This window comes from Monodelphis domestica, chromosome 1, assembly GCF_027887165.1.
Source record: "Monodelphis domestica isolate mMonDom1 chromosome 1, mMonDom1.pri, whole genome shotgun sequence".
Lineage (NCBI taxonomy): Eukaryota > Metazoa > Chordata > Mammalia > Didelphimorphia > Didelphidae > Monodelphis > Monodelphis domestica.
In genome coordinates, this window is record NC_077227.1 from 714,763,896 (window position 1) to 715,182,283 (window position 418,388).

Consider the following 418,388-nt stretch of genomic DNA (forward strand, 5'->3'; position numbering starts at 1 on the left):
ACTCAACTGCCTCTAAAGAAAGAGCCCAAGTTAAAAACAAAAAAATCAAAGAGAAGTGGGAAAATGTTAGGTGATAAACAAAGGAAAAAGTTTCTACTTTGTGGGATGTAACAAGGAACCCATTGAGTAAGAATCCACCCAGGAACTAGTTCCAGGTTGCCCAGACAGGGCTGAGGTTTGGTCAGTACTTCCAAGGGTGTATCTGACTAAGACAGAGGAGTAATTCAGAAGAACTTTGGGAAAATAATTAGATCGGGATTCTAGTGTTAGAACTGAAATGGACAACACGGAGCTGGGCAGGAACAAATTCTAGAACTTTTTGCCAAGACAGAAAAGCAAGGTGGGAAATGTAAGAGACAGAAATCAAGATGGGGGATTGGATATGATGGGACTGGCACATCTGTGATGAGGGCAATAGCTGGGATAAAGAAGTGTCCTTTTAATGCTAGAGTTCTTCAGGTGGTCTGTCCAAATCTACTGAGGGAGGAGGCTTATAGGATTTAGAACTAGAAAGAATGATTGAGACAATCCAGACCAATCCCTTCATTTTACAGGTAATGAGTTACAAAGCTAGTATTTTAACCCAGGTCTCCACTTTCCATTAGAACAATGACTAGCATTTATATAACGTTTTAAGGTTTTCAGAACACTTTATAACTATTTTATCCTCAAAAAAAAAAAAGCCTCTAGGTGATGAATGCTATTATTACCCTCATTTTACAGATGAGGAAAATGAGGCAGACAGAGGTTAAATGAGTTGTCTTGGGGTTTTCACAGCTATTAAGTGTTTAAGGCCAGATTGGAACTCATGATTTTTAAATTTTATTCAAAGATATTTTATTTCCCCAATTACGTGTAGTAACGATTTTCAACATATGTTTTCCAAAATCATAAGATCCACATTGTCCCCTTCTCTCCCACCTCTTCAACATGGTAAGCAATTTGATCTGGGTTACACATGTGTTATCATGCAAAACATATTTCCATATTAGTCACTGTTATAAGAGAATGCTCATAAAAACCAAAACCCCAAAATAAAACCATAAATCAACTAAAGTAAAAGATAATATGCTTTGACCTGCATCTGACTCCCAACAGTTCTTTCTCTGGAAGTGGAGAACATTCTTTGTCTTAAGTCCTTCAAAATTGTCCCAGATCATTGTATTGCTGAGAATAACTAAGTCTTTCAGAGTTGGTCATTCCATAGTATTGTTGTTACTGTGTACAATGTTCTCCCAGGTCAGCTTGTTTCTGCATCCGTTTACATGGATCTCTCCAGCTTTTTTCTAAAATCATCCTGCTTAAAATTTCTTATAATACAATAATATTCCATCACCAACATAATTTGTTAGCCATTCCCCAACTAGTGTACATTTCCTCAATTTCCAATTCTTTGCCACTACCAAAAGAGCTGCTATAAATATTTTTGTACAAGTGGGTCCTTTCCCCTTTTTTATGATCTTTTTAGTATACCAACCCAGTAGTGGTATTACAGAATCAAAGGGTATGCACAGTTTTATAGCCTTTTGGGCATAGTTCTAAATTGTCCTCTAGAATGGTTGGATCAATTCACAACTCCACCAACAATGCATTAATGTCCCAATTTTGTCACATTCCCTTCAACATTTATCACTTTCCTTTATTGTCATATTGGTTAATCTGCTAGGTGTGAGATTGTACCTCAAAGTAGTTTTCATTTGTATCTTTCTAATCAAGAATGATTTAGAAAATTTTTCATGTGTTTATGGATAGCTTTGATTTCTTCATCTGAAAATTGCTTGTTCATACCCTTTGACCACTTGTCAATTAGGGAATGACTTGTATTCTTATAAATTTGACTTTGTTCTCTATAGATTTGAGAAATTAGACCTTTATCAGAGAAATTTGTTATTAAAAAATTTCCCCAGTTTTTTCCTTTCTAATCTTGGATACATTAGTTTTATTTGTACAAAACCTTTTTAATTTAATATCATCAAACATTCAATTTACATCTTATAATGCTTTCTATCTCTTGTTTGGTCATAAATTCTTCCATTTTCCATAGATCTAATTTGCTTATGGTATCACTCTTTATGTCTAAATTATATACCCATTTTGACCTTATCTTGGTATAGGGTGTAAGATACTGGTCTATATCTAGTATCTGCCATGCTGTTTTCCAGTTTTCTTAGCAGTTTTTGTTAAATACTGGAAATGATAATTTCTTGACTTCAAATCCAGAGTTCTCTCTACTGTACTACCTAGCAGTCATTAAATTCTAAAACTAGGATTTTTCACTGTGGTCAGAGCAATAAAAGGTAGAATTTTAGTGATCATAATATTATTTTTTTGTTTGTTTTTTAATAACTCTTACCTTCCATCTTAGAATCAATACTGTGTATTGGTTTCAAGGCAGAAGAGCTGGCAGGGTTAGGCAGTGGGGTGAAATGACTTGCCCAGAATCACACAGCTAAGAAGTGTCTTGAGGCCAGATTTTAACCTAGGACCTCCCATCTCTAGGCTTGGCTCTCAATCCACAGAGCTGCCTAGTTGCCTCCTGATCATGATATTATGAGACAAATTCAAATTCAAATTGGGCAGCATTATGCCTGAAGGTATAATTGATAATGGGAACATATTGAATATTTGTATATCAGACAATCAATAAACAATTCACTTAGCAAGCAGGAAAGAGAAACAGTGGCCATCATAACAGGGTAGCCAGGTGGTACAGTGGATAGAGAGTGCTGGGCCTAAAGTCAGGAAGACTTTTATCTCCCTAGTTCTTAGAGAAGGAAGCAAAAAACCCTTTCAATATCTCTGCCAAGACATTGGAGTCATAAAAAGTCAGGCATAATTGAAAAATGACTGAACAATAAATCTGCTCAATGGAGACTAAGCTAGGCTCGTGCTAGGTGCTAGGGTGACAAAGGAAAAAAATTAAACCATCCTGTAACTTAAGTTTACATTTATAGAGGAAATGTATAAATATTTATACACATATAAGTATACATAGGAGATACATGAATAATAATGCTAATAGCTAGCACTTATATGGTGCTTTAGGGTTTACAAAACTCCATAAATTATCTCATTCTATCCATACATCAACTCTATGAGGTAGGTGCCATCATCCCTACTTTAAATATGAAGAAACTGAGACACAGAGAATAAAGAACTTGCCCATACCTCAAACTCAGGTCTTCCTAACTCCATGTTCTTCACACTACCCACTGTTCCACCTAGCTACCACATCAATATAAAGAAATTGGGGGTTGAAGGAGGGCCCTAACAGCCTGAGAGATGGATGTAGAAAAGGCATCAAGAAGGAAGTGACCCTTGGGCTGACCTGGGGAAGAAGTTAGGGATTTTAAAAGATGAAAGTAAGGAGAACATTTACTACAGGCACACACGGGGGATGATTGTGCAAAGAGAAGGTGATTGAAGACAGAGTTATCATCTATCAGAAAGAGCAAGTATATTAAGTTAGCAAGAACTTAGCTTGTGGGAAGGGAAGTAATAGGTACATAAGTACCAAAAGTGGATGGGAGCCAGACTGCAGAGAGCTTTGAATACCAAATTGAAGTTTGTGTTTGATCCTAGAAATGTCTTGGAATAATCCCCTGAATATTCTAGGGGAGAAGAATAACATGGTATGACCAATATTTTAAGAATATCCATTTGGGAGATGTTCTGGGTTGAACCTGGCTTGGGCCCAGTATAGGTTCAATTTTGGAACAAAATTAGACACTTATAAGAGCAGGTTCTATGAAGATAAAGAACAAAGAACAGAACCAACAGAAGAGGTCCAAGGAACATCAAACAAAATCTCAAAAAATCCAGAATTGGACAATTAGAAGCTAATGACTTCACACAACATCAAGAAACTATAAAACAAAATCAAAAGAATGAAAAAAAAGATGAAAATGTGAAATACCTCATCAAAAAAAAACCCCAACTAACCTGGAAAATAAATCCAGTAGAGATAATTTAAGAATTATTGGACTACCTGAAAGCCATGACAAAAAAGAAAGAAAACAGTCTAAACACCATACTACAGGATATTATCCAAGAAAACTGTCCTGATATCCTTGAACAAGAGGGTAAAATAGAAATTGAAACAATCCACAGATCACCTCTGGCATTGAATCCCCAAATGACAAACTCCAGAAACATTATAGCCAAGTTCAAGAGCTCCCAGAAAAAGGAGAAAATACTACAAACAGCTAGAAATAAACAATTCAGATATTTATGGAGCCCCAGCCAGAATCGCACAGGACCTGGCAGCCTTCACATTGAAGGACTGAAAGGCTTGTAATGTGATATTCCAGAAAGCAAGGGAACTGAGTCTACAACCAAGAATCAACTACCCAGCAAAATTAACTATATTCTTTCAGGGTAAAGTATGGTTATTTAATAAAATAGAAGATTTCCAAACATCCCTAAATAAAAGACCAGACTTAAACAGAAAAATTTGAGGTCCAAATACAAAATCCAAGAGAAGCATATAAAGGTAAAAAAGATAGAGAAAAAAATTTAAGGGCTTCAATAAAGTCAAACCGCTTATTTTCCTATGTGAAAAGATGATATCTGTAACTTCTAAAGGTTGTTATCATTGTCATAGTAGTCAGAAGTATACATAGAGGGAGTGGTAGTAAGCTGAGTAGGATAATATGTTTAAAAAAAATAAAAATAAAACTAGGGGGAAAAGAGAACAGTTCTAAGAAATGGGAAAAGAGAAGTAAAATGGCTCAAAACATCACATAAAAAAACATGGGGAGGTTGGTGGGAGGGGAGAAGACCAATATAGTGGAAGGGAGAAAGAGATTGGCAACAGGTAATACTTAAATTATACTCTCAATGGAATTGGCTCAGAGAGAGAACAACAGCCAGACTTACTGGGGGAAAGAACTTTATCTTACCCTACAGAGAAGTAGGAAGGGAGTAATACAAGGGAGGGAAAGGCTGTAGGGGAGAGGGGGTGACCAAAAGGTCCCATATTAAGAGGGGAATAAAAAGTGAGGGAAAAGGGAGAGATTTACTAAAAGCAAAACATTGGAAGGAAGGGAAAGAATAAAAGGAAAAAAGCCAGGATTAAAGACAGAAGTCAAAATGGAGAGGAATACACAGATGGTAATCATAACTGAATGTGAATGAGATGAACTCACCCATAAAATAGAAGCAGCAGAATGGATTAAAAATCAGAATCCTACCATATGTTGCCTACAAGAAACACATGAGTCAGATAGGCACACATAAGGTAAAGGTAAGAAGCTAGAGCAGAATTTATTGGACTGCAACTGAGACAAAGAAGGCAGAAGTAGCAATTGTGATCTCAGACAAAGCTAAAGTAAAACTAGATGTGATTAAAAGAGACAAACTTCTCCTATCAGAACTCATCAAAACAAAAAATAAACAAGAAAGAAGTAAGGGGAGTGAATGAAATTTTAGAAAAATTATAGCTAATAGATATCTGAAGAAAACTGAATAGGGATAAAAAGGAATATGCCTTTTATGCAACATATGGTACATATACAAAGGTTGATCATGTATTAGGTCATAAAAACATCACAAACAAATGCAGAAAAGCAGAAATAATAAATGCAACTTTTTTAGATCATAACGTGACAAAAATAATAAAGGTTCATGTACAGGCAAATTTAAAGTCAGTTCAAAACTAATTCTTCAAAGCAGGTGGATCAAAGAACAAATCAAAGAAACAATTACAGATTTAATTGAAGAGAATGACAATGAAGAGTCAACATATCAAAATCTATAGGATACAGCCAAAGCAGTACTCGGAAAAATCCACATCCTTGAGTGCCCATATCATCAAAATAGAGAAGGAGAAGATTAATGAATTGGGCATGCAACTTAAAAAAAAATTAATCCCAGACAAAAATTTAATTGGAACTCTCAAAGGAGAAATTAATAAAATTGAAAGTAAGAGAACTATTGAAGTAATAAATAAGACTAGGAACTGGTTCTTTGAAAAAACAAATAAAATAAAGTTGGTTAATCTAATTAAACAGAAGAAAGAAGAGAATCAAATTAATATCGTCAAAAATGAAAAGGATGATCTCAACTCCAATGAAGAGGAAATTAAGGCAATTATTAAGAGCTATTTTACTCAACTATATGACAATACAGATGATAATCTAGATGAAATGGACAAATACTTACAAAATATAAATTGCCCAGATTAACAAAAAAGGAAATAGAATACTTAAATAATTCCATCTCAGAAAAAGAAATTGAACAAGCCATTAAGGAACTCCCTAAGAAAAAATTCCCAGGGCCAGATGTATTCAAAACTGAATTCTATCAAACATTTAAACAACTAATCCCAATATTATACAAACTATTTGACAAAATAAGCAAACAAGGACCAATTTCTTTTTATGACACAAATATGGTACTGATTCCCAAGCCAGGAAGACCAAAAACAGAGAAAGAAAACTATAGACCAATCTCCCTAATGAACATATTTCGAAAACCCGACCAGCAGTCTCTCAAAACTAACGGTCCCTTCTGGCTAGGTGTGAAGATTTAGATGAAGGATGAAATGGGAGAAGACTTAGTGCTCAGTCCTTTGTACTCAGGCATCACCAAGCTGTTCTGCCAGGCACAGAGCTCGTGTTTATTATATAGCTTCAGTGAGTACATGCTTTTCTGGCACACACAATCATTTTTCAATATACTTGATTTCTAGCAGATAATTGAATGTCATATGAACAAATTGCTTAATCAACATTCTGTGATTATTTACCATGTTGCTACAACAGAGAAATTTGTGATAGAGATAAATGACATAGGATGATCCAGAGGTTAGTCCCCCCTGACCTGTGGGATGACCAGCTAAGAGAATCATTTTTACTTTTGATCAGCTTTCATAATCAATTACAATTACTTAGGAGATGGATAAGAAAACATTTTGCAGCTATGTACGGGATTAAAGGGTAATTTAATACAGACAAGAATCAGGAATCTTTCTAATTTCTAAGTAGCATTTTTCTTTATGTTTCACTCAGGCACTTAGTGGTGTTGCCTGGTTATCATACACAAATAGATCCAGAGAAGTCTATTGTAGCAGAGGAGTGATTGATGTACCTGTCATTCTTGACCTGCAATGGATGTGGGGAATCCAAATGTAGCTCTATTAAGAGGGAAAAGGGAGGGGTAGTGGGTAATGATCTTTGTGAATGTAATATTTTGGGGGTAATAATCTGGGGGAGGGATTAAAGTGGGACATATGTGGGTTAACCCTATGAGTATTTGCTCTCATATTATTTCTCCTGTATTGTGGAGAGAACAATAGTCATAACAATTTCATTAGTAAGGGAATTTTGTAGGAGAAGTCACACAGAGAGGGACTGAGTGGGTGCCTCATTTTCTGAAGGCTGCCCTGCAGCCTTCATTTCCCAAACTGCAGCTCTGTCAATCAGTGAGGGTATGATGGCTCTCCATATAGATGTAAAAATCTTTTTTTTAATTTTATAGTATTTTATTTGATCATTTCCATGCATTATTCATTAAAGACAAAGATCATTTTCTTTTCCTCCCCCCAACCCCCCATAGCTGATGCGTGATTCCACTGGGTATCACATGTGTTCTTGATTCGAACCCATTGACATGTTGTTAATATTTGCATTAGAGTGTTCGTTTAGAGTCTCTCCTCTGCTCTGTCATGTCCCCTCAACCGCTGTAGTCAGGCAGTTGCTTTTCCTCCGTGTTTCTACTCCCACAGTTTGTCCGTTGCTTATGGATAGTGTTTTTTCTCCTAGATCCCTGCAGATTGTTCAGGGACATTACACCGCCACTAATGGAGAAGTCCATTACATTCGATTATACCACAATGTGTTTGTCTCTGTGTACAATGTTCTCCTGGTTCTCCTCCTCTCACTCTGCATCACTTCCTGGAGGTCGTTCCAGTCTCCATGGAATTCCTCCACTTTATTATTCCTTTTTGCACAATAATATTCCATCACCAACATATACCACAATTTGTTCAGCCATTCCCCAATTGATGGGCATCCCCTCGTTTTCCAATTTTTGGCCACCACAAAGAGCACAGCTATGAATATTCTTGTACATGTCTTTTTGTCCATTTAGATGTAAAAAATCTTAAATAAAATACTAGCAATGACACTACAGCAAGTTATCACAGAGATTATTCACTATGACCAGGTGGGATTTATACCAGGATTGCAAGACTGGTTTAATATTAAGAAAACCATCTGCATAATTGACCATGTCAATAACCAAACTAAAAAAAAATCATGATTATCTAAATAGATGCAGAAAAAGGCTTTTACAAAATACAATACTCATTCCTATACAATACTCATTCCTATTGAAAACACTAGAAAGTATAGGGGTAGAAGGTCCTTTCCTCAAAATAATAAGCAGTATTTATTTAAAGCCATCAACAAGCATCATCTGCAATGAACAAGTTAGAAGCCTTCCTAATGAGATCAGGAGTGAAGCAAGGATGTCTATTATCACCCCTACTGTTTAATACTGTATTAGAAATGCTAGCAGTAGCAATTAGAGAAGAAAAAGAAATTGAAGGGATTAAAGTAGGCAATGAGGAAACTAGATTATCACTCTTTACAGATGATAGGATGGTAAATGTAGAGAATCCTAGAAAATCAACTAAAAAGCTAGTGGAAATAAGTTTACCAAAGTTACAGGATACAAAAATAAATCCAGATAAATGATCAGCATTTCTATATATTTCCGATGAAACTCAGCAGAAAGAGATAGAGAAACTCCATTTAAACTCACTCCAGACAATATAAATTATTTGGGAATTTATTTGCCAAGACAAACTCGGGAATTATATGAACACAACTACAAAACACTTTTCACACAAATAAAATTAGATCTGCCATTCTCTAATTGATAAATGGGCAAGGGGCATGAATAGGCACTTTTCAGATAAATCAAAATTATTAATAAGCACATAAAAAGTGTTCTACATCTCTTATAATTAGAGAAATGCAGATCAAAACTACTCTGAGGTACCATCTCACACCTAGCAGATTGGCTAATATGACAGTAAAAGAAAGTAATAAATGTTGGAGAGGATGTAGCAAAATTGGGACACTAATGCATTGCTGGTAGACTTGTGAATTGATCCAACAATTCTGGAAGGCAATTTGGAATTATACCCAAAGGGCTTTAAATTATTGTCTTCCCTTTGATCCAGCCACACCACTGCTGGGTTTGTAGCTCAAAGAAATAATAAGGAAAAATACGTATACAAAAATATTTATAGCCACGCTCTTTGTGGTGGCAAAAAATTGGAAAATGGGGGGGGGGGGGGAATCAATTGGGGAATGGCTGAATAAATTGTGGTATCTGTTGGTGATGGAATACTATTGTGCTGAAAGGAATAATAAACTGGAGCAATTCCATGTGAACTGGAACAACCTCCAGGAACTGATGTAGAACCAAAGGAGCTCCAGGAGAACATTGTACACAGAAACTGATACACTGTGATACAGTCGAATGCAATGGACTTCTCTTCTAGCAACAATGCAATGATCCAGGCCAATTCTGAGGGACTTAGGAGAAAGAACACTATCCATATCCAGAGAAAGAACTGTGGGAGTAGAAATACAGAAGAAAAACATTTCCTTGATCACATAGTTTGACGGGGATGTAAAACTCTAAATGAGCACTCTATTGCAAATGTTAATAATATGGAAATAGGTCTTGATCAATGATACATGTAAAACCCAGTGGAATTGCTTGTTTGCTATGGGAGGGGGTAGAGAGAAGGGGAGGGAAAGAACATGAATTATGTAACCATGGGAAAATACTCTAAATTAAATGAATAAATTTTTTTAAAGAATTAGAAAAAATATAACAAAGTTCATCTGGAAAAACAAAAGATCAAGAATATCTAGGGAACTAATGAAAAAAAATGTGAAGAATGGTGGCCTAGCAGTACCAGATCTTAAACTGTAATACAAAGCAATGAATATCAAAACAATATGGTACTGGCTGTGGAAAGGAAACTAGAAATAAGTTCTGAACTTTTGGCCACTGTGTTGGAGTAAGCAACAGTGTGAATATCAAGAGAGAAGAAATTGTCAAGACGGACAGTTGGTGGGGGAAGAGCAACTGGGAGTGGCAGTTGGGTCTTGTGACTAGCACTTCCTTCCTGCCACGCTTCACTTCCTTCCTGGTGTTGGCAGTGGGAGGAGGGAGGAGCTCATTCAGCCCACTCTCAAGTGGAGTGCCCTCTACTTGGTTCAGTCCAAAGATTCAGGCCCAATCAGCTCTGAAAGTTAGAACTGTTCTCGTTGCTTTCTGTCTACTGCTAAGATTCTGAAACTGACAAAACTAGCACAGAGGATGGGAGTGGGAGAAACCCTCCACCAGCCTGTGAGGCCTGGCCTCAGCTCTGAAGCTGAACAAAAACTCCAACCTTATTTAGGGACATCCCTCACCCCTCTTTCCTGATACCACTCCAATCCAAACTGGTTATTAAACATTATCTTATTTGAATTTGCAGTCAGATAAGTGGACTATTTTTCTGGGGCATAGAAGGAGCTGAACATCAGTTCAGTCATTCAAGAACAAACAGTCCTTATCGGACACCTGCTGCTTCCTCTTGGCAGGGAGCATCTCTCTCCTTTGCCTCACCAACAGCAATATTCCCTCTCTCCCCTCAACTCCTCCATACCCTGCTACAAACCTTCTATATCCCCTGTTTTTTCTCTCCCCTCAATCTTTCCCAATATATATTACATGGCTAAGAGATAGAAGGGTGAATCAATGGAATAGACTTGGGGCAAATTACCTCAGTAAGCTAATGTTCAATATACCCAAAGATCCCAGCTTTGGGGATTAAAAACCCACTATTTGACAAAAACTGCAGGGAAAATTAGAAAACGTTTTGGGAAAAATTAGTTTAGATCAACATCTCACACCCTATATAACCAGGGAAGAGGGACAGGAAAGAACATGAATCATGTAGCCATGGAAAAATGCTCATGAATAAATATTTTTAAATGAAAGTGATACAAAAACAAAAGATAGAAATTTTTTTAAACTTAATCTACATGAAAATAGGGAATATCACCTTGTTGCCTGGGTGAAAGATGAAAGAAAGGAGAGAAATTTGATGCAGGTCTCCATTGAGAAGACTATTGCAATCATCCTGGAAAGAAAGTTGTACCTTACCCATCTTCTCTTATTTTATGTCCTTGCAATCTGGCTTCCATGACTAACCTGAACTGCACTCACTAAACTTATCAATGACTTTATGCTCAGTTGACTTCAGTTTTTGATGGAGTGCTAAACAACCCTTACTCCTGGATTTTCTTATCTCTCCTGCCTGAGTTTTCATAACAATATTCTCTCCCAATACTTTTACTTGTCTGACCATTTGTTCTCAGTCTATGCCACTTCCTAATGTAAGGTTTATTCTTTTAAGATTCTGCCCAGGGTCCTCTTTTCTCTCTACAACAATGGTTCATAACTTTGAGTTCATGGAAATATTTCAGGAAGTCCATGAACTTGGATGGGGAGGGGGGGGGAAATGACATCTTTATTTTTTCTAACTTGTCAATGATACTATTCCAGGGCCTAGAGGAGGCTTTTACTGACTTCTTCCTCAAACTTCCTTTTCTTCCTTGGAATGGCAAGGATTCTTGAGTCCCAACCATATCAGTAAATGTTGAAGGAGCTGAAGAAGAGAAGACTCAGGGAGGCCACAAGGGTTGACTTCAAGTTTTTAAGGGGTCTGTGAATCTTAAAACTACTCAGACTCTACTTTAGAAGATTTGATTAAGCAATTCCTCATTTTTAACAAATGAAGATACTTAGTCAGAAATGTATTGAGAACTTTTAAAATTACTCCACCCTACTCAGATAGTGCCTATGAGGAAGATAAAGTTGAAAACCCCTGATTAAACAATGAAAAGTCCCCAACTCATAACTTATAGTAAAGCTAGAACCTAAAGCTAGGTCTGTTTTTAGATTTAATACAAAAGGGTGCTAAGTACCTATAAAGGTTAAAGTAGTACCTAAAAGGTCAAGCAACTTACAAAAGGTGAGCTTAACAAAGAGGTGTGAAGTACTCAGAGGATTTAATCTAACCAGAGAAGGTGAGAACCAAAGAAGATGAGAACTAAGAGTGGGCAGTCCTGGAAAAAAAGCATCTACTGTGATTGGTAGACATGAAATTTTAGGGGAGGTGACATAAGAGAAAATTTCTTTAAAAAGAAGGGGTAAAAGGTAATTTAGTAAGTTGGAGTTCAGAGTTGAAGTGAGGACATTTTGAATGGAGTTCACAATTGAATTCAGTGTGGAGTTAGACTCTGAACTCAGTTCAGGAGATTCAGTGGAGGACTTGAGCTTGCTTGGAGATGATCTTGTGGTGAGTGATAAAGACTGACTCTCTCTCCCATAGGCTCAGGCTTAGGCCATTTTGGCCTAGGCCCTTTTCTACTGGTTGGCTATTCTCTCTCTCTCTCTCTCTCTCTCTCTCTCTCTCTCTCTCTCTCTCTCTCTCTCTCTCTCTCTCTCTCTCTCTCTCTCTCTCTCACTCTCTTTCTCTCTCCTTCCCTTAATTCCTTCATTTATATTAATTAAAATCTCCATAAATCCCAGCTGACTTGGGGATTTATTAAGTCAAGACAGTAAAAACTATCCTTTACAGTTTAGCCAAAACCTTTACAGGAGTTTGCCATTTTACAGTTTTTAACATTCATGGGCCAGACTATCACATATCAGAGGGCTCAGACTTCTATTCAGCCTCAAGGCAACTAGGTGGGTTAATAGATAGAGAACTGGACTTAGAATTAGGAAAACTCATCTTCATGAGTTCAAATCTGGTCTCATCTTACCTCCCTCAGACCCTGGGCAAGTTACTCAACCTTGTTGGCCTCAGTTTCCTTATCTGTAAAGTGATTTAGAGAAGGAAATGGCAAACCACTACAGAATTTCTGTCGAGAAAACCCCAAATGGGGTCTCAAAGAGTCAAGCACAACTGAAACAACCCAACAATGACATTTTTTTTAAACCCTTAACTTCCATCTTAGAATCAATATTGTGTTCCAAGGTGGAAGAATGTAAGGGCTAGGCAATGTGGCTTAAGTGACTTCTCCAGAGTCACACAGCTAAGAAATGTCTGAGACCAGATTTAAACCCAAGACCTCCTGTCCCTAGGCCAGGCTATCAATCCATTCAGCCACCTAGCTGTCCTCACTGACAATGACATTTAGTCTCATGTGGTTAAAGCCAGTCATTAGGTCGATGGGTTTTGTTCACCTGTGCCTCTGTTACAAGGGAGAGTTGTCAGTCAGAGAGGGAAGGAGATAGTACATATATGACTATATGAAAAATTGAAAGGAGAACATTTTTGCCTGGAAGACACATTATAGGTCATCAAATTTACAATTTAAAAACAGCAACTTAATAAACACCATTTAAATACTAGTAAGGTATAACCTGGGCCTGGGCCATGCCTACTCGTCTATCTAGATTTGCTATTATTTTTCCTCCTTGGCCCAAAGAGATGGTTATAATGATTCAGAGATCAAGTAGTAATTTGGTTTCTGAGGATCACTATTCTCTCACTCAATGGAATTCCAGTTTCTTCTGTCTGCCATTTTCCATTCTCCAGGAGCAACAGAAATCTGGGTAATAAGAAAAGCAAAGTCCTGAGTGCTCTATAGTATTGTACATGCCTTGAGGGCATTTTTCTAGAGGTTTTGTCCTTGAGAGAGGTTTTCTTCCAGAAATGGATTGCCTTAGAGCTGATGGTACAAGTTTCCATGATTGCTGGGGTGACTGAGGCCACACAGTAAAAAATCCTGTCTGATAGTGGTCAAGATCATTGGAGGAATTGAACGCACAGAAAAGTACTTCTTGAATCCACAGGGCCAAGAAACGGAGACAGCAGTGGTCAACACAGCTGAAGCAGAGCCAGAGTACCCATAAGCTCATTAAACAGACAGAAAATATGGTTCACTTCCCGTCTGTGCTTCCCTCCTTTCTCTTGCTATAGTTCTGAGATGGAGAAATGATGCCAAGATATAACATTCCTCTCCTATTATACTTTCCATGAGCTATAAATGAGGGAAGAGGTTTGGGAATATAATCAGATAGAAGGCTCCACGTAGAAGCCATCACCTTTCTTTTCTTTTTATTTTACTATGTTTAATAAGCAGTATGCCTACAATATGCCAAATACCTATATATGTGAACCTGGGGGCTGTTTTGCACATTTGGGATATAGATAGAGCCATAGATCTTCTATTTCTAATATTCATGAGCCATATTTCATATCATCCCACAGATTAATTTGGAACCCACATAACATGGATTTTAAACTGCTCAGTTCTAGTTTGAGAATCATGTGGTGGGGTCTGATGCTCCTTTACACCAAAGAAATTGAATGAATACTATTTGTCTGAAGGTGTGAATAGATCCCGCTTGGGGATCTTTCTAGCTGGATAACTAATATAGAAACACGTTGCCTTTCAATAGAGTTAACATCAACTGATCTGGCCTAATACCACACCTGCAGCACTCCTTATCACAAATGCATGCCCAGAGATGTCAGTAAAGCTTTCTTGTGCTTCCAAGAAAATTGAAATTTTTTGAAAAGGATCATAATGAGAGATGTAAAATTTGCTCCTCCCCTAAAAGAAGCACCCCCAAACTATTTATGACCAAAGGGGGAAAAATGGATGAAAGAGAGGAAAGGAAAAAGAAAAAAAGCTAAAGACAACAAAACTAATAGTGAGAGATTTGCACCCCCACAATTAATCCTCTACTTTCTGAGCCATGAACATTATGAAGGCACTTTTGAAAGTAAAGAACTCAATTCAGTTACTTCCCAGGTTGTTCATGGTTGAGAGTTTTTATCCATATTTCTTCTAAGTTTTACTGCCACAATTTAACTAACAGAAATAGGGTTTAGAGAGATTTGATGATGAGAAGGTAGATTTTTTTAAAGGTAAGGGACAGAATTCACTTTTTATTCACATAGGTTGAATAAGCCAGTTTAGAAGAAGCAGAAGGGCTTCCTGAGGGATAGACAGGAAGTAACATGGGTGAGGTAAGGCAAATCACTAGCATCTACCTTGAAGCCATCTTCCCCCATTGGGAATCCAGTTTCTTATTTTGCCATTTTCCATTCCCCATGAGCAACATAAGCCTTGGGAATAGCATTGCTGCTAGCCCAGCGCTCTCAGATATCATCCTGAAAAGCCTCTGGAGAGAGAGCACAACAACAGGACCATAAAGTTGTCTGAGGCCAGATTTGAACCTAGGACATCCCAGTTCAAGGCCTGGCTCTCTATCCACTGAGCCTGTTCCATTTGTAACCACAGTGCTTAAGATATTTCTTTACATAGTGAATGCTTTATTTCTTCATTCCTTTAGATGCCTCAGGCTTAGAGGTCTCCAGATTCTCACATTTTGATTTCAAAAGCAGGAATGGTTTTATTATGCATTCTAAGCAATTTTAAAGGTTCATTTGTATTTGCAATAGCCTTGAATAGTCCAAGTACAAAAATGCCAAAATAGCTGCCTAAAAAAAAAAAAGATATCACCTATATTAGAACAACCATAAAAACAAAAAATGTGGAATTATGGCAGCACTATTAGTTGGGAGATGCCAGGCCTGATCTCCATGAAGGGCTACAAGAGTTCAACTTAGGAAGACATGACCTCAAATCCCCACTTTCATACATACTACGTGACCAAGAGCAAGACACTGCCAGTTCCTCAATTACTCATTTCCCATGACTTAGTCATCTACTCCACCTTAGCTACTTGTCACATAAATGAGCTACCTGCTTAATAAATGTTTGTTGACTGACTGACTCCTCAAAATGATAGCCATGCCCTTATCTTGCCATCGCCCACAAATGTACCTCTTCCATGTTCACGAACTCGGAAATTCCTTTATCTGATTATATTTTACCATTCTATATTTCCTTTTCTCTCCCTCTGGCACAATATTTTTAGAGTTTTATTAATGCGTTTTGTTTTTACATTGCAAACATTTACAGATTACTCCCATAATGTGAGAGCTCTCTTGTGACAAAATAAAACATTTAAGTAAAACCAAAGGAGCAGCTAGGTAGCACAGTAGATAGAGTGCCAGGTCTGGAATCAAGAGGACCTAGATTTAAATCTGACCTCAGACACTTTCCAGCTATGTATCCCTGGCTGAGTCACTTGCCTAGATCTTACTGCTCTTCTGCCTTGAAATTGATACTTAGCATCCATTCTAAGAAAGAAAGTAAAGGTTAAAAAAAAAAAAGGAAAACCAATAATAGTGACTTCATCTTCTCAGGTGTTCATGCAATGTTTCACATGTGAAATATTTCCCCAACACCTCTCTTTTTATTTTTTTTTTATTAATAGAATTTATTTCCAGGAAACTCTGCCTATCTCTCCTCTCCACACCACAGAAGACATCATCTGGCAAGCAGATATGTAAACACAGATTATTTCTTTCATGTTCCAGCTTCTCAGTTCATTCCCTGAAGGTGAACATTCACAAATTGTTCTTTAAATGTTAAATCTGTAACTGTATGAAATGTTCCCTGGGTTCTATTTCATTATCTCATACAGATCTTTCCAAATTAAAAAAAAATTTAACTGCAATGTTCTTGCTGGATCTAAGGGTATACATACTTTAATAGCTCTCTGGGCATAATTCCAAATTGCTCTCCAAAATGATTCAATCAGTTCACAGTTCCACCAACAGTGTAGTAGTATTCCCACTTTTCCACATCTCCTCCAATGGTTGCCATTTTGCCCTTTTGTCATTTTAGTCAATCTGATGGCTAACTTCAGAATTGTTTTGGTTTGCATTTCTCTAATCAGTAATGATTTAGAGCATTTTTTTCACATTCCTATATATGGCTTTGTTTTCTTCATCTGACAATTAACTGTCCAAATCTTTTGCCCCTTTATCAATTGAAGATGGCTCTTATTCTTATAAATGTCTCTGCACACATACACACATACACGTTTTCTAAATATTTTTGATATGAGACCTCTATCATATGAAAAATTTCTCCTATTTTCTGTTTTCCTTCTAGTCTTGACAATACTTGTTATCTATACAAAAAATTTCAATTTAATGTACTCTAAATTATCCATATTACATCTCATGATGCTCTCCATCTCTTATTTATTCATAAATTCCTCTCTTATCCACAAATCTGATAGGTAATATATTCCCTGGTTCTTCTAATTTGCTTGTATTTCCTTCTCTGTCTAGATCATGTATCCATTTTGCTCTTAGTTTAGTGAATGGTATAAGATATTGGGCTATACCTAGTTTCTGCCAAACTATTTTTCTGTTATCCCAGCAATTTTTACAAATAGTGATTTTTTTATCCCAATAACCGGGATCTATACTTTTGTCAAATACAAAGTTACTAAAATCTTTTATTGTTGTTTATTGATGCCTGTTCTGTTCCACTGATCTAACTTTTTATTTTTTAGCCAGAACCAGGTAGTTTAGATAATTGCAGCTTTACTTGTTTAAGATCCAGTATTATTAGACTTCCTTCCTTTATATTTTCTCATAAATTCTTTTGATATTCTTGATCTTTTGCTCTCCCAAATATATGTTATTATTTTTTCTAGCTCAATAAGATAATTTTTTGGTAATTTAATTGGGATGGCATTGAATAAGTAGATTAGTTTACTACATAGAATTATCATTTTAATTGTATTGGCTCTGCCTATACATGAACAGTGAATATTTCTCCAATTACTTAAATATGACTTTATTTATGTAAAAATGTGTTATAATTATAATCCTACTATACTTGATATCTATTATTCCACGCTTCTCCTGTCCTTCTCTGCTAACCATCTTGAGAAATCATTCAACATTAGGTGCCTCTATTTGCTTTCCTCTCACTTTCTTCTAAACCCTCAACAATGTGGCTTCTAATCTAATCATTCAACTAAAAGTGCCCTCTCCTAAAAATACCATTGGACTCAATTTCCAAGTTCAATGGCTTTTTCTCACTTCTCATCCATCTTAATCTATCAACAGCTTTGGACACTGTCCATCAACCTCTTCTACTATATTCTCTCTTCTCTCTAGATGTTCTTGACCCTGCTCTCCCCCAGTTCTTCTCCTATCTATCTGATCACTCTTTCTCAGTATCCTTTTCTGGTTCTTCATCCAGGTTACATGACTAAATGTGACTGACCCTGAGCCTGTCCTAGATCCTCCTCTCTTTTTCTTCTTATTCATTCACTTATGGATCTCATCAGCTCCTATGGCTTCAGTTATCATCTATATGCAGATAATACCTGGATCTTTATATTAAGTCCAAATCTTTCCCCTCAACTTCAGCCCCAAATCACTATCTTTAGGACATCTTGAACTGGATGTGGTTTAGTTATCTCAAACTCAACATGTCCAAAACAGAACTCATTGTCTTTTCCCCTAAACACTCTCTCTTTCAAATTTCCATATTACTCTCAAGGATAAACCCAAGCTCATAACTTCAGTATTATTCTCAATTCCTTACTCCCACTCACCCCAAATATTCAATCCATTGCCAACTTGTCATTTCTACCTTTAAAATAACTCTTCTATTCATCCCTTTCTCTTCTCTCACAAAGTCACCACCTTTCTTCAGGCCCTTATTATCTCTCACCAGGACTTTGCTATAGACTTTTTTTTTTAAGATACTAGAGTGGTTTGCTATCTCCTTTTCCAGATCATTCTACAGATGAGGAAACTGAGGCAAAAAGGTTAAGTGACTTGCCCAGTCACACAGTTAGTGACTGAGATCCAGTTGGAACTCAGGAAGATGAGTCTTCCTGACTCCAAACCCAATGCTACCATTCTATCCACTGTGCCACAAAGCTGCCCTGCAACAGATTTCTAATTAGTCTTTCTGTTTCATGGTTCTCTGAACTCCAATTCATCTTCTACTCATCTGCCAAGTTGATTTTTTCTCTCTGAAACAAATATTTTTAACATTCTTTTTTTTAATATAAATTATTTCTTTCCTACCTGTCTTTCCCTTCTCTAAAAATTAAATTAGTTTCTCTACTGAAAGTATTATATTTTTAGAGGTTTATTAAAGATTATTAGAAATCAAGGATAAAGAAAATACAAAATAAGAAAGCACGTACTTAGGGAACAGAGCCCATTCACAGCCACTCACATCTTCCCTGCGTGTTTTTAGAAGCGGAAGCAGAGAAACCAAGTAGGTGGTACAGTCAGTTTAAATGCCCATTTTGTTCTTTGCCCAGGTGAGGACTCTTGTGATATTATAGGGAATTCTGGGAAGTGCCAAGGACTCCTGGGGATTGAAGTCCAGGGTTCAAATCTCCATTTTTACATTCCCCTGTTGATTCTTATTGGGAAAGGTTTCCCCAAAAAGGATCATGAAAACATAATCAACTTAAAGATTACAATAATTTGAGGATAAGAGGAAAAGAACAAAACCAATAATTGCTAGATGCATTGACAAAAAACCAGTTAGGAGGAAGTCCCCTTTGGCATGAAAGTATACATACAAATAAATGTTCAATCAACCACACCCAAAGTTCATTCTTGATCTTCTCGTGCAGCTTGTGGTCCGGAGGCATCTTCATGGTGTCTTCTCCAAATAGTTCAGTCTCTGGATTGGAAAGGTAGCATGTTTCTTAACCTAAAATTCTTCTCAAAAGGAATTTAAGCTTTGCAATTTAAAATATTATTACATTCCCCCCATGAAGAGGGTGACTGAAAAAAACAAAAAAAGGGATCATTTAGGGATGCATGGCTGAGTTATGAGGTATAGGTATATAAATCAATTGGCAAGAGAAATTAAAAAGACATCAGAAAAATCCAAATAAAAAAGATAATTTATGGATGAAAATATAGACTATCAAAGTCTTTTGTGTAAAAATTCTAAGTAAAGGAAAAATAAATCTATAACAGGTCCTTGAATCAGGGCCCAATTAAAATGATATAAGCAACTAAGCATTTACCCAATCAGTAGCCAGGACTACAGAAAGTTTGCCACACTATGAAAGACAGAATAGGGACTAGATTATAGGAGCCAAGTAGGAGCCAAGTTTGGGATACTTGTCTGTAAGTAGTTTCAGAGTGAGTGTGGATACAAGGAAGGCCTACATCTTAATGTATGTTAAGCATCGCAACCTTGAGTCTTCACACTAGGTTCAAGTCCTTTGTATTAGCTTAGAAGTGTATCAATCCTTCCTGGATTGGTTTCTCTTTGGCCCTGTTCAATGGCTCTTTTGTATATCTTGTCCTGGAATCAGACAGACTCATTAAGCAAAGTCCCAGAATTTTTTTAAACAATTAGTGGCATCATTTTTACAGTCTTTAAGCTTTGGGGCCATGCATTGACATTATAGCAAATGTATTTTAAAATTATATTACTGCAAAATCAAAAAAGTTAAAGAAAATCTTAATACTGGTGACATGTGCTTCAAATACAAAAAGGAGAGAAAAAATTGAAATAGTATATTGCACATGCAAGAAAAATATAATAATAAAAGAGTTTTAAAAAATTCAAAAATATAGCTTGTAATCTTGACACACTGTGTCAACTAAGAAAATATAGAATACATGGCTTTCTCACCAAAATTGAGATCCATTTCCTCTTCATATCTGGCCATGATCTACTGTGAGTACAAGCAAATGAATTTTACAAGGCAACAGTTTGTTTTTTAATAAATAACAGTAGTACAAATATGTAGGTATCAATATCCCCAAAGTTCTCAATAGCTCGATTAATTACAATAACAAACAAACCCACTATCATATTTCACATAAGTTGTTGTATAGCATTTTTAAAGGCCTATGAACTAATGGATATTTGTCACAATTTTTACAAATGTGGCAAATCTTTCAACCTTGGTAAACATATTTTTAAACAAAGTGAAACTTATCATCATCAAGAAATCTAGATATCATTACAAAAATGTGGTAGAGGAGTCTAGGAAAAAACTCAAACCTCTGTAAAGTGAGCTGAAGAGTTATAAATGAGAGATGCTCCACTTTGGGGAGTCTTCTAGGGGTACAATGCCCTGGGATTAACTTCCCAGCTTCCATTCACATTTTTATAAATGTGGGAGTTGGGGATTATAATTATATTTCACTTCAGCTACTAAAATGGGCCTTACCTCCTGTTAGGGACAGGCAAAATGATCAGAGTTGTTGAAAAAAATTCTAAAAATCATGTCTAAAGAACCCTTAAGGTCAATTTGAGATATTTAGCTCATTAAATTTTCCAAAGGTTGTTATACAATCGTAGCAATTTTCTGATGGAGACCATCTTTCCTCTATGTGACAATTTACGAAGTCAAAAATAGAAAAGCTGTTTTTTATATGGGCCTACTCAATAATGTTTGTTCAGTATAGTTATGGGGGAAAGCAACAGAATTTAACAGTAGTTAAAACCCAGTACATTAAAATGATTCAGTGTAACAGAATAGTATGAATATATTAACATATGAACTTAAAATCACAAAGTTAAATCTTAAACAAAACAATCAGTAAAAAGCAATAGAATACAGAGATTTTTATAAAACATTGGCGTCTGAAAAGCCTTAAAAATATAACCTTCAGCCTCTTTAAAGTTCCTTGGGTTTTTGTTTTTTTTTTTAATTATCCATTTAGATGCCTATTGTCAGAAGGCAGAAGATTGGTAAGGGGTAGGCAATGAGAGTTAAATGACCTGCCCAGTGCCACACTGCCAGGAAGTGTCTGAGGCCAGATTTCAACCAAGGACTTCCCATCTCTAGGCCTGGCTCTCAATTCACTGAGCCACTGAGTTCCCCCCTCCCCCCATAGTAAGGGTGGAGTTTAGGAATCTCAAATTTGGCTAAAGAGTTGCAGGGAGCTAAAATTCTCTCCAGACTCCCAGATGAACTAAGAGAAAGAATCAATACAGTCAAAAGATATCCTTTTAAAGTTAGCCATGCTTGTAAGTTCCTGTTTGGAAAAGTCTTTTCCTTCTTTTCTTTCTCCCCCTATGCTATCTCCTGTCCCTTGCCACCGTGGAGGCTAATCGTAGCCTAAGGAAAAATCACCCCCATTTCTTACCAGCTGGTGTTTGATTCCAGCATCGTGGGTCCTGGGGCTGGGCCTGGGGCGATAAGCCATCTGGGTCGGAGGCCAGAGTTGCTGGGGTCAGGATCAGCTGGTCCAGGTGAGCGAGAGAGAGGCCAAGAGCAAGAGCCGGCCTGGAACTGAGGTGGGCAGCCGGAACAGGAGCGATCTGAATCAAACAGGTCCAGATTGCAGGCAGGAGCGAGATGAGTCAAGAAACTTGCTAAAAAGCCTTGGAAAAAATCTAGGCAGTAACTATTAAAAGCTGAACTTCATCACAGTAGAGAAAAGATTTAGGAAAGGTAAAAAGATTGAGGGTATTTTGTCACAACCAGCATGATTAGCCAAACTGTAAAAATTAAATTAGTTTCTCTAATGAAAGTATTCTATTTTTAGAGGTTTATTAAAGATTATTAGAAATCAAGGATAAAGAAAATACAAAATAAGAAAGCATGTGCTTAGGGCACAGAGCCCATTCACAGCCACTCACATCTTGTCTGTGTGTGCTTAGAAGCAGAAGCAGAGAGACCAAGTAGGTGGTACAGTCAGTTTAAATGCCCATTTTGTTCTCTGCCCAGGTGAAGACTCTTGTGATATTATAGGGCATTCTGGGAAGTGCAAAGGACTTCTGGGGATTGAAGTCTAGGGCTCAAATCTCCATTTTTACACTTCCCATTGAGAAGGCAAAAATGTGATATCAATTATATCTGCGAAATCATGCAAAAGCATTTCTATATTGGCCATTTTGCCAAAAAGGCAAGAAAAATAAAGTAAAAAAATTATGCCTCAAACTGCATCCAGACTCCATCAGTTCTTTCTCTGGAAGTAGATAGTATTTTTCATTGTAAGTACTTTAGAATTGCCTTGAACCATCTTATTGATCAGAATAGCTATCGATCATAGTTGATCATCATCAATATTTTCCTGGTCCTGCTCACTTCACTTTGAATCAGTTCATATAAGTCTTCTCTGGTGTTTCTGAAACCATTCATCTCATCATTTCATATACCATAATAGTATTCTATTACAATTGTAAACCCTGACATGTTCAGCCATTCTCTTCAATTTCTAATCCTTTGCCACCACAAAAAGAACTGTTATAAATATTTTTGTACATATACATATAGGTCCTTTTTTTTCCATCTATTTGGGATACAAACCTAGTAGTGGTATTGTTGGGTCAAAGAGTATGCAGTTTTAGAGCCCTCTAGGCATAGTTCCAGATTGTTCTCTAGAGAGATAGAATCAGTTCACAATTCCCCCAATAGTACATTAGGTTCCCAGTTTTTCTACATCCCCTCCAGCATGTCATTTTCCCTTTCTGTCATGTTAGCCAATCTGATACATATAAGATAACATCTCAGAGTTGTTTTAATTTGAATTTGTCTAATCAAGCATGATTGAGAACATTTTTTCCATGACTAAAATTCCTCTTTTGGGCATTTAAAGCAATTCATAACTTGGCCCCTTACATTTTTCTTACACTTTGCTCCCCTCTATGCAAGATTGTACTGGAGTCAGCTTATTTGGGCTTGACAGAGTCAACTATTAAAGTGTCAATATAAATCAGGATTTGGTTTATTGTTTTGTTTTATTGATTTATGAACTTAAGAAGGTAATTGGGAAAATGCTGATTAATGCAGACTAATTTAAATGCAGATTAAACTTAAAAGTGTACCCTACCTATGTTTTTCTCTATAGAGCTAGTTCTTAAACATTTACCAAAATACCCCCTACCTCCATACCTTCTTTTATTGTTTCCCACATTTCTGCCTCTGTGCTAGATGTCTCCCATGCCTAAAATTCAATCCCCACCTCCTCCTACTGGCTTCCCTAGTTTTCTTTAAGACTCAGCTCAAATCCCACTTTTTTCAGATTTTTTTTTCATTTTGAGGAAAACAGGGTTAAATGACTTGCCCAAAGTCTGTGTGCTAGTAAGTGTCTGAGTTCATACTTGAATTCAGGAAGATTAATCTTTCTGACTTCAGACCCAGAGCTCAATCCACCATATCAACAGCTGCCCACATCCTACCTTCTATAGGCAGTTTTTCCTGGTCCCCCTAACTACTTCTCTTTCCTCTTCTCTTTCCCCTCTGAGATTACCTTCCTTCTGTTTTGAATCCAATTTGTATGTCCCTAGTTATTTACACGCCACCTCTCTCATTAAAATATGGGCTCTTGGCTTTTCTCTGTATTCTCAGCCCTTCGCATAATGCCTAACATAACGGAACATGCTTAATGAACACTTCTTGACTGATTGACCAGTGTTTTCGAGAGAGTGAGTGCAAGGACTGAAATTTGAATCCAGGTCCTTTGATTCTAAATTCAACACTCTTTCTCCATTGTACTCGTTGCGTTCATAAAGTTATTTGCCCAAAATTGCACAGGGAGTAAAGAACAGGATTTAAACCTAAGTCTATAAATTTGAAGTCCAAAGTTCTTTGTACAACACTATATATTTTTGTTTTGTTTTGGCTTTTTGTTTTTCATTTTTTTTAAGTCTTTATCTTTTGTTTTAGAATTAATACTAAGTATTGCTTCCAAGGCAAAAGAGTGCAACTAGGGTTAAGTGACTTGCCCAGGGTCACACAGCCAGAAAGTGTCTGTGGCTAGATTTGAACCCAGGATCTCCCATCTCCAGGCATGGCTCTCTATCCAATGAGCCACTTAGTTGCCCCAACACATCTTTGTTAAAGGCAATTGAATGAAGAAATAATTTACATTAGATCTAACAAAGAACATTTATATGACAAGCTTTTGAAAAATGACAAAAATGCAGGGACAGACAATGGCTAATTGTTGGAGACCATCTGTCTGGACAAGCATAGGGCAGAAGAATGCAATGCAGTTTAGAGATATCTTGCAGGCACTCTGTTAGTCAGACGTCCTTGTCCACTTTCTAGGGATTGTGCTTTTTATTCTTCAAGACAAGCAATTAACCTCAAGCCTGGATTAGATTTTCATTTCCTCAGTTTGGGCAAACTTGCTTATTTCCATCTGATCAAGCCCTGGGATTTCCAAAAAACCAGCTTGAAAATACAAAGGATGATTAAGGGTCATAGCAGATGCTTGGCAATTCTATTGTATGTGACTGGGTAGGAGTAGAACATTCAGCAGCATACTGACTGCTTTCACCAAAGCTTCCCACAGAGAGCTGCTGATGAACTCAGCAACTCCCCATTACCTCCAGAATCAAATATGATCTCCCCTGTTTCACTTTGAAGGCTCTTCACAACCTGACGCCCAGCCAATTTTCCAAGCCTCACTATGGATTACTTACCCTCTGTGAGGTTGTCAAACTGGCCACCTCCATGTTTCTCATCCTTGGCATCTCCTAGCTCACTGCCTTTGCCCTCGATGTCCCCAATATCTGGGAATGCACCCCCTCCTCATCTCTGCCTCATTTAATCCCCAACTTTTTTAAAGGTCAGCTAGGAGATACTTTATTCATCAAGCCTTTTCTGACCCCCTCAGTTGCTAGTGTCTTCACTCACAAACTACCTTGCGTGTTTTTGTGTTTATTTTCCTTGATATAGATATATGCATATATTAAAAATGTATAAATATATCTACATATGTACAGAGAGTATGTTTATCTCCTTAATATGTATTCTGTATATACTTATGGACAGACAACTAAGTGACTCATTGGACAGAGCACTAGCCTTACCATCAAGAAGACTCATCTTCATGAGTTAAAATCCAGTCTCAGATGCTTATTAGCTCCTAAACCCTGGGCTAGTCACTTAACCTTGTTGGCCTCAGTTTCTTCATCTGTCAAATGAGCTGGAGAAGGAAATTACAAACTACTCCTGTGTCTTTGCCAAGAAAATCCCAAATGGGGTCATAAAGAGTGTCAACATGGAATCTAGAAACCCCAACTTGTAGCCTAGTAAGATCTGATGAACCCCAAGTTTTAGGACTAGCTTTTAAGTGGGAGACCCCAAAGCTTGTACTTATTCCTTGTTCCTGTGAGAATCCACCCTGAAGGGAATCTCAGGTTAGCAGCTTCAGACTGAATAATGGACCCTATTGTATTAGAAACCCTTTCCCAAGAAGGCCCCCACTTGGGCAGGGACCATCCTTTTAGTATTCATTGTAAGCAACCCCTTTCCTTACACCCTATCCTCTAGCTATGATTCTTTCCCCAAGCTTGATTCTGTTCTATCAGTATAGTTTTGAACTATTTTTTTAACCATTCTCTTTGTAGCTATAGTGATGTCACTCATCTTTCCCTGCCCCTGGATTTCCACCAAATGGTATATAGGTTCGCCAGATTCTTTTGTTCCTTTGTAAAGAATAATTTTAACATTGTGACTTAAAATCTAAAATTTAATTGGTCACCAGGGAAAATTCCAAATAATAAAATACCCAATTCAGCTGTAAATTTATGGTGATTTAATTGATATAGTGGAGGAGATTAAGAAGAAGGAAGAAGGAAAAGAGTAGGATTTCTCCCGCCTGGCTAGTATGGGGAGGGAAAATTAGGAGATGTAGAAAGTAAGGTTTTGGAGTGTGAAGGAAGAAGGAATCAACCTGAACTCCAAAAGGGCTCAGCCAAGATGCCTGAACCTGAATCAGCTCAAAGGCAAACTCACCGCCAAGCCCAGACAAATAACTGCCACCACTCCAAGATGTTAGACCACCTAGCACGCTGCCAGCCAGAGTTGCCTCTCCAGGGAAAGTGGGAGAGAGAGCAAGTGGTGTGCCTTATATAGACGGTTTTACATCACTTTCCTGTGTCTCATCTGTACCAATGATAGCTTAACTTGACTTAGGACAGCCCAGGGGTTAGGTCTGTCTGCTGTTTCTGCACATGTCTGTTGAAGGCCATTTCCTCAGATAATTAAATCTTTGAGTATGGTTCAGGCATCCTGACCTTGTTAAACTGAGTAGGGTGGAGAATGTATAGTTCCCAAGACTTGATTCTGTTAAACCAAGTATCTCCATTGTTACTAATCAGGAAATAGCTAAATCAGATCTTCTAAAGTAGGCCTGAGTAGGGTGGAGTAGTTTTAAAATTTACACCTTGGAGTTGTCAATCTAGCCTGGTTGGCTCTCCCAGGGGTCAATATCCAGAGCATCCAGAGTTCAATCCTCAGACTCTTTGTGGTTGTTAGCATGCAGCTCTGTGTGGAGGCCTACTATAACACTGAACCCCTTTTCCTTGATTAAAGAGTGATTTTCTGACTATTTAATAGTTCTGTGTTTTTTCCAAGTCAACAACAGTCAGACACAACTGGACAACAACAAATATATTTATGTTATGTGCTTTTTGCCTCTACCTTGAGAATGGAAGCTCCTTGTAACTTGAAATTGTTTTATTTATTATATTTGCATCCCAAGGACCTAATATAGTACCTGGCTCTTAATCAATGCCTAGAGGCAGCTAGATGGCTCCGTGAATAGAGCACTAGCTCTGGAATCAGAAAGACTTGAGACTGAATCTGGGCCTCGTCCATTTACTAGCTGTGGGAATTTGGGCAAGTCAGTTGACCTCTGACTGCCTCAGTTTCCTCAACTGTAAAATGGGGATAATAATAGTAGCACCTACCTCCCACCATTGTTATAAGAATTAAATATTTATTATTTGTAATTTTTGTGGAGGACATCCTGTTGTGGGGTGCAGATGTGTACCCCTGGGGTTCAGGAAGGATACCTTTTGCAAGAATGCAAGACTCCAAACTTAACTTAAAAGTAAAGAGAGATTTATTAGTAATGTTGCATTTTTGGCAAGCAAGATAGCATGAGTGGAGCAACCTGGAAGGTTACTCCCCAATGCCTCAGTTCTGAGGTTTTTATATTTAATGAAGACTTGACTCTGGGGCAAGGGGTTGGGGAGGAGTTTTCCCTGAAGGCATGGGGATGGTTCTCATGATTTGGATCAATGGAGCAAATCAAAGGAGGATAATCCTCTCAGGGTCAGATGTTTTGGGTTGGGAGTCAGAGGGTGTAAGGGAGCAAAGGAATTTCCCTGATAATAGTTTGCCTGAGTTTCTTGGGGTACAATGCCCATGACAATACCACAATGCCTTGTACATTGTTGTTCAGTCATTTCAGTTCTGTCTGACTCTTCATGACCCCATAGAAGGTTATCTTGGCAGAGTTACCAGAGTGCTTTGCCACATCCTTCTCCAGTTCATTTTAGAGATGAAGAAATGAAGACCAATAGTTAAGGCCAAGTTCACAAAGCTAGTAAGTGTCTGAGATCAGATTTGAACTTATGAAGATGTATCTTTCTCATTCCAAGCCCAGTGCTCTATCCATTGCATTACCTACCTGCCCTTGCCTGGTATATAGTAGGTGGCTAAACATATGCTCATATCTTTCCTTATTTCTCTTTTTCATCTTCCTTTTTTTTTTAACCCTTACCTTCCATCTCAGAGTCAATACTAAGTATTCATTCCAAGTCAAAGAGCTCAGTCACACAGCTAGAAAGTATTGTCGACTGGGAAAAAACACAGAACTATTAAATAGTCAAAATCACTCTTTAATTGAGGGCAAAAGGGGTTCAGCGCTAGTAGGCCTCAACACAGAGCTGCATGCCACACACAACTGCACAGAGTATGAGGATGGAACTCTGACCACTCTGGTCACTGACCCCTGGGAGTGCCACCACGCTAGATGACAACTCCAAGGAACAAAAGAATTTGGGGAACCTCTATACCATTTTGGGAATCCAGGGGCAGGGAAAGATAATTGACATCACTATAGCTACAAAGGAAATGGGAGTATTCAAACTACATTGACAGGATACAATCAAGCTTGGGAAAGGAATCATAGCTAGAGGCTAGGGTATAAGAGAAGGGACTGCTTACAATGAATACTAAAGGATGGTTCCTGCTGTGACAAGGAAATCACTTTAAAAGACTGATATATATTAATTTAAAGTCGCCAAGGAATTCAGCTATGTAATTCCTTAATGAAAACTCAAGTCAGCAGTCAACCTTTTATGGAGTTTAATTACAAACAGGAGGAAGAAAGGTATTAGAGAGAGAGAGAGAAAGGGAGAGAGAAAGGGGAGAGAAGGGAATAGGGCTTAAATACCCCTTCTGTTTAGGCTGGGCCAAAAGGCCCAAGCCCTTAGATAGCTGAGGCAAAGAAAAGAGATCAGTCCCTATCACTCACGTGACCAAAATGGAGAAACAGTCTCAGGGGCCTCCACCTCCAGCTTCCTTCAGAGCCAGCTTCTCAGAGCACAACCTCTCCAACCAACCCCCTAGTCCTCAGACCCAGCTATCTTTAAGGAAACCATCCAAGTTCCCTCCCCTCAGTTCTCACATCTACCAATCACTGTCCATGTCTTCCCTGTGCCAATGGTGGCTCTACCTTAGCCCAGGACCACCCAGAGGTCTGTGGCTTTGCACATGTCTGTTGAAGGTTATATTCTCAAATAATTAAATCTTGATCCTTTGTTGCAGCCCTTTCTAAATCCTGTTACCCTGAGTAGGGTGGAGATTGGAATAATTAAATTTTGATCTATGCTGCAGCCCTTCCTAAATCCTGTTAGGACTGAGCAGGGTGGAGATTGTAATTTCCAAGACCTGGTTCTGTCATTCCAAGTATCTCTATTGTATCAAGTCTAAAATCAATCATGACTCAAAGAACTTCCTGTTCTATGCTTAAGCATAGGTCAAAGCCCTTTCCATTGTTTAGCAAAAGGTTTCTGTCCTAAAGTAATCTTAAGAAGGGAGGAGGAGGAACCTCCCATGCCAATGGGGTTCACATTCCAATAGAGTTCCCACTATCAATAGGAAATTTTTCAAGTATGAAATTTCCCAATGGTGAAATTTCCAACATTTATAAGTCTAAGGAATTTTAAGGTTTACACTGCCCAGGTGTGGATCTTCTTGGGAAAGGGTCTCTGATACAATAGGGGAGACTACCTAAGACAAAGAGGGTCCTTAGCATATGCTTAGTCCCACCCAACTAGGATTGTCATTCACCTGAGGGTCCCCCACTCAGTCTGAAACTGCTAGCCTGGGATTCCCTTCAGGGTGGATTCCCTTGGAACAGGGAACAAGTACAAACTTTGGGGTCTCCAACCTACAAGCTAGTCCTGAAACTTGGGGTTCATCAGATCCCACTAGGCCACAAATTTGGGATTCCTAGATTCAATGTTGACAGTATCTAAGATCACATTTGAATTCAGATCTTTGAGTTTCCAGGCCTGCCTCTCTATCCATGGAGACACCTAGTTTCCCCCTTTCTTCTTAAAAAAAAAAAAACAAAAAAAAATTCATTAATATGTTGAAGCCAACAACCAAGAGGCAATGCAATCCTGACTCAAAAAATAATATTCATGTATTTAATTCTGGTAATGACACAGGAACGTGCACTCTAAAGAAGACATGTGTTATGTGTAGTAGTCTCTCGGTAACCGAAGATGACAATTGACTTTGTGTGTTTTTGTGCACAAAGACACTTGTGCGTGAAGATTTAAGGGGAAAAGTCGATGCACAGAGACAATCCCACTCTCTCGGCGTTGGAAGCCTGGGCCCATTGGCACAAGAAGTCATTATGTTATGGGCTGGAAGGATACCCTTGGGGTTCGGGAAGGATACCTTTTGCAAGCATGCACGACTCCAAAACTTAGCTTAAAAACAAAAAGAGATTTATTAATTTAGAAAGTAATGTTGAGAGTGGCCAAGAGGATAGCAAGGTAGAACAGCAAGGTGGGGAGCAGTTCCCTGGGAGGACAGCATGAAAGGAAAGGCTGTTCCCCCATGGGGACAGCATGGATGGAGAGGCTGTCCCCCAGAAGACATCAGTTCTGGGGATTATATACTCTTTAGATACTATGTCCTGGTGTGGGAGTGACCAGAATGTTAGTCCCTCAGGCATTTGGTGGGGTGAGGTGGTCATCTGACTGGGCTCTGCCTGGAGGCATAAAGATTCATTTCTTTGTTCACCTTAAATCTAGAGGACAAAAGAGGGTAAATATCTCAAGACCCTGGGTGGGATCATTGGGTGTTTCTAGGTTAAGAGTCACAAGGATGCAAGGGCAAGGGAGTTTCCCTGATAATAGTTGGCCTGGGTTTCTGGGGTACAGTGCCCATGTCAATTGCATCTGGAGACTTCCTCAGCTGCATTGGATGGCCGTGTTGTCTTTTGTGCTCCAACACGCCCTAACCACTCCACAGTGCTTTGCTGTGTCGCCATCTCAGCCGTTGAAACTTCTTGTTGGTTTCTTCCACCTGTTCTGCCGAAACAGTCTTCACATGCTGGGTGAGCAAAGCCCTAGTTCACCAGGGGTCGATGACGACCCAATGGCTACCCTCACAAGGTTTAGCTGGCCTGTCAAAGCCGTTGCCTGGTGTGTGGCTGCTGCCACATGCTAGCAGCTACTAGGAGCCACAAATAAGAGCTGGGTGTCAGGTGAGGGTCAGAGGCTGGAGAGCTGCCCTAGGAGGGCACGACAAGCCCTCCATACCAAAGATATTACTCCTCCCTGAGCATCCCATACAACCCAAAGACAAAGAGAAGTCATAAGGACTATATAAATTGAGAAAGTAAAAAAACAAAAATGGACTTATTTAGAGCAAACACTATAAGTAAAGCTGGAGTTTTCATGACCACAGGACCATAGATTTAGAAGTGGAAGGGCCCCTAAAGGTCATCTGCTCAAGCCCCATTGTTTTACAAGTGTGATAATTGAGGCCTAGAGAAATTTGTCTAAGGTTTGCTATACAAATCAATGTATATGTCCCTGGAGGTTGAAACAGGAGCCCAGTCTAGCATCTCCTTCCCATCTCTGTTAGTAAGAAAAGAGTCAGATTTAAATTGATATTGCTGAATAGAATGTGAAAGAGGAGCAAGAGATAACAACCACTAATCAAATACTCCCAGGCTGATAAAAGTAAACTGGAAATTCTACCATTGGGCATATTTCTCCAGAAAGAAGAATCCCATCTGTGTTCTTGAAAATGTGCCTACCAGCACTGAAAACACATAGGGTACTCATTGATTAGGGCAAAGCTAAATAAATTATGACATGTAAATGGAATGAGTTTCCACTTGCCTTATTAAGATTTTCTAACATCTTTTCAAAACCACTGATTATCCTTTAGAGTTTTTCAATGAGAGCTCTAATTATGCCCTTTGTCTCTTCCTTCAATTTTTTAAATTGGCTTTTCAGTCACTTTGGACATTTTTTTTTGCCTTTTGTAAACTTTTACTTTCTATCTTAGAATTAATACTGCATATTGTTCCAAGGCAGAAGAGTGGTTAGGGCTAGGCAGTGTGGATTAAGTGACTTCCATGGGTCACACAGCTATGAAAAGTCTGAGGTCAGATTTGAACTCAGGTCCTCCTATCTCTAGGCCAGGCTCTCAATCTACTGAACCACTTTGATGCCCCCTATTCTGGTTGTGTGGCCATTCTGTTTTCTTTTCTGGTAATCTAGTATTTGTTGCAGAATTATTTAATTTGGAGATTTCCCCCCATATTCTTTTACTCCATAGTGTGAATCTTAAAACTCTCAGACTCTACTTCAGAAGATTTGGTTAAGTTTTTTCCCTATTGTAACAATGGAGGTACTTGGTCAGGAATGTATTGAGAACTTTTAAAATTACTCCACCCTACTTAGTGCCTTAGGAGAAGATAAAGTTGAAAACTCCCGTTTGAACAATGAAAAGTCCCCAACTCATACTTATAGTGAAGCCAAAACCTTAAGCTAGGTGGTCTATTTTTAGATCTAATGCAAAAGGGTACTAAGTACCTATAAAGGTTAAATTAGTCACTAAAAAGTCAAGCAACTTACAAAAGGCAAGCTTAAGAGGTGTGAAGTTTTATCTAACCAGAGAAGGTGAGAACAAAAGAAGATGAGAACTAAGAATGGGCAGGCCTGGGAAAAAGCATCTACTGTGATTGGTAGATGTGAAAATTTAGGGGAGGTGATATAAGAGAAAATTTCTTTAAAAGGAAAATTCAGTTCAGTTTGGAGTTAGTTCAGTTTGGAAGTTGAATTGGAGAGGAGTTTAGGAGATCAGTAGAGGACTGGAGCTTGCTTGAGACAATCTTGTGGTGAGTGATAAAGACTGACTCACTCTCCCTTAGTACTATTTTCTCTTTCTCTCCTTCCCTTAATTCCTTTATTTGTATTAAATAAATCTCCATAAAACCCAGCTGACTTGGGTATTTTCATATTTGGGAATTTTCCCATGGCGACCACTTAATTTTAGATTTTAAATCAAGACACTAAAAATTATCTTTACACTTTGGCCAAAACCTTTACAGTTTTGGCAATTCACAGTCTTGGCAAAACCACATTTTCACAGTTACAATAGACATTTTTCTTTGCATTTATCATTCATTCAGTAAATATTTACTTAGCACCTACTGTAAAAAGAACTGGAGAAGGAAATGGCAAATCACTCCAGTATTTTTGTCAAGAAAATCCCAAATGGGTCATGAAGAGTCAGATACTACTGAAATAACTGAATCAAAAAAAAATGTGCCAAGCACTATGTTAAGCATTTGGAGTTACAAAAGGAAATAGAAAAGGGCCCTGATCTCAAGGAGTTTACATCCTAATGGGGAAGAGAAAGCACAAAAGGAAGCTGAGAAGACTAGGGAGAAGGAAAGGTAGTATCATTGGGAGTGGAGAGAATCCATGATAGAAAAGTTCAGAGAAGTAGATCAGAGTAGAAAATGAAGAGATAGCTGGTTTGAGGACCCTCCTTAAATGGAGGTCTTTTATAGGAATCTCAGTGTTGTGACAAGGGAATCACTTTAAAAGACTGATATATATTAATTTAAGGTCGCCAAGGAATTCAGCTATGTAATTCCTAAATGAAAACTCAAGTCAGCAGTAAATCTTTTATGGAGTTTAATTACAATAGGAGTAAGAAAGGAATTAGAGAGAGAGAGAGAGAGAGAGAAAAAGGGAGAGAAGGAAATAGGGCTTAAATACCCCTTCTGTTTAGGCTGGGCCAAAAGGCCCAAGCCCTTAGATAGCTGGGGCAAAGAAAAGAGATCAGTCCCTATTACTCACGTGACCAAAATGGAGAAACAGTCTCAGAGGCCCCCACCTTCAGCTTCCTTCAGAGCCAGCTTCTCAGAGCACACCGCAACCACTCCGGCCAACTCCTCAACCCCCTCGAGTCTTCAGACCCCCCTGATCTTTAAGGAAACCATCCAAGTTCCCTCCCCTCAGTTCTCACATCTACCAATCACTGTCCATCAATTTCCCTGTGCCAATGGAGGCTCTAACTTAACCCAGGACCGCCCAGAGGCTTTGCACATGTCTGTTGAAGGTCATATTTTCAAATAATTAAATCTTTGCTCCTTTGCTACAGCCCTTTCTAAATCCTGTTAACCTGAGTAGGGTAGAGATTGGAATAATTAAATTTTGATCTAGGCTGCAGCCCTTACTCAATCCTGTTAGGACTGAATAGGGTGGAGATTGATTCCAAGTATCTCCATTGTATCAATTCTAAAATCAATCATGACTCAAAGAAATTCCTGTTCTATGCGTAAGCATAGGTCAAAGTCCTTTCCATTGTTCAGCAAAGGGTTTCTGTCCTAAAGTAATCTTAAGAAGGTAGGAGAAGGAACCTCCCATGCCAATGGGGTTCACATTCCAATAGTCAAGACCCACTATCAATAGGAAATTTTTTAAGTATGAAATTTCCCAATGGTGAAATTTCCAACATTTATAAGTCTAAGAAATTTTGAGGTTTACAGTGTCCAATGGGAAGAATCTCCAGTTGTAGTCCATTGTATCCTTGAATTAGTGCGTTGTCTTTTGAAACAGTATCCATAGCAATTCCATTGTACAATTCTGTTGTCATTGAGTAGTAGTCCTTATCCCATTGTTATTGTGTAGTTGTCCTCATGGCAGGCCTGCTGTTGTGTTGATCTTTGTCTTCTTATTCTTGATTTTCATCTTCAACTGGTGGCATTTTCTTCACATGGGAGCAATGAATCCAGGCTGACTTCTCTACTATCTTCACTGATATTAGTGTTGTTAGCAGCATTTGATATGGACCTTCCAAGGCAGGTTGTGTTCCTCTTGTTCTTTTAAAATTTTTAACATAAATTGTATCACCAGGATTTATGTTATGTAATGAGAAGTCTATAGGTTCAGCCTGTACATTTCTCCTAATTGTTGAAGTCCTTTGATTCTAGTTTATAAGTCTCTAATATATTCAACAGTTGTGTTATAACCAACTAACATTGAACTATACACAGGGCTAAATGACTTTGATTGTAAAGGTGGTCCAAATAACATTTCCTATGGAGATTATGTAAGTCTCCTCTTGGTCTGATTCTTGGGTAAAAGAAGGCTAAAGGCAAAATATCTGGCCATTTTAAATGTGTTTCTGTGCATAGTTTCTCAATCATGGTCTTAATTTCTCTATTTAACCTTTCCACTTACCCAGAATTTTGTGGATGGTGTGAATTTTAAAACTATTCCACCCTAATCGGACCATTCTTTAGAAGATCTTATTTAGCTACTTCCTGATCAATAACAATGGAGATGCTTGGAATAACAGAATCAGGTCTTGGAAAACCCACATTCTCCACCCTACTCAGTTTAACAAGATTTTGGAAGGTCTGCATCAAACTCAAGATTTAATTATCTGAGGAGATGGCCTTCAACAGACATGTGCAAAAAAAAAGGACAGACCTCTGAGCTGTCCTAAGTCAAGCTAAGTCCTCATTGGTACAGATGAGACACAGAAAAGTGATGTAAAAACATCCATATAAGGCACGTCAGTTTCTTCCTCTTTCTCTTTCCCTGGAGAGACGACTCTGGCTGGCAGCATGCTAAGCGTTCCAACATCTTGGAGTGTTGGATGGTGAGTTTGCCCTGGAGCTGATTTCAGGTTCAGGCATCTTAGCTAAGCCTCTTTGGAGGTCAAGCTGATTCTTTCCTCCTTCACACTCAAACCCTTACTTTCTAGATCTCCTATCTTCCTGCTCGGTATTAGCCCCTTCTTTCCTCCTTCTTCTTAAAATCGTCTCTACTATATCAATTAAATCACCACAAAATTTGGAAGCTGAATTGGGTATTTTATTATTTGGGATTTACCCTTTACAATGGTAAGGCACATGAAACTTTGGTGTTATCCCCAAGCATTCATATATTTGTTGCAACACTATCTCTGAAATGTGAGCCTCTAGCCAAATCTATTTGTGATGGTAAGCCAAATCTGGGTATGATTTCTCTTAACAATACTTTTGCCACAAAATTTACTGTATTCTTGTTTGAAGGAAATACTTCTGGCCATCTTTTCAATTGATCTACAATAACTGAACAAAATTCATAGTTCCCAGCTTTTGCCACTGAAATAAAATCTATTTGTAAGTTCTCAAATGGTGTAAACGCCAGCAGTCTCCCTCTGAATGCCTTTTGTTTGAACACATTTTGGTTGTATGATTGACATATTTCACAAGCTGCACAAACTGTAGATGATTTGTTTGTAATCCCAGGGGATATCCGTGTTTTCTTTACTGAATCAACTGTGCTTTATGTGCCAAAATGACCATTCCTGTTTTTAGTTTGACAAATTTAGTTGTAAAATGTCTTTGGTAATATCAGTTTACCATGAGATGCAACCCAAACACTATTCATCAGTTGTGCTTTAAAATTCTGTATCTATTTCTTTACTTCTTTTTCATTATATGATTTTGACAAATAAGTTTCATCTATGATTGACAGATTTAAAATTAACTCAGGACCTACCATAGCTGCTATTTTTTGCTATTATTCTGGACTGTGATTCCCTCTTGATACAAAATCATTGCCTCCTGTGTGTGCTGAACCATAGCTAACATTTTTGACAACTGTAGAGCAACTAAGAATTCGTTTATTACCTTTGCATTGGCTATTGTTTTCCCAGATGATGTTAAAAATCCATGCGGTAACCACAGAGATCCTACTGCATGGCAAATGCCAAAAGCATATTTTGAGACTGTTTAGATGGTAGCTTTTCTATTCCTTGCTATTAGGCATGCTTACTTCAATGCTATTAATTCAGCAACTTGAGCACTCACATTTGATTGAAGTGAGACTGACCATATTGTTTCATATTCTATCACTTCAGCAGCACCTGTGTATCTAATTCCAACACTCATAAAAGATGACCCATCAGTAAATAGTACCATATCAATATTCTCCAATAGAGTGTCAAGTAAATTTACATAGGGCTTTTCTACAATCTACAAATATTCACTACTTTTTACAATCATGTAGAGGTTGGTAATTTAGAGGTTCTCCCCTGGTTGGTAAATCAGATAACAGGTAGCTGGATTCAGCATATTGCATATTTTTAATGTGATATTCTCATTGCCTAGCAAAGTGATTTCATATCTAGTAAGCCTCTGATCTGAGAATGCCTGTGTCCTGTGTCTTAAAAGCAAAGCCTCTACTTCATGTGAACACATTATAGTTAGTGGACATCCCAACACCAGGTCTGCAGCTTTTGTAACTAGCAGTGCTAAGGCAACTACTCCCTGGAAGCATAGAGGAGCACTTGCAGCAATCGGATCTAGCTGTGCTGAGTAATATGCAATTGGTCTTTGCAGTGGACCTATAGATTATGTAAGAACTCTAGAACTCCTTTCCTCTCATGGCTATGTAAGGTGAAAAGCTTGTCATAATCAGGTATTCCTAATGCAGGGGCTGACAAGATTGCTTGCTTTAACTTTGCAATGGCTGCTATATGTTCTGCACTTAACTTCAATGGCTCTGATACTATGTCTCTTGCTCAGTCTGTTAGGGGGTTGGTGATTTCCCCATAACATGGAATCCACTGTCTGCAGAACCCAGTTGTTCCCAAAATTGTCCTTAGTTGCTTCTTTGTTTTTAGTGCAGTTAGTTTTTGGATATCTGCACTTCTTTTCTGGGAGATGTAACATGACCCTTCTGCTAGTACAAATCCCAAATATTCCACTTTAGGAAGACACCATTGTAATTTTGATTTGGAGATTTTGTGTCCTCTCTTCAATAACTCTATCAGAAGGTGTTTACTATCTCTTTGACATGCTTCAGCAGTGGGTGATGCTAACAGCAAGTCATTCACAAAATGGATCAGTCTACTCTTCCTGAATTCAACATTTGCTAGGTCTTCTGTCAAAATTTGGGAGAACAAGGTCAGGCTTTCCACAAATATGTAAACTGGCTTTCCATTTTCATCTAGTTTTGGCTTCTTGATTGGCAATATTGGTGTATTATATTCTGACTTGCAAGAGATAATAATCTTTTGTTTTAGCAAGGACTCTATCACTGGGGTGATAGGAATTCCTTCTACAGCCTCTTTTGAGAGTGGATATTGTTGTATTGATGGAGCTGGACCACCTCTAGTTGTAATCTTGACAGGGACTGCTGATTTTAGTAAACCCACATCACTGGAAGATGTTGCCCAAAAAGCTTTTGGGATGTCTATAGGAATTGTGTAGATTTTAGTCTTTTCTATATCTTGACTTTACAAAAATAGCACTGGGAACAAATTTCAGGATTCTTCTAGCAATTCAAGAGAAATATCACCATCAGGCATACACACTATAGTTGCCCTTAACTAGTATAACAAATCTCTCCCTAGAAGATTCATAGGGGAGTTTGGCATTAATAAAAATGAGTGCTGTACAGATAATGGTCTCAGTGACACCATTCTAGGTGGCAGCTTTTTAACCTCAAAAGGAGTCCGCAAAATTCCTACTACTTTTATCTATCCTAAAAAATTGCATTGTGCATCAGGTGAATTGATTAAAACTGATCTAGATGCCCCAGTGTCCAACAAATAGTCATATATAGCATTGCCAATTTTCAGTGTAACATGAGGTTCCATACTGTTTTGGGGAGAGTGACCCAGAATAATTGGTGTTAATATTTCTGGTTCTGGAAATTGAAATTCTTCAACTTGTACTTCACTCTTTAAAGTCTGTACTTCAAATTTTTCAGTCTCTGTTTCTACAGTTCCTTCTCCCCTAGTAAACCTTCATAATGTAGCTTGTGCTCCTTTTGGGAATTCCTGTCTTTCAGTATTCACATTTTGGCTTTGGGTATATTTAGGACATGCACATACAATGCACATCCTCATACAATTTACTAATTGAGTTGTTTCAGCTTGGTTATTCCCCTGGTTACTATATCCATCACCATACCCATTTCTTGGATTGCCTCAGTTTTGGTAATGGTTACCCCTAAAATTATTGGAATTGTTGCCATTATATCTGGAATTATTTGTGAAATAGCCCCCATTGCTTCTAAAAACTTGATTCCATCTTCTGCAGTCCTGCATCAAATGACCTTTCTTGCCACACATATTACAGATTGGTCCCTGAGTATTAAATTGCCTTTGTTTCCCATAGTCCCTGATAGCAGCCAACACAACTGTTGTTTCTCCTTTTTCCACTTAATTTAATTTACTCTTTATTTCTTTTACTCTTTTATTTCCCTTTTCAAATTCTCTACTACTTTGGTGTTTCCTTCATCTCTTTTATCTCTAACTGCATTAAAAACATACATTGCTATATGACGCAGCCCATCAATTTCCATATTGTGTAAGTCTGGACAATTTTGCTTAAAGTAGTTCTTAACTGCTGTGCAGCAATTTTTTTAAAGTTGACTATTGAGGTGAGGCACATCCCTTTCCTTCACAATTTCCATGTCAATGTACCATTCTCCTAGTTCTATTAGCTTGTCCATATATGCAGATGGAATTTCCCCAATCTCTTGCCTTAACCTCTCAAATTTTGTCCAGGTCCCTGGCCTGCCCAAGCACTCCCTCATTGTCTTTATTATTGCCTGCCTTGCTTTGACTAGCTTCTGGTAATCAGCTTCAGAATTCATCTGCTATTTTGGGTCCTAAGCTGTCCAATTAGCTGTCTCCCAATCCTGGTTTGTCTTCCTAATTATTTTTTCCTTCTCCCTTTTGGTCAACAATTCATCCATCAAAAAATCAAAGTCAAGATATATGGTATCAAACTGCTTAACGATGCTTTTCAAATTTTTTTTTATAACAATAGGTTCCTCCTCAGAAAAGGAGTACCTTTTTGGAAACTGTCCATATCTGTGTATGTAAACGCCTTGTAGTGTCTGATATTGATTAGCTCATGCTCTAGGATAAGTGTTGGTACCTCTCAGAGTGGAAAGAAAGTATTAATATTAGTGTTTGATTCATTGGTTTCCTTTTCCTTATCATTGGTAGGATCACCCATTTCCTTGCCATTAAACACATAATCTATTATTTTCCCTTCTTTCATTATAATACTCTAAATATTTCACCCTGATTTCCATTTTATCATCCTTCTCTTGTTGTCTCTTTTGTGAATGTTAAAAACTATTCATACTATACTTTAGAAGATTTGGTTTAGCTATTCCCTTATTGTAACAACGGAGATTCTTGGTCTAACAAAAATCAGGAATATATTGGGAACTTTTAAAATTATTCCACCCTAATTAGACATACTTTAGGGGAAGATAAAAGTTGTAAACTCCTGATTGAACAATTAAAGTCCCTAACTCTTACCTTATAGTAAAGCTAGAACCTTAAGATAGGTCTATTTTTAGATCTAATACAAAAAGGTGTTAAATACCTATAAGAGTTAAATTAGTACTTAAAAAGGTCAAGTAACTTACAAAAGGCAAGCTTAACAAAGAGGTGTGAAGTACTCAGAAGATATAATCTAACCAGAGAAGATAAGAACTAAGAATGGGCAGTCCTGGAAAAAAGTGTCTACTGTGATTGGTAGATGTGAAAATTTAGGGGAGGTGACATAAGAGAAATTGTCTTTAAAAGAAAGGGGTAAAAAATCAGTTGAGCAAATGAAGTTCAGATTTGAGTTAGATTCTGAACTCAGTTAGAAAATAGCTTTCAGTGGAGGACTGGAACCCAGCTTGGAGATGGTCTCATGGTGAGTGATAAGACTGGCTCCCTCTCCCTTAGGCTCAAGGAGGCCACTTTGGCCTAGGCCTTTAACTACTTCTTGGCTCAGCCTGAGCTAGAGCAGTTTAATTAATTTTCTCTCTCTATCTCTCCTTCCCTTAATTCCTTCTTTCTTTATTAATTAAAATCTCATAAATCCCCAGCTGACTTGGGTAGTTTTCATATTTGGGAATTTCCCATGGCAACCACTTATTTAGATTTTAACTCAAAACACTAAAACTATCCTTACAGTTTTGGTGTTTACGCTTTCTGATCATTGTTTGAGTTAAGAGATTGCACAGCTGGTATTTCAGTAGTTCCAACAGTATTGTAAAACCAAGTATTAGAACTGGTTTTAGTATATCCAACACCATGAGATAAAGGATATCTGTAAAGGTTTTTGGAAAGGGAGGCTCTTGTAAGTATCCTAGAATCCCTTCCTTAATCATTTGAATCATGATCTTTTCACCCATGATTCTTGTAGTTTACTTTACTGCCTATAAGCTTTTAGGTTCTGATCCTTTTGGTCATGCCAATTGTTATTAATGATATTGATCTTGTTGTTTGTTATTGATATATATGGAGCTGCTAGACAAAGTTTAATCCAACACCTATGTATTATTCACTATCAGGAAAAGCAGGGACAGGAAAAGAAGGTAAAGATAAAATAGGAAAACTCTTAATCTAAATCTAATATTTCTAAATATATCCCACCAAACTAATCCTGTTTCCTTCTTGTAGGATGATGAGCTTCCTGAAGATGAGGTTTTGAGGAGGCATGATGGTAAAGTCCAAAGGAACCTCAACAGGTGGGAAATGGAAAAGAGTATCAAGAGCTTCCCTCACCCTTTTCCATTTCTTCAGTCTCTGTTGATTTTTCTGTGAGGATTAATTTATGAGAGTATCTTTCATTTCTCTTCTTTTTGTTATAAGATATTAATTTTATTTGGCATATTTCTTAAATATTTAGATGATAAACTGCATACTCAAATGCCTTAGCATGTTCTATCATACTATAAAGATTTTGAGTATGGTTCTAACCAACATATCATATCTGGTTTCTGAGAACTAGTTTAGCTAAGTGTAGACAAGCTCACCAGTAGACTGGTCACTTGGTAAAGAATTTTGGGGTCATGTCAATCCATGAAATGAAGAAACATACAAAATAGTCTTCAGTGTTTAGTAGCCCTCTTCAGTCTCTTCAGTGATGATAGCAGAGTGATGGAAAAGGAAGCAGAGAAGTGCTGGAGGGGCTGTGGAAGGAAAGGAACACTAATACAGTGTTGGGAGATCAATGAATGTCTCTGGAAAGCAAACTGGATCTATACTCCCCAAATCACTAAACTGAGGATGCCTTTTGACTAGAAATACTATTATTCTGACCTCCCAAAGAGGTCAAAGTACTCATATAAACAAAAGCATCAATAACATCACTTTTTGAAATAGCAAAGGACTGGAAACAGTCAATATCCTTCAATTGTGGAATGGTTCCACCAATTGTAGTATATGGATATAATGGAACATTATAAAATCATATATGAGAAATGATAAATAAGGATAGATTCAGAAAAATCTAGAAATATTTGTGTGAACTGATACAGAATTAAGTGAGCAAAACCAAGTGAATAATTTAGAGAATGACTATAATAAGTAACACCAGGTTCACTGTCTAACTGACCTCTGGCTCCTAACAATGGGACACAGTTCATGGGAGATGAAGTGGTGGAAGGGGAGAAAAAGGCAGGCCTACAATCCTTTCAGTACCTTGGAAGAGCAAAGGTAGTATCCTGTCTCTGAAGTAGAGAACCAAATTATACTATCTGTGAGGGCTTATACAAGATAAAATTGGGCCCTTCTCCCTCACAAGTCAGTTCCACTGAGGTGATTTTTCAAACTTGCAAATCTGTTGCTAGGCTACTACTGTAGCACCATCTGTGTCCCTCCCCTACCCCTTGGTCATTAGGGGCCAGAGGTCAGTCAGTCAATAAACATTTGTTGTTGTTTGGTCAAGTCCAATTCTTTGTGAGTCCATTTGGGGTTTTCTTGGCAAAGACACTAGAGTGGTTTGCCATTTCCTTCTCTAGCTCATTTAATAGAAATTTGATAGAGAAGGAAATTGAGACAAACACGATTAAGTAACTTGCCTAGCAAGTAAATGTGTGAGGCCAGATTTGAACTCATGAAGATGAGTTTTCCAGGCTCACTGCTCTATCTACTTTGCCACCTGGCTGGAAATACAAAGAAAGGCAAAAGACAGTTCCTATTCTTAAGGAGCTCAACAGTCTAAGGTAGGAACAAACATGCAGACATCTATGTACAAAATAAGATAGCGACAGGATGTATCAGAGATAATCCACAAAATGAAGGTACTAGAATTTAGAGGGATAGGGATAGACTTCTTATAAAAGGTGGGATTTTAGCTGGGACTTAGAGAAAGCCAGGAGAACCAGGAGATAGTGATCACAGTATTTTATGGGAAAGGAGTTTGGTCTGGGAAGTCACTAAGAAACAGAGAACTCTCCATCCTTGGAAGTCTCCAAGTGGATGACTGAAAGACCATCTATCCAAGATAAACGGAAAAGTCCCTTATTTTAGCTCCAGGTAGAATTAGAGGATCTCTGAGATGCCTTCCAGCTCTGAGATTACTGCTCAGATCCTAAGGGCCATCCCAAGAAATTTCTGCTCCTGCTAACTACTATTTTTATTTTACTATCAACTCCAAATAAATACCAAGAGCTTCAAGAGCCACCATGACTGGAAGAGCTATCCAGTGTCACAAGAGCTAGAGGTCTGTGCTGAGAGGCAGAGACAAAAAATGAATGAAAAAACATTTATTAAGTTCTTGCTATTTGCCAGGTCCTATGCTAAGTAATAATTATACAAATATGTAGCATACTCCCAAGTTGCATTTATACTTACATAATGGGGTCCCTAGAGAGGTGATTGCTACTTTGGGTTCTATGGGTAATCCTATAAATGGCTTATTCCTGCTATTATAGTTCACCAGTTCATTAACAACCAACCAATCAACTTAATGAAATCTTAGCAATGAAAGTAATTATAAAACATCTCCCTATAGACTCAGGCCTATTTTCTAATGCATAAGTACGTACGTTCTTCTAGTCCTAAAATGCCAAAGATAATGAAGTCCATTTGGAAGGGACTTGGATAGAATACAAGTCTAGAAGGACTCCATATCCTATTTATCTCTAGAACCGTCAAAATGTAAATAAACTCAATGGCAATAAATTCTCCTGGCAGAACTTAAGTTCCCAGAGAACAGAAACTAGTTCACTTTTGTACCTAGTAGATGCTTAATTAGTATTGAATGTTTTGACTGATTATGACATAATTGAAGGGCAGCCAGATGACTCAATGGATAGATCCCATGAAAAATCAAACAAATTGTAATTTGATAAATTTATAAGAAGAGCATAAAGTTCTATGAAATCAGGTGAGATAACTAGATGGTCTCAGCCTACAGAGAACTGAATTTAATGTCAAGAAGCTCTAAGTTCAGTCCTGGGCAAGTCAATAACTTCTGTTTGCCTCAGTTTCCTCATCTATAAATCAAGAATAATCAAGGTTGATGTGAGGCTCAAATGAGATAATACATGTGAAATGCTTTGCAATCCTTAAAATACTAGCTGTTTTCCGTGTGAAAGAGAAATCACTTATAAGTGGGGGGAATCAGGAAAGTTTTGGAGGAGAAAGTAGATTTGGAGGTGTCCTTTGAAGATCCTTTTAGGGAGACTTTTAAGGTAATTAATGCATTCATTTATTAATTAAGTAATTAATGTAATTCCAGAATTAAGGTATGATGGAAACATAGCCACTGAGATGGGAAAGTGGGGATGGGGGAGGGGGATACAAAGTCACCCTCTTTAGCCTCTAGCCTTTGTAAAAAAGCCCACTGGATCTTGAGAAGGTGACACCTGAGGGATCCTTCTTAATAGGTCACTGGCTCCCCCTTGTGGCCCCTTTGCACTTAGTGCCTCCTCTCTGGGGCTCTCCAGTATTTTACAATCAGTCTTTGAACCATATACGATAAGGTGTTTCTTTACTGAAATTCTCCTAGGAACTAACTTTTGGGAATATCCCAAGGCAAAACTGTGCAGTAAGAAACTTTAGTTTGGTCCTTTTTTGTGTGGTGGCTCCCAGGAGCCTGGGAAGCCTAGTGCTCTCAAATTGCTTGTCCTTTACTCATCATTAGCAACATCCCATGTTCTGTAGCATTAGGTCCCACATCTCACCCTGTTCTTTGCACAAGGCACTCCAAGTCCTGACTCCCAGTGCTTTTATGGACTATCCTATACCTGGACCATTTTCCCTCCTCATCTTCCCCTCCAGCCTTACCAGGCTTCCTTAAAATCTCAAAGTCCCGTCTTCTTCAAGCCTTTTACCAGTCTTCCTTAATCTCAGTGGCTTTCCTCTGAGACCAGTATATTCTGTACCTGTCTTCTTTGTACACAACTGTTTGCATGTTGCCTCTTCTACTCCACTTGATTGGGAGCTCCTTGAGGACAAGGATTCTCTTTTGCCTCTCTTTGTATCTCCAGAGCTTAACTCAGTGCCTGGCACATAGTAGGAGTTTTAAAAATGCTAGTTCACTGACTATCCCTTTTAGGACCTGGCTCTCTCTTCAGGGCCATGCTTAAGAAGCATATTTGAGCTAAGAATGCACATTTCTGAGGGCGGACACTATTATTCATTTGCATCTTTATATCCCCAGAGCCCATCACAGTGCGCAGCACCTACCTGATACTTGATAAATGTTAATTGATTGAATAAATGGAAAAAGCATTTCTTAAGTCCTTACAATGTGCAAAATTAACCAACCTCTGGAGATACACAAGGAATAACCATACACTCCTTACGAGTCTCTAGCAGCTCAGATTCTAATGGGGAGACAATCCATGTGGAAGATGTTAGAATAAAAATCTTATCAATTTCTGATGTTGAACCATTTGGCAGCATCAAGGACTGTTGGTGACAAGAATTTTCTTTCTATCTATCTTCAATAGCTATGACTGTAGCCCCTGTAGGAACAGCCACCAGGCTGCCTCTCCCCAGATATTTCCCAGGATGATGGCTAAGGGTTCTAGGCTGGAAGCTCAACTATTCCCGAGGCTATTAGGCTCAGGATCCTGGACTGTCTACATCAGGTTCTAAGGAAATGGTGGTCAAGATCATGAGAGTGGTTTGACTTGCTTGGCTTCCCATCTCTCCTTGAGAGTGCTAGCTGCTTTAGCTAAGCTGGTTTGTCCACCTTGTGCGTGGCAATTGGTTGACAGGTAGTGGGAATAGTGGGGAGGGCTGAAAGCAGTGTTCCCACTCCCAGGGCTCCTGTGCCTATCTGCCTGTCAGCAGGCATTGCTTGTGTTGAGGACAAAGGTGGACCCCTTCTCCACAATGATTCTTTCCCTCCATGATAGCTTCCAGACTGGACTAGAAGCCAGGCTGGTGATCTAGGCACATTTTTATTCCCAGGGCTCTTGAGTTCAGAGTTCTCAGCTGTTGCTATCAGGGTCTGAGGTTTGGTTGACAAGATGTAGGTGGCTGGTAATAGTCTTAAGAATGTTTCCTCTATGTAGCATTGTATATATAGCCTTTGAGACAAGTTAAATGAAAAGGTTCACTTGGGTCTTCTTTCAAATTGTTACCTTCTCTCTCCCTTCCCACTGTCATTTTGTTATTATTTATTTAATCAGACAGAGTCGGCTTTCTGTGGAGTTACAGTTCCACAGCTGCTGCCAAAATAATTTTTCTTAAGAACAGATCTGATCACAAGACACTCCTACTCCAGAAACTCCAGCGTCCCCCTCTTGCCTCTAGGATAAAATATAACTTTTGTTTTGTTTTTTAGACCTTTTCCACCTGGACCTAATCTAGTTTTCCAGATCCATTATATATTACTCATTATTCTGCTATCCCACCCTTTACAGCCCTGCCAAACTCTCCTATCTATTACCCACATATCCCTCCATTTCCCAACTCCATATACCATTCTGTTGGCCATCTCCTATGCCAGGTATATAGCCCCCTTTGGCTTCTGCCTTCCTACAATACACAGTTTAAATACCACTTTCTAAATGAAATCTTTTCTGATTACCCCCCATTTGTTAGTGCCCTCCATCTCTAACTACCTTGCATTTATTTTATATTTTACATATAGCATCCCTTCAAGCCTATTTCCTTAACTTCCACTCTCATTGGTGGGCCACATTCCTTGAGCGCACCTACTTCTTTTCTTAGGGTTCTAGAAGAAACCATAGAGAGGCTGAGGCTTCTCACACTTCTTTATGAGCCTCCATCAGTGTGTATGCCATTGATTATCAGGGGGCAACATCAATGAGCTTTTATCAATGATATTTACTAGGCAATATAAAATAATTGGTATAAAACATTTCCCCTTAAAAGCCAAGAAGCAGAGGTGAAGAGGGAGTACATTCAAGATGTAGGAGACAGCCTGGGCAAAGGTATAGAGAAGGAAGACGGATTTTCATATATGGAGAACAGCACAGATTAGAATAGCGACGAGGGCACAGCAGATAGAGCATTGAACTTGAAGTATGGAAGACCTGAGTCTTTAGACTCAGAGACTTATTAGCTGGGCAAGTCACTTGAAGCCTCTTGTAGCCTCAATTTCCTCATCTGTACCATGGAGATGATAATAGTATCTACCTCCAAGGGTTGTTGTAAGAGTAAAATCATATTTTTAAAGAAATTTACAAGTCATTATTAGGATATAGAGAACATGGAGAGTAATATGTTAACACATATAAAGAGCTTTGCATACATTAAAGTACCATACAAATGGTGCTTTAAGGTATTATTATTAGCCTGAAAAGCAGGCTGAAATTGGATTGTAAAAGGTTTAAATGTCAAACAGAGGACACTGTATGTTATTCTGGATCAAAAAGGTATCATTGGAGCTTCTTGAGAAGGATGTGGTTTGATCTGTGTACTCTAAGAATATCACTTTGACTGCTATGTGAAAGGCAGCCTTGAGAGAGGTAAACTTAAGGCAGGAAGACACGTTAGGAGGCTACTAAAATAGTCTGAACAAAAAGTAAAGAAAGCCTAAACTAGGCTAGAGGACACATAAATAGAAAAAAGGGGAGAAACATCAGAGATCTTGTTGAGGCCAAAAATAATAAGAATTAGCAACTGGTTGTATATGGGAATAAGACAAAACAAAACTGATCTTTCATTAGATCAGTTGGGTGTTGATTCTGACTAGAGTCAAGAAATCCTGGTTTTAAATCTTTGTGTGACTCTGGGCAAGTCATTTAATCTTTGACTCAGTTTTCTTAACTTGAAACTGGATATAACAGTAGCCCCTACCTCATAGGATTATTGTAAGGATTAAATTAGATGATATTTGTAAAGCACTTGGTACTGTATGTTGTTATATTGCCATTGTTATTATTAGGGGGTCAAGAATGACCTTCTCTCTGATGAAGTTCTCATTTTGCAAATATATAGAAAACTAAGCTGAATCCATAAAAATAGGAACCATTCCCCAATTGATGAGTGGTCAAACGTATATGAACAGATAGTTTTCCAAAGAAGAAATCAAAGCTATCAACAGTCCCATGAAAAATGCTCTAAATAAATAATAATTGGAGAAAAGCAAATTAAAATAACTGAAATACCACTTCATATAATATAACTGTTATGTGAACTAACACACGAATACATATAGAACACCAACACATGAACATAACATGACTAACATATATATATATATATATATGTATATATATATATATATACATATATATATATATACATATATATATATATATATATATATATAGTAGTCTCTCGGTGATCGAGAATGACTATTGTCTTTGTGCAGTTTCATCTACGGTGTACCCTCATGTGGCTTTGGAGTCCAAAGGCTGAGGTGCAAATTTTGTGGCACATGGGGCATGTGACTCCAGTTGTTACGGGAGGTGCGGTTGTGGCCTGGTGTCGGCGTTCACACGCAGCAGCAAGACGTCAACGTCGTTCATCTTCAAAGGTGGTGGCAGCATGGTTAATGTGGGTTCACCAGCTGCTTCTGTCGGAGGCAGCAAGTTCTAGTTGCTTTGGTGTAATGCCAGCCCACTTCAAGTTGGACTTTAGCTGATCCTTGAATCTTTTCTTTGGTTGGCCTTGTTTCCTGAGTCCAGCTGACAGTTCACCATAGAATACCTGTCTTGGTATTCGCTGTGGGTCCATGCGGATGACGTGTCCAGACCATCGTAGCTGGATTTTGAGGACCATGACTTCGATGCTGGTGGAGTTGGCTCTGTCGAGGACTTCCTGGTTGTGATTCTTTCCTGCCATCGGATCCTCATGATTGACCGGAGGGAGCATTGGTGGAATTGCTCCAGCTGCTTCATGTGCTTCCGGAACAGTGTCCATGTCTTGCAACCGTACAGGAGCGAGCTGAGGACCAAGTGCCTAGTTGGCCTTTTGGATCCTGGCATTAGTCTCGTTGTCTAGGGACCCGTTGTTGGCGATGGTGCTGCCCAGGTACTTGAAAGTGTTGACGTTAGAAAGCTGCGTGCCATCAATTGTAATGCACGGCTGGTTAGTTGGCCTCCCTGGTGCAGGTTGGAACAGCACCTCTGTTTTGCTGAGGCTGATAGTCAGGCCAAACAGTTTTGTTGCGGTGGAGAACCTGGCCACAATGGTTTGGAGATGATTTTCTTGGTGGGCCATGAGAGCACAGTCATCTGCGAAGAGAGCTTCCAGGATGAGTCTCTCTGTTGTCTTTGTTTTTGCAGTCAGGCGACGAAGGTTGAATAGTGAGCCATCCAGTCAGTATTTGATGTAGATGCCCAGGTCTACATCCATCACAGCATGTCGTAATACTTGGGTGAAAAATAGGTTGAATAGTACCGGAGCAAGGACACAGCCTTGTTTCACGCCATTGGAGATGTTGAAGCGATCAGAAGTCTCTCCACCAGATAGGACTTCCCCTGTCATGTCGACATGAAGGAGCTGGATCAGTTTGACAAATTTTGCTGGGCAACCGAGCTTGCTGAGGATCACCCACAATGAGTCCCTGTTCACTGTGTCGAACACCTTTGTCAGGTCTATGAAGACAATGTAGAGACTCAGGTTCTGCTCAAGGCATTTTTCCTGCATTTGCCTCACCGTGAAGACCATGTCGATGGTCCTAAATCTGGTCAGAAGCCACATTGTGATTCAGGCAGGTTCTGCTCTGAAACAGATGACAGGAGTCTGTTGAGTATAACACGGGCGAGGATCTTTCCGGCAGTGGAGAGTAGTGAGATGCCTCTGTAGTTGTCACAGGCTGCTCGTGAGCCTTTGTTCTTGTATAAGGCTACGATGGAGGCATCTCTGAGTTCTGGGGGCATGTCTTCCTCTTCCCATATGCTGGTCAGTACTATGTGGAATGCCTGGAGCGCCTTTCCATTTAAGGCCTTGTACACCTCAGTTGGGATCCCGTCTTTACCAGGTACCTTGCCTGCACTCATTTGTTTGATGGCTTTTTGGACTTCCTCTATTGAAGGAGGGACGTCAAGTTGTTCAATGGAGCGGTTTTGGGGCATCTGGTCAAGGGCGCTTTGGTTGACTGAAGAGGATCAGTTGAGAAGCTGACTGAAGTGTTCTTTCCACCTGTTGCTGATGCCTTTTTTATCTTTTATGAGAGTGTCACAGTCAGAGGATAGCAAGGGAGTAGTGGTGGGTTTTGATGGCCTGTAGACAGTCTTGAGGGCACTGAAAAATTGTTTGTAGTTTTTCATATCAGCAAACCGCTGGATTTCTTCTGCCTTTTTTTGACTAACATAACAGAAAAGGAAAATGAAAAATGCTGGAGAGGATCTATAGTGGTAATTACACTAATGAATTACTGGTGGATCTATAAACTGATCCAACCATTCTGGAGAACTATGCCCAAAGGGCTCTAAAACTTCATACTCTTTAATTCAGCAATACTACTAACTCATAGCCCAAGAAGACCAAAGGAAAAGGAAAAGAATTCATAAGTACAAAAACATGTATAGCAGTTCTTTTGTGGTAGCAAAGAAGTAGAAAATAAGGGAATGCCCATCAGTTGGGGAATGGCTGAACAAAGTTGTGGAATTGTGCTATAAGAAAAGACAGGCAGGATGGTTTCAGAAAAACCTGAGACATATAAACTGATGAAAAGTGAAGTGAGCTAAACCAGGAGATCATTGTACACAGTAACTGCAATACTATAACATTGGTCAGATGTAAAAGACTTAGCTATTCTGATCAATACAATGATCCACAACAATTCTGAAAGACTTATAATGAAAAATGTTATCCACCTCCAGAGAGAGAACTCATGGAGTCTGAATGCATATCAAGGTATATTATTTCTCACTTTATTTTGGGGTGGTTTTTTTTTTTGCAACATCACTAATGTGGAAATATGTTTTGTCTGTATTCATATGTATAATTGGTGTCGTATTGCTTGCCTTCTTAATGGATAGAAGAGGGGCTAGAGAAAGAGAATCTGGAACTTGAATTTTTAAAAATGAATTTAAAAAAGGTTAATGGCTCTAAGGTTGCAATCCTAGTGATTGGAAGGATGGCAGTTTGTGCCCATGATAAATGGAGAAGTTGAGAAGAAGAATGGATTTGGGTGGGAAGAAAGAGGAAATAATAATTTCTGTTTTGGACATATTTGCTTTTCAGTGTCTTCAGGACATTCAATTAGAAAAGTTCAAAAGATTGTCGTTTGTCCTTCATATTCAAGGAGGACCAATAACATCATGGGTGAGATCTTGACTTGCTTGTGACACTGAATGTAAGTAAGGCAGAGAGGCACAATGCTGTCAGCCTCATTATCTCTTACAGAGTCATGAAAAACTTGTGCCCCTGAGAATCCATCCTGAAGGGAATTTCAGGCTAGCAGTTTCAGACTGAATAATGGACCCCAAGGTAAAAGACAATCACCATCAGGTGGGGACAAGCCAAGGCAAATGATCTTGTTTCCAGAACCCTCTCCCACTGTATCAGACCCTCCTTTCAGGAATCGAACTCAGGACCTTCAGCTTATGAGACCTACTGCACTAAAGAGTCAAAATCCAATTAATTCATCCTAGACACTCCAAAACACATACTAAAAATACATTCTATAGAGAATATAGTGTTTAATACTAAAAACAATAAGGAATGAATATAAAATGAATATAAAAGACTAATATAAAGAATAAATGAACATTTAACATGGCTTTTACTTTTCTGAAGACTCTTCTTGGTGTATGGAAGACAGTGAGGAGGGAAGAGAGAGGATATTGTTTGGAAAGGGAATCCCCCTTGGGTATCAAGGCATTATCTGGAAGGATTTTGGAAAGAAGCTGACATGTAGAGGAGTTGTTATTTTGATTATGTCCCTCCTCTCAACTGAGATACTATGGGAGAATTTCTACTTGACTGAGATGAGATATCTCCCTCTCAATGACAGAGCTCATTCATTTTGTATATTTTCAGGTATATATTCTCCTTTGTGTAAAAAATAGACTCGAATACAGGACTACAATCCCCATGAGCCTTTGCTCCACTTCCCCAGAATGCCTTGTAATCTCACCTGGGCCGAGATCGAGAAGGTATTTAAGCTGATTCAAAGGCTTTTGAGGCTCTCTCTTGGCTCTTGGACTTCCATTTTGGGGCAGGCATAGTTTTTTTTATAATGTAGGTGAGGTTGTGTCTAGGCTGCTCTATGGCCTGGACATGTGTCTCTTATCCTGTATTTTCTTTAATCCTTAATCTTCAATAAACCTCTAAAAAATATAATGCTCCTTGCAGAGAGAAACTAATTTCTACCTGCTTCAGATGCCTCAGTCTCCCCGTCTCCCCTAAATTTTAACTGTTACATCTGTATGCTTTATCTGATTTTTGTTTGCTATCTGTATGGATAAATGGATTTTTTTTTTTTGCTTTTCAATACATGTATTGCTCACATTGAGGCGAACACATGGGTCACCCTTTGTTTTTGCAAAATTAGCATCAAGGTCAAGTGGACACTCCAACGAAATCCAAGACAACCTACAAAAACCAAGACAAATTTTTAGCAGAAAAAAAGAGATGAAAACCAAAACTGACGATAACCAATGTCAACGAAAACTGAGATATTAACTGCATTGTCTTGTTTAATCATCACAATAATCCTGAAAGCTAGGTGACACTATTATCTCCATTTTATGAGGAAAGAAAAAAATCAGAGGTTAAGTAACTTGCTTTGGGTCACACAAGTAGTTAAGTGCCTGGGATCATGTTTGAACTCAGGTCTTTCATATTCTGACTCCAGATTTCTATTCATCACCTAATTGCCCCAATTATATATAGTTTGGGAAGTCACCTGCATAGATTAAAACTGAACCTATAGGAACTGATAAAATCATTGCAAGATGGAGCAGAGAGCCTTAACTTTTTTTGTCAGGACCTTTGACAATTTGCTGATGACAAGTCCATAAGGACTCTCTAAGCCCACTGAGGCAAAAGCAATGAAAAAAAGACATTTGCAGATCTGCCTCACACCCTGACAAGGTCTTGATCTTATAGGTCTATAAATCGTTGTCTAAGAACACCTAGAACACCTGACTTTCTAAATTGGCTCAGAACATCCTGACTAGCTAATCACAGAGCTTGAGCTCTATCTGAGGGACAAAATGACCTTCTACATATCAGCTATATCCTGGCACCTTTGCACTTCTAAAGAAATCCTTATGTCAGCAATTACAGAACAAATGAGACTTTGAAGATTACTATTGATGAACCGTATGCAGCTGACTCCTGACTCTACTTGGCACTGAAGAATGTATGTTTCTGACATGTTACCTTCTTCTTGATATATCATTTTCCTTTGATCTTAGAGTATAAAACTATATAAATATTGGACCTATAAGCTCAAAATGGAATCTGTGATTCACTCACAATGTCCTAGGTTCTGATAATCTTTGACCCAATTATGCCTGATAGACTATGCATCCCTCAGTCTCTCTCTCTGCTCTCACTCTATTTTGTATCTCTCTGCTCTCTAAATTCCCAGCCTACCACACACTCCACTGCAGATGTTAGGTTCAGCCATTTCTGCTGGCCAGGATGTGCTGTAACCTGACTTCCAGCTGATCATATTGTGATGATCACCTGGGACTGGGGCTCTCCCTGAACACTCACCACAGCTTCCCATGAACCCACCAACGGGTCTTTTCTGGGCCCATTACAGGTGAAATCTAGGGATTCTCTTTTCAGGATAATTTTTTTTAATTTAACTCCTACCTTCTGTCTTATCAATTCTAAGACAGAAAAACACTAAGAGCTGGGTAATTGCGGTTAAGTGACTTGCCCAAGGTCACACAGCTAGGAAGTGTCTAGACCATATTTGATCCCAGGTCCTCCTGACTCCAGACCTGGCTCTCTATCCAATGTGATACCTAGCTGCCTCCAGAATAATGTTTTCAAATGCACAAAATAAAATACATAGGATTACAATGGAAATCAATTATCTTGAAATACTTTTCACATTTTTTTAGAGCACAGACCCAAGATTAAGAGCTTCTGATATTTAAAGAGAAAAGAACCCAAGACAGAGCTTGGAGCATTCCACAGTTAGAGCACATAATATATGTTTAATAGATTTGACTGGTGATTAGTTAATATTCAGAAATCAGGCATTTTCAGATCAATGACTCACTAAGTATGAGATAACTTTGTTGAGGAATGAAAATATTACCCTGAAACACTGTATATTCCTTAATCCTGCAACATTGCTTATAGATTTGCAAGTTTCAGGAGAACCATTACACAATTGTGAATCTTTGATGTCCATGGCTAAAAAGCCTCATGATAATCTTTCAGACACACCTCTAAAAAACCCAGATTTAGTTTTATTCACTGATGGTTCTTCTTTTATGAGGGATGGCATATGCTACAGTGGAACTGCTGTGGTCACAGAATTAGTCACTGTTTGGTCAGCTTTGCTGCCCTCAAATATTAGTGTTCAAAGTGCAGAATTCCTAGCTCTAAAACATGCCTGTATACTTGCCAAGGGAAAGAAAGCAACAATTTACACAGGTTCCAGGTACACCTTTGGTATATTCCATGTAGTGGGCATGCTATGGCTCCAAAGAGTGTTTCTAACCTCTGATGGAAAGTGTATTCCCAATGCAGAAATTATTAAAAAGGTGCTCTCTGTAATAAGAAAAAATACATGTACAAGAATATTCATAGCTGTGCTCTTTGTGGTGGCAAAAAAAAATGGAAAATGAGAGCATGCCCTTCAATTTGGGAATGACTGAACAAATTGTGGTATATGTTGGTGATGGAATACTATTGTGCTCAAAGGAATAATAAAGTGGAGGAATTCCATGGCAACTGGAACAAACCTCCAGGAAGTGATACAGAGCGAAAGGAGTAGAACCAGAAGAACATTGTACACAGAGACAGATACACTATGGTACAATCAAATGTAATGGACTTCTCCATTAATGGCAATGCAGTGATCATGAACAACCCAAAGGGATCTATGAGAAAGAACACTATCCACATTCAGAGGAAAAACTGTGGGAGTAAAAACACCAAAGAAAAACAACTGCTTGATTACATGGGTCAAGGGGGATATGATTGGGGATATAGACCCTAAATGAACATCCTAGTGCAAACATCAATAGAATGGAAATAGGTTCTGATCAAGGATACATGTGGATCTAATCAAGGACCCAGTGGAATTGCGCATCAGCTATGGGAAGGGTGGGGAGAGGGGAGGGAGGAATAGAATATGATTTTTATAACCAAGGAATAATGTTTGAAATTGACCAAATAAAATTTAAAAAAAAAATAATGGAGCCATTAAAAAAAAGGTGCTCTCTGCTCTCCTCTGGCAGTGCTGGCTATAGTCGATTGCCCTGCCCAAACCTGGGTGACTGACCCTGTCTTTAGAGGAAATCATTTGGCAGATACCACAGTTAAGCTTGCTAACTTAGGTCCTTACCTGAGTTGATTTTAGCTCTGATACCTAGTAATGCACCAAAATTTTCTCTCTTATAATGAACAAGTGGAAAAATGGAAACAAAAGTTTAAGGCAAAACAGATTGATGGGGTGTGGGTGTCATCTAAAGGAAATCCTCTACTTCCTCAAAACTTATATCATCAAAAATGCTTATCTGTTCACAAGAGTGGCCATTTTGGCACTTAGGTATCATAAACTGTGTAAAGAAAGTCTGGCTAGGGTAAACCTTAAAATTTCCCAGACCCTACTTTATAAGATTGGATTAAGACCATTCCCCATTTGGGCAGTGAACTCTACTTAAAGCAGGAATGTGAGAATTCTACTTTACCTACTTGGGTCTGCCCTAGGGGAAGATAAAGTTGTAAACTCTTTTCTGAACAAAGAAAAGTACTTAAACCCATACTTTTCTTAAGATAAGTACCTATAAAGGTCAAGCAACTTGTGAATTTACAAGGAACAAAGAACTGGAAAATTTACCCAGAGCTTTCCTGGTGTGAATTACTCAAAAATCCACACCTTCTTAGGTGTGGACTAAGAATGGGTGGTCCTTTAGAAACATCTACAGTGATTGGTAGATGTAAGGACTTAGGGGAGGTGACAGAGAAGATTTTGCCCTTAAAAATAAGAGCTCAGGGAAGAGCTGGGAAGTCATTCTGAAACATTCAGATTGGAGAGACTCATTCTGAGGAGACTGATTCTGAAACATTCAGATGGAGGAGGAAGCTGGTGAAAGCAGCTGAGATACTGCTGGCCTGGTGTCATTAGAAATCCTTACTTAGACAGATCTTATGGTGAGTTATAAAAAACTGACTGATCTCTCTTTTAAGACTCAGGTCTAGGCCATATTGGCTTGAGGCCCTTCATACTTATTCCTTTCTTACTCTACCTCTCTTTCTTTGATTACTCATTGTATTGTTAATTAAAATCTCTATAAAACCCAATTGGCTTGGGTATTTGAATAATTGGGAATATTTCCGTGGCGACCACCTTATATTTGATTTTAAAACCCAAGACACTGTAGTGAAACATATTTCTGCAGTCAAATTTACTCACCCTCTCTTATATCTATCACAATTTATATCTTCCACTATTTTAATCACTACAGTTTAAGACCTCAACCATTTTAAATCTCACAATAGCCCTTGGTATAATCAACATAGCCTCCAGGGTGTGTGCGACCTGCCCCACTTGCCAGGTATACAATCGGTATGCTTTTTGAATCAAGGCTTTTGGAGGGTGTCCTCTGGCTTACACATCTTTAAGCATTTGCAAATTGATTTTATTACTATGCCCAAGGATGGGCATTATAAAGTTTGTCTTGTCATCATGGACCAACTCATAGGATGGATAAAAGTCCTTCCCCAGTGCTTGGGCTATAGCAACTTTGTTGCTAAGGTGCTCTTGTGGGAGATTGTCCCTTGCTCTGGCCCACCTGCATGCATTGATTTACACAGGGGAACCCATTTTATTGATTCTATATTATCCCAGGTTTATTCTTGTTTGGGGATTACTTCCCAATTCTACACTCCATATCATCCCTAAAGCTCAGGCCAAGTTGAGTGCATGAATAGAGAACTTAAAAACATGACTGGTAAGTTGTGCACTGAGACTCACCTGAAATAACCCAAGGTTCTCCCCTTAGCCCTGTATTACCTTCACAGTAGGCCCAGGGGAGATCTACATGTCTTACCATATGAGATGCTTTTTGGACACACCTCCATACAGGCCACACTTTTCCCCCCTACATACATAGCATTACTAGTGGGGGAACAGTTCTGTTGCTTCTTATATATAGGAGTTGCTGGTCAAATTATGTGAACTCCATGAATCTTGAGCTGTGGTACAGGCTGGACCTCTAGACTTCTCACTCCATGATCTACACCCAAGAGACAAAATGTACATAAAGAACTTCCAGTGCACTGGAGTCAGCCTGCCTAGGAAGGCCCACTTCAAGTACTGTTAACTACTCCAACAGCAATTAAAATTGGAGAAAAGGACTCTTGGATTCATTTCTCACATGCAAAATGGGTGCCTTCTACTGACATTGAGTGACTATATCCTATCACATATATTGTATCTGCTGCTTGTTTGTTTCTCTATCTTTCTAATTGGAATTTGATTTTTTCTTTTACTTCTCTTTTTTTTAATTTGAGTATATGGAATCAGTATTAATGCTTTTTATTTTGAAGGATAAGTTTATAATACCTTTTAGCCCTAATAATATTGCATATCCAAAAGCTTTAGACTGTGGAAACCTGCCATTGATTGTTAAGTATTATGGAACTAATACTTGTGTCTGATTTCAGAAGGGATTACTAAGGAGACACTGAACAGTGCAAAGAAGCACAAGGTCAAGGAAACCAATAATCCCTGTGGGGTTGATAAGGATCTCTGCCAAGTCAGAAGACTTGTCTTGGGGGGAAGAGGAAATGGCTATTTGGTGATTCCAGATGTTGGACTTCCCTGTGTCTGGTTTCTACAAGTTTGTTTGGTTTTCATTTTGGCTCCCCTCTCCCTGTGATTGAAGGAAAAAATCAGATCAAGGAAACGTGTCTCACTTTTACTTCAGACTTTTGTCCCCTTTTCTCTTTTACAGTATGGCAATTTTCTGTAGTCCTGGCTGCAAATGGGTAAGTGAAGTATTGCTACAATTGTCCTGTATGCTTGTAGGATATAAACTACCTCAATTGGGCCTTACTGGTGATTCAAGGACCCATTATGATTTTATTTTTACTTGTAATTTTATATACATAGGATATCTATATGTATATATGTATATAGACATATATATATATATACTTTTTTAATCTAAAATTTTCTCTCTTCTGTTTGGTTTTTGGCTTGGGGGGGGCATTGAAAATTGATTCATATCCCTCATAGCTCAGCCATGCATCCCAAGGTGATTCTAGTGTTGATCAATTCCCTCCTGGGGGGGGGGGGTGATTATATAATTATCCTAAAATCAAAAGTTTAAGATCTTTAATTTTTTTTAAACCCTTACCTTCCCTCTTGGAGTCAATACTGTGTATTGGCTCCAAGGCAGAAAAGTGGTAAGGGCTAGGCAATGGGGATCAAGTGACTTGCCCAGGGTCACACAGCCGGGAAGTGTCTGAGGCCAGATTTGAACTTAGGACCTCCCATCTCTAGGCCTGGCTCTCAATCCACTGAGCCACCCAGCTGCCCCCTAAGATCTTTTAAAGTAATTTTAGGAAAATGAAAATTGCCAACACCCCAAACCAAAAAAGTGTATCTTTTGGAGAAAATGCCGTTAAGAATGCCTACAAAAATCACACACTACATCAAGAGATCCAGAGTGAACTTTTGGATATAATGAACTGAACTGAAGAGGCCTGAACCTACCACTTATTCTGATTGTAAACTTTTATGCCAAAGGGGAATGCCCCCTAATTGTTTTTTTGTCAATGTGTCTATGAATCATTTTTTCTTTTCTTTCTTTCTTTCTTTCCCTCTTATCCCCCAAATTATTGTAATTGCCTCTATGTAAGGTATAATATTTTATGCCCCTCTAGTGAGAGAATCTTTAAATGTATAGGCTCCATATGTAGAATGATTCATTGGGGAGACCTGACATGTTAATCTCCTAGGGAACCCAAGTGAGGAGATTTAACATGCTGGCACCCTAAAGAATCATAGATGGGGATTGTGTAAAGGAAATTTACCTTCCCCTCTTCTGGAGTTGCACAGGTGACATCATCTCCTGTCAACTACCTGCATACCTGGTTTTAGCCTGAATGTGACCCTGAAGACTAGAACAGATGCATGGGAGCCAGGAGGTTATAAAAAGGGTTAAGCAAGAAGTTCTCACTCTGTCTGGCATTCTGGCTACAAACTTCTGTGCTGGGGTCTGACAGAGGATCCACATTAAAAAGTTAGATTAGGGCCCCTTTTCTATCTCTCTCATTTTCTACCTGTCCAAATAATCTTAATAAATTTTATTAGACTCTAAGAACCAATTCCCATTTTAATCAAAACAGTTCTATTATATATGTAATTATATATTACAGTTATTAGTTTTCCAAAGTCCCACTGTGATAAGGAGGGGACACTGGGTTTTTAAAGCAATGCAACACAATAATAACACTAAACACTTGAAAAAGTTTCAAGTCTTGGCTGTCAAAGGACAGACATGTTTGTCATCAGAGGACCAACTTGGATAGGTGTATTCTATAATACTTAAGTCCTTAAAATTCTTTTTTTTTTCTTAAACCCTCACCTTCCATCTTGGAGTCAATACTGGGTATTGGCTCCAAGGCAGAAGAGTAGTAAGGGCTAGGCAATGGGGTCAAGTGACTTGCCCAGAGTCACACAGCTGGTCCTTAAAATTCTTAAGTGTAGAGAGACTAATCCTCAGAAGGTCCCCCAGAGCTGTGACTAGGAATGTTTGTACCTGATTTAAGTACTATGAGTGCCCTGGGGCAAATAGGCACAGAGAAACTCTCAGATTTGAGAAGAGGTCTGAGATAGGGCTCCTAGAACCCTGGCATGAGGGTAGAAGAGCAGAGGTAATTTGAAAGGGAGCTCACTTCAGTCCACCATCTGGTAGTTTCTCATTTTAACAAATTACTCTTCCTAACTAGATGCTAGGCTTTGTTTTTTCTAGGCCTCTAAATTCAATGCTCTGAGGCAAAGTCCCAATTATTTTGCCCTCATTTCAAGACTGAGGTTGGCTGGCAGATGAATAATTTTAGAAGGTGGTGTGAGGATATCCTGCTACTGAAAGGAATAGAGAGGCTATGAGCTGCCATTTGCCTTTGTGGGAAAGGTTTTGGCCCTAAGAAATCATAGAACTTTCAAAATATTGAAGAGGAAGAGTTAATCCTATATTCATTTTAACTAGTATTGCTCGTACTGCTAAGTGCACTTTTTAATGATTTAATAATGATGATGATAATTGTCTTAAATGATGCCTTCAGGTCCTCCCCTTCCAAATCAGGCTCAAGAAGTTGCCAAAAAAAAACTTTCTAAAACATGGATTTAACCAGATCATTCTCCTATTCAAAAGCCAAAGATAAAATGTAAACATAGTATTTGAGGTCCTCCATAGCCTCACTCCAATTTTCCTAATTCTACGAACTTTCCTTCATAAATTTTGTGTTCTGCTATGCCCAAAGGGCTATAAAACTGTGCATACCTTTTGGTCCTGTAATACCACTACTAGGTCTGTATCCCAAAGAGATAACAAAAAAGGAGAAAAGCCCTACTTGTACAAAAATATTTCTACCGGCTCTTTTGGTGGTGGCAAAGAACTGGAAGTTGAAGGGATGTCCATCAGTTGGGGAATGGCTGAACAAATTGTGGTGTATGATGGTAATGGAATACTATTGTGCTGTAAGGAATGATGAGCAGGAGGATTTCAGGAAAAGCTAGAAAGACAAATTGATGTAGAGCAAAACAAACAACCGGGAGAACATTATACACAATAACAGCAATATTGTATGAAAATTAACTGTGAAAGACTTAGCTACTCAGCAATACAAGTATCTGGAACAATTCTGAAGGGATGCTATCCACTTCCAGAGAAAGAACTTTTGCAGTCAGATGCATATCAAAGCATACTCTCTTCCACATTCATTTATGTATGGTTTTATTTGGGGGGTTTGGTTTGATATGAATAATATCCTCTTACAACAGTGACCAATATGGAAACATATTTTGCATGACAATACATGTATAACCCAGATCAAATTGCTTATCATGCCCAAGTGACGGGGAGGGAGAAAGGAGACAATTTGGATCTTACAATTTCAGAAAACATACAGTGAAAATTGTTATCATATGTAATTGGGAAAATAAAATATCTTTGAATAAAAAATAAAATAAATACTTTTTTGTTTCAACCAAACCAAATGATTCTAGACTGTTCTTTTGACACAATAGCCATCTCCTACTTCTATCCTTCTGCAAATGCTCTCTTCATCTCAGAGTCCAACTTCTTCTTTCTTTTCTCACCTTAATCATCCTTCCCTGATATTCCCCCAGCTAAAGTGTTCTCCCTCTAATATTAAATATTAACATCAATCAAACACTCTCTGGGCACCAGGTGGCCTGATGGCTAGAACACTGGCCTTGGAATCATCTTCCTGTGTTCAAATTTGGTCTCAGGTACTTCCTATCTATGTGATCCTATACAAGTCACTTAACCCTGTCTGCCTCATTTTCTTCTTCTTTTATTTCTTTTTTTTTTTATTAATTAAAACCCTTCCCTTCCATCTTGGAGTCAATACCAGATATTGGCTCCAAAGCAGAAGAGTGGTAAGGGCTAGACAATGGGGGTTCAGTGACTTGCCCAGGGTCACACAGCTGAGAAGTGTCTGAGGTTTGAACCTAGGACCTCCCATCTCTAGGCCTGATTCTCAATCCACTGAGCCACCCAGCTACCCCCTTCTTCTTTTAAATGAACTGGAGCAGAAAATGACAAACTACTCCAGTCTCTCTCCCAAGAAAACACCAAAAGGAGTCTTGGAAAGTCAGACACAACTGAAATGGCTGAAGAAGCACTGTCTAAATATTTCCTTGGTCCCCATCATTCCCAGACTTGTATTACTCCCACCTAGATGCCTGTCACATATTTCCTTCTTACCTCATAATAAAAATTCCTTGAGGGCAATTTGTGGATCTTCAGGCACAGCACCTTGAATTTATGAGTAAGGGTTGGTTCACTGAGACATAAGATAATAATTGGACCATGGGCAGCTTTGAAGGAGTAACATTAAGGCATAGTGGTTTCAAAATTCTGATAGTTTCCATTTAAAAACGTTCTTACTGATAAATTTGGTTTCATTTCCTTAAAAAAAACAAACTGTCCATTAAATGTCTGGATGTATAGTCCCTGAAAAGTCCTTTGATCCTCACAATAACCCTGAGAAGCAGGTTCTTGTTATTATCCCCATTTTACAGATGAGGAACCTAAGGTAAACAGAAGTGAAGTGATTTACCTCACATCAAACAACTGGTGAATGCCTGAAGCTGAATTTGTCATATTTGTCATTCTTTTGGAGGCACTTATATTCCATTACATTCACATTTGTACGGCTGCTTCTGAATTGTTAGTTAATTGCTTTTTTTTGGCTACTTAATAATAATGACACATTTTTATAGCACCTTAAGGTTTGCAAAATATGTAAAACATCTTATTTGCTTTTCACAACAGTAACTCTTGGAGGAAGGTGCCTTTAGTATCCCCATTTTACAGATGAGGAAACTGAGGCAGTGATTTGCCCAAGCTCATGCATCTATTAACTATTACCAATAGTGCTGAAATATATTTGCATATATATGAGGACATATATACACACACACACATACACCATAGTGAATTTTTTTCTTGTTGGCCCAAAAGCTCCTTGGGGTATTAACTCAATAAGGAGATTGCTGGGTCAAAGAGAATGCAACATTTTCTAACCTTTTGCACAAACAGATTTGTTTTTTAAAATGGAGGGAATAGAGGCAAATGGCCCAAGACCCATACTTGGAGCGTGGCTAATGGTTCTGCATATTTGTGACAAATTTTTGTTTTTCTTTGGGGGAGGGAAGATTAGGCTAGAGGGTGCCCATTGGTTCTTTGCCGGTTTCAAGGGCCCCCGGACCTTGGGTCCCGGAGAGCAACAATTTTGCGACAACACAACTTTTTCCCGCCCAGAAATTCAAATGAACGGGAGGTGGGGGTGAGTCCATTTCCGCATAACCTTTAGGGGCGGGCTGTAGAGTGATGGAAAGATCCATTCATCAATAGGAGGAGAGTGTCTGAGTTTCTCTCCGCCCTGCCGACCCGATCTTGGAGAAGTCGTCAGCACATCCAATCAGAGAGTCTCTCGAACTGACCGCTCCGACCAATGGGTGGAGGGGAGATGGGATTGGCTGGAGGCTGGAGACCAGCGTCCAATGCGAGGCGGCGGCGGCCGTGGTGGTGATAGTGTTGTAGCAGCGACGGCGGCGGCAGATGCGGCCCAGTGTCCGGGAGGCCCAGGCCTGAGCTAGTCTGGAAACCCAGGGGGAGAGAGGGCGCCCCGTGCGGCCCCATCGCGGCCCGGGATCCCAAAACGGTGACAGCAGGTAGCAAATAAGCCTAGGGAAAGCCTCGCGGGCCGCCCCTGCCTTGGGGCCTGGCGCCTCCCGGCCTGGCCGGACTCGGCCCTGGAGCTGCCGCGCTAGGCCTCAGTTTCTGTGCGTGTCAGATGCGCCGCAAGGTTGCCAGGCCCCGCGTCCGCGCCCCGTCCAAACCCCACAGGCCACGGCCGAAGCCCTGGGCCCAGGAGGGGCGAGAGCCTTAAGTGGGAGGTAGAAAACCTGCTTCCGGATGGGGCCTGGAGTGAACCGACCCCAAGCATGCATTGGGTGCCTACTGTATTCAGGCACTGAGCCGAGCACGGGATACAGAGAAAAAGGCTATAGGGAGAGAAGGAAATGAGCGTTCTTTGGGCGCCTACTGTGTGGCAGGCACGGGGCTGAGCACTGGGGATAAAAGACAACAACAAAAAAATCATCCCCAGCCCTCAGAGCTTACAGTCTAATGGGGAAGACAACATGGAAACAACTGTGTACAGGCAAACTATAGACAGAATCAGTGGAAGGAAGGCAGTAACGTTAATGGATATCAGGAAGGACTTCTTGCAGAAGGTGGGATTTTGTGGGGGATCTGAAGGAAGCCAGAGATGAAGATGAGAGAAAGTGTTTTAGTTTCTCTGGGGAACGAATAGGATCTCATGGGAGGATCAGCCTCGATGTACATATTGGGAGGTGATTTATAAAAGGAATGGCAAGGTCAGAGGGCACTAGTCTGTGAAGGTCGTTAGAAGCCCCACAAATTCATATCTGATCCCAGATACTTCCTAGCTATGTGGCCCTGGGCAAGTCACTTAACCCCCATTGCCTAGCACTTAACACTTTTTTACCTTAAAATTGATACTAAGATAGAAGGTAAAGCTTTTTTTTTTCTCTAAGAAGTTAGACAGGATTTTATATCAGATCCAGCAGATGAGAGAATGACTGGAGCTAAATGAGTAGGAACCTGGGAAACTGAGTGATTGGAGTAGGAATAGAGTCAGGAGCCAAAAAGCTCTTATAATATTCTGGGAATGGATTGAGGAAGACCACAACTCGAGTAGCTCCTTTTGTCACACAAGAAGTTTGGGAAAATAGAGGAGTCAGGACTTGGCAACAGACTGGAAATATAGGGTGAGTGTGAGGAGTCAAGGGCGACCCCCTCTCCCCAAGCTGACTGAGGATAATGATTCCTGTAGCCATAATAGAGAGGTTCAGACATGTCCAGTTTCATATGTCAAGGGCAGCCAGTTCTGATGCCCAGTACTCAGTTGAAGATGTGAGGCTAGAAGCCAGAGGAGGCCAAAGGTTGGATCAGTCAGAATCAAACAGATGACAATACTAGGGAACTGAGAAGCTCAGCAAGTATTATAGAATAGAGGGAAGAGATGGGGGACCTCCTCCCCCAGTTGGAGGGAAAGACCTGGATGAAGGTCCACAGCAATGGAGGAGTATGGTCCAACAGGGAGGAAAAGAAAGGAGAGGGGTGTCATAAAAACTGAGAGGAGAAAGGGACAAAGAGAAGAGGGTGTCCAAGGCTGCAGAAATGTCCAAGAGGTTGAAGTTTGTGAAGAAGCCATTAAGAGGTTACTGGGAACTGTTTCATTGGCATGAGGTGATCAAAAGCCAGACTCCAGGGTTTAGAAGAGAGAATGGAAGATCGAAGGTTTGGGTGGTGGTGGGGAGGTTTGGAAAAGCCATTGTTGTGAGAGGGAACAATTAGGGAGGTATAAAAAGATTCCCCTGCTACAATGGTTTCATTGAAATTATGTAGTATAAATTTGTACTAGTTCTAGTCAGCTGGTTTGGTGATTTTTCTCCAGTTGTGTTAAGAAGCAAAGGTAGCAGATGGTGGAAGTAATCCAAGAGTGTGGCCTAACAAGGCCTAATGAGCAATAGGACAAGGAGGCAAAGGCCTGGAATATAGAGAGGTTGAGATGGGGAAGGTAGCTTATTCAGGAGTGCAGAAATTGGAGGTCACAGGAAAGATGAAGAACAATGGGAAGGGTTGTAAGGTAGAGAAAATGATGGACTTTGTATACCCTTTGACCCAGTAATACCATTCTATTAGGTCTTTTTCCTAAGGTGACCAGAGGGAAAGAAAACGAACAAATATGCTAAAATATTTATTGCAGCTCTTTGTTATAGCAAAGAACAAAAAACTAGTGGTGCCTATTAATTGGGGAACAAGTTGTGGTATGTGATGGAATACTACAGCACCATAAGAAATGATGAGAAGGGGAGCAGTTAGGTGGCTCAGAGGATATAGCATCAGGCCTGGAATTTGGAGGTCCTGAGTTCAGATCTGGACCTAGACAGGTCATAGCTGTGTGACCCTGGGCAAGTCACTTAGTTCCTATTGTCTATGTTCTATGTAATGTTCTTCTGCCTTGGAACCAAATACAATATTGATTCTAAAACAGAAGGTAAAAGTGTTTACTTAGAAAGACCTACCAGAAGTTATAAAGGGTGGATTGAGCAGAACCAAGAAAACATCATATCCATTAACAGAAATATTATTTGATTTATAACTTGTGAGTGTCCACCTCCAAAGAAAGAATTGAAAATAGAAATAAGCAAGACAGACATACATATATATACATTTGCCAAATGATGCCTTCTCTAGTGGAGGGAGGGGGAAGGCAAGGAGATACCTGGGAATTTTAATGTAACAAACTCAATTAATTTTTTTAAAAAAGGATTTTGAACCATATTGATTCATCTATGTACCTTAACTTGAGCAACATTCAGTACACCTTGGTCATAGTGCTGAAAACCAATGGTGGTCATATAACCCAGAGTTAAGATTTGGTAAAGTATGACCACATAGTATGACCAGGTGGTAACAGGTTTGAGTATAGTATATCATTTAACTGATTAATTCCATGCTTATAGGCATCTAAGTAGGGCCTGGAGTCACGAAGACCTGAACTCAAATATGACCCTATCTACTTATAACCATCTATGTCTATGTGAACCTGAGCAAGTCACTTAACCCTATTTGCCTCAGTTTCCTTTTCTATACACTGGGGCTATAATGGCACCTACCTCACCAGGCTATTTTGAGAATCAAATGAGATAATTTATGTGAAATACTACATGAATTCTAGTGGTGGTTATATCATATTTCTTACTATAGTAAAGGCTGAAGAGGGGGAAATGAAGGTCATTCAGTCTGGGAGAACAGGGGGATATGGAGGGATCAGAACTCAAAACGAAGACAAAGAATAGGTTTATAGGGAGTAAGGTCAAGGGAGAGTTGGAGAGAGCAATTTCAGACGTCAGAACCATAGATTTAGCACAGTCATGGGTGATCAAGGACATGACCGTCCCCTGAGGTAGAGAGATGGTTAGGAGTTAAAATGCATGACCTGGGAATCTAGATTCCAAGTGCCCTTTTTTATAAGGAAGACTCCTAGCACTAGAGAAAGAGCTTCAATAAAGATGAAGACTGAATCGTGTAGAGAATTCCTTGAGAAAGCAAGGAGAATTACCAGTAGACAAATAGATATTACCTTGATGATCTAGACAGGATGCAATAGGGAAATAGACAAAAGTAGATAGGTAGATAGACAGATAAATATTGTCCAACTCTTCATGATTCCATTTGGAGTTTTCTTGGCAAAGAAACTTAGAGTGGTTTGCTATTTCCTTCTCCAGATAGATTTTACATAGGAGGAAACTGAAGCAAACAGAAGTGACTTGCCCAGGGTCAGACAGCTAGCAAATGTCTGAGGCCAGAGTTGCACTCATAAAGATGACTTCCTGACTCTAGGCCCAGCACTCTATTTACTACCCCACCTAGTCGCCCTAGGTTGATAATAGATTTCAAAGGAATAAGGTTGCTTAGTGATTGTGGCAAAGGAACACTCTGGAAGTGGTGGTCAGGAACAAGGACAATGCTAATGCTGACTCTTTCTGGCCCAGGATTTTGGGGAATAATAACAGAAGGAGAATGCTTTGAAAGCTATATACATTCTGATATTTATTCCTGTCTAAGGCACATTAATGAACCAGCCTCCTAGACAAGTAACCGTGGGCTCTCAAAGATGAGACCCTAGGTTATTCTCAGTGCTTGAGGCTAGAGGTATCTAACTTGCTTGCAGCCTGTCCTATAAATTTTTGAGTAGCCTGAACCAGATTAAAATGTAATTGGGAAATGTTTAACAAAGCGGTACATTAATTTGTAGTTTTCTATATCACTGTGGCTTCAAGGGATCTCTCTCTTTGAGATTAAGCTTCAGAAAGTAGAAGGAGTTTTCCAACCTATTCCCTATGTAAAGGATAATCTTAGCATTGTGACCTAAACTATATTAATTATTGGTGGCCATGGATATCCCAAATAACAAAAAAAAAATTTATCCAAGTCAGTCTGGAAATGTATGGTGATTTAATTAAAATAGTGGAAAGAAATTTAAGAAGGGAGAAGGAAAGGGTGTAGTATTTCTTCAGCCAGGCGGGAAGATTAGAGGCTCTAGAAGGTAAGGTTTGGAGAGTAAAAGAGGAAGGAATCAGCCTGAACTCCAAGAGGGCTCAGCCAGGATGCCTGAACCTGAATTAGCTCAAGGGCAAACTCACTGCCAAAACCCAGACAAATAGCTGCCACCACACCAAGATGTCAGAACGCTTAGCACGCTGCCAGCCAGAGACACCTCTCCTGGAAAAGAGGCTGAAGAGAGGAAGTGACGTGCCTTATATAGACGGTTTTGTGTCACTTTCCTGTGTCTCATCTGTATCAATAGTAGCTTAGCTTGATTTAGGACAGCCCAGGGGTCTGTCTGCTGTTTCTGCACATATCTGTTGAAGACCATTTTCTTAGATACTTAATCCTTGAGTATGGTGCAGACATTCCTGACCTTGTTAAACTAAGGAGGGTGGAAAAATGTCCCAAGACCTGATTCTGTTAGACCAAGTATCTCTATTGCTACTAATCAGGAAATAGCTAAATCAGATCTTCTAAAATTCACACCTATCTTTACCTTACCCCATTCCACTCTCCCCAGCTCTTGAAACTGATGAAATCACAGGTCCAATCTCTTAAATTCTTTTCTTAGGGTTTTAGTTCTCTTTTGAACCATTTTAGAATTTTTAATTCTTTCTTGCTCTCTTAGGTCTGCTGGGTTCTATGTTCATCAAATATTGATTTACTTGCCTTGGTTTCTTAATATTTGTCACAGGTTTTGTATTCTTTTTGAGGGTTTAGTACTTCTTTTTCCTTCTAGTTTTGGTATTCTCTATGGGGATTTGTTCCCACAGGGTTTTTAGTTGAATTTCCTTTCTCTTGAAATCTTTGATTTACTGATTTTTCTCCTTATATTCCCCCATCACTCACTTTCTGATTTTTTCCCTCTTTAACAAGTACACCTTTAAGGTTGAAATACTTTCTTAGCTTCCTTCCACATTGGAGACATTTTACTAACTGGGGAATTTCCCTCCCTTAAGGAACTTCTGGAATGTCAGGACTGGCATTCCAGATGGATTTTAATGCCCTTTCCTTCAGCCCCTTGCAAGCATTTCCACTGGCCCCTTGACCCAGTTTATCGCCTGTCATCTACCTTTTCATTCCTGGCTGGTTGACTCCATATCTGGTCTTTTTCTCAGGGCAGCGGGGAATGTCAGGTAGGTGTGCTACTCAGAGTCTCTGAAGTGTTGCGAGTCTCTAGGAGAGGGACCCTCCCAGCCAGAAGGCAGTTTGATTTCCTCTGGCCCTTTCTTCACATGACTGGGTAGAATGAACTACTGTCTTTCACGATGGAGAGTGTGCATAGGTTGGCAGGTAGGAACACTGCAGAGGGAGGAGAATCTCATTATGGGTCCCAAGCACAAGCTCTTGTAGGCTGACGGAGGAGAGATGCTGAGAGAATGTTCAAAGGATCAGCATTGAGTTTCTACCTTTAGTTTTTAAGCCTGTTACTCAGTAGGGTTCTCTTGCATTTGGGACATCAAAAACTCTCCTTTGGGCAGTTAGGCCACCTGCCTCCTTGGGGGTCACTTTTGACAGTCCCCAGTTTTGAGACAAAAGCCAACACCTCCCAAAGGACTCAGATCCAGGAAAGACTAACACAGTGCTAACCTCAGCTTAAGAACAGCTCCCAAAGCTTGGGTATATTTGAACCAGTGATGCCACTTTGTATGTTTATTTAGCATATTTTATCTCATATTTTGTTTTTTGGATTTGTTTTCAGCAATGGCCCAAGAAGCAATGGACGTTGACCTTCAGGTGGTAGAAGGAGATCCTGCTATGGAACACCAGGAGGCTGTCCCTGCTGAAGCATTTGTTGGGCAGGTGGACCCCCCACTCCTCCCTGTTCCTCAGGTGCCTATTGAAGTGACTGAAGAAGTTGTATCCTCTGGCCTGGAGAATGAGGAGAATCTGGACCCTGGAGCCATAGCAGCAGAAGATACAATAGGAGCCGATGTGAATCCCGGCCTCCCGGAGTCTGCCCTGAACTCAATGAACAGCTTCATTGACAGACTACAGCAGTTGCACGGGGTGCTGGGCCTCTTGAGGCAGCCTTCCCAGCAGATCTCCCAATCGGTGCGAACAAGGAGGAGGGCTGTCCGCCTTCAGAGGAGGATAGGAGGGTCTCAGAGGACCTCGGACTACAGGTAAAAAGCAGGGCTACACCCACACAACCAAAAGTTAGAGGTTGAGGGGTGCCTTCTTTACCCAAGGAGACCATCCAACTTCACACTTTTAGTCCAAAAGAAAGTCTAGGTGTTTTCAGGTGGGATGACCATGTTCATCTGTCAAAGTGCATCCTGGCACACTGTGGTGGAAATCCTTTTACCAATCCAGGGGGCCCAGGTTGGTTGATTTCAGTCAGATTATATTAAATCCTTTTAACATGTCATGGGCAAGTAGCCTGTTGTGGGCAAAGTCAGTGATGTGTGTGGGGTAAGTCTGGCCCTATCATCTATAAAATGGAGATAAGAATATGTCCTGGGCTGGAAGTAATACGTGTCAAAGTACTTTGAGGATACAGACCTAAAGTGGTCCCTTTTTCTGAAGTGAAGGGTTTTTCTCTTGGTTTTTGTCAGTCCCCCTATGACCCTTTGGGTCAGAGAAGCCTATGGACCCCTTCTCAGAATCGAGTTTTTAAATGATGAAAGAAGTGCTCGTTTTCAGTTAAAAGTTAATGAAAATAGGGCTATCCAAGGTCTGAAGGAAAGTTGTCTTTGGGGCTCCTCCAAGCTTGAGCGCCAGGATCTAACTGGTGCTTAGCCCTCTCTACCGAAAGTGAGGGGAACTCCAGAGGCAGTTCTCTACATCACTTTCTGCACCTTACATGTGCCAGTGGTGGTTCAAGCTTGGCTTAGGACAGCCCAGGAGACGGTCAGTTGTTTCTGATTTGTCATTTGGTGGCACATACCTGTGTAGTGTGGGTGTGCACATTCCTGGGTGCTAGACCAAGCAAGATGGAGAGAATTTAAAAATCACAATCCCTCTGATGATGATTAGGGGACTAGTCTCCCCAATTGATCACTAAACATAAGCATCCTGCACCCCAAAAATTTCTAACTGCAAATGTATACAAAATTTTACCCTCTAAGAGGAAAACTACAATAGTTAGAGATAAGGGGGAAATAGAAGAGTGAGAGACAGCAAAACCAGTGTTTTGCTGGGCACATTGACAAAAACCAAATTAGGGGGCAGTCCCCTTTTGGCATAAGAGTGTACGTTCAAAATAAATGTTTGATCAATCGCACCCCAAGGTTTATTCTGGATCTTCCTGTAGTGTAAGGGTTTAGGTATCTTTCTGCAAACAGTTCATTCTCTGGATTTAGGAGTTAGCAAGCTTCTTCTCTGAAGATCTTTCTCGAACAAAAATTTTAAATCTTGGAGCAAGCCCCCGAGTAATAATGGGTATCTTGTCTAGTCATCTTTCAGGGGTCCTGTATAAGAGAGGATTTTCAAGCCAAGCCAAGCATGCAAAACAAAGTAAAAGACCTCAGCTGTCAATCAAAAAAGAACATTCCAAATAGAATGTTCCCAGGAAAGACAGTTGGAGAGTCAAGCCAGGCTGAAGGGGGAAGAAGCTCTGAACTTCTGTCCTAGGTGGAAGGACCGGGGTGGGGGGGGGCTTCTGGAGCTAGTCTGAGAAGAAATTAACTTTTGTTGGTGGCTTAGAGTGTGAAGAATTGATTGTATATTTGAGATTTGAATTTGAAGGAAGAAGAAAAAAGATTAAACAGTTAACCTCCCATCTCCTTGACAAACTTGTGTCATAGCTGTGACAGGACTGACATTTTCTAAATCCTCCTAACCCTCCTTATAGATTAGGGAAAACCTCATCCCTATCACCTCATCTTCCATCCTCGTCCTCCCCAATAAACCTCCTTACTTGAGAAAGAGAATAAGAGTATCTTCTCTAAACCTCACACTTTGAATTACTTAGAAGGGTAGCTGACTAACAGCGGGGAGGGGAAGGGAGGCAGGAGGGCATGGGTGGAAAACTAGGAGGTGAAGGGTGGAGGGTAGGAAATATCTTGATCTATTAGCCATCAGTAGTGATCAATAGGCAACCCCGGAGTATCCCCTCTAGTAGTATCTCTCTATCTTTCAGAAGTATCTCTATCTCCATTACAACTAGTCACCCTTAGGTTTCCCCTAGTATCTCTCTAGTCAAGCCAGAGTATCCCATTTATTACAACTAGAAATATCTCCTCAGTATCCTTTCTAATGCAATCCTAAGAATAGAGGGGTGTAAAGATTAAAATTTAGGGGAGATGGGGAGACTGAGGCAGGTAGAAATGAGTTTCTCTCTGCAAGGAGTATTATATTTTTTAGAGGTTTATTAAAGGATAAAGATTAAAGAATATACAAGTAAGAAACACGTGCCTAGGCCAGAGGCCTAGACAAAATAACCTCACATCACGCAAGAGACCGCCTGCTCCAAAACCGAAATCCAAAAAGAGCCAAACCCCTCCAAAGCCTTCGAATCAGCTTAAAATCCTTCTCGGTCTCGGCCCAGTTGAGATTACAAGGCATTCTGGGGAAGTGGAGCAAAGGCTTGTGGGGATTGTAGTCCTGTATTCGAGTCTATTTTTTACATTCCCCTGTATGATCATTTTGGAAAAATTAATTTTTCCCCAAAAGGATCATAAAAACATAATAAACTTAAAAGATTACAATAGTGTGAGGATAAGAGAAAAAAGAATAAAACCAATAATTGCTGAACACATTGACAAAAAGCCGTTAGGGGGCAGTCCCCTTTGGCATGAAAGTATGCATGCAAATAAATGTTCATTAACCACACCCAAAGTTCATTTTTGTGCATTTCGTGGTCTGGAGGCTTCTTCATGATGGCTTCTCCAACAGTTCAGTTTCTGAATTCAGGGAAGTATCATCTTCTTTACCTAAAATTCTTCTCAAAAGGAATTTAAACTTTGCAATTTAAATAATGATATTTTTTTTACATTCCCCCCATTAAGAGGGTGATATAAAAAAAAGGGGGATCACTTAGGGATGCATGGCTGAGGTATATGAATCAATTGGCAAGAGATATTAAAAAGACATCAGAAAAATCAAAAGGAAAGAAAAATTTCTGGATAAAAATATAGACTATCAAAGTCTTATGTGTAAAAATTTCAAGTAGAAGAAAAATAAATGTATAACAGGTCCTTCAATCAGGGCCCAATCAAAATGATCTAAGTAATGATGCATTTACCCAGTCATTGCCAGGACTACAGAAAGGTACCACACTATGAGAGGCAGAAAAGAAAGGGACCAGGTTATAGGAGCCAAGGAGGAGCCAAGGTTTCGGGGATACTGGTCTGTGAGTATCTTCAGGGTGAGTGTGGATACAAGGAAAGCCTATGTCTTAACACATGTTAAACATAGTAACCTCGAGTCTTCACACTAGGTTCAAGACCTTTGTATTGGCCTAGAAGTGCATCAATCCATCCTAGATTGGTCTTTCTTTGGCCCTATGAAATGGCTCTTGTGTGTAGCTCTTGTCCTGGAATCAGACAGAATCATTAAGCAAAGTCCCATAATTTATTTAAATAATTAGTGGCATCATTTTCATAGTCACAAGCTTTTTAGGGCATGTATTAGAAAATGTATCTTAAACTTGTAGCACTGAAAATCAAAAGGTTAAAGAAAATCTTAATACTGGTGACATGTGCTTCAAATATAAAAAGGAGAGAAAAAATAATTTAAAAAAACTGAAAAAGTATATTGCACATGCAAGAAAAATATAATAATAAAAGAGCTTTAAAAAATTCAAAAATATAGCTTATAATCATTGACAATCTGTGTCAGATAAGAAAATATAAAATGCAAGGCTTTCTCACCAAAAAATGAGATCCATTTCCTCTTTGTATCTGGCCATGATCACTGTGAGTAGAAGGCAAATGAATTGAACAAGGTTAACAATTTTTTCATCTTTAAAAATACAGTAGTACAAATATGTAGATATCAAAATCCCCAAAATTCTCAATAGCCCAATTAATTACAATAGCAAACAAACACACTTTCATATTTCACATAAGTTGCTGTATGACATTTTTAAAACCTATGAATTGATGGACATTTGTCACAATTTTTACAAACATAGCAATCCTTCAACCTTGGTATTTAAACATATTTTTTTAAAACAAAGTAAAACTCATCTTGGGTTTAGGACATAATCAAGAAATCTATATATCATTCTGGTAGAAGTAAAATAGTGAGCTGAAGAGCATAAATAAAGGGGTGCTCCTTTTTCTTGGAGGCTTTTTAAGGGTACAAATGCCCTGAAATTAACTGCCCAACTTCCATTCACATGTGGGAAGGTTGGGGTTTATAAAATGTATTTCACTTCAGCTAATGGGCCTTACCTCGTGGTAGGGGCAGGCAAAAATAACCAGATTGTTAAAAAAAATTCCAAAAATCATATTTAAAAAACCCTTAAAATCAAATCATTTGAGATATTTAGCACATTAAAATTCCAAAGGTTGTTAATACAATTATAACCAGTTCTGAAGTCCATCTATCCTCAGCAAAATAGAAAAAGGCTGTTTTTTCATATATGGGCTTATTCACAATAATATCTGTTCAACACAGTTATAGGGGAAAAACAACAGAATTTTTAAAACTAAGTACATTTAAAATAAATTCAATCAACCTTCAGTTCAAGCAGAATAATATTGAATCCAGTAATATATGAACTTAAAATCACAAAGTTAAACCTTAAACAAAAAATACAATAGAATACAGAGATTTTTTTATAAACCATTGGAGTCTGAAATGCCTTAGAATATAGCCTTTGGTCTCTTCAAAGTTCCTTGGGTTTTTTGTTTGTTTGTTTGTTTGTTTTTAATTATCCATTTAAATGTCTATTGTCCGAAGGTAGAGTAGTAAAGGCTAGGCTATGGGGTTCAAGGGATCCGTCCAGGGCCCCACAGCTGGGAAGCATCGGAGGCCAGACTTTAACTAGAGACCTCCCTTCTCTGGGCCTGGCTTCCAGTTCGCTGGGCCACCCATTTTCCTCCCCAAAGTTAAAGTTGAATCTTTGGGCTGAGTCTGCTCCCTGACAGGCAGGTAAAATCAATGAAATTGCCAGAAGAGTCAAAAATCCTTTTAAACAGCCCATTGCTATTAAGTTTCTGTTTGAAAAATCTGTTTCTTCTCCTCTCCCTTTTCTCTCTCTCCTGATATGATACCCCTGTGGCCAATACCCCCATCCACGTGGAGGCTTAGCCTAAGGGAAAATTAGTTCTCCTTTCCCTCTTGTCTCTCCCCTCCACCCACGTGGCCAATACTGTTACCAGCTGGTCGCAATGAGTCCTCAGCAATCTGCTCCAAGGATCTGGGTGATGAGCCGGCTGGGTCGGAGGCCAGATGGGTGAGAGACAGACCGCCGGGGTGGGTCGGGCCGGGAGCTGGAGCACAGCTCAGGCACCAGGTGAGAGGCCAGGAGCAGACGCAGGAGCTGGAGAGGGCCACAGGCAGGAGCTGATCAAGATGGTTTTCTAAAGAGCATCTCGGAGAACCTTGGCTTTAAAAAAAAAATTCTCTAGGCTAAAAAAATTTTGAGAAGTTCTCATCCAATCTAGTGGTTGCCATCTGTAACAGTTAAAATTTAGGGGAGATGGGGAGACTGAGGCAGGTAGAAATGAGTTTCTCTCTGCAAGGAGTATTATATTTTTTAGAGGTTTATTAAAGGATAAAGATTAAAGAATATACAAGTAAGAAACACGTGCCTAGGCCAGAGGCCTAGACAAAATAACCTCACATCACGCAAGAGACCGCCTGCTCCAAAACCGAAATCCAAAAAGAGCCAAACCCCTCCAAAGCCTTCGAATCAGCTTAAAATCCTTCTCGGTCTCGGCCCAGGTGAGATTACAAGGCATTCTGGGGAAGTGGAGCAAAGGCTTGTGGGGATTGTAGTCCTGTATTCGAGTCTATTTTTTACAGGGGAGAGAATTCTAGGAAGAAAATATTGTGAAGTTATTGTGGAAAGGAAAACTGAAGCAATTACATTATGAATTAGTTTTGAGTGTACTCTTCAGTATGGAAACATTTCCAACTCTTTGCACCTGAGAATGTGGTATGAATCTGAGTATAATTTCCCTTTATATCCTCCTGTCTGGACTAGCCTTACCAAGAGGCAGGTGTTCTCTAAGTTTTGAAGAGATTGTCATGCAGAATAGTTACTATGCGTTGTGTTTTCTGCTTCCTACACTCTTCCTGTTTTATGACGGGGTAGGCTTCTTACCATCCTAAAATCCTGTACCAATGCCTCATTCTGTCATGGGGTAAACCCTGGCTTCATGGAGACTGCCTGCAGAGCACAGACCCTGACAGTTCTTCATGTTAGAGAGGCTCCAGGTATCATCCCAGCAACAGTGTAGCTACATACTGTTGTTCACCAGCAGGCTGGCCCCTTGGGAAGCCTCTGAGTCAGAAATAGAGAACTGCCTTCTGCAGGGATGTTGACAGGGTGGTAGAAGGGGTGACTGAGGGTATTGAGAGTCAGACTGAGGTCCTGGTACTCTGAATGTGAGGCCTCTGTCCAGCTCCCGAGTGGAAATGAGCCCAGGCCAGCTTCACCTTCTCCCCTACATAAAACCAAATGGCAGCTCAATGGAAGATCAGCCACAGGCTCATATGGAAGAAGCAACTCATTGGCAGAGTCAGTTTTATTGTGGTTCTGAGAACTGTGTCATGGCATATGTAATTATCTGTCTGTGGCCTTGCCTGTGCCAAATGTTTACAGAAAGACCCCAGTAAAGTTAGCCAGACTCTTAGCCCCAGCACCCTTGGCAGAGGAAGAGCAATGGAGGCATTGTATGAAGAACTCAGAGTTCTCTAATTAAACTTCAAGGCAAAGATGGACCACAGATGCAGTGAGGTAGGAACTATGTTGGAAATGTGGTTGAAGGAGGCCAAAGGCTCCACAGGGGCCTCACCCCTGGATGACTTTTTTTTTTTTAATGAAGCATCAACCACAACTAGGTTCCATGGTGAATATAGTATGGATGTAACCAAAAGGCTTTCATTATAAAACAGATTTGCGACCTAATCCTCCAGCAGTCCATCCTGGCACAAATCCTCTTCTTATCCTAAAAATTAACCCTTCAAGTAAAAATAATTTCAGCCTCAAAGTCTCCATGTATTCCTCTTATGGGTTTTTTCCATTCCCAAAATTTTCTCTTTAATCAGTTGATCAATCAACAAGCTTTTCTGAAGGCCCTGCATAGGTCAGGAGGCACTATGCACCTTGGTGCTAGAGGTACTAAGACCAAAATGAAACCGCCCCTATCAGAGACAGCATGCACCTAAACATCTACCCAATAACTAGAAAGCATATGTTTGGTGAGGGGGGGAGAACACTAGAGCTGAGGGGACTGGAAAAAGTAGCAACTGAAAACTGAGCAGAGTTCTGAAGGAAAAACAGTTTTGGGGGGATGAGAGGGCATTGAAGTGGGAGTATGTTCTAGGCCCAGAGATGAGAGCTTGGCTGAACCATAGAATGTATAAAGAGGGATAACAGATTAGGGCAGGGTTGTGAAGGATTGGAAAAGCTCGTTTTGGATCCTGGAAGCAATAGAGAGCCATTGAAGTTTATGGAGGAGAGTAACATGATTAGGCATGCATCCTAGTAGTAGTAGATCAGGGATGAATTGGAGAGGAGAGAACTCAAGGCCCGAAGACTATTTGGAGGAGGAGACTAAGTGGTAGTCCAGGCAAGAAGTAAGAAAGACCTTAATTAGAGTGGTTGCCCTGTGAGAAGAGATGGGGATGGAGGTGAGAAACATCATGGAGGGAAAAACGACAGAATTTGGAGCTAACTAAACAAGGATAAATCAGGAGTTGAGCCTGGGGACTAGAAGGGTAGTAGAGTCTTTGACAGGGTCAGGGAAAATAGTGGGGATTGAGGTGAAGAGAACACATTCTGTTTTGGACATGTTGCTTTTGAGATGCCTACAGAACATCCAGGTATTATCAAGCAGGCACTGTGATTGTTGTGTCCAGCTCTTCATAACCTCATTTGGGGTTTTCTTGGCAGAGATCCTGAAGCAGTTGGCCGTTTCATTCTCCAGATCATTTGAGAGAGGAGGAAATTGAGGCAAACAGAATGATGCCCCTTGCCCAGGGTCACACAGCTAGAAAGTGTTTGCAGCCAGATTTGAACTTGGGAAGATGAATCTTCCTGACTCCAGACCCAGTGCTCTATGCAGTATGCCACCTAGCTAGCTGCCTATGCCATCTACATAGAAATGACAACTGAATCTGGAAAAACTGAGATCGCAGAGTGTTGTGAGGAGAGAACTATTGTTTACACACACACACTCCCATTCCCACTCCCACTCCCACTCTCAGATGGTGGGGCATGAGTGCGACCCAGCAAAGGCAGTAGAGATGGAGCATTTAGCCAAATGGGAAAGGAATGAAGAAGGCATTGTCATGAACACCCAGGATGGAGAGAGGGTCTGCAAGGGCTGATGATCAGGGTCCCAGCTACAGACCAATGAGGAGGGAGACAGCGAAGGTCACTGGATTTAGCAGTTGAGATTGTGAGTGTCCTTAGAGAGGTTCAGCTGGGGTGTGGTATCAGCAGTTAAGGAATTAGGAGGTGGAGGTAACACATGCAGGTCACTTTTTCTAGGAATTTGTGAAAGCGAAGGTATGTGGGATGATCAAATGAGGGGCCAATAAATTTAAGCAAAGGTTTAAGGATTGTGAAGATTTGCTTGTGCTTGTAGACATCAGGAGCCAGTGGATAGGAAGAAAAGGAAATGTAAGGTCAATAGGGCATGTGTAGAAGTGATGGGGGACATGGGAGGGGCTTGGCAAAAGAGAAGAGGTCACATTGTGGTTTTCGTGGCTGGAGGGGGTATGCCATAGATTATAGATCCTTCTGTTCTTCCCAAGATTTAAACTGAACATTGGATGGAACCTCAAATAAGGTCCCTGAGATCTAGAGTGGAGGGGACTAGGCTGAGCCCTCCTTTTTTTAAGACATCCCTGTCTGTCAGGAGGCTCCTTGGGAGACTGCTGTCTTTGCCTGTCAGGGGGCTCTTTGGGAGATTACTGTCTTAGCCTCCTATCAAATGGTGAGGTCATGTGTAGGCATAAGCCCATGAGCTCTCTGTTCTCCCTGTTTTACAGATTAGGAAGTAGAGATAGAAAAAGTTTGTAACTTGCTCCATGGCCCATAGAAGTAGGGCTGCAGCTGAGAGCCTCTTCACCAGGGAAAGCCTGTTGATCTCTGGCTTTGGGATTTTTTCAACCCTATTGAATGCTGACTAGTGTAATTTTGGTATAATATTAACCCTAGATATTGAATTCTATTGTAATTTGCCACTAGTGGTTGGTGGTTATAGACAGACTTTTGGGTAGAGGTGATCCTGTAATTGACAGTTGAAAAGATGGCTGAGCTTGGTAGTTGAAAAATCAACTAGAGACTGGATATATAAAAAATCCTATTTAATTGTAATTATAAAGTTCAAGGAAAAGAACAAAGAAGAAGAAAGGTGTTTTATAAATATTATTCCTATACTAAAACTTTCTAACTAATTCTCAAAAAAAGCCACTAAAAACTTCGCAAGAAGTGCCTTCTGCCTGGGAAACCCAAGCCTACGCTAATCTCCTTAAATCCAGCTTAAATATAAATTTCTAACAATCTAATCTAATTATAAGTAATTTTATATTTATCTTAAAATCAATTCAGCTTCTCAGTCTCTCACTCCAGTCTCCAAGCTCAATACACTGACAGGATAAAGTTCTCTTTTGCCCCCTCTGGTCACACCAGGAAAACACCTGAGTTTTCTCCTACTCTGTCAGTTTTCTCCTTCAAATCTTTATCCATTCACAAGATGTTTTCAAATCAACTGTCACCAGAAATCCTCCATAGACACACAGAGGAAAATCCTTCGCCTCCTTTCTCTTGCGAGGTCAAACCCAAGAGAGCCGTTAACTTCCAACATTCCCATCAGAGTATCATGGAACCTCCATGAAAATTCTAGTTTGGTCTTAAGGTAATCTCTTCAAAACCTCGTTCTATGAGCTGGAGAGTTTCTTATAACTTCTTATAACTAACCTTATTTCCTAATAAATCCAATTATCCTAATACTAGTTTGAAAGTCAGAGGGATAATTTATGGACCTAGATGGGCACAGGGCACTGCCCAAAAAGTGGGTACTTTTTCCACTCACTGCTTTTCATTTCCTAGAAGACTACCCCAAGAGCTTCTGGGCCTCTGAGGTAATTCCTTAATTTCTTTAACAGTTCTGGGATTCAGTATGACAGCAGGGTAAGTTTCTAGATTACTTGCCTCCTGTTTAAGTTCCCCTTGTTGGCATAGCTTTCATTTTCTGTCCTAGCCCCTGGCTAAGGCTGGGCTATGGTTGCTGCTTTCAAGCTGCTAAATGGCTCGTGGGTAGAACTGGTGCTTTGAGCCTGCTTGCTTGAGTGGTATTTTGGCTTGGCTGCTCATGGCGTTCATGATCCCTGTGTGTGGCACCATGCTGGGCTTCCATGGGCTCAAAAGCCCATCCTACTGTAAGTTTCTAAATCATCATGGAGGAGCTAGCTATGTACAGCGACTAAATCGCCACTCCAGCAAAGGCAAAATATTGAAATGACAGCTTTTCTTGAAGAAGACAGAGTAGAGGTTATAGGCAGAATTCTCATGACATTTTTTTTGCACCTTCTTCCAAACTTTTACCTCTTCCTTCCCCTCAATGTCTAAAATTATCCAGTCTTTCCTTCAAAACCCCACCCCCCCTTTTTTTAAATATATCTTCACTCCAGAAGCAATCTGATTAAACCCATCTACTATAAAATGTAAATAATGGGTTGTTTTTTTTCTTAACCTTCCTAAAGGTGTTTGGTTGTTCGTCTAAGTTGGTATAGTTGTGGTTGGTAAGGAGAGGAGCTAGCTTAAGTATCATATACTGCCCTGGTTTGCTCAATTTAACCAGGCTCTGGGTGGGAAAAGGAATGTTTGAAGGCCTCCCCATGTTCTTAGAGTCCCTTCCTCTTGTGATCCTTGATGGTTGAGGGGTCAGGGGCAAGTTTGGCTTCAATATCTGCCCCTGGGTTCTAAGGAGATTCTAGCAGTCTTGTATTGTCTAATGTGGAAGAGGCATGAAGAAAGAGAGGATTTACAAGACAAGCTAAGCTTGCAACACAAGAGTAAAGGACCTAAGTTGTCAAGGTGAAGATTCCAAAACGGAATATTCCCAGGAAAGGCAGTTGGAGCCTCTGACTTCCAGCAAGAAACTGATTCTTTCATACTTTCCCTCAGGGTGCTGGGTCAGAGAGCATGCTCTCTGATCCAGACACTTGAATCATCTGGGTTAAAGAGTGAGATCTCATGAGAAGAAATCTCAAAGCATTTTCTTGCTCTCCTTTCTCCTTATCCTGCAGGTGCCAATTTGACCTGCTCACTATTTATGTCCAGTTGTCATACACTCAGATGGCCCAACAAACCATTAAGTATGTAGTTAACATATCAGGTTAATGTTATGTTAATTTATTGACTACAGCCTACAATTCTTCACATGTGCTCAGATTCACCATTTTATTGCCTGTGTAACATATGTCTATTCCTAACTTTAAAATTTGAAGGATTTATTGGAAGCTGGTAAAGATGTTTAAGATTTTGATAGATGAAAAGCTCTATTTAATGTGTGTGTGTGTGTCCATCTTTCTGTCTGTTATGAGTTTTTCTAGGAATGATTCACTTTTCCTCTTATGGTTCTTGAATAGATATAAACTTGAATAGAATAGAATTGAATAGAAATAAACCCTGTGAATTAGCTCAACTATTTTATTAGGTGCTTAGAAACTCCTAGTTTTCTGTTAGAAGCAGGCAAGTTGTGAAAAAATTTTCGATTGCAAATCCTCTAAAAGTTCATCTAGGGAATTCCAAATTTAACTCAAAGACATAAAGGCAGCTATTAGCTAAAAGTGGGTCACTTTCTAATAATAACACTTTTTAAGACATACCTAGTTAGTCATTATAGAGTGTTCAAAGCACTTTGGAAAAAAGAATGTAAAAAATTTTTTTTCAAATTGAAGTATTTCATGGGCCTGACTGATAGGAGCTTTTCTGCTCACATCCTGAACAATTTTAGCCTGGGTTGCTCAAGCAGAAGGGCAGAAAAGAGACAGGAAACACCTGGACACTTTCCATCTTCTCCCCACCTTCCCCCAGGCTAAGGTGCATTGTGGATATATGGCCAGTGACCTCAGGGATAATAGCTAAGCTGCCAGTAAGTCCCCACCCAGTCAGTCCCCGCCTCCCAGGAGATGAACCTGTGCAGATCTGGCTCAGTCCACTTGCACTGACCCATTTTCAACTCTGTGAAGGGAACATTGACACACTCCTTAGCTATTGACAATATTGAGGCTTCATCTGAACATCCAGACAGGACAAGAGTCATGGTGTAATGTGGTTTTTTTTCTGTGCAGATCAAGGGCACCCTTGGACGCCTACTTTCGGGTCAACAGGACACAACCCCTCCTACCAGCAGACCCACCTAACCCCACTGATGACGACAACGACGATGACGATGACCCTGGCTCTGAAGATATCCATGTGTCGAGTGGCTCCGATACAGAGAGTAACACTTCCAGTGAAGAGGAGGAGGAGGTGGACATCCAGGATGAGGACCCAGACCCAGATATTGGTCTTGGAGGTGAGCACTCTCCACATTTGGACATGGGTGGGCAACAGCCTGGCTCCTGCCTATGCTAAGGTCCAAGCTGGGTCTTCTCCATACTTGGATGGAAGCTTTCCATATTACAGTGAGCGAGAACTATGTTAGACATTACCAGGTACATGGAGGACTTGATTTGGCCCCAGGTATGTCGTATTTACAGCAGGGCGACTTAATGGAATTCAGCTGTCCCTTCTGATGTTCTGCTTTTAAGAGCTAAAGATGATACTTCATTGCACCATCCTAGACCAATTCAGAATCTTTTCTGGGCTTCTGGATTGTTTTTGACGGGATTGTCTGTTAAGATCAAAATGCTGCTCAGTTAGTTTTGGCTCCTGGTTATCTATCCTTTCATTAAATTCAGCAAGCTTTATTAATGCAAACACAAAGAATGAAGCAATCCCTATTCTCAAGATCCTAACATTCTACTGGGAAAGTCTTACAAGCCTGTCAATACACATACACATACATAAACATTCATAAAGAGAAGAAACCAAGGCTTAGTACAGAGTAGCATGGAGGGATGAGGCTTCCATATAAAGGATTTTAACTGTGTCTTATAAGAAGAAAAACTTCCAGGTGGAGTTGAAGGAAGAAGGGTGTTAAAAGAATATAGGATAGGGGCAGCCAGGTAGCACAGTGGATAGAGAAGAAGGCCTGGAGTCAGGAGCATCTGAGTTCAAATCTGGTCTCATCCTGGACAAGTCACCTAACCCTCATTGCCTAGCCCATGCCACTTTGATGATAAGAAAGAAGGTAAGGGTTTAAAAACAAACAATACAAGATGGGCAGTTTGGAAGTGTGGAGATGGGGTCAGGGGTTAGGGAAAGGGAACCAGCCAGTCTTTCTGGGTCACAAAGTATGGCAGTGGAGGTCATGCTCTGTGAGGCTGAGGGGTCTGTTGTAACCAGCTTGGGAAGGGCTCTAAAAGCCAAATAGATCCTTGATGTAGGTTTATTGAGCTAGGCAGTCACATAGTCCTATCCAACATTGAGGATTTTGGCAATCTGAAGAGGAAATAACCCAATGTGGGGAGGTCAGGAAGCCCTCAACTCAGGCAGCAAAGAGAAGGGTCAGATGTAGATGTTGTAGAGGGAGAAGCAGCAAGACCCCCAACTGATGAGAGCCATCTTCAGACTTATAAAAGATGAAATTTGAATCTACCAGCCCATATATATGGCTAGGCCTTTGTGTCAGTGATTTCTTTTCTGTGCCTGGCCTGTAGTTTCTGGAGAGGATTCTGCAGAGACTCTTCCAGAAGATCCTTCAGCCCAGCAGGAAGCCACTCCTGCTTCTGAAGCAGAGGTCCCCCTCCAACAGGTAACAGATCCACTTTGTCTTTCAAAAGAGCAAACTAGGAGGCTAATGCACTCAGCTGCCTAACCAGAACATGCCTGGGCTTCCCTTCAACAGTCTCCAGTGAAGCCTGAACCACTCCCTCCACCAGCCACATCTACCACAGGTCCCTCAGATGAAGAAGAAGGAGACACTTGCGCCATCTGCTTTGAGCAGTGGACCAGTGCTGGAGACCACCGCCTCTCCGCACTGCGGTGTGGGCATCTCTTTGGGTACAAGTGCATCTCCAAGTGGCTCAGAGGACAAGCTGGGAAATGTCCCCAGGTATGTACTCTAGTTTCCTGATGTACAGATGTTAAAGACTGTGTCCTTTGGTTGGGGAAAGGGGTGTCAGGGTTAGTCAAGCAGTTGCCTATGAGCCCTATGTGAAGACAACCTCCAGGAGGCCCCATAGGCAACTCCAAAGGTCACACACACACCATGCCAACAGTGAGTGCACAAGCCATTCTTACTTCCCTTGTGTGCTGAACAAGCCTCATCTTCCCTGTGCTTGAGCTCTGGAGGAGTGGATGTTGGTCTTTGCTTCTTGGATTGTCCTTGGATCACGTTCTCCACAGAAGCTGCTTCAAAGTGTCTCTTTCAGGCATTCTTGCCTCCTAGTTGACAGGGAATTACCTGTTATGACCTTCGTCAACTCTGCCCCTGCTCCTCAAACCTCCTCTGCTCCAGGTTCTGAAGGAGGATGAATTCCATCCTCTCATCACCAGCTTTCTTTTAGCCAAGCCCCTTGACACAAGGCCTTGATTCTGTCCTCTCCTGTTTTCTTTTACAGATTGCAACTTCCACATTGTCTCTCATGCTTAGTCTCTCCCCATCTCCTGGTTCATTCCCTACTGCCTACACACACATTCTCAGGCTGTTCCTGTCATCCTTTCTAGCAGTCATCTTTCCTTTTAAATCCTTTTTAGATTCCTAAAAAGAGTTGTCTATCCTTGCTGCCTCCGCAGCTTTACCAACCCCTCATTTTTAATCTTTCCCTTACAATCTGGTTTTCATTTATGCAAACCTCACAAAGGGTTTCCAGTAATCTACATTACTTAAACCTGATAGCCCTTTTTCAATCATCACATTCCTTTATCTGTCTTTAGCTTTTGACACTGTACAGAATGCCTCCTCATTCCCCCCATTCTCATTTCTTGGCTTTCAGGACATTGCTCTCATCCACTTTTCCAACTATTTCTTAAGTCTTCTTTGTTGGATTGCCCTTTCTCTCCTACTCCTTAGAAGTAGGCCCCAAGAGCTCTGACCTGGGACCACTTTTCATCTTACACTTGGTGATTTCATTCATTCTCATGGGTTTGGCTATCTAAATTATGTACCTAGCCCTAATATTTTCTCCTGAACTCCATCCTCACATCACCAGCTTTCTTCTGCACCTGATGGTCCCATTGACTCTTCAAACTTAGTATATCCAGTACTAAGCCCATCATCTTTCTCTCTAAATTCACAACTCCTCCAAATGTACTGCCATCTTTCTCAGCCTCATAGTGATCCCAGCCAGAGGATGTAAGATAGCTCAGAGTCTTCCTGGAACTTCCTCTCTCCCTGCCTTGTAGCAGGCATGAAAATGTTTGTTGCATTGAATTAGACATTTCTGCATCAGTTTTAGACAAGGGCTTCTTCACTGGGTTTGTGTCCTAGACATCTTTGGCAGTCTGCTGAAGCCTGTGGACCCTTTGTCACAATAATGTCAGTCATTGCATAAAAGAGAATACACAGGATTACAGAAGATATCATTTAAATTGAAAAATAGTCATTCAAATGTTTCTGAAGGAAGTGGACAGACTCCAGGTAACTGCTGCTGGTGAAGATTATTTTCTTCCACAAATACCATTGTCCAGTGGTTCATCTTGGCCTAGAGGTGACTTTGCATTCTTGGAAGCCAAATTCTGCCAGTTAATGCCAAACTAGAAAAGGCTTTAGCTCCATTTCAGTGACCAGATATTGTGCCAAGGACCAGCTAGCCTCCCTCAGGGCAGTAAGTGAGCCTGTTAGCTACTGCTGACCATTAGTAACTGATACTATCATTTTGGAAGCATCCCAACTTCAAGTGATCCAGAAGAGAGTGGAGAGCTGTAGTGGGTGATGCTGGGCTGCAGGATATTCCTGACAATGACTTACCTTTGAGTAGAATAAAATAAATGGGAAATAAATGGAAGGTCTTGGAGTCAGAGAGACCCAGATTCAAGCCCTGCCTCTTGTCACTAACCACATGACCCTGGATAAGGCAGTCTCTGGCCTCTAATAGAGGCTCCATTTCTGCATGGGAGATCCTGTGATCCTTAACTGTGACCAGAGAAGAATGGTGGGTAACAAGAGTGTGAGGTAACAGATGGTCAGCCTAAGCCCACAAAGCTTGAGAAGAAACAAGGAAGTCTCTGTAGTAGGACCTTGAGTAGGACCTTTGTGGAGGAACAATGGAAGCCAGGCCAAGGGGTGAGGGTTGGGGAATCATCTAGGTGGAGGGAATTAGCCATATCATGTGCAGTTGGTTCCCTGTATGGGCTCTAAATCGGTCTGGTTCTCCAGCCCATGTGGTACCACATCTGTAAGGCAATAGGAGAAATCAGTGAGGGGCCTCTAGGGTTCCTGAAGGAGATGCTGCCTTAGTGAGGTGCCACTTGTGGCTTTCTAAAGCATTCAGGATCCTTAATTCTGTGGTTTGGGTGTGGATCAGGAAGGAGCCTTCCTTTAACAATATTAACACTTTTCCTTCATTCTCTTTAGTGCAACAAGAAAGCCAAACGCTCAGACATTGTGGTTCTCTATGCCCGAACCCTAAAAGCCCTGGATACCAGTGAACAGGAGCGCATGAAAAGGTAGAAGGAAAGGGGTCTGCTTGTCATGTTCACCTTTGATTTCCTGCAGGCTTTTCTTAGAAAACAAACTGGCACAGTTGTAAGTGCGCTGTATGGGGGATGGGTGGGGGTTAGCTGACTTCAAATCCTCCCTCAGAGATTTATTTAGCTGTGTGGCCCCCAGCAAAGTCACTTCATCTCAAAGCCTCTGTTTTCCCCTCTGTAAAATGTGAATATTCCAGGGTTGCTGTGAGGTTCAAAAAAATAACAACAATTCCCTCTAAGGGAATTCCTCACAAATCTATATAGTCAGCCCTAATCTCCAGGACCACATTGCCAGGATGTCTTGTGAGCACTTCACCCCCGACAGTACATACAAAGCAGAACTCTTCCCATTTCTCTCAGATCCCATCCTTCCTCTACCTCTATCAATGACAGCATCCTCTGTTCACCAGATTCACAGCCCTAGACTCACACTTCCCCCATGACCCCACCTCCTCCGCTCCATCCAGCCTGTTGTCAAGTCTTAAGTGTTGTAGGCACATAACAGCCCTCATAACTCCCCCTCTCCCTATGCACCACTCCCACTTCATCCTTTGTCCTCCCTGTTCTGGCCTCTTTTCTCCAGTCCCAGTGCTAGGCTGCATGGGAGGTGCTCTGTAAACGTTAGCTATTGACTGCTATCTGTACATACCAGGCCCCTCTCTGGAGATCTTCCCTGGCTCCCTGTGCCCTCCAAGAGAAAGACGGTCCTCAGTGACCAACTAGTGCAATCCAGACCAAAAGGAAATCTCCACTATAACCCAGCCCAAGAAATGTGGTCATCCAGCTTCACTTGAAGAGCCTCATTGAGGAGGTCCTATGGCCTGAAGTCACCTTCTCTACTGACACAAAGCTCTCATGGCAGAGGAGTTTTGCCCTTTTGCGTTAATGTGGAGTTTACAACTAACCTGGCATGGAAAGCCCTCTCTGGTCCACCTCCCTCTGCCCATTTTCCAGTCTTACTCTATACTGTTTCTCTCCATGCACAGCCTTTTCCTAACTGGACCTTCCCATGAACATCCCATCTCTTGTTCCATGCCTTTGCCCAGCCTGCACCCTGCCCTGGGGTGTTAGATCCCCCTCAGTCCCCTATGTCCGTATTGTGTGCCCCCCAGAAAACATGAGCTCTGTGAGTGCAGGGATGGTTTCCTTTTGTTCTTACACCTTCCCACCAGGCCTGCACCTCATCACGACTAGGAATTGAAGAAGTTGTTGTTGAGTTGAATCTACATTACAATTTCTGGGTCCTTTTCTTGGTCTTGATGAGGGACTCAGAATTCAGTGTGGATGGACCCCTGTGGTTCAATTCAACAAGCATGCTTTGGATTCCAGTTGTGTGCTATGCCCAGGCAGGAAGGGTACAAGGACAGAGAGGACCTGGTGTCTCCTCTCAAAGAGCTTGCACAGTGTGGTGGGAAATGCATCATGTACAGATCAGCATGTCCCTTACAGCAGCCCTGTGGAAATCTAGGGGCTGCCTTTTCCCTTATTCTTCCCGAATGACCCAGGTGAGCATGGTCCAGGCCCAGAATGGAGGATGGAGATGGGCATGACAGCTCCTGGGATGATAATCTCCTTGAAGCACTTTCTCTTTCATGGCTTGGGAGTTCACATTGAATTCAGTGATTCAATTAGAATATGTTATATTGTGGAGTATGATGTCTGAAGAACGAGCTGTTGGGAGGGATTCTGAAATGCCATGAAAGAACCCAGAAGAGCATTCTTTGATGTGCTCTATGTACTTGTCTAATTGTAGATAATAGGGACCAGCCTCTGACAGGCAGCTTCTCTGATCTGCTTTCTCCTCAGAGAGGAAGAGGTATTCTGATATAGAATGTTGCATGTGTGGAAATCCATTGTGGAATGTGTAATTTGTTAAGCGTTTTTCTTTGTTTTAAAAAGCAATTCTAGAAGGGGTGGCATGTATGCCAATGAATCAGTGAGCACTGATGATGCACCTGCTATGTGCCAGGCACTCTGCTAGGTGCTACAGATAACAAACACACAGAAGGAGACAATTCCTGCTTCAGGGAACTTGTATTCTAATAGGGAAAACGTGCCTGTGTGTGTGTGTGTGTGTGTGTGTGTGTGTGTGTGTGTGTGTGTGTGTGTAAACATTTGCAGAATAAAGACAAAGAGAACAAATGAAAATATAGTATCATTAAATTCAAAAGAGGGAAGGCATTAGCAGGGCAGAGTCAGGGAAGACTTCATACAGGGGATAGGGCTGGAGTAGGAAGAGAGGGATTTTTGGACAAAGGGCATTGGGGGGGATGGGAGATAGAGATAGTGCAAAGGCATTGAGACAGGCACAGGCTTAGATCACAACATGCAGGATCAGGGAATAACCTGAATGAGAAGAGCTCTGAGGAGTTCATCTTTTATTGCAACTGGAAGCCACTGGAGTTTTTTAAGTAGGGGAGTAGCCTGATTGGTTCTGCACTTAAGACATCACTTTGGCAGCTGTGTGGAGGACATGCTGGAGGTGAGACCATTTAGGAGACCACTGCAGAGTCCAAGAGGGAATGAGGGCCTGAAGTTGTGAGTAGAAAAAAGTCAGATCTAATATATGTTAGAGAGGTAGAAATAGCAAGTTTTAGTGACTGATTAGATATGTAAGATGAAGGAGAGTGAGATGTTGAGGATAATGCAGAGATCATAAACTTGGGAAACTAGAAGAATGGAGGTTCCCTCAACAGAACTTCAGAGGACAGGTGGGTTTTGAGAAACATCTAATGAGGTATTTTTTTGGACCGGTGATGTAGAGATGTCTTCAGGAAATCCTTTTGAAATATCCATTAGGCAATTTGTGATGTGAGACTTGGAGTCAAGAGAGATTAGAACTAGAGATTATGTGTCTAGGAGTCATCTGCTTAAAAATGGTCATTAAACCCATAGGAGCTGATGAGGGAAGAATGTGAATTCAGAAAAAAGAGAGCCCAGCCCAATCCAGAGACCTGGGATGCACCCATAGTAAGGTGTGACATGGGTAATCAGACAGCAAAGGAGGCTGAAGAGCCGTCAGGCAGATGGAGGGAGAGCCAGGATGTGTCACAAAAACCCAGAGAGAAAAATGTATCCAGCAGTCAGCACAATCAAGCAGCAGAGAGGTCAAGAAGGCATCTGAATTTGTTTTCGAGAAATCATGGTAACTTTGGAGAGAACAGATTCAGTTGAATGGTGTGATGTACTTGGAAGTCAGTTTGCAAAAGGATAAGGAGTGAATAAGGGGAGGGGAAGTGCGTAGATAACTTGGCCTAGAAGTTTCGAGAAAGAGGAGACACATAGGACATTTGGTTTAAGAGGATGGAAGGGTAGAGAAAGAAGTTAATGATTAGAGAGGGAGGATGATTGAGGGGGGAAAACAATTGGCATAAAACCAGACATCAAGCATCTTTTAGAAAGTGGTATGATAGACCAGGGGAGCATCCTTTAGTGGGACATAGACAATCCCATTGCTTGCGGAGTGTGCTGTGGGGGTGGAGCTCATGTGCTACAGGGATCCCTTCTTAATGGCCCCTTGGTGCTGGCTTCTCTATTTGCAGTTGCTTACTCAAAGAGCAAATGCTGAGGAAGGAGGCCGAGTTAGAATCAGCCCAGTGCCGACTCCAGCTGCAGGTACTTTCTGATGAATGTAACAAGCTTCGAAATCATGTCCAGGTATGTGTCTTATCCTATTAACCCACAGTGTTTTTGGAATAGGAATGAAACAGGGATCTTTCTACTGGCTGAAGGAAATCTTCACCTTAACCAGCTTTTCTTAAGTGCCAGAAATGCTAGGGTCCTGCCCTCAAGGAGTTTATAGTCTACTGAGAGAAGGCAGGTACATAGGTTAAATATATACAGCATACAAAGTAATTGGGGGGGGGGGGTGGATCAGTCAGTCAACATTTATTAAGCACTTAACCATGTGCCAGACCCTGGCATATCAACAACTAAGGAAATAAAAGAAAAGCTGCTTAAAGGAGTGACATTTAAGCTGAGCTTTGAAAAGGGTGAATGAGATTTTCTAAGGGGTGGGAGTAAAGACAGGAAATATTCCAAGTACATCCAGGGCAAAGGCAAGTGGATAAAGCATGAAATGTCATAGAGGAAGAATACCACATGGGCTAAATGTGTGAGGGGATTTGTTGATACAAGTTGGTTCTGGATATCAAGAGCTTTCCATGGCAAACATATAGAGCAATTTATATCTTCTCCTAGAGGTCACTGAGGCATGTCCTTGGAAGGTTGATGGGAAGGGAGAGCCAAGTCAGAGAGGCTGGATGCAGAACAAATAGGGCCATTGTGGTATTTTTCAGTAGAGAGGGTGGCAGCCTCTTACTGGGTGGTGTTGTAGTAGAAGGGGAGAAAGGGAGACTGATGTGATTGGGTCTGGAGGCAGGACTGACCATACTTGGTAAAGTGTTTGGCCTCCCTGGGTTTTACTGCCAGATCCTTTTTGGCCTAACTGGAAAAATAGGCCTTGATACCATATTTTAGGACAGCCACCAGGATATTGAAGAGGCTGTTGAGTGCCGATAGGCATCTAACAGAGAACAGAGGTTTTTTGGGTTGTTGTTCTTTTTTTTTGTTTTTTCAGGAAGTAAATATGTATTTATTTATACTTTAGAGCATCTCTTTTTAGAAATAGCTAGTGGTTTACCAATTTTACTAATCTTTGTTAAATTCACTTTTTTATCTTTCTGTTTACTTCACCTTTTTAATTTGATAATTTCCTCTTGTGCCTGATTTGAGTTTATTAACTTGATTTTCTGAACTTTTTTAGTTATGTGTTCAGTTCACTAATCTTTTCTTTTCCCCTTATTAATTTGTGTTCATAGATATAAATTTGCTTCTGAGGACTGTAGTAGCTATATGCCACAACTCTGACACTCTTAGAGCTTTTACCTTTGATGTATTTTTTATTGTCTCTTTGATTTGCTCTATTATATTTCCACTTAAGACTCATCAAAGTTTGGTTGTTTAACAAATGTAATTTGAGATCATGAGAAATCAGAAAATGGTGTGTTGCCAGCCTTAGCTAGAAGGGATCTTTGAACTTATCATATGTATAAATGGAGATTTTGAACCCTAGACTTCAAACCCCAGAAGTCAACCATGGGCACGTGGTTTTTTATTTTGTATCCTTGATTTCTAATAAGCCTTAATAAACCTCATAAAATATAATATTTTTATTATTAGAAACATAATTTAATTTTTACACCTGTCAAACTCCCCTTATGTTACCCATGAGAATGCTGAGGCCTATCCCCAAAGGGAAGTGATTTGGCCAAGATTAGTAAGAAGCAGGGCCAAGGATTTGGAGCTGGGTCCTCTGAGTCTAAAGCAGCAGTGTTGGATGAAATATAGGAATTATCTCAAAGAGATCAGAGTCATCAGAGGGGATCTTGTGACTGCCTAAATTTTAGTGTGACTTTTAAAAAGATTATCAAACTGCAAGTGAAGAGAATCCTCTTCAATTCCACAGTATCATTTTAAGCCAGATTTCAATGCAGCAAAAGAATTAAAACTGTGTGCAGTTTTTTACCATATGCATCCAGAATATCCACTGAAATTTCAGTATATGGGGAAGATAGCAAACTCCAGAGCACTCTTCATGTATTTTTATGGTTGATTCCTCAGGAGCTGAAGGTTCTTGTGGCTCAACATGGGTCAGGTTCTGTTCAGCCTGGCATCTCACAGGCTTGTTTACAGAACTGTCTGCCTCTCAGCCAGAACCAGCACAAGTACCAGTTTCAGAAGGCCTTCACAGTATCACAAGAAGGGAAGTGCCGCATCATGGCGTACTGCGATGCCCTAAGCTGTCTGGTAGTGTCCCAGCCTTCTCCTCAGGCCACCTTCCTTCCTGGTAAGCAGCCTGAAACCTTGGGCTCTTTGGGAATCAGTATTCCTTTTGTTCTGGTTTTCAGTTCATATTCCTTTCCTCACACTCTGTCATCTCTTCCCTCACATCTTCTCTAGTATCACAAGAAAAACAGCCAAGGCAGCCAACCAACATTACATTGGACGTAGTGGTCCTTATCCTCTGGGTGGAGGGCAGGGTCTCTGGGACTGGCCAGGGCAATGGCCTGGCTTACTCGATTCTGCTTTGGTTAAGACACAGCTTTGCATGCTTCAGGGAATGACAACCATCATTTTGACCCACTGCAGCCCATTTTATTCCTAGGCCACAATGGTTCAGCCATTCCCCAATAGAGAGATAGAGAAAAATGCCATTATGGTTTGACCAAGTATCTACTATGTGCTAGGCTTTGGGGATACAAATACACAGAATGAAACGATCTCTCTTACAATGAGGCTGACCTCCTAATGAAGGCTATAACAACATCAATAGCAACATGAAGAAGGCCACTTGGCAGGGGGAGGGGTGGGGCACAAGCAGCTGGGGCAATCCGGAAAGGCTTTGGGTCAGAATAGGGAGGCTGGGCTGCATCTTAAGGAACAAAAGAATAAGGGAAGGGGAGGAAAGGATCAAGGGCATCCCAATCATGGGGGTAACCTGTATGAAGTCAGATATGTGATAACATCATGGAGAGCCTAAGGAACAGACAGAAGGGGAAGCTAGGGCTGGGTTGTGGAGTATTTCAGAATCTAAACAGGAATTTAGTCTAAATATAGTAGAAAGTTGCTGGAGTTAAGTGAGTAGGGGTTACCTGGTCAGATCTGTGCTTTGGTGGCAGCCATGGTAAACTGGAGTGGGGAGTTCTGTCTCCACATTCTGCCAGGAGACAGTTGCAAGAACTGAAGAAAAGGTTGAGGACTTGAACTAAAGAGTTATTGTGGACATGAAGAGAAGATATCAGACATGTTTTGAACCAACAAGACTTGTGTGAACCTTGCTTTGACCCATTTTATATAGAGCCTTAATATAGTCTGATTTTATTGTTTTTCTTTTCACTCTGCTCTCTTTATCACTACTCTGGCTTTTCCTGATTTGACAGTAGCAAATGTTAAACCATCTTTTCATTTTGAAACTACTTAAATATTTCTCCTATCAAACTGCATATTACACTTTCTCCTCTAAATTTCATGTTGTTATTTCTTATTTTTTAATCCGTTCTCTGATTGTCTTTCTTTTTGAAAAGTTTGATTATTTTATATTTAGCCTCTAGGAAGGAAAATTCTTATACTAAATTTAACAAAAATCTCTAAATGAATTTTCTGTCTTATATCAGTAGGCATGATTTTTTTTTTTAACTTGGACTTAGTCTTTATCAATGGCAAGAACTTCACTTTAGGTTTGGTTTCTCCCTCATTCTCTCTCTTTAATTCCTTACTTCACCCTTCTTCCTTTTATTTCTTTTTCTCTGAATTACCATTCTCAAACAGTCCATGAGTTAGCCAGTACTCTTGAGTGTTACTCTATTTTGTTAGCAACGGCTTTGGAAACTAAATTTTAAAATATTTATGTAAATTTATATATGGGTATGTGATTTGAGGTCTAGGCTTTCAAAAATTGCTCTATAGCAAAAATGAATAATATGGAAAATGGGTATCAGATGATAACATTTGTACAACCCAGTAGAATTGCTCATCAATTTTGAGAGAGGGGAGGGAAAGAAAATGAATCATGTAAACATGGAAAACTATTTGAGAATTAAAAATTTAAAAACTTATGTAAAAAAGTATAACTTTTATAAATACTTTTGGCTCAGAAGACTTAATTCTTTTTCATAAAGTTCCTTTAAGAGTTTATGTTTCTCTTTAATATGTGAGGGTTGTAGTGTTGCTTATACTTTCAAAAAAGTGTAACTATAGGGGGCAGCTGGATGACTCAGTGAATTGAGAGTCAGGCCCAAAGCCAGGAGGTCCCAGGTTCAAACCCCAGATATTTCCTAGCTGTGTGACCCTGGGCAAGTCATTTGACCCCCATTGTCTACCCCTTATCATTCTTCTGCCTTGGAACCAATACCTAGTATTAGTTCTAAGACAGAAGGTATGGGTTTGAGGGAAAAAAAAGTAACTATATTTTGATTTATCTAATTGTGGGTTCATGGCCCCAAGTTCTTCATTATCTCTAGTCCTCCGTAAATAATGGAGTCAAGAAAGAGGCAAAAGTGGAAGGAGGCCACTGGGGTGGCAATTGTTCCTTTATAAAAGTGATTTCTGAAAATTTTTCCTTTATTGTATTGTTAATAATTAACTAGAATGTGTCAAGAAGTGCTGTACCTTAGGTTCTTCTTTGTCAGAATCATATGAATCCTCTGGTTTATACTTTACTAATTATTTTTTCCATTGAAGCAAGATGTTCATATTCTTTTTTCCCAGAGTTTCTGGGATATGGAAATCAGTAAACTCTAGATTATCGCCTTATCATCTCTAGGTCTGTCATTTGTCCAGTTTATTTTTTTTATTATTCTGGGTTTTCTTTTTCCAATTTTCTCTCCTTCCTGTTCTCTGTCTCTCTCTTTTTCCACACTCCCCCCACCCCCAACAACCCCCTCCTGCTTCCCCCCCCCCCATCTGTCTTAGGATCAATACTTTGTATGGGTTCTAAGGCAGAATAGCAGTATTAGGGTTAGGTGACTTGCCTAGTCACACAGCTAAGAAATATCTGAGACCCGATTTGAATCAAGGACCTCCTATCTCTAGATTTGGCTTTCAATTCACTGAACCATCTAGCTGAAAAAAAAATTTTTATTTTTTTAAATATCTTTTTTTTTTTGGAATGCTAGGTTTTCTCCCTCCCCACCACCTTACTGAGAAGGCAAGCAGTATGATATCATACTGTGAAATCATATACAAGTGAAATACATCTACAAGTGAAATCAGACAAAACATATTACTATATTAACAACATTACAAGAAAAATAAAATGAGAATGATATATATATTTAATATTCTTCTAATTTAATTTGCACTCAAATTTCATCAATTCTCTTTTTTTCATCATTCCTTTGGAATTATCTTGGATAATTGATCAGAGGAACTAAGTCATTCACAGTTAATAATCATTACAATATTGCTATTACTATGTACAATGATCTGGTTCTGCCCCCATTTCTCTGTATTAGTTCATATAGGTCTTTGAAAGTTTTTCTGAAACCATCCCTCTTCTCATTTCTTATAGCTCAGTAATATTCCATCAGAATCATATACCACAGTTTGCCATTCCCCAGTTATTGGGTATCCCCTCAGTTTCTAATTCTTTGACACCACAAAAAGAGCTGCTATAAATACATCTCTACATGTGTGTCCTTTTCTTTTTTCTTTGATTTCTTAGGGGTATAGACCTATTAGTGGTATTTTTGGGTCAAGGGGTATGCACAGTTTCATAGTCCCTTGGGCATCGTTCCAAATTGTTCTCCAGAATGGTTGGATCAGTTCATAATTCCACCAATAGTCTATCAGTGTATCTACTTTCCCTTATCTCCTTCAGCATTTGTTATTTTTGATAGATATGAAGTGATAACTCAGAGTTTTAATTTGCATTTCTCTAATCAATAGTGATTTAAAGCATTAATAACTGACTTCTAATGAAATCTAACAGTTTGTGTCCTTTGACCATTTATCAATTAGGGAATCACTTTTTTTTTTAACCCTTACCTTCCGTCATAGAATCAATGCTGGTTCTAAGGCAGAAGAGCAGTAAGGGCTAGGCAATGGGGTTAAGTAACGTGCTTAGGGTCACATAGCGAAAAAGTGTCTGAGGCTAGATTTGAACTCAAGACTTCCTATTTCTGGGCTTGGTTCTCACTCTACTAAGCCACCTAACTACCTCCATCTTGTTTTCATAAATTTTACTCCATTCCCTATTGTGAATTTTAGATTTACTCTACCCTGCTTAGTCTTTAGAATTTTAGCAACCAGGGGCAGCTGGGTGGCTCAGTGGACAACCCCAGCTGCCTAGTTCTTATTGTTCTTCTGGCTTGGAACCAATACACTATGGATGCTAAGACAAAAGGTAAGGGCTAGGCAATGGGGGTTAGGTAACTTGCCCAGGGTCAAACAGCTAGGAAGTGCCTGAGGCCAAATTTGAACCTAGGACCTCCTGTCTCCAGACCTGGCTCTCAATCCACTGAGCCATCCAGCTGCCCCTGATTGCTAAAATTCTAAAGACTAAGCAGGGTGGAGTAAATCTAAAATTCACACTATATATTTGAGAAATGAGCCTTTGTCAGAGAAACTTGCTGTAAAATCTTTTATATTACTTCTTTGTCTGTGGTATCTTTTAGCAAACTGGAATTCCTGATTATCTCTTTAATTAGCTCTGTTTTAGTTTCTACTTTGTCTGTGATCATGATTGCTATCCCTGGCTTTTTTCTTCAGCATAAGCACAATAGATTTTGTCGCATCTCCTTACTTTAACTCTGTGTATATCTTTTCATTTCAAGTTTGTCTCTTGTAACAAACAACATATTTTTGGATTTGGGTTTCTAATCTATTCTGCTCTGTTTCCATTTTCTTAGGAAACTCAGCCCATTCTGAGTGAGACAGAGAGAGAGACAGAGAGAGAGAAAGTTCTCAGGAATTACACATACAATCTTTTTCTATGAATCCAATATGATTTCTCTTTCATTTTTACCTTTTGGGTCTTGTATTTGAATGTCAAATTTTCTACTCAGCTCTGTTCTTTTCTTTAGGAATACTTAAAAGCCCTTTATTTATTAAATAAACATTTTTCCCCTGAAGGATTATATTCCAGTTTACTGTGCAGGTGATTCTTAGTTGTAATCCTAGCTCCTTTGCCTTCCAGAATATTATATTCCAAGATTTCTGCTCCTTTACCATAGAAGCTGCTAAATCTCATGTGATCCTAACTCTGGTTCCACAATATTTAGATGATGATGTTGTTTTTCCCTAGATGCTTGAAATATTTTCTCCTTGACCTGGGAGCTCTAGAATTTGGCTATAATATTCCTGGGAGTTTTTTCTTTTCAAAATTTTCTTGTATCCATCTCATTTCACTTTGCTTATACCTAACTGTTTTCACATTGTTCTCTTCTTCTGACTTTGGGTCTTGGTCTTCCCTATCACCATAGTAACTTTTTATGGTCAGGTTCTTTTTTTGTTGTTGTTTTCTCATTTTTCTAGCTTTTTTTACTTTTTGTTAAAGTTAGGTTCTGCTCATCCTGGCGATGAAGAGTCACCATCCCACGCTTTAGGCATTTTCATCCTGCTGTTTTTGTAGCCAGTTGTGAGCATCTCCAGGTTTTTGGTGCTTCCAAGGTGGTATGATCTGGGAAGATGTGTGGTCATTGCTCTTTCCTGGTCTGCACTCTGGTCCTTATCCAGGAAGATCCTCTACTTCCCTGAAGTCACAGGTGTTAATGCTTCTCCTGGCCCTGTAACTATAACTTTGTCCCATTCTGTCCTTTAGCCACAAGTACTAGTGTTTTTCTTTGTCTTGGTACTATGACCAGATCTCATGCTCTCTTATGACCAACTACCGGTGCTCTTCTGTGCCCTAGAACAGTAACCCTAAACAACCTATGGACCATAGAGATGATAATGCCAGCTTCACCTGGTGCCAGCAAAGGGTCCTTTGTAATCTCTGACCTTTCTACCCCCTTACTGTACCTGAACTGAGAGCTCCCAAAGCTGTTGTTGCCGCCACCACTGCCAGGCCTTACCTTGGAGTCACAGACCTACCAAACTCCTGATTTGTCTTAGGCTATAGTAGTATCTCACTCTGATCTTTTGTCAACTGCCACTCCAAAGTTTAATTTAGGGTATTTTAAAGTTGTATTAGAAAGGAGCATTGGAAGAGTTCCTCTGAGTAACTACCCCTAATCAACCATCTTGGATCCAAAAAGTATGATTATTCAGTTATTCACTGTTTTATTTCTAATTTCTGTGTGGTACACAGTTCTGTTCTCTGAGCTAATATGTCTCCTATTCATTGTTTCTGTGGATTTTTGTTAGGGTTGAGAGATTCTTTTTTAGAGTACCCATATTGGTTATTGTTATCATTATTTCCTCCCAAATGTTTTTGCATCTTTTACTTTCTTCAAATTATTTATTTATCCTTATGGTTTTCTTTCCAGTGTTCATTTGTGCCTATTTTCTTTTAATGTTGTTTACCCATCTTAATATGACTGTTTCTTTTTCCGTATGGTATTGCTTTGGTAATTTAGCTGGTTTAATTGCTCTACAGTATTTTTTTTATTGAACTGCCGCTTCACTTTTCTCATTTTCTTTTTGGCTGATTTCAATTTTCTAGTGTTCTTTTTTTAAACCAATTTTCTTCTCTTTGATATTTCCCTTTGTTGTCTTTTGAAAGGCATGTAAAGCTTTGATCCTTTCAGCTCATCATCTTAACTAGAAATCTCAAGAATAGATCAATGAACATTTAGTAGGCTGATATGTTAGAGGCTGGGACTAAATATAAAGAAATATAAGACAAAGTTCTTACCCTAAAAGCTTACAGTCTAGGAGATGGTGAAATTCAGATTCTCCTCAACTTAAGAGTTCTTATTATCACCTTAATTGTGTGATTTTTACATTCTATATTCTAGCTGGATCCTCCAGAATTGAGTGAGATTGGTCCATAGGATGTCTTCATGACAAGAGCCCATAAGTCAGTGTATCATCAATGTGAGTTATGAATTTAAGGCAACAATGATGTCAACAGAAATATTGTATTAAGACTTTATTTGCTTCCATGTTGACATTTTAGAGATTTTCACTGCCAAATCAACTCATCCATGCAAATTACAAAACCCCCCGAATTAGGGTTTGTATACTTCCATTTCTTCTCTTCTGCTAGTTCCCAGGCAGTTCCCTAAACAAAATTAATGTCTGTTTTCCTTAATATCACTATCCCAAATACAGTTTCTACTGCCACACTCTTAGCATATTATAGGTGTTCATAATTGTTATTTTCTTAATTTGGTTAGGTGGATTTTGCTACCCCATTACTAGAGAGAGAGAGTCACACACACACACACACACACACACACACACACACACACACACACACACACACAGTTTTTAGGTCGCCTAAATTTCTCCCTATGTTCTCTCTCCTTCCTTTCCCAGAGAGTCATTCCATTTAACAAGGAATTTTTTTTTTTCTTAAAGGAAAAAATGAGCAAAACTGATCATTACATCAAGAGTTTAAAAACAAGGGGCAGCTAAGTGGCTCAGTGTATAGACCTGGAACCAGAAGGTCTTCAGTTCAAGTCTGGCCTCAGATACTTCAGAGCTATATGACCCTGGGCAAATCACTTAACCCTCATTGAAACCAATACACAGCATTGATTCTATGACAGAAGATAAAGATCTTTTTTTTAAAAAGAGAGTTTGGAAAAGTGCAGTGTTTCACCAGTGGATCCCATTTCTCTGAAAAGTTGAGGGAGGTATCTCCTCATATCTTGTCTCTACATCCCTGCTTGTTCTTGGGTATTTTAAAATATTGCCCCTCCATTATCTTGGGGGGGCGGATCTTTCTATTTACATTGTTGTAACCATTGCAGATGTTGGTTCCTTGGCCTTACTTCAATTGACCTCCTTTCCTGTAGGTTTTCCTGAATTTTTCTCTGTTTCATCACATCCATCATTTCTTAGAATGCAGTCTTGATCCATCACAGTCAGGCATCACAATTTGTTTGCTATTCTTGAATGGATGAGCCATGTCCTTTCTAGGTTTTTACTACTCCAAAAGTGCTGCTGTAAATATTTTGGTGTCTGTGAGGACTTTGTTTCACAGACCTCCTTGGGGTGAAGTAGTAAAATCTACAGATCAAAGACATGAATATTTAGCCACTTGATAATTTCAAAATGCTTTCCAGAACACTTGGTCTAATTCATTGCTCCACTGACACTATTAGTGTGCCCTTGATTGTTCCCATCTTTGTTATCTTTGCCAATTTGCTGGGCATGAGGTGATATCTCAGGGTTGTTTATATGTTTGTACTTATCATTTGCCTTTTATATTGGGAAATGTTTTTTGAACTTACATTTCTATTAGTTGTCCACATATCATGGAGACCAAAACTTTTCTGAGAAATGTGACATGAAGGTTTCTTTTCCTATTTAACTGTTCCCTAAGAGAAATTCAGGTTTTGTGCAGAAGCTTTTCAATTTTCTGTAACAACAGTTACCTGTTTTTGTAATTGCCTCTATCCTTTATTTGCTTTACAACACATCTGCCCTTATCTAGGAGAGGCATATGACCTTCTTCTCTTCTAATTTTTTATGATATGATTTTTAATACTTCACTTATCCACTTAGAATATATTGTAGCATATGGTATAAGGTGTTGGTCTAACCAAGCCTCATTTCTGCCAGACTGCTTTCCAGTTTTTTCAGCATGTTCTTTTCTAAGTAATTTCTGTTTGGAGTCTTTCTCAGACATACTCCAGGGCCTTTCTAAAGTCTAAATTGCTGTTTGTTTCTCTGGCTTCTCTCATGTCATTCTTCTTCTTTGGTGAAACATGAATTCTCTTCCTCAACATTGGTGTTCAAAGAATCAAAAGGGTGGTTCTTGTGTTGGTTGTTTTGTTTGTTTTGAGAAGTTCGTCTGAACTGCATCTAGGAGTTGGTCTGATTCCAAGCTTTCCATACTGGGAATGTAGTAGATGCTTAGTAAAGCTAGTTTGTTATTAATATTGTTAAAAGAATAAGAGAAAGAGGCACTAGGTAGCACAGTGGATAAAGTGCCAAGCCTAGAGCCAGGAAGACCTGGATTCAAATCTGGACTCAGACACTTCCTAAGTATGTGATTCTGGGCAAGTCACTTAACTCTAATTGATTAACCCTTATCAGTCTTCTATCTTAGAATTGATACTGAGACAGGAAGTAAGGGTTTTTTAAAAGAGAATAAATTTTAAAAGAATGGTTTTGTTATTACATGCATTGCTTATTCCAACTAATTCTAGTACTGGGAAGCTTTTTCTCCGAGGTTTACCTGGTTTTTCTCCAGAGTTTTCCATATCAAGGGTGATGTGGAAGAGGCCTGGTTTAAAGGCAGGAGAGGAGTGCTTCTCATGAATGGGTTTTCCCATCTTCTTTTTTTTGGTAGGTTTTGGTGTGAAGATGATCAGTATGGCAGACATGAAAAGCAGTCAGTACATTCCAATGCACAGCCGAGAGATCCGGGGGCTGGCATTCAGCAGCAGGCAGAATAGCTGGCTCTTGTCAGCTGCACTAGATAATACAGTCAAGCTAACGAGGTAAGGGTTTCCGGGAAGGAAGATGAGCTTTGCCCTGCAAGATAGCAGAGAATGGGGTGGGAGTAGGGCCTTGTCTATTTTCCTTGAGCCTCGGCTACAACTGAGTTCAACATATACTGTTGGAGTCTTAAAATTCCTCATTCTCTTCATCTTGCCCTTTAATCCCCATAAAGGAGCTAAGAAGGAAAATCTGTACTAATAAAAAAACCCAATTAATTTTTTTTAAAACAAAAGATGCCTCCCATGGCTGAGAGAGGGTCTCCCAAGAGAAAATGAGGAATCTAGTTTGTCAGAGTGGGCTTAATGAGGATCATTGATGATTGACAATCTTCTTTGCCATCTATCCAGTGTTCTTCGTGCAGAGTTCATTTTAAAATTTTGTCTTCATTCATCCCTTTTCCCTCTTCCCTAAAGCCTGGAGACTAATACAGTGGTCCAGACATACCACACTGGACGTGCAGTCTGGAGCTGCTGCTGGTGCCTTGATGATGAAAATTATATCTACGCTGGACTAGTCAATGGCTCCATTCTGGTGTATGACTTGAGAGACACGAGCTCCCATGTCCAGGAGTTAACCCCCCAGAAATCCAGGTAAGAGCACTGTATTTTCCTTCTTGTGTTTTGCTTTCATGTTATTGCTTTTATATTTATCACTACTCAATAAAATATCAATATTAATAATAACTAACATTTATATAGCACTTACTGTGTGCCAGACATCATGCTCAGCACTGTACCATTGTTATCATACTCTATCCTCACCATAACCTTAAGATGAAGAAAATGAGACACAGAGAAGTTAAGAGACTTACCCAGAAGTGCACAGCTGCTTATGTACCTGAGGCCAGATTTGACCTCAAATCTTGCTGCCCTATGAGGGCAGCTTTCAGAAATGCTCTGATAAGCATCAAGTTTACATCCTAGATTGACCCAAGAAGGTGCTTCCTGCTTCACACCAGGAATGCTCCGAGCACTCGCCAAATGCTAAAAGAGGGAGAGGGCCAGTAAAAGACCTGGGGACAGGGGTGTATGGTCATGATGGGGGAGATGGGGCTGGAGGGGATCCCTGCTCCTTTAGTGGGGAGGGGTGTGGTCTTGACTTAAAGCCCAGAAGAGTCTTTGGTTCCTGGCCTGGCCTAGATTGGGGCGGTGGCATGTGAGTGCAGAGGATTGTGGGATAGATGAGAAGGGGGGTTAGGATGGTCAATCTGAATTTTCAGGTGGCTCTGTCTAAGGCTGTGGTGGTGAACCCATGGCACATGTGCCAGAGAAGGCACACTCTGTACCCACCAGAGTTCATTACTAGAAAGGCAGAGGGACTCAGATGAGCTTTTCCCTCCCCCTTTCCACTATGCCTGAGAACATTTCTCACATGACCCACCCCTCTGCCCAGCAGCCCAATAGGAGTGCCTCCTCCCTCCCTTCCCTTTCAGGGGTAAGGCGGCATAACACATGGTCTCTAAAAGGCTCGCCATCACCAGTCTAAGGTATGAGTTTTCTGTGTCCTTGGAACATGCACTCTTGCAATGTATGACTAAGCGTCTATGGGGCAGCTTAAGAGACCCAGGGGTGGGTCTGTGGCTCTGAAATGGCATCTGCCTAGAGACAGTCTTGGAACCAGCATGGGGAACCTGTAGACAGCCAAGGGCCCCGAGGTACACCCACAATTTGTGAATGCTGCAGCGTGGATGATGAATCAGCGCAAGAAGCCACAGCCATGTGGGCGGGAAGAGAACAGAAACAAGGAGGGAGAACCCTTGGCCATGTCTTCTTTGCCTCTGGTGTTTTCTCACATGGGCCTGGGGCGGAGGGGATGCTTTTGAGAAACCTAAGAGTAGAAATCCTTGTCCAGATTTTCCAAATGTGTCTTCCCCTTAAAAGTGACTGCTATTCACATACCCTCAGAACATCTAAGCAGGGGGATCAAATTCATTATTATGGTGGAGTTTTCTTTGGAAACTGTAAAATAATAACTTTTATCTTAGCAGCTTCACAGCAAAACTGGTCTGATCAGAATTTGTTTCAATCAAGAAGTATCTACTTAAAGATCTCTTTAGGCTCCTTCTGTGAAAGTGAGTGAACAGAAAACGGGGGCTTTTTTTTTTTAATCATATTTGCCCAAATTTATCTTAAAAGCGACCATACGTAGACTTATAATAATAGCTCAGTGACCCTAGCTCATATTTTCTAGAACTTGTTATTTGGAATCATCTTCAGTGTCAAAGGCTTTGGAAAGGCCAAGAAGGATTGCCGTTCAAGAGAAGGCCATTAGACTGGATAACTAGAGAAAACAGCTTCAGTGGAATAAGGAAGCCAGGTCCCAGAGGTTTAAGAAGGGAAGGGAATTAGCATTTAACAGCCTTTGCTGTGATGGGCCAGGTCCCTTTTACAAATATTTTCTCATTCGATCTTCAATAACAGCTACCCCATGAGATAGATAGTTACTCTTATTATCCCTATTTTGTAGTTAAAGATACTGAGGTAAAGAATTTAAATGACTTGACCAAAGTCACACAGGAAGTATCAGTGGACAGATTTGGCCCTAATTCTAGGGCCAGCCCTCTATGTACTATGGCACCACCTAAGAAGAGAGTAAAAAAGGAAAAGTGGATACTGATTATTATAGATAGCAACATCTAGTAACCATACTGAGAAAGAGAAGAAATTTGGGGGGATATCTAGCAGGATTGGTAGGATGCTAAGAGGGTCATTTAAAGATGGTCAAGAGAGAAGAACGCTTAGCAGGGAGGTGACTCAGAGGGCAATAGTGCATGTATCCTGTCATCTGGTCTAGAAGATGTGTCATTTTAGAATGGGACTGTAGCCAAAGACTAGCCATAGCACTGCCATCATGTTTGATAATTATTCATCCATTAGTGACTGGGGAAATGTTGCATGCTCCATGGAAGTACTTCTCACAGTGGGATCTGTCCTCAAAGGGTCTGTGAAATAGCCAGTTCCCTAATTAGGACTGTAAATATAGGTCATCCTAGGGCTCTCCAGCAAGTGGCTCTGTCAAGTTGGTATGACATAAAGACCATAGAATGGAGAAAATAATAAGAGGAAATACAAAGGTAGAAGTAAGAAGGGCCTCACCTGAAGATAGGGCGAGGGAAAAGATAAGAATCACAGTCACAGTGTGGGATTCAGAAGGGACCCCTGCTGGTGGCAATAGGTTCAGGTTTATTGCAAACTGGTAGATCTTTTAAAGGTAAAAAACCACATGAATCGCCCATGAGAAAGGTCCATGGGAAAGTATAACAAGAATGTAGATAGTGCAGCTGGTAGGATAATGTTTGGGGCAAGATAATGGTTCTAGGAATCATCTGGGGTTCATGGAATGATCAGTAATCTGGTTGTGGGAAATTAAAAGAAGGCAGAGGCAAAGGCACTCGGACCCATTCTCAGACAGACCATGAGAATTAGACCTCTGAGGAGGGCTCTCTGATCTTTATCTAAGATAGACTCAAAGTTATCAACCTCTTACAGTTATCTTATAAATGTTCTCATTTTACAGATGAACAAACTGAGGGCCGCAGAGGTCAGGTAACATGCCTAGGTCCTCTCAAACCACATCTCTGTTCGCTGACACATTGCACTGCCTACTCTGACTTTGGGATGGGGAGGAAATAATGTTGGCTCAGCACTTCAAACAGTCATCCAAATCCTTTTATTTTCCATGACTTTGATCATATTGACTGTTATTTGACATAAATGGATTGGGTTCTCCTAGCAAGATGATAGAGCAAGGGGTTGTTCAAAGGGAGCCAGCCAGGCTTTTCACATGCCTCTCAAAAACAGACAGATCGAAAAATCAGCAAAGGAAAACAGCTTAAAATGGAGACCAAAGCCAACCAAGAGAGACTAAAAGCAAACATGAAGGAAAGGGCCGATAGACCGCCAAAAACCCTGGACCCAAGCAGCCAAAAAAGGGAAAGTACCAAAAGTAATACAGATCAAAAAGGGACCCAAAAGGCTACCCCAGGAGTCTGATGCAGTTTAATAATGGGGTTGTGTTGAGAGAGAAGAGAGGGAGAGAATGGAGTCTTCCTTCCCTCAAGGAGGAGGAGATGATGTTATAGTTAATTCAAGAGAGAGAAGGAAGATGAATCTGTTCTCTTTCCCCCCACCCCCATCCTCTCTGGTTATGGCCCCTCACTGTGTCTGCCTTTTCTCTCTCTATTGCTAGGCTCTTGCTAAATGATAAACTTCTTCCTTATAGGGAGAGAGAGGGGTCACTTCTCTTCCCCCTTAGCTGTGACTGGCCTTCACTGAGACTTAAGTCAGATTGTGACAAGGAAATCACTTTAAAAGTCTGATATATGTTAATTTAAGGTCGCCAAGGAATTCAGCTATGTAATTCCTAAATGAAAACTCAAGTCAGCAGTCAACCTTTTATGGAGTTTTTAATTACAAACAGGAGGAAGAAAGGTATGGGGAGGGGGGGGGGGAATAGGGCTTAAATACCCCCTCTGTTTTGGCTGGGCCAAAAGGCCCAAGCCCTTAGATAGCTGAGGCAAAGAAAAGAGATCAGTCCCTATCACTCACGTGACCAAAATGGAGAAACAGTCTCAGCGGCCTCCACCTCCAGCCTCCTTCAGAGCAAGCCTTCTCAGAGCAAAACCTCTCAAACCCCCCAGTCCTCAGACCCCGCTATCTTTAAGGAAACCATCTAAGTTCCCTCCCCTCAGTTCTCACATCTACCAATCACTGTCCATGTCTTCCCTGTGCCAATGGCAGCTCTAGCTTAACCCAGGACCGCCCAGAGGTCTGCCCCTTTGCACATGTCTGTTGAAGGTCATATTCTCAAATAATTAAATCTTTATCCTTGCTGCAGCCCTTCCTAAATCCTTTTACTCTGAGTAGGGTGGAGATTGTAGTTTCAAGACCTGGTTCTGTCATTCCAAGTATCTCTATTGTATCAATTCTAAAATCAATCATGACTCAAAGAACTTCCTGTTCTATGCTTAAGCATAGGTCAAAGCCCTTTCCATTGTTTAGCAAAAGGTTTCTGTCCTAAAGTAGTCTTAGGTAGGGAGGAAAAGGATCCTCCCATGCCAAGGGGGTTCACATTCCAATAGAGTTCTTACTATCAGTAGGAAATTTTTTCCAGTATGAGATTTCCCAATGGGGAAATTTCCAACATTCATAAGTCTAAGAAATTTTAAGGTTTACAAAATAAAGATTTTGATAACAGGTTTATTCTATGAAACAAAATGAAGGACAAGGTTGAAATGGATGGTGGATTGGGGTTAAAAGGAAAGAGGGAGGAAAGTATCCCCATCTAGATAAACCCTTCCCCCAAAGTTAGGCAACTCAGGTTTGGTGGCCTAAGCCCCTGAGGGGTTCAGAGCAATGAACCCTGGCTTTTTGGCATAGAACAGCAGGTGTCTGAAGTTCAAGGAAAAGAAAGATTAAGTGGTCTTGTGGACTACTTCCTTCTTCAGGTCTTTGCCCACTTGTTGATCTGGGAGGATTGGGATCAGGTTTCAGGGAGAGAAAGGTTTCTGGGATCAGGATCCAGTTAAAGAATGGGCCTTCCTTATCAAGAGAGCCAACTGATTCTCTCAGGGCTCGCTCGCTCTCTCTCTCTCTCTCTCTCTCTCTCTCTCTTCTCTCTCTTCTCTCTCTTCTCTCTCTTCTCTCTCTTCTCTCTCTCCCTCCCTCTCCCCTCCCTCCTCCATCCCCTGCTGCTGATGGAATCCTTACAGCAGCTCCACCAAGCTTTCTTTCCAAAAGTCTCTGGATTTTCTCTCCAGGCTTCTCACAGGAAACCAGGAGCTTACATTAAAGATGTTTGGATACCTGTCTTTCCTTATAATTGGTTTCCTTTGTCATCCTCTGTATTTTGTTTGGTACATTTAAAAACTTGCTTCTGGGGTGTTCTGTGGGACAAAAAGAGATTAGAAACTACCTTTTCTATAATGGAACTTGAAGAAGTGAAGCAAATTAACAAGATCAACCACAAGAACTTGAATAGAGAGTAAATCTCTGGAAAGAAATGAATCTTGAATTAAAAGTTGCTTCTCCCTCCCCCCACCCCCATCCCCCCAGAAACAATGGGAAGGGGGGCAGCTTGGTAGTTCAGTGGATTGAAAGGCCTAGAGACAGGATGTACTGGGTTCAAATTTGACCTCAGACACTTCCCAGCTGTGTGACCCTAGGTAAGTCACTTAACCCCCATTGCCTAGCCCTTACTGCTCTTCTGTCTAAGAACCAATACCCAGTATTGATTCTAAGGTAGACAGTAAGGGTTTTAAAGGGAGAAAAAAAAAGAAACAATGGGAAGAAATAGTAAAGAAAATGGAGAATATCTCACAAAAACCATGTTACCCAAAATACACTCACTGTAGGAGGAAAAAGGAATTTCTGCCAATACTAATGTCCTAGAGGAAATCTAAGCTCAATCGTCCAAAGAATTAAACTAACCTACAGATTTGAGTGAAAGCCATGATAGTGGATAAAGAACAGGATTGGGAACCCAGGAAGACCTAGGTTCAAGTCCAGTCCCACAATGTAAGGCTCTGGAGTCTCAGACAAGTCATTTAGCCTTTCCCTTCTTGCGGCAGCATAGTCCTATCATTTGAGAGAAGGTCTTGGATCTATTTTGATGGGTGATTTCATCTGGCCAGTCTCTGTACCAACAAATTCATAGATGTAGACCTTCCCCTTATATTAGAATCAAATGGCAGCTTTGGCGGTAAGAGTCTTGGATTACCAATTATTGCAAAAATGTCGACAGACAAAATAACCTGATGAGGATATTCTAAGAAATCATTCAGGAACATTTTCCAGCATTAGCAAAAACAAGCAACCGCATATATCTACAAAGCCACATACCTATATAAAGGAAACATTCAAATTTTAAAATACCTAAACACCTTGATCCCTAAATAGTTAAACATTTAACATAATAAGGAGGAAAACTGTCCTTTTTTCCAAGAAATTACCATACAACATTAATTATGATTACAATAGACTTCTAAAGGAAAACAAGAAATAATTGGTGAAAATTGGAATTAAAACCTCTACAGTATTAATACCAATACTAATTACATGTTTGACATTTCAATATTAAGAATCAATAGGCCATGAATTCAGAATTTTCTACCTTACAAAATTCAGTATTTTGTTTTGGTGCAAGAGATGGACAGTTGGGAAATATTTTGACTCTTGGTCTTTGAGAAAGTCAAGTTTAAAAGAATTCAGATTTCCTTAAATTATCTTTCTGCTAATGATATGTGAGACCACTCTGAGGATTTCCTAAATCATTAAATAATTCTAAAAAGTGTCACAAAAACAAAGGGACACCAAAAGGTTAGAAGGGGATAGAGGCATAATGTACCATCCAAGCAAGGCATCCATCTTTAACCAAAAGAAGTCCAATTTCAGATAGATAGACAGGTCAAAGGAGAGGATTGTCACACCTAGGGGGGATCCTTCTTGTAGATGATATCCTTTAGCTGCACCTGGAGGTGATTCTATAGTGAGTTCAGGTATAGAGATAGGAGATGGAGGAAGCATCACATTTGACCAATTTGGTGTCCTGTAGGGGGTAAGGAAATGTGCAGTGACCCTGCCTGGAATAATTGTGTAAAGCCACACTGGGAAGGAACACTTTTGTCTTAAGAGTCAAGCGGGGAGCCATTGGAGTTTTTGAGCAGGAAAGATCAGGTCTTTGCTTTAGCAAAATCACTTTGGCAGGTCTGTGGAGGATGGATAGTAGAGAGGAGAGACCACAGACAGGCAAGGAGACCCGTGAGGAGGATATTGCCATAGTCCAGATGACAGATGAGTAGACCTGAACTCAAGGGATGACTGTGTAATCAGGGAGAAGAGAAGAGGTTACTTTATGGGAGTAAAATCAATAAGATTGGCAGCCAATTGGACTGAGAGGTAAGATCAAAGATGGCACTGAAGTTGTGAAAGAGACAGAGCAAATACAATTCTGATTTGTTCGTTTCTATTTTATCTGCCAAAGATTTTTTTATGTAAGATTTTATTGCCTATTTAGGTGTTCCTTTATCAGATCTGTGAGTTAGTAGGTTTATTATAAAAATGAAAAGAGAAATGTCTTCTAGTTTGGTCCTTAATCTGAGATCCACATGCATGGAAGGAGGGGTCCTTGGACAAATGTCAGAGCATCTGGGAACTTGAAAGGGAAAAAATACATCTTTCTTTATATTGATCTCTAATTGAAATGTATCCTCATTTCCTTCAATGATTTAAAAATATTGTTTTGAGAAAGGATCCATCCCACACACACCAAAAAAAAAGGTTAAGTCCCTTTTTTAGGGAGCCTTTTTTGTCATGTATTTACTTCTGTGGCATCTATGTGTGAAGCCTTCTCTATTTTCATGGCCCTTCCAGACAATGGCTTTTGAGGGCAGGCAGTCAGAGCAGTGACCATTGTTTGTTCTTCTTTTCAGGTGTCCTTTGGTTTCACTCTCCTACTTACCCCAGATGGCTTCAGCGGCATTTCCTGCTGGCGGGATATTGGCCGGAAGCTTAGAAGGTGCCTGCTTTTGGAGACAGAGTAGCAGTAACTGCTTTGACCCTCACTGCCTTCCTCTGGAGTCCGGAGGCTGCACTGACCTTCAGGCAGAGACCCATAGCGGGCATTGCCTTGTCACCTACCGGCCCAGTAAGTGGTGGCAGTCAGTGGGAGCTATGATCAGGGCTAGGCTTACCGTTCTGTTGATTGTCTACTCTTAAGAAAATGATGGGGGGAGATGCTAATAATGTAAATGACACTTTAAAAGGGTGTTATGGGTATATCAAGGAAGCTTTGAGACTTCCTTTGTTCTTCTGCTGTGTCAGGTAAAACAGGGAAGCAAAAACCCATTGCATAAAGACAAATATCCTTTTCCCCTGTTCATAAGTGTGAATTTGGCCAGATTCTATCAATTAAAAAAAAGTATTCTTTAGAAATAAATTGGGTACTTTGAAAGAAAGGCAACTTCTTTTTAAGCCAGTCCTGCTTCTAAGCAGTTATTTCATAAAATGGGGTGACAGGGCAGGGCCCCAGAGAGCTGCTTATGACTTGATTGAACAATATCCTTCTGACCTGAAAGATAGCTCTGTAAATATGCCGACTTATTATTGCATATAACAGCTTGTTAGTGAGACAGTCTTTTTAAATCCCTAAGCCACTGCTAATTGTGAGTGGGTATGATATATTACAAATGGAAAAATTTCAGAACCATGGCAACTTCTTGCCTTGTTAAGTTGTCCCTTGTGCTAGGGCTTGCTGCATCTAAGAGATTTCTAGCCATTGCAGACTATTTAGCAAAGATGCCTTCCCTAGAGCATTTGAAAGATTTTCTGTGAGAAGGATCAGAAGCGAGAGCATGTAAATTTTGTTTCTCTTTCAGTAAAACCTGACTTTGCTATTTCTCTTCTGAAATAACTTCCCTTTAGATTAAAGGTAACCCTTGCATCTGGAGCCTTTCAGAGGGACAAATGCCCATAAGAAAATAGGGCTATTTGTAGAAAAGGTGCTGCTTCCCTTCTGGCCAAGTCCTGCCGAGGACTGGAGACCAGTGATGTTTCATCCCAATCTGGGGTTTACCAGTTCATTTTGGACTGTGCTGTTAGGTCTTCTTTTGTTCCCGGGTGGTGTCACTGGGTCAGCTACGTCTTCCCCTCTCACTCCAGAGTGTACAGGGGCTATGTTCTCTGAGATTCCTCCAAGTTGCAATGTGCTCTCTCTTCATCCCCTAGATAAAAACCAGGCATCCGTGCACAGTGTGTTGCTGGAACTGACCTGCAGTTTGAACGAAGCTACTGAGCCAGTCTATTCATGTCGACCCATTCAGACATTCCTCGCTGGAACCACTTGCAAACTCCTGACCAAAAATGCTATATTCCAGAGCCCAGAGGAGAATGGTAGCATCCTGGTGTGTGCTAGTGATGAATCTTCAAATTCTGCCATGGTGAGTGGTTAAAAAATGAGAGCACCAGCTTCAGGTTTGAACTCCAGGCCAGGAACCACCATTTCTGAAGTTGAGCTTCAAAACTCAACAAAAATTACAACCTTCTATTTCTTGTTATTCCTTGGTGAATGAAGGTTCATTCTTAATCCTGAAGCTCTTCCTTTTAACTAGAAAAGCATTGTGGGGGAGAGGGGGAGGAGCCTTTGGCTTCATGTGTCTTCAGGTATGTGTTTGAATTGTATAGAAGTTTCAGGGTAGACAGCAGCCAAGGCAATGCTTGATGAAGCCCTGGAGTTCCTGGAGGAGCTGTTAGATTCATCTGAGATCCCTTCTCCACTTCATACTTCAGTACTCCAGAGAATCATGGTTTTAGCACTGGGTCCTTCTACCAAGGCAGAACACAACCCCACTGTGCCTTACTAGATGGTTTCAGGAGTAGGGGATGTGCATCCCCTAGTGACGACCCTCTCCAGGCCCACATATTTCCAGTGCCTTTTCCCTCCAGAATTTATTCCTTCACCAAAGGGTGTGGCACACCCTGAGGAGTCAGTTACCTCCACACTACAATGTGTGGGGCATTCAAGTACAATTTTAGGGAAAATTTGAGTTTGTCTTCAAAGAAATAATATTGGAAATTTGTCTTCTGCAAATCTGCTTCCTTTCCACCCACTGAGGTGCTCTGGGAACACATTTTCTGTGTTTCTCCTCGCCTCCTATAGTCTACCCCACCCACAATAAAAGGAGGAAGGGACTGGTTTTATAACTGTAAAACCAGGTAATATTCAGAAGCTTTTCCTATATAGACATTTGTAAACACAAACCACAAACTTAGCTGCTGTGTTTTATCTACACATTAGGTTTTGTTTGCTTTTAATGAGGTCTTGCCATGGTGCCCAGCTTCTCCAAATGCAGGGCACACCTCAGCTGGCCAAAGATCACCTATGTTGACATGCTCAGTCTAAGAAGAGTTTGTGTCTCGGCCTGGCTCAGGTGCCACTGAACTCACAGGGCAAGATGAGTTTTTAGCCCTTGGTCTTTCCATTCACCTTTCAGCTTCCCCTCAAAACACGAGGCTTTAGATAGCAAGTAAGGCCTGGGAGTCGCGTTTCCCTTTTCAGGGCTCGTGTCTTAACTAGTTTTTCTGACTGACCTACTCTAACTTCTTCATGACACTACTGGAAAAAAAGATTTGTTATAGCAAAATCCCTGGGGCCTCTAGAGCAACCCTGGTAAATGGCAGAGGGACGGTGTCCCGGATACCACTAAGATGGTAGCAGCATGTTGCAGAAACCCTCCGCTTTCTTATGGTGTTATTGCCTGCCCCCTCTTTTTCATTTCCTGAGACGCTCAGCCATGCTCCTCACATTCTGGACTTCCTCCCTTTGATGGTTGTCTTCTCCCAGAGAATAGGGGGCTGCCTTTTTGGCCTACATTTGTGTGCCCAGTGCTTACCTGGTACATAGCTGGCCCTTACTCAGTGACCCACCTTCCTGTCTGTCTCTCCCTTCTACACCCTGATCCCACTAGGCAGGTGACCCTCAGACACCCTTCAGGAGCCCAACCTTGCCATTTAGAGATGAGATGGTGGGGAAGGAAAGTTAGTGCCTTCCCTGGGCAGGGGTCCATATCTCCCTGTGCCCAGGCTTGGTGACTGGCCACCTCACCTGTGCCTCTTCTTCTTGCAGATCTGGGATGCAGGAAGTGGCAGTCTCCTCCAGAAGCTCCAGGCAGACCAGCCTGTGCTGGCTATCTGCCCCTTCGAATTCAACCAGAATAGCTACCTGGCTACCTTGACAGAGAAGGCTGTCAAGATTCATAAATGGGAATGATGAGGTCAGACATCCAGTGCACTGTGGACTTCCTTTGGCAGTTCCATGGTTGGTCGCAGGCTCTTTTTGACTAGAGTATTTGGACTTTAAAAGCTGAGCTTCGGCCAGCGAAGGAAGTGGCCAGGAGGCCTTTCATGTACTTTTCCTCTGTGAGGCATCATTTGTTTTCACTCTTTGGTCCCCTCTCAATTGGCTGGATCTGGAGGGCCGCAGAGTACAAGATTATCTTGGAATTTTTCTCATCCTCCCTGGGGTTCATATGAACTGCATTACAGAAGTCCTGTTTGATGGTTCCATTCTAACTGGCACAGAGGATTGTTTCTCTGATCAGCCACAAGAGAATTCTAGGGAAAAGAAAGAAATTGGGATTATTATTGACTAAGTAACTTGATGACGGGGATCCTGTGAGAAAGAGAACATCTGCTCTGTGGCTTCCCTCCTCTAGCTGGCTCTGTGTAGAGTCCCTTGAGAAAGCTGTCTAGGCCTGAGTGACATGTCAGTTGAGGGGAAGAGGGGAAATCTTAATTCCCCAGATTTCTTGGGATCTCAGGATAAATTTGTCTTAGCACCTGAAGGCTTAATCTTCCTTCCTCTTCCTTGAAAAAATGTTGGAAAAATAGTAGAAATTATGTCAAGGCTAATTCTTTTCTCTCCATGAATAAGAGCCTAGAAAGAAATAGCAAACTATCTAGGATTGCAAAGGAAGGGGAACTTTAACTGATAAAAAACAGGAAATATACCACAGGTGGGCAGAAGGTCTCTTCAAGCTAGTGGTTATCAGAAAAATCCCAATACTATATTGCTGTTATTTATCTATATACCTGGGGTTGGAGCACTATGCTGCTGCTTGGAATACTGTGGAGCATGGAAATTCGATAATGTCCTTCATCCCAAACTAAAGCTAGATCCTAACACACATACTCCCTAAGCCCTCCCCATCCCCATACACAAGCTTGTTTCTCCAGTAGAATGACAGCCCCTAGGGAAGACTGGTTATGGGTGGCAAACTCTTGATCAATGTCACCATACCACAAAGGCTCATTCCATTTCCAGCGTGGGCCACCTTTTTTTCCTCCAGTCATTCGGTTTTGATTTGTCTGTCCCTTTAATGGATGATTCCTGTAGCCTAAACTGATAACCAGTGAACCAATCAGAAAAGCATCTGGGTGCAAGCCTGTGGTGTGGAATGCCAATATTATTCCATATTCTCAGAGGTTAGAGACTTAAAGTAATTGGAGTAAAGCTAAAACAGTGAAGCTCCCAAATTCCTGAATATCCATCAGTGGTCACTCCATTAGCTAGGAGTGGCTGTAGTCTTGCCCAAGTGTCCCAAGACTTGTTTCGGCTTTTGGTAGTTTACAGTGGTCACTAAATTAAATGACCCACTCACCCTTCAAATTAGTCCCCTTCCCTCCTCGGAGATAGTTTTTAATCAGCTTCCCAACCTGTGAGAAAGAGAAGAGCCCCTTTTATCAGCCAAAGAACGTTAGTTTGCTCTATTTTGATTATTGGGAAGTGTTGCCTAATTTTGGACCTGGGGCCCAGATGGCAGCACAAAACTGGAGTTAACACCCACTCGCTTGGGTCTTTCAGCAGAAGTGATGAAGGCAGGCACTGGGAACAGACTCTGTCTTCAGAGAAGCCCTAATTGTGGACCAGGAGTAAGGTTGGATCCTGTGGCCTGGTAATCCCAGACTTAGTCACCAACAGCTCAGGTACATTATGGTTACATCAGCCAGTGATGAGTTTCTCACTCAGGATCCCCCCAAGGACAAGAGGAGGAAGTGACGGGGTGGGTGACGATATTTTGCCAGTCCTTGCTTACTCTCTTTACTACAGTGAATGCAGGCTTTTTGCTGGCAAGTATTACGGAAAACAAGGAACTAAGGAAACGTGAGCATCCCCTCAAAAGATTTTGTCAGCAACCTGAACAAAATCATTATCAACTTTCTTGCCAGAAATATTGGTACTATTTCCACTGGTGTGAAGACTTGTAGTGACTGCTGGATCTGGCTATGAAAATCCACCTTAGTTACCAACATCTCTTCCTGCCTTTCAACCTTCTAATACCTTAGTCTGCCCCGTTCATCGAAGGGTTGTTTAATTAGAAAATAGATTAAGAACCTCTTTCTCATGAAGATCACCCTGGAGTCTATACAGTATCTTTTTGGGTGGCATCTGGCACAATATTTTTAGTTTCAGTTATTTCCCATCTAAATCTTGGAGCTAAGAGGGATCAAGAGTATTTTGGGCTTGCTTTGTGCCGAAGTCCATACTTGCTTGGAAAAACAAGATTATGTGACCTAAGAAACCTTTGTTTCGTTGTACTTTCTTGTGTCCTCTGTGTATATGTAAAAATAAAGAATTTACAGTAGGCTCTCTCCCCTTGTCTTGTGGGTGTGTGTTGGTGTGTGCATTCTCGACTGAGTTCAGTCTCCACATGAAGTTTTCTCTCTAAACTAGTGAGAGTTATTCTTGACACATTGGACTTCAGCAGTGTCTAAAATGAAAGTGTTTTTTTTAAGTGTGTAATGTTATTAAAAGCTTTTACTGGCAGCGTCCATTTTACTGGTGTATTTTTCCACTTACTGACTGTGAGCTTCCCTGAAGAACGCTAGGAATTCCAGAAATTTCCCAAGGAATGCCCTAAGAATCCTGATAGTGAGCCCTTGGATTGGGAAGAATGGAAGGGTTCTATCAGGCATCATGGGACATTTCAGCTCTGGCCTTAGACTTATGAACCCAGCATAGAGCCTAGAGGCAGCTGACCACCATGTGTTCATTCCTTCTGTCATGCCATTTTTGTGTGAAGACTGTTTCAGTCAGCAATTTCCCCCACAGTAAGCCAATGTGTTCCTGGAGTTGAATTAGGGCTATAGATAATTTTGCAACCAACCTGCTAATAGACCACACCTGGGAATGGTGAAATCTATTTTATTTCCCTGGCAACGGGGAAGAGAGATGGGCAGAGATGTCTTAAAAGGAGCACACAGAAGTCCAATTTGTAAGAGTATTTAAAGTTCAGAGTAATTTTTGCCAAGAGAACTACTAGATGGCTCAGTGCTTAGAGAGCCAGGCCTAGAAATGGGAAGTCCTGGGTTCAAATGTGACCTTAGGCACTTCCTAGCTATGTGACCCTGGACTAGTCCTTTAACCCCCATTGCCTAGCCTTTATCACTTTTCTGTCTTGGAAGCAATACACAATATTGATTCCAAGTTGGAAGGTGAGGTTTTGTTTTCGTTTTTTATTAAAAAGAGAACAAGTGAAGCTAACAACAAAAGATCCTTTCACTGTCCTGGAACAGAGAACTTGAAATGGTATAAATCAAGGAGGCCAAGACCACTCAAAACTAGGATGAATTGAGGGCTTCCTGAGAAGAGGTGCCCACGCTGAGTCTTGAAGAGAACCACAATGATGTGTGCAGGTTCCACAAGGCCCACAGATGTGCCTTGCAAAGGCATCAAGGAAGAGAATGTCAAGTTTGGGCAGCACCAAGCAGGCTGCTTTGGTGAAAACCATCCAGGAAGAGGATCTGTGATGAAATGACTGGAAAAATAGGGTAAGAACCTGATTATGAAGAGCCTCCAATGCCTGGCTGATGACTGAATGGGGAGATGCATCAGAGAGAGAGCACATAGAATGGTGGGCTTAGAGCCAAGTCGACCCGACTCCACAGGCCACCTCAGATGCCTCTGCAGGCATGGGTCTTCCTTCATGTCATGGGACCGTCCCCAATTGCTTTCCTGGTTCCTCAGCCTTGGTCTCTGGTCGTCCCCTCTGGCCAGTCCTCAAGATTCCCTTCATGTTATCCTGAGAATGTTGTGGACTCCAGCAGTTAGGAAACATTTGTTAAGCAAGATGTTTACCAAGTGCCAGGCACGACTGAGTTCTGGGAATACAAAGGAGGACAGCAATGCCATCTCTGCCCTCTGGATGTCCACTTCCTAATGGGGTGCCCAACATGCAAACCAGAGAAGCAGGATCAGACCATTGCCACAAAAAGCTACAGAAATATTCTTAAGGCGGCCAGACTTATTGACCAGTGTAGATCGTGCTAGGAAACTGGAGATTGTGTGACACATGGAAGATTGCAGAAAATTAGCAGCAGGCTACAACTGGATGCTCAACAGTTTGTGTCATAAACTCACTATCTTCTATAACCTGATAAATGAAAAATTTTATATTGTAAATACAAGATCCAAAATATCCTTTAGAATTACATAAACGACAGCGGTGGTTGTTCAGCCCCGTCTGTCTCCTCATGACCCCATTTGGGGTTTGCTTGGCAAAGATACTAAAGCAGTTTGCCATTTCCTTCTCCAGCTCATTTTATAGATGAGGAAATGGACAAACAGCATGAAGTGACTTGCCCAGGGTCACCCAACTAAGAAGTGTCCAAGGCTGAATTTGAACCCAAGTCTTCTTGATTCCAAGCCCAGCATTTTATCCACCCACCCATCTAGCTGCCACCCATAAATCAGGACTGACATGGATAAAAACTATTGTCCAGACATGGTAATTAATTATTGTTAATTTTTCATTTTTAATTATTTCAATTAATATTTTGAATCAACAGTTTTCATAGATGTGGCCATACCCAATACACATACTCTAAACTCCATAAAATTTAAAAAAAAAAAAAAACCTTTGAAACTATGAAGACCTAGCAAAAGAAAGAAAAAACTACATAGAATGAAATAGGATGCACTCCATTCCCATTGTCCTATCTGTAATTGGACATGTCCTGAAAGTGTCTTCAATAAGCCAATAGAAATTGAGCTTAAGGCTTAACACTCTAAATTTAAATAACCCAAATTATGCCCAAAGGACTTTAAAAGAATGCATGCCCTTTGATCCAGCAATACCATTACTAGGTTTGTACCCCAGAGATTTAAAAAATGTTTGGTTTTTTTTTAAACCCTTACCTTCCATCTTGGAGTCAATACTGTGTATTGACTCCAAGGCAGAAGAGTGGTAAGGGCTAGGCAATGGGGGTCAAGTGACTTGCCCAGGGTCACACAGCTGGGAAGTGTCTGAGGCCAGATTTGAACCTAGGACCTCCCATCTCTAAGTCTGGCTCTCAATCCACTGAGCTACCCAGCTGCCCCCCCAAAAATGTTTTATATGAAACTATTCATAGCTGCACTCTTTGTGATGGCAAAGAATTAGAAAATGAGGGGGTGTCCCTCTATTGGGGATTGGCTGAACAAGTTGTGGTGTATGTTGGTGATGGAATACTATGCTGTAAGGAAGGAGAGCTGCTTGATTTCTATAAAAACTGGGAAGACCTCCATGAACTAGCAGAACCAGATCATTGTATGCAGAAACTGAAACACTGTGGAGTGATCAAGTGGAGTAGACTTTGCTACTAAAAGCAAAGCAATGATCCAGGACAATCCCCAGGGACTTCTGAGAAAGAACTGTGGGAGTAGAAACACAGAAGAAAAACATGATTTATCACTTGTTTATGTGGGTATAGGATCTGGAGTTTGGGTTATAAAAAAGATTATTACCAAAAAAGAGTAATATGGAAGTAGGTTTTTGAGTGACAATACATATAAAATCCAGTGGAACCGCCTGTCAGCTCCAGGAGGGGCGAAGGAAGAGAGGAGAGAAAAAACATGTGGCCTTGGAAAAAATACTTTAAAATACATTTTAAATAAATTAATTAAAATTCTCCAAAGTTACTTTATGTTCCTATGTCAGTTTTCGGATCATTAGGTACAGAAGATTTATTAGTAGGACTTGTCCCAGAATTGCTTCTATTTAAACTCCCCTGAGGGCCTGGGGGAGAGAGGAGAAAACTTAGAGAATAGCTGATTTTTACACAATTTTAAGTAGGAGTAGGCTGCTAAATATTTAACAACCGGCCTTCAGGGTAGAAATGTACCCAAGATACACTTTTAGATTTAGTCAGTATTTTTAACATTTTCTCCATCACTTCGAGTCTAGACACTAATCAACCAAATAATCAAGCCCTCAGATGTAGTATTTGCTTTCTGATTAAATGACAGGCTTCACTGAGCCACCCCCACCCCACAGTTGCTAATATTTGCCCTAATAACCCGGTGCCCAGCATGTGGTGGTGTTTATAGCTTTTTGTTGACTTAAATAGAAAGGTGGAAGAAGGAGGAAAAGTGCGAGGAGCAAAATCCTAGACAGAGCCCGAGCATTCCTTAGTTGCAGCAATGCAAAAAAGTCAGTTTAGTGACTTATCTGCCCGAATTATAGAACAAGATCTGTGGGTCAATTTTAGATAACAGCCAGCCTGGTCAGTCTGTGTTCCAGACGGGGTCTTCTGCCTGGTGAGCTCATTTCATTAGTCTGGTAACGAGGCCAGGGTCATAGGTTCTCTCCCCCACCCCCTCCAATTAGCCTCTCTCTGTCTCCCTGTCACAGTGGGTTGCATCCCAGGTCCTAGCCAGTCACGAAAGTGGCTACTCTTGTCCCCGAGACTGGGGGGAGGGATATATGGAGCAAGGCCTGGAAATGCTTCCCTGCTGCTGGAAATAGCTCAGTGAATGGCCAGCTGATGTTGGGTCCATGGCATTCTCTTATCCCAACGACAAAAATTCCTTACCCTGTATGGATTTCTCTTTAGCTTTGTGGCATTCCAGGAAGGAGGATAAGAAAGGGAAGAAATGTCAGGTCCAGGAGAAATGTGAATGTCAGTACCCAAGAGAACTGTTCTCTCTCCCTCCGGCCCTCCTCCCTCCTCCCCCCTCCAACCTCCAATCTCTCTCTCTCTCTCTCTCTCTCTCTCTCTCTCTCTCTCTCTCTCTCTCTCTCTCTCTCTCTCTCTCTCTCTCTCTCTCTCTCTCTCTCTCTTTCTCTTTCTCTTTCTCTCTCTCTTCCTCTCCATCTCTCTCTTCCTCTACTTCTCTCCCCCTCCCATCCCCCCTGTCTCCCTCCTCTTTCCCTCTCTCCCTCCCATCTTTTGTCTCCCTCCCTCCTCTCTCCCTCTCTCCCTCCCTCTCTCTCTTCCTGCTTTCTCTTTCCCTCTCTCTTCCTCTCTCTCTCTCTCTTCCCCCTTTCTCTTTCCCTCTCTCTTCCTCTACTTCTCTCCCTCTCCCTTCCCCCCTGTCTCCCTCCTCTTTCCCTCTCTCCCCCCCATCTTTTCTCTCCCTCCCTCCTCTCTCCCTCTCTCCCTCCCTCTCTCTCTCTTCCTGCTTTCTCTTTCCCTCTCTCTTCCTCTCTCTCTCTCTCTTCCCCCTTTCTCTTTCCCTCTCTCTTCCTCTACTTCTCTCCCCCTCCCTTCCCCCTGTCTCCCTCCTCTTTCCCTCTCTCCCCCCCATCTTTTCTCTCCCTCCCTCCTCTCTCCCTCTCTCCCTCTCTCTCTCTCTCTTCCTGCTTTCTCTTTCCCTCTCTCTTCCTCTCTCTCTCTCTCTCTTCCCCCTTTCTCTTTCCCTCTTTCTTCCTCTACTTCTCTCCCCCTCCCTTCCCCCCTGTCTCCCTCCTCTTTCCCTCTCTCCCCCCCATCTTTTCTCTCCCTCCCTCCTCTCTCCCTCTCTCCCTCCCTCTCTCTCTCTTCCTGCTTTCTCTTTCCCTCTCTCTTCCTCTCCATCTCTCTCTTCCCCCCTGTCTCCCTCCTCTTTCCCTCTCTCCTTCCCTCCTCTCTCCCTCTCTCTCTCCCTCCCTCTCTCTCTCTTCCCCCTTTCTCTTTCCCTCTCTCTTCCTCTCTCTCTCTCTGTCTCTGTCTCTGTCTCTCTCTCTCTCTCTCTCACTCTCTCTCACTGAGTTATTCCCTTGAGCTGGTGATGTTCAAGCACTTTACACTGGATTCCTTATCCCTTAAGAAAGCAGTACAAAACATGTTCACAAGCAACAGAAAAGGGTAGTATATAAAACAAGACTCCACTCCCACTGTACCTAGTATATGGTAGGTTGATTGATTGATTGATAGTCCTGGCCGCTGTTCCTCTAAATGTTGTGAATATATACATAGAGTGGATATATATATATATATATATATATATATAGATATATATATATATACATGCTTATTGCCTATACATTGATATAGATGTATGATATAGATCATGTTTTTAATATACTGTTTTTACCTATGTAGGCAAGTCCTAGCTCTATTGATTTCACTCAGTATCAACTCATAATTTCCCAAATATCTTTCATTTTTTTTTTTGCATAGTCTGTTTGACCTCTCTCATTTTTAAATGATGAACCATGTTTCCCAACGTGTTTTCCACTGTGCTCATCTGTCCCTGTCCATGCTGTGAAGTCCTTAGCAAAGAATGGGTTTTAATTTGGAGGGTCCTCACCTATTCCTTTTACAGCTCCAAAATATTATTTTCATAGTTTTTTCATATATTCTGAACCATATTTTCATAACTATACCCTCATTTATTCTGCCATTCTCTGGTTGTTGGACATATTAATTTGTTTGTTTTTTGCTATCACAAATAGGGCAGCAGTGGGTGTGTTTATACATACCTCTTTTTTTTCCCTTCCCCCTTTCTATAATTTTTTTTAAAGTAAAGTTCCAGCAATCCTTTCTGGTACTTTATAAAAAGTCACTTCTCTATTAAGAAGTCTCATGGGTGAGAATCTCACAGTCAGACTTCCTTTGCTTAAGTGCTGAGAATTGGTTTTGCTTCTGTGTTTGTAACAGTAAATTGCATTTTGTTCTTGACCTAAAACTAGATGGACAGGAAGGCTAATACAGACATTCTGTCAGGATCATTTCCTGTTGCAGATATTTACTGTAAGTGAAGTTGTGAGATACTGCTCTATCATGGACCAGTGTCTTCATCCTCAGGAATCTGGGTACAGGGCTGAAGACTCTTTTTCATTCTTCCTAAAAGTGCTTTCTCTAAAGCAAAATAAGTCAATCACCAACACCTAGCAGATTTTTTAGGACCAAAATATATAGCACTTTCACCTCTCTACCGTTCAGATCAGCCAACACTAATTAAATATCTCCTCTGTGGTAGACTCTAAATGAACATCCTAATGCAAACACCAACAACATGGAAATAGATTCTGATCACGGACACAAGTAATACCCAATGAAATTGTGCATCGGCTGCGGGAAGGGTGGGTGGAAGGGAGGGAGGGACATAATGTGATTATTGTAACCAAGGAATAATGTTCTAAATTGACTAAAATTAATTTTTTAAAAAGATTTTTAAAAATAAAAACAAATGAATGAATGAATGAACAAATAAATAAATAAATAAATGAATGAATGAAAAAAATAAATAAATAAATGAATGAACAAATAAATAAATGAATGAATAAATAAATAAATAAATAAATGAATGAATGAATGAATGATTAAATAAATAAATAAATAAATAAATAAATAAATAAGTAAGTAAATAAGTAAATAAATGAATGCCTCCTCTGTGCTGGGGCACTGTGCTGAGTGTTAGAGTCACAGAGACCACAGACACTAATTTAGCGACTAGAGTGTGTGTAATAGTTTGCCTTTTGTTTATTTTATTTATTGATTTTGTTGACAGCTATTATTTATAATAACTTTTTTTAAATATAGGGAAGGAGGGAGGAGCCAAGATGGCAGAGAAGGTACATGGACCCATCTGATCTCTACCAAATTACCCTCTTAGAAACTATGATATAATGCCTCAAAATGAGTTCTGGAGCAGCTTAGCCCATAAAAAGACACAATGAAAGAATTTTTCAGCCCAAAACAACTTGGAAGGCTGGTACAAGAAATCTAGTGCACTGGGGTAGAGGTAGAGTGTAGCCTTCTAGGACAGACCTTACTATAGCAACAGGCCTTGGGTGCAACTGAAGCATCAGCTAAGGCTTTCAGAAGTCTCAGCCCAGGTGGTCAGGGAGGTTGGGAGGATCAGACAACTGCTTAGAAGGAGATTACAAGGGTTCTTTTGATGGCCCTGGGTGCAAGATTCTTGTCACATTGCCCATATGCAGAACCAGATTGCAGTCTGGGAGTGATCTCAGGGTGAGGAGGAACACTAGCACACACCAGCTCTTGTGGTCATAGGGGAGCAAAGATACCCTGTTCACAGTTCCAAGGTTGAAAAGAATGCCTGGGCTCACTCACAGACCAGAGGACAGGTTGGGAGAGCATTAAACACACTTTTCCTTATATCGTACCACCTTGGAAGGACTAAAAGCAGAGAGATCCCCAGCACCAGTTCTGAAGGCAGCTACACAAAGAACCTGAAGTTTGGTTCCAGTGCCCCATTCATCACAGTTACAGAGTTCAACTTTAACAGTTTGTTTTGTTTCTTAGTTTTAATTTAGAAAGAAACAAAGAAAAGCAAATGAGAAAAAAAAGAAAACAAAAAACATATTTTGGTGATAGGGAAGATTCAAACTCAGAAGAACAAAGTCAATACTGCTGCATCCAAAGCCTCCAAGAAAAATACAAATGGCTCTCAAGCCCAAAAAGAATTAACAGCAGATTTCAAAAAGAATTTTAAAAATCAAATAAGAGAAATAGAAGACAAATTGGGGAAAGAAATGAGAGTGGCATAGAAAAAGCATTAGAAAATAGTCCACAGCTTCATAAAGGAGGCACTAAAAAATGCTAAAGATATTAATATCTTAAAAAAAAAAGAATAAGTCAATTGGTAAAAAGAAGAGAAAAACTTCTTAAAAAGCAAAACTGATCAAAGGGAAAAAGATGCACAAAAATGCACTGGGGAAAAACAAAAACAAAAAAACTTCTTGAAAGACAGAATTGGTCCTATGGATAAACAGGTACAAAAATTCACTTAGGAAAAGAACTTTTTACAAAGTAGAATTGGCCAAATGGAAAAGGAGGTACAAAAGCTTACTCAAGAAAATAATTTCTTAAAAATTAGAACTGGGTAAGTGGAAACTAATGACTCCAAGAGATATCAAGAAATAATCAAAGTCAAAAGAATGAAACAAGAAAAGAAAATGTGAAATAGCTCATGGGGAAAACAACTGCCCTGGAAAATGAATCTGGGAGAAAGAATCTAAGAATTATTGGATTACCCAAAAGCCATAATCAAAAAAAGAACTTAGACATCATCTTTCAAAGAAGACTCCCCTGATATTCTAGAATCAGCAGACAAAACAGAAATGGAAAGAATCCAGAGATCAACTCCTGAAAGGGATCCCAAAAGGATAACTCCCAGCAATATTGTAGTCAAATTCCCAAACTCCTAGGTCAAGGAGAAAATATTGCAAAAAGTCTAAAAGAAATAATTCAAATATCATGAAGCCACAGTTAGGATAACACAAGACTTAGCAGCTTCAACATTAAAGTTCAGAGGGCCTGGAATTCTGATATTCTAGAGGGCAAAGGAGCTAGGATTTCAACCAAAAATCACTTACCCAGCAAAACTGAGCATAATCCTTCAGCAAAAAAAAATATGTATTCAATGAAATAGAATACTTTCAAACATCCCTGCTGAAAAGATTGTAGTTGATTGGAAAATTTGACTCCCAAAAGAAAAAACTCAAGAGAATCATAAAAAGTTAAACAGAAAAGAGAAATCAAAAGACATTCAATGAGATTAAACTATGTTCATCCCTACATGGAAAGACGATTCTTGTAACACCAAACAACTTTTGCATTATTTTTCATTTCATTCAATTTTTAATTATTAGGGCAGTTAGAGAGCAAGGATGTGAGTAGAATATGATATAAAAATAAATAATAAAATATAAAAAAGTAAAATTAAGGCTGATCAAGTGGAATGCATTGGAAGGAGGGGGAAGGGAAAAATAGAATTGGGTAAATTATTGTATATAAAAGAGTGTTCACGGTAAAGAGGAAGTTGGGGGAGGTGGGGAGAAGAGTACACGAACCTTACTCTCATCAGAATTGACTCAATGAGAGAAGAACCTGCCCAATCAATTGGGTATAAAAATCTCTCTTACCCTACAGGAAAATAGGAAGGAAAGGGGATAAGAGGAGGGGAATGCTGATAGAAAAGAGGGCAATCTGGGGGGGTGGGGGTCAGACACTAACAGGGGTAAATAGGTAGAGAGTAATACACAGTAATCATAATGGTGCAAAAATTTTTTACGTCTCTCTAATAAAGGCCTCATTTCTCAAATATATAGAGAAATTAGTTGAGTATCTAAGAATAAAAGTAATTTCCCAATTGATAAATGTCAAAAGGATATGAATAGGCAGTTCTCAGACAAGTAATTAACACAGCCTATAATCATGCAAAAATGCTCTAAATCACTATTAATTAGAGAAATGCAAATTAAAATGACTCTGAGGTACCACCCCACATCAATCTGAATGGCTATTATGACAGAAAAGGAAAATGACAGAACGTGGAGGGCATGTGGAAAAGCTGGGACCCCAATGCACTGTTGGGGGACTTGTGAACAAATTCAGTCATTCAGGAGCACAATTTGGACCTATGCCCCAAAATGCTATAAAACAGCACATCCCTTTGACCTAGCAATACCACTACTAGGTTTTATCCCAAAGAGAGTTGTTGGGTTTTTTTGTTTTGTTTTGTTTTTTTAAGGAGAAGGATCTATATGTTCTAAAATATTTAAAGCATTTGGTAGGGGGCAAAGATTTGGAAAATGAGAAGATGCCCATCCATTGGGGAATGGCTGAGTAAGTTATATAATTATGATGGAATACTTTTTTCCTTAAGAAATGACAAGCAGGAGGAGCTCAGAAAAGACTGGAAAGACTTACATGAGCTGAAGCAGAGTGAAATAAGCAGAACCAGAAGACTATCATATAATGACGGGAATACTTTCCAATGCACAACTTATAAATAACAACTATTCTCAGACATACAGTGATCCAAAACTAGCCCAAAGAACTCAAAAAAAAATGCCATCTCCTTCCAGAGAAAAAGAACTGAGTCTGAATCCAAACCAAAGCAAACTTTTTTCCACTTTTTCTTAATTTTTTTTTCTATTTGAGTTTCCTTCCATAAAAGGATGAATATGGGAAAATGTTTTACATGATTGTACATGTAAGATCTATATAAGATTGCTTACCAAGTCAATGGAAGTGAAGGGAGAAAGGAGGGGGAGAGAATTCAAGACTTGATATTTTTTGAAAAATGTGGCAAACTGCTTTTACATGTAATTGGGGGGAAATAAAATAAAATTGAATTTAAAATAAAGTACCAAGAAAGGAGCAAAGTTTAGACCAGGCACATCTATAACAAATCAGATAGTACAACCCCTAACATTAGTTCAAATATTTTAACCAAGGAGTCTTCAGAAATAACTATCAGGAAAACCATGATCAGAATTTAAGCAGCACCTACCATGTGCTGGGTGCTAGGGATGCAGAGAGCACAAACACTAATTAATCACCTACTATGTGGTGGGGCACTATGCTAGGTGTTACATATACAAAAGCAAAAAACAAAAAATAGACACTGCCTTTAAGAAGCTTGTACCCTCCTGACATGATGCAAACTGTGCCCATATTGTAAATAAATTCAAAACATGGGCAAAATACTACAAAGTAATTTTTGAAGACTGGAAATAACTAAGGGAATTGGGAAAGATTTCCTGTAAGAGGTAATAATAACAATTAATAATAACTAACATTTATGTAATACTCGCTATGTGTCAGGTACTATGCTAAGCTCTTTACAATTCTCACAATAATCCTGGGAGAGAGGAGCTATTATCCGCATTTTACAGTTGAGGAAACTGAGGGCCACATAATTAGCAAGTATCTGAGAACAGATTTGAACTCAGATCTTCTGACTCCAGACCTGGTGCTCTATCTACTGTGTCACCCCTGAACTGTGCTCGGAAGGAAGCTAGGGAGAGTGAGGAGGGAGAACATTCCAGAAATGTGTGCAAAAGAACATACAGAGGTGGAAGGCAGTAGATAGAGCGTCATGTATGAGAGACAGCCAGCAGGAGAGTTTGACTTCAATGGAGAGTGCATGAGGGGGAGTAATAATGAGATAAGTTAGGAAGGGTACGTGGGAGCCAGACTCTAGGGAGCTTTCAAATATCACCAGGGAGCCCTGAAGCGTTTTGAATAGGCGGTGACGGATGACAAGCTCATAACTGTGCTTTAGAGACGTGACCCTGGAGAATAGCTTGATTAGAGAGAATTAAAGTTGAAGGAATTCAGGCTAATTAGGATCCTACTGCAATAGGACCCAAGAAAGGTGATGAGTGAGAAATGGGATGGAGATGCCATGGGCAGAACTGGTAACTGATTGAATTTGGGGTTGGAAGAAGGTTGCAAACCTGGATGGTTGGAAGGATGCTGCTGCTGTCAACAGAAATGGAACCAAAAAGGGGAGATTGATTGGGGGGGGGGGGTGAAGTGGGATAGAGTGATATAAAAATCTATATTAGTCCCGTTGAGTTTGAGATGACAATGAGAATCCAGATGGAGCTGTCTAGGAGTTCAGGAAAGAGATTAGGAAAGGATCCATTAATATGAGAGGTCATAGTATAGCCTATAAAGACTCTGAGGGTCCTTATCCCAAGTCCCACTTGCACTGATTGGGGTCCTATATTGGGGTCCTAAGGGTACCCCTAAGGGAGGAAGAGTATCTTTCTAATACTATTGACTCAAACCTCCATTCCTGTATTTACAAGAGTATATATCAATTGCCAGTTAAATTTAGTCTCACTTATATTATTGGTTGACACTGCTACTACCTGTCTTCCCATCCAAAGGAATCCGTATCTTGATTAGGAAAAGAGATTGATTTGGCTGGTCAAAGTCCTTTATCTATACACCCAATTCTTTCTATCTGTCTGTCTTCTCTTTCCATATCTCTCTCTCTCTCCTCTTTCCATTTCTCTCTCTCTTCTCTTTCCATCTCCCTCCCTCTCCCTCCCTCCCTCCCTCTCTCTCTCTCTCTCTCTCTCTCTCTCTCTCTCTCTCTCTCTCTCTCTCTCTCTCTCTCTCTCCTCTTTCCATTTCTCTCTCTTCTCTTTCCATCTCGCTCTCTCATTCTCTCTCTCTTCCCTCCCTCCCTCTCCCTCCCTCCCTCCCTCCCTCTCTCTCTCTCTCTCTCTCTCTCTCTCTCTCTCTCTCTCTCTCTCTCTCTCTCTCTCTTCTCTCTCCTCTTTCCATTTCTCTCTCTTCTCTTTCCATCTCGCTCTCTCATTCTCTCTCTCTTCCCTCCCTCCCTCTCCCTCCCTCCCTCTCCCTCCCTCTCTCTCTCTCTCTCTCTCTCTCTCTCTCTCTCTCTCTCTCTCTCTCTCTCTCTCTCTCTCTCTCTCTCTCTCCTCTCCCCCTCTTCCACTCTCTCTGTCTCTCCCTCTCTCTCTGTCTCTCTGTCTCTTCCCTCCCTCTCTCTCTGTCTCTGTCTCTCTCTTTCCTCTTTCCATCTCTCTCTCTCTCTCTCTCTCTCTCTCTCTCTCTCTCTCAGCAACCATCCAGAAGAATTTGTCTTCTACGCTCAGTGATTAGATGGGAAATAGAATTCTTGTGTTCTTGTGCCGGTTCTGGGGAGTCCATAAAGGGGGAATACGCATCGCCTCTAGGCAAGATATGCCATGCATGCTTATATGGAGTAGGCTGTCACTGGCCAGTCCTCCATTCCAATAGCTTGCTCTTCCTCCTGTTTGGACCATTGGGATTTTGTTGTTGCCATGTATGTGTGTGTGTGCATAATATATGTGTTACATAACAATAATATACTATATATGATTTGTTATAAATATGTGATAAATTATAGTAAATACACTTATCTAAGAGGAACAAATTCCGTATTAGCTTTACCTAAAAATATGTCTCATTCTTCACCCCCCTTCAAGAAGGCAGATAAGATGATATAGCTTGTACATCTATTATATACTGGACCATTGTTTTTTAATAAAGGGATATGCCTACTGGAGTTTTCCAATTAAAAAAAAATATTCAGTCAGTCACCAAAGGCCTTTTGAAGCTTACTAGCCCTTCATAAGCTGGCCCCATCCTACCTTTCCAGTTTTATTCCTTTGCTTGTATTCTGGGTTTTAGTAAGTCTCTGGCCTGCTGGCTGTTCCTTAAATGAGACCCTCCATCTCCCAGCTCCATCCATCCTCCATGTCTGGAACTCTCTCCCCCTCTTGGCTTCCCTTACCTCCTTCAAGTCTCTGATAAAATCCCATCTTTTACAGGAAGCCTTTCCTGCTCGCCCTCAAGGCTAGTGCCTTCTTCCCTCTGAGATTATTTCCAATTTCTCCTCCATATATTTTGTTTGTATGTAGTTGTTTGCACGTTGTCTCCCTCCCTATTAGAATTTGAACTCCTTGAGGTTGAGGACTAATTTTTGCCTTTCTTTGCATTCCCAGTGCCTGGCACGCACTGGGAACTTAAATAATTAATTTGACCCGACTTATGTGTATGCCAGACATTGTGCTAAGTAAGCATTGACATGAGGATAAAGAGAGAGTCCCTGCCTCCAAGGAAGTCATATTCCAATAAGGGGCCAACATGTAAATAAGAACTTACAAGGTCTGTACAGAGGAAATGGGCAAGGCAATCTGAGGAGGGAAGACATGAGCAGCCAGAGGATGCAGGAGGCTCGGAAAGGTCCAAAAGCTGAAGAAAGTGAAATTTGAGCTGAGTTCTGAAGGAAGGAACCCAGGAAAAGGAAGAGGTGGCGGGATGGGGCAAAGTATTCCAGGTATCCAAGTAGAGAGCATTTGGGGATCAGAATGCATAGAGGGAAATGAAGAATAAGATGACTGGGAGAGTAGGAAGGGGCCAGATTCTGAAGAACCTCAAATGCCAAACACAGGAATTTATGTTTGATCCCTGAGGGAGAAAGAAGAGAGGGGAGAATGAGATGGTGGTGGAGAGCTATTAGATCTGAAGAGGAAGGAGGAGTATGTGGGACATGGTCAGATCTAAGCTTTGAAAAAAATAATTATGGTAGCCTCATGGGGGATGGATTAAAATGGGAAAAGATGGGAGGGAGGGAGTCCAATTGGGAAACTATTGCAACAGTCCAGGTGAGAGGTGATGAGGACCTGAGCTAGGGTACTGGTTGTATGGGCAGAACAAAGGAGACATAGAAAAGAAATGCTGAAAAGGTAAAAGCAACAATATCTGCACTGGATTGGAGAAGAGTGACAAATGAGAGTGAGGAGTCAAAGATGACGCCAAGGTTGAAAGCCTAGGTGACTGCCCTCAACAGTAGGAGGGCAGTTTGGGAGAGAGTCTTGGGAGAAAAATAATGAGTTCTATTTTGGACATGTTGAATTTGGAGATGTCTATGGGGCATCCCATTGAAGATGTCCAAAAGGCAGTTGGTGAGATGTAACTATAAGTCTGGAGAGAAGCCAGGCTGGATGATCTAGCATCTAAGAACCATCTGTATAGAAATGAAAACTAAAACCACAAAGATGAGATCACCAAGCTAGATGCAGAGAGTAAAATGAGAAGAGGGCCCAGGACATCTGCAAGTAGTGAATTTGAGATGGATGAAGAATCAGCAAAGGAGACTGAGCAGTGGAGAAACAAGAGAAAGCAGTGCCAGGAAAAATCTAGAGAGGAGGCAGGATTTTGCAAGAGAAGGTGATCAGCAGTGACAAATGAAGCATAGAGAATGAGCACAGCACAAAGGCCTTTAGATTTAGCCATTAAGAGGTCATTAGTAACTTAAGAGAGAGCAGTTTCAGTTAAATGATGGGGTGAGAAGCTAGATGACAGAGAGAATTGGAATTGTACATGGTTTTCTCAAGGTCTTTAGCCATAAAGGGGAGGATAGATATGGGATGATAACTAGCGGGGATATCAGGATCAAATGAGGGTTTTTTTTAAGTATGGAGGAGAAATGAATATTGCTGTTGGCAATAGAAAAGGAACCAGTAGATGGAGATTGGAGATAAGAGAGAAAAATGGGAATGATAGTGATATTGGAGGAGTCAGAAGGGGATAGATGCATGTTAAAGGGTTGTTTTTGGCAAGAAGGGTCACCTTTTCATGTGAAGCAAAAATAGAGAATAGATAGTAGGGAAGATGTCTGAATGTGAATTGAGGAGAAGGGGCAAAGAGGGGGCTCTTAGGAAATGACCTTAATTTTTTCCATGAAGTACTCAGCTAAGGCAATCACATTATCTATCTCCACTGGATTGACATTGTAGCAAGACAAATAATCTATCTATCCATCCATCCATCCATCCATCCATCCATCCATCCATCCATCCATCCATCCATCCATCCATTCATCTATCTATCCTTCTATCTATCTATCTATCTATCTATCTATCTATCTATCTATCTATCTATCTATCTATCTATCTATCAATCGACCGGTCGATCTATCCAGCCATCTATCTATCTATCTATCTATCTATCTATCTATCTATCTATCTATCTATCTATCTATCTATCTATCTATCTATCTATCTATCCATCCATATATCTATCTATCTGTCCATCCATCTATCTATCTATCTTTCTATCTATCTATCTATCTATCTATCTATCTATCTATCTATCAATCGATCGGTCGATCTATCCAGCCATCTATCTATCTATCTATCTATCTATCTATCTATCCATCCATATATCTATCTGTCTATCTATCTATCTATCTATCTATCTATCTATCTATCTATCTATCTATCTATCCATCCATCCATATATCTATCTATCTGTCCATCTATCTATCTATCTATCTATCTATCTATCTATCTATCTATCTATCTATCCATCCATCCATATATCTATCTATCTGTCCATCCATCTATCTATCTATCTATCTATCTATCTATCTATCTATCTATCTATCTATCTATCTATCTATCTATTTATCCATCTATCCATCTATCCGTCCATCCATCCATCCATCCATCCATCCATCCATCCATCCATCCATCTATCTATCTATCTATCTATCTATCTATCTATCTATCTATCTATCTATCTATCTATTGATCGATCTATCGATCTATCTATCTATCTAGGACAATCTTTTTAGTCATACTATGCATATGGCAACACCTATTTTAATTAGTGTTTAATATACAATTTTAAAAATTAACTTTGAAAAAAATCTCTTGTAACCTTAGAAAAGAGATGTTTCAGTGGAGTGGTGGAGTTCAGAAGTCAGAATGCAGGGAATTAAAGAAGTAATTAAGATATAGATAAATGGAGACAATATGTGTCTTTAACCCTTCCTTGGCTATGAAAAGAATAGACAGAGGGGGCAGGTAGGTGGCTCAGTAGACTGAGTGTCGGGCCCAGAGGTGGCAGGTCCTAGATTCAAATCTGTCCTCAAACACTTCTGTCAGAGACCATATTCGGGGACAACTTGACCTGAAACAAGATTTAAGATCCTAGGGAAACTGAACAAACAAGTTACCTCCCAGGCGTCGCCAAGACCAACAGCCACAAACCATAACAATAACCATTCTTCATGTTCCCTCCTGGTACAAGCAGTCTTTAATCACCACCACCACCACCCCTTTACCTCAAGCACATATATTCTGCCTTGCACCTGCAATAAACGGAGCCTTGACACTACCAGATTGACTCTGTCTCTCTATTACGTGCTTGGTCTCCCCCTCTCTCCCCCTATGGTCTCTTTTTAGGTGGCTGCTCCCCGAACCCCACCGTTGAAGTCCGGCAGGCCCGGATACACTTCACAGCTGTGTGACCCTGGGCTTGCAAGTCACTTAATCCCAATTGCCTAGACCTTAACGAACTTCTGCCTTGAAACCAAAACATAGTGTTGATTCTAAGGGTTTAAATAAAAAAAGAAAAGAATAAGCAGAAGATTTTTTTAAACCCTTACCTTCTGTCTTGGAATTAACACTGTGTATTGGTTCCAAAGCAGAAGAGTATGGTAAGGGCTAGGCAATGAGGATCAAGTGACCTGCCCAGGGTCACACAGCTGGGAAGTGGCTGAGGTCAGATTTGAACCCAGGACCTCCCATCTCTGGGTCTGACTCTCCATCCACTGAGCTACCCAGCTGCCCAAAGATTTTTTTTTTTTAAAGCATGAGAGAGACATGGATCTATCCAGGTAATAAGGTGAGAGACAGTGGATAAGGAGATACAGAAGATGAGAAAAAAGAGGGAACGATTGAAGGTTCCAGAAGAGACAAAAAGCTATGAGATCGCATCCAAGGGGTAGATAAAGTGAAGGGGAAACCCAGGCCAAGAGAAGCAGGTCACTTGCCCAAGAGTCCCCATCTGACGATGGAAAAAGCCTGAGCCTTGGGCAAATGCATCTAGTGTTCTTTGCACCATGTTTACACCAGGGCCCCTCCTCGCCCTTGGCATAAAACTCTGGGGCTTTCTGGTGTAGGCTGGGGAAGGAAGAAAGGACAGGAAGAGAGTCAGCTGGCATCTCTATTTTAGGCTCCTATATAATCAGGGGCAGAGCTAGCCGACCACGTAGGCTGCTTGTATAAGGATCTGAAAAACGCCACATGAATTCACTGGGCTCCCAACACTTACCCCAGAGGCCCTGCTGCCTCCAAAATACCCCAGCAGTCATGTCTTTGGGCTGATACATTTTCCCGGAAAGGTCCCTGGTGTGATGATAGAGTATCCGCTCCTCGAGGGGAGAGAGGCCCTTTTGGGGGCTTTTCTTTCATCCCCCGGCAGGCACGGTACTATGCCACCTAGTAATGGCACCAGCGAGGGCAGGAAAGCTACTTCCCTCATTTACCTGCGAGCAGAGAATGCTCACATGCACTGGCTGTCCTTTTAGAAAATAGAGAGCAAAACTTTTTTAACCGGCATTTTTTTTTCAAATTAACAAACTGTAATTGTTTCCCCAAAGATACGTTTTTTCCACACACATCCATCATGCGCCGTAACCCCAAAAAGCGGTATCAGAGAAAATCAATGAAAAATCCACAGCAGAGGCAAGGAGGCTGCTCTAGTCAGGAGCACAGCTGAGTTTCCAGCAATATAAGAAGGCTCAAAAGTTTCTTTTATTTTTCTATTTTCGTTTATTTTTTTTTTCTTAAACCCTCACCTTCATACGATACTGTGTATCGGCTCCAAGGCAGAAGAGTGGTAAGGGCTAGGCAATGGCGGTCAAGTGACTTGCCCAGGGTCACCCAACTGGGAAGTGTCGGAGGCTGGATTTGAACCTAGGACCTCCCGTCTCTAGGCCTGGCTCTCCATCTACTGAGCTACCCAGCTGCCCCCTCAATAGTTCCTTTTAGAAGAAGGCCTGCAAGCCAGGTGGTTGGTTGGTTTGTAAGTCAGTCTTGAATATCGGAAACAGTTCTGGGTTTGTTTTTTAGAATAGCCATCCTTGTCCTGCAAGAGGCAGAGGAAAAGTGGGAGGGAGGGAGGGAAACAGCTGAGTGCTGATGAAAATGAAAAAGAGAGAAAGGTACAGACGGGGGCTCTCTTTCCATCCGGATGCTGCAGAAATGGGACCCAGCCTTCCATCTCTAAACTATGGCCTCCCACCCTTTCCCCGCCATCCTAGGACCTCAGAGCCAGCAAGGCCCTCCGACGGGGGCTCGCTTTCCATCTGGATGCTGCAGAAATGGGACCCAGCCTTCCATCTCTAAACTATGGCCTCCCACCCTTTCCCCGCCATCCTAGGACCTCAGAGCCAGCAAGGCCCTCCGACGGGGGCTCGCTTTCCATCTGGATGCTGCAGAAATGGGACCCAGCCTTCCATCTCTAAACTATGACCTCCCACCCTTTCCCCTCCATCCTAGGACCTCAGAGCCAGCAAGGCTCCCAGAAGCCCTTGGGGCCAAACCGAGAGGAAGTTCTCCCTCTAACATCCCCCGGAAGGAGCCGCCCTCATGAGAGTCCCTTCATCAAAAGGACCAGCTTCCTTCCGTCTCTTGGAGCTGTTTGGGACCGTCTCATCCAGAGTTCTTCATGGAAAGCTCTTCCAAGGCTTTCTACCTACGTCGCCTTTGCCCTGCTGCAAGAGAAGGCTTTAAACCAATACTGGACAAAGTCCACAAGTGACATCATCAGCCAGACAGATGGCTCTCCTCCTTCCCCATCAAAGGGTGAGTCACTCCTGGTGGGAGTCTAAGGGAGGAAGCAAGAGTGCATTAGCAAATGTCAGTGTCTGATTACCTGGCTGGGGACTGGAGGGAAATGCAGATCCTCTGTTGAGGGATTTCAGTGCTCCTCTAGCTTAGAAAACAATCTGGATACATCCACAGTCCCACTGCATGACCTTGAACAAGACTCTCTGCTTGATGGGGACTCAGTTTCCCCTTCTGTAAAACGAAGGGACTAGAAGTGACAGAGAGCTGAAGCTAGAATTTGTTTCCCAAGTCCCCAAAGAACTTCTTCATAGGAACATTGTGAAGAAAGAGAGACTTTGATTAAGTCGACGATGCTATAGAAATGTCAACCATCATTAGTGCCAAGCAGAACCAGAGAGGCCATGGCAGTATGGTGGCCCCTGTGGATGAAGATATTTTTCCTTTGAGTTATCTTTAAACTAGGTCTATCTGAGCTAATAAATCACTTTAAAAAAAAGCAACCCCTCTTATTTTCTGTCTTAGTAACAACTCTGAGACAGAAGGGCAAGGGCTAGGTTGATGGGGTTAAGTGACTTGCCCAGGGTCACACAGCTAGGAAATGACTGAGGTCATATTTGAACACAGGATCTCTGGATTCTAGGTCTGGCAATAAGACACTTCCATGATCCTGGGCAAGTCACTTAACTCCGGTTGTCTAGCTCTTATTACTCTCTTGCCTTGGAGCCAATACTTGTGTCAATTCTAAGACAGAAGGAAAGGGTTAAAAAAAATTGCTTGTAAACTGACTAACTAGCTGACTGTCCATAATATGAGCAAGTACATAAAATCTTCAAAACAGCCTCCATTAAGTAGTCTTCAATTAAATGGATTTTTTTTCCTGCCTTTTCCCTTCCGGGGAAAAGTCAGAAATTCCATGTATTTATTCATTTATTCAACAAATGTTTATTTTGTCTAGAAAACAATCTAAGTAAGAATAATTAAAAACAAACAAACAAAAACACCTTTCTGGGAAGAAATAGGCTAGTTCAGTGCTGATTCAGCCCAATTTCTTACATTTTCATCCCCTTTCTTACTGAAAAATCTGAGGTCCTGAAAGACCTTCCATCAGAAAAGAGGGCTTCAATTATGTTCTAAACACTGTTCATTGAAACACATAAATTACTTTGCATAGTAGAAAAGAGTTAAAAAAAATAATTTCTGAAGGCATGCTTAGTTAATGGGAAAATTTAACTCATAAGCATTCCCTAATAATTTGTATTAATGTTTAATAAATAATTTATTTTTTTATAATAAATAAATTTTATATATTTTATATTTATCAATTTGTTGATTAATATATTATTATATATTATATTGTACATAAAATATATAATAATACATAAAATATATAATTATATATTATATTGTACATAAAATATATAATAATACATAAAATATATAAAGATAATATAATAAAGATAATTAATATATTAAATTTATAAATTTTATAATAAATAAAATTAAAAATGATAAATAAAAAATAAAAATTAATTTTATTTTTTTAAACCTTTACCTTCTGTTTTAGAATTGATACTAGCTATGGGTTCTAAGGCAGAAGAGCCATAAAGGCCAGGCAACTGGGGTTGTGATTTATCCAGGATCATACAATTAGGAAGTGCCCCTTTAGCTGGCCCCAGTTTTGCTTTTATTGGGTAGTTCCAAGACCAGCCTTGGAAAGGAGGGACCATGATGAGAATGAACAAAACACCAGCAGATCACAATGGGGCAGGGACCAGTTACCAGCATATTAACAACTCAAGAGGTTGAGCTTCTTTCCAGTACATCTTGAATATTCCCAAACCCAAGCCTTACATACTTATTTTCAGACATGTAGACTTCTCCATCAATACCAATGGATTCAGGGCTTTGGGTTCAAATGTTGACCTTCCCACTTATCATTATCTCATCATCTTGGCCAAGCCATAACTTTGTGATTTATTTCCCTTAACTGTAAAATCAGGAGGCTGAAAAGAAACTTGGTTCTGAAGTCTAAGGACCTGGGTTCAAATCATGTCTTTAATGCTTAACAGCGTATCCCTGGATAAATCATGACCTCTTGGGTCTCAAGTTCCCCTTCTATTTAATTATTCTCTCATCTGTATAACGTGAGGGTTGGATTAGACGGCTTAGAGGTCTACCTCTGGCTCAAGGAACCTCTATCTCAGTCACTAATGTCCCTAATTGTTCTAAATCTTATGACTGATTATGATCTCTGTTCACTAAGTTCTGCTGGGTCACTGCCAGCAGAGAGGGTGCAGTTTTGACTGAGGTTAGCCAGATGAAAACTCGAGTCCAGTATGTAATATTCAGAAATGAATGTCATTGACTCGTCCGCTCACCAGGCTGTGAAGATTACGAGACTGTCATCTAGGCTCTGTTAATTTCCAACGATTGCCCCGGGTATGCACGAACAAGCAGATGTCTGAGAGATTGTGGACGGGCAGCCTGGACTCAGCGTAACACCCTGAGTCACTTATCATCCTGGAGGTTGGTTATCAGCCTGCAGTAAGGAAATAGTACACCCAAGCCAGTGATCCTCATTGCAGATAGGCAGGGGAAAGCTGTCTGAACTCTCCTATCTTGGCAGCACCAACAAAGAAGAGAGGAAAAAACAGATTGGAGCAGCCACCAACTTGTTGAGAGGCTGTCTGCTTTAGCTCTTTATCGAGCCACCACCCAGAGTCCCAAACAAAAGAATGTCACACCTCCCTCTTCTAGGATTGATTCTGGAGGGAATGTCCTCCAGTGGGAAAGAGCAGCATCTGGTCCTGATGAGTTCCCTTGGAAAAGGCTTTCCCTTCTAAGCCTCAGTTTCCTTCTCTGGAAAGTCAGTTAGTTGGGCAGGTTGATAACTGAAGTCTCCTACAACCTATTAAAGGCCTCCATGACTACAGATTGGGGAGGAAGGGATGAAGGGGGATCATGGGAAAAGAAGGAAGAGATATTCTGAAGTGGTTGAAGTCCAGGACAGAACTGTAGGCGTTTAGGAAGCTTGGATTCTCTCTATTCTGGCTCTGTCACTGGCTGGCTGGCTGGCAGGCAGAAGCTGCAAAACTCCTTTAATTTCTTATTCAGTTGCCTAATTGGTCAAATAAGAGACTCCCCCTATCCAGAGAAGTCATATTATTTTGTATTTACTGAGCATTTGATGTGTACAGGACAAAAATGAAGCTCAAAGTCTTGAATCTCACCTATTTAGAACTTAGAACACAAAATCTTACATGGCATGAAAAAACACTTCAGGCATTTTGCTATCTTTCCTTTTTAAGTTTTTGTTCCAGGGAGATGTTTCTAGGTTCTGGATAATGTTCTGTGTTCCTAAACCTCCCAAACATCGAGAGAATAGACAACTGAAATCCATTCCTAAACCATACGTTGCATAAAGGCAAACTCTCTTATCATATCTTTTACCAAAACATCTGTTCAACTGGAAAATAGAATGTTTTTGGTTCCTTTCCTTTCCTTGCCCTCTAAAAGACACCTGAGCGCTGACTGAAATGTCCAAAAGACATTTCATTTCACTCAGATTGGCAAGCTGGGCCTGGAGTCAAAAAACTTTGAATTCAAATTCTTTTTCAAATACTTTCAGCTGTGTGACTCTGGACAAGTAATTTTCCTTCTGTGCCTCAGTTTCTTCACCTGTAAAATAAGGATAAGAATAGTACTTGCCTCCCAGGATTGCTGCAAAGAACAAATGAAATATTTGTACTGAACTTTGTAAACTTTAAAAAGCCCTACAAATGCCATGCCTAGGAATGATAGCCAACATAGGAGTCTAGAGGTCCAGATTCAGGGATGTTCTGGGAAATGGTTGAATGTTAAATTTTCACCACAAAAAACAGCAAACACTACAAATCAGGGTTTGATTTATTCTCTTATTCGTTGTCTAGACTTAGAAAGGCTTGGTGAAAATGTAAATAAAGCAGAATAAACATTAATAAAGAGCAAAAGTGTTGTTGAACTTTTAATAGCAACACCAAACCCCAGACACCCAGAGTCTAAGAGACCCTCAGGTGCGAGTGGAAAGAGAGAGAAAAGGAAACTCCAGAAATGAAAACACTTAGGAACAGGTGGCTGGGGCTGGGGGCGGGGGAACTTGTGGGAGAGTCCGGGGAGATTCCCCCCATAGGGCAGGAGCCGAAGACTGTCGTGTTAGGCGGTGTAAACATAAAGTTTTATTTTTTTGAATGTTGACTCTAGCGATATGGAAGCCATCTTGGGAGAGGCACAAAGTGACGCCAGGCTAAGGGTCACCCAGAAGGAAGCCACCACAATTCCGACTTCAGCATTCTCTGTCTTTACTTCTTTTTCTCAAAATATTAAATTTTTTAAAAAGATACTGCTTTTTCCCAGGCTCGCTTCGTGCGTTTGCCATCTTGAGCGTGGCATCATCCATTCTCCTGTAACCTTTCTTTGGCGCCGCACGGCCGCTCCCCATTCGTCGGGGGCGACGGCGACGCACGCCTCCAAATGGCCCCGCCCCTCATTTAAATACGTGGGGGCGCCGGGTACGTCGAGGCTGCCGCGGACCCAAGATGGCGGCGTGTGGACGTGTACGGAGGATGTTCCCCTTGTCCGCGGCGCTGCCCCTGCTCTTGCTCGTGGCGGCCCGGGCCCAGAGGCTCCAGAACGCGGGTGCCTTGCACGCTCCGGTGCTGGGCCTCAGGTCCTTCGGAGAGGCCGCGGAGCAGCCGCCTCCGGCGCACGTTCCGCAGCCGCCCCAGCCTCCGCAGCAGCCGCAGGCGCAGCCTCAGCAGCAGCAGCAGCAGCAGCAGCAGCAACAGCAACAGCAACAGCAACAGCAACAGCAGCAGCCGCCGCCGCAGCCCTTCCCGGCTGGAGCGGGGCCGGCGCGGCGAGGCGGCGCAGGACCGGGTGGCGGCTGGAAGCTGGCGGAGGAGGAGACGTGTCGGGAGGACGTGACCCGGGTGTGCCCAAAGCACACCTGGAGCAACAACCTGGCGGTGCTGGAGTGTCTGCAGGACGTGCGGGAGGTGAGCGCCCCCCGCTGGGAGGGGGGGAGGGGTAGGGGCGCCCCTGCTCGACCGCCTGCCGACCACTTTGTCGGCGTCCTGGGCCGGGCCCGGCCGGTCTGGGAAGGATCGTTGCTCCTTCCCAGGAGAAGGTGGGTGAGGGAGGGGTAAATGTCCGAGGAGTCGCGGTCCGGTCTGCGGCTCCCTTCCCCCCTGCTTTTTGTGTGTTCAGAGGTGTACGCGTTGGGGGGCTTCTTAGCCTACCATTGACAGGTCCGAGAACCTGCTACTTTTGTCCAAGTTGGTGGAGAAGGCTCAGCCGCCGCCGGTTTAGCCGCCTGGGCCCCCCGCGGTGTCCGCCATGGTAATGATGACTCACATTTGCGAAGCGCTTTACAGCCCCCCTCGGTTATTTCCCTGAGCCTCGCACGAGTGACTACTGCCCTTAATCTCCATTTTACAGATGGGGAAATTGAGGTCGAGAAAAGTTAGGGATCTTTTCCTAGAGACGTAGAATAAGTGCTTGAGGCGGGCTAAAAGTGTTAAGACTTTTGTCCTAGCGATCACCCAGCCCAACATTCAAGACATTTCGCTCTTTGATGAATTGGTAGTACCGTTTTTAATGTCTTTTGGGGGCCAGCTGGGAGACTCCGTATATAGAAAGGAGAGTCCGCGTATAGAAAGCCAGGAGTCCCGGGTTAAAATTTGGCCTAGCTTTGTGATCCTGGGCAAGTCACTTTACCCCCATTGTCTAACCGTCCTGCTTTTGTGCTTTGGAACCAAAACACAGTATTAATTCTACGACGGAAAGTAAGTGTTTAATTAAAAACAAACAAATAAAGACTGTTAGTATGCAACCCAAAAGTACCACAAGTGTTTGCTACCTTTGAAAATGAGATAGAAGTCGGGTTAGCCTTTGAAGTTGGTGATCTAGCCTTCATAAGTGACGCGTTTTTCTAGTGTCCAAATTTAGTTCTCTAATGATAATTCAGATTTGGGTAGACTGAGAATTGTATGGTGTGATTAAATCAGGACTGATAAATTAGTCAACATTAAGAATTTTCTTGTTTCCTGTAGAGGTCATAACATGGACATAGAAATGCATGATGGGCTGTTTACAGGAGGTGTATGTATTAGGGACGGGAATGGTCGGAGCAGGTAGGTAGAGGAAAGCATCCTGGATAGATTTACACGTTGAATCTACTGTTACTATTAGGCTGAGGTCCACTTTTAAAAGCAATAAAAGGATATGAGAAGTCTCTTAATATAACAGAAGATAAGTGACCAGTCTTGGAGTCTGGAGGCCAGTCATTAACTTCCCAGTGCCTCCAGCGAGCGCACTTGGTGTTGGGATCCGTAGATGACCTACATTAGTTGAGGGTGTTTCCTTCACTGGGAGGAGTAGATTCATACACGAATGAAATCATTGGTCCAGGTTTTTTTTTTTTTTAACATAGAAAGATAACAGAGTTATGGATAAGAAATTTGTTCCTAGATAAATTTTGTCTTTCTAAAAACAGTTTAAGTTTAAACATGTATAAGAATAATAAGAACTTACATTTATACAACACTTTAAGGTTTACAAACTACAGTGTATGTATTTCCATTTGATCTTTACAGCTTTTGACCTCTGTTGTGATTTCCCCCCTTTCCCTTTGATTGTTTGCTTTTAAAGTCACTGTAGGGTGAATAATTGAACTTCAGAGGTTTGGAGACTAGCAGAACTTTGATTTTCATTGATCCTCTAGTTTATTCCTTTAAGATTCTTTGAATTTTTCCTTAGTCCTTAGATGTATTGTCAGTTTTCCTCCAAATGATCTTCATGTCAGTAATTTCCATATCTCTTAATGCTGTCATTTACTACTACTACTCTGCAGGATAAGGGGGATTTATATGTGTATGCTTATAGGGAAGGTAGACTTCTCTGACTGGCTTCCTCTCTTCCTCCCTAACTTGAATATGCTAACCCTTACATGGACAGTATTGCAGGGACCTGTGGTTTTGCTGGTGTGTGAACTTCCTCTTCTAAAGCAGATTGCAATCTTTTTATAACTTTTATTGTCTTAGATTGTTGTGTGAGTCCATGGTGATCCTGCTGCTGTCAGGGAGATGGAGGTTCTTGAACTGAAATTTGGGGCCTCCAAATCAAAGAGTCTATGGACTCCTTTACATGATAGGCAATAGGAGTGTTTTATATTCAGCAGTCACTATTATAATCCCCATTAGCCATGCTAGCAGAGAGGAGACTATTTATATGTGACTAATTATAGGATCTGTTAAATAGGCATAGTAGATGAAATCCTGCTTTATTAAGTGGAAAGAATCCCAGACCAGGATTGCAGTTCCCGGTAGATTATTGACTTATTTGGTGACAGGACAAAAAAAAGGTTTGCGGTAACTTCATTTTGTTCCTCTTATAGGGTTGATAGAAGCTAGAAACTGCCCAAAGAAGTTGAAACACACACACACACACACACACACACACACACACACACACACAAATATTGTTTTCAAGATAGAAGAGTGGTAAGGGCTAGGCAATGGGGGTTAAGTGACTTGCCCAGGGTCACACAGCTAGGAAGTGTCTGAGGCTAAATTTGAACCTAGGACCCCTGTCTTTTAGGCCTGACTCTCAATCCACTGAACCACCTAGCTGCCACCAGAACAGTTTTTTATACCCAGAAGATGTTCAATAAATGCTGTTGATTGCCTGACAGAGGATCAGTGAAAAACTGGAGAATTTTATGCTTCTTTATGAACACAGAGAAGTCTTCCAAATTAAAGGTGCTGTGGTTTAAAAAACATGAATAACGTGCTTTTTGTTTTCTTTTGAAGTCCTTAACATGGAATCTTACTGCATATAACTTTGGAATTTATCAGCTTTGATGGATGCATTTGAAAGATAGCAACTTGGTTAAAGAACTGTACTTTAGATAGAAGTAATATGAAATTATCAACATAGTGGAATAAGGTAGTCTTATTTGTGAATAGGAACATTTGGCAAAAAAGCCTTTTTTATTCCTTTGAGCTCAAATCTTGGGAAACGTCTGCATTCTTAAAAGGGTTATGAAAAGGCAGAGATGCTACAGCTATGGAATATTTAAGTGTAAAGAATGTAAACTGCTTTTGGTTATAAAAGTATGCTAGGAGTGCCTGGTGAAGTCTTAAGTTCAAGCAGGTTTTTAAGTTGTCTTTTCCCTAGTGAAGTATTAAAATTTATTTTGTGGTTCACATTAATAAGTGTACTTAAAGATAATGTTTAATACTAATGAAATAGACTTCTGTGCTTCCCCATAGTTATTTTAAATTTGCCAAGTAAATTGTTGTATGCCAATGAATTTGACTTTTTACATGAACAATATGAAGATAGACTTAATGTTCTTTCAGAATTGTTTTATTTATGGCTTTTTCATAGCTTCCTTCATGAAGTTTTTAAGTAATGTTATTAAGTGGGGGTTAAATCTTAAAAAGACCTCGGATGATTTTTTTTAAGTATTCAGTTTACTAAAGTGTCAATCAGTTGAATGATAATGATAATGACTGATTACTGACTGGTAGCCTTGGAATATGAAGACTTCTTTTCAAAGAATGGTCAGAAAGAGAAAAGTCCAGATTTCTCTGGCCTAGCTAGCTATCTGTCTATGGGAGTTTGGGATAGTCTGCCTTCATGCACAGATGGAAGAAAATTCTCTTTAAGAAGTTAGCTGGACATCTGACTGGGGCATCATAGTATATAGAGCACAGGCCTGAAGTCAGGAAGAGCTGAGTTCAGATTGTACCTCAGAGACACTAGCTGTATTATCCTGGGCAAGTCACTTAACCTCTGCCTCAGTTTCCTGGGGACCAAATAAAACAATAATTGTGAAGCATTTTTCAAACCTTAAAGTAATACATATACACTAGCTATTATGATCACTAGCTATTATTTGAGGTGTTCACTTTAAGACAAAAATAGTATCTAGTGCCTTGATGGCACCCTATGACATGCCTGTCAGTAGCCATTTTTTATGACATGCGATCCATGCGACCGCATACAGAGAAGTTTGGGGCCATATGCTCAGAAGGACTTTTTTTTTCTCAAAGTGACACACCACCTGAGTTATTCTTGGTTTTTTTGCGAATTTTGACACACCAAGCTCAAAAAGTTGCCCATCACTGGTCTAGTGTCAGGAAGATGTACTGGGCACTGTGGATGAAAATAGTTATTGATCCAGAATTTGGTTTTGTCACGTTGAAAATTCCCTTTTGGTTGTGTTTTGCCTCTTTTCAGTGTTTGTCATTCCCATAGTGTATATTTTCTATAAATCATTAGAGTCAAACAAAAACAATCCCTGCAGCCCGCTTATATACTTTCAAAACCACAAATTAACATGATTATTTGTATTGTATTATATTCATGTTTATTTTATTAAATATTTTCTAATTGTAAAGATTAAAATTTAGGAATATGGGGAGACTGAGGCAGGTAGAAATTAGTTTCTCTCTGCAAGGAGTATTATATTTTTTAGAGGTTTATTAAGGATTAAGGATTAAAGAAAATACAGAATAAGAAAAAACACGTGCCTAGGCCAGAGGCCTAGGCCAGATAACCTCGGCCAGATAACCTCACATCACAGAAGAGACGCCTCTGCTCCAAAACGCAAGTCCAAAAAAAGAGCCCCAAAAACCTTTGCCACCAGCTTAAATCCTTCCTCGATCTCAGCCCACCTCTGAATTCCCATGAGATTACAAAGCATTTTGGGGAAGTGGAGCAAGGGCTTGTGGGGATTGAAGTCCAGAGTTCAAATCTCAATTTTACATAATTCCATTTCCACTTGGAAGTTTTGACCAGCTGCACCTGCTCTAAATCTCTTGGGGCCTTTCTTTCATTCTCTTTGCCAGTATTACACTGAAAGTTTCAGGGTCTCTACAGTCAGGTATCTAATACCCTGAACTGTGCTCAAAGGGAGTATTCAGTTCACCTTTAGGTACAGCTTGAAGGTTTACAAAACACTTTTCCTCTTAGACTTATGAGATAGCAAGAGTAACAGCCCCATTTTACAGAGCAGTAGTTGAGGCCTAGGGATGCAAACTTGTTCAGTTCCACACAACTAGCAAAATGTGATCCTTTACCAATTTGATGCCTTTCCTTGCACAGGGATGTAAGGAGCCAGAATTCCTCACCTCTGACTTTCACTGGTATTAATTTCCTAATCGGGCTTTTTGTTCTCTCTCCCTGTTCCAATGATCTTGTTTGATTGGTTTGCAGGTTTTATGAAACCTGAGCAGAATGTACACTCCTTGATTCAGGGACTGATTTGTGTTTATATATTCCTATTGCCTTGCAAATAGTAAGTCCTAGAAATTTGTGACAGCTGGCATTTTTTCAGCCAGGTTGTCCAGAGTTCTCTCTACTGCTCCATGCAGAACTGGACACAGATGAATGGATCAGCCTTAAACCAATAAGGTGCATAAAACGAAACAAAACAAACAAACCCTTTTCACTCTCCTTCTATACCTACTTAATTTACATAAAATAGAACTGCTTCCCCAGTTTCTGCTTCTCCAAAGACAACTGGGGAAGTAAGAAACAGTTGGGCCAATTGCTTGGGTCACATTAATGGGACTGTTAATGGTTGGGTCAGCTTAGTTCTAGTTAGAACACCACATTGAGCGCCAATATATAGTTGCCACCAACCACAAAGCAGGGTTTTTCGTGGGTGAACCCCTCAGAAGGGAAGTTGGAGATGCAGGAAGATGAGTGATGGAGTTTAGAGATAAGAGAGAGAGGACGTGAGAAAAACTCAGCGATAAGACAATTGCAGCAAAGCATTAGGCTCTTGGTGGAATTGAGCTTCCTCATGGTTGGGCATACTGATTTTTATTGAGAAGGGTAACAAAAAAGAAAGGGGGAAGGGAGATTAGTAACATTATGAGGTAATCACAAAATACAGTAGGTGGATCTCATTACAATAGATCAGGGGTCCCTAAACTTTTTACTCAGAGGGCCAGCTCACTGTCCTTCAGACCATTGGAGGGCCAGACTATTAAAAAAAAAACCTATAAACAAATCTGTATACTGCAAAGTGGAGGCTGCAGCTCTGGCTGTGATGGGCCCGTCACCTCCACCACTATAAGGGGCAGCAGTATACACAGTGCAGAATCCCCTCCTCCAGGTTGCTGCTCACCATGCTGATGTCTTTTATTGTGCAGCCACATAATCCTTTGCACTGCACCTTGTTCTCCTTCAGTTATTCTCAAAACAAGGTGCCATGCAAAGGATTATGTCACCAGAAATAGTACTGTAGGTGAGCAACATGGCGCTTTGCGGCACCGCCACATACAGTGCTCCTCTCACTGACCACCAATGAAAGAGGTGCCCCTTCTGGAAGTGTGGTAGGGGCCAGATAAATGGCCTCAGGAGACTGCAGTTTGGGGACCTGTGCAATAGTTGTAGCTAACTCCCAGAATAGGAGTTCATATGATTTAAGGCATTTGAGTTTGTCTGATAGCTATGTTAAACAATTGTTTTTGTTAAAACAAGGGTACTGAGATATCTGGGAGTGTAGCCTCAGGGCTAGTTTGTAATTTGACATGGTTAAGTATTTAACTGAAATAAAGAGTACAGAAACCAATCATTAGAAATATATATCATAAGAGTCAGATTTTGAGCACCCCTAAAAGATTAGTATATACCTGGCCTCCAACAGATATTGTTGGTATAAGGAATTCCTGGCGAGGAGAGCATTTGACTTTGGGTCTGTGAAGAGGAAACACAAATTTTATCATTGGAGTGTATATATTATAGCTCACCTGGGCAAAAATAGGATATAGATGAGTTTGGAAAGATCATAAGCTTGTCACAGAAGTTCGATACAATAGTAATGAAAAACTTCAGTTATCTCTACATCTGCTGGAGCTCTTTATGACAGGTAAAGTAGCTAACCATTTCTTTTTTTATATACTTTATTTTCTTATTCAAAAACAATTTATTTTCCCAGTTACATGGAGTGACAATTTTCAACATATTTTCTGAAATTATAAGATCCATTTGTCTCTCCTTCCTCCCCCCAATTGATGGTAAGCAATTTGTTCTGGCTTATACATGTATTATCATCCAGAACATACTTCCATACTGGTTAAAGTGAAAGATTAGTATGCCTTGATCTGCATCTGACTCCCAACAACAGTTCTTTCTCTAGAGGTAGATAGTATTCTTTCTCTTAAGTCCTTGAGAATTGTCTCAGATCTTGGTATTGCTGAGAGTAGCTAAGTCTTTCACGGCTGAGCCTTCCATAGTGTTGCTGTTACTATGTTTAATGTTCTCTTGGTTCTTCTTGTTTTGCTCTGCATCAGTTTATATAGATTTTCCCAGCTTTTCCTGAAATCATCCTGTTTATGATACAACATATCGTATTCCATCACTAACATATACTGCAATTTGTTCAGCCATTCCCTGTTTGATGGACATCCACATAATTTTCAATTCTTTGCCACCACCCAAAGAGCTGCTATACATTTTTTAAATAAGTGGATCATTTCCTCTTTTGTATAACCTCTTTGTATAGACTCAGAATAACTTCTCTTAAAAAATGCTATTTATTCAGTTCATTTGTTGGTTACATCAAAATTTCTAGGTATCTCCCTCCCCTCTTCTGACCCTACACTAGAGGAGCTGCTGCTTAACAAAAAAAACCCAAACAAACTATATATATAAACTATACCTTTCTGTTTATCATTTCTTTCTTAAAAGATGGACATTCACAAGTTATTCTTCAGCCACTAATTCTGTTGTGTATAATATTCTCTTGGTTATACTTGCTTTACTTTTCCTGGTATACAGTTTTATAACTCTGGGTATAATTCAAGGTTATTCTCCAAAATGGTTGGATCAATTCACAGTTCTAACTATATTAGTGTCCCCATTTTCCACATCCACTTCAACATTGTTCTTTTATCATTTTAGCCAATCTGATAGGTGTGTGAGATATCTCAGAATTATTTTGGTTTGCATTTCTTATCAGTAATGATTTAGAGCATCTTTTTAATATGACCTTGGCTTTGATTTTTTCATTGGAATACTAACTGTTCATATTTCTTGACTATTTATCAATTGGGGAATAGCTCTTATTCTTATGAATTTGACAAAGAATGCCACTAGGAGGTCCTGGTTCATATTTGGCCCCAAACACTTCCTAGCCCTGTAACCCTGAGCAAGTATCTTAATCCCAATTGCCTTGGAACCAGTGCTTAATATTGATTCTAATACAGAAAATAAGGGTTTTAAATTTAAATAAACAAACAAAAAGCAAACATCATGACTGTTCTTTATCTATTTTAGATATACCTCTATCCAAGAAACTATCCATAAATTTCCTCCCAATTTTCTGCTTTCCTTCTAATCTTGGCTACCTTAGTTTTATTTGTATAAAACCCTTTTAATTTAATATAGTCAAAGCTATCCATTTTACATCTTAGATAGAGATATCACTTGTTTTTCATAAATTCCTCTCCTATTCATAAATCTAAGATTATATATATATATATATATATATATATATATATATATATATATATATATATATATATATATATATATATATATATACCCTGTTCTTCTTTTTAAACCCTTGCCTTCTGTCTTGGAATTGATATTAAGTATCTAAGGCTGAGGTATTAAGACTAGGCAAACAAAGTTAAATAACTTGCCCCAGGTCATACAACAAGAAAATGCCTTAGGCCATATTTAAACTCAGGTCTTCCTGGCTCTAGGACCCCTGTTCTTTCTAGTGTGCCACCTAGCTGCTCCTTAAGTTTATCTGCACTTAATACTTCCACTTTTTAAAAACCTGTCTCCTAAATTCCTTTGCATTCATTCTTCTGTTATTCCTATTTTTAAAAAATCCTTCCTGACTTGGTAGTAACTCTAAAATAGAAAGGCAAGGACTAGGCAGTTAAGGTTAAGTGATTTGCCTAGAGCAGTGATGGCAAACCTTTTAGAGACCTAGTGCCAGGCCCTCACCCCCCAGACTGAGTGCTGTGCCCCTTCCCTTCCCTAGAGACCATGTACCATGCCCCTTCCCCTTACCCCACATGGGAGGGAGAAAGCACTTCCATTGGGCTGCTGAGCAGCCCTGTCTGAGGTCAAATTTGAATCCTGGTCCTCCCAGATCTAGTTCCTTGTTTCTTCTCATTTGCCTATGATATATCTCCCTTAATGTCTAGGTCTTGTATCCATTTTGATCTTATCTTAGCAAATGGTGTGAGATATTGGTCTATACCTAGTTTCTTCAAACTGCTTTCTATTATTTCCAAGAAATTTTACCAAATTGTGAATTCTTATTCTAAAAGCTTGAAACTTTACTTTTGTCTAATTCAAGTTTATTAGTGTTTTTACTATGTCAGTTGCATGTCTGTTCTGTTCCACTGATCTACTTTTCTATTTCTTAGAGTTTTGATAGTTACTGATTCATAATAAAGTTTAAAATCTTACACTTCTAGACTATTTTCTTTACATTTTTCTCCCATTAATTCCTTTGAGGCTAACTACTTCTTGACTTGCCATAGTGAGAATTTTATTCTTCAAAGATGGAGGAACCAATGTGGAGATGTTCCTTTCTTCAGTCCATCCTTCATTCAGCTACTGAAGCTAAGGTCTTTCTAAGTCACTCCTCTATTAGGGGAAACTGCAATGGCTCCTACCACCTGTAGGATGAAACACAAAATGCTGTTTGGTGTTTATAGCCCCTTGTACATGGTCCCCTCCTCTCTTTCTAGTCTTCCTACATACACCTTCTACCTTGCCAGGAACTCTGATCCAGTATCACTGGGTTCCTGGTTGTTCCAGGATTGAGACATTCCATCTTTCAGGTCTGGACATTTTTTCCAGCTGTCACTATAACTGGAATACTCTTTTTCCTCAACCAATATCTACTGACTTCTCTGGTTTCTTTTATGTTCCAACTGAAATCCCACCTTTTATAGAAAGCCTTCTCTAATCTTTCCTAATTCTAATGCTTTATCAAAGTTAATTATTTAGTGTTTATCCTGTATACAGCTTCTGTTGTCTCCCCCATTAGACTTGAGCCCCTTGAAGGCAGGGACTGACTGTCTTTTGCCTCTTTTTCAATCCATCATGCTTAGCACAGTGCCTGGCACATAGTAGGTGCTTAATAAATTTTTATTTACCAATTGATCCTGGAGCTGATTCTCACCAACTGGGAAGAATTGGTTATTGGGCACAGTAATGCTGGAGTGTGGAACAGTAATCAGTTTGTGATAGTCATTATGGAGATGGCCTGTCAGAGTAAACAGTTGGGCCTAGCCACAAGATGAACAATAAACAAAGGTACAGAGGTGAAATGAGAATATTATATATAGAATAGGACATTGTACTTGTGATTAGGGAATGGAATAATAGTTGATAGTCATTAACCCTTTGTGATTAGGAGTAGAACATTTGAGGCTATGGGAAGACCCAAGATTCAGGAAGACCTTGTCTACCATTGTCTGAGAACTTGCTAGACAAGTCCACAGGCCTAATGAACAACCTGGCATATGAAGTAGCCTGTTTTGAAATATATCTGGACAACCAAAAATAGAGACCTTTCTCTTTTATTTGGATCACTAAATTCCGTGTTTGTTTTATTGTAGCTGTTAATTTTCCAACAGTAGTAGTTTAAAAGATTTTACCTGTTTATAATGAGAAATTTAAATTGAAAACATTGTTTATACATCTAATAAGATGTGATGGAATCTGGTTTTAAAACCACTTTTACTGCTATACCTATAAAGTTAGCTGTCCAGATTAGAAATTCTGAACTTTAAAAACTTTGTGTTACCTTCTGATCTCTTTCTCTGTGTCAAGAGAATTAATCTTCTTTTCAACATTTGTAGCCCAAGTATTTAACCATAGAGTTGGAAAGTGGAGCTTATTAAACTATAGTAGATAAATTTCAAACTTATGGGGGGAAAATTCCTATGATGGCTTTAGTATTGTGCCAAAAGTGATAACTGAAAATGAGTTAAAAATGGGGCAGCTGGGTAGCTCAGTGGATTGAGAGCCAGACCTAGAGACCGGAGGTGCTAGGTTCAAATATGGCCCCAGTCACCCCTGAGCAAGTCACTTGACCCCCTTTGCCTAGCCCTTACCACTTTTCTGCCTTGGAACCAATACACAGTATTAATCCCAAGCAGAGAAAGGTAGGAGTTTAAAAAAAAATGGATGTGAAGTAACAAATGTTGGTTGGGTTTGAGAGACACTAGATTTAGAGCATAAAGCATATTGATAGATTGATGGGGTTTCAGAGATGGAAGTGACCTTAAAGATTTTATTTATCTATATCTATATATCTATATCTATATAAAGACACAAAGGTTGAGTGACTTGACCAAGATCACAGAGGTAATAGAATAGTATTTTATGGGATTTGAACCCAGGTCCCATAGCTCAAGTTCAGAACTCCCCTAGAGTCCACCATCCTCTTTCCCATTTCACAAAAGGACACAGGGATGTCATAGGATCTTAGAGTTAAATGTATCTTAGAAATGATCCAATCCGATTTCCTCATATCACAAAAATGAAAAAAATTGAAATCCAAAGAGCTTGTAACTACCTTAATGTCACACGGGTACTAAGTAGTGTGACAAGGAAATCACTTTAAAAGACTGATATATATTAATTTAAGGTCACCAAGGAATTCAGCTATATAATTCCTAAATGAAAACTCAAGTCAGCAGTCAACCTTTTATGGAGTTTTTAATTACAAACAGGAGGAAGAAAGGTATGAGAGAGAGGGGGGGAGAGGGAGAGAGGGAGAGGGGGAGACGGGGGGGAGAGAGAGGGGGAGAGAAGGGAATAGGGCTTAAATACCCCCTCTGTTTTGGCTGGGCCAAAAGGCCCAAGCCCTTAGATAGCTGAGGCAAAGAAAAGAAATCAGTCCCTATCACTCACGTGACCAAAATGGAGAAACAGTCTCAGCGGCCTCCACCTCCAGCCTCCTTCAGAGCAAAACCTCTCAGAGCACAACCTCTCAGAGCAAAACCTCTGGAACTCCTCCCAGTCCTCAGACCCCCTCTATCTTTAAGGAAACCATCTAAGTTCCCTCCCCTCAGTTCTCACATCTACCAATCATTGTGGATGTCTCCCCTGTGCCAATGGTGGCTCTAGTTTAACCCAGGATCGCCCAGAGGTCTGCCCCTTTGCACATGTCTGTTGAAGGTCATATTCTCAAATAATTAAATCTTGATCCTTGCTGCAGCCCTTCCTAAATCCTTTTACTCTGAGTAGGGTGGAGATTGTAGTTTCAAGACCTGGTTCTGTCATTCCAAGTATCTCTATTGTATCAATTCTAAAATCAATCATGACTCAAAGAACTTCCTGTTCTATGCTTAAGCATAGGTCAAAGCCCTTTCCATTGTTTAGCAAAAGGTTTCTGTCCTAAAGTAGTCCTAGGTAGGGAGGAGAAGGACCCTCCCATGCCAAGGGTTTTCACATTCCAATAGAATTCTTACTATCAGTAGGAAAATTTTCAAATATGAAATTTCCCAATGGGGAAATTTCCAACATTCATAAGTCTTAAGAAATTTTAAGGTTTACAGTAGTTGAGCCAAGAAATGACCCTCATGCTACCTTACCATGCTACCTTACTATGTAGCAGACTTACAAATACAGAATGAAACTGGGTATGTTTGTTAAATTGAGGGAGCTCTTGTTTGCACCGGTAGAGTAGGGAAAGGATTTCATTGGGATAGAAAACTCCTGAGTGTGGAAACATTCTCTAACCCTTTCATGCCCTGATGATTCAGGATCCTGCTGTCCTGATTGATGGGTGATTCACTTACTTGCCCACTATGCCTAGCCCTGGCCCCAGTTTACTGGGTCCCTGTACTCCCACCTTCTCTATAGCTTTATCACTGTCCAGAGCACTGAGGGTCGGGTGTAAGTTTCGACTTCCTGAGGTCACACTGCTGGTGTATGAAAGAGGCAGGACTTGTGCCCAGGTCTTCCTGGCTCCGAGGCTACATCATACTGTTTCTGAACTTAAACAGGCAACAACAATTTATATAAGCCAAGGGTAGGAAGTGAAATGTTTTCCAAAGGGAAAAGAGGTTATTTAAACAAGTAGGTCTTCTAGCTTGGAGGCAGGCTTTGTATCCACTATGCCATGCTGTTGCTGACACATCACTGACTGGTTTCAATTTTTGAATCAAAATCAAACAAACTCTGTTATTGTTCCTGGAAAGAGTATATCAGTTTACTTTGCTAGAGCTCCACTCACCATCTTTGTGATTGTTCAAACCAAAATATCCCTCTGTAATCACTACTCCTTTATAGTATGAGGTTTCTTCTTATAAAAATGTCAACTCTTTGGGGCAATGAGTATCTTAAGCTGGTGTATTTGAAATTCCAAATGCTTTTTTTATTCATGCTAGCATGGGTCAGCACCCAGTCTGCAATTTGTAGTCTCAGACTTGCTCAGTTACATAGGGAGTATGTATTGAGGTTGCACTTAAACAGAGGTTTTCTGAACTCCAGGAAGACAAATGTTTCTACTGTCATACTCCCTCTCCTACCTCAAGTTCCTTTTACATTTCCCAAATGAGGAATTTTCAGGAATAAGCTTCCTAGATTTTTGTGAGTTCTTGACACATTTATCATATTTAGGGAGGGGGGGAAAGAGCATTTTTAGCTTTCCTGCTTTTCCAAGGGGATTCCATCAACAAAATATTATTTTCTTCCAAATTTTGCTTAACTAATCGAATATCAGATTTTTGTCCTCACTAACTTTAGGTTTCCTCTCTCACTTTTTCATGTTATTATTCATTTACAATAGTAATAATAGCTGAAATTTATCTAGTACTATAAGATTTACAAAGCACTTTCATATATTTTCTCATGTTAGTTTGTTATTGGGTTGTAGAGTTAATCTGCATAAGAATTTCTGGAGTTCTGTTGTCCAGTCTTCTTTATTCAAGTTTTTGTATTTTTTTGGCCATTAATAAAACCTTTTTTTTTTTTCATAAAAGCAACCATTAGCAACTTTAAAAAACCCTGATTATTTTACTGTCCTTCCTACTTCAAGAAGACTATGCTATATACCCTAGAGGAATCAAGAGCTCCCCCCTTCAGCTCAGTGGGTTCCTTTGAAAGTCTTTGCTTATTTTCTGAGGATTAATTAGACTGGTTTGTAGTAAGCTTTTGTTCTTATTGATGTTTTTCATTTTTGACCCCACTTTGCTTTGGTGCAACTAATCCTCTTTAACTTTGGTTTTGAATGGTGCTTGAAATAATTGACTTTTCCTCCTAACAATAGCTTCTGCAGTATCCTTAACAATCATTGAATTGTGCTTTTTAGGAACCATAATTTACCCATTTCCTTGTTGTAATATCCATTCTTTAAAACCTCAGCATTAAACACTAGGAAAGAGAACAACGGAATGCATGTATATCAAATAAAACCCAGAACATAATTGACAGAGAGCTAATAAAGAGCTGATTTCGTGTGTCCAGGGTCAGTCTACTATTAGTAGACACACACAACCATTGCTGTCTGTCACAAAATGAAATCATATCGAAATTGTGTGTCTCAAATAATTTACAAGCCACTGTCATTAAGGAGGGCACTAGCAATTGGGGGGAGATAAGGAAGGCTTTCTGGATGAGGTCCTCAAAGCACTTCTTTCTCTTAAGAGAGATTCTGTGAGGAATTGGGGAAGTGGGCATGATGAATAACCAGGGCAAAAACTAAGAGAAGAGAAATGCCGTTTATGAGGAATAGTAAGGTTAATTTGACTTCATTGTAAAGGAAGGGGGGGTGGGTAGGTAGTTAGTGCCTAATAAGTTTAAATTGGGGATGGGGGATAGATTGTGAAGGACTTTTAAAGCCAAATAGAGAAGCTTATGTTTGCTTTTAGAGACAGTAGGAAACCATTTAAGGTTATTGAGTAGGGGAGGGTCATAGTTAGACTTGCACTTTTAGCAGAATCACTTTGTTAGCTATGTGGAGGATGGATTGGAGAGATGAGAGCACTGAGGTCAAGAAACATACACCAAGAAAATGGTTGCTTTCCTTAATGGGGAGGTTGAAAGACTGACTTTAGTGCCTTTGGAAAATGAACTAAGAGCAATAGGTGAAAATTACTAAAAGGCATATGTAGCCTTGGAATGAGGAAAAAATTCCTTATAACTAGAACTATCCTAAAATGAATTGAAGGGAGATCATTTAGCAGACATTTAAATTCTGGATCACTTTTTGATTATGTTGTCAAAAGGGTTACTGGTTGGACTAGTTGGTTTCTGAAATTCTGTCATTTTGAATTAGTCTTGCTGTAAGGCAGGATGGAACATTTATAAGATAGTCATGGAAAGTTTTTTTTTAGAAAGGACAGTATATATATATTCTACATCAAATAAATTGTTGGCCGTCTTGTGGGGTAAGTAGGGAGAGAATTTGGAACTCAAAAATTTGGAAGATTATTGTTTAAAATTGTTATTACATGTAATTGGGAAAAATGTTTAAGTAAAAAAAAAAGAAAAGAGAGATTAGTATAAGCAACAGTAGAAATGACTGGAGTCAGGGGGTTTTCCAGGGAAGCTGTTGGAGGGGTATCCTGGAGTCATAAATGTAAAACTGAAAGGGTCCTTAGAGATATAACTTTTTCCACCCTATTTTTATCATTGAAGACCATGAGACAGGAGGTTGAGTGATGTGTCCATAGGCACCTAAGACTTAGTTAACAGAAATCCAGACAGGAAGGATGAATACAAGAATCTTTTGGCCTCCGGAAAGTGATTAGATGTTTGCCAATTTTATGGAACTTGGAGGTGGAGAGAAAGGTTCAGGAGAAAAACTATTGTATTTCCCAAGATAGACTCTCAGTTTCTCTTTCTTACTATTGGTAAGAGAACTTGAAACAGCAAAATTATTTTCAGGGTAAGGTAGGATTCTAATGTTGTGTATATCTTCTTGTTCAAATAAAACTTAAGCCCCTTTCCAATAATGAAAATGTCCATTATAATATAAAAAGTATCATTTTATGTAGACTGACATTTTATAGGAAATTCTAATATTTTAAATAAATATATACAGAGCACACCATAAATAGATTCATTGTTAAGTGGATTGACTTGTGAAACATATTTTGTGGAGAATATCTCCTTCCAAAGGATTCATTGTATTTTCATCAGCATGGCCATTTTGAAGTGCTGACATGTTTACTGTGACAAGGAAATCACTTTTTATAGCAAAAAATGCAACACTAGGATTTGTTTAAAAATAGGATTCTAGTTTTAAAATAATGTTTTTCTCCAGTGCCTAGCTCAATGCTCCACAATATCATGGAGTCCTTAAAGTGTTTGCTTATTTAATGCATTATTACCCTAATTCTGAACACACTAAAAACGATCTGAAAGCAAGTAGTTCCATTGGTAGCTCTTTGTTCCAGGGTGAGTCTCATGTGGGGGGATAGGAATGCTGCTGTGGTCTTTTCAGTGTTAGATTGTTCTGTCTGTTGATGTGTGCTTCAGGGACTGTAACATTTAACATGAAGTTGTTTTCAGATCTTTGTGTATATCTGAAACTTTTTTAAATTTAATTTTTCAAAATTTAGAATATTTTTCCATGGTTACATGATTGATGATTTTTCCCATTTCTCTTCCTTCCTCCCTCCTGAAGCTGACAAACAATTCCACTGGGTTATACATGTATCATTGTTCAAAACCCATTTTCAGGTGATTCATATTTGCAATAGAGTGATCTTTTTTTTTTAAACATTATTTTATTTGGTCGTTTTCATATATTATTCACTGGAAACAAAGATCATCCTCCCCCCCCCCCCCCCCCCCCGCCTTTCCCTTTCCCATAGCCCACACATGATTCCACTGGTTATCACATTAGAGTGATCTTTTAATATCAAAACCCTAATCCTATCCCCATCAAACTATGTGATCAATTATGTGTTTTTCTTCTTCATTTCTGCTCCCATAGTTCTTTCTCTGGTTGTGGATAGTGTTCTTTCTCATAAATTCCTCTGGATTGTCCTGGATCATTGCATTGCTGCTAGTAGAAAAGTCTATTGGATTGTGCCATAATGCATCAGTCTCTGTACAATGTTCTCTTGGTTCTCCTCCTTTCACTCTGCATCAATTCCTGGAGGTCTTTCCAGTTCACATGGAATTCTTCCAGTTCATCATTCCTTTCAGCACAATAGTATTCTATCACCATCATATACCACAATTTGTTCAGCCATTCTCCAATCAATGGACACCCCTCATTTTCCAGTTTTTTTTTTTTGCCACCACAAAGAGTGCAGCAATGAATATTTTTGTACAAGTATTTTTCCTTATTATCTCTTTGGGCTACAAACCCAGCAGGGGTATGTATGGCTGGATCGAAGGGCAGGCAATCATTTAAAGCACTTTGTTAATAATTCCAAATTGCCCTCTAGAATGTTTGAAATGTTTTAGGAAGAAAGTATGCCCTTATAGTTAGCAAAATTTATTACTTTTCATATTATTTTTAGCATGTTCTATTATTCTTACTAGAATCAATTCAGATTTCCTTGAAATGTAATGTCATGTTTATACTAACACTTCATATTATACACACATTTTATATTTATATTGGCATATGTGATATACACATTATACATATGTATACACACACATACATACCATACCCCTATTGTGAGGGGATTGCTATTCTTCAAGTCATTCAAATTTTTAGCCTTAGAGTTGATTTTTTTCCCCTTTTTCCTTAACTTCCAGTTATCCAGCTAGCCTCTATCAAGGGGGCATGCAAGCCAGCTTAACTGAAGTATCACAAGGGAGAATGAGTAAGGAGGGTCAAACAACTGCTGATACTTTGTCCACCATACTTCCCCAATGTGAATAGTTCAGGATCCAAAGACTATGAGCTCTGAGGATTTCAGTACTCCCCTTGATCCTTTGGTCCTGCTTCTAGATTGACTTCTACAACCATCTGTAGGGAAGCCGTCCATGTGGAGAAAGGGCCCACTGTTCTTGCCATCACCAGTAACATAAGCCCAAGAGTTGCAGAAACAGCATTTCTCCCCACTGCCTCTCAAACTTTTCACTATAGTAATTTTCTTCCATGGTTGCAGCTCCCTATAGAAATGCTACTGAAGACCCAGAAAAGAGAATTCCTGCACCCAAGATAGGTAGGTGAGGTAGTAGGTGCTTAGTTAATGCTTGGTAAATTGACTGACTTAGTTCACTTGGATGGGTTCTTATTCCTCCACTTATTGATTACCACCTATTGATACAAACCCCCTATTGATTTAGAGAAGCTAGTATGATCTGATTATTTTTTTTTACCTTCAAGCAATTCAATTCACATTAATGGATACATTAATTAATTACTCATGATAGTGTACTAGAGGTACAAAAAGATAAGTTTTGAAAACTTACTCATTTGGCTTGAGTGTTAGCTTGGAATATGATTGAGGTTCAAGTTGTACTTGAAGTGGACCTACTTAGAAGAGCTCCAGATTGTTGTTTTAATTGTCTTACACTGGCAGATCAACCACTAATGACTTATAAAGTCAGATAATTTACCTCCCTTATTTTCTAGGATGTTATGTTATAAATGGATTAGGCAGAGGTTTTCCTTCTTCTGCACTTATGCAGAAGAGAAAATCTTTAACCAATATTTCTTTATCTCTGGTTTTAAGTGTGACAGCTGTTTTAGTTGAAGCTTTGGTCTAGTCCATTTTTTATCAGGTTATTTTATTGATCAAATAAGATAATATATGCAAAATACTTTCTGAACCATAAAGTGTTATATAAGTATTATTTATAGTAACACCTAACACAACAGTTATCTGATTTAATGAATACCTTGGGGGAAAAAATCCCCACTCCCACACACTTGATAGGTGGTTATATAGCCTTTACTGGAAGTTTGGATGTGGGGCAGGGAATAAAAATTCACTATCTTCCTGGCCATAGGATCATAGGCCTATATCTAGTCTAGACTACAGAAGTCATCTAGTCCAATTCACTTCGTTTATAGATGAAGAAACTGAGAGCCAGGGTGGTTAAGTGACTTATCTAAGGTTACACAGGGAGTAAACGTCAGAAGGAAGAAAGGAAACACATTTATTAAGTGCCCAGCACTGTGCTAATATTTGTAATGCTAACTGCTTTACATATATCCCATTTCATCCTTAAAACAACCCTGAAAGGGAGGTGTTGTTATTATTTCTGTTTTATAGATGAGGCAACTGAGGCAGGTGGAGGTTAAGTGACTTGCCCAAGGTCATACAGCTAGTAAGGGTCTCAGTCATACTCGAACTCAAATCATCCTAACTCCAGCCCCAGTGCTTTATCCTCTCTGCCATCTGGATTTGAACCTATGTCTTAGTGTGCTTTTCAAAATACTAACCTCTTCTAATAGTTCAGCGCACTTTGGGATAGTACTAATTTTAAGGGAGTTTTTTGTGATAGCAGGCCTCAGTTTGTTTATGACTTTTCCACTCGTTGCTCCTGGTTCTGCCCTTTGGGACCAAAAAGAATAAGGGTCACCCTCTTGCACGTGACATCCATTCAAGACTTGAATATAGTTGCTATTTTCTTCTCCCACATTCCTCAAAGGTTTTTCTGTTCCATAAAGCTTTCTATTTTCCTTCAGCTAATCCTGATATGGCATATACTCAAGACATCCTGGTTACCTTCATTTGGACACTTTACAGCATATCAATATCTGACCTAAAGTGATTTTTATAACAAAGGATGATACCCCCCAGTGTGATCTGGCTAGAGCAAAGGACAGCAGAACTGCCCCTTCATTTTTAAAAAACAAAACAAAACACCTCTTCCTAATATGTGTCAGTCCTGCAAGGATTTATTGCATACTTACTAGGTGCTAGGTATTGGATGTCCAGAGCAAGAACAAGATAGCCCTAGCCCCTGGGAAATGTCCTCCTTTTGGAGGAAGTCTCATGTATACATTTACTAGAAGCAGTATTTCCTAAGGCCTGTTAAGGGTAAAATTAGCGGTTATTGACTGAATATATTATTTTAGCGATCGCCCAGGGATTAAATTCAATCCCAATAAAATACTCAAGTCAGTTTGGGATTTTTATGGTGGTTTAATTACAATAGAAGGAAGAAATTAAGAAGAGCGAGATAAAAGGAATTGGACTGCTCTGGCAAGCCAGATAGGAGATCAGAGGCTTAGGCCAAGGGGCCTTCTCAATCTAGTTTGGCTTCCAGCCACGAGGCCTCCTCTGAGATGAGGGGCCTCCTAGGAGGATAGTGTTTTAGGAGGTAAAGCCTGAACCACTCACCAAGCACGCTAAGAATGCCGTCATGAGCTCCCAACTCTGAAAGATCCCAATGTCTCCAGGGGAGAGAGGAAGTGACACAAAATATATAGACCGTTCTTTATATCACTTCCTGTGTCTCACATGTACCAATGGTAGCTTAAGCTTGACTTAGGACAGCCCAGGGGGTCTGTCAGTTGTTCCCGATTTGTCACATGTTAGCACATATCCGTCATAGACCATCCTCAACACTTAATCCTTAAGTAGGAGTGTATACATTCCTGGTTGCTAGAATTTCTAAAGACTAATAAGCAGGTTTAAGTAAAACTAAAATTCACAGGCCTCACTCTTAAGCTGGGTTAATTTTCTTTAAAAGGTATTAAAACTATCCTTAGACCAAACTAGCCCAGAGGCCTAAGGCTGAAACCTTCAGTGTAGCTCCCTAGTGGCCCAAATGCAAAAGCCAGTTCATGAGAACTTAGGCTCATGGCCAGCAGAGCAGCCACCACCTACCTGAGCCAGGACAGTATCCTTACTATACAGCCTAAGGCTATGCCAACTCTCTTTTGCTAATTATTAGATGGTCTGTGAGACTAGACTAAGTTTGGTATGGCCTAGAGTGGTGTTGGTGAACCTTTTAAAGATTGTGGGCCCAAACTGCACCCTCAAGCCGCCTATGTGAATCTTAAAAACTGCTCCCTCAAGCCGCCTATGTGAATCTTAAAAACTGCTCATACTGTACCTTAGAAGATTTGGTTAAGTTTTTCCCCTATTGTAACAGTGGAGGTACTTGGTCAGGAATGTATTGAGAACTTTTAAATTTACTCCACCCTACTCAGACAGTGCCTTAGGGGAAGATAAAGTTGCAAATTCCTGACTGAACAATGAAAAATGCCTAACTCATACTTATAGTGAAGCCAAACCCTTAAGCTAGGTGGTCTATTTTTAGATCTAATACAAAAGGGTGCCAAGTACCTATAAAGGTTAAATTAATCACTAAAAGGTCAGGCAACTTACAAAAGGCAAACTTAACAAAAGAGGTGTGAAGTTTTAGTCTAACCAGAGAAGGTGAGAACCAAAGAAGATGAGAACTAAGAATGGGCAGTCCTGGGACAAAGCGTCTACTGTGATTGGTAGATGTGAAATTTAGGGGAGGTGACATAAGAGAAAATTTCTTTAAAAGGAGAATTCAGTTCACTTTGGAGTAGTTCAGTTTGGAAGCTGAATTAGAGCTCTGAACTCAGTTCAGGAGTTTAGTGGAGGCCTGGAGATTCCTTGAGACAATCTTGTGGTGAGTGATAAAGACTGACTCGCTCTCCCTTAGGCTCAGGCCTAGGTCATTAGGCCTAGGCCCTTTCTACTATTCTCTCTCTCTCTCTCTCTCTCTCTCTCTCTCTCTCTCTCTCTCTCTCTCTCTCTCTCTCTCTCTCTCTCTCTCTCTCTCTCTCTCTCCTCTCTCTCCCCCTCCCCCCCTCTCTCCCTCTCCCTTTCCCTCCTTCCCTTCTTGGGAATTTTCATATTTGGGAATTTTCCCATGGCGACCACTTAATTTTAGATTTTTAAATCAAGACACTAAAAATTATCTTTACAGTTTTAGCAATTCACATTCTTGGCAAACCATATTTTCACGGTTATACCTATGAGTCCCACCTAATTATCCCAAAAGGGAGGGAGGAAGAGGGGTGAGGCATGTGGAAAAATGTCCTCAAATTCTGTAGAGAGGGGGATTGGAGGTCCCTCTGGCACACAGGGGCACATGTGCCATGGGTTTGCTAACATAGACCTAGAGAATTTGGTGATTGATAGGAATAGTTTTAAATGGCACCATTTCAAAGTGAGTAGAAGTGAGAGGAAGGTAATATAGATTCAGAGGAGGGTGAACCCCCAATGGCCTCTGACTAGGAAGGTAAATTCATCAATAGTTAGTTGGCCTTTTGGGTATTAAAAAGAAAATAAACTGTCTTTGAGCCTTCAACAACTAGGGACAGATATGACTCTGAATTCTCTGTCATGAGTTAGGCCCTCTCTACAACAACATAAAAATGCATACTAAATATAAACAAAGAGGACAAGGTAATTTCAGGGGGAGTTTCATGTAGGACAGTAAGAGAGGCTGAGACAAGGACAGTGTGTATTGTAGTCATTGATTATGGACTGCAAAATGCATGAAGAGAGGAGAGGGAGGGATGTCCTTTGTGATGGAGAGCAAATAGGCTAGTTAGTGTATAATCTATTTAGAAGGGTACTTTGAAATCTTGGGCCCCTCTGAGTGTAGCCTAAGATCACCCTAGCTTTCTTGGCTGTCTTATATACTGTTTTACTTGTAGCGAGTCTTTTCCAGATAAACTATTGTCTAATCTGAATTTCTGTCTTGAACTTTCAAAATAAATTTCTTAAATACTTTACATTGTTACATTTCATCTTAATCAACTTTTAAAATAGTTGAGATGGAGGAGGCATGTATTTAGTCACTTTTTGGTAATTGGATCATGTCTATTTGAAGAAAATTTAAAAACCCAACATTTTCCATTTGGACATAAAATGGACTGTTAAATTAAAAAAAAAAATTATCCAAGGAGTAAATTTTCCAGGAAGGTGCAGTTTAAAAAAAAAATAATTTGAACCAACACAAAGGCTTCCATTTCTGTGCCCTTCCACTCTCATCTTAGTAGTTTAGACCATTATATTTTGTAATAGTGTTGTTTATTATTTTTAAAGCAGAGTTAACTCTTAATTTTTCCCTCCCCCCTACTTAATTTGAGTCCTTATTGTAGTAGTTTGGTTATTAATGAAATCATTCTTCTAATAACATTAGTTGTGTGGAAGGTAAAGATATAATGCATGTTTTTCATATCCAACTACATCTCCTTTTCTTCCATTCACTCATAGTGATTCTTGACTAAGCTTCCATCCCATTCTATCTTCTTTATATTATAATTCCCCATTCCATTTGTAATTTCCATCTCCAAATTATTTGTTAGGCAATTAACTTGTTTTTAAGTTTTTGATTTTAACCTACTAGAAAATAGTATTTAATATCAAGTTAATTATCTTCCTTGTGTTTGCTTTAGAAAATGACAGTCAACTGCCCAACTGTCAGAATAAAAATGATTATGTACTTTTAGATTATTGCAGTTTTTCTAACTGTGTGACCCGGGGCAAGTCACTTAACCTCCGATGTATAGATCTTACTGTTCTTGTGCTTTGGAATTAATACACAATATTGATTTTAAGATGGAAGATTAAGGCTTAAAGTTTTTTTTAATAGTGACTTTATGGTATATTTTAATAGTTTTTAGTAATCAAATGTATTCTATCAAGTAATTTTAATTTCATTCTTTCCTGACCACACATGGACACCTATGTACTCTCTAACAATGATGTTTTTATTATTATCTAGGTTTTGAAGGTTTTTCCTTTTTATTATTACAAACATTTCTAGCCCAAAGAAGAAATCCCAGATGGTGATTTAGAAGAGGAAGACCAATTTACTGAGTATAATGGCCTCTGTCCAAGGAGAAGTTGATTTCTCTTTACTAGGCCATTGGTAGGCATCTGCATAGGAGAATAAGATCTGTATTGTAGAAGCATAGTCTTATGGGATTAAGGATGAAAAGACTATTGTTAAATTATACCTCTGGATTTTAGAAAATTTTCTTACTCTGAAGATTACTTTCTCTTTCTTCCTTATCTTTAAAACAGATTCCTAGCAATCAAGCACTGGAATGATTCCTGGGATGTGGTTATTAACCCCCTCTTAATTCAGAAGTCCTAAATATGGGCATTACTGTCTGCAAATAATTTGACTCCAGAGCTATTATTTTTTTCATAGTCCTTATATTGACACAGCTAACTTCACCAGAATATAGGTATTGGATGTGGGCAACGAGAGTGTGAAGAATCAAGGGTAACACCCAAGTTGTTAAGTGTGTGTGACTGGGATGATGGTGATATTCTAAACAGTAATAGGGAAATTCAGAAGAGAAGATGGTTTTGAGGGAAAAATAATGAGTTCAGGTTGGGGTATGTTGAGCATAACATTTCTATAGAATATCCAATTTAAGATGTCTAATAAGCAGTTGGAGTTGTGAGACTAGAAGTTAGAGAAGTTAAGGTAAGATAGATAGTTCTGAGAATCTGGTGAGATCACCAAGAGAAGTAGTAACAGGGAAAAGAGGGCCTAAGGCAGAGCCTTGAGACCACCCCCAATTACAGGTTGTGACCTGGATGAAGACCCATCAAAGGAGACTGAAAAGGATTGGGCAGATAGATGGGAGGTCAACCAGGAGGAATATTTTTAAAAAATTATTATAAATTTTATTTTAAAAATTTTCCCATGGTTATATGATTCTTGTCTCCCTCTCTTCTTCCCTCCTCCCTCCCCAAGAATTGACAAGTAATTCCACTGGGTTATACATATATTATCATTCAAAACCTATTTCTATATTATTCATTTTTATAATAATCTTTTAAAACCAAAACCCCAAATCAAATGCCCATATAAACAAGTGATAAATCATGTTTTCTTCTAGATTTCTACTCCCATGGTTCTTTCTCTAGATGTGGATAAGAATTGCCAGGAGGGAATATGGACAAAAAAAATCTAATAGATGTGGATCTAGAAAGAAGAGAGCATTAACAAGAGGGTGATCCATAGAGTTAAAGACTTCTGAGAGGTTAAGGAGAGAAAGGTATCGGCTGTAGCCCCAGGAAGGGCAATAGAGCAGGAGCTCTTCACCATTTTGGTCTAATGATCTTTTTTTGGCAGTCTGGTGAAACCTCTGGACCCCTTCTCAGAATGCTTTTTATAGATAAGTTAAAAACTTGTTATGAAGAAAACTAATTATTTTGAAAGTTATTGAAATAGAAAAAGTTCAAGGACTCCAGGCAAAGAAACCTTTCCTCTCTTAGCACCCTTACTCCATATTGAAATTGTTCATGGAGTTAAAACCTGGATTTATGCTAATGTGGACTTTGCACATAGTAGGTAGTGTTTGTGTATATGGTGATGTCTCTTTCTCTAATAAGGAAGAAAAAGGAGACTGTAGGGTAATGATTATAAGGAAACTGAGAGGATTAGCAGGAAACTTTTAGGTTAGGGCCAAATGACCCTGTTTTGGATGATTTGACAAGAAAATATTTCTAGAACTGCAATTTTTAAAATGCTGGAAACCAGAAAGTTAAGGTTCGGGGACATCAAGATAAAAGAAATACAGAGATAATTTTTAAAAATAGCTGACATTTATATACTACTTCAGTGTTTGTAGAATGCTACATATATGTATGTATATATATATGTGTACATATATATATGTGTGTGTGTGTGTGTGTATATATATACACACACACACACAATTCTTCTTTTACATAAAATCTGAACCCAGCAGAAGTAGGAGCTATGATAGCATCAGCACTAGTGGAGCAGTGTTCTATTCTAGGGGGTCTTCTGCACCAGGCACTGAAACCCATCTAACTGCTGACTCAGAGCAAAGGATGGGGCAGGAGCCCTGGGAAGTGAGGGCAGGTCTTCAGAAACATCTACTCATCCACTCACAGTAAGAGAGAACTGGCTGTACATGATTAAGCTTTGATTTTAAAGAATCTTTAAAATAGGTGCTATTATTACCCTCATTTTACAGATGAAGAAATCAAAGCTCAAAAGAGGTCTCAGAGATAGTGTCTAAGGTGTGTTATAGTGAAAATTTCACCCTTTAAGATTGTTATAATATTAAAACTATGGCCGCCAAGGAATTTACTTATGAAATTCCTAAAATGAAACACCCAAGTCAGAATGGAATTTATGGTGGTTTTAATCACAATGGGAGTAAGAAAAAGGAGAGGGAGAGAAGTAGAGAGGAGAAAAAGGGAAAGGGTTTACTCAACCTCTAGCAGGGAGCCAGAGGGACTTAAGCCCAAAGGGGCCAAGGTAGAGAGGAATCAGTCCTTGACTCACGTGACCGATCTGAAGGGAAGCTGTCTGCGGGCCTCTACCTTGCTCCAGCTTCTCTCACGAACTCCCGTCTAGCCCTGTCCACAGGAAGTGAGCGAATTTCTGAGGCTGCTCTCTCTGTCACTTCCTGTGCCTCACAAGTGCCAATGGTGGCTCAAGCTTGGCTTAGGACAGCCCAGGTGGGCAGTTAGTTATTTCTGATTTGTCATTACTAGCACATGCCGGTGTAGTGTAGGTGTGCACAATTTTGGGTGCTAGACCAAGATGGAGATTTTAAAATTCATAATCCCCCCTGATGATGGGACTAGTCAAATTTTTACTCACTAAGAGGAAAACTATAATAGTTGTAGATATGGGGAAATAGAGGAGCGAGACAGACAGCAAACCAATGTTTTGCTGGGCACATTGACAAAAGCCAATTAGCGGGCAGTCCCCTTTGGCATAAGAGTGTACATTCAAAAAATGTTCAATCAACCACACCCCAAGGTTCATTCTGGATCTTCCTGTAGTGAAAAGGTTTAGATATCTTTCTGCAAATAGTTCATTCTCTGGATTCAGTTAGTTAGCAAGATTCTTCTCTGAAGATCTATCTTGAACAAACTTTAACTCTGGACTTCAATCCCCACAAGCCCTTGCTCCACTTCCCCAAAATGCTTTGTAATCTCACGCAATTCTGAGGTGGGCTGAGATCGAGGAAGGATTTAAGCTGATTGCAAAGGCTTTTGTGGTCTCTTTTTGGACTTACGTTTTGGAGCAGAGGCGTCTCTTCCATGATGTGAGATCTAGGCACGTGTTTCTTATCCTGTCTTTTCTTTAATCCTTAATCTTCAGTAAACCTCTAAAAAATATAATACTCCTTGCAAAGAGAAACTAATTTCTACCTGCCTCAGTCTCCCCTAAATTTTAATCTTTACAGGTGGTATTCAAAATTGGCACTTTTCAACTCCAATTCCAGGACTCGATACACTGCCATTTTGCCTCCCAAATAACATCAAAATGTATAGCACAACACTAATATACATATTTGATCACCAAGAGAATATTGAATCCCCGTCTGGATTGCTACTTTGTTGTGATGGAGGGGCTTGCATAGCTAGCTCAGTGAAACTGAGCTGTGTGTGCTGTGAAGGATTACCCAAGATGAACAGTGGCCCCTGGCTTGGAAAAGATCAGTTCATATCCCAAACCTAAAGGGAAATGCAAAAAAAATTTTAGATTAACAAACAATTGCAATCATTTTATACACCAGAAAGATTAAGATTCTGCAAGGTAGGCATTAGCAATAAACTGTTTCAGTGTTTGTGTGGATCATAGCAAAATGTGGCAAGTCCTCAAAGAGCCGGGAATACCAGATCATCTTACTTGTCTCCTGTGGAACCTGTATACAGGCCAAGAAGCAGCAGTTAGAAGCAAACATGGAACAATTTGATTGGTTTTAAGATTGGAAAAGGAATATGACAAGACTGCATAATGTTCCCTTATTTATTAACTTATATGCAGAGTATATCATGCAAAATGCCAGGGAATTAAGGTTGTTGGGAGAAATAGTAAAACAGTCTCAGGTATGCAGATAAACAACCCTGATGGCAGAAAGTGAAGAATTAAGAAGCCAATTGATGAGGTGTGAAAGAGGAGAATAGAAAAGCTGACTTGAAATTTAGCATTTAAGAAACAAAACAAAACAAAAGATATTGGCAACCTCCTGGCAAGTAGAGGGAGAAGAAATAGAAACATCAGATTTTATGTTTTGGGGTTCAAAGGTTACTGCAGATGGTGACTGAGTCGTGAAATTAAAAGATGCTCCTTGGGAGGTAAGCTATGGTGAAGTTGGACAGCATACTAAAAAGCAGAGACATCACATTGCTGACAAAAGTTCTGTGTAGTCAAAGCTATGGTTTTTCCACTAGCAATGTATGCCTATGAGAGTGCTGTTAAGGAAAACTGAGAGCTACAGAATCTACTCTTTTGAAATGTAGAGAAGAGTCTAAAGTTAAGATCCAATTAGTCATTACAGAGAAATTAATTCAAGACTATTCACTGGGAAGTCAAATACTGCAGCTTAAATACATTGGTCACAAAATGAGAAGGCAGAATTCACTGGAAAAGACTGAAGGCAAAAGAAGGGGACAACAGAGGATAAGATGGATGATAGTTATGAAAACAACAAACATGAACAGGCTTTGTGTGATATAGTGAAGAGTAGAAGGGCCTGATGTGCTGTAGACCATGCGATCATGAAGAGTGAGATACAGCTGAATAACGAAAACAGAATATTGAACAAAAGAGGAAAAGCTAGGCTACTGTGACCTTTCATCCTCTTTATTGACCTTGCTATCTTCTTATAGAGTTACTTTAGATCATTGAGATGGCCAGTTAGTGGTCCAAGGAGAATACACAAATAGGGCAGCCTGATTTTGGCTAGTCCCTGGGTATAGTTTAGGTTTAATAGTTGAATAAAAATTTTGGTTTTTTGCATTTTAACTTATTCAGCCTTTCACAAAAAAAAAAAAAAAGATTTACTTAGTCATGACAGGAGAAGGATTTTCACCAGAATAATCATTGAGGACACCTGGAGCTGATTTGGCTGAGTGAAGCTCCTTTGCCATCCTGATCCAGCAGCCAAGAATCAGAATGCTGGCCTGTGGCCCTTCAAGATTGTTTTATACTCATGTGATCAGGAAGTAATGTCAGCAGTCTGGACCTTTAGTGTCTTGAGTTAAGTTTCTGGGTAAAACAATTACTATGTATTACTAAAACTAGCATAACCTGCATGGATGGGGTAGGATCAAAGTTTTAGGATATTGTACCTTTCATAGCTAGATAAATCTACAAGTTATATAAATACTATCTAAAAAATCAGTAGCCTTAGGGGAAGATCATGAAATACAGTAGTTTCTTTGTTTTTTGATTATAGGTTGATGCTTTGAAACTCATATGCATAATGATCAGTGTTTTAATGATCAGTGTTTTACATTATTGAAATCTATGCTTTATAGGTTTTAATATTTCTTCAGATTACAACAGCTATATGTTATATAGAGGACCATATCTGATTTTTTTAAAAAGGGAGCCAGTTCAGAGAAACCTGGGAAGACTTGTATGAACTGATTCAGAGTGAAGGGTACAGAACCAGGAGACCATTTTATACAAGAACAAATTTGTAAAGAAAAACAATTTGAAAGACTGAAAAACCTGCTCATGGCAATTGATCAACCATGATTCCAGAGGAACTAATGTGAAATTATGCCACCTGTCTCATGATAAAGATGATGGATGCAAGGTACAGAATGAGACATGTTTTCAGGTACAGCCAATGCAGGAATTTGTTTTGTTTGTTAAAAAGATTTTTGTATTATTTCTCTACTCCTCCCCCCCTCCAATGAGTGGAGGAAAAGGGAATACTTAGGGCCACCAAGAAAAAGAAAAGAGGGTTATTGAAGCATTTTTTAGAAATATATATTGGAGAACAGCAGGAAATGGAAATAAAAAGTTTTGAAAATTATATATTTAATTTATTTGCATACTTAAAAGAAAAGGCAAGTATGTAATAGAGGATTATGGTTTCCTTTATAATCCTTTTTGTGTTTTACTTGATATTGGAGATATTTGTTTTATTTGGTTTTTGTTGCTAAGCTAGCATTTAGCACAATAATTGTCACATAACAGGCACTTAAATGGTTATTGACTAGGAAGTTCAAAATTTAAAACTAAAATAATAAAATAAAATTCCATCAACATAGAATATTATGAATGGCAGGATTTTAAAACCTGCTGTTGAATCTCTGCGCTGCTTCAGTGTAGCATTTATCTTTAAATAAACATCGGTTTGCAGAATCAAGATAGTATATATAATGATTACAAAATGTAATTAGGGCAACAACATAATCAGAATAGACTGCTGTGAAATTAACTATTTTTGATCCCAAACAATAGATGTGAGAAGATACTTCCTACTCCAACTTAGGGAAGGAGATAAGTGTAGAATGCTGAATATGTTGTCAAACATTTTTGGTATTAATTTGGTTAATTATTCTGTACCCATCCCTCTTCTTTTTTTACACAAAAGGATAACTCTCTGGGAAGGGAAGGAGAAGATGCATTGAGAAATATCTAAAAGCAAAAGTCAATAAAAATTTATTTTACAAAATAAAGTAAAATTTATGTTTATACTAATTACATTCCTTCCCTTTTTTCCTCCTTTTAATCTCATGTGAAGTCATGCAAAACATTTCTATATTAGCCATGTTGCAGGGGAGAGAAACATGAAAAGTAAAATGAAAAAAATATTATTCAGTCCCTATTCAGTTCATCTCCTCTCTTGAGTTGGATAACATTTTTCATCATGAGTCTTATGGAATTATATTTTTCCTATTTTTATAATGGAAATAAGATAAAGGTGTTTTATATTAGGTATTAGGAGTAAGTTATATGAAGTTATATAAGAGAAAACACCAGTGTCTTTTTTTCAATAGTCCTATTACTCCCTTTAATAAACATAATATAAAGATATAATGCTATATTTTTATAGATTGTGTTTCAAGAGATCTCAATAGTTTTACTCTTAGTTAATTAGAATGTAGCAGGTTAATGAGGAGTTATTTTGATGTTCTGGTATCCATCAACTAAAATGATTGTTTGATAACTTATCTAGGATATTAGCTTTTCTGAAACATTGTCCTACTATTATTAACCTGCTTTTGGAAACATCTGTGCTTGCTTCATTTTTAAAAAAATTCAGTTTTGCCTCTCCATTGCCTAATAGAGCCTACTCAATTATGACAGATTGTTCCATTGACATGTCAAATTATTATAGAAATGAACCTTTCACTTGGTTTTATGTCCTATATTTATTGTAATCATATGATGGCTTCTAACTGGAACTTTCTAAATTTTGTTTAATATGAAATATGTTTCAGTGTTGTGAATATATGATGTGAAGCACTTATTCCTAGAAGGACTTTCAGAACATGGAATCTTAGTTTCCTTTTTCTTTAGTATTCAATTAAGTTTTAAATGAGAATGTTAGTGTTTCTGGCAGTTGTGGGTGTATATTATAATTTCTAGCATGTAACTTTTTTTGCCTTATGTATCAGAGGTGGGACTTGGCCCTGGTCTTTCTTATTTTAAGATAGGGCCTCTATCTCCTGTGTGGTCAGATTGCACCTCAGTTGCATCCTTCTTAAAAATGACTCTTTATATTTAACACTGGAAATCACTAATTTCATTGAACATACAAATAACTTCACATTAATCCAGTCTAAAAAATGTTTGGCTATGTGTGTGAATGTGTATATTATCTCTTTCTCCTTCCTCTCCCTCCTATGATTTTAATGTTTGGAACTTTTTTCTTCTGGGGCTAGATTATCTGCACCTTGTTTGTGAGTCTTAGATTGTTGCTCAGGATACTGAGATGGACCTTATCTGGGGTGGGCATAGCTATTATGTATGGGAAGCTGTATGTGAACCTGCTTTGTCCAGACTCCCAAGATAAATCTCTATCTGCTACTCTTGCCTTTGATTTTGTAAATGCAAAATCCACAATACTTTATATTAGATCATTTTCTATAGTTAAAGGGATTCATGGAAGTTAGAAATGTTTAACCTATTGTAAGAAAGAAATGAGGTTCTTTTGATTTTGATAATTAGTTTAATGTATCTGAGGAGGGATCGTCTGAAGTTTTCCAAGAATGAAAGACTTTCAAAAATGATAATGCTTAAAATAGATAGAAAAAATGGTGTACTAGGTAACAGTTCACTGTACAGTGTAGCCATAGGAACTAGAATATTTTTAGGCCATATAGAGTGTTTAGGCTTTTTTTTTTTAACCTGTTACTAAAAAGCTATCCTTCATCTTTGCTCTTAATTTCTCTGTATGCTATATGATGTTGTGTGTGAAAATACTGTGTAATGAGTCCTTTCACAAAGGCTGGATTTTAGAATAGATGAATTAGCAGCAAGATGAACCACTTACTTTGCAAGTTGGTGGAATTTAGAAAGAAATTGAATTACATCTTGTTCAGGAGGTATGAAGAGGCAATAAAGTACAACTGCTTTTGGGTTCTAGGGTTTCTAAGTGCACATCAACATGTATGCCAAACATTAAAGGACTCAATTTTACTTTCTGAGTCAATATTTTTGAGTGTTTAGGATTGCCAGAAATAGTGGGTTGGTTATATTTTGTTTATATAAGCAGCTTCAAAGAGTTTTGCCTAATTTTTTCTTTCAGCATTCACTTTAAAGGGACTCTTATACCTAAGAGAAATAGCCTTCTATCTATTTTTAGGGATTATATTATAATACTACTAATTTACCTTTTTATATTTGCTTCATGGTCAACAAAGCTCTTTATATCCTTTATCATAGTTGGTTCTTTTTCACATTTTGCAGATCAGAAGATAGGCTTATAGAAGTGAAATGATTTGTTATAGATTACAAAGAGAATCAGTGAGCGGCTATCATTCATAGGAAGAATTTACCTGTACTTAAAAAGTACAAAATAAAGTAGAAAAAAAGACAATATTAATTAAGTAGAAAAATATTAGGTTAACTTTTTAAATTGGACAATTTTATTTAATTAATTAATTAATTAAGAATATTTTCCCGTGGTTACATGATTTCATGTTCTTTCCCTCCCCTTCTTACCCCCTCCCCCAGCCAAAGAGCATTGATCAAGACCTATTTCCATATTATTAATATTTGCATTGGGGTGATTGTTTCAAGTCTACATCCCCAATCATATCCCCATCGACCCATGTGATCAAGCAGTTGTTTTTCTTCTGTGTTTCTACTCCCATCGTTCTTTCTCATAAGCCCCTTAGAATTGTTCTGGATTATTGCAATGCTGCTAGTAGAGAAGTCCATTACATTCTATTGTGCCACAGTGTATCCGTCTCTGTGTATAAGATTCTCCTGGTTCTGCTCCTCTCACTCTGCATCAATTCCTGGAGGTCATTCCAGTTCACTTGGAATTCCTCCAGTTCATTTTTTCTTTGAGCATAATAGTATTCCACCACTAACATATACCACAATTGGTTCAGCCATTCCCCAATTGGAGAGCATACCCTCATTTTCCAATTTTTTGCCACCACAAAAAGCACGACTATAAATATTTTTGTACAAGTCTTTTTTTTGGTTAACTTTTTAAAATATTGTTTATGCATTTCTTTTGTTTTTAATGTTGCTTAGATTTTCTTCAGTATCCCTTTGCCTCTTGCTCTCCTGTAGGGCCATCTCTTATGTCAGATTGATTAAAATCAATTATCAAAAAACAAACACCTTTAAAAAATACATATTCAGGGCCCTCTGGGTGGCTCAGTGGATTGAGAGTCAGGCCTAGAGACGGGAGGTCCTAGGTTCAAATCTGACCTCAGACACTACCCAGCTGTGTGACCCTGGGCAAGTCACTTGACCCCCATTGCCTAGCCCTTACCACTCTTCTGCCTTGGAACCAATAAACAGTATTGATTCCAAGATGGAAGGTAAGGATTTAAAAAAAAAATACATATACAATAGTTTACAGACAGTAGTTTCTCCTATATCTTCTTTGGGAACCAAATTTCTTCTTTGTAATTTCCACATTCAGTTTGGATATTATTGTTATTTTAATTTTTTTTCCATTTACATTGTTGGAGTCACATTGCATATGTGTGTTTTCTTGCTGATTTTGTTTACTTCACTTTGTAACAGTTCCTATAAATTTTCCAATGATTCTCTGTATTTGTTATGCTAGTTATTTCTTATAATACAGTAATATAGCATTATATTCATATTCATAATTTGTTTTGCCAATGCCAGGAGATTAAATTGATTAGTCAATATTTATAGAAATTAATTCAGAATTTTCACTGGTAGGTCAAATACTGAAGCTTAAAATACTTTGGCTACATAATAAGAAGATAAGACTCATTGGAAAAGATCCTGATGTTGAGAAAGATTGAAGCTGCATTTTTTTTACTGCTTTGTGACTTAATGTGTCTCACTTTAAGGAAATTTTAATTATTCTTAGATGATGACTTGTATCTTCAAAGAACTTTTTTCATAAAGGAATTCTGTATTTCTTTAAATGGTGAGATAACTCAACTGCATTTATTTTTTTAAAATTTATTGCTTTCTTTTGTTTTGAGTAAAAACCATTCATTAAGTGCCTATTACATGCCAGGCAATGTGCTAAGTACTGGACATACAAAGTCGCGCATGTGTATGTGTACATAAACATAAACATATATAAAAATGTAAAAATATTTAAACTCTTACCTTCTTTCTTAGAGTCAATACTATGTATTGGTTTCAAGGCAGAAGAACTGCAAGGGTTAAGCAATTGAGATTAAGTAATTTGCCCAGAGTGGGATTATGCCGTTCAGAAATGTCTGAGTCCAAATTTGGACCCAGGACCTTCTGTCTCTAGGCCTGAGAATCTATCCACTGAGACACTAGCTATATATTTTTAAAGTCACTCTCCTTACGGAGCTTATATTTTGTTAGTGAAAACAATAAATATAAATAAATACACAAGACAGATAGTGCAAAGCAATCTGGCATATTCACTGGCCACTAGACAGGATCAGGAAAGAATGTAGTGGAGAGGCATTACCTGGAGGCTGAATTTTGAGGGGAGCCAGGGATTCTCTGAGACAGGGAAGAAGGACATTTGAAATCTGAGTTGTGCAAATGTAGAGTGGAATTTGGTATGTCATGATGTGAACATGGAAATTACTCCACCCTACTCAGACAGTGCCTTAGGGGGAAGATAAAGTTGTAAACTCCTGTTTGAACAATGAAGGTACTTAACTCATACCTTATAGTGAAGCTAGAACCTTAAGATAGGCCTATTTTTAGATCTAATATAAAAGGTGTTAAGTACCTGTAAAGGTTAAATTAATCACAAAAAGGTCAAGTAACTTACAAAAGGCAATCATAACAAAGAGGTGCGAAGTACTCAGAAGATATAATCTAACCAGAGAAGGTGTGAATTAAAGAGTGGTGAAAACTAAGAATGGGTAGTCCTGGAAAAAAGTGTCTACTGTGATTGGTAGATGTGAAAAGTTAGGGGAGGTGACATAAGAGAAAATTTTCTTTAAAAGGAAGGGTAAAAAAAAAGTCAGTTGAGGCAATTCAGTTTGGATTGAAAGTCATGCTTGGAGACGATCTTTTTTCTCTCTCTCTCTGTCTCTGTCTCTCTGTCTCTCTCTCTCATCCCCAGCTGACTTGGGTATTTTCATATCTGTGGATTTCCCATGGCGACCACTTATTTAGATTTCAAGTCAAAACACTAAACATTATCTTACAATGTATATGTCAGCCAGTTTGCTTGGAAAGAAGTTTGTGAATGGAAGTAATACGTGTATCTGAAAGTTAGTCTATAACTAGATTGTAAGTCTTTAAATGCTAATAAACAAAGGAATTGAATTCTATAAAGACAATAGGGAGCTACTTCAATTTTAAGAGGGCAGGAAAGACGATCTTGCCTTCCCTATATAGATCTATGCTTTTGGAAAATCAATAAAAATCAATGCATTCCATGCATTTTGCTTATCTTTTCTAAAAATAATAGGCTTCTTGTATACTATATTTAAACTCAATAAAGACCATACAAGTTTATATAACATCTTAAAAAGTAATGAAGGAATGAAAAAAAAAATTATTAGTTCCTTACTATGTTCCAAGCACTCTGCTAAATGCTAATGATACAAATAGAAAGACAAGACTGTTTCTGCTCTTAATATATTCACATTCTTTATTGGGGAGAAACCTGGTATATGACTTTCCAAAAGATCAATTATCATTATATAATACTTTAAGGCTTGCAAAACTTTTAATTGTTACCCTATTAATCCTCACAACAACTCCATTTTGCAGATGCTAAAACTGAGGTGGAGAGAGGGTAAGTGACTTTGCTTGGAGTCTATCTGTGTTAGTAAGTACCTAAAACAAGATCTTCTTAGTTTTCCTTCAGTTCAGTAAACATTTCTTAAGTACCTACTCTGACTAGGCTAAGTCCTGGCTCCTGCTAAGTCCTGAGGATACCAAACAAAAAACCCAACCATGCCTTTTAAGAGTTTTCATTCTAAAGGAAGAATACCATATGCCAAAGGAAGCTGGAAAGGGGGATTAGAAGTCCTGGGAGTACTTGACATAAGGTCACTATGTTTCTTGGAGTTCAGAATCAGCAGAACTGATAGAAAGTGGAAAGATCCCAGCTTACAAAGGAAAGCTTTGGAAGGACTTAAAGAGTGCCTCTTCTCCTCCCCCTGGACCCTTCCCAAGACAATAGAGGGAAGACTGAGAGAATTGAATGTATAAAATCGAGTTGTACTGATGATATTTCAGGCCATCAGTTATCATGAGTGGAGCATGATCTATGGAATCCAAAGAGCTGAGGATGGAAAGTGGAGAATTAGTATTTATATTAGCTGTAATGTGGGTCACCCATTCTAGATTTCTATTTGTAATTATTTGTAAAAGGGTTTAAAATATTCCTATCCTTTGAGCCATCTATTAATGATCTAAGAAGGCATTGTCAAGCAATAATTAAAGAAGCATTTAATATGCTTAGACTGGTGTTAAATATTATACTAAGAGCTCAGGCTACGAAAACCACTGAGTCAGTTCTCTAGGAGCTCAGATTCTGATAAGAGAATACAACAGATAGAGTGGAACATCTGGTATGACCTGTTGATCCTGAAGATTTTCTGATACTCAGCCCCCAAACCCTTCTTCACGGTGTAGCCCCAGCACTCCCTCTGTCACTGTTCTGTTCTGATAGTCTTTGTGGGGCCATGACCATAGCGGCCTCTCCTGCTGACACCTAATAGAAAGTGCTTAAAAATGAAATTTTGATAAAAATATTGACATGAAGAAGGGGAAAAAAAAAGACTTAACTAAAGAACCTGGTGTGTCAAAAATCTTATCACAGCGTTTTTCAAACATTCTTTTAAGCTCTATATATTATTTTCTTGTTTCTCTTACATTTGTCTAAATTTTGGAAAAGGGCAGACTTGAATATCTGCAATCATTGTCTTATAGTGTCAGTCCACGAACACCAAGTATGTGCTAAGCACTGTACAAAGAATTGGGGATAGAAAAAAGGAAAAAAAAATATGAACATAAACTTTTTACAGGGTAAATTAGAGACAAATCAACAGAGCTAGCTAGATTTAAAGAGGGTTTGGTTTATAGAAAGTAGAATTTTATCTGGGACTAGAAGGAAGCCTGGAGGCAGAAGTGAAGAGAGTATGAATCAGCCCAGTGAAAATGCCCAGAATTGGGAAATGATGTCTTTTATGCATTTTATTTTCTTTAAAATTTTTAGAGGCTATGCCCTTTGGTGTATATACTTAGTGTGAATATCTTTGTTATTTTTATATTCACTAAGAAAATAAAAGACAAAAAGATCCAAAATTTATCAAAATATTTATAGCATTCTCGGTGATAGAAAAGAACAATAAACAAAGTTGGTTCTCATATATTGGGAATAACTAATAAAATTAAATGTTAATATTGAAATATTATCATACCATAGGAAATGATAAATATGAAGAATTCAGAGAAATATGGGGCAATCTGTTTGAACTGATAGAAAGTGAAATAATCAGAACCAAGGAAAAAGTATACACATAGATTATATAAATGAAAAGATCACTGAAGGGAAGGTGAATTCTGGGTGATGGAAAAACCAATAAAGGTCTTGGAGAAGAGATAATGACACACATCATCCTTATGGCAGAGAAGTAATAGACTTAGAATAGAAAATTTATATAGTTAATCTCTGAATATTTTTGCATAATAGTATTTCTTTGTTACACAGGAGTATTCTGTAGTTAGTGGATAGGATGGAAAATGACTGAAAAGGCAGGGTATCATTAAAACAATAATGTATGATAGGTACATCTGTCTAGAATAACAGAGTGAAGCTAGATTATAATTTAAAATGAACAAAATAAGGAAATAACATCAATACTATATATATGTATATATATATTATATAAACACATTCTCTCCCCACACAAACCCACACCCTCACATAACTCTCATAACCTCGCTTAATTATAGTATTTAAAGGAAAGGATAACTGAATTACAAAAAGGTTTAGAATTTAAGACAGTGATATGGTACTTTAAATGTGCCTCTTTAAAAGTTTAATGAATGTAACCAGAAGGTAAATAAGAAGAAAATTATGGAATTCAACAAAATGTTTGAAAAACTAGATGTGATAGAGCTTTGACAAGTCATACTCTTTAGTTAACCCTTTTTTTCTTCCTCATTGAAATGTTTTCTCTTTGTGTTTTCAGAATTTCATTCTTGAGAACTTCCTATCCCTCCTGGGCTGACTTCCCCTGTAGAATTTTAGTCCAGGGGATGCTACCTCTCCTTTCACTGAACACTTTGAAATCTACTCTCCCAAAATCTAAGGTATGTGTCAGACTGTGACCAATTTTCCTTTCTTCTGTATCACAAATTCTAAGATGGAGTGATTACTTCCCCTAAAGGTTCTGATCTTTTCTAGTTTAGCAATTGTTCCTCTTTGTTAGAATCCATTTCTAAAGAGTTGTTTCTCTGCTGGCTTTTGTTTTTCCTCTTTTTGAAGGATGATGTTATCATTCAGTCAAGCCAAAAAATCAGAATTGCCCTGCTTTTTGGCAGAGGGACAACTGCAGCATATGTCTGAAGAATTGAAATTTTCCTTTGTTAACTATGCCATGATTCTGTGACAGGCTTGTGTTCTGTTTCCCAAACTACTCAACTATTTTTTCTTTCTGTCCAGGTGGTCTGTAGCATATTTTCATTTTAGCATTATTCTTTTTTCTGGTTTCTTTGATTTTTGCCCAAATGCTCTCCAGCATGTTTCCAGAACACTCTGGTTCTTGGATGTCCTCACATAGGTATATTAATTATACATTTGATGGTTCTTCCTCTTATCCAACTATCTTCTTATCTACTTTTGACTAAGTCACATCCCTCCAGTGACCTAGTTATTAGACGTATACCCACTGAATCTGCACTCTTTAGCTGTTGTTCCCTCTCACTAACAACTGGAAGAATCACCTAGCTTTTTTCCCCCTTGCTTACTAACTTCTTCCTCCTTTTTTTACTCTTCTTACTTTCCTCCTCTTAGGTCCTTCCAAATTTCAACCAAATTCTCCACAATTCTGAAATTATTCAAAGATTCATTAAAACTTCTTGCTTTCTTTAAGCTTTTCTTTTAGAGAAATAGTTTCATTATTTTTTAATAGTCAACAAATATTTATTAAGTACATACTCTCTTTGAAGCACTGTGCTAAGCACTTATGCAAATAAGAAAAAGACCCTGGCCTGAAGGAACTTAACTGTCTTTAGCTGAAAAGATCTGAATCCTCTATAAAGGAAGGCATTGGGAGGAGTTTATTGCTCTGTCTTCCAGCCCTCCAGAGAGATTGCTGAAGTGACTCAAGGTATGGAGTATCAAGGTTGGACCAGGCTCCATGTTGATGAGATTTCAGATCATGAACTTATCTTGGGGAACTCACAATGTTTGTGGAGTAGAAACCAAGCCAAGCAACTAATGGGAATGAAGAAATATGGTTACTACTGAATGGCACAAGAAATGTAAGTTCTTTTGCTAGTATATAGTTGGAGATGTGAATTAACCCAACTATTATGGAAGACAATTTGAAATATATTTTTTTGAAAAAGGCATGAAGCCCATTATGCCCTTGCATCTAGAGATAACTCTGAGACATATCTCCAAAAAAAGCCATGGAATGAGGAAAAGGACTCATAAATAGAAAAGCATTTGGAGCAGTACCTTCTGTGATAGCAACAAGATGGTGGAATGCATTATATTACATGAAAATAATGGCTTATTATTGTTATATAAAAGCTGATGACTGAAGAATTTAGGGAAACTTGGAAGTACTTAAATGAATTGATGCAAAATTAAGTGAGTAGGACAATTGGTAGTGATATCCGTGATGTTAGAGCAAATAGTATTGATAGGTACAAGAACTTATCAGGGTAGTGACTAATTGTTTTTGGTAAAGCATTTCATCTTCTCTCATCAGAGAAGAAATTAGGGCTAATATTTTTTTTAAATATATTTTATTTGATCATTTCCAAGCATTATTCGTTAAAGACATAGATCATTTTCTTTTCCTCCCCCCCACCCCCCATAGCCGACGCGTAAGTCCACTGGGCATTAGATGTTTTCTTGATTTGAACCCATTTCTTGGTTGATAGTATTTGCATTAGAGTGTTCATTTAAAGTCTATCCTCTGTCATGTCCCCTCAACCTCTGTATTCAGGCAGTTGCTTTTTCTCGGTGTTTCCACTCCCATAGTTTATCCTTTGCTTATGAATGGTGTTTTTTTTCTCCTGGATCCCTGAAAGTTGTTCAGGGACATTACACCGCCCCTAATGGAGAAGTCCATTACGTTCGATTATACCACAGTGTATTAGTCTCTGTGTACAATGTTCTCCTGGTTCTGCTCCTCTCGTTCTGCATCACTTCCTGGAGGTTGTTCCAGTCTCCATGGAACTTCTCCACTTTATTATTCCTTTGAGCACAATAGTATTCCATCACCAACATATACCACAGTTTGTTCAGCCATTCCCCAATTGATGGGCATCCCCTCGTTTTCCAGTTTTGGGCCACCACAAAGAGCGCAGCTATGAATATTTTTGTACAAGTCTTTGTGTCCATTATCTCTTTGGGGTACAGACCCAGCAGTGCTATGGCTGGGTCAAAGGGTAGATATTCTTTTGTCGCCCTTTGGGCATAGTTCCAAATTGCCCTCCAGAGTGGTTGGATCAGTTCACAACTCCACCAGCAATGAATTAATGTCCCTACTTTGCCACATCCCCTCCAGCATTCATTACTTTCCTTTGCTGTTATGTTAGCCAATCTGCTGGGTGTGAGGTGATACCTCAGAGTTGTTTTGATTTGCATCTCTCTGATTATAAGAGATGTAGAACACTTCTTCATGTGCTTGTTAATAGTTTTGATTTCTTTATCTGAGAACTGCCTATCCATTTCCCTTGCCCATTTATCAATTGGAGAATGGCTTGATTTTTTGTACAATTGATTTAGCTCATTATAAATATGAGTAATTAAACCTTTGTCAGAGGTTTCTATGAAGATTTTTTCCCAATTTGTTGTTTCCCTTCTGATTTTAGTTATATTGGTTTTGTTTGTACAAAAGCTTTTTAGTTTGATGTAGTCAAAATTATTTATTTTACATTTTGTGATTCTTTCTATATCTTGCTTGGTTTTAAAGCCTTTCCCCTCCCAAAGGTCTGACATGTATACTATTCTGTGTTTACCCAATTTACTTATGGTTTCCTTCTTTATGTTTAAGTCACTCACCCATTTTGAATTTATCTTGGTGTAGGGTGTGAGGTGTTGATCTATTCCTAGTCTCTCCCACACTGTCTTCCAATTTTCCCAGCAGTTTTTATTGAATAGTGGATTTTTGTCCCAAAAGCTGGGATCTTTGGGTTTATCGTATACTGTCTTGCTGAGGTCGTTTTCCCCCAGTCTATTCCACTGATCTTCCTTTCTGTTTCTTAGCCAGTACCAAATTGTTTTGATGACTGCTGCTTTGTAATATAGTTTGAGGTCTGGGACTGCAAGGCCCCCATCATATGTGTTTTTTTTCATTATTTCCCTGGATATCCTTGATCTTTTGTTCTTCCAAATGAACTTTGTTATGGTTTTTTCTAAATCAGTGAAGAAGTATTTTGGTAGTTCAATGGGTATGGCACTAAATAGATAAATAAGTTTGGGTAGTAGGGCTAATATTTTTTAAAAAGACGATATTGTATTTTTATTTATTTTGTTAAATATTTTTCCAATTAGACATTTTTTCTTTTTCTTTTTTTCAATAACATATTGAAACAATTTTTTACTTTGGATGACATTTTAAAAATCATGATTCCCTTGGAGTTATCTTGAGACCTTGTATTGCTGATAATAGTTTAGTCCTTCATAGTTGATCATTGTATAATATTTCTGTTATTGTATATACTGTTCTTCTGGTTCTGCTAATTTCATTTTGCATCAGTTCCTATAAGTCTTTACGTTTTTCTGAACTCATCCTGTTTGTCATTTTTTATGGCATAAATAGTATTCCATTACAACCATATACCAGAGCTTGTTCAGATATTCACCAGTTGGTAGATATTTCCTCAGTTTCCAATTCTTTGCCACTATAAAGAGAGCTGGAATAAATATTTAAAAGTGTGTCCTTTTCTCCTATCTCTGATCTCTTTGAGATACAGATCCAATAGTGGTATTATTGGATAAAGACTATACACAACTTTTTGTTTTTAAACCCTTACCTCTCTCTTAGAATCAGTACTACCTTTTGGTTCTAAACCAGAAGAACAGTAAGGGCTAAGTAATGAGGGTTAAGTGACTTGCCAAGGATCACCCATTTAGGAATTATCTGAGGCCAGATTTGAACCTAGGACCTTCCATCTCTAGGCCTAGCTCTCTCAATCCACTGAATCACCTAGCTGCTTTATGGCCTTTTTGGCATGGTTCCTTATTCTTTAGAATGGTGATATCAATTCACCTTCCACCAGCAGTGTATTAGTGTTCCAATTTTCTCATATCCCCTCCAACATTTATCATTTCCCTTTTTGATTATGTTAGCCAACCTAATGGATATGAGGTGGTCTTTTAGAGTTGTTTTAATTTGTGTTTCTCCAATCAATAATGATTTGGAGAATTTTTTCATATGGCTATACAGTTTTAATTTCTTCCTCTGAGAATTGCCTGTTCATATCCTTTGACCATTTTTAAATTTGGAAATGCTTTGTATTCCTATAAATTTGACTCATTTCTCTGTATTTGAGAAATGAAGCCTTTGTCAGACCTTTGTTATGAGCATTTTTTTCCCAATTTGGTTTTTGTTTGTACAAAACCTTTTAAATTTAATTTAATCAAAGTTATCCATTTAATTTTTCTTCATGTTCATAATTTATATCTTTTTTGGTCACATTCTTCCCTTCTCTATAGTCTGACAGGTAAACTTTTCCATGCTCCTCTAATTTATTTATGATATCACCCTTTATTTCTAGATCAGGTATCCATTTCACTTTATCATGGTATATGCCTATGCCTAATTTTTGCCATATTGTTTTCCAGTTTTCCCAGTAGTTTTTTGTCAAATTAGGGCTGGTATTAACAGGTATGGAAAGATACATATATTGTTAGATGTGGTCAATGTATTGATTTGTTTCCTGAGCTATGCTTTGTTGTAAGGAAATGGTCTCTTGGGTGAGTAGGTCAAATAATTAGAAAGTATCAGCAAAGTTTTAATAAAAAGTATGTTTTCAAAAATTTCCAGAGATGGACATCGAGGTGGCTTAGGTTGAGAGGTAGACCTAGAGATGGGAGATCTTAGGTTTAAATCTGGCCTCAGACACTTCCTGGCTGTGTGATCCTGAGCAAGCTATTTGACCCCCATTACCTAACCCTTACTGCTCCTCTGCCTTAAAATAGACATAGTATTGATTCTGAGACAGAAGGGTAAGGGTCTAAAAAAAAAATTTTTTTCTAATCATGTCCTAAGCCCTTCTCCCCAAAAGTAATATAGGAATCCATAAAGAGTTTTTTAGTTTTTTAATGGTAGAAATTAGAATATTATTTAAGATTTTTGAGGGTGGAGTATGCAAAAATGTTATTTGTTTTTGTTCATTCATGTCTGATTCTTCATGACCCCATGAGTCCCTATCTTGTCTATAGAGTTTTCTTTGCAAAGAAATGATTTGCAATTTCCTTCTCTAAGTGTTAAGGCAAACAGGTTGGGTGAGTTGCCCAGGGTCGCAAAGCTAGTAAGTGTCTTTAATCCTAATTTCAATTCAGGTTTTCCTGACTTCAGACCTGGTGCTCTATCCATTGAGCCATCTGACAGCTTTTTAAAAAATGGTGCTCTTACCACTCTTCTGCCTTGAAGCCAATACACAGTATTGACTCCAAGACGGAAGGTAAGGGGTTAAAAAAAATGGTAAAGAACACCTTCTAGTATTCCAGGTGTAGTCACAAAGTTCAATGTAGGAGGCATCTGTTTGTGGTGGCCTTGAACTAGAGAGTTGTCAGCAAGAAGGGAAACAGAGGCATGATAGAAAGATGTGCAAGAACAAATCACTGGACTTGGAGCCTGATGAGATGAGGGATAATAGGAGAAGGCTGAGTTAGGGAATCCCAAAATTTTGACCTGGATTGCTGGGTGAAGGATTATGCTATTCATCTGTAAGATGTCTATTATCTTTTTTTTTTTAAACCCTTCTGTCTTGGAGCCAGGCAGAAGAGTAGTAAGGGCTAGCAATGGAGGTCAAGTGACTTGCCCAGGGTCACACAGCTGGGAAGTGTCTGAGGCCAGATTTGAACCTAGGACCTCCCGTCTCTAATCCTGGCTCTCAATCCACTGAGCCACCCAACTGCCCCCAAAATGTCTATTATCTTGAAGGAGAGCAGTATCTATAGAATTGAACTAAAGCCAGATTTCAAGGTGTTAACTACAGGAGAAGGTAGAGGAATAATGCAGATGGGGAACCTATGTAAATTCCTATGTATAGAAAAGTTTGAAAGTAAAAAAGAGCACGGGTGATAGAATTGATGTTTTTTTCCCCCTCAAGGTGGGGTAGCAGTGCAGAACTTTGTGGCAAGTGAGGAAAATGTGGGAGCATTGTCTCCTAGGTGTCAGGAAGGAAGAAAGTGAATTGAAGAATTGATAGTAATAATAGGGCATGACTAGATAAAGCCTTGTTAAAATTTGGCTTGAAGCTTCTGTAAATCTGTTTTATAAGCCTATTATACCCTTCAAAAACTTCCCTTTTAATTGAAGAAGTAGCTTGGTATAGTATACCAATTATATAGTACTAAAAATGTGATTTGTGTTTTGGTCCTGGTGGCCATGCCTTTTAGCTAGATCAGTGGTTCTCAACCTTTCTAATTCCGTGATCCCCCCAAAATAGTTCCTCATGTTGCGGTGATCCCAAATCAAAAATTATTTTGGTGGCTACTTCAAAACTGTAATTTTGCTACAGTTATGATTTGGAATGTAAATGCCATTATGTATTCTCATTGCTACACATCAAACATAATTTAAACATAGTGATTAATCACAAAAACAATATTTAATTATATGTTGAGAAATATTAATCCAGCAGGCAGCCTGAGTGCTGGGGCGGGAGGTAAGTCCTGCCTGGGGAGGGGGTCCGCAGACGCTGCCTTCTTCTTCCTGTCGTCTCCCTCCAGCTTGAGCTGAGGCTTTACTTTGCTGGGGTTACTCCCAGCTCCGTTATCCACTGTAGAATTCGTTCTTAACCCCTCGGGAGCCAATGCCCAGTGCTCTCTCTGGGTCTCTGAGTCCGGTCTCCAGGCAACAGGGTAAATCCATTGCCCCTCATGGGGGAGGGCTGCTTATAGGTAACTAATATTAGTACAATGTGCGGGCAGCAGGGTCCCCGTTCTTTCCGAGATCTTGCTGTAAAGTAGCGCGATTTCTCAGCGACTAAAGCCATCGGAAATATGTATTTTCCAATGGCTTTAGGTGACCCCTATGTTTTGGTCATTTGACCCCCGCCTGGGTCGCGACCCACAGGTTGAGAACCACTGAGCTAGATGGCCATTTAACTTGCTTCTGCCTCCATTTCCTCATCTTTAAAGTTAACAGATTAAATTAGGTTATCTCTTAATGTCTTTCCCTTTCAAATTTGTGATTGTGATTTTATTACTAAACTGACAACATTTTTGAATTTCTGAAGAATATTATAGGTACCTGGTGCCCCTCCCCCTCATATCCTTCAGATTCTCATCCTTGTAACGTTTTCTTTACTTAAAAATTGAACCAGAGATGAAGGCCATAAAAGAATTTTCACCATGGTAATTGATATAGGGTAGAGCCAAACAATTGGGGCATTTATATCCTGCAAGTGCTATTTTATAAGCCTAGGAGACTTCCAGGGAGGAAGGCCAAAATTGGCTTCAGTGCTACCCTGAAGAAATAGAAACTGAAACATTTGGGAAAGTACCAACTACCTACTATGTAAAGAAATGTTAACTTGAAATAAGCAACTGATTGCTTTAAGAGTATAATATGACAAAAATAGGACCAGTATCCCAGACAAAGCTTCTTTGCAAAATGAATCCATAGTTGAGGGCTTTCTCTGGTCATAGACTTCAAGGAGTTTCCAGTGAATCCTAGACTTCCTGAAGTTAGAAATATTAGAAACTTTTTATTTTTTGCTTATTGTAATGCAAATTAAAAGTAGTTTCCTTCAAATAGTGAGATTTTTAATCTTTCAAAGTTAACTACTCTGCCATTTTGTCACATTTAATTAATTTGTTGCATCAGCAGATACGTACTTTAAAAAAATCTGTGTGGAAGGGAAACCCCCCCCCCCCATATACTGGGGTCCTACCTGTGTCCTGGTACTACGTGTACATGAGTGTGCTTCAGTGCGGGTCATGGGGCAGTGACCTAGGCATATTGACCTGGAAAGGATCAAGTTAGGATTCGGAACTCACCAGTTCATGTAGACATTTCCAGCTTTTTCTAAAATCATCTTCCTTATCATTTTTTATAGCACAATAATATATTCCATCACCAACATATACTACAATTTGTTCAACCATTCCCCAATTGATGGACGTCTCTACAATGTCCAATTCTTTGCTACCACCAAAAGAGCTGCTATAAGTATTTTTGTACAAGTAGGTCCCTTGCCCTTTTTTAATGATCTCTTTGGTATATAGATTCAGTAGTGGCTCTCAATCCAGTGAGCTACCCAACTGCCCACTGCCCCACATCTTAAATTGCCTCTTTATCTTCTTGTTCTGATCAATGAGCATTTCAAACTCATCATGTCTAAAACAGAGTTCATTGTCTTTCCACTTAAATATGGTCTTCCCCTTAAGTTCCTATTTCTATTGAGGGTTCCACAATGCTTCCAGGCACCTTGGTCAGGAATCTAATCCATAACTCTTTAGCTTTTCAAACTACTCTCTCCCCATTCACATCTATTCATTTGTCATGTCTTATAGGTTTCACTCCCTAAACATCTCTTCTATCCATCCTTTTTCCTCTGCACTCAATAAAGCAAACTTTTACCAGTACTCACCATCTCTTGCATTTTAAGTTATTATAGTAAAAGCCTGTCCCCTTGTATTTGGCCTCTCTACTCCATTCTCCACACAGCTGCCAAATTGATATTTCTAAAGCACAGGTCTTATCTTCCCATCACTTCCATGCCAAGAAGTTTCAGAAGTTCTCTATTGCTGCAGAGAAAGATACAGATTCTCTTCTGTTTGGTATTCAAAGCTTGACTCCAATTGGTCCTTCTAGGCTGATTAAATCAATTATTTAGCAAACATTTATTAAGTGCTAGCTACTGTGCTGTGTTGAGGATACATAGAAAGGCAAAGAAAAGAACACTTTTATCCCTGCCCTCCGAGAGACAACATTGTAAATAACTAAGCACATAGAAAAGACCTACAGAATAAATAGAAGTTAAGTAGATATGTTAGGGGTACTTATGGTTGGACTGAATATATTTTTAGTTGGTCACCAGGGATTTCAATTCTAAATCCCAAAGAAATACTCAAGTCAGAATGGAATTTTATGGATTAAAGATATTAAGAAAGGAAGAAAGAAAGAGAGGAAAAGGAGAGATACCAGGCAGGAGTTCAGAGGCCCCAGCCAAGGGGGTAGAGGGGCAGAGATTAAATCTAGCACAGCTTCCAGCCACAAGACCTCCTCCAAGATGAGAGGCCTCCTCAGAGGCTTGGCCCTCCAGAAAAAACAAGGAAAGGGAAGTGAGCCTTGCACCTATCACCTGACAGTTGAAGGGAAGCAGCCTGAGGTCTCAAGTTCTATCTCCTACATAGTCAAGTTCCACCATCAAGTCCCTCTTACAAGAAGTAACGCAAAATATAAAGGCAGTTATTTACTTCATTTCCTGTGTCTCACATGTACCAGTGGTGGCTTAAACTTGGCTTTGGGTGGCCCAGGGGGTCAGTCAGTTGTTTCTGATTTTTCACTTGCTAGCACATGTCGGTCATAGACCTTCTTCTGCCACACTTAATCCTTAAGTGGGGATGTATACATTCCTGGTTGCTAAAATTCTAAAGACTAAGCAGGATGGAGTAAATCTAAAATTCACAGATAGGTAGTAGGACAAGGATAGGCCTCTGCAGAAGATGAGATTGGAACAGAGTTTTGAAGAAAGCCTAGAAGCTATGAAACAGATTTGTCCAAGTATCCTCCCTCAATACAATTAAATTAATAGTTATTAAATACCTGCAGCATACTAGGGAGAGCTGAAATGTCAGTAGACTGGTATGAGCAATATGTTTTAGAATTCATGAACATGGATATATGGTACATTTGTGGGTGTTAGCAAGATCAGAATGATGACCATCTTTTTGGGTGGCTGAGGTGTTTGGGAGAAGTAGATCTTGGAAGGTAAGTTAAGGAACTGTGAGGTTAGATTATTTTAGGGATTAGCAATATGTATATTGAAGTCCCCTAATGTAAGGGTAGGAGAGAAAGAATGTGAGTCAGCTAAGCACTAAGTTTGTTGAGGAAGGAAGAGTAAGAGTGTCTTGGAAATTTTCAAGAATTTTATCCCATGATAGATATCTATTTAATTATCCTCAAAGGATGAGTGGTTTCTGAGTGACAGGAGTAAAAGGAAAGCTGGGAAGTGGCAGTGGAAAAAAAAAGGGAGCATTCTAACTCTCCTATCAGGACCTCAGTGAAAAGGCAGCCTGGGCTAGAGTGGTAGGGGAAACCCAGTCTCATCCGAGTGTGAGAAAGGAAAAGATATAAGAAGAAAACTAGTTTGTTACCTCTTGTTCAAGGTAAGATTATGTCGAGGAGTTTGGGAACTAGGCTGGTGGGTAGAGGACAAAGTTAGAACTATTCCCGTAGTCAGAGAGGGAGTCTGAAACCATAAGGTATATAAAATATGTCTGGGTGAAAATATATTAATCATTGAGCACTAAATGGCCTTAAGGTAGGCTGTAAAGATCCATAGAGATTGGCGTTAGGCTCATCAACCCAGGGAATTAGGTAAGGAAAGTAGCTGAAAATGGGATGGGTTGAAGGAACGAAGGGGAACAAGAAGAAATTGGCGAGGCGGGGTAGAAAAGACATCTGGTATGGAGATTTTGGAAACTGAGGAGAGTTCCAAGAGAGTGATAGAATGGCTGGCCATGGGATATAGAATAGAAGGCCTCTCCTTCCTATGTAAATTTTAACAATGTAGTTTAGATAACAAAAACATTTTAATTAATAAGATCAAATATGTGCCCGAACCTCTCCATTTGAAAAATGTTTGAAAATCTTAGATTTGCTACTGAGCTGGTTTACTAGAATCAATAAGTCATTTGATGATCATCTGAAAAATAGAGGAATCATTCTGCCAGACTGTGCTGCCAGATAGGCAGAGATTGGGTGAGATTTTCGTTGCAGGGTACTTTCAAGTGAACTAGTTCGGGAGTGTGGTTTCTAGTATACATACCCATTAGTAATCTGTTCATTTTATAGCTTGTCTCAGATCCCCAAAGCAGTGATAATAATAATTTCTCTCATGTATAAACCTTAAATGTTTCCAAAGCATTTTTTTTTCATTATTGCCTTGTGAGATAGGCAATAAAAGTTTTATCCTCATTTTATAGGTGAGGAAATTAAGGCTCAGCTTTTCCAGGACTTGTCCATTGTCACACAACTCAGAAATATATTAGATGAAGCAAGAATCTATGTTGATTAATTCCAGGTTCTTTTCAATAATAGCTAACATTTTGTAAAGCACTTTACATACATTTTCTGATTTTATTTTTATCCCTTCATGAAGTAGTTTATTATAGGACAAAATAGTTCTTAGGCATTATGGAGCTTAAACCCATAAGGATAAGTTCTGATCACTTGCAGTTTGAGGACTTAAATTATCCCCTTCGTTATTTTAATGTTTATTATAAGTGATAAAAATTTTCATAAGTTTTTAGGAAAGTTTTAAGATTCTCTAAATTCTAAGGTCAATTATAAATTGTATAACTGCTCTTTAAAATCAGTCTTATTACTTCTTAACTTGTTTTTGGAGATGGCCTTTCAAATTGAAAAGGCCCAGTAGTGTGAAAAGAGTTTGTTTTGATAAATGTATTTTTGATAACTAACAGTGTTTGTTTCATGTTTCATCTTAATTCTGGAATCTAGATTTTGATGGAGATATTTAAAATTCATGATACTGAAGCAGAAATCAGCAATTCTAAAAGGGTCATACTAATGAATATTAGAAATTAATGACTAATGTACAAGCCTGGTACTTGTCCTTGTCTACTCCTCTACCCTTCATGCCTAAGGACCTACCTACATTTATAAATGTAACGGCTCATTGGCTAATGGAAATATTTTAAAATATCATATATATATAAGAAATAGAATACCTAAACAACTCCATATCAGAAAAAGAAATTGAACAAGCCATCAAAGAACTCCCCAAGAAAAAATTCCTGAGGACCAGATGGATTCACAAATGAAGTCTATCAAACATTCAAAGAACAACTAATCTCAATATTATACAAACTATTTGACAGAATAAGCAAAGGAGTTCTACCAAATTCCTTTTATGACACAAATATGATACTGATTCCAAAGCCAGGCAGGTTAAAAACAGAAAGAAAACTACAAACCAATCTCCCTAATGAACATAGATGCAAAAATCTTAAATAGGATACTAGCAAAAAGACTCCAGCCAAGTGATCACAAGGGTGTTATTCATTATGACCAGGTACGATTCATACCAGGAATGCAAATGGTTCAATATTAGGAAAACCATCCACATAATTGACCATATTAACAAGCAGACTGACAAAAATCACATGATTATTTCAATAGATACAGAAAAAGACTTTGACAAAATACAACACTCATTCCTATTGAAAACACTAGAAAGCATAGAAATAGAAGGGCCTTTCCTCAAAATAATAAACAGTATATATTTAAAACCATCAGCAAACATCATCTGCAATGGGGTTAAACTAGAAGCCTTCCCAATAAGAACAGGAGTGAAACAAGGATGCCCATTATCACCTCTATTATTTAACATTGTACTAGAAACACTAGCAGTAGCAATTAGAGAAGAAAAAGAAATGGAAGGTATTAAAATATGCAATGAAGAGACTAAGCTATCACTCTTTGCAGATGATATGATGGTTTACTTAAGGAATCCTAGAGAATCAACCAAAAAGTTACTCGAAATAATCAACAACTTTAGCAAAGTTACAGGATACAAAATAAACCCACATAAATGATCAGCATTTCTATATATCTCTAACCCATTTCAGCAGCAAGAGTTAGAAAGCGAAGTACCATTCAAAATCACCCTAGACAATATAAAATACTTAGGAATCTATCTGCCGAGACAAACACAGGAACTATATGAACACAACTACAAAACACTTTCCATACAGCTAAAACTAGATCTAAACAATTTGAAAAACATTGATTGCTCATGGGTAGGATGAGCTAACATAATAAAAATGACAATCCTACCCAAATTAATTTACTTATTTGGTGCCAGACCCATTGAACTACCAAAAAACTTATTTACTGAATTAGAAAAAACCAATACAAAGTTCATTTGGAAGAACAAAAGACCAAGGATATCCAGGGAAATAATGAAAAAAAAAATGCAAAGGAAGGTGGCCTTGCAGTTCCAGATCTCAAACTATACTATAAAGCAGTGGTCGTCTAAACAATATGGTATTGACTAAGAGACAGAAAGGAGGATCAGTGGGGTAAGTGACCTCAGCAAGATTGTCTATGATAAGACCAAAGATCCCAGCTTTTGGAACCAAAAGCCACTATTTGATTGTATAACTGAAAATCTGTTACACTAAAAAAGAAGTACATATCCCAAGAGCCCACTGACTTCCTGTCATTGCATACTTCCTGTAGACAGAGGATAAAGGGAGTGGGTGTTGAGGCTCCTCCTCTCTAATGTAGAATTAGTAGTGATGGTAGTGAGTGGGATTGGCTAAAATGGCTAACCAGCCATGGGCATGTGGTCTTTATTTTGTATCTTCTATCTTCTTTATTCCTTGATTTCTAATGATCTTTAATAAACCTCTGTAAAAGATAATATTTTTATTATTAGACATTAGATTTTTAATTTTTACAGATAAAAACTGCTGGGAAAATTGGAAGACAATATGGAAAAGATTGGGTTTGGATGAACATCTCAGACCTTACACCAAGATAAACTCAGAATGGGTGAATGACTTGAATATAAAGAAGGTAAATTAGGTGAACACAGAATAGTATACATGTCAGATCTTTGGGAAAGGAAAGATTTTAAGACCAAGCAAGAGTTAGGAAATAAAACACCACAAAATGTAAAATAAATAATTTTGATTACAATAAATTATAAAGTATATATAAATATATAAATTATAAACAAAACCAATGCAACCAAAATTAGAAGGGAAGCAATAAATTGGGGGGAAAATCTTCATAACAAAAACCTCTTTCAAAGGTCTAATTACTCATATTTATAAAGAGCTAAATCAGTTGTACAAAAAATCAAGCTACTCTCCAATTGATAACTGGGCAAGGGACATGAATAGGCAATTTTCAGCTAAATAAAAACTATTAATAAGCATATGAAAAAATGTTCTAAATCTCTTATAATCAGAGGGATGCAAATCAAAACAACTCTGAGGTACCACCTCACACCTAGCAGATTGGCTAACATGACAGCAAAAGAAAGTAATGAATGCTAGAGGGGATGTGGCAAAGTTGGGACATTAATTCATTGCTGGTGGAGTTGTGAATTGATCCAACCATTCTGGAAGGCAATTTGGAACTATGCCCAAAGGGTGTTAAAGGACTGTCTGCCCTTTGATCCAGCCAGAGCACTGCTGGGTTTCTACTCCAAAAAGGTAATAAGGAAAAAGACTTGTACAAGAATATTCATAGCGGCGCTCTTTGTGGTGGCAAAAAATAGGAAAATGAGGGGATGTCCTTCAGTTGGGGAATGGCTGAATAAATTGTGATATCTGTCGGTGGTGGAATACTATTGTGCTCAAAGGAATAATGAACTGGAGGAATTCCATGTGAACTGAAACAGTCTGTAGGAATTGATGCAGAATGAGAGGAGCAGAACCAGGAGAACATTATACACAGAGACTGATACATGTGGTACAATTGAATGTATTGGACTTCTCCATTAGTGGCAATGCAGTGATCCTGAACAATTCTGTGGGATTTATGAGAAAGAACACTATCCACTCCCAGAGAAAGAACTGTGGGAGCAGAAACAAAGAAGAAAAACAACTGCTTGATTACATGGGTTGAAGGGGACGTGATTGGGGATGTAGACTCTAAATGAACATCTTAGTGCGAACATCAAACAAGATGGAAATAGGTTCTGATAAAGGACACATCTAAAACCCAGTGGAATTGTGCGTCGGCTACAGGAAGGGTTGGAGAGAGGGAAGGGAGGTAAGAATATGTTTCTTAACCAAGGAATAATGTTCTAAATTGACTAAATAAGATTTTCAAAAAATAAAATAAATAAAATAAAATATGAACAAATTTTAAAAAATAATAAAATATATATGGTCTTCTTTGGCTAAAGTTTTTGTTGAATACTTTTAAAGAGGATATTGTCCTGCAGAATCATGTGACATTTAAGTTTTCTTTTAAGTCTTATAAAATATTCTCTGTTAATGATAATCTGAAAAAGTAAATAAATCTTTGTCCCTGCTGACTTTTATTATGTATGAAAGCATGATTGTTTCTTAAAGTGGATCTTAAAAAGGATTATATGCTAACCTTTGAGGTAGCATAGATATTGATAACTGTTTCTATTAAGCCTTTGATGTAGATTTTTGGCCACGGGAGGAAGAGGAATGGGAATAGGTATTTTAAAGTACCTACTATGTGCTGGGCACTATGCGAAAGGTTTTAGAGATATCTCATTTGACGCTCACAGCAGCCCCGGGAGGTAGATGTGATTATTATTACTACCATTTTACAGTAAAGAAAATTGAGACAGACAGGTGAAGTGACTTACCACATAGCTAGTAAGTGTCTGAGGCTGGATTTGAACTCTTCTTCCTGACTACAGGTCCAGTGCTTTGTAACATCTAACCTCCTTTGATAGAATACAGTGTTTATTTTAATGCAGTTTTTAAGTTTCCCTAAAACCATTGCTAATTCTAATGTAGTTCATTTTGGCTCTGTATAGAAGTTTAACTTGTTCAAGCAGTTAATTTTCGTTTAGTAATATTTTGTTGTTATTGATACTAAAGGTAGATTCCTTGTTTCTATTTCTGTTAGCCAACAATGTGGGTGTGGCATTCACGGGAAGAATTTCAAAAACTCAAAAATGTTTAGTAATAAACTGGCCCAAAATTCAAGGAAGTGAAATATGTAAGTTGAAAATTTCTTTGTCCTTTAGTTATGGCATTTGAGCATTTATTTATTTCATTTCTTCATCCTCAGTTCCTCTGCAGGGAAACTGCCTAGTACCAGTTTGGAGAGTAAAGCATACTGCTTTGATGTCTCATTGTAGCTAAATATCAGCTGAATATGAAGTAGATTTTCATACTAGAATTTACCACACTGAGGGGAAACAGGGGTGTAATTTTCTCATCACTCTACTGATTCCAGACACCCCTTTCACTGTGGAGGGCAGTGCCATACTCTCAGCTCTCCAAGCTTGTGACTTCTTCATCATCTTGATTCCATGTTCATCTCATGTCAATTATATCCATTCCATTGCCAAAGTTTGTCATTTCTACCTTTATATGGGTCCATTTTTTGTTATTCTCTTTTCTTTATTCATATAGGCACTGCCTCCATTCAGATTCTTACCACTCCTTCCCTAGACTACTATGGTGACTATGTGTTCATTCTTGTAGATCCCTCCAAGTCGTTCAGGATCACTGTACTGCCACTAACTATGAATATGAAGTCCATTACATTTGATGGTACCACAGTGTATCAGTCTTTGTGTATAATGTTCTCCTGGTTCTGTTCCTTTCACTTTACATCACTTCCTGGAGGTCGTTCTAGTTCACATGGAATTCCTCCAGTTCATTATTTCTTTGAGCTAGTATTGTGATAGTATTCCATCACCAAAGAGATACCAAAATTTGTTCAGCCATTCCCCAATTGAAGGGCATCCCCTCATTTTCTAATTTTTTGCCACCACAAAGAGCACAGCTATGAATATTCTTGTACAGATCTTTTTCCTTATGATCTCTTTGGGGTATAAACCCAGCAATGCTATGGCTGGATCAAAGGGCACTCAGTCTTTTAACTCCTTTTGGGCATAGTTCCATATTACCTTCCAGAATGGTTGGATCAGTTCACAACTCCACTAGCAATGCATTAGTGTCCCAGTATTGCCATATCCCCTTCAACATTTATTATTTTCCTTTACTGTCATATTGGCCAGTCTGCTAGGTGTGAAGTGGTACCTCAGAGTCATTTTGATTTTCATTTTTCTAATCAGGAAGGATTTAGAATAGTTTTTCATATGATTATCGATAGTTTTTATTTCTTCTTCTGAAAATTACCTATTCATATCCCTTGACCATTTATCAATTAAGGAATGATTTGCTTTCTTACAAATCTGACTTAGTTTTGAGTAATTTGAGAAATTAGACCTTTGTCAGAGAATTTTGTTGTAAATTTTTTCCCCTCAGTTTGTTCCTTCCCTTCTAATTTTGGTTGTATTTATTTTGTTTGTATAAAACCTTTTTAATTTAATATAATCAAAATTATTCATTTTACATCTTGTAATGTTCTCTATCTCTTGCTTGGTCTTAAATTCTTCCCTTCCCCATAGATAGACAGATAGACTATTCCACGTCCACCTAATTTACTTATGTGTTTAAATCATAAACCCTTTTTGAACTTATCTTGGTATAAGGTGTAAGATATTGACCCTAAACCCAATTTTTGCCATACTGTTTTCCAATTTTCCCAGCAATTTTTGTCAGATAATGTGTTCTTATCCCCAAAGCTGGGATCTTTGGATTTATCAAATACTAGATTGCTAAGATCATTTAACCCTAGTCTATTCCATTGATCCACCCTTCTATCTCTTAGCCAGTATTGATAATAAGCTTGAAAGCTCTTGAAGGGAAAAGATATTACACTTTTTGGTTCTAAGAGGTAGAAATGGATAGAAGTTGCAAAAAAGTAAATTTTAAGGTCAAATCAAGTAACAATTAGAACTATCCAGAACTAGAATGAACTCTTATGGAAATAGAGAACTTCTAGCAAAGGTCAAATGATGACTGTGATTGTGTATATCATAGAGATGGTCAAGATGGGTATAAGAATCTCTTCCAATTCAGAAATCCTCTGATCCTGTGCACTTAGGGAAGATGAATGGTTTAGATCACATTTTTTTTTTCATTTACAAAGTCATTTGGATTTGGCATTTAATTTTGTGATTGCTTGAATAGCGCATGAGATTAATTCATAAACTTTGAACCAGTGAATATGATAGTTGGTTGCTATTTTTCATCTCTTCCCAAAGGCCAATAACCTAAAGATTACATCTTTTTTTCATTAGCATTTCAGCTTCATTTGGTCCTTCCTTAAAGGCTAAATGTAAAATGACAAACAGTGATGCAGTTGAATTCCAAGTATGGGAAATTAATATTAAAAGAATATCAGTCAGAGTATAATTTCATTTTTATCAATTTTTCAAAGTTCTTGTTTACAACTCACAACTTTTTTCTCTGACTTCATTCTACTAGAGCATTATTTTGTGAGCTCCCAGCTGTTCTGATGGCCATGAGCTGTCACTGGAAACCTTAACCTTCCTTTAAAGAAATATAAATGAAAAAAGTGAACCAGACTTTAGTGGGAAACGTTTGCAAACTCAACTCACTCAAAAACTGTGTAAAAAAATTTTTTTTTTACTTAAGTGGTTGGTTCAAGTATTCGTTTTGCATTGGGCCTTCACTATGGATTACTTTTAGCTCCACGAGTTGTTTGTACTATTCATGGTTGAAAATTTGGAACTCAATCTTTTCTTGCAATGATTGTACAGTTCTCCAGTAATACTTCATTGCTAATAAATTGAGTTTCTGTAAATGAGTAATTTTAATTCAACAAGCATATAGTGTCATTTGTGTGCAAAGCACTATAATTTTGTTGTTCATTTATGTCCAAACCTTCATGACACCATTTGGTATTTTCTTGGCAGAGATACTGGAGTGGTTTGCTATTTTCTTCTCTAGCTCATTTTATAGATGTAGAAACTGAGGGAAATAGTTAAATGACTTACCCAGGGTCCACACAACTAGTAAACATGTCTGAGGCAGGATTTGAACTCCTTAAGGGAGTCTTCTTGACTGAAGGCCCTTCACATTCTCTCCCTCTTCCCTTCACTTCTCTCTTAAATCAATTCTATGTTTTGGTTTGACTCAACCCCTCCCATCTCCAGGCCTAGCTCTCTATCTCCTGAGCCACCTAACTGCCCCAAGATTTTGTAATAGATTCTACGTATCACAGAGAAGAAAAATAGTTCTTGGCTTGAAGGAATTGACTTCCTGGGTAGGCTGGGAGACAGATGATGAATTATATAAAATATAAGGTAATTTTTAGGGTAACAACTACAAGGAGGATCAGACAAAGTTTTCTATAGAAGGTAACTTTAGTGTTGTTACTTGTAATTAAAATTTTTTTTGTGGCCTCATTATTGATCCTTGAAGGTAAGGAATTTAAAAGGGGAGTATGTTACAGCCATGAGGATGGCATGGGCAAAGATATAGAAGCATGGGATGAAATCCATGTTTGGAGAGGAGGAAGTGTCTGCTATGAAGAATATAAAAAAAATATAAATCTAGCAAGATAGGCTGGTGTCAGACTTTAATTACAAAATTAAGTTTCTATCTTGTTCTAGAGGCAATAACCATTGAAGATCTGGGTGCAGAGGAGTTGACACAGTCATATGATTTGGAAAGAGAATAGACTTGCTAGCCAGGACCCATTAGGAGACCTTTACAGTAGTTCAATTCAAAAGTGCACTATAGGTCAGAAGAAGTGATAAGAACTTAAATGTATAATTTTTGGCTGTGTGATTAGCTTATAAGTGTGGAAATAGAACTGGCCAGATCTGTAAAGTGTTTGGGATATTGAGGGAGAATGAAGAATGAAAAGTGACTTTGAGATTTTTGAACCTGGGAAGGATAGTAGTACCTTCAGCAGAAATAGAGTAATTTTTTTTGAAAATTTTATTGATTTAGTCAATTTGGAAATTATTCCTTGGTTTTAAGAATCATATTCTTTCCCTCCCTTTCCCCCCCACCCCTTCCCGTAGCTGATGCACTATTCCACTGGGTTTTAGATGTGTCCTTGATCAGAACCTATTTCCATGTTGTTGGTGTTTGTACTAGGATGATAATTTAGAGTCAATATCTCCAATCATATCCCCATGACCCATGTAATCAAGCAGTGGTTTTTCTTCTGTGTTTCTACACCCACAACTTTCCCTCTGAATGTGGATAGTGTTCTTTCTCATAAATCCCTCAGAATTGTTCAGGATCACTGCACTGCCACTAATGGAGAAGCCCATTACATTCAATTGTACCCCAGTGTATCAGTCTCTGTGTATAATGTTCTCTTGGTTCTGCTCCTTTCACTCTGCATCAATTCCTGGAACGTTCCAGTTCATATAGGATTCTTCCAATTCATTATTCCTTTGAGCACAATAGTATTCCATCACCAACATATACCACAATTTGTTCAGCCATTCCCCAATCGGAGGACATCCCTCATTTTCCAATTTTTTGCCACCACAAAGAGCGCCGCTATAAATATTCTTGTACAAGTCTTTTTCCTTAGAAATAGAGAAATTTGATGGCTCAGTGGATTGAGAGCCAGGTCTAGGGATGGGAAGTCCTACATTCTAATGTGCCCTCAGACATTTCCTAGCTGTGTGATTCTGGGCAAGTCCCTTAACCCTCATTGCCTAGCCTTTACTTCTCTTTTATTTTTGGAGCTAATACATAGTATTGATTCTAAGATGGAAGGTAAGGGCTTAAAAAAAAAAAAGAGAAATTGAAATTTGGAGATGGAGAAGAACATGAGTTCAATTTTAGACATGTCAAACTAAAGATGAGACGTTGGGAGAGTTGTTGATAATGATTAAACAGTATATTACAATTTCTGGGATGCAACTAATGCAATCCCTTAAGAGAAAAACTATAAAACCATATCCCTATAATCATATATATATATATATATATATAAATAATTAATAAAAACAAAAAAGAGAATTAATCAACTGAGTATGTGAATAAACTAGAAAAAATTTAAAGCTATAGAAATGATAAAACTAAAAGTTGATTATTTGAAAAGATGAAAAAAGTTAATATGCATTTAATCTATCAAAAAGAGGGAAGATTATTCATTTGATCAATAGAAAAGTAGAGAAAAGGTTCCAGAAAAAGGTTCACAGTTCCAAAAAAAACCAGTTAGTACCCCCCACTACAAACAATAAGAAAGAAAGCATCTAAGTTCCTTTTATAAAACAGAGTCCTAATTTCTAAACCATAGATTGATTTTATTAATGTACATCAATTTTAAAAATGTAAGTAAAATCCTATCTTTCAACCCTGAGCAATTGAAATTGTACCAGAGATGCAAAAAACAGAAACATTAGGTGAAAAAAATCAACATAATCATATTAAAAATAAAAATATCCAAAATCATATTACTATCTCCGGAGATAAGGAAAAAAGACTTTGGGAAAGTACATGATAAAAAAACAGCAATTCTAAATGGCCTACAAAGTACAAATGTAAGGATTCCTTTTTTAATGTAAAAATATTTTACTTTGAAAGAAGACATTTTATTCAGTGGGAACCTTTTCTAATCTATATAGGAATAAATCAAGGCTATTTTCATTTGATATAGTTCTGAATTTGGTAATAATAGCAATGAAAAAAGAGTAAGAACTTAAAGGCATGTAGATAGGTAAAGAAAGGATAAAGCTATTCCTCTGATGATAACATAGTTATAAAATCCTTAGAAAATCCTAAGGAATAAACAAAATATGAATTCATACAGTAGTTTCAAGTAAAGTTGAGGGCTACAAAATAAGCCTTCAAAAATTAATAACTTGTCTATACAAAAACAAAATACAAGAGGCAGTAAAAAGAATGGAAGATCCAAATCCAACTATAAAATGTTAAATGTCTGGAGATCAAACTACTAAAGCACAGAAAATAATTATAGAATTGGTTATAAATTGCTTCTTAAAGAAGTAGAGAACAACTTAACTAGTGGTAGCAATATTCTATGTTCATGTCTGGGTAATACTAATGTAATAAAATGACAATATTACTAGAGTTGATTTACACTATAGCAATCTAATTATCATATAGATATTTTACAGTGAAATAGGAACGGAATTCATTTAGACAAAATAAAAATACCTAGGCTGTCAAGGGAAATAATAAATATATCACTTCTAGGCCTCAAAGCCGATTATAAAGCAGCAGTCATCAAAGCCATGTTGATTAGGGGCAGTTAGATAGCATAGTAGATTGAGTACCAGGCCTGAAAGTTAGGAGAACCTGGATCTCAAAGTAGCCTCAGACACTTCCTACCTGTGTGACCTTGGGCAAGTCTCTTAGCCTCAGCTGCCCAGCCCTTAACCATTCTTCTGCCTTTGAATTGATATTATTGAATCTGAGACTTTAGGGAAGGATTTTTAAAAATTGGTTTTTAATTGGTTTAATTGGTTTTAATTGTTTTAATTGGTTAAAAGATAGAGGTGTTGGTTTAAAAAAGTAGAGAATGGGGTTAATGGAACAGACTAGAGAAAATTAGAAACAATAGAGTTCAGTTAAATAGTGATCAATAAATTATACATCATAGAACAAAAGATCAGGGATATCCAGGGAAATAATGAAAAAAAAATACAAAGGAAAGTGGCCTTGCAGTCTCAGATCTCAAACTATATTATAAAGCAGTAGTCATCAAAACAATTTGGTACTGGCCAAGAGACAGAAAGGAGAATCAGTGGAATAGACTTGGGGTAAGTGACCTCAGCAAGACAGTCTATGACAAACCCGAAGACCCCAGCTTTTGGGACAAAAATCCACTACTTGATAAAAACTGCTGGGAAAATTAGAAGACAATGTGGGAGACATTAGGATTGGATCAACACCTCACACCCTACACCAAGTTAAACTCAGAATGGGTGAATGACTTGAACATAAAGAAGGAAAATTTAAGTAAATTAGGCGAACACAGAATAGTATACATGTCAGACCTTTGGGAAGGGAAAGATTTTAAAACCAAGCAAGACTTAGAAAGAGTCACAAAATGTAAAATAAATAATTTTGACTACATCAAATTAAAAAGGTTTTGTATAAACAAAACCAATGTAACTAAAATCAGAAGGGAAGCAACAAATTGGGAAACAATCTTCGTAACAAAAACCTCTGATAAAGGTTTAATTACTCAAATTTACAAAGAGCTAAATCAATTGTACAAAAAAATCAAGCTATTCTCCAATTCATAAATGGGCAAGGGACATGAACAGGCAGTTCTCAGCCAAAGAAATCAAAACTATTAATAAGCACTTGAAAAAGTGTTCTAAATCTCTTATAATCAGAGAGATGCAAATCAAAACATCTCTGAGGTATCACCTCACACCCAGCAGATTGGCTAACATGACAGCAAAGGAAAGTAATGAATGCTGGAGGGGATGTGGCAAAGTTGGGACATTAATTCATTGCTGGTGGAGTTGTGAATTGATCCAACCATTCTGGAGGGCAATTTGGAACTATGCCCAAAGGGCGATAAAAGACTTTCTGCCTTTTGATCCAGCCATAGCACTTACGGGTTTGTACCCCAAAGAGGTAATAAGGAAAAAGACTTGTATAAGAATATTCATAGCTGTGCTCTTTGTTGTGGCCAAAAATTGGAAAATGAGGGGATGCCCTTTAATTGGGGAATGGCTGAACAAATTGTGATATCTGTTGGTGATGGAATACTATTGTGCTCAAAGGAATAATAAAGTGGAGGAATTCCGTGGAGAGGGGAACAACCTCCAGGAAGTGATGCAGAGTGAAAGGAACAGAACTAGGAGAACATTGTACACAGAGACTGATACACTGTGGCACAATCGAAGCTAATGGATTTCTCCATTAGTGTCAGTTCAATGTCCCTGAACAATATGCAGGGATCTAGGAGAAAAAAATACTACCCACAAGCAGAGGACAAACTTTGGGAGTAAAAACAACGAGGAAAGGCAACTGCTTGACTATAAGGGCTGAGGGGATATGACTGAGGAAAGACTTTAAATGAACACTCCATTGCAAATACCAACAATATGGAAATGGGTTCAGATTAAGGACACATATGATACCCAGAGGAATCAGGTGTTGGCTACGGTGGGGGGGGGGGGGATTTTTTATTTCCAATGAATAATATTTGAAAATGATCAAATAAAATAATATTTAAAAGGGGGAAATTTAAAAAAAATAAATTATACATCATAAATAACTTAGTAAAGAACTCCCTATTCAGTTAAAACTGCTGGAAAACTGGAAATTGGTCTGGCATAAATTAGGTTAAGACTAATTTTTTATACCACATTCCACGATACATTCTAAATGGTTATGCAATTTTAATATTTAAGATAATACAGTTAAAGAAATGAGAAGAGAAGCAGGTTCATAAAGAGATACATTCTTAAGTAAAGGATAGCAGTAATTACAGAAGACAAAACAGAATAACTACCTACACAAAACTGTACATACACAATCAATATACCTAGGATAAAAAGGGAATTGGCAAATGAGGAAACATCTTTATACCGAATTTCTCTGATAAGGGTTTGATATCTAAGATATTTGGACAATTCACATATACACACATACATATGTGTGTGCCATTGCTGATAAATAAGTGATCTTGGGATATGAACAAACAGTTCTCAAAAGAATTACAAAAAGTCCAGAAGACCTGAGGTTAAATCTGGCCTCAGACACTTACAGAGTGTAGTCTTGGGCAATTATTTAACCCTGTTGGTTTCAATGCCCTCATCTGTAAAATGAGCTATCGAAGGAAATGGCAGACCACTCCATTATCTCTGCTAAGAAAACTCCAAATAGAGTCACAGAGTCAGACATGACTAAAAAAGATTAAAGAACACAACCGTATATATACAACAATATTGCAAATCATGAATAGTAAGAGCAATGCAAATAAAAACAGACCTGAAGTTTTTAACTTCAACCCTTGCTGATTGTCAAATGTGACGAAAGATGGTAATCGTCTATTTTATAGGGGTTGTGGAAAGAGAAACAATATTGTTGATAGATTTGTGAATGAGTAAAATCATTTTGTAAAACCAAATGGAATTATGTAGTGACTAAAATGTCTGTTCCCTTTGACACAGAAATTCCATTAATATTAGTCTATCAAGGAGGCTATTGATAAAAAGAAAGCCCTCCTATATATTCCAGAATATTTATTGCAGTACTTTTTATGATATCAAGGAATTGAAAACAAAAATAGATGGCTGTTGATTAGGAAATGGCTAAAAAAGAATAGCACCGTATTTTTAACTTTAATAAAAATTCTGAGTTCTTGATTATCTCTTTCTCTCTTGTTCCTCCCTTACTCCTTGAGAAGACAAATAAATAAATTGTGGTATATGAATATAAAAAATTATGTAGGCAGAGAAGTCTGAAAAGTATGTTAGCTGATACAAGTGAAGTCAGCAAAGTCAAGATAATTAATTATATACACAGTGACAACAGCAATGTAAATGAAAAGGACAACCACACAAAAAGAAAATGTTGCAAAGTTAGAAAGAATAAGTATAGCTCATAAGATATAGGAAAAACTTACTGCGCAAAATGGGGAGGTCCACAGGTGTTTATATTTTCAAGCTTAATTATGCTGATTTTTTTCCTTTAAAAAATTTAACTGGGAAGAGAAAGGAAATAAATGACATAGTAAAATAAAAAAAAATTTTGTTATGTGCAATAGGCAGAATATCTTTTGATAAGCAAATGTAGAGGTGGAAATAGGAATTGTAAACGGGGGTTAAGCAGAATTGTTTGGGCTTTCCCATAATATCCCACAGGGGCTCAGTTATTTCTGTGCAGATGATGCCATATTTATATATCTGGCTCTAATGTTTCTCTTGAATTCCAGCCTTGTATCAGCACTTGTTTTCTGAGTATTTCTGCCTCTATATCCCATTGATACTTCAGCATAGAAATATGAACAAAATGTTATCCAATTTCTTTCCCCACTACTCCTACTTTTCCTTTAAATTGCTATAAATAAATAAAAATCAACCTTGGAGGTTTATTACTAGATTTATAAGCATTTATGAGTAAAAATAGAGAAAAATTAGGTTTTAGCCTTTCTAACTTAAGGTAAAAATCCAGTCCCCCATTGCAGCTAGCACTCTGAACTGCTGCAGCTTGCCAGAGATGGCCCAAGAAAGTAAGACTGCCAGAACTGTTAGACCAGGGGTCCCCAAATTATGGCCGATGGGCCACATGCAGCCCCTGAGACCATTTATCCAGCCCCCACCACACTTCCAGAAGGGGCACCTCTTTCATTGATAGTCAGTGAAAGGAACACTGTATGTGGAGGTGCCACAAAGTGCTGCGGTGCCCAGTATCACTTTTGGTCTTTGTAAATAGTTGTTTAGTTGTCTCCTTTGTTCCTCCTCTTTTCTTCTCTTCCTTGATTAGGTCCTCTTCTCTTTGCTAAATTCTTTGTCCCATCTTTATTTGATTTGATTAATATTGCCTTGGCTTTGTTAATGCAGCAGGGGAGGGTTTTTTGAGTAGTGTCAGGAGCACAGACTTTGGACAGTCCTCGACAAGTCACTTAATATTTGTTAGGGGGAAAAGGGGGTTATTTTATTTATTAAAGGGTTGGACTGGATTTTATTTAAAATAGATTTATTTATAGAGCTAAATAAATAAATAAAGAGATTTATTTACAACTTATTTACAAAATATAGAAAGAGTGAAGTTAGAAAATCAGAGAGAGGATAGGGTAAGATATATGGCTTAAGCACTAAGTAATTTACTCCCAGTCCCTGGCTCAACCCTGGCAGGGAGAGTTAGTTTCAGCTGGCCTTAGCAAAACTGAGAACCTGGGGAAAACTCTCTGGAGATGTAGGTTTCTCCTGAGGCTAGTTTCTTCAGAAAAATTCAGGAAAGGAGTCAGCCTTTTCACTCACCACATGTCAGTCCAAAAGGAAGAGATTTAAGAACAGCCTCACCAGGAAGAACAGGGTCCAGTCAGCAGATTATTCCAGTCTCAACTTGAACTCAGGAAGTTGTAATTCCCTTTTAAAGTCACTTTCTTTTACATTACTTCCTGTGCCTTCCCCTTATTATTCATCACCCATTATCCCACAGACCTCCCCCACTCAACTTTTAAGTAGGGAGTTTACACTTTTCGTAATTAAATCTAAAAATGGGTAGGGGGATTAATTTAATTTTCAATCAGGGGAGATTTAAATTTAATCCTCACATCTTATATCCTCAATTTCCTCTTCTGGAAAATGGGAGTCACAAGATTATCAAGTTATTTCCAACTATAAATATATGATTATCTGATTTTGAAATATATATTTGTTGCCTCTATCCACTCATATTGCCTCTTCGGTAATGTAATAAATAATTGTAGCCTGGATTATTTTAAAGCTGTTTACAGTCTGTCTCTAACCTACCTTTCTACAGTTATTTCATATTACTCTCTTTTGTGCACTCAAGATTGCTGCCAAGTTGGCCTGCCTGCCATTTCTTGGATATGACTTGGTTGGTGCTCTTTTTTTACCTTAGCCTTTAGAATTCTTAGTTTCCTTGAAGGTAAAGCTCAGATACCACTCAATATTAGAAGCCTTTTTCTCATCTCCACAAAGCCTACTCCTTCCTTAAATTATCTTGTTAATGCTTAGTATTGTAGGATCATACATTTAGACCTTGTCTGGCATATAAAGGGTGCCCCAAGAGTCTTGGTGCAGTTATAGGCCCATAAAATTTAAATTGCCTCTTGAGATACTCTGTAGTAGTAGCAACTAATAAATCTTTGTTGACTGATTGACTTCAGTGCGCATTTAATCTTACTCTCTAGTTGTGTAGATGGGGACCAAATGCTAGGGACATTAGGTGGCTTGTCCAAGGTCATATGGGTAGAAAGCATCTGAAGTGGGATTTAAATTCAGATCGTCCAACTTCTGAATGACTGTTCTTTCCTAGACAATATGCTGTCCATGATTATGTTCAATCTTTCATCCCATAGCAATGTATAAGTTCCTTGAAGTCAGGGACTATTTTTCCATTTCATTTTGGTATTTCCTGTGCTTATGCATAGTAGTTACTTAATAACTTATTGACTTGAATACAGATCATGGAAACAGAAATAGAGAAGGAAATGGCTTTCTTTTGTGGATTACCTAAAACATACACGCACGCGCGCACACACACACACACACACACACACACACACACACACACACAAATATGCTTGTTTTCCTTCATGTCCTTTATTGTGCTTAGACTGAACCCAGGCTAATTTTGAATTTTTGAACAATTAAACTAGGAAAATAAGGGTGTTCAAAAGAATCAACAATTATACCCCTTGCTTTAAATTGATGGGAGTTAAGGAGCTAGATCTCCCCCACTTTCTGCTTTATTTTATATAAATTTGTTCAGTGGAAATTATTATAATCTGCCATAAATCCATAGTTCAATCCTATTTCCATGAAGGTTTTTCTTGGTCCCCCTAGACACTTGCTGATTGAGTATTTATTAATGGTAGTGCCTTCCTCTCTTAGATGATTATCTGTATGAGAATGACTTTCTCCATCTACTGTGTATATATAAACTTACCTATTTTATCTATGTTATTTTCCCTTTTAAAAAGTGAGCTACTTAAAAGAAGGAAGGATCTGCCTACATCCAGTCTTATTAGCAGTATTTGGAAAGTGTTTAGTAAATGCTTTTATTTTTTTAAACCCTTATTTTCTGTCCTTAGAAATAGCTCTAAGACAAAAAGGTACGGGGTTAAGGGATTTGCTCAGGATCACACAGCTAGGATGTGTCTGAGGACAGATTTTAACCCAGGGCCTCTCTATATCAGGCCTGCCACTCTATTCACTGAACCACCTTCACTGCCCCCAAAATGCTTTTTGATTTTTTAACTGTAGATTTGAACTCTGGTCTTATGACTCCAGACCCATTGCTCTATCTATTGTACCATCTTGCTGCTTTCAAAAATTTGAAATTAGGTATGAAATCAGGCAAGCTAGCAATAGTGACGCCAACAAAAAAAGGAAAAAAGCCATTAAAACATTTTTTAATGCACAAAAGAGGACAGATGGAATTTCAGAAGGAATCGCAGATAAAAAGGACAGCTTTAAAAGTAAGATGTTAAATACTTCCTAAAAGTATGTGCCCTAGATTAGAAATTAAATTTCATATACAATTCTTTTTATATTCTAATTTTTACATAGATACCTTCTATTTGGTAAAAAATAAAAATTTTCTAATGGTCTTAACCACTTTAAATTAAAAATTTTTTAAAATATAAGGCTGTTTCTGTACATAGAAGATGTGTGTTATTTTATAATAATGTTATAAAAGTTAAATATTTTGTAAGTAAATTTCTGACGTCATGACATGTTGATTGAGAGAACAAGGTAGGAAAAATAAATCACATTTCTTCTAGTTGTAGCATTCTCACCTAGTTGTAATCCTTGCTTTTGTGTCATGGACTAGTTTTTGATGTGGTTAAAATAACCTGTAATGTTCATAAGAAGACTGCAGAGGGACAGTTGAAAAAGCTGTTGAATCTAAGAAGGGGAAGCAAGGAGAAAATAGTTAACCTGAGGGGTGGGAAAGGAGGCAGCCAGTTTTGAGGTGGACTTACCCTGTGCTGTGATGGCTCTAAGCAGGAATTCACTCTCATTGTATTTGGAATGTTGTTTCATTTCCAAAAAGTGGTTTATCTCTTGAGTTTTGTTATCCAATTGAATCACATTTTTCATTGTTAGTTGTATCTGACTCTTCATGTCCCCATTTGGAGTTTTGTTGGCAAAGATACTGGAGTAGTTTGCCAGTTTCTTCTGCAGCTCATTTTATAGATGAAGAAACTGATGCAATCGGTGTTAAATGATTTGCCCAAGATCACCTAGTCGGTAAATGTACTGACTACAGGCCCAGTGTTCTTATCTACTGTGCCACCGAGGTGCCCTATTCTGTTCCAGGAAATCCCAGAATTTTCTTTCATGTTATAATTTTTAAAATCCTTACAGTTAAATTTGACATTTATCACATATCATATCCAGGAATAACAAAGAAAGTTTTTGGCATCCTCCATCAAGGCCATGAAAATAAAAGCAGCACCATGCAACAGGGATGCTGTCATCCTAGGAAACCCATATCATATGGCATAAGGCAAAGGATGCCACTGCTTGCCAAATGTTACTGTTTTGAAGTCAGTATATTAATCAAGATTTGTCAGGATTCCTATATATAGCCTCTAACACATTCCTTTCTCTGTCCCCTTAGTTTTAACATGTTACATTTTACAAAGTGGTATTAGAAATTTCTTTGAATCCTATAACCAACCTAAGAGACACATACATAGAGATTACTGTAGTAAAGGAAAAACCTAAAGTGATGCAAAATCTTGGAGTAATTTGATGTGGGGTGAGCCATTTAACCCTTTTTTGTCTTAATTTTCCCAACGGAAAACTGGATTCATTGAATTTGATCTCTGAGGTCTCTTCCACCTCAGCATTTTATCAAATTTTGAATGTAATAAAAATTAAATTTGAAGTTTCACACTCTCCATAATTACCATATATTTTACTTGGGAAAACAAAGTATGTGCTTTAGAAAGTATAAACAAGGTACTGGGGTGTGTGTGTGTGCATGTGTACACATATACATTATATGTACATATAGTTATACATGAGATTAGATTTTGCTTTTTTTCCTTACTCATCAGATTTTATCTCATTGGACCCTATCATTTTTAATATATTTATAAGAAGAATTTTAAGATAGAGACGATTTAAGACCAAGCCTTTCTTAGTGAAATCATTAATATAGTAGATGAATCTGTAGTATTATGGGTACAAGTGAATTTGAAAATGAAATTCAAATTCTTAATAACTTGGGTACTCTTTAGCAAATGCTATTAGAAAAAAAGAGTCAGAGTTTCATTTGCAAATATTGTAGCTCGACGTTCTGATTTTGTATTTTTCATCTGGATTAATTATAGCATATTAAAAGCAGGCATATAACAGAAATCTGTTCTTTTAAAATATTTTTGATCCCCCCCCCACTACAAATAAAAACAACTTTTGACATTTTGAGTGCTTAATTCTCTTCCTTCTTGCCTCCCTTCTCTTCCCTCTCCCTTAGATGATAAGTAGTTTGATATACATTTTACATGTGTAATCATGTAAAACATCTTTCCATATTAGTCCTCTCCTTGAAGTAAATTTTAACAGAAAAACAAAGCAAAAAATGGGAAAAGTGAAAAATACTATTCTTTGGTCTGATTTCGGACTCTATTAATTCTTTCTTTGGAAGCAGATAGCATTTTTCATCATGAGTCTTTTGAGATGAATTTCTCTGACTTAGATCATTGTATTGCTAAGAATAACTAAGTCTTTCACAGTTGTGCATCATATAATTTTGCTGTTACTGTGTACAATGTTCCTATTCTCTTTTCTTCATTCTGCATCAGTTCATTTACATCTTTACAGGTTTTTCTGAATTATCCTTCTTGTCATTTCATACAGCACAATAGAATTCCATTACAATCATGTACCTCAACTTGTTTAGCCATTCCCCAATTCATAGGCATCCCCAATTCTTTGTTATTACAAAAAGACCTGCTTTAAATAGTTTTGTACAAGTAGCTCCTTTCCCCCATCTTTGATCTATTTGGAGTACAGACCTAGTAGTGGTATTGCTGAATCAAAGGATATGCATCATTTTATAACCCCTGCTAGTTCCAAATTGCTAACCAGAATGGTTGAACCAATTCACAACTTTCCCAATAGTGCATTAGTGTCTCAATTTTTCCACATCCTCTCCAACATTTATTATTTTCCTTTTGTGTTATAATAGCCAATCAGATGGTGTGAAATGGTAATGATAAAGTTCTTAGAAGTTACAAGTATCATCTTTTCATGTAGGGATATAAACAGTTAAATCATAATGAATCCCTTATGATTTCTTTTTTTCCTGTTTACCTTTTGTGCTTCTCTTGAGTCTTGTATTTGAGTCATATTTTATATTCAACTTTGGTCTTTTCATCAGGAGAGCTTAAAAGTCCTCTATTTCATTGAACACCTATTTTCCCCTCTGAAAGATTACACACAGTTTTGCTATGTAGGCTATTTTTGGTTGTAGTCATAGTTTGTTTGCCCTCTGGAACATGATATCTAGGTCCTCCTGTCTTTTAAGGTAGAAGCTGCTAAAACTTATAGTATCCTAACTGTGGTTCCAAAATACTTGAATTATTTCTTTTTGGCTGCTTGCAATATTTTCTCCTTGACCTGGAAGCACTGGAATTTGACCTTAATAGTCTTGTGAGTTTTCATTTTGAAATCTCTTTCAGGAGGTGATCAGTGGGTTCTTTCAGTTTTTGTTTTATCCTTTGGATCTAGGATATCAGAGCAGTTTTTCTTGATAATTTCTTGAAAGATGACCTCTATTCTCTTTTATGATAGCTTCCAGGTAATTCAATTATTCTTAAATTTTCTACTGGATCTATTTTCAGGTCAGTTTTTCCATTGTGCTATTACACATTTTCTTCTACTAATTTTATTTATTTCTCTCTTTTTGATTTTGATTTTGTTTTATTGTTTCTTGATGTCTTGTGCTTATAGTTGTTAAATTCTAATTTTTAGGAAATTATTTTCTTCATTTGCTTTTGTACCTCCTTTTCCACTTGGCCCATTCTATTTTTTAATAAGTTCTTTTCTTCAATGAATTTTTGGGACTGAGACCAATTCACATTTTTCTTTGCGGTTTTAGAGGTAACAGTTTTGACTATATCTTCTTCTGAATTTTTGTTTTTATCTTCCCTGTCTCCATAATACCTTACCTTACCTCCCCTCCCCTTTCCTTCCATCACATCCCCCTTTTTCTTGATTTTTAACTCTAAAAAAATTGGTCTCTATTAATGGGGTTGAAGGGGTACTGTCTTAAGATTTAGATTGTATTTTAAATGCTTTCAGAGCTAGATCTGGGTATCTATAAATTTTCAGGACTTTCAACGTGGTATGATCTAAGGAGAAGGTGCATTTTCTACTCTTCTGGCCTGTGTTCTGTTTTGTGAGCCACCACAAACATTCTTTTCTGTCCTAAAAGTTGTTTGAGGGAAAATTTGATCACACTCAGGCAAGACATTGCCTTTTCTCCATCCTGACTCTACCCCTGAAACCTGGTGGTCTATTAATAACGGATCACTATTAGCCATCTGGCCCAAATGAAATTTTGACACACACCCTCACCCCCTTTTAAAAAATGTGTTTGTTTATTTATTTAGAATTTTTTTCCATGGTTCAATGATTTATGCTCTTGTTATAATTAAAATAGTGGAAGACATAAATTGTTGCAGATAAAACAGTGGATGGCTTAAATTGTGACCGCAGAAAATATGTTTTCAAGACAGTGTCTTGTTTTTAAATCAAATATAAGGTGGTCGCCAGGGAAAAAATTCCCAATTATTAAATATACCCAAGTCAGCTGGGTTTTATAGAGATTTTAATTCATACAAATGAGGAATTAAAGAAAGGGGGAGAGAGAGAGAAAAAGGAAATAATGAGAAAAAGATAGGCCAGCCCAGGCCCAAGCCCTAAGAGAAAGATCAGTCACTCTTTTGTCCACTCACCACAAGATTTGTCCAAGCAAGCATTCTAGTGTTCAGAGATAGACCAGCTGCCTCCTCCAATTCAGCTTTCCTTGCTGACTCTCCCGAGAGAGACAGAGGCTCCTCAGAGGGAGTTTCAGTGAGAGACTTCTTAGACTCAGTTTCTCCTCTCCTTTTAAAGGGGAATTTTCTCCTATGTCACCTCCCCTAAGTTCTCACATCTACCAATCACAGTAGACGTTTTCCAAAGGACAGACCATTTCTTAATTCACACCTAAGAAGGCTTGAACTTTTGATTAAGTTCACACCTGAAAAAACCTCTGAATAAGTTCTCACCTCTTTGCTCCTTGTAAATTCACAAGTTGCCTGACCTTAATAGGTACTTAGCATCCTTTTGTATTAGATCTAAAAATAGGCACAGCTTAAGAACTTTTTCCTTACTATAAGTATGGGTTTAAGTATTTTTCATTGTTCAGCAAGGAGTTTCTTCTCCTAAAGCAGGCTTAAGTAGGGGTGGAGTAGAGGTCTCACATTCCTGATCAAAGTAGAAGTCTCACATTCCTGATCTAAGTTCCTTCATTGTTTAAAATGGAGAATGGTCTTAACCAAATCTTATGAATTTTTAAGGTTCACACTCTCCTCTCCTGGAGTTGACAAGCAATTCCACTTGTTATACATGTACCATTGTTCAAAACCTATTTCTGTATTATTCATATGTGCAATAGAGTGATCTTAAAAAACAAACCAAAAAAACTCTTCCCTCTTGGAATCAATACTGTGTCTTGGTTCCAAGGCAGAAGAGTAGTAAGGGGTAGGCAATGGGGGTCAAGTGACTTGTCCAGGGTCAACAGCTAGGAAGAGTCTGAGGCCAGATTTGAACCTTAGGACCTCCTGTCTCTAGGCCTGGCTCTCAATCCACTGAGCCACCCAGCTATCCCCAGAGTGATCTTTTAACATAAAAACCTAATCATATCCCCATCAAACCACGTGATCAATCATATGTTTTTCTTCTGGGTTTCTACTCCCACTGTTCTTTCTTTGTAGGTAGCATTGTTTCTCATAAGTCCCTTAGAATTGTCCTGGATCATTGTGTTGTTAGTAACAAAGTCTGTTACAAAGATTGTGCCACAATGTATCAGTCTATGTATAGTGTTCTCCTGGTTCTGCTCCTTTTGCTCTGCATCACTTCCTGGAGGTCTTTCTACTTCACATAGAAATCATTCAGTTCATCATTTCTTTCAGCACAATAGTATTCCAACTCCATCAGATATCACAATTTTGTTCGGCCATTCCCCAATTTAAGAACATCCCTCATTTTCCAAATTTTTGCTACCATAAGGATCACAGCTATGAATATTTTTGCATAAGCATTTTCCCGTATTATTTCTTTGGGGTACAAACTCAGCAGTGGCATGACTGGATCAAAGGGCAGGTATTCTTTTAAAGCCCTTTGTACATAATTCCAAATTGCCCTCCAGAATGGTTGGATTAATTCACATCTCCACCAGCTGTGTATTAGTTTCCCAATTTTGCTACATTCCCACCAACATTTATCACTTTCCTTTGCTGCCATATTGGTTCACCAAAAAATTTTAAATGCCCCAAGTTAGGGGAAATATTTTCATTACTCTATGCAGGAATGTGACTGAAACACATGGATTCATAGCCTTCTATTTTGAATGGGTCTTAGAATTCATAAACTCAGTGTAGCAATAAAGGAAAATCGTGTTTTAGATGAGTTATTGAAGTTTTGGGGTTTGTTCATTTTTAACCCTTACTTTCTGCCTTAGAATCAATACTATGTATATGGTTCTAAGGCAGAAGAGCAGTAAGGCCTGGGCAGTAGGAGGTAAGTGACTTCCCCATGGTCACACAGCTAGGGAGTGTTTGAGACCATTTAAACCAAGTACCTCCTATCTCTAGGTTTGCCTTTCAACCACTGAGCCACCCAGTTACCTCCATTAAGATCTTCTAGTCCAAGAGCCAGTGCTCTTTCTGCTACATACTACCTAGGAAAATAATTTGGGGAATTTCTCTGATGTCCTGGAATATGAAAGTCAAAACCTTTCATGACCTATCCCTGTTCTACCTTTGCAATACTTGATCCATACCCTGACACATTGATTTGATACAGTGATCAATGGGCTTCATGCATTGGAATACTCTCACCTCCTCCACTCTGCCCACTGACCTGACTTCCTTTAAGTCTCTACTAAAACCCTACCTTCTATAGCAGTAATGGTGAACCTTTTAGAGATTACATGAGGTACTGAGTACTGGCTTCCCCCCCTCCCCCCCCCCCCCCCCCGCCCCCAACCCACCCCAGACTAAGGAGGGATAAAGGGAAAGGAGTGGCCTGAATGCCTCATTCAAGGGAGGGAGTAAACACTTCCATTGGGCTGCTGGGCTGAGGGGTAGGGAGCTGCGGTGGAGAAGGGGAAAGGAGCAGCTCCACTTGAGTCTCTCTGCCTTTTGGGACAAGGAAATCACTTTTAAAAGACTGATATATATTAATTTAAGGTCGCCAAGGAATTCAGCTATGTAATTCCTAAATGAAAACTCAAGTCAGCCGTCAACCTTTTATAGAGTTTAATTACAGACAGGAGGAAGAAAGGAATTAGAGATAGAGAGAGAGAGGGAGAGAGAAAGAGAAAGAGGAGAGAAGGGAATAGGGCTTAAATACCCCTTCTGTTTAGGCTGGGCCAAAAGGCCCAAACCCTTAGATAGCTGGGGCAAAGAAAAGAGATCAGTCCCTATTACTCACGTGACCAAAATGGAGAAACAGTCTCAGAGGCCCCCACCTTCAGCTTCCTTCAGAGCAAGCTTCTCAGAGCACACTCCAACCACTCAGACAAACTCCTCAATCACCCCCCTGAGTCTTCAGACCCCTCTCTCTTTAAGGAAACCATCCAAGTTCCCTCCCCTCAGTTCTCACATCTACCAATCACTGTCCATGTCTTCCCTGTGCCAATGGTGGCTCTAGCTTAACCCAGGACCGCCCAGAGGTCTGGGCTTTGCACATGTCTGTTGGAGGTCATATTCTCAAATAATTAAATTTTGATCTATGCTGCAGCCCTTCCTAAATCCTGTTAGGACTGAGTGGGGTGGAAATTGTATTTTCCAAGACCTGATTCTGACATTCCAAGTATCTCTATTGTATCAATTCTAAAATCAATCATGACTCAAAGAAATTCCTGTTCTGTGCTTAAGCATAGGTCAAAGCCCTTTCCATTGTTCAGCAAAAGGTTTCTGTCCTAAAGTAATCTTAAGAAGGGAGGAGAAGGAACCTCCCATGCCAATGGGGTTCACATTCCAATACACTATCAGTAAGAAATTTTCCAAGTATGAAATTTCCCAATGGTGAAATTTCCAACATTTATAAGTCTAAGAAATTTTAAGGTTTACACTTTCTAGTAACTAATTCTGATGGGTGATGGTGTGCTTGCCCACAGAGAAGTCTCTGTGCCATCTTTGGCACATGTACAATAGGTTTGCCATCACAGTTCTATAGGAAACCTTCCCCAATCCCTCTTAATTCTAGTGGTTTCCCAGTTATTTATTTACATTTATCCTGTACATAGCTTGCTTTGTATATATTTGTTTGTGTTCTTCCCATTAGACTGTGAGCTCCTTGAGGGCAGGGACTGTCTGGACTGTCTTTTGTCTCTTGTTTTGTATCCTTAATGCTTGGCACATAATAAATGGTGGTTGATTGATGAACCTTCCTGGATCTTATGATTAGGCACATAACATTTGAGTGGTAGAATGGGAATTAGAATTGAGAGTTACAGAGCTAAACATATGAACTACTTTCATCATCATAGTTTCCTTTCTACCTCATTCCCCATGCTCACATAAAACAGAAATCATCCCTTAAATTTTTTTTGCTTTAAGTCCAAATAATATTAACTTGGAGGGTATCATGAGTTCTCAAAGGTTATGCCAGGGGAACTAATGTCTGGTAAAATTTGCCAAAACTGAAAAATTTCAGTGAATGGAGTTGGCAGTGGATGTATCTAAAACTTGGATAGGTTGTTCTCTAACCTTACCAGGGAAGGTTAGTCACTAGATTGTAAAATTTTTTGTCCACAGTAATTCATGAAACTATTAAGACATTAGTGAAAGAAATACTTTCATTTGCCTTTTCTGTGGGACATTTTTTGGTCCTGGACTCTACTAGCAGTCTGGTAAAGTCTTTGGACCACTTTTTATAACATTTTAAAATGCATCATATAAAATTCATAGGGGAGTACAAAGGAAACCAATTTTATTGAAATATATGTATCACAATATATTTTTATAAAACAGATCCCAGATTAAGAATACTTATAGGTACCAAGGCAAGATACTTAGTGTCATGATGGACAAAGAGCCCTGAATTTATAATCCCATATTGTTCTTGAAATATTTTTAGACATATCTGACTCTGTGACCCTATTTTAGGGATTTTCTTGACAAAAGATACTGAAGTGGTTTTCAATTTCCTTCTTTGGCTTACTGTTTTACAGATGAGAACCTGAGGTAAACAGAGTTAAGTAACTTGCTCAGGGTCACACAGTATGTGTCTGAGGTGGTTTGATAACTCATGAAGATGAGTATACCTGATTCCAACTAAGCCCAGTTTATTATCCACTATGTCACCCCATTGCCCTAATCCTAGGACCTAAATTTAAATCCTGATTTAGCCACTTATGATTGTGACCAAAACCATAAATTACTTAATCTTTCTCTAAGATTTCTTTATTGTAATTGCCAGAGGGATCTGATGATTTTCTCAGTCTTCTCCCTTCTTGATATCTGGCATTTGACATTGTTGCCTACTCTTTCTTGTTGACTACTTTTTGTTTTCATGATAGTTCTCTCTTTATTCTCTTGTCTATCTGGACTGTTACAACCTTATCACAAATGAATAAGTATTTAGAGCTGCTACCCCATTTTACAGATAAGGAAGTGGAAGCAATGGAGATCAGTTTTAACTAATTACCAGTCTTTGGCATCCTCTCAGTTATGATACCCTAAAGTTTTTGTGGTTTCTTTTAACACTAATATTGAAATATACAAAGAAGATTATTTCTATCTAAATGCATTAGGGTTTGCTTTTAATCTATCTTGTGTTATATCTATCATCTCTATCTATTTGTATATAGATGTGTATGAATATGTGAAAATAAAAAACATAAACAATCTAGATATCAAAACCTCATATTTTTTTTGTCATTGAACACTATGGTCTTTAGCAGAGTAATCTAAAATTAACTTTTTTGGTGTATTCCTAATTCTCCTTCTGTTTTCTTTGAAGCCAAGAATAGTAGCTTAAAGTTAACATATTTCCCTCAACAACACTAGAAAGAACAATTGTGATTTTAAAAAACTTTTAAAATTATTTTCAATTACATATAGAAAGAAACATTTAAAAGTTATTAATTGACATTCTCATTCTCTTCCTTCCTCCTTCCCTTCTCAAGGTGGTTTAGTTAAATAGGTTTTACCAGTGCTGTCATTTAGTACACATTTCCATAGTCCTCATGCCTGAACTGTGATCTTCTATCTCTTGCTGGGAATATCATTCTTACTCTAGTAGTGAGGTGGACTTTGCTTAGGAAATTTAGGTGGGATACATGTTGAAGATTAAAATGGTGTGATTTGAAATGACTCATTCAATTTATCCCTTTAGAATGTCTTATGATATTCCTTTTGGCGACTTGTCTTGATTAAGAGTGGTACTGGCAGGGGCAGCTAGGTGGCTAAATGGATTGAGAGCCAGAAAACTGTCAGCTACCTAACCCCTCCATATCTAAATATCTCTTCACAGAGATTTCTTCAGAATGAATTTTTTACGCTAATCCTCCCTAACTGCCCAAACTCTCAGACCCTGATGTTGACTAAACCTACAACTAAGTGCCCCCCACTCCCACCCCCAGCTGGGTTTAAGGAAAGGGTCTGTGTAAACCTTTGATAGGGCCCAGGGAAGGTCCTAGATCCAAAAGGATCCAGGTCTGGTCTCACAATCACTGCAGATGGTTCAGGATCACCAGGAACTGCCTCGATGAAATACAACAACCAAGACAGCAAACAGGACAGGATAGGATCAGCCACTAAGGAAATGCAGCCACCACCTCAAGATATTCTCCAGAGGAGAGCAGCTAACAGTCTCAGTACCAGTCTAACCTTTCCTTCAAAGTTCCAGCTGGTCTCATGCCACTTTTCTCTGCAAACTTACACACTTTCCTACATAATTTAACTTTCCCTTATAACACTAGTCCTTACTGCTCTTCTGAAGGGGGACCAATACACTCTATTGATTCTAAGATGGAAGGTAAGTATTTTTTTTAAAGTGATACTGGCTCTCCTTCCATCCCTTAACTATTTTAAGCATAGACAAAATATTCGGAAATCTTAAAGCCTTTCTTCTTTTGAATGTGTAGTCTAGAATACTTGGATTAAATACCACCAGCTTAAATACTTATTAGTTATATGACCACATGCAAGTAATTTGAACTTTCTGTTTTTCAGTTTATTTAGTTGTAGAGTAGAGATAATAACTGTAGCGTTTGCCTTACTGGAGCTTTTTAAAAGATTAAATGAGATTAAGATGTTTTACCAGCCTTAAAGATATACCCACACTTACATACTTCTCTATGGTAGAGCTAACATTAGTCTAATATCTTTAATAGACATATTCTCACCTGCTAAAGGTATCAAAGCTTTAATGTTTTGTCAATTCAAATGGGATTGGGGTAGTTGAACCTTTACCCTAAAATGTCTGCACTGGTGACATTTATAGTTCTAAATGACACCAGGTTCCATATTACCTTTCAATTAAAAAAAATTTACATTGGTGGCATTTTTTGAATACTGATGTATTTTTTTCAGCATTTTGAAACTATGTAAATAAAAATTATAGCAGAGTTAAAATTTGATAATACAGTAACTGAATAAATAGGACCTTTATTTTTCTTCTTTCAAAGCCCAAATTCCTTTTTGCATTACTTTATAAGGTTTGCTGGTAGTGCAAATTCATGAATCCCCATACCTGTCTTTTAGTTGTATAATGATTCAGTGATCTCAGCAATGTAACTAGATTTGGTGACATCCAAGATTTGCCCTCCCAAAGTCAGTTGACTTGTTTAACCTAGTAGTAAAAATATATTTTATTTTGCCAGCTGTGGGCAAGGAACTTTTCCCAAATGAAATTTAAAATCTTGCTCTTAAGACAACAGGCCTTTTGTTTAGCATGCCTATAGTTGAACTGTTTGATTATAGTTTACAAAGACTCTTGAGACTTTGAAGCTTAGGTAAAACTAAGATTGTCCAACCTTTTAGTGTTTATACAATACCAAGAATTTAAATAAAAATTGAAATATGGAACCTTAGTCAGAATCTGCAGTAAAATTAATTCTTTCTATAAAGAAGTACACCTATACTTACTTGTGCTAAGATAATTTGATGAAACAGTAATTTTTAATTGCCCTTTCATGAGAATAATCTTCATTCATGTTTTAGTGAATTAATTTCAAACTCAGGATATTTTGCTTGTGCCAAGAACATTCATATTTGCCAACCTGATCGAATTGAGACAAGTAATCTAAATCTCCCCTTTTTTTGTTGTCAGGGCTTCGAGCTGAATGTAGGCCAATTCAAATTTTTAGAATTTGACATTATTGTGTAATTGCTTTTGAAATATCTGTAACATCTATTTCTAATATTATTTTCTTTGCTTACTAGGGTTTTTTTAAAATTTATTTTCAATTCCAGATTCTCTCCATCCTCATCCCCACACAGTCTGAATATAAGGAAAAACAAAGTTTGTTACAAATATATGTAATTATTGTTTTGAGTTTTTTTTTTTTAATTCCTTCAATAGCCGGGAAAAGGGGAAGAAATTGATCTCTTCACTATTTCCACTCTTATCCGTGTTGCATCGTGTGGGATCAAATATGGAAGGAAGAAACTTCCACTCTTTTAACTTTGTAAATTATAATTTTATTTATTATTTTTATTCTTTTATTAGATACTAAAGTGAAATATTATTTTATTATTTAATCCCTCTGGAACCAGATGGGAAAGGGAGAGACTCTTCCTATATCTGATAAGCCTTTCAGTTACTTCAAAGCAGCTATTCTATTCTTGTGGTCCTCCCCCTCCTTCTCTGGTCTAGCAATCCCCAGCTACTTTAACGGATTCTTGTGAGTCATAGAATCAAGGACCTTCTCCAATTGAGTTGTCCTGCTTTGGGACCTTTGCAGTTTATTAGTGTCCTTTCTAAATTATGATCCCCAGATCTGAACCACATGTCACAGAAAGTCTAATAAGGATAGGATGTAATAAAATGATCATCTCCCTCTCCTGGTAGCTTAAATGCAACCCAGAATCTTAATAGCTTTTTTTGGTGGCAACAGCACAGCCCTGATTGTTATCAATTCTATAGTCTACTAAAACCTGGAGATGTTTACTCAGATCTACTGCTGTCTTAATGCCTTCCTCTCCATCTTGTATTTGTAAAATTGGATTTGTGATATTCAAATATACCCTGATTTAATTTTATAGTAATAGATTCAGTCCCATACTTTAGTGTGTTGGGCTTCTTTTGAGTCATCATGTTATTTGCCCCTCCTAGCTTTGTGTTATCCATAGCTTTAATTTTATTGGTTAGTTTTACTCTTTCACAAGTGAATTTGAATTGCTGAGTCTTATTTTTCTTTTAGTCATTGAAGCACCAAAATCTTGTGGCTCTGTTAGTATCTCGAACTGATCTGCTTTTCTGCTAACCAGTTAATTTATACTATGTTACATTCTTGAAAGCCATTGAAGAGATATTACACCTTAAATAAATGTGCTAGAGAAGATGATCTGAGCTCCAAAGAAAAGGCTATGACTCGCAAGAATCAGTTAAAAGAAGCTAGACCGAAGAAAAGTGGAGAGGGGAGGAGCATAACCTTACTGTCTTTGCTTTGAAAGTACTTGAGACCTTAAATGTCTTAGATGAAAAGACCATTCCTTTATCCAGGCAAGTAAGTTAAATGATACCAGGCATGTGAGCCTAAAAAGCTGAAGAAACATATAGAAGTAATCTTTATGCATTGGAGCATGTCTGAGATAAGCAAAGTTGCAAATACCGGTCACATATCACTTATGATGTTAGAAAAGTGTGGTACAGTGGAAGGAACTCTCATTCTGGAATCAGAAAAGATCTTACCTCTGACACATCATAGAGAGGTTGTCTGGTTCAGCCCTCTTATATGACAATGTCAGAGCCAAAACTTGAACCCAGATCTCCAACTTCAGATTTACCTACCTTTCCACCATACCACACTAGCTGTGAGTTGTCATTAGCCCCTTGGGCCCTCAATTCTTCCTTTGTAAAATGGGTTGGACTAATGGGCATAATAATCCCTTTCAACTCTACATTTATAACTCTATATTTCCTCTAGTTAATGACTCTTTGTTTCTTCTCCCCTCCTTTCCTCCCTCCCTAGCATAGAGGAGAATCTCACACTTTCGTTATTGTATGGCCTCTGAGGACAAATGACAGAAATAATTCATAATAGAATCAAAATGAAGGACTAGGAGGATTTTAATTATGAGGTTGGGAATAAGAATTGATAACCCTGTAAGAGGAGTTTTCCTTGGATAAAAAGGTTTTATTTTTATCAGCTGCCTCAAACTTGATTTGATATTTCTTTTTCTTGTCTCTTTGGAGTTAAGAAATGACTTAATTATTCCAATGGTGTCATACTATACTCCTAATGATTTAACTCCTAGGAATACGAGGATTCATATTATGTCAGCTTTATATTTATTTAGGAATTCACTATCACTTAGGCATTGAATTTTTAAAAACATAATATAGCATGATACAGTTGAAAATTTCTAGTTAACTTAGGTGATTTATAAATGAATTCTATTTTTATTTCTTTCTAAAACAGATCTGCTTTGGCTCTAGCATACACAGGATCATGAAGATGAGGAAGTAGAGAACCATAATCATAAACTGCAAAAATTAACATTTTTAAAATACCTGAAACAAAAGTAACTTTACTAAGTACATTTTTTAAAAATTGATTTGGGGGAGGGGCAGCTGGGTGATTCAGTGGATTGAGAGCCAGGCCTAGAGACAGAAAGTCCTAGGTTCAAATCTGGCCTCAGACACTTCCCAGCTGTGTGACCCTGAGCAAGTCATTTAACGCTCATTGCCTAACCCTTACCACTCTTCTGCCTTGGAGCCAACACACAATATTAACTCCAAGATGGAAGGTATGGGTTTAAAAAAAAAATTTGATCTGGGTCTCTAGATTTCATTGAATTTTAAATTGTCTTAATAGGAAGACTTGGAGAGTTTAGTTTAGCCTCCTCCTTTTATACCTTAGGAAGTGAAAATAGGTGACCTTTACATAGCGTTTTAAGCATTGTAAAAGACTTCATAATATATACCTCATTTGTTCTTTGCAATATCACTTTGAAGTTGATATCTACATTTTACAAATCAGAAAACTAAGACTTAAAAAAGGTGTGACTTGCATATGATCACACAATAAATGTTTGTGGTAATATTCAAACCCAAGACTCTCCTGATTCAAGATGTAGATTCAACCATGCTGAGATAATTGATAACTCCTGTAAGGTAACAGAAATAAAAATAATACCAGAAAGTCACTAGTATTTCTTTATAGCATTGATGGTGAAAATTTGGCACAGGTGCCAAAGATGACATTCAGAATGCTCTCTGTGGGCATTTGACCACATCTCCCCCCCTCCCCATTACTAGAAAGGCAAAGGGACTTGGGCAAAACTGCTCCCCTCCACCTCTCCACCATGCCTGATGACATTTTTTCACATCCTGGAAATCCTGGGTTCAAATATCTCCTGTGTAACCCTGAACAAGTCACTTAACCCCAGTTACCTAGCTCTTACCACTCTTGCTTTGGAAACTATACTTAGCATTGATTTTAAAGATGGAAGGCAAGGATTAAAACAAAACAAAACAAAACACAATTACAAAACACTTTTTAAAGAAATAAAATATTACTTAAGTAATTCTAAGGATATTCACTGTTAATGGGTGTGCTTTGTCAGTATAATTAAAAATATAAATTAATTTTTCAATTTAGTTCTACATAAAACTACCAATGGGATAATTTATAGAGCTAGACAATGAAATTCATATGGAGAAACAGTAGAATTACAAACACAAGGTGAAAAATAGGAAAAATAGAATTAAAATGGTAATAGCACTCACAGACTTTAAATCATATCATAAATCAGTATCATCAAAATTATTTGGTACTTATTGGCCTTAGTGATACTTATGGTGGCCTTTTCTTAGTCTTGCTCTTTTTGCAGTTTTTGACTTTTACAGCCACCTTCTTCCTCTTTTTTGCCTCTCATGGTTTTCATGACATTGTTCTCTCCTCCTACCTTCCTGATCACTCCTCAAAATCTCCTTTGCTAGACCTTCATTTAGGTCATCTATTTAACCACCCTCTTTTTTTTTCTGTATATTATTTCACTTGGCAAACTCAAACTTCTGTGGATTCAGTTATCTCTCTTCTGATGATTCCTGATCTCTTTATTCAACCCTCAATTCTCTCTTGACCCCCAGTCATACATCAGCTTTTGGAAATCTCAAACTGGACATCCCATAGACACCCCAAACTCAACATGTCCCAAACAATTCCTTCTTTATCCCCCTGAAACCTTCTGTTCTTCTGGGCTACCCTGTTACTGTAGAGGGTATCATCCTCTTTGTCACCCACCTTCCCAGTTTTAGTGTCAACCTCAACTAATGCCTTAATGCATTTTGAGTAATGGTCAGGACTCCAAAGTGCATTATAAGGAAAGGCAGTTATATTGCCAGAGTTGAGATAACTTTCAGGTTACATGCAGGCTTCCATGTCCAGAAGAAGATGAGAGACCCTACATCTGAGACAGGATTCTCAGTCCAGCCCTTGTGTTCCCTAAGACTTTCCCTAAGACATGCATAGATTTGAAGGTAGCAGTGACTGCCTTTGCCCTAGTCCTGGTCAAAAATAGAGAAAACGAATATGCCTTACAGACAAAGTATCACAAGACCAAACCCCAGAGTAAGACAGAGCAACAAGAATGAAGGGAAGCAAAAGCAAGCTTCTTTGAAGAATACAATATGAAGGAGTGGCAATGTGTTGACTAGAGAGGATGGACACAGGACAGAGCCTCTGAAATCCTTGATACTTTTAAGCAACAAAGGCTTTTCTACTGTTTTATCTGGGTTAAGTATAGAAATTGAGTAAAAAAGTGGGAATCTGGACCTAGGATGCATCAAAGTTCAGGAACTGATGCTGATTCATACTGGGAAATTGCCTAGTTGATATTCAGATTCCCTGCTGTCAGGAAAATTGTGTCAGGGCCTCCCCTGTTAGTTGAGAGGCTACTTAAGAATTTACAACTCCCTGCTTTCATCCCACATATCCAGTTTGTTGCTTAATCTTGTTTTACCTTCACAATATTTCTTATCTGTTCCCCTTCTTTCCACTCACACAGCCTCACCACACTGATGTAGAACTTCATCATTTCATGATTACTGGAAGAACTTTTGGTTGGTCTTTCTGTTTCAAATGCCTCTTCACTCTAGTTCACTCTCCTTTCAGCTGCCCCCCACCCAACTGGGCACATAATCACTTAGTAAATATTTGTAGATTCATTGGTATTTCATCACTTACTAGGAAAGTAGAGAGAAAAGGAGAACATAAAATCAGACCAATGTTTCTTTCTCAGTATTTGACTTTTTAAAAATCATTACATATAATAACAAATTTACACATAAGTTTTCTGAAGTTATATAATCCAAATTGTCTACACACACACACACACAGCTGGCAAGCAATTTAATCTGCATTATACACATAAACTGTTTCCATATTATTAATTTTCGTGAGTGACTAATCTTATGAAAACCCAAAACATGTATCCAAATAAACTAGTGAAAAATCTTATGCTTTCATCTGCATTCCTACGCCAACAGTTCTTTCTATGGAAGTGAATAGTATTTTTTGCCATAAGTACCTCAGAAATATCCTGGATCATTGTATTACTGAGAGTAGCTAAATTGGTCACATTTGATCATTCCACAATGTTGCTGTTACTGTGTACAATGTTTTGCTTATTTTACTCTGCATCAGTTCATGGAGGTCTTTCCAACTCTTTCTGAAATCATCTTGTTCAGTATTCCTTATAGTAAAGTACAATAGTATTCTATCATCATCCTATTCCACAATTTGTTCAGCCATTCCCCAATCAGTGGACACCCCTTTAGTTTCCAATGAGTATTTGAATTTCATTTGCCTTTTCTCTTCCCATTCTAAGCTCAGAAACAATTAAGACTAGTCACCAGTTCTTTTATTGTGGAATAAGAAAGCATCTGGTCTGATAAAGTGATTTGATCGGAGTCTTTGAGAAATGTGTCGGGCTGGCATTGAGAACTAAGCACCAGCACCTAGGTTGAATTTTTTGGTTCCAAAGATTTCTGCCTTTCTTACTCTGTTGCTTTCTTACCTTCAGCTCAAATGATAATCCTTAAAACTTGACAAAATCTAAGGATGAGTTGGATGGACCTCATAAACCATCTAGTCTGACATATCTGAACAAAGCCCTCTTTTAATGTTTTCTTCCTTAGACTTCATTTAAACAACAACCCCTCAGACTCAGACACAGAAGTGTATTGACATCTTAGACTCTAGTTTCTAGATTAAAATAGAATTCATTTATTTTTTCATATCATCCTCTCAGCAGCATAAGATACTGCATTGTGTCACCATCCACTGGGTTTCTGTGACTGCTCATGGTTTCCTTACTACCTTTTTTTAAAAAAAGTTTTTATTTTTAAATATTTTTCCATGTTTACATGATTCATTTTCTTTCTCTCCCCTCTTCTCTCCACTTTCCCAGAGCCGACAAGCAATTCCACGGGGTTGTACAAATGTTATCACTTGAAACCTATTTCCATATTATTCATTTTTGCTTTAGAGCCTAAACCCCAAATCACATACCCATAACATGTGATAAGTAATGTTATATGTTTTCCTTTTGCATTTCTTCATAGTTCCTTCTCACAATGTGGTTAACATTCTTTCCTACAAGTCTTTCAGAAGTGTCCTGACTTGTTGCATTGCTACTTGTAGCAAAATCCATTACATTGAATTGTTCCATAATGTTTTACTTTCTGTATACAATGTTCTCCTGGTTCTACTCATTTCACTCTGCATCAGTTCATATAGAAATCCTCCAGATCATCATTCCTTACAGCACAATAGGATTCCATCACCATCATATACCGCAATTTATTCAGCCATTCCCCAATCAAGGGACAACCCTTCATTTTCCAACATCTTTTTACCACCACAAAGAGTGCAGCTATGAGTATTTTTGCACAGGTATTTTTCCTTATTATCTCTTTGGGACACAAACCTACCTACTACCTTTTTTGGACTTTTCACAACCCCTAAATTGAAGGTGTACTCTAATTCTTGGGCGTACTTTCCTTCTTTAATTTTTTTCCTGGATGAAAACTTCATCAGTTTGTTATTTTTAATCATTTCAGTACACATGATTCCAAAATCTCTTCTCTGTATCACTCATTTCCTTCTAAAGCTTACAATTCTAACTGCCTATTGCTTATTTCAAACTTCATAGCCCATGTATACTTAAGTCTGTATGTGCAGAACAGAATTCCCCCTCTTCCTCCAAAATTCACCCCTTTTCTGAACATCCCTTTTGGTAATTGTGTCCTAGTGTCAGACTTCTTATGAAAATTAAATCAGATGATGATGACATTAGCATTTTATGAAACTTAAAGAACTACATAAATGCTAACTCTTGTTAATGGCACAATGTGGAGAGCTTTTCACTTAGAGTTAGGAAGATATGAATTAAAATTTGACTTTATATACACTTTCTAATGTTGAATCCTGTCAGGTCATTTAATTAATAACTGCTTCAGTTTCCTCAAAATGAGGTTAATAATAGCACCTTACTTTCCTGGAGTGTTGTGACAAACAAATAAGATAATAGTTTGCAACTTAAAGTTGCTAAGTAAACCAGCTGTTGTTTCTAAGAGTACCACCATCTTCTATCTTGCCCCCCTCCCCCAACATCTAGGCCAACATCAGGCAAATGGTAGGTACTTAATTATAATAATAAATATTCATTGATTTGTAATAATTAAGTATATTGTTTTCCTCATTCTACTTACTTCACTGAGTACTTTTCTGTATTTTTCATAGCACAGTAATAATAGATTCATATACTACAACTTGTTTAGTTATTCTTAAATCAATGGACATCTACTTTGCTTCTAGTTTTTCCTATTCCCAAAAGTGCTGTTATAAATATTTTTGATGTACATATAATTTTTCTCTCCAAATCCCTCCCCTATTTTATTAAGAAGGCATATTAGAAGAATATTAGCTGGCTGTCTCTTCTGCCCAACTCTTAAAATTTGGTGGAACTGAGATTTTGATACTTGGGGAAGAATTTAAGAAGGGATAGTTTGAACAGGATAAAATGAAAAACCATCCAAGAAAAATAATTCAAATCCTCACTAAATAAACAGTTTAAGACTGTGGTCATTTAAACTTTTACTGATTGGAATCTAGAAAGCAATGTGCCTGAATTTGGGTTTTGGTGCTGATGTCACTTCCAAGGCTCAGAAAGAGCAAGAATAAATGAGTATTTTTTTACAAGAGACTCTTTAATTAAACCAAGTAGTGTCAAAAATACAGAATAAATATTTAGAATCTAATGATTCCCTAGCAACCAAATTGAGACATATTCTGGTAAAGTATTTTATGACCAGGTATGGAAATAAGATTATATATTGTTGATATGAATGTTAACAAAGCCTATACCAGGATTGAATTAGTCCCCAGGGGTCCTTTCTTCACAAAAGCTCTCTGGTTATGCTAGCTTACCTACCTTGATTAATACCCATTCTTTCCTTGTCTTCGAAGCTGCCCCCAACTCTAATGGGAATTTTTTCATTTTCAAAGTAGCATTAGGCTTGTCACAATCTGAATTCATGGTATTACTTAGGACAAGGTATGTCTCTATTTGATCCTGATATCTTAACTAAAGTCTACTAGGATTTATTTTGATGAATTATATTAGTATTCATATTAAATTACTATGGACACCCAAAGGGAATTTGAATAGTGGATTATTGTATTTAAATCCTCTTTAAAATGTGAATAATTTAATTAATGTATATTCATTTCAGATCCTATTCTAGATAATACCCAGCTCCTTTAAACTTTGTCAAATTGTGTAGTTTCTGAAAAAGCTAATTCCAAATTTTTTTATGTAGATTCTGTTTTTACAAAATAGGTATATTCCTAAAGTTGTCCACAAATGGAAAATTTTCTAAGTCAGATACCATTTTAAATTCACTGAAGTTTGCTTTAATATATATATATTTAATATATATATATTCATATGTTGAAAGTTAGCTTTAAATAAGTGCACCTGTATCATAATCAGGAAATGTTGTGCAAAGAGCCTACCCTTATCTCTCAGGCATTTATATAGTTTATCTGCCTACCTTCCTCATACTCTACCCTCTTTGTAAACTACTTGTGGTATCCATTCCTTTTGGGTGGGTTTCCCCACTCATAAGTCTCCAATTTTGTAAGTTTAGATATTGTTCCCCACATTAAAGATCTCATTGTTGGAATACATGGATTTTTTTTTTATCTTCACACTTATTTTGTAAGTGTTTTGTACTTAAATTTTTCTTCTTATTTTTCTCTTCTAGCCTGACAATGAGATTTCATCAGATTGCAATCATGTAAGTATGAATTTCATATATGTTTGCTTTGAGCTTTATGATTATAGCTGTTATAAATTGACTCCCTTGAGTTGTTCACCTACAACAGTCTTAATTACCTTTAACAAAGAGCCATGTTATACTTTTTTCAGCTTTCTGATATATCAAACAGATCTTGAAATATAGAACTGTAAATCTGTCCAATTGATCATCTCAGGTCTTTTTTTTTTCATATTACATTTGAATTTAAGTATTCAGTGCTGGCACATCTTGAAAAATTATAATGTTGAATCAGAATTCTATAAAACATTAAATGCTGAAATCAAAGAAGAGAAAGAAAGCTGGGTGTACAAACTACCAAGTATGAGATATAGTGGTATGAAATAAGCAGTGTAACAGTTAAAATTTAGGGGAAGCTGAGGCAGGTAGAAATTAGTTTCTCTCTGCAAGGAGTATTATATTTTTAGAGGCTTATTGAAGATTAAAATATTAAGAAAATACAAGTAAGAGAGGCATGTGTCTAGGCCCAAAGAGCGTATTCACGACCACTCACATCTTGCCTGCTAGGTAGAGAGCCACATCTCCTCCCAAGCCGAAGTAGGTAAGAGGCCCCAGCCTTTTTACAACCAGGTTAAATACCCCATCTCGTTCTTGGCACAGGTGAGGTTACAAGGAGATTACAAAGCATTCTGGGAAAGTGGAGCAAGGACTTCTAGGAGTTGAAGTCCTGGATTCAAGTCTCCATTTTTACAGCAGATATTGACTGTATTTGTATTTTATATGAAAAAAATTCTGATAGCATTGTGAGTTATATTTTCTTTCTGTTTGAATTTCTGATAGGAATAATATCATACCCCTATACTTATAATTTATATTAAAATAAAAGGGGAAAGAATACTAGACTCTTTAGCCATTAGTAGTATGCGTATTGGCAGAGAAGTGTCTTAATCAAAAGAGAATTTTTACCCACAAATCAGTGAATTGAATTACAAAGCTCTGTACAATTTTGAGTTTCTCAAGATTAGCTTAATTTCATGATGAAGGCTGTCTAAAGGCCCTATCTGTTGGCAGAAAATCCTTTTCTAGTGTTAAAAGCAAATTTAGGGTTTGAGACTAAATATAAATTTAGTTGGTCGCCAGGGATTTAAATTCTAAGTCCCAATGAAATACTCAAGTCAGAATGGAATTTATGGTGGTTTATTTACAATAGAAGGAAGAAATTAAGAATGAGAGAGGGAAAAGGGAATTGAATTGCTCTTCAATTGAAGATAACATTTAAATTTTATATTATAACCAAATACTCAAGTGACCACTGTATGCAAAAAAATAAAGATCTATACAAAGTAGAATGATATTGTTTACTTTCAAATATTCCTTTCTCTTCCCCTAAATTCTAGTATACTCTTCAGTAATGACCTTGTGTTTATTTTGTATTTAATCTGTATATATGTATTCTCTCTAGATTTTCCTTTGTCTTATAGAATATAAGTTCCTGCTTCATTTTCTGTGTTTGCATCCCTAGTGCCTAGCACATATTTGCAAAAAATGTTTTATTGATTGAATAAAAGAACATATAATCAAGTTGAAATGTTATGGCTTTTATATATATATGTGTGTGTGTGTGTGTGTGTGTGTGTGTGTGTGTGTATGAAAGAGTAATATACAGGGAAAGTAGGGTGTTAACTTAAGTGTTGAGGTTTGATTATTTCAAACAGGTGGCCCAGAGATTTTCTTCTACAGTAGTATTTCAAGGACTAATGAAAAACCAAACCAAATATTGTCTGTAGAAATTGCTATATAATTAACCTGTGGAAGAACTCAGGAAGTAGAGAATCTAACACTAAATAAATTGGCCCACAACCTAGGGGAACAAATTGTAAAAGATTGAAAAGTGGCCTGAAAACACACCAGTAGTCTATTTTTGGAAAGAAAAGCCCTCAACTTATAAAGTCATATTGATTCCGGGTAAATCACATGCCCCTGATGCTTCACCTATCTTTCTAATAAAACGTTTAACATTGCAGATTAGTGTGGGCTAGGTGGTTGAATGCATATCCTGGACATTTAAATCAATCATTGAATATTTATTGAATTCCTGCTATATGTCAACTTCATGTTCATTGTGTCACTTAAATTGCTGGGATTTTTATCAAGTATGATTGTTTTATATAACCTGATGTTGTTTCCCACTCCTCCAATCTTTTCCCATTTCATTTCTCCAAACTTATTGAAGCTCTTGAATTTGTTTATGAGCATTCCACAGACAAGGCAATGTTGAGGACACAGACAGGAAGCACCTCAGTCCTCTTTAAAGGATTTCTTTATTGAAATATAGATGTTATTCTGGCTGACTTTTGGAGATAGTAGTTGCTCCAAAAAACCCTGTACATTCGTCCCTTGCTATATCAGGATTCATTTATCGTGGCTTCACTGTACTGTGGATTTAAAAAAAAAAATCTAATTCTATATCGTGGAGTTTTCACTATATCACAGGATTTTGCAAGTGAAAACCGTACTGTACACAGTGGCAATGCTATATGCTACTACAGCTTACACAAGTTTGCCAATGTGAAGTTGTAAATGGCACACTATTTGCTGATGGAATTAAAAGTGACCAACCACAGCACTGTGTTTAATATCCTGGATGCTGATTGGCTCAATGTTTATGAGAGTATGGAAGGCTTATAGGAATGTGGGAAGGAAGCCCTAAAAAAAAAAAAATATATATATATATATATATGTATGTATGTATGTATGTATGTATGTATGTATGTATGTATGTAATGCTGCTACTTCTCAGATTTTCACCGATCATGGAGGTCTCTGGAACTCCCACAATAGGTAAGGAATCACTGTACTTAATTTGTGCCTGCCCCATGTTGTGTCAGATAATATGCCAAGCTCACAAAGGCGAATTTTGGAGACTACTTTTGTTTTTCTAAATGTGAATTGTAAAGATTAAAATTTAGGGGAGACTGAGGCAGGTAGAAATATTTGTTTCTCTCTGCAAGGAGTATTATTTTTATGAGGTTTATTAAAGGTCAAGGGTTAAAGAAAATACAAACAAGAGAAGCACATGCTAGGTGGGCCATGAGGCCCACCCAAATTTCACTCACATCATGAGATGCGTCTGTTTGCCAGCAGAGCCAGGAAGAGAAGAGAGAGCCTGCCGTGGGCAGAGACCCTCTAAATAATGATTTTGCTCTCGGCCAGGTGAGAATTCAGTGAGATTACAAAGCATTCTGGGGAAGTGGAGCAAGGATTTCTGGGGATTGAAGTCCTGGATTCAAGTCTATTTTTACAGAATGCAGGAATAATTGTTTGGGTCTAAAGAATTGCCTGAATGGGGTTATTTCGTGTCAAAAGCAATGGGGGGGGGGGGGGAAGACAGGTTCATACTAGATGCTAATTCCCTCCATGCAATTTAATTGTTAAAGCTCTAGAATATGGCAGCTAAGTGGCTCAGTGGATTGAGAGCCAGGCCTAGAAATAGGAGGTCTTAGGTTCAAATCTGGCCTCAGATACTTCCTAACTATGTGATCCTGGGCAAGTCACTCAACCCCCATTGCCTAGCCCTCACTGCTCTTCTGTCCTGGAACCAATACACAGTATTAATTCTAAGGTGGAAGGTAAGGGTTTTTAAATTAAAAAAAAAAAAAAACCTCTAGAATAGGTATTTAAATGTTTGGTGTTCTCTGTTATTTTAAAATTGTTGTGCCCTATCCATATTGTTTTTTCTTATATTTTCCATTCTAGTCTAATGAGGCAAAAGCTCTGATTTTCTTGGTCTTTTAATGATGGAATCCAAAGCTTTGGGTGCATTTTTTTGAAGGCTTCTAATTAGAAAGAGCCTTTTGCAATAAAAGATCTGAGTGGTTTTTTGTTCTCAACATTTTTCTTCCTTACAGCTAAGAATGTGGTGATGTGTAATCTTAGTTTCTTCATTGTATTGAAATATAGTTGTATTTTATCTGCTTCTCTACAATGGACTTTTTGTCTTTTTTGCCAAAACATCCAGTAATGATACTAAATGTTCCCTTATCTTAACCAGGCTCTTTTTCTTGTTCTTTGCTGCAGTTGTTGTGGAATTATAAATTGAATCTAACTACAGACCCCAAATTTGAATCTGTGGCCCGAGAAGTCTGCAAATCCACCATATCAGATGTAAGTCATAAAAGAATTTTGTAGGTAGACAATAGAGTTAAATGGGAAAAATATTTTTATGTTAGAACAAATGCATAAGGGAAAGAACTGATACATTTTCCATTTTATATAATGTGTGCATGTTTTAGTGTTGTTTTGCCTTTGGGGAGGGGGTGGTGTGGCAGGTTAGATGCTTTATAAGGTAGGATAAGCCAATAGGCTAGAAATATTTTATAGAAAAAGCCCTCCATGTGACTACTGCTCTTCCTTAGGACCCTATTGATTCAAACTGGACATTCTGAGGTCTTTTTAAGTTCAATGTTGCCACATTCTCAGATTTTATAGCCCATCTAGGCCTGAACCTCCTTAAAAAAGTTCCCAGGAGGCACCCAAACATTGAGATTACTAGTTCCTTTTTATTGTTGTTTATTTAAGCTGAGCTATTGGCTGTGTCAGATCCCTTAAAGCTTTTTCTCTAGTCATGTGTGAGCAAAGGTCAGTTTTATTGTGCCCTCTTGAAGAGGTCATTTAAACTTAAAAGTAAAGAACCTAGGAGCATAACTGGCAGAGCCAGTATAGAATGGAAGTGAGACCACAAGATGACTCTTGGGGGGAGGGGAGGTGTCAGTTTCAAACATCATTCTTTGGTTACAAAGATCATTCTATTCCTCCCTCCCCTCCCCCCACCCAGCGCAATTCCACTGGGTATTACATGTGTCCTTGATCAGAACCTATTTCCATGCTGTTGATGTGTGCACTAGGATGTTCCTTTAGTGTCTATATCTCCAATCATATCCCCTTTGACCCATGTAATCCAGCAGTTGTTTTTCTTCTGGGTTTCAACTCCTATTCTACTGCATTGCCACTAATGGAGAAGTCCATTACATTCGATTGTACCACATTGTATCAGTCTCTCTGTAAATTGTTCTCCTGGTTCTGCTTCTTTCGCTCTGCATCACTTCCTGGAGGTTGTACCAGTCCCCATGGAATGCTTCCACTTTATTATTGCTTTTTTTTTTAAACCCTTACCTTCTGTCTTGGAATCAATACTGTGTATTGGTTCCAAGGCAGAAGAGTGGTTGGGGCTAGGCAATGGGGGTCAAGTGACTTGCCCAGGGTCACACAGCTGGGAAGTGTCTAAGGCCAGATTTGAACCTAGGACCCCTGTCTCTAGGCCTGGCTCTCAATCTACTGAGTCTATCAAGCTACTTCTAGGAACTAGATAGTTCATGAATATAGAAGAAGCCATACACAACAACCTCAGTCTTTCTTGCACTGATCTTCTCTTAATTAAGCATCTCATCACACTATTATATGACTCCTCATTCTATAAATTTCTGAGTTACTCTACAGGAAAAGTCATTCTTATTTCTTTCTTGAAATAGTAAAGAATGTGGATTGCTTTAAGAAAGAGATTCTAATTATCTGAGAGAGAGTGATGTGTGCTAAGTTTTCTCTTCAAAATAATGAGCTAATGATCAATTGATAGGTATTTATTTAACAGCTGTTTACTTTGCTAAAGGAACCAAAACATCAACAAAAACAATAGTCCCTGCCCTTAAGGACTTTTCATGCTAGTGAAGGAATAATATGCAAATGTTCAGTTTATATAAAATAAGTACAGTTTCCTTGCAAGGGAACATGGCAAGGCCCTGTATTTAGAAGATAATACTTGAGTATAATCTTTAAGAAAACCTATGATTCCAGAAGGCAGAAGAAGTGAGGAAGGAGGAAGCATATTCCATACTGGGCATACAGCCATCCCAAAGGCACAGAGAGAGGAAGTGGCATATCATATATAAAGGACAGCAAGAAAGTTGGGGTGGGGTGGAGGGCTGCATTGGGGGAGCAGGAGAGAGAAAGGTATCTAATAGGTGAGATATAACCATATCAGGAAGGACTTTAAAAGGAATGAGAGAGAGAAAAAAACTCTGGCTTCTTCTTATACCAGTTAGAATTTCTAAGTCCCAGCCAGGGGAAGAGTCTCAAGAAGTTGGGCCTTTTTTGGAGGCTTCATGCCTCCAGAAAGGTGGGGTCACTAAGTCAGCTTTTCACTCACCAACGGTAACAGTCTAAAAGAAGTCTGTGTGTCTGTATTCCGGTCACTTCTCCGAGTCAGTGCCCGAATGTCCAAACGAATCTATGAATGTCTGTCTTCCCTTCAGCTCTGAGTGACTGATCCTTCACTCCAAACCCAGGTGACTGACTGTCTCCTTCAGTCTTTTTTCCCCTCTATTTAAAGACCTTTTTCTCTTGTGTCACCTCCTCTAAATTTTCATGTCTACCAATCACAGCAGATGCTTTTCTCCAGGACTGCCCATTCTTTAGTTCTCACCTTCTTTGGTTAGATTATATCTTTTTGGGTTACTTAACACCTCTTGTAAGTTCACCTTTTGTCGTGAGACCTTTTTGTAGTTAAAATCTAAAAATAGATTGTAGCTTACAATTCTAGCTTCACTATAAAGGAAGAGCTAAGTAAGGATGGTTCTCTTTATTCAGTTGAGAGTTTCTACCAGAGCCTGGAAAGTGAGGTAGCAGCAGTTGGGGTTGCCCGACTTTTTTAGGACCCCCATACCTCTTGATTCTGAGACTTGTGACTTCTGAAAAGCAAACAAATACACAAGAAAATCTCTGAGCTTAAATTATCCATGTTTCCTTGTACCATAATTTCACCAAATGCTGACCTATTTTAGTCCAGTTTCATTCAGTGAGCATATTTCATATTTGTATAAATTCTGCATATGCTCTGTAGTCATAGCAGTGATACTAGACAAGGTTGGGCTCCACGACTTTGAAGCATTTGCCTTTGTCAATCTAAGTGTGTTGGCAGGAGTAGCGTAACTTAGACCTCTAATTGAACACTTATGACTGCACACAGTACTAATTTATGTTGAATAGAATAGAAGAGATATCACCTTAGTTGCATATAGATTTGACCTATGATGGAGCTTGTAACTATTGAAATGGACTTTTTAATTGTGCAGCATATGAAGACATTGCCAAGTACTCAGGGGTCAGCACATGCAGTTGTACAGAATGTCCATTGTGCTCATTACAGTCCTATTGATCTTACAGTTTTTGCCAAATGCCTATAATCCCTGAATGCCAATTTGAATATGTGACAGTCACAGGCCATTTTGAGTTTGGATTTTACTAGATTTAAAATACTTTTAAGTAAAAATGATGCAATAAACCCAAGTCTTTCATTTAAGAAATAATGTGATGGGGCAGCTTGATGGCTCAGTAGACAGAGAGCCATGCCTGGATACAGGAGGTCCTCAGATCCTTCCTAGTTGTATAACTTGGCAAGTCACTTAATCTCAGTTGCCTAGTCCTTGCCCTTCTGTCTTAGAGTTATCACTAAGACAAAAAAAGTAAGGGTTTAAAAAAATGGTGATGTGTTTTCCTTTACTTAGCTGAGTTTAACTTGAAATAATAATCTACTTCCTCTAGTCCTGCATTAGATTAGAACTTGAAATCATTACTACCAGCTCCACACCTTGGTTCTGGATTTTCAGATTCCTTAGAGAGTGTACCCTATATTAGTTTTCCTCACCACAGTATACTTTTCTTTGCTTTAGAAGCAAATTCTGGCCTAGCTAAAGCCATATCTGTTGCGTGCAGAGGGCACAATGGTATGAATATATGTAAAACACCGTTTTGACTTTGAACTTTGATTTTCCCCTTTATAAATGGTTAAATATGTTGTGTAATCAGTAGTAAACATTCTAGGCTTCTTTGACTAACATTTTATGAGATGAGCATAAACTGCTTGTTTAAAACAATTTTTTTTAACAGATTAAAGAATGTGCTGAAGAACCAGTTGGGAAGGGCTACTTAGTCTCCTGTTTGGTGGATCACAGAGGCAACATTACTGAATACCAGTGTCATCAGTACATAACCAAGATGACAGCCATTATCTTCAGTGATTATCGTCTGATCTGTGGCTTCATGGATGACTGCAAAAATGACATCAATATTCTGAAGTGTGGAAGCATCCGGCTTGGAGAAAAGGTATCCATATATCAGAATGGGGAAAAGTCTCTTGGACATTAGTATTTAAAAGACTTAGCAGCCCAGTCCTATTGTTACAGAAATTAAATATATAAAATCCTAAAATGTGTCAAATTTGAAAGGACCATGAAGATCTTCTAGTCCAAATTTCCATCAGAGGCCCCCCCCAAAAGAGCCTTTGTTGTTCATTGTCACACTGTCAGAGCCAAAATGTCAGACACTTTTCTGCCTCTCAACGTGGTGTTTTTCAATTTTACACCTAGTTCATATATCTTTAATGACTAGAAACTGAGCCTATCAAGCTACTTCTAGGAACTAGATAGTTCATGAAAATAGAAGAAGCCATACACAACAACCTCAGTCTTTCTTGCACTAATCTTCTCTTAATTAAGCATCTCATCACACTATTGTATGACTCCTCATTCTATAAATTTCTGAGTTACTCTACAGGAAAAGTCATTCTTATTTCTTTCTTGAAATAGTAAAGAATGTGGATTGCTTTAAGAAAGAGATTCTAATTATCTGAGAGAGAGTGATGTGTGCTAAGTTTTCTCTTCAAAATAATGAGCTAGTTCCTAATGATCAATTGATAGGTATTTATTTAACAGCTGTTTACTTTGCTAAAGGAACCAAAATATCAACAAAAACAATAGTCCCTGCCCTTAAGGACTTTTCATGCTAGTGAAGGAATGATATGCAAATGTTCAGTTTCTATAAAATAAGTAGTTTCCTTGCAAGGGAACATGGCAAGGCCCTGTATTTAGAAGATAATACTTGAGTATAATCTTTAAGAAAACCTATGATTCCAGAAGGCAGAAGAAGTGAGGAAGGAGGAAGCATATTCCATACTGGGCATACAGCCATCCCCAAAGGCACAGAGAGAGGAAGTGGCATATCATATATGAAGGACAGCAAGAAAGTTGGGGTGGGGTGGAGGGCTGCATTGGGGGAGCAGGAGAGAGAGAAAGGTATCTAATAGGTGAGATATAACCATATCAGGAAGGACGTTAAAGTCTAAACAGGGACTTATATTTGATCCTAGACATTGAGTAGGAAGGCAGCATTGCCAGACTCATTCTTTAGGAAGATCACTTTGTAGAAGATTGATTGGAGTGGAGAGAAAAAAGGCTAAGGCAAGGAGAAGATGAGACACTTGGAGAGGATATCCTAAGGACACCAATGAGAGTAAGATTGGGCACCTGCTTTGATAGATGGACAAGATGAAGGAAATGAGTCTTGGAAACATCAGTTACCAGATATCTGTCTGCTCTACCTTCTCATTCCTCTCACCCCTCCCTTTTCCTCACTTGTGCAGTCTATTTCAGGCCTTCCTTTCCTTTTCTCCACTCCTCCTCCACCTCCTCTTACCTCTTCAATCAAGCCACACAGTTACCACAGTCATTTACAGAAGTGCCCATGTGACCTTGCATTCCCCTGCTCAAGATTCTTCAATAGTTTTCTGTCCCCTTTGAGATAAAGGACAATTGTGGCATTGAAAGCCTTTCAGTTTGGTCTCAGCCTATTTTCCAGACTCTGTACATGACTCTTCTTGCTGTGTTCCACATTCTAGCCACACTCTTCTCTGAAATGACTATTACCCTGGAACAGGCTCTTATCACTTCACACTGAATGATTGTCTCCCTATCACAGTTTTCTTCCCTCTAGTTGCCAGTGACCTTCATAAAGTGCAGGTCTGACCATGTCACCTACTACCTACTCAGTAAATTCCAGTGGCTTCCCATCGCTTCTAGGGTCAAATATCACACACATCCTCTTCATGGTGTTCACAGCCCTTCCTACTATCATGACCTGCCCCCTCCCACTTCAGTTGTACACCTCCTCATGTCTTCTTCTGTCCAGGGATTGGCTGTCCCCATGTCATGAACAAAGTGGGCCTTTTAAATCCACACTGGCTCTGTGAGCACTCCTTGGAAGAAGTATAGAGTCAAGCTAGTTTATCCTCCCCAGGACATAGGAGTTTTGTTTTAAGGAGTTTTCCCTTTTGTTTAACTAATCTTTTAAAAAAAAAATACAATTTGAGAAATTCTCATCATGGGACCAGAATGGGGGACCCATTCAGGTGAAGGTAGAGGAGTAAGTGGTCAGCCCATGCTGCTTGGAGCCAGAGGTAGCCAAACCAAGCTAGGCCAGACCAGCCAGGGAGGAATGAGGAGGAATTGGCTTCCCCAACATAGCTTAGAGAAGCTTGGCATCAGCCTTCTGGAAGCCCAAAGGTGCCTTTGTATTTTTATATATTTCACTGCATGGTTGACTAACATTAAAAAATTATCACTATGCCTATTTAACACTTTTATACACTCTGACAGTGATGTTTTGGGCTGTCATTTTCTTAATAAAATTAGTATTGTTGGTAGTGGTAACTTTTGAACTGGTGCCCTCCAGTGGCCAAAAGGAAGTTTATTACCTTCTTACCAGCTACTAGAGGAACTTGACTTTGTTATTTTAATGATCATAAATATATATTCAAAATACACATAAGCTAAACTTTCAGAGTAAAAATCATATAAAACTTGAAGAGGAGGTTTCCAGTTTAGTAAATTAATTGTTTGCCTTGGCTTGCTTTATTAGTTTTAATCAGTGAATGACTTTTACCAGTGAATTTAAATAGAAGACTTGTACCTTGTATGGAGATAGTTAATGCTAGGCTGTACTTTCTAAATGTGGTAATTGAGCAATGAATATTGACTTATTAGCAGGAGAAAGAACTTATCTATCTTATATGTTCTTAACTATTATATTTAGTCTTTGATAGAAATGGAGGGCAAGTAGGTAGTAGTGAATGGAGCTATGGGCCTAGAATTAGAAGACTTACCTTCCTGAGCTCAGATATGGCTTCTGTCACTTACTAGCTGTGTGACCCTGAGGAAATCACTTCATTCTTGTTTGCCTCAGGTTCCTCCTATGTAAAAGGAACTGGAGAAGGAAATGGCAAACTACTCCATTATCTTTATCTGCAAAAGGGGTCAGGAAGAGTCAGACACAAATGAATAGCAGAATGAGAGGAAAATAAAAATGTTATTTCTGCCTGTCTTAAATACTTATAGCAGCAGTTATGAGATAGTTCTGTTACACTTGTGCAGTGATGGCAAACCTTTTAGAGGGCCAGATAATGTGAAAAATGTCCTCAGGTGCTCATGAAGAAGGGGGAGGGGTGTAGCCCAGCCCTGCATCTCTCTGGCTTTCTAGTAATGAACTCTGGCAAACTGTGCTGATGAAACAGTGTATGTGCCCACAGAGAAGGTTCTGAATCCCCCCCCCCCCCAGATACTTGTGCCATAGGTTCACCACCACAATGCTAGTGGATATGCAAATCTTGCATACAGTAACTCAATTTACTTAGAAACATTTACTTAGAAAAATTTCACCAGCTTACCAAAACTTTGCTTTAGTTCTGTAACTAAAATTTTTTCCAACTATAGGCATCTTTAGCATTTCAGGGGATTGTATACAAATGTGTAATTTTTGTTAATATGTTTTTTTGGGGGTTGCATTCTTATATTTTCAAATATTGATGTGTGTGATGTTGCAAATAATTACTCAAATAGAATGAATGAATAAAACTGTAACTCTGGGAAATGCATTTAGTTTGAGAATCATGGAAATTGGAGTTTAGAGGAAAAGTTTATCTGAAGACTATAGCAAATAAAACTATGATGGAAGTGGTATTGTGGCTCAAATTAATGTCATACTTTTAAAATACATATATCTTAAGTATTCGGTAGAATCAAGAAATCTAATGTAAGAGTTATTTCACATAGTTCTCTAGTATCTAGAAATACCAAAACATAAAATTCTATCCTGGTGGGGAAAAGGAGCTCAGATTATGGAAAAGTAGCAGTTTACCATAGGAACTACCATTTACCTAAGACCACTTTGGTCCTGATGGACTTGTAATAGCCCCTGCCATGTTTCACTTTATTCCCTTGCTATCTTCTGTTCATTAGCTTGATGTCCCACGCCAGATATCATACCCAGGAGCTTTTAAACTTTTTTTATTTTTTGGTTTTTTTTTTTAATTTTTTAATTTATTTTATTTTATTTATTAATTTATTTGATTTTATTTGGTCATTTCCAAATATTGTTCATTGGAAACAAAGATCATTTTCTTTTCTTCCTAACCCCCCCCCCCCCACCTCTCCCATAGCCCACGCACAAATTCCACTGGTTATCACATGTGTTCTTGATTCAAACCCATTTCCATGTTGTTGGTATTTGCATTAGAGTGTTCATTTAGAGTCTCTCCTCAGTCATATCCCCTCCACCCCGTAGTCAAGCAGTTGCTTTTCATCGGTGTTTTTACTCCCACAGTTTATCTTCTGCTTGTGGATAGTGTTTTTTAGATCCCTGCAGATTGTTCAGAGACACTGCATTGCCACTAATGGAGAAGTCCATTACTTTCAATTGTACCACAGTGTCTCAGTCTCTGTGTACAATGTTTTCCTGGTTCTGCTCCTTTCACTCTGCATCACTTCCTGGAGTTTGTTCCAGTCCCCATGGAATTCCTCCACTTTATTATTCCTTTGAGCACAATAGTATTCTATCACCAACATGTACCACAATTTGTTCAGCCATTCCCCAACTGAAGGGCATCCCCTCATTTTCCAATTTTTGGCCACCACAAAGAGCTCAGCTATGAATATTCTTGTACAAGTTTTTTTCCTTATTATCTCTTTTTGGTACAAGCCCAGTAGTGCTATGGCTGGATCAAAGGGCAGACAGTCTTTTATCGCCCTTTGGGCATAGTTCCAAATTGCTCTCCAGAATGGTTGGATTAATTCACAACTCCACCAGCAATGAATTAGTGTCCCTACTTTGCCACATCCCCTCCAGCATTCACTACTTTCCATAGCTGTTAGCCTAGCCAATCTGCTAGGTGTGAGGTGATACCTCAGAGTTGTTTTGATTTGCATCTCTCTGATTATAAGGGATGTAGAACACTTTTTCATGTGCTTATTAATCGTTTTGATTTCTTTGGCTGAGAACTGCCTGTTCATGTCCCTTGCCCATTTATCAATTGGAGAATGACTTGATTTTTTTGTACAATTGATTTAGCTCTTTGTAAATTTGAGTAATTAAACCTTTGTCAGAGGTTTTTATGAAGATTGTTCCCCAATTTGTTGCTTCCCTTCTGATTTTAGTTACATTAGTTTTGTTTGTACAAAAACTTTTTAATTTGATGTAGTCAAAATTATTTATTTTACATTTTGTGACTCTTTCTAAGTCTTGCTTGGTTTTAAAATCTTTCCCTTCCCAAAGGTCTGACAGGTATACTATTCTGTGTTCACCTAATTTACTTATAGTTTCCTTCTTTATGTTCAAGTCATTCACCCATTCTGAGTTTAACTTGGTGTAGGGTGTGAGGTGTTGATCCAAACCTAATCTCTCCCACACTGTCTTCCAATTTTCCCAGCAGTTTTTATCAAATAATGGATTTTTGTACCAAAAGCTAGGGTCTTTGGGTTTGTCATAAACTGTCTTGCTGAGATCATTTACGCCAAGTCTATTCCACTGATCCTCCTTTCTGTCTCTTAGCCAGTACCAAATTGTTTTGATAACCACTGCTTTATAGTATAGTTTGAGATCTGGGACTGCAAGTCCTCCTTCCTTTGCATTTTTTTTTTCATGATTTCCCTGGATATCCTTGATCTTTTGTTCTTCCAAATATAGTTATGGTTTTTTCTAATTCAGTAAAGAAGTTTTTTGGTAGTTCAATGGGTATGGCACTAAATAAGTAAATTAATTTGGGTAGGATTGTCATTTTTATTATGTTAGCTCATCCCACCCATGAGCAATCAATGTTTTTCCAATTGTTTAGATCTAGTTTTAGCTGTGTGGAAAGTGTTTTGTAGTTGTGTTCATATAGTTCCTGTGTTTGTCTCGGCAGATAGATTCCTAAGTATTTTATATTGTCTAGGGTGATTTTGAATGGTATTTCGCTTTCTAACTCTTGTTGCTGAAATGGGTTAGAGATATATAGAAATGCTGATCACTTATGTGGGTTTATTTTGTATCCTGCAACTTTGCTAAAGTTGTTGATTATTTCGAGTAATTTTTTGGTTGATTCTCTAGGATTCCTTAAGTAAACCATCATATCATCTGCAAAGAGTGATAGCTTGATCTCCTCATTGCCAATTTTAATACCTTCCATTTCTTTTTCTTCTAATTGCTACTGCTAGTGTTTCTAGTACAATGTTAAATAATAGAGGTGATAATGGGTATCCTTGTTTTACTCCTGATCTTATTGGAAAGGCTTCTAGTTTATCCCCATTGCAGATGATGTTTGCTGATGGTTTTAGACATATACTGTTTATTATTTTTAGGAAAGGCCCTTCTATTCCTATATTTTCTAATGTTTTCAATAGGAATGGGTGTTGTATTTTATCAAAGGCTTTTTCTGCATCTATTGAGATAATCATGTGATTTTCGTCAGTTTGCTTGTTAATATGGTCAATTATGTGGATTGTTTTCCTAATATTGAACCATCCTTGCATTCCTGGTATGAATCCTGCCTGGTCATAGTGGATGACCCTTGTGATGACTTGCTGGAGTCTTTTTGCTAGTATCCTATTTAAGATTTTTGCATCTATATTCATTAGGGAGATTGGTCTATAGTTTTCTTTCTCTGTTTTTGACCTGCCTGGCTTTGGGATCAGTACCATGTTTGTGTCGTAGAATGAATTTGGTAGAACTCCTTCTTGGCCTATTCTGTCAAATAGTTTGTTTAATATTGGGATTAGTTGTTCTTTGAATGTTTGATAGAATTCATTTGTGAATCCATCTGGACCTGGGGATTTTTTCTTAGGGAGTTCTTTGATGGCTTGTTCAATTTCTTTTTCTGAAATGGGGTTGTTAAGGTAATTTATTTCTTCCTCTTTTAGTCTACGCAATTTATATTTTTGTAAGTATTCATCCATATCACCTAGATTGCCATATTTGTTACCATATAATTGGGCATCGTAGTTTTTAATGATTGCCATAATTTCCTCTTCATTAGAGGTGAGGTCTCCTTTTTCATCTTGGATACTGTCAATTTGGTTTATTTCTTTCCTTTTTTTTAATTAGACTGGCTAGTACTTTGTCTATGTTATTTGTTTTTTCAAAGTACCAGCTTCTAGTCTTATTTATTAAATCAATAGTTCTTTGACTTTCAATTTTGTTAATTTCTCCTTTGAGTTTTAGGATCTCTAATTTAGTCTTCATCTGAGGATTTTTAATTTGTTCACTTTCTAATTTTTTAATTTGCATGCCCAATTCATTGACCTCTGCCCTTCTTAATTTGTTAATATATGAACTCAAGGATATAAATTTCCCCCTGAGTACTGCTTTGGCTGCATCCCATAGGCTTTGAAAGGATGTCTCATCATTGTTATTTTCTTCAATGAAGTTATTGTTTCTATGATTTGTTCTTTAACTGGTTTTGGAGAATCGTATTGTTTAATTTCCAATTAATTTTCGATTTACCTCTCCATGTTCCCTTACTAATTATTATTTTCATTGCATTTTGATCTGAGAAAGTTGCATTTATTATTTCTGCTCTTTTGCACTTGTTTGCAATGCTTTTATGCCCTAATACATGGTCAATTTTTGTAAATGTACCATGTGCTGCAGAAAAGAAAGTATATTCCTTTTTGTCCCTATTTATTTTTCTCCACATGTCTACTAACTCTAATTTTTCTAAGATTTCATTCACTTCTCTTACCTCTTTCTTATTTATTTTTTGGTTTGATTTATCTAGTTCGGATAGAGGAAGGTTCAGATCTCCCACTAGTATAGTGTTTCTATCAATTTTGTCCTTGAGTTCCTCTAGTTTCTCCTTTAGAAATTTGGATGCTATGCCATTCGGTGCATACATGTTGAGTACAGATATTTCCTCACTGTCTATACTGCCTTTTATCAGGATGTAATTACCTTCCCTATCTCTTTTAACTAGATTTATTTTTACTTTGGCTTTGTCAGATATCATGATTGCGACTCCTGCCTTCTTTTTGTCAGTTGATGCCCAATAGATTTGGCTCCACCCTCTGGCTTTCACCCTATGTGTATCTACCTTTCTCATATGTGTTTCTTGTAGACAGCATATGGTAGGGTTTTGGACTCTAATCCAGTCTGCTATTCTCTTGCGTTTTATGGGTGAGTTCATTCCATTCACATTCAGTTATGATCACTAGCTGTGTATTTCCCAGCATTTTGATTTCTGCTCCTTTACCTGCCTTTTCTTCTTTCACTATTTCCTTCTACACCAATGTTTGCTTTTGAACTATCCCCCTTGTTCCCACCCTTATTTTACTTCCCTTTCTACCCTCCTCCCTATTTATCCCCCCCCTTATTTTCCCTGTAGTCTTTCTAAAATTAACCCCCCCACTCCCTCCCTCTCTTGTACTGCTTCCCTCCCCACCAGACCGTTTGTTACCCTTCTACTCCCCTATAGGGTGCAAATCTATTCTCTGCCCCCAATGGATTGGATTGTTTTTCCCTCTTTGAGTCAATTTCAAAGCACGTAAAAGTTGAGTATTTCCTATCTCTAATCTCTTTACCCTTCCAGTGTATTGATGTTCTCCCCCCTCCCACCATGAGCTTCTTTATGACATATAAATTTACCCCCATTTGTTTCTTTTCTCATTTCTTTTAATATTAACCTATTTTTAAGCTCTAGTTATATATATATATATGCATATTCATGCATATATATTTTTGCATGCATATATCTATATACCTCTTTATGTCTTGTCCTTTCATCCTATACAGTTTGTTGCTGTTCCCTCTAAATATACTTCTTTTTGCTTCCCAGGTAATAACAACAGTTTTCAAGAGTTACCAATGACCTCTTTTCTTATAGGGATACATATCATTTTAACTTATTGAGTCTCTTAAAAAAATTTTTTTTGTTTTTCTTTTTCCCCCTCTTTCTTAATTACCTTTTGATGATTCTCTTGAGTTCTGTGTTTGGACATCAAATTTTCTGTTCAGGTCTGGTCTTTTCTTTACAAATTCTTGAAATTCTTCTATTTTGTTGAATGACCATACTTTCCCCTGTAAGAATATAATCAGTTTTGCTGGGTAGTTGATTCTTGGTTGTAGACGTAGTTCTCTTGCTTTCCGGAATATCATATTCCATGCCTTTCTTTTTTTCAGTGTGGATGCAGCCAGATCTTAAGTTATCCTCACTGTGGTTCCTTGGTATCTGAATGACTTCTTCTTGGCAGCTTGTAATATCTTTTCTTTGGTCTGATAGTTCTTGAATTTGGCTATAATATTCCTGGGTGTTGTCAGTTGGGGATTAAGTACAGGAGGTGATCTTTGGATTCTATCAATCTCCACTTTTCCCTCTTGTTCAAGGATTTCGGGGCAATTTTCTTTAATAATTTCCTGTTATATAATGTCCAGGCTTTTTCTTTTGTCATGGTCTTCTGGTAGGCCAATAATTCTTAAATTGTCTCTCCTTGAACGATTTTCTAAATCCTCTGTTTTGTGAATGAGATGCTTCATATTTTCCTCAATTTTTTCATTCTTTTGGTTTTGTTTTATAGTGTCTTGCTGCATTGTGAGGTCACTCGATTCTAGTTGTTGTATTCTGGTTCTTAAAGACTGGATTTCATCCTTAGTTTTTTTGTCGGATTTTCTTTGGAGGTCATCTTTCATCTTCTTCACCTCATCTTTCATCTGCTTTGCCTCATCTTTCATCTCCTTTGCCTCATTTTCTAGCTGGTTGATTTTGGCTTTCAAGACACTACTTTCTTTTTCCAGATGACTTATCTTAGTTTTTAAGTTCTTTTCCCAATTGTCTTCAGCCTCTCTTAATTGTGTTTTGAATTACATTTTGAGTTCTTCCAAAGCCTGTATCCAATTCGCTGGGATTTCTGATTTTTCCTTTGCTGATCCCTCCCCCTCTGTTTCATTTGCTCTTTGCTCATTACCTGTGCAGAAGCTGTCTATTGTAAATTTCTTTCTTCTTTTTCTGTTGTTTGCTCAAGGTTTTCCCCTTCTTTGCTCCCCACATTTGGCTGTGCTCTTGCTCCTCTCATTTTGTTTTGGTTTTGGGGCTGTCAGTCTCCCCTCTTGGAGCTTTGTCAGATCTCTTGGTACAGTCTCTAGGGGAGGAATGTTAGCTTCCATGTCCTCTGGAGGCTTTTGATTGGATTGAGTTCAACTGGGCTGGGCTGTATGTGATATGAAGCTCTGAGGCTCTGAAGACTCCTGGAAGGCTGGGCTGCCCAGGCTCTTCTCCAGTTCTCTCCAGCTGCTTCTCTGCTATCCCCAAGTGCCTTTGCCCTCCTCCCTAAACTCTGAGGAGTTCTGATGGGATTAGATTTAACTGGATTAGTCTGGATGTGCCCCAAGGCAATGGTGAGACTGGAGCCCAATGGAGGGACCCAGCCATGGCGGTTTCTCCCTGGCTTCCTGCTGTCCAAGCTCGATGCTCTGAGCCCGGCGCCCCGCTGCTCATAAGGTAGACCCTGCAAACCAGCACCTTTGCCCACTCAGAGGTTTCAGCTATTGCTGCTGGGGGCTCAGCCCTCTGGGTTGTAGGGGAGGGGTCCTGGGACCTACCCACTGCCTTCCCCTTAGCCCTGAGTATTCTCGGATTCTGGCTTTTGGGGGGCGTACCTTTTGATTTGAGTCCAGAAGGAGGGTTCCCCGCTTCTGTCCTATTGTTCAGATTGAATTTCGGTGCCCTAGAAGCATTCAATCTGTAATGGTAAGGAAGGGTCTTCCACGAGGTCTAAACTTTTGCTGCTTGCTAAGCCACCATCTTGACTCCACCTCTAAACTTTTTTTTTTAAGCTCCAGAGCTCTTGCCATGGAGCCATGCTTTCATTCTATGAGCAGTAAGAAGGCTGAGGCTCTTGGGTAGAGGAAGTACAGAAAACATCAAACCAACCTTTTTCCTACTTCCACTTTTAGAAATATTGAGAAAGCAGTTTTAAATGATCATAAAGCCTAGCCACTTTTTTTTTTTAAGGAATTGTCTGTAAAATTAAGAAGGAAAACTAAAATTCATGAAAATAGGTTAAATAGGTAACTAAACTTAGACCAAAAAATAACTCTGATGGAATAACCCAGTAGGTCATGGAGTAGACATCCAAAATGTAGATCAGGGTTTATGTATTTATTGAGGGTCTGGGAATTTCCAGAGAAATTCCCAACTTTTCTCATTGCAACCTGAAAACTATGGAAAATTGGCATAACCAGTTCAGGTAGGAGTATGGTTTTGGATTTGACTCATCGTAGGAGAACTTGAGGATACCAGAAAGGGAATAAGGACTATGTTCGGGTTTGGGGGAATCTTTCTGGAATGCCAGTGCCCTTAATGCAAATGCCTATGTTTCCCCCATTGTCCCACCTGACATCATTTACCAATGTGGGAGACATCTTACTAACCTTCTAGAATGGAAACATGGGGTAGGGGGACAGGGATATAGCATGGTAGATGACCACTCTAGGTAATTAATAACTAAAGTAAATATAGAACAATATTTGAGTAATTAATAATGCAGAGCACACAAAGCTGGTCCTAATAATTCATAGAGATAGAAGAGTACAGAACCATTATGAGGGATTAATAACATAGCAATTTATACTTGACTAATACTGAAACTACAAATTTTAAAGCTCATGTTTAACTAGTGCTGTCTGGTGAGAAAGACAAGATTTCAGAGTTACAAGGGTCCTATTTCTATTACTGTTTTCACGGCCCATTGCCCATCTCCAACAGAGAAGACAGAAAGGGGATGGCAAAGGGAGAGGAGTCCCTGGGAAGAAAGTTATTGCTTATCTTTTGACCACCTAGGTCCTTTCCATCTTATACCCAAGTGTAGACCTGCCCTTCTTCTTTTTAGGACACTTTACCAACATTTGCCCTCTGAAGTCAACTTCTCGAACTGCTGCCAGCTGGATGCCCAGCGTCTGGTCCCAGTTTTTCCAATACTTGCCTCCTCACTAGAGGTTAAACACTTTCAGCAGTGTGTAGAAGTTTCTTTTTTACCTACATATTGGTCTAAGATAGATACCAAAATATTTTCTAACTCTCCCTGTTCCTGCCCTGTGTCTACCAAAATGACAATAGGTTAATATAATTCATAATCCATATTAACATGTTAATGAGAAAGACCCAACTCCAAAAAAGATAAAGATATTTTTAATGCTTCATTGTTTTATGTTAAATATTATTGGCTGTAAAATGGAAATTCAAAGCAAATATTCTCTTATTTTTAGCAACACAAATTCCAGATTGAGCTAGATATGTTTTTATCATAGGTTTTTAAACTTTTTTTTTTTTCAGAATATTTTTCCATGGTTATATGATTCATGTTCTCCCTCCCTTCCTCCCTTCCCCCCCTTCCAGAGGTGAAAAGCAGTTCCATGGGGTTATACATGTATTGTTACTAAAAACCTATTTCTATATTACTCATATTTATAATTGAATAATCTTTTAAAGCCAAAACCCCCAATCATATACCCATATAACAACATAAAGTGATGTCATATGTTTTTCTTATTAATTTCTACTCCCATAGTACTCTTGATGTGGATAGCATTCTTTCTCATAAGTCTCTCAGAATTATCCTGGATCATTGCATTGCTCTTAGTTGCAGAGTGGATTACATTTGATCGTCCCACAGTGCTTCAGTTATTGTGTTTAATGTTCTTCTGGTTCTGGTCATTTCATTCCACATCAGTTCATGGAGGTCTTGCCAGTTCTTATAGGAATCAAGCATGAACTAGATATGTTGCAGGATGTATTATTCCAGAATAATTGCCTTTTTTCACTTAGCCATCCTCTGACTTACTTGCAGATAAATGATTCTTTTCCTCTCTTTTTTTTTATAATGACATCATCTATCATGATCCTTCTTCCTCCCTTCATTCCCACCCTCTTCCCTACCTTCCCCTCAAGTCATACTATGTCTTCATGTAAGGAACACAATATTCCATTTGTGTCTAATAGGCATTCTCTTGTGAGGGAAGGAAAGAGAGCCTTCATGGCAGAGGTCTAGGCAAGTGAGGATCAGCCAGTGAGGTTTGTCTTCCCATCTGAAAGAAGGGGTAATACATTGGAAAGGTGCTATGGGTGGAGATTCCCAGAAATGTCTGGTATCAGACTATTTCCCATTAAATAAGATCTGAATTGATTTTTAGATATCCATTATGCTCCTTAGTTTATTTCCCAAGAGAATGACAGGATGAGGGTAATGCTAGTAAACATATGACCTAACATTTCCCTGGCAGAAAGTTTGGGATTTCATAACTTCCTGGCTGTGATGGTGTCTTTCTCAGGCAGGGACAAGATCTTTTCTCTGTTCTTTTATTTTAGTCTCTCAATATTAGGATATCCCCTTGTAGATTGTTTTCCACACAGTATTTAGCTAGATATTTTACAATAGTGATGGGTATGTCTCTGACTTAAGACAATAATGGTTAAACATCACCTTTGCCCCTAACCCTCAAGCAGAGATTTATAGCATTTCTGCCTTTTACTTTAATCTAGCATGAGAGGCCACGTAGCTTAGTGAAGAGAGAGCCATCTTGAAAATCTAGAAGTTCTTGGCTCAAATCCCACCTCTGACACTATATGATCTCTTGGGTCAGTGACTTCATCTCTCAAGGTAGTTCTTTAAGGCTGTAAGTTATAGGGACAGCTAAGTGGCCCAGTGTTGAGAGCCAGACCAGACTTGGAGATGAAAGGTTCTGGGTTCACGTTCCCTCACACACTTCTAGTTCTATGACCCTGCGCAGATCACTTGACCTCAATTGCCTAGCCCTTACTGCTCTTCTACCTTGGAATTGATACTTAGTGTGCACTGTAATATAGAATATCGGTTTTAAAAAAATAAACTGTTACATAGACTGTAGACCCATGCTGGGAGGAATTTCCTAAACCAATGAACTCGGGATCCAGTCTCTTTTCATATGGAACAAAAAAGTCTCATTCCTTTTCAATTCAGCCCTCAGATAGTTTGTACACATTAATAAAGATTAGCTTTGTAATATTGGAAATTATCTCTCATTTAATAAAGTATATGTTCCAAGTATATAAATAGGGACTTGAGGGGGCAGCTGGGTAGCTCAGTGGATTGAGAGCCAGGCCTAGAGATGATAGGTCCTGGGTTCAAATATGCCCTCTTCTCACTTCTCAGCTGTGTGACCCTGAGCAAGTCACTTGACTCCCATTGCCTAGCCCTTCCCATACCACTCTTCTGCCTTGGAACCAATTCACAGTATTGATTCCAGTACGGAAGGTAAGGGTTTGAAATAGAAAATCTTTCTGGGAACTTCCTTGTGTGCCATTAGAATAGCTTATATCTGCTGACCAGTCTTCTCTCTATGAAGTGCTGAGATGCAAAATAGCAACTTGTTGCTATGGTGATCAAGCAAGTATGCAATTAAAGATAATTGGATGATCTTAGGAAAATACTCAAAAGAAGCATGCTTAAATGGTGGTAATCTTGCTATATCACATTAAGACCAAGACAACCACCATGGAGGGGAAGTGTTATCACTCAGAATTATGCCTGTGTAAGTGTTTAAATCTAATAGTTTAGAGAAGTAGAGGAAGAACAATAACCTCATTCTTCATTCTTCTATTTTGGCTGACATCCCCCACTTTCCTCCCCACCCCAGGAAAGGGAGATATGTACAATCTGAACAAAGTTTTTCTGTATTGTATGAGCTTCGATTTTTAAAATAGCCTAATTTTAATTAGAGCTAATCTAACATCTTCCCCTTGAATTTGTTAAAATACCATTTAATTCTAAAGGTGACCTATCTATATTTACAGCTTTCCTCATGACATTGTCTCCATTTATAACATTTAAGTAATCTGATTCTAATCAAGAGCCTCATGGTTAGGTTATCTTTGGTTTCTGTTGAGTATATTATAAACCATCTATAATTTAACTATTTCAGCACTATTTTTCCAATTGATGTTTATTTGAGAACCTTATCTTCTACCTGAGTATGAAATATAGCTTGCTTCCTGAACTTTAGAAAGCAACAGTAGAATAAGGATGACTCGTGGTAGAGAATCTCTGGTTTATGGTATCTTTGTTGTGTTTCAGGATGCACATTCACAGGGTGAAGTTGTGGCCTGCTTAGAAAAAGGCTTGGTAAAAGAAGCAGAAGAAAGAGACCCTCGGTTTCAAGTCTCAGAACCTTGTAAAAAAGCTATTCTCCGCGTGGCTGAGCTGTCCTCAGATGATTTCCACTTGGATCGGCATTTATATTTTGCATGCCGAGATGATCGAGAGCGTTTCTGTGAAAATGTGGGTCTGCTCAAAAGTGAATTTTCCTTTCCTCCTTTTCTCTTTTTTTCCATGTCTCTACCCACCCACCCAAAATCAAATCTTCACACTCAGAATTGATGAGATTGGCATGAGGAATATGATAAAGGTAGTAAGTTTGTTTTTATTGGTTTCTAGTGGCTTCAAGTGTGGCCCATGCTGATCTCAACATATTATTTCTAGTCCCCTTTTCCCTCTGTCATCCTTAGGAATACCAACTTACTTTATTATTGAATTTTAGATCCTAAATGAGAATGTTTGATTTATATTCTAATTTTCTCTAAAGGAATATTTTTTTAGGTCTCCTTGATCATAATTTTGCTGTGTTTGCTTATGCATGTTTTTCCCTGTGCCAGAATATTGGCAAGCTTTTTTAGTGCCAAGAATTAAGTTGTGCCCTCCAAATGCTTCAGCAAAACTCCATTTTTTCCCTACTACTTTATAAAGAGTATCTTGTGCATACCCTTTCAGCAAACTATCAGTTTACTTCAGCACTGCACATTGTTTGAATTAAAAGCTGTAACAATCATTGTCATTTTATTGACTTTTACTTAGAGGGGAAAGAATGGTGACTAAATCCAATGTCAAGCAATTTTTTATTCTCTTAATTAGTTGTTCTCATGTGAACAAGTGACAACAGCCAAGGATCCCAGGAAGAAAATTCAACCTTCATTTATTCTCCACAGCTCTTGAATTTCTGTGGCCATTCTAGACTCACTGAATTCCTCGAGGAGCTGAACCATTTGCCCAAGTGCATTTAGCATTTTAATAGCTTTAAAGATGGATTTTCCATATAAGAGTGGTATTATGTTATGATTGTTGCTCAGTATAACTCCCTGTTTTGTAAATTAGCTACAGTGACTAATGTATATTTCCCACCTTTCAGACACAGGCTGGTGAAGGCAGAGTATATAAGTGCCTCTTTAACCACAAATTTGAAGAATCAATGAGTGAAAAGGTAAGCATAATTCTGAAATAAGCAGATCTTCCCTATTTGATTTTAAGGGCCCCCTCCCTAGCTTCAAACTTTCTGCAACCTGAACCCTTATTTTCTGTCATAGAATTAATACTAAATATTGGTTCCAAGATAAAAGAGTGATAAGGGTTAGGGAGTTGGATTAAATCACTTGACTGAGATCACATAGGTAGGAATATGAAGCCAGATTTAAACCCAAAACTTCTTGTCTCCTAGCCTGTCTCTCAATCCACTGTACCACCTAATTGCCCCATATCCTTCCTTTTCACAAAACTTGCTCTGTTAAGCTCATTCACCATGACATATGAATACCTGATGAGACATAGTTTTCCCAGGGAATTAATAGTTTTAACTATCCAGATCCCTTATTTGTACTCTAACATAAAAGGAAAAGGAATGAATGACTACTTGTGCAGTGAGGAAAAACTGTACTAATATTGGAATGATCACTGACTTTTTTTTTTTACCCTTACATTCTGTCTTTGAATCAATACTGTGTCTTGGTTCCAAGGCAAAAGAGTAGTAAGGGCTAGGCAATCAGGATTAAGTGACTTGCCCAGCGTCACACATCTGGGAAGTGTCTCAGGTCAGATTTGAACCTAGGACCTCCCATCTCTAGGCCTGGCTCTCAAAGCTGCCCCCTTGATTACTGACTTTGGAGTAAGAGGACCTGCGACAAATTCTGTTCCTGAGTACTCTCTGTCACCTTGGGCACACACACTTAACCTCCCTAATGCAAAGTGTCATCATTTGTAAAAGGAGGTCAGATTAGGTGACCTATAATGTCTCTTCCAATTCTAGAAAGATGATTTTAGATATTCTAGGCGATAAGATAGTATTTAATTTGGGGAGGAGAAATTGATTGATGACTTTCCTTAGCACCAGTGTATTTTATACAGAATCATACCAGATAAGACATTTGCCTGCTTATAAAGCCAGTCCTCCACCTATTCCTAAGTCATTGTCCATAATTTCCAATGAGTTTGAGCTTAGATCAGATGGTGCTACAAGTCTTAAGTTTTAGCAGTTTTCTCAGTGAATATTCCCACTGCTCTTTGATCTTTGTACTGAATCATGATCAGAAATATTTTGTGGTTTTGCAAATAATTCTTTCACCTCATTAACATTATCATACTGCTTAGGAAGTGATTAACAGATTGGTTTTGTGTATCCTTGTATTCTCAAATCTTTTCAAAGAAATGTAAAGCTGCATTTAATGAGAATTCATCTGATGAAACTTTCAGATAGTTAATGCCAATTGCCATTTTCATTCTGATGTGATTGAGTTGAGTCATTATGAGTGAATAAAGATGACTGTATTAAGAGCACATGTTGGAATCTTTCAGATATCTATGCATCTATGGCAACTACTCCTATGATAGCAAAACCAATTTGTATTTTCCCTGTAAATTCTTGCACACGAGTTTGCAACCTCAAATCTGTTGACCTTTAACCAGATTTTAAATAGATTTTCTATCAACAGTCTCAGCTAATTAAACAACCAATATTATCCCTAGCTGTGTTTTTTGATGTGTTTGTATGTGTGTTGTTGCTTTCTTGTTTGCATTAGAGAGAATACTTATGAATAGCACTGGAGTGTATATTTATACCTCTTTCTCTTTCTTCCTCTCTCTTTTTCTCTTTTTTCAGTGTCGGGAGGCCTTGACAACTCGACAAAAGCTTATTGCCCAGGATTACAAAGTCAGTTATTCACTGGCAAAATCTTGTAAGAGTGACCTGAAAAAATATCGCTGTAATGTGGAAAATCTTCCTCGGTCCAGGGAAGCTAGACTCTCCTATCTTCTGATGTGTCTAGAATCTGCTGTACATAGAGGTAGGTAATAATTTTTTTTCTCCTTTTTGTAACTTTCTTTTCTTTAAAGAAAAGCATAGGCAGTAAGATGATCTCTGGTAGATATAAATGATGGCAGTCTGATAGTTTGGTTCTGATCTTCAAGACCACAGTATTTTTTTGTACATTGTAATTCCTTTATATTAAGGATTGTAGGGCACTGGAAATGATCCACATTGAAATGAAAGGTTTGACTTAGCATATCTTGATTTAAAGTTCTTTTAAGTTAGTGATTTCTAACTTTTTTTTTGCTACACTTGGTTTCCCCTAGTATTAAATTTTTCAAAACCAATTTAGTTTTATTTCACTTTTAGTTTGAGGGCTTTGTGACCCATTTGCTGAAACTGCAACACATTTCTAGCAATGACTTAAGCCCAAGATTAGTGGTATACGAGATATCATTGAGAAAATGTTTGATCCAAAAAGAAAGGAGTGGTTAGTCATGTGATAAGATCGCAGAATACCAAATGGATTGACTTTAGACTTCCATTTATACCTACAGAATGTCATATGGCCTAGAGCAGCTTTGGCAAATGTTTTTGAGTTTGGATGCCCAAACTGCAACTTCAAGCTGCCTATGAATCTCTGCATTACCCCCAGAAAGTGGAAGGAGGAAGTGCTCACTCTGGGTGGCTTGGTAGAGGGTCAGGGCATGTAAAAAATGTCCTCAGGTGCTGGGAAGAGGGGGAATGGAGCAGCTCCCCTGTGCCAGCTCAGTATGTGTGCCAGTACTTCACCAATGCTGGCCTAGAGTGAGAGTTTTTAAACAAAGGTTGATGAACAATTAAATAATACTTTGAGGGGCAGCTAGATGGCTCAGTGGATTGAGAGCCATGCCTAGAAATGGGAGGTCCTAGGTTCAAATGTGGCCTCAGACACTTCCTAGCTATGTGACTCTGGGCAAGTCATTTGACCCCCATTGCCTAGCCCTTACCACTCTTCTGCCTTAAAACAAATACACAGTATTGATTCTAAGATGGAAGATAAGAGTTTAAAAAAAATATAAAAACATATTTTGACATTTCAATATAATTGATTTCTTTTGTAATCCCATATATTTTATTTTATGCTTTTTAAAAACATTGTTTTGAGAAGAGATCCATTAGCTTCATATAGTAACTACAGGAGTCCATGATACCAAAAAAGGTAAAGAGCTTTTAATCCAGAGGAAAGGTCAATTTTCTTTGGAAGCTTGAGAGAAGAACATAGACTCAACCACAGATCTAGAAAATGAAACTAGATCAAAGAAAATTAAAGTAAAAGTCACAATTAATCATTTTTCTAGCCCAGGTTGTCTTTGAGAGACAGAAAGATCTATAGACTCTGACTACAAGCTTCCTGGATTACAAGGAGCCATTCTAGGACCTGGACAAGAGAAAGTCTCAGATCTACATCATGGCTCTTGGTGCTGGGTACAAGAATAGGTGCCAGTCAGCAGCTTTGTCACTCATTAACCACATTTAGTTCATAATTCCAGGACAAATGGAGGAAAGGAAAAGAAGAGTAGTGGGCCTGTGCTTGTGTACCAAGAAAGGAGCAAATTCAGCAGTGCTATTTTTAGTTCTAGCTTTTAGCCTAGTCTGAAACCTGCAGAAGAATAATCAGGGCAGGGATCTCAAGCCAAAGGAAGCTTGCAGTTATCACTCTGCTCAGGTGGGTGATAGTGATAGTGATAGGGTCCAGTAATAGTCTACTCTTGCTCAGACCCAAACCCAGAAACTTACATTACTCAGACTAGGGAACAGCAGTTATGCTTCCCTTAGATCAGACAGCTTTGGAAACACTCATAGCTTGCATATCCCCAGCTTAAATTGGCCCTGAGATACTGTAACAGCACTCAATAACTCAAGAAAGCAGCAAGACCACACTAAACCCTATAATCTAATCCCAATGTAATCTGAAAGCAAAAACCAACAGCAAACTCACATGAAAAGCTTTTATGGTGGCAAGACATAAACCCAGAACAAGAGAAATCCTCCAAAACATCTGCAAACCAAATCTCAAAGAAAATCACTGACAGGGTGAATTTTTTAGAGAACTCCCCACTACCAAGCAAGACCCTGGGTGTCAACACACTTTCTGATGCCTGGAGCTGCCTGTCTTAGTTCAGTGACACCGAATTAACCTCCCTGGACTACTCATTGTTTACATAAACTCAAAGACTATTTCTAAAAGCACATATGTTATAGTAAATACTCACTCTGGAGAGAAAGAACCAAAAGAAACTTCTGTGTCTCCAGGGGAAGGCAATGAGAGAAAGGAACATACTTCTCTAGTTGCTGAAGTCCCATCTTTACCTAGGGACAACTTAAGCATTGTTTGACACAGGATGTGAATGGCAACTTTATGTGTAGATCCTAAGAGAGAAGAATATGATGTTAAAGTACGTGAACATGGGTTAGAATGACTGTCTCATTGAACTGCTGGACAAGATGCCACACTGGAGTGAGTAGCCAACATAATGAAGCTGGAGTATAGACAGAAGACTCAGTAAGGGGTTGTGGAGGTGGGCTACCACGCCAATTCCTGATTGTTTGAGCGTGCATTGATTACTAAGGAGGGACTTTGGCATTCTTTTCTAGAGTAGAAAAAGCACCTTTTGCCTTCTCAAAAAAGTGAGATGGACTAGCTCTTTCTTCAGACACATTTATACTTTAGCCATGCAAATCACTACCACTCAACAGTTGCAGTCTTTATTTAAACAGAAGTCAGTGAATTCACTTTGATCTATACTCCTTTCCCTCATAATAGATGTTTTCTATAAGAATACAAGGTCATGTGGTTCAGAGCACAAAGAATCCACAAGGGTGGAAAGCTTTCAGAATAAAAGGATATGAACCTAAGAACATACCTTTTATGTGCAACCAGAGAGACAGCATCCATTTCTGAGAGAGCAATGAGGATAGCTCAGTCTTGTCTGTCTGCCTCTACTTTCTAAAGTTCAGGATTAATTATGGAATTATCTATAGGGAATATGTTGGAAATAAATTTAAAGCTTGATTAGCAAATTCTAAATCTAAGAATAATGTAATTAACTGTTCAGCAATGTCCACTAACCCCCATTAAGAATAAACTTTAGCTATATTGGCCTCAAAAACTGAACCATCTTAGGTTTCTGTGAAGATTTAGAGAGGCTGGAATGAAATTCTCAAAATACTGTGGATGGTAGTTGGGTGGCTCAGTGGATTGAGAACCAGGCCCAGAGACTGGGTTCTGATCTGGCATCAGACATTTCCTAGCAAGTCATTTAACCCCCCATTGCTTAACCCATACCACTCCTCTTGGCTTGTCTACTAGCCAATAAAATTAAAAAAAAGAAAAACGGCACAAAAATCCAGCAACTAATGATCATTAAAATGATTTGGTGTTTGTTAAAAAATAAATCTATTAGTGGAACAGAAAGGTATATAACATACAAAAGGGGGCAGATGTGGTAATAGTGATAAATCCAAAGACTCTAGAAGGTAAGGGACTCACTCTTTGACAAAAACAGCTGGGACCTACCTGGAAAGCAGTTTGGCAGAAATTTGGTTTAGTTCAAAATCTTATATCGTATGCCAAGATAAATTCAAAATGTGTCCATGACTTAAACATTAAAGGTCACAGGCCAGTTAGGTGGCTTAATGGATAGAGAACTAGGCCTAGAGTTGGGAAGTCCTCATTTCAAATATGGCCTCAAACCCTGGGTAGGTCACTTAACCCCCATTGCCTAGCCCTTACTACTCTTCTCCCTTGGAATCCATATATTGTATTGATTCTAGAATGGGAAGTAAGAGTTTTAAAAAACAAAGACCTCATTCTGTATACACATGATTCATTACCATGTCAAAGGACATAAATAGGCAGTTTTCATAGGAAGGAAATCCAAGGTATTTAACCATATGAAAAAATACTCCATATCCCTAATAGTTAGAGAAATGCCTGTTAAAATAACTCTCCAGGTTTTAATTCATGCCCGTCAGATTAGCAAAGATAGTGAAGAGAAAAATAATATGTTGGATGTGTTAAGAGAGAACTATGTTCATGGAAATATATGGAAAAGAAACATCTTTTCCCTTTAGTATGTGGTTGAAGGTAGGGGCTAAGGGGTGAGGAAAAAACAATATAAAAGCCTGTGAAACAATCCAAATCCAAAAACATACAATTGGGTTTCGCTTGTTGCTAGTCATACTAGTATAGATTAAGTATCAACATCAATTAGTTAAGGAAGGCTTCCTGGTGAAAGTAAAGATTGATTCTGTAATATAGCATGTCTCATTCTTTATGCTTTATTATGGAAGATTATATTTGGTGGGCATTTTTTACTCTTCTCCCTAAAAATAGCACTACTGACAAAGCATTCCCAGTGTTATTTCAGAGGTGTGCAGTCAATAAAGAGAAACCACTTACATTACACAGAGCAGCTGAATTCCTGACTTACTTTATGCTCATAAATCTTGAACCAAGTTCAGAATTCTAAATCTTGACAGTAGCAATAAGTTGTGTTGTCTGATTGCAGAAAACTGGAACATCTAATCCAATTCACCTTCCTTAATACTGTGACTTACCTGTCTTGTATGTATGTGGTTTAGGTCGACAAGTAAGCAGTGAGTGCCAGGGAGAAATGTTGGATTACCGGCGTATGTTGATGGAAGATTTTTCCCTAAGCCCTGAGATTATTTTGAGCTGTCGGGGTGAGATAGAGCATCACTGTTCTGGATTACACCGAAAAGGGAGGACTCTACATTGTCTGATGAAAGTAGTTCGTGGAGAGAAAGGAAACGTTGGAATGAATTGCCAGCAAGCGGTAAGGAAAGCATTGAGCTGTCATTTCAGTGTTGCATTTCAGCTCCTAAAGGTCTCCTTCCTGACCCTGATATGAACTCATAAGAAAGTTCATTGATGTTCATGTGGTTTTAAATATTAAGTCCAATGACTTTCTCAAGGCAAACATCACTATGGACATGAAATTTGCAATAAAATAGTCATTGTAAGTCATAACCAATAATAGCCATTTTTACTTAAAAATATAGATGAAAAATATTCTTTGCCATTGTTTTTACAAGAAAGGGTGATTTCCTGTGTTTGACATATTGAAAGCCATTCTCAAAGCCAAATCGGTGTCTCATAATTGGAAACGGTCCTCAGAAAAAGAATTGGTGCACATTAATGCTTTTATTGATTGTTTCCATTGAACCTAAAAGGCTTAGAATCAACAGTAGAGGAAATTAATGGTTTTTAAGAGTTATTTCCATTGCTGATATGTAATATAATTTCTCTTTTGGTCTCTCAAAACCCCATCTTTCCTGTTAGAAGCCAATTATGCAAAAAATAACAAAAGCATACCCACATGCCAATATTTCTTGCTATAACTCTTTGGCTCTCCCCTTTCCAAGGTGCTTAGACTATTTTGATAATTTCTGAACAGCAAAATTATGCTCAATATTCTTTAGGTGGGAATATATTAACAAATCATTACTTGTCTTGGGTTCATAGGCAAATGAGTAATTGATTACAGACCAGCAAATAGTCTGTAATTTTGATGGAAAAATATCAAGGTCTTTTAGGTGTGACCCACCTATGTTATCTCTATGGCCTGCATGTTTTGCTTTTTACCAGGTAGAGCCTTTTTTAAAAAGAAGTTAAGGATAATAATGTCATTCTTGGGTACTCTGCACAAGAATTAATTTTTCATTGTGTGAACCTGAAATTCAAAGGACAGAGTTTATCTAAATAAATAATCAAAGTACTTCTCTAGAAAAATTTAGAAAACTAATGTCCTTTATTTTGAAATTTTTAATTAAATTGTGTGTATTACTTCACTATTATTTCTGAATTGTAATGGAATTTTACATTCTCTTTTATTGCATTGATATGGAATAAATGTGTATATTGCATTTGTTTTTTATCTGTCCCTTAAAAGTAGCCTGCTAAATTGTTCTGTAGTATCAACTACTACATAAATTGTTTTCCTTAAGACAGAAATTTGAAAAAAATAGCCTGTTCTCCGCAAATTCCATGTTAGATTTATAAGAAGGTTCCTAGATGCTTCTAATCTGAGTTTTTCACTGTGATTTCTCACCCTGTAGCCTTGGGTCTATGGTCAGCTTTTGTGTATATAAGCATCAGTTAAAAATAAAAGAGCTATCAGGTGTTTGTATATTCATCCCCAAAGTAATAGAGACCCAGGAGAAGGATTTGGTTTTAGCTATTTTTGAAACCTGAACAAATGTGAAGCCTTGCTCCTTTTTAGTACTAGAATCATGTGGAAATGGAACATAATGTGGGTGAGTTGACTATAGTAAGACTAATTATTTTCATACCTATGAAGAAATACTATTTCCCATTTGGAAATTCAACTCTTTAAAAGAGATTATTATTTAACTTTGGAGTTAATTGTAATTGACATCTCACTAGATGTCTGTAGTAGAGATGCTTTCCAAATACAGTGGCAGGACCTTTTCACCATAAAATTCTCAGCAAGTAGCAGTGGTCCCTCAAGCTGATGGCCCAGCCCACTGATTATCCTAAATTTAATTGTCATTGCTTCAACCTTGTTGACAGTGAAGAAATGAAAAAGTAGCCACTGGTGGTAGTTCTGGAAACTAGCCAACTGAGACAACAGTGTTTTCCCCATGACATTAACATTAAGTATGTTAGAGGTCCCTTAGTACTTGCTTACCAGTGAAGAGCCCTGAATGAACAGAAGGCTTATACTTTTCCTTGCTCTCTGTTCCATTATCAAGCTTTTATCAGGTGTAGAGATCTGTGTAGAAATGGTTCCTTGGAAATGATCTATTTTTCTCTTCCTTGCTTCTTAGAATTTTCATTCTCTAACACAACCAATTTCCATTTTAAGTTTGAAGCATCAGATCACTTGAACCATGTTAAATTTGTCATCCATTTATGCACCCATGTGGTTAATTATTAATTTTAGGTTTTTTTTTCATTTACTAAAGATGTGATTTAGAAACCCTTCCATAATTAGTAAACCTTAAAACATAAGAAAGATTACTGTCTTTATTAAGCACATAATTTCCTGTTGTAAACTGACCCAGAATTCATATTTAACCCTCGTGACTTTTATAGCTCAGTCTATTTAGGCAAGGGTTCTCCAGAGTGGGAGAAAAAAATACTTCCTGATCTATTTTCTGTTCTAAACCCTTGAGAACGTTTTCAGATTTCTCACATACATATTAGGGATTAGAGGTACATTTTTAATCTATTAGATAAATAAGTCCTCAGCACCTATTCATACAGTGGTATTGTTAAAATCCCAGTCTAGAAGCAATCATTCTTTGAACTTACTAGGCATTTATTGTCTTTTGGTGCAATGTGAAGAGCTTTTGTCTGTGGTGCATTCATTCTATCCTCCCTCAAACCTTAGCCTACAGCTTGGCTATTATTCACACATATTTAACATACAACTTTTATTGGAATCTAATATTCTGAAATAGATTCCAGACTACCTTAGGAAAAAATTTTGTTACCCTAGAAAGGAAGGAAGAAAATAAGCATTTATTAAACACTTTATTATCTTTTATTAAATATTATCCCATTTAATCTTCATGGCAACTCTGAGAAATAGATGCTATTATTATCACCTCCATTTTACAGATAGGGAAACTGAGGCAGGGGTTAATGACATTCCCAGAGTTATATCACCAGTAGATGTCCAAGGCCAGATTTTAACTCATATCATTTTCACTCCAGACCTAGTACTCTGTTGGGGTGGGGGGGGGGCACCTAGTAGACTCGAAAGGCAGCATGACATTGTAGATTAAAAGCTAGACTTGAAACCAGGAGCCTCTAACATATTCTTTGTAACCTTGTGTGTGTCACCTAAGCTCCTAGTGTTTTAGACAAGAAGACTCTAAAGTTCCTGGTTCTGACCTCTGGGACAAAACAGAACAAGTCTGATCCTTCCTACATGATAGTCCTTTAAATACTTAAAGATAATTATCATGTCCCTCTTTGGATCTTCTCTTCTTTAGGATAACCATGTCTAGGTCCTTCAACTGATTCTAATATGCCATGGGCTAAAGGCCCTTTATCATCCTGGTTGTCCTCCTTTGGATGCCCTTCTGAAAACCTGGTACCCAGAATTGGACATGATACTATGAGAGGCTTCTGATAGGACCCAGCCTCCTTATTTCTAGAAGCTATGACCTTTCTTAATGTGGTGCATAATTGCATTAACTTTTTCAGCTGATATAATAAAGCACTAATAGTCACAGCCTAGAAGCCACCTCTAACCACAAGTGTACCACTTTTTAATCAAAAACTGAAATTTCTCATTACACTGCTAACTCATTAAGCTTAAAGTTAATTGAAACTCTCAGATCTTTTTCAAACACATAGATACCTACTAAATTGATCTTTTGCAAGTCTTTGTATTTATCCCTATTATATTTCATCATGTTAGATTCAGGATGGTCTCATTTGTGAGGTCCCTTTGGATCCTAGTTTTGTTTATCTTTCTGCCAGGTTTGGATCTTTTGCAGAATTTATAGCATACCAGCGGTGCTTTTGTCATTGATAAAAATGCTAAACATCCCAAGGCCACACTCAGATCCCTTCAGTGGTCCCCTAATAACTTTCTTCCACCTTGACTTTTGAACCATTAATACTCTTTGATTCTAGCCATCCAACCAATTTTAAGTCTATTTTGATTATATTATTATCTAATCCATGTCTCTCCAACTTTTTCACAAGAATAGTATGATGAGATGTTTTATCAAAATCTTTGCTTATTCTAGGTAAACTGGGTAAACTATAGTCACAGAATTTCCCTTATCATCTGATTTAATAACCTTAATAAAAAAGAAAATTAGTTTACCCTAGAGTGACCTGTTACCTTTTAATTTTTAAAAATGTATTTTTTTTAATACTTCTATCTGGAATTGCTGCTGAATATTGGTTCCAAGGCAGAAGAGTGGTAAAGGCTAGGCAATTGGGGAGTAAGTAATTTGCATAGGGTCCACACAATTAGGAAGTATATAAGGCAGGATTTGAAACCAGGACTCCTGATCCTTAGACCTGGTTCTTTGCCTAGTCACCTAGCTGTCCCTGACATGTTCCTTTAAAAAAAATATTCAGAACTTAAGCATCAAGGACAAACAGCATGTCCATGTATAATAGAATAAGAAAAAAAGTATACTTGAAACTGTGAATCTGTACAGTATACAGATTATTTTCTTTTTATGTATATAATAAATTTAACATGTAACTTTCTAAGCTTTCCTTTTCTGTTCTGTTTATTTTTCAAAAAATGCTTCACTGACACTTTTTTCCTTTTGGCAATGCTACTCTTATTCTTTATCTCTTTTCCCATTCTTAGCATAAAGGATAGTTATGGTGGAATTTTTTTTTTAATTTTTTTTTTAAATAGCAGCCAGATGGCTCAGTGAATTGAGAGCCAGATTCTGGGTTCAAATTTGGCCTCAGATACTTCCTAGCTGTGTGGCCCTGGACGATTTACTTAACCCCCATTGCTTGGGCCAATGATGGTGAACATTTCAGAGATGGAGTGCCAGGCCCTGCTCCATCCCACCCCCAAGATCTTTTATCATACCCTGCCCCCCCTCAAGATGAGAGAGAGGTGGGGGGAGGGGGAGTAGGATGTGCTCACAGAGCCTGTGCTTCATGCCATCTTTTGTACCCATGCCAAAGGTTTGCCATCACTGGCCTAGGCCTTATCACTCTTTTGCCTTGGAACAAATATCCTATATTAATTCTAAGACAGAAGGTAAGGATTTTTAAAAATACCACCATAACAGATTTATTTTAAAAAATTTGTAGTGTCCAAAAATATGTGCCATCATCTGTTCTTTATGAAGCTCTGCTGACTTTTAAATTTTGCTGCTACTTTCTCTAGATACTGACTATGCTTCTTTGCGTGTCTCTCCCTTCTCCCTGTCTTTTTTCCCTTTCAAAATTTGAATTAGTCAAGCATTTACTTATCTTTGTATCCTTACATCTTTCCCTACCTCACATTTGGGGGGAAAATTGTAAAGCAAAAAAAAAAAGAAACCCACATAGACCTTTAGAGTCATGGTTCATCATTGCATCTATCAGCAATTTCTTTAATGATTCATTCCAGAAATTTCCTAATTACAATCAAGCTTACTGGCCTATGATTTATAATTTGTCTTTAATATTTTTGAAAATCAGGATATTTGTCATTCTGTCTTGTGGTACCTCTTCCATTTCAGATATCACTAACAGTGGCTCAGCAATGCTGTCCAATATATAGAAGAACCAAGATAGAGTAGTTTCATGAAATCCTTCAGAGAAGAGATTGAAGGGAGAGGGGAATGATTGACAAAATCAAAGGTTATAGGTGGATCCATAAGGATGAGGTTTTAGAAAAAGCTACTGGATTTTTCAATTAAAAGATCGCTGATAAAACTGAATACCTTGTTCAGAATTTAGACTGTAGAATTTGAATGAATAAGAGTTAACGAAATGAAGATATCAATTGTAGTTATCCTTCAGAAGTTTGCCAAAGATATGAGAGATAAAGGAGAGATGGAGGATGAGAGAATTTGGATGGACAGATCAAGTGAGGATTTTTTGAGGCTGGGGAGATATGTGCCTGTTTGTAAGCAGCAAGGAAGCAGCCAAGAGATAGGGAGAAATTGGAGAGGAGAGAGTGGAGATATAAAAGAGGGCAGTTTTCTGGAGAAGACTGAGATGAATTGGGAACAGTTGTTTATGTAAAGATAAGTCTGAGAAATCAGTAGATAACAGCTACCAGAATCTTGTTTGGAAAAGATATGTTTTCAGTGAACCCCAAAAGAGAGGTGGTTACTTAGTAATGATAGTAGAGGGAGAGCATTGAAGTAACAATCTGGAACAAGGAATGTTCCATTTCTGCCACTACCATCTTGAGTCCAGGGTCTCATTTAAAGTGCAGTGAAGGCTGGAAATGATGACCATGGAAGCTGTGTCATAAGGGAGTTAGTTCTCATTGACTACAAGAAGATGGAGGGAGCAAGAAAGGGGGAAAGTTTAAGATGGACTCTAGTTTGCTCTGGATCAGGCATTCCAGAGAACACATTGATAGGGATATGTAGCTTTTAAGTAGGCCACTGGTGGGATTGGGTTTGCGAAGGGGTTGAAAATAAGGAATCAGGCAAAGGAGAGAATGGTTTTAGAATAATGATAGCCTGGAATTCAGAATCCTAGGTATTGAGAGAATATGACCACGTGAGTTTTTTAATTGAGGAATGATTTCAAGTAAGTTATTTTTATAGAACTGACCCAATCTTACATTCATCTTCTTTTCCCTAGTCTTACTTCTAGTTTCTGTACATTTCTTTTTTTAAAACCTCAGTTGGGTGTATGAGTTCTCTTTGTACCCACATTCCTTTCTTCAGGCAAATTGTATTTTTTCCTTTTCATTGGAATTTCTTCCCTTTGTGTCTTGAGAATTTTATTCTTAAAATTCTTACAACCCTTTTGGATTGATTTCCCCTGAATTCTTTTACTTCATAGGATTCTACCCAATTTTTCTCTGAGTGTTTTGAAATATGGGTTTTTGTTTGCATTGTTTTGTTTACAAAAACTAGTACTGTCATGGTAGCCTATACCTTCTGTTCTATTCCTCCCTATACCACTAAGTTTCCCATTATTTCCAGACCAGGAGCCAGTTTCTATTTGTTAGTGTGAATCAGATCCAAAATAGAATTTCTTCTTGATATTCCTTCATATTCTAAATGATGAAATTATCAGTAACACAGGTCACGAAGTTAATAGCTGCTTTGCTTTTGGCAGAGAAAAAGCTAGTAGATATCTGGATAACTGAAGTTCTTTTTACATTCATATTACATTCCTGCCTTTGTGCTGGATCTGTGGTCTTTTTCTCAAACAGGTTCTTTTCTTTCCTTTTTGTCCACATGAGACTCAGAAAGTCAATAATAAACACTAATGATCAGATCATTTCTTATTTTCCCTCTATCAAACATGCTTCCTCCCTCTGGTTCCTGGTTTTCTCTATGATTATACCTTCTGAATATGCAGTGCAACTGAAACCCACATCCAGTTCATTAGCCCATGTCCTGTTTCTTCAGAACCAGCCTCTCTACCCAGATCTACATTTCAGAAATGGGTTTCATTGTCCCTCTCGGACCTCCCCCTAACCACCCCTCCTTCCACTCTCTCAGCTAATAACTTGGCTTTATATTTTAAAAAAAGAGTTGTTTGCTGCAACCTCCATCTTCACATCTCTTATCACTCGAGGGCCCTCTACCCTTCTCACCCTATCTCCCATGATGAAGTTACCTTCCTCTTTACCAAGATTGACCCTACTGCTTATCCAGGTATCCTATTCCACCTATTCTCCTCCAACAGTTTTCCCCCTCAGTCTTACCGGCTTTCTTGCTTATTCTCAGTCTCTGTCCACTGACTCATTTCCTATTATAAGTATGCCTCATATCTACCTCAACTTCAAAACCTCCCTTGATCACTTTCTTGATCACTCACTGCAAATTCTCATTCTCTATCTCTTCTGCCCTTTGTGGCTGAACTCCTTGAAAGAGCCTTCTATACTGGGTGCCTCCACTTTCTCTCCTTTCACCACTTTAGCCCTTTACAGTGTGCTTCCAACCTCTCATTCTCTTTGACCTTTCTGCAGCCTTTTACATTGGTGATCACTGTCTCCTTTTACTTTTCACTCTAGGTTGTTTTGTTCTTTTTTAACACCCTTTACCTTCTGTCTTAGAATCAGTACTGTGCATTGGTTCTCAGACAGAAGAGCAGTAAGGGATAGACATTGGTAGTTAAGTGATTTGTCTAGGGTCACACCGCTAGGATGTATCTTGAGACCACATTTGAACCCAGGTCTTCCCAACTCCCTCTTAAGTTTTGAAGGCATCACTCTCTCCGGGTTCTTCTATGACCTGATTACACCTTCTCTGTTTACTTGTCTGGATCATCATCCAGTTCTCTAGGTGGCCCTCAGGGTTCTGTCCTGGGTCATCTTTTCTTCTTCCTTTGTATTACTTCATTTAGTGATCTCATTAGCTTCTATGAATTTAATTATATCCATACTGCTAATTCTCAGTAATTTCACATCTCCAACTTCTCACACATCTCTAGTTGAATATCCATCTTAAACTCAACCTGTCCAAAACAGAATTCTTTCTTTCTTACCCCTAAACCTTCCCCTCTCTTACTTTCTGTACTAATGTAAGGGCAACACCATCTTCCCATATCCAAGACCTAATCCATTTCACTTTTCACAACATTTCCAATTATTGCAGTAGCCTGCTGGAAAATTGGCCTGCCTCAAGTCTCCTCACTCCAGTCTATCATCCATTCAGCCATCAAAGTGGTTTTCCTAATGCATAGACATGATCATGTAACACCAACCACCCTCCACCCCACCCCCAAACCCCAGTGGTTTCCTGTCACCTCTGAGACAAAAGACAAAATGCTTTTTGATGCTCCAAGCCCTTTATAATCTACTGTTCACCTTTCTAGTCTTCTTATTCCTTCTTCCCTGACACATACTCTTTCAATCCAGTGACAGTGGCCTGTGGGCTGATTCAAGTTCATCCATAACTCAGATCTGAGTAGGTTCTCTAGCTATCCCTCCCACCCACCCCCCCAACCTAGAATGTTCTTTTCTCATTTCTACTTCCTGACTGTCTTCAAGTTCCATCTAAAAGTCTATCTTCTATAGAAAGCTTTTCCCAATCCCCTCTTAATTTTAGTGTTTTTTTCTCTTATTTATTTCCTTTTTATCCTGTGTGTGTGTATGTGTATATATATATATGTATGTATATGTTTTCCTTTTGTTTCCTCCATTAAGCTGTGAGCTCATTGAAGTCAGGGATTGTCTTTGGCCTTCTCTGGTATCTCCAGCTCTTAGTATAGTGTCTGGCACATAGTGTTTTGTAAGTGCTTGTTGGTTATTGACTGCTCTATACCCATCTACTTTATACACACAGCACTCTGTTCCTTTTTCTACAGCTTTGTCCAATGAAAGCTGGAAGAGCAGTTCAGACATGACTCAGTCTGTATAGGCAAGAGACCTTTACCACATCTAAAACAAAAGATACAGAATTAGAGAGACACTGATGAGAAGATAATTGGTAGCAACTAGAAATTAATCAAAGTTAGGAGTATGTCATCTTTGTAATTCTGACCTATTAAAATTGCAAACAACTAGAAACAGAGTAGCTGCCTATTGATTGAGGAACAGCCCAAACACAATTTGATGTAGGAATGTAATGGAATATATTAAATAAGTCAATATGAAGAATCTAGAGAGGTGAGGGGAAAGGTACATGAACTGATGAAAAGGCAAGGAAATCAAAGCAGCAGAGCTGCCCACCCAAGGACTGCTACCATATAAATAGAAAGACCAAGAACAAAGTGAATCTGAATGCTAGGAAATGATTGCAAAAGAACTAAGAAGACACACTCTCCCTTCTTTGCAGAAAAGGGATACTGTTGGTATAGAACACCAAGGTGATGTTGAACTTTGTTGAAACATCAGTTTCTTTTGCTGAGCTGGTTTTTGTCTCTTATTCCTTGCCTGAAGAGCTGGTTCTCTGGGAGGGGAAGATAAATATTGGGAAATGAAGGTCATGTAAAAAAAATTTTTTTAATCAATAACATTTAAACAAAGTGATGTTGACATTGACTATGTGAATGATAGTAAATGTATTTGGCATCAATCTGCTCTATTTACTCAGTAACTTTTTTACTTTTTCAAATTACCCTCATCTAGCTTCAAACACTGATTCAAGAAACTGACCCTGGTGCAGATTATCGAATTGACAGAGCTTTGAATGAAGCTTGTGAATCTGTAATACAGACGGCCTGCAAGCACATAAGATCTGGAGACCCAATGTAGGTGCCTTATTCCTGATGTACAGTCATGTTGCATTTAGCAGTCAACTAATGAATCTGCAAACATCTCTCAAATGCCCACAAGACCCTGTTGGCTCCATGAATGTAAAAGGGAAATCTCTGCTGTCATGGAACTTAAATTCTCTCCTGGGAAATAACTTGTACATATATATGGCTAGATAGCACAATAGCAAGGCAGTTTAGACAAGGAAAGGCAGGAGGGCACCAGCACCTTAAGGAATCATTCAAGACTTCCTTTAGAAAGTAATGCTTGAGGGAATTCTGGGAGAAGATGAGAAAAGAATTCATTTCAGACATGACAGAAAGCCATAGAATGAGAAGAGAATAAGAAGCCCAGTTTAGTCAGATGGCAGATATTAGGAAGAATATTAATACACTTTGAGACTAGAAAGTTTTTTTTTAAAAACTTTAAACTCCATACTGATTATAATATGATCATAGAGGCAATAGGGAACCACAGTAGGTTATTTAGTAAGGAGCATAATGTGGTCATAGCTACACTTATGAGAAATCACTTCATTAGCTACCTAAAGAATGAAATAGAAAGTTAGTGGATCGGGGGTAGATTTGAGACAGAGAAACCAATTAGTAGGCTTTTGTGATAATCTAATTGAGAGGTGATAAGCATGTGAATTCAAATGGTAACTATGTTCTTATTAGGAAGAGATAAGATTTTGAGCTTTAAGGGACTAAAGGCAGTGGTCTCATTTTACAGGTAAAGAAATTGATTAGGGCACAGAAAGTTCCAGTGAGAGGGATGGTGAATTGATAATTCAGGAGATGGGCATGCTTGATTCTTTGGATACTAACCAAGAAAGGCCATGATGGCAACAAGAAGTGGGGCTTCAGTCACTTTAATAAGGGACAGAGACAAGAAGCAGGGGGAGTTGTGGATATGTGGCCATAAGTTTGCCACCTTGACAGCTGAGTCTAGAGATAATGCCCTGACTCTACACATATCACTAGGTAGTGTTGTTTATTTGTTTTAAATAAAAACCCTTAACTTTTCTCTTGGAATCAGTTTTGTGTATTGGTTCCAAGGTGGAAGAGTGGTAAGGGCTAGGCAATGGAGGTTAAGTGCCTTGCCCAGGGTCACACAGCTGGAAAGTGTCTGAGGCCAGATTTGAACCTAGGACCTCCTGTCTCTAGGCCTGGCTTGAATCCACTGATCTACCCAAATTCCCCCACCGTGATTTTTGATTAATGAATGATAGGTTCTAAATTATGTCCCTTTAGTCTTTGGGACCAACTTGTATGTCACATACAGAGAGCCAGGCCCAGAGATGAGAGTGTGTTCAGATTTGGCCTCAGACACTTCCTAGCTGCGTGACTCTGATCAAATCACTTAACCCCCATGGCCTACCCCTTACTGCTCTTCTGCTTTGAAACCAATACACAGTAAATGGAATGATCTCAAGGAATTTTGAGATGAGAAGAAGAGGAAAAAAGAAACTCAGAGCTATTGACCTCTTATTTTCTCAGTATAATATGAGACAGGGTCCTTAGAGGAGGTTGGAGGAAGGAAGGGATAAAAGGTTTCAGGAAAAAAGAGAAGGTTTTATAACATCCCCAAGTGGAGAGTGGATTAGAGCAGAGGTATCACACACACAGTTTATAGGGCACATGTAATTTGCATTACTTCCGAGTACAGCCCAAAATAGATTAAAATTTAATTGGAAACTATTTAATAAAATAATTAAGAATATAATAAAACAGATAATATATTTTTAAAACTGTGATCCACACGGATCCTTATGTATAGTGTAGTAATCCCTATTTCTATTTGAGTTTGATACCACTATATTAGAGTATCAATTAGAAGAGGATTTTCTTGCTGTGGTAAAATAACAAATTTGTAATATACTCAATCAAGTCAATTGGGTGACTTCAGTGGGATATATTGGAGTAGAGGAGGCAGGTGGTGGAAGTAATCTAGGATCGTATTTTATCAAGATATGAGTAGTGGGGGCAACTAGGTTGTAAAGGAAATACAGTGCCATTCTAGGAGTTGAGAGGACCCAAGTTTAAATCTGGCCTCAGACACTTCCTAGCTGTGTGACCCTGGGCAAATCACTTAATCCCCATTGCCTAGCCCTTACTACTCTTCTGCCCTAAAACCAATACACATTAGTGATTCTAAAATGGAAGTTAAGGGTTTTTTAAAAATTGGTCCTTAGTATCAATTTTATGAGAAGGTAAGGGCTTATATTTTTAAAAGTTATGAGCAGTAATGCAACAGTGGGATAAAGGATTCAAGAGTAGAGGAAAAGCATTAAACTGGGTAACAGTGGTGTCCGGGTTGGATAAAGAAAAGCAAGTCAGAGCAAAGTTAATTGCTTGATAAAATGGAGGGGGGGGGGGGGGGGCATTTTTATTTATTTTTTCCATGGTTACATGATTCATGCTTTCTCCCTCTCCTCCTCCCTCCTGGGGTTGACAAGCAATTCCACTGAGTTATACATATATATATTATCACTCAAATCCATTTCCATATTATTTCATTTTCTGAGAAAATATTTACAGAAGAAAAATTAGAGGCAACGGGAGACTGACTGAAGTGAGCTAAGACACTGGGAGAGACAGTCTTAGAGCAGAACAAGATGGAGAAGTGGCACACCTTTGATTAGAGGTGTGATCTAGGCTATACCTATCAGTGCTCTGATAGATTAGATGAAAAAGCTAATACAATTATGAGCCGCTGCATTAAGAAGGTCATAGTTTATAGAAGTAAAGAGGAGGTTGTGTCCTGTCATCATACCTAGTTCTGGGTACCAGGTTTTCAGAAAGGCACTGATAAGCTAGAAAGCATCCAGAGGAGGACAGCCAGGATGATAAAGGACCTTCAGCCCATGGCATATTAGGATCTGTTGGAGGATCTAGACATGGTTATTCTAAAGAAGAGAAGACTCAAAGGGTCCCTGATAGTTATCTTCAAGTATTTTAAAGGACTATCCTGTGGGAGGGATCAGACTTGTTCTGTTTGTCCCCAGAGGTCAGAACCAGGAGCATGGGGAGTACAGAGCATAGCAATGAGTGCTATCCCAAAGTAGAATGGATTTCTTTGTACAGTGGGGTGTACCTCCCTCTTTGGAGGTCTTCAAACAGAGACTAGATTACCACTTTCTGGGTATGATACAGCAAAGAGAGCTTTTGTTTATGGGTTGAACTAGATTTCCCCCAGGCTTCTCTACTATCTCTCAAATTTTATCATTTTCTGTATAGCTAAGGTAGAATGAAAGAGTAAGTCATAAGATTTAAGAATATTAATCCAAGAGAAGTCACTTGAATGATTTAGGGGAGAAGAAATTTTGAAATATGACTGAATTGTACATTAACATTTGTTAAAACTATTTTAAAATGAGATCTGAACACATCAAGTGTAATTTAAGTAGGGTGCTGAATTTAAAATCTGGGGACCTGTGATTGTATCCCAGTTTTGCTCCTTAACTACCATTATGACCCCTCTCATTTTCTTCATCTATAGAACATAGAATTGAACCAATTTAATTTTTTGTCCCTCCCAGCTCTTTATGTATTGTCTTACTTTGTATAGACCTATGTCATATCTGATCACCAGTAGGATAATGCCCATCAATATCATAAAGCTCCATGGCAGAATGAAGGAATGAACAAAAAGACATTTTTAAGACACTTGTGTCCTAGGCATTGTGCTAAGTGCTGGGCATATGAATACAAAAGTGAGATAGTTCTTGCAATCAAGAAGCTTATGTTCTAATAAGGGAATATAGGACATAGAGGTGGTGATCCTCCAGAAAGATTTGTGGACTGGGAAGTCACAGTGATGGTGAGTGGAATCATAGTATAGTTTGGTTGGGTTATTCTTACCAAAATAGATGGTTAAAAGAATTGGGTGAGGAGGAAGAGATTTTGAGGATAGAAAAATAAAATGGCAAGATCACTATTCTCGATGACTGATTGGCATCTGGTCTGGAGCTAGTCACTTAGAGTGTGGGCTCACTGAGTTTAACTCAGCTCCAGGGTTGGAGGTTCCAAACTGAAATCAGATCCTAACATCAGGTAGCCTGAGTTTGAATCCAGCTTGTGCTTGAGACAAGTGTGACAAGGTACTTTACCTCTTTTCAGACCAAAATCTGTGATTCTATAAATAATCAATTTTTTGTTGATTGAGTATATTATACTTATTTCCAACTTGGTTTCCTACCAAGAAGCCAGTCATAGACAGTTATGCATTGTATGCTTCCATGCAGTGAATGGAGATTGTCTGAGTTAGGGTGAAGGGAATGGTTAGTGCTCGTGATATTCAAAGAATCCATTGCTTAGAAGGATGAAAACAGCTTCAGGTTAATATAAGAGTATTGGAGTTAAGTGGGCATATGCCAGCATGATAACAAGAGCCAAAGTAAAGGAAGTCTTATATCCATTCCTCCTCTTCCTGGGAAACTTGCCATGTATCTGTTTCCATAGCTACACAGTAAATCTTCCCTATTCCACACCACAGAACTTTCCTATCCAGTCTCAGGCTTTTGTTCTCCTCTCCTCCAGCCTCCTTCAGGCCTTTGGCCTCTTCTGATAATTTTTTCTTGTCTTTACATTCTCTCTCTTTCTGCTGCCGTCATTCTGCCTTCCTTCAGCTATGCCTTAACTTCTTCCTTCCACATTAAACCTTTATTTGATCCCTCCTATCCCCTCAAGCTTCCATCATAGAACTTTCTTTCCTTTCACAGTAAAAGTCAAATCTCTCTCATTACTGACTTCTCGCTGTATACAATGTTCTCCTGGTTCTGCTCATTTCACTAAGCTCATAGAGGTCTTTCCAGTTCATATAGAAATCCTCTAGTTCATCATTCCTTTCAGCACAATATTATTCCATCACCAACATATACCACAATTTGTTCAGCCATTCCCCAATCGAGGGACACTCCCTCATTTTCCAATTTTTTGCCCCCACAAAGAGCACAGCTGTAAATATTTTTGTATAACCCTTTTTTTATTATCTCTTTGGGTTACAAACCTAGTAGTGGTATTGCTGGATCAAAGGGTATGCATTCTTTTAAAACCTTTTGGGCATAATTCCAAATTGTCTTCCAGAATGGTTGGATCAATTCACAACTCCACTAGTGTCCAAATTTTGCATATCCCCATGAACATTTCCTTTACTGTCAAATTGACCAATCTGCCAGGTGTGTATGAGGTGGTACCTCAGAGTTATTTTGATTTGCATTTCTCTAATCAGGAGAGATTTAGAATACTTTTTCATGTGATTATTGATAGTTTTTATTTCTTCATCTGAAAACTGTCTATTCATGTCCCTTGACCATTTATCAATTGGGAAATAGCTTGATTTCTTGTTCATTTTACTTAGTTGCTTATAAATTTAAGAAATTAGATCTTTGTCAGGGATTTTTGTTATAAAATTTTTTTCCCAGTTTGTTGCTTCCTTTTAATTTTGTTTATATTAGTTTTATTTGTACATTTGTCAATTTAAAATAATCAAAATTATTTATTTTATATTTTGTTATGTTCTCTATCTCTTGCCAAGCATCCTTATTGCTCTTGAATACATTTTTCTTTTCTCAGTCCATGATTCTTCAGTTTTTCTAGCTTTTAACATAACTAACCATCTTTTTCTCCCTTGATAGTCTCTGTTTATAGTTTTTGTCTTATTCGTTCCTGATCTTCTCCCATCTGTCTTAATTGTATTCATCATTATCTATTAATCATTCCCCAAGCATAGGTGGCCCCTCAGAACAGTGTCCTGGGTCCCTTTCACATCCTTCCTTGGTAATCATGTCTGCTTACATAAATTCAGTAATTTCTAATCTATCTGGCTGAAGTTTTATTTCTCTTCTGAATCCTCAGCCCACAGCTCTACCTCGATGTCACTTAACATATCTAGTAGACCCTCTTCTTCAAATTTCCCCATTTCTTTTGAAGGTTTCACCAGTCTTCCAATCCCCTAATCATTCTCGATTTTTTCCCCCTCTTATCACACTCTATATCTAGTCCATTGTCAAGTTTTGTTAGTTTGCCTCCATGTCACCTTCTCCTTCTGCAAATAGCCACTACTGTTTCAGGCCCTTCCTACCGGTACCTACTGCATTAACCTCCTAAAATGGTCTCCATACTTCCAGTGCAGGGGATACAGGACTGGTCCTGGAGTCAGAAAAACTCATCTTCCTGAGTTCAAATTCAGCTTCAAACACTTCCTGGCTGTGTGAACCAGGGCAAGTCTCCTAACCCTGTCTGCTCGGTTTTCTCATCTATAAAATGAACTGGAGGAGGAAATGGCAAACCACTCCAGTACCTGTGTCAAGAAAACTCCAGATAGGGTCACCAACAGTGAGACACAGCTGAACTACAAATACTTCCAGTTTCCCATCTTTGATCCATCTTTCAGATGGCTTCCAAAGTTCTCTTCCTAAAACAAAAGTATGGCCCTGTCCCTGTTCAGAACTCTTCACTGTTACCCTTTTGCTCAAGGGCAGCACATCAGTTCTTTTCATCTCCACAGTTCAGTTTAGCCCACCTTTGCCATGGTTCTCCCCTTCACATGTTCTCTTTTCCTGAATTTCTTTTTTGTACTGCCCTATCCTTCCTCCTTCCTTCCCTCCCTCATCTTCCTTCAGGGTTCACTTGAGGTACCATCTCTTACTTGCCTTCTGATTCCTTCAGTTATTAGTAGCATCAAGGTACAGTGGAAAGAAAGAGCCTTGCATTTGGAGTAAAATGCCCTGGGTTCAAATCTCTGGTCTGTCTCTGATTACCATGGTAACCATGGGCAAGTCATTGAATGTTTCCTTATCTTTAAGATTTAAGATTAGGTCTTTGACTTAAATACATGTTGTATCACCTGGTAAAAATGTAACCTTTTCTTGCCTCTATAGGAGGCAGTACATCTTAGTGAGGAGAGAGCACAAAGACCTGTGTTCAGCTCAAATTGTAAACCCCTGCTGGCCAGATGACTTTCTGAAAAAGTCTCTACGCCTCTCAGAAGATTAGTTTGCAGAATAGTTGCTGATGTGCCTGGTAGGAGTTTTCCTCATCCAGATTTCCCTGCCCCAATGGAATCATAAGTCCAATTTAAAAAAAAGAAACCCTATGATGTAGCACAGGTTGAGTATGTAGTAACATGTTGAGAATTTATTTGTGTTGTAGAAGCATTGTGTGTTCTGACTCTGCTGGTACCATCTCTCCCTTCCTGTGCACAGGATTCTCTCTTGCCTAATGGAGCATCTCTACACAGAAAAGATGGTTGAAGATTGTGAGCACAGGCTACTAGAGCTCCAGTATTTCATCTCTCGAGACTGGAAGTAAGTGTCCCAAACTCTGGTCACAGCCAACCTTGCCTTCAAATCTGAAAAATTATCACTAGAAAGGGATCAGGGTTTCTCTTTTCTCTGCTGGCTAACATATTTGATCTTATGAGACCTGACCTTTATTGAAAGTAGAGTCAATTGCTAAGCTGTCACCAGATAGCACTATTTTGTAAGTGCAAGGTCATAATCCTGGCATCATAGATGTCTGTTTATAAAATCCCTGGAGCCTCTGAGGAAAACAAACAACATTCTTGAATTACAAAAGCAAATTAGAGGGTTTTTTTAATTGATTTTTAGAGTAAATGAGAATTTGTTTATTCACAGTAATTGAAACTACAATTTCTTATTGTAAAAAAGGATTTTAGTCACCCTTTATTCATCTACCCAGATTGATTGCCAGAAGCAAGGTACCTATGTTGAAGACTGTCTTCAGTCTTCAATTTCAGTTTCACTCCTTACCCCCAGAACAACAGATAATGAATGGGCTGTAATGCTCCTTGTTCTCTTAGTATTGGTTTATGTGTTGAAGCTAAAAATCCTTGGGATGTTGCTAAAGTTTCTCCACATAATTTATTTTACTAGAACTTTTAGTTGAAGATTCCATTTGTTTTTTTAATTCTCTGAAGTTAGTTAATGAAATAGCTATAAAAATCTATATTCTTACCATGCTCTCATAAGTTGGACAAGAAGACATCTTAATAAAAATAAATATTGAATTACTTAGCCTGTCCCCTGCATTCCTAAACATTCATTTAAAAAATCATGCAATTCTGAAGCTTCTTGGTAATTTTTTTCTGCTTTCTTTTTGCTTTGAGTGATCACTCTAAATATGTTGACTATATAGTTAGGACAGAATTAAACTTCCCTTGACTTTTCCAGCTGTAAGGTTTCAATAAGCAAGCAGTAATCTCTATTCCTAGCTTTTCTTTTATTCTCAAAACTCAAAATGTGATTTGTGTTTACTAGAAGTGACATATGTATATATATATATGTGTGTGTGTGTGTGTGTATACACACACACACACACACACACACATATACACACATACTTAATCAGCATCCTAAAAATAGACCTACTTTGTAACATTTAAGACATAACTAACAATATAGAGGGAAGGTGAGAGATTTACAGAAAAAGGAATGAGATAACTAAGTAGACTAGGACTGGACCAGAAACTTTCCATTTAATAAAAATTTCCCAGTTTTGTCACTTCCTTAAGTTTTAGTATGTCAAAAGATTTGCATAACTTGGCTACGTAGTAGTGACCCTAGTGGATTAGTATACACTTGATGACTTTGCTATGATCTGTCATATTTTGGGTGAGACCTAAGTTTTCTTTCCTCATACAATACAAAAGAAAATTTACCCTTCCCCCCTTATGACTACACTTACCTGGTATGGGGCCCGGAAGCCAGGACTGTGTGAGGGAAATCATTAGGTAAATTAAGTCACGAGCAGCCAGAAAAATGAATCAGGAATATTGCAGGGGAAATCTTCCTGCACTGCCCCTCTGAATCTACCCCCTGAGCAGCACAGGCAAATTAGAAAGTGTAGTTGACTCTGGAGACATCACATGTGAGAGTTAGTGGGCAGAGAATAGGTCTAATACTGAGGCAAGGGCAGATTTTCTTTCTCTTCTCTTCTATTTTTGAGTGCTGCCTGGACCTGTTTGTGAGTGTAGCTAGAAGGCCCATTATGTTGGCCTTAGGATAACCAGCTAAATGCAGCAATAAGGGAAGTACCTTTTATATCTCTCTCCTATTTTTCCCTCTTTTTCCTCCTACTTTTGATTTAATAAAATTATTAATTTACAGCCAGTCTCTTAATTTTAATCTTTGCAATACATAGGCTCAACATCCATTTACTCCACTGCTCTTCTCCCAGGGCAAAATTAAGCTTTGAAGTGGGTGACATCTAAATATTTTAAAGGTTTCTAAGAATAGAGTGTTTTTGTGCTTCAGATATCTTCTCCTAGCATTTGCCCCAAGATAACTGCTTGTCATTGTCTAAAATAGCACTTAAAAGTCCTGTATAAATTCAGCCAAAAGGTATAATTAACAATAGTTGCATTTTTACTTTCTTCTTCATAGACTGGACCCTGTTCTTTACCGAAAGTGCCAAGGAGATGCTTCTCGTCTTTGCCATACCCATGGTTGGAATGAGACCAGTGAACTTATGCCACCTGGAGCTGTATTCTCCTGTTTATATAGACATGCCTACCGCACTGAGGAGCAAGGCAGGAGAGTATGCAGCCCATGGTTTCTTTTTCTTTTCAACATCAGAAGTGGTTGGATCAATTAATTGCATGTTATTGTGATTTTAGATGACGTAAAATTAATGATGGGAAAAGATATGCCAATGGATATGAAAAAGAAATCCCAATTGATTAGGCCATAAACGTTCCCTATCCTCTGAGAAATAATTCTATTCAGTGTCTGGTTCCAAATGAGAAATTGACAGACCCTGTTAGAGTGTCTGCAATGTGATCTCCAACAAAAAAGGAATCCACCTGTCTTTTCACTTGTACTTTAAGACTTGTTTATTATTTGTTTGTTTAAAGGGAGACATGCTGAGATCCTCAGAATTGAAGCAAAATCCCCATCATAAGGATGGTTTTAAATGTTGCTGTACAATTCCATTGAGTTTAAATGATTCATCACCAGACTCTTAAGCTATGGCATAGACCAGAGCTTTTGGTCCTTTGGGGGATATGTTGTGGATCTTCTAATAATAATACACAACTCTGGACATAAACCTGTGATCATAACTTACCAAGAGCTCAAGAGTATTCTTATTAGTCTTTTCATATCTCTTGACTCGTACATTTTTGGGGATAGAGTATTTGTATTTAATTGTCTGTGAGGTGAGGCATACAGCCTTCTAGAGCCTCACTGCAGCACTGCTAGACTATTCAGGAAACCTTCCCAGATTTTAAGAATTTGCTCCCTCCTTACCTTACCTATGGCTCTGGTTTATTTTTGTTGTTGCTGTTGTTGTTGTTTGTTTGTTTTTGTTTTTTGTTTTTTCATTTAGTTTCAGGAAGAAGAGGTTAAAATTATATGATTTCCTTGTTCACAAATAAGCCCCTCATGAGCTTGGGGAGATCATAGTGTAGAGAATTTGAGTATATGTCTTTAATTTCTGCAAATAAATCAAACCCTCATAGTTTGGGAGTAGAATAATGAAACCATGAATTGCCTCATCATTGGCTTTCAAGTAATTGCCTTATCCTTCAAACTCCTTAAAATCTGGCTTGTCACATCTTCACATGTAGCTGTCTCGAGAATGCCGCGCTGAAGTGCAGCGAATCCTGCATCAGCGAGCCATGGACGTAAAGCTGGATCCTGCTCTCCAAGACAAATGCCTCATTGACTTGGGCAAATGGTGCAGTGAAAAAACTGAGATGGGCCAGGTAGGAAACCAATCTCTTTCTTTTCTACAAATATTTATCAAGCACCTATTGTGTACTTGGTGCTGGGGATAGGAAGTCATAGATTAAGCAATTTTTAACCTTAGGGAGTTTGTATTCTACTCAGAAGAAGCACCTTGGGCACAGAGAAGTCAAAATCATTTTTATTCCATTCTTGAAAGATTCTCCTCAATACCCTGTATTAGCACCTGACAGGGTTGGGAAAGGCTTCTCAGAGGAAGGGTCTGGGTCATTGAGCCTTGAAGAAAGCTGGAAATTATGCATAGAGAAAAGGAGGAGGTAAAAGTTGACGATCTTGAGCTGAAATACCAGGAGACTAATGTCACAGATTAGAAATAGCAAGAGGTCAGATTGGTCAGAAACAGAGAATGTCTGAGGGGGAAATAACAGGAAATGTGTCTAGAAAAATGACCAGTAGACTGACTGGGGAGGGTTTTTAATGGTATACAGAAGAGTTTGTATCTTATCCTAGAGGCAATAGAGAACTACTGGAGGTTTTTGAGCAGGGAAAAGAACACAGAACTCTTTGGGGATTATCACTTGACGGGTTCATTAGAGAAGAGATAAAGGCAGGAAGCAAAGAGAACAATTAGGACAAGAGTATCAGGTAAGGACAGGTCCGGATAAGAGATAATGAAGCATTGAATTTAAATGACAGGTAATGTGAATAGAGGAGAGGGGACAGATAGGAGAGATGCTGTAGCCATAGAATTGATTGTTTGATTAACAATTGATTGGATATAGGGCTGAAAGAGATGGAAGAGTCAAAGTTAACTCTTAGGGTTGTGAACCTAGGTGCCAGAAAAAGAGGTGGTCATCTCAGTAAAAAATGGAAAGTTAGGTGGAAGACTTGTTTTAAAAAGATTGCTAATGAATTCTGTTCTACACATGTTGAGTTTGAGATATCCTTGTCCATTGTTAAAAGTCATGCCATTTGAAATAACCAATAAGCAGTTGGAGTCGTACAACTGAAGCTCAGGAGAAAGACTGGAAAAAGTTGGATATGTAGATTTGGGAATCATGTGCATAGGGATGATAATTAAATTCATAGGAACTGATGAAATCACTAAGCAAGAAAATGTAGGTAAGGAAAAAGCAGACCAAAGACATAACTTTGGGGTTCATCTACAGGTGAGGGTTGTGATAAGATTGATAAGCAAGAAGAGATTGAGAAGAAGCAGTCAAGTAAGAGAACCACCCTGAGAGAACTTATGTCACAAGAACCCAGAATTGAGACTATTCAGGATAAAAAGGAGTCATGGTGCTAGGTGCTGCAGGAGAAGGTCAAGAAGGATGCCTGAGAAAAGGATAGCAATTTTAACCATTGAGAGATCACTTGTAACTCAGGACAACATAACCGTAGCTGAGTGATGATGGAGGCGATCAATTCTCAGGGGATTAAGAAGAAGTAGAAGCCACTGAAGTAGATAGCTTTTTCTAGGAGCTTGGCATTAATAGTGAGTGGAGATTTCTCTCACTTGTCTTCTATCCTTCCCTATTTACTGCCTTCTTCCATCTTGTTTGGAAAAATGCTTGTGCCTCCCTCATCCACAAAAACCCTTACTCTTTCTGTTAATAATCCCTGCTAGCTAAACCCTGCTATTGTCCTATCTCTCTCCTCCCTTTTTGGCTAAACTCCTTGAGAAGGAAGTCTGCAATCTGTGCCTCCTTTTCCTTTTCTTTCATTCTTTTTAAAATTCTCTATAGTCTGACTTCCAGCTTGATCATTCAATTGAAACTGCTCCTTTCTCTCCTAAATTACTAATAATCTCTTAATTACCAAATCCAATTGCCTTTTCTCAATCCTCATTCTCCTTGACTTTCACGGCCTTTCACAATGTTGATCACTCTCCTTGATTTTCTTTTTCTCTAGGATTTCAGGAGACCCTTTCTCCCAGTTCTCCTCTCTCTCTGACATATCCCTCTGTTTCCTTGCACCACTTCCTCTCCCCTCCTCTCACATACTCTTCAATCCAGTGAACCTGGCCTCTTTGCTTTTCTTTGAACAAGATATTCCATCTACTGATTCCAGGCATTTCCTTTGGCTGTCCCTCATGCCTGGAATATATACTACTTCCTTGTCTCCACCTTAGCAAAAACTATATGATATGAAAAGAACTATTGCCATGAAATAGTTTTAAGAAAGTGCCAACCATTTAATTCATCTGATTACCCAACTGAAGGAAAAAATAATATGCTGATATTCAGAGGTGACCAGTTCAGAAAGTCCCAGAAAGATGACTTCTACATACAATGATACACTTATCTCAGAGTCTTTTTTCCTCATTGGCTGAATCTCTCATTAGGGGTAGCAGTAAATAGTTTCATGTGATACTGAAATTTGTCCCCTTTCATCAGAGTATAATCCTCACAATTATTGGCAAGCTCTCAGACAAATGGACAGAGCCTATCCTAACCCTAGTTCCAGATACAGAGAACTTTCCTAGTTAGTACTGATCATTTCGAAAATAAGTATAAAAGAAATTTTACAATCTTTGACATCTCCTAAGGTTTTTCTTGTCTCTTTCCAAACTAGCTGTTCTAGTGATTTGTATTCACAATTTTGTTGTGATTTGTTGGTTATTCCAGGCTCAAGACTGTACCTACTAGACAGTTTTTTCTCATTTGTATGTGTATAACTTAAGAATTACAAATTAATCTTACTAACCCAGTGTCTTTTCCTGACAGAAATATTAGTCACTGACATGATCTAAAGTTCATTTTCAAATACAAGATTTTGGATGTGGAATGCCTGGGCATTTCACTGCTGCATTGATTCCCATTGGGCCCCAAACAAAATTGTCACCTTTGAGAATTTTATGAGGCTGTTTTACCCTATTGATCTCAAATCTCCTTTTTCAGCTGAGACCAGTTGCATCAGGTAATTGTCTTTTCAGCAGTTTAAGATTCACAAATCAAATAAAACATTTGTATATATACAGTGAGCCCCTTCTTGTAGACAAAATTGGACCTCCACTAGAGGCCTTCCACTAGAAAAGACACAATACCTCGATTTGAACTGCTCATGGTAGTAAGTACTTAATGACACAGGTTTTTTGTTTTGTTTTCTTTTTTCTTAAATTGTAGGAGCTTGAGTGCCTCCAGGATCATCTTGATGACTTAGTTGTGGAATGCAGAGATATAGTTGGCAACCTCACAGAATTAGAATCAGAGGTAAGCCATTTACACTTCAGAAAGATAATGCCTTTGTCAGGGACCTTTGCTTTGATGAAAGATCTATTGGTTCCAATAAATTTTTCCCTCTGAGGGCATCATATTTTCTCTCCTTTAACCAGAGGACACCTGGCGTTTGGCAGTCCTCACCTCATCTCAATTCTTTGGAGTCTTATGTTGTTTATTTCTGCAGCTCCAAATCTTCTAATCTCTTGAACAACCCTCCCCAAATTAGATCTTTGCATGGATCTTCATTCAAAAGAATCTACCAATTTGCTTTTCTTATATTGCCTGAGAACTTCATGTTTCTGGAGCAGCAGCTCACTGACCTGCTTTTTAGCAGTAGGTTTTTAGATTACAGCTCCCTATCCTCACTCTGCAAGACATTAGCCCATCCTGTCATAACACCCTCAGATAGTATTCCTGTAAAAAGCAACCAGAGAGAACTGTTTAAATGAAGTGCAGTCAGCTAGATTAGAATTTCTTCATTTAACTACTATAGTTGTACTCATTGACATCTAAGAAGCATAAAATTCAATGGCATGTAAAATCACCCACAGGTTTGAGAGTTTGTAAAACGCTGATATATTTATTTAGCTAGAGTGGAGCAGTGGTTCATATAATTAAGACTGTCAGTCATAATTATGCCTATTATCCAAAAACTTTGTCATTTGGCTTTTTATTTGTGGATGTGAGTATCTGAGCGACAGCCTTATGGCTTAAGATTTGGGTAGATATCAGCTATTCTTAGTTATTATTACTCGTTAGTATATTTCTGAGCCACTTAAATTCTTGAAAATTTTCCCAAAACTTTTCCAGATAATGATATTAAAAGTTTCACTCTTCCTCTTTCTTCCTTTTTTTCCCTACATTTCATGTTGGCAGAAAAGTCAAGGGCTTGCAGAAAATTATTTTATCACCCCTTCTGCCCACCTCTCTAAATATGCCTACTTTTTTATTAGCTTAAGTACAAACCTAATTTACATGTATCTATGGGGAGCTGATAGGGTGCCTTTAATTTGTAGGTTCTTCTCAACATTCCATATAGTTTTCAGTAGTGATGAAGAACATCCTTAACTTCTCAGGCTAACAGGAAAAGTGATCCAGATTAACTTCCTAGGAAGGATAGAAACTCAAATAGATAGGTAACTTCCCCAATAAATGCTAGTGATATTTAAAAATGAAACAAACCTCATTTTTCTTTGTTCTTTTTAAGAGGAAACTGTTAACCTTTTCTTCTACAGGACATTCAGATTGAAGCTTTGTTGATGAGAGCCTGTGAACCCATCATTCAGAATTTCTGCCATGTAAGTGACTGTCAAGGATTCAAGGGTCAAATTTGACAACCCATATAATGGGCAGGATGCCTTTTCCTCCAAAATTAATTACCCTCAAAAAGAAAAGAAACTATTCATAACTCATGATTTTCAAACTTAGTCACCAGTAGCAGATTAGAACAAATAAGTCAGCAAAAAGTTATTTTGTTGTTGTTGTTATAGAAAAGTTTAAATGATTCTGTCTCCTAGATATAGATAGATGTATCGTTAATAATTCTAATAAATGTGCTAATAAAGTAATTTGAGATCTTGGTTGGCACCAACAAAAACTTCCTTTTCCATCTACATTGTGTATTCCTCTTGTTCTCTTTACCAGATAATTCAATACTAAGAGGCCTTTACTTTATTACTGAATGCCCTGAATAACTGTGGTTAAATCATGACTAAAATCTATCTATAGATGTCATGGATTAGAAAATGGATTAAAATCAGCAAAATGTGTTAGATAATCCTGAAAACCAAATATTTGGCATTGCAGCAGAGCAGAAACAATAACACACAGAGTAGTGTTTTATAAGAAATATCTTGCCATGTTAATTGCACTTCATTGACTTCTTACTTTCAACTATTTTTGAACTGCTAGTCATTTGGTTTGCAAAACCAGACCCTTCATCTTGCTTAAGCTAGGGTGTTGTTTTGTTTTTGTTTGTTTATTTGTTTTTTAAGTAGAAAATAAATGAGATTTTTGCCTTCCTGCAGGACATGGCAGATAACCAGATTGACTCTGGGGATCTAATGGAGTGTCTGATCCAAAACAAACACCAAAAGGAAATGAATGAGAAGTGTGCAATTGGTGTCACCCACTTCCAGCTGGTGAGTAGGTCTAACATAGGACTGTGGTGGTTTCCAAGGGTATCCATCACCTAATGCTCTTACATGAAATTAGAGCAAATCTGTAGTGGGAAATTTAATTTTTCCTATCTTCGTTCTATTAATATCCATATATGTACTTCCTATCCTATATGGGGGGGAAAAGCTATTACATTAAGGACCAGGATTTAATCAGTTATAGCTTTCCTAATGAAGATGCCCAGATCTCTATACTGTTATAAGAGTGGATATCTAAGACTTTCTATTTAATAAGCACTTATTAAAAGTTGCTGGGTGCTAAGAACTATGATCACAAAGACAAAAGTCAGACAACTTTTATTCTACAGAGCTTATTTGCTCTCAACTATATAGGAGGATGAGAGCCTTCATGTCTTTGGGCTCAGCAGGGTAGTCCAAAAGAATCTTCAGACACAGATCTTTTTGTTTAGCATTTCTAGATTACTGCCCTCAGTAGCCACTATCTAATTCCAGCTATGTTACAGTGTTTTTTCAAGAACTTGTGAATAAGGGGCAGCTCAGTAGCTCAGTGGATTGAGAGCCAGGCCTAGAGATGGGAAGTCCTAGGTTCAAATCTGGCCTCAGACACTTCCCAGCTGTGTGACCCTGGGCAAGTCACTTGACCCCCATTGCCTAGCCTTTACCACTCTTCTGCCTTGGAGCCAATACACAGTATTGACTCCAAGTCGGAAGGTAAGGGTTTAAATAAAAAAAAAAAAAGAACTTGTGAGTTCGATGCTTTTGATGGTTGCTTTGGACAGAATGTAGACATTCCTCTTGTTTCAACAAGGGCATTCTTCCCAGCAAAATCACTTCTTAAATCTTAAAATAACAAAACAGGGAACAGCCAGGTGGCTCTGTAGATTGAGAGCCAGGCCTAGAGATTGGGTTCTGATCTTTCCTCAGACACTTCCTAGCTGTGTGAGCCTAGGCAAGTCACTTAACTGCCATTGCCTAGCCTTTATTGCTTTTCTGCCTTGGAATCAAAATAGTCTTGGTTTGTGTTGATTATGTTGATAAAATGATAGCCACTTCTGATGACTGAAGCTGGTTTTACGACCTTTAATTTGTGCTTCTTAAAATATTTCAGGTCCAAATGAAGGATTTTCGATTCTCTTATAAATTTAAAATGGCCTGCAAGGAAGACGTCTTGAAACTTTGCCCTAACATCAAAAAAAAGTATGTAACTTCTAGAGTGCCTAGCCCTACCCTATGTCTATAGACATGTAAGCCTCACTGAGCCAGTAGGTAGCAGAGAAGGAGCATTCCATTCCTCTTCTCCCCTAACTTTTCAGTAGAAGGACTAAGAAGATTCATTGTGCACCTTCAGTTTAAACATGAGAGGAACCCCTTTGTGCTGTCCTGGATTCCTCACATTTTGACTTTCTGTTCTCTCCGACTCCTTAATTTTTATAATTACCTATGGCTATCCTTGCAAAGCATTGCCATCCACTGGAATCAGGCCCTTCTCAGCAGATTCAATCTCTAGGTAGAACTCTGTGAAGAGCCCTTGATTTGTATACTAGAATGTGAGATGCTTAGCAAAGGCAGGCTAGTGAAGATTAACTGGATCTCTCCCAGAATAATTCCATTATGACATTACTTGAAGAATAAACTATCCAATGTAGAAACAAATACTGCATTGATTCAAGGGTTAGAACTTAATGAAGACAGTGATCACCTTTCCTGCTATGCCACTCCTGGTGGTGGTGTTACCCCATTATTGGGGAAATGCTTCCCCATATAGCCTAGCCCCTTTTTTTTGCAAATGTTAGAAAATTGTTCCAAGGTATCAGATTTTCCTGTCTTCCAGGAATTAATTTGACTGACCCAAAGACAAGAAGCAGATTTAAGTGTGTCATCTCAAAGATGTCTGTTTTTAGCTAAATATACATTTGGGTGTTAGGCTTTTTGCTACATTTGGTCCATTAGGTAGATCCAGTTTGAGCCCCCTGGAATCCAATTCTTGGAGAAGCCTAAACAACCATGGAAGTTGTCAGCAGTGGTGGGGGAAAGCTAAAGAGCTTGAGCCCAGATAAGTGAGGTGCTGTATTCTTAGAAGCTTGGTTTGTTGGGAGGTACAGCTGTAGCAAGGGGCTGCTCTTTGCTATATTGTCTAGGCTCAGCTCTCTCCTTTGGTTGGCAGAGTGGATGTGGTGATCTGTCTTAGTACCACTGTGCGTAACGACACTCTCCAGGATGCCAAAGAACAAAGGGTGTCCCTGAAGTGCCGCAGACAGCTACGCGTCGAGGAGCTGGAAATGGTAATGCCCAAGGCCTTGTCCTGCTTTTTTGAGCTTCCCTTGTTCACCACAAACCACAACCACCAAACACTCCCACCTTTTTTTTTCTCTTAAATTTTTAATGCTTATTAGAAGATTCAAATCTTGTTTGGATATTTAGGGTACTCTTTATAGCAAGAGACAGACCTTCCCCCCAGTTTCTAATCTCACTCCTAAAGGTAGTCCTACATCATATGACAGGAAAAAGTTAAGAAAAATCTGGAGTTTACATCATCTAATTTTGCTATCCTTCAGTCTCATCAAGGATAAATTATATGAATTACACAGCACCTCATAATCACCACCATATGTTCAGACTACTTAAGTCATACAAGAATGCCATAAAAAACTAGTACAGTAAGACCTTCCCAGTTACCTTTCTAGAGCAGTGAAGTGAGTAGTGGTACTCCCATTTCATAATTTAGGATCCTGAGGTACCATGAAGTGAAGTGACTTTCCTAAGACCACCTAGTGTATACATGGCCGAGTGAGCTGTTCATTTGCCTCTTGATGTAGTACTTCTCTCTCTAGACTCACTGGCTTTTGTAGATAGAAATTAAGGGTCTAATGTGATTGACTTTTCAATGCTAAACTCAGCCTCATGGCTTCTCTTTGTTGGTTCCCTTTTGGGCACAGACAGAGGACATCCGCCTAGAGCCAGAGTTGTATGAGGCCTGTAAAAATGACATCAAGAACTACTGTCAAACTGTGCCCTTTGGCAATGCCCAGGTAAGTCATCCTTGTGGAGCCTCAGCAACAAGACCCAGTGATGTCTTTGTCCTTGTTCCCCTAGGCAGCCTCCTTACTTACACACCTCCAGGGAACTGGAGCCAAAAGCCAGGAAACAAGCACTCTGTTCCTTCTCCCATTGTAGTGGGGTCAACTTGCAAATCACATGCTCTATTTAAGATGAACTAAGCCTATATCTTAGGCATAGGAATAATTGGATCATTCTCAACTGCATGACTTAGCCATGGCTTCTTTGTGGCCTACTTTTTATTGACACCAACCCCTGTGATTGAATTAAATCATAGTAGATTTTACCTTATGTCAGGCTATGGATCCTAACTTCTGTCATGTCAAAACTATCCTAGAAATAGGACCCGTAGGTCAGTGTTTCAGTCAGCTTCATGCTATAGGGCCTTTCCTTACACTGGCTTTATCTCTTCTCTCCTAGATTATAGAGTGCCTCAAAGAGAACAAGAAGCAACTGAGTCCTCGGTGCCACCAGAAAGTCTTTAAGCTGCAGGAGACAGAGATGATGGATCCAGAACTGGACTATACCCTCATGAGAGTCTGTAAACAAATGATAAAGGTAAGACAGCTGCTCAGAAGGCCATATCAGATTCTTCCCAGCAGGTTCACCTGTTAGCTTCTGCTTGAGGCCTGCTTGGTGCCCAAGCAGATCTGGACTTGATTCCAGTGTTCCCTCTAATGCAGCAGACTGTAGCTCATCCATTCCTTCATCCCTCCCCCCCCCCCCCCCCCCCCTTTGAGATCCTCATCTAGGTAGTCCCACAGAGTTCCTGGGACCAGCCACCATTCTGGAAGCCTTTATGAGTTTTTCCTGACATTCCTTGTTCTTGCCATTTGGCTAGGCCTTCTCTTTCTGTTCTCTGTGCTCTGTTTTAGCCCTGGCTCTTCCTTGATGTTCCTCATTGGCTCTATGTTGCAGCCTATTCATACTCCCTGTGTTCCTCTCCATTGCTCTCTTTTTAGTGTCCATTCTTCTTTTTTTGGAGGTATTCTACCATACACATACAGGTGACTAGTACTGAAAAGATGGAATATTGCTTCATTTAGAAGCTTTGCATTATTCCCGAAGCAATCCACCCCACACTCCTCCAGTCAACTCTTAGGCCAAAGCCTTACCCAGTCTGTTCTCTGTCTTCAGTTAGACACCCTGATAGACAAGCTCAATAGAGTATCTATTCAGATTCACTTTGGAATCCGCCCAGTTGTCCTTAATCCATTCAATCTTTTCCGTGTGGATGGTCAAGCCAAATTCCTTTGAACAAATTAGAGATCTCTGCTGCAATGTTCTGGAGCATAGCATGAAGGAATTAGCCCAATAGCATCTATAACAGAGTACATCCCCAGGGGAACCCTGGACTCCATAGCAAATCTCCTTTTTTTTTTACAATGCTTTTACAAGCACACATCTTGCATTGCATCTCAGTTGATTTTTTTTATCAAAAGGTCACTAAACAGGGTTATTTCTGTTGCTAAATATTCCATGGAATATTGTATTAAAAATAATGCATCAATGGAAAACCCTTTTGGTAAGTGCCTTGAAAGCAGCATATTGTTCTAGTAAATTTTCATATTCTACATTCAAGAAGTACAATGAAATGTTAAATCCACTTCAGCTTTCATGAGATGTGGTCCCTTGTGAAATATCAGTTATCCTATAGATTGCCCTTGACTTATCTATATAAAACTCTCCAAATTTTTATATAATGGGAGACTCTGCATCTAATTGGATATTCTTCACATTTTCTTCTCTTTCCTATTTCAGCCCCTTAGTGAACCACACCATTTTTCACTCTTCTTTTCCTTGTCCCCCTGGCCTCTCACTGAACATACTTTGCCAAGAGCCAACTGTTGACTATACACACCATCACACTGCTAGACAAAACTAAGGGGGGAAATCCCAAAATCATGTCAACTGTGCCCTTATTTCAAGAAGGGAAACTTCTGTTCCTCCCTAATTGATTCTTTACCTCACTTTCCATACTAGTTGTTCCCAAAGTTTCCCATCACACCCTTCCCCTCGCCCTCCTTATCCATGAGATTACATGTACAATCCTTTACAAATCTTACAACTCATTTTTATTTCATTATTGTTGTTATATTTTGTCAGAAGAAATTTGAGACCATTTTCCTAGAACTTCTTCACTCCTCACTAATCTGCAACAATGATCTTCCTCTACTACTTCCTTCACAGTGGTTTGAGATAAATATGTAGCCCTTCTTCATGCTCCCTTGAGACCAACCCATCCCAGCTTCTCCAGCAAATTACTCTCATCATTTCCACTCTCTCATTTTCAATCCCTTTCTATGTATGAACATTTTCCTTATTGCCTAAAACATGCCCATGTTTCCCTCATCCTTATAAAGCCCATATTTGATTCAGCCATTCTTTCTATTTCTTCCCTTTGGTGGCTAAACTCTTTAATAAAGCTATCTGCAATTGGTGCCTTGACTTCTCACTCTCTCTCTCTCTTCTAAATCCTCCCCTGTAAACACATCTATAACAATAATGTCTAACTGTGGTGGTTCCACTAGTCTTGATGGAGAAAACAGTTTGTTAAAATAATTTTTTCAACTGCTCATTGACTACAGAAGGGGGGATGGGAGGAGGAAAGGAAAAGAACATGAATCATGTAACCATGAAAATAGTCTAAATCAATTAAATAAAAAATTTCAAATAAAAAATAATAATTTTTTCAAATCTTTTCCATTTTTGTAGTCTTTCATTTTAATCTTTGAATGCCCATAGAATGACTTTTTGTCATATATATGCCTTATTCTTACTTAAACTGGTTTTACCCTATGCTTTTTTCTCCTTCATAAAATAATATTTCTCAGAATTAACTATCAGCCTTGTTTATATCCTAACCCCAAATGCCTTTTGCAGCCATCTTTCTTTGGCCGACAAATCAGATGTTTGCTCCTTAAAGGGCTTCTAGACCGTTGGTTCTCCTTGTAGCTATTCATTTATGTTCATTCAATATCTGAGTGAACGTATGGTCAGTGTTGTAAGGGTTAAATTAAGGAGTGCAACAAAGTGAGGAGAGCAGTTTAACAGTTTAATCAGAAAGAAATACAGATAGATAGAAAAGAGGAAAAAGAGATTATTAATCTTATACTCTATAAATATACCTAAAATTTCCTAAAACTGTCTTCTCGGGACAATTTCTTCTGCTTGGCAAGCCAGGCCTATCTAACCTACTCTATAAATTATTCACTAAGTACCTAACTCCCTAAAATAATAGACAGCCACCACTCACTACTTCAATCAGTTTTCTATAGCAACCCAACTATCAGTAGCCAACTGCGAGTAACCCCTTGCCTCAGAGACAGCTCCTGCTCTCTAGAGATCTCAGAGGCAAAAAACCCTCAATTGTCAGCAGCTGCTTTCTTTCTCCTCACTCAGCAGCTGCTTTCTTTCTCCTCACTCACCAACTGTCCCCCTCCCCCCCCAACTTCCTGTCAGAGGGCTCTCTACTTCCTCCCCTCAGTCCTGATCTCTCTGGTAATGGAATCTTCAGCTCTGCCTTACTGACTCACTGAACCTGTCAGTTCTGATCTACTTAGAAATCCTGCTCCCTAGCCTCTTAAGCAGACAGGGAGAGATTAAGAAAATCCCTTTAACAGTTTCAATGTAATTTCTGTTGTCCATTTTCCCTTTTTTATTTTCATTTACTTGTTTAAATAATTCAGATTGTGTTTTAATTTTATATTATATAATTTTTTTTTTTTTACAAATTCTAATCTTAATGCTGATGACTCAGGCTCATATAGTGAGCTGATTCTGGGATAACTCCCATATCAGTCGAAAGTCTTTACCTGTTAAAATATAATATGTTTACTTTTTTTTTTTTAACTCTGTAGAAGAGTGGCAAGAACTAGGAAAATGGGGTTATGTGACTTGTTCAGGGTCACATAGCTAGGAAGTATCTCAGGCCAGATTTGAACTCAGGTTTGAATCCTGACTCCAGGCCTGGTGATCTATCGACTGTGCTACATAGCTGCCCTATATTTTACTTCTTTGTGGTATTATTTGGTACTCATATCTATCACCTACCAATTTCTCTTCTTACCCCTACCCCCCATTTTTTTATGTGAGACCCTGAGACTTCATTTACAAGTATTTGGCCTCTTCTGAGGTTTCTTCTGGCTTTTTCTGAGCCATGATTCCTCATATATTTCTCCCCAACCTTGCATTAAAATCTAAGTGTAGGGAGCAGCTGGGTAGCTCAGTGAATTAAGAGTCAGACCTAGAGACGGGAGGTCCTAGGTTCAAATCTGGCCTCAGCCACTTCCTAGCTGTGTGGCCCTGGGCAAATCACTTGATCCCCATTGCCTAGCCCTTACCACTCTTCTGCCTTGGAGCCAATACATAGTATTGACTCCAAGATGGAAGGTAAGGGTTTAAAAAAAAAAATCTAAGCATTAGAGTATTTGTTGATTTTATTTTATGGGTCTTATCAAGTTCTTTGTGTAATTTCTTTGCCATTTCATCCATAACAATTTAGATTGGTGCAGGAGCGGCAGTTATTTCCATGGCAGTCTTTTTGCAAAAACACTGTCATTTATAATCACAATACATGATAATCAATATGCCATGAAGTTCTGTATCACCATTCAGTGTATGATAAAAACAAATTTCTCCAAATCCTAAGCCTCTCTGATAGTGCCCATGAGTCATTGACCATCCATAGCCACATCCTTGTTTCTTCTGGTTTTATCTACAACAAAATATCAAGGTTGTTAGAACCCATTTTCTCTAGTAGTATATCCATTGCACTACCATTTGCCTCTGAATGTTTTTTTAATATGTTGTGTATTAAATACAAACCAATTAAACTTTAATTTGAATTCTGGTATTCTAAATATAAGATCCTTGCCCAGGACAGTGAATAGAGGACTGAGCCTAGAGTCAGGAAGATCTGAATTTGAATTTGGCCTCAGATTCTATTACCCTGTGCAAGTCACTTAATCTCTGTCTGCCTCAATTTCTTCATCTGCAAAATAGGAGATTAAATAATAGCACCTTCCTTCTAGGGCTGTTGCAAAAAATAAATAAGATAATATTTGCATTGCACTTAGCATTTTGCCTACACAGTAGGTACTGTATAAATATATATTCCCCTTGCTTTCTCACTTAGTTGCTAAAAAATAATTTTTAGGCCCAAAATATCAGGAGGACACTTGATGCATTTCCAAAACTTGACACATACCTTTATTTTTATGGGAAAAAATTGATCCTAGCCAATTAGAACCAGAAGGAATATGTGGCTGAAGGAGAATAATGAACACCTAGAGACAGCCTTACTGTCAGAGATAAATTCTGTCTTTCTCCCTGGGATAGAAATCCCTGGAGAAGGAGGTTGTATGTGTGAGGAAGATAAAAGACCTGATTTACACCGATGCATTGTTCATGGTTATGTCATATCACTTCAGTAATAGGTTGTAAGAATTTTAAAATTTAGGTTTTTTGATAATTATTTGATTGTGGTCACCAATCTAAAGATATTATAACTTAAGTCAAAATGACTTTTTAGAAGCTTTATTTATAAAGAGGTTGAAAGAGTGAAACGTGGGAAAATGTAAGAAGAAGGCTTTGCCATGTCCCTTGTCCCCATGTGGATTTTCCGATAATACTCAGCCAGAAGTCCGGTGGTGTCTTCAGCAAGGGTTCTACCAACACAGCCTCCTCTAGGAAAGGAAGGCCTCTCCAGAAGCCAGGAAAGGAAAGCCAGCTACTCACCCAGCTCCCCCAATGCAGAGTCTCCAAAGGCGAAGTCCTCCAAAGTTCAAAGCCAAGATCCAAAAGTGAAGCTGAAGTTCTTAGCCAAAGATACCCTTGACAGAAAGTTCAGGACTTTTTATAGACCTTTTTCCATGTCACTTCCTGTCCCTTCCTCCACTTTAGAGGAACCAATTGCAATTTTTCAGTTTCCCTAGTACTGCCCAAGGAGTGGTCAGGGCCTCTGGCGTTGTTACCCGCTCTGGCAAATGACTTATGAATTCTCCTACTTAGTAACTGGGTAAGGGTACTTTAAGTTCTGATTGATTAGTTTTAAAGTTGCTGATTGATAGACAAAGAAAGTTTGATCCACTCTTCACAAGGTATATATAATTTTTGGGGTGTTTGCTCAAACATTTTTTGCTAATAGGGATGTGCAGTTCAAAGCATAATAATTTGAGAAATGCCCATTTAAAACAATTCTAATGTATCACCTCCCATCCATTAGATTGGCAAAGTTGACAGATACGGAAAATGAAAAATGCAGGTGGGGCTATGGAAAAAACAGGTGCATTAATGCACGATAGGTAGAGCTATGAGCTGTCTAGCTACTCTGGAAAACATTTGGAATGATGTCCAAGAAAATATTAAATCTGTCATACTCTTTGACTCAACAATACCATTACATTAGTCTGTGCTTCAAAGAAAGAGGGAAATGACCCTCTACAAAATCATAATACTTCTTTTTATATTAGCAAAGAACTGAAAACTGAAAGAATGACCATTCATTGGAGAATGGCTGAATAAGCTATGCTATGTGAATTTGATGGAATATTATTGTGCTTTAAGAAATGAGGAAAGAAGGGGCAGCTGGATGACTCAGTGGATAGTGAGCCAGGCCTGGAGATAGGAAAATCCTGGATTCAAAGCTGGCCTCAGATACTTCCCAGTTGTGTGCCCCAGGCAAGTCACTTGACCCCAATTGCCTAGCCCTTACCATTCTTTCTGCCTTGTAATCTGAGACTTAGTATTAGTTGTAAGACAGAAAGTAAAGGTGGTTTTTTTGTTTGTTTGTTTGTTTGTTTTTTAAGAAAAATGATAAAAGAAATGATTTCAGAAAACCCTGGGAAAACTTGTGTTAACTGATGCTGAGTGAAATGAGAGAGGATTATCTTTACAATATTATTGTTATTGTTTAAACTGTTCACCTTGTTCTGCTCATTTCACTCAGCATCCGTTAAGACAAGGCATGAATTTATTTTATTTGATCATACATATTTGTAATGTTTTTATTTGGGGCAGGGGAAGAGGGAAAGAGAATTTGAACCTGAAGATATAATAAAATAGATTTTTTTAATGTGGTTTTTTTTTTCCCCATACGCAGTATGCTTGTGAGTTTGTAAGTGAACCATTCTGCAAAATATAATGTAGGGGGCAGGAGGACCCAGATGGCAAAGTAAAGGGATTTGTCTTGAGTTCTCCCAAATGCTTCTCCAAACAAATAATGTCTTTAAAGTAATATCTCTATTGTTGAGTTTAAATGCTCACTCTATTGCAAATAATATAATAATATGGAATATGTAATAATATGTAATAATATGGAAATAGGTTTCAAACAGTGATATATGTAAAATCCAGAGTTGTTAGCTCTGGGAGGGGGAGTGAGGAGGAGAGGGAAAGAACATGAATCATGTAACAATGGGAAAATGTTATTAATTAATTAGATTCCTCTTAAATATATAATATTTCTAAATTAGTTGTAGAGCAATAGAACCAACAGAGGGTCAGGGCAAAACAATTTTCCAGCCCTAGATAACTTAGAAGGTCAGCACAAAAAGTCTGTCTCACTGGGGTGAGAACAGAGCACAGTCCAACTCAACTTCCTCTGGCAAACCAACACCAGAGGGTGGGGGTGTCTGAACTGTCATCAGTAGTTTCTGAAGCTCTCAGCCTACAGATCATAAGGGGAGTTGACAACTGGTCAGAAGATTATAGGAAACTCTTCACTGGCACTGGGTACTGTGGAAGAAGCATGAAGAGAGAAAGGTTTTGAAGGACAAGACAAGATGCAAGAGACTAAGCTGGGGACATATTTTGTCAGTCAGGACAAAGATTCTAAAACGGAATGTTCCCAGGAGGAGTGGCACTTGAGCTGACGTGGGGCAGGGAACTGGGAGTGTCACTCTCTCTCTGGCAGTTGAGGCTGGCTGAAGACCCTGATTGTGCTGGCTTGTTTTGGGGGGCTTTCTGATCAAGAGGAGACCCCTGTGCTTTCTGAGATTTTGACCAAGAGTTGGGGTTTTTCTGGCCACAGAGAGGAGAAGAAGGAGAAACTTGGCTTTTGAGTTGGTTGTCTCTCTCTGAGAGTTTAAGCTGGCCAAGAGAAACTGAGAGACCTTGATGGTGTTATAAAAGAAGAAAGAAGAACTTAGCTATTGTTCCTTTTCTCACTTTTGTTACTGGACTATTTCCATAACCCTCTCAAATACCTTTAAGTTTCAGCTTTGCAACCATACTCCCCCCCCAGAACCCAAAGACTTTGGTTTCCCGAAAGCTGCCCCTCAGGTCATGGGAATAACACCGCCAAATCGCTAGTCAGCATCGTTTATGGTCAGAACTACGATGGTATCTGATCGTCTTCGAACCTCCGACTTTAGGTCTTGATTAATGAAAACATTCTTGGCAAATGCTTTTGCTCTGGTCCATCTTGCACCAGTCCAAGAATTTCACCTCTAGCGGCACAATACGAATGCCCCCGGCCATCTCTCTTAATCATGACCCCATTTCCGAAAACCAACAAAATAGAACCGGGGTCCTATTCCATTATTCCTAGCTGGGGTATCCAGGCGACTCAGGCCTGCTTTGAACACTAATTTTTTCAAAGTAAATGCTTCGGTCCCCATGGGACACTCGGCCATAAAGATTACATATACTTGTGCCTGGAGTTGCCAGAGAAACAATTCATGTTGAAGTGGTAATTGTTAAAACATTCATTGTAATATTACTAACATAATCCACAGTTTCCACCACCATTTGGGTTATCTTGCTGTATAGTATATGGTATACCCAATAGCAGGCAATGATTGTGATGATCACCACACTACTTGTTTGAACATCTTTGCTTTCTTTCTTTCTTGCCTGTGGGATTGTTGGGTACAGTCAGACCAAGGATGCCACTTGAAATAGAATATGTAACCTGAGGGGAAACTATTACTAGTTGAAATATAAAAAAAAACTATATATAATATATTTTAATATAGTTTTTATTAATAAACATAAATATATATATACATATATATATATATAAACTGAGAGAAACTGTTTCTTCTTGAACTGATTGCTGTCCTCTGTATGACTAGAGAGAGCTGCTAGAGGGGAGCCACCCTGAGGATCTCCTAGTTACAATGGGGATAGATGAGAGACACTGCTAGTACAGGGGAATGTTGCCACACAGGGATGCTGGTACACAGAGGACTGCTCTGGGGTTTATTCTGGGTTTTGCCTGCTGATCCCTATTGATGGCTGATGGATCAATCTACTTCCTAACCTCCTTCTTCCCTCACTCCCTCCTTTTTCCAACTCTCTCCTCCCTCCCTTGCCTCCCCCACCTCCCAATACTTCTTGAAGCCTTTGGCTTCTTCCCTCCCCCCCTAAGTGAACTATAAAGATCTTCTTTTCTTTTCCTTTTTCAAGTAGGGGTTTATTGAGATAACAGGATGAGAAGCTGAGGAAAGTGGAATGAGGGTTTCCCTAATCTATAAGGGAAATTTGAGAGGGTTATGGAAATAGTTCAGTAACAAAAATGAGAAAAGGAACAGTTTGATAAATGGAAGACAACAGCTAAGATATTCTTTCTCCTTTTACAACACCATCAAGGTCTCTCAGTTTCTCCTGGCCAGCTTAAACTCTCAGAGAGAGACAACCAACTCAAAAGCCAAGTTTCTCTTTCTCCTCTCTTTGGCCAGAAAAACCCCAACTCTTGGTCAGTCAAAATCTGAGAGAGCACAGGGGTCTCCTCTTGATCAGAAAGCCCCCCAAAACAAGCCAGCACAATCAGGGTCTTCAGCCAGCCTCAACTGCCAGAGAGAGAGTGACACTCCCAGTCCCCTGCCCCACGTCAGCTCAAGTGTCACTCCTCCTGGGAACATTCCGTTTTAGAATCTTTGTCCTGTCTGACAAAACATGTCCCCAGCTTAGTCTCTTGCATTTTGTCTTGTCCTTCAAAACCTTTCTCTCTTCATGCCTCTTCCACAGTACAAGACTGTTACGTTGCCTATATACACTTCTAAGTCATAGTTTCAGGACAAGGAGGAGCATGGCAAAAAAAAGTGATTGCGAAACTCATAGACTCAAGCACAGGCCAGGAGAGCAATGACTACACCTCTCCTTAGATGATACCACTTTAGTAGAACTGAAAACTTATAGACATCCCCCTCCCCTGAATTAACTCTGAAAAATAGCAATTCAAAAAACCTGAGGCTTTGGACAGGGCACCCTCCAATCCAGGAGCAGAGCCTAACTTTAACATAAAGTTAAAAGTTAAGAATTAGAATAGGAAAATGAACCAAAAAAAAAAAGAGAACCTGACAATCAAGATGAATACGTGAATATGAAAAATATAATGAGGTCAGGAAAGATCAAAACACAAATTCAGAAGATGACAAAATCAAAATGGCTATATCCAAAGTCTCAGAGAAAAATGCAAATTGGCCTCAAGCCCAAAAAGAATTCCTGTAAGTGCTCCTGAAAAGAATGAAGAATGATTTAAGGAAATCATGAGAAAAAAAGTCAAAAAATGAGAATTGAGCAAGTGGAAGATAATGACTAGACATCAAGAAACAAAACAAAATGATTTTTAAAAAATAAGAAAATTTAAAATATCTCATTGGGAAAACAACTAACCTGGAAAATATATCAAGGAGAGTAATTTAAGAATTATTGAAAAGCCATGATCTAAAAAGAGCCTAGACATTATATTTCAAGAAATTATCAAGGAAATACTTCCCTGATATCCTAGAACATTATGTAAAATGAAAATTGAAGAATCCACTGATCATCTCCTAAAAAAAAAAAAACTCAAAATGAAAGCTCCCAGGAATACTATTGCGATGTTTCAGAGCCTTTCTGTCAAGGAAAAAATACTAGAAAGCAGCCAAAAATATTACAATATTGTGGCACTCCTGTGTGGATAGAATTTGCTCCCCAGTTCTCTTACCCAGCATCCTATTTACATAAGCACACAAATGGGATGCTGGGTAAGAGAATCCTGGGGAGCAAATTCTATCCATACACCAGTTAGGATAACACAAGATTTAGCAAGTTCTAAATTAAAGGATCAGAGTCTTTGGAATTTGATGTTCCAGAAGGCAAAGTAGCTAAGAATACAACCAAGAATCACCTGAATATATAATCCTTGGGTGAAGGGGAGGATGGATGCAGGCATTCCTGATGAAAAGACTGGGCTGAATAGATAATTTGGTTTTAAATACAAGACTCCAAAGAAGCGTAAAATTAAAAATCATAAGAGATTCAATAAACTGTTTACATTCTTCCATTGGAAGATGATCCTAAGACTGTTATTATTAGGTCAGAATAGAAGAAGAATACACAGAGGAATGCACAAGATGAAGAAGTGTAACAGCAATATTATATGAAGATAAACTGAGCAACTTAGCAATTCTCAGTACTATGGATCCAAGACAATTCTGTAAGAATTTAAATTTAGATTTTATGCTAAATATGAGAATTCTAAAGTAATATTGTGGTTGCAGATTTAAAACAATTACAGCTTAAGTCAAAATGACTTTTAGCAGCTTTATTTACTAAGAGGTGGAAAGAGTGAAAGTAGAAAAATGTAGATAAAGGGACAAAACGTACTGCCTAACTACCAATACCCTAAGTTTAATCCTAATGTCTCCAGACCAAAAATGCAAATCCTAAATGGAATCTCATCAGAATCCAAAGTCCTAATTAGGAAACTGAAATTTAAAAGAATCAGGAGTTGCTGAAGACTCCATGGAGAACCTTCAGTGCATGTGGGGCTAAGACTGCCAAGAATCTTACCAGAACTCATGCTGAAGGGAGTGTCCCACCAAAGCACCAAGGAGCAGAGAGGGTCTCCTCACCAAAGAACCAAGGAAGGAAGCACTCCACTTACCACCTCAAGCCGACGTAGGATCCAGGGAAAGAGTCTCCTCCAGTCCATCTCCCCAACTTAGAGAGTGAATGACTGAATCCTTGAACTGGCCTTTTAAAGCAGTTTTCTCGATGTCACTACCTGTCACTCCCTCACTTTACAGGAACCAATCGCAGTCTTTCATTTTGCCTAGCACCGCCCCGTGGGTGAACAGTGGCCCCTGGAATTGTCACCCACTCAAGCAAGTGACTTAGGAACTCTAATACTTAGTGACTGGTAAGGTACTAAGTAGGGGTACTTAAGTTTTTGATTGATTAACTTAAAAGTTGCTGATTGATAGAGTTTGATTCACTCTTCACAATTCCAAAGCCCTCCCCCTCCAGAAAAAAAAATTGATGTATTCTGATTGCAGATTGAAGCATACTTATTTTTATTTTATTTTCTTTGTGAGTTGTTACATTGTGTTATTTTTTTGGTCTGTGTTTTCTTTCACAATAGTGCTAAAATGAAATATATATTGCTTGATTTCACATGTATACACTATATCAAATTGCTTGCCTTTTCAAGGAGAGGGGCAAGGAGGAAAGGGAATAGAGAATTTGAAACTCAAATTTTAAAAAATGAAAGTAAATTTTTTTATATGTAATTGGCAAACATTTTTGAAGTTAAATATGTATTAAGAGGAAAAAAAACAAAATGCAAACTTTCTTTTATTAGAAGGTCTTTGGGATCAGAAATTTGAAACTTACACTAGCAAGGCTTGAAATAATAGAGTAATAGGTATCTAGGTAATAATTATAGTAGAGAGAATAAGGCAAAGTGCATCTTTATGCTCAAAACACAAAGGATAAGTTTGAATTCCTCTTCAGTGGGTAAGATTGCATGAGGTGATGGCTACAGTTTAATTCTTTCTTTAGCCCTTCAATAAAGTAATAAAAAATGAAACAAATTGTAGATCTCTGAGGTAAGTAGGAAATAGTAATTGCTCTTATTTCTCCAACATTTTAAGGTTTATTAAAAAGTGCTTTTCTCCTAGCATCCCAGTGTTGTAGCTAGTGCAACTGTATTAACTGTTTTCCTGGTCAAGAAACCGAGACTTAGAGGCCTTAGTGAGTTGCCTTTAGTTGGCCACATGGCTCACAGTTCAGGGCTGACCTCAGTGTCCTGGCTTTATGTCCCATGCTCAGTCCTGAGTCTGAGCCATACATGGAGCTACTGACTGGACTTCCTTCCTTTGCAGAGATTCTGTCCAGAAGCAGATTCAAAGAACATGCTCCAGTGTTTGAAACAAAATAAAAACAGTGAACTGATGGACCCCAAATGTAAACAGATGATTACCAAGCGCCAGATTACACAGAACACAGGTAATTAATCCCTCCTCATTCAACTCCTCTGGGTTCTTTTGAATTTGACAAAGGGAATAATGAACCAGCCTTGTAATGCCTTCTCTCCATTGAGGTCATTTTGATGTGATGCAGGTGAATAGCTAAAAGCTAAAAGAGGTAGGATAGATCCCAGTCATCAGGAGATAGAAAAGGAATCAATTTGGTGGCCTGGAGAAACCAATCCTGGCATGAGTATCTGGCATGCCAAGGAAGAAGGCATGAGTCTCAAAATGGTGATTTCAGTTAGACACAAGGCCTCGGAAGTGATGGTAATAATTACTAGATCTTTGATAGCATGACCAGCAGTAACTGAAGAATTTGTACCCTGGATACAAGAGGATAGACAGGCTAAACTTACTCTCTGCCCCTGCTTCCCTGCCTTCTCTCTCCCCTCAGTTTTAAATGATTTTACTAACAAGTTACCACAAGATTAGTTTTGACTTGTGATTGTAAAACAGCTTCAGTATAAAGAAGTGGTATGAGTCTCTTGATCCTTACCTCTTACAGTCATATAGCCTTGAGAAGTGATAACAACTCATGGTTGTGAACAGACCTTTTGGACCTAGACTTCCTTTGGTCTCTCAAATCTAAGAGTGCATCTTGATCCTGGAGAACTGATAAACCACACTTTCATTCTTGAAGTGTAGTGGAACATATTTGATGATGCAGAAAGTTGTATGTTCATCAGATGAGGTCACTCAGTTTAATTCCTTTTTCCTGGATTCAGTGTTGGGGGGCAAGAGGCATATGAATAAATGACAGGTGTTTTTTAAGAAAGTGTCAGTAGATTTACCATAGGTCCAAAGAACTCTTCATGTAAAATGCCATCCACCTCCAGATAGAGAAATCATGCTCAGAGTACAAATTGAAGCATTTGTGTGTATGTGTCTCTCTCTCTCTCTCTCTCTCTCTCTCTCTCTCTCTCTCTCTCTTCTCTCTCTCTCTCTCTCTCTCTCTCTCTCTCTCTCTCTCTCTCTCTCTCTCTCTCTCTCTCTCTCTCTCTCTCTCTCTCTCTCTCTCTATTTCTCTCTCTCTCCCTCCCTCCCTCCCTCCCTCCTTCCCACCCTCCCTCCCTCCCTCCCTCCCCCTCCCCCCAGTTGAGTGGGAGCCAGAGGGAAGCAGCAAATTTGGATGTGGAAATTTTTTAAAATAATTTTATTTTGGGTACATATAAAAACAGAATAAAATATCAAGGTGTGTGAACCCATATTAAGTTTTTTGGTTTCCTTTCTCCCAGATTACCGCCTAAACCCTGTGCTACGGAAAGCCTGTAAAGCTGATATTCCTAAATTCTGCCAGAATATCATAAATAAGGCCAAGGATGATTCTGAGCTAGAAGGCCAAGTCATCTCTTGTCTGAAGCTGAAATACGCTGATCAGGTAAGCCTGAATTAGGAGAGTAGTCCCTATTCTGAGATGATATACTTGAAACAGATTTGTTTTTTAATCTATTTATTATTCCTTGTATTCTTGCCTGCCTGTAGCTGAACAAATAGGCCAAAGTTAGCAAGCTAATTATTCTCCTTTCCCTCCTACCTACAGCGCCTTTCTCCAGACTGTGAGGACCAGATCCGAGTAATCATCCAGGAATCTGCTTTGGATTACAGACTAGACCCTCAATTGCAGATGCATTGCTCAGATGAGGTAGGAGAAGCTCATCATGAAGCTCATTGTGACCAGAACAACCTTGACCACTTTTAATGGGCAAGAAGCAGACTTGTAATCAAATTCACCCTTTCTTCTGTCCCCCTTTCCCCTAGTTTACCTCAAGTCTTCATAGTCATTCTGCTAGATTCTCCCCCACCCCCCACCCCCCACCCCCCCCTTTAGCTGTTGTCTAGTTTAAAAGGGAGTGGTGGATTTGGTGGCAGAAAAATCCCATCTCTTCTTCTTACCAGTTGTTTGTCCCTGCATTTGCCTCCCCACTCCCTGGGTTAGGAGGATCAGATGAGTTTAATGCATGTCAAGCACTTTGTAACTCCATAAGTGTTCTATAAATGAATGTGACAGCATGCCTTACTAGACTGCATCTTCATTGAATTCCTTGTTTGAAGTATATCAGATTACTGAGAAACCAGAAATGATCTTCTTGTAACTCTTTAGAAAACAGCCTATAGGCAAAATGTACAAGTACGATTTTTGTTCCTTCCCTTTCTTATCCCATTCTGTTGGTTAGTTCATTACAATCCAGAATGACCAAAAATAGGATATTTCTCCTTTGATATCTTATGATAATACCCATTTTAAGAGCTGTTTGGCCTCTTAGTACATACTTTCTCTAAAGAGAATACAATAAGAAATTTAGTTAGTATTTGTTTCTTTATACCATACAGCCATCTTGTTTCAACAGGATCATGGTTAAAGTGATCCTTTTCAGACAGGTCTTGATTAGATTAAATTAACCAAGGAAATTGTCCATTTTCTTCATTGTGAACCACACTGGGAATCCTCTGCCTGACAAGCATGTGCTGATTGTTGTCCTCAGCTCTAGCAGTACACCATCATGGATGGTCCTTAATCCACCTGTAGCATATTTTCTCCTAAGAGAATTTTCAGTAGGAATCAAGTAAATGTTTTCTGCGTGAGTCTGGCTCACATCTGGGGATGGTCATCTCAGTTTTTTTATGCTCTTGAGTGCCAGCCATGGTAAGTGAGGCAGGAGAAGAAGAGGTGTTCTGGGCCCCTTGCTTGCCAGGATGCTCTATGGAGAGAACTATTGGCAAATGGAATTGGAGATGCTGCATATTATCATGATTCACAGGCTGAGGCCTGCTAATTTGGAGATGTGAGCAAAGTTCTCCCCGACAACAAGAGTGGTATAGCACCAGTACTACAATGTTTCAAACCTCCTGAGCCACTGTTTGCTTGCTGGTGTTGTATGTCCTTCCTTTTGCCCTTTTCGTGAATGTGCTGCTTGTATATGTGTCCCTTAAATAGATCTCCAGCTTGTGTGCAGAAGAAGCAGCAGCCCAGGAACAGACAGGTCAGGTAGAAGAGTGTCTAAAAGTGAACCTGCTCAAGATCAAAACTGAAATGTGTAAAAAGGTAAGAGGACTCCACCAGCCTCGGGCACTCACTCCTACCTCTTTGTCCTACATCCAGGCCTTGGGCCTCCAGAGCTCTTGAACATTCCCCAGCTAGACTCTGTTGAAAAGAGAGTGCTTCATTTTAATGAGAAGGCTAAGAACAATGTCATCTTCCTAGCTACCCCCCTCCCCTTCCCACACTCCTTCAAGCCTTAGAACTAGGTTCAAGGGTCCCCCACCATTTTCCTACATGAGTTAGTTCATGTGTTCCAAGTCTATTATTAGCAGTATGCCGTCCCCCATTTTCTCCCCCCCCCCCCAATATTAAGGTGAATGTCTATTGACTCTCAGTAATTCCTATGATTTCATCAAGCCTGAAGCAATTTGTATTCAACTGGTCCATGGTCCTTACTAATTGATGCCTTGTTTCAGTTTAAATATTGGCAAATAATAGGTTTAATCTGCTTGGTCTTTTATGTCTCTGCAATCATCTTTCCTCTCCAGGAAGTATTAAACATGCTAAAAGAAAGCAAAGCAGACATATTTGTGGACCCCGTTCTTCATACAGCCTGTGCCTTGGACATCAAACATCATTGTGCAGCCATCCCCCCTGGTCGAGGGCGGCGTAAGTCACCATCTTTTCAGTTCCTCATCTACTCACTCTTACATACATGCTGTGATTATGCTAGAGGAGAAACAGGGATTCATGGATGTCAGTCATTGTCACTCTCCCTTTTGCAGCTGAGGGTATTCAGAGAACATGGCCCAAACAAACTTTCCCAGAGGTTAGGTGTTCTGGGTATTACCCAGGGCTATTACTGGATTAAGTGGCTGCTAGAACAAGGCCTCCAAGAAATGTTTTGATCTTGCTCAGGATTACCTAGGCCTAGAAGTAGCTGTAGATGTTATAAACTAAAAATAAAAAAGAATCATAAAAGAAACATGTTGTCTACTTCCTTTGCCAGATTTCAGCAGCCTCTCACTTAGGTCAGGGTGGTTTGTGCCTAGCATTGAGAGTTATGTTTATAGTGGGAAAACATAGGGAAACAAGGCCATCTCTGAATGTGGGAGAGGTATGGAGTCTGGAACCATCCAAGTCTTGCAAAAATGAGCAAGTTTTGAAAAGAATAGAGGACATTCCTTTCAATGTTGTATTTTGGTCTAGTTTTCCTCAGATGGTAAATTAGAAAAAACTTGTGTTGTTCTTGGTGGTTTTGAATTTTATAGTGACATGTAGCCTGATGAATGCCCTTATCCCTGGCTATCTGGGAGTACTTCCCTCAGCTATTTAGGCCTTTTGTGAATACCTTTTCTCTTTCTGCAGAAATGTCCTGCTTAATGGAGGCCCTAGAAGATAAGCGGGTCAGACTGCAGCCTGAATGCAAGAAACGCCTCAATGATCGGATCGAGATGTGGAGTTATGCAGCCAAGGTGAAGGTCGGGGGGGGGGGGGGGTAGCAGCATCTCCAGAGGTTCCTCCCTCTTTTGGAAGTTTGGCTTTTTCTTGAAATCCACAGCCTGCATCCCTGCTCCCTTGTCTTATTACAAGGGGTACCTCTGGCTGCCAAGTGTTTAAATTGAGGGGGAACAGGCAGGGCTGGTTTTATGAGTTCCTATAGTAAGTTTATCTTTCAAAGCCAATCAAGTCTTAGAATCTTTCCAAAAACCTTTTCCCAACCCTTGAGCAGCCTAAAAGCATCTTCCCCCTTTCTGTTAGGACACTGAATGCAGTAAGGGCTGCAGCTACCAAAGCCATGCTTGCAAACCTTTGTCCAGACTCAGACTAGTTTTTTCCTGCTTTCAACCTGAGCAACTTAGAATTAGTCAAGAAGATGAAAGAAGTGGCTTGTCACCCCTGCAGTTTATTATTATATTGCTGGATCCAAAGGGAAACCATGCAATAGGCCCGTGAGAAGTATAATAAGCCTTGTTTCCTACTAGAGTAGCTTTTTGTTAGGTTTTCATCAAAGTTTATGGGAAAGCAGTATCATAGCCCCTTAGTCTGTACTATGGACAACAAATAGCAAGATGAAGGTGGAAGGAATCATTGATTTAGGCAGGATCTCAGAGGTCATATAGTTCAAGGCAACCTAAAAGGCTAATTTGAGGCAACCAGTAGCATTGGGCTGGCAATCAGGAAGACCTGAGTTTATATCCAGCCTCAGACACTTGCTGTGTGACCCTGGACAAGTCACTTCACCTCTGCCCATGTGGTTCCCCTCAAGAGAAATTAGGACTGTGGAAGCTAAGGAGGGGCTAACACAAACAGATTATGCAGGTGATCGAGCTTCTAGCAGCTCTTGACCACATGTCACTTTGCTTCCTCCTCCCTTCCAGGTTGCCCCAGCAGAAGGCTTCTCTGATCTTGCCATGCAAGTGATGACATCCCCATCTAAAAACTACATTTTGTCAGTGATCACAGTGGGCATCTGTATACTGTTCCTGATTGGCCTGATGTGTGGACGAATCACCAAGCGGGTGACACGAGAGCTCAAGGACAGGTAGAGCCCAGATTGGCCACCAAAGCAATCACCTGCCCAGTGCCCAGTTTGTACAGCCCTCTTGTATAGTCTCCCCATCCACCTCACTCTTCTGAGCGGAGAAACAAGCACCCAAATTAGAACAGCAGCAGTTGTCCACTCCATTGCCCCATCTTGGATTTCGCCCACGGCATCCTCATCACTCTATGAAAGAGTCTGTGTACAACCTCAACAGCTGGCCCATGATTGTTATCCCCTTTATTAGACTTTTGTTTACCTGCCTGTAGATAAGTCTCACGCCAATGGAACTACCAACACTCCCAGAATCAGACTGACCTGACCTGCAGCTCAAACCATTTTTAAGTAAAAAATTTTTAAGAGAGAAAAATACATATATATATATATATGTGTGTGTGTGTATATATATATATGTATATATATATATAAAACCTCCAAGCTTGATTTGGGTAGTGGGGTTCATTCCTGGATACATTTATACTCTGTGACTGGGTAAAAATCAAGATAGGACTTTAGAGAGGAATCTTGTCATCTAACATAACTTGGTTTTTTGGATGTCTTACTTGTCTTCTCATGAGTGTCTTCAGCATTTAATCAGGATAGTGGATGCCAGTGATGGAATTCCCCACTAGCCATCCTGATTTGGGTCCCATTCATTTCTGCTGAAACATCAATGCCTTCCAACTTCCGTCCTCATAGAGCCACTACTGGCCAAGGTTCCAGGGCCTGAAGGATTTCTTAAGATCTCCGCACATTAAGCGAAACATGGGCCGATAGAAACTGAATTGGGGAGACTAAGCTTTTGTGAAGCCAGTCACTCCATGGAACTGCACTGAAAGGCTGCGTCCCACGCCCCTTGATAGTTAGAGCCCAGCCACCACCTTCCAGCAAGCCAGCTTGCTGATTTGAGCCGCTTTTGAGTTGACCCTTGTGTGACTCCAGAAGCCCTCTGCTTCACCTCAAGACACTGACTGGAATTAGAAGTGCCCCCTGGGATGTGGATGTAGTTGGGGGAAGGAGGAAGGTTATCAAAGAGAGTTTGGTTCATTTGGTGTTTTTTAATATTTAATTATAGGCTATCAAAACTCAGTTTGCAAAGGAAAGGAAGTCTCAGTGTGTCTCTTGTAATTGAGCAACTAGAATAACAGCTGACTATCCAAACATTCTAAACTCTCTAGGAATAGACCCTCCTGGGCAGAGCTCTGATGCCAGAGGAGGGACTAAGCATGCCTAAGAAAAAGTGATCCACAGCTGGGCTGGGTGAAGAATACACATCCAGAAATGACACCGTCTTCTCCTGTTTGCCATGCACACCAGCCCTGGAAGCCCTGGATGAATATGATGTTTCCAAGACTCATTATCCCTTCCTGCTTCTGAGCTGAGAAAGGAATCTTTGCTCACATAGTACCCTAATCCAGGGCCTGTCTCCCTTCTCCCCCCTTGTAAAGAGGATTGGGGAATGAATTTTGGTCCATTCCTTGAGTACCTTAGGTTGAGTGTTGGGCTTCAAGTCACAGTGGCTGCACAAGAGGGCAGCATGTACAGTACGAGATAGATAGATATAATATATATTTTATTAACCTGTTAGATGTGTCCACATATTATGTGCTGGAGTATTCTAAATGATGTGCCTAAAACTGTCCATGTAGGCTGAGGCTGATTTCATAATTAATTTCCATTCCTTCACCATTTCCAGTTCTTTTCCCCCTGCCTTACTAAGAATGACCTGGTATTTCCATCACATGATCGCAAGATAGAGAGTGTATCTGATTGTGGACCAGCTGATCTAGGTTACTTTCTGTGTATAAATTGACATGTATATGAATACTGTGATTTCTTTTGCTACCCTTCTTGAGTGCTAAAGAGGATTCAAAGATAGATATTAGGTAAAGATGCCTTTATTTGTTTCCACCTCTCATAAACCACAGATTGGAGAGGAAATGGTCTCTGTTGTGATCTTCTCTCCTGAATGTTAGTGGAGTAGGATTGCCTCTCATCTTGGATCCAGTCAGAGCAAAAACTACTGTGAATTTCGAAAGGCATAATCGAACTCCTAGAAGTCAAACAGTCTGCTTTACTCTCCTTAAACAGTTGTTATTCACATATACAAGGAAGCTGAAGACTGCCCATTCCCTTCAGTCTTGTTCATACTGTTTGCTTAATTTTACTTACATAGATGACTTGAGGGTTTTTTCCTCCAGAGAGAATACCTCCAAATTAATGAAACTTGAAGCTCAAGGGTACATAAATTCTCTTTTTCCCGTCACTACCCAACTCCAAGCCATAAGGGAATTGAATTTTTTGCTGTAAGAAGGGGTTCCAGTGGTAGAGGGAGAGAGTAGTTCATTGAAAATTATGAGAGAGAGAGAGAGAGAGAGAGAGAGAGAGAGAGAGAGAGAGAGAGAGAGAGAGAGAGAGAGAGAGAGAGAGAGAGAGAGAGAGATTGCTTTAAAGAAAAAAATATCAATTAAACTTTTTTTTTTAAGAGTAGAGTAAACACATTCATCTTTTCTCCACTGCTATAAGGAAAGACCCTTAGGATTGCTATTTAAGTATAACAAAGTAAGGAGGTGGGAGAGTAAAAACCTGTGCCAAAAAATCATCTGAATAAATCCCTGGGGCACACCATTCCCAATGATATCTAACATAGGTCTTGATGGATCAAATCAGTTTCTCCCATCTAGAGAATGATTTCTCAATTTCTTAAGGTTTTCCCTTATATAAGAATGTTAACTGCTTGTGTTTAGTAAAGAAAGGATTCTGATAGCCCTACTACACAGGTTTCAAAGTCTTAATGCCCTTTAAAATTTATCAGCTTAAGACTGCATACCTTTTTTTTACCCTTAAAAGTAGTGAACTGTGCTAGTTCTCTACCCATTAGCTGAGTTAGAAATTCAAAAGGAAGTTTGGCTCTTGAACCTTTTGAAATGATCAAACTAGGAACCAAAACCCCACTTCCTCTAATTGCTTATGGGTAAGTTTTAATGACCACTGTCTTTTATCTTTAGGGGGGCAGTATTGGTCACAGTCTAAGGCCTGAGTAGTAGGTTCTGGTCATAATGTCCTAAGCAAATGCCATTCTATTTTCCAAGTCTAGGTGTCCTACATCAACTCAGCCACTTGACAGTTGAGGGTTCAAGATGCCATGATTACAATACCCAGAGATAAGATCTGTGAGCACCTTTGCAACTGACCCTATTGAATATGGTCACCACTAAAGAGATAAATAATACTTTTACTTCCTGTTTGTCAGGTTTACTTACCTGATGTCCAGCACCAATCAGATTAGAGGGAAAAGTTTCTTGCCATCAAGTGATAGCATTAAGCCTCAAACTAAGTGACTAACAAGGGCTCTAAGGTTTATTAAATGACCCCATCCAGACATACAAAAGAAAGTGGTGCAGGCCCTTACCAAGAAATAATACAACAGCTAGTTAACAAAATAGCCGGTATCCATTGGATTTTGGTTGGCATCTCATTCCAACACCCACCAAGGATCCTTGCTACCGTTCTCCAAAAGGAACTTGGATATCCAGCTCACATTTTGGGCATGCCATTCATTATTCAAAAAACCAGAAACTTAGGTAAACTGGCTGGAGTAGAATCAATTTGGATCTATACTGGGCCACTAGTAAGAAGCCAATTACATATGTGGAGATCTTTAATAAGGATTCTAAGGGAAAGCAGATTCTAGAGCACTCTATTCTCTGAAATTGCTATTACCCAAAGAAGAGTCTTTGGGGAAGAAAAGTAGTATGTTATGATTCTTGGTAGAACCAGTGCCTGTATGAACAAGATAGTCAGATATTTTCAGGAGAAAAGCCTCTAGTGGGGGAAAGAATCTGACCTTGAGAAATATATATATACACAAATATATATTTTTTTTTTTCAAAAGATCTGAGAATTTTTCAAGGAGATAACCCCACTGTAAAGAAGGAACTTTCATTTTTTGTACCCTAAAGATGTCTTCTAGCTGTCACTTCTACTTCCAGGGTTACCTGATCTAGGGACCCCCAAAGCTAAGTTAGAACATTCTTGGGAAACCAGAGCTACTTCAGGGCCTTGCTACAAGGCAGCATTTACTTCAAGTTATTTGTTAATAAATATTTTTGTATTGAGTTTACTTCTAGAATCTTTAATATATCATTTAATCCTCCCAGAGAGAGTTGGGAAAGCAATACTATTAAAGGTTGATAAAAATTTAAGTTTTCCTTTCATCTGCTAGGAAAGCAAATGTCAGATTTCATTTTCTCCTAGGAGAACACACCTAGGATATGTCATCAGCCTGACATCACCTTACAGAAGTATTGACAGGAGTTTACAACTTTCCATTAAAGTTAGAAAGTGAGTATTAATCCCTTAGTCTGACAGTTGCCCATCCAGTTTCTTCATTCTATACTGTATTTATTCTCAGTTGGATCAGAACTAAGTCTTTTTTCTGCATCAGTATGGCCTTCAAAATACTTTACACCCTGGATTTCTCTGGCTACCACCCATCCTTCACAAAGTCTCCACTGGAGTTCTACAGAGATCTAGGTTCCTTTAAATCCAAAATCTGAGAGGCAGACAAGATAGGAGTGAGGGGGAGGTAGAATGAGTGTTGTTTCAGAGAATGAGGACTACCTTTCGAATAAACCAAAATCAACCCATCCATCCCTCCTTTGTTTTGACTCATAAATGAAGCCTGCTGCCATCTTCTCCACAAGGCAGACCATTGTTGTTGAACTCTGGGTTTGGGAACATAAGAGATTAGCCTGTCAGCTGTCTCCAGCCTTAATATTACAAGTATTCCACCAGCCCCTCATCCAGCCAGTGAGAGGGTCTGTAATTCCCACAGTCGACTCCTAGAAGAGAAAGAAGAATGTGTCTTTTCAAACTGTGAATACTTTTACCTGTTCTTTATTTTTTCAAATTCTGGGTGTATAAGAGCACAGAAGTCAGAATGCTAGAGTTGTATATCCCTATTTGAATCATCTAGTTTTGTAAAATGTGGTATTCTGTTGCATTAAAATTTTAGTACTGTACCCTTCTCTGAACCCCTTCTCTTCCCATTTTACACGTGACATTTACTGTATTTGACTCTGGCTCCTCTTTGCCTTTTTTTGATATATCTCTAGAGGTGGCTAACTTTCTAATGAGATTCCTCTTTGGCCCTCCTCACCCACCTCTTACTACCACTACTGCTTTTTCATGGTTTGGGTAGCCATCAACCTAGACTGGTATATCTAGGTTCCTGGGGTCTTGTCCTCATGTCGTTCAGGCTCTAGGGGAAGCCTCTCAGCTAGAGCACAAGGCTGTAGAAGAATGTGACAGCCCAGAGCTGGAAGTTAATGAATCCTGTAGTGATCTACTACCCCATTCTCTTCTTCATCCCATGAGCAGACTACCAAAGAGAGAGAAAGAGAACCCTTCCTCCCCTCCCCCACTCCCACCATATGTTGGGGTTTATAGGGATCTTGGTAGTAGAGAAATTTGGGATCTGGAGTGGAGTTAGGGTGGTACTTACTCCCTCCACTTCACTCCTTGGCCCAAGCATCTGTTATTTAGCACCTAATAAACCTGAGCTCAGAGGTACCAGGATCTGGGAATTGCTCCCCATGTTCAGACAGGAGCTGGGGGGTGGAGGTGGGCATTGAGTAGAATAGTGGATGACCAGGGAGGATCAAGCAGAAAGTCCAGACTGGAAGGTGGTTAGCACCATTACCATGTTGTCAGCCTCTCCAAGGGCAATGTCTCAAGTCAATCAAAGCATTGAAATAAGACAGCAAGTGCTGTGGGTTATCTTAGACCTTTTTTTAAAAAAGAAAAGAAAAGGAACGAAGAAAAAAGAGGGAAAAAAGAAATAAAAATAAGACTCTTTTGTAAATTGTTTTCTGTGTATAAAATTCTGGCCGTTCCTTGTTTTTACATGTTCATGATGTGTAATTTTGAGATGTTACTGAGATTCTGAACATAATGTGCATTTTTTTCTGTACAGATGAAATGGGAGAATTTAATAAAAAAAAAAGAGTCTGCAGGTTTTTACTTGTTAAATTCTTCTGTCTGTGATGAATGGGAAGTTACCAGTCATTCCATATGCTACTGTAAGTTGATGAAACAAAACTAAAACACATAGTTTTTATCCACTGAAGGGAGAAAATAAGCTGCAGAAACAAAATTCCCATCTAACCTGCAAGGCTTATTAATGCTATGTCTCCTCCATCTGCTCCCTTATAGATTAGATAATAGAGGTTTCTGAAATGGCTGGAGTTGAAACAACACATAGAGAAACATAGCACATCAGAGCCAGAAGGAACATTCATTAGAGAACATCTTTAGAAAATAGACCCAGAAATCACACGTCGGCTATGGGGGGTGGGAGGGAGGAAAAGAAAATGATCTTTGTCTTTAATGAATAATGCTTGGAAATGATCAAATAAAATATTATTTAAAAAAAAGAAAATAGACCCAGAGAGAGGGTAAGTGACTCATTCAGGTCACTCAGACAGGGGAAGAACCCTGCCCATACTGTAGGTATCAAGTTCTCTCCCTTCTTTCTCATTTATTTTCTGCTTTTTGAGTTCATCGAATCAGCTCTCCACCCTCTCCATTCAAAAGGAGGCAGGGAAAGGCCCTGAGGATCTGGGGGCCATGATAAAGTTCACAAAAATAGATCATCTATTTAGCCATTGAGTTCATCCCCTCATTTTACATACCGGGAAGCCAAACCACTCTGGAGAGATCAGTCATTTAGTTTAGTATGTGTTTACATACCTCCTATTATCCAGGTCTTGTGCCTAACCTTATACAGTGGCAGAGGTGGACTTGAACTCAAACCTTCTGACTCAAAAATCCATTGTTCTATTGTGAATCTTAAAAACTACTCTGACTGTACTTTAGAAGATTTGATTTTAACCTATTTCCTTATTGTAACAGTGGAGATACTTGGTCTAACAAAAATCAGGAATGTCTTGGGAACTTTACTCCACCCATACTTAGACATACTTTAGGGGAAGATAAAAGTTGTAAACTCCTGATTGAACAATGAAGGTACTTAACTCATACCTTATAGTGAAGCTAGAACTATAAGCTAAGTCTATTTTCAGAACTACTACAAAAAGGTGTTGTTACCTGTAAAGGTTAAATTAATCACCAAAAAGTCAAGTAACTCACAAAAGGTAAGCTTAACAAAGAAGTGTGAAGTACCTCAGAAGATATATATAATCTAACCAGAGAAGGTGAAAACTAAGAATGGGCAGTCCTGGAAAAAAAGCGTCTACTGTGATTGGTAGATGTAAAAATTTAGGGGAGGTGACATAAGAGAAAATTTCTTTAAAAGGAAGGGGTAAAAAGTCAGTTGAGAAAATTCAGTTCGGAGTGGATATTCTGAACTTAGTTCAGGAAATTGAGTTCAGTGGACGACTGGAACCCAACTTGGAGACGGTCTCATGGTGAGAGATAAAACTGACTCCCTTACCTTTAGGCTCAGGGAGGCAAGGCCACTTTGGCCTCCCTGCCTGGCTCCTGCCTGGCTCCTGCCTGGCTCAGCCTGAGTCAGAGCAGTTTAAATTAATTCTCTCTCTCCTTTCCTTAATTCCTTCTCTCTATATTAATTAAAATCTCCGTGATCTCCTTCACTTCCTTCATTTTTCTTGCTTTTTTTTTCTCCCATAAAATGGCTCATGTGGAAACCTTTTGCATGGCTTCATTTATATAATGGGTATTTGATTTCTTGCCTTCTCAATGGTGGGAAGAAGGGAGAGAATTGGAAAATTTAACCCATGGGAGCTAATAAAATGAAGAATAGGCCTTAGGATAGAGCCCTCCAGTTTAACCACAGTAATTGGGCAGAAGTTTATCTCCAGTAAAGGAGACTTTCAAGAAGCTGCCATGTAGGAGGAGGGGAACCAGGTGTCTTGAAAACTCAGAAAAGATTATTAAGGAGAAGAGAGTGACCAACAGTGTGAAAGGCTTCAGAGACATCAAGAAGGATTAAGACTGAGAAAATGCCCCTGGGCTTAGCAACTAAGAGATCAGTAATTTTTGAGAAAATTCTAGTGGAATGGTAAAGTCAGAAGTCAGATTGTAGAGTGTTAAGAAAGTAAAAGGAGAGAAAGTAAACACTTACTATAGATGGCCTGGCATAGGATTGTGCATTGAGAGGGTTTTCTCTTCAGTAAAGGGTCTCCTTTATGGGCGATGGCTAAGGAAGAAATAGTGGCAGATGGTGGTATATGGGATGAGGAGAAGAAAAAACTCTTGGCACATGGCCTTAGCCAAGAGGGTAGGAAGGAGAGGCATGTGAGGTTTATAAAGGGATTGTAGTGAATGGGGTGTTGAGTTGATAAGGAAGGTATAAAAGGATTATGCAGCAGCAGTGAGTGCCCAGGCAGAAGTTTCATGATATTCTCCAGCTTCTTTCAACAGCCCATGCTCTAAAGCAAAGCCACCAATGGTGTAAGTGACTCATGACCCATTGCTGAGGCTTGGCAGGGCCAGACCAGCAGTACAATAAGGCGACAAGGGACCCAGAGGACAGTGCTAAATTGAACTGATTCATCAAGAGGTCAAGATGGCAAAAGAGCAGAACTAGGACGGGTGATGTCCTGAGAAACAAATGAAGGATTGGAGGTTATTTTGTGAAGAACAGACTAGGGTTTGGGGGTTGCAAGACAGAAGGAATGGTGGGATGATGATCTGCTATAGGATGAGGGAAGTTCAGTTTATGTACATAGAAGGGGTACCTTTGGATGATGGCGAGGCGAAAGTTATAACCGTTTAACTTACTATGGCTGCTTTGGGTAAGGAACGATATGTGAGATAAAGACATTTGAGAGTATTGGTTCCATTGGTCCACTACTCTAAGAAGTAGGAGTTGGGAAAGAAAAATTATAAACCAGGCACTGAGTACATTGAAGGGAAAAAAGGGGAATGTCCCAAAGTTTGGGAGATAACAGATACCAGATGTTTAAGTGGATAGTAAATATGGATCCAGTTAGCATCCATTATGGTTGAGAGAATCTGGAAATGGCAATAAGGAGGCCAGGAATGTTCTGACTCCCCAACCTCAGCTAGTAAGGTGGGGGTGAAAGTATAGCCAGTCCTAGAAAGGGAGAGACTGTCATCAGGAGGGAGCCAAATGAATGGGAAGGGAAAAGAAAGCAGGTGGAGTTTGTTTCCTGGGTAACAGATTCTGGAGAGGCAGGAGAAGGGCTGGTCTTCAGAATGAGATTTGCAGGGAAGAATACCACTTCCTTGGGAATAGGATTTAAGTGATGACCTCAGGGCTTTCAGAACCCCTGGGTTAGGCAGAGTTTGTTAATTGAAGTGTAATGAATTTAAAGAGATTTTCATTTTCCTCTGGGGTCTGTCTGACCTGTGGAATTCCCTCTGCACAGCAGGCAGTTCAGGGTAGGAAACTAGTACTTAAAGCTAAAGGAATGGTGTTACTCCCTTTCCCTCTAGGCAGCAGACCAGGCTGGAGATAAGGCTGAGTGGCCTTTCACTTGCTCCCTAGAAAGGAAGACTTTGATGTTGAATAGAAAGACCTCCAAGCATTTGCTTAACTTTTCAGAGAGCTTTCACATGTTATTTGCGTGTCATGATAGCGCTATGAGAAAGCTAAGATGCTTGTCCCCATTTGAGACCAGAGAAAACGAGTACAGCTTAACTTGTATAGCAGTGTGTACCTAATTAGTGGCATAGCTGGGCCTAGAAGGACCGGGGGATTCTGAAACTCCCTTCCCGTGCTCCTCCCAGCCCTGACTTTAGCCTGTCACTGTCCCCATAGCCTTGGAGTCTTAGAATTGGCCCCTCTTGGAGTGGAGCTATGGTCATCCCTGAAATCTCGTCCACAAGTTGCTACAAATCTCTGATCTATTCCATCCTCACTTAACAGATTTTTTTAAACCGAGAAAGACCTAGAAAGATGAAGTAGCTTGTATACCATTCATTATGTAAGACAGACAACATTCTTTTCTTTGTCCATACCAAAGAGAAAGAGAACCCTTCCTCCTGAAATTAGAAGGCCCAAGGCCTGGGTTCACATTCTGCTGCCATACTAGCTAGCTTTGTGACTCTGGGCCAGATACCTAAACCTCTTCTGTACGTACATTGTTAGAGAAAATGCCCTTTCTGCTCTGGTTTCTGCTAGGGGTCTTTTCAACCTTGACCTAAAAGAGGCAGAGTTTAATCTAGAGAAGGAGAGGAAGGAAGGACAGGGTTCAACAGCTCTGGGGTTATAAGGTCTGTGCTCTGGGTCTGGGTGTGCAGAGGAAGTGAATTCATACCACGGATGGTAGAATGTGGCAAGTGCTTGACCTTAAGAACCTGTAGCAAACTCTCTTCCGTGCTTCTTGTTCCTGGGAACAAGATGAGCCCTTCCTGAAGGGCCTTCCTATGAAGGAGTTTAAAGACCACCCCCAGCACATTCTAAGTGGAGAGGGAAGAGATGGGGCCGTTATCTTACCTTCTGCAAGAATGCCTAGAAAAGCAACCCCAAACTGCCTTTAAAAAAATGAACCGGGGCCATTTGCGGCAGTCTAGTGTGTGTGTGTGTGTGTGTGTGTGTGTGTGTGTGTGTGTGTGTGTGTGTGTGTGTGTGGAATTGTAAGGGGTTGGATTAGCTTATTTAAGAGTATGGTCACCAGGAATTAACCAATTCTAAATTATTTTTAGCAATTTATTTGTAAAATAGAGGGAAAGTGAAAGTAGAGAAATGAGAAAAAGGGCAGAGTAAGAAATTTAGCTTAAGGAGCTAGACTATTGCTCAAGCCCTAGCTTTATTCTGGTAGGGCTCCAGAAGCCCCCATGGGAGTGCCTAAGGGTCATTTAACAAAGGTTTTAGACAGGAGGCCTCCTCCTAGACAAGGGGCCCCTCCAGAAGCTAGTTTCTCCAGGAAAGCCAGGGAAGGGAGTCAGCCTTTTTCACTCACCCATGTGGTAGTTCTAAGAAAAAATAGAAGCAGGCCAAGATCCTCAGCAGGAGCGGTTTTAGTGGAGGCTAGTACCTCTCAGAACAAACCAGGGAAAGGAGTCAGTTTTTCTCACTCACCCATATGGTAGTCCTAATAGAAGCAGTCTTCAGCCAGAGCTCCTCCAGGGTCAAGTTCAAGGCGAAAGATTGCGTCACAGGAAGTTCTTGGCAATTTTAAAGACCATTCCTTTTCGTCACTTCCTGTGACTTCCTTCCATTTCACATAGACCAATTACAGCTAAAGCTTTGTTTAGAATTTCCCAGGGGACAGTCAGTTCTGATTCATCACCCACTATCCCACACGTGGGTCACAGACCTCCCCCACTTAAGGATAAGTGGTGTGTATACACTTCTGGTGATTAAATCTAAAAATGGGCAGGGGAGAGAGAATTCCATCTTCACACTAGGGAGAGCCGGATCTATTTACTAGAGCCCCAGATTGAGAGCAGAGATGTAATCCTGCTCCTGATTCCAGCTATCTTTGTCATTTAACCTCACAGGGCCTCAGTTTCTTCATTGGTGGAAACGGGAAATTAACCCTGTTGCTAACTGCCAAACATAGGTGTTTTGAAAATCAAATGAGATCAGGGACATGAAAACACTTAGAAATAGCCGTTTCCAGTGTTAGTGTCTAACCTTAATGTATACTTTGAGTTCTTGAAGGTGGTCAGAAGTGCCTTCCCTCAGACCAATGGCTGTGCAATACAGAGCCAGTGGAGAGCCCTAGCTGGAATGGAATTGTTTGGCTCTAGTTAAGACAAGATCCCAGAAACAATCATTCAACCTGTTAGATTTTTAGAGGTTCCAGTTGGATTTGAAGACTCTCCATCAAAACAGACTGATTTTCCACTATGTGCCCTATGCTCTAGAGAAATATAGAACTTATGCTGCTCAGATTTTTATTGTTTCTGGGGCATTTTTGTTTGTTTTTAATCCTTACCTTCTATTTTAGTGTGAAATCTAAGAAGAACAGTAAGGGGTAGGCAAACAGACTTGCCCAGGGTCACATAACTAGGAAGTATCTGAGGTTAGATTTGAATCCAGGTCCAAACAATATCCACTGTACTATCCAGCTGCTCCCTTCTGTCCAGTTGTAATGCTAGAACATATGGTCTGTGTGACCGTGTTTTCTCCTTGAGGAAAATTGAACATAGAATTGATATATCTCAACATCTTGGCTGACATTTTAAGTCTGGAAAGGGGGACCCCTAAAATTTTTGCAAGGTGTTTACATTTCTGGTGACCAAGAAGATTTGATGAGTACCCATAATCTTCTGATATTCTCCTTTCTGCTATCCCTCAGCCATCTATTAGTAACAAATTCCTCAGCTGAAGAAAGCCAAGTCCTAAACTTTAAAATTAAATAGGCAACCAATCATGCTACTGAGCAGCATAACCCAAATGGGGAAAATGCTATTTCTTGTTTATCTAAAAATGGGTTGTGGAAAAGCAACTGCCTGACTACAGGGGTGGAGGGGACATGTCTGAGGAGAGACTCTAAACGAACACTCTAATGCAAATACCAACAACATGGAAATGGGTTGGAATCAAGAACACATGTGATACCCAGTGGAATCGCGTGTGGGCTATGGGAGAGGTGGGGGGGCAGAGGAAAAGAAAATGATCTTTGTTTCCAATGAATAGTGTTTGGAAATGACCAAATAAAAATTAAAAAATAATAAAAATGGGTTGTGATCCCAGAAAATATATCACAGTGTAGATATCTAGTACTGTTCCTGGGGATACCTATAATAACAGGATATGTTGCAGTTCATATATCTCTCTTTAAGAGAAAATTGACTAATAGCCTGAGTAACCTAGAGATTCAAATAGAAAATGCATCTTGGCCTCAGCCTGTACAATGCATTTCCCATCCAATCAATCGGTGCTATGACACTAAAATTACCTGAGGAATCAACTGTGTCAGTTTGTTCCCCTCCAAATAGTAAAGAAGTCTCTGTAAAGGAGCATTGGAATTGGGGGAGGGGGGGAGGAGGGCCGGGGACTTAAATTCAGTCCCTGTATCCTGTCACACACATTGTGTTTGCTGATTGTTTTCAGATCTAATTCTGTTTGTTAAGTTACTGTGTTTTGACTATTGGTTGTGTGTTCTGCTGCATATAACTGAATTGGAGAAAATACCATTGTAAAAGTCCAGAAAAATTTAATTGATTTTAAAGGACCTTCTGAAGCGAAGTGCCTATAATATTGCCCACCCCTGCATTTATAAAATATAATGAATGAAAAATCTGAAGTGCTTTTTGCTATTGTAGTCCTCGCCTCCACATTAAAATGGACGGGACATATAAAAGACATGCCTTTTAGAGCTGTTACAGTCTCATGCCAAAGGAGGGAGCAAACTCAAGGGGTTTGGTTACCCTGTGATGGGTTATAGTCTTACACAGGAGGTGGGAAAGTTTTCTTAAGGGGCATGGTAACCCTAAATGGCCAATAAGAGGGAGCCTTTCTCATGAAGCCTAGTAACTTCTGAATGATTTATATATATATATGGAATGTCAACTTAAAAGTAGAGAACAAAACAGAAATTCCTGCTACAAAAGTTTTATATAAAGCTGTTTTCTAAATGAAAATTAATGTATCCCAAGTGGATCTGAATGTTGGTGAACACCCTCCTCAAAGGGGATTGTAGAATTGCCAAAAAACTAAAAAAAAACTAAAAAAAAATAAAGTCTTTTGAGAAAGAAACATTTCAGGAAAGAGAGCTTGATAACTTTAAATCTAGAAGATGAATTGTTTGAAGAAGGCGCCATGAAAATGCCTGAAGAAACCTCCACAGCATCAGAATGATCCAGCATAAACTTTGGAGGATACTGATTGACCTTTGGGGAGTTGAACACAAGAATTTTAAATGTAAACTTGTATGCCACAAGGGATTGCCCTGTAATTGGTTTATTGTCAATGCACCTAGCAAACATTGGTTTGCTCTCTCTCACTCTCCATCTCTTTCATTCCCCTCTTTTCTCTATTGTAGTTTCTGATTATGTAAAATGATTCATTGGGGAGAAGAGTATCCCAAAGAATCACAGAGGGATTGTAAAAGGGAATTCTTTGTTCTCTTTGAGTTTACACTTGTGAAAAGGATCCCTTTATTCCCTTTGCCTAGTTGGTGTTAACGCTTTGGTTAACAATAACTTTGAATCAACACAAGTTTGAACTAGGTGGAAGAGCTCTCAAACCACTTAGTGAATTCACATCCTACTTAGTGCTAGGTGAGAAGCTAGCAAGATACTTGGAGAGCTCCACCCTTTTTTTTTAACTCAAATAGTCAGAAACTTGTGAATTCTTTTAAGAGTTCACGCCCTCAGAAACTGTGAACCCTTTTGATGAGTATCCACCCCTCAGAAGGTGCAAACGAGTTCCCACAAACACTGGGCAGTGCTAGACAATTTGGAAGCTGTGATTGGCCCCTGTGAAGAGGGGAGGAGACAAGAAGCCACTATAAAAGGCACTGAATTTCTGAAGCTAGAGAGAGTGGACTCCAAGAAGGAAGTTGACTTCAAGAAGAAGGTCTCAAAGAAGAAAGTCAGCCTTGGGAGTCAGCTTCAGCTCCAGTTATTGTCTTGATCTGCCTCTTGGAGGGAACTTGGGCGAGTGGATAACTGGTTTTCCCTTCCTGTCTTCTGGAGATAGTTTAATTCTGGTTGAAGGTTAATAAGTCCTGGCTGAGCCAAGCACTGGAACAATATTTAGTTAGATAGGTTAATGTCTTCTCTACCCTTTTGTATTTCTTTACTTTCACTCTTTTCACTGCTTTTGTAAATAAAAGCTATTAAAATCATTTTTTACTTCGAGCATATATTTTAGTCAAACCATTAAAATTTAACCCTGACTATAAGGGGTAAAAATTATGGTTAGACTGAATATTTAAGAGTATGGTTGCCAGGAATTTAATTACTAAATTCCAAATGAATTACTCAAGTCAGAATGACTTTTTATGATAGTTTATTTACAAATAGAGAGAAAGAAAGGGAGGAAAATTAGAGAGAGATAGCTACTCCTGCCTAGTCCAAACCAGGCTGGCTTTCAGAGGCCCTAGCGGGGATGGTGGGGGTGCCAGAGGATTAATTAAACAAGACTTCCATCCACAAGGCCTCCTCCAAGACAAGGGGCCTCTCTGGAGGCTAAGAGCCAAGGAAAGGGAGTCAGCCCTTTTCACTCACCCATGTGTCAGTCCAAAGGGAAGCAGTCTGAAGAATCCAGGCCCAGGCTTCCCAGAGGACGTGGCTTCTGAGTTTGGTCCAGCTGTTCTGAAACAGTCACCCCCATCAAGCAAGTTTCACCCCTGCCAGAACAGATTTCCCAGCGTGGTGTCTTTGGAGCTGTTTATTCCCTACCCCTGCACTCTGCCCTTGTAGAAGGCAGCACTAGGGAGGTGGCCTCTAGGACCGATGTCTCCATCCTGGTCACACCACATCTGATGGCCCCGTTTTGGAAAGGACCGAAGCGCCACCTAGCCAGTTAAGTGTCTGAGACTGCATTTGAACAGGGTCGTCCGCTCTCAAGACCAAGTGCTCTATTGACATAGGGCTGCTTTAGTGACCTGGGGCAGAGTTCGAGACCTCCTGGTGGCTTAGTGGATCAAGAGCCAGGCCTGGGTCCAAATCTGGCCTCCGACCCTTCCTAGCTGTGTGACCCTGGGCAAGTCACTTAACCCCCATTGCCTTGCCTTTACTCTTCTTCTGCCTCGGAACAGATACATGGTATTGATTCTAAGACAAGGGTTTAAAAAATGGAAAAAAAGCAGACCTCCGAGGCACAGGATTAGCCTGGAAATGTTGTTCTAGAGCTTTTATTTCATGTGTCACCAAGGACACGTTAACGTTTCCACACCTGCTTTCCCAAGTCATATGAATGAACTTCTCTCCCTCCTCCTCCCTCCCGGTGCGGGCAGGCGTCCGGGGGCAGCCAGGGTCAGGCAGCTCTCAGGGGTCCCCAGTCTGGAGCTCGGCCTTCCCACCCGCCCCTGCCTCGCGCCCTCCGCACCACTTCCTCATGTTTTGTTGCATTTATTCACAAACTGTTTTGAGTGCAAAAGGGAGAGCAGAGGGGTGGGAGGGACGGGAAAGCCGACAGAAGTGGGGGACTTGAGCTCCCCCCTCGCCCCCCAGCGGACAGTCCGGGGCGTCTCCTGGCCCGCAAACTGAGCAGGAGCAGCAGCACCCAGAGCTGAGCGCCCCCCAGCAGCGCCAGGTAGCAGCGGCCGGCCACGGTGAGCATCCACTCCAGGCGGGCTGTGGGGAGAGAGTCAGAACGTCAAAGACAGCGTCCCCCCCCCTCCCCCTTCCAGGCCTGCTTTTCCACATTAAATCCAAGGGGAGCCAGAGACGTTCCTATTTGAAGATGGCCCCTCCCAAGCGGGATCTGGGTGAAACCAGCAGCCGCCCTCGTCTTTATCCGCTTCCCCTTTGCAGTCACCTCGCGAGAGGAGCCGCTTATCCCCTTTTTACAGAGGGGGACATGGAGGCCGAGATCCTGGGGGGGTTAAAAGCAGAGCCAAGACCAGAACGCAGGACTCGGGTATGGAAAGGCCGCGGAAGGAAGCCAGAAAGTTCAAGGATTGTTGGCCGCCTTCCTAGCCAGGAGGCCGGAAGTCACCCTACCTAGGGCATCCTGGTCCTCCTGGACCCCGCTGCAGGCCTCCCCGTGGGCCCACTGGTCCAGGTACCCTGGAAGAGAAGGGGAGGAGGAAGCCCATTAACAGACGGGGGTCCCCGGAACAACCCCCTCATCTAAGCGCTCCCGGGCCTCTGTCTCAACTCGGTTAGATGGAAGCACTTCCGACCCTGCCTTGGACCAAGGGCTCATCCGCCAACTTGGTGGCGATTGGGAGAGCCGGGTGAGGGGAGTCCCGGGGGTGGACGGTCCGTGGATGGCCAGGGAGAGCTGCCTCCGCATGCCCTCACCGTGCTCCTCAGGAGGCAGCCTCAGCATGGCGGCCAAGCTCGGGCCCTCGGGGCGGGCCTGGCAGGTCACGGTGCCTCCTAGAGCCCTGCTGGGCAGGTGCAGGATGCTGACCACCGCGTTATCCATGTCCTCCAGCAGGCTCTCCACGGCTCCCCCTTTCCGGAGCTGGCCCCCCAGCGTCCAGGAGAGCCTCGGAGAGCCAGCATGGTGCCCCTGGGCCACACACAGTACCGGAGAGCCTGGGCCTGAAGTGAGCACGCTCAGCTGAGGAAAGAGGGGGGCTGGAGGCAACTTCTCAGCTGGACAACAGATAGAAATGGGGAAGAGATCGCCATAAGTCCAAGGGGCCTTCCCTCCTCACCAGGCCCCTCTCCCTAGTTTCCAGCCCCATCCACCATGGAAAGCTCCGAATCTTTGGTTAGGATCCCCCTCACCCCTGTCCCCCCCTTGGTTCCTTCTCCCTCCCCCAAAATCTCTAGAATTCACCCCCTGGTGGCAGCAGCTCCCCCCCCCCCCCCAGGTCTCAATCAGCCAGTGTTGGAGACGTTTTGGCCAGCTCGGACCTCCCTAACCGGGGTCTTACCCCGATAGAGGAACTGAGTGCCTTCTCCAAAGATGTACTGGCCGGCGTTCCACAGAGCACAGTAGTAAATGCCCGTATCTGCAGGCCTGGCATTGCCCACAGTGAGGCGGGCGCTGTTCTCCTCAGGGTCCAGCTCAGCCAGGAAACGGGGGGCCACCCCAGGACCATAGCTTGGGGAAGCCCCCTCCCTCTGACTCAGCAGAAAGGTTGGCCCCTTCCCAGGAAGCTGCTGGTACCAGGACAGGACATGAGCACCCGCAGGGGTGCCCAGCACCTGGCACAGGATCTGTGGGTTTCCCTGTCCGCTGAACACAGAGATTTGAGGCTGGAACAAGGAAGGTGGAGGAGTTGCCTGAAAACCTGAGTGGGACAAAGAATGACCCATGAGCATCTCCTGAGCCCTGTTGTGTGCCAACGAGAAGGGGATGGCGAAAGGCGCATCCGTGTCCACTGGGCTTTGATCTCCCCTCATTTTCTTCTTTGCACCATTTAACCCAATTATCTAGTTCCTTCTTGAAACTTTCTATTCCCCTTCGTTTCCATGACGTTAACCTCTCCTTGTTCTCCCCTCCCCACTCCTCCTGATTCCCCTCTCGGCTCCAATGCCTGCTCTTCTCCAGTCAGGATTACCCCCCAAATCCAGGTCCTTGGTCCTCTTTTCTCCATCATCTCATGCACTAAGCTTCAACCATCACCTCTTTGCTGACCTAATAATAGTTAGCATGTAGATGGTACTTTAAGGTTGGCAAGGTTCTCATCTGTGCCTTACCACTCTGGAAGGGGGGTGCTATTATTTTCCCCATTTTTCACATGGGTAAACTGAGACAAACAATGACTTGTCCAAGGTCACCCAGCTCGTTATTTGAACTCAGATCTTCCTGACTGCAGGCACAACACTCTGCCCAGTCCACTATAACATCTCAAACCCAAACACAGATTCAAAATTGGGGATTAAACAGAAATTTAGGGGGCAGCTGGGTGGCTCAATGGATTGAGAGCCAGGCCTAGAAATGGGAGGTCCTGGGTTAAAATCTGCCCTCAGACACTTCCTAGCTGTGTGACCCTGGGCAAGTCACTTAACCCCCATTGCCTAGCCCTTACAGCCCTCTTCTGCCTTGGAACAGTACATAGCATTGACTCCAAGACAGAAGGTAAGGATAAAAATAAAAGGAATTTTCTAACTGCAAATCTTTATTTCTAGTTCTGTCTTCTTACCTAAACTCATCTCAGAATTTTAACTTTTTTTTTTAACCCTCACCTTCCATCTTAGAATCAATACTATTGTATTGGTTCCAAGGCAGAAGAGCAGTAAGGGCTAGGCAATGGGGGTTAAGTGACTTGCCAAGAGTCACACAGGTAAGAAGTGACTGAGGTCATATTTGAACCCAGGACCTCCCATCTCTGGACCTGGCTCTCAATCCTGTGAGGCACTTAACTGCCCTCCAAAATTTCGACTTTTCACTGAACATTTTCCACTACCCCATGAGACTTGGCATGTCCAAAATCAGATTCAACATAGACTCCCCAGAATTACCACTTCCACAAGGTATCACCATTCCCCGGGCACCTAGGCGATACTGCTCTGATTCTTTCCTTTTTTTTCATCCTCCTTGTCTAGAGTCCCATTCCATCTCCCTATTAAATCAGCCCACACTGGTCTTTCCTCTCTGAATTTTTATTGTCTATACCATTCACTTTAGCCCATAATTGGGTGCTAATTATTCAAGGACTGGACTTCCCCCACCCCCCCAGCCTCGGCCCAACCCCTTCCTTACCCCCTCCAAAACCCATAGCCACTTCCTCTTCAAAGCAGCATTGTCTGGGTGGGGAGCAAACCTTCAGGGCAGTAGGGGGAGGGAGAATAGAAGGGTCTGTTATTTCTGTTATAGAAAAATGGGGTTCCCCTCTGCTACACCTTAAAATTCCAACCCCGTCCGCCATAAAACTTTTGTTTCTTTTCTTTTGTTAGGATCACCTTAGAGGTCATCTAGTCCAACTATTTTACGCATTTAAAAACAACAAAAGTCTCCATCCAAGAAATAGCTCCCAAAGTTACCCCAAAGAGACCCCTTCTTTCATGGGACTTAAACTCCTAGGAATTACCCTTAAGAGCTGTCACTCTTCCCCCAGTCATCGCGCTAGTCCCTGTCCCCAAGAAAACAAATCAACAGGGACCTGAGGAGGAGAATGACAAGGCAAAGAACTCACCAGAGAGGGAAAGCAGCAACAAGCAGAGTAGGAGAGTCATGTTGGATGGGCTCTGGGGGGGATCTCAGCTTTCATTCCAGGGCATTGAGCCCCAACACAGAGCATTCACCTCTTCTCTGAACTGCCCCTTCTGTCTTCTGCTGCATTAGGGGTTGTGGAGGGGAACAATGGTGACCACTTCCTGCTCTGGGTAGGTGGGGAGTAGAGAATGGGGTATGAGGCATCTCACTCTTCAGGGCTCCCCTACATGGGCAGGCTCTGTGCGACTGGGAAGGGGAATGTGGCAGTTCAGTTTGGTCAGATGGCACTGAGGATTCCATGAAGTGGGGAGAGGAAAGTGCCAAACCACCATCCATGGAATCCCTCTGATCTGGGGGTTTGGGGAAGAGTGTGTAGAACTTCTGGGTTGAAATCTTCCAAGTCTGAGTCCAGTGGTGGGGTAATGTGTTAATTTTTGAGGTTAAGCTCTGGGAACAAGTAAGAAATGGGACAAATTGGGTCCTACAAGGGCATGCTGAAGGATGCAACGTGGTCCAATGGAGAGAAGCCTTGCTTTCAAGTCAGAGACCCAGATTGTTCAACTCATTCACGCCTCTGATGTTATTAGAAGTTGGCAAGTGGCTTAGCCTCCTGGACCTCAGTTTCCTCATCTGTAAAAATGAGGAGGTTGGATGAGCCGGTCTCTGTCATCTGTCTCAGTTCTAGAGTTAGAAGCTTTCCCAGGCCCCTCTGGCTTCATTCCAAAAAGAACATGCTTATCCCTTTCCCTCCAACTTTTCCCTCATCACTACTGAACTCCTTAGCACCAACTTGGCAGATAGATGAGGTGGCATAAAGAATATTGAAGCTCCCTCGCCTCTGCCCAATCAGGGCTCCTCATCCTCACTCCCAAAGTTTTCTCTTACCCCCATCCCAAGCTGAATGGTTTTCTAGTTACGGGTCCCAGCTTTCAGCCAAGTGGAGTCACCACTTGTATAACGACTACATACACACATACTACGGATATTATATTTTCATATAGGAATACATGTCATTTGACCTTATCGAGTCCCTTCTTTTTTTTCTTTCTTATTTACCTTTTTGTGATTCTCTTGAGTTCTGTGTCTGGGCATCAGATTTTCTGTTTAAGCCTGTTGTTTTGTTGCTGTTGTCTTTCAGGAATGCTTGGAAATCTTCTATTTTATTAACTGCCCATACTTTCCCCTGAAAGAATATAGTCCATTTTGCTGGGCAGTTGATTCTTAGCTGTAGACCCAGGTCCCTTACCTTCTGGAATGTCATATTCCATGCCTTCCAGTCCTACACACATACTATGGTAGCCACAAGCTTCAGCATCTCCCCAGACTGGAGAATGTGTGGGTGACAAGATCCCCAAAGAAGCTGGGTCACCGTATCCAATCAGGAAGAAACCTCAGGAGAACCACAAAATCCTCAATCCTTCAGGGGCATCGCGGCCAACGGAAGGACGAGGAAACTTGGTTTGGTGGCCATAGGGGAGGCAGGATCCCTCTGGGCTTCTCTCCAGAACCTCATGGTCCATAGTCCCTCCAGATGGCTCCTCCAGGGGGCATTGCTCTTTTGTAAGGAGAAAGAAGAAAGATGGAATCCCGTCTAATGAGTGTGGAGACAGGTTGTTCTTAGAGGTAGCTTTGGCATTAGTCCCCAGGTAGGATGAGTGGAGGTTCCAACATCTGAAAGCAAAAAGACCCCATAGTTATTGCTTACTTATCACTAGCTGCTATATCCCCTCATTACACTGAATATCCTGGCACAGACAACAGCCCTGTCCATAGCTTTAAAAATATATATTATTTTTTAAACCCTTACTTCTCTTAGAATTTATGCTAAATATCTGTTCTAAGGTAGAACTGTAGCAAGGGCTAGGCAATTGGGGTTAATGACTTACCTAAGGTCACATAGCTAGGTAGTATCAGAGGCCACATTTGAACCCGGGACCTCCCATCTCCAGACCTGGTTCTCTATCTACTGGACCACCTTGCTGCCCTCCATGGCCTTTTTTTTTTACTACCTTTAAAAACATTACTTTTGTATTATGAACTTAACCAGGACAAATATGTCCATTTAAAAGAACAACAACAACAAAAGGATTGCATATGGACCTGTAAGACCTGGCTATGGAGTTTGTTTTTCAAAGTGTAAATTGAGATGGGCATAATAGCATCCTGCTGTGATCCTAGCAAGGTGCTGGATCTTAGGAATTCTGAGTTGCAGCGGGTTCAGCCAATCAGGTGTTCACACTTACACCGATTGGCACCCATATAGTGGGCTCCCCTGTTGCCTAGAAAGAATGAAGAAGTCCAAACTGTAAAGAGAGCAGGTCAGAACTTTTGGATTGGTCAGGATGGGAATGAGCTCACAAGTATACCTTGGTCCACCAGCTTGGGGAAGATAGGAAGACCCAGCCTTAAAAACAATAAATAAAGTACAGATTATATAAACAAGATGGTCGCCAAATGACTGTCTCCTGCTGGACTTTTTACCTTCTGTTTATTTTTCAGTGTTTTGCCAATGCTCTTTTCTCTTTTTTGGGGGGGGGGTATTTTTTTGGTAATTCACACAGCCCCTGCTCCTGGCAACAAATAAGAATAGTAAAGTCAGTCAATAAATATTGATTAAGCCCCTACAATGTGCCAGATTCTTTGCAAAAAGAGACAAAAGAAAGTGCCTGTCCTCAGGGAGCTTTCAATCTAATGGGGAGACAACAAACAACAAATGTGTACAAATACAGTATATACTGGACAAATGGGAAGTAATAAACAGGGGCAAGGACCCAGAATTAAGAGGGGTCAGAGAAGACGTCTAGTAAAAGAAGGGATTTTAGTTAAGATGTAAAAGGAGCTAGAGAGGCCAGTAAGCTGAGTGGAGGAGGGAAAGTGTTTCAGGTATGGAGGGCAGACAGAGAGAATAAGACATGAAGTGACTTATTCAAGGAACAGCCAGGAGGTCAGTGCCACTGGGTTGAAGAATCTGTGTCAAGGAGTAAAGTTTTTCCAGAAGACTGGAAAGGGGATGGCTAGGTAGCTCAATGGATAGAGAGGCAGGCTTGGAGATGGAAAGTCCAGGGTTCAAATCTTGCCTCGGGTACGTCCTAGCTGTGTGACCTTGGGCCAGTCACTTACTCCCCATTGCCTAGCCTTTACCACTCTTCTGCCTTGGAACTAATACCTAGTATTGATTCTAAGACAGATGATAAGGGTTGAAAAGAAGAAGACTAGAAAGGTAGGAGGGGGCTAGCTTATGAAGAGCCTTGAATATTTGATCCTGGAAGAACCAGAGAATCCCTGGAGTTTACTGCATGGAGAGGTGCCATAGCCAGACCTGCACTTTAGGAAAAGCACTTGAGTAGCTGAATGGAAGATGGATTGGAGTGGGCAGAGACTTGAGGCAGACAGCTCCCCCCTCCCCCCCAGCAGCCAATGCAATAGTCCAGGCATGACTATTTTGGTCTTTTTGACCTTTTATTTCTTTGCACTTTATAATGGGTCTTTTGTTCCCTTCTCCTGGAATCAGACACAAACATTAATCACGGTCCCATAACATTTATCAATAAATGTCAGGTTTCCATAGTCAAAAGTTTTTGGTTATGCATTAATATTATAGCAAATATATATTTTAAACTTATATTACTGCAAAATAAAAAAGATTAATATTGATTATATGTATTTTAAGTACAAGAAATGAGAAAAAAGAATTCAAATACTCTATTGCACATACAAGGAAAAACAATTATAGAAAATTAAATACATATATATATGTATATAGTTTACATCAGTGACACACTGTATTTACCCAAGGAGAGGCAGAATGCAAAGGTTTCTCACTCAAAAATGAGATCCTTTTTCACTTAACTATGATCCACAGTGTGAGTGTACATAATTTTCACTAAGAAAACAGCTTTATTAAAAAAAACAACCAGTAGTAGAGCAGCAAATGCACATTCAAGAAGTACCAAAATCTCCAAAATCATAAGAATACATTTAAACGACAATTTGAGGAGTTAAGGAGGATCACAGTAGGAAATTCACTCAGAAGAAATCTCTGTGAAGAGATATTTAGATCTGGTGGATTTAGGTAGATTGACCTTAGTTTAGATTATCCCAAATTCCCTTTTCACCTTCCCTTGTTTATTCAATACAACAAACTGTGCCTGTTATATAGTGGTTTGTGTTTATTATCTCAGGATAGGCTCGGCCTGGACTGGGCCTGTCAGCCACAGATAGCCTTCCCAAAGTTTATTCTTCTGATATTGGCCCTACTTTGTAACATCCTATCCCATTCCCAAAACCCTAACATTTATTGCAGAACTTAAAACATTCAGCAAATACAATATATGTGACAGGACACAGGCACTGAATTCAAGAGTCCTTTTCAATTTTTTTTTTTCAATTCCGATGACTATGTTACAGGTTTCTTCACTATTTTGAAGGGGAACAAACTCAAACAGTTAGCAATCAATAAAGCAATGGTCTGAAAAGGCTTAAAAAGTCACCTCCAGACTCTTTAAGGTTCCTTCCCCTCCCTAGGATCATTATCCATTTAGGTTTATTTTGTCAAACCTCTGGGATATCCCATAGTGAGGGAGAATTCCGCACTGAACATAGTATGGAGGAATCCCATATTGGATGTATTGTAGGGACTGGGCAGGCCAGAATGGCAAAGGGGTATAAGAAGATAAATCTCCCCCCTGAATCTCAGGATTACTTAAGCTAATTGCAAGGAGCAGTGCACCCAGTAATGGTAGCAAGAGAAGATGCCCTAAAACTTTGAGCAATGTAAGCTCTGTAATGCTCTCTCAGAATGGGAGCTGTTTGAGATAAGCAGGAAACTGGGCCATGCTTGCAATTCTATTTCTTGTCAGTAGATAGCGCTACTAGCTAGGGGATAGAGTCAGGGTGTGGTCTTTTAAGGATTTTAAATGGGAAAATAGTTGTGAGTACAGGTACACCCTAATCAATTAGCCCTTGGGTGGAGGGCAGGCAAAAAAGCCTTTAGCCAGAGACTAAGTTTAAAAAAAACAAAAAACATTAGGACCATGTGTTTCTACTACATGTTTCCTTCTGTGAGCAGAAACACTGCTTTTCTGAATTGGCCTGGTGCAAAAAGAGTTTTTATAAATTATTTTTTCCCTTATTTGTGTTCCAAAAGCCTCTTAGGGTAAAAAGGACCAGCTTTTTGTTACTTTAACGCTCTTCTTCCTGACTGATCTCCCCAGGTTTCACTTCTCACTTAAGCTAATTCTAGAGACATGTGGGGCTTGGAAAAAAGGAAAATAGATTTCTAGCTGCAAAACAAGGCTAAAACTTTGTTATAATCACTCTCTCTAATGACAAACCTCACTGAGCTGAACTCACTACTTTTATTCCAGTGGTCTAGCAATCCTCAGCCAGAGCTCCTCCAAGGTCAATTTGAAGGTGAAAGACCTGGTCACAGGAAGTTCTTGGCATTTTTAAAGACCATTCCTTTTTGTTACTTCTTATGCCTTCCTTCCATTTTACATGGACCAATTACAGCTAAAGCTTTGCTTATGACTGGGTTCTGATTCGTCACCCACTTTCACACACATGGAGGTCACAGACCTCCTCCACTTAAGGATAAGTGGGGTGTATACGTTTCTGGTGATTAAGTCTAAAAATGGACAGGGGAGAGTTAATACCATCTTTGGACAGGTAATTTATTCCTACACAAAAAAGGGAATGCTAAGCAATAAGGAATCAAAGAATAATCAGAACAAAATCCAATAACTTATCATGACTAATATAATCAGTTGGGAAAATAATATTCAAGTCTTGTTGGAACACAGCTTTTTGCAAAGCTGATGGCTAACTGTTCGATGTCTCTCCTCCCCTGGGCACAGTCTGATCAAACATCAAGAAGGGTCATCTTTCTGGGGACTCCCTCTGGCATGCCAACATTTTCCTTGTCTTAAATCATTCTGCTTCAACTATTGCCAACACAGCCTCTGTGGCTTTCCAGGCAACACTCATCTCATAAGATTTCCAAGACCCTCACTATTGACAAGGTCAACACTGTAAGAAAGGAAACCCAAAGGAGAAAGCAAGACAGCCAGGCACCTCTGTATAAGGATGCTACTGTTACTATAGAACAGGAAAAAAACTCCATTTTCCACCTTCAGCTGTGGCCATGTCTTGTTTCCTAATGGCTGCCTTCATGAGATGTATCAATAAGAAGCTGACTCTTCTTCTACATTTATGTGGTACTTTTGGTCATCAGATTTTCTGATTCAGCTACCTGTTGGGGTGGGGATGGGGGAGTGGGATTCAACTCAAGTCATACACAATCAATAACTAGGCAGGGAATATTTGTTCGTGTTCCAAGTGGGAGGTAGGAGAAGAGAAGTCTGTGTCCTTGAGAAATATCTTAAATGGGGCACTTTTAGGGCATTTGGTAATACCTAGAATGTTCCTTTTTGTCCCCATTTTTTTTCCTCCCTTAAAAACAACAAAACAGAACAAAATCATACCCAGTTCCTTTGTTTATATCCAATTTCCCTTGAGGGGAGAAGGGGACTAAAAACTGTGATTATAGCCTTCTTAGAAGATGGGACTTTTAGGATCTTGCCAATACAGAAGTTACTTGTTAGTTCAAGATTTGAGGGAGAGAAATAAAATAATCATGCTGTAAAAATTAAATTATATCTAGTAATAAAAATATTAGATTTATGAGGTTTATTTAAGGATTATTAGAAAATCAAGGAATAAAGAAAATACAAAATAAGAAATCACATGCCCAGGGCTGATTAGTCCATTCATAATCCCTGCAATTAGTTTACTTACTACATCATTGCAATGGAAGAGAGAGAGGTAGGCGTTACTGCCAGTTAAATAATAATTGTGATCTTGCCCAGGTGGAGACTCAGGTGAGATTATAGGGAATTCTGGGAAATACCAAGAACTTCTGGGGATTCAAGTCTAGGGTTCAAAAACTCCATTTTACAATGCCAATGTACCCAATGATGCCAGATCCCTATACTCTGATGGGCAAACAGATAGTGTATGCTCATCTACTAGCAGAAGCTCCAGATCCCATAGAATGGGATTCAGTGGGAAAGGGAAATTTTTCAGAATTAAAGAAAGAATTTGCTAACTTGGAAAAAACACAGAACTATTAGATGCTGGGAGCCATCAGGCCATGACGCCTTGACAGAGTCACACGTGGTAGCTAAGGAGGCCACAGAGTAGCCCTTGGCAAGATATGATTGCCCACTCAGTTCCCCTTGCATGACCTCTCTCATCAAGGTCCCTTACCTATGGAATTGACATGATTACTATTCCCCCTAGTCTCAAAAGGAATAATGCAAGAGCAAAATACCTGTACCCTAATTCTCTAAAACATCACCAAAAGATCAGATCCTCAAACCCTATCCCAAAAGACTATCATGGGTTAACTTTTACTTAGGCAAATAATTCCCAGCACAGCTACAGGCCAAGCCCAAAACTTTACCACGCACAGAAACCCAAAACTTTACCACGCACAGAAACCTATTCTCATGAAGCCAGCACACAAGTCAATCATAAAGGTCCATACAATACGTACAGGTACACTACAGGTACACCAAGCTTCAATATGCCTCAGTGACTCAATTTCACAAACCAGTAACTTGTCAGTGGGAAACTCCCTAGTAAAAACCCTGAGAAATGACCAGTCTAATACTAAATTTGAATTGTGTTCCCAGTGCCCCTCAAACTCAATGATATGATTGTTGAATTGTCTTTTAAGAACTTCTGATTAATTATTCCATTTTGTTAAAAGCAATAAGTAATTTTCCTTGATTGTTTGTAAGTTCAAAACTTCTCATAGGGTAATGAGAAAATGAAATAATTTATCTTGTATGCTGTCTATAATCACAATATAAGAATATAGAATGTTAATCAAGTGATTTGTTAAAAGTTAATGTATCACTTTTCCAATTATCTCTCTTTGAACATGTGTGTTAGGTAATGTATCTGTGTGCCAAGAAAATGGGTATAAAAATAAAAACCAGGCATAGGGATGGCAGAGCAGCTATCAGATGCAAAGTAGTCCCATGACCATAATGATTAAGCTGTCTTCCATTTGTTATTTTTTTGACTGATTGTTTGCCACCTGTTGGGAAATCCTGGAGTTGTGAGTGAGGCTGGACCCTGCCCGTGGCAATTAAATAGTCAGAAAAACCAAGGCTTTAATCAGGATAGAGATAGGTCCAATATTTGGCCTCCACACAGAGCCCAGTGCCAACACCCTAGGAACTCTGGAGACATATCCCTGGGGACTCTGGGGAGGTATCCCTGGGGACTCTGGGGGTGTATTCCTGGGAGAAGACACCTTGCTAGATGCCAGCTCCAAAGAGGGACAGAACTTGGGGGTCTTTTATACCCTCTGGAGAACTTGGTACAGCAAGTCTGCATGGACAAACTGCAAGCAGGCTGCAAAGAGATCTGCAGCCAGCCTCAGGGGTATCAGGGAGTGGTCAATTATAACAATTACAAAGAAAAGGGTCAAACTAAGAACTGGGCTTCCTGAGAGAGGACTTTAATACAATGGGAGAAGCTTCTAAAACAAATAAAGGTGCTCAACTTTGGGACTGTGTCCACAGATCACACACACACTGGGGTCCCCAAACACTTGAAGGCCTATAGTTCAACCCAAAACAGGTGTGCCTGGTACTGGGGTTTCTCAAAGGGCAGGAGTAAAATTGAGGTGACCAGATTTCATGGTTAACACATTAAAATCAGCCCCAGTTTTGGCCCAACTCTCTCTGAGCAAGCCTTTTCATTTGTCTGCCACAGTGGACCAAGGAATAGCATTGGGAGCCCTTGTACAGCCTTGGGGAGGACAAAGACAACCTGTGGCCTCCTTATCTAGAATCTTTGATTCTGAGAGGAAGGCCAATTCATATTCAATCAATTGCCAACACTGCTGTTCTAGTACAAGAAAGTAGGAAATTAAGTTTTGGAGGAGGCCACTTCACCAAGTCTGCACAATTTCAAATCTGAATCAATTTGCAAGGCCTCCAGGGGCCACTTGTGTCCCTCCTATGTGCTATTTCTGTGGAGTAGGTGATAGAACCAAACAACAGAGAGGGCAGAGCTTCTCACAAAGGCTGGGGACCAGAGGAATCAGTTTGTTCTTTGACTTTCACATGGAACCATTGGTAACCATGGAAGTGGAAGATCAGGCAGACACCACTTTCCTGATAGAGACAGAGGAAGCTAGGTTGTCCCTTACTGTGCTAGCCCCAGAGGCTAAACTTTGTAAAGTGAGACCCTTGGTGATTGGGGTAAAAGGAGAGAATTTTCCTGTTCCCATTACCCAATCACCAGAAGTGAAATCTTATTTGAACCCTGAAATGTTTTTGTGGTGAATTGAGAAGGAAAATCATGAAAAAACAAAGCATGATTGGATGAAAGAAAAAAGAAGGAATGACTATGGGATAATTGAGGGAAAGAAAGAGGCTCTAATGAATAGAGGTTGCCCTCTAGAGACCTGGCCAGCTCAGACCTGTGAATTATATACATTTAGCCAGGCTTTGAAGATGCTAGAAGCCATGCTAGGCCTGATACTCTAGCAAAAAGGAAAGGAGTAGTTTATGTGAGAGAATTAGTTTATGTGAAGCTTTATTGAAGCTGGAAGAATGAGGCTGTAGAAGTTCTTACTCCCAGGAATACTGCTTAAACATGCTTTTAACTGTGTTATGTGTCTTTTGTAAATCTGCGTTCTGTGTTGTGTGTGCAAATTGGGGAGGATTTTGGGGAAGAAAACCTCTGCTTGATGAGGCATCTGTCTCTCTCCACCATTAGTCTGGAAAAACGGAACAGAGAGAGATCAGAGAATTGAGTTTAAGTAACTAAAAAAGAACACTTTTGCGTGGATTTTGAGTTTCTTAAACCTTGAAATAATTCAAGGAATTTTGCATTTTGTTTTCTTTGTAGAAGACAGAGGCTAGAAACTTGTTTCTCCTTTCTTCCTCTGATGGCCAACAGAGAGAGAAAGTAGAAGAGAAGAACAGAGATATCTTTGGATCTTTTGTTTAGGGACAATTTTTAAGGCTGATTTATGTGGTTTTAAAAAATCACAAATGATTCTGGAATGTCCTTGTGAAAGTGAATGCAAATTGTTTATCAGTTAATAAGGCTCCAGAGGGGTTTTATTCTGTTCCAGTCTAGTTGTGAAAATGCTTGCTGTTTTCACTGTCATTTAAAGTGAACAATGGTTAGAATTTGAATGTCTGAACATGTAAACTGAAGTTGGAGATCTAAATGTAATTGATAGCCAGCCTGATTGGCCTAAAATGAGTGTTTAATGTTGTATAATGGGTAATGTAATAGTAAGAAGATTCTATATAATCTAAAATTTGGGGTTTACAAATGAAAATGTGGAAATGTTGTTTTGGTATTTATGCTATTGAAGTGAGCATCAAGTGGAAATATAATGACCACTGAGAATGAGACACTTTAAATTTTGTGAAATTGAGCTGTAACCTGTACTAAGAGTTTGGAATATTGTTAAAAAGAATTTCTAGATTTTTGACTAAATTGTGATATATTATTACCAAAATATGTACTTTGCAAATGTATGTTTAGAAGCAATTTGTTACAATTTGATCCGTTTTACTCACAAATAATCTATGATTTGTAAACTAAATGTTTGAGGCGAATTGCTTATGACAATGTGCAAAAGATATTGTTATGTATGTGGATCATGTAATTATTAATAAGATTGCTAACCAGGACTCTTCTGAGTTACTCACAGCAGGCAGAAAAATGATTCCCTTTAGAATGGATGTGTAGAGCTGTAAGTAGAGTAAAAGTTAGTAGCAGAGTAGATATTTTATTTGTAAAATTTCAAAGCTTTGAGGGGCCATACAAAAAAAATTTGTTTGGATTATGTAAACTTTAGGAATAAAATTGGATTATTGAGAGAGTAATTTTCTCCGAACTGTGATAAGATTTGTCAAAAAAAAAGGCTTTGGGGATCTCAACTGAGGCTATGGTAAGCTTGAAAATCTAGCTATGGCTGTCTGATGATTGATCTATCACCAAAAAGAAAGAATGTTGACGAGATACTCCTATGACAGTCCTAGATCAACTTGGACTGGACCTTCCTGACTTAAGTAAGGATATGATCCTTGTGTAGAAGTTATATGGCATAAGACAGTAGCAATTTTGGCTTGTACGTGAAGCCACTCAGAGTCCTTTGGGAACACGAGGACATCTTTTTCCTGGTTGCCTTTTCCTTTGTGATAAGTCCCAATGATCAGCACAAAAAGCAAATCGTTAGATGGAAGTTCCCAAGAAGGAAGAGTTTTGATGTCCAAGAAGCTCTGTATCTTGCAGGACTTGGGGTAGAGAAATTTGTTTGTAAAAAAGGGTTGTGTTAAGATTCCTTTTAGTAAGAGCATCTCCAAAACTTCTATAAACATCTTGGAGCAGAGATAGTTGCTGCAAGCGGAGAAGATCCATCTTAGATGACTTCTGAAGATGAGGTATGTCTAGTTAGCAATGTTATTAGTAGTTGTTGATTTTGTATAAAAGGGAGGCAGGTGAGAAAAACACAAGTTGGAAAGTTAAAATCAGAGGGTTTCTGTGGAGTGAGAAATTAGTGTGTTATTCTCAAGTTATTAATAGCACCCGAAAGTTAGTAAAAGCTGGTTCTCCCTGCCCCATCCCATCGATTTTCCCCTTCAAGACCCCTTACAGCCTTAAGTGAGTTTGTCTGAGGATTTGTCTGGGGCAGGTATCCAAGACTGACCCAAAGCTCATATCTTAAGTACCCATCTTGAGTACCCTTTTGTCTTAGAAACCTCCCATTGAATGAAGCCCAATGGCTGGAATAACATTAGTCTCTGCTGGATAATCTCAGACATACAAAGAATGTCTCCAATTCCCTGATCATTTCTTTAAAATGATTAAATGTACCTATTGTAAAGCTATTCTGCAATTTGTCTAAGATGTTAACTAGCTTGAATGTGTCCATTGTAAAGCCATTGTAAAGAAATTCAACATTCTGTCTTGAACCATTGTAAAAATGTTATAATCCCTTCTGGGAGGCTTGATTGCATCAGGATTCTTCTAGAAATAAGGGATTTATTTTTTTTTTTGTCAATTGGATTAGGTCAATGACTTGAGCAGTGCCCCCCATTTTCTCTGTAAATCCTTGAGTGGGGGCATCTATCCTGGGTCAGTGACTTGAGACTGTGCCCCCATTTCTCTTTGTCAATAAAGCATTATGTTTTAAGTGGTTTCCTCAGTCATATTTTTTAATAGTGGTTAAAGAGGATGTACTTTGACATTTTCAAGGTCCCCTCAATTTCCACTTCACACAACTTCTTTCTAGATTCTCTCAGAGTTCTTCCCTAAATTCCAAACACAGGAAATGGATGGTGCTAGGCTTTTATGTGAGTCTCTATTCTTTTCCCTTAACAGGTATTTCAATTTTGACATGGAATGGTAGGATTAGAACTCTGATTACTAGAACAAAACTTTGATATTGGGGGGTGGGGCTTAAACTATTCAGTGTGGTTAATTAGCTGGAATGGAATACCCCATCCTTCCACTTAATTTAGATCTTAGAATTAATTTATTTCAATTCCTCATTTTACAGATGAGGAAACCGAGGTAATGACAAGTGAAATAGTTTGCCCCCAAGTCACATCGATGGTAATTAGCAGAAGTGTCTTATTCTAGGTCCAGAATTTTTGCTATAGCTGCTTCACATGCTTTTCTCTTGTTATTTCCAGTTCTGAGCCTGGCGTCAAGAAGACTCATCTTCCTTGAGTTCAAACCTGGCCTTAGACACTTCCTAGCTGGGTGATCCTGGGCAAGTCACTGTTTGCCTCAGTTTCCTCATCTGTAAAATGAACCGGAGAAGGAAATGGCAAATCACTCCAAGATCTTTGCCAAGAAAATCCCAAATGGGGTTAAGAAGAGTCAGACACAACTGAAGTAATCTGTAAATGAAAGAGCCTGGAAGTGCTAGTTGCACTTCCTAATGTTCTGGGATCTTTGTCAGTCTCAGTGAGACTATTCTGGCTTAGAGCCTAGACCTAGAAGCAAAGTTCCACTTCATTTGTGGTGCTAAAGAAGGCCCTAATGTGGCTTCAAATGAGAGACTCTTTGTAAAACACATAGCACCTGGCCTGGCAGAGTGGGTGCTTGATAAATGCTAGCTTCCTTTATTCTCATCTACCACAGGCAGGAAAACCATCAGATCAAGTTCAAATCAGGTTTTTTTTTTTTTTAAACCCTGACCTTCAGTCTAAGAATCTAAGTATTGGTTCTAAGGCAGAATGATCTCTTAACTTGTCCAGGGTCACCTAGCTAAGAAGTGTCTGAAGTAGGATTTGAACCCAGGACCACCCATCTCCACCCAGCTGCCCTTAGGCCAATTTTAACTGCTCAACCTCCCCTAAGCCTGATGCTTGTGGAGGTTCTTAAAATACACTAGTGGGTTTTACTTGCCCCATGAGCCTCTAAAACAATAAATGATTCACTCATTTCAATGCTGACATTTATTGTAGAAGTGATATAAGAAGCAATTTAATCTAGCTTTAGTCCTCGGTTTTCTCCTGCGTAAAAGGAGAGAGTTTAAATTATCTTTAAGGTCCTTTCCAGGTACGTGATTCAAGGAGCGTGCACTCACTCATCAAGCTTTTATTAAACACTATACAAAGGAAAATCCTTTTAAAAGTCCCTGCCCTCAAGGAATGTGAAGTCCTAATGGGTGTGCCTGAAACAGGCAAGGCTTTATTGAGTCCTTAGCTGAAAGAGGTACTAAAGAGGGAGGAAGAGTAGAAAAAGTCCCTGCCCACAAGCAGTTTACATTCTAAGGGAAGAGGCCACACTCTAGAAATAGGTGCTTGCTGGAGGCAGACTACATGGAAGGTAACCTTAAAGACTAAGGTCCAGGCTGGAGTGAGTCTTGGGAAGAGAAAGGTATAATACCTCTTCCAGCAGGTGGTACTTGTCTTGGAATATTGAAAGAAGTGAAGATTGGAAGAGTTTGAGGTAAGTAGAGGATGAATTCGGGTGTGGGGGGGGCAGTCATATGACTGGACGGAGTGTGGAAGGGAGCAGGTAAGAAAACTAGAACTCTCTAGGAGGGTTTTGAAAAACTTGAAATGCCCAAACACGGGTGTTTCTTAGAGTTTATTGAGTAGGGCTGAGACTCCAACATGGTCAGATCTGTGAGCTTCAGGAAAACCACTTTAGTGACTACAATCCCACCTTCCATGGGAAGCTTCCTTTTACCCCCTCTTAGTTCCCAATGCAGTCCTTCTCTTAATTTCTTCCTATATTCAGTTTACTTTATAAATTTGTTTGCTTGTTGTCTCTTGCATTAGATAGTAAACCCCTTGAGGGGTTTGTCTTGAGCGATTGTCTTTTGCCTCAGTTTCATCTGTGATTAGCATAATGTTAAATGTTTATTGATTGGAAGATGGATTGGAGAGGGGCACGCTATATAGCATTCATCCAGGGGAAAAGTGATGAGGACCTAATCTGAAATAGTGGTTGTCACAAAGAGTAGAGAACTAATGAGTGGGATGTTGTGCCTGTAAAAACAACACAGTGCTGATGGAGTTGAATTGATACCCCATGGGTTCTTTTTATGACCATCTTCTTTGGGTAATGTGTTCATTTGGATTTTTAATTTCTAGATAGCCCCCTGGACAACAATCCAGATGGATCCCAGACTGAGAAAGAATGTCCTGTCTAGGCTGGCAGCCCTGCATTCTAATTTGCGCCGACCAGATGTGAATCCCTTTCTACCTGGAGGCTTTGCCTTGGAATTTGTAACAGGTACTGCATGGCTGGGGATTTTAGGATTAATGTTCTTGCTTAGCGGTGGGTCTGGTACCAGCCACCAAGGCCTGGAGGTTTTTTGGGGAGGCTGTACCCAAAGATTAGCAACTCATAACGCTACACAATGCCACTGTCAACTGGGCTGGCAAACGAAGCAGGAACAAGAGTAAGCCTAGGTTGCAGCACACTGAAGTAGACCGTTTGAGAATGAATACAAGTCATATATGCAGCTTTCTTCCTTCGGGAAAAAATAGGCAATCTAGTGGGAAAAACATGAGGGACCAAATGAATATGGCGCATTGAAGGGAGACTATATAAAAAGAGTAGGATCCTGGAGGCTTCCCTGGCAGAATCAATCAGCCATTCCTTTCATTCTAGTGTCAGTGTAGCCAAAGGTATTCAGCAATCTACATCTGGGCTACTCCAAGGTGAGTGGGGGATGGGGATGGGGGGTTTTACCTGAAAGGGGGAACGGTATAAATGCATTGATGGGGAGATATTTGAGAGGAACAAAGATGAGTTCCTTTCCAAAACACTGTTAAGATGTTGGAAAATATTCAGCAGAAAGTTATACCCAGGGGCTGACCTCGGGGGTCGCTTAGGAGTGTGGGTCCAGCTGGGTAAGATTTGCTTGATATGTAAGCGTTGGGATGGAGGTCTGTGAAGGGCGCTTGAGGGATGTAAGAGAAGCCGGCATAGATCAGTTCGGAAGTTCTTCACCTTTTCGGGAGGACACAGCCTCACTTGGGCTGTGCAGGGGCATTGCTTTCTCAGAATGTTTTTAAAGGCATCAAATAAAAGCCCTACAAGAGAAGTCAATTCTCTTTAAACCATTTATCAAAGCTCGGCTGGCTGTTTGGCCACAGATGCCGAAAGGGCGCCTCAGTCTAACCCGTGCTAGCAAAATGCGGATAAGTCGGATCCTGCCCCTAATTCCCATCCTGTCTCCACAGACCAGGAGGAGCGCGCGGCCCAGGAGGTCCTGCTCAGTCTGCCGCCCGTCGTGCAGGATTCCATCCGCCTGGAGAGCGGCACAGGTTTTGCACGGCTCATGGCAGCCGCCTCCCAATGCCGCTCCGACCTCAAGGCTGCGGTCGAAATCCTGTTGCAAAAGAATCCGCGGGCCAAGAACTGGGCCAACGTGTTGACCATTGAGCGCCAGTGCAATTGCTGGACGCGGGATGCCTTCTACGTCATGACCGGCGTGCGGGTGCAAGACGATAGTGAACTGTTGCGGAGCGACGAGGTGGTTAAAAGTTTCTCTCTCTGGCGGAGTAACCAAGTTATCGCCCGAAGGCGGAGCCAGTCTTCCCTTAGTCCAGGGCTGAACAGGTGGGGCTCGCCTTCGTCTTCGCCCCCTCTGCCCCCTCTTCCTCCTCCTCCGTCTGCACGCAGCAGCTGGGACCCCTCGCCTCTTACGATTCCGTATGCGCCTGCGCCTGCGCCAAACAGCTGGGGCCCGCCGCCGTTTGCCATTCCGTCTGCGCCTGCGCCAAGCAGCTGGGGCCCCTCGCCTCTTACGACTCCGACTGCGCCTGCGCTAAGCAGCTGGGGCCCCTCGCCTCCTACGACTCCATCTGCGCCTGCGCTAAGCAGCTGGGGCCCCTCGCCTCCTACGACTCCGTCTGCGCCTGCGCTAAGCAGCTGGGGCCCCTCGCCTCGTACGACTCCGTCTGCGCCTGCGCTAAGTAGCTGGGGCCCCTCGCATCGTACGACTCCGTCTGCGCCTGCGGCAAGCAGCTGGGGCCCCTCGCCTCCTACGACTCCATCTGCGCCTGCGCCAAGCAGCTGGGGCCCCTCGCCTCCTACGACTCCGTCTGCGCCTGCGCTAAGCAGCTGGGGCCCCTCGCCTCGTACGACTCCGTCTGCGCCTGCGCTAAGTAGCTGGGGCCCCTCGCCTCGTACGACTCCATCTGCGCCTGCGCTAAGCAGCTGGGGCCCCTCGCCTCCTACGACTCCGTCTGCGCCTGCGCTAAGCAGCTGGGGCCCCTCGCCTCGTACGACTGCGCCTGCGCTAAGCAGCTGGGGCCTCTCGCCTCCTACGACTCCGTCTGCGCCTGCGCTAAGCAGCTGGGGCCCCTCGCCTCCTACGACTCCGTCTGCGCCTGCGCTAAGCAGCTGGGGCCCCTCGCCTCGTACGACTCCGTCTGCGCCTGCGCTAAGCAGCTGGGGCCCATTCCTGCCTGCCATTCCGTCAGTGCCTGTGTCGAGCAGCGGGGGCCCATTGCTGTCTGCGATTCCGTCAGCGCCTGTGCAGAGCAGCGGGGGCCCATTGCTGCCTGCGATTCCGTCTGCGCCAATACTGACTAGTGGTGGTCCTCCTCAGTCTTCGGCTTCTTCAGAGCCAAGGGATACGTGCTAGTTTGAGCCCCAGGATGTAGCACATCTTGGGTGCTGAACTTGTAATGGGATGTTTTAAACATTTTATCAATAAAATTTGCTTTGGTTTGAAAAAAACGTAGTCCGTCCAAATGCTAGTGGCTCGAGCCCAAGGGAAGGGCCGCCTAAAACTTCCGGACGCATGTGGGGCCTCTCCGGAACCCAAACAATACCACGTGGCGGGGCAGGGCGGCGGCGTGACGACACACGTACGGCTCTCGCTGCCCTCCGCCGTACCCTAGCCGAAGGGGCCGTAAAGCGCGGAAGGTCGGGAGCGCGGGCTCCTTGCCCCTTGCCTCGACGTCTCCTCTTGATCCTACCGCACTGCTCCCACCGCAGAAGCTCCGCCACTACCTCCGCCTGTTGCTCAGTCTGTGGCGGGGCCTTGAGGTAAGGTAAGGCTAGTAGCCTTCCTCCCTCCCTCAGGGCTCTTTACTTTCCAGGTCCCACCGGTGCGCCCAACGGCCCCGCCCCGCGCCCTTGGCCTCAGCCGTCCCGCCCCTGCCGCACCCCCCCTCCGCCCACTTCGGCTCTCTTCCAGCCCCAGGGTCCTCCACTCTCAGTCGGCTTCCCACCCAGTTCTTTGTAGATCTACCCGTACTCCTGGTCCTGGGTGTGGGTTCAGTTCTAAGAACTAGGGCCGCTATTGGCTTAGTCCAAAGTTAGGTCACCGAAGTTGTCGGGTCCAGTGTTCGCGTCCATACCGAGGGAGCTGTGGCCGAGACCCACCCTGGGAGAGGGAGGAACCTTTGTCTATAATGCGCCCTGTCCCTGACCGATCTCTCTTGACTTTACGCTCCCTCCTGCCTCCCTTTTTTGTTTTTATGAAACCCTTCCTTCCTAGATTCGGTATTGGCATTATCTTGCAGCACGCATCTCCATGCTCTTTATATTTTGTCTTAAATTCCCCTTTGGGAGTCCCATCCTGGGACCGAAGAAATCCAGTAGCTGCTTCAAGTATTCCTTTAGTTTCTGCTGAGTGTTTTCAGTGGTTCAGGCTTTTGACAAAAAAGTATGATTTTTTATTTTAAGTTCCTTTGCTTTTTCCAGTTTAATTTCAGAGACAAGGACTTTGGAGCTACTGGGAACAGTTTTTTCCAGGATTTCATCAAATCCAACTTCCTCTTCACCAAACTTTGGAAAACTTGTTGAAAAACAATTTTCTAGCCATGAGATTAAAAATCATAGATGTTTCAATGTCTAGTATCTGTTTCTTGACTTTGGAGTCTTTTCAGTTTTCCATTCCCTTTTTCTTCTTTTCAGCTGCTTCTGTGTCAGAGAGATTTCTTCTTTTTCTTTCTTAGCATTGACCTTGACTTCATTTTCATCCTCTCCTCATCCTCTGCCTTAGCTTCCACAGGAGCTACCTTTTGGTAAGTGTCTATAGGTTCCCCTTCAGAGCCTTCCTACCGGGTCTTTGTTTGGAGTTACTATGTTTTCATCACTTTCAGGGACTCTGGTTCTATATCATCCCTCCTACTCTTCTCTTTCATTGTCCTCATTCTTGGCATTTTTTCCATTTTTTGGAATTTGCTCTAGTCTTTTGTGGTGTGACAAGTACTTTGGCTAGTGTTGGACTATCTTCTGCTTTTATAATGAGAAAGCTGCTGCTTTCTCAGCTTAAGGTCAATATATTTTTCTTTGTAGGTGTGTTAGCAGTGTCCTTAATGACTGGTGGTACCTTCTTTCTTATGAGGGCCACAACTTCTCTACTGTTCCCATTGTCCTATTCCTCACCATTTTTCTCCCCTTTGGAGGATGAGCCATTTTCTTTGACTCACCTTGATTTTTAGTAACTTTGCCAAGTCTTACCTTGGTTGGGTTAGAACTTAGGTCAGAGAGGGCTGATCTTTCAATGGGAGCCCAAATGAAGGGTACTTGTGACATTTGTCCACTGGCACCCTTTTCTTCACATAAATGATTATAGCCTCTTATTCTTGAATAATTTTATGCCATTCCTTGACTACTTTCATCCTGGGTTACCTTCTTTTCTTTCTGTTTTTTTTTAAAGATTTCTTGTTTCCTTTGTTCCTTTTTCTCCTGCTTGTCACCATATTCTAAGACTCAGTTCTTAATTTTTTTAATAGTACCTTCCTTAATCTCTCTTGAACTTCACAGAGTGTTCTTGATGATGATTCTTACATCTACAACACCATTATCCTTACATCTAAGCTCTAGTCATGTGCCTGTGGAGTATTTCCATGTTAGATCTCTAATCACCTTAAAACTTAAGAGTCTAGTAAAGTACTCAACTCTTCTACCTCCTAAACTGACACTTCCTCAGCTTACATAGTTCTCTTCCTAGTTCCAAGTCTGAGATATTTGAACAAATTTTCGATTCTTTTCCCCTTCTTTCTTTTTTTATAAAGATTTTATTAAAGATACTTATTTACATTTTAAAATACATATTAAAGATAACTATTACATGTAACAAATTTCCATATAAATTTTCCAAAGTTATATGATCCAATTTATCTCCCTCTCTTTCCTCTCTCATCTCTGAGCAATTCAGTATGGGTTATATATGTATTATCATGTAAAACTTTTTCATTGTGTTCAAACCAAAACCCCAAAATAAAAATCCAAATAAACTTAAGTGAAAAATCACATGCTTTAATCTGCATTCTTACTCCAATAGTTCTTTCTCTGGAAATAGATAGTATTCTTTGTCATAAATTCCTGGAATGTTGCATTGCTGAGAGTAAATATTTCACAGTTGATTGTTCCACAGTATTGCCGTTACTGTGTACAGTATTCTGGTTCTGCTGATTTCATTCCACATCAGTTCATGTAGGTCTTCCCAGCTCTTTCTGAAATCATCCTGTTCATTATTCCTTACAGCACAATATTCTATCACCCATCACCATCATATACCACAATCATAATTGATGGACATCCCTTCAATTTCCACTTCTTTGCCATCACAAAGAGAGCAACTATAAATATTTTTGTACAATTAGGTCCTTTTCCCGCCACCCCTTTGTCAAAAAATCTCTTTGGGATACAGATATTGTAGGTGATATTACTGGGGCCTGTCACCACCTGCCATTCCGTCTGCGCCTGCACTAAGCAGCTGGATCAAAGGAATGCATTGTTTTATAATCTCTAGGACATAGTTCCAAATGGTCCTCCAGAATCATTGGATTAGTTCACAATTCCAACAGCAATGCATTGGTGTCCCAATTTTGCCACATCCCCTCCTACATTTATCACTTTTCATATCAGCCAACCTAAGCGTGAGATGGTACCTCAGAGTTTTAATTTGCATTTCTCTAATCAAAGGTGATTTAATAGGAATACAGACAAAAGCATATAATTTTTCCCTTGTTTATATGGGTATGGTTTGGGGGTTTTGGTTTTATAAGATTATTCACTTACATAAATGAACAATTTGGAAGTGTTTTGCATGATAATATATGAATTGCTTGCTTGCTCTGGAGGAAGGGAGACAATTTGCATCATAGCTTTGAATTCTTTATCTGAAAACTCAAGTTAATATCCTTTGACCATTTGTCAATGGGAGAATGACTTGTATTCTTATAAATTTGACTTCGTTCTCTATATATTTGAGAATTTATCAGAAAAATTTGTTAAAAAAGTTTGTTCCTACTTGTTTCTCTTCTAATCTTAGTTATATTGGTTTTGTTTGTACAAAACCTTTTTAATTTAACATAGTCAAAATTATTCATTTTATGTCTTATAATCTTTTGTTTCTTAATGACAGGTGTGTTCCTGAAGACTCTTCACAATCAGTTTTTATCATTTTCACTCTTTTGTTGTTGTTGTGTTGTTTTCAGTTTTGTCTGACTCTGTGTGAACCCATTTGGGGTTTTCTTGGCAGAGATACTGGAGTGATTTGCCATCTTCTCCAGCTCATTTATAGATGAGGAAACTATAGCAAGCAGGGTTAAATGACTTGCTTGGGGTCACACAGCTAGTAGGAGCCTAGGGCCATATTTGAACTTGGGAAGATAAGTCTTCCTGATTTCAGACCCAGAGCTTTATCCACTGTGCCCCCTAGCTGCCCTATTCCCCTATTCATTCTGACTACCCTTATCAAACCCTCATCACCTTATGGCCTGCTAGCTGGTCCTTCTGCAGTCTATTTCTGTGCCCTTAAAATAATTGTTTTCATCAAGTGATAACTCTGTGAAACTGTTAGTGGTTACTCATTACTTGCTTCAGCAAGCCCAGATTTCTCTGTCTAGCATTTGTAGGTCATATCTCTATAGATAGAATGGACCTCACCCTATCACTTTGCAGATGAGCAGACTAAGACACAAAGAGGACCAGTAACTCCCCCAAAGGTCATATAGGTAGAATCAGAGCCAGGATTCAGATCCAAGTCCTCTGACTTCATTACATTATGTTGCATCTGATTTGAGGCCCTAGTACTGCTCTAGTCAAGTCATATCAAGATGTTATTAAATGCCTTTTATGTGCTATAGTGTACTGTGCCCCGGGAATACTTTATTCAGCCTTATCTACCACTGCTGGATGTTACCACATCTCTTCTTTTGAGGGAGGTTTCTTGGGGAAGTGGAGCCAAAATGACCAAGTAAAACAACTTAAAAATAACATCTCAACAAATTCTGGAACAGCAGAATCAACAGAAGGATAGGGAAAACAATTTTCCTGCCGAAGAAAACCTAGAAATTTTGATAGAAAAGGTATGTCTCATTGGGGTGAGAGTAGAGCATGGTCAAGCCAGACAAGCCAGCATAGGGCATGAGGATAACCGAGGCAGTGACTTTTTTTTTTAACCCTTAGCTTCCATCTTGGAATCAATACTGTGTATTGGTTCCAAGGCAGAAGAGTGGTAAGGGCTAGGCAATGGGGGTCAAGTAACTTGCCCAGGGTCATACAGCTGGGAAGTGTCTGAGGCCTAGGACCCCTGTCTCTAGGCCTGGCTCTCAATCCACTGAGCTAGACAGTCCCCCCCAGCCACCCAGCTGCCCCCTCCCCCCCTTCTTGAGCTCTTAGCCCACAAACAGTAAGGGGAATCTGACAACTGGTCAGAAGGAAATTACTGGGGACACTTTGTTGGCACTTGGTGTAGAACTATTACACTGCCCATTTGGGGATCTGGGTCAAATGCCCTGGTTGCAGCCCCATTATGAGGAGTAATACAAGCATACTAGAACTCCCGGATCCTAGTCACAGTTCTAGGGTAGAAAAGAGTGCTTATGGTTAATCATGGACCAGAGCATAGGCCAGGAAAACAGTAATCACACCTCTCCTTAGATCATACCACCTTAGAAGAACTGAAAACTTATAGACCATCAGAATTAACTCTGAAAACAGCAGCACTAAAAACCTGAAGCTTGGGACATTACTCTCTCTACTCCAGGAATAGAGCTCAGCTTTAACACAAAATTAAAAGTCAAGAAACGGATTGTAAAAATGAGCAACCCGCCCCCCCCCCCAAAAAAAAAAAAAACATCCCAACAAACCCTGATCATAGAAAACTCCCATGGGATCAGGTAAGATCAACACACAAATTCAGAAGAAAATAAGTTTCGATGACTTCATGCAAACTTTCAAAGAAAAATGTGAATCTTAGTCTCCCCCCACCCCCATGAATTCCTGGAAGTATTTCAAAAATTAAATAAGGGAAGTAAAGGGAAAATTGGGGGAAAGAAATGAAAGCAATGCAAGAGAATCATGAAAAAAGCCAACAGCTTGTTAAAAGAAGCATAAAAAATGGAATACAATATACAAAAACTCACTGAAGAAAACAACTTTTTAAAAAGTAGAATTGACCAGATAGGAAAAGAGGTATAAAAACTCACCAAATAAAAAAAATTTCTTTAAAGTTTGAATTGGGCAAGTGGAAGCTGATGTCTATGAGACATCAAGAAACAGAACAAATTGAAAAAAAAATAAAAAGTGTGAAATATCTCATTGGAAAAATAACTGGCCTAGAAAACAGATCAAGGAGAGATAATTTAAGAATTATTGGACTTCTTAAAGGCCATCATCAGAAAAACAAAATCTAGACATCTTATTTCAAGAAATTATTAAGGAAAACTGCCCTGATATTGTAGAATTGGAAAGTAAAAGGGGAAATTGAAATGTTCACTGGAAAGAGATCTCAAAATGACAACTTTTGTGAATGTTATAGCTAAATTCCAGAGGTCCCAGGTCAAGGAGAAAATATTGTAGAAGGAAACAATTTAAATATCCACATATTATGGAGCTACAATAGGGATTTAGAAACTTCTAAATTAAAATTTTAGGGGGCTTGGAATATGGTGTTCTGGAAGGCAAAGTAGCTAGGCTTACAACTAAGAATTGTCTCATAATTGTGGTGGTGGTGGTGGTGGTGGTGAGAATTGGATATTTAATGAAATAAGAGGATTCAAGTATTCCTCATGAAAGGACCACAGCTAAACAGAAAATTTGTTTTTCAAATACAAGTCTAAAGAGAAAGTAAAAGGGAAAGAAATCATAAGGGATTCAGTAAGGTTTAACTATATTCATACATGGGAAATTCTTACTTTGCAAGTAAGAAAACTTTATTAAAACAAAACATTTTAAAAAGTGGCAAACAGAGACAACAAACTGTAGCTAGGGCTCTCCCCTCTCCTGATGCTATGAGACCAAACCCATAAGAATTCAGATAACCTCCATCCAGTTCCTCCCTAGAATAGCAATTTCTGCAGCTGACTTTAGCTGGGCAAGAGCAGCTATTTAAGCTTGCTCCACTGAAAGTGGTTCCCTCTGATATTTGTGACACTTGGTTATAATGCTTGGGTAGTGAGGAAGAGTATGCATAGACAGAAGGTAAGAGTATGAGCTGACTAGGATGTTAAAAAAAAAACAACCAAAAAGTGAGAAAGGGGAATGCACTGGGAGAAGAGGGGCCTGAGAGGTAGAATGAGGTAAATTATCTTATGTAAAAGGCACAAAAGAGCTTTTACAGAGGTAAATTTCTATTATTCACATGTATTATGCAGTGGTATAGTGACTAGAATGCCAGGACTGGAGTCAGGCCTGAATTCTTCCTGAATTAAAATATGGCCTCAAATACTTTGTTGAAACTTCACCTCATTTGCCTGTTTCCTCATATGTAAAATAAGCTGGAGAAGGAAATGGCAAACCCTTCCAGTATCTATGCCAAGAAAACCCCAAATGAGGTTGTGGACATGACTGAAACTGCTGAACACGTGCTTATTCCTGCTCTGCCTTAAAATGGTAGGAAGAGATCTTGAAGGCCATTCTGTCTCTGTGTGGGGGGGCATCCCCACCCTACTTAACAGATGAGGACAGAGAGGCTAAGAGACTTGCCTAAGGTCACATAGCTTCAGAAGGGTCAAAGACACCTTACCCAGCTCTTCTCGACACCAAGTCTAGCAAGAAGCATTTTTGAAGTGCCTGCAAATTTTTGGAATGTCCAAATTCCATTTTTTGTTTGGTGTTCAGTTTAAGTGCCGTCTCCTTTATGAAGCCTCTCAGAGCCTTCTAGCCCACATTCATCTGTTCCTTCTTTGTTCTTTTCTTGATGTCACGTATCTTAAAAATATCTTTAAATATCTTTTAAAATATCTTTAAAAACTTATGACATTTCATAGCCTGTCATGCATATCTTTATGGCTCCATAGATGTAAACTTTATCAGCTTAAAGCATATAAGACATATCTTCCCTGGAGGGCCATGCCTCATGATGATAACGGCTCACTTTTATGTAGTACTTGAAGGTTTGCAAAATACCTTCTTCCCTGTAACCTGGGGGGTAGAAAGCATGTGAGTATATTTCCATTTTAAGGGTGAGGAAATTCCTACATCTAACAAAATGTTAGGTATATAAGAGGTACTTTATTACAAATGTTTCTTATTAAACCTCCACATAGGGCTGAATTAAATTAAGTATTGACCAGTTTTTCTCTTTTGTAGATTGATTTTGTATGGCCTGCTTCCACTTGAGTGAATGAAGATCATATTTCTAGAAAGTTAACAGACAGAAGCTATGATGTTTTTCCGGTTGCTATCTGATATTCGATGGCAGAGAGCCAGTCAGAAATGGGGGAACAGGTCCCAGGCAAGGCGCAACACTTCTGCTGCTACAGAATCTTCTGTCTCACTCCCCACCCATGCCCAGGTAGTCATCTGTGGTGGTGGAATTATGGGCACATCTGTAGCCTATCATCTTTCCAAATTGGGCTGGAAGGATATTCTCCTGTTGGAACAGGGCAGGTAAGAATACTATACAACACTTGATGGCCAGCCTGCCCTGAGTGGCTGGTATTTCCCTAGTTCCTCAGGACTTTGTGTTGGCAAAGGGGTTTTTTTGTACTGGTAACTGTGCTGTTGCTCTGATATTCATTTAGATACCACTAGGGTTTACCATTATTTAATGATTTATGTCCTTTTCTGATTTTTGAAGAGAGAACAAAGCCTATCAGACACATGACACAAGTACCTAGAAAATGTGTTTTCTCTTAAATTTGTAACTTTTTCTACTGCTCATAAAAATGAATTTGCAAGTATCTAGGGTTCAGCAGAGATCTTGCAAATGAATTATCTTTTAAAAAACCAACTAAGGAATATTATTGTGTGGAAAGGAATAAAGAAATGGAGGAATTCCATGTGAACTGGAAAGACCTCCAGGAAGTGATGCAGAGCGAAAGGAGCAGAACCAGGAGAACATTGTACACAGAGACTGATACACTGTGGTACAATCAAATGTAACTGACTTCTACTAGCAGCAATGCAATGATCCAGGACAATCCAGAGGAACTTGTGAGAAAGATGCTATCCATATCCAGAGAAAGAACTGTGGAACCAGCAGTGCATTAGAAAAATATATGATGGGGGTGGTGGCTCAGTGGATTGAGAGCCAGGCCTAGAGACGGGAGGTCCTAGGTTCAAATATGGCCTTAGACACTTCCCGGCTGTGTGACCCTGGGCAAGTCACTTGACCCCCATTGCCTAGCCCTTACCACACTCTTGCAATACACAGTATTGACTCCAAGATGGAAGGTAAGGGTTTGAAGAAGAAAAAATATGATGGACCATGTAGTGCAATAGGGATGTGATTGGGGTTTTGATGTTAAAAGATCGCTCTACTGCAAATATGAATAACATGGAAATGGGTTTTGAACAATGATGCATGTATAACCCAGTGGAACTGCTTGTTGGCTTTGGGAGGGGGGGGAGGAGAAAGTAGGGGTGGGGATCATTAATCATGTAACCATGGAAAAATACTCTAAATTAAAAAAAAAAAGCATTTTAACAAAATCAACTAAAATTAAGGGAGTATAGGGGTAGGAAAACAAAGAACTCTGCCTTATGTTTCCCTTCTGTTACCAAAGTCCTTTGTTCTTTGGAACCAGGTTAATATCCTTTCTTTACAATCTTTCTTGTTCATGTTAGATATGCAAATTCCTGTTTGTGATTTGTCTTACAGGTTGGCTGCTGGCTCCACCAGATTTTGTGCTGGCATTGTTAGCTCAGCTAGGCACCTGAGCCTAGAACAAAAGATGGCTGATTATTCGAACAAACTCTATCAACAGTTAGAACAAGAGACAGGGATTCAGACAGGTAAGACAGTAACATCCTTTGGTTTGAATGTTATTCAAGCTTCACTACTTTGTATTCATTATGTCTTTTTTAGATCTTTACTTTCTGCCTTAGTTTCAATTCTAAAACAGAAGAATGGCATGGGCTAGGCAATCAGGGTTAAATGACTTGCTCAGGGTCACATGGCTAGGAAATATCAGAGGCCAGATTTAAACCCAGGTTGTCCTGACTCCAGGCCTGACACTCTTTCTACTGTGCTATTTGTCTGCCTCTATTCATTCTGTCTTGACCAAACTTTGCACAGACAAGTTGTACTGGACCAGAAAATTTAAAAAGTTCTGGGTTATTTCTATCTATCTATCCTTTAATGTGTCAGATAGGATTTGAAATTTCCATGTTTCAGAGAGAATTAGGGAGAAGGAAGAGCATGTGCTGCCCTTTGGGTACTTGGTATCTATAGGACACTCAGTTAAGAGTTATTTTCTTACTTCTGATGAATTTGTTTAGCTTAAACAAATATTTTACTAACATGGTGTGTACTATTGGTTATTGGGAGGATATGGTAGGATTGTATGGATTGGCATAAATAAACTATTACAGCTGGATTATTCCAGTAATAAAGTAAGGCCTGAGTTCAAATGTGACCTCAGACACTTAACCAAGCCTTGTGACTTTGGGAAAATATTTCATTTATATTTGCTCCAGTTTCTTCAACTGTAAGATGGTGATACTAACAGTACCTACATTCTGGGGTTGTTGTGAAGATGTTGAGATAATATTTGTAAAGAGCACTGAGCACAGTGCCTGGCATATAGTAGAGATGCTACAAATGCTTGTTTCTTTCCTTGATAGCATGAATAATCAATAGGTCAATCTTGTTGTATTGAGCTTTTATAGTATGTATTTCTTAGGTTTAGGAGATAGGCTTTCACTCTAAATTTAAGACTTTTAAACTTAATAAGTTGCCATTTAATGAATTTTTTAAAATCTAGGTTGATGATCTGATAAAACTTCTTGCACTCTACAGATTAGCAGCTGTCCTACAGCTTTGAGAGTTAGAGACATGTCTAGGGGTGTGGAGAGGTTCAAGGAATGAATGAGTGAGTGAATGAATGATAAAAACATTAATTAAGCACTTTGTGACAGGCATTGTGCCAAAGGATACAAATAGAGAAAAGCAAGATAGCATGTGCTCTCAAGCCTTTACTCTGATAAGGAGAGACAAGTCATGTAAGAAGTTTTAGCTGCAAATTGGGTAGCAAGTTCCCATGTGTCTTTTGGGCAAACAAAATCTGAGCTCATTTGTATCTGGGGCCAAAACTTGAACTTGAGACTTTTTGGTTCAAAGGCTGACTTTTTATCAGTTCTACTTCATTGCCTTTCAGTGGAGTTCTACTGTATGGAATAGTTGCAAGTAATTTAATCTTTTTGAATGGGCAAAATTGGACTGCTGAGTCCTTTGCTTTTTAATACTGAGATCTGTATCATCTACTTTCAGATTGCCCTTTTACATTAACTATCTAGTTCAGTACTTTGCCTCTATTTTTAATTTGTTTGCCAGGCCCTACAATTCCAGTTCTCTCAAGTGATAGGCAGCAGTGTGCTAGAGCTGGCTAATACCAGCTTTAGAGAACTGGTTGTTGGCATTTACACCTCATAAATTGATAGATGATACAAATTGGGGCTTGCCTAGACTTAAGAAAGTTATGGAGAAAGGTTATTAGTAAAGCAGATAAAATTTCTCATGTTGTGTGTAGAGGCTTTTTTGTTTTTAGAGAAGTAAAAGGTTTTTAATGGTTTCTGCTTAGAGGGGATTCCATGATTTTATTTAGAGGGAGGCTGTGAAGATGTCTATGGCATTTCTTTATTTGAAAATTTTTTATCTTTATTTTATTCCAATACCAAATTTACACATAAGTTTTCCAAAGTTATACGAGTCATGTCTCCCCTCTTCCCTTCCCTCTCCCAAAGCTGACAAGCAATTCCACTGGGTATACATGTATTATCTCTCAAAACAAATTTCCATATAATTAAATTTTGAAAGAGAATAATCTTATTCAACCAAAACCCAAAATCATATACCCCACCAAAAAAGTGATAAATCATATGTTTTCATTTGCGTTTCCATTCCAACAGTTTTTTTCTCTAGAGGTAGATAGCATCCTGGATTATTGTATTGCTGTTAGTAGCAAAGTCTATCACATTTGATCATCCCAAAATATTTCAGTTAGTGTGTGTAGTGTTCTCCTAGTTCTGCTTATTTCCCTCTGCATCAGTTCATGTAGGTATTTCTATTTCTTTCTGAAATCATTCTATTCATCATTTCTTATAACACAATGGTATTCCATCACCCTCATATACCACAATTTGTTCAGTCATTCCCCAATTGAGGGATATCCTTTAGTTCCCAATTCTTTGCCACCACAAAAAGTGCAGCTATAAATATTTTTGCACAAATAAGTCCTTTCCCATTTTTAAAAAATCTCTTTGGGATATAGACCTAATAGTGGTATTGCTGGCTCAAAAGGTATGCATTCTTTTAAAGCCCTTTGGGCATAATTCCAGATTGCTTTCTGGAATGGTTGAATCAATTCACAAATCCATTAGCAATTAGTGTCCCAATTTTGCCACATCCCCTCCAATATTTATTATTTTCCTTAACTGTCATATTAACCAGTCTGCTAGGTGAGAGGTGGTACCTCAGAGTTGTTTTAATTTGCATTTCTCTAATCAAGAGGGATTTAGAACATTTTTTCATATGAGTATTGATAGCTTTGCTTTCTTCATCTGAAAACTGCCTATTCATATATCCTTTGACCATTTATCAGTTGGGGAACGACTTGGTTTCTTATTAATTTGACTTAGTTCTTTATATATTTGAGAAATTAGACCTTTATCAGAGAAATTTCTTATGAAATTTTTTCCCAATTTGTTGCTTCCCTTCTAATCTTGGTTGCATTAATTTTGTTTGTACAACTATTCATTTTACATCTTATAATATTTGCTATCTCCTGTTTGATCATAAATTTTTCTCTTTGGTATTAGTTAGAGGGAGACTATCTATGAAGATGTGGTGCTTACCTTTGGTTGGCTAAGTTCATTGTAATTGTATTTCATTTTTTTTAAAGTTAGGCTTAATTTTTTTCTATGGGAAGTGATATTTGCCTGCATATTGGAAGGATTCCATTAATTCTTCCAGTAAAGTCTTTTAGAAAACTTTCTCAAGTCTGACTTGGTTTTTTATTCAGGTTACATAAGGACAGGCTCCATCTTGCTGGCCCAAACTCAGGATCGACTGATCTCCTTGAAGCGTCTCAACTCAAGACTGAAGTATGTATAAAGCTGAGAGAAATATCTCTGCCTGTTGTGTACTATTTTCTGCTTTGGTACTGCTAAACTGTCTGCCTTTCTGTTCTCTGTGACAGTGTCTTGGGCATCCCATCTGAGATCATCTCCCTAAAGAGAGTATCTGAGCTTTACCCACTAATTAGCATCCATGATCTGGTGGGGGCTATGCATGTTCCTGAGGATGCAATTGTGTCATCGGCTGATGTGACTCTTGCATTGGCAAGTGCTGCCTCTCAAAATGGTGAGTGACTTGTTGGTTTGTTGATGGAGTGTAAAAAAAAATACAGATTGGGAAAGTACAGTGCTTTCTGAAGATGTCTGTAGCAATAGAGGTTATTGTGCCTTTAAAAAAAACCTATAATGAAACAACCTTGATTTTGGAAAGATTGTTTTCATTTGGAATAGGTACCATTTTAAACACCTACATATTCCTTAGCAATAATGCAAACTTTTGTGTTTATGTCTCATTTTCCCCTTATGGTTCCAGAGAATTGCTTTCTGCATGTACTCAAGTACTATAGACTTAGAGGGAGTTTCTCAAAGATCCAAGATTATAGTGAATAAACACTGTACATTTAATCCACAGGTTTAAAAAACTGTAGTGAGTATACATACCAAGAATTGATGGGATCTTGAGAAAAATAGGTTGGGTCTTGAGTCTCCCTGACTGATTCCTTTGGTTCTTATACTTATAACTTTTTTTTTTAAACCCTTACCTTCCGTTTTGGAGTCAATACTGTGCATTGGCTCCAAGGCAGAAGAGTGGTAAGGGCTAGGCAATGGGGGTCAAGTGACTTGCCCAGGGTCACATAGCTGGGAATACTTATAACTCTTGACATCATATTTGGATACTGTAGTAATTTCTCAAAATTACCTGTCATTTTCAACAATAAGAAGAGTCCTTCTACATTTTGTCAGTTAAGTGTATTTGTCACATATTTAACAGGTAGAGTGTCACATTGATACCATTTTTGAAAATTAAAGGCAAAGGTTTTGTGCATTTTAAAATGGCTCTGAACCCTGGGAGACTACATCTCCCAGGACCCAACTTTCTCAGACACATCCCACTTCCTTTGTGTCTGAGAAGATTATAAAAAGAAGGGAGAAGCATGAATTTTGGGGCCTTTTCTAGAGAAGAGCCTTGCCCCAGGTAAGAGCCTTTGGTCCCTGAATATCTATGGGGGATCTAATTTTCTTTAACTTTCCAGACATTTATTTTCAGAGCAAAAATAAACCTATCTAAAGATCCATGAAGTCTGGCTCAATTTTTATTTAAATCCCTAGCATAATGATAGGCTAGAAGGAAAAGCCTGGTCAATTTCATTATCAGGGGCTACCTTCCCTACCCTTTTCCTTCCATTTTCCCATCCACATAGTTTCATTCCTAATTTTGTAGATTGAGTATCTGACCTACTCTTTTAGATGTCTCCCTTAAAAAGAGAATGTAATTTGAAACTACTTGGGACATAGACTCAAGCTGTTTTTAATATTCCCAAACTTAAAAATGATATTTTTACTTACTCCCTTTACCTTGGCATAGGTGTTCAGATCCATGACCGGACAAATGTTATGCATGTGATGGTCAAAAAGGGTCGTGTGACTGGAGTAGAAACGGATAAAGGATCAATCGAATGCCAATATTTTGTCAACTGTGCTGGTCAGGTTGGAAACAATATTATGTTTTTATTTTGTCTTATTTAGCCTCGTTGTTGAGTTTGAGTATCCAGAATTCCAGATACTTAATCCTATAGAGAAGTTGGTTTCATGATTATGTGACTAAGTAATTACAAGAAAACTGAATGATCCTCTTTTTTTATCAAAGAAATACTTAGAACTAAAATTAGAAATCCATCCTTTGTGTCTAAAAGAATGGCACTTCTTGACCTGGCCTTCTTTCATACTTGATGATGTGAGGTCATCATCATAAAAAACATTAGCATATAGCTAGTCACATGTGAAGTTTTGGTTGTAGCACTTTTTTTCAGCAGCTTCACAATTAAGTTGCTGACTTTATTATGTCAGGGGCATGGAATTCATTTTGTTTTTTCTAAGGAAAATTTTTTTCCTTTATCACTGTTCAATAATCTTAAGGTGAGCTGGGAAATTCATTTTATAGTGTGAAGTTCATTAAACAACTGCCATTTTGAGATCTGTAGGTGAGATGATGCCTTGTTTTGTTATTAAGAAGATTCCTTATTTTCCTAGTAAGAAGTCATTTTTGCCCCCAATAGATAAAGCACTCTCTATGCACAGAAATACATTTTTATCTGTTTTTGTTCCAAAATTGAACTCATCTCTTGAATGTGAACAATACAGAGACATTTCCTGTATGGACTAATGCAGGCTGAAACTGGCTTCCTATATCTGACATTTGTAGTAGTAGCACAAGTCACTTGACTTAATGTGCTCATTTGTATTTTTTTCCCCTTCACACCCACAAATAAATCTGTCCATTTGTAGTGGGCTTACGAGCTTGGTCTGTCCAACGAAGAGCCGGTTAATATCCCGTTACATGCCTGTGAACACTTCTACCTTCTGACTCGTCCCCTGGAGATCCCACTGCAGAGCAGCACACCAAGTGAGGACTTGTTTTTTTTAAAATAAATCTTGCTCATTTATAATATTCTTTCTTCTGAAAGGGAAATCTTTATCCTGAGGACAGAATTTATTTACTCCAAGGAGGTTTTCCTTTTCTAGGGAATACTGTAGGGATTTCTTTAACATCAGTGTTTATTAAAGAATAGCCAAACATTACTCCATCTAAACCACTGTTCTCTTATAAGTAAATTCTTCTTCTAAACTGTCTTCCCGTGCCACCTGAGAACCTTGGTTAGGAAAGAACACTGATTTTTGCCATGGTGGTCTGATCCATAAGAGATAATTCAGACAAAATAAGAAAAAAAAAGGTGTCCTTCTGGTTCTCTGAGTGAAAATGAACAAGCCTTCTGTCAGAAGGAGGATGTTGACATTATCTTATGGGCCTTCATCTCCAAAGAGGGTCCATAGCCCAGTCTATTCCCCTGAATTTCAGTTGATACAATGGCAGTTACGTCCTTGAGCTATAAGCACTAATAAAGGCTTGGGTGGTAATTGAATTAAGAGTGTAGGGGGTTAGGAGTAACAAGAGAAACTTTCTCCACTGGCTTTGGAAATGAAGTTGACTTGGAGGTGACTGATTACCTTCTACCCATCCCCTCAAACCCATCCCTAAGTAGATATTGAAAATATGTTAAAGTGAGAAATGGCAGATCACTCCTGCGTCCCTAATAGATCTGACCTGGGGACTTTGGCCACTTCATTAATGAATGAAATTTATTTTGTTGGTTCCCAAGTCCTGCTTTGTTAATTTTCCATTTTTTGTCCATTTAGAAAAATTGTTTTAACTGAAAATGGAGCTTCTGTTCTCCTTCTTCCCATTGCTTTGTTGCCATCTCTTTTCTGTAGCTGTCATGGATGCAGATGGAAGGATCTACATTCGGAACTGGCAAGGTGGTATCCTCTCTGGGGGCTTTGAGAAGAATCCTAAGCCCATCTTTACTGAGGGCAAGAACCAGCTAGAAGTTCAGAATCTACATGAAGACTGGGATCACTTTGGTACGTGAACCAAGCTGTGACGCTATATTGTTGTACACTTGTGCCTCAGCTATCATGTTGTCAAATCTCACCCCTCTAAATTTGGACAGGAGTTATTACCCTTTTTACAAATGAACCAAGTGAGGCTTAAAGAGATTATGAGCTGTCCAAAGACATAAATTAATGACAACTAAACTAGGATGGAGGCTGCCCCACTCTTCTTTTTTCTTAACATTTGCTTTTGAGACAAACAAGCTGCCACTCAACAAATCCAGAGTTTTTCACTTACTAGCACAATCAAAAGACTCCCATAAAGTGATCTTTCATCTTAGGAGGGCTTTTCTGACTTTGGTGGTGACCGAATCACATAATATGTTCTCATGATTTCTCTTCCTGTTCTTTTTACATTATATTACTTGAAGGGGAGGAAGACCTATCAGAATGACTACATAGAATTCAGGATATCACTGGAAAGCAGAATTGTTTTTGGATTGTTGGTCTTTCTGTTTATTTTTTAAATTGAGGGAAATGTTGACCTCTGCTCATAGACGCCTTAGGAATTCATTGCCCCTCATTATGTGAGATCCCTCTGAACACTCTTCAAAAACTTTTCTGTGATCCCATCTCTTCTCAAGTTTTTCATTATGTAATTAGGGTAATTGGCAGCCTCTTTGCTCTGTAGAATTTTAAAAAGATACCCTGTTATTTTTTGTGTAGTTACTATACCTCTTTGCAGAAATTTTCAACTATCCTTCCAAATCATTTTATTTCAAATAAATCTCACAGGTGCTTTTCTGTTTTTGTTTTTATTTTTAATTGTAAGGTTGTCTTTTTAAAGGTTTGTCTTTTTTAAATAGGTTCTTTGGAAGAAGAAGAGAATGAAAATATGGGGGATTAAAAGTCTTTGCTTTCTTTGCAGGTGAGGATTATATTTTTTGTATTTTTTTTCTGCTCAGAGCCTCTGCTGAGCTCCCTGCTGCGCAGGATGCCAGCCTTGGAAGCTCTAGAGATTCTGAAGTTGGTGAACTGCCCTGAGTCCTTTACGCCAGACATGAGGTGCATCATGGGGGAGTCTCCGACTGTGCAGGGTTACTTTGTACTAGCTGGAATGAACTCTGCTGGAGCTTCGTTTGCTGGAGGAGCAGGGAAGTAAGTAACTCCAGTACAATTGTAGGGTCCACTATGGTTATGCTTCTGTTTGCTCTTTTATCCCCTTGTTGAATCACTTGGAATACTGGGGGTGAGGGCCCTTTAAAGTTATGGGACTATAAGTATACCAGAACTTAGGCATTCAGGTTAATATTGTCCCTTTCAAAAGAGTCACCTTAGGAGACTATTCATGTATTCCCCCCCCCCAAAAAAAACCCTTACTTTCTGTCTTAGAACTAATACTAAGCATTAGTTTCAAGGCAGAAGAGTCATAAAAGCTAAGCCATTGGGGTTAAGTGACTTACCCAGGGTCATACAGCTAGGGAGTGTTTGAGGTCAGATTTGAACCTAGGACCTCTCATCTCCAGTGGCTGTTTTTTCCTTCTATCTACTTTATTCTAAGAAAACCAAAAATATTTCAGGAACTCTTCTCTGAGAATTAACTTGCATTAAAGGATAGTGATTTAGAACCAAGTCTGAGTATTCTAGTCAAGGTCAAAAATAGATTTTTGTCTTGATAAGGTAATGATGCTAGTTTTCTCGTGTGGCTCATAAGTTGTTTCTAAAGATATTTCCAAACATAGTTTGAATTGGATGATAGTGTAATTACAAAGTGCCTATTTTACGGGCTGGTGCCCATTTTGATATGCAAATTATGGTTGTTTTTATTACTTTTTAGTCACATGTGGGACAATTGGAGGACAACAAATTGGAGGGTGGGAAGATGAGCCACATCCCTCTGTCCCTGTGGTAGCCAGTTATGGTACTTGTCCAACCACACTTCATTTTATCCTCTAAAACTCCTCATCTTTTATTCTCCTCCCCTTTCCTGCTTCCCTCCCTTTAAGCTTAGAGTTATCTCACCACCTGAGTGCCTAAGCAGCAGATTTGTAGGGGCTGCTGGGACAGTTCTCCCTCTCCCAGGCCCTCCTCAGAAGGTAGGCTCTGTGCTTCTAGAACTTCTTTCTTCCTCCTCTCTTGGCTTCTTGTCACCAGGTTTCACTTTCCCATACCGTATGCCAGATGTCCAAGTAGCTGCCCAGTCTTGTTCTTATCTATGGCCTCTCTTTTCTTCTTTTTTTCTCATTTCTTCTTGCCTATACCATTGCAATAGTTTCTTGATTGTTCTTCCTGCTTCTAGTCTCTCTCCTTTTCAGTCATCCTCCACACAGCAGCCAAAATTATTTTCCTGAAGTTTGAAACTGTCCAGATCACTCCTATACTCAGTAAACCTCAGGAATTTTTCATTAATTTGAGGAAAAAATATTTCATTTTTTGTCTAATTTTTAAATTGTGTGTGTGTTTTTAATTTACATTTTATCATTTAAATAGGGACCAGATCTGTGATTTATCAGTATAGAGAAGTCAAGTATGATTGAACTGTCCCTGCTAGTGCAGTTTGGCATCTTTGCAAATACAGTCTTAGAATCCCAAGAGAGGAGTGATTTTGCTAGTGTTCCTCAATTCAAGTGCCCTCATCCCTACCCCTCTTCAGGAGTCAGGAATGGAATTTGGAAGCAACACCTTCTGGCTTAGAGGCCCGATCTCTACCCGTGTCATCAGGCTGCTTCTCTGAATCTTGTAAGGTTCATAATTAATTAGTATCCTAGCATAGGCAGATCATTTAGAAGGAACTACACTCAGAAATGTTGTATTGATAGTATAACATCAGAATTTGTCTTGGCAGGTAAATCCCCAGGTATTTTATATTGTCTAGAGTGATTTTAAATGGAGTTTTTCTTTCTCACTCTTACTGCTGGGTTTTGTTGGAAACTTACAGGGATGTTGATGATTTGTGTGGGTTTATTTTGAACCCTGCAACTTTGCTAAAGTTAATGATTATTTCTATTAGCTTTTTAATTGATTTTCTTGGATTCTTTAGGTATACCATCATGTCATCTGCAAAGAGTGATAGTTTTGTTTCCTCGTTGCCTACTTCGATCCCTTCAATTTCTTTTTCTTCTCTAATTGCTACTGCTAGCATTTCTAGGACAATATTAAATAGTAGTGGTGATAATGGGCATCCCTGCTTCATTACTGATAGTATTGGGAAGGCATCTAACTTATCCCATTGCAGATGATACTTGCTGATGGTTTTAAGTAAGTGCTGTTTATTATTTTGAGGATAGGCCCTTTTTTCCTGTATTTTCTAATGTTTTCAACAAGAATGGGTGTTGTATTTTGTCAAAGACTTTTTCTGCATCTGTTGAGATAATCATGTGATTTCTATTAGTTTGGTTGTTGATATGGTCAATTATATGGATGGTTTTTCCAATATTAAACCATCCTTACATACCTGATCTAAATCCCACCTGGTCATAGTGAATAATCCTTGTGATAACTTGTTGTAGCATTTTAGCTAGTATTTTATTTAATATTTTTATATCTATGTTCATTAAGGATATTGGTCTATAGTTTTCCTTCTCTGTTTTTGTTCTTCCTAGAATTTGTCCAAGTTGCCATAAAACAACTAAGGCATAGCTCTGAATCAATAATTTTTTTTTTACCTTTTGTCTTAGAGTCAGCACCACATATTGGTTCCAAGGCAGAAGAGTGGTAAGGGCTAGGCAATGAAGGTTAAGTAGCTTGCCCAGGGTCACACAGCTAGGCAGTGTCTGAGCCCAGATTTGAACTGAGGACCTCCCATCTCTAGGCCTGGCTCTATCCACTTAGCCACCCAGCTGCCCACTCCAATAATTATTTATTTGAGGGACCTGGCCCACTTCAATAAATGGGATCCCAGATCTACCTTACAATCTGATACTTCTTGCTTCAGGGTACAGCATTTATAACTCTTGAGTCTCAGATGGTAATCTATAAGTACATGATCTAGACTGGTATAGCACAAAATATGCATTCCAATGGATCCAAATCACGCAGAACAACCAGCATGACTGCTACCAGCTTGTATCTCTGGTAATGAGGCAGGGTTCAGAAGGTCGAAACATCTAGCAAAAGGCCCTTGTCAAAAAAGTTGAAAAGCTCAGGAGTTACCTGTTTTGGCAAATCAGGGGAAATATCCAGGCAACAAGGAGCTCCTAAAATAACCAGGGACTTTCCACTGAACCTTATGACATCTCTTTCATGCAGAACATAAAGGATTAAACTTAGAATAGATATGGCTAGGTCCAAGGTAGAGATCTGTTAGCTATGGTCATGTTTTAAAAGTTCTACAGTCTTAACATCAAGGTTATCTACTAGCTATTTAACCTAATTTAATTACTCCTAATTATATATTAGGATTAGTTTATTATTCTTAACTCACTAAATGTATATTAGAGTATGTTAATACAAGAGGAACAATCACTACCCCTATGGAGCCTCATTAAACTAGATAATACTGATTGGAAATTAACACAGGGATAAAGCCATTGAATTAGCATGGGCAGGGGTCTACTCAAATAGGGTGGGTGTCGAGTCATTTCTCCACAATGGTGTTCCCAGTCCAGAATTGTAAACAGACTACTGCTTTAGACTGCTGGAGCAAGAGCTCTCTTTTGCTTTGTGTCTCAAAACAGATACCTTGCTGAATGGATGGTTCAAGGCTATCCTTCGGAAAACGTGTGGGAATTGGACTTGAAGCGGTTTGGAGTTCTGCAGAGCAGCCGAACCTTCCTCCGCCACCGGGTCATGGAAGTGATGCGTGAGTGAGCCTTTTCCTTACTCCAGCTAGTCCCTTCCCAGCAGCCTTTGCATCATCATCCAAAGGAGCCGCTTTTCTACTCTGTAGAGCCTCAGCAATGCCACTCTTGGTTTCACCTGAAAGAGACCACATGTTGCTTAGTGAGTGTTTTCTTACTTTCTTGTTTTTTTCCCTTGGAATTGTGGACTTATCTTTCCTGGATAGTAAATTTACAAAATCATTCTCAAAACCCCAATTATCATTAATGAGAATTCTTATTTTCTATTACATATTGGTGAGATGGAAGATAGCTTCTAACATATCCCTACCTTCTTAGCTCTCGTCTTCCCATTCTCACCTTTTGGTTAAGAAACATTTTTTAAAATTTTTCTTTAGATTATTGGTCACTTTGATGGAATCCATGCCCAGATCTTGCCAAAGTGTTCCTAAATAGTCTGCAAATATTTGTGTTCAAAATTGAATGTTTCATTAAATGTGACTGAAACTCTTAATTTAATTTCCTATTAGTTTTAGTGTCCAGGACATATGTACAGTAAGACCTTTGAGTGCCATTCACTGGGAGAGTTCTTAGTTTTCACCACCTCACTCAAGTCCCCACTGCTGTCTTTCAGCAAAGAATGTACTCCTCTGTCAAGGCACTGAGAAAGACTGGAGGTTCAGAGATAGTAAAACAGCCCCTGTCCTCCATGTACTATCTATCTTTTGAGCCTTTGCTCAAAACCCCTGAGGAGGGGTGTGGAGGAACCTCCTACTTTTTGCCTCTCGTTAATTAAAGCCCTTCTTAGTGGAGTGAGCATTTCATCTACTTTTCTGTTCATTTCAGCCCTGATAGCTGATATTAAGGTTCCAAGATGGGATTTCCAGACTGGTCGACAGCTGCGCACATCTCCCCTTTATGATCGCTTGGATGCACAGGGAGCCAGATGGATGGAGAAACATGGTTTTGAGAGACCCAAGTACTTTGTCCCACCTGAGAAAGGTGAGAACTCATTTTGGTTTCTGACCTGTAAAACTGAGAAAAAATGAATCCATAGAAAGGTACAAGAGGCAGCTTAGTTTAAAGAAGAAAAATCACTGGATTTCGAAGGCAAGAGGTTTTGGTTCTAGTTACTGATCCACTGTGGTAGGCAAATCATCTGGCCTTGGTAGACCTGTTTCTTTGTGAAAAGGGAAAATAATTCACTATTCCACAGTATAATTGTGAAGCACCATTAAGATAATTCAACAGAATATTAAATTCAACAAAAAGTGTTAAAAGTACACAGAAGTACTTTGAGGTTTTAAAGTGCTATGTAAATGACATTTTGTGTTGTTTTGGTTTGGTTTGGTTCAGACTTGTAATTTCAGAGGTGTAGAAAAACCCTGTATTAATGCAGAGTAGCAAAGGTTTTGCCACTTAATCTTAGGGAATTGCCTGGGGTGTAGCTGGCAGGATAAGTGAACACTCAAGCCGTGTCCCATGTTTCCTATCTCCCAAGGCCTAGTTTCTATCCTATGTGTCATACTGCCTCTCCTGCATTTAACAGGAAAGATAAATGATAATCTATTCTTATTTACTAGAATACATAGTATACCCTTAATATAAATTCGCTTTCTTCTTTTTGTCAAATTATATAATTTCTCTCCTTTAGATTTACTGGCATTGGAACATAGCAAGACATTCTATAAGCCAGACTGGTTTGACATTGTGGAGGCCGAAGTCAAATGCTGTAAAGAGGCTGTATGTGTCATTGACATGTCCTCTTTTGCCAAGTTTGAAATAAGTGTAAGTATTTGGGAACCCAAGTGGCACGTTAGAGAATCTTCCCTACCTGTTAAAATAGCTTTCTCTGCCACCAGTACTTTGTCTCTATAGGAGGGATGTCATATAATTGGATTTTTTAGTCTTTGCTTTCACATTTTTTTGGTCTTATCTAATTTTTTCAGGAATATTCAGAATTAACTGCCACCTTTTCTTTGTTGTGCTTGTGTAAGTTACAATTAAAATTTTAATTTTATCCCATCTGCCTGATGCCAGTTTGACAAGCATTAATTAGGCACTGACTTTAGACCAGGTCCTGGGCCCAGGAATGCAGAGAGAAGCAGCTTAGGGAGTTCAGATTCTAATAGGGGAAAGAACATGCAAATAACCATGGACATAGATGAGGAGTGTGTTTGTGTGGTCCAAATGGAAGGTAATTTCAGAGGGAGGGTGCTAGCAGCTTTGGGAGAGGCACAGATGCAAGGGAGGGCCAAGAAAAGCCTCCTTCTCAAGATGTGATTTGAGCCTGAAAGATAGCATGGAAGCCAGGAGGCAGAAGTGAGAAGAGTGAGCTGGCCCAGGGGGGGACTGGGGTGGAGGGCTATCAGGAGGCAAGAAGTGGTCATGGGCTCTGGACTCCGAATGCCAGGCAGGATTTGGAAGTTCATCCTGGAGGTGATGGCAAGGAGGCGAGGTGACATGTTAGACCTGCACATGGAGGAGAGGCCAGGGAGGAGGAGGGATTGCAGAGGTCACTTGGATTTAGTCTCGGAGGCGGCCCCGTGGGTGGAGAGGAGGGATGGGGTGTTGAGTAATGGTTTTGCACATTTGCACAATTTCTCTGCACATTTGCCGTCTCTTCAGCAAAGCTCACTGGCTTGAAGCTGTTGTGATAACTCCTTTTTTTTCTCCTCAAATGCCTTAGTCTACTGGGAATGAAGCCCTAGAAGTTCTGCAGTACCTCTTCTCCAATGACCTGGACGTGCCTGTGGGCCACATTGTGCATACAGGCATGCTCAATGCGGACGGTGGCTATGAAAACGACTGCAGCATAGCTCGGCTTAGCAAACGCAGGTGAACAGAGCAGGTGCTTCCCCCTCCCAAGCCCTTTGATGGTTCTGTGTACAAGGGCATGGCTGAGATCGCTCTCTTTTACGTTTTTTGTTTTTTAATAACCCTTACCTTTCATCTTAGAATCAATACTACTTATTGGTTCCAAGGCAGGAGAATGGTAAGGGCTAGGTAATGGGGTTAAGTGACTTGTTCAATGTCACACAGCTAGGAAATGTCTGAGGCCATATTTGAACCCAAGAATCTCTTATCTGTGGTTCTGGTTCTCTATCCACTGAGCCACCCAGCTGCCCCCTCTTTTTCAGTTTTTGAATAGCTTGCTCATTGGAAATTGAGTCTAAGAAGAAATCACAGAAATAAATGATAGGCAGTTGTTAATTTGGAAAATCTACTTCTGTTGTGGAAATGTCCAGTCTGTCAGCCAGACCCTGTATAATTTGTATCTCCTGCATGTAGGCTGGAGTTTTCTGTGGTTCTCCTTAGGCAGCATGCAGGCCCGAGTTGCCTTCTGCTCTTGTGATCTCTGGATGCTTCTGGAAGACTTTTCCATGCACCAGCCTGGGTTTCTCCACTGGCCTGGAGAATAGAGGGGCGGAATGACTTACTAACTTTATTAACATTCTTTGCCACCTGGTTCTGATTGCTTTTGGACTTTGCTTTCCAGTTTCTTCATGATTTCTCCCAGTGACCAGCAGGTCCACTGCTGGTCCTGGCTCAAGAGACACATGCCTGAGAATGACGTCCTGTTTTTAGAGGATGTGACCTGGAAATACACTGGTAAGGTGGGCTCTGGGGAGGAGGGGGACAATTTCAAGAGGTCCAGGGTGAACTTATGCTTCTGTCTTCTGTGCTCTAGGAGGACAGCATTGTATATGGACTATTCACTGTCATTGAACTCCCATTTAGTATAGGTTCTGACTTGAGTAACAACAATAGCATTTGCAAAGCACTTCTTCATGTTAGCTTATTTTATCCTTACAACAGCCTTGGGGAGGTAGGTGCTATTAATATCACCATTTTACAGATGAGGAAACTGAAACAGAGGTCAAGTGACCTACCCAAGGTCACACAACTAGTATTCTCTGAGCCTAGACTGGAACTCGGGACTTCCTGACTTCAAGAGTCGAGGGCCACCAGCTACCTTTATATCTTGCAGGGAAGACTAAAATCAGCCTTATGGGTGTTTTGGCCTTACGGAGTTAGCCTTTCAAGCTCCCAAGAAGAGTGTGGCCAGATGCCCTTCAGCCTCCTGCCCACCTGCGCCCACCTGACTGGTGTGCTTCCAGGCATATTCAGCAATTCATTTTTGAATATTAATCGAGGGCTTATTTGGAAGCTTATGAAGAGCCTGGGAGGGGTCCCTACAAGAAGACTGTCTGGGAAAGGGGGATGCCCACACACAGGAGGAAGAAGCACCATCACCTCACGGGGCAGAAAACTTTCACTTTTTCTTTCTTTTGTATTATTTTTGAGGTTGAAGTTATCAGGATAAGTTTTCTAACAAGAAAGGGACTTTTCTGTGGAGTATCATAACTATTCAAGGGAGCTTGGGGTTGTTCCTGCATCACTTCCAAAGCTGTCCGTCTGGTACTAGGATTGAGGATGTTAAATGTCAGGGATGGGGTTTTGTTACTGTACAGTAATTAGAAAGAAAAACAGGAATTGTCCAGTATGAAGTCCAATGAACCACATGCACTTAAAGCAAAGGGGTTGTTGCTGCTCTTTAATCTTGCCAAGTAGCCACTTGATATGATAGTGTGTGACACCAGCCCCTCAAGAGGCAATATTGTGCCGTTCTCTCTCTTTGTCTGCTCTGGGCCTTGCACACATTAGGTGCTTAGTAAATGCTTATGAAGTGATTGTTGCATGTATGTTTTCTAGTTCTCTTAAGTGTCATCAGATAAGTGATCACTTCTTCCCTCTGCCAGCATTGGCCACCATTCTCTCTCACCCATATTGAGTCGATGCTTTCAACACATTTACCCTCTCTCTTTTTCACAGTAAAACATCTAACAATATTGACAAAACTCCATTGGCAATTGTTATTTTAGAATGACATTACATGATAGTTACAAAATGTTTTTAGTCCAGTTAGTATTAATGTGCATGCAGAAATGTTGTGATTCTGACTTTGGAATATCTATGTATCTTGGATTTCATTGGGTCTTTCCACACAGAGTTGTCCACAGGTAAAATGGGTCTGTTTCTTCAGAGGCCCAACACTTCTTTTTTTCTATTTAGCTCTCAATCTGATTGGTCCCCGTGCCATGGCTGTTCTCTCTGAGTTATCTTATGCTCCTTTGACTCCAGACCATTTTCCAAACCTCTTCTGCAAGGTAGGTAAATTGTGTACTTTTGTTTCTAAATATATGTACATTACTGTTTTGAACCTTGGGCATGTGTTTTTCATGCAAGGTTATATAGACATATAATACATATATATATATATATATATTATATAATTTTGACTTTGAGCAAATAAAGAATATTCAGAATAAATTTTTCTTTCTCTCACTTTCAGATTATCCTTAATCAGTCATCAATAGAATGTTTAAAAAATAGATTCCAGTATCTCAGTGTCAGTATGGTAACCAACAGCAGTGGATTTATTTTCAACTTCCAAGATTATGAACCTTAGAAAGTTATGTTTTCCAAGATATATTTTTTCCTTGCACTGCTTCCTGTTTTCTACACCAGTATAAATTTGATCTTCTCAGAAGAACTGAGAGTCTGAATTCAGACCAAAGCATACTATATTTCAATTTCTTCATTTTTGTTAGTTTTCTTTCACAAAATAATTTATATGGAAACATGTTTTACATGATTACACATATAAAAATCTATATGAAATTGTTTACCATCTAAACAAGGGAAGAAGGGAGGAAGAGAATTCAGGATCCAAATTTTTAAAAAGAGAAACAAATGTTGAAACTTGTTTTGTTTTTTCCTTTTACTCCTTACCTTTCATCTTAGAATCAATACTATGTATTGGTTCCAAGGCAGGAGAGCAATAAGAGCTAGGCAATGGGGATTAAGTGACTTGCCCATGTTCACACAGCTAGAACATATCTAAGACCAGATTTGAACCCAAGGACCTCCCATTTCTGGGTCTAGCTCTCAATCCACTTAGCCACTTGGCTGCCCCCTTAAAACTTATTTTACATGAAGTTAGAGAAAAAATGAGTTATGAAATTTAAAAAATATTTCTCAGATTAGAAGTTTTTATTTTAAAGAAAAAGGAAAAAGTTTATATATTTTGGGTGTTTCCTAGAAATATCTGATTTTCATTTCATCTCTCTCAGTTTAACTAATTTATACTACTTGAATTTTTAAAAAAATGCTAGCTGTAGTGTTTCTAGAAGTAATTACTTATTTTTAATGCAAATTATAATACCACTAAAAAAAGTCTGAAAATGAATGTTTTTTTAAAACCTTTTAAGTTTTTTTTGGTGTGTGTATCTTCCATACCCCTTACTCATTATAAATTTTAGTCAAAGTCTTCTTGGTGGTAGCCTCTTGACTTTTCAAATTAAGCCAGTACATCTTTGGGTATTTGCAAATGATTCATAACACAGATATTGTACTATTGATTCATGAATAGTTCACTTCTTCAATTATATGCTCTTCTTCTCAAAGGCACCTACATAGCTTAGTGGATAGAGAGCCAGGCCTAGAGATGGGAAAATCCTGGGTTCAAATTTGGCCTCAGACACTTCTTAGCTGTGTGATTCTGGGCAAGTCACTTAACCCTGTTTACTTAGCCCTTGCTAATCTTGGAACTGATACTTAGCATTAATTCTAAGATAGAAGGTAAGAGTTCAAAGGGTCAGTTTGAGTTTTGTCTTTATCTTGTAGTTTGATTAAATTCAGTTAGTGAAGTGTCTGCTGCCTCCTTTGATACATAAGTGCTTCATGAAACCTCTTCTGTCTTGGTGAGGTGGGACTTTGATTGCTGTCGTGTTTTCCCAAGTCATCTGTGAAAGTGCTGACAGATGAATGCCAGTGTTCTATGAAGATTCAGCCAATATCTATTGTGCTTTTCCACTTATAGTCATAATGAGTGGGGGGAGCCTTTAGATTATTTTTCATCACTTGCTGAGATCTCATGATACTTTTAATTGATCACTTTCTGTGTCCTTTGATTAAATTTCTATTCTGCCTTTTTTAGCAACAGACATATTTAAAGTACTCTAGAAAGTTACTAAATTCACAGACCTGTGAAATAGGTAGTTATGAAATCATTTGAAAGTCCATTTCTTTTTATAAGAAAGTAAAAATAGTTTGCTTTGTTCTGGATTCAGACTCCATTCTTTTTCTTTGGCAGTAGATGGCATTTTTTATTATGAGTTCTATAACTTACTCAGCCATGTGCTTTTCCCCTTATAGTCATAATGAGTGGGGGGAGTCTTTAGTTTAATTTTCATCAACTGCTAAGATGTCATGACACTTTTAATTGGTTACTTTCTGTGTCCTTTGATTAAATTTCTGTTCTGTTTGTTGTCTTTTCTGTCAGCCCTATCCCATTTCTGTTATCCCCTCCCCCTACTACTTTCCTATAGGGTAAGAGAGTTTTCTATACTCAATTGATTGCGTATGTTCTTCCCTCATTCAGCCAATTCTGATGAGATTGAATATCCATTTTTCCCCTGAAGGGGGGCAATGAGGTAGAATTATGCTCAGTTTTGTTAGATAATTGTAGTATATCATATTCTAGGCCCTCTGATCCTATAATGTTGAAGCTGTTAAGTCGTGTTATCCTGACTGTGTCTCCATGATGCTGTGACAAGGAAATCACCTTTAAAAGACTGATATATATTAATTTAAGGTCACCAAGGAATTCAGCTATGTAATTCCTAAATGAAAACTAAAGTCAGCCGTCAACCTTTTATGGAGTTTTAATTACAAACAGGAGGAAGAAAAGAATTAGAGATAGAGAGATAGAGGTAGAGAGAAAGGGGAGAGAAGGGAATAGGGCTTCAATACCCCTTCTGTTTAGGCTGGGCCAAAAGGCCCAAGCCCTTAGATAGCTGGGGCAAAGAAAAGAGATCAGTCCCTATTACTCACGTGACCAAAATGGAGAAACAGTCTCAGAGCCCCCACCTTCAGCTTCCTTCAGAGCAAACTTCTCAGAGCACCCTGCAACCACTCCGACAAACTCCTAAAACCACCCCCTTCAGTCTTCAGACCCCTCTCTCTTTAAGGAAACCATCCAAGTTGCCTCCCCTCAGTTCTCCCATCTACCAATCGTTGTCCATTAATTTCCCTGTGCCAATGGAGGCTCTAGCTTAACCCAGGACCGCCCAGAGGTCTCTGGCTTTGCACATGTCTGTTGAAGGTCATATTTTCAAATAATTAAATCTTTGATCCTTTGTTACAGCCCTTCCTAAATCCTGTTAACCTGAGTAGGGTAGAGATTGGAATAATTAAATTTTGATCTATGCTGCAGCCCTTCCTCAATCCTGTTAGGACTGAGTAGGGTGGAGATTGATTCCAAGTATCTCCATTGTATCAATTCTAAAATCAATCATGACTCAAAGAAATTCCTGTTCTATGCTTAAGCATAGGTCAAAGTCCTTTCCATTGTTCAGCGAAAGGTTTCTGTCCTAAAGTAATCTTAAGAAGGGAGGAGGGGGAAACTCTCATGCCAAAGGGGTTCACATTCCAATAGCCAAGACCCACTATCAATAGGGAATTTTTCAAGTATGAAATTTCCCAATGGTGAAATTTCCAACATTTATAAGTCTAAGAAATTTTGAGGTTTACTATACTTGAATTGTTTCTTTTTGTTGCTTGCAATATTTTTCTCCTTGACCTGAGAGTTTGGGAATTTGGGTCCTTTGGGGGATCTCTTTCAGGAGATGATTGGTGAATTCTTTCCATTTCTGTTTTGTCCTCTGGTTCTAGAATGTCACAACAGTTTTCCTTGATAATTTCTTTAAAGATGATAGGTCTAAGTTCTTTGTTTGATCATGGCTTTCAGATAGTCTAATAATTCTTAGATTATCGTTCCTGGATTTTTTTTTCCAGATCTGTTGTTTTTCCCATGAAATATTTCACATTCTCTTCTATTTTTTCATTCTTTTAGCTTCCACTTGTCCAATTCTAATTTTTAAGACATGATTTTTTTGAATGAGCTTTTGTACCTCCTTTTCCATTTGGCCATTTTACTTTGTAAAGAGTTCTTTTCTTCCATGAATTTTTGTACTTTTTTTTTTTTGACCCTGTGAAACCTGCGACATTTTGTTTAAAAAAAAAATAGTTTCAGAATAGTTTCAAATGTAATAATTTTCCCCCAAAATACCCTCACATTAATTAGCTGCTTAAACTTCAACAGAGAGTCTTTTTTTCCCCTTAAGAAAATTGACCATTTTCTTTGTATGTTAAAAGGTAATATTCAAGAATTTCAACTTAGTTTTAGCAAATGCAAATTTGTATTTTTAAAAAGAAAACTTATGGTTGAATAGTTCTGGAGCCATTAAGACAAAAAGCATGAGAAACCAAAAACCAGTCCTACTTCTTGATGTACTTAATGTCAACATCTAGTAAGGGATTTTAAAATAAAATAGCACCTACATTACTTTTGTAGAATCATTTCCAAGACTAATACAATAGGAAAATAATAATATTTATGTCCCTTTTAAACTTTTCCATAAAGGGTGATGGTAGAGAACATGTACTCAGGTTTTGGTTATTTTTGTTGTGTTGTTGTTTTTTTTAAATCATCAATCAAACTGGACTACCCTCAGTTTAAAACCCATTATTCTTGGATTGGCTATAAGCTTTGTGTCTATGAAAATGATTTGAAATTGGTCCCTGGTCTCTAGTTGAAGCACAAATGCCCTAAGGGCAATTCTGGTTTACTTTTGGATTCCACTGCTGACTCCCTATAATTCTTCATCAGTATAAACCAGGAGTTATTCTTATTCAGATGGTCTTCTTTGGTATATGCACATAAATGGCACTGACAGCTTTCTATGACTAGTTTCCTAAGAAACCAAGATAAAAATCCAGAAGGGGAAAGAGATAGGGGAAAAATAAACTGAGATGTGATAGGAGAAAAATGTTCTTTTTATAGGAAAATAAAGTCTACCCTATTTATATGACCTAAAATCCCTATCATTCATTTTTTTAAAAACTGATGTGGCACATCAAAAATTCAGATTTAGAAATGACAGGACCTATAGATGAAATGTTGTTCTGCATTTTGGCATCATACTACTCATGGCACACAACAATGAGGATCCCTCAAGCACATTCTTGGCAGACTCTAACAATATTACCATTTCTCTCTGTATCTTGACATTACTCCATTAATATGAAGTTGGTCTCAAGTATACAAGTAACAACTCACCCCTATAATATCCCTTCTTTTTATCTGTTTAACAAGTTTATAAAGCTGTTTTCTTTTTTAAGTGGTCACTAGTTTTTTTCCACAGAGTGTGTTTAATGAAAATAAAATTTAGCATCCCAGATGGGGGAGAGCTCAGTACTTTAAGGAAGTTAACATTAATGTTGAGATTTTTAACCAAGTAGATTCAATTTATGCCAATTGTTTTAAAATATGTTTTGAACACCTGGTCATGGGTACAGATCTTGGGCCTATGGCCAATCTAGACAATACATATGACCTAAGTAAAGTTTCAGTTCATCTCTTTATCTAGCCATACCTTGAATTCTTTCCCTTGTCATTTCCTTTATTTGATAAAACCTTAAAAGTGAGATTTTTATAATATTCTTCCCCAAGATCACTATAGATAATTATGCAAACATGCATTTACCATCTTCAAACACACTGAGACTAATGCCTGGAGCCAAATCTCTTGCTAAGATATAGTCACTACAAACTACTTATTTTAGAAAAGTTAAAAGGGCATACTGGGAAATTTACCTTTTATTATGGACCCACTGCCTAAGAACTTAATTGAGGAAAAAATGCAAGTTCTGAAGTTATAAATTTCTTGGTGCATTTTTTTTGTATCCCCACTGATGAAATGTGTTCCATGTCAGGTGCCAATCAGAAATGAAATAGAATGATATAGACTCATACCTCTTTTTAAAAAAGAGATTTATATGAACTGGAGGAATTCCATGTGAACTGGAACAACTTCCAGTAATTGCAGAATGAAAGGAGCAGAACCAGGAGAACATTGTACACAGGGACTGATACACTGTGGTACAATCGAAGGTAATGGACTTCTCTACTAGCAGCAATGCAATGATCCAGGACAATTCTGAGGGACTCATGAGAAAGAACACTATCCACATACAGAGGGAGCAGAAATGCAGAAGAAAAAGAATTGCTTGAACACATGGGTTGATTGGGGATAGGACTGGGGATATAGACTTTTTTTTTTTAGAAAATTTTATTTAGTCAATTTAGAACATTATTCCTTGGTTACAAGAATCATATTCTTTCCCTCCCTCCCCTCCCCTCCCACCACCCCTTCTACTAGCTGACGTGCAATTCCACTGGGTTTTACATGTGTCCTTGATCAGAACCTATTTCCATGTTGTTGATGTTTGCACTAGGATGATCATTTAGAATATAGGAATGTAGACTCTTAAATGAATATGCTAGTGCAAATATCAATAATATGGAAATAGGTCTTGGTCAATGACACATGTAAAACTCGGTGGAATTGCTTGTTGGCTATGGGAGGGGGTGGGAAGAGGGGAGGAAAGGAACATGAATCATGTAACAATGGAAAAATTTTTCTTTAAAAAGTTCAAGAAAGAAAGAAAGAAAGAAAGAAACAAACAAACAAACAAATAAATAAATAAATAAATAAATGAGAGATTTATGGTGGTTATGTCTAAGCAATATGAATGGGTAGAGGAAAGAAAAGATACCAGATAGTACTATTACAAAAATAATTAACTTCTATAGCTCTGTTACACATATGTGGCATGAGGAACCAAAGAAGAACGCTACCCCTTTATCATCCAATTAAGTCATGTAGAATTTCTGTCAAACCAGAAAGAACACCTTTAAGAACAGATCAGAATTTCCCTGGTATTATCCCAGGGGATTACTTCATATATTTCTTAAGAAGGCTCTTCCAAAGTAAAAGCAGTAAGAGTTATTTCAATTCATCAGTATCAGTTCATCAGTATTAAACAAAGTTCCATGGAATTTCCAAGACACACTTTCTTCTGTCAACTCCACTTTTCAAACAAGTAGCTGTCATTCAAATGTCCCCTTGACAAAGGCCCTATCCCACAGTTACAAAGCGACTTCCTTTGTTCTGAGTGAGAGCAATTCTTTGTTCCTTCATGATTCCAAATCATTCATTCAAAGCCATCCCAATCTTCCCTGTTTTTCAACACTGTTTATGTCAAATTGTAAGGGGACTCCTTTAGGAATCTTCTTCTTCAGAATGATCCCTTTTCATCAGAAATGATGGCATAGGAGTATGAGTTAATCAGGGTCTCTGAGCTACTGAAGGATGACTTGCTCCACGATTGTCTGTGGAGTCAAAATTCCTCCATTTGCAGTAGAAGTCCACCATTGATAAGTTCTCTTCACTGTTGGTTTGTCTAACAGTGGTCCTGGATGTACTTGGACTGAACCTTTAGGCCTCCTCTGAAAAGAAAAGTTGCCTGGTGTGTCTTTGCTGATTTAATTTAGTTCCACTCCTGGTAAAACTGATTGGAACATTATTCCTTCTGCTTAACTGCTTAGGCCTCCTGAGAACTGAGATTAGTTTCCTCTGCGTGTCACTTTGCCTCTGAAGGTTTGTCTTCCTTTTTAACACGGGATAATATCGCTGTATGTACTTCTCACCGAGAGGTGATTGATTGATTAATAGGACTAATTCCTTTATGAACTCCATTTAGTTGTCAGGGCAGTGATAACTCCATAAGAATGTCTTTTTCCAGGGCCCATTCTTCTTCTTTGGCCCATTGATTTCTAACAAAATCAGTCTACTGTTGTAGTCCCCATCTGGCTACTCTCATTCTATATTGCTGGGCACCAGTATGTATGTATAAGCCTTAAATTTTGGAAAATTCTGCTTGCTTTCTTCCTTCTTATTGAACTTGATGATATTATCCAGAGACAAATCAATCTTAACAAGGTTTTTTTATGACTGCCGATCTTTAATGGTAGCAGAGTTGCCACCACAGCTACCACCCCAATGCTGAACCCGTTCATCATCCTAAGGGTCTCCACAGGAACTTGCCACTGGGGAGGGCGTGCATCTCTACCTAGCCATCTCCCACTGACTGACTGAAACAAGTAAAGCAGAAGTAGTGCGCACTTGCAGTGGCGTCCTTACCCTCCCCTCTACCTCTTTTAACTAAGGGCCAATTCTGTCTTTCACAAAGCTTTTCTCTTCAGTGCATTTTTGTATATCTTTTTCCATTTGGCCAATTCTGCTTTTTAAGAATTTCTTCTGTTCTTTGGATTTTTGTGACTCTTTTTACCAGTTGCCCTATTCTGTTTTTTATATTAATTTCTTCAGTATTTTTTTGTACTTCCTTTACCAAACTGTTGACTCTTTTTTCATGTTTTTCCTGTATCACTCTCATTTCTTCTCTTAGTTTTTCTTCTATCTCACTTATTTGATTTTTAAAATCCCTTTTGAAATCTTCCACTAATTCTTTTTTTTTTTTAAACCCTCACCTTCCATCTTGGAGTCAATACTATGTATTGGCTACAAGGCAGAAGAGTGGTAAGGCCTAGGCAATGGGGGTCAAGTGACTTTCCCAGGGTCACACAGCTAGGAAGTGGCTGAGGCCAGATTTGAACCTAGGACCTCCTGTCTCTAGGCCTGGCTCTCAATCCACTGAGCTACCCAGCTGCCCCCTCACTAATTCTTTTTGGGATTGAGAGTATTTCATTTTTTTCTTGGAGGCTTTGGATACAGCAGTATTGACTTTTATTTTCTTCTTCTGAGTTTGTGTCTACCCTGTCACCAAAATAACTTTCTATGTTGTTTCTTTTTGTTTTTAAACCTTTACCTTCCATCTTAGAGTCAATACTGTGTATTGGCTCCAAGGCAGAAGAGTAGTGGTAAGAGCTGGGCAGTGGGGGTTAAGTGATTTGCCCAGGGTCACATAGTAGGGAAGTGTCTGAGTCCAGATTTGAACCTAGGCCCTCCTGTCTCTAGGCCTGATTCTCAATCCACTGAGCTACCCAGCTGCCCATGTTGAGTTTCTTTTGATAATTTTCCCGTCTTTTTCTTTTCTTTTAGTTTAAAAAACTGCTAAAGTTGGGCTCTGTAACTGTGATGAAAGGATCATTGTTTCAAACTTCAGGTTCTTTGTGCAGCTGTCTTCAGAGCTGGCACTGGGGATCTATCTGTTTTCAGTTCTTCCAAGGTGGTATGATGTAAGGAGAGCTATGTTTAATACTCTCTTCTGGCCTTGGCTCTGGTCTATGAGTAACCCCAAGCTCTCCGTTACCTGTTGGATCTGTGACCAGGGTCCCCTGTTACCCTTGGCTATACATATTGGTGTATGCTGATGCTCCCCCTCACCTTGCAACACTCATGTTGCACCCACAGTCAGCAAAGGGACCCCTATAATTTCCCTCTGAACAGTTTTTTACCATCTCCTCCATACCATCTGTGGCCAAGTTCTGGAAGCTTTGGCAGCTGCTTCAGCTGAACCTACAGCCTATTGCCTCATGGGGCCTAACCTGATGCACTGTGTTCCTCCTCTTCCCTGGTGCACTAGATCCCTTCTGTTAGCCTTCTAAGTTGTTTTAGACTAAAAAATTACTTCACCTTGCCTTTTTGTAGGTAATACTGCTCCAGAATTTGTTCCTGAGGCATTATATCATAGCTTTTTGGAGGATAATTTGGTAGAAATCAGATGGGTCCTTGTACATTCTGAAAGTCCATTTCTGTGTCGGATTCTATGAAAACCACCTCTGACTTTTCCATCAGTGTCCTTTTTCTCAACTTTTGGGCAAATGCTTTTGAAAGTTGTTTACTATTATTAATAAATAGACTGCTTTATAACTTTTATTAGAAGAAGGGACTAGCTAGGTTGCCTACAAGTAGAGAAAACATTTATGTTCATTTTATTGAGAAAGCTGTTTGTTTCCAGTTTTCTCTGGGGTTTATCACCTTAATAGGAGCACTAACTTGGCTACCATCTGATGAAATAGTTAGCAGTTCTGGGAATCAGTTAGAGTTCCTTAGCTTCTGTAAACACTGTTAAAAAGCTAGGAGCCAGGTCTCTAATGCTATGGTAGAATGCTAATTTGGGTGTCTACAGTACTTTCTTTGTGCCACATGGGTCCAGAACCTGTCAGCAAAACTATCCTTTCTTGGTGTAGATCGGAGTCATCTTTCGTGCCTTTAGTTTTTATTTACTGGCCATCTTCTAATTAAAGAAAGATGTTTTCCTAGTGACCACTGACCTCAGTCTCCCTGAAAGTTTATATATTGGATTATATAAACAAGATGCTGCCATTAGGAATGCATCAAGGAAGCCAGAAATTCAAGTGATACTGTTGGCTACCCTTGAGAAACAGAGCATCCAGAATGAGAAAGACCCTGCTATGCTTACCTTGGTCAGAACACACCTGGATGCTCTTTTATTAGTGTCATTATTCAGAAAGGATATTGACACACTTAAAAGTGTCCTTCAGAGGAAGGCAACCAGGCTGGTGGGAAGACTAGAGACAATACAGTATGTTTAACATGGAAAAGACTTTCAGGACAGGATACCATAGATGCCCTCAAGTACTCAAGGGCAGATGAAGGATTAGACTTTTCCTCTTTGGTCCCCAAGGGCAAAATGAGAAACATAGAGAGAAGTAGACACAATTTATGTCAATTCAGGGGAAAAAACTTGCTGACAATTAGAGGGAACATTATTTTGAGGAGTGGATTAGCTTTCCCTAGAGATCTTCAAGCAGGCAGTAGATGTTGGATTTGTGATATTACAAAAGGTATGGAAGGAAAAAAGCACATCAAAAGTTGAGAAAAAGGACACTAATGGAAAAGTCAGAGGTGGTTTTCATATCTGATTTGAAGGTCATAGAAACCTCCACAGAAATCGACTTTTACACAGGGTAAAAGAAAAACACAGTTTAGATTTCGTTTTTTTTGGTTTGCTTAAATGGAAAAAGAATAATAAAATAACTGTGCATCATTGGTGAATAATTTACCTAAAGCCAATAATTCTTTTAACTATTCCCTTTAATTTAGTCAAAGGGGGAGCAAAGCTAATCTTAGATTCAAGGGATCAGAATTCCCTTTTTGAACTCAACTGAGTCTTCTATTCAAGAATGACTGATTAGGTTTTCCACTTGGGTGAGATCAAGGCCTTCAGACTACCATCCTGTCAAAGTATTCTTTCTTCTCTCTTTTTTTTTTAAACCCTTACTTTCTGCCTTAGAATCAATACTGTGTTGCTTCCAAAGCAGAAGAGAAATAAGAGCTAGGCAATTGGGGGTGGGTGGGGCAGTGTTTAAGTGATTTGTCCAAGGTCACACAATCAGGAAGTGTCTAAGGGTCAGATTTGAATCCAGGACCTCCTTCTCCAGGACTGGCTCTCTATCAACTGAGCCACCTAGCTGTTAATATTTCATAACACACCTGGAGCTTTAGTGCAAAGTACTTGCACAAAGGAAATTAGACAAGATCCATTCTGAGGGTGCTTCTATCTCTGAGCCTTTTCATCAAAAGGAAGAGATTTTGTCCTGACTCCTTGTTGTCTTCCTTTTAGAAACTAATTTGCCAGTAGAGTACACAGAAATCTCTCCCAAGTCCTATATAGATCTAGACCTGATTTCAACATTACCAGTAGTCTGATGGATAGCTCTACCTAGTATCTCATATTTAACATATAGTCAACCATGAAAAACTCATCTCTCAAATATAGAGGAATCCTGGTTGAGTTAAAAAGGTTATTTATTAAAAGGGAAAATGATTAACATGCATACTAAAACAGCCAAAGCACTGAGTATGACGGGGCTTGGAGCTCAAATTTTAGAGTGTGGAGGGCCTGGTCTGAGGAGGAGTTGTGGATGAAGGATGGGCAGTCAAGCACCAAAGTAGGAGGTTCCGGAATGTTTGTAGCAACAGCAGATCACAAGGGTTGTCTGAGCTGGCTCAGGTTGCTTCATGTACAGTTTGTAATGGACAGCTCAGCGAGGTCAGCCATCAAACACAGTGAAGGCCTCTGGGACTGAGCAAGACTTCTGGTTCACTGCAGGTTTCTAATTGGCTCTTTCCTACAAACAGGCTCATTCTGCATCCAAGTAGAACTGTATTGTAAGGCAGCTCATGGCAAACAGACATGTTACTGTCCCAAAACGATATTTCTCCTGAAGCAACCTATTTCTTCTCTAACAATTAATAACATCCTTATTTCTTTTGAGGGCAGCGCCATTCTTTTATAACCCTAGAGTCATCTTAGAATCTTTCCTTTCTTTCACTGGCAGTATTCTAGTGTTTTGCCAAGTCCTTTCTTTATAGCATGTCACATCTATCCTTTTTTTCTGCATTCCCATGGCTTTTGCCTTGTCTTTCACTTGATTTCATACAGTAGCCTGATGGGACTCCTTTCTTCTAGCTTCTCTCTAATTCATATTCTAAGCTACCAAAGCCATCTTCCTCAGTCATTAGTATAGCCATGTTACTCCTCATTTCAAAAAGCTTCAGTAGCTCTGTGTAGTCTTGAGGATAAAATAACACTCTTCAGCCAATCATCATCAAGGTCCTCCCTCACTATGGAGACTTACTTAGTAAATCTGTCCCTTCAGCAACTCTCTTCTAGACACACTGGTCTGCTTGTTTTCACCTGTCTTTGGAATGCCCCCATTCCTGGAATACATTTCTTCTCACCTCTGCCTTTTAGAATCCATAGATCCTTTTGAGACTTAGTGCAGGTGCTCTCTCTGCTTGAAACCTTCCCTGAACTTCCCAGGTAGAGTTGTTGTTTTTTTTTTCTTTTGAAATTTGATTGTTAGGCAGCTAGGTAGCATAGTAGATTGAGTGTCACATCTGGAGTTAGGAGGACTTGGGTTCAAATTTGACCTTAGGCACTTACTAGCTGTGTGATCCTGGGCAAGTCCCTTAATCCCAATTGCCCAGCCTTTGCCACACTTCTGTCTTAGAACTGCTACTAAGACAGAAGTTAAGGGTTTAAAAAAATATATTGTATTCGTGTGTGTGTGTGTGTGTGTGTGTGTGTGTCTCCATCCTTTCCCATTCAATTAGAATTGAGGGCAATTGTAATTTCTGTCTATAAATCAAAGACAGTGTAGAGGAATGATTTTAGTATTTCAAGGATCTGAAGTTCACAGGACAGTGTAATAGTAGACACTTAACAAATATTTGTTGAATTAAATTCTGGGAGACTAGAAAGGGGGAGTCCCAAGATGGAAGTCTCCTTTTCATTGAAGTGTATATTTCAGTGTTAATGAATGGCATTTGCCTTATAGAGGTCTTAAATGGTTACCATAATGTTCTTTCTAAATTTCTCCTCTGCTTTGGTTTCTACAGGAGATGAGTGTAGGCTATGCAAATGGAATCAGAGTGATGAGCATGACTCACACGGGAGAGCCTGGATTCATGCTCTACATTCCTATAGAGGTAAGAAAGTTACGAGAGTTTTTCAGTGTTGACAAGATTCAGCTATTGATGTTTGATCAAATCTTATCTGTCAGACCACCCACATGACTCTTGATTATTGGAAGCAAAATTTAAGATAGTTTTTTTTTTAAAAGGAGATTTTCTATTTGAATTCCATTTCCCCAAACTCATTATTTCACATAAGGATACAGCTGAGTGCAGTGAGTGTGCCAGCAACCAGACAAGGCAGGGTTAGGAAGGCTACTTGGATGTTCAGTTTCTCTTGTGAATGAGACTATGTGACTTCCTATTTATTCATATTAATTTTCTTCTTTTTTTTTTAACCTTTACCTTCTGTCTTAGAATTAATTCTAAGGCAGAAGAGCAGTAAGGGCAAGGTAATTGGGGTTAAGTGACTTGCCCAGGTTCACACAGTTTGGAGGTGTCTGAGGCCAAATTTGAAACCAGGTCGTCCTGACTCGAGGCCTGGTGTTACATCCACTGTTGTACCTAGCTACCCCTTGCAATTATTAATTTTCTTAGTTGACATCAAGTATTTGCTTCTAATTTGCTTCTGTTTGCTTCTAGACAGAGACACTTATGTACATTTAAATTAGTTGCTATATAAGTTTCTGAAAGCAACATTTAAATGAATGAATGAAAAAAGCATTTATAAGGTATTTATTCTGTGCCAGAAACCATTGTGCTGGGAACACAAATGCAAAGGTACAAATAACCCCTGCCCTGAAGGATCTTAAATTCTAATGGATGAGATCATCCTTTGAGGGGATAGTTGCCTGGGAGGGCACCTTTTACCTCTTCATAGTTACTGGGATGTTTGAGGGAGGCCTTGGGTAAGTAGACTGATACACTTCATCCTGTTAACTGAGTCATTTGATCTCGAGAATTTAGAGTAGCGAGAAAAGAGTACTTGTTAAGGAACACAGTGGCTGGTAACATAGAGGAAGAAGTCTGAGAGGAGGGCTTAACTGAAGCATGACTAGTACTTTTCCTGAAGCTACCAGTCAGAAGAGTGGGGCCCCAGGGTAATGCCAAGAATGATTTCTTGATCTTTTAAAGGGAAAAGTTGATGTCACCAAAAGAATCTTTTTAGTTTTAGGGATGGAGAAAATGGCAAAATTTTTCTTTTGGTTCTTCCATGCTTTCAGAGTTTATTATTGTTGGTATCTCTGAGAAATTAGAAACTATTACACAGACCTAGAGTTGGTTAGAACACTACGCAATATCCATTTTATCAAAAGAAGCAAAGTGTGAGAAAAGAGATGTAGACAACGAGTAGTAGCTTGGGAAGTGGTGAGAGCAATAGTAGGCTAGAATGGGATGAAAACTGTGAAAGATGGAATGGAACCTTTTGTAGTAGTCATAGAATATTTGCCTTTAAGCTATAAGTGTATTGTTTAACAGGTATTTATTAAAGACCTTTGCATAATACTATGTGGTATTGTGGAGGAGCAAAGAAGTTAAAAAAAATATTGTCCCTTGCTTCAGGGATCTTACTTTCTATTTTGGGAGAATAGTATCCAAATAATATCAGCTATTAACTGTTTTCAAATGCAAATTAGAAAATTTTATTTGTGTCATTCCAGCATATCAGATCATGGATAATGAGGTGTTGTTTGTTCTTTAGGGGAGCTAGTAGTGCGTACCACAGGGTATCCTGCTGAATTTGTTTTTAGGGAGGGGATTAACTGATGCTACCTAGTTGGACTTTACATACTGATTTGGCTTGGAGGAGCCTCAAGAACTCTCAGCTACGTATTTGAGCAAGAAAGAGGACATGGAAGTCATAGAGCATGATCTCATTTTCTCATCAGTCTTAACTCCCTAAAATGCAACAGGAAACTTAATTTCTTTGTCCTTACAGTATGCCCTGCATGTGTACAATGAGCTCATGAGTGTTGGACAGAAATATGGAATCCGAAATGCTGGATATTATGCTCTCCGAAGTCTCCGCATTGAGAATTTTTTTGCTTTTTGGGGTCAAGATTTGAATGCTTACACAACACCCATGGAGTGTGGACGAGAGTTTCGAGTGAAATTGGATAAGGTACTGCATACACCCAGGTCCAGATCCTCTGTGGGAGGATGCTCTTATCAGATTGGGAAAGAGTGCTCATAGAAGAATACACTTGGAAATGCCAAATTTGCAATAGCAAATAGATTATTACAAATAGGATATCCTTTTATCCACAGGATAAAAAATTATTCAGAAATAACAAAGTATCTAGAAAATTCTTGTTCTAATACTGTAGTTTATAAAACCTTTTAGATTGACTGCTTTTTTGAATGCTTTGATAATTATGGGATTTAATATCTAAGTTTTTAAAAAATTTTGTACTAGTTTGTTTTTTTCTTTTTCAGGGGATGGACTTCATTGGTCAGGATGCACTGTTAAAGCAAAAGCAGAATGGAGTGTACAAACGTTTCACAATGTTCATCCTTGAAGACCACGACACAGACCTGGACCTCTGGCCCTGGTGGGGAGAGCCCATTTATCGGAATGGGCAGTATGTTGGTGTGACCACCAGCAGTGCCTACAGCTACACTCTGGAGCGCCACATCTGCCTTGGCTTTGTACACAACTTTAATGAGGAGACTGGAGAGCAGCTAGTGGTGACAACTGATTTTATTAACCGTGGAGAGTATGAGATCGACATCGCAGGACACCGCTTCCAGGCCAAGGCTAAGCTTTACCCATTCGTCTCCCTTTACGCTTACAAACGACGAAAGGATGAGATAGAAATGAGTGACGTGCATGGAAAGTAATTTTGGGAGGGAACCCCGTCGCCTTCTTCCTCACACTAGGATATCCGACTAGGATCATCTCGCCAGCTGCTTCCTCCTTCCTATATCATTTCCTATTCTTTCTCCATTTCTTAACTTTGAAGCTTATTTTAAAAATCTTGAGTTTGTTTGAAACTTCACCTACAGTAACCTTTTTTTGCTTAAATTTTTTTTTACCTTACTCTATCCAGTACATTCTCCCTGTGTTTTGTTCCTTTCAGGTCTCCTTTCCTCCCAATTCTGATGTTGGCAGATAGCCTGACAGGCTGAACAGAAGTGAATATCTGTTGAGCAGAAACAGTTTCACCATTGTGGCTGCCCTGTGAAGGGTGGCAGTCTGATTACAAGTACTTTGCTCTTCCGTGCCACCTACAACCCAGAATAGCTGATATTTGCTGGCCTCTAGTTTAGAGTTAACTCTCCTTTTTTCACTTGGGCATTCTGCATACCAATTTCAGTAGTGTGGCCAGATATCATACTCATTCAGGCTACATCCAGACAGTGGCTTGAGGAGATGCTCTTCTTAGGCAGTTCACTGGGGATACTCCGATTTACATTTCCTCATGTACATTGTGCAGAGGGGTTTGGTGCAATGACACCCTGAGCAATAGAACGATTAGCTACCTCATTGGTGTGAGACTTGATAAGGGTTTTTATTGGAGTGATGTCTCAGAAGAGCAGTCTCCAACTTGGTCTTTGTATTCTCTCTTGAAGCAGTCATTGAAGAGGTTTGATTATTGGATCCTCCAGTGGGGAAAACCCTGCCGGTAACCATCTGCTGCCTTGATGGGCTCCTCTAGCTGCATTAGGCTGAGGACATTAAGTCTGGCAAAGCCAGGGATGACATCCCCATCAGTGATAAAAGTAAATGATGCTGTTGTTCTTGTTCCCTAGTCTAGTCCCCTCTTCTTGGTTTTCCTTTCTCCAGGAATGATGCACTTTCTTTTTGCCAGTTCAGCCTTACTTGGCCTATCTGTCATAGGCATATAAGCTTCTGATCCTTTGAGGGAAGGTCATCTAGAATGATCTCTGTATGGGGAGTTCAGTAGTACACCTCACCAGCCATGCTGAGTAATAGCCATACCATTGAACCACTTGGCTCCATTGAAGAGGGAAGCATTCTCTCCAAGAGTTTGATTCATGTGGATCCTGGCTTCCTGTCATCTTCTCCCTCTTGGAAATTATCCTCTGTTACTCTTTGAGTTTTCTTCTTTCTGTTCATCCTTATTTAGTGAAATGGAAAATTAGTTTCAGTTTTTGGGTTTGCTTTGTTTTCTCAAGAGAAAAGGTTAAAAAAATGTCTTTGAACCCTGTTTTGAGTAAAGTATTTCTTTGACCTTGAAGTGAAGCCCCAGATGCTACAAACTGCTAATAAGATCTAGCCTCTTGACATTTTTTCCCCTAGTTAAAACTGCTAAAATCAAAGAACAAAGAGCTAGTACAGATGATTCATGAACTTGGCCTTCTCTGTACCCCCTCACTCACCAAATCTTGGAAGCAATAAATCCAAGGTCTTCAGAACTTAGGAATTGTGTTGGCTTACTTTTAGAATCTCTCCCTTTCCTTCCTTTCCCTAACTTCTGAATTGTAGCACAGTTATTTGCCCACTAATCTGTCTAGGTCATTCTTTCTTTAGTAACATACTTTTGGACTTAAGCTTGGCTTTTTTTTCTTGGACCCTTGCTCATTTATTAAAGAGAGAGACTGTGGCTAATATTAGACCTGAAGATGAAACTAATTTATAGTTTAGATAACTTGCTAGCAGCCTCCTGAAGAAGTTGGCTTTTCTTGTCAGCTTTGGTGAGTGGGGTCTGTGGTCTCCTTCACAGCTCATTTAATTAGACTCCCTTTACCTATTGTGTCTTTTGATTTGAGTCAAAACCTCGAGATTTATGCTACATTTAGCATTCCATATAATTCTTTTGGCTGAGACAAAGCTGGGCAAAAGGAGGAGGGGAAGAGAACTGATTCCCAAACAGAACAGAGCAAAGGATAGAACTTTTAGGAAAGACTTTTGAGACCAGAAATTTAGGAGTTGAGGAAGGTGGAGGAACAAATATAAGTGGATGAAGTTTTCTATAGCAACGTGCCAAAGGCCTGGAAGGGGGTGTTTGGTTTGGGTTGGAAGACGGTACCACTGACTGTGGGTAGGGTGCTTCCACTACTTGGAGATTTGCACTAATCCAGATCCTTTATTTGTAAATAGAAATGTGGACTTTCCAGTTGTATGCACTGGAGTTGCTGTCCCCTAGAAGAGGCCCCTCCTCTCCAGGGATAGATAGAGCTTAGTGGTTGCATTATGATACCATATCATTGCTTAGAGAAATAGAAAAAAGGCAGCTGTGTAGTCACCCCAAAAACATTCAGCTAGAAACTTATCTTGCAAAAAGGATAGTTGGCTTTCTTGTTTTTCAGTTACTGTTCCTCATCACATCCCTGGGTGGAAAGGAAAAATATCTCCTCACTGATGAGAAAACTCAAGGTGGGGAAAAACCAGTTTGAGCCAGCCAGAACCTCCCAGTCTCTGGTGTGTTTGTCTTTAAAATCAAATCACTTCTTTCATTCAGATGGGTGGATCAGACCACAGTATGTTGGCATCTCATCTAAAAAGAGACCTGGGGCTTCTGAAAGCCAAGCCAGGATTGATCTTCAATACCTTGGGGCTTTTGCTCTGTCCAAGGATAGAACAGACTTCTTTGAGAGTGAGATCTGAAATGTTTGTTCACTTACTTTGCTTTCAGGCTTCCCTGGGAGCATGATCAGGTGACTGACAGTGGTGCTCTGTGGCTATAACAGTAGGCCCAGGACTAGGAGTAGCCAGTTTGATCCACTTTAGAACAGGCCAGTGTCCTTTGGAGAAAAAAGTTCTTCTGTAAAGTATCCTCTTAGTAAGAGCAGAGCTAGATCCCACAGGCTTAAGATGGACCAAACAGCTGACTGAAGCAAAGAGAATTTTATTGGGTTGGGTATTGTTTTTCTTTTTCCGAAATACATGTTATTCATCCCAGCCATCCAGTCAGATTGTTGGGGTTTTAGGGCATTTGAGAGATGACTGTGCAGTTCTTGGATTGACAGGCCATTCTCCAACAACAAATTCAGTCCTACAAACATTTTCTGAGGTAGCCTTCAGTTTGGATAGTCACATTATTCTTTATCATCTCCTTTCTTGCAATTTCCACCTAAATTTGTTCTCTCTCCTTTTAGCCTTAAGTCAGGAAACATTTTGGACTGCATACTCCTGAATGCAAGTTTTCTTTGGGCTTCCCTAGAAAGTAGCTAATGAGAACTTTCCTTCTAGTTGTGTCTGTGCATTTGGACCTACTTTCTTCTTGTAGGGAAAAGTCATTTGGCTTTGGGAATTTGAACTTCAGCCAGAGACTATTAGGTTTGCTTGGCAGATTCTTCCTGGAGAGCAGAGACACTGAGGTCAAGAACAGCATTACTTGCTAGTCCAAGAAGCTTTGGGAAAATAAAGTACTTTGATGTGATTACAGAGTTTGGGGGATTTTAATGACTAATCACAACCATAGAATTGAATGTTGTTTGCTCAACTACATCAGTCTCTTGATGGAATTTGGAAAGAGTTTAAGGAAAACAAGTTTCTTTGTCTTTTCTTTATGGTTTAGCTGCTACCAGTACCCCATACTGCCAACAACAAATGCAATATAATGACCAAATTAAATCCCTGCAATAGAAATGGTCTTCTTCCCAGGGTAGCTTAATTCTTAGTCATTCTCAGGAGAAAAATCAACTCTTGCATTATTGCAGAGACTGGTGCATCATTTCTACATTGACTGATGTTTGTTTAGAGAAGTATAGGGCAATTTTTGCAATAGAAATGAGCACCTAGGGAAAAAAACCCCAGAATTTGACAACAAATAATGTGTGTGACCCATACTTGTGTTATCCCTAAAGGACAAATATTGTATTTGTCGAAGAGAGAAGTCATTTCTCAGCTGTCCTTTTAATCTGGGTAAAGTCTCTAGCCTTATAGAATTTCTACTACAGGAATGACTTCCATGAACTGCAGTGGGGGTATAAAAATCCATTGGAATCTGGAAGAATAGGGTAGCTGTACCATGTGGTCTCAATTAAGTATTTCTTATTCTTCACATATTATAAAATCAACTTTCAAGATTGATTACTTGTGTAATATCCCAGCTTCCTAGTATTTGAACGCTATTAAGTCTTTTGTTAAAGAAAACAACGCCATAATCACTGGACCAAATTGAACGAAATTCTCACTTGTCAAGTCATAATCTTGTGTGTGCATATGTGTGCATGCAGAAGGCATTGGCCAAATATCTAACAAAAGACTATATTATCTAAACAAAAATGGGATTGTAATAAAATCTTGTCTATTTGTAGGCTTCTAGCACCTCACACCCCCTTTATTTAAAAAATATTTTATAAGCAATCACAATTCAGGGGAAATGGTTTCCTTTTATTTGTCAGTTCCTAACCCTCAGCCCCCCCCCTTTTTTTTTTAATAACTCAAAGATTCTGGGGACTTTTGTCCTTCCCCTGTTCCCAATTTTGACTAAATCTTCATAAGAAGAAATTTGGCTTGTCTGTTATGGAGCATTACTTTTATTAGTTCTGAGTAGGAGACAGACGTTTTTTGTTTATGCCTTGGCATCATGTTTTGGTCAAATGTAATTTCTCAGGTACATTACTGAAAAACAAAATTACTTGGAAACTAAAAGAGCTAGGTGTTGTTACTCTAGCCCCAGTGCTAGCTGGGCCCCTTGGATTAGCATATGAACGTCTGTATCTGAATGGAAGGAACAGCACTGATTTCACTCCATAATTCCCAAATTGGCCCAACAGGTCTGTTTTTTGGGGAGAGTAGAGCCAAGCAGTTTAAGTTCTGTCCCCCCAGCATTATTTCTAAGGTAACTCTCAGGTGTTATACCTAGAAGATTCTGTTACTTTGCTTACTGTCACATCTTGTTTGGCAAATATAACTGAAAGAAAGAAATACCCTCGACCTTTTTGTTGTCACATTAACCCCGGGTTTTTACAATTTCAGATTTTATTAGCAGGGGATAAACTGCAGCTTTCCGAACTCATTACTTCCTTACACTAGACAGTTGGTTATGATAGATGTGGGAGGCGGCTGTCATCTTCTTTGAGTATCACGCTGAAGGACTTTGGCAGTTCCCTCTCCATGCCTTCCCCAGCACGCAGTACAGCTCTCGCTAAGTAGAACCAGACACATTTTCTCAGTAGTGAGACACACTCTTGGTCTCTCTTGGGCTGCCTCTTTGCACACTGTCGTTCCCAAAGACAGTCCTAAGAGAGCTGAGGACAAATTCTGTTGATGTTGACTGCTCGATGGTTCCTGGAAAGGGCTCTGTGGTTTTAACAGCTCCCTCGATATCCGTGTCGCGATGTGGAAAGCGCCATCTTGCATGTGCTCTGTCAGATGATTTTGAATAAACAGAGCTGCCCCCTCCCCCTCATCTGATTAGTTCTGAAATCAGCTGTTGGGCCTGCTTTCAAACTCAGTAAATGCCGAATGTGCTCTGTGTCTGAGGTACCTCAGCCATCGCCCCTTTGGGCCCCTGGTTTAAGGTGCTAAATCCCTAGACTCTCCATGAATGCTCTTCTTCCTCAGTAGCTTTCCAGGAGGACTGAGCCTTGGGCCGGCCTTTTCTCCCTTGAGCGCCTGAGGACAGTCTGTTGGGTTGGGCAAAGCGAGACACCTTCTTAGACACCTTTGCTTTTCCTCTGTGAATGGACTTGCATTTTGTTCTTCAGCCTTCTGGCTCCTGAGGACAGGACTGGCCCTGTTACAAGAACCAGGCCAGTGTTTCTTCTGCAGATGAGAAGAGAGCTCGGGAAGCTGGAGCTCTGCCGCCATTTTCTAGTGCCTTACACACACACACACACACACACACATGCACACATGCACACATGCACACGCGTGCGCACGCATGCACACACACACACACACACACACCACACACACGGGAGCTGGCCAGCATGGAGAGAAGCCCATTTCAGTCCGCCCCTTCCTCCTCATAGCCACACTTCTCTCTCTCAGAGCAGGAAGGAAAGGCTCGCCGCAGGTGTGTTTGAATGAACATTGTTCTAGGAGCACAATTCATGCTTTAACTAAACTCTCAGTCTATGTGAAAATGCCACTGTCCTTATTGTGAGTCGTAACCCCCACGTTTATGCAGAGCAGCAAAGCCCAGCGTTGTCCGTTGGAGCTTCGAGCGAGCGCGGGATCCTGAAAACACGGCACTTTAGCGAATTGGAATCACTTTGTGGGGTGCTGACGGTGGGCTGCTGTTGGGCACACAGCATGGGCCCCTGCCTCCCTGGCGGCCGACATGGCCGAGCATCGTGTATTGTGTTTATATTGAGTTGTAGTTCAGCTAGATCTTCTGGTCTGTATACATATCAGTTTTTCTTTATGAATAAACAAGCATTTAATGACTCTATCCCTAGCTCCTTGTGAAATGTTTTTTGTATGTAGCAGAGACATTTCTCCCCGCCTCCAGGTATGTGTATGTATATATATGACAATTCTCTATTATCTTATGTGAGAAGAACCACCACAAATGCCCCAAACCAATGCCTCGTCCTAAAGGTGCCCCCGTGGACTCTCAGGGAAGTGTAGCAGGAGGGCCGCCATTCAGAATCGGAAGTCTTCGCTTTGAAACCCACCTTTTGGCCATGGAAGGAACTGAAACCCCCTCAGAAGCTCAGTATACTCAGTTGTACAACGGGGATAGTAGAACCTGCTTTCAAGGCGATCATTCGTGCTTTGTAGACCTTGAAGCCTCCTATGAATGTCCTTTGGTAGCGGCTATGCCATTTGGACACGGGCTCCACAGGTTCCCCCCACCTTGGGACGATGCACACTCAAGATCAGCAAGATGGCCGAGGATGAAGTGAAGAGGAAAATGTCATCTAGGGGATTCGATGTGAAGGAAGAAGACTCTGCTGATCATGGAAACACTCCTAAAATAGTGAACTCTTTTTGAAGTCTTGAGATGGTGAAAAGTTTGAAACGGGTGAAGAAAGTGGTGAATGATGTTCTATGCAGTGGTGGCAAGATGGAAAAAAGAAACCCCGAAGTGAACTAATTCTCCAAAGCAACTGTTGGGATTAGTGAAGGGCCTATTCTGGCGTGTCTGTTTTGGGGCTGTGTACCTGTGGAAGGCGGATGTGCCATCCAGAATTGCCACCAAAAGGAGCGGAAGGTGTAACAAGGGCACCGAGGAATTCCCTAAGGATGCCTGGGCAGTTACAGCACTGCCTCTCACCAATTTTATGTCCTTGGATAAGTTATCTTCCCCTCACTCGACCTCATTGTCCTCCATCTAGAATGCCAGGAGGGACTGAATAATCTCCAAGGTTCTTCCTAGCTTTTTTTTTCTTTTTAAAGGATTTCATGATCTAAATACTTTTTCACTCTTTTGGTTAGAAAGAGCTTAAACATTGTGCCTTACATGTATTTATTAATTAGTAGAGGAAGAACAAAATTAGGCCCATCATTTTGGGAATTTACTTTTGTTTTTTTTTATTTTTTTATTTTATTTATTTATTTATTTATTTTAAAACCCTTACCTTCTGTCTTGGAGTCAATACTATGTATTGACTCCAAGGCAGAAGAGTGGTAAGGGCTAGGCAATGGGGGTCAAGTGACTTGCCCAGGGGGAATTTACTTTTGTAAGATCCTCAAAGATGTGATCTTCCTTGAGAGAAAAAAAATGACTATATCCAGAATTGCTGCCCATCCTGCATTCAACCCAGCATGCTCATTGCTAAAGTTCTAGGTCAAAATGATCCTCCAACTATGTCCACAAATGAGCCCCGAAAGGTGTATGCTGGTAATAAACCTGCAAAAGCTTTACTCTACTGGCCTTTCCCATGATTCACTTGTTCAAAGTGAGGCTATTTCTCTGATGTCCTCCAGGAGTAGCATTAGGCAAAATTGCCTCAATGCCAGATACCAGTGATGATGGAAGAAAGATGTGATTTTCATTTCCTTTGTTATCAGAGGAAACCAGCAGGCGGCACTATTTGCATGTAAATTAAGGGGACTTAGAGCTTGAGCACCCCACTATTGCTGGGGAAAATTAGAAATCGATCAAGTCAATCCAAAAGGTGAATTTTCTGGAACATAGGGAGGATGTGGAAACTCAGTTTATTCTACCTAAGAGAAACTGATCTGGCCCATCAAAGAAATGTGGAATTGTGCCACTGGTATCCTCCTTTGGCTTTTTAATTTATAAGCCTTGAAATGAGATCCACCATTTTAAAAAACCCTATTGCAGGGACAGCTGGGTAGCTCAGTGGATTGAGAGCCAGGCCTAGAGATGGGAGGTCCTAGGTTCAAATTTGCCCTCAGATACTTCCTAGCTGTGTGACTCTGGGCAAGTCACTTAACCCCCATTGCCTAGCCCTTACCACTCTTCTGCCTTAGAACCCATACACAGTATTGATTCCAAGATGGAAGGTAAGGGTTAAAAATAATAAATTAAAAATTAAAAACCCTCTTGCTTAAAGGCTCTTGAGGATTAGGAGCATAATATTAAAGAAAATTCTGGAACTGTAAACAAAACCAGAAGCTGAGACTTCTTGTTTCAACAGCCACAGAATGCATTCCTTTGGGGTCAGAAAGTGGCTTTTTTAAAAAAAACATTATTTTATTTGGTCATTTCCAAACATTATTCATTGGAGACAAAGATAATTTTCTTTTCCTCCCCCCTCCCCCCAACTCTCCCATAGCCGACACGTGATTCCACTGGGTATCACAGTAAAGTGACTTTTTTTGCTAATATGTTTGGCATTACCATGATACTTTGGGTCTCTTGGTTCTTTATATTCAATGATAATTGGTGAGATGATGAGTAAGGAGATTGAGGCAGAAAAGTGTAGACTATGTAAGATCAGAAATCCACAAAACTCCCAAGAACACCTAGTCATTAAACCTTCCTTCATATTTATTGCAGTCAGTCAAATATTAAATATACTATATGTTCTGTAGTACTGGGGATACAAAAAAGAGGCAAAAGACAGTCCTTTCCCCAAGGATCCAATGGGATACAATCCAATGGGAGAGACAACATGCAAACATATTACGAAGGAAGCTCTATACAGGATAAATAGGAAATAGTAAACAGAGGGAAGGAAGTGGAATTATGGGGGGTTGAGGAAGGCTTCCTGTAGAAGGTAGCATTTTAGTTGGGATTTAAAGGGAATCAGAGAGGTCAGTTGTTAGAGTATATGGGAGATCTCTCCAGGCACAGGGAAGAGTCAGAAAATGACCAGAGCAGAGAGCTGGAGAGAAGGCCAGGAGGCTATTGCCATTGGATCCAAGAGTATCTTTTGGAGAGTAAGGAATAAGACCGGAAAGTTAGGAGGAGGCTAGATTTTGAAGATCTTTGGATGCCCAAATGGAGCATTTTAGAGGCAACAGAGAGCTACTGAAGTTTAATGAGGTGGGGAATGTTGGGGTGAGGAGGGGGCTGTGTGTGTGACATGGTTAGAGCTATTATTTTAGGAAAATCACTTTGGTGACTGAATGGAAGATGGATTGGAATGGGGGAAAACTTGAGTCAGTCCAACTCCTCCAGCAATAGTCCAAGCATGAGGTGATAAGGGTCTACAAGAGAAGCTGGCAATGTCAGAGTAGAGGATGACTTTTAGGTTGTACACCTGAAGGACAAAGAATGGTGGTGCCCTTGACAGTAATAGGGAAAGTAGGAAGGGGGTGGGTTTAGGGAGAAAGGATAGCAAGTTCTGTTTTGAGTTTAAGATGTCTACTAACCATCCAGATTGAGATGCCTGAAGGGCAGTTGGTGATTCAGGACTTGAAGTCAGCAAAGAGCCTGGAGGAGAGATAAAGTTGAGAATCATCAGAATAGAGTAGTCAAACCCTTGGAAATTGATGAAATAATCAAGTCAAGCATATGGCGGGAGACAAGAAGATCCAGAACAGAACCATGAGGGTCACTTACAATGAGGAAGCTTGATCTGGAAGAAGATCCAGCAAAGGAGACAAAGAAGGACTGGTCAGATACATCAGAGGAGAACTAGGAGAGAGGGCATCCTAAAAACCTAGAAAGACTATTAAGGAGGGAAGTGATCAACAGTGTCAAAGACTGCAGAGGTGCCAAGACAAATACGGATTGAGAAAAGTCGGTGGATTTGGCAACTAAGAAATCATTGTGGGGGCAGCTGGGTGGCTCAGTGTAATGAGAGCCAAGCCTAGAGATGGGAGATCCTAGGTTCAAATCTGGAGATATAATAGTTTCTGGCAACCACAAAGGTGGTGACAAGTACCGTTACATTTCCCTCACTTTTCTTAAAATTTCCTTTACTATCTCAAGTCAGCCTTTTTTTTTCTGTTTCTACAATTTTCACCTGAAAAGGTAAGTTCACATTTTTGTTTTTTCCTTTAAACCTGAGGCTAGTTGATTAAGGGCACGCCTCTGACCCTAACCCCTAGCCTATAGTGCCATCTACCGGTAGGGAAAAAAGCAAAAAAAATTACAATGAATCTAATAAGTAAACTAATACCACATAACATGGATTTTACCAACATAACCCAAGTTGGAAACATGTTGTCTATACTTGGTTTAAAATGGCTCAATTGTTCAGAAAATATTTTGCAATATGTGCATATAGCCGGTGAAATAGGTTTGATACTTTATGTAATCTACCTTAAGAAAACAACAGGGAAATTATTTATACTCAGAGCTTAAAATGAAAGTATAGAGAATACTTTGTGGGAGATAAAAAATTCTATAAAAAACATTGGAAGAAACTTAAAAATCCTCCAGAAAAAAATCTCTCCATACTTCCTCATTATTGGAGCCAATTCAATCTCTGTGCCACCCTACCCTACACAATCTTGTTCCTCCTACTCAACCTATCCCTCCCCCCACTCCCACCTCTACCCCAGTCCCTCCTCCCCCTGCCAAACTCATCCCTCCTACACCCTTCCTGCCCCTGCCCCAGCCCCTTTTTCCTTTCTCCAATCTATCCCTCTCCCTACCCCCACCTCTATCCCAATCCTTCTCTCCATTACCCAACTCATCCTTCCTCCTGCTCCTATCTCTTATCCCTCTGCCCCTCCCTCTCTGCTTTCCTACTCCTACCCCTCCCCTTATGTGCCCCATTGAAAACCAAACATCAAACCTTCAGACAGAAATACAAAATAATCTAGCTGAAACCACCTTTAATAGTACCCACCTTTAATAAGAATGAGAATGTAGCTCCCTTAGGCACTATTCACCATTCGTCCCCCCCCCCCCCCAGGATATTGAAAGATTCAAACAAGACAGTCCAGCTTTTGAAGATGAACCAATGATGCTAATCAAAAAACTAGAAAGTATCTTTCACACATATGACCCTGGATGGGTAGATGTTGAAAACCTACTACAAGCCTTTTTTACAGAGAGGGAGAAAAATAAAATTATCTCTCTTGTTAATCAGGCCCAAGGAAGGAAAGCAATTAAGCAATTAATTGGCCAGATGACCCAAAATGGAACCCCAATAATAAACAAGATTACATAAGATTATGCCAGTCTAGAGAGGCATTATTAACAGTAATGAGGGCTTATTCTGACAGACCAGGCACATGGACAAAATTTGAATTTGTACAAAACTGTTGTAAAGTTGTAAGAGATTATTTTAGAATTAACTGCCCAAATTGGTCCAGTATGGACCTTGAAGAATTAAGGAGAGTAGCTATATATGTAGTTGAAGGCCACCAGAGAAAAATGAAGAAGACAGGGATGGAGGAATTAAGGAGAGAAAATAAAATTTTAAAAGAAAAATTGGAAAGAAAATATGGAGTGACCCTAGTGCCTTTGCAACAATCCACAAATAAACCACTAAAATATTATTTATGTGAAAGAAAAGGCCACTTACTGTTAAATTGCAGAAACTGGAATCAAGTATTCAATAACATGAATTTTAACAATGGTAATTTCAGAAATAAGAGATATAACAATTATCAAAATTATAATAGAAATCATTACAGAAATTATATTCCAACTGAGGAAAATGATACATAACAAGATACCCAACAACAATACATTCAAAGTGAAGCTTGTCCACATTATGCACAGGGTGAAAATCCCCCTCAGGGAGGATGACCCAAGAGACACGCCCAAGCATCTTTATGAAGGTGTGAGGGAGGGGAAAGGACCTTGGAATCAGAAAGTGAATTTTTTTCCCTAGAACCTGATGCTTTAATATCAATTATTCCTATCCTTCCTCCCCAATAGTAATGTAACTCTAAAAGTAGGGAACTTGTATTATGACTGCTTTTTAGACACTGGAACATCTAGATCAGTTCTGGTGAGTAAACCAAATGCAAAATGTGATCTCATTGAATCTATAAATGTAGTAGGTATATCAGGGACACCTCAAAAGGTCCCAACACTTTCTCTTCGAATGGTATCTGTGGAACCCTTATCTGTAGAACATTCTTTTCTACTAATGCCTGGGTTCCCCAAAAATCTACTGGGAAGAGACCTATTATGTAAACTAAAACCAACAATAATAAGCACTCCAGATGGCTCTATGTCATTAGAATTACCTGAGGAATCTTTCCATTTGCTCCCTGTACCTCTCAGAAAGCCAGGAGGTGAAGGAGCCTCCCACCTTTGAAAAACCAACTGATATACCTGGTTCATTTCCTACTGCCTAGGAAATGAACCAGTAGAGTGGGTGAGATGAAAAGTTAATGAGAGAACAGAGGAGGCAATCTGTTGGATGGAGACAGATGGAATGGCATCACTTGAGAAGTAGAGAAGCTAGCCTTGGTAAGGAGTCATTCAGGCCACTTCTTCACGAGGGAAGGGTGAAGGTGGACAGAGGGAAAGAAGGTATCTGGGTGAAAGGAGATGAGGAAGAGGGAAGAAGAAGGAGCTCACCTCAAGTAACATTAGCCTTTTCTGTAGAACATGACGCAAGCGTCATGGCTGAGAGTGGGGGACAAGGAGCCATGGAAGCTTGGAGAAGGGATGAGAAAATTTGGAATTGCCACTTTGGAGAGTGGAAAAGTCAGATGATAAGAGAGGTATATTAGGATTGCCAAGAGGTAGAGAGAGTCCAGTTGGGGTCAGGTAATCTATTTGTGGTGGACCCAGTTGGCATATTTTCTCCATTTATTTATTAATTCATTATTACTATAATTTTATAATTAAGAATTCATTCATGTGCTCCATTTATTCAGCTGTCTCTGTGTAGGTGAGAAAAGATGGTCAGGGTTGGAAGCATAACGTTGCCTCTTTCTGGCTGCCTCCCAAGGTTACTGTCATTAATTATGTGTTCCTGGAAACTAGAAGCCAGTTGGACCCATGGGAAGAGCACAGGTGAATTTGATGGAACTTGAAGAAGTCTAGATTTCCCTGTGCCGGGGTGGGTCCCCACCCTTACCCACCCCAGCCCCACATCCGTGTGCCATCTGACTTTCTAGGGTACAGTGTGTGACCTCATGTTTTCTTTTCTGTTCTCCCTGAGGCAGCCATGCACACACACTCTGCCTGCTGTGGTCTCTGAGCTGTCTCCACCAGGAGAGCTGCTTAAACACTCTCCCTTTCTTCCTCTAAGTCTGAGATGGCCAAGGCACAAAGCAGCTATACAGGGATGAACTGGACCTGCCTCCTGAATCCTGGTTTGGCTTGCACATCTCAGGAACTGGGGCTAAACTTGCTTTGGCACTTGGCCCTTCTCTGGCTGATCACCAAGAGATATGTGCTGCTGCCAGATTTAAGGTTAAAAAAAAAAAGCCACCCTCTTTGCAGAGCCAGTGAATGAGGCATGCTGTTTGTTGAGCCCAGGAAGGCTTTTGCCCCAGGAGCAAGCTTTACCCTTGCAATGATCTTCATCTTTCTTCGACTCTGTCTCACCCAAATGACTAAACTATTTCATCTTTGCCAAGTCATGGTTGAGAGGGACCCAAATGCCATCCCCACCTTCTTATCCCACAAAAACCACCTTCCCTCTTTTTGAATCCCATCTCTCATCCCCCATCCCACCCTTAGGAGAGTTGACAGTAAGCTCAAAAGTGGCAAAAGATCCAGTGGAGCACCAAGGGAATTTCGAAGTGACTCACAGAGTGAACAATGTGTTAAGTCTTTCTTCTATGGTCAAGGGTTATTTATCATCAAATAAATTTACGTTGGTATTCAGTCATTTTGACTCTCTGTGACTCCACTTGGAGTTTTCATGCCAAGGACACTAGTGGTTTGCCATTTCCTTCTCCAGGTCATTTTACAGATGAGGAAACTGAGGCAAACAGGGTAAAGTGACTTGCCCAGGATCACACAGTTTCTAAGTGTCTGAGGCAAAATCTGAACTCTCGAAGAAGAGCAAGTCCATACACTTTGACCCAACAATACCACGACTAGGTCAGGATCCCAAAGAAAGGAGAAATTGTCTATTTATAAAAAAAAATTTTATAGCAGCTCTTTTTGTTGTGGCAAAGAATTGGAAACCGAGGGCTTGCCCATCCATCTCAGAATGGTTGAATGAGTTGTGGTATGTGATTGTAATGGAATGCTCCTTTGCCATAAGAAATGATGAACAATGATTTCATAAAAACCTGAAAAGACTTATATAAACTGATGCAAAGTGAAGTGAGCAGAACCAGGAAACATAGTACACAGAACAAGATGTAAGATGATCAGTTGTGAATGACTTATCAGCAATGCAAGAATCCAGGATAACTCCAAGGGATCCATGATGAAAAATGCCATCCACTTCCATAGAACGAATTGATGGAGTCTGAATGCAATTTGGAGTATATCATTCTGCCCTTTTTTCTTTCGAGAGTTTTCTTCTATTTTTCTTGTATGTGTGATATGTGTCTTCTTTCCCAACATGAAGGATATGGAAATCTGCATTGCATGACAGCACATATGTAACCTATGTCAGATTATTTGCTCTCTGGGAAGGGGAGGAAAGAATTTGGATCACAAAATGTCAGAAAACAAATGTTAAAAATGTAATTGGGGAAATACAATAAAATATTATTGGAGAAAAAGATAATTTTGACCTTTTTGAATGCTTATATATACATACTTATATCTATCACATTATTATACCCAACACAAGGATTACAGCTAATAGGAAAATAGGGATTTGTCATGACTAAAATGCTGATACTTAAATGAAAAATTAAGTCATCTTATAAGATCCTTAAGCACTGCCAGTCTCTAGGGTAAAGTTTGCTTGCTTATCTCGAAATCCCAAATAATCTACCTTTGAAACTATTTTTTCTAGTTGCTAATTGAGCCTACTTATCCTATTGTTGAGTGAGGTTGGAATTCCACGTTGATTGTCCTTTCAGTGGAACTGATTCATTCAGAAATTTCAGGTGTTCTTTGGTATAGGGACCCAGAAGAAAATTTCCCAGAACTCCAAGGAGATTGCCTATACCTAAAAGGTTTTGTTCTGCCCAGTGTGGGGGGAAAAAACCCAAAACAATACAAGACACCCAGAGATTTTGTTTAGATTCCAGTTGGATTTCCTATACATTTCAGAGATCTCTGGAGAAAATTGGGGTTCACATATGTCATTTCAGGACCCAAAAGAATTTTATAACATTAAACCTACTTTGTGAATGTGAGGATCCAGGGCAAGTAGGGACATGCTCTTAATACAGGAGTTCTTAACCTTTTTTGTATCATTAGCCCTCTTGACTATCCAAAGTATAATGACTGAAATTCTCAAGAGGAGTATTACTTAATTTTTAAGTCAGTTTAATAATCAGCCACTCAAAAAAAATCAAAACTAACCAGTAGACTCCTTTCATAATCCGAATGGACATTGAGGATTGCAAGCAGGGCAAAACAGAGACCTGGCCCAAACAAAAGCATCTGGGAAAGAGAGTTGGATCAAACTCAACCAGAGAGACCTGGGGAACTTTCTGGGCACACACCAATATATACCCCATGGGAGTCCCTATCCTGGACATCCCAAGCCATTTCTGATGGGTAAATAGTTATTGAGGAGTTGGATTAGGAGACCTCAACCTCTCCCTCATTACTTTACAGAAAGAGGAGGGTCTTAAGATTGATAACAAGCCTTTTTCTTCCCTGCCACTTGGCTAGGTTGCTGTAGTCCAAAATGGCGGGTAGAGCTTGCTGATTTTATTATTTAATCTCTCAAGTGGGTCAAGTGGTTTAGCCCTGCCCCTAATCCTGTAATCCTCAACAAAGAGCAGCCTAAGGGAGCACCCAACCCAGTCTCAAAGCCGGAGGGAGAAACCTTTTCAGTTTTCAAATCAAACTGTTCTTGGAGGGCTAAAGGTGAGATTATTTCACAAAAGACATCCCAATTCAATATTAATTTTCCAAAGAAAACTTTGGTCTCATTCTCAGAATAATATTTATGAAGCATAAAATAAGATACATAGCATTATAGAGAAAAATAGTTATAATGAAATGCAGTTATCAAATCTATATAAGGGTTTAGATATATTAAAAATTCCATTTCGATGTAATTGGTTTTGGTTTTCTTTTTTTTTTTAAATATTATTTTATTTGATCGTTTTCATACATTATTCACTGGAAACAAAGATCGTTTTGGTTTTCTTTATACTGCTATATGTTTTGTTTTATGCTTTAAACACATTCTGAGAAGGAGACCATAGCAAAGGGAGCAAAAAAGTGAAGAATCCCTGTATTAAGAGCCCTCCTTTACTTGCTCTGGACCCTCATGACCTCACAGCGTAGGTTTAAGGCTCTAAAATCCCTCTGCATCCTGAAATGTTAATGTCTCTAGACCTGGCTCTCTATCCACTGAGCCACCTAACTCCCTTCCTTTTGAAGTTGGTTGTTTGTTACATCCAGCATGTTTGTGAGGGTCTAGAGTAGAGGGAAAAGGAAAGAGCGAAATATCCCAGTGTCCCCTGGACCCAGGACTGGTTTTGTTCTAGCACCTGGTGCCCAATGGAGACCAGAAGAGGGGAAGAGGGGAAAGATGGAGACCCCAGCCCCACCAAGGATCAAGCAACAAGCCAAGCTGGTTTATTTCTCATCTGAACAATAAGATGATGATTTCTAATTCAGGAAAATTTAGGAAGACAGATTCACAATTCTACAAGGGGCCAAGCAAAGAAACAACAGAGAAGACAATCCATCGAGAGGAGGAAGAGAATCGAGTCCCTCACAAAGAGGAGACTGGGGTTCCCAGAAACTAGGAAGAATGAGTGACCCACTATGACTTATTATGTGGCTCTAAATTTGAACCCATTTTACTTGTGTCTTTGGAGGGGCTCGATGGAGAGACTTTTAGGAGATGTTGATACCAATTGTTCTTATTACTCTACCTTATCCAGCCAATAAATATTCAGACAATAAAGATTTATTAAGTATTCATTGTGTGCCAGGCACTATATTAAGGCTTTAGTTTTCTAAAAAGTGATATTGAGCCTGGCCAACTGAAAAATATCATGAAATAATCATGGCAGGAAGTGCACCAGTGGGGGCTTTTGGGTAATAACTTTAGGGGGAAAAGAACCCAAGAACCTATCCCAGGGACATCAACCAAAAAGTCTGTGTCTTAAGGAAGACTTAATTTGCCCTCTATTTTTCCCTTTCCCCAGTCCTTAAAAAACAAAAATGGCGGCAGATGGCAAGTATCTTGCCAGAGTCTTTTTAACTAGTCTCTTCCCAGCAAAGTTAGCGTGGAATGAGTCCTGGCCTGGGAGTCAGGACACTTCTGTCCTAATCCTAAAATGACCACTAAGTAGCCACATGGGTAAATCCCTTCACCTCTCCATTTTCTCTTCTGTAAAAATAAGACCTTTGGCTAAGAAGGGGTACCTTCCAGCTTTAACAGTCTCTGATTCTTCTCTTCTTCCAGGAGCCCAGGAGGCCCTGTGGGGGCTGGCAGGAGAGGCCAGCTGGACCGTGCAATCTCTGTGGCTCTTGGGCCCAGGCCTTTGGAATGGCTTACTGTTCCATAAGGCGGCCTTTGTAACTTGGGCCACCCTCCTCCCCCTTGCTTCACCCCCGCTACTCACCTCTTCCTTTCTAGGTGGACAAACAAGGGCAGCTCTGTGTGAAGGGTGGAAAGGAGAGGGGTTGAAGCAAGGGTGAAGGAGGTTCTGCTTATTGGAGTCAGAGCAGGCAGCTGAGGGGAACCCCAAAGGGCTAGAGCTGTAGGAGTCAGGAGAAAGTGGTGGCCGGGCCCAGGTAAGAGCTGGAGGGGACCTTTGAGCTCATCTTCTCCAATGGCCTTATTTTACTGATGAAGACTGAGGCTCAGAGGGGCACCGTGATTTATCACCTAAAGTCACCCAGGGGTTTATTTCTTCTTCCTAATATGATTTTCCCCCAGCTATTCTTAATTCTGGTCATCCCTTAGGATCTCCTATTCTGATTCCTCCCCTTTTCCAGCCCCTCAAAGTCTTGACCCCTGGCCTGAACGGAGGTCTTGAAAAGTGCCAACATTAGTGATATCTCTGTGTTCCTTAATCTTTTCATTTCTCCCCCTTTTCTCATTCTCCTCAACTAACTGGATTACTGTCCAGTCCTGGGGGAAGCGAAGCCCCTCTGCTAGCCTACAACTAGTGCTAATCTTTAAGGAAGAGAATGTCATCTTCTTCCCCAACCTGGTGATGTCAGGGTTTAAATGTTGGGTTTACTCCAAAGGCTTCTCATGAGCTTTGTTTACTGGGACAGTCCATCCCCGCCTCCTCCAGAAGACCCTCTGTAGGTTCCTTCTGCTAGGATCCAGCTCCACTTCCCTTATTCTCAGTTGCTAGGAACTGGAGAACGGCTGACAAAGGATAGACGCCCCCCTTGGGGAAAGGAATGGAAGGAGAAGGAGCTCAGCTCCAGCAAGTGGAAGGGGTTAGCTCTTGCTAGCAATTGTTCCCAGAAGGATCTTGATGGATGATTATATGGCACAGACCTTCTGCTGCTCGTTGGGCTCTTGGCCTGCTTCCTTGTGCTCCTTTGAGGTCTTCCTGTCTGATTGGGCATGTCACGAGGGATCCCAAAGGCTCACGTGGTATTTCTGTGTTCTCTGTGGGCTTAGCCCTTAAATAGGCAAATTCCTGGCCTTTGAGGATCAGAGGAGCTAATCTAGGGGGACCAGGCTTGGAGAGGACTCTCTCCCCTTGAAGAGTTTGGATGGGGAGATGAGATTCATCTTGGCAGGGCCAGTCTTGCTGGCCCCCACCATTGCCTTTGACTCACTCCAAGGCGAATTAGGCCTCTTGGGTCCTTTTTTCCCCCGTTTCCTTGAAGAGAGAAATGGAAGCTGGGAGTCCAGAAGATGCTTAATGCTATGAGGTCTCATTAGCCACTACGTAGGACCACAACATGCATGAAAAAGGTCAACATATGATGATTTCCCACCATTCAATCCTTCTTGAGTTTTTGTTTTTTAAACCTTTACTTTCTATCTTAGTAGCAACTTTAAGACAGAAGGGAAAGGGATAGACAAATGGGATTAAGTGACTTGCCCAAGGTCACACAGTTTTGGAAGGGTCTGAGGCCAGATTTGAATCCAGGTCCTCCTGTCTCCTGGCCTGGAGCTCTCTATCCCCTCTCCTATTTTTGTATGTCTGACGAATTCTGTTTTATGTGTGAGGATACAAGGATGATTTGTGGTGGCCTGAAAAGAGATGGGGAGTGTTGCCAGCAGAAATGCATAAGGCTAGAATGTGGGCCAGGAGAGCGGAGGGCAGCCCCTTTGTTGCTCTACTTAGCTTTTGTTCTTATAAGATCTAAGAGCATCCATCAACAAATATTTATTAAGCTCCTCGCCTCCGCTAGATGCTGGGAATATATGACAAAAAGTGAAACACTTTCTACTCCTAAAGAGCTTCCTTACATCATTGAGAGAGACATACACGTACATATCCAAGATAGAGAAGAAATCCAAAATAATTACAGTGGTTAGGAAAAGAGGGTGCAAGCTATGGGCTGTGCACTGTCTATTTTCTGCTTCAGTGAGGTCCAGCCTCAGAGCCATTTCCAGTCCCCCCCCCAAGTCTTCTGGAGACAAGATCTATCCCACTTCCTTCCCCCCCTTCTCTAGGATGAGTAGGGCAAAGGCTGCTCTGCTCTGAGACAGGCCTCCTGAGACTTCAAAAGGCAGCATCAAGACCTGCTGCCAGGGAAGCTTTAAGGAAAGCCCTGCACAGTCCAACCTTGTGACTTCCTCAATGGACCCTTCTCCAACCACAGCTATTCTGTCTGGACTTGTCGGTCAATGGTCAGGTCACTGTCGTCCTTTATACTTGCCCCATCACAATAATTCAGAACCCCCAGCGACTCATTCCCCATCCCTAACTCACCACTCCCTCGAACTTACATGCCTTAATCCTCCCTGGATAGGGTTCCACCCTAGATCAGATGGACTCTTCCACTGTGCTCGCTGCTCCGTAAGGAACAGGCTTCCTTTCATCTTAAACTTTTTTCATTTCTTCAATTTTCTCAGTCAATAAACATTTATTCAGCACCTACAATGTGTAAGATGTGGTGCTGAACACTAAGGGAAGAAAGAAAAAGAGGCAAAGACTAGATCCTGCCCTCAAGGAGCTTCCAATCCAATGGACAAGAGATGAGTGATGGTAATGGGAGACCAGAGCTCAGGAGTAAAACTCAGGCTAGATTAGGGAGTCATTTGCATAGAGACAACAGTAAATCAGAGACACAGACATAGACACAGACAGCAAGAGAGAGAGACAGAGACAGAGGAGGAGAGAGTGAACAAGAGAGAAGGAGAGAGTGAACAAGAGAGGAGAGAGTGAATGAGAGAAAGGAGAGAGACAGACAGAGGAGAGAGAGGAAAGAAAGAAGAGTGAATGAGAGAGGGAGAGAGAGTGAATGAGAGAAAGAAGGAGACAGATAGACAGACAGAGGAGAGAGAGAAGGAGAGAGTAAAATAGTGAGAGAGGAGAGAGTGAAATAGTGAGAGAGAGAGTGAAATAGTGAGAGAGAGGAGAGAGTGAACAAGAGAGAAGGAAAGAGAGTGAATGAGAGAGGAGAGAGAAAACAGAGAGAGTGAATGAGAGAGAAGAGAGACAGAGGAGAGAGAGAAGAGAGTGAATGAGAAAGAGAGGGAGAGAGAATGAATGAGAGAGAGGAAAGAGGAGAAAGTGAACAAGAGAGAGAAGGAGCCAGATAGACAGAGGAGAGAGAGGAGAGAGTGAAATAGAGAGAGAGGAGTGAGTGAGAGTGAACAAGAAAGAGAGGAGAGAGAAGAGAGTGAAGAAGAGAGAAAGGAGAGTGAATGAGAGAGAGAAGGAGACAGATAGACAGAGGAGAGAGAGGAGAGAGTAAAATAGTGAGAGAGGAGAGAGTGAAATAGTGAGAGAGAGAGTGAAATAGTGAGAGAGAGGAGAGAGTGAACAAGAGAGAAGGAAAGAGAGTGAATGAGAGAGGAGAGAGAAAACAGAGAGAGTGAATGAGAGAGAAGAGAGACAGAGGAGAGAGAGAAGAGAGTGAATGAGAAAGAGAGGGAGAGAGAATGAATGAGAGAGAGGAAAGAGGAGAAAGTGAACAAGAGAGAGAAGGAGCCAGATAGACAGAGGAGAGAGAGGAGAGAGTGAAATAGAGAGAGAGGAGTGAGTGAGAGTGAACAAGAAAGAGAGGAGAGAGAAGAGAGTGAAGAAGAGAGAGAGGAGAGTGAATGAGAGAGAGAAGGAGACAGATAGACAGAGGAGAGAGAGGAGAGAGTAAAATAGTGAGAGAGGAGAGAGTGAAATAGTGAGAGAGAGAGAGTGAAATAGTGAGAGAGAGGAGAGAGAGAGTGAACAAGAGAGAAGGAAATAGAGTGAACGAGAGAGGAGAGAGTGAATGAGAGAGAAGAAGAGAGACAGAGGAGAGAGAGAAGAGAGTGAATGAGAAAGAGAGGGAGAGAGAATGAATGAGAGAGAGGAAAGAGGAGAAAGTGAACGAGAGAGGAGAGAGAAGAGAGTGAAGAAGAGAGAGAGAGGAGAGAGAGTGAATGAGAGAGAGAAGGAGACAGACAGACAGAAGAGAGAGAGAAGGAGAGAGTGAAATAGAGAGAGAGAGAGGGAGAGAGAGAGACAGAGACAGAGACAGAGAAGGAGGGAGAGGTTATTGTTATTGGTAAGTGGAAAAAGTAATGAACTTAACATCTACTTGTCCAGGCTAAACTGTGTGTGTGTGTGTGTGTGTGTGTGTGTGTGCCCCTCTCTCAGTGGATCCCATTCCCCTCTTTAACCTCAAGGGAATATGGAATAGTTTTGGGAAAATATACTAGCCCTGACTGATGATGGAAACAGGCTCTGCCTGGGAGGGCAAGAGCAGGAGGAGAGACCAGGTTCCAAGCCCAGTGATATCACCTTGGAAAAGTCATGTCTTCCTATTGGTTCTCAGTAAGGAGAATGATCTTTGCACTTCTCTCTCTTCTCCTTTCCTCGGAGCCTTCCATGATGCAGAAAGATGATGGTAAGATGATCACAGGGAACTTGGAACTCTGGGCCACAAAAGTGTGAGATAAGCCAAAGAAGGCATTTCCTAAGCTTTTGCACTAGAGATGAGGACAGGTCCCAGACCCTGGGATCTGTGCATAAGAAAGACAGGGGTGTGAGAACATTGGGCAGTGCCAGGCTGGTCTATGTGTCTGATTAATGTGGGAAATCCCAGGGATTTGCTCCCCTGGACTGTTCAGCTGGGACTGGATTGGCTGAGATCTCCAGTCCATACTGGCATGCCCTGCACTGGGGCCACATAAATTGTCCAGGTCTATTCTGGTATTCCAGGAATGCTGATTTGGGATTGTGCCTGTAGACACAGATGATGACCACATGACTTGCATTTGCATATCACTTTATATTAATTATTTCACAAGACTCCCAACAACCCTGTAAGGTAGGTCTTATGGGAATTATGACTCCTCTCTCCAATTTTACAGTCAAAGAAACTGAGGTTCAGAGAGGCTTCATGGTTTACCCATGATCCAAGAGCTATTGTCCAGTATACTAGCCCTATCCAACAGGGAGTGGCAGGATTCAAACCCATGGCTTCCTAAATCAAAATCCAGCACATACCAGGATGCCCAAGGTAATAAGGGTTTGGTTTGTTCAGAGGGGAGACAGGGGAGCAATAATAGGAGAGGTAGAGGATGCTGAGAAAAGGCATCTGGGAGAGAATAATTATGCATTATGTAGGGGGATAAATAATTGGGTAGTATGGTAGGTGGCATAGTATCAATGCCTGACTGACCCACTGGCCCCCATAGAAGGCTCTATGATCCCCTTGTTTCTCTTTTTTGGTGATCTCTACCACTGGTCTCCTTGCTCCCCTAGGATGGATAGAAGGGGCTCTGGTCACTGTCCAGGGTCCTGTAGTTTCCATGACAACAGATGCGGCATTCAGCCATCCTCCTACTCTGTGGTTAATCTTGGACGTTAGGTAGATTCCTCCAGGATTCTCGGTCACCCCTTTCCATTCTCAGAAAGACCTGGTGCTTACCTCGTCACACCCTAATGCTCCGGACACTGGTTTTCCTGGTGTGACTTGGGTGAGGGGTTGGGAGGCGGCGATGGGGGAAGCCACTGGCACCCTTTCTACAATGCCTACCCAAAGAGCCCAATATTGAATGATTTTAGTTTTTATTATTCTCAGAGGCAGAAGAGACCTAATTTAGTCTAGCACTCTACTGCGAGACTGGGAAACTGAGGCCCGGAGCAGGGGATGTGACTCGTCAGGCTCCCAGAAGTCACAAATGGCAGCGTGAGAGCCAGAGCTCAGGGGTCCAGGTCCCCAAGGCATGGTCGCTGGCCTCTCCCCCACCCTTCCTAGCATCCCAGCCCTGCGGACTATAGCAAAGGCCGAGGAAGCAAGAACAGAAGCAGCAGCCTCGGGACACTCTCCCCTTTGCACCCTGGCTGTGAAGCGGCTGCGAGCACCGGGGAAGAGGGCCCCCACCACCAGCGAGCTAGAACTCATAGGGGGAGATGAAAGCGGTGATCCTGAAGACGTGCTTGCCCAGCAGAACCTTCTTGGAGAGCTCGCTCATCTCCAGCTGCACCTCCAAGGTGGCGGGGCCCGGCACGGGGCTGGTCAGCACCAGCTCGCCCGTGTGCCGGTCTGAGCGCTGCACAGCGAAAGCCCCGAGGCCCCGGCCGCCCGTGATGGCGAAGCGCAGGCTGTCTCCAAGGAAGCGTGTGGTGGACATCCTGAAGAGGACGCGGGGCACTGTGCGATTGGACGGCAGCGGCAGGTAGTGAAAGGAGATGGAGTTGGCCGCCTGGCGGCAGGCTTGACTGTCCACTGGGCACGGGTTCCGCTCACACTGGCTGGAGGGGGTCGGAGGGAGAAGGAGAGGCTGAGGACCCTGCCCACAACCCCCCCCCCCCCCGCCCACAATCCCCTCCTTCCCGATGGTCTGGTCCCCAAAGAGCTCCTGCTGCCTCTCTCCAATGGACGTAGTAACTAGGGAGCCCCCCAAGGTTCATTTTCTCCTCACCTTTCTTTGTAGCCCTGGCGCTTTGGAGGATGTTAATAAAGAATAAATAAATAAAATTTAATATTAATAATAAAATAAGTTGCTAAATCATTAAAACTGTATTAATAAATTTAATAAACGTAAACACCCTGGGAGGTAAGTGCTATTATTCTCCTCAGTTTACAGTTGAGGAAACAGAGGCATTATGTGATCTTCCCATTTATTAAGCTCTTACTAGGTGCCAGCCACTGTTTTAAATATTTTACCAGTATCTCATTTGTTAGGCAGCTGGGAATCAGGCAAATAAGTACTTTAAAAAAAATCTTTACTCTTAGTATCAATGCTGTGCATTGGTTCCAAGGCAGAAGAACAAAAAGGACTAGGCAAATGGGGTTAAGTGACTTATCCAAGGTCACACAATTAAGAATTATCCAAGACCAGGTTTGAACCCAGGTCCTCCTGACTCTCTATCCACTGAGCCACCCAGTTCCTCCTCCTAAAGCCTTTTATCACCTGGCCCCTTCTTGCTTTTCTAGTCCTCTGACAGCTTACGATTCCCTCCACACCACATAGTGTTCTTGTGACATTGGTCTCTTTTCTTTTCCTCACACAAGGGGTCCCACCTACCGGGAATGACATTCTCCTCTTCATTTCCTGGTATTCCTGACTTCCTTCAAGTTTCCGTTAAAATCCCACCTTCTGCCAGAAGGCTTTCCCAGTCTCTCCTTTAATCCTCCTCACTAGGACCTAGTGCTTTCCCTTCCCTTATCTCTGATGGATCCTGTATTGATCTTGTTAGTGTCTGGTTTGGGGTTTTGGGGGGGGTGGCATCTCTCCTATTAGATTGTATGCTTCTTGGGACTTTTTTATTCTTTTCTTTGGCCTTAGCAGACTGCCTGGCACATAGTATGACTTCATAAATGGCTTCTTAACTTGACTTGACCTGAATAATGGGCTCCTCCCAAGAGAGTGAGACCAGGGAGGCTGCAGGTGAGAGAGAGGAAAATGGCGGGCAAGACAGGAAGGCCCAAGAAGTCACTCACAAGGCTGATGTCTTCACATAACTGGTGTTGTGGCGGGGCCGAGGACATTCTGGTCGCACACACTGGAAGCCCCCAAAGACGTTGATGCACAGCTCGCCACGGCTGCAATTGTGCTGTTGATCTGCACACTCATCTACATCTGGCAAAGGCAAGACATTTCTCTCACCACACACACTCTCTTCTATCCTCTCTCTGTCTCTGTCTCTGACTCTCTCTCCTTCCCTCCTTCTCACCCTCCTTTCCTCTCTTTGTCTATCTCTCTTTCTGTCTCTGTCTCTGTCTCTCTCCCCCCCTCTCTCTGTCTCTGTCTCTGTCTCTGACTCTCTCTCCTTCCCTCCTTCTCACCCTCCTTTCCTCTCTTTGTCTATCTCTCTGTCTCTGTCTCTGTCTCTCTCCCCCCCTCTCTCTGTCTCTGTCTCTGTCTCTCTCTCCCTCTCCCTCTCTCTCCCTCCCCCCTCTCTCTGCCTCTCCTCTCTCTGCCTCACTCTCTCTCTCCTCTCTCTCTCCCTCCCTTTCTCTGTCTCTGTCTCTGTCTCTGTCTCTGTCTCTCCTCTCTGTTTCTCTCTGTGTCTCTGTCTGTCTGTCTTTCTTTCTTTCTGTCTGTCTGTCTGTCTGTCTGTCTGTCTGTCTCTCTCACACACACACTATCTCTATCTGCCGGTCTCTCACAAGAGCTAAGACATCAAGCAAGGCAAGAAAGGGTGGGAGGAAACATCATACAAGTGGAAAGAGCTCTGGATTTGGCATCAAAGGATCTGGGTTTGAATCTACTTGCTCTGGTAAGTCACTCGCCAGTCCCCAGTTTTCCCATCTGTGACACGAGGGGATTGGACATGATGGTCCCTAAGGTCCCTTCCAGTTCCAAGTCTATCACCCCATGTTCCTCAGGGCAACCGGTCCTGCCATTTGAGCTCGATCTCTAAACAGGACCTCCTGACTCTTCCCAGCAAGGGCTGGCCTGGGAGTCTGAACTTTTTCCTTGTGTCCAAGGGGATTCACGGAGATAAGGGGACCCTTGGTGCCCTCTTCCCTCCCTCCTCATTTTCCTCTCAAGTCCTGGGAGGTGGGAGAGCATAAAAATCCTTCCCAAACTCCTTGGGGTATGGAGAGGGTCCACAAGAGACTGTCTCTGCCATGGCCACGTGTGTGATGGGCAGGTTTAACATCTAGGCTGAGAAGGTCAGGAGGGAGATGGCGCGGAGGGCAGAAAGGGGACGCCAGGCTCCCACGCAGAAGACGCCTGAGGCTCAGTGGTGCCCTCAGCCCGCTTCCCAGCCTGCTCTGATACGCCTTGGGAGGAACAGTGGCGTCAGGACGTTGGTGCCCACCTTCACACGTGTTTTGGTCAGGGTTGAGCAGGTAGCCGGTGGGGCAGATACAGCGGTAAGACCCAGGTAGGTTGATGCAGCTGTGGACACAGATTCGGTTCTGTTGGTTCAGCTGGAAAAGCTGGCACTCGTCAACATCTGAGGAAGGGAGGAGCAGGGGGTCAGCTGAAGAGACAACGGAAGAGAGCCCCCCTTCCTTCACTGCCTCCCCAAAGCTACCCAAACAGCGGAGGCAGGAATGGAGCTTGGTTGGACCAGAGTCCCTTCCATTTCATAAATGAAGACCTGAAGCCCAGAGACATTGAGTTGCCCAAGGTCACTCAGGGAATTTGAAAGCTGGAATTTGAACCCCGAACTCTGCCTCCAAATCCAAGACTCTTTCCATTACATCCCATGGCTCAGGGCTTTGGTCCTCCCAAAAGCCCTCTCTGAGGCTCTTTTTTCTTTGGCAGACCAGATTCTTTCTGGGACGAATGCCCTCGGACTCTCCAGTTCACTCCTCTCTTGGAAGAGACGTGCCTGTCCTGTGGGCGCATCTGGCCATCCTTACCTTGGCATAAGCCGCCGGCACGCATCTGGAAGCCAGTGTCACAGCTGCACTGACGGGCACCTTGCCCGTTCTCGGCACAGCGGGGCTGGCGGCTGAAGGAGGAGTTGCTCAGAGACACCCAGTCTGTGGGCAGTTGGGGTGGGAGGGAGGCAGAAGAGGTCACAGTCAAACAGAGTGGGAAATCTCCCCATGGACCTGTTAAGTCTCAGCCTAAACTCTTGGGAGAAGGGTTCAAGTTCTCCCTCCTGCCTCCTGGGTCTCATTAACCGATGGACTTCAGAGCCCTAGTCAGAATTCCCAGAGTAGTACAGTTGAAGTTAAAAAAGAAGAAGATGCCGAGGGTCTGAGAGCTCAGAAGGGGGATGGCTTAGGAAGATGGGGTGCTATAAGTCTAGACAGCTGCTGGACTAGGGTAAGATGTGTGTGTGCCCATGAAAGAGACATTTGAGCACGTGGGCTCATGGGTGGTGTGACTAGATGCCCAAGTTCCTTCTGGCCAGGGTCCCAGTGGCATTTAGCACCAGATGGGGCACCCCAGTGGCTAAATGAATGAGAATTCCTTTCCGGCTCTGCCTGAACCCCCCAGACTTTCTCAGCTCCCCCTCCAATGGCCCATTGTCAGGCAGGATCTCTTGCTTGCCCCAGCCCAGGTGTCAGTGGCAATTTTATCTCTAGGAGATGGAAGCTTCTTCTTGTCCCCCCTTGGAGGAGTGGGAGCAGGGTGGTTCCCCGGGGAGGGTCCCCCAGGTGCCCGGAGGAGAGGGGGGCACTCACAGGAGGTGGCAGGAGTCTGGCAGTTGCTTCCAATCCAGCCACTTGGACAGAGGCAGATGTATCGCTGTACGTCATCCACACAGGTGCCCCCATTGGTGCAGGGATGGCTGGCACAGTCATCGATACCTGGGGGCCAGGAGGGAGAGGGCACCCTTCACCCCATGCCCAGTTCAAGAGAGAGTCTGCCTCAGCAAGAGTTGTCAGACACCCCCAAAACTCATCCCTGAAGTAGGATTCAGTTCTGGGATAGTCCAGTGCTGAGGACCTGAAAGGAAGGGATGTGTGCCTGCTGCCAGGGGTCCGGGGGGTGGGGGTGAGCATCTGAAACCCCTTCCCTGGGGCCAGACCCAGCAGTCAGGGCTGGGAGCCTGAGCCCCTGCTGAGCCCCCACGTTCTCCACGATTTCCTTGCCCAGCCGTGAGCCCCCTCCATCGCCCTCAAACACACCGGCCCCCCATCCCCTGCTGCTATGGATACGTTACTCTTGCAGAATGGCTGCTGCCCACTCCATGTTCGATTCTCTTGACACAGCCGAGACTCGGAGCCCACCAGCTGGAAGCCAGCATCACACAGGAAATGCACCTCGTGTCCTATGCCTGCTTTCCTCCCCAGCTTCCTGCCATGAGCGGGCATCGCCAGATGGGGGCACGTCTCTAGGGCAAGGCGGGAAATAAACATAATTCACATTTATGCAGTTTTATGGTTGACAGTGAGGTGGCTCAGTGGATAGAGAACCTGGTTCAAATATGATCTAAAACATTTTCTAGCTGGGTGACCCTGGGCAAGTCACTTAACCCCCATTGCCTAGCCCTTACTGCTCTTCTATCTTGGAACCAACATAGGGAAGATAAGGGTTAAAAAAAGAATCTAGCTATTGCATCTATGTCAGTCCCATTTTATGGGATGACAAAATTGAGGCATGGATATCTTTCTCAGGATCACATGGCTAGTATATTTGAAAACTGGAATTCAAACCCAGGAGAACCACCCAAAGTCCAGAAATCACTCCACTAGGTTGGAGAGGTTATCAGAATATTTTTTTAAATTTTATTTAATTAACTAATTAATTTAGACTATTTTTCCATGGTTACATGATTCATATTCAGAATATTTCTTGTCCAAGCTTTGCTCCACCTTACCCTTGGAGGGGGTGCTCGTGCCTGAAGGGCCAAGGGTCAAGGTCAGGAAGATCTGGGTTTGAAGTCTCCCTCAAACACTTACTAGTTGTATGACCCCCAAGCAAGTTGCATAACTTCTAGGGGACTCAGTTTATCGTATTTTTTAAACCTTCACCTTCCGTCTTAGAACCACTACTGTGTTTTGGCTCCAAGGCAGAAGAGTGGTAAGGGCTAGGCAATGGGAGTCAAGACTTGCCCAGGTCACACAGCTGGGAAGTGTCAGGCCAGATTTGAACCTAGGACCTCCCATCTCTAGGTCTGGCTTTCTATCCACTGATCTGCCCAGCTCCCCCTAGGCTCATCAACTTACAGGGACCCTTCTAGCTGCAATTTTGTGAATCCTTTGATAAAGGATATGGAGGAGTTCATCTGGAGAGTTGCATGTTAGAGGAAAATCAGAACAGTAAGAAGAATGGATAGTCTATGGAAACTTGTCTGGTCAGTTCATAGAATCAGGGGATTTCAAAGTCGTAAGAGAGCTGAGAGGTCATCTAGGCCCCCCACCCCATTTACAGATAATGAAACAGGTCCAAAGGACAGACATGAGTTCTCCAAGGTCACACAGATTATAAGTGACAAAGTCATCATCGAGGCAACACTCTTCACTGGGCATCACTTTATCCAAATCGGAATGAAGGCCCTCTATGCACTCATCTACTTGCCTCTGCACCTAGACATCCCCACTGATGCCCAAAGGCTAGGTCTACACAGAAGAATATAGTTCTTTGTGAATAGGTTAGGCCAAATAAGTCCAATTTAGGGACCTGCTTATACTCAGTAGCTGGTGGCACCATGGATGGGAA

At 39.7% G+C, this 418,388-nt stretch overlaps 5 protein-coding genes across 10 annotated transcripts in view; 3 read left to right on the plus strand and 2 right to left on the minus strand.

Moving 5' to 3' along the window:
* Positions 1 to 63,768: 63,768 nt before the first annotated feature.
* RFWD3 (ring finger and WD repeat domain 3) lies at positions 63,769 to 116,795 on the plus strand. 3 transcript variants are annotated; one of them, XM_007477506.3, is made up of 13 exons: positions 63,769 to 64,009; positions 70,183 to 70,606; positions 82,908 to 83,134; positions 84,381 to 84,475; positions 84,569 to 84,775; positions 87,239 to 87,330; positions 90,897 to 91,011; positions 92,977 to 93,202; positions 102,320 to 102,470; positions 102,885 to 103,061; positions 110,900 to 111,114; positions 112,194 to 112,405; positions 114,091 to 116,795. In XM_007477506.3, the coding sequence occupies exons 2-13, from the start codon at positions 70,185 to 70,187 to the stop codon at positions 114,232 to 114,234; spliced, it is 2,283 nt and encodes a 760-aa protein (XP_007477568.2). In that variant the 5' UTR covers positions 63,769 to 64,009; positions 70,183 to 70,184; the 3' UTR covers positions 114,235 to 116,795. The 3 variants fall into 3 exon arrangements, with proteins under 3 accessions (XP_007477568.2, XP_056667560.1, XP_056667564.1); XM_056811582.1 differs by having other exon boundaries at positions 63,839 to 63,999; XM_056811586.1 differs by lacking the exons at positions 63,769 to 64,009; positions 70,183 to 70,606 and adding an exon at positions 81,765 to 81,929.
* A 23,547-nt stretch (positions 116,796 to 140,342) lies between these two features.
* Positions 140,343 to 315,062, plus strand: GLG1 (golgi glycoprotein 1). 2 transcript variants are annotated; one of them, XM_007477507.3, is made up of 27 exons: positions 140,343 to 141,138; positions 230,015 to 230,047; positions 234,104 to 234,190; positions 237,968 to 238,183; positions 253,261 to 253,464; positions 254,369 to 254,440; positions 256,109 to 256,292; positions 260,882 to 261,096; positions 271,030 to 271,151; positions 278,363 to 278,464; positions 280,562 to 280,715; positions 281,746 to 281,883; positions 284,989 to 285,075; positions 286,320 to 286,382; positions 287,112 to 287,225; positions 288,331 to 288,419; positions 289,387 to 289,504; positions 290,159 to 290,251; positions 290,700 to 290,837; positions 303,374 to 303,497; positions 304,756 to 304,898; positions 305,061 to 305,162; positions 306,456 to 306,563; positions 307,049 to 307,169; positions 307,869 to 307,975; positions 308,882 to 309,045; positions 313,300 to 315,062. In XM_007477507.3, the coding sequence occupies exons 1-27, from the start codon at positions 140,680 to 140,682 to the stop codon at positions 313,388 to 313,390; spliced, it is 3,648 nt and encodes a 1,215-aa protein (XP_007477569.1). In that variant the 5' UTR covers positions 140,343 to 140,679; the 3' UTR covers positions 313,391 to 315,062. The 2 variants fall into 2 exon arrangements, with proteins under 2 accessions (XP_007477569.1, XP_007477570.1); XM_007477508.3 differs by having other exon boundaries at positions 140,639 to 141,138; positions 310,221 to 315,062.
* A 9,386-nt stretch (positions 315,063 to 324,448) lies between these two features.
* On the minus strand, positions 324,449 to 328,845 carry LOC103105650 (immunoglobulin gamma-1 heavy chain-like). Its single transcript, XM_007477509.2, has 5 exons — positions 328,713 to 328,845; positions 326,505 to 326,864; positions 325,921 to 326,220; positions 325,618 to 325,683; positions 324,449 to 325,248 (listed from the first exon to the last, which is right to left on the minus strand). Exons 1-5 carry the CDS (start codon positions 328,750 to 328,752, stop codon positions 325,028 to 325,030), a joined length of 987 nt encoding a protein of 328 aa, XP_007477571.2. The 5' UTR covers positions 328,753 to 328,845; the 3' UTR covers positions 324,449 to 325,027.
* A 17,317-nt stretch (positions 328,846 to 346,162) lies between these two features.
* Positions 346,163 to 394,747, plus strand: PDPR (pyruvate dehydrogenase phosphatase regulatory subunit). 3 transcript variants are annotated; one of them, XM_007477511.2, is made up of 18 exons: positions 346,163 to 346,300; positions 353,807 to 354,106; positions 355,320 to 355,453; positions 358,681 to 358,762; positions 358,858 to 359,021; positions 360,321 to 360,442; positions 361,241 to 361,358; positions 362,225 to 362,374; positions 363,310 to 363,502; positions 367,021 to 367,145; positions 367,969 to 368,124; positions 368,777 to 368,910; positions 369,812 to 369,960; positions 370,622 to 370,734; positions 372,199 to 372,293; positions 385,422 to 385,511; positions 387,376 to 387,558; positions 387,873 to 394,747. In XM_007477511.2, the coding sequence occupies exons 2-18, from the start codon at positions 353,880 to 353,882 to the stop codon at positions 388,275 to 388,277; spliced, it is 2,640 nt and encodes an 879-aa protein (XP_007477573.2). In that variant the 5' UTR covers positions 346,163 to 346,300; positions 353,807 to 353,879; the 3' UTR covers positions 388,278 to 394,747. The 3 variants fall into 3 exon arrangements, with proteins under 3 accessions (XP_007477573.2, XP_001362424.3, XP_016283517.1); XM_001362387.4 differs by having other exon boundaries at positions 346,168 to 346,305; XM_016428031.2 differs by lacking the exons at positions 346,163 to 346,300; positions 353,807 to 354,106; positions 355,320 to 355,453; ... (2 more) ...; positions 360,321 to 360,442; positions 361,241 to 361,358 and having other exon boundaries at positions 362,227 to 362,374; positions 363,273 to 363,502.
* Positions 394,748 to 411,859: 17,112 nt separating this feature from the next.
* The window catches only part of LOC103100897 (fibulin-7-like), a 12,439-nt gene continuing 5,910 nt past the window's right edge, over positions 411,860 to 418,388 (minus strand). Inside the window, exons 4-9 of the mRNA XM_056811626.1 lie at positions 416,890 to 417,060; positions 416,408 to 416,533; positions 415,634 to 415,756; positions 415,084 to 415,221; positions 413,756 to 413,894; positions 411,860 to 412,563 (exon numbers count right to left, since the gene is read on the minus strand). Of these exons, the coding sequence (XP_056667604.1) occupies positions 412,203 to 412,563; positions 413,756 to 413,894; positions 415,084 to 415,221; positions 415,634 to 415,756; positions 416,408 to 416,533; positions 416,890 to 417,060 (1,058 nt within the window). The 3' untranslated portion in view covers positions 411,860 to 412,202. The remainder of the gene's footprint in view (positions 412,564 to 413,755; positions 413,895 to 415,083; positions 415,222 to 415,633; positions 415,757 to 416,407; positions 416,534 to 416,889; positions 417,061 to 418,388) is intronic.

Excerpts from the sequence above, each read along its gene's own strand:
- LOC103105650 (XM_007477509.2), bottom strand. The coding sequence starts at position 328,752 with ATGACTCTCCTACTCTGCTTGTTGCTGCTTTCCCTCTCTG. Across the intron at positions 326,221-326,504 it reads CACTCAGTTCCTCTATCGGG|CTGAGAAGTTGCCTCCAGCC; the intron begins GTAAGACCCCGG and ends TCTGTTGTCCAG. Across the intron at positions 325,249-325,617 it reads GGAGGACCAGGATGCCCTAG|CCCGCCTGGAGTGGATGCTC; the intron begins GTAGGGTGACTT and ends CTCTCCCCACAG.
- PDPR (XM_007477511.2), top strand. The coding sequence starts at position 353,880 with ATGATGTTTTTCCGGTTGCTATCTGATATTCGATGGCAGAGAGCCAGT. Across the intron at positions 360,443-361,240 it reads TTGTCAACTGTGCTGGTCAG|TGGGCTTACGAGCTTGGTCT; the intron begins GTTGGAAACAAT and ends GTCCATTTGTAG. Across the intron at positions 368,911-369,811 it reads TTGCCAAGTTTGAAATAAGT|TCTACTGGGAATGAAGCCCT; the intron begins GTAAGTATTTGG and ends CAAATGCCTTAG.
- GLG1 (XM_007477507.3), top strand. The coding sequence starts at position 140,680 with ATGGCGGCGTGTGGACGTGTACGGAGGATGTTCCCCTTGTCCGCGGCG. Across the intron at positions 238,184-253,260 it reads GCATCCGGCTTGGAGAAAAG|GATGCACATTCACAGGGTGA; the intron begins GTATCCATATAT and ends GTTGTGTTTCAG. Across the intron at positions 278,465-280,561 it reads TTCATCTCTCGAGACTGGAA|ACTGGACCCTGTTCTTTACC; the intron begins GTAAGTGTCCCA and ends TCTTCTTCATAG.
- RFWD3 (XM_007477506.3), top strand. The coding sequence starts at position 70,185 with ATGGCCCAAGAAGCAATGGACGTTGACCTTCAGGTGGTAGAAGGAGAT. Across the intron at positions 84,476-84,568 it reads CAGAGGTCCCCCTCCAACAG|TCTCCAGTGAAGCCTGAACC; the intron begins GTAACAGATCCA and ends TCCCTTCAACAG. Across the intron at positions 93,203-102,319 it reads TCAGGCCACCTTCCTTCCTG|GTTTTGGTGTGAAGATGATC; the intron begins GTAAGCAGCCTG and ends TTTTTTTGGTAG.